Source organism: Delphinapterus leucas, chromosome 20, assembly GCF_059928025.1.
Source record: "Delphinapterus leucas isolate spDelLeu-1000000601 "Yukka" chromosome 20, BTC_Dleu_Yukka2, whole genome shotgun sequence".
In the NCBI taxonomy this organism is placed as follows: Eukaryota; Metazoa; Chordata; class Mammalia; order Artiodactyla; family Monodontidae; genus Delphinapterus; species Delphinapterus leucas.
The window spans coordinates 13,962,159-14,446,543 of record NC_143148.1 but is presented as its reverse complement, the minus strand read 5'-3'; the positions used below and the strand labels follow the sequence as shown (position 1 = coordinate 14,446,543).

The window sequence follows — 484,385 nt, the reverse complement described above, 5'->3', positions numbered from 1 at the left end:
CTTGGGAGAGATCCAGGAAAACTAAGTAACTTGCCAAAATAGCTGAAGCCCTTCAGCTAAAGACAAAAGAGGATGTTGGGGGTAGTGGTTTGGGACTTCAAAGGGAAAGAAGGCAATTCACACGGAAAAGCAAACATTTGGTAAGCAGATGTTTGCTGAGCTACTCAGAAACAATGGGACTTGTAGTAGACTCATCTCCAGCCCCTGCCAAGAGTTTCCCCACCACACTTAGCCCCTGTTCTTTGCAGATATCTCGTGAGATATCTGCTCTATTCTGGGAACAGCCCTTTATCTAAACTCTTTAGGCAGCTCAGGAGGAGGTAAAAAGAAAAACTTCCCGAGTCTTCTGTTTCTTAAAAATAATCTGCCTCAATTAATCCTCATGCCAAAGATACACATTTTGGCGTGGCAAAGTTCGCTGCCCTACAGTTGCTTCCTTGTGAAGTGCCTGAGATTATGTGTATCTATGAAGACTGTGCCCTGAAGGAAACCACATTATGTCACCCCAACATATGCCTCTTTGACATAAAAATAGTTTTAAGGGCTTCCCTGGTGGCGCAGTGGTTAAGGATCTGCCTGCCAATGCAGGAGACAAGGGTTCGAGCCCTGGTCCAGGAAGATGCCACAGAGCAACTAAGCCCATGCGCCACAACTACTGAGCCTGCGCTCTAGAGCCCGCGAGCCACAACTACTGAAGCCCGCATGCCTAGAGCCCGTGCTCTGCAACAAGAGAAGCCACCGCAATGAGAAGCCCACGCACCACAACGAAGAGTAGCTCCCGCTCACCTCAACTAGAGAAAGCCCACACGCAGCAATGAAGACCAAACGCAGCCAAAAATAAAAATAAATTAATAAATAAAAATTTAAAAAAAGAACAGTTTTGAGCCAAGGGCAATTTAGAAGCGTCAAATGCAGGAAAAGCTCTCTCTACCCTCCCCCATTTCTGCCTAAAAGCAGGATATAAATTCTCCTTTACTGGAGACAACTCTAGATTCTTAGCCCATAGATGGCACCAAAGGAATCTACAAATAAACTTTACTCCATTAGTTTCCTCCCACAGTTTGCCACCCTTGGAAGCTGAAAACTGCTTTTCTTTATCCTGTCATTTCTCTATAAATTTATGTTCTTTGTTGAAGATGCTATAAAAGATGGAGTTCTAAGCCATACTTTGAATTGCTCTTGTTAAGGCTTTCCCATATGACATGTGAACACAAATTAATAAATTGTTTTTCTCCTGTTAATCTTTTTTAAAGGGCCCCTGCTGAGAACGTAAGATGGCTAGAGGTAAGATTTTTCTTCTCTTATAGCCCTATTGTGTGTTATTTCTGGGATGGTTTTGACAGGCCAGCACTTCTGGTTCTTGCTTTCCATGGGCACTGTGTTTGAGGGTCACTGTGTTACTGGGTGTTAGATTTTTGATGATCAGTGTCTTAAGTGTACCCTCAGGAATGTGGTGCTTTGGCAGTTGGATGAGTAATTACAAGCACAAACAACATTGGAAAAGAAGAGGCAAGGTTATCATTATTGCTGAGACCTAGAATTGTAGGAGTATACTGATGAAAGAGATTTTCACACATTGAGGTATGGGGAAATTATTCTGGCTTATACATGATTTAACTCAAATTTTATGCTAACTAAAACAGGCTGTTTGTGGCCTATCAAACATACATTGTACATCTGCTTCAGTTATTAAAGAAAAAGGTGCAATGATCAGAAGAATGTCTGTTTTAAAGATAAATATTAAATGCCTCCCTTCCTGAGACGCCAATGCTGGTACTCCTTTGACAATAAGACTCACTTCCTTGGTGCCAAGGCCATACTGACTCACTGTGTACATGCTGATCTGTTTTTGTTTTGTTTTCTTGAAACCTTGAAGGAATGTATCCCTGACTTGTTTGGTGTTCTTTGTTCTGACAAGATATAAAACTGTGCTGAAAACCATGCTTCTCCAGAGCAGTTCCTCCAAGTTATCTGAGAGGCTGTCTTCAAGAATATAGTCCTCAGTTTGGCTCAAATAAAATTCTTTTCTGTTCCTATTATAGTTTATTCATCATTTTTGTGGACAGTTAATCAGAAAGTAAAGTTGAAATTAATAGGACTTCATAAAACAAAAGAGAGGGGCACTTTATTTTCTCTCATAATTGCACTTACAATATTCCTCTGTGGTTGAGGGGTATTTTTCCCCCTGCTCCTAGACGAAATCTTGGATGAATTCAATGTCTTCATTGGATAATAAAAGTTTCTTTGAACAGTTTTTGTTTGTTTGTTTGTGGTACGCAGGCCTCTCACTGTTGTGGCCTCTCCCGTTGCAGAGCACAGGCTCCGAACGCACAAGCTCAGTGGTCATGGCTCACGGGCCTAGCCATTCCGCGGCATGTGGGATCTTCCCGGACCGGGGTACGAACCCGTGTTCCCTGCCGTGTTGGCAGGCGGACTCTCAACCACTGCGCCACCAGGGAAGCCCTCTTTAAACAGTTTTAAGTTAAAAGATCAGTCTCATTTTAGTAGTTAAAAATATCCTTAGTGTCAACTGAAAAAAAATATGTACAACCTAAATGTTGAGAATTTTATTCAGGACATTACTGAGGAAGATAGCCTGGGATACAGCCTCTCAGGTAGCTCTGAGGAATTGTCCCAAAGAGGTAAGGGAGGAGCCAGGAGGTATAAGAGTTTTTTGCTGAAAAAAAGCAAAAAAACAAAAACAATAAAAGGAGTCAAACATCAAAATATTACTGCTAGGGCTTCTCTGGTGGCGCAGTGGTTGAGAGTCCGCCTGCCGATGCAGGGGACACGGGTTCGTGCCCGGTCCGGGAAGATCCCACATACCGCGGAGCGGCTGGGCCCGTGAGCCATGGCCGCTGAGCCTGCGCGTCCGGAGTCTGTGCTCCGCAACGGGAGAGGCCACAGCAGTGAGAGGCCCGCGTACCGCAAAAAATAGATATATATATATTACTGCTAATCACAAAAACCAGATATCTCAAGTTAATGATTTTAGTGCTTTTCTGTGTATGGGAAGATGCAAGAGTCTGGGTTCATTGAGATTATTCCTTTGATATGCATCTTAACTATCTAGGGCCAGTATCCTGAATTCTCCACAGGTCTCACCTTCCGGTGTGGCTGCAATGGCAGATGGCTTGATGGTGGGCAATATTTTCTGTTTACTGAAATGGCAGGCAACATTTTTTTGTCCACCTTAGCAATAAAAATGTACAGTGTAACAATCAGTACTTCATTTAAAGCAAAACAACTTCTACCTTCTTGTTTCTCCTTGATCACCTTCAAATATGGTTATATCTCAATTATTGGTTATGTCAATATACTAATTATGTAAATTATTTTAAATTCAAAACCAAGTATATTTTTTCAAAGATACATTTTTGTTTATTAAGGATTTAGTTAGCTTCCTTTGTACCTGTTGCTAGTTTTTAGAGATGTTCCAGTGGATATGTTAAGTGTCCACTGATTTTTTTTTCAGTTGTTCAAATATCCAATTAGAATCTCTCAGGCTTCCATTCTGTGGCTCTCATTTCAAGACTGTACACTTACCATGAAACTTACTTCCATTGTCTTCCTGAATTGGATTCCTGTTTCCTGGAATTAAGTTAATTTTTGCTAATTTTTCATTTCTGCTCAAGTTCTTTTTCCAACAGCTTCCTTAAGATGCATGTGTTAGAGGGAATTCTCTGGTGGTCCAGTGGTTAATACTCTGCCCTTCCGAGGGCCCGAGTTTCGGGACACTAAGATCCCACAAGCCACGCTGCCAAAAAAAAGATGCGTGTGTTACAGATAAATTTTTGAGTGTTTCGTGTTTGAAAATGTCTTTATTCTACCTCACACTTCGCCAGTATTCAGAATTTGGAAACATTACTTCAAAGTTTTCTGGTAGCTCGTGTTGTCAAGTCTAATGCCAATTGTTTTCTCTTCCTTTGTGTGTAATCTTATGACTCCTTCTCGTTCACCTCCCAATACTTACTGCTATTTATATCCTCAATATACTGAAATTTCATGATTTATGTTGTGGATTTTTAAACATTTTTTATGCTAGGTATAAGTGAGCACTTTCAGTCTATAGGATCTAGTTCTGTGGGTGTTTCTTGTATTTTTGCTTTTTGACAGTCTTCTCTATTTCAAGTTTTTTGTTCTCTTCCTGGAATTAGTATTTGCTAGAAGAATTTTTCATGAGTTGTGCCTAATTTTTCCTTCTTCATAGCTTTCTATTTTTATTTACAGAAGCAACATAATCTCTGATCTCTCAGCATCACTTTCGTACCTGAGCCTTCAGAGGTTTTATACAGTTAAATTGCCTTACAAATAGATGTCTAACTGTGTAGGGCCTTTGATACCAGAGTTCTTCAACAGTTCCCATTTGCTGTCATCCTCATTTTCTTTGGTTCTCACATGTTAATACATTTTGTATTTCTCAACTAAATGAACTCACTTTAATCCTTTTTTTTTTTTGTAAAGGAAAAATGGGAAATAAATGCATCCACTTGTCCTATTTATGGGGAAGCCTCTCTTACTCTTCTTAAATAAAAAGATTTTGCTTTTATACTAGAAATTTTTTCTCTTATACCACATTTGTTCTTTTAGCTACTGCTTTCCTTATTCATTTCATTAATTTCCACTTACATCTCTATTAATTTCATCTTACCACTCTCTCAGAGTATATTTTGTCAATGAAAAATAAATTAATACTCAATCTAAGAAAGAAATAGAGGGACTTCCCTGGTGGTGCAATGGTTAAGAATCCACCTACCAATGCAGGGGAAACGGGTACGAACCCTACTCTGGGAAGATCTCACATGCAGGGGAACAACAAAACCCATATGACACAACTACTGAGACTGCGCTGTAGAGCCCTGGAAGCCACAAATACTGAACCTGTGAACCTAGACCCCATGCTCCGCAACAAGAGAAGCCACTGCAATGAGAAACCCGTGCACCACAAAGAAGAGTACCCCAGCTTGATGCAAATAGAGAGACACCCTCACAGTAAGAAGAGCAAACGGAGCCATAAATAAATAAGTAAATGAATGAATGAATAAATAAATGAAGCATTGATTATAACCCCTGTTGACAGAGGAAGGTGCCAGGAAAATCGTGTGCTCACTTTGGCTCCAAACAAATGAGTTTAGCTCCAATAACTCTGTTCTTTTCCTATAATGGATTGTTTCTTGATGATGATCATCATGAGATGGATCTATGGTTCACAAGGCAAGAAGGACTGACGGATGAGTAGATGGACGGATGGTTGGGGCTCCCAAGAGTGGAGGAAAGGCCGGCAAGGGCCAGCCCAGGCTTACCAAGCAGGATGGAGTGGGAGGGGCGCGGGGGGGCGTAGAAGGTGGGGGCTAGTTGGGAAGAACTGCGCGGAGTAGGGCCTTGCATCACATCCCTGCGAGGCACTGGGAGAGGCAGAGGCAGGGACCCCCGTCTCACCCGCCACCCCAAACCAGTGTGGCACCAGGGCATGGGCCTCCTCTGCCCACGTCTAGGGGAGGTACCACTTTCGGGGTCAGTGGATTTTCTGGTGACACGACCACAGTTCACATTTCGAGCCGGGACTCTGGGATGTTCCTCGCCCCCGCCTCACCAGATGACATCACACACCCTCTTCCCATTTGACACCATTCCCACCCATGCCGATCCAGATTTGGATACACAGAGGTACCCGGCATGCTTTGGTCTGCCCACCAGCTTTGGCAGCCACTGGCGGAGACGGTGGCAGAGACCAAGAGATCTAGGATGTCCAGAGCCTGAAGACAGGAGGGCTGGCGCACCCTCCCTGCATCCCTCGCTGCCCTCCGTCCTCCTCTCTCCCCTCCCTGGGCTCTGACAACCAGCATTCTGCTGGTGGAAGCCTGCCCTCGAACCATGCGGGCGCAGTCAAACGCCTTCGTTGCCCCGGGGTTCCCGTTTGTTGCACTGCCGGGGTACTCAGTAAACGGGGGCGGGGCTCTGCGTGATAAGGGCGCGCCCTCTGGCGGCTGGCCGGCCTAGGAGCAGGAGCCGCCTGCGGCCCCTGTGCCTTTGGCACATGGGTGGAAGCAAGGATAAATGAGCAGATGGAAGCAGGCAAGGAAGGAAGGGAGGGAGGGAGGGAGGAAGGAAGAAAGGGAGGGAGGGAAGAGGGAAGGAAGAAAGGAAGAAGGCTGGCTGGCTGGCTGGCTCCTGCCTGGCTGGAAGGAGGGAAGGAAGGAAGGAGGGAAGGAAGGAAGAAAGGAAGAAGGCTGGCTGGCTGGCTGGCCCTGGGGCCGGCTGGCTGGCTGGCTCTGGGGCCGGTTGACTCTGGGGCCGGCTGGCTGGCTGGCTCTGGGGCCGGCTGGCTCTGGGGCTGGCTGGCTGGCTGGCTCGGGCCGTGTCCAGTGCTCTAGGAAGGGCCTGGGGCCTAAGTCTTCCAGTGGTCTAGCAGATCGATAGACGGAAGAAAGGATGGACGGATCCACGGCTCAATGGAAGGTTGGAGGAATATACGGACCGACTGTTGGGGCCTCGCAGAGTGGAGGAAAGCCCTGCCGAGGGGCGGCAAGGGGCAGGGAGAAGAGAGGGGACTGGATGGGAGGGGAGAAGGAGGCGGGGAGAGGTTGGGGGCCTAGTGTGGAAGAATGGCGGAAAGAAGGGGCTTTCCACAGTTTCCTGCAAAGCAATGGAAGAGGCAGAGAACCCGCCCAGTGTGATGGCAGGGCACGGGTGGCCTCTGCCCAAGTCTAGAGGAAGTTACCGCTCTCTCTCCAGGTCAGTGGATTTCCCGGCAACGTGACCGTCATTTTGAGCGGGAACATGGGGATCTTCATGCCGCTTCCCGCCTCACCAGGCGCCAGATTCCAAGCCACCCCCCCTTTTTCCATACAGTGGACTCCAACAGTATCAACTTATTAGGCTCATAAAGAGGACCATCCAGCTGCTCTCGAGCCTTGAGAAAACTGCAGCCTCATGGGAAACCCCAAGCCATAATTGCCCAGCCACCTATTCCCAAAATTCTGACCTGTAAAAATGATGAGAGATAATAAATGTTACCGGTGTTGCTCAGGAGTAGATATTACAGAACGTGTTAATTAAATTAAAATATCCAACAGATCTCATGGTGTGAATGTTGCAGGCATAAACAAGCAAGAATTCCTATCTTTTGTGAATTTATCTCTATTTCAAATTGTCTGATATTCAATTAATACATGAGTGACAATTGAAAGCTCTTTTATGTTGAGTAGATTATATTATCAATTCTTTGATATAAGAAAATTTGGAGTATTTGCTAAGAGAAGAGTTGGAATATTTGCTGAAGGCCTATCAATATAATTCATAATCAGAAATTTCCCAGTAGTAGGAATTATCTGATGCGAAGCAGAGATTGGCTATGCTTAAAGGAATTCCTATATTCCTTATATTCTAATCAATTCAGACCAATATGAATAACTCGATGTGCTTTAAGGGCTGAACCATCTCTAATGGCCAACCCACATTTCTTTCACCTATAGGTTTTATCACTAATATGAATTTCTCATGTTGAACAAGATATGAGACATGATGAAAGGCCTTCCTTCATTCCTTTCATTCATAGGTTTTCCCACCAGTATAACTTTTTGATGTTAAGGCTCCCGTGTACTCTAAGCACCTTTACACATTCCTTACATTTCTGGAATTTTACATAATTTTAATTCTCTTTTGTATAATAAGGGTTGAAGTAAATGCAAAAATCTTCCAACATTCAAAGTATTTCAGATCAGTATGAATATTCTCATATTCAGGAACTTGACAGTCACTTATAAAAGCCTTTCCACATTTCTTAAATTTATAGGGTCTTCCACCAACATGAATTCACCTATGTCAAACAGGTTGAGAGGCATATGTAATGCTTTCCTACATTCCTCATGTTTCGATTTTCACACCACTATGAATTTTTGTGTTGGGTAAGTTTTTCATGCATTCTGTATTTCTTTTCACATTTCCTATATTCACAAGGTTTTATATCATCATGAATTATTTTATGTGCATTAAGGTTTGAACTAAGTTTAAAGGCCTTCTTGTGCTTCTTGTGATCATTTCTCACCAGGAAATATTTTTCCATGCTTCAATAAGAAATTAACCCTTACAAAGGCCTTCCCACAGAGTGTTTCTTTTTTTTTAAATAGCTTCTCTTTTTTTTCCTTTAATTTTATTATTTTTTAAATTTTTGACTGCTTTGGGTCTTTGTTGCTGTGTGTGAGCTTTCTCTAGTTGTGGTGAGGGGGGTTACTCTTCGTTGCAGTGTGCAGGCTTCTCATTGCGGTGGCTTCTCTTGTTGCAGAGCACAGGATCTAGGCACGTGGGCTTCAGTAGTTGTGGCTGGCGGGCTCTAGAGCACAGGCTCAGTAGTTGTGGCACATGGGCTTAGTTGCTCCACGGCATTTGGGATCTTCCCAGACCAGGGCTCGAACCCATGTCCCCTGCATTGGCAGGCGGATTCTTAACCACTGCACCACCAGGGAAGACCATCATTAACTTTGAAAAAAGATTTCAACCTTTGTATTTGATGTGAACTCTCAAGGGGAGTTAAGTAAATAAAAACTCAGTATCTCATTTGAAAAGAACACATGGCTGTGCATAAGAGGGAGTGAACCACAGTGGGGGAGACATTTGTAATTTTTAGTGGCATTGTAATTATAGAATCACCAGGCATAGATATTCACCTTTTATTATTTATACATTTGTATATACCTACATTGTATATGGGAGTGGTGTGTTAGAGCTGGGCAGTAATGTCATGCCAGGGCCAACCATGCACATCTCTCCCTAACTCTATGTTCACTGAATTATATCAGTACATTGCTATTGGCCATGGTAGGAGTATTTACACTGTGAACACTGGTAAACACTACAAAACAGGGGTGTCTCTCTCTGTGTGTGTAGAGCTGGTTGTTAAATACTTAACAGCACTTCACTCCATAAAATCATGGTTTTTTTTGAGCTCTCCTTTCAGTATTTCAAATTTTATAACTGTTCTCTGACCCATCTCTACTGGGGAAGATTTTGAAATTTCTATTAATTGTACTATAGAACATTTCCTTTTTCTTGCCATGGAATGGTAATATTTTTTTTCTCATTTAGTTTAGATTTGGATTCAAGTTATATAATAATCAGCCATAGAAAAACGTTTATATATGAAAAACATTCATCTCTTTTTCTGTATCAGATAATTCATAGTGGTTAGAAGCCCTATGAAGATGAAGAATGTGGGAAGGCCTTTAGTTGTGCCTCAAACCTTGCTCAACATGGAAGAGTTCATATTGGTGAGAAATCCTGTGTATGTAAGGAATGTGGTAAGGCCTTTAGTGATGCTCCAATTCTTAGATTACATCATAGAATTCATAGTGGTGCGAAACCTTTTGAATGTGACAAGTGTGGGAAATCTTAAGTACATTTCAAGCCTTAAAGCACACCTGAGAATTCATACTGGTGAGACAACCCTATGAATGTAAGGAATGTGGGAAGACCTTTAGTGTATATGGACTTACTCAGCATTAGTATTTGTACTGATGAGAAACCCCATGAATGTAACACGTGTGGGAAGTTCTTTAGTGCAAGTTCAACCGTTAAAATACATAAGAGGATTCATACTGGTGAGAAACCCTATGACCATAAGAAATGTGGAAATGTCTTTAGAAGGTGTGAAGGACTTATTTGACATAATAGTGTTCATACTGGTGAGAAGCCCTATAAATGTAACAAGTGTGGGAAGTCCTTTAGTGCCAGTTCAACCCTTAAGTACCTCAGAGGATTCATACTTGTGAGAAACCTTATGAATGTAAGGAATGTGGGAAAGCCTTTCACACTGCCTCATACCTTGTTATATATAAGAGAATTCATTCTGGTGAAAAAACTTTTGTGTGTCAGGAGCTTTGGAAAGCTTTTAGTTACAGCTATCAACTTACTATACATTATGGAGTTCATAGTGGTGAGAAATCTTATGAATGTAAGGAATGTGGGAAGACCTTTGGTCTGTGTGGAAGACTCACCAGGCATCAAACTACTCATAGTTGTAAGAAACGCTTTGAATGTAACAAATGCGGGAAGGCTTTTACATGCATTGCAAGCCTTAAAAAATATCAGAGTATTCACACTGGTGAGAAACACTATGAATGTAAGGAATGTGGAAAAAGCTTTCATCTAGCCTCAACCCTTGTAACACATGACAGAATTCATACTGGTGAAAAGTCCTATCATCATAATGAATGTGGAGAGGCTTTTGGTGAGACATCTTGTTAGTCATGAGAGAATTCATACTGGTGATAAACCCTACGAATGTGAAGAAATGTTGGAAAGCCTTTCATTGTGCTTCATATCTTCTTACACATGAGAAGATTCATACTGGTGAGAAATCCTATGTATGTCAAGAGTGTGGGCAAGTTTTTAGTAATAGCCGTCAACTTACTGTACATAATAGACTTCATACTTTCAATGTAACATATGTCCTTCAGGCTTAGTTCAATCCTTGAAGTACATCAGAGAATTCATAGTGGATAGAGACTTTATGGTATATATATATACACACTAGATGATGTACTGTACATGGATGGATTTATATAACTGAGAAACAGTTTGAATGAAGACAATAGAAGGCTTTTAGATAGGGTTCCATTCCTATAAGGTACCAATTTATACTTGTATGAACAGCTTGGAATGTAAATAATGCTTGATTTTTTTGTTTGTTTGTTTTGACCCATATGTTGCTCAATTCAGAGAACTTATAGTGTATATATCATAAGAAAGTCTTTTTGAACATTCCCCTATTTATGGGTTATCGGAATATTCATACTGAGGAAAATTTAGTGTCTGTAGGAAACCCTTTTTCTTTACTCTTTATGTACAAAACTTTTCTAGCACCAAGTATTAAATTTGGGAAAAGTTGTAATACACAAAACATCTATTAATGTAACAGATGTGGGAAAGCCTTTAGCCATTGTACCTATCTTAATGATCACAATTGCTTTTGTGCTTCTTATGAACTGTGTGACATTCAGTAAGGTGTACTTTTCCGTTTTGAGCTTTTTGTGTGTGTGTGTCTGCATCAAAGCTTGTGGGATCTTAGTTCCCCAACTAGGGATTGAACCCGGGCCCTCAGCAGTGAAAGCGTGGATCCCTAACCACTGGACCACCAGGGAATTCCCTTTGGCCTCATTTTTAAATGATGATGGTAGTACCTCCAGTATACTGCTGTTCTTAGAATTACATGAAGTAGTACATGTAAAAAACTTGGGAAAATATTTGCTATATACTTTATATTAAAAAAAAAGGCACTATTTCTAATGTAATCATTATTTATAGTATTCTTAGTGACTTCTTTGATATAAAGACCCAGAGGTTTAATGAATTAAGAAAAGCTCTATGTAACTACTTATCCCTTATTGAATTTTAATTCATTCTGGATAAAGTTAAAATGTGATTAAAAAGACATTAGAGGATCTTCATTCAGGTCTCTTAAAGTGCATCAAACATTTAATCTTGGAATTAAATTCAGACATATAGGTTTAGAAAATGTGGAATATTGAAAATAGACAGGAATTTATATTCCTTTTGCACAAATCAGAATTGATTAGGAATTTTAAAAAGGATATCCATTTTGTAATCATCTCTATCTTTTAATTATGGATAATTTTAAGCATATAAACATTTTTATAAGAACACTGAAGCAAATGTATTTTAATGCATTGCCTCATTTTCTTTCCTATATTCTGGCTGAATAATTTCAGTGTTATGAACGTTATGATGTTTCATCCCTAAATATATCAATGCATCCCATAAAAATCCAATTTCCTTACTCAAATCCCCATATAATCAATCACACATAAGAAAATAATAATTTTCTCTTCCAGTATTTAATCCATATTCAAATTTTAAAAATTTCACCAGGTATGTCTTTTATAAGTAATTTCCAAAATTATATTCAGTCTAGGTTTATTAGATTATTGTGACTATTTGCTTTTATTGTAGAACAGTGGATGACAAACCACATCCCACACTCTTTTTTGTAATGTTTTATTGCAACACTGCTACCCTCATTTGTTTACATTTTCTTTTTTAATTAATTAATTAATTTATTTTTGGCTGCATTGGGTCTCTGTTGCTGCGTGCAGGCTTTCTCTAGTTGCGGCGAGTGGGGGCTACTCTTCGTTGCAGTGCACGGGCTTCTCCTTGCAGTGGCTTCTCTTGTGGAGCACGGGCTCTAGGCGCACGGGCTTCAGTGTTTGTGGCACATGGGCTCAGTAGTTGTGGCTCACGGGCTCTAGAGTGCAGGCTCAGTAGTTGTGGCGCATGGGCTTAAGTGCTCTGCAGCACGTAGGATCTTCCTGGACCAGGGCTCGAACCCGTGTCCCCTGCATTGGCAGGAGGATTCTTAACCACTGCGCCACCAGGGAAGTCCCTGTTTATGTTTTCTACAGCTGCTTTCTTGCTCCTATAACGAAGTTGAAGAGTTGGGACACATAAGTATGGCCAAAATAACCTACAATATTTACTCTCTGACATGTCATGAAAGAGTTGGCCAACTCGCCATTTACCACGTGTCTACTGTTTTTCATGACTGGCTTCTTTTAAGTTGTCTCCTTCCTTTACTTCAATTTTGAAAACTTTGATGAAATACCAAATAGAATACAATTTACTGTCTTTACTATTTTTAAGTGGTTCAGTTCAGTGGCATTAAGTACATTAATATTATGTGTAGCCATCACCACTATCTGTGCCCAGAACTTTTTTCATCTTATAAAACTGAAACTCAGTATTCATTACACAATAAATCACCATTCATTCCCCTTTCCCCCTGGCTCCTGGCAACAATCATTCTACTTTCCATCTTGATGATTTTGACATCTCTGAAGTACACATCATATTAATGGAATCCTACAGTATTTGTCCTTTTGTGACTGGCTTATTTCCCTTAGCATAATTTCCTCAAGGTTCATCCATGTAGTGTATGTCAGAGTTTCCCTCTTTTGAAGGGTGAATAATAATAGACCATTCTATGTGTATACCACATTTTGCTTGTCCTTTCATTCATCTATTGACACTTGTGTTGCTTCCATATTTTAGCTATTGTGAAAAAAGCTGCTATGTACACAGACGTACAAATATCTCTTCAAGAGCCTTCTTTCAAGTATTTTGAGTATATAACAAGAAGTAGAATTGCTGGATCATATGTCAGTCTATCTTTAATATTTTTGAGGAACCACATTTCTTCTTTTGAAGAAAACTATGCTGTTTTCCATAGGAGCTGTACCTTCTTTCATTCCCGCCAACAGTGCAGATGGGTTATGGTTTCTCCACATCTTCCTCAATACTTGTTATTCTGTTTTTGTTTTGTTTTAATAGTAGCCATTCTACCGGGTATGAGATGATACCTCATAGTTTTGATTTACACTTTTCTAATGATTTTTGATGTTAAACAGCTTTTCATGTACTTACTGGCCATATCTATCCAAAGTCCTTTGCCCATTTATTCATTAAATGGGTTTGAAAATTTTAATTGTTGCCTTTTTTGGATTTCTATATATATTCTTGATAGTAATCCCTTTGATAAACATTTATAAATGTAAATACTTGCAATTATTTCTACCATTTTGTAGACTGATATTGTGTGTTGAGAAAATCCTCAATTTAACATCCTCAAAATCCTCCATTTTAGTGTGTTGATATTGTTTTTATGTACAAAATTTCTTAATGTTCATGAAGTCCCATTTGTCTGTTTTCTTTTGTTTCTTTTTTGTGTCTTTTATGTCATTGCCAAAAAATCATTGCCAAATTCAATGTAGTGAATCTTTTGCCCCATGTTCTCTTCTAAGATTTTTTTAGCTTTACATCTTGCATGAAGGTCATGGAATCATTTGACTTAATTTTTTTCTTATTTTCCCGCTTTGTAGAGATATAAACTGACATGATGTCGTGTAAGCTTAAGGAGTATACTCTTACATTTTGCAAAATGATTACCACAGTAGGGTTAGTTAACACCTTCATCACCTGTCATAATTACTGTTTCTTTTCTGTGGTGAGAACATTTTATACCTACTCTCTTTGCAACTTTCATGTATATAAGTCCATTGTACATTACATCCCCAAAACTTATTCAACTTAAAACTGGAGGTTTGTTCCCTTTGATTGACATCTGTTTCCCCATTCCCCATCCAATGGCAACCACCCTTCTCTCTGTTTCTATGAGTTTGGCTTTTTTGGATCATGCAGCATTTATCTTTCTGTCCGACCTAATGCCTTGTTTCTATGAGTTTGGCTTTTTTGGATCATGCAGCATTCATCTTTCTGTCCGACCATAATGCCCTCAACGTACATCTCTGTTATCATAATACTTTGGGTATAACATCTTCTTCCTCTTCCTCAACGTTTTAATTTTTCTTTCTCCACTTTGATGAGTTCCTCATTGGAAAGCTCTTCAGCCTCAATGAGAACCACCTCAGGAATATCCTCTTCAACAATCTCATTCCACTTTCTTCCCAAGCACTAATATCTTTTTACTTAACTGTTTCATCGACAGCAGAATCTTTGTTAGAGCCTTTGAATGTGTCCACATGTCTTCTAAGCTTTCTTCCAAATGCTGTTCATGCATGCATTGCTGTGTGACTTATTCCCATGTTAAAACCTCTCCAAAACTCTTGGAGCTTTCAGCCACATTTCTAGTCACTTCAGTAGTATGGGCAATGTTTGAGGTACAGTATGCTTTGAACATAGCTACTGCAACTTAGTCCATTGGTTGAATAGTGCAGTTGTGTTTGGCAGCAAATACACAACCTTTACATCAGGATACATGTCACAGAAGATGCTGTGGATGCCCTGGAAAACTGTCTAAGATCAGAAGGCTCTTGAATAGGATCTTGTTTTGCCTGCAGTATTCTCTTGCCTGTGGAATAAAACAGTTAAAAAACCAGTCTTCAGACAATGCCAATGTCATCCAGCCTTTCTTGTTATGGCAATAATAAATGGGAAGCTTATGCTTGCTCATATTCTTGAATGCTCTGGGGTTCTCCAAGAGGTAGGTTAGGAAAGGCTTTAATTTGAACCCTGCAACATTTCCACCCCAAAGCATCATTACACAGTCTTCGATTGCCTTTGGTTTTGGCATTGTCTTGGACTCTTGATGAATTTGTTTATGCTCCAGCATCCACTTCCAGGACAAGCTCGTTTCATTGACATTAAGTATTTGTTCTGGTATAAAATAGATAACTAATGAGAACCTGCTATATAGCACAGGGAACCCTACTTCACTTCGCTGTACAGTAGAAACTAACACAACATTGTAAAACAACTATACCCCAATTAAAAAAAAATATTTGTTCTGACAAATATTTTCATCCACAGTTATCCTAAGCAACACTTCCTGAAAAGCTTTAGCACCTTCAGTATTGGCCCTTTCTGCCTCATCACTGACTTTCACATTATGAAAATTATGAAGCTTTTTGAAGTGTTGGAAGAACCCATGACTTTCTGTAAACATTTTTTTCTTATATCTTTATTGGAGTATAATTGCTTTACAATGCTGTGCTAGTTTCTGTTATATAACAAAGTGAATCAGCTATAGATATACATATATCTCCATATCTCCTCCCTCTTACATCTCTCTCCCACCCCTATCCCAGCCCTCTAGGGGGTCACAAAGCACCGAGCTGATCTCCCTGTGCTATGCAGCTGCTTCCCACTAGCTATCTATTTTACATTTGGTAGTCCCTTCCCCCTCCTTGTGTCCTCAAGTCCATTCTCTACGTCTGCGTCTTTATTCCTGTCCTGTCCCTAGGTTCGTGAGAACCTTTTTTTTTTTTTTTTAAGATTCCATATGTATGTGTTAGCATACAGTATTTGTTTTTCTCTTTCTGACTTACTTCACTCTGTATGACAGACTCCAGGTCCATCCACCTCACTACAAATAACTCAGTTTCGTTTATTTTTATGGCTGAGTAATATTCCATTGTATATATGTGCCACATCTTCTTTATGCAAATGTTTATAGCATCTTCTTTGTCCGTTGACAGATGAATGGATAAAGAAGATGCTATAAACATTTGCGTACATGTAGGTAGGATCATAGGCACTATCTTTTAGCAAATGGAAAAGACTGCTTGCCTTAGCCTGGATCATCAGCAGGCTACCTGGTATGCACTTCTGTTTCCTGGCCCTCCATCCATATGAGAAATAATTTCTCCATACCATGAATCAGCCCGCTCTTTTCTTCGTGATGATGGTGAACTTAACCAAAGCTGTCGATTTCACTGCATCACTTAGCGCTTCTTATTTTTTAAGGTGGTCAAGATTGTTGATTGTGAAAGTTTTAACTCATGGGCATTTGCCATTACTGGCTTTCCTCCTTCATGGTGGATTTCAACTCAAGAGTAATTGAAAAAAAAAAAAAAAAGAGTATTCTCCTCCTCCTCCTCAACAGGAGCAAGAGACACAGATGGGAATTCAAAAACACAAAACACAACAACCAAACAAAGCTGGTAACACCGTACACTGACTGTAGAGTATGAATTGTTTACCTTTGTGATCTCCTGGCTGGCTGAGAGCTGCAACTTCTGATTGCATATCACTTTTGCACCACCTGAAAGTCAAAAAAAAAATAGTCCCACTTATTCATTTTTGCTTTTGTTGCTTTTGCTTTTGGTGTCACAGGCAAAAAATCATTGCCAAGATGTATGTCAATGGGCTTACTGCCTATGCTTTCTTCCTGGGATGGTTATCTCCAGTGATGCTGGTGTCCTCCACGTCCAGAGGAGGTCACTGTGCCAAGAAGACTGAGAAGGGCAATCCAGAAGTCGGGGCTTCACCAAGCCTCAAGACCCACAGTAGGGTCACTGGGGTAGCTGAGGGGGCATGACTGGGTGTGATCTCCTGACAGCGGGGACTCCAGGCTACTGTCCCCTAAGGTAGCTGCGACCTAGTGATAATATATGGGAAAAGTCACTTTTACCACTGGGAATGAGCTGGTTTATTCAGTAAATTGTATTGGCTACATTTAATAACTGTAGTAGTGAAGTAATATTAATACTTCACATTAAGATATGTTCAACACACAGTGAACAAATGTAAAAGTGGTCTGGTGGTGGGGCTTCCCTGGTGGCGCAGTGGTTGAGAGTCCGCCTGCCGATGCAGGGGACGCGGGCTCGTGCCCCGGTCCGGGAAGATCCCACATGCCGCGGAGCGGCTGGGCCCGTGAGCCATGGCCACTGAGCCTGCGTGTCCGGAGCCTGTGCTCCACAACGGGAGAGGCCACAACAGTGAGAGGCCCGCGTACCGCAAAAAAAAAAAAAAAAAAAAAGTGGCCTGGTGAAAATTTTGTGTATATTTTGTAATACCGATTTAGGGATTGATTTCCCAAGCATAACCAGAGAGAGAAATGCCTTTAAAAATTGTGATTTGATATAGCATATTAACACATATATGTGGAATCTGAAATAATTGGTATAGACGATCTTATTTACAAAGCAGAAATAGAGACAGATGTAGAGAACAAATGTATGGATACCAATGGGGAAACGGGGTGGGGGTGGGTTGAACTGGGAGATTGAAATCGACATATATACACTATTGATATTATGTATAAAATAGATACCTAATGAGAACCTACTGTATAGCACAGGGAACTCTACTCAATGCTCTGTGGTGACCTAAATGAGAAGGAAATCCAAAAAAGAGGGGATATATGTATATGTATAGATGATTTACTTTGCTGTACAGTATAAGCTAACACAATAATGTAAAGCAACTATACTCCAATAAAAAATAAATAAAATAAAAATTGTGATTTGACTTAACATAAATGTTAGACAAAATTTGATACTTATTTTTAACAATTAAAATGAACACACAGATAATTTTAATTTTTTTCATGCAATGAGATAATGGTGAATAGTCTAAGAATAGGGAATGAGGATAAGTTCACTATTTAAAACACTAGAAATACAAATTATCAAGGTATATATCAGTGTCAAAACTAACCATTTAGGTTCATCCTGCTCTCCATAATGAGTAACTTGTAAAATGTTAATGACTTCTTTTTCCTCAACTCACTTCATGCTCCTGAATCAATAGATGAATTTTCATGTTCTATTTTTTTGAGCATTTTATAAATTTATTTATTTATTCTTGGCTGCATTTGGTCTTCGTTGCTGCGCGGGCTTTCTCTAGTTGCGGTGAGCGGGGGCTACTCTTCATTGCAATGCGTGGGCTTCTCACTGTGGTGGCTTCTCTTGTTGTGGAGCACGGGCTCTAGGCACGTGGGCTTCAGTAATTGTGGCAGGCAGGCTCCGTAGTTGTGGCTTGCAGGCTCTAGAGCGCAGGCTCAGTAGTTGTGGTGCACGGGCTTAGTTGCTCTGCGGCATGTGGGATCTTCCCGGACCAGGGCTCGAACCCATGTCCCCTGCATTGGCGGGCGGATTCTTAACCACTGTGCCACCAGGGAAGTCCCTCATTGTTTTTCATAATTACTTTCTGTAGCTTCTTTCTCCTCAGCTGAGACATTGCCTACATTCTCTATACTTTTTAATAAGTCACGCAGTCTCCTCATTAGCATCTTTAGTGAATTCCATATGTGTGATGACAGTAAAATGATAAATTATCAATGAAGCTTCCCTTCAGTTCTTCCCATTAATGAAGAAACTCCTGCACCTAGCAACAGTCCAGGAGGTATCCATTATACTTTAGTCAGGTTAAACAAAAAAGAAAACAAAATCTGAACTCTTCCTTTCAGTTTTCAAATGTAATGAGCATGGAGGCACAACGATAAGTTGGAAATACCTGACGTATGGTTAGGCAGAGTGAGGACTTTGTGCTCTCTCACAAGAAGATGAGGTTGTTCAGTCATATTGAGGAAAGAGCATATCTCAAATGGAAGTAAGAGGGTTAGGTTGTGAGGTCTTGAGAAGTGGTTCCAAGCCCTGACCAAATCAGTGGCCTCAAGTACTATGAGTAGAGTAAGTTGTTGGAATTGAGAGGCAGCCTCCTACCCTTCCACATTCACAAATCCTGACATGGGGCATACTTAGGGAATAAAAACAAAAGGAGAACCTGGGCAAATTAATACCTCAATCATCACCACACACACCAGAGGCTAATTTTAAAATTTGACAGTATTAACTGTTAAAAGAAAGTGATGTTTTGTGAATTATGATATATTTTGGGACTGTGAATAATTTATGTACTTTGGGGGAAATAGAGCAACATCTAGTGAAGCTGAAGATAGTAACCAGGATACATACACGAGAATGTTCACAGCACTGTTTTTTTGGTAAGTTCCAAAAATGGGAACCACATTCATTATTAATCTTTTTTTATTTTGCCTAATTTTATTTCTTAAAAGCAGTTTAAGTTTTAGAACAAATTTGAGTGGGAGGTACAGAGATTTCCCATAGAGTCACTGCCCCCACACATGCATGGCTTCACACATTATCAACATCATTCACCAGAGCAGTACATTTTTTACCAAGGATGAACACATCATAATCACCTAAAGTCCATAAGCTTATCTTAGGGATCACTCTTGGTGTTGCACATTCTATGGATTTGAATAAATGCATAACGATATACATACATTATACATACATATATTATAATACCAAAGTTTAACGTGTGTGTGTGTGTGTGTGTGTGTGTACATACACACACAAATACAATATACAGAGGATAGCCACTGCCTTCTAAATCCTTTGTGTTGGGACTTCCTTGGTGGTGCAGTGGTTAAGAATCCGCCTGCCAATGCAGCGGACACGGGTTCAATCCCTGGTCCAGGAAGATCCCACATGTTGCGGAGCAAATAAGCTGGTGTGCCATAACTACTGAGCCTGTCCTCTAGTGTCTGTGAGCCACAACTACTGAGCCTGCGAGCCACAACTACTGAAGCCCACATGCCTAGAGCCCATGCACTGCAACAAGAGAAGCCACCACAACAAGAAGCCCACGCACCACAACGAAGAGTAGCCCCTGCTTGCCGCAACTAGAGAAAGCCCGTGCATAGCAACGAAGACCCAAAGCAGACAAAAATAAATAAATTTATTTTTTAAAAAAATCCTTTGTGCTTTCCCTATTCATCTGTCTCCTTCTTTGGCAACCACTAATCTTTTTATTGTGTCCTTTTCCAGAATATCTCATAGTTGAAATCATAGCAGTATATGGCTTTTAAAACTTGGATTCTTTGACTTAACAATATGCCTTTAAGGTTCCTCCATGTCTTTTTATGGTGTGATAGATAATTTCTACTTAGTGCTGAATAATATTCCATTATCTGGATGTTTCACGATGTATTTATCCATTCACCTACTGAAGGACATCTTGGTTGCATCCAAGTTTGAGCAATTATGATTAAAGCTGGTATAATCATTTGTGTGCAGGTTTTTGTGTTGACATAGTTTTCAACTATTTTGGGTAAGTACCAAGGAGTGCAATTGCTGGACTGTATGCAAAGAGTATGTTTAGTTTTGTAAGAAACTTCAAAATGTCTTCCAAAGTAGTTGTAGCATTTTCCATTCCCATTAGCAGTGGATGACAGTTCCTGGTAATCCACCTCCTCACCAGTTTTTGGTGTTGTCAGTATTTTGGAATTTGACCATTCTAGTAAGTGTGTGGTGGTATTTCCATGTTTTAATTTGTACTTCCCTAATGACATATGATGGTGAATACCTTACCATATGCTTATTTGGCATCTGTATATCTTTGGTAATGTTTCCAGGTGTTTTGCCCATTTTTTAATCCATTTGTTTTCTTTTTCTTTTTTTATAACTGATAGAATTAACATGTAACACTATATTCGTTCCAAGTGTACAGCATAATGATTCTTGCGTACATTGTGAAACAATCAACACCATAAGTCTAGTTAACATGGGTCATCGTTCATAGTTACAATTTTTTTTCTTGTGATGAGAACTTTTAAGATCTCTCTTAGGAGCAGACAGCCAGGACTCCAAGATGGCATCAGTTGTACCACTGAAGAAGCTCCAGGATGTCAAATTAAGGGAGCTGCCAAGCTGGATACTAATGCAGGATTTCATCCCTAAAGGCATTGCTGGAGCATTCAAAGAGGCCAGAGCCTTATGGGCATGTGTAAATAAAAGCAAATCTCTGGGTCTTTCATGTCTCTTTTTGCCCTGAATTAATCTGGCCAGTAAAAGCCTTCTCAGACCAGTAAGTTATGTAGAGAAGGACAGGGTGAGATTGTTAGCTCTTGAATTTCCATGTTTGATGGGTCCTATCAAAGGCTGGCTCTGAGGTATTTCAGACAAGGAAATGTTTTCTGTTGCTTGGAATCGGTACCACTGCCTCCATCCCTCTTAAAGAAATGTCATGAGACTTGGGGAAAATGAGTTTGAAACATAAGGAGACATCATTCTATCTCCCTGCCAGACAAAACTGAGATGAATATTTGAAATGGTCTGTCCTTCAGCTCTGTGCATTTTAAAGTGCAGGACTAGTCAGATCAGTCCTGTGGAACCCACGTCATCATCCTTTAGGGGCCTGCGTGGTCGCCAGCCTCCTCAGGGGCCCCCCTCCTTCTGTGTTTTTCTTTCTAATTTTGGCCACCCTGTGGCTCTCTCTTGCATACTGTTTCCTCCTTCCCTGAGGCCTTTCCTCAGCTTTGCCCTCTCATATTAGAATGTGTAGAGTGTGCCCTCAGAGAAGTGACTTCTTTCTTGTTTGCAGGTTATTACTGGTATTACAACAAGTATTTCAACATGAAGAAAGGGAGCGTTGCTGGGCTTTCTATGGTGCCGGCAGCTTATGTGCTTTTCAACTACTGCCATTCTTACAAGGAACTTAGTGAGTCTCTTGGGTTGCTTTGTCTTTGGTGGGGTTTCCCTTGACAGGGTGGTATTGGTTCCCCTGTCAAATTTACAAGTCCTTCATTCTCCTGACAACTGAAGAATTGGAAGGACTTATCAGAATACAGCATATTTTAAGTGAGAAAACTGTGGCAAAGACAAAGATAGGAAAAATAAGATGAAGCTGGGATAAAGGTAATACTTAGGAAGCATTCTATAAGATACTGTAGGCTCTATCAAAGGTTGGTGGAAAACTTGGCTTTATCTTCCTAGCAGCCAGTGTGAAGAGGGAAATAGGTCAGTGCTACAGTCCGGTGTCTGTGTAGTGCTCTGGAAAAGCCTGGCTATTCCTGGTTCTGAGACCTGAGGGGAGTTTGTCTGGTGGGAGATGCTGGGAACAGTTTCAGTGGTGGCCACTGGCTGGGTTTCATGGGCCCTTTCTCACAGCATTCAGCCCCTTGCTAGTCTGTTGCATCCAGAGCAATGAAAGATGGGCTCTTGGGTGCTGTTTTTCTGAGTTGGGTGTTCCTTCAGGGAAGGAAGAAGCTGGCCAGGTGGCAGGTCAGCTCCTAATTCCTCAAGCGGGTTCTGGATCATCTCCTGAAAGGAATTTTCAGGATGGCTTCATGTGATCTTAGCCTGTTGCCTTCCGCGGCATCCTGTGCTTTCACCATACCTTTGAAGAAACTTGCCGTTTTACCTTTCTAACTTCAGAACATGATCGGCCAAGCGAGTGCCACTGAAGAGGGTGCACTCTGCATTCCTGACCATGACCTTTGCCGGGCACCCCTGAATCCTTTCATAACCTAATGGATAACTAACACCCAATAAAAGATGACTTGTTAAAAAAAAAAAAGATCTCTCTTAGCAACTTTCAAGTATGTAATACAGTATTATTAACTATAATCACCATTCTGTATATTACATCCCCATGACTTATTTTATAATTGGAAGTCTGTAGCTTTTGACCACCTTCACCCATTTCCCCTGCTGCCCCTGGCAACCATCAATCTGTTCTCTGTATCTATGGCTTTGGTTTCATTTTTTTGTTTCTGATTTTTTTTTTTTTTAGATTTCACTTATAAATGAGGTCATACAGTATTGGTATTTGTCTTTGTCTGACTTCACTTAGTACAATGCCCTCAAGATCCATCCATGTTGTCACAAATTGCAGGATTTCCTTCTTTTTATGATTGAATAATAATTGTATATATGCCACATTTTTAAAAAATCCATTCATCTCTTGATGAACTCTTGTTGTTTCCATGTCTTGGCTATTGTAAATAATGCTGCATTGAACATTGGAGTGCAGATATATTTCCAAGATAGTGATTTTGTTTCCTTTGGTTAAATACCAAGAAGTGGAACTGTTGGGTTATATGGTAGTTCTAATTTTTTTGAGGAATCTCCATACTGTTTTCCATAATAGCTGCACTAATTTACATTCCCTCCAGCAGTACATAAGGGTTCCCTTTTCTCCACATTCTTGCCCACACTTATTTCTTGTCTTTTTGGTAATAGACATTCTTACAGGTGTGAGGTGATATTTTTATTGTAGTTTTGATTTGCATTTCCCTGATGATTAGTGATGTTGAGCACCTTTTCCTGTACCTGTTGGCCATTTGTATGTCTTCTTTGGAAAAATGTCTATTCAGAGCATCTCCCCATTTTTTAATTGGGTTGTTTGTTTGCCTTTCTATTAAGTTGTATAAGGTTTTTTTTCTTAATATATTGTGGATTGTAAATCAACTATACTCCATTATAAAATAAAAATTAAAAAAATATATTGTAGAAATTGTTTTATCATGATACTTAGTGCCAAAAGCAGGAGCTATTATATACTAAGTAGCAGTGCATTAAAATGTACATCAAAAAAATCCTTGTAAGAAACATTTTGAAATGTTCACACTGGTTTTTATACAAGAACTGTATTATGCATGATTTGATTCTCCTTTATGTTTTCCAAAATTTCTTAGATAATTTTATTAATTTTTGTAATGAAATCACAAGAGAGCAAACATTTCACGTGCTTCCCTCCTTCTCTTGTATTGCAAGGCCTAAAATTTCATGTGCTGTCTTAATATCTTTGAACCTCACAGGGCCCGTAAGCCTAACCATGAGTTCCCCTCTTCTCACCAGACATGCCCACCAAGCAGTGGGAAGAAAACTAACCATGCTGTTAGTTCCTGTATCAGCCAAATCATGTCCCTGTCAGCCACAAATTAATCAAAGAAGCCAATCACATCCTTCCACAGCAACCAGGGGGCACCTCATCCTCTTGTTAGTAGAAATCCTGCTCCCAAATGACACCACTCTGTGACATGTTGTGTCCTTCTCCTGAAGGATTTGAGGATATTCAACTCAGACTGCTGTCGATCTCATCTGTCTAGTATCTAGGTGTGTGTTAGGATATCTTCAGAACCCTAGGGCAGGACTCTCTCCATCACCGCTAGCTGAAAAAACACCTGCCTACTCATTTTTACTGCTATTCCATGAGTTTTCAGTATCTACACTGAGAAAGATTTTATAAAGCTCAATTAACCTTCAAATAGGAACGCTAGATCATGTTGTCAACCTATATGTTTGTGATTGAAATTTTATTTTGCTGAGCCTACAAACTAATATTAAACTTTTGCCCTATTTGTAAGACAGATAAGGCTAAAATTATAGGTATTATAGGTACGTATCCCTCATTAAGCTTGGACTCAAATGGAAAAGGAGTCTTTTAGATTATTTCTTCAGGTTGGGTGAAAGTGGAGCTTTAGAATAAGAAGTGCGAGTTAAAGCGGGAGAGGGGGAAAAAAAGAACGGAGCGTTAAAATGGGAAAATGTTGGTAGCAGAAACAGATATTCTTACACTGCTGTGAATATGTAAAATGGCATAATCACAGTGAGAAATTTGTCAGTATCACAAGTTAATGTGCAAAAAGCAAGACCACTTCGAGAAGTTAAGTTACATGTAAGCCTACATAGGTGCAAACTGAAGTTTATGGAGGGATATTAACTGAGCATTTGTGAGAGTGTTTGTGAGTGTTTGTGAGAAAAAATAGGAAAATCAATAATATTTATTTGTAGAGTTTTGTTTCTTAGAGAAGGTTTCAGCTACACATACTGTGGCTTATTTTGCAGTTGTTGAAAATGATGACACTCCTTAAGTACTGATACAGAAACACATTTGTTTGAAGAAAAAGAAATACATACTTTCATATGCATATAGCATACATAGTATTTGAAATTACATATACATTTTGTATTCATATGTGTGTGTGTAACATTGTATATTTTATTTTAAAATAACTTATCTGGGGGCTTCCCTGGTGGCACAGTGGTTAAGAATCCGACTGCCAATGCAGGGAACACGGGTTCGAGCCCTGGTCCAGGAAGATTCCACATGCCGTGGAGCAACTAACCCTGTGAGCCACAACTACTGAGCCTGCAGTCTAGAGCCTGTGCTCCGCAGCAAGAGAAGCCTGCGCACCGCAACGAAGAGTAGCCCCCGCTCGCCGCAACTAGAGAAAGTCCGCACGCAGCAACGAAGACCCATTGCAGCCAAAAATAAATAAATTAAATAAATAAATTTTTAAAAATAATAATAAAATAAAATAACTTATCTGAAACAACAAGGTCCTACTGTATAGCACAGGGAACTATATTCAATATCCTACGATTAAACCATAACAGAAAAGAATATGAAAAAGTATATATATATATATGTATAACTGAGTCACTTTGTTGTACAGAAATTAACACAACATTGTAAATCAATTGTACTTCAATAATATTTTTTTAAATGTCAAATTATTTTATGAGAAAAAATAAAATAACGTCTGGAAGGCTATATACACTAAAATCAAAATGCTGTGCATGCTAAGGTTAGCTACTATATGTCTGAAATATATGGCAGAAGAGGTTGATCACATTTTTAGTTAAACTTTATATCCTTTTGAAATGTTAATCTATGCATGGATTGCATATTTAAAATATGTTGGAATGCTGATAACTGAAATATGGGCACCCTTTGATGAGAACTTTCCATTTCCCATTTGCTTACTCATGAACTCACTCATGAAGCTAAATATATATATATGTGTGTAATGCAACCTCAATTCTTCTGATAGCCCAGAAGAATCTTTCTCCTTTCAGATTTTGAGTCTGATTTATCTTCACTGCCCAAACAACTGAGAAGCAAAGTATTTTTCAATGAGATGTCATGACCAGCCATTACGAATTAAAAGATGTTTCTCAACCTGTGGGCTTTTAAAAATGCAGTCAAGCTCGCCACTTCACAATAGAGCAGAGAGGGATGAAAAGAATCGCTTAACAACAGTCAATTTCTGGTGGACATAATATTGTAAAATGTAAATAAGGTATTGCTTTTTGTTCTAGTTTTCAGAGAACTGCATTCAGTATTCTTGAAAAAGGGACCAAAACTCATTTTCCCTTTTTCTACAATGAGAATATATTATAAAGTCTCACTTTATCCAGGTTTTCTCACCTGGAAACACGTCTTTGCTAATCAACAGTATAATGTTATACAACTTATGTAAACTCAGAGGCTTCAGCTCTAAAACCAGAGTAGTCAGTACCTGTGGCATTGCGAGTGGAATGAGCGTTTTAGGGAAGGGATACATTCACCTGCACACTCATAACACACGACACAAACACGCACAGTTTGGTTGGATCATGAACCCACTTCAAGAGCTCGCACTGGATGGCCCTCGGGGTCATATTACTGATTCAACTGGACAGACCTTTCACACGCAGGCCTGAAGCCTTGGAAAAGAAGAGCTCCGCGGGTCCCTCCTCACAATTCTCTGGTCCGGCCCCACCCTCACTCGCCGCCTCCTGGCCCTGGGAACCGCTGAACCCGCCTTCCGCCTCAGGTTGGGCCTCCGGGCGTTGGGAGACCAGCGCTGCGCAGGCGCAGTGGGGCGGTCGTTCCCAGAAATCTCCAGGCCCGGCCCGGCAGTTGCTTTGCTTCAGGACTTTAACGACCTGGAACCTCACGTCCCACAGACGGCGAGGTGACTTTGACCTCCGGTTCTTTTTCCGTGTCCCGTGTTGCGTGCTGCGCGTGAGTGGCACCCGTCCGAGGAAGAATCCGCTTGGGTCGCCGCGAAGACGACTGCGCAGACGTAGCTGGCGCCCATGAGGGACAGCCAGCGGCGGTGAGACTGGGATTGCGGTAGGCGCTCAAAGCGTGGACGGCCGGAGCGCAGCCACGCGAGTCCGCCCGCCCCGTCGGGGCTGTTGGCGCTTGAGCAGCGGGGAGGGTGATTTTATCTCTTAGAGTGAGTGCGATTGTGAGACTGAGAGAGGTGTGTGTTCGTCCTTGTGTGACGGAGACACAGGGTGCATGTCCTTCTTGTGAATGTGGATTGCAGTGGCTCTGTGGTGTCATGTGACACATAGCTCTTTTTCCCCTTTGCTGCTTCTAGGCTTCTCTCAAACATGTACTTCTCCCTATGTGGGCGCAGTTGGGAAATCTGGTTTTGAGTCCTACAAGACACCTTCCAGCAAGAAAGTACATACCAGCTGCTGAGATCGGAATTTTAAATCAAGAATTGCCCCTGAGACAGGCTCCTAGGAACGTATGGATAAAAAGACTCCCAAGATTAGGATTCCTTCCTCGGATTACCCTCCCTGGCAGTTCTCTGGGGCTCATTTATGTATTTGAGTATGAAACTATGAGCTCTGACGGGAGAAACCTGTGAGCCCTGATACAGATCGCACAATCCTACTTAATTCTGGTTATAGGTATGAGGTCACAGCGGGTTTAGTAGTCTTGAAGGATGGCACACAATAAATGCTCAACATTGTCTTTATTCTGTGTCATTCACCCTTCAGATTCTATAAATCAGTGATGAAAATATGATGTTAATGTGTTGAGTGCTTGCATGTCAAAGGGCTTATGTGGACGCTAGTTTTCCAGAACAAGTGTTCTGATCCAGGGATCCTTTGTATTTTGGGGCCTACAGGGGACCACAAATCCCTTGTGCTTGTATAGAATTACTGCATATATTTGGAAAAATGCATTCTTCAAAGGTGTGATAACCCAAAAGATTAGACCTGGGTAATTGATATGCAATCAAAGACTGTTATACCTTGGGATGGTTTTGCACAAAATTAATGATTATACTAATGGAATGGTTAAGAAAATCACACGACATCCATGAGATAGAATATTATGTAGATAATAAAATTCCTGCTTATAAGAATTAGCCGTTACAAGAAAAAAAATGGCTATGATCTAATGTTAAGCAATCTTAATATGTAGATAATAGTAGTCAAGAAAATTTGAAATTATATATGCAACTCATTTTAAAAAGAGAATTTTGTAAAAACTTTTGCAAGGATTATATCCAAAATGGTAGTTTAATTGGTTTTTCAGAGAAAAATGAAAATGTTTAGCCACATTTATTGAGCATTTTCTGTGTACCCAGAACTTTTCTACCTATTTGGTATACATATTCACATTAATTTGCAAAGGCAATTTCCTTTTCCATTGATGTTAGAGTGTTTATAGGGAAATGTCTCTAATTATATCAGTGCAGTACAGCTAAAGGATATTCAAGAAGTGAATATACTTAAGTGGTATTTATTTTATTTATTTATTTTTATTCGAGTATAGTTGCTTTACACTGCTGTGTCAGTTTCTGCTATATAGCAAAGTGAATCAGCCATACGTATACATACATCCCTTCTTTTTTGGATTTCCTTCCCATTTAGGCCACCGCAGAGCACCGAGTAGAGTTCCCTGTGCTATGCGGTTGGTCCTCATTAGTTATCTAGTTTATACATAGTAGTGTATATATGTCAATTCCAATCTCCCAATTCATCTCACTCTCCCTCCCCCTTGGTATCCATACGTTTGTTCTCTATGTCTGAGTGTCTATTTCTTCTTTGCAAATAAGATCCTCTTTACCATTTTTCTAGATTCCACATATATGCATTAACATACGATATTTGTTTTTCTGACCTACTTCACTCTGTATGACAGTCTCTAGGTCCATCCATGTCTCTGCAAATGACACAATTTCATTCCTTTTTATGGCTGAGTAATATTCCACTGTATATGTACCACGTCTTCTTTATCCATTCCTCTGTTGATGGACATTTAGATTGCTTCCATGTCCTGGCTATTGTAAATAGTGCTGCAATGAACACTGGGGTGCATGTATCTTTTTGATTATGGTTTTCTCCTGGTATATGCCCAGTAGTGGGATTGCTGGGTCATATGGTAGTTCTATTTTTAGGTTTTTTAAAATAAACTTGTTTATTTATTTAGGGCTGTGTTGGGTCTTTTTTGCTGTGCGTGGGCTTTCTCTAGTTGCGGCGAGAGGGAGCTACTCTTTGTGGTGCATGGGCTTCTCATCACGGTGGCTTCTCTTGTTGCGGAGCATGGGCTCTAGGCACATGGGCTTCAGTAATTGTGGCATGCAGGCTCAGTAGTTGTGGCTCGTGGGCTCTAGAGCACAGGCTAAGTAGTTGTGGTGCATGGGCTTAGTTGCTCTGCGGCAGGTGGGATCTTCCTGGACCAGGGATTGAACCCGTGTCCCCTGCGTTGGCCGGCAGATTCTTAACCACTGCGCCACCAGGGAAGTCCCCTATTTTTAGTTTTTTAAGGAACCTCCATACTGTTCTTCATAGTGGCTGTATCAATTCACATTCCCACCAACAGTGTAAGAAGGTTCCCTTTTCTCCACACCCTCTCCGGCATTTATAGTTTGTAGATGTTTTGATGATGGCCATTCTGACCGGTGTGAGGTGGTACCTCACTATAGTTTTGATTTACATTTCTCTAATAATTAGTGATGTTAAGCATCTTTTCATGTGTCTGTTGGCCATCTGTATGTCTTCTTTGGAGAAATGTCTATTTAGGTCTTCCGCCCATTTTTTGATTGGGTTGTTTGCTTTTTCGATATTGAGCTGCATGAGCTGTTTGTATATTTTGGAGATTAATCCTTTGTCAGTTGCTTCATTTGCAAATATTTTCTCCCATTTTCTTTTCGTCTTGTTTATGGTTTGCTGTGCAAAAGCTTTTAAGTTTAATTGGGTCCCATTTGTTTATTTTTGTTTTTATTTTCATTACTCTAGGAGGTGGGTCAAAAAGATCTTTCTACAATTTATGTCAAAGAGTGTTCTGCCTATGTTTTCCTCTAAGAGTTTTATAGAGTCTGACCTTACATTTAGGTCTTTAATCCGTTTTGAGTTTATTTTTGTGTATGGTGTTAGGGAGTGTTCTAATTTCATTCTTTTACATGTAGCTGTCCAGTTTTCCCAGCACCACTTATTGAAGAGGCTGTCTTTCCTCCACTGTATAGTCTTGTCTCCTTTGTCATAAATTAGGTGACCATAGGTGCGTGGGTTTATCTCTGGGCTTTCCATCCTGTTCCATTGATCTATATTTCTGTTTTTGTGCTAGTACACTATTATGCGGGATTTTAGTTCCCTGACTAGGGATCGAACCCGGGCCCTCTGCAGTGGAAGCATGGGGTCCTAACCACTGGACCGCCAGGGAATTCGCTTAACTGGTATTTATTTTAATCACATTGATTTTTTTTTCATTGTCATATTAACAGATTTTTAAAATGAGGAATATATGGCCTCTTCCCAAAGTGATGTCTATAGATATTTTAATACTTTGAAATATCTTTATATATTTTATTTATGATGATGGAATTAATACAGGCTTATTGCAAAAAATTTTCATTTCTTTAGGGAATTTACTGAGAAGGAAGCAAGGATAACCCATTATCTCCCTGCTTAGAGATAGTCACTTTAACATTTTGGTGTATATTTTTCCAATTTTTTGTGGTTTTGTTTTGGCAGAATAAAATTGATCAAATAAAGGAGACAAGGTTCAACTCATAGTTCAAAAAAGAAATCTAATCCAATGATAGTTTTCTTTATACCCCTGTACATGTAGGGAGAAGAGGGAAGGGCAGAGAATCTTGTGTGAAAATCATTACAAGTAGTTAAACCTTTTAGTTATTACAAATGTTATTTAAAACTTAATTACCAGGGCACCATATTACTAAGTAAGACATGCTTTCAGAGTTAATAATTTAGAGATTTAAGCTTATTTTCAGAAAAAATAACACTAATCTCTGATTTCCAGGTGTCTTACAAGTACAAACAATATTTCCAAACATAGTTGTTATACCAGAAAATAAAGATTATATTTATAAATATTTACATAAATCTCTATATTGTGCAAAGAATAAGATTCCATTCTCCAGTTAGTTTTCCCAGTTTTATCATGATGTTCTTTGAACAGGTTTATGATTCTGAACAGTTTTTCTTGCTCTCTATAGCTGCTGGGGACTGAGGAAGGGGACATTTTCTCTCTTCTTGTCTGATAATCTCTCTCTCTCTCTTTTTAATTAATGATTTTATTAAGCAGAAATCTGTTTTCTCAAACGTACCTCCTAAAATTTTAAATACTAGAATTAGAAGAAAGAGGACACCCAAGAAGCACAAGTTTTAATATAATAAAACCAGGAAGCACCAGAATTAGCTTCCTTTTATAATAAAAGATTAAGGAACATGGAATGATTTTCTTCTTCAATAATGATAGATAATTTACATTCGTCATCATGATATATAATTTAGTGTGTATTTGAATTATTTTGCCTAGTCTTCAAACTAGTCATATATCGTATGTGATATTTTTATCCCTACTTTGCTGATGAGGAAATCGGCATTGAAATATTTTTCTTAATTTCAACGGGATGCCACCTCTTAAATTACGCATACTTTTTTAGACCTACCTTCTTCATCGAGCAATTCTTTTAATATTGTTTTCCGTCAATTATATGGTTTAATATCGTTCTTATTAAGAATGGCATAGGGGGACTTCCCTGGTGGCGCAGTGGTTAAGAATCCTCCTGCCAGTGCAGGGGAAAGGGGTTCAAGCCCAGGTCCAGGAAGATCCCACCTGCTAAGAACAACTAAGTCCATGAGCCACAACTACTGAGCCTGCGTTCTAGAGCCCACAAGCCACAACTAGTTAGACCTTTTGCCACAACTATTGAAGCCCGTGCGCCTACAGCCCGTGCTCAGCAACAAGAGAAGCCACCGCAGTGAGAAGCACACGTACTGCAACGAAGAGCAGCCTCCACTCGCTGCAACTAGAGAAAGCCCACGCAGCAACAAAGACCCAATGCAGCCAAAAAAAAAAAAAAAAAAGAATGGCATAGTATGTCACAATATAGCAGACTATAATATAGTTAACCTGTTTGCCTGCTGTGGGATTTTTATGTTTTTAATTTTGGACTATCAAAAATTATTCTCTGATGAACATTCTTGTGCATATACCTTGTGAACTTCTGTAAGTTATTTCCTTTAAAATTTTTCTAAAAGTGGTATTTTGTAGTCAAAAATCATACTTCTTTTAATTGTTTAAAATATGTCAGACCTGGAAAGTATAATATTTGAAGTAATACAGCCACTAAAAAGACATAATTACTTCCTTCAGAGTACATATAATCTGTGAAGGAAGTTAAAATCTGAATAGGAATAATTGAAAGGTAATGTGTGATAAAGGCCACTGGTGAGAGTTAGGTGACCTGCCTAAAGGAGACATCAGTGTGACTATAGTGACAGTAAGCATATAAACAAATAATACTGAACACATGGGATCTGTATGGCAATAAGTGGATTTTTTTTACTATAACCTTTATATTTTGTAGATTTCATTCTAATGATATTAGATGTATAGCAAAATTAATAGGTAAGATAATTCAGCAGCTATCTGGAGGATATCATGACAAAACTGACAGGTTCAGAAACAAGATAAATTCTTCTGTTGAAAAGATCTGAAATAAAGCTGTATTGAGACTGTCATCACTTCACAAAAGAGATTACTCAGAGACTGTTCCCAAGTTTTTTGTGGTCAGAATTCCAACATAACTGAGAAGAAATTATAAAATGAGATATTGGGATCCAAAGGAAACAAAATATAAGCCATGTAGTAAAATGATCTGAATTTATTTATTTAAAATAATTTTTTTAAAGTTTTTTGATGTGGAACATTTTTAAAGTCTTTATTGAGTTTGTTACAATATTGCTTCTTGGTTTTTTGGCCCCAAGGCATATGGGATCTTAGCTCCCCAGCCAGGGATCGAACCCGCACCCCCTGCATTGGAAGGTGAAGTCTTTTTTTTTTTTTAATATTTATTTATTTATTTGGTTACACTGGTCTTACTTGCGGCAGGAGGGCTCCTTAGTTGCGGCAGGAGGGCTCCTTAATTGTGGCATGTGAACTCTTAGTTGCGGCATGCATGTGGGATCTAGTTCCCTGACCAGGGATAGAATGTGGGCTGCCTGCATTGGGAGCATGGAGTCTTATCCACTGTGCCACCAGGGAAGTCCCTGAAAGGTGAAGTCTTAACCACTGGACTGCCAGAGACATCCCAATGATCTGAATTTAAAGAACAAAGAACTTTGTGGACGTCTTCACCTTAACAAATTTAAAAAAAAACATATTTTGGACTTCCCTGGTGGCACAGTGGTTAAGAATCCTCCTGCCAATGCAGGAGACACGTGTTCGAGCCCTGGTTGGGGAAGATCCCACATGCTGAGGAGCAACTAAGCCCATGCACCACAACTACAGAGCCTGCCCTCTAGAGCCTGTGCACCGCAACAAGAGAAGCCACCGCAATGAGAAGCCCGTGCACCGCAATGAAAAGTAGCCCCTGTTCGCCGCAACTAGAGAAAGTCCATGTGTAGCAGCAAATAAACAAAAAAAAAAAAATTTCAAGTTCTTATGTCAATTGTTACAATGATTATGAAGTAACCTTAAAAAAAACCCCAAAACTCAAGATCTAAGCAAAAAGATAGGGATTGCCGATGTCAAATTCTGATCATGGCAAAGGTATAATTTATGTCTTCACTGGTTTTGATTGTTTCATGTATGAACTAAAAACAACTGAATACCCAGTGATTCATTCCTAAAAACACCCCCTAAAAAATAAAACAATAAAAACATAACCAAAAATATAATAGCTGCTAATATATGGCCATATAAATTTCCAGACTTTTCTATTTTCTGTTTTATGATTGTCATTCTTTTCTCTGTATTGATTAATATGCTCTTATATTTTATAAATAGAAATATATTAGTCAACCTGACTTTTCTATTGACAATATATATGGAACATTTTCCACGTCCTTAAATATTCTTCCCAATTTAACACTGAATGACTACTTTTATATTCTAGTATAATATTGGTCTGTCATATATTTAACTAATAAGCTTTGCTGGACTCAGAATGCTGAACATTACTTGTCCATCTCTAATATTTTGATCAACTTCACCCACTTTCAAGCCCAGAAAGAGGTTCTGATTTGGATTATGTGGCCTCTTTTCTCTTGAAGTTGGGAATGGAAAGAGGAAGATCTGCCCAGAGCAGGACAGAGCTGCCCAATCTTAGTTTCATGTAAACCTGATAACAATGGTACATTGGCCAGAAAATTTTCTACTGAAGTATCTGGGTCTGGTTTCAATGCAGAAATGACTCTGAAGCTGAGACTCCTAGGAATTGAGTGAGGAAATGGATTTGTCCAGAATCCTAACTTACCCAAGTTGTGTGTGATATGAAGTAATTTGGAATCTGGAATGGAAGAGCATAAATGGTAATATTAACTTAAGGCCAGTGAGGAAACACTAAAATACAACTGGTCTCAAGGTCTTTCTCTTCTCCCAGGTCTGGGTTTTCTGGACTCTGCTTTTCTGGTAGAGGAGCCCAGAGGACTGATCATCTCTTGCAGGTCTAAAACCATGGCCCATGTAAGTTGATGTTTCTCTCCTTGTTGAAATATGTGTATTTTTTTTTTTTTGGTCATGTAAGTATTTTCATTAATTTTTCTGATGTTTCCTAAGAGAAAGTTCCCTCAAATAACCTGTTTCCTAGCTATTGTTCCAGAGAAATATGTGGCCAAATTACCTGGCACTGTCTCCATATGGCCCATTCAAAACTAACTAGTGTTCATGTAATTATTGTCCAAAATTTTCAATATATTTTAAGTGCCCATTCTTCAATTAAGGGCAGTGATGGAACAGTGGGGTAAGTTATTTGAAGTAGAAATTTATGCTGTGCAGGTCAGATCTGTAGTTTGGAGATGGAGACAATGGTTCTGTTTAACTATCCATGGTAAGACTTTGAAGTTTTCCACAGATCCGAGATTTCCAGGTAGATGAGGTGGAATTTATCATTGAATGACCTGAATCTTAATATGGTATGAAATTCCTGCTTTGTGTGGATGAGTAGTATATGATTGGGGCTTTGAACATGGAGGTCATGGATTTGGTAGGAAAGCCATGAGACATAAATACTAAGGCTATTTTGTTGTTGAATGAGACATGCTAAGTTTGTGTAACATCTATATTATTGACCAGCCTTCTTCAGTATCATTTAAATCAATGAATTATCTTTTAGTGCATAATGAGTTACTCTGAAACATAGCATCTTAAAGCAGCAAGAATTTATCTCACAGTTTTAGTGAGTTAGATATCTGGATGTTGCTTAGCTTGGCTCTCCTGCTCTGGGTCTCTCACAGGGTTATAATGTGTTGGTCAGGGTTTGCAGTCATTTTAAAGCTCAACTTTGAGTGGATCTGCATCCGAACTCATTGAAGTGGTTGTTGACTTGATCCAGTTCTTTATGGCTGTTGGACTGAGGGCCTCACTTCCTTAGTAGCTGTTGGCTGGCGACTGCTCTTGGTTTATTGGTTTTTTGTTTTGTTTTGTTTTGTTTTTTGTCTATAAAATTTATTAACAAAGTTTCAAAAACATTTTGAAATTTTCCAAATTTAAAAGGAGTTATGACAAACTGGCAGAGCCAGGGCTGGAATTTAAGATCTATTTTCCCTGAGTTACTTGCCCTCTAGTACCTTAGGTTCTTAACCATGGCTGTACACATTAGAATCACCCCAGAAACTTTTGATAGTACCCCATATCAATTAAATCGGATTTTCCAGAGTAGAACCCAGACACATGTTCTCTGGAAAAGCTCCAATAGGCAGCCAGAACTGTATATATTCACCATCAACACAAGGTCTCACATGTTATTTAGCTAATACATTTCAGTTTTCAAATAATGTCAAGTGTAAACTAATTTAGTGGCCCCTGGAAAATATAATGAAAAAGAGTAAAACACAGGCTACCCATCTAATTTTAATTATTCTACTTAAAAGGTGGAATGAATTCCATAGCACAACTCTATTCCCAAGACCTGTCAGTATTATGAATAAAAGTCAACAATATTTAACAACTGATTATCAATTTATTAAAAATGTTGATTTAAGCATCTGTAATGGTGACTTCAGCCCCGACTCCTGGCTCAATACTGATGGAAGTGATCTGCTTGACAATCTCAGAAGGACTGTGCAGGTCAGTGAGTCGCTTGTGGATCCTCATCTGGAAACGATCCCAAGTATTAGAACCTTCACCACAAGGAGTTTTCCTTGTAGTTATTCTCAGAGTCTTGGTAGGCATCCGAACCAGTCCTTTCACTTTGAGATTCTTTTCCTTCGCGCCTTTGATCAGATCAGCACATACCTTTTTCAAAGACTTCACGTTGCGGCTGGTGAGGGTGATTCTAATCCAGTGAATCGCCACCTCGGACTCCACGGGAGTCTTCCCGGTATCTTGACGCGCAGGCTCAGCGGCCCAGCCGCTCGGCGGCACGTGGGATCCTCCCGGACCGGGGCATGAACCCACGTCCCCTGCATCGGCAGGCGGACTCCCAACTACTGCGCCACCAGGGAAGCCCCTTTCCCGGTATCTTTAAAAGCCATAGCTGCGGTGTGGCTTCTTGACCAACTTGTTCCTCCGCGAGAGCGATCGGCAGTGAATCAGGAGCAGGAGTGGGCGGCCCGAGGCTCCGCTACAGCGGCGACCGCGTCTTCCTCCAAAAGGGGTTTATTATGTGGTGCTTTCCTTAGGGCAGCTCACACGTGGTAGCTGGCTTCATCAGAGTGACCAAGTGAGACAGCAAGAGAGAATAAGCAATGTGGAAATCATAGTTTTTTATAAGCTAATGTTGGATGTGACATTCCATCACTTTTCTATATTCTATTTGTTGGAAATAATTCTCTCTCACTGGGTTCAGACCACATTCAAAGGGAGAGGATTACATTAGGACATAAATACCAGGAAATGGAGATCACTGGTAATCAATGAGGTTACCTACTACACTCAGAATAAGGAAAGTGTTCAGTGAGAAATAGTAGATGGCAACAAAAATGCATATCATTATATGTAGTTGGTGAAAATAGAACCTTACAATTGTGGAAAACCTTCCAAATGTGCATCTAATTGTATAAATTATTAAATCTGATTTATTTATAAAATACAATGTCATATGCCAAAATAATAAATGGATTTATTGAATCAAGCAAAAATGCTTATGGCAAGATCTAACATAATAGTACTTGATACTTGAAGAAAATCGTATTAATTTTATGCAACCCAGTTTTTAAAATTTGGAGAAATATTTATTTATTGAGAATTTTTGAGGCAGATACCATTTGGACATTATTCTTGTATATAGGCTTTTTAATTTAGGAGGGAAACATTATTTTGTCCATTTCCAAATGGTTCAGATATTTAGAAGTATCCCAGAATACGGAAGACATTTGACCTGTGTTGGCAGGCTTCTTAAAAAATATGTATACCTTGTGCTTAAGTCTCCTTCCATATCATAGATTGCCAGCCTACATACTTTCATTTTCTCTTTTCCTATGGAGAAGTCCATCAACTCCTGCTTCTGCTTTCAAAGTATTTTCTTTAATTTGCCCAGTGATACATGTGTTTACTGTTTCAGGGATCACTGACATTCAGTGATGTGGCCATAGGCTTCTCTCAGCAGGAGTGGGACTGTCTTGACCTCGTTCAGAAGACTTTGTACCGGGATGTGATGATGGAGAACTATGGTAACTTGGTCTCACTGGGTATGTTCATTCGCTTCAAATAATTTAGATTAATTTAGAATCTGCTCTATAGGCTGTGTATTTTTTCTACTGTAATTTTCAGGGCTGCCTTTCAAGAAACTAGTTAAATTTGTTTTTCCTCTTCCCAAAAAAGTGGTCTGAGCTTTGTCAGGTTAGAAATGGCAGCTCCATTAAACACTTTCATCTTCCCTATCCTTCAATCATATTCACATCTCCATGTGTTCTTTTTTTATATTTGCATCTCTTCCATAATGACCAAGCAGCTAAATTAGGTATTTGTGGCATATACTGTATAACCATGGTCAAAGGATCCAAGTTTTTTATTCATTTGTGCTCCAGATTGCTCTAATACTCCATTTTAAGATCTGAAACAGCTTCAGGGATATCAGCTTGACAGAGGGTCCTAAATTGCTCTCGGTATCAAAAGAGCCTCTACAATTTATACGGTGATGGATTGCATAATTGGGATTTATTTAAAACTGTACCAAAAGCAGTTCATTTCTTAAAACAAAGTTCATCTGATTTGTGGTTGAAAGTTGTAATACATGAAAATTACATTCAAAATGGAATGAATATCTTATAGCTCTCTTTTCTTGTATCCTCTAGTGACATTAGAGCATAAGAATAATGTTAATAGCTAACATTTTGATTACTGTGTAGTAGTCATTATTCTAAGCACATTATGTGATTTAACTGATTAAAATAACTGAGAGTATTAACTGATTTAGTTCCCCCAACAGTACTATTATTATCCCCATTTTATAAATGAGAATACTGAGGTATAGTGGGTTTAAGTGAATTATTCGAGGTTATACCCAGCTGGAAGGTAGCAAAGGCAGGAATTGATCCCAGGCTTCAAAATATGTTTTTAACCACATTATGTTTGCTCTCTAGAGTTAGAGGACATATGAGTTTGAATTTTAAATACAGCAAAACAAAAACTTTGCCTTACCTAACTGACTCTTATCCTTTAATTTTCTCGTTCTTCTCTAAAATAGTCAATATCATTATGATCTTTTATTATCATAATTATAATTTTACCTTGACTAGTTACAATTTATTTCTGCAACCTGTGGCATTCTGTTTTCTTTAAAGCAGGCCATTCCATTTCTAAGCCAAATGTAATTACCTTACTGGAGCAAGGAAAAGAACCCTGGATGTTTATGAGAGAAAAAACAAGAAGTTGGTGTACAGGTACGTAAGAGCAGGTCAGGCAGAACTCATTTGTGTAAATGATAGCCCAGGTGGTAAATACACTTGGTAAACACATCCTTGAAACATTAGTTGGAAAGCTCCCTTCTCGGTGAAGGAAAGTCTTGTAATGTGAAGAGGAAGTATATCAACTTCATCTTAAGCTCATTAATCATTCACCATGTTATTTTTCTCATATTCCCCTCCCAATTTCATGCTAGTCCCTTTCCTTCTATGGTGTAGCCATTTACCTGTATTTTGGACCAGATTCTTTCCAGATCCTCTTTTTCAATGTGACTCTTGTCTAAAAATACATTCATTCCTATACCTGGAAAATATTTGAATAGTCTGAGCTGGCACTGTGCTTGGCATAATCAACCCAGTAATACTGAATAGGGCAGATAATGTTCTTGCAGTAATGGAGATTATACCATGTTAAGGAAGAAATTAACATGAAATAAATAGATAAATAATATAAGGTAGTGAAATATGTTATGAAGGACACTAACAAAAACACAGCAAATTTAGGTAAGGTAGCATGATCAAGAACCCCTTCCTAACGTTTGTGCAGAGACATGAAGTAAGGTCACAGGCTTTTTGACTGTATGAGAAAGCCCAACCAAGGAGAGTGAACCGCACATGCAAAGGCCCTCAAGGGGGATGAGGTTTGTGTGTTTGAGTAGTAGCATGGTGACTAACAGGACATGAAGCTAGTATGTTAGGAAGGAAAAGATCCTATTAGATTTTGTGGATCCTTATGAAGAATTAGTAGAATTGTTTTCTAAGAGTAGTTAGGATCCCTAATATGATTTAGGTTTTTGTCTTTGTTTTTTAAATATGATTTTCACCTTTTCTTTAATCATAAGACTTACACAGAAGCCTAGATAAAACAACTATAGGTTAAATTGTAATTCATTTTCATATCCTTTTCAAATATTTCTTTATTCTTATTTGTGTTAACATTGATCTGTTGGATTTATTCTCATATTCTTTCTAGGTTTGTATTCTTTCATTATTTTTCATTTATTTGAAATTTACTTGTGAGCTCTATCACCCAATTCTGAGTTTTTCTAATTCTCATTTATGATTTTTCTTATCTAAAAGTTTTTTCTTGTCTTTTAGCATGTTATTGAATAGTATGGTATAGTTTTTTTCCTTGTTTTCAGGGCATTTGCTTTAGATGTATATATATTGTCTCTATAACTGTCATTAAATTTAGTCATATAATTTCTTGTATAGGACCTTGGGCCTTTTGGGGGGATGGGGGGTCATTTATATATGAGATTAATTTTCCTCAGTTTTGAGAAAGGAGTGAAGATTCTGGATACCTTTTCTAAATTTGTGATTTTAAGGGCTCCCTCTTCTGTTTATTTTATTTTATGTTATTTATTTATTTATTTTTTTGCGGTACATGGGCCTCTCACTGTTGTGGCCTCTCCTGTTGCGGAGCACAGGCTCTGGACGCGCAGGCTCAGTGGCCATGGCTCATGGGCCCAGCCACTCCGTGGCATGTGGGATCTTCCCGGACCGGGGCATGAACCTGTGTCCCCTGCATCGGCAGGCGAACTCTCAACCACTGCGCCACCAGGGAAGCCCTGTTTATTTTTTTTAAGCATTCAAATTATCATGGCTTGGGGAATGAATGGAGCTATTCAGGAGCATAGTTTTTTATAATATTATAATTAAGATGGTATTGATCAGATTTAAATTGTTACAGATTAAGACGTTAATTGTAATTCCCAGGAAAACCATTAAGAAAATAACTAAAAAATATATAGTAAAAGAAATAATAAAGGAAATCAAATGGCATCCTAGAACATATCTATTTAACACAAAAGAAGGTAATAATTAAGAGATAGAAGGGGAAGAAAGGCTTAAGACACATAGAAAATATGTAACAAATTTTAACCATAAATTCTATCAGTAATTATATTAAAGGTAAATTGAGTGCACACTCCATTTAAATGACCAACGTAGGCAGAATGGATTAAAAATAAAAAACATGATCCAACTGTAAGAAATACATCTTAGAGTCAGAAACACAAATAGGTTAAAATAAAGGTCCAGCCACATGGGGAAGCAGCTGGTCAGTTTCTTAAAATGTTAAACTTGGAGTTACCATCCAGTCAATAGGGTGCGCTCCCTTATTGTCTTTAGATCTTTGCTCAAATATCATCCTTTTAGTGGGGTTTTGCAGTGAGCCTTTCCCCTGATCCTAGCCATCCTGAGTCTTCTTTCCAATTTCATTTTCTTCTTTAGCAATTTCCATCTTCTGGCATGCCATGTGACTTACTTGTTTTTCAAGCTAATGAAGGCCATGCTTTTCTTCTCATCTCTTTCCTTCATAGCTAGCTACATACTCTAGAAAACTGGAAATGTACATCTCACAGAAGCTTGTACATGGTTGCTCATAGCAGCATTGTGTATTAATGGTCAAAAAGTGTAAACAACCCAGATTTCCCACTATAATCAAGATACACAACATTTACAGTACATGAAAGGTTTCCATTGTTTCCCTTCCCAATTAATTTCCACGCCCCATGCCCACTCCCATTCAAACTACCACTGATCAACTTTCTGTCAATGTACATTAGATTAGCCTTTTAAAATAATTTTATAAATATGGAATCATACATTATATATTCTGTTATGTTTTGCTTCCATTGGTCAGTATAATGACTTTGAGGTATGTCTATATTGTTGCGTGTATCACTACTTTGTTCAATTTTTTTGTTAAGTATTATTCTGTTTTATGGATAGACCACAATTTATGTTTCTGTTCACCTACTGATGGACTTTTGTGTTAGTTTCCGGTTTGGGACTAGTTATAAGTAGAACTGTTATGAATATTTGTGTATGTGTATTTTTATAGGATGAATACCTAAGAGTGGAATTGTTGAGTAATAACTGCATGTTTAACAATTTTAGAAATTTTGCACTGCTCCATTCCACTTACTCCATTTTCTTTCCAACACTTGGTATTGTCAGTCCTTTAAATTCTAGACATTGTAGTTGGTATGTAGTGGCATCTTTTTGCATTTCCATGATGACTAATGATCTTGAGTTTCTTTTATTTACTGATCATTCATATTTTTTGGAGTGTTTATCCAAATCTTTAGCCATTTGAAATCATTATTTTCTTATATTTGAGGGTAACTGTTCTTTATTTTGGAACAAAAGGAAGTCCTTTTGGAACATTAAAAACTTTTTCCCACAATGTGACTTACCTATTAATTTTATTAACAATATCTTACAAGGAGTTTTTAAATTGTTATGAATTCCAATTTATCAGATTTCTCTTTAATGATTTTTTTGGGGTATACTATCCCAGAAATCTTTGCCTACCCCTAGGTGGCAAAGTTTTTTCCCTGCTTTTTCTTGACCTTTTATAATTTTTGCTTTTATGTTTAGTTCTATTATATATCCATTTTGAGTTAATTTTTTATTACGGTGTGAGTAGGGTTCAGGACTCATGTTTTCCCTATGGATACCCAGTTATTCCAGCACCATTTAAAAAAAAAAAGAATTTCCTTTCCCCTTTGGATTGCTTTGGCACCTTTGTCAGAAGTGAAATCACTGTATGTGTATCTGTTTCTGGTCTCTACTCTGTTTTTCATGTTGGCATAGAAAGTGAAAGTCTTAAAAAAAAGGAAAGTCTTGTGGTAGGTTTTTTCATTTGTGACCTTTGTTGAATTGAGGTAGTTTTCTTTTGTTCCTAGTTTGCTGATTTTTTTTTTTAACTATGAATGGGTGTTCAATTTTGTCAAATGTTTTATCTGAATCTATTAAAATGATTTTTTTTCAAAACTTTGCATTTCTTGTCCCTTCGTAATCTTCCTCCTCTTTCTTCCTCCAACTTCCTTAGGTATGCAATGATCTACTTTCTTCTTCTATCACAATAGAGTTGATTGCATTTTCTGTAGTTTTATACAAACAGAATGATAGTGTGAAGTTTTTCATCTTCCTTCAGTCAGCATAATTAGGTTGAAGTTCATCCATGTTGTTATGTGTGTTTTACTCAGTACTATACCAGTATTTGGTTATACCACAATTTGTTTATTCATTATCTGCTGAAGGACATTTTTGGTTTTTAGCAATAACAAATTAAGATGCTGTAGACGTTTGTTTATAAGTCTTTGAATGAATATATGCTTTCATTTCTTTTGGCCAAATACCGAGCAGTTGAATGCCTGGATTGTATGGTTAAATTTGTAAGATTTTAAATTTAGATTTAGATAAATAAGATTATAAATTTAAATTTGTAAGAAACTATTTTACAGTGTTTCTATACCATTTCACATTTCCACCAGCTGTAAGAGAGGTCTGGATCCTCCATATCTTATGAACAATTGGTACGGTCAATCTTTTTAATTCTGGCCTTTCAAGTAAGTATATAGTGTCATTTTGTTGTGGTTTTAATCTGTTTCTCCATAATAACTAATGATGTTGAGGATCTTATTTGCTGTCTTCTTTAGTGCAGTATCTTTTAAAATCTTTTGTCTGTTTTATTAGGTTGTTGGTTTTCTTATTGAACTTGTAAGTTATTTTTCATATTCTACATTAAAAGATATCCTTTTTGAATATTCTCTTGTTTGCGATGATTTTTCCTTTCATTCTTGTAGCAGTGTGTTTGGGAGAACAGAAGTTTTGAACTTTGACAAAATCAAGTTTATCCGTTTATTCTTTATGAATCTTGGTTTTTGGTGTTGTATCTAAGAATTCTTTGCCTAGCCCAAGGTCACACATTTTTTCCTGTTTTCTTCCAAAAGTTTTACAGTTTTACGTTTTACATTCAGGTCTGTGATCCATTTTTTTAGTTCATTTTTGTTTATCAAAGTATGGATTCTTTTTTGGCATATGGATATCCCAATTGTTCCTGCATCATTTCTTGAAAAGACTATCCTTTCTTCGCTCTATTGCCTTTGAAATGATGAAAGTAAGTTTTTCATGTATGTATGGATCTATTTCTGATCATCTGTTCCATTAATTGACGTGTCTTGACACATAAACTTGCTGATTAGTGTATCTTCATAAGTCTTATAATTAAGTAGTGTTATTTAGTCCTTGTACTGTGTTCTTTTCAAAGTTGTTTTGACTATTCTAGGTCCTTTGCATTTCCCTATAAATTTTAGGATCAGCTTGTCAATTTCATCATAGACCACAAAAAAGTCTGCTGGGATTTTTATTGGAATTACATTGAATCTATAAATCAATTCAGCAATAATTATTGACATCTTAACAGTATCAAGTTTTACATTCCATAAACATGATATGTCTCTCCATTTATTTATATCTTTAACTTTTCTCAGCAGTGTTTTATAGTTTGTAGTGTACAGGTCTTACATATCTCTTGTGAGATATATCCCTCACTATGTCCTATTTTTGATACTACTTTAAATTGTATTTTTAAAAATCGAATTCCTGAGTGTTCGCTCATATTTACCTATTGGTTGTATATACTTCAGCCTTGCTAAACTCAATTACTATTTTCTAGTAGCTGTTTTATAGTTTACATTTGACTTTCTACACATATGATTAAGTAATCTATGATTAAGGACATTTTTGTTTCTTAATTTTTCTCCTGCATGCCTTTATTTATTTTTTGATTTATTGCACTGCCTGGAACCTCTAGTCCAATGTTGAGTAGAAGTGGTGAGGGCATAACTTTTTATTGTTCTGATCGTATGTGGTAGGCATAATTCTCTCACCGTTGGGTATGGTGTTAGCTGTGGGTTTTTTGCAGGTGATCTTTATTAGGATAAGTTCTTTTTATGAGGGATGGATGTGGCTTTTATTAAATGCTTTTTTAAAAAAAACTTTTAGACATGATCCATATGGGTTTTATAAATTTTATTTTGTTAATATAATAAATTATATTGATGAAATTTTCAAATATTCAACCAGTCTTGTATTCCTGGGATTGATCATCGCCACGGTCTGAATGTTTCTACCCCCCAGTATTATACTGAAATCCGAACCCCCAAAGATGATGGCATTAGGAGGGAAAGCCTCTGGGAGATGCTTAGGTCATGAAGGTGGAGCACTCATGAGTGGAATTAGTGTTCTTATTAAGAGTTACCACAGAGATTCCTCACCCCTTACACCATATGAGGATGCATTGAGAAGGCACTGGCTATGAACCAGGAAGAAGGCCTTCACCAGAATATGACCACACTGGTCCCTTGATCTTGGACTTCTCAGCCTCTGGAGCTGTGAGAAATAAATTTCTGTTGTTTATAAGCTACCCAGTCTTTATTTTTTGTTATAGTAGCCCAAAAGGACTAAGACAGGCATTACGTATTACCTTTTTTATATATTGATGGATTCTGTTAGTTAAGATAGTGTTTAGTATTTTGCATATATGTTCACAAGGTTTTATGGTATGTAATTTTCACTTCTTATACTGTTTTTCTCCTGTTTGGTATCAGAGCTGCATAGACTGATTCACTCCTCAATTTTCTGGAATAGTTTTGTTTAGAACCGGTAATACTTCTTCACTAGGTATTTGAAACAGTTCACCAGTGAAACTGCCTGTGCTTGGAATTTTCTTTGTGGGAAGGTTTTCAAATTGTTTACTAGGTATAGTGTTGCCACACTGATTTATATCCTTCTCATGCATGTGTTGTTGTTGGTAAGAGTGAACGTTGTACTGATCTATACCCAAATACCAAATTAGGAAATCTTCTCTGGCTGTTTTTGTCCCAGCATTCCCCGCCTTGCTTTCCAGTTTGGCAGTGCTCCCTCTCATTGTTCTTATAGCCAGAAACATTGTGGAGTTTCTATTGGAATTTTTGTAGCCCACGCTTACCCCACAATAACTGGGATCTGCCCTTGAAGCAAGGACATGAGAGTGAGTTAAGCAAGAAACTCAGCTCAGTCTGGATTGCTTTGTATAGTCTGACTCCTTTCCAAAGCCCTCCTGCTTTTATTTACAGCCCTTATGTAGTTAATTTTTGTATTTTGTCAAGTGTTAATAGTTGAAATCAGAGAGGGGCAGGCTGTAGGAACTTCATGCTACCATACTGGAACTAGAACTTCTTCAATTAAGGAGTTATTTAATGATGAGAAATAATTTTTTTCTCTTGTATCATTGCTGATTTCATTGCTTTTTATTGCATGGTTTATTATCTGTCACAATCATTTTTATGCTACTGTCTTTTTAGTTTTGGCCAGTCAAAACTCTCCAAGCCTTTGAATTCTTCCTCTCTTTTTGGCATAAGATTTCTAGGGTTATGCCTGCTGGCTTCCTAAATTTTCCCTTTGTCCAGTTATGCTGTATCCATATTTTAGATCTAGATATTGAGAAATTACAATATAGGTGTTGAAATGTGCTTATGACACTTCTTCTTAATTTTTTCCTGGCAGCTGTTTTTCTGTTTATTCTGTAGCATCTGGTTGATTTAGGCTTTCTCTTCTGTGTTCAATTTTAATAAATTTTCCTAGAAAGTTATCCATACTTTCAAAAGTATTCACATAGTACCCTTGTAATTTAAATTAATTCCTCTGTGGTTCTTTTTTTTTTTTTTTTTTAGATTATTTATTTATTTATTTTTGGCTGTGTCGGGTCTTAGTTGTGGCAGGTAGGATCTTCTGTTGTGGCACACAGGTTCTTTGTTGAGGCATGCAGGGTTCTCTCTAGTTGTGACATGCAGGCTCCAGAGCACATGGGCTCAGTAGTTGTGGCACATGGGCCCAAAGGCGTGTGGGCTCTGTAGTTGTGGTGCACAGGCTCCACAGTGCGTGGGCTCCATAGTTGCAGCACATGGACTCTCTAGTTGTGGCACGTGGGCTCAGTAGTTGCAGCACGTGGGCTTAGTTGCTCTGCAGCACGTGGGATCTCAGTTCCCCGACAAGGGATCGAACCTGCATCCCCTGCATTGGAAGGCAGATTCTTAACCACTGGACCACCAGGGAAGTCCCTCTCTGTGGTTCTTGTTTTCCTCTTTTCTTATTTTATTTGTTTTTAACTGTCTTTAATTGGTTTATCTAATATTTCTTATAATGATTTTTTTAAAGCACCAGCTCTTTATTTGTTAATGTTACTGTTTTCTAACTCATTATGTTCTCCTTTTATCTTTATTTTTATGCCTCCCTCTATTTTGTTGTTTATTTTCTACATATTAGGCTTTGATTCTCAACTCACCTTTTTTTTTTTTTTTTTTTTTTGTGGTACGCGGGCCTCTCACTGCTGCGGCCTTTCCCGCCGCGGAGCATAGGCTCCGGACGCGCAGGCCCAGCGGCCATGGGCCACGGGTCCAGCCGCCCCGTGGCACGTGGGATCCTCCGGGACCAGGGCACGAACCCGCACCCCCCACATTGGCAGGCAGACCCCCAGCCACTGCGCCACCAGGGAAGCCCTCAACTCACCTTTTTATAGAGATAATTATTTTAAGTTTTGAGTTCTCTGCATGGTGAAATTGAATGCCCAAAATTCTGATATGTGCTTATTTTCTGTGTAGTCCATTTACTAGAACTCTTTTATTTCAGTTTTTTCTTTCCATAGTGATCTAGCATTTTTGGAGAGGGCATTTCCAGTTCCAGATGAAAGGGTTTTTGGTTTTCTAATATTTATTAATTTCTATTGTTACTCAATTTTGAAGATTGTTGTTAATATTATTTCAACTTTTTGTACACATACTATACTCTAGTTACAAGAAGATTTTTTTTGCCCTCAACTCATAGCTCCCTCATTAAACGCTTTGGATTTTGCTCATGGTACTTCATACAGATTTTTATCATTCAGCCCACAACTGCCAATTCTTTTTAATATAATTCTTGGCATTCTTCTAGACTTTTCTATATAATTCAAGTTCCCTCTTTTGCCCAAAGTCCCTAAATGTTCAAAATACCATACAACTGGTATACTTGGTATATGTCAGAGAATTGATGGACATACTTTTCTGGGGATGACCAGAATGGTTGGCCTTGGTTAAAGGGAAAGCTAGAAAGGACCTGAGAAAAGATATGAAGGAGTGAAACAGGTTGAACATATGTAAGGATCATAAATAATAAAGTGTCAGGGGAGGAGTAACTAAGTAAAGACTCTCAATATCTTAATGTGTTATGAAGAACAAATAAAAGCACACATGGCTATGCATAGGAGGGAAAGAGTCACAGTGGCAGAAATGTGTATTTTTAGGGGAATTGTAATTGAAGAATGATCAGGTATAATTGCTTTTTTAAATTTTATATGTGTATATATTTATATTTTAGATGGAAGTGGTATTTAGAGCTGGCTGATACTGGCTCTCTAGGGACAAGATTTTACTTATCATCCCTAAGTCCAGGTTCAGTTACATTACACTGATAGCTTGGAATTGCCTGTGGTGGGAGTATTTACACCACAGACATTGGCAAATACTACAAATCAGGGCTGGATGTGTTCTGTGCGTGTCTTTGTTTACCAGTGCTCTACTGCATAAATTTACTTTTTCTGAGCCCTCCTTTTAAATTTTCAAGTTTTATAACTGTATTTTAGAGTTCTTTAAACCATCTCTAATGGGTGAAATTTTCAATTTTCTCTTAATTCTATAAAATGTTTTGTGGTCAAAGAAACTTTTTTTTTCCTATTTGTTGTAGATTTGGACTCAAGATATGAAATAATCAGCAATGGAAAAACATACATTTATACAAAACGTTCATCTCTTACTCTACATCACAGAATTGATAATGGAGAGAAACCATATGAATGTAAGGAATGTGGGAAGGCCTTTAGTCGTCATACAGACCTAAGAGTACGTCAGATAATTCATACTGGTGAGAAACCATATGAATGTAAGGAATGTGGCAAGGCGTTTAGTCGTCATACAGACCTAAGAGTACATCAAATAATTCATACTGGTGAGAAACCATATGAATGTAGGGAATGTGGCAAGGCCTTTAGTCGTCTTACAGACTTTAAAGTACATAAGAGAATTCATACTGGGGAGAAACCCTATGAATGTGAAGAATGTGGGAAGGCCTTCAGTCGTGCTTCAAACCTTGCTCAACATGGAAGAGTTCATACTGGTGAGAAATCCTATGGATGTAAGGAATGTGGGAAGGCCTTTAGTGATGTTGGAACACTTAGAATACATCAGAGAATTCATACTGGTGAGAAACCCTATGAATGTAAGGAATGTGGGAAGGCCTTTAGTCAAGCCTCAAACCTTATACAACATGACAGGATTCATACTGGTGAAAAACCCTATGAATGTAAAGATTGTGGGAAGGCTTTTAGTCATGCTTCACATCTTGTTAGACATGAGAGAATTCATACTGGTGAGAAACCCTATGAATGTAAGGAGTGTGGAAAGACTTTTAGGAGTAGCCATCAACTTACTATACACCACAGATTTCATACTGGTGAGAAACCCTATGAATGTAAGGCATGTGGGAAGGCGTTTAGTGTGTATGGACGCCTTACTCGACATCAGAGTATTCACAGTGGTGAGAAACCTTTTGAGTGTAACAAATGTGGGAAGTCCTTTAGGCTCAGTTCAAGCCTTAAAGTACATCAGAGTATTCACACTGGTGAAAAACCCTTTGGATGCCACAAATGCGGGAAGTCCTTTAGACTTAGTTCAATGCTTAAGGTACATCACAGAATTCATACTGGAGAGAGACTTTATGGGATATATGTATAGTAGACAGTGGAATTATACCACTTGAGAAACAATTTAAATGAAGAGAATATGAGAAGGATTTTACATGGTTCCGTTCTTATAAAGCATCAAATAATTTAGGCTGGCAGGAACTCCTTGGAATTTAAACAGTGTTTTAAGTTTTTCAGTTATGATCCAAATACTGTTCACCTTCAGAGAATTTATACTGTACTTTATATTAGAAAGTCATTTATGGCATTCCCCCTTTTTCACTATTTACTGAGTGCCCAGGCTCTTTGGCCAAGGTTGCAAGGTAGATAAGTGCCACCAAGAAAAAGACCAGTGCATGATTTGAGGTCATGGAGAATAGTAAAAATACACCCCAGGATCAAGTAGAACAGTGTTTACTTGTAGCAAGAGAGGAGATAGGATGCACAAGTTCTAGTTCCTTGCAATGTGTCAGTAACCCATAGCCAGCCGATCAACTCCACATCTGACAACGGCAATATAGCTGCACACAGCCCACTTTGTTCTGCAGTGGCAGGACACAAACTCCTTCCCTGTGGGGTGTGACATCCAGAAAACTGGGAGCGTGCCTGAGTGCCACTAACACCCGTGATTAAGCAGAACAAAGGAGTACGCATTGAGTCTGACACAGAGATAGCTATTCATGGCAGTAAGCCCAGCAGAGGCTGTGAGGGTTCTGTATTTTTTGGTAAAGACATATGCAGCCCCAACAAGGACCATCTTTTTTTCCCACCAGCTTTACTGAAGTATGATTGACAAAGAAAACTAAATTTAAGGCATACAAGTGGTGCTAAAGGGGAATGTTTGGCTATAAGTGCTTATATTAAAAAACAAGAGAGGTCTCAAATTAGCAACCTAACTTTACAGCTTAAAGAACTAGAAAAAGAACAAACAACACAAAGCTAGCAGAAGGAGAAATAAAGAATAGAGCAGTGGTATATGAAATAAGAGAACAGAATAACAACAGAGAAAATCTTGAAACCAGAAGTTCTTCAAAAAGATCAACAAAATTGGCAAACCTTTAGCTAAATGAGCTAAGAAAAAAGGGAGGAGACTCAAATTACTAAAATCAAAAGTGAAAGTGGGTAAATTAACTATACTTGAATTAAAAAAAAGTTGTGATACAAAATTAAAAAATAAATTCACACACAAAAAAGTGTAAGTGGGGAGACATTACTACCAATTATACAGAAATAAAGGGATTATGAGAGTACTATGAACAATTGTATGCCAAAAATTGGATAGCCTAGGTGAAATGGACAAATTCCTAGAAACAAAACCATGGAGTTAAACATGAATAAATAGAAAACCTGGATAGACTGGTAACTACTCTATAAGTAGTAAGGAAATTGACTCAGTCACAAAAAAAATCTCCCAATAGGGAGTTCACTGGTGGCCTAGTGGTTAGGATTCCGGGCTTTCACTGCCATGGCCTGGGTTCAATCCCTGGTTGGAGAACTAAGATCCTGCAAGCCATGCAGCATGGCCAAAAAAATACCTCCCAACAAAGAAAAGTCCTGGATCTGGTGGCTTCACTGGTGAATTTAAACAAGTACTAATACTAATCTTTCTCAAACTTTTCAAAAAAGTTGAAGAGGAGGGAATACTTCCTAACTGATTCTTTGAGACCAGCACAACCCTGTTACCAAAGCTACTCAAAAACACTGCAAGAAAGAAAGCTACAGAACGTTGTCTCTTATGATCATTGATTTTAAAATCCTTAACAGAGTACTAGCAAAAAATTCAGCAGCATATTAAAAGAATTATACAAAATGACCAAATGGGATTTATTACTGAAATGCAAGGATAGTTCATCATATGGAAGTTCATCAGTGTAATATGTCACATCAACAAAATGAAGGAAGAAAACGATCATCTCAATTAATGCAGAAAAAGCATTTGACAGAATTCAACACCCTTTTATGATAAAAACACTCAACAAAATAGGAACAGAAGGAAATCATCTCAATCATAACAAAAGCTATATATGAAACTATCTCCACAAAATAAAAGCTATATGAAAGACCCACAGCAAACATAATATTTGATAAACATCAAGATTTTATCTAATATCAGGAAACAAGACAAGCATGCCTGCTTTTACCACTTCTATTCAACGTAGTACTGGAAGTTCTCAGCAGATCATTTATGCAAGAAAAATAAAGGCATCCAAATTCGAAAGGAAGAAGTAAAATCATCTCTGTTTATAGGTGACATGATGTTATATGTAAAAAACCCTCAGGATTCCATAAGAAAGCTGTTAGATCTAATAAATGAATTCAGCAAAGTTTCAGGATGCAAAGTCAACATGTAAAAATCAATTGCATTTCTATACACTAACAATGAACAATATGAAAAGGAAATTTCAAAAACAAGTCCATTTACAATAGCATCAAAAAGAATGAAATAGTGGAATTAACCAAGGAAGTAAAAGATTTGTACAATGAAAGCTGCAAAACATTGCTGAAAGAAACTATAGAAGACATAAATAAATGGAAACACATCCCACGTTCATGGATTAGAAGACTTAATGTTATTAAAATGCCAGTACTAACGAAAGCAATCTACAGATTCAATGCAATTCCTATCAAAATCCCAATGATGTTTTTGGCAGAAATACAAAAACCCACCCTAAAATTCATATGGAATCTCAAAGGACTGCCAGTAGCCATAACAATCTTGAACAAATCTGGAGGACTCACACTTCTTGATTTCAAAACTTACTACAAAGCACCAGTAATCAAAACAGTGTGATACTTGCATAAAGACAGACATATCAACAAATGGAATAGAACAGAGAGCCCACAAGTAATCCCTTATGTATATGGTCAAGTGATTTTTTTTTTTTTTTTTGTGGTACATGGGCCTCTCACTGTTGTGGCCTCTCCCCTTGTGGAACACAGGCTCCGGACGCGCAGGCTCAGTGGCCATGGCTCACGGGCCCAGCCGCTCCGTGGCATGTGGGATCCTCCCAGACCGGGGCACGAACCCGTGTCCCCTGCATTGGCAGGCGGACTCTCAACCACTGCGCCACCAGGGGACCCCAAAAAGAGGACTTTTAAAACTCAAATGAGTAAACTTAACTTATTCCAACTGTTGTTTATAAACTAATAAGTTTTATATTGAAATACTTGATTCATGGCTAGGTTTTAAAATGAAGCTATGAGATCTCTGATTCTATCTTTATGTAAAAATTAATTTGTAAATGAGTTCTAATTGGCTTAAAGAAAAATAAGTGCTTACAAGTCAAACATTTCTAAGTACAACAAATTAAAGTTTGAAAGGATCACATGATCCAGGACTGATTTTTTAATGAGTGAAAACACGTTTAAGTTTGTTGGTTTAATTAATACAGACATGTTTTTAAAGTCATCAATATTAAGTATAATACGTTGAATGTACTAGGTTTACTGAAAGTCTGTAAATTCATAATATTTCTGTCACAAAATTTATCAGTAAGAAGCGTTGTTATGATAATATTTACATAAATAATAATAGAGATAAATGGAATAGAAGATTTTAGGTGAACTCTTTAGAAATAAGTATGTTTTAGTTTTTCCAGATTTTTGGTAACAAAACTCTAGAAGATGTAATAGGCATACAGAAAGGGATGCTTTGTGAGGCTTCAGTGTGAGCTCTGCACTTCAGATAAGAGAAGGGAACTCAGCACACCAGGGGAAATGGCACCTGTGTAACTAGTATATTTTTTGTTTTGTTTTTCTTTGCTTTTATTGACATGAATCATTGTTTACTACTCATTTAAAAATTTCTAGAAGATCCAACTTTTTTATTTTTTGGCTGCGCCGTGCTGGCATGTGGGATCCTAGTTCCCCAACCAGGAATTGAATCTGCGTGCCCCCCTTACCCCCCATCTCCATCCCTGCAGTGGAAGCTCAGAAACTTAACCACTGGATCGCCAGGGAAGTGCCCAATACAACTTTTTTTGATCAAAGAAAATTCCTGTATTTCTAGTAGATGTGGACACATTCACAAGTATCCCTGAAGCTTTGAACCTTGTTGAATTCTTTAAGGAGGGCTGGAGAAACAGTCTTCCTCAGCAACCTGCCTAAAATCTCCATTGTTAACTGCTTCTGCTTCCAGTCTACAGCTCCACATATCTGATTCTGGCTCCTCAAAAATAAGTAATGGGTTTTCAAAATGATTTAGGAGTATTAGGAATTTCTCTGCTTGAGACATTATCCCTATGGTAGAAGCCTGTGTTGGGAAAAGATCTTGAAATCAACTTAATGCATCTGTCTGTTGTCTTGTTCATTCCATTGCAGTTGAGATAGAAAATGTTATGAAACTTACCCAATATCCCCTTTCAGTCCCAGGTGGTTTTTTCCAATTCCGGAAATTACTGGGGCCCCTGAGTCTCCGATTATCTGGCTGTCAAGGAAAAAATAAATAAATCAACTAGTTCAATGTGATTCTGATGAGATCTAGTTCTCCTGATGTTTAACATGACCTGATGATGTATGCCCATTCCAGAAAAGAGAATCACCATAGATGTAGCAGTTCTGTGAATATCTTGTGGGAGGAGAATATCTATTATTTAATGTTGTTTTTTTCTTTTATATTTAAACTAGTAAAAGGGTAAAAGAAAAAGAATTGGCATAAAATAAGAAAGGAGTGGGCTTCTCTTTAGCTTTGAGTAGAGTTCTTGAAATCTATATACCCCAGGTGTTCTCTCCTGCAATGATTCCCATTGTAATTGCATTTCAAGGCTAGAGCTCCAAAATGATTCTTAAAAAAGATAGTAATTAGTTATGGTAGCACAGCTGAACTCAAAATTTTTATAGCTCTGGTGGAAATTTTAATTAGGAGTCATTAAAAAATTATTTCTCTGGTCATTTTATCTTACCAATCTATCGTAAGAAAGTAGTCCAAAATATGCAGGAAAGTCTTCTGTATAAATATATATTAATATCAGCATTGTCTACAACCACATAATATTGGAAACAACTAAATGCTCCAAAGATTGGGATTGTAAAATAAATAATGAAACACCCCTAATATAATTATTCAGCCATTAAATGTTTGTTAATGTGCTTTGTTTAATGAGAAAGTTTTGTTTGTTTTTGTTTGCTTGGGGTTTTTTTTGCTATGGTACTAAGGGCCAAAGCAGGAGATATTACATACTAAGTACTTGTGCTTCAAAATGCACACCAAAAAATCCATAGAACACACATACTAGAAAATTCTGGGAAGATGATATAGTAGAAGCATCAGGAATCTGTCTCTCCACGTAGACAACAATTGCACTGCAGAATCTGTCTGGATGTAATGATTTTGGAACTGGAGTCTATTAAAGGCATGCAACTTACAGCTGAAGGCTTGGTTAATTTCAGGGATCTGTGCCCTAAAAATGGTTAAGATGGTAACTTTTATATGTGTATTTTATCACAATAAAAATATTGGAAAAAACATTAAAATATTTATATTGGTTTTTATTGTACAGGTGTATTATGAATGATTAGTCTCTCCCTGTTTTTTATGTCCACATTTTGAGATACAGTATTCCCCCCTTCAGAGTGGTGGCGCTTTCCATGGTCACATGCATTGTGAAATAATAAATGGAAATCTTCAGAAATAGACAATTCATGTCTTAAATTGTGTGTCTTTCTGAGTAGCGTGATGAAATTTCACACCACCTGCTCTGACCTAGTCTGGATACGAATCATCCCTTTGTCCAGCATACCCTGCCTGTTAGACACTTAGTAGCCATCTCGAATCGAGAGTCACCGTATCACAGTGCTTGTGTTCAAGTATTAAGTAACCTTTATTTTACTTAATAATGGCCCCAAAATGCAAGAGTAATAATGCTGGCAATTCAGGTATACCACAAAGTGCTGCTTTCAAGTGAAAAGATTAAAATTCTCCACATAATAAGGAGAGAAATAAAATCATATTCTGAGGTTGCTAAGATCTATAATAAGGACAAACTTTCCACGCATGAAACTGTGAAGAAGGAAAAAGAAATTCATGCTAGTTTTGTTGTTGTACCTCAAAGACAGAGACTGAACTGAAAGGAAAATGGAGACAGGCGCTGCAGACAAACGTTACAGCAACAGTGCATGATAAGCACTTAGTTAAGATGGAAAAGGCATTAAACTTCTACAATAAGATATTTCGAGAGGGAGGGAAAGACCACATTTACATAACTTTTATTACAGTATATTGTTATAATTGCTCTATTTTATTATGAGTTATTGCTGTTAATCTCTTACTGAGCTTAATTTATAAACTTTATCATAGATATTTATAGAACAAAACATAGTATATATAGGGTTCAGTACTGTTCATGGTTTCAGGCATCTACTGGGGGTCTTGGAAAATCTCCCCGGAGGATAAGGGGGGACTACTGTAATATTAATTTTTATAATGAAATCACTAAAGAGCAAATATTTCATGTTGCTTCCTTCTTTCTCCTGTATTGTAAGGCCTAAATTTTCATGTGTTGTCTTAATGTATTTGAGCCTCACAGGGTCTCAAACCCCTAATCATTACATACATATATATAGAAAGTACATATTTGTATATGATAATAACTTCTCCAGAAGGATACACACCAAAATCAAATTGTTGTTGACTTTAAGGTGAGCTGATGTATGACTGGGATACATGCAAGGAAATGTTGCTTATCTTTTATTTAAACACTTCTATGCCTTTTGAATTGTTATGCGTTACATATTTCAAATACGTAATACTGGTGACAACTAAAATATGGACATTCTTTGATGACTGACTTTATATTTCCCATTTGCTCAACTTCCTCATGAATCTAAATACATATGGATGTAACCTTGATTCTCCTGATAACACCTTCTTCTTCCCAAATTTTGAGTCTGTGCCCACAATTTATATTACTGTCACATGCCTAAGAAACGAGATATTTTTCAATGGGATCTCATGACCAGGAATAAAAATTAAAGACGTTTCTCCATCTATGGGCTTTTATGTAGTCAAGTCCACCCATGCATAAAACAACAGAGGGATGAAAATTTTTACTGTAACAAAAAGTTTCTGGTGGGCGTAATATTGTGAAATGTGGAAAAGTATTTATTTTCCTAAATTTCTAAGATTTCCTACAGTCGGTGACCTTAAAAAGGACCCAAACTCACTCTCTCCTTTTCTACAATGAGAATACATTACACGGTAGAGTCTTACTTTATCCAGCTTATCCCAACCTGGAAACATGGCTTTGCCACTAAACAGTGTAACTTTGTACCTGTTTTGATCTCAGAAGCGTTGACTCTAAAATGGAAATATAGTAAGCACCTGTGATTTCAGGTGTAATGGGAATTTTAGGAAAGATACATACACCCCAACATGCATACACACACAAATACATACACAAACATACAGCATGGTTAGATCATAAACCCAAGTTCAGGTGCTCACCTGTCAAGTGCTCCATAACCCTGGTGTGGGGGGGGCGTCACATCACTGACTCAACAGGGTGAACCCTCACACACAGGCCTGAGCCCTCGGAAAATAAGAGCTCCGCCGTCCCCTCCTCACAATTCGCTGGTGCGGTGCCACCAGGACTAGCCTCCCTCTGGCCGTGGGAAACAGTGAGCTCGCCCTCAGCCTGGGGTCAGGCCTCCAGTGGCCCTAGATCTGTGCTGCGCACGCGCAGTCCGGAAGTCACTCCCAGAAGTCTCTCGGCCGGGCCGGGGCGGCAGCTTTGCTTTAGGAATTTTGCTACCCTGTACTGTACCTCCCACAGTCGACGAGGTGTCTTCGACTTCGGGTCTTTTTTCCGTGTCCCTTGTTGCGCGCTGCGCGAGTGGCACCCGTCCGAGGAAGAAACCGGCGTGGGTCGCCGCGGAAACGGCTGTGCAGACGTAGCCCGAGCCCGTGGGGGACGGTGAGTGGCGGTGAGGGTGGGATTGCGGGGGCGCTCAAAGCGTGGACTTTGGGAGCGCAGCCTTGCGAGTCCGCCCGCCCCCTCGGGGCTGTGGGCGCTTGAGCAGCGGGGACGGTGGTTGCAGCCCTGGGAGAAAATCGGGAAGCGTGCGTGTTTGTGAGAGGCCGTATTCCGTGCGAAGGGCCGCGGGGTGGTGCCGGGCGGTGAGTTCCCGTAGTGAGACTGAGAGGTGCGTGGTTATCCTTGCGTGACGCGGACGTAAGATGCGTGTCCTTTATGTGAGCGTGGGTTGCGGTGGACTTGTGGGGAATGTCTCAAGGACCCATGGCCCTAGGTTCTCTGCTGCTTTCTCCACCCTCCTGTCAGGCACATACGACTGCCACGGAGAAATGACTCCAAGGGGGAAACCACATGCTAAGCCCTCGATGAAGGTTTTTGGTAAGAAGGTACAGAATGGCTTTTAGGATGGGAATTTTAGATTAGGGATTGCCCCTGAGTCAGGATTCTAGAAACGAATGGATAGAGAGACTCCAAGAATGGGATTCCTTCCTGGGATTGTTGTTCCTAGGAGTCCTCTGAAGTTCATTTGTGTATTTGAGGATGACAGCGTTTCTTGAGCTCTGACGGCAGGAACCTACTGTGAACGCCCATTTCTTACTTCATTTTGGTTTTATGTATGAGGTCACAGCGGATGTAGCCACGGAGGGTGTATTTTAATACACGCTCAGCGTTGGGGTGACTGATTATTCCCCTGCAGGTTTCAGTAGTTAAGAAGCAACGAAAATGTGAGGTTAATTGTGACTTGTGCTTGCAAATAAAGCGACTGAGCCAGAATTCAAGTGTCCAGAACAGGAGTTCTTAACCAGGGTTCCTTTGTCTGTATTTATGGGGGTAGAGGGGACCACAACCCCCGAAATTTTATAGATAATCGCTGTATATTTGCACATTTCCATTCTTCAAAGGTGTACACAATTCAAAAGATTTAGACCTGGGTTTTTATCTAGAATCAAAAATTGTTATACCTTGGGACAGTTTTGTACAAAATTAGTGGCCAAACAGCAGAAACTAACACAACATTGTAAAGCAATTATATGCCAATAAAAAAAAAAAGAAAAAAAATTAGTGGCCAGGATAATGAGAATGATTAAGAAACCCACATGACATCCATGAGACAATATTATGTAGATAATAAAATTTCTGTTTATAAAAATTAGTCATGATAAGGAAAAATGGCCATGATCTAATGTTAAATCATCTTCATAGTTGTAGATAATAGTACCCAAGAAAATTTAAAATTATATATGGCGTTCATTTTTTAAAACAGAATTTTGTAAAACCCTTTTGCAAGGATTGTATCCAAAATGATATTTTAATAGGTTATTCAGAAGAGAATAGAAAGTGCATAGTCATTTATTGAACACCTTCTGTGTATTCAAAACTTTTCTGCCCATTTTGCATACAACCCTAATCTGCAAAGGCTATTTCCCTTTCTAGTAGTGGAAAAATCTTTATAGTGGTATGTGTCTGGTTATATAAGTGTGATACAGCTAAAGGATATTCAAGAATAGGTAAGTGGTAGTTGTTTCAGTCATAGCAATACTTCATGGCAGGCCTGCTATTTATAGACTTTTTTAAATGATGAAAATATAGCCTCTGCCATAATAATGACTTAAAATATTTTGAATACTTTGAAATATCTTTATGTTTTATTTATGATGATTGAATTAATGCAGACTTATTACCAAAATTTTAATTTCCTAAGAAATTAGGAAGAAGAAATTAAGAATACCTCTTATTCCCACTGCCTGGAAATAATCACTTTTAATATTTTGGTGTATATGTTTTTTTCTTTGTTTGTTTGTTTGGCTGCGTTGGGTCTTCACTGCCGTGCGCAGGCTTTCTCTAGTTGTGGAGAGCGGGGGCTACTCTTTGTTGTGGTGCACGGTGCGAGATTCGGAGCACCGGCTCTAGGCGCGGGGGCTTCAGTAGTTGCGTCACGTGGTTTCAGTAGTTGTGGCACACAGGCCCTAGAGTGCAGGCTCAGTAGTTGTGGCGCATGGGCTTAGTTGCTTCACAGCATGTGGGGTCTTCCCAGACCAAGGATGGAACCCGTATACCCTGCATTGGCAGGTGGATTCTTAACCACTGTGCCACCAGGGAAGACCCTGTTTCTAGCTTTTTATGTGTGAACATTTCCATGTGGTTTTGTTTTGGCAAAATAATGATCAGATAAAGGAGACTGAGTCCTATTCTTAGTTTGAAAAAAAATATCTAACCCAGTCATAGATTTCCTTATACCTCTGCATTAGGGAAAAGGAAGTGCTGAGTGTCTCCTTGTTTGAAAAACATTCTGTTTTCACATTTTAGAGATTAGGAATTTTATTTAAAATTTAATTATTCGTGGCACCAAATTACTAAATAAGACATCCTTTCAGAATTAATAATTTAGGGATTTAAAGTTACTTTCAGAGAAAATGGCACTAATTTCTTTCTTTCTTTTTTTTTAAAAATTTACTTATTTATTTATTTGGCTGTGCCAGGTGTTAGTTGCAGTACCTGGGATCTTCATTGCGGCATGTGGGATCTTTTAGTTGCGGAATGCAGGCTCTTAGTTGTTGCATGCAGGATCTACTTCCCTGACCAGGGATTGAACCCAGGCCCCCTGCATTGGGAGTGTGGAGCCTTAACCTCTGAACCACCAGGGAAGTCCCAGTGGCACTAATTTCTAATTCCAGGTATGATGCAAATACAAACAATATTTCCGAAGATAGTTATTATAACAGAAAATAAAGATTTTTAATATAAATCCCCATGTTATGCTGAAGAATAAGATTCATTCATTTGTTAGATTCTGCATTTTTTCACATCCTAATTATATATATCTCTATCCCTCCTTCCTCAGCCTCAGCAACTACAGAGAATGAGAAAAACCCTGTTCAGCATTATAAACATCTATTTAAATATCTATCTGCTGAGAACTGAGGAAGGGCACATATTTGTCTTTGAGTAAGATGGATTTTTTTTTTTTTTTTTTGCAGTACGCGGGCCTCTCACTGTTGTGGCCTCTCCCTTTGCGGAGCACAGGCTCCGGACGCACAGGCTCAGTAGCCATGGCTCACGGGCCCAGCCGCTCCGCGGCATGTGGGATCTTCCTGGACCGGGGCACGAACCCGCATCCCCTGCATCGGTAGGCGGACTCCCAACCACTGTGCCACCAGGGAAGACCCATATTCTGTTTATTAAAAGCAAGTCACTCAGTTCAACTCATACACATGTGAAGAAGAGTACACAAGGGCATAAATACCAGAAGATGATCATTGGTAACCTAAGTAATCATTGCCTGTCACACTCGGCACAAGCCAGGTGTTCAGTGACAGATAGTAGATGGCAGCAAAAAAAAATGTATCATCATAAATAGTAGGCGAATACAGGATCATAGGATTGGAGAAGACCTTACACATGTTGTGCATCCTAAATGTTGTGCATTTAAATCTGATATATCCATAAGATATAATGTCATGTGCCAAAAATTATGTGGATTTCTAAAAATATATATATACTATGATAAGATCTGACATAATGAAGCATTTAATACTTGAGGGAATTCTCAATTTTATATAAACCCTATTTTCTAAAATTGAGACTTTATACTACATTTTAAAAAAAGCTGATTAAATTTTCTTTTCTCTAAAAAGCAAAAATTTTCCTTGACAACTCACGTTTACTGAGAATTTATGTGACAGATACCTATCAGGCATTATGCTTGTGTTTACTATTTAATTTAATAACCAAATGTTATTATTTCATCTATTGTCAAATGGCTCAGATACTTAACAAGCCAGGAAATGTTGTTTATTCTAGCAGACTTCTTCAAAAATATGTATATGTTCTGCTTCAGTTCCCTCCTGTATTAAAGATTTTTAGCCTACATACTTGCTATATTGCTGTCTTCCTACAGTATGATCCTTATCTTCTCTCCTTCTGCCTTCAAAATATTCCTTTAATTTCCCCATTAATACATAGGTTTGCGATTTCAGAGATCTATGACATTCAGGGATGTGGCCATAGACTTCTCTCAGCAGGAGTGGGAATATCTTGACTCTGTTCAGAAGAGCTTGTACCGGGATGTGATGATGGAGAACTATGGTAACTTGGTCTCACTGGGTATGTTTATAAGCCTCAAGTGACTTAGAATAATTTAGAATCTGCCTTTAAGATACGTATTTTTTTCCACTCTGATTTTCAAGGCTGCTTTTAGGAAACTAGTTACACTTCCATGTTCCTTTTTCCCAAAGAAGTGGTTTGAGCTTTGTCAAGTTGGAAATCACATCTCCATTTAATATCTTTATCTTCCCTGTCCTTCAGTGACATTCATACCTCCTCTGTTCTTACTTACAGTTGCCTCTCTTCCTTTATGAATAGGATCTAGTTTAGAATTCTCTGGCATTTATTATATAACCATTGTCAAATAGTCCAGGTTTCCTATTTATTTATGCTCAGAATTTCTATAGACACTCCATTTTGTTACCTGATCCACTTGCAGAGAGATCAGCCTGTCACAGGGTCCTGAATTCCTCGAATTGCTCTAAAAGAGCCCCTACAATTTATATAACAATGGATTAGATAAATGGAACTCATTGAAAACTGAAGAATACAAAGTCTATTTAGGAGAAAATTTTTCTGTTTTGTGGTTGAAAGTTATAATCAATGAACATTACATTTTAATTGCAATTAATATCCTACAGATAGCTCCTCTTGTATACTCTTTGTAAAACAATATTGATAATAATGTTAATAGCTAACATTTTGCTTAGTATTTAATAGGCAATGCTCTAAGCACTTTATATACATACATAAATTATGTACATATACGTACATAAATGTATGTACGTATATGTACATAAATATATGTACATATACATACACAAGTGTATGTACATATACTTACATAAATGTATGTACATATACATGCATACACGTACATAGATGTGCATACATGCATAAATGCATATATGTACATAAATATATACACATACATGCATAGATGCGTGTACATATATGCACATTTACATGCATAAATGTATGTACAAATACATATACATACGGAGATGTATGTACATATACATACATATATATGTCAACTTGTTCACTCCTTCTAACAGCCTTATTATTCCCGTTTTGTAAGTGAGAATACTGAGGCACAGTGGGTTTTATGTGACTTTCCCAAAGGTCAGACACAGCTGGAAGGTGGCAAACGCAGGAACTGAACTAAGGCTCCAAGATCTGTATTTTCAACTATGGCATTATACATGCTTTCAAGAAAAAAAGGATATATGTGTGTGTGTATATATATATATATATATGTGTGTGTGTGTGTGTGTGTGTGTGTGTATTTTTTTTTTCTTTGAACTTACCCTACCTAGCTGATTTATTGTTCTTTCATTCCCTTACCCCCTCTTCTGGAAAATCTTATTCAATATTATTTTGACACCTTTAATTTATTATTATTATTTAAACTGAGCAATGTTTTCTTCTATATCATGTGCTATTTTTTTTTCTTTGTAAATAGGACCTTCCATTTCTAAGCCAGATGTGATTACATTATTGGAGCAAGGGAAAGAGCCGTGGATGGTTGTGAGAGAAGAAACAAGAAGATGATGTACAGGTAAGTATGAGCAAGTCAAATTATGGGAATACATCGGTGTAGGTGAAAGCCCAATGGTCAAGGAGACATACACTTGAAATATTGGCTGGAAAGGTTCATTCACGTTGGATAAAATACCTGTGCTCTAAAGTAGAAATAAATACTCTGCATGAGCTACCCAGTGACTTTTATCTTTACTTCATTAACCACTCCCTTTGTTATTCTTCTTATATTTTTCTCCCAGTTCAATGATGGGCACTGTCTTCTTCCTTATGCACCTTTTAATTTGTATTTTGGACTCAAATGTTTTCCAGATCCTCTTGTGCACTTAGATTTATATATGTGGCTTCATTACCTAAAAATATATTCATTATTATATCTGGCTAATAAATGGAGCTTGTATTATATTAGGGAAGACATAAAATAAACATTTAAACAAATAAGTAGATAAATAACATCACATAGTGAATATAGTATGAAGGAAACTACTAAGGATAAGGCAAATTTAGGTAATGAGGTAAGATGGTCAGGAACCCTTTTCTGAGGAAGTGATATTTGAGCTGAGACATGGAGGGTAAGGACTCAGGCCATTTGAGTATATGAGGAAGTGCATTCCAAGAAGAGTAAACAACAAATGGAAAGGCCTGAAAGTGAACATGAGTGTTTTGTGTTAAGGGATCAGAGCAGAGTTATTGAGGGGTAACTAACAAAACATGACTTCAGTATATTATGGGGGTTCAGGTCACATGAGGTGTTACTAAGAAGAATTAAAATTGTTTTCTAAGATTACTTAAGAGCCATGATCTGATTAAATTTTTAATATATTTATATATATTTTTATAAATTTTTTCAAAAATTAAACCTTATTATATATGAGACTTAGAAGTCTAGATAAAATAAATATAAATTAATTAGTTATTCACTTTCTCTCATATACTTTTTACATATTTAAAATTTTTTGTCCTGGGATCTCCCTGGCAGTCCAGTAGTTAGAACTTTGCCTTCCAATGCAGGGGGTACAAGTCCGATCCCTGGTTAGGGAGCTAAGATCCCACATGCCTCGTGACCAAAAAACCAAAAACATAAAACAGAAGTAATATTGTAACAAATTCAATAGAGACTTTAAAAATGGGCCACATCAAAAAAAATCTTTAAAATTTTTTGTCTTAATATTAATATATTGGAGTTTTTCTTATTTCTTTCTAGATTAATATTCTGAAATTATTTTTTCTTTTATCTCTACTATGTTCCTGAGGTCTGTGATTTCATTTCAGAGTTTTTCTAATTCTGATTTATGTTGTTCTTTCACTTCTTATGGCATTTAAAAAAATTCAGAACACTTAATATTGTTAAGATGGCAATACTACCCCAGATTCCATTGGCTTATTGACATCTTGATCATGAATTTATGTGGATATGCAAGGGATCCAGACTATCCAAAACATCTTTTTTTTTTAAATAAATACATTTTTAAATTTTTGGCTGCATTGGGTCTTCGTTGCTGCACGTGGGCTTTCTCTAGTCATGGCAAGTGGGGGCTACTTTTCATTGTGGTGCACAGGCTTCTCATTGTGGTGGCTTCTCTTGTTGTGGAGCACAGGCTCTGGGCACGCATGCTTCAGTAGTTGTGGCATGCGGGCTCAGTAGTTGTGGCTCGCGGGCTCTAGAGCACAGGCTCAGTAGTTGTGGCACACGGGCTTAGTTGCTCTGCGGCATGTAGGATCTTCCTGGACCAAGGCTCGAACCCATGCCTTCTGCATTGGCAGGCAGATCCTTAACCACTGCGTCACCAGGGAAGTCCCTCCCAAAAAATCTTGGAAGAGAAGAAAGTAGGATTTACACTTTCCAAATTTCAAAACTTACTACATACCCAAACTTATAGGGTGCATTGAAAGCAGTGCTAAGAAGGAAGTTTATAGCTGTAAACACTTAAATTAGAAAGAAAGATCTCAAATCAGCCTAACTTCATACTTCGAGGAACTGAAATAAGCATAATGAACTAAGTCCAAAGAGATGAAAAGGAAGAAAATAATAGAATAGAGCAGAAATAAACAAGTTAGAGAACAGAAAAACAATAGAGAAAAACCAATGAAACCAAGAGTTAGTTCTTCAAAAAGATTAACCAAAGTGAGAAAACTTCAGCTAGATGAAGAAAAAGTAGAGAAGACTCAACTAAAATCAGAAATGAAAGAGGGGTCTGTGAACAATTGTACACCAACAAATTGAGTAACCTAGGTGAAATCCTGAAAGCACACAATCTACGAATACTGAATCATAAAGAAATAGAAAATCTAAAGAGACATACTAGTAAAAAGATTGAATCAGTAATCATAAACCTACTGACAAAGAATAGCCTTGGATCCAGTTGCTTCACTGGTGAATTCTACTAAACATTTAAAGAAGAATTAACACCAATTCCCCTCAAACTCTTACCAAAAAATTGAAGAGGAAGGGACACTCCCAAACCTTTTCTGTGAGGGCAGCATTACCCTGATACCAAAGCCAGACAAACAGTGCAAGAAGAGAAAACTAGATCAATATTTCTGATGCCTGTTGAGGCAAAAATCTTTAACAAAACAGTAGCAAACTGGATTCAACAGCTCATGCAAAGGATTATACACCATTACCAAATGGGATTTATTTCTGGAACGTAAGGATGGTACAACATGTAAAAATCAAGCAATGTAATATGCCACATTAACAGAATAAAGAAAAAAAGACATGGCTGTCTCAATTGCTGCAGAGAAAACACATGACAAAATTTATTACCCCTTCATGACAAAAACACCCAAGAAACTAGGAATAGAAGGAAACTACCTCAGCATAATAAAGGCCATATGAAAAGTCCACAGCTTCCATACTAAACTGTGAAAGACTGAAAGCACTAATTTTGCTACATTCCATAAGTTTTGGTATGTTCTGTTTTTTTACTTCATTTGTCTTAAGATATTTTCTAATTTCCCTGTAATTTCTTCTTTGACTCATCGGTTATTTAAGTGTATGTTGTTTAATTTGCAGATGTTTGTGTATTTTCTACTTTTCCTTCTGCTGATTATTTCTAATTTCATTCCTTTGTGATTGGAAAAGATACTCTCTATGATGTCAGTCATTTAAAATTTATTAATACTTGTTTTGTGATCTAATGTGGTCTGTCTTAGAGAATATTCCATGTGCACTTGAGAAGAATGTATATTCTGCTGTTGTTTTGTGAAATGCTCTCTGTATGTCAGAGAGGTCTAATTTGTCTAGAGTGTTGTTCAGATCTATTTCCTTATTGATCTTCTGTCTGGTTGTTCTATCCATTATTGAAGGAAGGGTATTGAAGCCTCCCATTAAAATAACATTGCTGTCTATTTTTCCCTTCTGTCAATGTTTCACTCATATATTTTGGAGGTCTGATGTTTGGTGTATAAATATGTATAATTGTTTATCTCCCGGTGAATTGACCATTTTATTATTATATAATGTCCTTTTGGTCTCGTGACAGTTTTTCACTTAAAGTCATCCCTACTTTCTTTTGGTTACTACTTGCATGGAATATCTTTTTCCGTACTTTCACTTTCAGTCTATCTGTGTCCTTAGATCTAAAGTGAATCTCTTGTAAGCAGCAAGTCAGTGGATCATAATTTTTATCCATTCAAGCTATCTATGTCTATATTATTGGAGAGTTTAATCCATTTACATTTAAATTACTGATAGGAAAGTATTTATTATTGCCATTTTGTTACTGATATTCTGCAAATGTTGTGGGGGTTTTGACCCTTGTTTCCTCTCTCTTTCTGCCTTCCTTTGTGTTTCATTGTTTTTTTTTAACATCTTTATTGGAGTATAATTGCTTTACAATGGTGTGTTAGTTTCTGCTTTACAACAAAATGAATCAGTTATATATATACATATGTTCCCATATCTCTTCCCTCTTGCGTCTCCCTCCCTCCCACCCTCCCTATCCCACCCCTCCAGGTGGTCATAAAGCACCAAGCTGATCTCCCTGTGCTATGCGGCTGCTTCCCACTAGCTATCTACCTTACGTTTGGTAGTGGATATATGTCCATGCCTCTCTCTCACTTTGTCACAGCTTACCCTTCTCCCTCCCCATATCCTTAAGTCCATTCTCTAGTAGGTCTGTGTCTTTATTCCTGTCTTACCCCTAGGTTTTCATGACATTTTTTTTCTTAAATTCCATACATATGTGTTAGCATATGGTATTTGTCTCTCTCTTTCTGACTTACTTCACTCTGTATGACAGACTCTAGGTCTATCCACCTCATTACAAATAGCTCAATTTCGTTTCTTTTTATGGCTGAGTAATATTCCATTGTATATTTTTGCCACATCTTCTTTATCCATTCATCTGATGATGGACACTTAGGTTGTTTCCATCTCTGGGCTATTGTAAATTGAGCTGCAATGAACATGTTGGTACATGGCTCTTTTTGAATTATGATATTCTCAGGGTATATGCCCAGTAGTGGGATTGCTGGGTCATATGGTAGTTCTATTTGTAGTTTTTAAAGGAACCTCCAAACTGTTCTCCACAGTGGCTGTATCAATTTACATTTCCACCAACAGTGCAAGAGGGTTCCCTTTTCTCCACACCCTCTCCAGCATTTCTTGTTTCTAGATTTTTTGATGATGGCCATTCTGACTGGTGTGAGATGATATCTCATTGTAGTTTTGATTTGCATTTCTCTAATGATTAGTGATGTTGAGCATTCTTTCATGTGTTTGTTGGCAGTCTGTATATCTTCTTTGGAGAAATGTCTATTTAGGTCTTCTGCCCATTTCTGGATTGGGTTGTTTGTTTTTTTTGTTATTAAGCTGCATGAGCTGCTTGTAAATTTTGGAGATTAATCCTTTGTCAGTTGCTTCATTTGCAAATATTTTCTCCCATTCTGAGGGTTGTCTTTTGGTCTTGTTTATGGTTTCCTTTGCTGTGCAAAAGCTTTGAAGTTTCATTAGGTCCCATTTGTTTATTTTTGTTTTTATTTCCATTTCTCTAGGAGGTGGGTCAAAAAGGATCTTGCTGTGATTTATGTCATAGAGTGTCCTGCCTATGTTTTCCTCTAAGAGTTTCATAGTTTCTGGCCTTACATTTAGGTCTTTAATCCATTTTGAGCTTATTTTTGTGTATGGTGTTAGGGAGTGATCTGATCTCATACTTTTACATGTACCTGTCCAGTTTTCCCATCACCACTTATTGAAGAGGCTGTCCTTTCTCCACTGTACATTCCTGCCTCCTTTATCAAAGATAAGGTGACCATATGTGCGTGGGTTTATCTCTGGGCTTTCTATCCTGTTCCATTGATCTATCTTTCTGTTTCTGTGCCAGTACCATTACTGTCTTGATTACTGTAGCTTTGTAGTATAGTCTGAAGTCAGGGAGCCTGATTCCTCCAGCTCCGTTTTTTGTTCTGAAGATTGCTTTGGCTATTCGGGGTCTTTTGTGTTTCCATACAAATTGTGAATTTTTTTGTTCTAGTTCTGTGAAAAATGCCAGTGGTAGTTTGATAGGGATTGCATTGAATCTGTAGATTGCTTTGAGTAGTAGAGTCATTTTCACAATGTTGATTCTTCCAATCCAAGAAAATGGTATATCTCTGCATCTATTTGTATCATCTTTAATTTCTTTCATCAGTGTCTTATAATTTTCTGCATACAGGTCTTTTGTGGCCTTAGGTAGGTTTATTCATAGATATTTTATTCTTTTTGTTGCAGTGGTAAATGGGAGTGTTTTCTTGATTTCACTTTTAGATTTTTCATCATTAGTGTATAGGAATGCCAGAGATTTCTGTGCATTAATTTTGTATCCTGCTACTTTACCAAATTAATTGATTAGCTCTAGTAGTTTTCTGGTGGCATCTTTAGGATTCTCTATGTATAGTATCATGTCATCTGCAAACAGTGACAGCTTTACTTCTTTTCCGATTTGGATTCCTTTTATTTCCTTTTCTTCTCTGATTGCTGTGGCTAAAACTTCCAAAACTATGTTGAATAAGAGTGGTGAGAATGGGCAACCTTGTCTTGTTCCAGATCTTAGTGGAAATGCTTTCAGTTTTTCACCATTGAGGACGATGTTGGCTGTGGGTTTGTCATATATGGCCTTTATTATGTTGAGGAAAGTTCCCTCTATGCCTATTTTCTGCAGGTATTTTATCATAAATGGGTGTTGAATTTTGTCAAAAGCTTTCTCTGCATCTGTTGAGATGATCATATGGTTTTTCTCCTTCAATTTGTTAATATGGTGTATCACGTTGATTGATTTGCGTATATTGAAGAATCCTTGCATTCCTGGAATAAACCCCACTTGATCATGGTGTATGATCCGTTTAATGTGCTGTTGGATTCTGTTTGCTAGTATTTTGTTGAGGATTTTTACATCTATGTTCATCAGTGATATTGGCCTGTAGTTTTCTTTCTTTTTGACATCCTTGTCTGGTGTTGGTATCAGGGTGATGGTGGCCTTGTAGAATGAGTTTAGGAGTGTTCCTCCCTCTGCTATGTTTTGGAAGAGTCTGAGAAGGATAGGTGTTAGCTCTTCTCTAAATGTTTGATAGAATTGAAACCTGTGAAGCCATCTGGTCCTGGGCTTTTGTTTGTTGGAAGATTTTTAATCACAGTTTCAATTTCAGTGCTTGTGATTGGTCTGTTCATATTTTCTATTTCTTCCTGATTCAGTCTTGGCAGGTTGTGCATTTCTAAGAATTTGTCCATTTCTTCCAGGTTGTCCATTTTATTGGCATAGAGTTGCTTATAGTAATCTCTCATGATCTTTTGTATTTCTGCAGTGTCAGTTGTTACTTCTCCTTTTTCATTTCAAATTCTATTGATTTGAGCCGTCTCTCTTTTTTTCTTGATGAGTCTGGCTAGTGGTTTATCAATTTTGTTTATCTTCTCAAAGAACCAGCTTTTGGTTTTATTGATCTTTGCTATCGTTTCCTTCATTTCTTTTTCATTTATTTCTGATCTGACTTTTATGATTTCTTTCCTTCTGCTAACTTTGGGGTTTTTTTGTTCTTCTTTCTCTAACTGCTTTAGGTGCAAGTTTAGGTTGTTTATTCGAGATGTTTCCTGTTTCTTAAGGTAGGATTGTATTGCTATAAACTTCCCTCTTAGAACTGCTTTTGCTGCATCCCATAGATTTTGGGTCGTCGTGTCTCCATTGTCATTTGTTTCTAGGTATTTTTTAATTTCCTCTTTGATTTCTTCAGCGATCACTTCGTTATTAAGTAGTGTATTGTTTAGCCTCCATGTGTTTGTATTTTTTACAGATCTTTTCCTGTAATTGATATCTAGTCTCATAGCATTGTGGTCAGAAAAGATACTTGATACAATTTCAATTTTCTTAAATTTACCAAGGCTTGATTTGTGACCCAAGATATGATCTATCCTGGAGAATGTTCTATGAGCACTAGAGAAAAATGTGTATTCTGTTGTTTTTGGATGGAATGTCCTATAAATATCAATTAAGCCCATCTTGTTTAATGTATCATTTAAAGCTGCGTTTATTTATTTTCATTTTGGATGATCTGTCCATTGGTGAAAGTGGGGTGTTAACGTCCCCTACTCTGAATGTGTTACTGTTGATTTCCCCTTTTATGGCTGTTAGTATTTGCCTTATGTATTGAGGTGCTCCTATGTTGGGTGCATAAATATTTACAATTGTTATATCTTCTTCTTGGATTGATGCCTTGATCATTATGTAGTGTCCTTCTTTGTCTCTTCTAATAGTCTTTATTTTAAAGTCTATTTTGTCTGATATGAGAATTGCTACTCCAGCTTTCTTTTGGTTTCCATTTGCATGAAATATCTTTTTCCATCCCCTTACTTTCAGTCTGTATGTGTCTCTAGGTCTCAAGTGGGTCTCTTGTAGACAGCAAATATATGGGTCTTGTTTTTGTATCCATTCAGCCAATCTGTGTCTTTTGGTTGGAGCATTTAGTCCATTTACATTTAAGGTAATTATCGATATGTATGCTCCTATTTCCATTTTCTTAATTGTTTTGGGTTCATTATTGTAGGTCTTTTCCTTCTCTTGTGTTTCTTGCCTAGAGAAGTTCCTTTAGCAGTTGTTGTAAAGCTGGTTTGGTGGTGCTGAACTCTCTCAGCTTTTGCTTGTCTGTAAAGGTTTTAATTTCTCCATCAGATCTGAATGAGATCCTTTCTGGGTAGAGTAATCTTGGTTGCAGGTTTTTATCCTTCATCACTTTAAATATGTCCTGCCACTCCCTTCTGGCTTGCAGAGTTTCTGCTGAAAGTTCAGCTGTTAACCTTATGGGGATTCCCTTGTGTGTTATTTGTTGTTTTTCCCTTGCTGCTTTTAATATGTTTTCTTTGTATTTAATTTTTGACAGTTTGATTAATATGTGTCTTGGCGTATTTCTCCTGGGATTTATCCTGTATGGGACTCTCTGTGCTTCCTGGACTTGATTAATTATTTCCTTTCCCATATTAGGGAAGTTTTCAACTATAATCTCTTCAAATATTTTCTCAGTTCCTTTCTTTTTCTCTTCTTCTGGAACCCCTATAATTCGAATGTTGGTGCATTTAAAATGTTGTCCCAGAGGTCTCTGAGACTGTCCTCAGTTCTTTTCATTTTTTTTTCTTTATTCTGCTCTGCAGTAGTTATTTCCACTATTTTATCTTCCAGGTCACTTATCCGTTCTTCTGCCTCAGTTATTCTGCTATTGATCCCATCTAGAGTATTTTTCATTTCATTTATTGTGTTGTTCATCATTGTTTGTTTCATGTTTAGTTCTTCTAGGTCCTTGTTAAATGTTTCTTGCATTTTGTCTATTCTGTTTCCAAGATTTTGGATCATCTTTACTATCATTATTCTGAATTCTTTTTCAGGTAGACTGCCTATTTCCTCTTCATTTGTTAGGTCTGGTGGGTTTTTTTCTTGCTCCTTCATCTGCTGTGTGTTTTTCTGTCTTCTCATTTTGCTTATCTTACTGTGTTTGGGGTCTCCTTTTTGCAGGCTGCAGGTTCGTAGTCCCCATTGTTTTTGGTGTCTGTCCCCAGTGGCTAAGGTTAGTTCAGTGGGTTGTGTAGGCTTCCTGGTGGAGGGGAGTAGTGCCCGTGTTCTGGTGGATGAGGCTGGATCTTGTCTTTCTGGTGAACAGGTCCACGTTTGGTGGTGTGTTTTGGGGTGTCTGTGGACTTATTGTGATTTTAGGCAGCCTCTCTGCTAATGGGTGGGGTTGTGTTCCTGTCTTGCTAGTTGTTTGGCATAGGATGTTCAGCACTGTAGCTTGCTGGTCGTTGAGTGAAGCTGGGTGCTGGTGTTGAGATGGAGATCTCTGGGAGATTTTCACCGTTTGATATTATGTGGAGCTGGGAGGTCTCTTGTGGACCAGTGTCCTGAAGTTGGCTCTCCCACCTCAGAGGCACAGCACTGACTCCTGGCTGCAGCACCAAGAGCCTTTCATCCACACGGCTGTTTCCAGCAACCCAACTGTGAATCCGGTCCCGGCCTGGCCGCAGGCCCCACAGCAAGTCCCTCATTGATTTTTTTGTAGTGACATGCTTTGATTCCCTTCTAATTTCCTTTTGTGTATATTCTATAGATATTTTCTTTGTGGTTACCATTTTGATTACATAAAATATCTTAAATTTATAACAGTCTTTTTAAAAATTTATTTTATTTTTGGCTGCGTTGCGTCTTTGTTGCTGTGCACGGGCTTTATCTCGTTGTGGTGCGTGGGGGCTACTCTTCGTTGCAGTGTGCGGGCTTCTCATTGCGGTGGCTTCTCGTTGCGGAGCACAGACTCTAGGTGCACAGGCTTCAGTAGTTGTGGCTTGTGGCTCTAGAGCACAGGCTCAGTAGTTATGGCACCCGGGTTTAGTTGCTCCGCAGCATGTGGGATATTCCTGGACCAGGGCTCGAACCTGTGTCCCCTGCATTGGCAGGCGGATTTTTAACCACTGTGCCACCAGGGAAGCCCAACAATCTGTTTTAAACTAGTAAAAACTTAACTTTAATCACATACAAAAACTCTACTTCTTTACAATTCTACCCTCACCCTTTATATTAGTTATGTCATAAATTACATCTTTCTATATTTTATACCTAGTAACATAGATTAGTGGGTTTTTTTAAATGATCTTGTCTTTTAGATTCTATACTAGAATTTAAAGTGGATTTATGTATCAAAATTACGGTAATATAGGATTCTATGTTTTGTTCATATATTTACCTTTATTGAAGAATATTATACTTTTATATGGGTTTGTGTAGCTTTTTGATGTTCTTTCATTTTAACTTTAAGGACTCCCTTTAGCATTTCCTGTGGGACAAGTCTAGTGGTAATGAATTCCTTCAGCTTTTGTTTATCTGGGAAGGTATTGATTTCTCCTTTTTTTTTTTATTATGTACAGTCAAACATATCTTTATTTAAATTTTTAATTTATTTTTGGCTGCATTGGGTCTTTGTTGCTGTGTGTGGGCTCTCTCTAGTTGCAGTGAGCAGGGGCTACTCTTCATTGCGGTGCACAGGCTTCTCATTTTGGTGGCTTCTCATTGCAGAGCATAGGCTCTAGGCGCGCAGCTTCAGTAGCTCTGCAGCATGTGGGTCTTCCCAGACCAGGGCTCAAACCCATGTCCCCTGCATTGGCAGATGGATTCTTAACCGCTGCACCACCAGTGAAGTCCACTCCTTCATTTGTTTTTTTTCAATTAGTTAATTTATTTGCCTGCTTTGGGTCTTTGTTGCTGTGCATGGGCTTTCTCTAGTTGTGGTGAGCGGGGACTACTCTTCGTTGTGGTGCGTGGGCTTCTCAGGGCTTCTCATTGCAGTGGCTTCTCTTGTCGCAGAACACGGGCTCTAGGCGCGTGGGCTTCAGTAGTTGTGGCACACAGGCTTAGTTGCTCCGCGGCATGTGGGATTTTCCCGGACCAGGGCTTGAACCCGTGTCCCCTGCATTGGCAGGTGGATTCTTAACCACTGTGCCACAAGGGGAGTCTCACTCCTTCATTTTTCTTTCTTTTTTTTTTTGTGACACGTGGGCCCCTCACTGTTGTGGCCTCTCCCATTGCGGAGCACAGGCTCCGTACGCGCAGGCTCAGCGGCCATGGCTCACAGGCCCAGCCGCTCCGTGGCATGTGGGATCTTCCCGGACTGGGGCACGAACCTGTGTCCCCTGCATCGGCAGGCGGACTCTCAACCACTGTGCCACCAGGGAAGCCCACTCCTTCATTTTTGAAGGACAGTTTTTCCAGATACAGTATTCTTGGTTGATAGTATTTTTTTCTTTTCTTTCAGCACTTTGAATATATCATCCCATTTTCTTCTGATCTGCAAAGTTTCTGCTGAAGAATACACTGATGTTAAGGAAGCCCACTTGCTTTTGATAAGTTGGTTTTCTCTTGCTTATTTCATTTTCTTTCTTTGAATTTCAGCCGTTTTATATAATACACACTATAAATGTGTCTTGATGTGGTCTCTTGAATTTTCCTAGTGGGAGTTCATTGAGCTTCTTAAATTTGTGTATCCATTTCTTTCCTCATATTTTGAAAAATTTCAGCCATTATTTCTCTAATAATCTCGCTGCCCTTTGCTCTTCTCCTTCTGGGACTCCTACAATGTGTATATTGGTCCTCTTGATATTCTCCTATAGTGCCCTAGGCACTCTTCATTCATTTTTCTTTTTTACTTGATGATTTCAAGTGACCTGTCTTCAAGTTTGCTGACTCTTTTTGTTTTGCCTGATGAAATCTGCTATTGAACCCCTCTAGTGAATTTCTCAATTTAGTTATTGTATTTCTCAGCTGCGGAATTTCTGTTTGGTTCTTTCTTATAATTTCTATCTCTTTGTTGATATTCTCATTGTCTTCATGCATTGTTTTGCTGAATTCATTTATTTGTCTATCTGTGATCTCTTTCAGCTTGTTTACCATCTTCAAAACATCATTTAAAATTCTTTCTCAGGAACTTCACAGGTCTGCTTTTCTTTAGAGTTGGTTTCTGGAGCTTTGTTTTGATCCTTTGATTGGACTGTATTTCCCTGTTTCTCTGTATCCCTTGTGATTTTTTACTGAGATTTTGGCTTTGTAGAAACAGCCGCCTCTCCCACTCTTTACAGACTGGCTTACTACCTTCACCAGTAAGCCCAGCCAGGGGTTCTGGAACCTTTCAAACCTTTTCTTGGGATGCATCTTCTTTGGGGTTGTGTGCATGCTTTTATTTTAGTATAAATGGCTGCTTTTAACTACCTTAATTTCCTGTTTCTTCTGAGGACCTTTCAGTTTCTGTTGTATTCCTCTACCCTTAAAATTTTGCTTCTCCTGGTGCCTGCCTGTGGAAATGTATATTCTCTGCTGCTTTAACACACTGCCGTGCTCACCTGTGTTTTCAGTGGCCTCCAATCTTATATGCCACCATTCTCATCAGCAATCCAAGGCAGATGAAACAGAAACCAGTCCCTGGGGCAGCCCCTAGAGAAGTCAGAATGTTGGATACAACTTTCACTTTTTTCCTATCCTGAGGAAGGAGCCAGAAATTAGGAGTAGCTATTCTCCCCATCACACCTCATTACACTGGGTGTCAGGAGGGGCTAGGGCAAGCAAACTGTCACCAACTTTTAACCTTCTTGGCTGTCTCTTCTCTTGTTTATGTGCTTATCTGGGTGCTGGAGCCCCTTAACTAGTTTTTAGAGTTTTCACAAAAGTATTTTGGTACATATAATGCTGTTAATTCAGGCTCTCTTGGGGAGAACGAGGGGCCGTATCTTCCTAGTCCACTGTCTTCCTAATGTCCTATCTTCCTTTTTTTTCGGTTTTCTGTTTCCCATTTCCTGCCTTGTACTGGAGTATTTAAATACTTCTTTAGTATTCATTTTAGGTTTTTTGTTGGTATTTTGGCTATTTCTCTTTGAATATTTGTTTTAGTGTATGTTATAGGGGTTACAGTATACAATATACCTAAGCTTTCACAATCTGTTTTTACAAATATTGTAGCATTTCTTGTAAAATGAACAAACCTTGTATCTTCAATATGTTTATATTTACCTTTCCCTTTATAATTGTCATGTTTCTCATATCCACACATACTGAAAACACCAGCAGACTATTATAAGCTTTGCTTTCAAGAGTCAAATATATCTGAAATAACTTAATAGGGAAATAAATGATCTTATGTATTTACCTATTTACCTTTCATGATGCCATCTTTCATTCCTGAAGATTCAGGGTTTCCTTTTGTATCATTTTCCATAAGCCTAAATAAATTCCTTTAGTAGTGTTTTTTTTCAATCAGACAATTTTTTGCCTCGGTCTGTCCCTTTCCTTTTCAGATTCTAATCACATTTTTAGATATATTACCACAAGTCCCTGAAGCTCTATCATAAAAATTTTAACCTGTACTGTTGATGAGTTTCAACTTGAATAACTTCTATACATCTATCATGTTTACCTTTTCCTCTGTCATTTCCATTCTGCTGTTAGCTCATCTAGCAATTTTAGAAATTATATATTTCAGTTCTACAATTTTAATTTTTTCCTTTATGTGGTTTCTTTTTCTCTGGCTATATTTCTTATCAATAATTTCAAATGTGTGGTTTTTAAAAAAAATTTTAATCTCTTAGAGGATAGCTAAAATAACTGCTTTTATATCTTGGTTTGACAATTACAACATCTGGGTCATCTCAGCATCTGTGGTTTATCTTTTACCTTGAGAGGGGATCACTTTTTTTTGTTCTTTTCACAATTAATAATTTTAAATTGTTTCATGGACATTGTGAGTGCTGTGTTGTGTTGAAATGTTGATATTTTTACTTTAGCAAGGAATTGAAGCAATAAAATTTAGACTACACGTTCTGTCCTGCTGTTTATGGGAAGTAGTGTAATTCTCTGGTTCTCTAAGGCTTTGCTGTACTCGTTTGTGTCCTTCTCATGCATATGTGATTCATGTTCAGGCTAATATTTGTACTTGTTTCCACCTAAAATTAGGGAATCTCCTTCTCCGAATGTTTCCTTTCTAGGGTTCCTCTCTCACTTTCCAGTTTGGTAGTGTTCCTTGCCATGATTCTTGTAGCAGGAAATATGTTGGGGCTTTGACAGCTCATTTTTGCCCCGATATACCCGTCTGGCAAGGCTATGAGTGGTAGGGAAGGTGTCAAGAAACTCAGCCTAGTGTAGGTCATTTTATAAGGTTTTCACTCCCCTCCACAAGCCCTTTTTTTTTAAAATTTATGGACCTGAGGTGTTTGATTTTTTTTATTTTGTCAAGCATTTTTAATTGATATCAGAGAGGGAGATCGACTATAAGAAGTTTACATCACCATGATGCTACTTGAACTTCTTCAGTTAAGGAGTTATTTGATGGTGAAGATGATTTTTTTCATTTATTTTCTCTTGTATCATTTTGGACTCATTGCTTTCCATTGTATTGTTACCATTTATCACAATCGTTTTTTTGCTGCTGTTTTCACAGTTTTGGCCAGTCACACCTTTGTAAGTCTTTGATGGAAACTGATGCAGGAAAGAGTATATTAAATCACTCTAGTAAAGTGTGATAAATGAGTTATGGAGAAAGTGTCAGTAACTGTTACAAACTGTATAGCTGATTTTAGAGTTGTCTAAAGTATTCATCTCTAATGAGTGATGCAATACTCATCTCTAATGAGTTGTCTAAAGTATTTATCTCTAATAAATTTTTATTTTTTTATTTTGGCTGCTTTGGGTCTTCATTCCTGTGCATGGGCTTTCTCTAGTTGTGGCAAGTGGGGGCTACTTTTCGTTGCAGAGCATGGGCTTCTCATTATGGTGGCTTTTCTTGTTGTGGAGCACAGGCCCTAGGGCATGCAGGCTTCAGTAGTTGCAGTGCATGGGCTCAGTAGTTGTGGTGCACAGGCTCTAGAGCGCAGGCTCAGTAGTTGTGGTGCATGGGCTTAGTTGCTCTGCAGCATGTGAGATCTTTCTGGACCAGGGCTCGAACCCATGTCCCCTGCATTGGCAGGCAGATTCTTAATCACTGCACCACCAGGGAAGTCCTAATAAGTGATATTTTTAATTTAAAAGAAGGTACTATAGAATATACACTGTTCTTTGTCAAGGAAAACAAAATGTTTTTCTCATTTCTTTTAGATTTGAAGTCAAGGTATGAAATAATCAAATGAAAATGTACACATTTATAAAAAATATTCATCTCTTACTCTACATCAGAAAATTCATATGGTGGGAAACCCTATGAATGTGACAAATGTGGGAAGGCCTTTAGTCAACACATAGACCTTACAGTACATCAGAGAATTCATACTGGTGAGAAGCCTTATGAATGTAAGCAGTGTGGAAAGGCCTTTAATCATGCATCCAACTTTCTATGACATCAGAGAATTCATACTGGTGAAAAACCCTATAAATGTGAGGAATGTGGAATGACTTTTAGTCATAGGATAGAACTTAGAGTTCATCAGAGAATTCATACTGAGGAGAAACCCTATGAATGTGAAGAATGTGGGAGGGCCTTTAGTTGTGCCTCACATCTTACTCAACATGGCAGAGTTCATACTGGTGAGAAATCCTACGTATGTAATGAATGTGGAAAGGCCTTTAGTCAAGGTAGAAGAATTAGAATGCATCAGAGAATTCATAATGGTGAGAGACCCTATGAATGTAAGGAATGTGGGAAGACCTTTAGTCAAGCCTCTCATGTTGTGCAACATGGTAGAGTTCATACTGGTGAAAAACCTTATGAATGCCGTGAATGTGGGATGAGCTTTAGTCGTGGTATAGATCTTAGAGTATATCATAGAATGCATACTGGCAAGAAACCCTTGTAACAAACGAGGGTTTGTTACAAGGGTTTCAAATGTAAGGAATGTGGGAAGGCCGTTAGTCATGCCTCACATCTTGTTCAACATGAGAGAATTCATTCTGGGGAGAAGCCTTATAAATGTAAGGAATGTGGGATGACACTTAGTTCTGGCTATCAACTCATTCCACATTAGCGAATACATATTGTCGTGAAACCCTATGAATGTAACGAATGTGGGAAGGCCTTTAGTCATGCTTCAGCACTTATTCAACATGAGAGAATTCATACTGGTGAGAAACCCTTTAAGTGTAAAGAATGTGGGAAGGCCTTTATTCATGGTGGAAGCCTAAGAATGCATTAGAGAATTCATACTGGTGAGAAAACTTATGAATGTAAAGACTGTGGGAAGGCCTTTAGTCGCACCTCAAACCTTGACAGGCATGAGAGAATTCATACTGGTGAGAAACCATGTGAGTGTAAAGAATGTTGGAAGGCCTTTAGTCATGTTGAAAGCCTGAAAATACATCATAGAATTCACACTGGTGAGAAACCCTATGAATGTAAGGCATGTGGGAAGGCCTTTAGTGTGTATGGATGACTTACTGGACATCAGAGTATTCACAGTGGTGAGAGACCTTTTGAATGTAACAAATGCGGTAAGTCTTTTAGGCTTAGTTCAAGCCTTAAAGTACACCAGAAAATTCATACTGGAGAGAAAACTTATGAATTTAAGGACTGTAGAAAAGCATATATATGCAGTAGAGAATGTATAGTAACATCCATACATTTATAACACTGGGAAAATTTTTGAATGAAAAGAACATGGGAAAGCTTTTAGATATGGTTCGATTCTTATAAGGCATTAAATAATTTATACTGGTGAGAACCCCTCAGAATGTAAATAATATTTCAGACTTTTTAGTTATGACCCAGATGTTGCTCAGATTCAGAAATTTATGGTGTATTTTTATGTAACATAGGAAGGCCTTTACTGGCATTTCTCTATTTATGGATTATCAGAATATTCATAATGGAGGAAAATCCACAGAATGTAGAAATGCCCTTGTTTTTTATTCTCTATTTATAAAAGCTCTATAACCCTCATCAGTCATTATTACGTTTGAAAAAACTAATACCACAGAAAACCCCTGTTGACCTAACAAATGTGAAAAAACTGTCATGATTGCCGTTTGATTCTTTACAGCCTGCATGCAAGATATCTATCCCTGTGGGAATCATTTGTAAATGACGATAATAATACCTACATTATAGTGCTGTTATTAGAATATAAAAAACTTGGAAAGCTATCTTAAACATAGTGTTTATTCAGTAAGTATTAGATACTATTTTTAGTATTATCATTGGTATTATTATTAGTGTATTATTATTTGTATCATTATGAGATCAAGTCCATATGGATGTAATGAATTTAGCTTTGCGTAATTCCTTATGCCTTGTTGAGTTTTAAATAATTTTTTCTGGACAAACTCTAGTAAAATGTAAAAATCATGAGAGGATTTAAAACAGGAGTTTTATGAGAGCATTGACATGTTCATTCGTTTAAATACTGTCTATGGTTGCTTTGGTATTTCTTTGGCAGAGCTGAATAGTTGCAATAGGCTGTATGACCCACAAAGCCTAAAATATTTACTGTCTGGTTCATTACAAAAAATTTTCCAATTTCCTGTTTTAGAACAGCATCCCCACCATGTTTTCCTTACTTTGGATTTTTGAAAAGTACAGGAAAGTTATCTTACAGAATGTCTCATGTTCTGGATTTTAAAAATTGCTTCATTGTAGGTCCATTTGTCCTGTTCTTCTGTCTCTAATAGTTCCAGTAAATTTGAAGTTAAATAAAGAGGTTTAATTGAGTTTATGTTGTATACATTAAGAAGCATTTTCCTACTATTAATGGTGCTAGATTGGTTATAGTGGAGACTGCTAGATCTCTCCATTGTAGAGATTCATTTTACAGTTATTAATCTACATGGTAATATTTTATCACCTCCTTTTGCAAATTGATAATCTCATGCCTAAGTCCTGAATCAATTAGAAAATTAAAATTGAAATTAGGGCTATTCAGAAAGGAACAATAATAAAATGCCTATATACCAGCTTTGGGATGTTGTCAAACCTCTACTCTTTGGAAATGTAATACTCTTCAATGCATGCATGAAATAAAAAATGAAGACCAGAACTTTCTGTTCACTGCTTTATCCCCAGAATTATTCAGTCCCTCACTTAGTAGGATTTGATAAAACTGATAAAAACACGTGAGCCATGGCCACTGAGCCTGCGGATCCGGAGCCTGTGCTCCGCAACGGGAGAGGCCACAACAGTGAGAGGCCCGAGTACGGCAAAAAAAAAAAAAAAAACAAAAAAAAAAAACCTGATAAAGCAATGAATAAGAATTTGACCTACAAAGTTAGAAATATAACAACATAAATCCTAAGCCAGTATAGGAAGTAATTAATACAAATAAAATTATTAGAGCTTATTGATTATTAACCAAAATGATACTCAAAGTTTTGGGTTTTTTCCCATGAAAAGCAATGAATTCATCTAGAGGTACAGTTTTACAATTTAGAAATGAAACAGTAATCTTGAAACAGTGTTTTTTAACTTAAAAATTTTTCTATTAAAAATATATTAGCATCAGGGCTTCCCTGGTGGCGCAGTGGTTGAGAGTCCGCCTGCCAATGCAGGGGACACAGGTTCGTGCCCCGGTCCGGGAAGATCCCACATGCTGCGGAGCGGCTGGGCCCCTGCGCCATGGCCGCTGAGCCTGCACGTCCGGAGCCTGTGCTCCGCAACGGAAGAGGCCACAACAGTGAGAGACCCCCGTACCGCAAAAAAAAAAAAAAAAAGTATATTAGCATCAAATAAAGGGGATTTAACCATAAATATGGAAGAAAAAAAATTTTAATTATAAGGCAATGTTTCAGTTTATTCCAGTATATTTAGAAATTGAAAGAATGTATTAGGTTCCTGGGAAAAAATGTAATTTATCAAAATTAACCTAAGATGATATTGATTTTATAAAATTTAATTAAATTTTATAAAATAAAATCAAAGGAAAACAACTTTATTAAAAGCAGCACTGTGGCACATACTTGGGTAGACTTAAAGAAGGAAATTATTTCTAACAGTATTTCTAGCTCATTGATATATGGATTACATAATTACAACAAATCTCTATTAGAATAATAGGTCCTAAAAAGCAAAAGCTAAATGAGGTTTCCTTATGAAACTAAGTATAGAAAATCTAAATATATTACCCACCAACTGAAATTGAGAATCTACCAAAAGAGCTATGAAATTAAAAAGCATTTATCTAGCAGACCTACTAGAGAATGGACTTGAGGACACAGGAGAGGGAAGGGTAAGCTGGGACAAAGTTAGAGAGTGGCATGGATATATATACACTACCAAACGTAAAATAGATAGCTAGTGGGAAGCAGCCGCATAGCACAGGGAGATCAGCTCGGTGCTTTGTGACCACCTAGAGGGGTGGGAGGGAGGGAGACGCAAGAGGGAAGAGATATGGGGATATATGTATATGTATAGCTGATTCACTTTGTTATAAAGCAGAAACTAACACACCATTGTAAAGCAATTATACTCCAATGAAGATGTTAAAAAAAATTTATCTAGAATGTTCAAGACTTAACTATTCTTGTTTAATTATAAATCTTGAATGACAAAGCTGTTGATCCACGTTTAGTACTTTCAGTATTACAGGTTAGCAAACGATTGCCCTGTGGGCCAACCACCTGTTTTTCTAGGGTTTTATTAGAACACAGCTGTATTCATTCACCTACATATTATCTAAGGCTGCTTTCTGTCTTCAACAGCAGAGTTAGTTGTAACAGACACTGTATGCCCCGTAAACCTAAAAATATTTACCATCGGCCCTTTAAGAACAAGTTTGCAAATCTGTGATCTAGATTCATTAGTTTTTCTAATCTTTATTTTAATTTATGAATGAGCTGAATTATAAATAACTGATTTCTTTAATACTAAAAGGAACCTCCCTGCCACCCCCCAACACACATACTTGACCATTTTTGATACCTATTGACATACTTGATACCCATTTTCAAACACTTCCATCCAGATAAATGTCAGAAATTAGTCATTTGAATTGCCTTCCCCTGTATTTTCTGTAAATGTCAAAGTGCCAGCAGCAAATCATATTAGTTTTGATGAAGTACTGTGTATTTTTGCACAGTTGGTATTTAGCCCTATAAAAGAATTCTTATCTTTCAAATAAGAATGATTCATGGAAATTACAAATTACGTATTGTCTTCCAACCATCTATGATGTCAGTGTGATTGTCCCTTATAACCTACACTTCTGCGACCATTTGTTGCAGATGGAGAATCCACGATTCTATTTAGTTATTCACCATCTGATAGTTAACATCATTGTCCCATATGTCTAAGTTTTAGAATAAAATATAACACAAGACAGAATAATCTGAGTTCCGTAATAAAATAAGCCTACAGTAGGTCAGCATGGTACTTCTCCAAGTTACTATATATATATATATATATATATATATTGAATGTACAGACATACCTTTATCCAACGTTTTTGAAATTATGCCCCAGGAATACTGTTGGTACTTGACAGTACTTTTTAAGATGTTTTTGGGCTTAAACAAGTTTATGAAGTACTGAATACTAAATCTCTACGTTTGAATAATGAAAAGCTCATATTGACCAAACAAATGGAGACCTATGGTAAAGAACACTTTAAAATGTTACCAGGGAACCTCCATTTCTAATACCTATTAATCCCTCTGGGAAATGTTGCCAAATCCAAAGGGAGTGACTCTCAGATTGGAATTATGGGTCATTATTTCATGTTACTAGTGATAATTGGATGGCTAATGGCTCACATCCTGACCTGCAATTAGTGTCCTTTTTCTGAATGTAGGGTTGCTATTTTTCTACAAAATGAAATATCTTTTAGCCCAATCTTTTTTTTTTTACATCTTTATTGGAGTATAATTGCTTTACAATGGTGTGTTAGTTTCTGCTTTATAACAAAGTGAATCAGTTATACATATACATATGTTCCCATATCTCTTCCCTCTTACGTCTCCCTCTCTCCCACCCTCCCTATCCCACCCCTCCAGGCGGTCACAAAGCACCAAGCTGATCTCCCTGTGCTATGCATTAGCCCAATCTTGATATAAATATACCTCAATAGATTTAAATCTTATCTATTGGCCATTATATAGTTGTTGACAGTTTTTCACTATTACAAAACCAGTGACTAGCTTTGCTCCTGTATACTAGTACACAAGAGCAGTGGTGTCCGATTACTCAGTCATGGGTTGTATACATTTTCAACTTTGGTCCATATTGGTAACTTGTTTATTTTTGTGGACATCTGGCAACTCAGTCAAAGGCGAAATAAGTGTCCTGTATTTCTTCTTCTAGCGTGTGCTTTAGTTTTTAGTTTTCTAATTACTAGTGAGTTGAATATTTTCCATATATTTTTATTAGTCAATCATGTTACTTATTGTGATTTTCCTAGTCTCATTTTTTGCCCATTTATTCATTTTTTTCCTTCGATTTATAGGCGTTTTAAAATATATTCAGTATCCAAATCCTTTGCTTGTTTTATATATCCTTATTTTTTCCAAACTTATGTTGATTTATGCTGTTTTTTACTATGTTCAGTACCCCTCATACAAATATTTTAAATTTCAGTATAGTAAGTTTACAGTCATACCAAATATTCTTATTATTTCTATTCACAATTTTATTAGACTCTTTAGTTTTCTAAATAATCAAATTATCTGCAAGTCAAAAAGAAAATTCCTTTTGACATATTTATATGGATTATTTCCTTTTTTTTTACATCTTTATTGGAGTATAATTGCTTTACAATAGTGTTAGTTTCTGCTTTATAACAAAGTGAATCAGTTATACATATACATATGTCCCCATATCTCTTCCCTCTTGCGTCTCCCTCCCTCCCACCCTCCCTATCTCACCCCTCTAGGTGGTCACAAAGCACCGAGCTGATCTCCCTGTGCTATGCAGCTGCTTCCCACTAGCTATCTACCTTACGTTTGGTAGTGTATATATGTCCATGCCACTCTCTCACTTTGTCACAGCTTACCCTTCCCCCTCCCCATATCCTCAAGTCCATTCTCTAGTAGGTCTGTGTCTTTATTCCTGTCTTAGCCTTAAGTTCTTCATGACACTTTTTTTCTTAAGTTCCATATATATGTGTTAGCATACGGTATTTGTCTTTCTCTTTCTGACTTACTTCACTCTGTATGACAGACTCTAGGTCCATCAACCTCATTACAAATAGCTCAATTTCGTTTCTTTTTATGGCTGAGTAATATTCCATTGTATATATGTGCCACGTCTTCTTTATCCATTCATCCTATGATGAACACTTAGGTTGTTTCTATCTCCTGGCTATTGTAAATAGAGCTGCAATGAGCATTTTGGTTCATGACTCTTTTTGAATTATGATATTCTCAGGGTATATGCCCAGTAGTGGGATTGCTGGGCCAAATGGTAGTTCTATTTGTAGTTTTTTAAGGAACCTCCATACTGTTCTCCATAGTGGCTGTACCAATTCACATTCCCACCAGCAGTGCAAGAGTGTTCCCTTTTCTCCACACCCTCTCCAGCATTTCTTGTTTCTAGATTTTTTGATGATGGCCATTCTGACTGGTGTGAGATGATATCTCATTGTAGTTTTGATTTGCATTTCTGTAATGATTAATGATGTTGAGCATTCTTTCATGTGTTTGTTGGCAGTCTGTATATCTTCTTTAGAGAAATGTCTATTTAGGTCTTCTGCCCATTTCTGGATTGGGTTTTTTGTTTTTTTGTTATTAAGCTGCATGAGCTGCTTATAAATTTTGGAGATTAATCCTTTGTCAGTTGCTTCATTTGCAAATATTTTCTCCGATTCTGAGGGTTGTCTTTTGGTCTTGTTTATGGTTTCCTTTGCTGTGCAAAAGCTTTGAAGTTTCATTAGGTCCCATTTGTTTATTTTTGTTTTTATTTCTATTTCTCTAGGAGGTGGGTCAAAAAGGATCTTGCTGTGATTTATGTCATAGAGTGTTCTGCCTATGTTTTGCTCTAAGAGTTTGATAGTTTCTGGCCTTACATTTAGGTCTTTAATCCATTTTGAGCTTATTTTTGTGTATGGTGTTAGGGAGTGATCTAATCTCATACTTTTACATGTACCTGCCCAGTTTTCCCATCACCACTTATTGAAGAGGCTGTCCTTTCTCCACTGTACATTCCTGCCTCCTTTATCAAAGATAAGGTGACCATATGTGCGTGGGTTTATCTCTGGGCTTTCTATCCTGTTCCACTGATCTATATTTCTGTTTTTGTGCCAGTACCATACTGTCTTGATTACTGTAGCTTTGTAGTATAGTCTGAAGTCAGGGAGCCTTATTCCTCCAGCTCCGTTTTTCATTCTCAAGATTGCTTTGGCTATTCGGAAAAGGAAATAGAAGGAATCGAAATCAGAAAAGAAGAAGTAAAGCTGTCACTGTTTTCAGATGACATTATACTATACATAGAGAATCCTAAAGATGCTACCAGAAAACTACTAGAGCTAATCAATGATTTTGGTAAAGTAGCAGGATACAAAATTAATGCACAGAAATCTCTGGCATTCCTATACACTAATGATGAAAAATCTGAAAGTGAAATCAAGGAAACACTCCCATTTACCATTGCAACAAAAAGAATAAAATATCTAGGAATAAACCTACCTAAGGCCACAAAAGACCTGTATGCAGAAAATCATAAGACACTGATGAAAGAAATTAAAAATGATACAAATAGATGGAGAGATATACCATGTTCTTGGATTGGAAGAATCAACATTGTGAAAATGACTCTACTACCCAAAGCAATCTACAGATTCAATGCAATCCCTATCAAACTACCACTGGCATTTTTCACAGAACTAGAACAAAAAATTTCACAATTTGTATGGAAACACAAAAGTCCCCGAATAGCCAAAGCAATCTTGAGAACATTTCTCCAAAGAAGATATACAGACTGCCAACAAACACATGAAAGTATGCTTAACATCATTAATCATTAGGGAAATGCAAATCAAAACTACAATGAGATATCGTCTCACACCAGTCAGAATGGCCATCATCAAAAAATCTAGAAACAGTAAATGCTGGAGAGGGTGTGGAGAAAAGGGAACACTCCTGCACTGCTGGTGGGAATTTGAATTGGTACAGCCACTATGGAGAACAGTATGGAGGTTCCTTAAAAAACTACAAATAGAACTACCATATGACCCAGCAATCCCACTACTGGGCATATACCCTGAGAAAACCATAATTCAAAAAGAGTCATGTACCAAAATGTTCATTGCAGCTCTATTTACAATAGCCAGGAGATGGAAACAACCTAAGTGCCCATCATCGGATGAATGGATAAAGAAGACGTGGCACATATATACAATGGAATATTACTCAACCATAAAAAGAAACGAAATTGAGCTATTTGTAATGAGGTGGATAGACCTAGAGTCTGTCATACAGAGTGAAGTAAGTCAGAAAGAGAAAGACAAATACCATATGCTAACACATATATATGGAATTTAAGAAAAAAAATGTCATGAAAACCTAGGGGTAAGACAGGAATAAAGACACAGACCTACTGGAGAACGGACTTGAGGATACGGGGTGGGGGAAAGGTGAGCTGTGACAAAGCGAGAGAGAGGCATGGACATATATCCACTACCAAACGTAAGGTAGATAGCTAGTGGGAAGCAGCCTCATAGCACAGGGATACCAGCTCGGTGCTTTGTGACCTCCTGGAGGGGTGGGATAGGGAGGGTGGGAGGGAGCAAGATGCAAGAGGGAAGAGATATGGGAACATATGTATATATATAACTGATTCACTTTGTTATAAAGCAGAAACTAACACACCATTGTAAAGCAATTATACCCCAATAAAGATGTTAAAAAAAATGAATAAAGTATAGTTGTATGCTGTCAGTAAGAGACAAATCTAAAATTCAAAAACATAGAAGCTTTAAAGTATCATTATTACCATGGTCTTCTGTTCTGAAAATCATCTAAAAGCAATAAAGAGAATGAAAAGATCTTTGCAAACTCCACATTCAGCAAAACCAGGAGATAAGTATATTTGGTAGATAATAAGTTACATGTAAGGTCTGACAAAAGCAGCTGAAATTGGGCAATTATGAAATAGAAACTGGAAACAAGAAACTATACAGAGAAATTTGAGCGTAAAGAGGGACAAATAGAGGCAGATCTAAAAAAAAATGAGGAAAATTACATGTCCTAAAGGAGAGGTTTCCACCATCAGGGACGTCCTACTTGTAACTACAACTGCAAGAAACTGGGAAGCAGAAGAAGAGGAAGAGGGCTATTCAATCCCTTATAAAAGCCTTATATGTGACAGAAGACAAGAAGTGAGCTTTAATGTTGTGAAAACCAGACGGCCGGGAACTTTACCCTGACCCCTTCAACACACCCAGGAACTTCTTACAAAGAACTAGTCCAAGAAAACCCAACTCACACAATGATGTGTAAGAAGAAAGGAACAAGTACAACATCAATCCAAAGCTACAAAAAGAACTATGAAGGAACAAAGAAAGAAAGAAAGAAACAAAACCATTCACTAGAAAACTGCTACAATGGATCAGATAAAAATTTAATCCAAAAAAAAATTTAAGTAAATATTTTTCATGAATTTTTAAAAAATAATAATTCAATTGACTCTATGATGGAAGACCAAAAAGCAAAAATGTAAGAACTTAGGAAAGAGATGGTGAAACAACAGAGTAAGATAAAAGGTGAGCAGGCAGAAGTGGAAGAATAATCAAATATCACAAATAGAAGGACAAACCTTGAAGAAACACAAAGGAGAAAAACTCAGAAACATAGAGAATAAAAATGGGAAAAACAAAAAGAAAAATAGAAAGAATTACTTAGAAAATAATATATATTTTCAACAAATGGTACTGGGAGAATTGACTATCCACATGCAAACGAATGAATTTGTACCCCTATCTCACACCATACACAAACATTAGCTCAACATGGATCGAATACCTAAATGTAAGAGCTAAAACTCTAAAACCTTTTAGAAGAAAACATAGGTATAAATCTTTCTGACCTTCGAGTAGACAATGGTTTCGTAGATATGATATCTAAACCACAAGCAACCAAAGGGGGAAAAAAAAAAGATAAACTGAACTTCATCAAAACCTGCTGTTCATCAAAGGACACTATCAAAAAAGTAAAAAGACAACCCACAGAATGGGAGAAAATATTTGCAAATCATCTATCTGATGAGGGTATAATATCTAGAATATATAAAGCACTGTTACAACCGAATAAAAAGCCAAATAACCCAAATTAAAAATAGGCTAAGGATTTGAAAAGACATTTCTCCAAAGAAGAAATACAAATGGCCAATACCCACGTGAAAAGATGCTCAACAACATTAGTCTTTAGGGAAATGCAAATCAAAACAACGAGATATCACCTAACATCCACTAGAATGGCTATAATTTATTTTAAATGGAAAGTAAGTGTTGACAAGGATGTGGAGAAATTAAAACCAAATTGTCAAAACTTGGAAGACATCCTTTGATAGATAAATGAATAAATAAACTGCAGTACCTCCAGACAGTGGAATATTATTCCATTATACTTTGCCCAGACCTGTAGGATGCACACCAGGAGTGAACGCTAAGGCATGGACTTTGGATGATTATGATGTATCAATCTGTAGGTTCCTCCTTGATTAAAAATGTGCCATTCTGGGGAGTGATGACACTGAGGGGGAGGTGGGGACAGGGAATATATGGGAAATCTCTGTACCTTCCTCTCAATTTTGTTATAAAACTGAAAGTGCTCTAAAAATTAGTTTTTAAAATATCTTCACTCAAAAACTTTTATATAAGTGTTCACAGTAGCATTATTCATAATAGCCCAAAAGTATAAACAATCTAAATGTCCATCAACTGATGAATGAATAAAAAATTTTTTTTATTCAGCCATAAAAAGGAGGGAGTACTGGTACATGCTACACAACATGGATGAACCTTGAAAATATTATATTATGCTAAAATATTATGAATAATTACACAAAAACTAATTACAATGAATTTCAAATGTGAAATTCGGAGCTGTGGGGTCATGAGTATTTGCTCTATTATTTATACTTTTCTGCAACTTCTCTAAATTGTAAACAGGGAATTCCCTGGTGGTCCAGTGGTTAGGACTTGACGTTTCCACTGCCGGGGCCCGGGTTCAGTCCTTGGTCGGGGAACTAAGATCCCCCAAGCCGTGCAGTGCATGGCCAATGACAACAAAGAAAGCTAATTCCAAAGTAGTCAACAAATGTTTGTTGAGATTCTACTTTATAAGATGTATTTCGCTATCCACTGGATATCCTAAGATCAAAATCAGTCACTCTCCTCAAGGAACTTCAATTGTTAAAATTTGGTAATTGCTGTAATGGAGCACCTGAAGCTGCATGGGACAGACTCTAGGGAGGAGATGCAGGTACTCAGCATGGGAGAAGCATAAGGGGGCTGCCAGGCAGATAATGGCACAGACGCTTCAAGTGTGATTTATGCCAAAAACTACATAGGAGTTAAATATTTGTACAGCACAAAGTTCAAGAGGGTAGGGGAAGAAAAATGTCTAGATAGGTGGGAGTCAATATTAAGTGCCATACTAAGGAGTTCAATTTTTATCCCGAGTAGGTGTTAGAGAAACACCAAAAACAACTTTATATAATCTAATTTAGAGCAGTGGGAAAGGAAAAGCAAATTATGAGAGCAATATAAAACACTTAGAGGTTAGACTCTGTGGGTCTTGAAGATTACTTGGGGTGGAGAGTCAGGAAAAGAGAAGTCTGTAATGGTTCGTGGGTTTCTGAGCTAGGCTCTGAATGAAATTTTGTGCATTCAGATGGACTAAAGAGTAAGAGTAGGTATGGAGGAGAGAAGGTCAGTTTGATTTTGGATTTGTTGAGGTGGTTATGGAATATCTAAATGAAGGCAACTGGATATGTGGGTCTGGAGATCAGGAAAAGGTCTGGGTTGGAAAAAAATATGAAAATGATCAACCTATAGGGACAGCTGAAGCCAGGCACCTGGAGGAGTATGCCCACAGGGGAATACGCAGCATGAGAAGGAGACTTGATAACAAGATAATTATGGGGAAGCACTCTGAGAAAGAACAACTATAGAAAGATAGGATGTTCTCTCAGAAACCAGAGGAGAGTTTCATGAAGGTAAATCAACTGTAACAGAGAGGTCAAGTAAGATGAACCAAAGAGTGGATTTGGTAAATGGTACTGGTGTCTTTCATGAGAACAGGATCACAGAAGAGTGATTCTTGAAGTTAGATTGGAGGGAGCTGAGGACTAAATGAAAAGTAAGAAACTTAAGTGCAGCTCTTCAAAAGCTTGGGGATGATGGGGAGAGAGGGAGGAGGGGAGAAAGTGAGAGAGAGGGAGAGATGTAGAAGAGAATATAGGGTCAAGGAAAGTTTTTTTTAACTCCAGATTTTTCATTAAGTTCAATAGACATAAGATTACTCTGTCAAATTGCTATAAAAGTTACTAAATACTTTCTCTGAATTTCTGTACTTATCTTGTTGAGGACCAGAGCAAACAGCTCTTGGATGGCACTAGAGTGCTAAGGGATTACTATTCCTTAGGGATTCCTATTCCTAGCTGAACAATTCCAATTCCAACAATTTCTCTTCCACCTAGCAACAGTTACTACCTCACTTCAATTTCTACCACGAGTAAACTTTAAACTTTCCAAAATCCTGCATATGACTCTCAAAGACATGGGAAGACCAAATGATTGGCCCCTGGAGAGAAGGATTGTTTTAAATGAGATAATTAAACATGTTTAAATGTCAGGAGGGAGAGTGCAGATACAGAAAAGAGAGGATGGGCTGCTACATCAAGCTGATGTGAAGAGAAATGAGGGTCAGATCCCACAATCTCAGAGACTCCCTAAAGTTTCCTCTGGTTATTTAAGACTTGGAGCTCTGGCTAGGAAATGGAATATGCCCGACACTTCTGTCTAAATCCTAGGCTAGGGAATTCCCTGGCGATCCAGTGATTAGGACTCAGCTCTTTCACTGCCAGGGCTGGGGTCAATCCCTGGTGGGGGAACTAAGATCCTGCAAGCCTCGTGGCAAAATAATAATAATAATCCTGGGCCAACAGTACATTTCACCAGGTTTGCCGTGAGAGTCAGGCATTTTCCCTTTAACCCCTCTTGGCCTCAGAGAGGAATGCCCCTCTCTTTTTCCCTATGAAAGCCTTTAAAAAGTAAAATGAGATAATGAAATTCAAGAGGCTTTATAATGAAAAACTACAATATAAATTCAGCGTGCTATTATTGTGAGAGAAATGAAGGGGTATGCTGTGATTGATGGAGAATAGGAGAGATGAAAAACGACACTTGAGAATCAAATAGACTTAAATTTATAATCCTAGGTTCTGCCACTTCAGTGTCGTCTTTTTTCCTTTAGACTTCTCAGACTGAACAAAGTCTTCTCTCACATATGTGAGACATCTTAATGAGCTCAGTGGGAAGAATGCCACTCAATATACATTCTCCAAGTTGGGAACCTGTTACTAACATCCTATAACATCAAAGGCTTCCCATTCCCTCTATATTCCCTCCTAGCTCACACACCTTTATCCTCCTCAGAAGATAACATGCCCCTAATTCTACAAGAGACGGACTCTAGTCACAGCTTCCTGTGGAAAGAGTGTCACTAGCTCCAACATCATAATGGTTCAGCCCCCCCACCCCGGCCCACTTGTGTCCAGTGATGCAGCACCAACATTACTAAGAACCTCAAAATCCTCACATGAATGTGAGGAGTGCTGGGAAGCAGGGAGGATCTGGCCCTTTGTGAGAGTGGAGTGGGGTCACTATCATGCAGTGGGGTGGAGGGGGCGTGTAAGCTGACCTCGTGACAGAGGTCAGAGTGGCTTTCTGAGGGCTGGCCATTTCAGATAGTACAGCCAGATGACTAAAGACACTAATGTGCTGGGACGTGATGTGGAGTTTGGCCGTTTTATATAACCTTTATTGCATGTTTATACATGCCAGGCACTATTCTAAAGTCTGTTCATGCACTGCTCCAATAATGCCTTAAATCAGGGTTGCCAGATAAAATACAGTTATATTTGAATATGATTCCCAGTTAAAATTTGAACTTCAGATAAACAATATTTGGGACTTACTTATGCTAAAAAAATTATCCGTCTTTTAACTGAAATTCGAACTTAACTGGAGGCCCCGCATTTCCCTGCTTTAAGGTACTGTGATGCCTTCCTCCAGCCACACAGCTAGAATGTGGCAGGGCCGGAGAGTCAGAGTCCAGTCATGTTCTTAGCTATTATGCCACTGTCACCGGATCTGCGGAGATGCGCGTGGGAGGCTCTGGCTTTTATGACAGAGGCTGTGCATCTGCGGCCTGCGTGCGCAGCTGCCCCTTTGTGGCTATAAAGGGGCTCCTCGAGCCTTGGACGACGCCAGTGCCCGAGCCCCACCAGGCCTGATGAAGCCACAAAGCAAAACCTTTTATAAAAACACCGGTGGTAGGAAACAGAGCAGACAGTACCCAGACATTTCTCTGTCTTCTTACTGCACCACCCCTCACAGAGGCAAACAGGCAGGGCGGCCACTGGAAGCGCTGAGACAGTGCGCCCCGGCCCCCTCCCTCTTGTCTCTGCCTTCGGTGTAGAGGACCTGAGGAAACCGATATCTGGAGCGGGTTGGTCTGGACGCACGTCTGAGTCGCAGCAATCGCTCCCTTCCGCGCCGCCCAGCCCTCTGCGAGGGCCTCACTCCCACCCTACTTGGGCCCGGAAGCGCCACGACCGCATTTCGGCGGGAAAGCACGCGAGACCCACCGACTACGCGTGCGTGTGTGGGCACGGGGGCGGACTAGGACCAACGCGGAGACCAGGAGTGAGGAACGCGCGTGCCCACGCTGGCGACATGCGTCGCCAACCCAAGGGCCCTGCTCCACCCCACACTCCACTTACCACACCCAAAGCCCCGCGAGGCTCGCTTCGCCTCCTCCCGCTCGACGGCTTCCTTCCTTGGGCTTTCTTGATCTCTCAGGCACTCTTCTGCCTTCTTTCTCCACGGGTCTCGAGGACTTCCCCCTCTTCAGTTGGGAGACACCAGAAGCGAGGGACAGGGAGAACGGTGTGAAAGGGTGGCTAGTAATGCGCGATCTCCCTCAGGGCGGGAGACTTCGTCCCTCCGGGCAGGGGTCTCAGAACAACACCCACGACGGCAAATGGACTCCTAGTTTGGGCCGGAGAGGCGGGACTGCATTTCCCAGCGTCCGTGCAGCGCTTCCTAGGCTAGGCCTCTCTCCGTCTCCTGGTGACGAGGCGGCTAGGGGATTGGATTTTCCAGTGTGCAGCTCTGTCCGGCGCTGGGGAAACTGCAGTTTCCAATACCATCCGTCCCAGGTTCCGTAAGTTCCGCCTTTCCCTTCAGTCTAGCCTGTTGCCCAGCGTCCCCGGGCCATAGTAGAGGAGGGAGAGGCCGGGGGACTGAGGTTCCCAGTATGCCTCTCCTTGGGGACTACAATTCCCAGTATGCTCGCGGGGAAGCTCCTTGGACTTTACCTCCCCATCAGGCCAATGCACTTACCCAGTGTTGGCCTGCGACAAGTATCAACAGATAGCGGTGGAGGCTGTGTTGGGAATGGAAGGGAACTATAGCCTCTAACATGCGCGATGTTGGGAAACTAGTTCCCAGTGTGCGTCTTCTGTAGTTCCTGGTGTTTTGTGGAGGTGGCAGGTGGATGTCAGCTCTCAGGAAATCCTGGGAGAGAGGGAGCTTTCCCAGCAGGCCCCGCGTGGTCATTTCTCTCCCTAAGTAGCCCAACTGGACCCTGGCCCGAACCTCAAATCATTCTTAACGCTTCCCAGCAAACACTCTGTTTTTTGTTTTTCTAAGTCCATTCCCTTCCATACACAACTTTTCAAACACATACTCCCATTCCCTTCCCTCTACTAACAAACCCTGCTTCTCACTTCACTGAGAAAATGGAAGTTGTCAGAAGATAATCTACACAGACTCACCCACCTACCTACCAATCTACATCTTTGCCCATGTATGTACGTACGCTCTCATCCCACAGCTGAACTAACTAACTATATATATAGTTTTTTTGCGGTACACGGGCCCCTCACTGTTGTGGCCTCTACCGCTGCGGAGCACAGGCTCCGGACGCACAGGCTCAGCGGCCATGGCTCACAGGCCTAGCCGCTCCGCGGCATGTGGGATCTTCCCGGACCGGGGCACAAACCCGTGTCCCCTGCATTGGCAGGCGGACTCTCAACCACTGTGCCACCAGGGAAGCCCGAACTAACTATATTTTTTATCTAACTTCTAGTCCCTCCACTTGGGCACTAGATCTCACCCTCTTTTGTTTATCAAGTTCTTTTTTCTTTCTTTTTTTGGCTGTGTGGCTTGTGGGATCTTAGTTCCCCCACCAAGGATTGAACCGCGGCCAGCAGTGCAAGCGTGGAGTCCTAACCACTGGACAGCCAGGGAATTCCCTATTTATCAAGTTCTTGACTCCAGCAATCCCCTCACCTTGAAAACAAACAACTCACACAGCTTTTATTTATTCCCCTTCTCTCATCAACTACTGTCTCATTTCTAACAAAACTCCTAGAAAATATTATCTATATTTCCTGCTTCCAATTTCTTTTCTTGCGTTCTCTTTTGAAAGCAGTCTAATCAGACTTTTGCACCCATCACTTTACCAAAACTGCTCTGGTCAGGGTTACTAATAATCTTCATCTTGCTGAATCTAATGGTTGACTTTCAATTATTTTCTGCTTGACCTGTTAGCAGCACTTGACACAATTGATCATTCCCTCCTCCTTGGTACGCTTTCTTCACTTAGTTTCTGTGACACCAAGGGTTTCTTGATTTTCCTTCTACCCATTAGTGCTCCTCAGTTTCCTATGCTGACCTCTCCCTGACCTCTTAATGTTAGAGCTTCTCATGCTACAATCCTTATTCCTCTTCCTTATCCACATCCACTCCCTTGGTCATCTCATCCAGTCTCTTGGCTTTAAGTATCATGTATATACCAGTGATTGCCAAATTTATGACTCCAGTACGAACCTGTCTCCTGAACTCCAGACTTATATATCCAATTGCCTACTAGACATCCTCTCTTAAATGTTTAATAGGCACCTCAATCTCAATTTGCCCAAAACTGATCTCATGAACTCCTAATCTTCCTCCTAGTACCAACTCCCTTGTTAATCTTCCCCAACTAACTTGATGGTGCCTCCAGCTTTCCACCTGGTCAAGCCAAAAACCTTGGAGTCATCTTTACTCCTTTCTGTCACATTCACATCCAATCTATCAGCAAATCCCGATGGCTCTACCTCCAGGTAGGTCCAGAACTGCCCAATACTCCTCACTTCTACTGCCTGTTTCTCCTCTGGAATAAGGTCCACTACCTTATTTCCTCTGAATTATTGTAGTAACCACCTCATTCATCTCCCTGCTTCCATCCCTGCCCCCAATCTCTGACTCCCTTACCACAATCTATTCTCCACACAGCCATCAGGGTGCTTTTTGAATATGTAAATTAGGTTTTTTCTGGCCGAGCTGCACCAGGCTTGTGGGGTGTTAGTTCCCCGGCCAGGGATCAAACCCACGCCCTCGGCAGTGAAAGTGCAGAGTACTAACCACTGGACCACCAGGGAATTCCCTGTAAATTAGATTTTTATCACTCATCTGCTCAGAACCTTCCTATGGTTTCCATCAAATGCAGAGTAAAAGCCAAAGGCCTTAAAATGGCCCCAAAGCCATTATAAGATATAAGAAAAATCTATATGTTACCCTAGAACTGAGAGAGAGTACCCAAAGAAGAACAAACTTGCCTCTCCAAGGCAGTGGGTGGGGGAATACCTAGCACATACGAACGATTCTTTTTATCTAATTTCAGGAGTTTCATACCCTTGAAGCACATCCAGATCTCATTTAGCAAAACTCTGCTCAATCAGAAAACTACGTGGGAGAAATCTACAGGATAATTGATTCAATGTCTTCAACAAAGACACTGAATGAAAAAACTGAAAAACTGGAGAGAGGGGAGTATAAATATTTAAGATTAAAATAGTCTTAGGGGGACTTCCCTAGTGGTCCAGTGGTTAAGACTCCAAACTTTCACTGCAGGGGGTGCGGGTTCGGTCCCTGGTCAGGGAATTAAGATCCCACATGCCGCACGGCGCGTCCAAAAGAAAAAAAATAAAGTCTTAGGAAGCATAACAATAAAATCCAGTGTGTAGACCTTGTTTGAATTCTGATTCAAACAAATTAAGCATAAAAGGACATTTTTTGGGACAACCAGGAAAATCTGCATAGAGCATTGGATAATATTAAGGAATTATTAATTTTGTTAGATGTGAAAATTATTATATAAGAAAATTTTATTTTTTAGAGACGAGTATCAAAGTATTTAGGGTTGGAATATCATGATGTCTGGGATTTATTTTAAAATACTTCAACAAAGGAAAAATTAGATGAAGCAATTTTTAAAAAATAAATTATTTATTTTTGGCTGCGTTGGGCCTTTGTTGCTGCGCGCGGTTTCCCTAGTTGCGGCGAGTGGGAGCTACTCTTCGTTGTGGTGCACAGGCTTCTCATTGAGGTGGCTTCTCTTGTTGTGGAGCACGGGCTCTAGGCGCATGGGCTTCAGTAGTTGTGGCACGCGGGCTCAGTAGTTGTGGCATGTGGGCTCTAGAGCGCAGGCTCAGTAGTTGTGGTGCACGGGCTTAGTTGCCCCGCAGCATGTGGGATCTTCCTGGACCAGCGATGGAACCTGTGTCCCCTGCATTGGCAGGTGGATTCTTAACCACTGCACCACCAGGGAAGTCCCAGATGAAGCAATTTTTGCAAGATGTTTACAATTAAATGATGGGGGTCTGGGGGTTCATTATAATACTCTCTTCTACTTTAGTGATTGAAATTTCTCATAATAAACAGAAAATACAAACAAGCCCTAGTCTTTGCAATTCTGGCAAAGGCAAAATAATATCTAGGTTGTTGTAGCCAGTACCAAGGTTTTGAGGCTTCCTGAAGAGCCATCCATAGACTTCCTGACCCTGGGACAACAGTTAAGACTATTTTTGTCACTGTGTTTTGTTTGTTTGTTTGTTGACCAGAGGACCCACTGATATCCTGCAAAATGAATTTGTTAGGTATTACTATTCCCTTTCTGGATCTTTCGAGGAATTTGTCCTTTTCATCTGTGTTGTCAAATTTATGGCCCTAGAGTTGTTCATATTAGTCTTCATCCTTTTAATGTCTGTAGGGTCTGTAGTGATGTCCCCTCTGCCATGCCTTATATTTGTAATATGTTCATTTTCCTCTTTTTGACACAGACAAGTAAACAGAGGCCAAAAAGGAGAAATGATTCAGGTCAAGGCTGCAGAGCCAGCTGGACCATCCTTACTTCTGCTGCCTTGCCTGGCTGCTGTGTCAATCATCCTTTTTGAGGCTCCCTGTCCCCAGCCCACAGCTTTCATATACTCCATGTGGCCTGATATGTAGTCTGACATGGAAGAGCCCAACTACACACTCAGGGCTCTCATTACCCTTGGCCTTCAAGGTGAATCCAACTTCTCAAAATGTTCTCTTGCTGTCTATTCCTGGCTTCCCCACAAAAGCAAACTCAGGTGGAGGGAGTAGAATAATAAAGGAGAGGTTGGGATGGAGGGTGGCAAATGGCATAGATGGGCTACTTGCTAAAATCTGTTGGCTCAGCTTACCTGGAAAGAGGCAGTTTTGAAGTCTCTATAGTGGGGAGAGGAGATCGGGGAGGAACAGCATTACTGGCAGTGACAACTTCCACCACTTTACTACCTCTTTCCCTTTAACTGTTGTCTTCTATATTGCTAGAGGGAACGATCATAAGTCCCTAGATAGTTGGGGGCCTATTTGAGCTTACACCTAATCTTTCAAATTCTCATTCTATCATCCTACCCAAACCCATGTCCAGGTTGGCAAAGGAAGTGAAAGATACAGGCTTCCCTCCTTTTCTTCCTGCTTTAACCTCAAATGGCCTCATCTCTTAATGCCATCCAGTAATGAGGTCACCAGCTGGTACTGGCTAGAACTTACTGAAGTTTTTCCTGTTCTCTGAGGATCTCCTCAACACCCACCATAACTGCTGTTTGGTACTCAAGTCATCAGCATGCAGAACTATGGTCAGGAAAGAGTCTGCCTCCACTGTGTACCCACCAAAACCAAGGGGCAAAATACTGGGTCTTCCGATTCTAAAATCCATTTTCTTTCCATTATATCAAGGCCTCTTATATTAATGCCAGAAATACATTTTTGTGCCAGGTGCTTTCCTTCCTATGGTCTTTGAGGGAGAATGGTGAGGGGCAAGGAAGGAAGAGGACAAGGACAGACTCTTCTGCCTGAAGGCCTCCAGAGGGTGAGTGAGCACCACTGGCTTTGGGGAAGTCTTCCCACTCTCAAGAGTATGTGAGTATCTGGTCTCCCTGGCTACCTTTCTGGAGAAGCAACATTTGAGGAAAAGGGACACATCACAGTGCTTGTTATAAATGGGAATCTCCTCTTTATTCCACATATAAAAGCTGGTTTCTGGAACTAGATAGGGAAAGAACTTTGGCATGGCTCTACCTCTGTGTGGGCCCTAGGGATAAAGGTCTAAATTCTGGTGACAAGGCCTTTCTCCAGGTGGGAATGAAAAGTCCTGCCCGTTCAGTCCCAAATTAGGGGGTAGGAGCAACGTTGTAGGGCAATTCCTTGGTGAGGTGTACATCAGCTTGTGGCAGGCTCTTCCAGGCAAGTTCTAGGATCCCATACTGGGCAATGCCCATAGGGAGCATGGTACGTACATTGTTCTTCCCTGGGAGGGGAACCACCTCCTGGAACTCCAGAGGACCTTTAGGGGTGTGACAGCCACCACAGAACAGGTGGTAGAACAACCGCTCCCCAGGAACTAGCTCCATGGCCTTTAGGGCCTCTTTGTAAGTGATCTCTTGGGATCGGGGTGCCCCTCTCAGTAGCAGTTCCTGTAGTAGCCTCTGGATTCGGGGGGACTTAAGTTGGTACAGGTCCATGAGACGGTAGAACTGTTCCATCCAAGCAGCACTGTCTTTCGTGTATCGCTCCTGCAACATCCGCAAAACATGGTACATTGCCACAAATGTCTCCCATAGAGGCACCTTGTCCTTTTTTTTAGAGATGGGCTGTGCCTTCTTTTCCAACTTGGGCAATTTGGCAGACCTGCCCTTATCCTTAAAAGCCCAGAAGTCCTTTTGAAACATCAGTGCTAGGGTTTGTTTTTCCACAGGGTCAAGGGCACCTGTGAAAATGTCTCTTGTTGGAGGACAATGGTGTTGCAACTCCATCTCCTTGCGAGCAGTGGATATCTGCTCTGCCCGCACACTCCTGTAAGGCTCTCCTAGAAGATGCCAATTTATAGCCTTCAGGTCTGGAATCATTTTGGTAGCTAATGGGGACTTTGGTGTAGAGACAGCCAAAGGTTTTAGCCAGCTTTCCTTTTCCTTTCCTTTTATAGGAGGGATCACTTTCAGGTATTTTGGACCCATGGGCTCCTTACTGGGTTTTGAGATACTTGTGCTTCGTGATTCCAAGTTCTGCTTGTGACGGTACACAATGGCTTCAAGTTTGGCCAGATGCATCCACTCTAAGTTTTCCTTTGTAGTGAGGTCTTTGAGAAGCTGGCACAATCTGTGGAAACTATCCCTGGAAAGCTGTTCTCCTGTCTCCATCTGTTCTAGGACATGGTGGATCCACTCTACATCTGAGAGGCTGATGTCTGCATATATTTCCTCAGCCAGGATTTTGGACACAGGTAACTGTACCTCAGTCTGTCCCTTCAGAGATGGATGACGCTGCAGAAGCCACTGCCACTTGGCTCCTAGTTGTTTGCCTTGGAGTTTATGAGCTTCCATGGTCTTCTTCAATATGTAGGATAAATATGGGGTCTTTAAGTCAGGCTCTTGGGACTCCAAAACTGTATCCAAAACTTGTAGAGGTATGGGCTTATATTTCTTCAACAGTTCTTCTTGTTTATCCATAAACCCTGTCCCTGGGGATACCCTGGACGTCTCAAGTACTGTGGCCTTATCTTCCCAGAATATTTGTTTAGTTGACCCTGGCACTGGTATCTTCTCTTCCCTCCCCAGAACTACTGAGATCAGTTGCTTGGGAGGGCTTTTGAGAACTTCAAGTTTTATAGCTCTGCCTTTGACCTTGGGGATTCTTTTCTCAATAGAAGGGACTGCTTCTCTTCCTTTTAAGTCCTTTTTTCTTTCTCCTGGTAACTTAAATAGTTTTTCTTTTTTAAAGATCCCTTTCTTCTTGTCTACCTCTTCTTCCAATGAGCTTCTCTCCTCTTCCTCCCCCTCTTTCTCACTCAAACGCTCCATCTCTTCCTCACTCATGCTTTCCTCCTTCTCAAACACTTCCTCCTCCTGCACCTTCTTCTTTTTCTTCTTCTTCTCCTTCCCTTCCTCTTCCTCCTCCTCTTCCATTTCCTCCTCTTCCTCCTCCTCTTCAGACAAACTCTCTCGCTCTATTTCATCTAATAAGCTTTCCATTTCTTCAGAAAAGCTCTCTTCACTTTTCACACTTTTCACCTCATCCTCTTGACTGAGAAACTCTTCCTGTTGCAAATCAACTCTCTTTAGCTTTTTTCTCTTTCTTGACCTTTGTTTAAGGAATGGCTTTGCCTCTTCTTCCTCTGTTATTTCATCCTCCTCTTCTTCCTGTATGACTTCTCTCTGTTGCCTGGCCAATCTGCTTTCTTCCTCAGTCATCTTTTTCTCTTTCTTTATCAATCTTCTCATTTCCTTGGCCAGTTTTCTCTGCCTCTTAGCCAGTTTCTTCTCATCTGTGGCAATTTCTGGTTGTTCCTCAGAAAAATCCCACTCCTTGGCATCAAGTTCATTCTGTACCTTGTTCAATTCCTTTTCCTTAGTAAAGAAAGACCTCTTTAACTTTGTCATCTCTATTTCTTCCTGGGTTAGTTTCCTTTCTTTTTTGATAAGGCCTTGAAGTATCTTTAAGATTTTGCTGCTTACTTTTAATGGTTCCTTGGAAATGCCCTTGCTTTCTTTAGCCAACTTCCTTATTAATTTGGCTCGCTTCCTTTCTTCCTGGGCATATACTCTCCCTCCTCTAGTAAACTCCAGTTTTCCTTTGGTAATGTCCGTTTGCTCTGTGGCCAGTATCCTATCTTCATAGACCAGTATCTTTTCCTCTAGTGACAATTTCCTCTTAATTAGTTCTAGTTCATCCTTAATTGGTCTTCCCTGTCTTGAAGTTTCTTGAGTCTCTTTTTTAAAGAGAGTTTCCTTTCCCTCAGCCAGTCTCACCTTCTCCCAGGCCAATTTCTTTATTTCCATGCCCAATGCCTTTTCTTCCTTAGTAATAGACCAGTCACCTCTGAGCTGTTTCAGTCCTTGGAATATCACCCTCTTTTCCACAGCTAATTTCATTTTGTCCTGGGCTATTTGGTGCTGTTCCTCAGCCAGGCTTTCCTCTAATTGGGTCAGTTTTTCCTCTATAGCAGCCAATTTCTCCTTCTTCTGGAAAAGTTTCTCCTTTTCCTCCATCAGCTTCTTCTCTATCTGAACCAGTCTCTTCTTGTACATGTCCAGTTTCTCCTTTTCTTGGTCTGATTTCTTTCTCTTCTGAGTGAGGCTTTCTTTGAGCTGGATTAAGTTTTCTTTCCTCTGAGCCAGTTTCACCTTCTCCTGAGCCAGAGTCTTCTGCCTCCAGGCTAGTATCTCCTTGGTTTTGGGGAGTTCTTCCTTGCTCTGGACCAATTTATTCCTTTCCTGGGCCAGTTTTTGCTTATTCTTTATCAATTGTTCCCTTTTCTGGACAAGTCTTGCCTCCTCCCCAGGCAGTGTTTCCATGTCCTGGGTCAGTTTCTTCTCATCCTGGATCAGTAGCTCTTCTTCTTGGGCCAATTTCTGCTTGTTCTCCATCAGTTGCTCCCTTTTCTGGCCAAGTCTTTCCTCTTCTTCAGGAAATTTTACATTGTCCTGGGCCAGTTTCTTCTCTTCCTGGATCAGCAGCTCTTCTTCCTGGGCCAACTTTTGCTTATTCTCCATCAATTGCTCCCTTTTCTGGCCAAGTCTTTCCTTTTCCTCAGCCAGTTTTTCCTTGTCCTGGACCAGTTTCTCCTCTTTCTGGATCAGCAGTTCTTCTTCCTGGACCACTTCTTTCTCTTCCACATTCAGTTTCTCCTCTTGAGAGGCCAGTGTCGTCTCCTCCTGATCCAGTCTCTCCTCTTCATTGACCAGTTCCTCCTCTTCCTGATTCAGTTCCTCCTCTTCCCATGCCAGGTCCTCCAATTCCTGGGCTAGTTCCTTTTCTTGCCATGCTAGATCTTGCTCCTTCTGGGCCAGTTTTTCCAATTTCTGGACCAATATCTTTTTTACCTCAGCTAGCTTTCCTCCTTTCTTTGCTATTTTCTCTTCTTCTTGAGCCAGTTTCTCCAATTTCATGGCCAGTTTCTTCCTTCGCTGGGCCAATTTCTCTGCTTCCTGGGTTAGCATCTCCTCTCTTTGGGCTAGTTTTTCCTCATTCTGGATAAACTTCCTCTCTACCTGGACCATTTTCCTGTCTTTCTGGGCCAGTTTCTCATAGTCTCTGGCCATGTTTCTCTCTTCCTGAGCCAGTTTTCTCTCTTCCTGTGCTAGCTTCTCTACTTCTTGTGCCAGCTTCCTCTTTTCTTGGGCTCGTTTTATTTCAACTTGGGCCCGTTTCCTCTCAACCTGTGCCTGTTTATATTCTTGATGAATCTGTCTCTGCTCTTCTGTCATCAGCTCTTCTTCTTCTTCTGCTGCTGCTGCTTCTTCTCCTTCCCACTCCTGAGACAATTCTTCCTCCAGGGTCACTTCCTCCTCATCCTCCAACAATTGCTCCCTGGCCCTGGCTGACATCTTTTCCCAGATCTGTGACCATTCATCCCATGTCTGCTTCTTCTTGTCCCTCTCCAGCTCTTCCTCATCTGGGAACAGCTTTTCTTCTTCCTCATGGAGCTTTTCCTCTTCCTGAAGATGCCTGCTTTCCCAGGCTTTCTTCCATTCATCCCAGGATATCCTCGTCTCACTGTAGGCCTGTTTCCACTGATCCCAGAACTTTTTCCACTCCTGCCAAGACAGTTTTGTCTCTTCCTTAACTGGTCTTCCTTCTTGGTCAACCACTTTCTCCTCTAATTTGGCCTTTTCCTCCACTTCCTGACTCATGTCCCTCTCCTCTTCTTTGGTTTTTTTCCTCTCTTTTTTATCCACTTTTATTTCCTGCTGGACTGCTTTCCCCTCCTGCTTAGAAGGCTTCTTAGAGGGTTTCTTCTCTTCTTTCTTTGATATTCGTTTTCCCCTGGTTACGTCTGGTTCTAAAAAAACAACTTTCTTTTTCTTGCCTTTTTTTGGAATCACCTGGGTTTCCTGCAAGTCCTGCACATCCCTTTCTTTCTTTTGCTCTTGCTCCTCTTTTGTCTCCTCTTCCTTGTCACTGATCACCATGTCCTCTCTAATTGCTCCTGCATGAGGAAAAACTGGTTTCTCCTCTGGCCAGGCTACATCCCAGTCAAGGTCCTCAAGCAGTTCCTTACTTTCTTTCTTCAACAGGGGGCAGATCTCCTGAAAGAGCTCCCAGCTGGGCCGTTGATCTGCCAGCACCGCCTGAGCCATGGTCACTAGCTCAGTGTTTAGAGCTTCTGACATTTTTGTCTGGGAACCAGATATCCTCAGGGTCATAAGACGACACAGATCGTCCCGCCATGATGAGCCATCTCCAGGGGTAGTCCTGTGGCCAGGAGCTCCAGAGGCACTCTGCCCTCTGACTTTCACCAGCTTCACAACTGATTCTCTCCTTATAGGATATGGAGGGTCCTCAACTGTAACCTCAGCATCTGTTGTCTTCCTCTTGCGCCTCTCTATGGGTTTCTGAAGTGTTGCTTTCCTGCCTCTTTTGTCACGTATCTTCCTCAGCATCTTCAGGGTCAATGCAACATGATCCTTTGAGGCATCTATCCCTAGAGGCTCCTGTTCATCATCTTTTGAAATCTTTAGTATACTGGAGGTTGAAGACCTACACTCCTCCCTCTCAGTTAGTGCAGCTTCACTCTGATCACCTTCACCCTCTAAGGGACCTGGCTCTGTGCCAGTCTCTTTCATCTTCTTGAGGCTCTGCAAAAATTTTCGGGCTATAGGGAGAATCAGGAGATGTAGATAAGGGAAGCTTGGGAGGCTTAAATGAAGCCCTTCCCAAAATCTGGTATGAGCTAAGAGGAACTGCCATAACAGATGTAGCAACAGAGGGGGCTGAGGCCTTTTTTAAAAAAAAGGCATTCTCCTTGCTTTATTCCCAGTGCCTTCCCTCCTCCCTCCCCTGCCTCCCCGACCTCTGTCAAGTCTTACAGAGATAGGTTTTGGAGTCTCTCTGAATTTGGGTGGATTCTTCCTAGGAAGGTTCTTTTCTGTGAAAGAATCTTTCCACTTACCTCTGTTCCTATCTGATACCTCTTGACCCAAGTTAGCCTTAACTACCCTGCCTCTTGGGGACCCTGAGGCATTAACCAGATCACCCCATACATACTATGCTTTCTGCCTCCTACTCGGCTCCATCTTTGGCCTTTGCTGGGCTTGTAGGCAACTTCAGGTTCTTCAGGAGCTGTATCAAGTTGGTTGGAAAGGGCGGTAAGTTCAGAAGCCCCTGAGACATCTAAAGAAAAAGTAGGCTTTTCATCACCCAGTGATAAGATCAGGTTTTCATTCAATCGCTGCTCCACTTGGGTATGAAGGATTTGGAGATCTGTGGCCTGCATTCCCAGCAGATGGTCCAGGGTTTCTTCCCCAATCATTTCCTGCCTATGAAAGTCAAAGGAGAGGAAGGACCATGCTGAATCAGGGACAAGAGGGAGAATGAGAAGGAAAGAACAGCTATGGAACAGGCAGGGGACTTGACAACATGACCAACAGAGACAGAGTATGTAGAGGTAAAGAATGGCGAAGAAGAAAGAAAAAGTCTAGGAAGCCAAGATGGTAATGCATGGCATGACCTGTATGGGGCCTTCAAGGGTAGGAGAAGAGGGTGAAAAAGGGGCACTTGAAGAGGTAGGGGACAAACAGGAATAGGAGAAGAAATGGAGAAAGGAGTGAGCAGTTAGGGGATCATCAGGATAGTCTAGGAATGGAAAAAGACTATGAACAAGGAAAAAGGACAGGAAGAGCTAATGAACAGAGATGAAGAGACAGTGAAGGCAGAGAAGGGAAAAATGGGAAAGGGGAAGAAGAAAATCAGAAGCTAGTAAAGACTGAGGAAGGCACAAAGAACTTACTGCATCTCCTGGAAAGTATCTTGGTTCTGGATCAAGTTTAAGAGTGAGGTCTTAGAGTGGATTCCAGTCTCAGCCATGAGGCTCAGGGCCTTATTCCTTACTCTTTCATCTTTGTCCATTAGTCTTTGGGCCAGAGGCACGGCAAAGAGATGCGTAATCATTCCTAGACACTTCAGCCCTTCCCAGGCTAGCTCTCGGATCAGTGGATTGGAATTGGTTGTATCATCCAACAGACGATGGGCTGTTTCAGCACGCAGGAGTGGAGACACCTGGTAAGAGGCAAAGATTTGCCCTAGTGCACCAATACAGCACTGGTACTTCAGTGGAGAAGCATGGATCATAATATTGAGAATTGTCTCTATCAGGCTATTGATAGCTATTTCACTCATCTTTCTTCCCAGCCAACTGCAGTTTGCTGAGTCTGTAAGGACACTGTAAGTTATATCCTTTGACGCTCTTATTTCAAGGAAGTCTTCATCCTCCTTTTCACCTGCATATTCTCCTACATCACTTATAGCTCTTGCCCTACCATGCCAGAAGAAGAATTGTTGAGACTTGTCCCATTCCAGTTCCCGCATGGGTGAGTGCAGGTTGCACTGTAGGTATATTGGGCTGCCCTGTGGCCAAAGACGGGCACGAATCACTGAGTTAGGAATGTAGCAATCAGGAGCCAAGAGCCATTTCTGCCCATGGCCAAAGTAGTATCGCAGTATCTGATAAGGGTTGAGTCCATCCCAGGTAGTCAGCTGTAGCTGGGGAGGAAGAACATAATGGGAATGCGGAGGTTTTTTCACCTGCGTCCAATCAGCTTCCTTATACAAGGAATCATGTCTGAAGGAAGACAGTAACACAGGGCTCCCTTGCTCATCTTCTATGACGTGTGGCACATTATGATCAAAGGCGATGGCCCGATTATTGACAAGGTTCTCCAGACCCACTAACTGCTGCTGCCCTTGTCCAAAGTAGATATACTTGGGCACAAACATGGTCTCAAAGGAGAAGAGGAAGCTTGGTATGAAAGGCTTAGGAACTTCTAGCACTTCATCTGTCATACCTATAAGGGAAAGGCGAGCCAGCAGGGCTGAGGGAAGCAGTTTTAAACAGGACACCAGATAAAGACTCTGGTTGAAAGTGACAAGCAGGTCACCCCGGTCATTTGCAAAGCAGAGTGGGCCAAAGTGCCATGATGAGTCCAGCATGGCTATGAGTCTACCATGGAAGTTCCAGATCCGGACAGAGCCATCACTGCCACCCGTGACAAAAAGACTCAAGGATAGGCAGACATCAAAAGATGTGATGGTACACTGGTGCAGAGGCAATGTGTCTATGAACGTTGAGCCTTCCTGTGACCCAGAGGACAGAAAGTCATGGAACTTCCAGAGACGCAGGCAGTTAGTCTCCGTGATGGCACTCACATACTTGGGCAAGAGTATCAAGTGTGTTAGCTGACAGCTGCTGAGAATGCTGGCAAGGGGCTGCAGCTGCACTCTCACCCCTTCAAGCACAGCTTCTGACAGGTGCACATAGTCATCCATTCCATAGGAACAGAGCAAAGAGTTTTCTCGGCAACCAGAAAGCCCTCCAGGCAGTGTGGAGAGTGCTAATACAGCCCCGAAGTGCGTGAGTTTCTCTATCTGGGCACAGCTGTGCTGGGAAAGCACTCTGATCACACCACTCTGGTGTCCAGAGAACATTAGTCCTTCTAGACCCCGACCCAGGTGGAAATGCCCATAAGCCAGGCATCGTACCAAGTCCTGAGAATCTGGTGAGGTGCATATAAGATACTTGGCTGGGCAAGGGCAGCGGGTTGTATCAAATACCAGCACATCTGAGCTGCCTGTTGCTACAAAGAGCTCCTCTTTATCTGGGTCATAGGCCCAATCCACAGCCTGGTCCAGGACTGAGAAGGGCCAGGTGATAACCAGAAGATTCCCTGTTAGTGGGGACACAAAGCGCAACAAGCCATCCTCAGTAGTGCACAGGATCCGGAACCAGTTATTGCCACAGCGGACCCGACGTATCTGCTGGGGAGCAGAGCCACAGACATTGAAGAGGTTATAGAAGCACGGCAGACTGCGCAAGGAGAAAGAATGGGTAGTCTGGCAGAAGAAAGTAGTGCTATCAATAAACTGGAGTTGATACAGTTCCTCGCCAAGTTCTAGCTGCCGCAGCAGACTCCCTGAAGTCAGGTTCCACTCCTTGATTAAGCCTTCTTGGCCGGCTGTTAGCAGGGTGTGGGCTTCTGGCCGGCTGCGGATACATATCACCGATGACAAATGGGCCTTGAAACTGTGGAGGGCGTGACCCTGATTGAGGCTCCACACTTGGATTTCCCCAGTCCTGTTTCCAGCATAGAGAAAGCCCTGCTCAAAACAGGTGAAGCAGCAGGTGATTGAGGAGCCACTGGTGGTGGAAGGGAACCTCTTCACCTCTGCCAGCCGGCCGTGGCCCTGGCGCTCAAGGACCCTCACCACAGTCTCACATAGGGCTACAAGGGAGCCATTGGGGCCGTTCAACATGATGTTGTGAACAAGCTCAGCACCAGGCATGGAAACCATGTGGGCTATTTGGAGACCCTTGCCACTCTGCTCCATGATCCAGGTGACAACGGCCCCCAGGATTCCCGACAGAAGCATCTTCATTTCCGGGTCATAGCAGAGGCAGCTGATGTTAAAGCGGCAGGGCACTATACCTAGGGGTTTGAATGACTGAAAGTGGTCCCCAAAGAGCCGCAGGAGCAGGTCACCACAGTAGACCACGAGGATATGGAAGGAACCTGTGTGAACCATGGACTGGATGGGCGGCAGTCGTTCGGTCATGGAGAATGTTCTCTTCTGCACCATGTCCTCAGTTTTGCTCTTCATCCATAGCACAGCCTAGAAGAGAAAAAGATGGGAACTGCCTAGAAAAGATAGTAGAAGAAGAAAGGGCAGAATATTCAGCTATTTTTCTCTTGCTAAGGAGAAACTGGAAGACTCTAGAGTGATTTTACCCCCTGGTTTTGGGAGTTGGAAATATTGTAGAAGCAGGAAACCTAGGACTCTTTCCCTAACCTTGGCCTACTTTAGGAGAACCATAAAATCTGTTCAACACAGAGACTGTAATCGGAGAAAGGATGAACGGGGAATCCTGGATCCAGGTCACTTTCATTCAAGGGGTATATCTTCCTGGGTTAATCTAGGGTCAGAACTTACATGGGCATGGCCCCTGTAGAATGGGCTAAGAAGAAAGGCTGGGTAGTTTTACCTGTATTTCTTTTGTGCTTGTTGTCACCCACGAGAGGGAAGCAAAGAAGTGGGCATCACTGAAGTAATAGCATATAAGTGGCATATTTTGAGGATGGCGAGACTCTTTGAACAGGATCTGGGACCGGTCACTCAACACAACTACATCAGTCTTTGGGTGATCTAAAGTTTTCTGGGGAGAGGCATGGCGTAAACTAAGAGACCAGGACACATATGCACTAAATATATTCTCATGCAAGTCACAATTAAAGCAGTTCTCAAAGTTACGCCTCAGCCCCAAGGATCACTCCTGTGGCTCCCACACATGAACAATTTATCACCTGTGGGACACTATACTTCACAAGCATGTAACAAAACCCCCAACACAAAAGCGAACCAAACCGCTATAGGGCCTATATGGGCAAATTTTATGGTGTGAGCACAGGAGAAAACTGATGTTCTTCCCAACATGTCCTCTAACATTCTCCCTCCTGTCTAAAAGGTACATATGTCATAAAAGACACATTTAACAGATTACAAAGGCAAGTGCACTGCCATATGCCCACATGAAAAGTAACACAGTATCCCAAAAGTCAGCACAGCTTTATTAAAGCCTAAAACTGCACTAAGTAAGACTTTTAGGACACCCTATCTGGCCTTGAAGTTTGACAGAGGAAGATTTTTTATGTATATATATATATTTATATATACACACACACATACACAAACACATATACATATACACACACTTAATATATATATATAGACACACACATATGTGTGTGTGTGTGTATTATCCCACTGTGATAGAGCATGTGCTATGAAACATGCACCTGGGATCCTTTTACACTGAGCCAGCCATAGCAAAACTGAGGTTGGCAGATGTTCTCTCTGGTGCCTTCTCCATTCTCTTTTAGAAAAATCTCTCTTCCCAGAGGGTTGGTTCTTCTGAAATGCTTCAAAGTGTTAACCTCTCACCATCAAAATGTCCTTGCAAGAGGTCTCGAGACTCATTTGGAAGTTGATGGCCCACTTTCTACTACGGGGACAGTTGTCTTTATCATCTACCCTGCCTGCTTCCTGCATAGTGGATCTATGCTCCTCTGAAGTGCTCATAACTCTTAAGATAGATAGAGGCCAGTAACATGTTTATGTTCTACATATACATTACCTTGCTTTTATGTATCATGTCATTTATAAGGTATTTAAAATCCTTCCACACGGGAATGAGTCTGGGGGAAGTCATCACCATGATTATCCCCTGGTCCTCCTCAGGACCACTGTTTAAAAACCTGTAGGAATACAAAAGAGGCCAGCTTAGCCACTGATACTTTTTGAGGAGCTAGAAATCAGAAGGCAAGATCCATGAATTCATGTTTATTGGACACTTTTTGAATGTCAGCAACTATGCACAAGATACCCTCTCATTTAATCCTCACTGCAGCCCAGTGAGGTAGGTATTACCTCATTTGAGAAAACTGAGGCTTGGAGAGGGTAAATAAAGGAGTTGGAAGTCGAATCTTAGCACTGGCTATCATCCAATAGGATATTATGGGGGAGGGAAGCAGAGAAATCTAAGAGGGGCTGGAAAGGAATACTGTCACAGGCAAATAATTGTTCCTTGCTGGTGATGGGCTGTCAAGGGATCTTTTTGCAAGAACTAGTAGTTCCCAAAGTGTGGACCCTGGACCTCCTGTACCGGGATTCCTGGGGGAGAGGTACATCTTAAAATGCAGATCCTTAGGTACTGAAGCAGAACCATGGTGGTGGGCCCCTGAGCGCTTCACTTGTAACAAGCTCCCTAGGTGATTCTGTGGACCTTGAAGTCTGACTACTGAAACAGGAAATCGAGATAAAGGGTGCCCAGGACAAAGAGTCAGCTCCGTGTAGCCCAGCTGGAGAAAGGATCCAGCCATTGGGCCTTGCAGGCTTTCCCAGGCTTGTGGAATCAAGTAGCTCTCTTGCACGTGATACATCTGCTATTCATCCTCCTCCTCCCCATTCCCTTCTCTTTGGCCTTCATGAGGACAAACCTCTACTTTTCTTAGTTGGATGGTGAATAAATCCTACTTTTAACAAGTTCCCTCTGTCAGGGGGTCTGTCATTACTGATCTGACGATGCGCTTGTTTTCCTCATTTGTAAAATGAAAATGCCAGACCCTTGCAACTTCACAGGATTGTTGCAAGGATCAACTAAGATAATTCCTGTGAATACTTTTTAAAGTATACTCTAAAGCAACAAACAATTATGACTGCTGTTTTTAGGCTGGTTTGGTTCTCAGAGAAGTACTAGTTTTTTCCTTCCAACCTATACTTTGTACTTTTCAGTTGCTCTGGAAACATTACAGCTAAATTTAATAGTCTGCCAGCAGAGGGCAGTGGAAGCCATCCTTGCGCCTGCCAGATGAAGGAAAACTGATGGACTTTCAGTTTAAAGTGGTCCCCAAACTGCGATCCTCAGGACAGCAGCATCAGCATCACCTGGGAACTTGTTAGAAATGCAAATTATCAGGCCCCACCCTAGACCTACTAAATCGGAAACTCCGAGAGTAGGGCCCAGAAATCTGAGTTTTAACAAGCTCTCCAGCTGGTCTTAAAGTCTGAGAAACACTGGTTTGGAGAGCTGTTGGAGTTCCAGATCATTTGGCCTGGGCCTCCTGAGGCGAGGTCAGCAGAACCCACCCTCTGGCACAGCTAAGCCTAGGCCCTGTGTTGCCACAGAGACTTGATGGCTGGATCTGCGGGGGGAAGCAACAGGCAAAACTTATCATCATCTCATGTGTAGGGTGGTTTAGTGCCCACAAAAAAAAGCTTTCACAGGGACTTCCCTGGCGGTCCAGTGGTTAAGACTCTGCGCTTCCACTGTAGGCGGCGCGGGTTGGATCTGTGGTCAGGGAACTAAGATCCCGCATGCCTCACGGTGCGGCCAAAAAAAAAAAAAAAAAGCTTTCACATCAATCACTTCATTAGTTCTTGAAAGAATTCTGAGAGGCAGATACCATCGTCTCCATTGTACATATAAGGAATGTGAATTCGGAGAGGAAGAGGGATGTGTTCAAAGCTACACAGGGCAGCTTCAAGACTAAGATCCAACTCACAGTTCAAGATTCTTCTATCATTTGAGAGAAGTAAAAGGTTCTCCCAGCTAATGCTAAGTGAGCTCTCTTCCCCACAAACCCACTAATGGGAACTGGGGACTGGCTTTCAGACATTAGCATCCCCTATGTCTTTCCACTCTCCCCAAGGCTGCATGCTGCCCTCCTGCCATATCTTTTTCCATTCTCTTCTCCTGTAACCCTGCACTTGCTGCTCTTTTGGACCACCTTTCAGGAGCCACTGTGATCAGCTGAAATGGATCGGTGGATGGCCCCACAGCTCAGATTTACCCAACCAGCTCCTTCTTGGGGGCCCAGAGCTGCTGAGAGAGTAGTCATTTGTAGTCAACAAATTTGCAGTCATTGACATCAGTTTCCATTTTTCCTAATTATCTCCTCTGGGTCCAACTTCTCTTGACCAGCCTATAAAAAGCAAGCGGCTGGAACCCTTTGGGGGCATATTCTTTGGAGGTTAAGTGAGAAGGAAGGCCTTCAACCCCCATACCTATGTTTGTTGTTGTTGCCACTCTCTCCCATCCCATATACCAGTTTCCTTAGAGGAAACCTCTCCTAAAATGCCCCACATTTGATTCCCTAATCCCATTACCTGTCCTTAAAAGCAAGTCCAGAGAGAGCGCCAGATGCCTTAATCCCAATGGTCTTGACTTTTTAATATCTTGATAACCCAAAGATGATCTAAAGGGAGAATTCAAGTCCTGCAGCCAACTTAGAGGAGTCAGAATTGGGGAGGCTGAGATATGGTATCTGACTGTAGCTGACTATAGAGACAAACCAGGTCTATGATTGGCTATTGATGCTGGCACCACGTCCTTTTTCTTAGTTGCAGTCCATTCCAAGGTACTGTGTTGGTGGTGGTGGGATGGAAAGCCAGCATCCCATGAGCCCTGCCTTTGTAATACAGAGAATTGGCTCTAGGGGGTACTGCACTCCATGACACTATTGGGCCCCTGTTGAAGAAGGAAAAGAACAAAGTATTGTGAGTACATATAACAAGGAGACCTGACCACCCAAAAGAAGAGTGATGTGTGCTCCACACTTTGAGGTAAAGCCCGGCATGGATCCTACAGCCTTGCAGGTGGCTCTCACGTTTGGGGACAAGGATGCAGAAAGCCCAGCTGGTATCAGTTGACTGTAAAGTCAGAGGGACTGTAAAGCCCGAGGGCAATCTTGGCTTACTCTGTTTTTTTGAATTACTGTTAAGGAGCCCAAGCCTGTCCCCAGGCCTGGGACTGCTACTCTGGCCTTATAAGTGAGTTCACAGCTAGGGCTGGGACTGGAATGCACTTAACTTTACAGAAAGAAACAATTTTCCAGGACACACATATATTACCAGGGTGGGCTAGTTTCTATTGAGTGAAGAATTATCCAGCATGGGAGTAGTGATAGCATCCAGAACTGATTAAGGTTGTAAAGTGGTTGCCAGGCATTTTACATACATTGTTTCATTTAATTCTTATACAATGATTCTATGACTTAGCTATCATCCTCCATTAATGAAACAACTTTTAAAAATGGACATGGTAAAAATACTCAAAACATACCAAGGAACATATACTGAAGAGAAAGTCACCTGTCCTGTTCCCCTTCAGAAAGGTAACCCCTGGTTGTGTCTTTCTACAGGTGTTCTGTACACACACAAGCATGTATGTAAAAAATATTATTTTTCTTACACAAATGGTAGTATGCTATATACACTTTTCTCACTTAATAATCTTAAAGATTAACTCATATTAAAACATACAGCTCTGTCTCATTTTTCAACAGCTGTCAGCTGCAGTGTATTCCACTGTGTGGCTGAACTACCATTTATTTATTTAAGCTTCTATTAATGGAAATTGGGCAGTTTCCAACCTTTTGCTATAACCCATGCCACAAATGAATATCTTTGTTAATGCCTCAGAGTTTTAATTAACTTAAATTTTAAAATTGAAGCAATGTAAATCTTTTATTCATTAAGCATAACTTATTTTAGGTATACTGGCTTAAATAAATTATTAAAATTAATTTCACCTGTTTCTTTTTAATGTAAATTGCATATTTGGCTTGCATTATATTTCTATTAGATAGTACTGCTTTAAATTATCACCGTCTGGTGGTGGTATGGACTTCACTCCTTGAGAGTAGGAACCCAATTTATCTTGATTTCTCCCGTGTCCTCATTATCACCCAACCTGGCATGAAGTAGGTGCTTAATACATTTTTGTTGAATGAATGAGCAAATGAATGACCCTCTGCCCTCTCTCAGGATGAAGAAATATATGCTTCCCAGCTCAAGTCTTACTGAGCATCTTCTTGGAAGGAAGATGAGGTGCGAAGGGTATTGACTGGGTTTTCTTGACCAGAGAACCTTGCAATTCTAGCCAGTTCCCTCGGTAACCCCTAGTGGAGTAGGAGTGGCAACATCCATTTTTTGAAAAAAAGAGTCGGATCCTTGATTATGCCAGCAGGTGGACTAAATTTGAACAAAATTTTCCAGGCCGTAAGTACTCAACAAACACTGGTTACCCTAAGAATGTGCTATAAACGAATGAATGGTAGGTAACCGGGCCTCCAGGGCAACCCCCTGGGTGATGGTCATGAGACTCCCGTCGAAGGCAGAGCTCCGGAGCCGCCTAGTACGGGGAGAGGTGACCAGACATGAATCCCAACACATTCGGTCGTCCCAGCTCTCCGCGCCGGAGGGAAGAAGGGCGTGTCCGCCTCTTCAAGACCGGGGCCGCGCCTGTTACCTGCGACGACTGCATTCCCGACTAGGGACGGGCACGGCGTGTGTGGCGGCACTCAGAAGCTACGTGAAGGATCAGACCTAGAATAGGAGGGCCTGACGAGCGACCTTGGGGATGTTGCGAGAAGACTCTGCCAACTGGACGGTTAGCTCCCCAGCCCCGCGCCCGGTGGACTGACCGAGGCCAGGGGAGTGAGCGCGCGTGCGCACTGGCGCGCGCCCGGCAGGAAAAAGCCCAGCGCGAGGCCCCGCGCGCGCGCGCGCGTTCGAAAGGAAAAAAAAAAGTCCTCCCCGTGGGGGCCCGCGGCAATTTAGGCCGGAGTTGGCCGGCGAGCGCGCGTGCGCGAGCGCGCATAGACGCCCTTCTCCACGGCTCCCCTCGGTTGGGGGTCTAGCGCGCTGCTCCGCTATTCCCGCCTCTCCCGAGGCTCGCGCCCTCGGGGTAAGTATCTCGCGCTTTGCGGAGAGGGAGGAAGAGGGTCCACTGAAGGAAGGGAGGAGGCGGACAGGGCTTGGAAAAAGGGAAAAACCGCCCTCGCCGAGCGAGGAGCGCGGTCAACGGACTGGCGCCTGCAGAAAACACGCCTCTATCCCTCACGCCCCTCAGGGCTGCGGAAGTACTCTGGAGACTCCAGAGGCACTGAGGCGACAGGTGGACTACAATTCCCAGAAGGCAGCGTGGCCCCCCGCGCCTACAGCTCCCGGCAGCACCTGGGCACCAGGCCTTTTTCAGCTTGCTGCCGCCTAGGGCGAAACTACAGTTCCCAGGAGGCGTCGCGCGAAGCGGCTTGGAAGTGGGCAGCCTGGAAGTCACTCGGGCCACGGGAGCTGGCGGCGTCTCCAGCAAGCGGCGCGGATCTGGATACCGTGGTCGTGGGGCCCGCTGGGCGGGCAGCTGGGACGCCCAGGTATGTGGCTCCGGGTGCAGGGTCGGCCTCGCGCAAGGGTGGTGGGGAATCGGTGTCCCCTCGGACCCCGAGGGTCAGCGCGGGCGGGCGACTGGGCGGACGGCCGGGTGTGGGGACCGGTTGTTGGGGGCGGCGGCGGCGGCGGCGGGACTCTAGCCCTCCGGACCTGGCCGGTCTCTTGCCCGCATGCTTCAACTTTCCAGACGAGCTACCTGGCGCTGTTGCCGGAGAGCGTGGCATGGGAGTCGGGTAGCAGTGAGTTCGGGTCCTGGCTCTGCCACTCTGGAGGTGCGATATAGGGAAACCGCGCCGAACCTCAGTTTCCCCTTTCAGTCTAACCGGGGAAGAATAGTGTCTGTCTTTTGTTGGGAATTCTGTTGAAATGTTGAGATCTGGTGAATAAAGCATTTGGCACATAGAAGGCACTTATTACGTGTTTGCATTATTGTTAGCTCTCGAGAAATGGTGTGAAGGTATTATCCACCGAATGTGATAAGTTGAGGGTGAGCCGAGTCCATAGTTAGCCTTCAATGCAGGGTGACTGCTGTTAACTGAAATTATTTTGTTAAGAGCTTTGGTTTGGGAGGCAGAGCCAAGTTCAACCATTAGGTTCTAACATTTACTAGCTGTGTGACCTTGAGCTACAGACTTCACTGCTCTGTGCCTTCGCTTCTCTGTCTATAAAATGGGATTTTAGTAGCAGCCACCTCGTAGAGTCGTTTTGAGGATGCAGTGAGAATACCATTTGTGAAGTGCTTAGAGCAGCAGCTGGCACATAGTCAGCATTTAATAAATGGTACCATTTATTCAGCATTTTCCCAGTTTCTCAGAGACCCCCTGAGGGTAGGGCTCTGGCTGTAGTGTTGGTCTTCCAGTGGGCCAGACTCAAAACTGGTCTGGTTGACTTCTCCTGCAGCCTCAGGTTCCATCTATGTCAAATGGGGTAACAATATCAGCCTCAGAGGGTTGTAAGGATTTGCTGAGATTGTATTCCTGGTCCAGAGCCATCTCTCACTAAGTAGCAGCTCTTATATATTATAATCGTTCTTCTTCAATGTTCTCCATCTGGCCCAGAGACTGCCTGACTATGGTGGGATGTGACATGACAGCTCTGAGCTACCCCACATGTTCACTCCCAGCCTCAGTGTCCCATCTGTGAAATGGTAGTGATAGGGCATTTGTGCTAGGGTTGTTTTGATGATCCTAGGAGGTAATTCATATTTAGTGTTCAGCACAGGGCCAGGTGCATAGTAAGCACTTAATAAACATGTCTTGTTTTTCTTGATAGGCCTTTGCTTCTTATGTTTGTATTTACAGGGCAGAGCAGGGACAAGGTTAATGTCTCTCCCCCCACCACCCCAATTTTTATTCACCAGAGGTTAAATTGTGGAACATACTGCAGTATAAGGGCCTGAGAAGAAATGGTACTGACTTGCTATCAGCAGCCCCCTGCTCAGCTCTCACACACTCCTCCCCGCAAGACAACACGTTCACTCTAGTGCTTTATGTACTGTACCACTGCTGCCAGCACTTGACTCTGTCTCAAAGCCCTGTTAGCACCCTCAGCTCCAGTTCCAGATGTGGAGCCTGTGCTCCTTGATGTCCTCTGGTGACTGTCCCCTTGGGTACCATGAACTCAAAATGTTCAACCTAAACTCCTTTTCCTCTCAGACCCAATAGTCACCATCTTGGCAAATGGGCCAAGCCAGAAACTTGGGAGTTGTTCTTCTCCCCCAGGCTTTCCGGGTCTAATTGATTGGCAAGAAGGATGGAGCTGTCTTATTTCATAGCAACCATTTCATTGGCCCTTCTTGATCTCCCATCTTGTGGGCACTGAAATTCTCCCTTGGCCACTGAATATGGACTTTTCCAACAAGGTTGAGTTGTTTCTTTCAAGTCACCAAGGATTGATGTATGTGAAACCTTGTATTCATAGGGTGCCGAGAAGGCACTATGGACTTGGCCAGATTGCAATGGCCACAAGTTGGGAGTAAAGCCCTGGCTTTCAGGGGGCCCATTTCTACAGTTTTAGCCTGGCAAAGCTTGGCTGAGTCGCTAAATTTCTTTCTGAAAAGTTACACCGTGTCAGCGGCTTAGAATATCCTCTGTGGGAAGGGCCATCCTGAGCATTTTGGGAGGTAGCATACATACCAGTGAAGAGGCTGGGCAGGGAAATTCATTAGCTCTCCATTTAGGGTGAATCTGTTGTCAGATCTTTCATTGTAATTTCACTTGGAGATGGGAACCGGTGGTTTCAAATTTGTGCTGACCACTAAATTTGCCTAAGTGCTTTTTAATTATTTATTTATTTATTAAGTTAATTAATTAATCATTTATGGCCGCACCACAGGGCTTGCCAGGATCATAGTTCCCCGACCAGGGATCGAACCAGGGCCTGGGCAGTGAAAGCGCCGAGTCCTAACCTGGACTGCCAGGGAATTCCCCCTAAGTGCTTTTTCAAATCTGAGGAAATAAAGCAATGGCTTAAAAAAATCTTGGTCTTAATTGTTAGTGACAACAGCATGTGGGTTTTTTAGCAGTCTGTGTGGAATGGTCAGAGTTAAACATGAGCCTGTTTTTCAGACATTGCAGTTGTTAGGCGGTAAATCAAAAATGGAATTTAGAACGTGCAGTGATTGGTGCCTTTTTTTCCCTGTAAAAGGTATTTTGTGGTTATATTTCAAACTTCGGTGTAAAAAAAATGACACAGGTTATGATAACAGCTTAACCTTGTTATGTGTTTAATTCCCCAAATCTAAATTAAATGTCTGTATGTTTTAATAAAAGAATTGAACAGTCATTTCCTCTAAAGTAAAGGGTTTGTTTTTAGCCGTTAGGATCAGATGCTATTGGACCAGTTTGTGCATTTGTGCTTTCTTTAAGACTGACACTGCTGTTTCTTAGAACTGCTCAGGTAATGGCTTTAATTTGTGTGTGTGTGTGAATTGGTTGAATTTGGCTTTTAAAAAGTTATGCGGAGATATACATGCTCATAGTAACATGTCAATACAGAGATACGTAAGGAAAACAATAGGTTCCACCCTCCACTCCAAAATCCCATCCCCTGAAGACAACCATTTATTCAGACAATGAGTATTTACTGAGTATCCAGTGTCAGGTTTTGGAGATGTCTGAGAGAACAAAGTAGATTCTCTGCCCTTGGAAATTCGGGTAGATGCTCTCACTTACCTCTTTCTATACTTATATGGATATATATATGCAAATATTGACTGTTTTCTTCCTTCTCCCTCACCACTCCCCAAAAAACGAGGGATCAAGACACACATATTTGTAACTTGATTTTTTAAATATTTGATAGGGCCTGTCTCTTCAAGTCATTACATACAGATCTGAATCATTCTTTTTTTTTTTTTAAAAATATTATTTATTTATTTATTTATTTGGCTGCACCGGGTCTTAGTTGCAGCATGCGGGATCTTTAGTTGCGGCGTGCAGAATCTTTTAGTTGCGACGTGAGAACTCTTAGTTGCAGCATGTGGGATCTAGCTCCCCAACCAGGGATCGAACCCGGGCCCCCTGCATTGGGAGTGCGGCGTCTAAGCCACTGGACCGCCAGGGAAGTCCCTGACTCATTCTTTTTAACAGCTAGACACGCATTCTTCAGTGTGGACAGATCATGCTCCACACCACCATCTCTCTATTGCTGGACATTTAAGTTGTTTCTGGGATTTCTTTTACATTCACAAACACACATCCAGTAAGCATTCTGGTACATAGTCAGTATAGTGTAGTGGCTAAAAGCATAAACTCTGGATAGTGAACAAGACAGACAAGATCCTTGCTCTCCTAGGGTTTACATTCTAGCCGAGGGGACACACAATAAACAAGGAAACTTCAGGTGGCTTTAATTTCAGATGGGGGAAATAACAGGGTCGGGGGTATGGAGAGAGGGGTTGGGGCAGACTGGCTGTGGGGAAGGGATTTTTTTTTTTTTTAATGAAGTATGCTTTCCTCTTCAAATTTTTTTAATGTTTATATTTTATTTACTTATTTTTATGGCTGCATCCGGTCTTCGTTGCAGCGCGCGGGCTCTTCGTTGCGGCACACAGACTCCCTAGTTGAGGCACGTGAGCTCAGTAGTTGCAGTGCGCGGGCTTAGTTGCCCCACAGCATGTGGGATCTTAGTTCCCTGACCAGGGATCGAACCCGAGACCCCTGCATTGGAAGGCAGATTCTTTACCACTGGACCACCAGGGAAGTCCCAGGGACGGTTACTTTAACTTGTGTGGCCCGGGAAGGCCTCCCAGGCCTTTCTGAAGGGGAGTCACGTGAGAAGAGGCACCAGCTGTGCCAGGAGCTGGGTGGAAAGACCATTTCCAGGCAGAGGGAACAGCAAGTGCAAAGGCTCAGATGTGAGAATGAGTTTGCTACAAAGACAGTATCGTGGCTGGAGAAGAGTGAATTCCCATTGTTTGAGTTCACACTACTTTAATTTTTGTAAAATAATAATAATGATGATAATAGCAGCTAACATTTCCTAGTACGTTACTCTGTACTTGGTGCTCTTCTAAGCATTTCACACTTTTCCTCAGTTAATCCTCAGAAGAGTCCGGGATAGATAACTCACTTTACAGACGAGGAAGCTGACTCCAGGGTCCAGGCTCTTCCCCATATGCCAAACTCCTCTTCCCAGGCCCTCTTTAGCAGGCTGAGGCAAGTTTAAGAAGTGGATGCAGCATTTCCCTTCCATGTCGTTTGACATGCAAAGCACTGTGGACTATATTTAGTACCTCATTCATGTGGCAGCAGGAGTGGTCTGGGGATGTGGCATCGTTTCCACTGACAGTGAGACACAATGGGGTCAGTTTCTGTTGGGATGTTTAATTGGTTGTTTCAAAACTGAAGGCCCTTGAGCAGAGCCTGTCCTCAAATAAAACAAGGTTGACTGCGTGGCTGCCACACCAGACGCAAGTTAGCAAGAAATGAGGTGTGGTGTCGAAGGAGCATGAACAAGGCGGTGTCCCATTTGGGTGAGCTTTGCAAGAGGACTTGGGCCAGCCAGGGAAAGAGTGTTTCTAAGCACCAGACCAGCTTTATGGACTGTTAAAGTATTAAAATACAGTCCAGTAATTAAGGTGGTGATGCCTGGCCCTGCAGGGGCTCCGGGACCCTGTTCCAGCCACCATGACTATGTCCATTTTGATTTGGTGTAGCTTTGACCTTAAGGGTTGTGCAGTATTTTGAATGAAGGGCAGGCCTGGTTAGATGTGAGGATGGCAGTGGTTGCTTTTAAGACCAGGAAAAGTATGGAGAGCATCTTTCATCCAGCCATCTGTGAAACATTTTTTTCTACCCAGCCTATGTGCCGGGCACCATGCTAGACACTGACAGTATGAAGTCAAATAAGAAGACTCTGGTTCTCAAGGGTCTGCACCAGTACTGTCCATTAGAAATATAATGCGAGCCACCAATGTGAGCCATATACATAATTTAAGATTTTATGGGGAATCACATTTAAAAGAGTAAAAAGAAACAGAAAATTGATTTTAATAATATATTTTATTTAATCCAAACTGGTATCATTTTGGACTTCCCTGGTGGTCCAGTGGTTAAGACTGTGCTTCCAGTGCAGAGGTCATGGGCTCGATACCTGGTCAGGGAACTAAGATCCGTGTGGCGTGGCCAAAAAGACAAAAAACCCCATCATTTCAACACGTAGTCAGTATAACAATTATTGAGATACTTTACATTCTTTTTTTTTCACATTAAGTCTTCAAAATACAATGTGTATTTTACACCTTCAGCATCTCCATTTGTACCGGCCACATCTCAAGTGCTCAGTAGCCACCGGTATTGGACAGTGTGGACCTAGGGTAGGAGACTCATACCCTAGGTGATAGGTCAAAGATGCCATCCCTGTTTTATCTTGGTGAATAAGGGCAGATGAATGATGAAAAGCATATTTATCATGGGCAGGGGTAGCTAAACTCACAGCTGTCATCATCAAAGGCACCTTCTGGGCCTGGCAGTGTGCTTGGCGTGTGACCTGTGTTGTGAGGTGGCAGGGACTCTAATCATCCCCGCTCTACAGATGAAGAAGCTGAGGTCTGGCAACAAGAGGCCACTTGCTCACGGTTAGGAAGTGATGGAGGCAGAATTTGAACTCAGGTGCGTACTCTTAAATCTCTTCAGTCTCTGTTGTATATGTTGTGTTCGTGTTTGTTTGAGGGTTTGAGGGATGGGGTCTGAGCTTTGAGCCACAAAAACCATAGGAAGGACTCATCACACAAAATGCATTCCCAGAGCTTGTCAGCATCGATCCTCGACTTTTATATTGGTGCTGGAGTGCTGGTTTAGACCTGAGTGACTGGCTGATCCCCTCCTTACGATGAGCTCGAGGTTTCCTGGGAACAGGTGTTTGCTTCCCAGGAAGGAGAAGGGTCTTTGGGCACTGAGGACGGTGGGCAGGGTGAGTGAAGGAAACGAGAAAAGGACGCAGCCTACTGAAAGCCCATTCTAAGCAAGCAGCTTATTTGGGTGTGAAGCCTCTCTTCTCTTTTGTCTGCCTCCTGTGGGAGCTGTGTGGCCTTTTCCTGTGAGCTCAGCAATAGCAGAGTTTACCCAGTGTGTGAATCTTGCCCTTGCTGTGATCCAGAGGCATTGCTGGGTTGGGGGATAGCAGGAAGGGGACTCTTTCATCTATGGGAGTCATTGTTCTAGACCTTTAATTACTCTCTTGGTTCAGGGCTCCCCATCTCAGGAGCAAGGAGTGCTTGTTTCTCCTACTCAGACAAGGCAGGTGCTGGAGATTCCGAGTCTGTTCATGTCCTCAGGTGGTTGACCTGGTGCCAGCCCCTGTTTCCAGGTGGTAATTCATGAGAGCTTTAACCTCGTAACCACTCTTATCTCCTACTGCTGGACAGTGCCTGGCATGTAAAAGATGCTCACTGAGTGTCCGTTGGCTGAATTATTAATACGACCCAGCATTCATTGAGCTCTTACTGTGTACAAGGCACTGCTCCGAGTGCTTTTCATGTAATAGCTCACTTAATCCTCAAAACTACTCCGTGGTGTAGGTACTCTTATTATTCACATTTCCGACGCAAAGAAACTCAGATCTTGAGAAGTGCAAATCACAAAGCTGGTGAGTGTCAAAGTCAGGATTCAAATCCAAGCCAAGTCCAGACTCTTAAACGCTCATTCTGCGGTCTCTCCGTGGACAACAGACAACCGAATGGGGTGGTCAAGCAAGACCACACTGACTAGTTGCAGCCTCTCTATACCACGTGTGGTCTCTGATCTCCTGGTCCAGGTAGCCCCGCAGCAAGTCTCAGGCCCCTTTGGGCCTGGAGGCTTGACCATCACTCTGGTTGTGGGGGTTTTCTGTGATTTTGGAACCTGCACTTCCCCTTTCTTTATTTTTTTATTTTTTTTTGGCCGTGTTGTGTGACATGTGGGGTCTTAGTTCCCTGACCAGGGATTGAACCTGCACCCCGCTGCCTTGGAAGCGCAGAGTCTTAACCCCTGGACTACCAGGGAAGCCACACTTTTAAATAACAAAAACACACTGGATATTTGACATTATTAAGGAATTCTTGTTAATTTTTTAGGTGTGATAATGATACTGTGGTTCTGCTTAAGAAAAAGTCCTTAAGACTTATATTCTTTTTTTTATAAGTTTACTTATTTTATTTTTGGCTGTGTTGCGTCTTTGTTGTGGCGCACGGGCTTCTCATTGCGGTGGCTTCTCTTGTTGTGGAGCACGAGCTCTAGGTGCACGGGCTTCGGTAGTTGTGGCACACAGGCTCAGTAGTTGTGGCTCGCGGGCTCTAGAGTGCAGGCTCAGTAGTTGTGGTGCACAGGCTTAGTTGCTCTGCAGCATGTGGGATCTTCCCAGACCAGGGCTCGAGCCCGTGTCCCCTGCATTGGCAGGCGGATTCTTAACCACTGCGCCACCAGGGAAGCCAAGACTTATATTCTGAAATACCTATGAACTGTTAAAGACATCTGAGATTTGCTTCAAAATAATATGGATGGGCACGGAGTGGAGGGGGCCTAGTGTATGGACGAGTAAAGAGATAAAGATTGGCCATGAGGTGATTCTGTTGAAGCTGGATGGAGGAGGTTTATTATACTCTTCTTTTCACCTTTGTGTGCTTGAAACATCTCACCATGAAAAGTTAGGAGCAAGTATAACAAATTTCACTCAGCGTTTGTGTGTTTCAAGCTTGAGTGTAGTATGGAGGAATTCCCTGCCTCTGCCCAGTTCACTTATATAATAAAAAGGAATTTTGTTTTTTCTTTTCATCATACGAGTCAATACTTGGCTCAAAGCTTTGGAAACCCCTTTGGTAAAGCAGCATCCGGCCACAGCGAGGGCATCAGCGAGCCTGCAGAGGCCACATGCTTCCCCAGCTGCTCTGAGCACTGACCACGAGGGTGCTGGTTCTCTGAGTCAGTTTGCAGAAGTCCCTCTTCCCTGAGATCTGGTTCCCTCCAGCACCTGACCGTGGGGCGCCTCCCACATTTTTTCCAAAGACGTGTTCCAGCAGGAGTTCTCAGATCCTCCTGCCATCCTCCCCTCAGGACAGCGTGCACAGATCCTTCCTCTGATGTGTCTTTGTCAGGGCCCCACATGGAACCAGAATCCAGCATTTGGTTTGCCTCCAGCCCTGCAGCGGGAGGCAGGGAAAGTGCCCCCTTTCAGTTCTGACTTTTGACTTTTGACAAAGCTGCAAGATGCAGCCTGTGCCGGTGCTGCGGACCTGATGATATTTCTCCTCAAGACAGCAGATAAAACTCCTTGACAACAAACGTTCACTCCGCCCCACTTCACATCAAGCAGAGACTCCTGTTGCATTTGTTCTTTTGGGGTCTCTAACTGAACAGCAAGTCAGCGCGGGGCAGAAATCCTTGTGTGAAAGTGGCAGGAAAAGAGGGCACCCTCATTTGGGGGTTTCTGCTCGAGGTTTGCTTGCTAGATGGGGAGCAATGGTTGATGTGAACAGGAGCTCGTCACTGATCCTGCCCGAGGCTGGCGGCATTTGTTCTGATGCTTAGCTCTTTATACCACGCGGGGAGGAAGGCAGGCGGAGTCCTGCAGCCCCTCCGGCTCCCTCAAGCATCTGCCTCCAGCACCTTCATGAGTTCTGCCTTTACTTTTCCTTCACAGGCTCTGAGGTGCGTCCAGCATGGAGAGAACATTAGTATCACTGTCACCAGTTTAGGCAGCTTGCTTTTTCCGGGTTTCCCAGTATAGACCTGGCACATGTTGGATCTGAGGGTGGCAAACCCCAAACACTGACACCGATTCTGAGTTTTTATTTATTTATTTATTTTTCTGTTATTTTGGCTGCGCTGGGTCTTTGTCGCGGTGTGCAGGCTCTTCGCTGCGGTGCATGGGCTCTAGAGCGCCGGGCTCAGTAGTTGCGGCGCGTGGGCTTAGTTGCCCCGTGGCATGTGGGATCTTAGTTCCCCGACCAGGGATCGAACCCGTGTCCCCTGCATTGGAAAGCGGATTCTTAACCACTGGACCAGCAGGGAAGTCCCTGACTTTTAAACTTACTCATTCAACAGGTATTCACCCAGCTGAATGCTCTCCTAGGAAGGCAGACATGGCTTCTCCCCTTCCGGGGCTCTCATTCAAGTGGGGAATTCAGACAGTAGACAGATAAACAAGATGTATACTGTGTTAGATGGTAATAAATGCTAAGCGGAAAAAATTAAGAAAGGGGATGTGAGGTATTAGGGTGGAGGGTGTTTAAATTTTAAACAGGGTGGCCAGGGATGGCCTCCCTGGGAGGTGGCTTGAGTTCACGCCTAAAGGAGGTGAGGCAGTGTGAGCAGTGGAGGTTTCTAGGCAGAGGGAGCAGCCAGTGCAAAGGCCCTGAGACAGTGGCTAAGAGCAGAGTGGAGAAGGATAGAGTGGGAGGGCATGAGAGCAGAGAGGTGTCGGGTTTGCATCTAGTGCAGCCTTGTCTTTTCTCTGAGATGGGCCATATTGCAGGGTTGATTGAGTTATTGAGAAAGTTGTGTCAGTTGGTATGCCTTTGGCTGCAAACGATAGTTAACAGTAACATAGTAACAACAGCAGCAGCAAATAGGTCATTTATACAATGTCTACTGTATGCTAAGCACTGTGCTAGGCGCTTCCCACAAAGTGACTCATTTAAGCCTTCCAACAATGCTGTAAGTATGTTTATTATTCCCCTTTTGCAGATGAGGCAACTAAATTTAAATAACCTGCCCAACAGCTAGACAGTGGTGGTGACGGGATTTGGATCCCGGGAACCTGACTCCAGAGGCCACACTCTCAACATTTTATCACTTTGTGCTACTGCAGTGGTGCTCAAACCTGAGCAGGCTCCGGAGTCCCCTGGAGGGCTTGTTAAAACACATTGCCGGGCCCCACCCAGTGTCTCTGATTCAGTAGGTCTGGCTTGAGAATTTGCGTTTCTAACAAGTCCCCCTGTGATACTGGTGCTCCTGGGCCTGGGAGCACATTTTGAGAACTGCTGATCTACTATAATTAGGAAGCCCAAGTGAAACTGGCCTGAAATCAGGAGTTTACGATCTGTAACAAGCCCATAGATAGGCAGCACCAGGGTAGAATAATTAAGCAGTTCCACAGTGCCTGTAAGAAGCCCAGCCCTCTCTACCATCCTTGGTGTGTCTTCTGTGTCCTCAGGATGTCCTCGTGACCACAGGATGACTGTCACAGCTCCGGTCATCACACCCTGACAAGGCTATATCCAGCAGCAGAAAGAGGGCATCTCTCACTGTGTCTCTCTTAGGAGCATGGAAACCTTTCAAAGACGCCCCGCCTCCCAGATTCCCCTCGTATCTCATTGGCGAGCATTGTGACCCATGACCATGCTTGGGCAAATCACAGGCGAGGGCCAATCAGGATTTACTGTCCCCGCTGCGGCTAAAACCATCCTCACCTGAAGCACAGGACTGCAGGGAAGAGTGCTGCTACAGGAATAAAACTGGAGTACTATTTAGGAAAAGACTGGGAGAGGGGTATGGATATTGGGTAGGCAAACAATTGGATCTGCTACAGAAGTTAGGGAAACAAAGTGGAAGCATAGTACCTATATGTTTTTGTGTCGTCCTTACCAACTTCATTTTGTAATTACCTGATTCAGGACATAGCTTTTTGTTCTCTAATCATTTCTACCTTCAAGAATGTGTATATAGGGCTTCCCTGGTGGCGCAGTGGTTGAGAGTCCGCCTGCCGATGCAGGGGACACGGGTTCGTGCCCGGGTCTGGGAGGATCCCACATGCCGTGGAGCGGCTGGGCCTGTGAGCCATGGCCGCTGAGCCTGTGCATCTGGAGCCTGTGCTCCGCAACGGGAGAGGCCACCACAGTGAGAGGCCCGCGTACAGCAAAAAAAAAAAAAGAATGTGTATATAGAGTCCCTGTATCATAGGAGTTCTCGGTCTTGTCTAGAAACCAAATATTTTATCTGAACATTCAGAGAAACCCAAGCTGGGTGACGAGGCAGCAGTCTGAGGGGCAGTGTGCATGGTCCATGAGCGCACTCAGTCTGCTCAGAAACACTTGGATCTCCTCTCTGCTTCTGACCAGTTCCTATTCAAGGTACTCCTCAAAGAGGCTCAGTTTCCCCCTTTGAGGACTGTCTTGTAGGGTGGTTGTGAGGATGAAAGACTAGGATGCAGGGAGTTCCCTGGCAGTCCAGTGGTTAGGACTCAGCACTTTCACTGCTGGGGCCCAGGTCCAATCGCTGGTTGGGGTACTAAGATTCCACAAGCTGGCGCAGTGCCAAAAACAAAAAAAGGATGCGGCCAGGTGCTTACCCCCAGTAACTGGCTCACGGTGGTAAGTGCTCAAGAATGTGGCCCCTCTGGGGGCTTCCCTAGTGGTGCAGTGGTTGAGAGTCTGCCTGCCGATGCAAGGGACACGGGTTTGTGCCCTGGTCCGGGAAGATCCCACATGCCGTGGAGCGGCTGGGCCCGTGAGCCATGGCCTCTGAGCCTGTACCTCCGGAGCCTGTGCTCCCCAACGGGAGAGGCCACGACAGTGAGAGGTCTGCGTACCGCAAAAAAAAAAAGAATGTGGCCCCTCTGGGCATATACCCAGAGAAAACCATAATTCAAAAAGACACATCTATCTCAATGTTCATTGCAGCACTATTTACAATAGCCAGGTCATGGAAGCAACCTAAATGCCCATTGACAGACAAATGGATAAAGAAGATGTGGTAGATATATACGATGGAATATTAGTCAGCCATAAAAAGGAACGAAATTGGGTCATTTGTAGAGACATGGATGGGCCTAGAGACTCTCATACAGAGTGAAGTAAGTCAGAAAGAGAAAAACAAATATTGTATATTAACGCATATATGTGGAATCTAGAAAAATGGTACAGATGAACCAGTTTGCAAGGCAGAAATAGAGACAGATGTAGAGAACAAACGTATAGATACTAAGGGGGAAAAGTGGCAGGGGTGGTGGTGGTGGTGGGATGAATTGGGAGATTGGGATTGACATATATACACTAATATGTATAAAATAGATAACTAATAAGAACCTGCTGTATAAAAAGGTAAAATAAAAATTTTTTAAATGGCAAAAAAAATTTTTTTTCTTGGAATTAAAAAAAAGAATGTGGCCCCTGCTATTAACATATTAAATGTGACATTAATTGAACAGTTATAATTTAATAATCCCACCCTCTCCTCCCAACAACACGTGAAAGTGACCGTTCATTTTGCAGACTGACATTTCCTGTGGGTGCCTGTTGCTACAGCTTATGGACCCAGTGTAAAGCTGTTGCCCTGCAGGACTGCCGAGGGACTGAGGAATGAAGCGCAGGTCGTGGAGCCAGACGGCTTGGGCATAAGTCCTGGTTCCATCTCCGGCTCCCATGTGACCTTGGGCAAGCCACTAGCCTTGCAGTGCCTCAGTTTCCATATCTTTAAGGTGGTAATGGCACTGTCCTCCTAGGTTGTTGAGAGAGTTCAGTGCATTCAGGCACGTAAAGCATTTAGAGCACTGCAGCACCGGGCCCACAGTGACCACACAGTACACGTGCTGTATCTGTTGTTCTTTCAATATTTTGTGCCAGTTTACTCACAGGGAACTGTTAGCTCCTTGAGGGCAGGGTTTATGTGGTTTTTGTTTATCACTGTGTCCTAGTGCAGGACTCAGAGTAGATGTTTTGTATATTTTTTCTGCGGATGAAAGGAAGGGCAGGAAGGGTTGGTTTTTTTTTTTTTTTTTCATTCCCTTCAGCTGCCCAGAATTTAAACTCCGTGACTATAATTACCCTGTTTTGAAGATAAAAGCTGAACCTGATTGAATCTGAGGGCAGCATGTGATAACTGCAGCTGGTGTTTATTGAGCATTTTTGTGCGTTAGGGCTAAGCGCTCACTCTAAGCTCTCACTGATACCCCACGCTCACCCCATTTTACGGATGAGGAAACTGAGGTCCAGTTGGGGGGACCTGTCTTTCCTCTTGAGAAGGAGATGCAGTGCAGCAGTTAACAACTGGAAACCCAGAGTTGCTCTGCTTGGCTTAACCCTCTGCCCCACCACTTCCTTGCTGGGTGACCTTTAGCCTGTGACTTCTCTGTTCTTGAACTTTCTCTTATGTAAAATAGGAATGCTAATAGTGCTGACTTAGAGGGTGGCTGTGAGGGTTGGGGGAGGTAATTCACGTGAGATGCTCAGAACAGTGTTTGTGCAGAGTGAGCGTGGGTGGCAGGGTGCGGGGAGGGGGTTGGGGTTCTGGGGGCTGTTATTGTTAGGCAGAACCGTTCCGTTGTGCTTCCCAAGCTGGCTGGAGGAGTCCAACAGCAGTGCTTAATCCTTAATCGACACTGCCCCTGCGAGCTAGCTCCCCCATCTGCACGGGGAAAGGAGCCCACCTTTGGTTTGTGCGGCTGTGAATGAAGCAGGCAAGCCCATGGCAGGGGATGCTGTGGGCGCCGACCCAGCCCCGGCTCTGTCAGCGAACAGGTGGCCCGTTCCTGGATCCAAGGTAACCGACCAGCCGCCTTTGTTACCTTGAGCTTTCACTTAAGCCCATTCAGGCTCCTCAGACCACGTGTCTGATGAGTAAGGAGTCCTTTTATTTCCCGCGCACACAGGGACCCTTGGCAAAACAGCCCTCTTTGGGAACTCGCCTGTTCGCAGAGACCAGCCATCTCTCGGGGAACTCCGGTGGCTGGCGTGTTGTTCTTGCGGCTGTTGAGTAAGTCGCTGTTAGAAGCTGGCACGGCAGGTTCCCGCTTCCGCATTCCAGACACCCAGAGCGGGCTTGGGGGAGGCACCACCCACCCAACGGGGAGGGCGAGGGCGGGACGGCCTGCTGAGCACAGGCAGGTGGCCTTGGCCTGGACGGGACTGGAGCCGAGAGCCTGGAGCTCCCCTCATAGTCACCTGCCTACTTTGTGATCCAGGCTGTGCTCGGGACATCTTTCAGGTGAGTAGTGTTTGTTAAGTTTGGTAGTGACTTGTAGAGGAGAGGAAGTAAATAGTGTGTTTTCTCCTTTCGGAAATTAGACCTGTGGTTTTTTTGTTTTCTTTTTCCCTCCTCTCCCATGAAATGTTTACCTGTCTGCTGCTAACTGTGAAGAAAGGGTGGGCGGAGCGTTGAGGGAGTGAGAAGGAAATGGGGGACATTTCTCCCTGGAGAAGGCATCGTGAATGTTGAGCTCCTAGGGGATGCAAACTTATGTACCAGTGGGGCATCCCAGCCTGGTACAGATAAGCTGTGTGGTCTCAGGAGAGTTCCTTTCCCTCTCAGTTTCCTCATCCGATGAAGTGAGAAGTAGCAGTACCCACTCACCTTTCCAATGAATCACCTATGTAAAGTGCTCACAGCCTGGGTACAGAGTGGTGCACAGTGTCAGCTATTCCCGCCCCCAGCCCCCCAAATTCCCTGTCCGACCTTGTCTCTGACTCCTCAACTGCTGCTGGCTGTACTCCAGCTACACTGGCCTCCTGCTATTCCTGCCTCAGGGCCTTTGCCCTGGCTGTTCCCTCTGCCTGGAACACTTCCTTGGCATCCCCAAAGCTCCCACCCGCTTCGGATCTCTGCTCAAATGTCACCTTCTCAGTGAGGCCTCTCTTCTCGTTAAACAGCACCTTCTCCATCACACTCTGGCCCCTTACTCTGCTTTAGTTTTCTTCATGGCATGACCACTTGACATGTTTATTATCCCCTCCTCCCCCACTGTAGGCTCCAGGAAAGCACAGGTACTTCTGTCTCTCCTTGTAGAACAGTTCCTGGCATGTGGTAGGTGTGGGATAAACTGTTTTATGAGTGAATTTATGATGGTGTCCGAGGAAAGGTGGCTGTTCCTATCTGGGTTTTGAGGAGAATGTCAACATATCCTCAGATCTGCAACTGAGGGTGGGGCGGTGGCGTGCACACACACTCCCCCTTGGTCACCCAGTGGTCCTCTGGCCTCCCTGCAGTGTCCGGCCCTCTGACTTCCCATCTCTCAGCCCTTCCTGTCTGTGCAGCCTGGGCCCTGGCAGTGGCATGGGTGCATGTGGCATGGAACAGACGGCCTTGGCCCTAGTGAGTGCAGAGGATGTGTGCAGGTTAGTTCAGGTGAGGAAGGCTTTATCAAAGACACCACACACACACACACACACACACACACACACACACACACACACACACACACACACCCGTGTATATGGAAAGCCGACTTTATTATCAGGCCCTCTTGAGTGTTCCTGCAGTAGTGGGGGTCAGGGAATGCCTTGGAAATAAGAATTAACTGTCCAGGCAGAGTTTATCGGTCTCCCCTGCTTTAAAAGGCAATAATTCTTGCTCTGGGGCTGAACAGGTTTTAACTAAATGGTGAACCTCCAAGAGTCTGTGTAATAGCTGACACCTCCTCATCTGTTTCCTCCCGGTGTCAGCAATCGATTCTGTAAAAATATCTTGGGCAGGGCTTCCCAAAGCTCCACAGAGCGAGCTCAGCAGCCCTCTCAGGTTTCTCCCAACAGCATGAGGTACTGAGGGACTGAGGTGTGTGCTGCCTTCACGCACATCAGCACACCTCAGTGCCTGCTGCTGCTAGAAGAATGTGCAGAGTGTCAGGAGCAGCGCCTACAACATCTGACTGTGTCCTTTGAGCTCCAAGTGCAGTGGTTTTGGAGTTGTGTCGGGGACCCTCTTGCACATAATGTTCAAGTCCCAGCACTGCCCAAGCTCTAGGCATAGCACTTATCTTCACTAAACCTCGGTTTCCTTATCTGGAAAATGGGAATAATTAATAGTACCCGCCTTAAATGAGAAGTTAAAAGTGAGATGGGGTGACCTAGTTAGCAGTGCGTCCAGTGCATTGAGCACTCACTAAATGGGGATAATAATTATTTTTATGAATTGGTTTCAAGCCCTTTAAAATTTTTTCCAGTCCCTTTTTTGTGGGCTCCTCTCTACCCCACCCCCATGTCAAGCATCCTCCCACAATCCTTCACCCATGGGAACAATCAAGTACTGTATGTGTCTTTCCACATAATTTTCCATGGTTATATAATCCTATGGGGGAAATATTATCCTATAAGGGATAATATTGCTGTCAATTTCCCACATTTTGCTTTTCTTACATGGCAGTACTGTGTGGAAATGCCTCCAGGTTCTCAGGGTAATGCTCGAATTTGCTCTTTTTAAGGGCTGTGTAACACATGGAGGTGTGGGTGTACCATAATATATTTGACCTGGCTGTTACTAATGGGCATTCCCTTTGTTTCTAGTTGTTTTTTTCCCTCCAAATTATTATTTTTATTGATAGCTTTTAAAAATTAGATTGCAGACATCCAGCCTGCTTAGCCACTTTGTTAAGCTCTAAGCCTTTGAGAATGAATAGGAAGTAGCATTAGTATAATGAGGCCTCTTGCCCAGATAGGAGATGTATTTTCTGAGGGTTCTCACCAGGTCCAGCACAATGTTGAACCACATACTTTATTTTTTTATTTTATTTATTTGGTTGCATGGGGTCTTATTTGTGACAGGCGGGCTCCTTAGTTGCGGCTCGCCAGCTCCTTAGTTGTAGCACGTGGGCTACTTAGTTGCAGCTCCAGGGCTCCTTAGTTGTGGCTTGCCAGCTCCTTATTTGCAGCACGTGGGCTCCTTAGTTGCGGCATGCGGGCTCCTTAGTTGTGGCACGTGAACTCTTAGTCGCGGCATGCATGTGGGATCTAGTTCCCTGACCAAGGATCGAACCCGGACCCCCTGCGTTGGGAGTGCGGAGTCTTATCCACTGCGCCACCAGGGAAGTCCCTGAACCATCAACTTTAAATGCTTTTTAATTACAAAAGTGATTAATAGATTCCTCATGCTTAATATAGGTTAGTTGTGCTTAATGAGTACTTATTGCCAAATAAGAGAGAGAAAACTTCAAGTTTTTTCCTATTAACAATCTTTGTTGGAAATCGAAACACACGAGAGGAGTTTGTGATCTATTGGCAAGTTTCTTTTTTAGGTGGTACTTTAGTTAAGAAATATATTTGGCTTCCTGGAACTTGTGCAGTGGCATACCCACTTAGAGGTCTGTTTCAGTTCTCTGCTGCTATATAACAAGCGACCCCAAACTTAATGCCTTAAAATGACAGCAGTTTATTATTTCTCATGAATCTCTGATTGACTGAGGCTCGATGGCTTTTCTGCTGGGGTTTTTTTTTTTTTTTCAGCGTTTATTTATTTATTTGGCTGCCCCAGGTCTTAGTTGCGGCATGTGGGATCTTTAGTTGAGGCGTGCAGGCTTTTCACTTGCGGCATGCGGACTCTCTTAGTTGTGGCATGCATGCGGGATCTAGTTCCCCGACCAGGTGATCGAACCTGGACCCCCTGCATTGGGAGTGCGGAGTCTTAGCCACTGGACCACTGGGGAAGTCCCTCTTCTGCTGGTTTTGATTGGGGTCTCTCATGTGGCTGGAGTCAGAAGATGGATGGGCTGGAATATGCTCAAGATGGTTTTACTCACATGGCACCTTGGAGATGGCTGGACCCCTCTCTCTAGTCTCAGAACCTCTCCTTCCACATGGTCTCGCCAGCCAGTAGCTGGATTTAGAACATGGCAGCCCAGGGCTTCCTATACCTTCTTATGGTGTAGGTCCAGAACTGACCCAGCATCAGCCCAGATTCAGTGTGGGAAGGAAGACACAAGACTTGAATTCTGGAAGGTGGGGCCTATTGGGGCCCCTCTTTGGAGACCACCACAGCCTTTGTTTTCTCACATAAGGAGAAGTGCAGAGGTCATCAGGACCAGGTGGTGCTGCAGTTTAGCATCTCCAGTGCCCCAGGCTCCTGTTTATCTGCATTGCTGCCCTTAGCCTAGTAGTGATAAGAAGGCCGCGCCCATCTCCAGCCCCACATCCTATTACGGGCAGAAAGAAGCAAAGTTCTGAGGAAAAGAAATAGCACCTCTGTCAGGAAACCAAAGCCTTCCCTGAAATCCTTAGCAGACTTTTGCTTCCGTCTCTTTGGCTAGAACTTTGTGACAAGACCACCCCTTGCCAAAAGGAAGTCTCGGAAATGCAAGTTTTAAGCTGTGCTTATTACCACCCCTGACAGAGGGTCAGTTAAGGAAGCAGCCAGGAGAAAGGACATGCTGGGTAGGCATCTAGGAGTGGTGTGTTCAGACAGCCAAAGACATGATGGGTAAACTGAGGCAGCGTGCATTCATTTATCAACCGTTTAGTAGGTACCTGGAATGGGCGAGGCACTGGGCTTCTTACAGAGGCTACAAGGATCGGAGAAGTGGACACATTTGGGGCTAAAACTGACCAGGATCATTTGCTGGTCTGGACCAGATACTTGCTTAGCTCTTGTCTCCCATGTAGATGTTTGGAGTTGACTAAATATCATAACAGTAGCCAATCTCATTAAGGGTTCAATTTGTGAAGAGGATCTATGAACCAACTCATGTAATCTAATGGCCCAGTGAAGTAGGCACTGTTATCATCACCCCCTTTTCAGAGGCAGAAACAGAGGTACAGAGAAATTAAATAACCTGCCATACGGCTAAGGAGTAGTAGAGTCGACATGCAGTCTCTGGTGGTCAGGCTCAAGAGTGTGTACTGAACCACTGCGCTCTACTGCTTTCGTTTGTTTATTACGAGAAACGATTCTTCTTGAAAGAATATGTAAGTGACAGCAGAACAAAACATGAGATAGAAACCATTTACTACTCCAGCCCTCACTCCTGCTTCCTGCCTCATTGCTCTTATCTGTCAGTAACCCGGTGTATGTTCTTCTCACCTCTTTGTAAATGCATTCCGTTTTTTAAAGACGGCCTTTGGACACACAGAATCAGATTAATCATAACCCTTGGTGCATGGTACAATGGTGTTTTTAGTCTGTACAAAAATGTCTATTACAATGAATAGCCTTTAACCTACTGCCTGCCCAAGAACTAGAACATTACCTACCAATAACTTATAATGAAACTGTGGTATTTCCCATTTAATCCCCAGTCTGCTCTCCCAGGGGTGACCACCATCTTGAATTTTTTATCATTCTTTGTCTTAAAATAATTATTTTTGAACTTTTACAAATGATATTGTAGTCTTCTGGGACTTGCATTTTTCATTTAATACTGTGATTGATCCAGACCATTTGGTATAGTGGTATTTCATTTTTTACTGCTATGTAATATTCCACTGGCTGAATATACCACATCTTTGTTTAAGTCATTTCCATGACAATGCATATTTCAATAGTTTCCGGATTTTTTTGCTATTCATGGGCTACTGTGAATGTTGTTACACACATTTCCTGATGTGCACGGACAAGAATTTCTTTGAGGTATGTACTAGGCACAAGATTGGTGGGTGTAGGATATGAACATCTTTAACTTTGCCAAATATCATCAAACTGTTCTCTAAACATTCCCTCCAAGGATGTATAAGAGTTCCTGTTGTTCTGTATCCTGTTATACTTGGTTTTGTAAAAGCTTTTTTTATTTTTGTCAGTCTGATGGATATGAAATGAAATCTCATTGTGGTTTTAATTTGTATTCTTCTGAAGACTAGTAAGGCAGTCTTTTCATTTATGTTTCTTCTTTTGGATATAGGCTGTTCATGCTTTTTGCTTCTTTTTCTTTTTCTTATTGGTTTGTAAGTGTTCTTTATATAGTCTGGTTACTCATCCTGGGGCTGCAGCCTATTTAACCTAATGAAAATTTTATGATTCTCATGTCCCTGTTTCCTTGGTTGTCTCTGCTTGTTCTCTCTCTCCCCAACTCCATGATACCTCTTTGTGTACTCCAGCTCACAGTGATTCTCTCTGGAACAGTTCTCAAATTATGGGCATTTTTATACATTTGTATAGATATATGACTATACTTGTTCCACCCACTGTAACATAGATTTGTAATTCCAGGTGTATCAGGATTAGGTTCAACTGTATATAATAGAATTATTTATTTATTTCTCTCTCACATAAAGGAGCCCAGTGATAAGGAGGCCAGGGCTGCACTCTAATCAGGGACTCAGGTTCCTTCTCCCTTTTTGCTCTACCGTCCTTGTGCTGTCACCTCATGGTTCAAGGTGGCTGCTCAAGCTCCAGCCATTTTATCTCAGCAAGCAAGAAAGAAGGGATGAAGATGGGCACCCCTACTTAATGGAAGTTGCACACAATAATTCTGCTTACAGACTCTTGCCCAGAACTTAGTCACAGTACCATATATAGTTATAAGGGAATCTGGGAAATGTGTTTCACATGGCCTTGTTCTTAGTTAAAAATCAGACAATATTACTAAGTTAAAAGGGGAGACTAGGGCTTCCCTGGTGGCGCAGTGTTTGAGAGTCCGCCTGCCGATGCAGGGGACACGGGTTCGTGCCCCAGTCCGGGAAGATCCCACATGCCGTGGAGCGGCTGGGCCCGTGAGCCGTGGCCACTGAGCCTGCGTGTCCGGAGCCTGTGCTCCGCAACAGGAGAGGCCACAACAGTGAGAGGCCCGCGTACCGCAAAAAAAATAAAAAAGGGGGAGACTAAATACTGGATTAGGCAAACAACAACTTTACTAGTTCTGAAATGTTCCCTAAAAATGGCTCTTAAAGGAGTTGCCAGACACCAGGATAGTACCTCTAGATGATGCACCCACCTTTTTTTAAAATTTATTATTTTTGGCTGCGTTGGGTCTCCGTTGCTGTGTGCAGGCTTTTTATAGTTGGGGCGAGCAGGGCTACTGTTTGTTGTGTGTGGGATTCTCATCGTGGTGGCTTCTCTTGTTGTGGAGCACGGGTCTGGGTGCATGGGCTTCAGTAGTTACAGCACGCGGCTTCAGTAGTTGTGGTGCGTGAGCTCAGTAGTTGTGGTGTCCGGGCTCAGTAGTTGTGGCTCACGGGCTCTGGAGCGCAGGCTTAGTAGTTGTGGTGCACGGGCTTAGTTGCTCCACGGCACATGGGATCTTCCCAGGCCAGGGATAGAACCCGTGTCCCCTGCATGGGCAGGTAGATTCATAACCACTGCACCACCAGGGAAGTCCCATAAATATCTTTTTAGAATTGATTTGTTCCAACCAAGACCCAACAAGTTTCACTGTTGGATTTGGTTCACATGCCTATTATGTGTTGTTTAGTCTACAGGTTCCCCCTCCCTCCCTTTTGTTTTTTCTTTTATAGTTTATTTGTTGAGAGAAGCCATGTCATTTGTCTTGTAGATTTTGTACATCTGTGTTTGGCTGATTGTGTACCTGTGGTGGTATTTTAACGAGTTCTTCCGTCCCTGTGTTTCCTATGAATGGGTAGTGGATTCCGAGACCAGATCAGATTCATATTTGAGATGTACACACACACACACGTGTGTGTGTTGCTGGTGTGTGTATATCCATTAGGGTATGTAAAGCCTGTTTTCTCTTCTGTGATGTTCTGTAGAGTTAACTGTAAATGACCATTGCCTAGACCCATGCTTTCACTTGGGGTTTGCAAAAATTGCAAACCTCCTCTTCATTTATTAGCTGGAGTATTCCTCTAGAAAGAAACCTCCCTCATCTATTATTCAGTTATCCTGAGGGTACTGACCCTTTTGACTTTTGTTTACATTAGAAATGAGTAGTGAACAATGGGGCTGGTGGTTTCTAATCGGCTGATTTTTCCTTCAGTGATTCTAATCTTCTGTCTTTGTTTTTGTGTTCATTCATTTGTGATATTTACTGGTTTCTGCTACTGCCCGTGTCAGTCCCTCATGGATTTGGGAACAAACAGATGAGCCATGGTCACAGTCATCTCATTGTGTAGGCATGGCTGCCTCAGGCCTTACCTTTGACCAGGTGGAGCCCTATGTGCTTGTCAGTGTAACCAGGGAGGGAGAGTCGGCTCTAGACTGTTGACATTTTCATTTTTTTCCCCCCTCTCTTTCCTGGCCATGTATTTTCAAACCTACAGCCTCTGGAGAGTTCCTGCTCTGTGCCAGGGGATTAAACCTTTATGCTTGGGGCAAGAGGTGTTCGAGCGTTTGAATTTATTCTGGTCTGAAACTCCATTCCTAGACAAAAGAACAGTAAAGGGCTGTGCTCCATTGGAAAGGCCAGTCCTTCTAGTAGCCTGGTCAGGGCGAGCTCTGACTCCAGCCACTGTTGTCTGGGTCATAAATTCTTAAGAGCGCAACACGCTTGAAATCATTTGGGTGCCTTGGGATCAGTTACACACTATATACCTGAGGATTTTCTTTCCTTCTGGAGATTACAACACATTTATTCCCTCTGGGTGGGGAGAGAAGATTTGATGTGGAATGATGCAGAATTCCTTCATTCATTCAGTCAGTGACTTGTTCATTTGGCAAATATTTATTGAGTTTCACGTGTTCCAAGTGCTGGGGTCAGAGCCCACGAAGGTCCATACTCTTGGAGTTTATGTTCACGTTGAAGGACACAGATGATAAAGTAGTAAACAAATTGATCCGATATTGTACTTTCGGGTGGGGACGAATAGTGCTCTGAAGTCACTGAAGCAGAATGTGAGAGGACACACCTGGTGGAAGGTGGAGGGGGGCTGTGGGAGGCTGGATAGCTGGGGTGCTTGGGGGAGAGCTTTGCCGGGGTAGTGGTATGTCAGCTGAGTCTGGGATGGTACAAAGGTGGCAGCCTTGTGAACGACCTGGGGGAAGAGCCTTCCTGACAGAAGGAGCAGCGAATGAAGAGGTGGGAGTGAGTTTGGCGCGGCAGGGAACAGCAGAGGACACAGCGTGGCTGGAGCGCAGGAGGATGGGGTTGGGGGATGGACAGGGATGACAGCCTGGTGGAGAATTTGGGTTTGATTCTGAGCGTCATGTCTCTCATTCCCTCTGGCTGCTGTGAGGAGCATAGATGGCAGAGGTGGGGGTGGAAGTGAGGTGATGAGGGTGGTGGAGTGAGCAGAGGGGTGTGGTGCCAGACCTGAATGGTCTCATTGGTGCTGGAGAGAAGCTCACAGCTGGACAGAACTTGCCAGGGGATTGGTCAGAGTGGGCGGTGAGTGGGGTGAAAGCTTTTCCAGGGGCTTTGGGCTTTGGTCTGCAGGTTTGGGTGGCAGTCATAACAGTCCCAGGCCCCCTTTAACGTGGGCTGAGGGTCCTACTCACACATGTCTCGTTTAACCATCATTGCAGTAGACTCTTATTCCCCATTTCACAGATGAGGACACTGAGGCCCAGGGAAGGGAAGCCCTTGATCCTTGTCACCCAGCTACTTGGGGCTGGGCTTGGGACCTGGCTAGCCCGACCCACAGTCTGACCTTGCTCCCCTTTTCTCTCACTGCATCCACAGCTGTTAATTCATCATGTTGACACAGTCTGTGCCCAGGAGGAGCTGAATGTCAGTGTCCTACATTTATGAAATTGGGGTGGAAGGGATCAAGTCCACATCGGTGGCCCTTCCACCTTCCTGCTAACCTGGATGCTGACACGCCTTTTATTACAGTATTTATTACAGGGCAGGAAACAGGGACTTTCTGGTTGCTGACACAGATGTAACTTGATGTTTGTAACTTGACACTTGGGCCAGATAAGGTGTATATAGGCCCCGGACTTTGAGCTCCCGAGCCTGCTTCACTGATGGGGCAGAAAGTCTCCCCAACCATCAGATCCTTTTTATCTTCTCCTCCAGAGCTCCACGTGTCAAGGGAGCTCACTCCCCACGAGGTGTGTCCTGTGTGATGCCTCAGCCAGACACATGGCTTTGCTTAGTGTCCTCTAGGGGAGAGGTGTGACCCCCACCTCCCTCTGTGTCGTGGCTCCTGGGAAAGGTGGCGTGGAGTCTGGTCCCGCTCACCACCTACCCTTTAACAGCACTGATAGCTGCTGATCAGCTGCTCCCACCTGCATTTAGGGCAGGTGGCAAAATTTTATATTGATCGGTTTTTAAAAATTCTACTTAAAAAAATCTTTGTTGATTTAAAACTTACAGAAGCCACACACTGGTTGTAAAACAGTTCACAGAGTAGAGCAGCATGTAAAGCGTGGAAGTTCCGCATTCCCATTGTGGCCCCGGCACCTGGCCTTCTCCTCGCCTCCCTCACCTGCCCAGAGGGACATGAAGTGCACCCTTCCTTGCTGTGTGTACTGTGGATTGTGTGTGCTAAGAGCCCGGGCTCTGTAGCCACAGTGCTTGGGTTCAAATCCCAGTTTTGCCGTGTGCTGACTTGGGCCTTGACTTAATCGCTCTGTGCTTCAGTTTCCCCATCTGTAAAATGGTGGTGATGGTTCTTGGCTAGTAAGGATTCATTGCATTGAGTATGTAACAGAGTGGCACCTTGCAAGTGACATGCACTTACACGTTAACTATTTTTACTACACACATATATGCATATATTGTTTTACACACATATTTCTTCTGGGTATATTGTTCTGCAGGTTGCACTTTCCTTTAATAGTCTATCTTCGAGAGCCTCCTGGGTCAAGGTCAGCCACATTCTCCCCCCCCCCCCGGCTTTTAAAATTTATTTATTTATTTATTTTAAATTATTTATTTATTTATTATTTATTTATTTTTGGCTGCGTTGGGTCTTTGTTGCTACGCACAGGTTTTCTCTAGTTGTGGCGAGCGGGGGCTACTCTTGGTTGCAGTGCACGGGCTTCTCATTGTGGTGGCTTCTCTTGTTGCGGAACACAGGCTCTAGGCACGCAGGCTTCAGTAGTTGTGGCCCGCGGGCTCAGTAGTTGTGGCTTGCGGGCCCTAGAGCTCAGGCTCAGTAGTTGTGGTGCACGGGCTTAGTTGCTCCGCGGCATGTGGGATCTTCCCGGACCAGGGCTTGAACCCCTGTCCCCTGCATTGGTAGGTGGATTCTTAACCACTAAGCCACCAGGGAAGCCCTGCCGTGTTCTTTTTAATAACTTCACAGTGTTCCATCCTGTCAATGCCCTGTTATCGAACACAGTTTGTTTCCAACCTTTATTGTTATAACTCTGAACATCTCACACACAAAAACCTTTGTTTGCTTCTTAGATTTTTCTTAGAACAAAGTCCTGGGGTTGCAATTACTGCAACAAAGTGAATAAATATAGACTTGTGATATTTATTGCCAACTTGTTTTCTGGGATCTGTTTATTAACCATATGTATTCCTTGTTCCTATTTTTCTAGGGTTTTTTGTTTTTCTTACAGATTTGTAGGGGATCTTTACATTGTTGAAGGTATGAATCATTTGTTATATGTTGCAAATTTAATTTTTTTTAATTAAAAAAATTTTTTGGCCATGCCACGCGGCTTACAGGGTCTTAGCTCCCCAACCAGGGATTGAACCCAGGCCCGGCAGTGAAAGTGCTGAATCCTAACCACTGGACCACCAGGGGATTCCTTATGCTGCAAGTTTATATTCCTACTTAGTTTACTTTTAAATTTTTTTATGTTATTAAACGTACTGAGACTTTTTTTTTTAAAGCTTTGGCCTTTAATTTAAGATAAATATATTCCTAGTTATTTTATGGCTTCATTTTTTACATCCAATATCTGTAATTTTTTTTTTGGTGTTAGGTATGGGATAAAGATCTTAAACCCACTCTTCTCCCCGCCCCGACCAATAGTTAAGCAGTTATCCCCATCATATGGTCTGAATAATCCATCCTTTCCCACTAACTTGAAAATCTTATTAGCCAGGCCCCAGTCTAAGTGTTTGAACATTTACCTTTCTGTCGCCTGCCATAACTCGGTGAAGCAGGTTGGTAATATCTCCGTTCTCAGGGAGGAAACTGAAGCACAAAGAGGTGACCTTGCTTGCTTAATGTCTCACAGCATGGATGAGGCAGAGTCTGGCTTGCAATATTGTGGATTTATTCAGTAATGAGCTTCCTTATTTCTAATATATTTTCAGCAGCTTTTCCTGCAGTTTCTTGGCAGACCTTCCTTTTGTCCACTAGTAAAAGGCATTTCAGTTGCTCCTGGGCTCTTCTCTGCCTCGTTGCCCTGGCTAGGACTTTCGTGACAGTGTTAAACACCAATGGGGGTTGCAGACAGGCATGGGTACCTCAAGATGTTTTATCCTGCAGGTCCCCCCTCCATGGGGGCCTAGTTAGTCAGGGACCAGAAAAGTGGCAATGTCAGTACAACGAAGGACTCATCTGTCCCCATGGCTGGGCCAAACCAGGGAAGAAGCTGGCATCAAGGGTCATAACTTGAGTACAAGCGGCAGTGGACAACATTCTGGGGCCTTGATTAATACGAAGGGGGGAAAAAAAAAGGGTCCAGCAGCGAGGATGTGTGGAGCCCAGCAAGGAGCTAGCACAGTGAACCCAAACGTGGAGAGGGCAGCCTCAGAGTTGGCTGCTGGCTCTGTGGAACTGGTTGCCCACCTGGATCTCATGAGGCCTGACATCAGACTACCAGCTTCACACTGCACCCTTGCCTCTTCCAGGCGGGTGGCCTTGGACAAGCATCTTACCGTCTCTGTGCCTCAGCTTCACCTTCTGTAAAATGGAATAATTGGAGCTTTTACCTTAGGTTTTTGTGAGAATTAAACGATCCATGTAAAGTGCTTGGAACTGTGGTTGGCACATAGTAAACACTCAAATAAATGTTAGTCATTATTTCTTCTCTGCTAAGAAGAATATAGATCAGGGCAAAGGTTGGAGAGTGTCTGAGGCTCCTATTTCAGCAGAGGTGATCAAGGCAGACCTCTGAATGTTTGGTCAAGACCTCAGAGATAAGGAGCCAGCTATGGAGACATCTGGGAAAGAGCATTCCAGACAGCACGGCAAGTGCAAAGGCCCTGAGGCCGGAGCTTGCAGAGCATGTTCTTAGAAGTACAAAGAGGCCACTGTGGCCAGAGGGCAGTGAGGGAAGGGAAGATAAAGGAGATGAGGTCAGAGAGGATGCCAGCTGGGAAGTTCTTAGCCTAGGTTCTTTTGGTTGAAAATAACAGAAACCCAGGTCAGATCCACTGAAGCCTAAAAGAGTTCTGAAATGCCTCTTGAAACCTGGACTGGTATCATCATCGCCTGGTGTCATGGTCAGTAAATAGGCCCAGGGCCCACAGAGTTTTCTCTCTTCCCTTCCCACCTTTGCCTGTTCTTTCTCTTTGCTTCCTTCCCTCTCTGGGTTTCTCCAGGCGTTTGGCTGTTCCATAGCTCCTTCCTTATATGGTCTCCAGTTCCCAGCCACCAGCTGACTGGCTATCTCCATCCCAGGAAGGGGGCCTGATTGGCCCAGCTTTGGTCAGATGGCTCCCTCTCATCCAGCGAGCTATGGTGAGGCAATAAGCATGGCACACACACTTCTCATAAAATGAGGGCTTTCGGAAGCCCAGCACACCCACTCCTTTGCTCTCTTGGCCTAGGGCATCATTGCTCTTCTTACATATGAAACATCATCATGCTGTTGAATATGGACCAGATGGCCTGGATTCAAAGCTCAACCAGTTGCTAGTTCTGTGACCTTGTGTCTATCACTTCACCTCTCAGGGCCTAAGACTCCTTACCTGTAAAATATGGATGATAAAGACTTCTACCTAAAGGGGTGACTAAGAGTATTAAATACACTTATGCAAAGTATTTATCAATAGTTTAAGCCTGATGCACTGTGAGCACTCAGGAAGTGCTCCGGAAGTATTAGTTATCATCACCATCATTATCCTTATTTTTTCTTCCCAAGACTAGATAGTGTGCTATTGTTCAGGCTGGGACTTGGGGATAAAGAATCAGGAATTGATCTCAGCTCCACCACCAACTAGCTCTGTGACCTTGGCCAAGTGAGTAACTTCTGAAGGAGCTTTGGGTTCTTCATCTGCAAAGTAGGGAGAATAACAAGTGGACAGGGCTCATTCCCTGGGTGTATGTGTGTTGTCTGAGGTTTGGGGTGACTGTGGAAATTCAGGAGATCCCAGGTGTTTGGGCTCAGTGCAGCCCAGGCTCCTGATCGTACACCCCACGAATGTGAGCTGATGGCGAGGGTGGTGTTAGGACCTGCCTCTCCTCCTTCACAGAGGTTTGTGCAGGGCTCTTCTGCACATGGCGTGGCACCATACCTGTTCCCTGGAAGCCCATCTGCTGCCCCCGGACTGTGAGAGGAGCACCACGTCTGACCCAGCCGTTCCCTGTCCCCTGGCACCAGTGCTGAGCGGGAATGAAGGACGCTCACCCTCTTCAGGCTTCTTCTCTGGTGAAAGACAGATCTGGAAAACAGAGTCTCAGGAAATGCTGTGTTTGTGTCTGTTCATACCCATTCCCCAGACAGTGGTGCTTCTGAAACCTGGCTGGGAATTCGCCTCACCTGGGGAATCTTATTAACAGTTGGGCTTATCTGGCCTCACTCCTGGAGCTCCTGTTTGGGCAGGCGTAGAAGATGACCGTCTGCTGGTTTGGCCGCCTGGCAACCATTCACCGTTCTTTTGAGGTTTTCCTCTGGGGAACTGCTTCCTCCATCATCCGATCCATTCATTTACTGAGCCCTACTGTATGTACGATGCCACGTTACTCTAGCACCGGGGCTGGGGCAGTGAATCAGACACTGAAAGCCCTGCCCTTGAAAATGGAATGAGATGACAGTATCTTGTAAGTTATAAATTATCTTATAAGTTAAATATTAAGTAATGATACATTAGATAACAGTCATTTTCTGATTTCATGTCACCTTCACTTTCTGATTTCAATAATTGTACCATGATTGGGCATTTTCTTTGGAAACAACCACTGACTTCTGTAGGGGATAAAGAGAACAAATTCTTAGAAAAAGGAAGGCAAACCAGTATTAGCTGAACAATCATAAAATTGACTAAAAATATTTATCTTTTTTCAGTTTGTGGGTATTGTCATGAACACTCAGCCATAACAAAATGCTTTGTTGTACATAATACGTTTCTATTGAAGAAATCAGTGCTCACATGCACAGTTTTGAGTTTAAAGGTTCTAAAAACATTAGTTGGTAGGAAGTTTATAGATTCTTTTCTTTCTTTATATGTCTGTGTATTTTTCACATTTTCTAGAAGGAACTTCCGGAAATAGGAGTAAAAAACAGCTTTTAAAAAAAAAGCCCCTCCCGCCTCGTGGACCGATCTGGTCCTTGTGGTTTGGCTGTGGAACCGCCTCAGGAGCAGGCATGGGCCCTTCCCATCGGTCTGCGCCTCCCATCGGTCCCCACCACAGTGATTGGCTCCCCGCCACAGTGATTGGCTCAGGAAAGGGCTCCCATTAGACCACTCAGAATTAACACATGTCTTCTGCTGGAAAGCACCAGGAAAGAGGTGCTTTCTTTCTGCTCGAGTCCTAAGTTGTGGGGCAGAAAACTAATGCCGCTGGGGACCATTTTTCCCAAAGGGTCAGATAGAAGGGACACAGAAATGATTGGTTCCTGATAAACTCTCTGGGTAACTGGGGACTTCCATGATGGCGCAGTGGTTAAGAATCCGCCTGCCAATGCAGGGGGCGTGGGTGCGAGCCCTGGTCCAGGAAGATCCCACATGCCAAAGAGCAACTAAACCCGTGCACCACAACTACTGAGCCTGCGCTCTAGAGCCCACGAGCCCCTACTACTGAGCCCATGTGCCGCAACTACTGAAGCCCGCGCCCTCTAGAGCCCATGCTCCGCAACAAAGGAAGCTACCACAATGAGAAGCCTGCGCACCGCAACGAAGAGTGACAAAGTGAGAGTGGCATGGACATATATACACTACCAAACGTAGAATAGATAGCTAGTGGGAAGCAGCCGCATAGCACTGGGAGCTTGGTGCTTTGTGACCACCTAGAGGGGTGGGATAGGGAGGGTTAGAGGGAGGAAGACGCAAGAGGGAAGAGATATGGGAACATGTGTATATGTATAGCTGACTCACTTGTTATAAAGCAGAAACTAACACACCATTGTAAAGCAATTATACTCCAATAAAGATGTGAAAAAAAAAAAAATGAGTGGGCCCCGCTTGCGGCAACTAGAGAAAGCCCACGTGCAGTGACAAAGACCCAAAGCAGCCAAAAAATAAAAATAAATAAAATTTTAAAAACCCAAAAAACTCTGTGGGTAACTGCAAGTTGGAATAACCTCTGCACTTGTCAGTATGGTGAGCCAGAAAGTTGCTTTTTTTTTTTTCCTCGAGCCAGTTTGAGTTGGGTCTTGGCCACTTGCAACCAAAAAAGCCCTGTAAGTAGCACAATAATCTTAGTGGGCCCTAGAATCTGTAGCTTAAAATTTTTCCACAAATGATTTGTATGAAGTTTGAGAACCTCTTTGCTACAGTTTTCTGAGTGGTGGTTCTCAGACTTAAGTGAGCAGCAGACTTGCCTAGGGGGTGGTCTCATTAAAAATACGGAGCCTCTATTCCAAACTGCTGGAGATTCTGATCGGAAGCCTGGGGCCAAGGGATCTGAGTTTTGAGCAGCATCCTGGGTGATGGGATGCATATCAGAGTTTGAGAACCACTCTGATAAAGGGCAGGGATCACGCCCAGTCTAAGGCTTTACCCGTAGAGGGGGCCCAGGGTCTTTCTCAAATGAATGAAAGTAGAATTTGAGTTTAGATCTTCTTTGGAAAATCATTCCTTTCCTGCCTGTTACCCAGCCTTGCACGCTACGTCATGTTTTAAAAAACCTAACCAAAGGAACTATGGTTAGATACGTGAGCTTTATTAATATAATGGTTTAACCAGCGTGGAACCCCTCAAGTAACTTGGAAACAGGTGGATTATTGTGTCTGCTGAAATTGTTGCTTCAGTTTCAGAACAAAGTCTGCTCTTAAGGAAAGATTTTGGTAGTAGCAGAAAATGTTCAAGAGGGTAATTACCTACTTAGTCCAAGGTAATTTACGGTGAATGCTTTCCTCACGTGTATGTATGTGTGTGTGCGTGTGCGCACACACGCGTGTGTGTACATGTGTACCCATACTTACTTGGAGGTGAAGGAAGGGCCACAGCCCTTTTACTTGGGTGAAAGGGAATCTTTTGAGTTGACCCATTAGGCCAGAAAATCCCTTTTCAAATACTGTCTTGTAGCAGCTTTGCTTTTGAGACCCCTGAGAGCTGGGGGAAAGGGGGTGTGGAGCCTGAATGACATGCCCTGTTGGCCCTAACCCCAGGCACGTGTGACTTTGCCATTGTCTGAAGTATTTTTTCCCCCAGGCCTTGTACCCCATGCTGAGTTCCTGTAGCTCAGCCATCAGGAATTAGGGTGTGGGTTGGCCAGGATTATGCAAGTTTAAACTGATCATCTTCAAATATTTTTGTTTGTGTCCCCTGAAGAGAATTTTATAGTGTACCCCTCCGTGTACATTATAAAGCTAACATCTAAAATAATTTTATGGGAACTTAAGATTTTTCTTATTTGTGGGAGAAAGAAAAGAGCGCATATTTTGTAAGGCGAGGTAAAATGAAGATTGACTGTAATTGAAATCAATATTCTAGGATATGATTAGATAAAGTAGGTTTTCACTACCTTATTAAATAAAGCACACAGAATCTGAAAGAAATCAATTTTCTCCCTGGGAATTTTTTCTGGTGGATTTCAAAAAGTTTGGTGGTCCTGCAAAACATTCCATTTAAATGAATTCCAAGGCCACTAACCTATACCGCTTTGACTGTTCTGAATTTAGGAGATCCCAGCATAGGCCAAAATATTATGTTTTTAAAGCCAAGTTTCATATTTAACAGAAATATGTATAAGTCGGGGAAAGACAGGCAAGTCTAGGAGCTTAAGGAGCTTTATTATTCATTAAAGACTACTTCCCTGAAACCAGTATTTTGATGCTTTCTGTTGTTTGGAGTCCTAGAGATTTTATACACCCACCCTGGGCAGTGCTTTTTGGGAAGAGGTGGGCGGTTTTGCAGTGGGGGATGGACAGCTGAGAAGGCTGATTGCTTCACAGATCAGTTTCAGAAAAGGAAACTTGTGACAATGGAGGATCTCTTCCCTGAGAGACAGTTGTCCTCTCCAATCCATTGAAAGTCTCTGTAAACCCCTGGGGATAAGCACTTCCAAGCCTGAAGACTCAGCTGAAAGAATCTCACTGTTTCTTATCTCATAGAACAGGAAGTCCAGAGGTAGCTAGGTTACAGAGATGGTTGACTGGTTCACCACCACCACTACCATCATCCTTGCGGATCCAGTTGATCTCATCTCCTGGCCCTACAGACTTCCTCCTCCTGTGTGCCGCCCCAGCGTGGTCCAGGGAGTACTTGCTTGGACATCCTGGCCAGATAGGATAATGTGTAAAGGAGAAGGAAGGCGGCATCTGTCTCCAGAAACCCCAGCCAGTCTCTTCTTGCTTCTTCTTGGCCCCACTGGCTTAGGCCAGCCCATCTCCTACAGATAAGTAACAGACTATCATGTTAGTATGTAAAAGTTCAAAACATCACTTCTTGATCACTAATCCATATGGTGGCTAAAAAACAGCTGTCACATGCCTTCACACCATTATTCCCCTCCAGTCAACAATGTCTAAATTTGCATCACCTATGTTTGCCTTGATCACCTGTTTCGTGTCCACATACGGTTCTGACCTTCTGATTGTATTTAAAATGTAACCCCTTGAGTCTTTTTCTGCTCATCATTTTGTTAAAAATGTTGTAATGAGGGACTTCCCTGGTGGCACAGTGGTTAAGAATCCACCTGCCAATGCAGGGGACACGGGTTCGATCCCTGGTCTGGGAAGATCCCACACACCGTGGAGCAACTAAGCCTGGGAGCCACAACTACTGAGCCTGCACTCTAGAACCCGTGAGCCACAACTACTGAGCCCATGTGCCACAACTACTGGAGCCTGTGCGCACCTAGAGCCTGTACTCCGCAATTAGAGAAGCCACTGCAATGAGAAGCCCGCGCACCGCAACGAAGAGTAGCCCCCACTCACCGCAACTAGAGAAAGCCCACACGTAGTAATGAAGACCCAATGCAGCCAAAAATAAATAAGTAAATTAATTTTTTAAAAAAGTTATAATGAGTTTTGAGAGCATAAATTTTTCCTACATAAAAATTAGGTGAGAACACATCAAGGACTATTTACACTCCGTGAAGTTCAAGTATTAAAAACCAAAGAGGCATTTTACTGGGAAAAAAACGTTAACCTGGAAGACACTCTTTGCAGTGGTACCTGCAGTGGTACCTGGCTCATAATAAGCCCTCAATAAATGTTAGTTGTTATTTTTACTGGGAGGGTGTTTGTTAAAATCTGTAATACCCTTCTTCCCATAAACTAACAGTGTCTCATAAAGTAGCCATTCAGAAAATATTTGTTGAGTGAATTAGGGGGAAGCATAGGGTAGTGATTGAATTGACAGCACTGGAATTAGACCTAAATTCGAATCCCACCTCTGCCATCTTTTAACTGTGTTTTTGAACAGATCATTTAACTTATCTGAGCCTTGGTTAATTTTCTAGTAAGAACAGGATTAACTCAAAGGGTACTGAATCAATAAGGATAGGCTAGTTTATGCGGCTAACAAATAACGCTAGTATCTCAGTGACTTAAAAGACAGGGATCGAGTTCTCATTACTACCCCATGTTCCTCATGGATTGGTAGCGTTTCCCCGTTCTACATCATCCTCATTCAGGCCCCCAGGTTTCACCATCTGGAACAGGTTCACTCATGGAAGAAGGGGAGGATAGGGGATTGTACATCAGCTCTCAGAGGATCCCACGTGGAACCAGCCCACATTGTTTCTACTCATATTTCACTGGCCAGTGCAAGTCTTCAGGGTGGTGGGGAATTGTAGTCCTACTCTGTGCCTGAAAGGTGAATCAGAACTAATACAGTTGCTAATGATGTTTAAATAAGGTAAAATTGTGAAGCATCATTTTTTTAAAAAATAAATTTATTTATTTAGTTTTGGCTGCGTTGGGTGTCCGTTGCTGTGCGCGGGCTTTTCTCTAGTTGTGGCGAGCGGGGGCTGCTCTTCGTTGCGGTGTGCAGACTTCTCATTGCAGTGGCTTCTCATGTTGCGGAGCACGGGCTCTAGGCACGTGGACTTCAGTAGTTGTGGCATGAAGGCTTCAGTAGTTGTGGCTTGCGGGCTCTAGAGCACAGGCTCAGTAGTTGTGGTGCACAGGCTTAGTTGCTCCGCGGCATGTGGGATCTTCCCAGACCGGGACTCGAACCCGTGTCCCCTGCATTGACAGGCAGATTCTTAACCACTGCACCACCAGGGAAGCCCAAAGCATCATATTTTAAGTAGGAAATGTAAGTGCTATTTTGTTATGGTTGACGATGATAGGAGAATAAGTGGTTTTTACATTAATCCTGCAAATTGCAGTGAGGTCTGGTGGGTAAGCTTGGTGACTAAGGTGTTGGCTTGGGTTCCAAAGTCAATTCCCCTACTTCCTAATAACCCTGTCATTGAAGAGTGGTTATAGTAGTGAACTCCTGGGGACGTGGGGATTTGATGTTCATGCATGGAAGGGATCAGTCCAGAGCCTGCGTTAGACACAACCAAAAGTAGTTGTTACTGTTGTTGTCACCTCTTAGCTGGCCCTGAATTATCCTACATAGAGTAAATTTAAAATTACTTACCTTTTCTCTTCTGCTTCTTTCCCCCTATACCCCATTCGCTCCACCCATATCCTACAGGTTTTGATATGTCATTTCTCATGAATCATTCATTTCTAAATGATTAGCAATTTTTAATTACCTTTATTGAGGTACAACTTTTTATACCTGGCTTCTGTCACTTAGCAATATGTTTTTTAGGCTCTCCATGTTATAACATGTATCAGTTCACTCCCTTTGTTGCTGAATAGTATCCTATTGTATGGGTATACCACAGTTTGTTTATCCATTCACCAGTTGATAGATATTTGGATTGTTTCCAGTGTCGGGCTAGTATGAGTAATGCTGTTATGAACATTCACGTAGGAGTCTCTGTGTGGACATATGTTTTCACTTCCACCTAGGAGTGGAATTGCCGGGTCATTTGGTAACTTTGTGTTTAACTTCTTAAGAAACTGCCAGATTGTTTTCCAAAGTGACCACACCATTTTAGAGTCCCACCAGCAATGTATTGAGGATTCCAGTTTTTCCGTCTTCTCACCAATACTTGTTATTATAGCCATCCTAGTGGATGTGCAGTGGTATCTCATTGTGGTTTTGATTCATTTCCCTAATGTCTAAGGATGCTGAGCACCTTTTTATGTGCTTGTTGGCCATGTTTATATCTTCTTCAGTGAAATGTCTCTTCGAGTCTTTTACTCATTCTTATTGGCTTGTGAGACTTCTTTTATGTTGTGGATAACAGTCACTCATCAGATATATAATTTGCGAATAATTTCCCCCAGACTGGGATTTGTCTTTTCATTTTCTTAATGATGTCTTTTGAAGTGCAGAAGTTTTAAATTTTGGTAAATCAAGTTTATCAACTTGTTCTTTTATGGAACCTGCTTTTGTGTCATGCCTAAGAACTCTGCCTGATCCAGTGTCACAAAGATTTTTTTCTCATGTTTTCTCCTTGAAGTTTCAGACTTTTAGTGTAATCTTACCTAAAGCTCTGTAAATCCATTTTGACATCGTTTTTGTGCATTATTTGAGGTAAGAGTCTAAATTTATCTTTTTGCATGTGACTATCCAGTTGTCTCAGCACCATTTGTTGAAAAAAGACCATATTACCCCCACTGAATTGTGTTGTGGGCACTTTTGTTGAAAATAAGTTGACTATTCATATAAAGTTATGTTTCTGGACTCTCAGTTTTTCTGTTGTTGTTGCTTTTTTTTTCTGGTTGTGCCTCACGGCTTGTGGGATCTTATTTCCCTGACCAGGAATTGAACCTGGGCCACCACCACAGTGAAAGTGCCGAGTCCTAACCACTGGACTGACAGGGAATTCCCTGGACTCTCAGTTCTGATCCATTGATCTAAATTTGTGTTTACAGATGTTAAATCAACTTTGCATTCCTGGGATAAATCCCTCTTAGTCATGTTGCTGGATTCAGTTGCTAATATTTGTTGAGGATTTTGGTGTGTATATTCATGAATCATACTGGTATGTAGTTGGTTTGTTTTTTTATGATTTTATCTGACTTTGGTAGCAGGGTAACACTGGTTCCACAGCATGAATTGGAAGTATCCCCTCCTCCTATATAGTTTTTAGAAATTTGTGAAGGATTGGTATTATATCTTCTGTACTCCTTTCATAGAATTAGCCAGTGAAGGCATCTGGTCTGAGCTTTTCTTTGTGGGAAGATTTTAAGTTACTAACTCATTTTCTTGTTAGGTCTACTCAGATTCTTTTCTTTTTTTCTTTTTTTTTTTAATGTAAGTTTTGGTAATTTGCGTCCTTCTAGGAATTTGTCCATTTCATCTAAGTTGACTAATTTCTTGGCATAAAAGTTGTTCTTCATAGTATTCCCTTACATTCCTTTTAATTTCTGTAAGGTTGGGATATTTTTTCATTCATAGAAAAGATATTTTCTATCTTTTCTCTCTCTCTTTTTTCTTTTTGGTTAGTATAGCTAAAGATTTGTTCATTTTGTTGATCTTTTCAGCAAGAACCAACTTTTAGTTTAATTGACTTTTCTGTTTTGTCTGTTTTTAATTTTATTGATTTTTTTATTGAAGTATATTGACATATAACATTATATTAGTTTCAGGTTTCAAATCATTACAATATAATATTTTGATATTTGTATGTATTGTGAAGTGATGACCACAGTAAGTCTAGTTACATCCATTATCATACATAGTTACAAAAATTTTTTCTCGTGATAAGAACTTTTAAGATTTACTCTTAGCAACTTTCAAATATGCAATATAGTATTATTAACTATATTCACCATACTGTATGTTACATCCCCATGACTTATTTATTTTATAAGTGGAAGTTTGTACCTTTTGACCAACTTCATCCATTCTGCCATCCCCACTCCCCACCTCTGGCAGCCCCCAGTTTGTTTTCTGTATCTGTGAAGTTGTTTTCTGTTTGTTTAGGTTCCATGTGTAAGTGAGATCATATGGTATTTGTCTTTTTCTGACTTATTTCACTTAGCATAATGCCTTCAAGGACCATCTGTGTTGTCACCAATGGCAAGATTTTGTTCTTTTTACGGCTGAAAAGTATTCCATTGTATATATTCCACATTTTCTTTATGCATTCATCCATTGAAGGAAAGTTATATTTCCATATCTTGGCTATTGTAAATAATGTCTGCAGTGAACACGGGGGTGCATATATCTTTTTGAATTAGTGTTTTTGTTTTCTTTGGATAAACACTGAGAAGTGGAATTGCTGGATCATTTGGTAGTTCTATTTTTAATTTTTTGAGGAACTGCCATACTGTCAATTTCATTGATCTCTGCTCTGTCATTTAATATTTTCTTCTTTCTGCTTGCTTTGAGTTTAGTTTGCTTATCTATTTCTAGTTTCTTCAGATGAAAGCTTAAATTAATATTTTTAAAAATTTTATTTATTTATTTATTTTTGCCTTCATTGGGTCTTTGTTGCTGCGTGCAGGCTTTCTCTAGTTGTGACGAGCAGGGGCTCCTCTTTGCTGCGGTGCTCAGGCTTTTCATTGTGGTGGCTTCTCTTGTTGCAGAGCATGGGCTCTAGGCACGCAGGCTTCAGTAGTTGGGGCACGTGGGCTCAGTAGTTGGGGCTTGCAGGCTCTAGAGCGCAGGCTCAGTAGTTGTGGCACACAGGCTTAGTTGCTCCACGGCGTGTGGGATCTTCCCAGAGCACGGATCAAACCCGTGTCCCCTGCATTGGCGGGAAGATTCTTAACCACTGCGCCACCAGGGAAGTCCGAAAGCTTAAATTATTGATTTGAACTCTTTCTTCTTTTCTAATATAGGTATTTAAAGCTATAAATTTCCTTCCAAATACTGCTTTAACTTATATTCCATAAATGTTGATGTGTCGTGTTTTTATTTTATTCAGTTTAAAATATTTTCTAATTTCCCTTGTGATTTCTTCTTTGACTCCTGAGTTATTTAAAAGTATCTTGTTTAATCCAAATATTTGGAGGTTTATCAAATTTCTTTCTGTTGTTGATTTTCAATTTAATTCCATTGTGATGGAATACCATTCTTTGTATCATTTCAGTCCTTTTAAAAAATTATTTTACTTAAAAAAATTTTTAAGTCTCACAAGAAAATATAAAAATACCACAGGTGGAACAAATGGTTATCTACATGCCAAAGGATGAAGTTAGATCCTTACCTCACTCCATATACAAAATTACCTCAAAATAGATCATAGACCTAAATGTAAGAACTAAAACTATAAAGCTCCTAGAAGAAAACATAGGAGTATGTCTTCATGACCTTGGGATAGGTAGTGGTTTCTTGGTTTTTTATTTATTTATTTATTAAAAAATTTTTAAATTTATGTATGTATTTATTTTGGCTGCTCCGGGTCTTAGTTGTGGCACGTGAGGTCTTTGTTGTGACATGCAAGCTCCTTAGTTGTGGCATATGAACTCTTAGTTGTGGCATGCATGCAGGATCTAGTTCCCTGACCAGGGATCAAACCCGGGCCCCCTGCATTGGGAGCTCAGAGTCTTACCCATTGACCCACCGAGGAAGTCCCAGGTAGTGGTTTCTTAGATATGACACTAAAAGTACAAGCAACAAAAGAAAAAAAATAGATATAGTGGACTTCATCAAAATAAAAAATTTTTATGTGATTCAAAGGACACATCGGGGGCTTCCCTGGTGGCGCAGTGGTTGAGAGTCCGCCTGCTGATGCAGGGGACACGGGTTTGTGCCCCGGTCCGGGAAGATCCCACATGCCGCAGAGCGGCTGGGCCCGTGAGCCATGGCCGGAGCCTGTGCTCCACAACGGGAGAGGCCACAACAGTGAGAGGCCCGCGTACCGCAAAAAAAAAAAAAAAAAAAAAGACACATCAAGAATGTAAAAACACAAACCATAGAATGGGAGAAGATATTTGCAAATCATATGTCTCATAAGGGATTTGTGTCCAGAATTTACAAAGAACTCTTGCAACTTGACAATATAAAAACAAATAACCCAATTTAAAAATGGACAAAGGATTTGAATGGATATTTTTCCCCTAAAGATATATAAATGGCCTATAAGCACATGAAAAGATGCTCAATATCATTAGACATTAGGGTAATTCTAATCAAAACCACATTGAGATTCCACTTCACTAGAATGGCTGTAACAAAAAAGATGGACGATAATAAGTGTTGCTAAGGAGGTGGGGAAACTGGAATCCTTATATATGGCCGGTGGGATTGTAAAATGGTGTAGTCACTTTGGAAAATAGTTTGACAGTTCCTTAAAAAGTTACACCAAATTACCATATGACCCAGTAATTCCACTCCTAGGTATATACCCAAGAGAAATACAAACATATGTACACACAAAAACCTATACACAAATGTTCATAGCAGCATTATTCATAATAGCCCAGAAGTAGAAACAACCCAAATGTTCATTAACTGGTGATAGGATAAACAAAATATGGCATATACACACAACAATATATTATTCTACCATAGAAAGGAATGAAGTACTGATATATACCACAACGTGGATGAACCTTGAAAACATTATGGCAGATGAAGGAAACCAGACACAAAAGACCACATATTACATGACTCCATTTATATGAAATGTTCAGAGTAAGCAAATCCATAGACAGAAAGTAGATTAGTGTTTGACTAAGCTGGGAATGAATGGTGTGAGGGGTGAATGAGAAGTGATTGCTTTTATCAGTTTATTTTTGGGGTGATGAAAATGTTCTAAGCTTAGGTTATGGTGATGGTTGCACAACTTTGAATATACTAAAAACCAGTGAATGAGTGAATTTCATTCATTCACATTTGATGTAATTATGGATATATTTGGATTAACATGTCTTTTTGCTATTTGTTTTCTGTATGTCTCGTGTCTTTTTTTTTCCCTCTGTTCCTCCTTTACGGCCTTCTTTCCGATAAGTACATATTTCCTAGTGTTTTAGTTTAATTCCTTTGGGTTTTTAAAAACTCTTTTTCTTATTATTTCCTTAGTGGGTCTCTAGGGATTACAATATGCATCGTAATTTATCACAGTCTACTTCAGATTAATATTAAAACTTAGAGTTAGGGCTTCCCTGGTGGCACAGTGATTGAGAATCCACCTGCCAACAGTGGACACAGGTTCAAGCCCTGATCCGGGAAGATCCCACAGGCTGCGGAGCAGCTAAGCCCGTGTGCCACAACTACTGAGCCTGCTCTCTAGAGCCCACAAGCCACAACTACTGAGCTCATGTGCCACAACTACTGAAGCCCGTGCACCTAGAGCCTGTGCTCCTCAACAAGAGAAGCCACTGCAATGAGAAGCCCATGCACCGCAACAAAGAGTAGCCTCCGCTCGCCACAACTAGAGATAGCCCATGTGCAGCAATGAAGACCCAAAGCAGCCAAAAATAAATAAATAAATTTATAAGGAAAAAAACCAACTTAGAGTTAAATATAGAAACTTTGCTCTGATATAGCACCATTTCCTCTTCCCTCTTTTGTGTTATTATTGTCATGTATATTTTTATATGTTATAAGCTTCACAGTAGAGTTTTATAACTGTTTTATGAAATATTACATCTTTTAAATCAGTCAAGAAAGGAAAAGAAAAAATACTCATGCAATCCTTTCTATTTACTACCTATTTACCCTTTCTGGTATTCTTTATTTCTACTTGTCAGTTTGGAGTTACCATATGGTGTCTTTTTCTTTTACCCTAAAGGACTTCCAGTAGTATTTCTTGCAAATCAAATCTGGTAGCAGTGAATTCTTTGTCTTTGTTTGGTAGTGCCTTGATTTTTGAAGGATAGTTTTGCTGGATATAGAATTTTTGTTTGATAGGATTTTCTTTTTTTCAGCATTTTGAATATGTTATCCTGATGTGTTTTGGCCTTTATTATTTTTGGTGGGAAACGAGCTATTGATTGCACTGATGCTCCCTGTGCATGGTAACCTGTTTCTCTCTTCCTACTTTAAAGATTTTCTCCTTTGTCTTTCAACAACTTATGTGTGGCTAGATGTGGCTGTCTTTTTAGTTATCCTATGTGGAGTTTGTTGGACTTCCTGGACATGTAGAGTAATGTTTTTCATTAAATCTGAGATGTTTTGGCCATTAGTTATTCAGATTTTTTTCCTGCCCTTTTCTCTTTCCTCCTCTTCTGGGGCTTCCATTATGCCTATGTTAATGTCCTTGATAGTATCCCATATGTCTCTGAGATTCTGTTTATTTTGATTCATTTTTCCCCCTTTTTTGTTGCTGTTTCAGATTTGATAAGTTTTGTTGATCCATCTTTAAGCTCACTGGTTATTTCTTCTGCCATTTGAAATCTGCTGTTGAGCCCCTCAAGTGAATTTTTCATTGCAGTTATTATAATATTCAACTTTAGAAGTTCCTTTTCTTAAAAGTTTCTATTTCTTCATTTCTCTACTTTTAATTCTTTTTTGTTTTTTTAATATTTAGTTAGTTAGCTAGTTAGTTATTGGTTGTGTTGGGTCTTTGTTGCTACGCACAGGCTTTCTCTAGTTACAGCGAGCAGGGGCTACTCTTTTTTTTTTTTTTTTTTTTTTTGCGGTATGCGGGCCTCTCACTGCTGTGGCCCCTCCCGCTGCAGAGCACAAGCTCTGGACGCGCAGGCTCAGTGGCCATGGCTCATGGGCCCAGCCGCTCTGCGGCATGTGGGGATCCTCCCGGACCAGGGCACGAGCCCATGTCACCTGCATCGGCAGGCGGACTCTCAACCACTGCGCCACCAGGGAAGCCCGGGGGGCTACTCTTCATTGCAGTGCATGGGCTTCTCATTGCTGTGGCTTCACTTGTTGTGGAGCATGGACTCTAGGTGCACAGTCTTCAGTAGTTGTGGCACGTGGGCCCAGAGTGCATCGGCTTCAGTAGTTGCGGTGCATGGGCTCAGTAGTTGTGGCACACAGGCTCTAGGGCGCGTGGGCTTCAGTAGTTGTGCGCAGGCTCAGTAGTTGTGGCTCATGGGCTCTAGAGCACAGGCTCAGTAGTTGTGGTGCACGGGCTTAGATGTTCCATGGCGTGTGGGATCTTCCTGGCCCAGGAATCGAACCCATGTCCCCTGCATGGGCAGTTGGATTCTTAACCACTGTGCCACCAGGGAAGTCCTCTACTTTTAATTCTTTAAACATGATTTCCTTTAGTTTGTTAACATATTTGTAGTAGATATTTGAACTCTTCGTTTGCCAAGTCTAACTTCTGAACCCTCTCAAAGACAGTTTCTATTACCTGCTGCTTTTCCTGAGTATGGGTCACACCTTACTGTTTCTATGTGTTTGTCACAATTTTTTTTTGTTGAGAACATTTCAGATCATAATATTGTAGCAATTCTGGATTCTGATCCCTCCTTCCACAGGCCATTGTTATTGTTATTTTTTTAAGTTGTTTTGTTCTTTTTGTTCATTTAATGACTTTCATGGCTAATTCTTGGTGTCTCTTTCTCTCTTTCGTGGTACCAAGACTGATGGCTATGCTCTTAAAAAAAAAAAGTCTTACCTTAATTTTAATCTTTAGTTACTAGGGGTTGCCCTTGGTTCAGTATGATTTAGTGGTCAGCTAATGCTTGATCATAGGTTGTGCTGAAAAACCTTGAGCCAGTGGATCTCTGTGTGAGTTGGGGAATGTTTTCAAAGTTCAAGCAGTCTATGAATTTGCCCGAGTTACTGCTTTATGCCTGGCCATCTGGTGTCTTCTTTGCACACTCTGAAGGGCTCACGTTCAGCCACGCATATATGGATAGCTAAGGGCCTCTCTAGTCTCTTTGGAGATTGCATACAGCCTTGTATATATGTACATTCTTCCAGACCAGTAGGGATACACAGGAGCTTACCAAGGCCCAGTATGGCTGTCTCATTCTCTGGATCTTCCTGTGAAATTTCTGGTTAGTCTGCAGGTCTATTGCTTGCTCCAACCAGATTGTAACCACAGTCCAGCTGTGATGGTAGTGTTTCCCATCAGTTTGCCACTGAGACTGCTGCTGTTTCAACAATGCCCAGGGGTGTGGGGTTTTGCCTTGCCCCACTCCCAATTCAGTCAGCCTCTCCAGCAGTGAAGTTTTCATAGCTTGCTCTGCTTTGGTTAACCTATAGCACAGATGAAGCATGTGATGGAAGTAACCTAAGTTAAATATCACATACTCCCACTGTTCTTACTCAGAGTTCAGCAGTTTTTCTTGAATAAATGCTTCTCAGGTTGTTGTAATGCCTATGGGTGATTTCTAGTTTCCTCAAATATTGTATTTAATAGTTTTATCCATTTTTTCATTGGTTTTTGGGAAAAAGAATTTTCTGAGCTCCTCATTTCACCACTCCAGAAGTTTGGTTGGCTCTTTTGACTTTTGATTTCCTCTTTAACTTAAGACGTACCCACAAGTATTTACAAATTTACAGATTTCAATTATGTAACCCTGGCTATACATTTTGATCCATTGGAGAACTTTTAAAATAATTGTTTTTGGTTTTTTACATTTCACTTTCTATTATGAACAATTGCAAACATGTAGAAGTACAGCACATGTAATCTAATCATGACCGATCCTATTAATGTTCTGATTTCGCCTGCCCCCCCGCCATTATTTTGAAACAAGTGTTATACATCATATCCAAACCACAAATATTTCAGTATGTAGTTATACAAAGAGAAGGGTCACTTTTTAGAAAACATAACCACAATACCATTATTACAACTAAAACAATTAATAGCAATTGCTTAATATCATCAGATAGATTTGGGGAACTTTGAAAAATAAGGTGCCCAGTCCAATGAAATCAGACCCTCTGTGGATGAACATCAGGATACAGTATTAAGCTCCCCAGGTAATTGTGACATGTCACTGAGGTTGAGAACCATTAAGTTCGATTTCTCTTTATCCTTTTCCAAAATGGTGTTCATTTCTAGTTTAAATGCATTAGGGTCAGTGTATTGTGATAGGAAAAATTCTCTTTGGGGGGCATTTGAGAATTTTCTTAACATAGGATCCGTTTTTATGAATATTCAGTGGGTATTTTATAAAGAATGAATCTCATCTGCTTTCTGGTAAAGTTTTATATCAGCCTTTGAAACCAAGTTGCTACCAACAAGGACCTACTGTGTAGCACAGGGAACTCTGCTCAATATTCTGCAGTAACCTAAATGGGAAAAGAATTTGAAAAAGAATAGATACATGTGTATGTATAACTGAATCACTTTGCTGTACACCTGAAACTAGCACATTGTTAATCAACTATAATCCAATAGAAAAAAAAAAACATGTTGCTGATTTGTGTTATTCAAATTCTCTCTAGCCTTATTTTTGGTCGATGTATCTATTGTCACTCTCCTGAAGCATGTGTGTATTTCCCACAGTGATCATGATTCTGTCAGTTCTTATATTTCTAATGGCTTCCGTTTTAAACAGTTAGATTCATATTTCCCTCATAACTTTTTGCCACGAAAAGTTGAGGCAAACAACAGCAGACTGTCTCCTACCCAGCCCCCAGTTCCTTCATTTCCAAATCCTTAATTGTAGTTGGAATGTTCTCTGATGTTGGTGTCATCAAATGTGTTGGGTGACATCAAATGCCATTTCAGTCCTTTTGTAATAGGCCCTGTCAATCCAAGTTTCATCTTAGGGTCCCGGCCTTTGTGCCTCAGTATGTCTGGACATTGCCACCTCCTGCCCACCTCAAAAACACCTGCCGCATTTCTGATCTTTGTGCGTGGTGGGCGCTTTGGGGAAATGTGCACATTAGAAGCAGCAAGCTGTGATTTAACACCTGATTTTGCGTGGCTCGGGTGTGTGCTGGGCTAGCTCCCCACCCCCTCTGTTGTTACCATTTGGTCCAGACACAGAGTCGTCGGCCCCCCACCCCACTCCCCTGCTGTGTGATCCACAGCTCACTGTTTTTCCCGAAATAAGTGCTAATTGGTTTTCAATTCCACTTGGAGTTTAAAAACTGCCCACTTCAGCCTTGTCCAGAAACACTGATCTGTTTGAAGAAATGCTCCTCAGGAGAAGGAATCAGCATTGCGGGGAGCTGGCAGCCTCTGCTCTTCCCAGCTTGCCGCGGTGGCCATGGGCCTCTGCCAGTCACATGTGCCACCTGCTTAGGCTCAGCAAGGGATGTTTTGTAGAGACTTGCTCACAATGGCGAGGACGGGTTTGGACAGAGCTCCTTTTCCTCCATGTGTGGAGAGTGACCGGGCCTTGGTTGGTAGGCGCTGGAGGAATGTCATTCGACCAGCTTGGGGTGGTGGGTCATGGACTCCTGATCTGGGATCCAGGAGCATTCTTGTGTCTTCTGGACAGCTCCTGCAAGAGGCTCACCTCCCTCCGCATCCCCCATCTGGGGCCGGCTCCGTTCTCCGGTCTGCCGCGGAAGAGACTGGATCGTGCCGTGCCAGCCATCTGCAGTGGGGAGGTCATTTTGATCCGCCTCCACCCTCCTGTCTAGTGTTTACTTCTGTGCAGAATACTGTCCAGGATTGCCCCGCTTCTGTGCTGTCTCCAGAGGCCTGCACCTCTGCAGCTGTTCTTTCATTCTTCTCATTCATCCAGGCTTTGCGGGGGCGGGGAGGCAGATGTCAGTCGTGCAGATGGAGAACCGGAGGGCCTGGGGCTTTTCTAGACCCCAGGGTGGGGGATGGAGCAGTTCCCACAGGCCGGAGGAGCAGTGCAGTGGTTGGAAACATGGCCTCCCAAGGTAGAAGACCTAGCACCTCCACCGCTGGCTGGGGAATTTGGTGCAGGTGACCATACCCCTCTGGGCCTCAGATTCCTCTTTACAGTATTAGTTTGCTCAAGCTGCCATAACCAAGTACCATGAACTGGGTGGCTTAAACAACTAAAATGTATCATCTCACAGTTCTAGAGGCTAGAAGTCCAAGACTGAGGTGTTGGCAGGGTTAATTGTTTCTGAGGAGCATGAGGAAGAATCTGTGCCATGCCTCACTCCTAGCTCCTGGTGCTTTGCTGGCAGTATTTGGTGTTCCCTAGCTTCTGGTGCATCACTTTGATCTGTCTTCATCTCCTCATGATGTTCTCCCTGAATGTATGTGTGTGTCCAAATTTCTCCTTCTTCTAAGGACACCAGTCATACTGGATTAGGGGCCCACCCTATTCCAGTATAACTTTATTCTAACTTAACCAGTTGTATCTACAACAACTCTATCTCCAAATAAGGTCACATTCTGAGATACTGTAGATTAGGACTTCACCACATGAATTTTGGAGGGACACAGTTCAACCCATACCAGAAAAAAGCAGCATTAATAATACTACTCATGCACTAGGGTTGTTAGGTTATAAATTAAAGCACTTACTTCCTATTACATAGTAAGTGCTCAGTAAATGTTAGTCTTATTAATGGGCTCTGGTGACCTCATCTCTCAGTGAGACTATTAAAGTAGCCTCCTAATTGGCTCACTGCTTCTATTCTTGCTTCCTTGATTCATTCTCCAAATATAGAAATAAAGTCATGTTATACCCCATATGTAAACCCTTCAGTGGTTTCCCATTTCTAGTAGTCAGGAAATCAGGGTCGCAAGTGACAGAAAACCCAATCCAAACTGGCTTAGGGAAATTTAGAAATAATTGGCATGACATAATTGAAGTCCAAGGGTAATCTGCTTTAGGTGCAACTTGATCCAGAGCTCAAATCATGCTATTACCAATGCTGAGTTTTTCTCCTTGATCTTCAGTTGGTTCCTCTGAGCTGTTTTTACTCATAACAGTTCTGACACCAAATGTGTGGGTGTTTCCCTCATACCAACCAATTCTCCAACTCTCTGGACACTAACTGGGTGTCCAACGATTCAATCGAGTTCTGAAAATAGCTTCCCTGGGGTTGGTGCAGACCCCACAGGTGAAGGGCTCAGTTCCACATCGCTGCCCTCACTTCAGATGCCAGGTGCAAGTCCCAGGTTGCCACCTGTCCTGCTGACCAACCGGCTATAAATTGGGGCTTCCAGTGACCCTTTCCTCAGGTTTGATAATTTTCTAAAACAGCTCACAGAAGTCAGGAAAACACTGTGCTTATATTTACCCGTTTATTATAAAGAATACAACACAGGAAGAGCCAAATGGAAGGGATGCACGGGCCAGCACATGGGAGGAGGGGCACAGAGCTTCCATGATTTCTTGGCACCACACTCCCAGCGCCTCCACCTGTTCACCAGCCTGGAAGCTCTCCAGACCCGTTGTTTAGGGTTTTATGGAGAGCTTAGCATGTAGGTGCGGTTGATTAAATCATTGGCCTTTGGTGATTATCTCAACCTCCAGCCCCTCTCCCTTCCTGTAGGTCAAGGGGTGAGGCTGACAGTTCCAACCCTTTGATCGTGCCTTGGTCTTTCTAATGACCGACCCCCGTCCTGAAACTCTCCAGGGGCCTCTCTCTCAGTCAAGAGTCACTTTATTAGTGTCAACTCACGTATAGTTACACATAGCACAAGTTGTGTTCCTATCACCCCTGTCATTCAGGAAATTCCAAGGGTTTTAGAAGCTCTGTGTCAGCAACTGGGGACAAAGACCAAATATATATTTATCACAGTTCCAGTCTTAAATTGGTTGTTCTCTGATAGTTATGATTACAACAACTCTAGCCTCAAATTATGAGGCTCAAGTCCAGCGGTAAAAGAGCTTTCTTGAGCCTTTTTTTTGGTATGTGGGAATTTCTACAAAAGTTCTGAAGTTCACTATGAGCCAGCGTAGGTCATGTGAGCAAGTATTACCATCACCATGACCAGGGGAAGTTGGGACACCTTGATGGGCTTAGTCCTGGGTCAGGGCTAGAGCCCCACTGACATCTTCTGGCCTGAAAGTGGGGGCCATCTGGGCTCCAAGTGCAAATAAGGTGCTTTGTGGGAAAAGAGACAGTGGCTTCCAGTGGGGAACAAAGAACAGTTACCTACTAATTTACTCCTGTACTTAAAATAACTTTCAGAAATCCTTATTGTGGCCAGGACTTACCTGGCAGTCCAGTGGTTAAGACTCAGCGCTTCCACTGCAGGGGCATGAGTTCAGTCCCTGGTCGGGGAACTAGGATCCTGCATGCCACGTGGTGCGGCAAAAAAAAAAAAAAATTCCTCATCGTGGCCTACAAGGTGCCCCACGATGCAGCCCCTGCTGGCCTCACGGCATACCAGCCAGTCTTTCATTTAGTTTCTCAAACAAGCCAAGCTTTTCTGACCTCAGAGCCTTTGTATGTGCTCTTCCTTGTCCTTGAAATGCTTTTCCTGATGGCTTTTCTCCTAGCCTTCTTTTTCATCCCTTAGACTGCAGCTTAAATGGCAAGGCTTCTAAGAGGCCCTCCTTAGACCATCCTGAACCTAAACCAGGCCCCCTGTTATCCTCGCCTGGCAAACCTTCAGAGCAGTTATCATAATATTTAATTATATGTTATGTTTGCCTTCACGTGTTTAATGTCTGTCTTCTCCACTGGGCTGTAAGTCCCAGCAGGTCAAGCCCAGGCCCGTGTTTATTTCCGCCCATTGCATCCCCAGTACATACTAGATGCTTCAAAACAAATCTTTATTAAATGAATATGGTTGAAGTGGAAAGGTTTACTCATTTAAAATTTGGATTAACCTGTTATTGAACTGAGTTCAATGACAATGAACTGACAGGAACAGGAAAAAATGACTGACCGGAAGTTTTTAAAAGCCTGGCAGTGAAATTTCAAAGTGAAAGTTTTACTGGTAGATTAAATGAAATGCCTGCTTCAGCCATGTTTTTTATAGGCTTCTTGGTATTAATGATGCCCAAAGTGACCTTCCTTTTGGGGTCTTGGGGCCAGTTGAGGTGATATATCTCCTAACAATAAAAGCTTCACCGCCGTTAACTAGAGAAGGATGATTAACACACATTTTTAATTAGCCTGTTAGTCATCTTGTATCTGAGGAGGTCAGGAAGTGGGAAGCTAAGGTCAGGCGTCTTAACACTTGGTTATTCAAATACCTTCAAGGAACTGTCCCATGCTGCTGGCACTGGCACCATCCTGAATCTCTGCAGGCCATCAGGGCTCCTGCAGTCAGAAGCCTTTTTCCAGGTGGGTCTGCTCTCTCCTAAAGCCACAGTCAGCCTCTCAGTGCAGAGTGGAGAGGTCACCAAACTGGCATGACAGCCAAGGTGGCTGAACCCTCCTTTTCTGCAGGAGGCAGGGGTGGGGACACTTGAGGTTGGGGGTATGCATCTCATGGAAGAGTTGGTTTTGGCTAAGAGAGTTAGTCATCGAGTAAAAGCAAAAGTGCTGTAGAGTCAGATCACCTTGGACTTTCTCTTAAGATATCGGGTATTATTGGACAAAACTATAATTCAAAAAGATACATGCACCCCTATGTTCACAGCAGCACTGTTCACAATAGCCAAAACATGGAAACAATCTAAATGTCCCTCACGGATGGATAAAGAAGATGTGGTACGTACATACAATGGAATTCTACTCAGCCATGAAAAAGAACAAAGTAATGCCATTTGCAGCAACATGGATGCAACTAGAGATTATCATACTAAGTGAAGTCAGAAAGAGAACGACAAATACCATATGATATCACTTATGTGTGGGATCTAAAATATGGCGCAAATGAATCCTCTACAAAACAGAAACAGACTCACAGACATAGAGAACAGACTTGTGGTTGCCAAGGGGGGAAGGGGGAGAGGGATGGACTGGGAGTTTGGGGTTGGTAGATGCAAACTATTACATTTAGAATGGATAAACAACAAGGTCCTAATGTATAGCACAGGGAACTATATTCAATATCCTGTGGTAAACCATAATGGAAAAGAAAATTTAAAAAAGAATGCATGTATGTGTATCACTGAGTCACTTTGCTGTACAGCAGAGATTGGTACAACATGGTAAATCAACTCTACTTCAATTAAAAAAAAAAAAAAAAAAGGTGTCGGGTATTAGTTGAATGTAGGTTTGGCTGCTGTAACAGACCCAGAATAGCAGTGGCATCAACGAGAGAGCAATTGATTTCTCTCTCCTGAAACGTTTGACAGTGAGCAGCCCAGGGCCAACAAGGCAGCTCCATAGTCTTGGGGACCCAGGCTCTTGCCATCTTCTTGCTCCCCATTCCTGGGATTTTGCCCTCATCTCCATGGTCCAGAATGACTCTCCACCATCACCACGTGTACCTTGCATCCCATGAGAAGGGAAGATGTAAGAGAAGAGGGTGCCTCCCCTTCTTCTTAAAGCAGGAGTTACTTCTGTTTAGAGAGAGTTCACGTACCATAAAAGTTACCCTTTTAAAATGTACAGTTCAGTGGTTTTTAGTTTATTGACAAGGTTGTGCAGTTATCTAATCTGGTTGCACAACGTTTTCATCACCCCCCAAAAAGAAACTCTGACCCCATTTACTCCCCATTTCCCCCTCCTCTCAGCCCCCGGCAACCACTAATCTACTTTGTGTGTCTGTGGATTTACCTTTTCTGAATATTTCATGTAAATTTAATAACGAAATATATGGCCTTCTGTGGCTTCTCTAACTTAGCATAATGTTTTCAAGTTTCATCCCTGTCGTAGCATGTATCAATACTTCATTCCTTTCTATGCCTGAATAGTATTCCATTGTACAGCTACACCATGTTCTGTTTATCCATTCATCAGTTGATGGACATTTGGGTTGTTTTCACTTTTTGGCTTTTACGAATAAGTAATGCTGCTGTGAATGTTTGTGTGCGAGTTTTTGCATGAGCATATTTTTCAGTTTTCTTGGATATATACCTAAGAGTGGAATTGCTGGGTCATGTAGTAACTATGTTTAACTTTTTGAAGAACAGAGCAGAGATTCTTAACATTTGTGTGCCATGGACTTTGTGACATCGACTTCTCACCATCGTGTTTCCAAATTCATAAAATACGTGGGATTACAAAGTAAACCAGTTGTGTTGAAATATAATTTTCGAAATAGGAAGATAACAAATTTGTGTTGCAGTATGGCAAAACCCAGTGACAGGCCTAATAACTACATGATTTCAAAGTACTAAAGGGCATCGATACTATTTTGAGATGGCTGTAAGTACTCTAGTGTGATTTGAAAGAAAACCCTGTGATTTCTATTGTTGGTGACAAATTCACAGGTGTGAAAACTACTGTGGTTTGCCTATGTTAATAATGGAAGGAAATGCTGAATTTCAGTTAGAAGCTGGTGAAAAGAAAGAGGTAATTTCACCCCTCTAAATTAATGGAGCTCCTGAATTCTATCACACTTCCAAGGGTTGATCCAGAAGTCAAATATACCTCTTCCACTCTGTCCTGTTGGGCTGAACTTAGTCACATGACCACACCTAGCTGCAAGGGAGGCAGGGAAATGCAGTCTTCATTCACATCAGCCATGTCTGGCTAAAATGTAGGAGTTCAGTTATTAAAGAAAAAAAGGAGAACGTGTATTGAGGGACAACAAAAAATATTACACTACACTCCCTACAGCCAATTTCTTGCCCCGGTTCAGAACATGCATTCTTCTTTCTGATGAGCACCTGCCAAAGGAGTTGGTTTGCCTTTAGAGGACATGTTGTATGAAAAGTGTGCATCTTGAAACACCGGAATGCTGCTCAGAGTGGTGAGCTGCTCCATAAGGAAGAGCTGAGCCTGCCTGAGGGAATAGCATATGCTTGACTCCCATCTCACATTCACACCAGAGCAAATGCTCATGAAGTGGAAGGCTGGACATCTGTTCCATCTTAATGATTTGTCCTTTGAAGGGGAGGAGGGGTCACTTGCATCATTAAGTATGTGTGAGGTAAATAAACATTTGATGCAACCTCTTGGTACCTCTTGACTGTGCCATAAGATGTGCAGTTGGCTTCTGAAATGGCTGGAAGTTGATTTTATATTGGAACGCTTGATTTTAGGTGTCAGAACTCATCTTAGATCACCCAGGGCAGAAGAGAGACTAATTTGTTGGCTCTGAATCCAAGGTCAGCAACAGAGAGTGCGGACAGCTTAGGCATCAAAGGTAGGAGATCACAGGACACGTGCGGCCCATTGGCAAGGTGACCTCCCATTATCTCGGTCGTAGGGGTAAAGAGCAGTGATGCTGATCATGATAATGGTAACAGGTAGTCTTTACTGAGCGCTTACTGTGTGCCTAGCAGTGTTCATGGGTGAACTAATTTTACAACAACCTTATGAGCTGGATCCTGCTGTATCCCCATTTTCCTGATGCACGGGGGTTAATTGGCCCGCGCAAGATCACATAGTTATTTATTCATGGCAGAGATGGGATTTGAACATAGAAGGTGTGGTTCTGGCCTGTGCTCTTAATTAACCCTATTGTCGTGAGGACAGAAGGTGAAATGCAGGAGTAGAAAGCTTGAAATTCTGGACGGAGGAGCATGTTTGCTTTCATGCTTTTGTTTCCCCAGTATTTATTTTTATTCTGACTTTTGAGTTTCCATGATGGTGCCATCACAGACTCCCTTCCCTCTGTTCCAGCACCCAGTGGTGCATCCCCACTTCCTCAGCTCCACCACTGAAATGCTCAAGTGACTCTGTTGATCTCTGTCTCCCTAAGTTCTAGGCCAGCCCTTCACCCTGGTTTCAGTTTTAAGAGCCAGTGTTTTGCTGTCCTAGTTTTAAATGTGAATTTTTAAAAAGTGGTTGATTTGTTACTCAGCTAGTATTTCCAGGGGCCAGATCTGGGCCACCAGACACAGGTACATCATTAAGCAAGTCCCTGCGTTCATAGAATTGACAGTCTAGAGGGGAGGCGAAAGACTCAGGCACTCAACAGACTACTTCACCAGCACTGATTGCCGCTGTGACAAATGCCATTAAGGAAAAATACAGGGAGCTCGGAGGGCATATGAACCTGTGGAACGCAGGTCCTGGGTCGGGGGAGGGCCGTAGGAGGGCTTCCTGAGGAGGCGCACGTCTGTCTGTGCCGAGGCCTAAAGCTGATTGGTGGTGAGTGGGCAGCATCCAGGCAGAGGAGAAGCAGACCACCTGCTGGGTGAACTGGAAAGCCCTGGACACTGGTCATAATCCTGGTCCCACTGGACTCTGAGGAGACTGCCTCCAAGCGAGGCCCCCCCACGTACGAGCAAGTCCTGCAGCCTATCCAGACCCAGTTTCCTCATCTGTAAGATGGCAGTGACCTTGGTCATGGTGCCCACTTCATTGGTGGCTGTGAGGGTTAAATGAGTTGCTAGATGTAGGACGTTTAGAACAGCTCCTGGCATGTAGCAGGGGCTCTCTCCTTATTAACAAGTAATGAAAACTTGTGTGTTGTGGGACTTAAAACAGCTAATAGAAAATCAGAGAACCCAGCCTAAGGCCAGAATCCAAGTTAGGAAAGAGCTGGACAGGGGCTACCAGACCGGGGACTTGGTGTGGGGCTCAGGGCTGCAGCCAATTGGAAACCATTCCCAGGAGGCATTCAGCAGTGTGTGGGGTGGTTTTGGTCTCACAGTGAAGTGGCAGCGACACCACAGGAGTTTAGGACCTGGGGACCAAGGATGCTAAGTGTCCTACAATGCAGAGGATTGGTCTGGTAAAAAAGGATTGTTCCACCCCAAATGCCAGCAGCAGTCCCTTGGGGAGAGCTCTACCCTAATGTATCTCCTTGATTCTCCCCTTGCTCTGTTTCCTGTTGGGTTCTCCCCCTCCCTTCCCCCCCTTTCTCCCCGCTGTGGAAAGAGGCTGCTCTTGCAGCTGCAGGCTGCCCCCAAATGCCCTGACCACCAACCTCACCTCCTAAAATGTTTATAAGCTGCCCCTGCCCTGTAGCACTTGGAAGCATTTTCTGCCCATCTGGCAGAAAGTGTGAAACCAATTCCTGGTTTATCAATCAGGGTTCTTGGGTTGCAAGCAACAGAAACCAGCTTGGGCCACCTGCAGTAAAAGAGAAACCAGGGTCAAGCAGCCCTGGGGCACCTCGAGGTGGGTGTTCAGGGCCAGCCCAGGGGTAGAAGAGCCAGTGGAGGGTAGCAGTGAAAAGCTCTGACTCTGTAGCTGGCCTCCTGGGCATGAATCCCAACCTCACTACTAATTCATAAGTTCCCCAACCTTTCTGTGCCTCAGTTTGTAAGCTGGGGATAAGAATAGCAGGGTCGGGCTTCCCTGGTGGTGCAGTGGTTAAGAATCCGACTGCCAATACAGGGGACACGGGTTTGATCCCTGGTCTGGGAAGATCCCACATGCCGCGGAGCTGCTAAGCCCGTGTGCCACAACTACTGAGCCTGCGTTCTAGAGGCCTCATGCCACAACTACTGAAGCCCATGGGCCTAGAGCGTGTGCTCCACAACAAGAGAAGCCACCGCAATGAGAAGCCCGTGCACCACATCAAAGAGTAGCCCCGCTCGCTGCAACTAGAGGAAGCCCACATGCAGCAACAAAGACCCAACACAACCAAAAATAAATTTAAAAAATAAAATTTCCATCCTGTTGGGAAGAAGTCTCTTGATTTTCCCCTCAGCTTTTAAAAAAAAAAAAAAGCAGCTCATTGGCCTAAGCTTGTATTGTGTGGGTGGGCAGGGTCCCATGATTGACAGCCCTCTCCTCCCCAAGCTAGGAGGGATTGGGGAGGAACTGTTGTCCTAGGAAAAGTGGGCTGCTGTCACCTGAAGTTGGGGCACAGATAACAGGTAGGCCCAGACCCCAGGTGTCCTCCATGCTCAGTAATTTGACCCAATAAATGTTGTTATTTGCATGCTTTGTACCATGGCCTGTGCTAAGTACAGAGGACAGAGAAGGAACAATGATGTGCAAGATCTTTTCCTGACAGGTCTCAAAGTTCAGAGGGAAACAGCTGAAAAATGAGGGTCCTGGTTAAGACCAAGAGCTTAGAACAATGCCTGGCTCTTAGGAGGTCAGTATATATTTGTTGAATGAATAAACACACAGAGAAATGCAAGAGGTTTGCAGGAGCACACAACCAATGCGTCTACCCTCCCTCTGGTCTCATCAGTTGTTTTAAAAGAAGCCCATGTTTGCACCTGCAGCCCCTCCAGGGCAGGGTGCAGAGGGGTGTCTGCCTGCATATCCTGGCACACTGTAGGCGTTTAATAAATGGGCACTGAGTGATCTCATGGGTGCACGGCCCTGCAGTATACCCAGTGTGATAGTCAGGGACAGACCCTGAGTTGGGAAGCTGTCTGCTTTCTCTGCTGAACAGGATGTGCAGACGTGGCTCCAGGATGCATCTTTGTGGAATGTGGTTGCTAATACAAATGAGCTTCCTCACGTCACAAGGCATCCATTATGTGGACAGTTGGATGACTCGCTGTGGGACTGGGCGGCTCTTGAGGGGAATTTCATAGCCGCAGTCATGTTTCAGGCTTCCCTTCGGAGAAGGGCTTTCCCCCATGAATGACTCTTAATGAGAAAGATAATAATAGCCGGCACTTTCCACGTGCCTGACACTGTGCAGAAGGCTTAACCCATGGAATCTCCCAACAGCCCATGAAGCCAATGCTAATATTATCCCCATGTGCTGAGGCTCAGAGAGGCAAAATAACTTGCCTGTTGGGTTCACAGCAAGTGAGGAAAAGTTTGGGATTTTTATTCCAGAGCGTGGGCTCTTAACCCCATACACAGCCTCCTTTCTCGTTTAAGTACTAACTTTATTTTATTTTATTTATTTATTTATTTTTGGCCGCATCAGGTCTTAGTTGCGGCACGCAGGATCTTTCGTTGCGGCAGGCGGGCTCTTCATTGCAGCATGCAGGCTTCTCTCTAGCTGTGGCGCGTGGGCTCAGTGGTTGTGGCGTGTGGGCTTAGTTGCCCTGCAGCATGTGGGATCTTAATTCCCTGACCAGGGATTGAACCCCCGTCCTCTGCATTGGAAGGCAGATTCTTAACCACTGGATCACCAGCAAGTCCCAGTACTAACTTTAAAGCAATATTTCGTTAACTTGTATGTGGTACATTATTTAAGAATAAAAAAGTGAGCTTCCTTCCCATCTCTGAAGCCTCCATAAAATTAGCCATTGTGACCTAACTCCTTCCGGAAATTCTCTGTGTATATACAACAAACATAAACAAGGTAGCTGTTTACACCAAGGGCAGCAATCTGTAGCCTATCGGCCATTCGGCCCACCTCCTGTTTTGTTTTGTATTGTTCTTATTTTTTTATTTTATATTGGAGCATAGTTGATTAGCAGTGTTGTGTTAGTTTCAGGTATAGCAAAGTGATTCAGTTATGCATATACATATATCCTTTTTCAAATTCTTTTCCCATTTAGGTCCTTACAGAATTTTGAGCAGAGTTCCCTGTGCTATACAATAGGTGTTGTTGGTTATCTATTTCGAATACAGCAGCATGTACATGTCAGTCCCAAACTCCCAGTCTATTCCCACCCCCCCCACACCGCCCTCCACTGCCTGTTTTTGTACGGCCCAGGAGCTAAGAATGGTTTTTTACATTTTTTAATGGTTAAAAAAAAAAAAATCAAAAGAGTATTTTGTGACATGTAAAATTAGATGAACTTGGGGTTTCAGTGCCCATGAGTAAAGTCGTGTTGGAACACAGCCGTGCTCATATTGCCAGGGCTGCTTTCACACTGCAGGGCAGAGTTGCGTACTTGAAACAGAACCATGTGGTCCCCCAAAACTTAAAATATTTACTCTCTGGCCATTTACAGGAAAAGGTTTCTGATCCCTGCACGAGGCAGTGTGTCTTCGAGCTCTTTTCTTGTGCAGTAATTGTGTTCCCGTTCCCCTCACCCATTAATTTATTTCACGGAAACAGGCAAGCAGTGGGCTAAGCCCAGGTGTGTGGCTAGAGGTGGGTTGGATGGTGTGTCCACTCCCGCTCACTCGGAGCATTTCTCGGGCACCAGCTGCGTGGGAGGCCCCTGACTGGCAGCCCAAGCATGTCCAGGCTTGACCTCAGGAATCCGCAGGCCACTGGGGGAGTCAGACGTTATCAAGCAGTCCCACAGATGGATGTATTCAGGTCTGTGGTCACAGACCACCTCTGACTGTCTGCCCATCACTCCTGCCTGGTTTTTATTTGTGACACTTTTAAAAAAGTAGGTCATACGTCTGTATGCTTCAAAAGTCAGTTCTGTATGCATGCCTCTGTGTGTGAGTGCGCATGTGTAGACGTACACACGGAGCGCTCTCTCCTACCCCTTTCCCTGCCCACCTTGTTCTCCACACCTTAAGTAATCATTTGTGTTAGTCTCTTGCATATCCTTTTAAGGTTTCCTTATGCAAATACGAATGTCTATTTTTATCTTCCCCTCCTTTCTTAAACAAAATGCACCCTACTCCACACCCTGTCCTGCACTTTGCTTTTTTTTTTTTTTTTTTAACTTACCGGCACAACCTGAGATCTCTCATTATCCAGCCCAGTGGCTAAACACTGAAGGGTGGGTAGGAGTTAATTAAGGGAGAGAGAAAGATGTGTACCAGGGCAAGGGGGGCATGAGGAAGAGCATTCTAGGCCAGGAGAACAGTGTGTGTCGAGGTCCTGGGGAGTGTGGCTTCCTCCAGAGCAGAGAGGAGGCCTGTGAGGCTACAGCAAGAGGGGAGGGGCCTACTCTAGCTGCAAGGGCCTGATGGTCAAGGGAGGGACTGTGGCCTTGATTCTAGGAGCACCTGGGTGTGGGGTTCTGCTCTGTTTCCTTCGATGCCCTGCTTTTCTCTGGGGCCAAGTACACGTGGCCTTTATCACACATGGCCAAGGAGAGGCCAAGAATGTCCTTGAGAACAGGTTACTGAGTGTGGTTAATAATGAAAGAAAATGTCTCCTGCCAGCTGTTTCCAAGAGGTGTGATCTGGTGTCTAGGGGTTTACAGTCCTATACCTCCGACCTCCGTGGTCCTTAACAATCAATCATGTGACAGAGGTCAAGTCCAATCACCTCTCAGCTTTTCAGTGGAAACGGTCATGGTGCCGAGCACAGCGGGTGTTTGGAGGGTAACACACACTGGGCTTGGTTCTAAGGTTGCCACATAGTAGTAAGCGCTCAGTATGCGGTAGTGATAGCTTCGATTATTTTTACAGGGCTGCCTCAGGCTCAAACTTTGTTAGTGTAGCTCACAGTGAAGACTTTTGATTAGGAAGCCTGGTCACCTGGGTTCTAGTAGCCCCTCTACATTTACTGTCTATGTTGGGCAGGTTACTTAAACTCTTTGTACTTGATTTTGGTCATCTGTAAATGAAGATGGTAATAACCTGCTTTTTGGTCCTGTGCTAAGGATGAAATGAGGTAACATTTGTATTGCACTTAAAATAGTGCACAGCAAGTAGTGACATCAGGGGATGCCAGCTATTATTATCACATTACTGTACACCCTCTGCTTTCCATCCGGAGGTCTGTACACTGTATACTCAGGGGAACTTGATGTCAGTGATGGCAGTACCACCACCATTTCAGGAGAGCAGTTCCCTTCATTTGCCGGAACATCTTTTCCAAAGAACATCTGCAAATACCTGGAGAAAAGGAATGTCTGTTTAGTCAGGAATGATAATTCCACCAGACTTCTCTTTATGTTATTGGCCATATAAAGTCACGTGATCACTCTTAACTGCAAGGAGGGCTGGGAAATAGTTTCCTAATTGTCCCTCCCAGTAGAATACAAACAACATAATCACAGACATGCTCAGTAAATATTGGCAAGCATATAAACTCATTTACCAATCTAGCCATCATGAGGCATCCCAGCATTTTACACATGTCCGTGTTGTGGTCAGTTTGCAGAAAGTGACCCGTGGAATGTGGCAAAACAGCTGGCCCCCAATCTAAAGTGCTGGAAGGAAGCTTGTGAGGGACACAGTTTTAAAGCCCCTTGAGTTGTATCTATCTAATCAGGGAAATAATTATACCTCCTAGACCAAAGTCGAGGGGCAGCCTCTGGGAACTGGGCCCAGAGCAGCCAGAGAAAGGCTGCAGAACCGGTTTCTTAAACTTATGGTTGCCAAGGGGGGAAAGCGGGGGAGGGACAAATTGGGAGATTGGGATTGACGTATACACGCTACTGTATATAAAATAGATAACTAATAAGGACCTACTATATAGCACAGGGAACCCTAAATACTCTGAATTTAAAAGAATCTAAAAAAGACTGATATATGTATAACTGATTCACTTTGCTGTACAGCAGAAACTAACACAACATTGTAAATCAACTATACTCCAATTAAAAACAAAAACAAAAACTGGTTTCTTGGGGCAGGTCTGTTTACCTGCTTGTCTGATTCCTAGTGAACAATCCCATTGGCTCCCAGAGGCCTCCCAGATCGGCTCCTCCCTTGGGCTGGACCTGTCTTTGCAGATGACTAAGCCCCCTGGGGCCACGGAGTGCCTACTGTGTGTGTCTGGTGCTGTCCGAAGTGCTGGAGATAAAATAATAGGTAACATTTACTGGGTGCTCACCATATGCCAGGCATTGCAGGTGCTTAACTCATTTAATCTTCTCAGTAGCCCCATGAGGTGGGTCTTGTGTTAGGCCCATTACAGATGTGTAAAAAATAAAGTTTGTTTGTTTTTTCCTTTATTAAAGTACAGTTGATTTATGATATTGTGTTAGTTTCAGGTATACAGCAAAGTGATTCAGTTGTTTCAGATTCTTTTCCCTTATAGATTATTACAAGATATTGAGTATAGTTTTCTGTGCTATACAGTGGGTCCTTGTTGGTTATCTGTTTTATGTATAGTAGTATGTATATGTTAATCCCAAACTCCTAATTTATCTCTGCCTCCCGTTTCCCCCTTAGGTAACCATACATTTGTTTTCTATGTCTGTGAGTCTATTTCTGTTTTATAAATAAGTTCATTCCTATCATTTTTTTTAGATTAAGTTTGGGGTTTTTTAATTGAGGTATAGTTGCTATAACATTACATTAGTTTCAGATGTACAATGTAGTGATTTGATATTTGTATATATTGCAAAATGATCCTCAAGTCTTTATTTAAAAACCCTTATTTTACATGATGCTCAATGTTTTAAAATTATATTTGTTATCTCACAATAACAGAAGCCTTTTCAATGATGGCTTATTTTGTTAGATTGATTTTTTTAAAAATAAACTTTTAATTTTAAAAATTAATTAAATTTTGGCTGCGCTGGGTCTTTGTTGCTTCGTGAGGGCTTTCTCTAGTTGCGGCGAGCAGGGGCTACTCTTCGTTGCAGTGCGTGGGCTTCTCATTGCGGTGGCTTCTCTTGTTGCAGAGCACGGGCTCTAGGCGCGCGGGCTTCAGTAGTTGTGGCATATGGGCTCAGTAGTTGTGGCGCATGGGCTTAATTGCTCCGCAGCATGTGGGATCTTCCTGGGCCAGAGTTCAAACCCGTGTCCCCTGCATTGGCAGGGAGATTCTTAACCACTGTGCCTCCAGGGAAGCCCCTCTCCTATTTTATCTTCTAAGAGTTTCATAGTTTTTCATTTTACATTTAGGTGTGTGACGCATTTTGAGTTTACTTTTGTGAAAGGTGTAAGCTCTGTGTCTAGATTTTTTTTTTTTTTGCATGTGGATGTCCAACTATTCTAACACCATTTGTTGAAAAGATTATCTTTGCTCCATTGTATTGCCTTTGGTCCTTTATCAAAGATCAGTTGACTGTATTTATGTGCGTCTATTTTGGGGCTTTCCATTCTGTTCTGTTAATCTATTTATCTATTCTTCAGCCAATACCACACTGTCTTGACTATTGTAGCTTTGTAGGGAGTCTTGAAGTCAGTTAGTGTCAGTCTTCACACTTTGTTCTTCTCCTTCAGTATTGTGTTGGCTCTCCTGGGTCTTTTGCCTCTACATATAAACTTTTGAATCAGTTTGTCAATATCCATAAAATAATTTGCTGAGATTATGTAGAATCTATAAATCAAGCTAGGAAGGACTGATGTCTTGACCATATTGAAGCTTACTGTTTATGAACATGGAATATCTCTCTCTTTATTTAGTTCTTTGATATCTTTCATCAGAATTTTGTAGTTTTCCTCATATAGCGCTCTTTTTTTTAAAAAAATAAATTTATTTATTTATTTTTGGCTGCATTGGGTCTTCGTTGCTTCACGTGGGGTTTCTCTAGTTGCGGCGAGCAGGGGCTAATCTTGGTTGCGGTGTGTGGGCTTCTCATTGCTGTGGCTTGTTGCAGAGCATGGGCTCTAGGCACGTGGACTTCAGTAGTTGTGGCACACGGGCTCAGTAGTTGTGGCTCACGGGCTCTAGAGCGCAGGCTCAGTAGTTGTGGCACACAGGCTTAGTTGCTCCGCAGCATGTGGGATCTTCCTGGACCAGGGCTCGAACCTGTGTCCCCTGCATTGGCAGGCGGATTCTTAACCACTGTGCCACCAGGGAAGCCTTCATATAGCACTCTTATATGTATTTTATTATATCTTTACCTAAGTATTTCATTTTGGGTGGTGCTAATGTAAATGATAATTGTGCTTTTTTTGTTTGTTTGTTCTTTTGGTGCTTTGGGTCTTCGTTGCTGCATGTGGGCTTTCTCTAGTTGTGGTGAGCGGGGGCTACTCTTCATTTTGGTGCATGGGCTTCTCGTGGCAGTGGCTTCTCTTGTTGGGGAGCACGGGCTCTAGGCATGCGGGCTTCAGTAGTTGTGGCACGCGGGCTCAGTAGTTGTGGCTCATGAGCTCTAGAGTACAATCTTGGTAGTTGTGGCACACGGGCTTAGTTGCTCCGTGGCATGTGGGATCTTCCTGGACCGGGTATCGAACCAGTGTCCCCTGCATTGGCAGGAGGACCACTGCACCACCGGGAAGTCCCGATAATTGTCTTTTTAATTTCAGATTCTACTTGTCAGTTGCTGGTATATAGGAAAGTGATTGACTTTTTTATATTAACTTTATATCCTGCAACCTTGCTATAATCACTTCCAGGAGATCGTTTTTTCCCCCCTCAATTCTTTAGGATTTTTGACATATGGTCATGTCATCTGCAAACAAAGGCAGTTTTGCTTCTTCCTTCCTAATCTGTATTTTTAAAATTTCCTTTTCTTGTCTTATTACATTAGCTAGGACTGCCAATACAATGTTGAAAAGCAGTGGTGAGAAGGGACATCCTTGTCTTGTTCCTGATCTTAGTGGCAAAGCTTTGAGTTTCTCACTATTAAGTATGATGTTATGAAATTGACTTTTCTCTCATTTGTCCCCCTAAGCCAAACATTTGGAGGGTGGGGGTGTTGCATCTACTTCCCTTAGCCCAATCCTGACCATGTAATCGGTTTTAAAAACATGTCAATGAATGAGTAAATAAATGACTCTAGTGGTACAACGAACAGCTAAACAGAACTTACTTGCAATATTTTCTGGGCAGATGTCAAATCAGAGTTAGATAGGCAGTGGAGGGTAGTGATTGTCAATAGAGTTTGGAGCCATGGGCTGGTGTTCAAATCTGTAGTTGTGAGGTTTAAATAAATTGGAATTTTAAAGTGTCTGGAAAACAGGCACATGTGTGAGCGTTATCTACTGCTGTTAGGTGTTATGTGGTAGTTTTGACTGTGAAGAGTAGTTGAGTCTTAGCTTCAGGTGTGTAGAGAGACAAGCTCAATTCCAGGGGAAGTGAAGTTCAACTCATGAGCCTAAAAACAAGTGATTTCAGCCAAAAATGGCTGCTTGGCACTGATGTGGAATTGTAAATCCAGCCCTGATCGATATGTTTATTTAGTACAGGTATGATTAGAGTTGGAATTTTTGGAGTTGTGTTCTTTGTGGGAGAAGTTGGGAGAAAGACACAGCCTGGCTGAATCTCCTGAGAACAGTGAGTCACTTTCCCAGATGCCCTGTCGTTCCAGTCTTAGGGAGCACTGCCATACACCCTGAGCAGCATGGGGCAGGGCAGTGGTTAAGGGCTCTGCACTGTGTTCAGTCCTTGCTAAAGTGTGACCTTGGGCAAGTGACATAGCCTTTCCAAGCTTCGGTGTCCGTCTCTGCAAAACAACGAGAAAAACAAGATACTACATCTCAAGCCTATTAATGAACTTTGAACTAGTAAAGCACCTTGCACAGTTTCTGACACGTAGTAAGTACACATTAAATGTTAGCCGTAATACTGTTATTATAACTGTAGTTGTTACTATCATGCTTTAAGTTGCTGTGGAACATGGCTGGTCTGCTATTCCACAAATATCTCCTGTGCAGGCCACTGTGTAGCGAACCAGAGTGTCGTAGTCTTGGTGAACCCTCAAGAAGATAATAGTTATTTATTCCATTAACCTGAATAGAAATAAAGATTCATGTATTCATTCAACAGATATATATATATATATATATATATACACACACACACATATATATGTATGTATGTGTGTGTGTATATATATATATATATATATATATATATATATATATATGCCTTCTACTCCGCGCCAAGCACTGTTGTAAGGTTGTAAGCCCCAAGTACACAGTGGACAAGACAGGCCCAGTCCCTGCCCTCCTGGAGTGCAAGGTCCAGTGGGGGAGACAGACTAGAAATAAACAGTGTATATCAGAGGTGATTGGTAGTGCTAAACTAAACTAAAGCAGGATACTGAGATGTGAGCGGTGGTAGAAGGGCTACCTTGGCGAGTGGGGTCAGGAAGATGTCATTTGATCTGAGACTTGAAGGATAAAAAGGTGCCAGCCGTGCAAAGAGGTGAAGAAAGAAGGTGCCTGGCGGAGAGAACAGCAAGTGCAAAGGCCCTGAGGTGGGAATGAGCTTGGCAAGTTGTAGGAAAAGAAAGGAGGCTGTCCTGGCTTCAGTTAGGTGAACAAGGGTAAGAATGTGTGGGAGGGATTTGTAGGCCCTGAGTTTGCTCCCTGAAGCCTGCGCTTTCTTCCATCCCTGGGAGTGTTTAAAGAGAAGGGCTGTGGAGGGCTGACTTCAGCACCTAGAAGGAGGCATGCGAGGACCAGAGGCCTGGCCCCTGCCTCGCTCTTACCGACTTTCTCAAAGCCCTAACCCAGGGATTTCAGGCCACGAGGAAGAGACCCTTTGCCCCACGGCTGAGTTCTCCAACTTCCCAGCCAAGAATGTGGTTTGCATTTTTTTCTTGTCTCAAAGGTGGCCTAGCCCTGTGCTGTTATGCACAGCAAAGCCTCAGCGCTCTGTGCCGGAAGCCCACTTTCTTCTTCCGCAAAAGAGGACAGCTGAAAGCTAGCTGCCCCGGGGAAGTGCCAAGAAGCAACCTGGCCACACCGAGCCTGCTTCTTGGGGATGTGGGGGATTCTTTGTACTGAAGGTGAGGAAGGTATTAAAGCCCCAGGTCTTGGTGGGAGAGACCAGAGCAGCAGGGAGGAGCCTAGACTCTGGGATTCCGCTCTGGCTTCACCACCTACCAGCTGTGTGACCTTGGGCAAGGAGCTCACCTGTGCCTTGCCTTAGCTTTCTCATCTGTAGAATAGGGAAAATAGCTCCTATGCTTAGAAACGTGCACACAGGAAGTGCTGGCTATCATTATCATTACCTTCCGATTTGAAATCACAGTGAGATAAGTTCCTCTTTCTTCTAGTTTCTTGTGAACAGTTAAGACGCTTGGATTTACTCCTGTTTCTCCACATAGGCCTGGTTCTTGCCCAGGAGCTTGGCGTCTGGCAGACAGCCAGGCTCTGGGTGCCAAAAGCACCGCTGCTTCTGGGGGCAGGTTATTCAATGCCAGGAAGCTGAGAGTTGATAGGGTATTTGTCACCAGGGGTCAGGGATTGTGTGGAGCCTCTACATGGTGCCTGCTCCCACCTGCCCGGGAGAAAAGACTGCTTCCTCCAGGGCAGTGCTTCTGTGCTTCTCAACCCTGAGATTGAATTGTTATTGAACTGGGAGGGTGGAGCTGGACTATTAAAACCTAACCCGCCCCCCCTCAAAAAAAAAAACTTCCCCAGGCCTTCTCCCGCCCCCCACCATGTAAAGGGCCTGAGGCTCAAGCAGGGAGAATTTTTTCAGTGCTCCCTAAGGTGCCACCAGGATTTCCAATCACTGAATGTACCTGGGAATCTTGTTAAAATGCAGATTCTGATTCAGCAGGCCTGGGGAGGGGCGAGTGTCTGCATTTCTAAGGCGCTCCCAGGTGTTACTGATGCCGCTGCTCCCTGGACCACAACTTTGAGGTTCAAGGGTCTAGAAGTTGGCGTCACAGACTGCAGAATCTGAGACCCCCACACTGAATCCCAGTCTGCATTTTTACTGACTCCCTTGGTGATTCAACCTTCTTTACAGTTTGAGAGCCTAGACCCAGGGTTGCTCAGCTTCGACACTGTCGACCGTTGAGGGCAGATCATTCTTTGTTGTGGGGCTGTCCTGTGCATCGTGGAACAGTTAGCAGCATCCCTGGCCACTACCCATGAGACGCCAGTAGCAGCCCCCCACCGCCAGCCATGATATTCAAAAATGCAACTGTCCCTGGGGTAGGGGTGGCGAAATTGCCCTCAGAAGCGAACCAGTGGCCTAAAGCCCTCAAGCTTAGCCATGCCTGGGAATCTCTGGGCCAGGTGGGCACACAGGTGTCCAGGACCCGCAGCAGAGGTCATGGCTGCTTTAGTTCTGGGTGGGGTCGGAATTCATATGAAGAATAAACACACAGACCTCCAAACAAGCCAAATAATTATAAGCGGACCGTAATTACTGCTGTCTCACAGCTGGTCAGCAGGAACCAAGAACCCTACCCCAACTCTAGGCTACTGTGCCCTTTGCCACCAGCAGGCCAGTGGGCTCCTTTGAGAGAATCTGCTTTTTTAAAAAATATGTAGCTGGTGGGTAATCACGGCATCTTAGAGGCCGGGTGGAAATCTCTGACCTCGCAGTGGGTGTGAATGTGCTCAACTGGGCCACTCTTAACTACAGTAGCAAACACTTATGTAGCTCTTAGCACCAGGCCCTACTCTAAGTGTGTTTTTGTTTGTTTGTTTGTTATTTTTGCGGTACGTGGGCCTCTCACTGTCATGGCCTCTCCCGCTGTGGAGCACAGGCTCCGGACGCACAGGCTCAGCGGCCATGGCTCACGGGCCCAGCCGCTCCGCGACACGTGGGATCTTCCCGGACTGGGGCACGAACCCGTGTCCCCTGCATCGGCAGGCAGACTCCCAACCACTGCGCCACCAGGGAAGCCCTCTAAGTGTTTTTAAATCCCCACAACAACCCATGACATTGGTACCATCGTTATCCCCTTTTTCCAGATGAGGAACTGAGACACAGAGAGGGGAGGTAACTTGTCTGAGGTCCCACAGCTAGTAAGTGGCAAAGTTGGGATTTGAACCCAGGCCTTCTGGTTTCAGAGTCCTTGCTCTTAAGCACCCTGTGGACATATCGGGAGGTTGGACAGGACTGAGATTGCTCACTGCTTGATCTCTCTGGGGATGTGAGAAAGGCCCGGCCAGTGCAGCAAGGAGCAGTCCCAATTCCAGACCTTCAGGGAAGAAACAGCTCCCCACGTCCCCAGAACAAAGGCCGTGGAGTACACCTGAAACTAGCACAACATTGTTAACTATACTCCAATATAAAATAAAAATTAAAAAAAAAAGAAAATTAATAGGAAAAAGTCAGGCAAGATTATTCATTAAAAAAGAGAGAAGGCTTAAAGAAAATTAAAAAGCAATAAAGAACACAAGTATAGATGCTGCAGAGATTAAACATATACTGTGAATAACTTTATGCCAATCAAGCTCAGAATTCACAGGAAACAGATCCACTCCTAGAGGTAGAAAACTTACCAAAAATTACTCTGTAGAAATAACAAACTGAATAGTACTAAAATAATTACCAAAAATTAATTAGACACTGATGGTTGTACAACATTGTGAATGTGGTTAATGCCACTGAATTGTATGTTTAAAAGTCATTACATTGCAAATTATATGTTATATATATTTTACTACAATTTAAAAAAATGTAAAAGAATAAAACCCTCAATCTAGAAGACAACAACAACAACAACAGAGGCCATGGAGAAAACCTAAGGGCAGGGCTGGGGAGAGAGCATTGTCACTGGCCAGTCATCTTCATCCTGGAAAGCCCTAGCCTGGCTCCTGGGCCCCACCTGCACCTGAGTTCAGTGGGCTCATTACTGAGAAGGGGGAACAGTGCAGAGCAGCAGTTACCAGGCGGGGTGCAGCTGCCGAGCTGTATCCTGCCCTCGGAATTGACCAGGGCTCCCTGACACTGTGATGCCCTGTAGCAGAGATGACAGTCCACCATGATTTCTTGGAATTAGAGACCGATTTCTCTTAGGGGGCTTGCTGGAAACAGGGTGGAGATTTGGGACGTTTGGAATTTGGGTGTGAGGCTGCAGAGGCTTTCAGCTAATGGCTTTGGAGTCACACTGTAGGCACTAGGCTCTTTGTTTTTATTTATTTTTATTTTATTATTATTATTTTTTTAATTATTTTTTTTGCGGTACGCGGGCCTCTCACTGCTGTGGCCTCTCCCGTTGTGGAGCACAGGCTCCGGACACGCAGGCTCAGCGGCCATGGCTCACGGGCCCAGCCGCTCCACGGCACGTGGGATCCTCCCGGACCGGGGCACGAACCCGTGTGCCCTGCATTGGCAGGCAGACTCTCAACCACTGCACCACCAGGGAAGTCCTATTTTTAAAATATTTCTTTATTTCTTTATTTATTTGGCTGTGCCAGGTCTTAGTTGCAGCTTCAGCCTCTATGGAGCCACATTTGTTCATCCTAAAACAAGGATTATGCTAGTCCCTACTTCATAATGATGCTGTGAGCATTCGGTGAGCCAGAACCTGTGAGGCAGTTAGCACAGGGCCTGGTGCTCATAGCCCCACAAGCATTAGCTATCATGATTTAATTATCAATTAAGAATGGGCCTGAGGCCTAGCAACCGGGGGAGGAGAAAACCTTGCACAGAATAATGTTATGAATGTGCCGGTTTTAGAAAACTCCACTTTGGTCAGCCAGCTTCCCTTTAGGCACAAGAGACAGTGACATGAGGCTCTGTCTGGTTGTGTCAGGGACTCTTTTCCTCCTTTGAGAGGAGAGTTGGCCTCTTGGGGCTGAATAACTTGAGCTAAAGGGGGACGTGAGGAAGCCGGGGAGTGGAGGTGCACCAGGGCCTCAGGCCCGAGTTCCACTCCGGCTCCCTTATGTGCTGGCTGCGTGGGCAGTTATGCAGGGCGAGGGTGAGCGTGGGGATTGGCCAGCCTGGATTCCAGCTCCCAGCTGCACGACTTTAGGCAAATTCCTCAATGTCAGTGTTCAGTCGGCACAGAGCTTGGTCAGCGCTGGCTGTTCTGGGGGCAGCAGGGTAGTGAGGAGGTTAGGAGGGTGGGCCCCTGGGTTAGTCAGCTGGATTCAACCCTGGCTGTGTCACATCCACGCTGTGGGACCTTGAGCAAGTGACTTAATCCCTTCTGAGCCTCAGTTTCCTCATCTGTGAAATGAGGGTGATACTGTTTTACATGGGGTCATGTGAGGATCATGCGTTTTTCTATATAAAGTTCTTAAAGCAGTACGTAGCGCAGGGAAAGTCTTTATTATTATTATTATTATTATTAAAAACCCATCCTGGAAGACAATGTAAGTGAAAAGTATGAACCATGGATCTATTCCAGGGGGACAGAGCCCGAATGAGGGAGTTTGGGAGAGATCTCAGCCTCCAGAGGGGTTGTTTAGAGCTAGCATTGGAGATTTTGTGTTTCTAGAATGTAAGTGAAAGAATGTGCAAAGGAAAGGGGAGCGGGGTAGGAGCTGCTGACTAGCAGTGATGTCCTATTGCCATAGGGACAGGTTTCCCAAAGTCAGATCATTCCACTAGATAATTTGAGGTGGTGGTATGCATAAACACCTTACACATTTTAATAGTTGTACTTTTATTTTCATGTGTAACAGGAAAAGAATTTCAATAGCTCGTCAAACCCAGTATCCCATGGCTGTTTCTGCTTTGGGTGAGGCTAATGATGGTATGCAAGCCAAAATAAAAGTGAGTGCAGTTAAAGAAAAATGCAAAGTAAGTCATATTACAGGTGGTCTGAGGATATGGCAAAAATGGTGCCAGTGCGTACAGATTCTTTTAACCTTGTTTTTCAGCCTTGGAAAGCCTGAGCCTCCCTCGGGAGGCTGCTGAGCTTTTAGACCCCTTTGCCTCTCTTCTCCTTGGCTGTCTCATGCCACTGAAGGAGGGGTTGTAGCTGCCTCAGAGTAGGACAGCAGCCCTGGTGACTGTAGTTCCCTCCGTCAGAGGCAGCAGGACGGGTGCTGAAATGTACCAGGTGTCTGCAGCTGGCACCTGCTCTCTCTGTCATGGGATGTGGAAGCTGTGGTATGGCCTCGAGCAGCTTATTGTGATAATGGTAATGATCTTTAACCAACATTGACTGAGCGCCAGCAAGCACTCATACTAAGCACTTTACATGCATGATGGCGTTGAAACCCCGCTCTGTGAGGTGATATGTCAGTGAGGACACATGGGGCTGCAAGAAACAAGATGCCTGGTGAATCTTGGTTGAGTGGTAGAGACAAGTGATTCTCTCATTGCAAAGTATGGTTGGCTCCACAGTGGGTACAGAGGTTCAGTGACACCTCCGAGAACTGAGTGCTTTCTCTCCTTCTGTTTCACGGCCCTCTGTGTACATGTGTTTCATCCTGATGTTGCATGGTCATGGGATGGCCACCCCAGCCCTATGATCACATCCTTATGCACAGTATCCCAAGTAGGGAGAAGAGGCAGGGGGAAAGGCTTTCTCTTCCTGTGCCTTTCCTTTCTGAAGGGAATATGTGCCCATAGACACCCCTAACCCCGGCAGACGTCTCTGTCTCTCATTGGTTGTAAAGGAGTCACTGGCTGCCCCTAGCTGCAAGGGAGGCTGGAAGAGTGGATGCCTGTATGGTGGGAGGAAGCATGAGAAGCGGGAGTTGGGAATGGCCATAAGCTATACCACCAACTGTCTGCCGCGGGTGTGTTCTCTTACTACCCCCTCGGAGGATGAGAAAAATCAAGGATCAGAGAGGTGAGAAGATGACTTGCTTGCCCAGGATCTCATAGAGCTTGTGGTGGCAGAGCAGGATTTGAACCCACGTCTTTCCTTCTGCGGAGCCTGCGGTCTTAACCTCTGTATGGTACTGCCTTGCCGGCAGGGGACACCCAGATGGTCGTAATGCAGGGTGTTGAGTGGTGAACCCCAGGTGCTAGGAGAGCTCAGAGGAAAGAGAAATTCTGCTTGGGTATGGTCAGGGAGCGCGAGCTGTAGAGAAGAGAGAAGAGTGTGTAGAGAATCATGGTCAGTGACTGGGCTGGCCTTTGAAAGGTGCATTGGGGTTCTGCCAGGTGCATAGGGATAATGGCATGAGGAGGGTGGGCCCCAGGCAGAGGGTACAGCATAAACAAAAGCGGGGGGATGGGACAGTGCATGCTGGGTGGGTTAATCAAGGCTCTTTTGATTGTAAGATGAATTTGTCTTCTGTCACTGGGAAGTCTGGAGGGCGGATTCACCTAGCCGGATAAGGGGGCTCTGTCGCTTTTCCTTGCTCTGCTTGGCTTCACTGTACAGACTGGCTGGGTTCAGGTGCAAATTCTCCTGCTTTATCAACCCAGTGAAAAGAGACTTTCTTGTCCTCAGGTTCTTTAAATCTGCTCTGACAAAAATACCATAGACTAGGTAACTTACAAACAATAGAAATTTCTTTTTTCACAGTTCTAGAGCCTTCGAAGTCCAAGGTCAAGGCGCTGCAGATTTGGTGTCTGGTGAGGATCCACCTCCTGGTTCACAGATGACCGTCTTTTTGCCATGTCCTCACATGGAAGAAGGGGCAAGCGAACTCCCTGGGACCTCCTTTATAAGGATGCTAATCCCATTCATGAGGGCTGTGCCCTCCAGGCCCAATTACTTCCCAACGGCCCCACCTCTTAATACCATCACATTGGAGATTAGGTTTCAACATATGAATTTGGTGGGGGGGGCACAGAACATGCAGTTTATAGCAGTAGGTCATGTGCCTATCTCTGAAGGTGGTGTCTAAAGCAGGGTTGAAGGATGAGCAGTGAGCCACAGCCTTGCCAGGATAGAGGAGTGTGACCTTCAGCCTCTGTACTCAGTTTCCTCATCTGAAAAATGGGACTAATATAATTATCCCTACCTCATACGTAGGGTCTGCGGTAGATTCCACATAGAGAGTGTTCACCAGTGCAGGTAGGAAGTGTTCTGTGGAACCTAGAGCAATGGCCTCCCAAGTGTAAGGCCCTGAATGCTACCTTGCCAGGACCCGGTGTTGTCATTTAAACCTTGCTTGCTCGCATACGACTATCAGCTCAGGCACGTAAGAGCTGTGTAACCCTGAGCAGATGACTTTGCCTCTCTGTGCCTCAATTTCCACATCTGTACCAGGGAGAAAAATGCTTAGGACACTGCCAGGCACATGGTAGACATCAGTAATTTTTTTTTTTCTTTTTTTTGGTCTTTTGGTTTGGCCGCACTGCGCGGCATGTGGGATCTTAGTTCCCCAACCAGGGATCAAACCCACTCAAACCCACTCCCTCTGCAGTGGAAGCACAGAGTCTTAACCACTGGACTGCCAGGGAAGTCCCAGTAAATATTTTTTTTTGATGAGTACATGAATAGAAGAGCTGAGTCAGAAGATACATGCAGGTTGTTAAACATTTTTGGATCCGTATTGCCAAGAGGCCCTGCAGAAAGGCATTACTCCATCATAGAAGCTGAGATGACCCATTTCCCTACCTACTCCTTAGTCAACACTAGGTCTTACCTTCTAGGAAAAAATTCATTGTTATTTTGGTCAGTAAAGAAACCAGCTTAATATTGTGGACACATAAGAACGTACCTGTATATTTCAGACCTGCAAACTGAAACATGTAAAGGTGAGATGATGTAATGTCTGGGATTTACTTTTTTAAAAAAATATTTATTTATTTGTTTGTTTATTTGTTTAGCTGCAACACACGGAATCTTCGTTGCCGCGTGCGAGATCTTTGTTGCAGCATGTGGAATCTTTTAGTTGCTGCATGTGGGCTTTTAGTTGTGGCATGCATTGCGGGGTCTAGTTCCACGACTGGGGATGGAACCCAGGCCCCCTGCATTGGCAGTGAGGAGTCTTAACCACTGGACCACCAGGGAAGTCCCTCGGGTTTACTTTAAAGTACTTCAGGCAGAAGAAAAAGGGAAGAAAAGGAATGGATAGGGAGCAGATGAAGCTAATAGGGCGGACTTTTTGATAACTACTGAATCTTCGTTTGAGTACATTGGGAGTTCATTGTATCTTTCTCTCTCTACTTTTTTAGAATGTTGACAAAATTGAGAAAACCAGCACCCCCAACACACACACACACACACACACACAGAAAGCCTGAAGATTGAACAGTTGTGAAACATTACTGAGCCCCCGCTGTACACAGGCATTGAGAAGTACCCCGGGGCCCAGGTGGGTGTTGGAAAAATGACAGCCTTATAGCCCTCTGTTACCCCAGCCTTTCTCTGCATGGATCCCCTTTGAGGGGAGATCCTTTTGGCTCAGCACCTGGAAGGATAGTAGCTCTCAGACCCCAAGATGCAACTTCTCATCTCCTTCCCTGATCCAGGCATTCAGTGACCTTTCCCTGAAATGGAGGTTTTCCCTTCCTAGCCTGGAGGGAAGACAAACTCTCTAGTGATTACCTCCTGGGAAAACCCCTCTTGGTTGTGCGTCTGGTTTTGCCGTGGGGTAGAGGGAGTCAGGAGCTGCTTTTCTCCAAAGATCTATGTGACGTTGGCAAAAACATAACTGGCTGATCCTCCACAGTGACTAAATATTGACTCTAGCCCTACTAAGCCTCTGAACATGCAAGAGCAGTCCTTGCCCATCCCTGTCAAATAGCTGTGGTCCCCAAAACTCTCTCCAGATTCACATGTAAATAGGTGGTAGGCTGTGAGTTTTCCAGGCTGTTCTCTATCCCATTGCGAGGTGAAGTTAGGGTGGGGCTTTCACAACCCATCTGGCACTGGGTGGGGTCTCAGTCAGTGGAGGGTGATCCACCCAGTAACTGACCCCTGGTCCCCTCCAGAAAGGTCATCTTTTAAGAATGTTTCTTAGGCAGCTCAGCAGAGACCCACGTGTGCATGTGGTCAGATGTAGCTTCCGGCTGTCTCACTTCTGCTGAATTTCAGCAATTTCTTATTTCCTTTGGGAAACAAAGTGAGTCTGGAGAGAAGTATGAATAATCATGATGACAAACTTGGCAATAGGGACGTTGGGAACCTTGCCCTGAAGCTCATAGTCGGTGTCATTGTTACCAGGTTCTTGAGCAGTTGGACCAGGGGAAAGAGGGCACCTGGGGCCAGATGGCCTGGGTTCAAATCCCAGCACCACCACTTAATGGCCATGTGACCTTGGGAAAGTCGCTTAACCTCTCTGCCTCAGTTTCCTCATTTATAAAATGATAATAGTACCTGCCTTATAGGATTGTAAAGATTAAATTAAATACTCTGTAAAATGTTTAAAATGGCGTCTTCTAAAGTAGTTGCTCAGTTAATAGTGGTGGTGGCGATTATTGTATCCTACTGTTACGGTCATGCAGAGTTAGGATTGAGAACCACTGGTCTGTAATAGTGGTTCAGATGGAAACACAAGTTGGAGGATCAGAAGAGGGGAGCGTTCTTCCTTCCCAAGTCTGTAGTTTGGGGAAATAGACTTAATTTCGCCATTTAAAAATATTTTTCATTTGATGTTTAAAATCTAGAAAAGAACAGGTGAAAGACTTAAAGGGGAAAAATCTCTTCACTTCTCTGTACACGTACCACACACACCAGAAAAAAAAGACCAGAAGGAAATGAGCTAACGTCTTTACAGTGGTCGTTATTTGGTAGGAAGATTATGCATAACTTTATAGTGTTCTTTGCACATTTATTTTCCAAGTTTTTTATATGTATATATAAGCATATACCACTTTCATAAGCAAGAAGAATATTTAAAAAGGTAAGGAATCATGTGAGCTGTGGCTTTTGGGGAAGTTGGGTGGAATTCTCCCAGAATGGAGCTGTCTGTTTAATGTTTGAGAAGCTTGTGTTCCAGCCTTCCTTGACGAGATGTTCTCCGGCCCTAGAAAATTTCTACTCAGAAAATTCTTGATATCAAAGCTAGTTCCTCAATATCCATCCCTCCACCTGCCCAGCCTTGCTGTAGGTATTCACGCTCTCTCCCATTCTTCTCTTGAGATTAAAGAACTCCAGTTTTTTTGTGGCTCTGACCTTGAGGAGGAGGCTCATTTTTTAAACAGGCCTGACAGTAGTAAGTACCTCATGCATGAGGTGTCGTGCATCTCAGCTCACTACCCTGTGGATACAGGTGCTTGCATGTTAGCTGAAGTTATGAATAGCTATAAAATTGGAAACAAAGCAGTTGATTTATTTATTCGATGAACATTGAATTGGTACCTAGTTGAAGACTAGGTACCAGTGAGCAAGGCAGACACAGTCTGCCCCATCACAGAGGGGGAGGACGCAAGAAACACTTGGCCACACTGCTAAGCCCCAGGTTTGGAACATTCAGAAGAAGGATAAGACTTTTTGAGCCATAGAACAGGGGCTTCCCAGAGGCTCTCCAAGTAAGTAAAGTTTAAGTAACATATTCCGGGTGCAAATGGAAAAAATGGACTTGGTGTACATCTCTAGATAAGCTCGCTTCCGAATGTTTCCAGCTGTGGGCAGGGATCTCCAGATGGGCGTTGCTATGGAAGCATCTTCCAGTTCTCACTTCCTGACTGAGTTTATTTCCGACTTTCCTGTGCCCATGCCAGTTCCCAGCTGTAGATACAGACGTGGCAGGGTCCAGTCTTCCTGCTGCCTCATAGCTGTGCGGACAACGGATGTGGCTGGAAGCCAGCCAGGAGCCTCCTCCCGACTGAGTTAGTTGTGGAACCTGCCATGTCGTGGTTTCACTTGCATCCGGGCTCTTTCCTTTGTCCTCTCGTGGGACTGTGCCAGCATGTTCCAGCCTGTGTTTTGAAACTTTAGACCACAGCTTGTATTTGATGGAGAAATGAGCTCATGAGGGCTTCCTCCGCCACCAGCTACAGGAGAAGTTGAGTCAAATCTCTTTCATTCAGATCCCCCACTGAGGCCAGATTTGCCACCCTCCTGATAGAAACTGGGCTAGCTGTTTGTTCTTTGGGACTGTTTGTGAATAAAGGACTTGATGACCTAAACAGAGGAATAGCAAACAAGATGGGGGAGGGCTGTAGCTAATTGCTTTTTAGGCTTGAGACCTTTCAGCTACCCTTCAATGCTTTAGAGTAATCATTGCTAACCTGTTGAGAATTTACAATGTGCTAGGTATTCTTTAAATCATTTGTAATCCTCTTAACCCAATGAAGTGTTTATTATTATTATCCCCATTTTACAGCTGGGTAAACTGTGGCAGGAGACAAGTTATGTTGTTGGCCAAATTGCTATATTGCTCTCTTAGAGCTCCTTAAGGCCTGCCATTTTAGCAGCTTAGGCAAAACAGGAGGATTTAACTAGAGGGTGCTGGGATGGCCCAGAGAACCAAAGCAAGACCTCAGGAAGGACTGCGTACCAGTTACTTGGTTACAAGTAACAGAAACACCATCTCAAATGGGCATAAACCCTAGGGGAAAGGATTGACTCGCAACCAGAAAGCCCAGAGGTGGGGCAAGCTTCTGGGCTGTTTGGCCAGAGCTCAGGGCCATCACTAGTGACCCACTTTCTTTCTGTCCTTCCATTCTTCCCTCTGCTGTCCGCGTCATCCTCAAACCTGGCTCCCTTGGAAGTAGCAGACTGGCTGCCAGCACTGGTCCAGGCTTTTGTCTTCTCATCCTTGGCCTGAGAGATAGAGAGGGTGTCTTGCCCTTCAGCCATAGTGCAAAGCTTCAGAGCTCCTATCTAGTTGGACTAGCACAGGTTATGTGACCCTCCCTGAACCAATCCCTGTGGCAAAGGGGTGGGGCATACTACCAGGCTGGTTGCTCCCACCCAAAACGACTCATGGGGAAGGGTGGAATGGGTGCTGGGAAGCAACCAACCTGTGGATTGGAACCAGAACACAAATACCACTAGCAGGATTCTCTTCCTTGTTACTGCCCCGACTCCTTGTCTGCTTTATTCATTCTTTCATATCCATAGTCTCTCTTTCTGCCTTTCCCTCTGCTGGGTGACGACCATCCACAGACTAAGCTGTACACCTTGCAGTACAGGCTCAAAGAGCCCAAAACAACCCAAGGAAAGGAAACTGTCTCCCTTTGGACTCATTAACCAGGGCCAGGGAAGGGGTTCTTGAGACAGGCCAGTTGAGGTCAGGTGCTCTTTCTGGGCCAATCAGCTGTAGGCAGGGTTGGGGTCATTGTTCCCTGTGTCCAACCCCGCACCCCCTCCCCCCCTGCCCTGTACCTACTGTATCCTTTTCCCAGGACCTCTGGGCTGGGAGTCATTTAAGCAGGACCCCTGAGGATACCAGTTGGGCTGCACTTCCTGACTGACTGTAGTGACACTAAAACCTCATTTTATTCCCAAGCCCCTGGAGGATGAGGGGTGTCCCTTGTGTTTTCCACATTCCCAGAGCAGTTCTCTGCGGAAAGGCCAACTCTTCAACATAGCCTGGCAGGCCGAGCATGCTATGGTCCCTGCCGGCTGCCGGCCCCCAGCCTCATCCTGCAGCTCACTCATGGCCCTCCAGCCACCTGGCCATGCTTTTGGTTCCTTCAACGCATGGCATTTGTTCCCTATCCCTGGAGTGCTTCCTCTTCTCCCTTGCCTTGCTCCCCACACCCCACCCCCATTATGGCCTACCCGTGCCACTCCTCTTTCAGGTCTCACCTGAGACATCTCTGCAGGGGGCCTGCCCTGACCGCACACCCCACTCTTCTGCCCTGAACTACTCAGCTTGCATATTCAGGGCCTTTCATCCTCTCAGTGATGTCAGCTCCATAAAGGCAGCGATCAAATCTGTTTGGTTAAAGGTGTAACCCCTTCCGTCAAAGATATGCCTTACTAAGTTTTGCTGAGGGAATGAATGAGGCAATAATAGTAATATAATTAACAGTAGCTGGCTTTTGAGTGGCTGCTTCCTAATAGGCCCTGTACTAAGCTCTTTTACCTACAAAACCTTTAAATGGTTGCTCCCATTTAACAGAATATAATGATGATGACGGTCATTGATTGAGCCATGTCAGCCATTGTCCCGAGTCCCTTACCTGTGTCATCTCATTGAATCCTGACGACAGCGCCCTGAGGCCAGTATTGCCATCATCCCAACTTCACAGTCAGGAAATGGTGCACAGTGACCTTGCCCTGATCACTCAGCTAGGAAGTGGCAAAGCTGGGATGCCAGCCCAGACTGATGGTGACACAGTCCTAGAGAGCTCTAGTCACTTGACCAAGACCACACAGGTAGGAGGTGGTAAGAGCCCACTGTTTACCCATCAGCCATTTTTGGTGGGATCGAGTCACACACCAGCGTGCTGTGTATATGTGTAAGGGAAAGACACACTTCTCCTGTGTGTGTCCTTGACTCACACACTATGGCAGCACTACTTCATTTCTGACACCAAAGGGGTGGGGTTTCCACATCAAGCGACTAACTCGATTCTGACACTCTCTATAACATCAGACCCCACAGGCTAAGGGCTCAGTCCTACAAGGTGTCCCCTCACCCCCAATCTCCTCACCTGTGCTTCTGACCCACCACCTGTACATCGGAGGTTCCCACAACCCCCTCCTTTGGGTTCAGTTGATTTGCTTCAGCGGCTAGCCACAGAACTCAGGAAGACATTCACTTACTAGATTGCGGGTTTGTTAAAAAGGACATAATTCAGGAACAGCCAGGAGAAGATGCACAGGGCGAGTTATGGGAAGGGACATGGAGCTTCCGGGCCCTCTCGAGGGTGCCACTCTCCCTGCACCTCCATGGGTCTGCCAGCACGGAAGCTCTCCCAACCTCATCCTTTCAGGTTTTTTCTGGAGGCTTCATTACAGAGACATGATTGATTATGGCAGTTGAACTCAATCTCCAGTCCCTCTCCCGTCCTCACAGGTCGAGGCATGGGGCTGAAAGTTCCAACCCACTAATCCAGGTTGGTCCTCCTGGCAGCCAGGCACCACCCCGCATGCCCCTATCCTTAGGTTACCCTAGGGGCCTTTCCATTAATCAACCCCTTCACAAACTCTGGTGTGGTTGAAAGGGGCTTGTTCTGAATTAACAGGACACTCCTTTCACCTTTATTACTCTGAAGCTATTTTAGGAATTTAGGACAAAAGACCAAATAATGCAAAACAAAAGATTCCCTTTGCTCTTATCACTTAGGAAATTACCAGGGTTTTAGGAGCTCTGTGCCAGAAACAAAGACCAACAATATTTCTTACTATAAATCACAATACCACAATATGTATTTCTATACATTCTATGTGTGTATTCTATATATATTCAACATGGTATATAATAAGAGAAATGCCAGTTAAAGTCATGCTGAGATAATAGTTTTCACTTCTCCGAAGGGCAGGAGCAACAGGTGAGCTGCTGGCAGTGGTGTGGGGAAGCAGGCAGGCTTGTCCAGTGCTGGGGGTGAAAGCAGGACCGTCACTTTGGAGGGACTTGGGCAATGTCAGCACGGCCTTTGCACAACCCTCCCTTTGCCCCAGCACTCCCACTTTGAGGGATTTTTTTTTTTTTTTTTTTTTTTTGCCGTACGTGGGCCTCTCACTGTTGTGGCCTCTCCCATTGCGGAGCAGAGGCTCCGGACGTGCAGGCTCAGCAGACCAGGGCACGAACCCGCGTCCCCTGCATCGGCAGGCGGACTCTCAACCACTGCGCCACCAGGGAAGCCCACTTTGTGGAATTTTTGCCTACAGATATTCCTGAGTGTGAGACGTGATGTGTGTCCAAGGTAGTTCATTACAGTACCGTTTGGCAGAGCAGAAGCTGGGAACTGTCCTACATGTCCAGCACTACAAGGGGACTGGATGAATCGGTGAGGCTCATCTGTACAGTGGAGCACTGTGCAGCTTTGCAGGGGGGTGGGGTCCTGATCGGAGCACCTTCTGTGTCTGTGGTTCACTGCCAAGTATGAAAAAGGGAAAGGAAAAGGAACACCTTTTACAAGTAATCCTCAGTTGGGAAAGGCATGTTGGAACCTGGAGGAAGAGTGTAGGTTTTATGAAGATTCCAATCCCAGGCAGCCCTAGAGCACGCATCACTATCAAACTAGATACCTTAGGTTTCCACAGCAGGGGCTGTGTTCTTGGCTCTATGCATGTGTGTATATTATACATACAGACAGACAGCCATATCCAAGATTATGTGTATGTATGGGCATGTATGTACATATAATTTCACTACTTTATTCAGGTCTCAGCTTGAATGGCTGAGACGCTACCTCAGAGAGGCCTTCCTGAGCACCCCGCCTAAAACGGTCCCTGCTTTATTTTCCTTCATAGCCCTTGTCACCTTCTGCTGTCATACGTTTGTTTGCTTCCTGCGCCATCCTCCTGAGCTCTGAGGGCAGCGATCATGGTTTCATTCCTTGCTATATCTCAGCACTTAGAGCAGTGTCTGGCCCATAGTGGTTGCTTAATAAGTATGTGCTGAATGAATGTGAACGAGCCTATAGTGAAAATTATCCCCATGGTAGATGCGGACCTGAGGCCCCCAGAGGCCTTGCCCTTCTTGCATGGAACAAGCTATGGACCCACTGCTCTTCTGACTGGGGGAAGAGGCAAGAAGTTGCCCTAGACTGCCGTAAAAGACACGGATGCAGGCCGGGGTCTCTTCAGGGGGCCAGGGGGACACTGCCTATGAAGCACTGAAAAACGTGCCTTTACTGTTCTCGTTTGATGCCCACTTCCCAGACTCTTTGGGGCCCGTCTCTCCTCTCTGGCTTGCATGATGCTTGTTCCAGGCAGCGATGCCATGGAGAATAGGTAGAGGGAGAGAGAAACTTCCGACCTGATGGCCTCTCTCCTCTGGAGGACCCTTCACTTCAGCCCTATGCTTGATATTATCAGAGTCCAGTTTGGCCAAGGGATGTCGTCAGACTTATTATTTCTTCATTGTTTCAGTTATAACAGTTTTGCTGACATCTTTTAGGGCTCCCTCTGTGCCAGGCATTTTTCCAGTCCCTTGATCCCTGTTACCTCATTTAACCCTCCCAACAGGCCTGTTCAGGGGTGGAAATTACCCTCCCCCGCCCCTTTACTGGTAAGCAGGCTTGGACTCAGAAAGGTCTAGTAATGAGTAATGGGTCACCCAGCTGCTAAGAGCCAGAGCTGGGATTTGATTCTGGCTCTCGCTGGCCACCATGAAGGCATTCTCACAGCCACATGGCCTACTGCTTCCCCATCTGCTTTTGGGATTCTCCCAGTGGCCAGTGGAAGAGGGTCTGATTTCCTACAATGTGATATGGATCGTTAATCATGTTGCAAAGCCCTGCTGGCCAGCAGAGGCCTTGATGGGCTGGAGGAAGTGGGTGGAGAGCCTTCTGCTTGTTTATTTCTCATAGACATTTGCCACACAAATGACCAAACTTCTGTTTCTCTTCGAGATTGGTTTCCATGTTGGGCAGGGGAGCGGGTTAGATAGCATCCAGAGGAACCCTGTTACCACCCAATCAGATCTGTCCCTCCTCTCCTGGGAACCCTCCATGGCTCCCTATTACCCAGAGTAAAAGCCAAAGTCCTCACCGTCCCCAACCAGACCCCACGCGATCTGCGTCCATTACCTCCCACTCCTCTCCTCACTTGCTCTGCTCCTTACATGGCACCAGGGTATGTGCCTGCCCCAGGACCCTTGCACTGGCTCTTCCTGCTACTAGGAAGGCTCTTCTCTCATACCCACGTGGTTCACTCCCTTACATGCCTCAAACCTTTGTTCATACATTGTCTTCTCAGGGAGGTCCCTATCTCCCTTCTCTGTTTTTCTCTATAGCACTTACCTAACATGTTATATCTTTTAGTTATTTTGTTTATTGTTCAGCTTTCCTACTAGAATTATCAGCTCCAGTGTCCTGTTCACCTGAATCCCTGGTGCCTAGCACAGTGCCTGGCACCAAATAGACACTCAGTAAACATTTCTTGAAAGAATGAATCGTTGGATCCTGTCATTATGGTGCTGGGTCGGGGGGCGGGTAGGGGATGGGAAGGGGGGTTGGTTTTGCTCATCAAGCCTCAGTGAGACTCTCCCATGTGCCAGGCTGCAGCTCTGGGTTCCAGACACCAAGATGAATAAGCCCTGGTTCTGCAGGCAAATTTAAGCCGTGGAGGAAGGGTGCATCTGCTGAGGAGAGCCCAGATCCTGTGCCCATGGCCTGGCTGCAAGGAAGGCAGTAAGAGTCAGTTCCCAGCCTTCATAATATTTTACCTTGAGAGGCAGGCCCGTCCTCCTACAAAGGATCATAGGTAAGAAATTCCCAAATCATAGGAAAGATTACGGGCTGCCAAAATGTTTTAATTCTTTAAACTTTTTATTAAAATGTAATATACATCCAGAAAAAGACAAGGGCACATATTAAAAGTGCATGTAGCTAGAAGAACTTTAACAAACGACACACTCATGTAACCAGCTCTAAAAGCAATATTTCCAGGCCCCAGAAGTCCCTTTCCTACTCTCTCCGAGTCACTTCTACCTTCCAAGCAAAACCACTTTGAACTTTGTGTAAATGCAGTCATACTTTATGTAGATGCTCCTTTGTGTCTGGCCTTTCTGTTCAACATTACATCTGTGAGATGTCCATGTCGTTGCATGTAGTTAGCTTTCATGTCTACTCATTACTGTCTACAGTCACAGGGAGACCTGACTGGCAGATCTGGAGAATAGCTAGGGCAAAATGTGCAAAGGCCCTGGGGTAGGAATAAGCTTAGAAGGCAAAAAAGGCCAGTGTGATGGGAGCATTTGGGTGAGGGATAAAGTAGAAGGGGACGAGCTCCTAGAGGTGTTGAAGAATTTTAAGCAGGAAGGCGATCTGATATGATCCCTGTTTTATTTGATCCCTCTGTGTGTGGAGAGTAGAAGGTAGGAAGGCAAGAGTGGACTCAGGGAGACCAGTGGGGGATGTCATGGAGTTGTCCAGGTGAAAGATGGTGCTGGCAGCTTGGCCTACAAAGAAGGAGAAAGGAAATGGATTCAGGATCTGTTTTGGAGGTAGTGGCAGCAGGACTTGCTCATAGACTTGTCACAGAGGATAAGGGAAGGAGAGACATAAAGGATTCCGTTGTGTGTCTGCATCGCACTTTGTTGGCCCTTCCCTGCTGGTGCTCACTCAGGTCATCTCTCATTCTCCCTGCTCACAGAGGCCTCTCCAGCCAGCACTCATATGCACACATCCTTGATGAGCTGAGTCTCGAAGGATCAAGGGCAAGTGCATTCCAGGTAGTGGGAACCATTAGAACTAAGGCTGGGGCCTCCCCCACACCTGGCTCAGCTCGTGCCGGAGTGTAGGCTGCAGAACGGTAGCACATGGCCTCAATCCACCACCTGAATCGTGTGGACCCGCTGCTGATTTTGAGACGTTTTTTCATGCTCTCCCATCCCGCACCTTCCCCGCGTTGCTTTCTCCTCTGGCCACGTCCAGTCCCCTCCCCGCTGCAGGTTAGTCCAGAGCTCCAGCCAGCGTTGCCGCAGCAGGTGTGTTCAGTTGGTGTTGCTGCCATGCTCGGGGGCCCTGCCTCTCTGCACTGGCTCAGCTTTGTCGTCCTGTTGCGTGAGCCACAGTGGGGCTTAAAAACAGTGGCCGGTGAGGCCTTTGGTTCTGGGCCGGCCCTGGAGGCTGACGGGCCTGTAGGAAGTGAACAAGAAGACCTCTTGTTTGTCTGAGCTGGATTCTCGCGTGTTCTTCATCCCCCCGTTCCCTCCTGTTTCTCATCTCTGGCCTTGTTCTTGAGAATACAGGGCCTACAGGCAGCAGCTGCTCCTGCCGGCCTCCCTTGCCCTTTCTCAGAGGCTTTGGGCGTTTGGCGGCTCTAGGCCCACTCAGCTCATGAGGCAGCTCAGCCAGCAGGAGTTTAAAACAGCGTGACCTGCAAGCACATGAGGAGAGAGCGCCCTGCTTCTGTTTTTGCCATTGGTTCCCTTGGGTCACTGAAGACCGGCTCCCACCCTGGCTTGGGTTTCTCTCTTGTGCTGTTGGGAGGTGCCAGCCAGGCTGACTTGTCAAAATTAATATCTCTGGCAGTTTGCTTTCTGCCTGCCCAAGGGTTGTAGAATTGGACGCATTGTGGCTATCGTGAGCAGGTGAAATTTGACGTTTGAGCTTGCAGTAGGTCAAACAAACAGGGGGTGGGGGGACAACCTTGAAGGAGAAAATATAGGGCATTAATGAGCTCAACTGAGTATTCTCCCAAGTTGCCGGAGGACATGTGACTCATCGCAACCTTTTTAGAAGACAGCCTAAAAAAGAAATCTTGTTTATTTTTGAATGAGCAGTCCATGCACGTGGTAAAGCAGTCAGATGACACAAAAAACCATGTACAGTGAAAATTAAGTCTCCCTCCCCTGTCCACTGTCACCCAGTTACCCTCCCGTGAGGACACCCATTTCGTCTGTATTCTTCCAGAGACACTCAATACCGAAACAAGCACATATTATACATACGGTTCTATCCTTTGATCTTGGAAGCCATTCTCTAACGTAACTATGTAATACTCCATAAGTAGCCTTTGATGCAGAACCACCACGCCTGAGAACCTACCCTACAGAAAAAAATGGCCCCAGTACAAAAGGTTATTTACCACAGCATTCTTTGCAGTGGCCAAACAAAGAACAAAGTGAGACCCTGGAAGTAAAGTGAATGCCCATTTTTCAGGGAATGATTGGTAACATATGGCGCCTCCACACTATGGAAATCAGCTGCTGAAGAGTGGGTAAGACACTACCAGTGGGTTCGGAGGCGTTTCTGTGATGCAGCCGAGGGAAAGCAAGATTCCAAGAAGTCAATGCGATGTGATCCTGATTATGTAAAATGCAGTGGCGAAAGTCTGTCAGTTGTGCTGGAGTGGTGGGTATAGTACTCACGCTCTTCTGCATCACACGGCCCAGCACTCTGTCTGGGAGACTTTGCAGTGTCCTCAGTTGTGGTCAAAACAAACTTCACATGTTGGACAACACTAGAGGCCCCCTTGGGAGGGTATCTGGCCCACAGGTGGAGAGCCCATGATGTCGGTGTTGGGAAAGGCTCCCCTGGACCTCTGTCAGCCTAGGAGGGGCTCATGTGGTGCGTAGTGAGAAGTCGCTTCTAACTGACTGTGACAGGCTATTTTGACCTACTTCCCAGGCATTTGGTAGAATGGAATAAGGACAGAGTTTGGTCAGCTGTGTGAAGCATGCAGCGCCACCAAGTCTGCCCCTTGTGAGAATAAGGCAGGGGAATTATAGAAACGCTGAAGTCGAGGCATCAGATCAGGTCCCGATGAAGCTGCACAGGGCAGGTGGCACCCGCAGCCCACCACACAGAGCCACCCAGTGGGATGCTTCTCACATCCCGCTCCTAAAACGGACGAGCCCTATTGCTGGGGAGAGTGGATCTGGAAGGAAGGTGTTGGGTGGACACACACCCACAGGACCACTGCGTCTCGCCACTCCTGGGGCTCTGTTTGCGCTGTGGTCTGTCATCGTGGTGGCCCTGGAGTTGTTCTCTGTGAAGCTCGGCTTCCCTTCCCCTTTCCTGCTCCTAGACCCCGTATAAGGATGCATTCCTCCAGGGTTCTGGCGTTCCCCTCAGTATGGATGTGGCTGTCAGTGGGGTAGGGGCTCATGACCCCTTTGAGTTATAACTTGTCTCCTGCTGGGCTTCACTTGCAGTAGCTGTCCTCAGACTGAGGCTTCTCCCCTCGGCTAGACCACGTTTATTCACAGTGCTTTCTCCCCACTCTTGACCACGTTCCTTGCCCTTTCACCACCACCGAAAAGAAAGAACACTTCCTATCTCTGGAGCAGCATCTCTTCCTCTGTTTCCTCTCCTACTGGTCGTTCATCAGAAGCGAGAGCTCAGTTCTCACTGGCTCATCTATTTCTCTGCCCCCCTCAGAGAAGGAAGGACCTGGTTGTTAGTGACTCCAAGGCTTTATCTTGCCTGTGTGTGTGTGTGTGTGTGTGTGTGTGTGTGTGTGTGTGTGTGTATATGTATGAATATTCTCAGGTTTCTGGTTTGGGGAGTTGATGGTGTCTAGTGGACCACTATCTACCCATGGATGGGAGAGAAACAGGTACAATTAAGGATATTACATGGAGAGAGAGAGAGAATATATGTGTGTGTGTGTGTGTGTGTGTGTGTGTATACACACACACACACGGAGAGAGAGAATTCATATCTTTATTGAGAATACAAAAATATGCCCTACAGAAAATTAGGCAGTGACTGGTCATTTATTGAAATTCATTCAACAGGCATTTGCTGATCTGCTCTTATTGTGCTGTGTACAATTTGAATCTGGCAGAAAACCACTTTGGGAAAACTCATAAGACGATGTGAAGATCACTCTCGAATCTCCCTTTTCTGCCTCACCCACGACGGCCAATCCATCAGCAAGGCTTGTTTGTCCTTGACCTGAAACAGATCTTCACCATCCTCCTCCTTTCCATTCTGTTGCCCTCCCCGCGCTCCCAGCCACCACCATCTCTCCTTGGGTGTCACAGCAGCCACTTCACTGATCTCCCTGCTTCTTTTCAAGCCCGACAGTCTCTGTGCAACAGCCAGAAGGGTCTTTCAAAAATGTCAGTCAGAACACATCATTCTCCTCCTCCCCGTCATACTTAGAATAAAGAGCATATGGCCGACTGTGGCTCACACAGCCCGCGAGCTTCTGCCACATCTCCTAGCACCCCTCCCTCCCTCTCCACAGCAATCTAGGCAAGAGGGCCTCCTATGAGTTTCTTTAACAGATTTCCTCCATCCTCCTCCATCTCCTGGAATATTCTGTTTTTGTTTTGTTTTTTTAACTTTCATTAGAGACTTTATTACCAATCCAGTAATTCGGTCTGGGTAGCCCTTTGAGTGTCTTTTAATTGCGAAATAATTCACATACCATAAAATCCACCCTTTTAAAGTCTACATTTCAGTGGTTTTTAGTGTTTTCATAAGATTGTGCCGCCATCACCAGTATCTAATTCCGGTACATTTTCATCAACCCAGAAAGACACCGTGTACCCACTAGCAGTTACTCTCCTTCTGTGTCCCCCTCCTCCAGACCCTGGCAACCACTACTCTACTTTCTGTCTCTCTGGATTTGCCTATTCTAGACATTTAATATAAATGGAATCCCATAATATGTGGTCTTTTGTGACTGGCCTCTTTCACTCAGCATGATGTTTTCAGTGTTCATCCATGTTGTACACAAATCAGTACTTCATTCTTTTTATAGTTGAATAACATTCCACTGTATGGATGTGCTGTGTGTTGTTTATCCATTCTTCATTTGATGGACATTCTGGGATATTCTTACTTCCATTCTCCACATGGCTTCCTTCTCCTTTCTCTTCAGTTCTGTGTTGAAACTCACTCTGGTTTCCTACATAGTATTTCTTACCGTTTGTACTAATGAATATATTTGTTTCCCTGTTGGTTTATCTTCTGTCCCCTGTTCTGGACTGTGCATTTTGTAAGGGCGTGGACTCTGTCTGCTTTTGTTCACTGTGTCTACCACCCTGCCTTGCACAGTGCCCAGCGCAGGGTACTGCTTAATAGTTGCTGGATGAATGACTCAGTGTATCTCATCTTGTTCTCATTTTACCTCCTCCTAAGGCAAAATGATTGTAACCCTGTTCTGTGGGAAATTCTATATCTAGCTTTCTACTTGCTGTATCTAGCTCTCTACTTTAAATAGTGGCAGGTTGCTGGAAGGGTTTCTGCGGTGTAAAACACTGCTCCGTTGGTCATCTGCTGTGTAAGTCCATGGTATCATTTGAAAGTGCATGTGGCTGCCAGTAGGAGAGATCAGAAGTAACAATGGTGTAAACTCAATGGAAGGTGGTTTCTCTTGTGAGTAAAATGTCCTGAGATCTGCAGTCTGGGGCTGGGCTGGCAGCTCCACAGTCCTCAGGTAAAGCAAGATCCTTCTGTCTTTCTGCTTAACCATTGCTAGCACGAAGCTTTCATCCTTAAGGTGGCTTCATGGTCCACTGTGACTGCCAGAGTCCAGCCAGTGGGTCTGTAGTCCAGGTGGGAATCGGAGTAGGGAATGGGCACAAAAGTGTAGTCCAGCTCTTTGTTCTTGGTGAGGAATTTTCCTTGAAGTCCCACAACAATGTCTGCCTACCTCTTGTTGACCATCCCTAGCTGCAGGGGAGTTTGGGAGATGTAGTCTTAGCTAAGCATCCCGAGAAGAAGGGGGAGAATGGCTACTGGCTGGGCAGCTAGCACCAGCAGGTCTGTTTCCTGCCCCTGGTACCCTGGGCCATGGCAGCCAGCTTCTGCCCATTGGCCTGGGCCTTCAAGCCTCCTCCTTCCCCAAGTGGCCAGAATCAGAGCAGTGACTTTTCCTGTCAGGCTGACCAGAGGGTGAGATTTTGAAGCCCCTCAAGGGCCTTCAGTCGAAAAAACTGACCATGTCACCAGCAATAAGAATGATGGTAGCTCACCTTTGTTGAACCCTTACTACATGCTAAATCCTGCTCTAAACATTTTTCATGGAGTCATTTACTTCATCCTCATCTCCATTTTACAGATGAGGAAACTGAGGCACAGAGAGGTTAAGTAACCCTAGACATTCTCACTGTTAATAATGTTGTTTTTGTTCATTCTTCCCTTTCAATATATATAATGAATAAGAGGATTAAAGATAAAGCCTGACCTATTTTGGTAGATTGACCAGCGTTCTGTGATGAGCTGAGGTCTAGAGAGTGCTTTGTGGAAAAGCACTCGGCAGTTGAAGCCACACTGACAGACTGGTTTTATAGGAGTGCAGGAAGGGGCTTAACTCTTGGCACATCCAGCAAATGCCTGGTGACAGGAGGAGAAAGGATCCACAAGCTATGCAGGATTTCCCCGGCCCCTGAGCCTGCGGCTAGCAGACCACAAAGCAGTTGTGCCAGTGGGCTGGGCTTGGCCTTTAAAATCATGGTCTACCTGACTGCTCTTAGAGGTCTGTGGGGTGGAAGAAGGCTGTCTCCATTTCAGTCCTCTGAGAATTAATTCAGGCACCAAGTCATGTTTCTGGATGCCTCTGATCAGCCATGCTTGGTGGAAATTTTTGATTCCCAAAGTTGACCTCTGAGTTGGGTCTTTTCGAGACACCTTCAGGTCCCTGTTAGTGGCTGTTTGCAGACTCTCTGGGGTGATGGCACAGCACGTGGCTGCTGGAGTCTGGATGTAGCAGGTGTTTCGGTTAGGAGTGCGTTTGGCTGCAAGTATCAGACTACACAGGTGGCATTGTCACTTTAACACATTGGAGGTTGTTTGTGTCTTATAACATCTGGAGGGAGATAATGTGGCTCAGTGGCTTGGCAGAGTGAATGCCAGCGCTGCTCTGACTCTCTTGCCCCCTCATGGCCACAAGACGGCTGCTGCACCCACCTTCCCCAGTGGGCCGGGGGACCCTGAGAATTCAGCCCTTCTATTCTGAGTAGTGTTCTGGGGACAAGAGGGACCCTCTCAAATCCTGGTGTCATGTCCACATTCCAAGCTGGAAAAAGGCAGACTGGCGAAGAGGCAGAGGACTGTGTGGATGAGTCTGGCCCTCTTTGTGAAGAGAACAAACACTTTCCCAGATTCCCTGAATGAGAAACCTTCGCTTACCCCAATGTGAAGATATGCTTCTGCATTGTCTAGATACACTCGTATTTTCCTTTTGCATTTAGGTCTTGGATCCATCTGAAAACAATGTCTGAATGTAGAATGAGATGGGGCTCAAGGCTGAGCCGTTCCTCTTAACTCTGTGTTTGGGAAGTGGCATTGTTGGTAGTTCTGGAGCCAGACGCACTGAGTTCGAATCCTTCCTGGCTGTGCCACCTACCTGGCTGTGGGATCTTGGGTAGGCTGCCCCACTCTGTGCAGCAGTTTTCTGGTCTGTTAAAAGTGGGGAGTGCTGGTAGACCCGACTACACAGGGTTCTTATGATGGTTAAATGAGTTGATAGTTAACTTGACAACAGTGCCTGGCATGTAGCAAAATCAAAGCAAAAACCTCATGCTTCAAGCCAGAATGAGAATTTGCAAGGCCACGTGGGTCTGGGAACTTGGCAGGGAATCCCAGACCCCAGTCAGCTGGGAAGGCGAAGCACGTCACTGAGGTCACCATCTCTTTCTCTTTACAAGAAATTGTCAAACTGTTATGAAGATGTCTGTTCCAGTGTACACTCCCACCTGCAGTGACTTCTCCTTATTCCATAACTTCAGTACGTTTGGCGGTGTCAGACTCTGATGTTTTGGCCAATCTGCTGTGCACGAGATGGTCATGCATTGATGCTTTTCCTGAGCAGTTTCTCTGCAGGGGTCTGTCGTGTGCCACTGTACCGCAGAGTTACTTGGGCTGGGCTGGAGGCAGGGCAGCCATTAGACCCTCCGGCACAGTGAAGTCCTCAGAGCCCCGTGTTCAGAGCCCATTACCATGATGCTTCCCTTGTGGGAGGGGAGGGGCTGGGGAGAGGACAGAAGATGAGGATGTAAGACCCTCGTAGTCAGCAGTACAGCCTTAGTCACATTTGTGGACTGAATCAATCAGTGAAAGAACCAGTGCTGAATCGTTAGTGTATGTTATTAATAGAATATAGGTCATAAGAGAAAACATGATTAATTACAAGATGATCCCAGCAGCTGTCGTACAGGATAGTGATTGAGGGCTTAGATTTTCCCAAGGCAAAGTCCTCTCTTCGCAAAGCAACGTTTCTTTGTTGGCAGGTGGGTAGAGGCAGTTAAATGAATGGAGATTTTCCTAAGTCACTATTTCAAAGACAGGATGGGGATGGGTATAATGGGAATCTTCTCTAAATGAAGGACGACTGAACCACTTTATTAGTAGGGGAGTAGGTCCCCGATGCCGCAATGTGAATCTCTGGTAAAGTCTAAAAAGGAGAATGCAACTTGTAGCAGAAGGCCCCTGTGGGCTTGCTTCTCCTTCAGCTCAAATCTGAATGCCTAGATCAGCCGCTTAGACACCTGAATGCCTAGATCAGCCACTTAGACACCTGGCCGCCCCCATCACCGCTTGGTCAGGAGGGGTGCATGTGGCTAGGCCCTCTTAGAGGTTGGGTGCCCAGGGTGTGTGTCCTGTTCCGAGACAGAAAGCAGAAGAGAAAGCTGCCGTCTCTGGGCGCAGGGAGAGAAAAGAGCTAGTAGCCCTGGTCCCAGTCTGGGGCTATTAATTCTGTGCACTGGAAAAGCGGGTGCCAGCAACAGTCACAGGCTCTGACCAGTCAGATCAGCCACCCCTTCTTCCTTCCTTGGTCTTCGTGGTGAGGTGCGAATGGATGGTCTTTTCCATGTGAGTTGAGATGAAATACGAGGGAAGAAGTGCAGGAACAGGAAGGCCCAGGGGCACGGGCTGAGTCTGCCTTGGGGTCAGGAGAGCAGCGCCCTGGCTGGCTGGCCCTGCAGAAGCACCGCGCCCGGAGCCATGGCATGCAATAATGCCGGCTTCACAGGATTTCAGCGAGGCTGGAAACCAAGGTCATTAACATGTAAATACTTTGAAATGTGATATAAGCGATTGGTTTTCAGGATGTTGTTTGTGGAGTAATGGAACTTTTGTCAGACACTTCCCTGAAAGCCCATTTTTAAAAACAGAAAAAAGTGGAGCTGCTGTAGGTGAATGGGGGTGCAGAGGCCTGGAGCCTCGCCGGCTACCCCCCTTACCCTCTGCTGTCTCCCCAAGGACCATACTCAGGGGAGTTCAAGGTGAAACCTCCTGGGACTCTAGGGAGGCCTGGCTCTGCCTCCAGCTGGCCCTGGGCCCCAAGCAAGTCATCTCAGCATTCTGAACCTCAGTTTTCTTATCTGTCAAGTGGGCAGATCAGACTAGATTGAAGAGTTCTTCACCCAGTTCCTATGAACAGAGGCTTCAGAGATCTTTGACATCCTTGAAATGGTTGTGTGTGTGTGTGTTTCCTGGAGTGACATGCCATAGTTTTGTTTTGTCAGCTCCCCACAAGGATTGTATTCACTGGAACATGAAGGAGCGCTGTATTGATTTCTGAGGTCCCTTCCAGTTCTATCAGTCAGTTATTTCTGTTGTAAATGACAGAATCTCCCCAACTCAAACTGTCTTAAACTGCAAAGGGAAGTTAATGGCTCTGGGATCTGAAATCTCAGAGCTAGCCTGACTGGAGTCTGCACTCAGGTATTCTTGTCAGGAATACACCCTTCACCACTGCTGGATTCTGCTTCTTTCACCTTTGACTTTATTCTTAGGTGTCCATCCCCTCCCTCAGGTGGCAAAGAAGCCTTCGATAGCCCCTGCCTTACACCTGTTTCTTTCCCCCAGTAAGCAAGCAAAATTTCCAGGGCCAACTCTGATTGGCCTTGCTTGGATCATGTGTCTCTCCCAGAGCCAATCACTGTGGCTGAGGGGAGGAACCATCAGGCTACGAGTCAGGCCCGGACCCGCTCTCACTCCCAGGTTCTCTCATCTTGGCTTCTACTTCTTGGTATACACCCTGGGAAGCGAGGTGTGCAGCCCTGTGACTGTGACTTATGTGACAGATGAGCGAGGGCTGTTGCTCTGGTAGGTGCTGGAGTTGCTGAAGCAATTCCAAGGGCATCTTCCCTTCCCAGGTGGTGTGAGAGGGGCCCTGGGATGTCTGGGGTCCTGGCTGAGCTCCTGGCGCTGTAGCCTGCCTTTGCTGCCATTTCTACAGCCCTTCAGCACCTGCTGCGGCCCCTCCTGTGCATCAGGGACCTCGAACTGACGGACATCACAGCTTCCTCCACTTGACAGGGATTAGATTCTCAGCTCAGAGGGACGTGGCAGCACTGCACGTCACTGCTAATGTGCCTTTAAAGAGCCATGAACATCACTCTAGAGAAAGAAAGCGGGGGGAAATGAGTGGCAGAAAAGCAATTTCTGATGCAATTTAAAAGGCAGTGATTACAATTTTACAGGAGCTTTATTGCAGGGGCTTCCTGATCATCCCAGGAATTTTTTTAATGGGAAGTCTGGTGATAAAGGAAAATGTTCTGGGTGCTTCTGGTTCCCTCCTGGCCTGCCAAGCATCTTGAAAATCAAAATTGTTAGTGTTTCATAGACCAGCTTTAGGGATTGCAACTACCCAAGATGCTGTTTCTGATCTTTCAAAGAGTGTGTGTTTTTCTGTATTTGCTGATTCTATGTATAGTAACTGTTTCTAATTTTATTTTATGCTTTCCTAAGTGGCTTGGTAGTAAGCTCTGGGAATTGTCAAGAACCGTACTCACTTCTTCCCTTCTATGTTAGTTGAGAGTCATTCGGTTGCGTGAACAAATAGAAATTCAGGTCAGCCTGCATAAGTATAAAAGGAAATGTTTGAACTCACAGCCTGGAACATTCTATGTGTAATGGCTTCAGAGCTGCCAGGACCCTGTTTTCTTCCATCTCTTGGCTGCAGTCCTTTGTTGGTTTTATGGTCAGATAGGCTCTGAGGCAGCTCCACATATATATGCAACCAATTTAGCAGCCCCAGAGATTTCCCCGTAATCCCAGCACATGTCCTGAGACTGTTTAGTGGACCTAATCAGCCTGGCTTTGGTTCCAGGGCCACCCTGAGCCATGTCTGAGGCCGGGGGCGGGGAAGAGGAGATGCGGTGGCTTTATTGGCCAGGCCTGGGTTTTGTGACACCACTCCCTTCCCTACCAACCCATGGATTGGGTCATTCCCACAGGAATTCCATGGGCTGAGTGAGAAAGATGAGGTTTCGGAGGGCCGACCTGGAAAGGGAAATGGATGCAGGATGAACCAAAACCACCAATGCTCAGGACCCCTTCCCATACGAAACTCACGAGGATCTGAATCTGCCACACACCCCCTAGTTGTTACGTTCCCTGGGCACGTGCTCCACCTTTACCCTGTCTCAGGGCTAGCATAGGGGTTCTTAATCTCAGGTCCATGGACCCTTGAAGGGTCCTTGGATGGAATTTAGAGGATTGTGAAGTTGACTGGGAAAAAAATTACATCTTTATTTTCTCTACCATCTAACTAAAATTTAGCATTTCCATTCCTTCTGAACAAGGGCCAAAAACCACGTTGTATCAGCAACGCCTGTGACTTTGTCGCTGCTAGAGATCAAAACGTTTTCCGTGGGCTTCCCTGGTGGCGTAGTGGTTGAGAGTCCGCCTGCCGATGCAGGGGACACGGGTTTGTGCCCTGGTCCAGAAAGATCCCACATGCCGCACAGCGGCTGGACGCGTGAGTCATGGCCGCTGGGCCTGCGCGTCTGGAGTCTGTGCTCCACAATGGAAGAGGCCACGACAGTGAGAGGCCCGGGTACCGCAAAAAAAAACAAACAAACAACAAAACAACGTTTTCCATGTCACATTACAGTTGTTGTAGATATCACAAGGTACTGTTTACACTCATCTCTTTCTAAATTACTATAGTTATTGGACCCACCACTAAGATCTCATAATTTAAAGCATTCACAAAGAAGCACAAATATTACTGTATCTCAGGTTAGGTTTTGTTTTACAGATATTTTCTTTCTTTCTTTTTTTTTTTTTTTGCAGTACGCAGGCCTCTCACTGTTGTGGCCTCTCCCGTTGTGGAGCGCAGGCTCAGCGGCCATGGCTCACGGACCCAGCCGCTCTGTGGCATGTGGGATTTTCCTGGACCGGGGCACGAACCTGTGTCCCCTGCATCGGCAGGCGGACTCTCAACCACTGCGCCACCAGGGAAGCCCTGTTTTACAGATATTTTGATATCTGAATATAATCGATTTCCCTTGTAATCTTGTGTATTGTATTTTGTACATTTGAACACATGATTCTGAGAAGGAGCCCAAACCCTTCTTCACTAGGCTGTCAACAGGGGTCCCTGGCCTGAGAAAGGTAAAGAACTAAGAACCCCTTTTGGCTTCTCCAGAACCCCTAAGGGCAAGATTATTGAAGCTATCCTGATTCCTGGACTCTGGGAAGTAGGCCAGCTGCTTGCTAGGTTTCCTTCCTCTGAGGCCCCCTGGAGAAGCTGGCTGGCATTTGAGGTCGGCCTTGGCATGTGGACGGCATGTGGACATGGCAGCATTGGGGAAGGATGGGGAGAGGCCTTGCCAGCCTGCAGTTAGCCCTGTCTTCATTGACCGCCATGACCATGTGGCCTGGCCAGGTGGTCGGGAGCAGGCACTGGAGGCAGGCTGCCTGGGTTCATCCCACCTGCAGTGTACTTTTGACTGGCTGGGCAGCCTCTAGGGTTACTGGGGCAGTGAAATGAGTCGGCACGTTCTGCTAGGATGGAGCCTGGCACATAGGGAGTGAGAGTCATTGTTTAGCGTATAGGAAGGTTCTAGGTTGTCCTCTCAGATCTCATCTCCCTGGCTTAGTAAGTGCCTGGCCTAAACCAAAATGTGATGGTGAGCAATGCAGACAGTGGCTTCTTGGCCTGGAGACATTCATTCATCCATGAAATACCCACTCAAATATGCACAACCATACTAAATATTCAAAAACATAAATTAATAATACAAAGTTACTGGGGCTTCCCTGGTGGCGCAGTGGTTGAGAGTCCACCTGCCGATGCAGGGGACGCGGGTTCGTGCCCCGGTCCAGGAAGATCCCACATGCCGCAGAGCGGCTGGGCCCACGAGCCATGGCCACTGGGCCTGCGCGTCCGGAGCCTATGCTCCGCAACGGGAGAGGTCACAACAGTGAGAGGCCCGCGTACCGCAAAAAAAAAATTAAAAATAATAATAATACAAAGTTACAAGCCAGTGCTTTTTCTCTGCCACTCCTCTGCTCACAGTTGTCTGAAAGCAATGTCTTTATAATGGGCTTCCATCTGCCCCGTCACCTCCCTGCCCTCATGTCCCGCTCTCTCTCTCTCTCTCTCTCTCTCTCCCCCCCTCCCCCTCCCCCCCACCCCCCCACCCCCACCCCCCCCGGCCCTCCTGCCTCAGGCCCTGTGCAGTGACTGTCCCTGTGCCTGGAAGGCTCTTTCCCAGATAGTCACCCAATTCGTGGTCTCCTGTCTTCAGGTCTCTGTCCTCAGGCCTCCTCTGACCTCTCTGTGAAGCAGCAGCCCGTTGCTCTCCTCAGCCTACTTAGTCTCCATCAAGGCGCCGCTGGTCCCTGGCCGAGGATTGCGTTTGTTCAGTGTCTCGCTCCCCTGCTGGAGTGTCTGCCCCCTGAGGACAGCGACTTTGTCTTGGTCACGGGTGTACCCTTGCTGCCTGGCATGCAGCAGGCGTTCGATAAATATTTGTTGAGGGAGTGACTTCGTGAATGACAGGTGGATACTACAGCAGGAAGGCTCATGCTGGCCAAAGATGTAACCTCGTTTTTTTTCTCTCCGTAGATGCACAGTCTTTGACCTCGGCCCTCCTGGGACCCTCAAGCAGCACTAGTGTCCAGAACATACTAAGGTTGAGTACTGAGATTTGTGTGACTTTCATTTGCTTAAGTTTTACGGCTCATACATGTAAGGGTCTTTATTATTTAAAAAATTTTTTATTTGAAAGAGTGCCAAGGGAAAGATGTGTGACTCCTTCCCTGTCCCTCCCAACACCCACAGTCTGACATCTTCCCTCGGAGGTCATTGCAATCAGTAGTTGGGTGGGTGTCTGGCTGGACCTTTCTTCCTGCTCATGAACGTTCCTCCTTATCCAAATACACCCTCATTATTTTAATTTCTTACATAGAGAAAAAAGAAGCTGTGCTAGATGACGCTTCTGCAGCATGTTTCCCACTGTCCCCAGTGGTAGTGTATCTTGAAGATCTTCGTTCATAGCATCCATCAGTGTATCACAGTCTTTTTTTTTTAACTTTTCAATTTCCATTTTAAATTTTACACAGAGTGAAATTCACTTTTTGGTCTATGGTTCTTTGAGTTTAGGCAAATGCATGCCGTTGTGTGACTGCCACCACAGTTAAGATACAGAATGGCCCCATCACCCCATGTGTGGATGCGCTGTTTATCTATAGGCTAAAAGTATAGTGTAGGTAGTTACACGAAATTAAACTATGTACACACGATAAGTACTTACCTGTAATATAAAGATTTTGAATGTGTTATAATTAGGTTTCTGGGTTTTTTGCTAGTGAGCACCCTCTTTGGTTTCTTTGGCCCCGACCAAGTAAAGAAGGGGGCCTCAGGGTGTGGGGCAGCCCAGGTGGTAGTGGGGCATTCCTAAACGAGGATGTCAACCCTTGTTGGCAGGATGCCACAAGGGGCTTGGGAGAGGGGGTGCTGTCTGATCCTTGAATCACCAAGAGACCCTAGTAGCGTGGCAAGTGGGAGAACAGAAGATTCTGGCGTCCAGACTCTGGACACAGATAGTGGTGTTGGCTGAGTTGCGGGGACCAGTCAGTCGAGTTTGGGCACTGAGTGCATCTAGACAGGGGGACTTCCCCGGCGGTCCAGTGGTTAGGACTCTGCACTCTCACTGCCGAGGGCCTGGGTTCGATCCCTGGTCGGGGAACTAAGATCCCGTAAGCCGTGTGGCGTGGCCAAAAACAAAAGTTAAAAAAAAAAATTCTAGACGGTATCCTCTCCCTTGGCTGTTTCTTAGGTCCCTTCATGTTCCTTCATCCTGGCCTAAGGCTCTGCCCGGGTACCTGGAGCTTGTTTGTGGGACAGTCTCTTGGGGCCAGATTTCCATTAAGGGATGTTTCTTGGCACAATTCTGGTTTTTTTAAACATCTTTATTGGAGTATAATTGCTTTACAATGGTGTGTTAGTTTCTGCTTTATAACAAAGTGAGTCAGCTATGCATATACATATATCCCCATATCTCCTCCCTCTTGCGTCTCCCTCCCACTCTCCCTATCCCACCCCTCTAGGTGGTCATAAAGCACTGAGCTGATCTCCCTGTGCTATGCGGCTGCTTCCCACTAGCTATCTGTTTTACATTTGGTAGTGTATATATGTCCATGCCACTCTCTCACTTCGTCCCAGCTTACCCTTCGCCCTTCCCATGTCCTCAAGTCCATTCTCTATGTCTGCATCTTTATTACTGTCCTGCCCCTAGGTTCATCAGAACCTTTTTTTTTTTTTGTAAGATTCCATATATATGTGTTAGCATACGGTATTTATTTTTCTCTTTCTGACTTACTTCACTCTGTATGACAGTCTCTAGGTCCATCCACCTCACTACAAATAACTCAATTTCGTTTCTTTTTATGGCTGAGTAATATTCCATTGTATATATGTGCCACATCTTCTTTATCCATTCATCTGTCGATGGACACTTAGGTTGTTTCCACGTCCTGGCTATTGTAAATAGAGCTGCAGTGAACATTCTGGTACATGACTCTTTTTGAATTATCGTTTTCTCAGGGTATATGCCCAGCAATGGGATTGCTGGGTCGTATGGTAGTTCTATTTTTGGTATTTTAAGGAACCTCCATACTGTTCTCCATAGTGGCTGTATCAATTTACATTCCCACCAACAGTGCAAGAGGCTTCCCTTTTCTCCACACCCTCTCCAGCATTTATTGTTTGTAGACTTTTTGATGATGGCCATACAATTCTGTATTAACTTTTTTATTTTAAAGGAATTTTAGACTTACAAAAAGTGACAAAAATAGTACAGAGAGTTCACATTATCTACCCTTCACCCAGCATCCCCAAATGCTACCATCTTATATAACTGTAGCACAACTATTAAAACTAGGAAATGAACACTGGTCTAGTACTATGAGCTAAGTTATAGGCTTCAGTCATATTTCAACTAGTTTTTCTACTGATGTCCTTTCTCTTTTCCAAGACCCTATCCAGGATCCTTACTGCATTTAGTTGTCATGTCTCTTTAATCCTCCTCCAATCCGCATCGGTTCCTCAGTCTTTCCTTGTCTTTTATGACCGTGACACTCTGGAAGAGAGCTGTCCTGTTATTTTGTGGATTGTCTCAGTTTGGCTTTGTCTGATGTTTCCTCATGACAGGGTTGAGCTTATGCATTATTTGGCAGAGGTGAGGGGCCCGCCTTGGTGCACGGCACCAGCGGGTCCACGTGTCTCATCACTGGTGCTGTTAACCTGGATCACTTCATCCAGGTGCTGTCTGCTGGGTTTCTCCACTGCCCAGTAACTGGTTTTTCCCTTTGCAATTGATAGTTATGTTGGGGGAGGTGCTCTGAGACTACACTTGTTTCTCCTTGAACTTGCACCTGCTCATTTTGGCATGCATTGGTAGGGTGAATCTTGCCTGCAACAGTTATCACTGTGGTATCTCCCTAATGGTGATTTTTGTACGTTCCTCATTTCTTCTGCATTTATGAATTGTCCACATAATTGGTTCTGTTAAGGGAGACCTGTCCCTTCTCCCTCATTTATTTCAGTTATTTGGTTATTAACATATATCTGTGTGGCATCATAGATACTCATTTTAATCTAGCTCGTCCCTTTTTAATGCGGTAAAAGGTTCCAGTTTCTGAGTGAATTCCTAGTATTGCCTCTTAAACCGCAGGAGAACCGGCGTCATTCCTACATGGTAACGAGCGCCTTAGGGACTGGAAAGCAGGAGACAGGGTTTCATTTGTTCCTTCATTCATTTCTTTCCTTCCCTCAGCAAATAGGCCTCTGAGCACCTACTGTTATGGTCCAGGCGCTGGGGATTCAGGAATGAACAAAACAAACAAAATCCTTTCCCTACAGGAACTGACATCCTACTGGAGGATAAAACAATAAGCAGACAAACGAGTAAATGTGGGGATAAGTACTACAGGGATCAGTAAAGCAGGAAAGAGGACTGACGGGGAGCAACAGTGATTTGATTTGATTTGATTTTAATTTTTATTTTTTTTGGCCACACCATGCGGCATGTGGGATCTTAGTTCCCCAACCAGGGATCGAACCTATGCCCCCGGCATTGGGAGCACGGAGTCTTAACCAGTGGACCACCAGGGAAGTCCAAGGGGGTGATTTTAGACCAGGTGATCCAGGAAGGCCTCTCTGAGGAGGCCCTGAAGGGAAGGAACAAGGCAGGACCCCGACCTAATTCTTCCATCTGCCAGCCAGGAGAGCTAAACGAATTCTCTCACTTCTGAACAGGGTTTCAGGAATTGTGGCAAACAGGAAAACGTGTTACCTCTCTGAGGGGCAGCCCCTACTGAGCTCTAGCCCATTTGTTGCCCTGGGGAAACGCCAAGTCTTGCCAGATCTGCTGATATTTTTTCCCCAATAGAAGACAGAAATGCGGAATTCTTGCTTGTCCATCGAACCCAAATTATGCTACATCAGCTAACTTTCAGGGATATGTGGATGAATATCTTTTGTTCATTTTCACTGTATTTATTTATTTACTTATTTATCTATTTATTTATTTTAAATTTTTATTTATTGGGCTGTGCCAGGTCTTAGTTGCGGCACGCACGATCTAGTTCCCCAACGAGGGATCGAACCCAGGCCCCCTGCATTGGAAGTGCGGAGTCTTAGCCACTGGACCACCAGGGAATTCCCTCATTGTATTTATTCATTAAGTTACCTTTGGAACAAAAGATACCAGTTTTTTGTTTTGGTAGGAATGTAGATTTTGTTTTACATATATGTATATATATTCAAGTTTAAAAGTGAGTTGATTTAAAGGAACTATTAAGTAAGTAACTGTACAGCTGGGACATAGATGCAATTGAAAAGGAAGGGTGAAGCACAGCTAGTGAGGTTTGGTAAACGCTGTCCTGTCTTGACCTTCCACTCTTTCTCCTCTGGATCAGGGGTTCTCAGCCGGGGACCTGAACTGAGGCTGGCAAACGATGACCATGGACATGTGCCCTGAGCCATTTGTGTCATGGTGGGTGTATCAGCCAGGAATGCTTTCAGCGGCAAAAACAGAAAACCCAGCTCACAGCAGCTTAAACAAACGAGGCTCAATTTCTCTCCCATAACAACAAACCCAGAGGTACTTGGCTGCCGATGTCAGTTCAGAGGCTGAGGGACGTCCGGGCTGGGACCTCCTTGATTCCCTTGGCCTTTCCCTCATGGTTGCAAGGCTACAACTGGAACAAGGAATGGGGAGAGTCACCTCCAAGCAGTGTGGTTTTCTTTCAGTTCTGAACCACTTCAGCAATCCCTATACCCCTCCCCAGAAGATTCCACTTACATCTCATTGGCCAGAAATGGGTCACATAGCCTCTCCCTATTTCAAGGAAGGTGAGAAATGTTGTTTGGCTTTTCAGCCTCTCCTGAGGAGGAAGCCAGAGAAAAAGGGACCTGAGAATGTCAGTTGGGTTATCCAGCCAACAGCGTCTGGCTCCACAGGGGAACAAAAACAATAGTAATGAACGTTAATGGGTGCAGACTGTATGCCGAGCCCCGCTGTAAGCACTTTACGTGCATGATCTCATTCAGTCCTTCCACCCACCCTGTGATGTCACTGCTGTGCTCTCCCCATAGTAATGACTTGGAAACTGAGGCAGGGAGTGGTGACGCGCTTTATCAAGCAGAGGAGCCAGGGTGGGAACCTTTGCAGGGTCTCCAGAGCCCTCGCTCTTGGCCACTACACTTTGTCGCTTCGTAAGAGGTCCTGGCGTCCCAGACTGCTAGCTATCTGACCTCAGTTTAAATTCATCTAGGAAGGGAGGGACAGGGCAGCATATTTTGCTTCAGGGAAGTTTTGATCATTAAAAAGCTTCCTCATGAATCACATCCGTTCTGTGTAACTGTCTCTCACTGGTTCTGGTCCAGTCCTGATGAAGGGCACCAGCCACACATCTTCCTCCTGGCAGCCCTTGGTGGCTTGCAGATGGCAGAGTCTTCTCCTGGCCTCCTTTTCCAAACACACTGTACCTGTGCTTTTAACTCTTCTTCCCAGAATGACGCTTCCAGCCTTCTTTCCTTTCTTGGGGTTCTGCTGGTTGATTCAGCACACATTTACTATGCGCCCCCTCGGTGCCCATCCCTGTAGTGTAGTGGTGTGTGTGAGACGGCCTCATGGCTGAGCGGACCCTGTACTTGGGGGGCTCCTCGTCCAGGGAGGGAGCAGGCCCTCAGACAGTGACAGCCCAGGGTGGTCAGGGCTGTATGGGGGAACCCCAGGGGCTGTTGAGAGCCCACAGGAAGTGCCCAGGCAAGCCTGGGGGTCAGGGAGGTCTCCTGGAAGCAGCTTTGGGCTTTGAAGGAAGAATAGAGATTTGTCAAGGAGCAATTTCCCCCCTCTTCTCCACCTCCCCTTTCTTCAGTGAAACTCTTTCACTGCAGCTCTCCTTGCTGAATCTCCACCCCCTTCCTCTGTAAGATGAAGGGTTTGGACTTGGATTTCCATCCGTCCATCCAGCAAACATATCCCATTTGAGCACTAGGCTTACAGGGATACCCTCTTGGATAGAGAGTATTTGGGGAAAGCTCTGTTGGTAAACAACCCAGAGTCATGAGAGTCCTAAGAGGGAAAGCCACAGGGCCATGGGAACTCTGAGGAGACACCTGACACTGGCTTGGGGCTTCAGGGCCAGCTTCTCGAAGGCTGCGAAATCAATCACAACGGGCTGACACAGTGGCCGAGAGCACAGAGTCCAGCTAACCTGGGGTCTAGTCTTAGCTTGATCACTGACGAGCCCCAAGTAGGGAGCCTAACTCTGGGAGCTTCTATTTCCTCCTAAGGTTGTTTTGGGAATTACAACGTGACTGTGAATCTCAAGTACTTAGTGCCTGGCCGAAGTGGTCGTATAATAGATGAGATGGCGACGGTGGCCCCTTAGATTCATTAGCCTTTACTGCATGTCAGAAGTTAGGCAGCCTAGTCACCAGCCTGGAAGAGAATAATAAGCGCTCACTGCTGCTGTTAGGATTATTTATTCAGCAAATATGAGTGTTTACCTTGTGCCCAGCCCTGAGCTAGCATGGTGCCTGGATATAGCTGGACTGTGCTCTGGAAACAGGGCTTGTACAGCTGAGGCCTGGGCCAGAAATTTTACGGGAGAAGAGAGGAGTTTCCTTGGTGGGTATTGGAAACCCATAGCCTCTGGTCTCCCAGTCCCCTTTCCAATTAGTCCCCAGGCCTTTCAGCATTGGCCTTCAGCGTGTGGGCTGCCCTTGACCTCTGTGGCCAGAACGCATGGATGCTCTCTCTGCTCAACCCATCAGCCGAGTCCCAAATTAGACCTGACAGTGTGATTTATTCTCTGGGATGGAGCTGGGAGGGCAGAGCCCCAGTGGGTGATTCCGAGGGAAGGTTGTCAGCCCGAATTAGCCCAGGCCCTTCATGCAGCCTTGCTGTTTCAGCTTCCCCTAACTAATAGGGTTTTCCCAGGGTGTTGCTGGCTTCTGAGCAGCCTCTTCCCAATTCCCAGGGGCTGAGACTTGGCTGTGATCCCTTAGGAGCTGTGTTTGATGAGGGCCCCGAGGCCTCAGGCTCTGTCTGAAGGGAGTGGGAGCTCTGGGCCCTTTCATCTGCCTCATAAGGCACTGAAAGTGGTGATTCCCCGGGGAGTAGTTATGCAGTCTGCCCCTCTCGCCCTGAGTTCAGGACTGCCAGCTGAAGGCGACCGCCTTGCTCCTCACCTCCCAGTCTGTAATCACAGTTGTCTCTGCCTTCATTCATTCACACAGAATGCCAGTGAGAGGCAAGATTCCGCTGCAGGAGCGAATTAACCCTGAAATCCTAGAGGTTGAACACAGCAAATGTCTATTTCTTACTCATGACCCAAGTCAGCTCAGCTGGGGGCTTTGCCTTGAACCTCAGGGACCCAGGATTGGGCGGGGGGGGGGGGCTCCCCTGTCTTGTAGCATCACAACTGGAACACACAGTCTCCAGGGTCACCACGGCAGTACAGGGGAACTAGAGGGTCACACCACAGCACTTAGATGCCAAGGCCAGAGTGACGCAGGCCACCTCTGCTCACACCCAGAACTAGCCTTGTGTGGCCTTGCCTAACTAACTGCAAGGGGCTGGGATGTGGGAGCATGTGGGTATTCAGTGAGCAGTAAATATCCTGGCCACAATAGGCAAGTGTGGTATTTATTAAGCACCTACTGTGTGCCGGGTTTTCTAAGAGGGCTCTGGAAGTACAGAGGTTCGGTGGAGGAAACCGAACCTCAGTAAGAATTCATAGAAGCCGCTGTGTCCTTACATCTGCACTAAGTGCCCTGATGGAGGAGCCATGACAGCCTATCCGGGGGGACCTGACATGTTTCGAGAGGTCAGGAGATGTCTCTCATAAGGACTGCCATTTGAGGGGAGGCCTGAAGGATGTGTAGACCTTAATGGATGGGGGCAGCAGTCCCAGCAGAGGGAACAGCATCAGCGGAGTTCTGGAGCTGGGAAGGGGCTTGGTTCTGGGAAGGAACTGGAAGGTGGCCAGCAACACTGTAGGATACGGAGTTGGGGAGAGGAAGCTGGGGGCAGACCATGCAGGGTCTGCGTGGCTGTGAGGGGGAGTTTGGTATTTGTTAACACCTACCTTTTGGAGCTGTTGAAAGAATCAAATGAGCTCAATCATTCTTTCAGCAAATGCTAAGTTTCAGCTCTTTGGCAGACAGTGTTTCAGGTCCGAGGGACGTAACTATGGACAAGACGGACAAATGTCCCTGCTCTCACGGAGCTGGCATTCTTGAAGGGGAGACAGATAAGAAACCAGAAAAGAAACAAATAATATAATTTTACTTTGTGAAAAAACTTCTGACCAATGAAATAGGGTCATTTAATAGAGAGCATTTAGTTTGGATTCTTTGGGCTATAAGTAGTAGCAAACCCCATTTGTGCTGACTTAAGCTGTCAGGAAATGTGTGGGCTCCCCAACCCCAAGTCCAAGTGTTTTGGGGGCTGCCTTCTGGGCTGGTGATTCGGCAGCTCAACGTGGATGGCGTGGTGGAGAACCCAGGTTCATTCTGCGGCAGCTGGGCTGTCCATGATGCACTTTTACCTTAAGACAGGTCCCTTCCATGATCATTGGGTGGCAGTTGGGACATTGCAGGGAGTCTCAGGGGTGGGAACAGAAGCTTTTTCAAACTCTGTGTGCCCCAAGGATCTCTGTAGTCCACCTTTGTAGGCAGTGAATTTATAGGGCCAGTGGGAGAGCAGGGAGGAGGCTTCCGCCATAGTCCAGACGGGAGACGGGGGAGGACAGAACCAGGATGGGAGGGAATGGAGGGTGAGGAGGGGGGCAGGTTAGGAGGTAGAATGGCCGGGGCTTGCTAACAACATGGCTGCTGGAAAGAAAGGATGCGCGCGCGCGCACACACACACACACACACACACACACACACAGAGTTATCTATCCACCTTGTACTGTGTCCTCCTCTTGTAAAAGTCTTGGTGCACATTTGCATAGTACAGGCTCTGAGAAATCTTGCAGGGAAGAAACCTGCTTCTTTGACTATGGAGCCTTTTTATTTTCTGAAAGGCACTTAGTAACATGTTCTGCAGAAAAATTTGAAAATTTTTGCTTTAATAATAATTCTCATCTTTGTGGCATATTAGAGTCACGTGGGGAGCTTTAAGAAACCCCAAGGCCTGGGCCCCACCCCAGAACATTTCACTAGAGTCACCAAGGGTAGGACCAGGCGTGGGATGGGGTTTTTTTTTAAAGCTCCCCGGATGTTTCCAGGGTGCGGCTGAGGGTGGGAACTGTTGCTTTACTGTGCCCTTCGGTGAGCTTCACGTTATAAAGCTGTGTTGTTTATATGCATGTCTGATTATCAAAGTAATACCTGCTTGTTGTTTAAAAAAAAGAAATCCAGGGACCCAGACTCTGCCAAGATAATCACTTTTTCAAGCCTGGAGTGTTCCTTCCAGATTAAAAAAAATATATTTGCACTAAAAAAAAAAAATGCTGTGTGTATCCCAAGACAAGATGATTCCCCATCTTTCCAAAGAGAAAATGTTTTTAAAGTTTTGGGATCTGCTTGAAATGCTTAGGGATATTGATGACCTGATCAGCTGCCTGTCTGTATTTTTCAGTTTATTAATTTTGTGACACATTTAGAATCATGACATCAAAAATGTCGAATTCAAAATGTGGCTTAGATCCTCTCACATCATAAAATGTTACACTCTTCACAGGCCTCCTTATCATCGTTAGAGCCCCTTTTTTGAGTCATCTACCCATATTTCCAGAATGCATCATTTCCACCTCCATCTGAAGTGCTTGTGATGTGGCACTTCTTGAACCTGTGTATTAAGTTGTTGCTGGAAACTGTATCCCAAGTAGTCATATATCATTAGACAATTTTTTTAAATTCCCCTTTTAGTTGTATATTGGTGATCTCTAAAGTGTAGCCAGTAACTTTTACTATGTTACGTTAAGGAAAAGAAGCACTTTGTTTTTTTTTAAGACAGTTACTGAAAATGAATAAATGAAAAAATGTGAACATTTAAAAGCAGTTACATAAGCACTCATTTTTGAGTCAGTCAGACTAATGATTCCGATATGAATAATAAATGACAGTTTAGGAAAATTCAGTTTCATCCCACACAGCAGCACCTTGCCTCAAGATAGTTTCCAGCCTTACTTTCCACAGCCTTTTTTCAGTTTTCAAAATTCTAGTTAATTAAATGAATGTTGCTTACAATTATTTGTCCCTATCTTGCTCTCTATCTTTAAAGGGCCTCTTTAAGTGACTTATAACACTTGGAATCGTGAGGTCAAGCCCTCGGGAACAGTTCCTGAGTCTATTATAATATATGCCTCCTTTTTCATTGTTGCCAAAACTAGCATCACTGAAATCTTTAGATGCTAATGTGGCTTTTCCCAAATTGCACTTTGTTCAAAATAAAATAATATGAAAACTTTGAAACACAGCTCTTATTGCTGAGGGTCATTTTTCAGGGGGGAAATCTTGCTTTATATTTGGATAGGTCTTGTATTCAAACTAAATTAAGTAGGTTAAACACATACAGTTAGCTCAGTGGTATTTGATCTTCCTGCCATGAGCAGTAACTTCTTGGAAAGACTGAGTTCTCTCACTTGCCCAGCTTAATCTCATTCATTCATTCATTCATTCATTCAGTGTTGATTAATTTCCTGTCAGCTACCCTAAGAACCAGTAAAGAGGACGGTAGTACAAAAGGCCCGTGTTGGAATCCCAGCCTTCCACTTCTACCTGTGCAAGTGTGGCCAAGGCACTTAACCTTCCCATGCCTCGGTTTCCCCATCTATAAACGAGAGATAACACTGCCTGCCTCGCAAAGTGGTTGTGGGGATTCAGGGGGTTAATGCAGATCCACAATCCCAGGTGGAATGCTACCCCAATAGACAGATTATCATCACTGCAGAAATATTGATGTGATGGATGCTTCCCTAGACCCAGCTGGGTATAAGCTCTCCATTGCTTTTCTAAAATCAAATCATCCAGAATCCCAGAACTCATTTGGCCTAAGAGGTTTGGAAAGGGCAGCTGTATATATAAAACACTTAGCAGGACTTCCCTGGTGGCGCAGTGGTTGAGAGTCCGCCTGCCGATGCAGGGGACATGGGTTCGTGCCCTGGTCCGGGAAGATCCCACACGCTGCGGAGCGGCTGGGCCCGTGAGCCATGGCCGCTGAGCCTGCGCGTCGGGAGCCTGTGCTCCGCAACGGGAGAGGCCACAGCAGTGAGAGGCCCGCGTACCGCAAAAAACAAAACAAAACAAAAAAAACACTTAGCATAGTGCCTGGCACATAATAAGTTCTGTGTAAATGGTAACCATTTGTTATTGTTATTATTATTTAAAGTACCTGCCTCACCATCCTTAATCATCATCGTGGAGATGCAAGTGCTAACCACAATGACATGCCATTACACACCCACCTCAGCAGGTGAAATAAAGACAACATGGGAGGAGATGAGGTCAGGGAGTTACACGTGAGGCCTTATAGGGACTGAGGCTTTTTCCTGAATGTATAGTGGGACGGTTCCGAGCAGTGGAGGGGTATGTTCTGACTCAAGTTAGCAGAGTCCCTCTGGTTGTGTGTGGGACCAGGGGAGGGAGCCAGGAAATCAGGGAGGGAGCTCCTGCTACAGTTCATGGTCCAGGCTGGCAGGGGTGGGAGGTGAAGCAGGGCGAAGCGGGCAGATCCTAACCATGATTTGAAGCTGGAGCCAATACTAACTATGAATGGACTGAATGTGGGGTTGAGAGAAGGAGGATGGCACTGAGGTTTTGGCCTGAGCACCAGGTGATTAGTGAAGGCGTTGAGTTGAGAGCCAGCAGAGTGGAGATTTGCGAGGAGAAGGTGAAGATGGTGGGAGAATCAAGGATAGAGCTGATGGGAGTGGATTCAAGAGAAACACAGCTTTGCTTTTTTTTTTTAAAAAAAGCAGTTTTAAAAGGTGTACAGAAGATTGATCATGAAATACAGAGAGTTCCCACGAACTCCCTCTCTGCCCACTCTAAATAAAAGTTTCCCCTTTTATTTACATTCGTATTGGTGTGGTACATTGTTTTAAAAACTGATGAACCAATACTGATACATCGTTGTTAACTAAAGTACATAGTTTACAGTTAGGGTTCACGCTTTGTGTTCTACATGCTATGGGTTTTGACATGTGTGATATGTATCCACTGTTACAGTATCATACAGGGTAGCTTCAGAGCCCTGCCTATTTGTTTGCACCCTTCCACCCCCTGCCCCCCACCACCACCACCACAAAACCACTGATCTGTTTACTGCAGAACAGCAGGACTTTGTATCCATCTCCCTGGCAGACATGAGCCTGTGAACGTCGTCAGTCATCGCCCCCGCCACCCCCGCCGTGTGTTTTGTTTGTTGCTGTGTCTCTAGTGCTTTGGCCACGCCTGACACACAGTAGCTGCACAATAAAAATATGCTCAGTTAGTATCTTGTTGGATTGGGGAGGGGTTAGAACCAGAAGGAGCCCTTGGAATCAGAGGCTATCGTGCCAGAGTGAGTGACAGCAGTGTGTTCTGTGGACCTGGGCTTCCCAGTGGGCTCCCCTCCACACACCGTGGGTATTAGGGGGAAGGAATAATTGAAAGTGTAACCCAGACATCCGTGTGCCCTCTCCCAAACTAACTATTTGCTGAGTGCTTGGCCCCGTGAACAGGACTGATACGGCTTCCCCATCTGTAAATTAGGATAATGAGAGTATTGACCTCATAGAGCTATTGTAAGGGGTCTGTGAGACAATGCTGTAAGACACCTGTAGGTGTTCCATAAACGTGATGAGCTATTAGTCTGACTTCATGGCATTCCCCATCTACTGGGGAGAGATAGATATCAAATAATCACTCAAATAACCACATAATTTAACTGGTAATTAAACTCTAAAAGAAAAGCCCAGAATGCCTTTGAAAGAGAGTAACAGGGCTGGAGGTGGGGTCTTATTCAAGGCTGTTTGGGGGCAGGAAGAAGAGCCTGTACAAAGGCCCTGAGATGTGCTGGAGGAACAGAGGCTGGTGTGGCCTGAGCAGAGGGATGGGGGGACAGGTTAGCAGCCTGGGTCATACTGGGCCTGGCGAACCATCCATAATGATTTGGACTTCTTCCCATGGCCCCGAGACCCATGACGCTGGTTTGGTTTGCTTTAGCTTTTTAGCTCCTGTGTGCACTTTCAAGGCCTGGTGTCCTGACTCCCTCCTCCCCCAGAACAGTTTGTACCAACTGCTGCAAGCCAGGGTCAGGGTCAGAGACTCCAGCCCTCCCCTGTCACCTTGAAGTGCTGTGCTGCCTTCTGGCCCTCAGTCTGCAGTCTACATAAGGAGAAGGTGCCCTGGTTCCAGACTCATCAATCCTTAGGAAAGAAGCAGCTTGCTGATCCATCCCAGGCCACTGGGAGGCCCGCAAAACAGGTCACTGCAGCATCGCCTCTTCCTCAGAAAGGCTCGGGGCCTCACTGATTCATGATCCCATCCTCTCAGAGAAGGGACCCCAGCCTGCCCCCCTCAAAGATGGCCTTGTTTCCTCCTGGGCCTGGAGCTGCCAATAGCTCCACCCCCACCCATTTCCCTATTTCTTTTGTAAGATGCCAACCAATATGCTTCTGTCAGTTCCCTCTTGTGGGCCAGGCCCTGGAGAGAGGTGGGACAGGGTGGAGAGGAGAGTTTCCAGGTTACCTTTGTCTCCTCAGCTCTGCACAGGAAATGGCTATTTTGTGGGCCAAGAGTTTGGGGAGGCCCTGTGCCCCAGCCCCTCAGCAAGGGCTCAGATGAGTCCTCCAGCCTGGGAATGGTGTCAGATTCCCAGGGTATATGGAGAGGCCCAGGTACCCTGAGCAGTTCCTCTGATCCTGTCCTGGCATCTCCTCTGCTGGAGTGGCCTCTGCCAGTTGCTGGGTAAGTGGAGGGCCTTGCTGTCCCTTCTTCTGTTGTGTCCATGGCCGCCCATTCCCAGAGCTCCCAGAGCGGGGCTCTGACCCTTGCGGGGCGGGGGGGGGGGTCTCCCTTCTGAGCACTTGGGTGCATCCTGTCTCGGGAAACCCACAAAACTTTTAAGTGTGGCTTCTCAGCAATGCGGGAGTTCAGAGGCTCTTATAGAGACTTTTAAACTGATGGAGTCCACATCCAGACCCGAGTGGCTGGCCCCGTGGCACTCAGGATCTTGTTCAGTCCTCCCAACAACCCTAGGAGGTAGGTATTCATAGGAACCAGAAGAGGGAAGCAGGGCACAGATGGGTCACTTGCCTAAGCCCCACAGCCGGGAAGTGGTGGAGTCAGGATGTGAACCCAGGCTGTGTGGCTTCATAACCACTGTGCTGTACTGCCTGCCTGCCCACTCTCCTCATCACATCACTGTTCATTTTCTCCTTAGTACTTACTCAGTTTGTTGACCTGTGTTCCGCCTAGCTACACCCTTCAGGATGTAAGCTCCTGTTTGATAATGTGGATTATGTGTCTTGTTTGGTGGTGTAAACCCAACATCTAGTACCTGGCACGCGGGAGCTGCTCAGTAATATCTGTCGAATGAATGATCCAGAGTTGCCAGTGAGAAGGATGTGGAGGAACTGGATCTCTCCTACTTGGCTGGTGGGAATGTCAAATGGTACAGCCACTCTGGAAAACAGATTGGCACTTTCTTAAAAACTAAGTGTGCAACTGTCATATGACCCAGCCATTGCACTCTTTTTTTTTTTTTAATTCATTTATTTTTGGCTGCGTTGGGTCTTCGTTGCTACACGCGGGCTTTCTCTAGTTGAGGTGAGGGGGGGCTACTCTTCGTTGTGGTGCGTGCGCTTCTTATTGCGGTGGCTTCTCTTGTTGCGGAGAACGGGCTTCAGTAGTTGTGGCACGTGGGCTCAGTAGTTGCGGCTTGCCGGCTCTAGAGCGCAGGCTCAGTAGTTGTGGTGCACAGGCTTAGTTGCTCTGAAGCATGTGGGATCTCCCCAGACCAGGGCTCGAACCCATGTCCCCTGCATTGACAGGTGGACTCTCAACCACTGCACCACCAGGGAAGCCCCTATACAACATTTTTAAATGGCCAGATCATACAAATGGAGAACATATTGGTGGTTGTCAGGGGTTAGGGATAGGGGGTTATGAAGGAGTGAGTGTGATTATAAAAGGTAACATGAGGGATCTATCTTCGTGATAATGAAACTGCTCATATCTTGGTTGTGTTAGTGGATACATAGACATACACAGGTGATGAAGTGGTATAGAACAGAAGACACACACACAAATGAATGCAGGAAATCTGAATACAGTCTGTAGATTGTTTCAATGTCCATTTCCTGGTTATGATATTGTACTTCATTTTTGCAGAAAGTTACCATTTGCCAAACTGGGTAAAGTGTATATAGTATCTCTCTGTATCATATCTTACAAGTGTACGTGAGTTTACAATTACCTCAGTAAAAATGGATATTAAAAAAAGTTGCCAGTGAGATGGGAAGAGAGAGAAAGGGGGATCTGGATCTGTCTGCAGAGGTGAGGGAGATGGGCAGGGCAGGGCAGAGCATAGGGCCTGTAGGCCAAGGGAGGGGTTGAGGGTTTACCCTGAGGTCAGCCCCCGGAAGGGTTTCAGGCAGGAGAGGGACCTGGTCAGGTCTGCATTTTTAAGTGATAACTGTGGCTGCCACACTGAGAGATTGGGGTCAGGGAAACTGGAGGACAGAGCCTACAGCAAGTGAGCCTGAATGCAGATGAAAGCGAACTGGCCAGAGAGCCTTGTAGGTCTTCAACAGACCAGTCTGTGAAGGAGAGGGTCAGGGATGACTCCTGGAACAAGGCGCTCAGTTAATGTGTGTGGTTGGCAGCCTCTACATCTTGTTTGGGGTGTGAGTTACACAGCTGTAGACATGTGTCAAAATTCATCAAACAGGTACATGTTACTGTATGTAATTATACTTTATTAGATAGATACCATGAGATCATAATGATAATAAAATAGCTCACATTTCTTAAAACTTTTACTCTGTGCCAGGCTCCATGCTAAGCACTTTGCACGTGTTAGTTCATTTTATCCGTACAACAGTTCTGTGAGATGGGTACTTCTGTTCTTATTTTATTTTATTTTTTATATTTTTATTAAATTTTTTTTTTTCCTTTTGGCCGCACTGCATGGCATGCAGAACTTCCCCAACCAGGGATCGAACTTGTGCCCCCTGCTGTAGAAGTGCAGAGTCTTAACCACTGGACCACCAGGGAAGTCCCTGTTCTTGATTTATAGATGAGGCAGCTCAAATGAAATCACTTGTCAAGGGTCACAATGGCAGAGAGGCCATTGGCACCAGGGCAGGCCAGCTCCAGAGGGCAGGTCTCCTTGACTCCCCTTTCATCTCATTTGGGTCTTTCCCTTGATTCCGATGCAGTAGTGATGCACCTCAGCTGGTGGGGTCTCCTCGCTGAAGTCCTCAGGCCGTGTGCCATGTCAGAGAGTCCAGCTGTACTCAGATATCAGGGTACCTACATCCAGACATCCAGCCTTTGATTCAAGAACAGAGTCGCTGCAGGAGAGCCAGGCTGGGCTTCTTGTCCTGTCTCTCATCCTCAGCTCCAGCCAGCTGGGGATTAACCCCCTGCCGTTTTCAGGAGAAATAGAACATAGGCAACTGGCTGCAACTGGGTTCTTGTGAAGAATGAAGGAAACGAAGTAACCCACTTCTGAAGGTTTCCGGACCCCTTGTGTGCCAGGGACAGCGCCACTGCCTGTTTCTGTGGCATCACACGTGTGGTGCTGACCCAACAGGCAGGGGACGTGCAACTTGAGACTTGTAAATGTTCTCTGTACGTTGGGATTCAGCATCCCTTCCCGTTGGTGTCTCAGATGCCCCATTTCCCTCTTGCAGGGATTTTCCTTGTTTAACAGTTGAAAAATGGCTGCCTAGTTTGTGGTTCTCGGTTAGGATGCTTTTAGTTGCAAGTAACAAAAACACTGACATCATCTGGCCAACGGTAAAGACATTTAATATGTCTTGGAAGTCTAGAAGTGAGTGGATGGCAGGCGAGGTAGGGTCAGCAGCTCAAATGTCTGCCATCAAGGTTCTCAGTGTTAGCTTCATCCTAGAGCTTTCTCTCTCTCTCGCTCTCTCTCGCTCTCTCTCTCTCTCTCTCTCTCTCTCTATATATATATATATATATATATATGTGTGTGTGTGCCTCTTGGCCCCAAGATGGCTGCCAGTGACAGGGCCACCTGCTTTCTTGTCCACAGACATCAGGAGAGAGAGAGAAAAAAAAGAGCCCAGTTCTTCATGGGTTATAAATACTTCCCTTTAGTCTAGGATTGGTCCAGCTGAGGTCATGTGTTCTCCTTACCAGGCCAGTCAACTCCGCAGAGGAATGCCATGTCCTGATTGCCTTGGACCAGTTGGGGTCTATCTTCCAGGGGAAGAGGGGAGTGGGTATTGAGTAGACAACCAGATGCCTGCCACAGCTGAGAAAGGCCTCCAGACTCGGTCCCTGACCGAGGCAAAGTTAACAAATTGTGTCAGGCCCAACAGACCGTGGCATTTGAGAGCAAAGATTTTCTTTTGAAGAAGTGTAGTGATTTGTGTCCAATTTCTGCCTTCTGCCTCTTCTTCCGCCCTCACGTAACCCCAGAAATTGGAGGGCAAGTCAAGTCCTGCTCCCACAGACTACTTGTCTGTTGGCGGAAACGATGTGTGTGTTGCCTCCCGTGTCACTGGGTAAACTTTTGTTGTTATTTTTTCCTTCTTCATCCTCTAGCCCTCCTTCCATCCCCTCCCCCACTCTGGGGTGATTGTGGTGTGTCTGTAACTAGGTACATATCCTTGCAAAATATATATTGAGGTTTGAGGAAAACATCTGCTTCCAGAAATGGTTTTGGGCTCCATATCTAATTCTTTCTTTTTCTTCCGGTTTTCACCAAATGCCGTGTTTTTGAGATCTCGTTACTCTGTGGACTCCAGTGCTTTACGTCTGCCTGCTGAACAGTCATATGTGACGTGCATCCACCACCCTCACATTTCTAGTCCCCTGGTGTTCAAGTCACCCCCAGCTCCACACCACCACGGCCAGTACTTCAGTGAGCACCCACATACCTGTGTCCTTCTGAACCCCTGGGGTTTATGTCCAGGGGTCCCATTGTGGCTGGAGACAGGCATTCTGTCTTCCCCCAGGGATAGCCAGGGTTGCTCTCCGTGCTGCTGCTCTGGCCCACGCTCTCCCCGGCGGGCAGGAGGGTCCAGCCTTCCCATTGGCTCCTCACCACTTGCTGTCATCATCCTGCTTCCTAATCTGCGTCACCCCGATAAAGTGGGGTCTCGGGTTTTAATGCTCTGATTACTAGTCTGGCTGAATGCATCTTCGTGCCTCTTCCAGCACCTCTTACCCTGAGTCAGGCTTCCCTTTCTGTGAGTGGCCCCTTCAGAGCTGAGGCGAGGCAGGAGGGCATGGTCATGAGGGGCAAATTCTGGAGCCAGATGGCCTAGGTTCGAATCCTGACCCTGCCATTTAACCCAGCGAGTGAATTAACCTCTCTGAGCCTCAGAATTTCCTTAAATAGAAAACAGGAATGGTAATAGGATCTATATCCTAAAATATTTTGAGGACTCAACAAGATAATATATATAAAGCACTTAGGACAGGGACTTCCCTGGTGGCGCAGTGGTTAAGAATCCGCCTGCCAGTGCAGGGGACATGGGTTCGATCCCTGGTCCAGGAAGATCCCACATGCCGCCGAGCAACTAAGCCCACGTGCCGCAACTACTGAGCCCACCTGCCACAACTCCTGAAGCCCACGCGCCTAGAGGCCATGCTCTGCAACAAGAGAAGCCACTGCAGTGAGAAGCCTGCGCAATGCAACGAAGAATAGTCCCCGCTCGCCGCAACTAGAGAAAGCCCACACGCAGCAATGGAGACCCAATGCAGCCAAAAAGTTTTAAAAAAGCACTTAGGACAGTATCTAGCATACATATGATATGAAAATATCAGCAATGATTATTATCACTATCATCGCCATTATTGGGTGTTTAAAAGTTTCTAGGGAATTCTCTGGCAGCGCAGTGGTTAGGACACGGGCTTTCACTGCCATGGATCCAGGTTCTATCCCTAGTCAGGGAGCTAAGATCCCACAAGCTGCACGGTGCGGCCAAAAAAAAAAAAAAAAAGGTTTCTAAAGATTCAAATATTTTATCCTCTCTTCTTCTCATTCACATCAGAATGTCTGCCTGTGCAGGCACTTCTGGCTTCTCTGTGGTGGCTCCTTAGGAACCATGAGAGACAGTGAAACTTGTAAAAGACAAATCAGGTCTAGATATACTTCTTCCTCCCACATTTGAGTTGGGTGGTATATGTTCATTTCCATGTAACTGGTTTTTAATATTTAAGACTATGATATATATATATATATATTTTTTTTTTTTTTTTTTGGTGGTATGCGAGCCTCTCACTGCTGTGGCCTCTTCCGTTGCGGAGCACAGGCTCTGGACGCGCAGGCTCAGCGGCCATGGCTCGCGGGCCCAGCCGCTCCGCGGCATGTGGGATCTTCCCGGACCGGGGCACGAACCCGTGTCCCCTGCATCGGCAGGCAGACTCTCAACAACTGCGCCACCAGGGAAGCCCAAGACTATGATATATTTTAAGAAATTATAAAGCATTATAAAAGCCTATGAAGTAAAAATCCGAAGTCTCACTCCTCCTTTCCCTGTACCTCACCCCCAGTCTCACTTTCTGGAGGTAAAACAACCATGGTAAAGGGTTTGCTGTGTCAGCCATGTTGTTAAGGGTATGGACTCTGGAGCCCTGCCGGCCTGGGCTCAAATCCTGGTTCCAGCACCGACTGGCTGTGTGACCTAGTTATATTAGTTTGCTATTGCTGCCATAACAAAAAAAAACACAGACTGGGTGGTTTAAACAACAGTTTTTTTTTCCAGTTCTGGAGGCTAGAAGTCCAGGATCAAGGTGCCAGCAGAGTTGGTTTCCTCCAAGGCCTCTCTCCTCGGCTTGTTGGTAGCCGCCCTGTTGCTGTCTCTCCACATGGTCGTGTCTCTGTGTGTGTAATTACCTCTTTGGCTTTATGTCCAAATACAGTCACATTCTGAGGTACTGGGGGTTAGGACTTCAACATGTATCTTTGACAATTCTGTGCCTCAGTTTTCTTATCTGTAAAATGGAGATAGTAATTGTATCTACCTTATAGGGTTTTCTGAACATGATATGTAACATACATATATATATATTTATACATATATATATATACATATATATATATATACACACACACACACACACACATATATATAAAGTGCTGGTACATGGTAAATGCTAGATTCATATTTGTAGATATTATTATTATTACTATTTATCAGACTTTTTCCTCTAGATGTCACATACTTTTATATATATGTATGTATATATGTATGTGTGTATATATGTGATAATACTGTTTCTCCACAGCTTGGTTTGTCCCTTATCAATGTCTCTTGGGCATTTTACCCTATCAGCATGTTAGATGTGCCCTCATTCTTTTTAATGGTTTCCTGGGGTTGTATTACATGGATTTATCAAAATGCATTTAATCAGTTCTTTAGTGAGGGACTTTCAGGTTGCCTTCATTTTGTTCTGTCTCAAGCAGCTGGGGGGCCTTGTCCAGGCAGCTTTGGGTTCTTGGGCCAGCATTTCTCTTGGTTTTGGAATCACTGGATCCACAGACATGCATGGTTTTAATCTAATTGACAAATCGCCTTCAAAAAAGGTTCTGCCAGTTTGTACCCCCAACAACAGAATAGGGACTGGTTTTCCCTTACGTGTTAGGTTGTTTTTTTTTTTATAACTTTATTTTATTTATTTTTGGCTGCGTTGGGTCTTTGTTGCTGTGCGCGGGCTTTCTCTAGTTGCGGCAAGCGGGGGCTACTCTTCTTTGCGGTGGGCGGGCTTCTCATTGCAGTGTCTTCTCTTGTTGCGGAGCACGGGCTCTAGGCGTGTGGGCTTCAGTAGTTGTGGCATACGAGCTCAGTAGTTGTGGCTCACGGGCTCTAGAGCACAGGCTCAGTAGTTGTGGCGCATGGGCTTAGTTGCTCCCTGGCATGTGGGATCTTCCCGGACCAGGGCTCGAACCCGTTGGCAGGCGGATTCTTAACCAATGCACCACCAGGGAAGCCCGTAGGTGTTGGTTTTGATTAATGGAAAATTTCAAACATATACAGCGGTAGTAAGAAGAGTGTACAGAGCCTGTCTCCAAATCCCACAGTTTTCATCACACAATCAAGCTTGCTTCATCCATCCCCCGGTCTCTGGATTATTTTGAAGCAAATCTCAAACATTGTATCATTTCATTTGGGGCATTTTAAACTCCACACCCTTAACGCGCCTGTACATTATGGAAGAGAGGCATTTCCATAAGATAATCCTTGCTTTGTGTGGTGCTCTTCACTTTCCAAGTATATCTTCTCCTTTCATTATCAGGTGCTCCTAAAATGTAGTCAAGGCAGGTGTATGTGTCAGGAAAACAAAATCCACTCTAGGTGTTTCAGGCAGAGGGAATTCAACATAGAGAATTTGGTTAAATTAGTGATGGAGGAGCAGAGAAGCCAAACAGGGGCAGAGGGCCAAGCAACCAGAGCTGGAGGGATGCAAGAGGGAGGGGTTATTACCAGCTCCCAGGGCTTTGAGGGGAGTGGGGAGGCACGTCCTACCCGAGATGCTGTCCAAGGTGGAGGGACAAGAGGGAGAACCATCCTGGCTTCTCGCCTCCTCCACCATCCAGGTTTCTGCCATTGACGCCCATTGGTGGAACCTAGCCAGAATTCTGGGAAATGTAGTTCCCTGTGATCCGGAGCAGGTCAGGCAATGGGTCAATCAGGGAAGTTTATCCCATTTTATTCATTTATTTATTTATTGACCGCGCCGTGTGGCATGCAGGATCTTAGTTTCCCGACCAGGGATCGAACCTGAGTCCCCTGGAGTGGTACCGTGGAGTCTTAACCACTGGACGACCAGGGAAGTCCCTGACCCCATTTTATAGATGAGAAAGCCAGAGGTCTAAATGACCTGGTCAGGGGCACGTCGCTTAGGGATAAGCACCATCTCAGACACTGTGGTCCCTTGGTTGCCAGGGAAAGCTGCAGCAGCTCTGTGGTCACTGCTGCCTGGGACAGGCCTCCCGTGGGAGGCTCCAGGCTGTTTGCCCATGGTTACGGGTTCTTCCTTTGCTGGAGGAATCCTCTCCAAGCTTCCCAATCCCACGCTCAGAGCAGACACTTGCTTTTGTTCCGGGTCAGAGGATCGTGTGCCCTGACATAAGGAAGGCCCTCCTGAGGATACTCTGTGCTCACAAGCAGAGTGGCTCCTCTTGATGGGAGAGTTATGGATGGTGTGGTGTTCTCAGGGAGCCCCTGCGTGAGGTGCCTGTGTCCTGGGCCAGGAGAGAGGCCAGAGGAGTGTCGTACCACTGAGCAACGCCAGCGGACATTTAGCGGGCAGCTGCGCACCCAGCTGGGCACTGGGCTTGTGGGAGGGGCAGGGTGTGCTGTGCGCCCTCCTGGAGCTGATGGTTCCCTGGAGGTGGGGAGCCTTGGGGGGGAGGGGTCGTGCCAGATCTGCAGACAAGGAAGTTAAACAGCAATGTGAGGGTTAAATACAAGTGCAGAAGGTCAGTCACACAAGAGAGCCCCCACTCAGAAATGATGAGGATCGCTAACATCCACTGGGCCCTTCTTATAAAGCGGGCCTGGTTTCAAGTACGTGACACTTCACATGGATTAACTTATTTAATTCGCATAATAACCCTATGAAGGAGGTATTACTAGTAGCCCCGTCTTAGGAGAAAAGCAGAGGATTAAGTAACTTGCCCAAGGTCACACATCTAGGAAGTGGTGTACCGGGAGTCCATATACCAGTAGTGGTAATAGCAGCTAACACTTCTTGGTGGTTACCTGTGCCAGGCGCTGCCCTCAGAGCTTTATATATTAACTTGCTTAATCTTCACGTCAACCCCGTGAGAGAAGTACTTTTGTTATTTCCATTTTACAGATGAGATAACTGAGGCACAAAGAGGTTAAGTGACTTGCCCAAGGTCACATGGCAGAGCTGGGATTCAAACCCAGGCAGCCTGAGTTCACAATCCATGCTGTTAACTGCCACACTGCAGTAAGTCAAAGATAAGAATTAACGTTTGCTTGTAGGAAGCTTTATACTGTACTTTTTCAGATTTTATCTCATTAGAGCAGAGACAGATCATGGTAGCCATTTGCCAGGCAAGGAAACTGAGAGGATAAAAGAGGCTGATAGAAGCTACCATGCATCCCTGGCATCACACCAGGTCCTGCGCTAAGTGCTCCACACGTATGGATATTGATGTTTCCTCCGGAAGCCTCACAGGTGAGGAAACTAAATCAGAGAGATGAAGTGCCCTGTTTGGAGCTGGAAGGTAGTGTAGTTGGCGATCAGACTGTAGCGCCTGTGCTCCCGACACAGTATACGCTCTCCAGAGACATCATTCAGGATCATTCACCAAATGTTGCCTGTGTGCCCGCTGTGCCAGGCACTGTGCTGGTGCTGAGACACAACAGTGCACACCACTGGCATTGATCCCAGCCCTCAAGGAGCTCCCATTCAAGTACTCAGATACAAGCAAGGCTGATGTTCACCAGCCACCACCTGTTCTGATTGCCTGTTGCCTGTGCCATATGGGGTTCTAAATAGTTTATATCTCAACCTGGTATGTAAGTAACACAAACTCAACTCACAGTGGCTTATTCAGCTAGAAAGTCCAGAGAAAAGGCAGTTCTGGGATTGGTTCCACAGCTGCACATTGTCAGGGCCCCAAGTGCGTGCTCCTGAAATCATCTTGACCTTTCCTCATGGTTGCAAGATGGTTGCTGGGGCTCCAGGTAACACAGCCATGAGGCAGAAAGCAGGGAGCCAGCTAGGACCATGGTACTGCTCTTTTATGAGGAAGCATTCATACCTTCTAGCAGACTTCTCAGCTAGAAAAGTGAGTGTCTGGTTTTCAGCCTCAATATTGGCAGGTTAGCAAAGAAGGGGGTTGGAATGCGGGGAGACCGGTCGAGAGTGTTTGTTCTGGCTTAGGGGGAAAATAGTGAGCTTTGCCTTCCACTCAAGCCTGGCCCCAGGTGGCTCTCTTCATGCCGTGGACACTTGTACATTTATTCATACAACGAGGGAAGAGAGCCTAGAGGTTAAGAGCGTGGACTCTGGAGTCAGTCTTCAGGATTTGAACCCAGCTTTGCCATTAACCAACAGTGTGACCTTGGGCAAGTCACCTTGCTCTATGCCTCAGTTTCCTCATGTGTAAAGTAGGGTTGATAACAGCACCTCTCTCAAAGGATTGTTGTGCCGGGACTTCCCTGGTGGTCCAGTGGGTAAGACTCTGTGCTCCCAATGCAGGGGGCCCGGCTTCAATCCGTGGTCGGGGAGCTAGATCCCGCATGCATACCGCAACTAAGAGTCCGCACGCCACAACTAAGACCCGGCACAGCCAAAATGAATTAAATAATTAATTAATTAATTAATTAATTTAAAAGGGATTGCTGTGCTGATCAAATGAGCTAATACACATAAAGCGCTTAGAACAATGCCGGGCACATAATAGGCCCCATATAAACATGAGGCAGCGTGATTATTCATGCTCCTGTTCATTAGATGGACTTGAGCATGTCCTCAAGGTGCCAGCACTCCTGGGAGAGTCGATACAGACCCCAAGACCACAGGAGCTGCTCTTGTGGGGGGGGCTGATGCACGTACATACAGCACCCAACAGGCATGCCAGGCAGTCGGCCTTTCCAGACACCACATCAGGCAGCGGATGGGCCAGGCGGGGCCCCAGTAACTTTCCCGAGGGGCAGTGCCGGATGGGCTGGGGAACTCGGAGAAGGCCTCACCCAGGAGGCGGCTTGGGAACTGGCCTAAGGAAGAGGAAGGATTGGTGTACACAGCAGTTACTGCAAGCAGAATACAAGGCCAAGGCCAAGGCTGGGAGGTGAGGAGGCTGCTCCCGTTACAGAGCAGCTGGGAATTCGTGGGGGATGCTGTGGGTATTTGGCCTGTGAGTTATAGCTAGTTAGTGTAGAGAAATCACTTTTGTGTCCAAGTTTTAAAAAAGAATCCTCTAGAGATGATGAACCCTTTTGGTCACGAGGAGAGGTCTTTGGAAGAGGAGATCCACGTTATACACCTGTGATGGTAATAATGGAACCAGTTATTGGGCACTAACTGGACACCATGCCCTGTGCTTTCCGTTCATCCCTCATTGAACCCTCACAGCCTCCTGTGAAGCCAGTGGTGGCGTTCCCATTTTCCAGAAGAGCCACTCCATCTTGCCGTGCATTCGGTCATTGCTCTTTTGGGGGGGGGGCGGGGTTTGAGCACTGCCACCAGCTCAGCGCTGTTCTAGGTGGCAGAGAGCAAGCGGAGCGATGGGAGCGCATGCTTCCTGTGAGGGGGAGATGGGCAAACAAACTACTAAATGGAGAAGTGAATTGAAGCCAAGTTTTCTCCAAAGCTAGTATTCTTCAGTAGGATTCAAGGAGCTACTATGAAGTGGACAGGAATACAGGCTCACATTCCAGCCTCATCTCTTCCGGGCTCTATGTGACCTTGGGCTAGTGACACTCCCTCGCTCCCTCGCAGAGCTTCTATTTCCTTATCTGTAAAATGAGGATCTGGGTAGGACCTCTATCAGTCAAGATTGTACTCTGCTACAAGTAACAGAAAGCCAGGGAGCAGCGACATAAATAAGGCAACTAGTCTCTGTTGCACCTGAGAAGGAAAGGGAGTGTGGGTGGACCAGGGCAGAGCCACTGGCTGGGAGAATGGGCTCCTTCTGAATCCTTGTGCTGCCGTCCTCAATTCAGCCTCACAATTACAAGATGGCTGCCACACCTCCAGATATGGTATCCACATTCCAGGAAGGAGAATGATGCAAAGGTTGTGCTTCTTTTTATTGGAAAGCAGTAGCTTTACCAGAAGGCCCCTTCGCCCATCCCCAGCAGACTTTGGCTTAACCTCTTGTTGGCCAGAATGGGACACATATTTAGCCATAGCTGCAAGGGAACCTGCAAAGGCAAGCTTTTTGGATGGGCATCCTGCTGCTCCAAACAAATTCAGACTTCTCTCAAGGAAGAAGAGGAGAGTGGGTTTGGATTTGACAACCAGCAGTGATGTCCATGCAGCCATGAGTATGAAGCATTCAGTGTCGTGCTTAACACGGGAGCAGGCCCGGGTAGAGGGTCACAGTATTCTCACACTGAAGGCCTGAGTTCTTGTTCTTGTTACCAAGAAGCACAACCACTTTGTGCCCAGTTTCCTCATCTGCCCCTTGGGAGTGATGCTCCTTGCCTTAGGGCCAACTGAGCAGCACACTTGTGGAAGCCTGGCTGGGAAGGAGTTTGAAATACATCCCACCTAGTAAGAGGGCGGGGACTGGCTTTTGTTTGGAAAACTGTCAGATTTCTTAAAGCTGAATCCAGCCCTACCAGGTGACTGTCAGCCCAAACACATTGCCCTGTAATGGCTCATTTGTTCATCTGTGTTCCCCTCTGGTCTGAACAGTGTAGGTGTGAGAGCAGGAGGGGTGACCTGCGTCTCTCTGACCTGTACCCACCTGGTACTCCGTTTAGGACTGAATGCCCTGGAGCTCCTCTTCATGTGAGGAAGCAACCAAATCGTCTCCAGTCTACCTGCTTCTTTATGTCAGCACCACCCCTGTTCTGGGCCAGGCCACTCCTGCGCTTCACAGGGACGGCTACCCCAGCTCCCAGTGGGCCTGCACTCTGCTGCTTATCGGGTTAATCAGCTACATGGCAGGCAGATCGGGTCACTGCCTCCTAAACCTGCAATGGAGGGCAACTCCAGACTCCTAAATACTCCAGGGTCTTTGCACTTGCTGTTCATCTGTACCCCTCACCTGCTACCACCCCTTTCCCTGCTCAACTTCGAATCCATCAGGGCTTAAACACCACTGCTTCTGAGAAGGCTTCCTTGACCAACCACGCCCTGTTCCTGTCCTCCGTCAGTTTATCCTTTCTTTGCATCGTTTATGCTGACATGCGTATTTGGTAAGGGCACTTAAGCGTCTCCCCCTCCAGCCATAGGGCAGAGAGGGGCTCCCTCATTCACTGCTTTATTACGTAGTCAGATTTCAGGAAACATTCATCTAATGAATGGAAATCAACTAAATGAATGAAAACTTACTGCTTTTTTCCCCTGATTTTGAAAACAAGTTCATTAAAAGCTAATTTGGGAAAATACAGGAAGGTATAAAGAACATGCTTTCAAAAATTACTGGTAGTCCCAGCACCAAAACGTAACCCCAGTGAACATTTCAGAGTTTTTTTCCAATCTTTTTTCTATGACTGCATCTGCGTATATATATATTTTTAATGTCATAAGGATGTGCGGTAATTTATTTAACCATTCTGTTGTTGGATGTTGAGGTTGGACCTTTTTTTTCCCCCCCTTTATAACTAATGCCATGAATTTCTTTGGGATCAATTTCCAGAAGCAGCACTGCTGGTTCAGAGGGTAAGAACATTTTTAAAAGCTGTTGCCAGATTGCCTCTAAAAGGTTTCCACCAACTGTGACCATTTAAAAAAAAAAAAAAAGTTTGTTGTCCTGGAAGTGAGTTGCTGATTTCCTAGTGTCCTGGCTTCCTTTGAGCTCACAGAGAGCCCCCGCCCTAGTCTCCTAAGGGCCTGGTGCCCCCTTCCAGCCTGTCTTCCTCTGCATTGGCCTTGGTCTGAGTACCCATCCTGTGTGCAGTCCTGGGGCAGGATGTTTGATCACAGTGTTGTTCAAACAGAGCTGCAGCCCCTCCCCAACTGTCAGCCAGTCCATGGGCCCGAGAGGAGGCTGGGTACCCAGTCTAGGGCCAGGAGCCCTTCTAGTGCTCAGTGGTATCACTGCAGGGGCAGGGCTGGCATGCATGCTCCTTACGGCAGCCTGGCCCCATAGCCTTATGCCCTGGAAGCCCTCCTGTATTTCTCAGGTGGGCGCCAGCCCCTCCCACTCTGTCCCCTGCTGTCACTTGGTGAGTTGTCCAGAAACTGCTGCTATGAGATAACCCTGCCCTCCCTGCCTGCCCCCTGCCCCCACCTCGGGGCTAGGAGGAAGTACACGTTCCCCCAGCCTGCCCAGGTTGCTTGTATTCATACAGGCAATGTGGCCCTGCAGGTTCTGGGAAGTGGAAGCCTTTTATAGCAGAGAAAGTGAGCCAGGAGAGTGAGGGTGACTGGGGTGGCTGTGTGTGTGTGTGTGTCTGTTTGTATGTTTGTATGCACTGCACACAAAGGCATGAAACTGATTCTCAGGTCTTCAAAGTGGGTCTGCAAAGATCAAACAACTGAGACTTTTAAATATGTTTACCTGTTTTTTAAAATTACATATATAATACAAGAGTACGATCTCATTTTAAAAACAAATTCATACAATGCAAAAGACGTTTAAAAACTTTGTTACTGGGAAATGTAACACATGCACAGAGAAGTACATCAGATGTAAATATACAGTTTAGCAAATAATTACAAGGCAAGCATTCCTGTAATCCCCAGATCAAGAAGAGAATCTTGCCAGAACCCACAGAAGCCTCTCCCTCCCCCAGAAGCCACTACTCTCAGGACTTCCGTTTGCCATTTCTTGCTTTCGAAGTTGGGTCACCTGTGTGAACAGCCCTGCGTAACATGGTTCCATTTTGCCTGTTTTTGAACTTTATAGAAATGGAATCATAACCCATATTATGTTCCGCGCCTGGCGTTTTTTTTTTGCTCAGGATCATGTCTGGGAGCTACATCCTGGTTTTGATATCAGTGCATTTCTGGTATTAAAGCTCGTTTTCATTGATGTACAGACAAGCCTTACGAATTCTCATGTTTGTGCATTTTGTTTGATGAATATTAGAAAAAATAATGACTCCAACACTGATATTATTAAGGCTTTAATAAACGAGTTGTTTGAAAGGACCGTCTTAAGTAAATAATAGTACAGGTGGCCTGCGATTGTGTCAGTGGAGGTATGTGACTTCGGGAAGTTTGGGAGCTTCGGGGTCTAGGACAGGATGATCACATGTACACACACGCCACTCCCCTCCCTGGGGTAACTGCTTACAGCTGGAGCTCAGCCTTTCAGATTTTAGCTCTGTGTCGACCTAGGTGGCTATATAGATATAAAATAGGTAGCTGGGGATTTTTTTTTTAATACTTTTTTTTTTTTTTTTGGTAAGAGGGTGTGCCATTCTTCGAAATTACTTCTTGGGATTTCTGAGTTTGTTCTCTGATTAAAGCAGCCAGTTTCCTTATAAGATTGTATACTTCAGGATGGGGGTGAGACTGGATATATATACATATATATGGTCTTGGCCAGCAGATGTTGGGAACTTGGCATCTGGAAGGGAGTTAACAGAGGGACCAGGCAGAGGCTGCCAGCCTGGAGCACATGACCAGTGGTGAGTTAACATGGGATTGTGACTCGGGCCTGAGATGTGCATGGCTGTGGTGTGGCCATCTGTGCGTGCACGTGTGTGAGAGAGACACACAGGGGAACAAGGGCAGGGACATGGAGAGACGGGAACAGGGACACAGAGAGGTAGAGCAGAGACACGGAAGCATGGGACCAGTTGGCTGGCTAACTTGCTGGGTGGCTGGTTGGTTAGTCGGCTATCTGGCTTGGTGGCTGACTGGTTGTCTGGTTGGTTTTGGTTTTGGGGTGTTTTTTTTTATGGACTCAGGAAATCCAGGACTCCCTGGACTGTGGAGGACTTCCCCTGATCTCGGCGCTGCTGTGAACCTAGGGGTAGAGAGGTTAACAGTGGCTGCAGGCGTTTGGGTGTCTGATCACCCCTCCCGCCGTGAAGGTACTTTGAGTGCAGCTGCTTTGTCTTCATTATTATTCTGTTCTGTTCTGTTTTGTTCTTTAATCCTGGATGAGGATGTATGAGTGCTTATTATGTGCCATTACTGTGGGGAGTGGGGCCTTATGGGGATCATCTTGGGCTCCTCCAGCAGTCCAATGAGGTGGCACTGTTATCCTCTCTGGTCTGCGTTGGGGCCGGGATTTAATCCCAGGAGGTCTGACTCCAGAGCAGAAGCCTAACTTCTGCCATAAAATTACCCAGGGACAGAGGGCAGGCACTTATCAAAGACCCACCATGTTCACGGCTCTATCCCTGCTTTTTAGAGATGACAGTAGTTACGATGGCCTTAGAGTCACCCACCTGGGTTCGAGCCCCACCTCTGCTTTTTCCCTCACTGGGTGATCTCAAACAGGTAACTTGCCGCTCTGAGCCTCAGTGTTCCTTTCTGCAATGTGGGGCAGAATGGTAGAGCCTTCCCCCTGGGAGGCTGCATGGGTTGAGTTAGGGCCAGGTGTGAGGCCAGTGCTTCTTAGCGGGGCTGCCATTGTTAAGTGTAGCTGAGGGAACTGGACCATGGGAGCAGGCCTCCAGCCTGGGCTCCTGGCTCCGTAAGTGCCAGATTTTGCTCTCACTGTTGACAACTTGGACTCCTGTCCGTGAGTGGTCTCAGGACAGACTCTGGAGTGAGTCAGAGTTCAGAGTTCTGAGACCCAGGGTCAGACCCCTGCTCCTCCAACCCTGGGCGAGCAATGTCCCCTCTCAGAACCTTGCTTTCCCCATTCTGAAATGGAGGTGATGAGAACGCTGCCTCCACGGGTCACTAGGAGACTTGAATTCAGTGTTTTGTGGCACGCACTCTGCAGGGGGGCCTGGCGCTCTGGATGGGGGAGGGGGGCAGTTAGGATGGTTCCTGTTGGCAGCTGGGTGCCACCCAGGATAACAAGGCCCAGCTATGTGTGTCCCCCTCACGCCCCTCCCCTCCCACCACGGGGAGCCTTCCTGGCCGCGGTGTTCCCGGTGGGCTCCACTGCTCCCTGCCCCCCACCCCAGAGTCGTCCTCAGGTGAGGACAGGCAGAGCCCGAGACACCTCCGGCCTGGCCCCCCAAGAGCAGGATGGAAAGAACAGGGCTCTAACAGATGTTCTTTGCCAAGGATTCCCTGGCTCTGTTTAATCAAGATTGTCAAATATTGATTTAATCTCTAGACCCAACAGATGTGATCTTAGCAGGTTTCAGTGGCAATTAGCTGGGATTAGTTAGCAAGTCAGGCTCCAAGCTGACAAGACAACCATCTTCTAAAGGAAGTTTGGCCTGGCCACAGGAGTGAGCCCTGTGGGGGAACGTACTGAATATTTAACCACCAGTCCGACCTGGGCAGCAGCAGCAGCCACGAGAGCAGCCTCAGAAGCGGGGTCCTGGAAGCCTCTGTGGGCCCAGCGTTGCCCCACACAGTGATAGCGGGAACACTCGGGATTTCAAGGCAGCAGCCATAGACCAAAAAGCTTCAATATCAAAATAAACGGCACGGCCATACCAGTGCATGTGGCTTGACATTGGGCCTGGCTAGAGCCAGGAGATCCCTCGAGGGATGTCCAGCTCCCTGGAGCAGGGGTTGTGCCCCTGATTAAGTCTTCCCAGAAGGGGCTCCCCTGACCACAGAGGCCCGTAGCCCAGCTCTGTCACTGTATCCCCACTCCACGAGCATGGCTGCAGCTCCTGGGTGGGCCTGGTGCATGTGCCTGTACTTCAGGAAGCATCCTTTTTCTTTTTTTGTGGTACGCGGGCCTCTCACTGTTGTGGCCTCTCCCGTTGCGGAGCACAGGCTCTGGACGCGCAGGCTCAAGCGGCCATGGCTCACGGGCCCAGCCGCTCCGCGGCACGTGGGATCTTCCCGGACTGGGGCACGAACCCATGTCCCCTGCATCGGCAGGTGGACTCTCAACCACTGCACCACCAGGGAAGCCCAGAAGTAACCACTTTTAATGGTTTGGTGGATGTCTTCCTAGACCCTTTCTTGTACGTTTTATAGGATTTATGTATATACACACTCACACTAACAAAATCTGTCCCCCTCTTATTTAAACCAAATGGGGTCGTGCTACACAAACTATTCCACAACTTGCTGCTTTTCCTTCCCAAGTGGCAGCGTAGAGTAAAAGAGTATAAGGTAGGAAGCTGGACAGCCTCGGTTCAGATCCCAGTGCTACTGGATTCTAGCTGAGTGACCTTGGGCAAGTTACTCAGCCTCTCTGGACTGAGTTGCATTGGCCTTAAGTGAGCATGGTCCCTCAGGCTTGTCATGAAGCTTAAATGGGTGAATGTGTGTAAGCATTTCACCTGGTGCACAGTAAGCACTCAGTAAGTATGAGCCGTGCTCATTCCCTTCAGGCCGTGTGGACAATCTGCACGCACGACACATGGCGCTACCTCACTGTTTGTCACAGCTGCGGCACCTTCCCTGGAATAGAGGCACCCAGATTCACTTAACCCATCCTCTGCTCGTGGGCATTGGGGCTGTTCCCAGCGCTTCCATATTACAGCAGCGCGACAGTGTGAGCACCCCTGCGGTTGAACCACCTTGAATCTGTCTTTCAAGGTGTGAGAAAGACTGGGGTGAATATCTGAGGAAGAGATTCCTAGAAGGGGAATTGCTGGATACAAATAAAAACAATGTGCACACCTACATTTTCAATGCATAATTCCAGTTCATTCTTCCTATTTCCCCAAGGGGAAAAAACCGATACCGATTTAATGCTGACTTGTGTGGGACCCTCACCTGTTTTGAGCGTAATAGCTGTACATGGCTGCCCTTGCCCCTGTGGGGACTGCCCTTGACTCCTAGGTAGGAATGTGGAGCCCTCCTGGATGCCTGGGAAAGTTTAAATTAGACACACCCATCCGCTGGGCTCTGACATTAAATATGGAAGTGCAGGTTCTCACAGCGTGATACTGTGATATAATGAGAAAAATATTTTGGTCTTCATTCAGGTTCCTGGCACAAGAGCTTCTAAAACCCTTGGAATTTCCTGAGAGATATGGGTGATACCGTCTTTTGTTATTCAAAATAAGCTCCTTTGAACCGTACCTGAGTTTATGCTAAAGAGGTGACTCTTGGTGGAACCCTGAATATCTTCAGGATGGGGCTGGTTGCCAGAGGAACCAACCACGTGATTAGAGGCTTGGGACTTTCAGCCCCGCCCTCCTGACCTCTGGGAAGGGAGAGGGGCTGCAGATTAAATCACCAATAGCCAGTGATTTAATCCATCAGGCCTTCGTAACAGAACCTCCATGAAGCCCTAAACAACACAGTTCAGAGAGCTTCTAGGTTGGTGAACGCATGCACATGCTGGGAGGGCGGCACACCCCAGACTCCACAGGAACGGAAGCTTCTACACTCAGGACCCTTCTAGACCTCATCCTGTGTATCCCTTCACCTGACTGTTCATCTGTACCCTTTATAATAAACCGGGAGTAGTAAGTAGTGTTTCCTGAGTTATGTGAGCTGTTATAGCTAATTATTGAACTTGAGGAGGGGGTCGTGGGAGCCTCTGATTTGTAGCCAGGTGAGACAGAAGTGTGGGTAACCTAGGGACCCACTGCTTGCAGTTGGGGTCTGAAGTGGGGACAGTCTTATGGGACCGAGCCCTTTACCTAGGGGGTTTGTGCTCACTGTGGGTAGTTAGTGTCAGGATTGAGTTAAATTGTGGGACACCCAGCCCTACGAGAATTGCTTGGTATGGAAAGCCCAGACATTGGGTGTCAGAGTTGTTGAGCATACGAAACATATCACAGTAGTATATGGCCATGGTCAAGGCCCTGCTCATTGTTCTTTGGACTGATGGAGCAGTCTCTGCCATGATACTTTCTAATGAGATTTCTGAGATTTCCATCCACCTTGTTTCCTGGGGGAGCTCTCAAGTGGTCCTGTGTATGCTCAGATTTCCAATAAAGTGGGGAAAGATATAGCGGGGAGGAAACAGATTCTTAATCTGAAATCTGCTGAGGTGTTGCTGACATTCCAGAGCTTTGTCCTTATGAATTGATTTCAAAGATACTTGCGTCATTCATGTATTCACACAACACACCCATTGGACCTGCTGTATCTTTTATTTAGAACATAGGTGTGGGAGCCAGACTGTCGAGGTTTGAATCCCAGCTGTGTGACTTGGCCATGTTACCCTTGCCTCATCTGTAACACGGGCATGCTAGGGTCCCTACTTAATAGGGTTATTATGACACACAAGTTAATACACCCCACGAGGGTAGCCCTGCACCTGGCCCATCAGGAGAACTCATAAGTATTATTAGCCTTATTGTTATAAGCATCACCACCATATCATTCCTCCCCTCTACATGACCCATGTGGCAAGAACAAACATTAGACCCCAGTCCACGACAAACTGGGAGCTGTTCAAGGTCTAAGGAGAACAAAAGATACTCAGAGGCTTAAAAATCCCGTGGGCTAACTCTTGTAGTCGAGAGTGTGCGCAGTCCAGAGCCCTGGGAGCTCAGGGAGGGGAGGACAAAGGTGATTCTGCCTGGGGTGTGGAGGGGCTGGCGGGAGGCGTGCTGGCCAGCAGCACCGGGGGCGAGGGGCGTGGACAAGGCTCCCTGGAGCAGCAGTCCCCTGAAATACCTCCTGCAGTGGTCACAGTGCCCTTCAGACCAGTAATTGTCACCAAAGGTGACCCTCTCAGCAGCATCCAGCCTGTGAACCACCTGGTCCTCCCCAGACCACACACCCCCTCCAGGGCCTCTCGCACACCTGCCCTCCTGCCCCTCTGCCTGGGCCCGCTGTGGCCAGTGTGCTCACTCCCTCTGACATTTGCGGCCTCTCGAGGCTTGGTGTCAGACGCTCCTCTCTTTGCTCTGTCCATTTCTTCCTCTCTCCTCAGCCCTGGCTGCATGTTGGAATCAGCTGCAGAGCTTTTAAAAGACACTCAGGGGCTTCCCTGGTGGCGCAGTGGTTGAGAGTCCGCCTGCCGATGCAGGGGACACGGGTTCGTGCCCCGGTCCGGGAAGATCCCACATGCCGCGGAGCGGCTGGGCCCGTGAGCCATGGCCGCTGAGCCTGCGCTCCGCAATGGAAAAAAAAAAAAAAGACACTCAGGCCTGGGCCCCACCCCAAACCAGCTGATTCAGACTCTCTAGGGGTGGGGTGTGAACACCTGTATTTTTATTAAGCTCCCCGGTGCCTCTAATGGACAGCTGGGGGAGAGAACCACCGTCTCAGACAACCCAAGAGAGCCTTGTATATGGGCCGCTCCCAGCTTTCCTGCCCCAGCACGTCAGCCTCGCTCATCAGCACACCTGAGGCACGGCAGGCGCCCTCTCTTGATGCAGACCCCAGGTCAGAGGGCATACCCTCTCTGAGCCTTCAGGGTGGGACCTCCTCCCAACCTGTCACAGCATTACATTTTATTCCTTTACATGGCTGACTACCCTTTGAAGTTCCCTTGTTTTCTGTCTTTGTTTACTTATTTCTCTGGCTTCCTTCTACTGGAAGTAAGTTCTTAAGGGGTGGGGAGCGTGGTCTGCCCTGCTCAGGGCTATATCTTCAGCTCCTATAACAGCACATAGTAGATGCTTTAAGAAATTTATTGAATAAATTAATGGATTTTAAGTGCTTAGTGTTTGTGGAATAAATGAATTATACATGCCTAGTAAATGGTGAATAAGTGAATAAGTTTTTAGTGCTTTTTTTGACTGAATGAATTTTTTGGACTGAATGATTTGTAAGAACGTGATAGATGTGGGAATTCCCTGGCGGTCCAGCGGTTAGGGCTCCACGCTTTCACTGCCAAGGGCCCAGGTTTCATCCCTGGTCGGGCAGCTAAGATCCCACAAGCCCCGCAGTGCAGCCAAAAAAAAAAAAAAAGAATGTGGTAGGTGTTTGTTATATGAGTGAGTGAATGAATGAATGAGTTTTAAGGACTAACTAGTTCTTTTTCTTTTTTTTAATTTATTATTTTTGGCTGCGTTGGGCCTTTATTGCTGCCCGCAGGCTTTCTCTAGTTGTGGCGAGTGGGGGCGACTCTTCGTTGCGGTGCGTGGGCTTCTCACTGCAGTGGCTTCTCTTGTTGCAGAGCACGGGCTCTAGGCGCACAGGCTTCCATAGTTATGGCGCGCAGGCTTCAGTAGCTGTGGCTCGCGGGCTCTAGAGCGCAGGCTTACTAGTTGTAGCGCACTGGCTTAGTTGCTCCGCGGCATGTGGGATCTTCCCGGACCAGGGCTCGGACCCATGTCCCCTGCATTGGCAGGCAGATTCTTAACCACTGCACCACCAGGGAAGCCCAAGGACTAACTAGTTCTTACTGGACAAATGAATGACTTGTATGTGTCCCGAAACTGCTGAATCGCCACTGTGTCCCTGGAGGAGTCATTGTTCTCCGTGAGCCTCTGAGAGTAGCCCTCAGACTTGGTGCCACAACGCTGAGCTATCCAGAGCTCACGGGTCCCGCTGAGCCCCCATCACAATGACTGGGTCATGTTTCCATAAAGGAGAAACGTCTGGAGTAGACCAGGGCAGCCCTGGACACAGAGGCTATATAGGATGGAGGCCCTGGATACCTACTTAGCAACCATCTCATCTAAGGCCTGTGAAGGGGCAGCATACATACACACGCACACAGACACTCTCTCTCCCCCCCAACACATTACTTTCAGCTTCTTCCCAGGGGCAGACACACTTGGGCACCAAGCAAGCCCTACCTACCCTCAGGTCATGGACCCCAACTGAGACGGTGCTTCCTGGTCCAGAATGAAGTCATTCATCCACTCATTTATTTAGCAGATTTTTATTAATGGCCTACTGTGTGTCAGGCTTGTGCCACAGGTGCAGGCAGTGACTCACATTCAGTGCCTCACAAACTTCATATATGGCAAACAATTAATTACGTGGTAAATTACTTACATATATGTATATATTTTTAATATTTATTTATTCATTTTTGTCCGCATTGGGTCTTAGTTGGGGCACGCAAGATCTTCCTTGTGGCATGTGGGCTCTTCATTGTGGCGCGTGGGCTTCTGTCTAGTTGTGGCAGGCGGGCTCCAGAGTGTGTGGGCTCTGTGGTTGAGGCACGCGGGCTCTTTAGTTGAGGCACGTGGGCTCAGTAGTTGCGGCGCGTGGGCTTAGTTGCCCCGCGGCATGTGGGATTTTAGTTCCCCAACCAGGGATCGAACCCATGTCTCCTGCATTGGAAGGCGGATTCTTAACCCTGGACCACCAGGGAGGCCTCTACTTACATATATTGATGCAGGTACCACCAAAGGGAAATGCAGAGAGCTCAGGTTGGGGATTGAACTGGTTGGTGAGAAACGAAGCTTAGTTGGAGGAAGTGTCATTTGTCCTGAGTCTTGAGAAAGAATTACCTAGGTAAAGGAAGGCGAGCAGGAATGGCATGTACAAAGGTCCTGAGACAGCAGGGAAGATGGGTGTGAGGGTGAAAGAGGGACATTGTGGCCTGGGCTCCAAGAGCAAGGGGAAGAGGAAAGGGAGCCTGGAGGACTGAGAGGAAGGTTTTGAATTTTTTTGTGCGGAAAAGGGCCCTTAGGAGCACAGGAACAGAAGCAGAGACACCAGTGAGGCTGTGGTGTAGTGAACCGGTGAAAGTCACAGCAGCTCAGACCAGAGGGCTGGTGGGAGAGAAAGATGGATTCGGATATGCTGTGGGGAGAGTCAACAGGACGTGGGGTGGTGAATTGGACGTGTGGAGTGAGGGAGAGGAAGTGTGAAGGATGACATTGACGTTTCCAGTTTGAGCCCTTGGGTGGAAGTAAGTGCCTTTTGCTGAGATGCAGAGGAAGCAGATGGCCAGTTGCATTCCTGTTCTGACAGATATTCTGGTGTACCACCCTGTTGACATCTCTTGTCTTGATTTGGCCAATAAAATGTAGTTTGCAGAAGTGACACGTGTCATTCCTGAGCAGGAACTTTAAGGGCCATTGCATGGTTCAACCATGTCTTTTCCCTCTGAGATTGGCAGGGTCTCAGGTGAAGGGCTACTCCCTCAACTGGGAGCAAAGCTGACATGAGCGGGGCCCTTGGCCAACCCATGATGGACATGCGGTATGAACAAGAAACAAACCCTTGTTGTGTAAGCCTCTGAGCACTTGGGGTCCTTTGTTAGTGTAATGTAGCTCAGCCCGTCCTGACTGTCCTGAGAAGGAGCAAGTTTTGTGGTTGGGAGAGGTCAAGAGTCAGGCTGGGAATGTTCAGTTTGCAGTGCATATGAGATACAGACGTGGTGGTGTCAAGTAAGCAGGTAAGTACCTGAGTTTGGAACTCAGAAGAGCAGTTGTATCTGGAGATAATTTATTGTGTGTCACCACTGAAGAAAATGAGAATCATGAGGTGCAGGAGTCTGCCTGTGATCACTGGGAGGGCTGGTGCTTGAGCTCAGGACTGCCTCCCTTCAGGAATGAAGCAGCTGGGGTCAGTCCCAGCTCTGCCACCTCATAGTCATATAGTCTGGGACACATTCCTTCCTTCCTGTTTCCTCGTGTGTAAGCTGGAGATAATAATGATATCTACCTCATGGAGCTGCTGTGAGGGTTAAGAGAAATAACAAATGTCGGGTGCTTAGACAAGGACCTGGACCACAGAAGGGTCACACGTGGTAGCTGTTGTTACAGACGTTGTTTTGTCATGTAACTAAAATGTCCAGAGGTGGGAAGTGGAATCGGGTTGGCTTCAGGTCCAGGCTTGATGTAGAGACTCAAATGATGACTACAGCCCCCAGATTGTCTGTAACTCAGCCCCTTTCACAGATGGTTCTCCCCTCATGGTCACAAGATGGCTACAGTGATTCCATCTTTCACATCCTCTCCAGCTCGGGGTAAAAGGGAAAAGCACAGTCTTCAGCCCCAGCACTTCTAGCAAGGACATCACTAGGTCTCTGGTTCTGATTGGGTTGTGTCATTTGTTCCTGACCTTGAGAAGAAGCCCTCCTCTAGCCCATTGGGTAGAGGTCAGAGCGGGCAGGTTCTCAAAGGGAAATCTGGGCTGTTGTTGGAAAAAGGAGTCATGGAGGGGGGCAAACTACAAATGTCTAACACTGGAAGGCTTGTGTTTTTCCCTTTTCCTCTGCTCTGTGAGGTTCCGGCATATATTGTGACCCCACAGAGCAGGGCCCTTCAGAGCCAGGACACTGGGGCCATGGTGCTGGCCTGTCCGCCTGCTGTTCTAGCCTCCAGGCTTTGGGGGCCTGATAAGGAAGCATCCTCTTAGCTCAGAGTTCCCCAGCTTCTTTACAAATGACAGTCTGGGAGCTCTTACACAGATACACCATTAGTTGCCCGCTCTTCTAACAGACCCTGACGTTTTCTGGGAACCAGTGTGGCCAGCCCCAGGGATGAGTCCTCAGTGGCCCATGGGCAATCAGGATGATCATAGACTCTGGCTGGCTTCACCAGCTTCTCTGGCAACTGGAGTGGCCATAAGGGACCACATCCTGGCCAATGAGACATAAAAGAATGTCTGTGGAGGGAGGGGCAATGTTCTGGCAATGTTCTCCTTCCTGTTTAGGGTCAGATCGGTAAGAACACTCTTACATCATCCCTTTCTTTACCCCTCGCCAGTAGTTCAGTGAGAGGCATGGCTGTGGCTGCCAGCTTGTGACCACGGGGCCACAAGCCAAAGATGTAAGCCAGCAGCACACTGCGGGACAGCAGTGGGGGAGAAAGAGAAAACGCCTGACGTCATTTCCCTGTACCAAGCGTGGAGCTGCCATATCTGGCTTCCTTGTTACATGAGATAATGAAATGTCTTCATTGCCCAAGACACCATTGGACGGTATTGTTACTTGCAGCCAAATGCCTCCCACCTGACTCACCCACTGTCACTTGCTTCTCATTGTGCCACTGCCTTGGCCCCATTTGTTCCCCTCCACCATCTGCAGCTGCCTTCTTTGCACACAGCACCATGTCTTAGTCAAGGTCCTCAGATGCCGGCAGCAAAAGCCTTGCTTGACAGTCTTGGGCAGAGGCAGATTTATCAGTGGCTTACAGAATCAACAGGAGGCCAGAGGAGCAATTGTAGAAAACAGGCAGGAGCCAAGCAACACTGGAAGAAAGGAACGCCAGGGCCCCTAGCAAGTGACATGTAGGAAAAGTCAGATCCACATCCCCCGCTACTGCAGGACATCCTCCAGCCTTTTATGCTCTGCTGAGGTCCTGTGCCCACCCCTGGCTGTGCTTCTGTAATTGCGGGGAAGAACTCCTGCCAAAGATATGCGAAGGAATGGTGATGATAGCAGGGACCATGAGGTAGATGGTATTATCCCCATTTTACGGATTGAAATTGAGTCACAGTTTCAGTAACCAGTCCATGGCACACCAGTATCTGAACCCAGGCGGTCTGGCTCTCATAAAAAGAGGTTCCCCATCAGGAAGATCAGAGTGCTTTTAGGAAGAGGGAGTTCGACAGAGACAGCTAGAGAGGGACCAGTGTGTACTGGTCCCTGAATCCCAGAGAGGCTGTGGGTATCATACACTCAGTCTGTGAACGTCACAAAGAGACTCAGCTGCACCTGCTCGGGGAAGGGATTTGTGCAGAGACCGGGGCCTCAAGAACATCTGTGTGTTTTCATAGAAGGGAGCAAAGCGAATTGGGGGTTTCCGACTGAGCTGAAACAAAATGCCATCAGCAAAGCCCATCTGTCAGAGGTGTTTGCACAAGCAAGTCAGGGTTGCATCGGGGCCACTGCGTTTCCCAGCCAGCCCAAACATGACCTCAAAGGACTAATCCTCTGAACTCTGCCAGGCTGACCCAAGGGCACAGCTGGGCTGCCAAGCGGCGCCAACAGTGCCCTCAGCTGGTTGGGATACCCCAGCCTGGCCTGGGATCTGGGGCCCAGCAGAGCTTGGGGCTGCCCTCAGGCCCTCATCTCTGGCGAAGCTGAAGACCAGTCACCGAAAGTCACAAACCAGCAGCCCCTGCTCAAATCAGGCCCACGTACTTACTTTGTTGGCCCTCATTGTGGTGTGTGTTGGTAATTCATCTGTTGACTAAGAATACATGTAAGTAATGCAAATGGTAGCCAGTGGTGTGCAATAAAAAGTAAGGCTCCTTTCTGCCCCTTCTTCCAAAACACAGATCCTGGGGATACACAGTAGCTCACATTCTTTTTTTTTTTAACATCTTTATTGGGGTATAATTGCTTTACAATGGTGTGTTAGTTTCTGCTTTATAACAAAGTGAATCAGTTATACAAGCTCACATTCTTATGGGGGGAGGGAGGCCAGGAATAAATCAGAGACATAAGTGATTATAAGTACTAAAGAAAATAAATGAAGCAGGGATGGGGCTGGGAGTGGAGAGGAAAGATACCCAGTTTCCCTCCCCAGGGGCAACCACCATGAGCAGTTTCTTGAAGATCCTTTTAGAGGTCATCTCTGCATGTTAGTTTGTTGCTGTCGTAGCTGTTGTTTTTGTTTCTCAGGTTGGGAGATGTTGCATACAGTTCTAGATTTCTGGTTTCTCTTGAAAAATCCCATGATCAGGCATCCACATGCCTGCAAGGCTTGGTTGCAGAAGCTGAGGCCCAGCTGCCTCTTTAGAGGACGCCTCTGCCGTCCAGGTCCCCGCGGCTTCACCTGGCCTCCATCTCCCCTAACCAGCCCAACCCTGGGTACTCTCCACTTTCCTGCCCCTTCTCTGCCACCTCCCCTGTATGCCTCCCTGTGGTACCTTCAGGAATGCTCATGGGGAACCAGGAAGAGGGCGCTTTGTGCCCCAGCCCCACCTCTCCCCTCACCTGGTTCTCACTTTCTCAGAGGCTATAGGCTCCCCTTCTTTTTTGCTCCATGAATCTGCTTCATGCTTCCCCGGCGGTGGCTCTCTGCCAGCTAACTCCATACCTCTAGGCTTGAGTTGTGAAATGCCTCCTACACGTGTACACGTGCACGTACACACACACACACTCATACCCATGCTCACACAGGAGGCCTTCCACTTACTCAGAAAGCACCAACACTCACTGACTCACATGAGTCAGTCACATCACTCACAATGGCCATGTCCAGTTCCATATTCCAAGGGAAAGTAATTGTTAGTCACCTTGAGTCAGATGCCCAGGCCGACCCAGCACTCTGCTGCCCCGAATAAAATCAGTACTGTTGGCAGGAGACAGAGGTACAGCTGCTGGGACAAGCAGCAGCTTCTGCCGCAGGCCATGATCTACTTTCCCCTTCCTTCCCCACTGAGGGTTTCATCTTCCAGAAGCTCAGGGTAGAGACAAAGGGAAGTGATCCTGCAGAGTACTTTATGTTGCCGGGCAGAAGAAGAATGAACTCCCTTCCCCAGAGGTCCGCAAGTCAGGATGCACTAAACACATCAGGTCAGGTGGAGGCTGTCTGTTCGCTCATTCATACACTTGTGAACAAGTGTCCTGGACACTATTCCAGGAGCTGGGGCTACATCAGTGAACAACACAGATAGCCCTGCCGTTCTGGAACTGATAATTTAGTGATGGAGATAACCAGTAAATAGCAAACTAATTTCAATTAGTGGTAATCTCTAAGGAAAAAGAAGAAAGCAGAGTGACAGAGAAAGGCTCCTAGAGTGGTTTGGGAAGGTTTCATTAAAGAATGAATATCAAGTTAGGGAACCAGCCTGGTGAAGGACCGAGGAAGGATACCCACATATCCTGGATGGGGCCTGATAATGTCAGAAGAACAGAAAAGAAGGCCAGTGTGATGGGAGAGGCACATCCCTTAGTTGGGGCTGGGGAGAGACAACAGGGAGACTGGCCAGTCCTGTGGGGCTCATGAGCCAGCGGAAGGAATTTGGATTTTATTCTAATGCAGTAAGAAGCCACTGGGACCTGTCAGCAAAGAAGCAATAGGAGCTGATCTGCCAGCTCTCATAGTATCAGTATTTATTAATCACATAGATTTCTAGAGACATTCCCTCCCCCAAATCCACCAGTGCTCATGGTGACTCCTCCATCTTTTTCACTTCCTTTCTGGCGGGGTGGCTGGTCAGGTGGACTACAAAACAGATGGACAACCGTGCAGCCTCTGTGTACAACCACCAGTAGACAGGACTCATGGGGGGCAGAGGAACATGTGCAATGACACCACAGGGAACAGCCAGCCAGATCCTGAAAGTGAGAAGCGCCACAGGACAAGTGACCTCATTCCTTCCATAAGTAAATAGCATCAAGATGGGGGAGGGGGGGTTGTAGAGTAGTGGAGACTTAAGAAATATATATGCCAAAGCAGATCTTGTTTGGATCCTGATTTGAACAAGTCAACTTTCAAAAGACATCTTTGAGACAATGCGGGGAAATGTAATGCAGTTGGGGGTATTACATGACATTAAAGAATTCTTATTTATCTAGATGGGTATGATAAAGGTATCGTGGTTACTTTTTTTTTTTTTGAAGGCCTTATATGCTAGAGATACAAGCTAAATTATTTATAGGTAAAATGGCCTGATGTCTGGGATTTATTCTAAAATATTGTGCCAAAAACAAAGTGGAGGAGTAGGGGAACAGATGAAACAGGAATGGCAAATAGTTAATAGTGTTGAAGCTGGTGGGGTGGCTTATCATGTCCTTCTCTCTGCTTTGGGGTATGTTTGAAATTTTCCATAATAAAACGGTTTTTGTGGTTTGTTTGTTTTTAAATGAGTAAAGCTGTCAAAAACAAAAGGTCATTCTCTGGGAGCAGTATAACATCACATCTCACCTTTGCCTTTTCTCCCTTTTCAGCATGGCAGGGAAGGCACCCCTGCAGCCTGCCAGCCCTCGCGCACACCTGCTGCTTGCTCGGCCCTGCTGAGCCACTCAGTCTGGAGGCCCCGGGACAGCGCCTGCCTCGTGAGGTTGTCCTGGCTCAGTTGTCCACAGCGATGGTGGAGAACTGGACTCCACAGGCTCACAACCTTCCCGAAAGGCTTCAGGGGCCAGAATCCTTCATCCTGGGACTGGTGGCCCTGAACAATGGCTGAGGGCCAGGGGACCCCATAAAGTTAGTCTACAGCTTTCAGGGGCCAGTAGCACTCCAGTGCCCGTGGACTATGGCCACCTATCGGCCCATTCCCAACGATGGTGTGGACCTGGCCGTCAGCTGTGGGACCAGGGCAGCCGATGTCCTCCCCGGCCCGCACACAGGGGACTACGCTCCCATGGGATTCTGGGTCCAGAACGGCAGCATGCCCCAGCCTGTGGGTGAGAGCCCGGCCAGTGCCACCACCCGCCCCAGTCCCACCACCCCTGCAGTGCCCAAGATGGGCGTGCGGGCAAGAGTGGCCGACTGGCCACCCAAGCGGGAGGCCCTGAGAGAACAGAACAACCCCAGCCCCTCACAGGACACAGATGGCACAAAGGCCACAAAGGTGGCCCATTCCATGAGAAGCGTACAGAACGGACAGCCCCCCACCAGCACCCCGGCTTCCTCAGGGTCCAAAGCCTTCCACCGACTCTCCAGGAGAAGGTCTAAGGATGTGGAGTTCCAGGACGGGTGGCCCCGGTCCCCCGGCAGGGCCTTCCTCCCGCTGCGGCACCGCAGCAGCAGCGAGATCACCCTCAGCGAGTGCGACCTGGAGGACGCGGCGGAGCCCCGGGGCGCCCGGCACACGGGGGCGCTGCCGCTCTTCCGCGAGTATGGGAGCACGTCCTCCATCGACGTGCAGGGCGTGCCCGAGCAGAGCTTCTTCGACATCCTCAATGAGTTCCGCAGCGAGCAGCCCGAGGCCCGGGGTGCCCCGAGCCTCACTGAGCTCCTGCGGGCCGATCCCGGCCGACACGTCGCGGGGGGTGGCAGTGGAGCCAAGGGGGACGCCCGCAACGGGCAGCCCGCCAAGGACGGCCTGCTGCCACTGCAGCCCATGAAGGAGAAGGAGAAGGCCCGGAAGAAGTCCACGCGGGGCCTGGGCGGTGGGGATGCGGTGGACTCGTCCATCTTCCGGAAGCTGCGGAGCAGTAAAGCCGAGGGCGAAGCGGCCCGGTGCCCCGGGGAGGCCGAGGACGGCCGGAGCCCCCCGGAGGCCAGCAGGCCGTGGGTCTGCCAGAAGAGCTTCGCCCATTTCGACGTGCAGAGTATGCTGTTCGACCTCAACGAGGCGGCCGCCAACCGGGCGTCCACGGCCCAGCGGCGGAACACGACCACCGGGGCCTCGGCCGCCTCGGCCATGGCATCCCTCACGGCGTCGCGGGCCCACAGCCTCGGCGGCCTGGACCCCGCCTTCACCAGCACGGAGGACTTGAACTGCAAGGAGAACCTGGAGCAGGACCTCGGCGACGACAACAGCAACGACCTGCTGCTCAGCTGCCCGCACTTCCGCAACGAGATCGGCGGTGAGTGCGAGCGCAACGTGAGCTTCTCCCGGGCGGCCGCGGGCTCCACGGGCAGCAGCGGTGGGGGCGGCGGAGAGGGCCGCCCTCCGGAGCCCGCCCTGAGCGCCTGCCGCACCAACGCCAGCATCTCGGTGCTGGAGGTGCCCAAGGAACAGCAGAGGACGCAGAGTCGCCCACGGCAGTACAGCATCGAGCACGTGGACCTGGGCGCCCGCTACTACCAGGACTACTTCGTGGGCAAAGGTGAGGTGGGGGCAGACAGGTGGGCAGCACCTGGTCTCTGAGACTGTCACTGCTCATTGATTCGCTGCCAGGCCCTTTCCTGGGCACCGAGGGTGCAGAAAGACACAAGAACTCCCTCAGAGAGGGGCTGTGAGGATGCAGGGAGTCCAGCCACATGACACATGGGTAGCACTTTAAAACCCCGAGCTACATGAAACAGTAGATATGCATTAACTTAGCAAATATGTGCTTGGGTCAGCTATGTGCCAGGGCACGTTCTAGAGCTGGGGGATACAGTATTGACCAGCTTGAAACAAAAACCTTGTCTTCCTAATGTCTTAGTGGGGTAAGACAAACAATAAAACTAGATAAATAGGTAAACTATCTAAGGTGTGGTGAGTGGCAAGTGCGGTGGAGAAAAGTAAATCAGGGAAGAGGGAAACAGTGTCAGTGCTGGGAGTTGCATTTTCAGTAGGGAATGGTCAGGGAGGGCCTCCTAGTGAGTGCCCTTTGAGTACTGAGGTGAAGGAGGTGAGGGAGGCTTGTGGAGATTGAGGACAGTGTTCCTGACATGGGAAACAAGTGCAATAGTCCTGGAACACTGGAGGAATAGGATGGAGGCCAGTGTTGCTGGGACAGAGTGACTGAGGGAGAGTGGAAGGAGCTGAGACAGGTGACAGGGGCAGATCATGTGGGACTTTGTGAGCCACAGTGAGGACTCTCACTTTTACCCTGAGTGAGATGGGGCCGCAGGGAAGTTCTGAGCAGGAGAGGGCCTTGATCTGACTCAGGTATTCTCAGCCTCCCTCTAGGGAACAGGCTGTGGGGGCAGGGGGAGCTGGGAGACCGAGGAGGAGGCTGCTGCAGTGGTCCAGGCAGGAGACGATGATAGGGAGGTCTAGGGGAGCCTTGGGGAGGGGGGGGAAGCTGGCAGGTTCTGGATTCCCTTTGATGGCGGAGCTGTTGACGTTTGGAGGGTGTTAACACGGGCATCACACATGGTTAAGTTCATTAGTGCTGAGACAATCCTAGGAGGCAGCAAAGCATAGGGCAGAGACCACAAACCCAGGCAGCCTCGGGGACTGGGTAGGAGGCAATAGAGGGAAGCAAACCAGGCAGGGGCTGCACAAAGGGCAGCTCCTGCTCAGCTCCAGCTCACTGTTGTCATCAGGAAGTATAGACAAGCTCAGTGTTGCCAGCCTTTCCAATTTTTCTAGATTCTCCTGAAATTCAGATTTTTTTAGTATGGATTCTCCTATATCAATTCAGAATTGAATTGATATAGTAACAGGCTTAAAACAACATAGAAGTTTATTTGTCTCACATAAAGAAGTCTGGAGATGTGCAGCCCAGGACTGGTATGGTTACTCCTCAGAAACAGTGGAATGCCAGCCTTAGTGCATGGCCTCCGAGCCCTCAGGGTGGTCTCCTGGTCCAAGATGGCTGCTGGAGTTCCAGCCATCCCATCCATATTTCCAGGCAAAGAAAAGGAGGAAAGGATTCGGGCAAAATGTCAAGTCAGCACCCCTACCTTTTTTTTTTTCAAGTCAGCCCCTTGTAAAGAACATTTTCAGAAGTCCCAGCCAACTGCTTCTGGTTATTGGCCACACCTGTCTGCAAGGCAGGCTGGGAAATGTTAGTTTTTAGGTAGACATAACCCCTCTCTTTTCTTCCTCCAAGAACAGAGGGTTTCTCTTAAAATGAAAGAAGGGAAGAATAGGTAATGGATAGGCAGCCAGTACTCCACAGCAACTAGTTAAAAAAATTTTTTAAAGCAGTATCCTAGTCAAATACAACAAATGTCAACTAGATCGTCCAGAGTACAGCCTCTGGAGGTCCACCAGTGTTGGAGTCCGACAGCCCTGGGTTTGGGATGTCTTTTTCATAGCTTATTAGCTACGTGACACATTTTACCCCTTGGACTCCATGTCCTCATGTGAGGAACAGAGATGATTGTAGCAGCATCACATGCCCAGAAACAAAATGACACAGAGACTGAAAATTAAGGGATGAAAAAAGAAGTTCAGACAGTCACTAACCAAGAGAAAACTGGTGAGGTGACATCAGTATCACACAAAACAGATTTCAAGGCTAAAAGCTTTGTTAGAAGAACCAAAAGGGCCATTTCTTATTGACTTTTTAAAAATTTACCAAGAAACTGTAATAGTTGTGAATCTTTGTATACCTGGCAACCTGTTTGAGGGGTATATAAATAAAAAACTAATAACAGCAACAGGGAGACGTGAACAAATCTACAACCCATGGGAGAAGGTGACAGGGTCGCTCTTTGAAACTGACGAATCTAGTAGCCAGAAAGTAAGGCTGAGAGGATTTGAAACCTGGTTTTGCATTTATATTATATTAATTTTCTACCTAACCAACAGAGGACACGTTCTTTTCAACTTGCACGTAGGAATACCTACGCGGAAGGACTGTGGTTAGGATCAAATAAGATTGTACATCAAAACAGTTCTTCATCAGGCAGATAGTACTTATCATGGAGCATTAAAAAGAAGCTTTTCTTTAAAAAAATGATTTCTTTGTAGCCCTGGAAACTCATAAATAAGTTAGTCATTGGTCAGTGTTTATCGATTGCCTATTCTAGGCTAAGACCGCAAGGTACTGGGTATGCATTGGCGGAAAACAAAACAGATCCTGCAGCTGTTTCAAGAATGAACTGATATCTGTGGAGCACACTTATTCTGTTCTCTGACCAGCTGCGGAGATTGTTTAACCCACTGCAGGTGCTGTTCTTATTGGGACCATTAATTAACACACAATTTGAGCCTTAGATAAGCCTTTGATTCACCAAGAGCATCTTATGAGAATAGGAACCAACATTTAAATATTGAGAGCGCTGGGGTGGGAAGGAATTTCTGGCAGTGCGTAGCTGCTGACTTCGTGGACTTAAGACAGACTGCTGGTAGGCATCTACCACAAGCAGGAGATACTTGGGTTATATATCAGTTAGAACTGTTTGCCTGGAAGGATTATAAGACAGCAGCATGTTTTTTTAAAAAGGGGAGACAGCTGTCATTTTGGGGAGAGAACAGGAGACTTCCTCCATGACTTGGTAAAGTCTCTGTCACCATAAGGAAAAAGAGAGTAGTGTTTAAGTTTCCTACGTCTATAGAAATATGGTTAGATAAAGGTGACGCTTGGGGACTGGAATCATGGTCCTTTTCTGTGACAAACATCATGCCCTGGGGGTAGTACTAGCCAACACATCTCATGTGCTTACTCTGTGCCCGGCCCTGTGCTGAGTGCTCCATGCTTATTAACCTGTTTAGTCCTTACAACCGGCTGAGAGAGAGCTCCATCCTTCCTCACACCGTTGTACAGATGAGAATGCCATCAAGCGACCTGGGCCACACATCTAATGAGTCCAGGGCCCGGATTTCAGCCGGGCAAAAGCCTCTCTAGACTAGAATCTAACCACTTCACGAGGGCTAATTGGCAGCTAAGCTGCTGAACATTTGCAAATATGGGATAATCACAGTGAAGCTAGGTTTATAACATGGCACGCACTGCACTACGCGTTTTTGGTTCGTAGCCTCGTTTCACTCTCACATCGGCTCTATGAATCATGGGTAGCGTGAGGGCCCCCCATTTCCCAGATGAGAGCGCTGAGACTCGGGAAATTTCTGTGGGGTATAGTAAGGTGGGCTTTAACCTCTTAACGGTCTCTCCATTGAGTGTGATCGTGACCAGCCGTGAGGTTTGTGTGACCAGGATCCCAAGAGCCTGCACAAGAGCTCTGTACGGGTTGCACAAGAGCCTTCCCCGGCTGTCCTCTCAGCAGGCCTGCCATGGGACGTCACCCCTCCTTCCCAGAGAGCTGACTCTGAGCTCACCTGCTCTTCCCTCTCAGAGCATGCCAATTACTTTGGCGTGGACGAGAAGCTGGGACCAGTGGCCGTGAGCATCAAGCGGGAGAAGCTGGAGGACCACAAGGACCACGGGCCTCAGTACCAGTACAGGATCATCTTCCGGACCCGCGAGGTAGGTCCCATTGCTATTGTTATTATTACATAAATCACAGCCACTCACATCTATGAGCCCTTACTCTGTGCCAGGTTCTGTGGGTAAGTGCTTCCCCTGTTTCAACTCGTAATCCTTCCAACAGCCTCAGGAGAACAATCCTGTCAGTCTCCCCATTTTACAGAAGGGAAGACTGAGACTCAGAAACATGTCTGAAATCGGTGACTAAGTGGCCAGGATTGGAATCCAGTGTGTCTGACTGCAGAGCCCAAGATTCTGACATTTGCAAAAGATTAACTGTGATGAGCATAAAAAATAAAGGGAGAGATATAGGGGATTCTTTCAGGATTGTGAGATGCCCTGCAGAGTGGAAAGGAGAACTAAGGCAGCAAGTCTCGGGCAGGGCAGGAATTGGGGAATCTCAGCAGTAGGCACTGCCGTTGATGTTGATCAGCTCAAAACAGGCCCAGCCTGCCTACTCATTCAGAATAGAGGATCCCATTGTCCTGGCTTGGTCAGAGGTCTTCCCTTGGAATAAATGTCAGCTGTGGCTAGGGAACAAGGCCCGTTGGGGGCACCCTGCTCGATTAGGACTCTTAAGTTGTAAGTGGCAGAAATCTACTTCTATCTGGTTTAAGCCAGAAATAGAACTCATTGGTTTATGTAACTGCAAATCCAGGGGTAGGAATGGCTTCAGGCATAGCTGGACCCAGGCACTCAAATGATGTCACCAGAGCTCTGCCTCCTTATCTCTCCCGCTTAGGTGGCTCTGCTGCTTTTTGCATTGTGAATGTCATCCTCTCCTGCTACCAACAAGCTCTCTCCATGTCATGGGAAAATGGGGACTGGCTGCTCAAATCTTTTCCATCTTTATACTTTCTCCTCCACGTTCTTATCTGCTGAATCTCTGGGAAGGACTCTGATTGGCTCTGCTTGGATCACAAGCCTGGGCCAGTCACTGTTGTCAGGGATGATAGAGGACTCTGTCTAGATCTAGGACATGTGCTCCACCCTGGGTCCAGGGGCCGGGCTGGGCACTGTGATCGACAGTTCTGTCAGAGCCACCCACAGGTGGTGGTAGGGGGGCGGTTCCTCAGCAAAAGGTGGGGAGCTAGGCCAGTAGAAATGATAGAGACTTCCAAAAGACCTCAAAGGAAGACCTTTTTAGAAAAGGAGCAATCATCAGCTGGGCAGGCCCCCCAAATGGATCTCCCTCACCCCTGCATTACCCCATCCCCCTTGGGCCTGGGCTTTTGCACAGACATGGGAGCCCAACAGGCAGGCACTGCCAGGGAGTTTGGATGTGGGGCCGGCCGATCCTGGACCTCATCCAGACCGGCAGATGCTGCACCGAGGGCCGTAGCCGCATGCCCTTGCGAAGACCTTCCCGCTGAGGGGGAATGGGATGGCACAGATGGCAGCGTAGGGGAGGCAGCCCCAAAAACTTTGTGCCCCAGATCACAGGTGGTCACCGGCCCCTGAGTCTCCCCAGCACCCTCCTCCTTCCCTCTCCTCACCTTTCTGGCCAGATGAACACCAGGGCAGAATGTGAGGTGACAGCTCACACTGTATCCAAGTGTCGTATGACATGTGGGGAGCTGCCAGGTGAAATGACAACAGCCATCATATACTAATCAATAATATTACAGCTGCTGTTATATTGCAGATTTATTCAACACTGTGTGTCAGGCATTTTCTACACCGATTATGTATATTCACTCACTTTGCTGTGGTTCCTATTCAGTAGGTTGGAAACTGGCTTGGTGCCATTCCTGGCTCGTTCCTGCTTCCGTTCACTTCCCACGCCCAGCGCCCACACACTAGCCTCTGATCCACCCCAGGCTGGGCACAGGGCCTTCGCAGCTCAGGGGCACAGGCCTGGGGTTCATCCACTCCACGGAGATTCACTCAGCACCACCACCGGCCAGCACTGTGCTGGGCACTGAGGAAACTGTAAATAAGGCAGCAGAGATGCTCATGGGACTGCATTTTTGCCGGGGAGGCAGACAATACGTAGATACTCTTGTAAATTATACTACGTGGTACATGATGACAAGGTGGAAAGTAAAGCAAGGAAGAGAGATAAGTGCGGGGGTGGTAAGATTTTTAGACAGGATCGTCAAGGGAGGTGTCACTCGGAAGGGAACATTTGAGTAAAAGACCTGAAGAAGATGAGAGGAGCCATGTGGACATCTGGAAGAGTGTTCCAGACACAGGGAACATACAGTGCAAAGGTCCTGAGGCAGGACCAGGCCTGGCACAGTCACTCAGCAGCTGTGAAACCTTGGGCACGTGGCTTCTTCTCTCAGAGCCTCTGTTTCCCCCATGGGAATCCCACTCTCACAGGACCATAGTGTGGGCTTGGTGAGGTTGCCCATATAAAATAGGCAGTGCTGGGCCTGGCACTTGGGGAGAGCCCAGTGAGGATAGCCGTTGGGAGAGGTCTCAGTTTCCTGTCCCCTTGTCACATTCAGTCAGCCCCGTTGACTTTTGGCCCACCGTGAGGTTCATGGCCACAAGCAGGCCTTTCTCTGCCCCTCACACACGTGCAGACCACACGTGTACTCAGTCCTGGCCCCAGCCCCTTGCAGAGCCGCCTGTTGGGCACTAAGGCCTGAGGACCTCGTCATCCTGTCATCTGGAGGTAGGGGCAGTGGCCAACAAGGTTTGCCTTGCCCCTTCCTAAGGCCCTTCCTGCCATGGAGGCAGAGAGTCACATAACCCAAAAGTAGTAATGACAGTAGTAATAAGAATAGCTAACACTTTTAGCACATATTCCTGCCAGGCACTCTTCCAAGTGTTTTATATGCATTGACCCTTCAGATTCTCTCAGTAGTCCCATGATGTGGGTCCCATTCCCCCCATTCTACAGATGAGGACTCTTGAGGCCTAGGGCTGCCACTCGTGAGGGTCCCCCAGTGGCAGAGCCAGGATATGAACCCAGACTGCCTGTGTCCCCAGCCCGTGCTCTTAACCACTCACCACTCCCTGTGGGGTTGAGTTTGTATTCTGGCTCTGGGAACAGACAGCTTGGGGTTCGGTTGGGCTCTGCCACTCACTAGCCTTGTGAGCTTAGGCAGATGGCTTTACCCCTGGATGCCTCAGTTTCTTCATCTGTAAAATAGACTTCGTACCGTTTGTTCCTTGTGTCCTGGAAAGGCGGGAAGGTTCTCCTGGACCGGCACGCACGAGGTGGTATAGCACAAGGCTGCAGGGTGGTGAGTGCTCTGAGCGGCAGATACTGTGATGACGCTGCTGTCGTGTTGTCACCGTTTCCCGAAAGGTCAGAGGGCCTTTCTGGGGAGTGAAGGTTCAGCTTATGGTCAGAGTTCTGCCCTTCTCCTGTCGACACACACATCTCGGGCTCCGGTTAACCAAGGCATGGGGGCCAGAGCGAAGGGCCCAGGCTGTTTTCCAAGCCAGCCGGCTGGCCTGCCCCAGATGGCCGCCCCCGGCCGCCAAGCAGACCGAGTGGGCTCACATCTCCCAGCAGATGGGATGGGAGTGTTGGCAGCTCTGAGCCTCCCGCTGGGGCGGGAACAGACTGGAGCTGGGCTTCAGGACCACACGCCGAAACATCAGCCCCACCCACCCTGAGCCTGGACAGGACAAGCTCCAGGCCAGGGCTGCCCTGTCCTGAGCCCCTTGCCGGCAGAACACAATGCCAGCTAGCCGGGGACTCTTCGGCCCAGCAGGCTCGGTGGGTTCCCTTTGGCCCCAGATATGAGTTTTTGACAAGCCTTAGTTTTGTGAGGGTTAGAGGTTTAGATTTTTTTTTTCTTTCTTTATTAAAAAAGTAACAGGCACTCATTAAGAATTTAAACAGTATATATGTATACAAAGCAGAAAAGGAAAAATCTTGTATTAAGCGTAAAAAGCAAGTGTAGTAGCGAACCTCATTTGGGACCTCACTTGTGTTCAGTAGGCACCGATGATGGTGTGATGTAATCTCCAAAGCATACTGTTAAGTGGGGGGAGAAACAAACTGTAGCTTCCTATTAAGGTTAACTTTTCTTTAAATTTTTAACACACATATGGCTTTGTGTAAAAACATCCGACGTGTGTAATGTGATAATGGCTAACACATACATTGAGTGCTCGCTGTATGCCAGATACAGTGGTGGAAAAGCACCGTACATGGATTATCTTCTTGAATCTTTATAACCCTTTGCGACAGGCACTGTTATTCCCCATTTTATAGATAAGGGAAGAGGCACAGAGAAATTCAGCAGCTTGCCCAGAGTCACACAGCTAGAGAAGGGGGAGAGCCGGGATTTGAACCGAGGCAGACTGACTCCCAAGTGACCTCCCAGGAAGAGCTCTTGGAGGGTGGACGCAGCACAGGGGAAGGCAGGGATGCATCTGGGTCGGTAGCTGGTGGAGAACAACCTGTGCCGATGGGAACCTCCTTGCTGATGTGGCCCTGAATCCCTTTCACAGCTCAGTGAGGTGATGCCAGATGTCATCAAGGGTCAGAGCACACAGGGTCTCGCAGCCTGAGCAGCGAGTGTAGTTTTGTTTGGTTTTGTTTTAAGGCAAGGGTTTTTTTTTTTTGAATTTTTCTTTTGGCCATGTCGGGTTTTAGTTGCAGCACGCGGGATGTTCGTTGAGGCATGCAGGATCTTTCAGTGCGACGTGCGGGCTTTTCTCTTCTCTAGTTGTGTGTGGGTTCTAGGGCACATGGGCTCTGTAGTTGTGGCGCACAGGCTCCAGAGCACGTGGGCTCTGTAGTTTGCGGCAGGTGGGCTCTCTGGTTGAGGCATGCAAGCTCAGTAGTTGTGGCATGTGGGCTTAGTTGCCCCGTGGCATGTGGGATCTTAGTTCCCTGACCAGGGATCGAACCCGCGTCCCCTGCATCGTAAGGCGGATTCTTTACCACTGGACCACCAGGGAAGTCCTGCGAGTGTAGATTTTATTGGGAGAGAGATGGAACGCTGTCAGCAGGTTCTGCACAGAGGAGAGACACCATCTGACTCAAGCTGCTGCGGGAAGAATGGACCGGCGTGGGGTGGTGGCGGGGCAGGTGCAGGGAGACCGGGAAAAGGCTGCTGTCACAGTCCAGGTAGGACATGATGGTGGACAGGACCAGGTGGAGAGCAGAGGTGGCCACACGTTGCAGCCTGCCAGTGCCCTACTTATTATCGCCAGCAGAGAAGGAAAAGCTGGGAGCTTTTCAAGCAGTGGCTTTTGGTCAAGTCTTCAGAGCCAAAAATGTGGCGGTAGGCCACCTGTCTCGAGTGTTGGAAGAGGATGAGGATTTCTGGTCCACGCTGTCTCTTGGCCCCAGCAGAGGGCACTGTCAGCAGGATAGAAAGGCGCTGATCCCGTTGGTGCATTCATCAAAATTCACAATCCCAGGGCCACCCAGATTGGCAGGGCAGAGCATCCACATCACAGTTTTTTGTGATGTATTTCAAGAGTATCCGGCTTATCCTAAGAGAGGTTTGTTTATTAATTCCCAAAGCCAGAACTGGGAACTCCCAACCATGAGATCATTCATTCCTAACACGCATGCCTCTTGCCCAGGTCCTGTTTGGCAGGGTTAGGCTGTCTGCTTAGAGGCAGTGTCATGACACGTCATTTTTGCCACCTCTTGCATCTGTTGACTTTTTGGGGTGAGCGTGTTTTTCCAGTTAACGCCGATCCTCCCTAGTCTTTAAACCGTAGCCCCAAGTGTATTTTGGGTGCTGATAGCAATCCCCTTGGGGGAGGATTTTTTTCCCTGTTCTGCTGAAGACTAGGGAGTCTTCTCGCTGTGGTGCTGGAGCTGCCGTGCCTCACCCAGAGCACAGCGGAGCCTGGCGGCCAGCAGCACAGTGTAGATGGAAGCCTGCGCTAGTGATAGTGAGGACGGGAAGCAGCAGGGGCTCTCAGACGGGGCTGGCGGGGTGTAAATTGGTACAGCCACTTGGAAAACGATTTGGCAGTTCAGTAAAATTGAAGATTAACATGCCTGGTGACTCAGCAATTTCTCTCCTAGGTATAAACCCAGACGAAAATGTGTCCATGTGCACTAGGAGATGCTTCCGTGAATGTTCCTAACAGCACTGCTCACAGTTGTCAAACGCTGGAAGCAGTTTCCGTGCTCGTCAGCAGTAGGATGGATTAAATCCATTGGGGTAAAAACGTCAGCCTCTTACTGCAACATGGTCGTATCTCACATCCATAGCATTGAGAGAAAGAAGCCAGATAGAAAAGAATACAAACGTCATGAAGCTCAGAAGCAGGCAGAAATAAATTCTGGTGTGAAAAGTCAGGATAGGGCTGCCATTAGGGAGGTGGGAAGGGGCACGAAAGAGTTTCCGGAGTCTAGTAATGTGTTTCTTGGTCTGGGTGGTGATACCTAGGTATTCACTCTGATCATTCCTTGAGCTGTACTTATATGTGTTGTATACTTTTCTGTTTATGAATTATATTTCACAGTTAAAAAAATATTTCAAAGAGAAAAATCATGAGCTTTGGAGACGTCAGACCTGGGTTGGAATCCTGGTTCAGCCACTTAGCTGTGGTGACCTTGGCTAAGGCACCTAACCTCTTAGAGCTTCAGTCTTCTTATCTGTAAAATGGAGATAGTAAAATCTCCCCTGAACAGACCTATACCTAGATAGCTGCTGTCATTCCTGGAATACAGTGCAGTGAACCATGCCTTCATAAATGTGACTCGTTATTAAGATGTGTCTGTTAGAAATTGCTTTGTCTGCAAAGTAACAGAAAACATGACTAACAATAGCTAAAACAAATACGGGGTTATTTTAATTATCTAACAAGAAGTCTGGGGGTAGGCAGTGGCAGGACATGACTTCTGTGTAATTTTTGTTGTTGTTGTCTCTTTACTTACGATCACAAGATGGCTTCCACAGCTCCAAACATCTTATCCTTATACCAGTGTCCTTAGAAAAAATGGGCAGGTGGAAAGGGGCTTTCCTTTTACCAGGGAAGAAAATCTGCCCTAGACGTCCTCCCCAAGCGGAATCCCATCCCATCTCATTGCCTGGAACTAGTCATGTAGCCAACTATAGGAAAAACTTGGAAAGCAACATCTGCGTAAGAGGAATGAGATGGTCATGGTTGGCTTGACTCAGGTTTTCAACCCTGGCTTCACATCAGAATCACCTGAGTAGTATTAAAAGAGAGAGGGGCTTCCCTGGTGGCGCAGTGTTTGGGAGTCCGCCTGCCAATGCAGGAGACACGGGTTCGTGCCCCGGTCCGGGAAGATCCCACATGCCACTGAGCGGCTGGGCTCGTGAGCCATGGCAGCTGAGCCTGCGCGTCTGGAGCCTGTGCTCCGCAACGGGAGAGGCCACAACAGTGAGAGACCCACGTACCACAAGAAAATAAAAAAAAAGAGAGACAGAGAGAGAGTGAGTGAGTGTGTGTGTGTAAGTATACAAGTATACAAATATGTAAGTGTGTGTATACATACATACGTGTGTGTATACATACATACGTGCGTGTATACATACATGTCTGGGCCCCACCACAGACCAGCCGAATCAGAACCACTGGTGGTGATTTTATCAGGAAACCAGGTTGAAAACCAGTGTCACAATTCAAGATCCAAGATGGTACCAGTGTCCAGGGCAGGCAGGTGTTTTACATAAGAGCTTATGGTAATAAGTGTACACCTAATATTATTTCTGATAATGACAGTAAGAGTGTTTGTTTGAGTGTCTACATTGTGGAGCTTGTTTTATCCATTATACCTCTTATTACCTGACATAATCCATCTCCTCACCCGCACGTCAGCTCCAGGAAGACAGGGGTCTTTCTTCTTTCATCATTCGTTGAACAAATGAAGGATGTTCCATCCACTATCTCATTTAGTTCTCCCAACAGTCCTTGGAAGCTGAGGCTCACAGATAGGCAGTCACTTGGTCAAGAACACACAGCCAGGAGGCAGCAAGTTCAAGTTGGTCCAGACCTAGTGCTTTCTGGCAGAGCCCAGGCTACTAACCATCCCACATGTCGCTTTGAGAACAGGACACCCGCATGTGCTCTCATCCCTTCCCGAGTCCTGAGAGCCTCCTAACCTTCCCTCCTCTTCCTCGAGCAGCTCACCACCCTGCGTGGCTCCATCCTGGAGGATGCCACACCCACAGCTATGAAGCATGGGACAGGGCGGGGCCTGCCCCTGAAGGACGCCCTGGAGTATGTCATCCCCGAGCTCAACATCCACTGCCTGCGGCTGGCTCTCAACACTCCCAAGGTGACGGAGCAGCTGCTGAAGCTCGATGAGCAAGGGGTGAGCCGGGGCCCAGGGAGGGGGGTGGGGGGGCACTGGGGCAGCAGCCTGCAGCCCCGCTCCCGGTACCTTCTTCTGTCTTGGTCACTTGTTTTTTTCTCCAAAGAACAGAAACCCACTCAGGTTAGTTCCAGTAAAAGGAGTGGTCTCCTATCAAATTCTAGGGGTGCCAAGAGCCGGAACGTGACTGGGTCTTAGGAGGGAAATAGTCTAGGAACAAAACAGCCACCAGGTTCCCGCGTGTGTGTGCGTGCTCCCTCTCCCTCACTGCACGCTGCCTCCCTCTGCTTCTCTGGCCCTCCCACAGCTCACAGAATTACTGTTAGGATTATAGGCACATGCAGGCCCCAGTTAGCTGACTCTCAGCCCCAGTAGAGCCTCTGACTGGCCCACACTTAGGTCACATGACTGTCGATGGTCCAGTCACCAGTGAACAGAGGAATCAGGGATACATAAAAAAAACATGGAGGACTTTCCTGGTGGCACAATGATAAGAATCTGCCTGCCAACGCAGGGGACACGGGTTCGAGCTCTGGTCCGGGAGGATCCCACATGCCGCGGAGCAACTAAGCCCATGCGCCACAACTACTGAGCCTGCACTGTAGAGCCCTTGAGCCACAACTACTGAGCCCGCGAGCCACAACTACTGAAGCCCACGCTCCTAGAGCCTGTGCTGTGCAAAGAGAGAAGCCACCACAGTGAGAAGCCCACGCACCGCAACAAAGAGTAGCCCCCGCTCGCCGCAACTAGAGAAAGCCCACGCACAGCAACGAAGACCCAACGCACCAAAATTAAATAAATAAAATTAATTAATTAAAAAAAAAAACATGGTTATCAAGGGCTCACCCCCTAAAAAACAATGTCGACTAGACTGAGTCCTCCAGAATTTCCTTTTGCAGAACCTTAGCCGGGTCCGGTCCACCTACTGTGGGAAGCCGGCCAAGGTCTTTCCCTTGAGAGAATGGTGTCGCCAGCCGCCCTTGGCCCTCTTGTAGAAAGCATGAGAATGGCGGCACCAGCACCTTGTTGTGCCTCCCTGGAATGGCAGGGTGGGAGAGGGACAACTGGGACGTGCCCCCATGCCTTTTTTCTTCTCTGGCTGTAGCACTGAATTCCTGTGTGACCCCGGCAGCTCCCTGGGCTCCGCGCCCGAGAGAGCCTGCTTTGTTCCATGCCCCCCTCCATTCTGCCTGGCCTGCCTCGCTGATGCCGCTCTCGCCTCCGCAGCTCTGCCGGAAACACAAAGTGGGCATCCTCTACTGCAAGGCTGGCCAGAGCTCGGAGGAGGAGATGTACAACAACGAGGAGGCCGGGCCGGCCTTTGAGGAGTTCCTCTCCCTCATCGGAGAGAAGGTCTGCCTGAAGGGCTTCACCAAGTACGCCGCCCAGCTGGACGTCAAGAGTAAGTGGCAGTGGCGGGTGGCCTTGCCGGGGGGAGCAGGGTGAGTCCCAACCGCACCCTCATCCCGTGAGCTAAGGCCCAAAGGCCTGGTGATACCCAGGTGAGGACTCCGGGCAGCGGGAGCTCGAGGACTCCATTGGTGGGAGTGCGGGCAGTACAGCCACTCTGGACAGCAGTACCTCATGTTCTGGTAGAGTCTGAAGACTCACTTGCTTTGTGTGTCAGCCCTTGCGCTCCTAGACACGTCCTCTGAGATCCTGTGCACATGTGTCCTGAGGGGTCATAGCCACAGACACCTGCATGGTGCCCAGTGTGCACAAGGACCCCAGGGAATACAGTGCTCCTGGCCAGTGTCCCCAACTAACAGGCAGGGCTGCCCTGGCCTCACAGCCACCTGGAGGTCACCTGGCTCTGGCACTGGCCAACCAAGGCTTCAGTGACCTCACCTGTCACAGCTTCTCCCCTAGAATGGAAGCCCACAAGAATAGGGATTCCTCAGTCTGTTTTACTGCTGTTTCCCCTGCACCTACAGTTAAATAAAGCTGGTGGACCTCAGTGCTCAAAAAGGCCAAGGAGTAGGCTTCCAGGGGTGAGTGTGACACCCTGGAGTCACTTGCAGTGCGGTTCGTGGGTTCACTCACGCATCCAGCAAAAACAACCCCCTGGCTGTCCTCCCTGGGCAGGAAGGAGCAGTTCAAGATGATACAAGAAAATATGGGGAACCCAGCCTCATGTGGGGGCTGGGCCTCAAGAACATGGCATGTGACCCGAGAGGGATGAGTTGGAATAAAATAGGCAGAGAGGGAGCAGGAAGTGCGTTCCAGGGAGAAAGAACAGCACGTGCAAAAGCCCTGAGGTCAAAAGGCTGTTGTTCAGGGAATTAATGTGAAGGAGGAAGTGAGGGAGGCAGGCGGGGGCCTTACCGTGCAGGACCTTTAGGGCTAAAGATTAGGGATTTTGGTCTGTTTCCTATGAGAATTTTGAAACTCATAAGAGGCAGCATTGAATACTGTTAAGGAAACACTCTGGAGTCAGATAGCCTGAGTTCCAGTCCAGACGCCACCACTGACTGAAGTGTGCGTGACCTTGGGCAAGTCACTCCCTCCCTGTGCCTCAGTTTCCCCCATTAGAGCCCCTAATCAGGTGTTTCTCCCTGGTCATAACTCCCTCCCATTAGAGATGAACAGTATTCTGACTCGTACGATTATCATTTCCTTCTTTTCGTCATAGTTTTGCCATCTTCATATGCATCTCTAAATAATATAATTCGTTTTGCCTGTTTGACAACATAATGTGAATGGAATCATACGGTGTGTGCTCCTTTGTGTCTGGCCATTGTATTCGTGGGATTTGCCCATGTGGTGGCTGTGACTCATTTCTTTTCACGGCCGTGTACTTTTCCACATTATGAACTGTTTACCTATTCCTTGGACTAACATTTGGAGGATACTTGTACCCGTATTCTGGGGCATCTGTGTACAATTTCTCTAGGCTGTGATCCTAGGAGATGAAGTGCTGGGTCATCAATTAAGCCTATCTGCAGGTTCAGTCGATCTTACTAAAGAGTTTTCCCAAGTGGTTGTACCCCCTGACCAGCCACACAGAAGGTTCCAGTTGCCCCACATCCCCACCAACCCTTGGCACTGTCAGACTCTTAAATGTTTACCAGTCTGGTGGGTGCTTAATGTATGGCTTCCTTTTTATCTAAATTTACTGGATTTTAAAGGGTGGAGTTAAGTGAAAACATCGAGTTAAAAACTAACACAGGGCTTCCCTGGTGGCGCAGTGGTTGAGAGTCCGCCTGCTGATGCAGGGGACACGGGTTCGTGCCCCGGTCCGGGAAGATCCCACATGCCGCGGAGCGGCTGGGCCCATGAGCCATGGCCGCTGAGCCTGCGTGTCTGGAGCCTCTGCTCCGCAACAGGAGAGGCCGCAACAGTGAGAGGCCCGCGTACCGCAAAAAAAAAAAAAAAAAAACTAACACAGATGGCATGTGGGATATGGCAGGAGCCCAGGGGTTTTGGAGGCGTGGTGCTAACTGGTGTTTCTGTTTCAGCTGACTCCACGGGAACCCACTCCCTCTACACGACGTACCAGGACTATGAGATCATGTTCCATGTCTCCACCCTGCTCCCTTATACCCCCAACAACAGGCAGCAGGTCAGTGGGGCCCAGGGTGGGGGCCCCAAGTGACTTACAGTGGGTGCACAGCTGAAGCCGTGGCGCTCTCCCTCCCCACAGCTGTTAGCTGGCTGCCTGCCCGGCAGTGGCTCCCCTGGCACCATCCTGTGCAGAACGGGGAGGCCTTTGGCCCTGGAGACCCTCTGCATCACGGTCTCATCACCTGGGGGTTGGAGACTAGGTCAGGTGTCATTCACTGTCAGTTTTCTTCTGTTTCCTTGGCCATCCTTCTACCCCAACTCCCCTCAAGAGTCTCTTGAGTCATCAGGGATCCTATGGAAAAAAAAAAAGTGAATCAGTCAACATTATTTCGACTGCAAGTGATAGAAGCACAAATCAAACTGGCAAAAGCAAAAAATGGGATTTACTGGGTTAGGTAATTCTCAAGTACTGGGAGAGGGCTGGCTTTAGGTATGGCTGGATCCAGGAGCTCAAACAATGTTAGGAATTCTTTGCATTTCTCGCCTCTGCTTTTCTCCGTAGTGGCCTTATTCACAGATCTTCCCAAGTAGTGCAGAGTCGCCCCCCAGCAGCCCTCGCCTTACATCCCACCAGCTTTGCTACCGCGGGAGAAAGAGAGCTGTGCCTTGCAGAAGTCCCAGAAACGTTTCAGGAATGAATCTCATTGGACCACTCACTTGCCAGGCCCAGGGCAGGGATGGAATGGGCTGACTGGCCAAGCCTGAAGGACATGCCCACCCCTAGAGAGGGCGAGTGAGGTCAGCTCAGCTTGAAACGTTGACAGAGATCAGGGAGGTGCTTTCCCAAAGGGGATGGACACGGCTGCCAGAAGGAAGAGGAGGAGGTGCTAGGTGGGTGCAACAGCTGACGCCTACCACCAGGAGCCTCCTCACCTGGACACGCCATGCATGCTCAGTCCGGGAGCAGTTTCTAATGAACAGAAACCCCACAGACTTATGGTTTAGTGTATATATTTTTTTCCATTGGTACAGGTGATGTTGTAGATTTTACTGGCCGAAAATGGTCAAATATCGGTGATTTCAGAAGGTTCACCTAATAGCAGCTGTAAGAGCATTGCTGTCATTAGGCTTGGGTTGGAGTTCTTTCTCTGCCACTTCCTAGCTGTGTAATCTCACCTCCCTGAGCCTCAGATCCCTCCTCTGTAAAATGGGCGGAATGGTAGCACCCATGTCTCAGGGTCATTGGGAAAGGACCCTGTACTCATGCATGAAACTGGGGCTTGAGTCAGGGCCCGACATGGGAGGCGCACAGGAAGCAGACAGAAACCTACTCCTGGACGTCTGGGAGGCATGGTGGGCAAAGCTTGGGTTGTGGAGTCCAGCAGAAGCGGGTTCAAATCCTGGCTGTTTCCCTCCATGACTGTGTGACTTAGGGCAAGACGTTTAACCCCCGGGAACCTAACTTTTCTCATCGGTAAAAGGAGGTAGGATGAGTTAATGACTCACAGCCTTGTTGTAAAGATGAAACGAGGACTTCCCTGGTGGCGCGGTTGTTAAGAATCCGCCTGCCAGTGCAGGGGACACGGGTTCTATCCCTGGTCCGGGAGGATCCCACATGCCGTGGAGCAGCTAAGCCCGTGCACCGCAACAATTTAGCCTGCGCTCGAGAGCCGGCGAGCCACAACTACTGAGCCCGCACACCCTAGAGCCCGCATGCAGCAAAGAAGACCCAATGCAGCCCCAAAATAAATAAATAAATAAAAATTTTAAAAAAAAGATGAAACGAGGTTGCAGCTTTCAGATGTGGATGTAAAATGCCTAGTACAGGGCCGGCCACAGTAAATGGGTACTTTATCTAGCAATTTAATTTAATCCAGTGTAAAACACACATAAAGAGCTAAGAGTTCAACAGTGTGAGTTGTGCCACTCTGTGTGACTGGATTTCACACCACGGGCCACCTCATGTAGAGCTACATGTGTCTCCCATCTGCGGACCTCACGTGGCCAATGGGGATTCCTAACAGTTACATGAAGACTAAACTTGTACAAATAAGAACAATGTAATTTCAGCAAACAAGTAAAATGTCGTGAGTACATCATTGCCTACAAAGATGACAGAGTTTTTCTCAGAGACCGTGACAGGCAGGGGAGAAAGGACAGGGCTCCTGTGGGCTGGTCTGAAGCTGCTACCCCAGCCTTCTCAACTCAGGTGTCCGAGAAGGGGCGGCAGCAGGGATGGGCCCTGCCAGTGGTCTCGGGTCTGACTCTGCCATCGTCTGTGAGCATGGCCTTGAGCAAGTCGAAAGCCGCCAGCCCATGCTCTTCTCCAAGAGATGTTTCTTGAGCAGCCGCTGTGTGCCAGGCTCTGCTCTAGGCACTGAGGATACAGCAGGGGGCAGCAAACAAAGCTGACAAAACCCTTGTTCTCACGGAGCTGACATGGTAGTGGGAAAAGACAGACAAGAAACAAAAGGAAGAGGGGAAGCCGCTGTACGCTAAGTGTCAACGAGTGTTAAGTAATAAAGGCAGAAAAGCAGAGGGGGTGACATCATGGATAAGACAGTCAGCGAAGGCCTTGTGGGAGGGTGACCTTTCAGCCAAGACCTGAAAGGAGGGAGGGCGGGAGTGAGCCATGTGGGGATCTGGGGGAAGAACGTTCCAGGCAGCGGGAAGAGTCAGGGCAGGGGCCTTGAGGAGGAAATGTCTCTGGAGTGTTTGAGGGGCAGCAGGAGGCCAGTGTGGCTGGAGCAGAGTGAGCGAGGGGGAGCCCTGAAAGAGACGGCAGGGAGGTGACAGGGCGGATCGTGAGCCTTGAGCCGACCATGACGTTTTCCTCTCCCCGCCGTTTACCAGCTACTAAGGAAGAGGCACATAGGAAACGACATCGTGACAATCATCTTCCAGGAGCCTGGGGCGCTGCCTTTCACCCCCAAGAACATCCGCTCCCACTTTCAGCACGTCTTCATCATTGTCCGAGTCCACAAGCCCTGCACCGATAGCGTCTGCTACAGGTACGCGCCTGCACCCTACCCTGCATGCACCGGAGACCACAGAAGCTGGTTTCCAGCATCCAGGCAGCGTGCGGCAGAGAGAGAGCGGGGGGACAGCTGGCCCAGGTGGGCTGCCTCCTGCGTTTCTTGTTTGTGCTTCAGTAGGGGAGCTCTGTTCACACCTTCTCACACCTTCTGAGAGAGTGATTCTTAACCAGAAAGGGGCATGTCACCCCAGTTTCGATAAGCAAACCATCAGGGATTTGTATTTGCCTGGAATCTTTTGCTTGCAAGTGACAGAAAACCCACCTCAAAAAGGCAGTTATGTACGTTGGTTCTCATAAATGACACGTTCAGGCCTAGCCGGATGTGCTCCACTTCCCTGTCTGTCACTTCGTTTGCTGGCAGCTCCAAGCTTAACATCTTCCCAGCCGCAAATCCAGCAAAAAGACAGCTTTCCTTTCCCAGGAAAAGAAGCCCCAGGACTGAGGCTCATTGACCTGCTTGGGGTCACGTGCCCATGCTAGAGTAAGACCACCAGCTGTGCCTGGGCACAGGGCGCATGGGCTGAGAGGCACAGGAAAATCGGAATATGGAAGGATGGAGACAGGGCAGGCAGGGGCCCCCCTCGGGAGGCAGAGCTGAGGCTTCTCTTAGTTCGCAGATCGAGAAGTGACACAAGCCTCAGACCCATTCAGCGTCCTCCCAAAGCACCAGTTCTCACCTGGGGGCGTGGCTGGCCCCCAAAGGACAAATGGAAAGCTCTCTGGCCTCTCACCTCTGACCCCCAACCACCCTGTTGCCTGTCACAGAGGCAACTACTATTAGCTATTTCTCAACGTATCCTGATGCCTTCGGGCCATACAGGCAAATGCTTACAAGTATTCCTTTTCCACCTTTTAACACACGTGGTTCCGTATCCCACACACTGTTCTGCATCCTGTATTTCTTCACTCAACAGCCTTTGAGAACTTTGCACACCAGTCCTTAAAGTGCCTCTTCCTTCTTTATGACTGCCTATTAGTCCATCACGTGGATGCCTGAGAACCTCCCCCCATCCCTTATCAATGGGCGTTTGGGTTGTTTCCTGTTGCCTGCTGTTACACTCCCCCCCTGCAGTGCATAACCTAGTTTTGTGGGGGTTTTTTGTTTTTTGTTTTTGTGTTTTGGCCATGCTGTGCTGCTTGTGGGATCTTAGTTCCCTGACCAGGGATTGAACCCGGGCCCTCAGCAGTGAAAGCACTGAGTCCTAACCACTGGACTGCCAGGGAAGTCTCCATAACCTAGTTTAGACTGTCATCGCACACGCGTCCAAGTACACAGCTGGGATAGATAAAGTCCCGAGCATGGAGTTACTGGGCCAAAGGGTATGTGCGTAGGTACACTGGGTGGTCTCAGTGGAATTGCCAGAATCTACCAGTTTCTTCTTGGCCAAATGTGTGAGAGAAGGGAGGTGGATTCCAATATGCAGGACGTGCTGTTTGACCACCAGGCTAGATGTGTTGCCCAGTGGCCGCTGGGAGCCAGTACACCGCATGGCAGGGCCTTCACATGGCCCAGGTCCAGGCCTGCAGCCCCCCTCCCTCACCCCCACCCATTTGTTCCCGGGACGGAGCAGCAGCTACGAGGCCCTGCACCTCCAGGCTCCATGTGGGCCTGAGGTTACGTAGATGCTGTCGATGTTCCTCAGCAGCTCAAAGGTAGCCCTGGTGAGCAAAGATGGAGTTGTTCTCGAGCTCACACACACATACACGCAGACACAGAAGGACACAGCCCTCCTGTAGCACATCAGAAGCTGGGGGCTGCTGGGTGGGCCTTTCTCCCCTTTCTCCTAACTGTGAGCTCCCCTCTCCTACCTGGTTTATCGCAGGAGCCTGCGGCTGACCTCCTGCCTTTCCAGGCCGGCCTTCACGTGGTTTCCAGAATGATCTCTTTTTTTCTGACGCTCGAAGCTTTCTTGTTTTTTTTCGCAGTTTAATTTGAAATATTTTTATTATGTAATGTTTTAAACATGCTGAAAAGTACAGAGGATAATATAACAGACACCCATGTGCCTACCACCAAATCTAACAGATGTTAACATTTTGCCATATTTGCTTCAGCTCTCCCTTTATTTCTGAAGAAAGAAAATGTTAGAGATACAACCAAAGCTGCCCCTCCTGCAACCCCTTTCTTCCCCTCCTCTCCTTCCCCACACGCAGCTGCTCTCTGGACTGACCTTCCCCTGTCCCCCCCGCCCCGGTGTCTCCAAACACGTTTCTGTCTCAGCATTCATCACCCTGTAGGAACAAACTGTTGATGTGACTCTCGCCTCCTTCGAGGGTAACCCCACGTCATACTCACCTTCATACATCTATGCTGGCCCGGCGCTTGCCATGTAGAGGACCGCAAAGACGCCTTTGCCAACTAGACACATGCCTGGCCCAAACATTGTAGGCCCTGAGAAGATAGTTGTTGAATAAATAATTGTGAGTGTTCTAGAAATACTGAGCTACAGCGACCAGGTGACCTGGTGGTCGCACCATCTCCTGGCTGCATAAGGAGGTGCCGCCCTTTGCCGCTCGCTTCAAGTGCGTACTTTCTGCATAGCGCACCAGCATCCCTGCAGCCTGTGGGCTGGGGAAACCCCATCCCTCCTGCTGGGGAAGTGAGGGACCAGCTGTTCTGATTGTCCAGAAACCTTCGGCAGCTTGCAGTTTCATAATTCTTAAAATCATGAATCAGGACTATGGGAAGAGCCCAAATCTGTCACTATAAGCAGCCACGTCCAGAATGAAGAAGTTGCAGAGCCATTCACATCTGTAAAGCACAGTCTGAACACGGCTTTAATTAGAGTAGAGAGACTGGCGAGGTTGTCTTATCCATCCACCTGCCTGGAGGCAAGGCCACGCCCACAGGATTTCCCACAGAGGAAAAGCTGCCTGGTTTGTGTGGCCTTTGAAGAACCTCTCCACCGGGAAATGCCTTTTTCTGTCAAACCTACCCATTGGTAGGAATCTGTTTCTTCTTGGTCTGTCTGTTCAAGTTTAAATCATTACTTTAATCGGTATTGAACACCTGTGCTGGCTCTGGGGCATCAGCTGAGCCCAGGTGGGTCGCACCCGCCCACACACATTCCCGGGATGTAGAGAAGGTTTCACTGCCCAGTGAACCGTGGAGGTGGAGAGCAAGGGGTCTGGCCTGACCCACCTGAGTCTGCAGTAGCTCCCTCCATGGTCTCCTGCACATTCTCTGGTCCCGCCCATCCCTTTCTTCATGGGGCGGCCACGGTGATCCTTACAGATTGTCAGCCTGGCACCTGCATTCATCAGGGACCGGCAAGAAGCAGGTGCCCCCCACTCTGGGTTTTAACTGAGGGATTAATGAACAGACTAATAGGTGTGGGTATGTTAAGGGAACCAATACAGGAAAATGAGACATCCAGGGACCAGCAACAGCAGGGAGCCATTACCCCACCCCCAGGGATGAGGTCAGAAGGGAATGGGAGAAGTTTCTGGAAACTAGGGAGAACTATGGCTTTGGGAGAGGGGCTGCACAGCAGAAGCTGTGGCTGTTGAGTAAAGGGCCCAGGACTACAGCCACTGCCGCCGTCCGAGCCCAGCAGGGAGGCAGTGAAGAGAAATAAATACTCCACCCTCTCTCCTCTCACCTTCCCGTAGCCTGGCCAGGGGAACCCAGTGAAGGTCGCACAGCCTGTAGAAACCCACCTTCCAGGGCAGAAAATGGCAGAGACTGCGTCTGGGGGCACAGGTGGTGAATAGCCAGCCCAGATGGTAAAATGGTTGCTTGTTTCGGGATGAAAAGCGCTAACTCGCCATCAGGGCCCTGCCTGGCCTGGTCCCTGGTGACCTCATCAGCCTTCCACCCTTCACTGCCTGGGCTCCGGGCACCCCGGCCTCACCTCGCCCTGCGCGTGCTCTTTCCTGTCGGGCCTTGTTCCTCCCGTGCCCACTGCCTGCACGGCCCTTCCCTTAGCTCTTGCTCTGTCTCCTACTCAGCTGCAGATCCCAGTGTAATTTCTCTTCCTCACAGCGGCCTTCCCGGAACACTAAATCCCCAGGGCCCAAGAGGGGGCGCGTCCCAGAAGCGCTGGTCAAACAAATGCATGAATGTCACCCTGTCGTCTTGTCAAGTTGGGTGGGAGCTTGGGAGTCGAAACCTGAACAAGCCTTTCATTGTGATTGGGTTTCACAAAACAGGTTTTAATCAAGAATCTCATTATTTTAAAAATTGTCTTATGGTATGAAACCTCTCCCAGCACCGTAATCACAAGCTGACATTTTTATAGAAGGTGAATGCAGTACTCTCTAAGAAAAACCTCGTTTCCAGCACCTCATACTGTTTTTTAATCGTCATTATGTAAACAGCACAACTCATGGTGTCTCTGGAGCCCCTTTAAATGTCTTTCCTTGAGAGTTGTCTTCCCCTGCACCCTGGGTGTTCACTCTGGCAGGTGCTATAGCCTTTCTGCCTAATACTAGAAATCGTCTAACTTGTAGCCAGCCACTGAGTCTCGAATGTCACAAACGAGGTTCATCAAGTCTAAACTTGACTTATCAGCAAATCTCCTGCCTCCCAGCTCAGGATTGCCTCTGCCTGGGAACCTCGGTGGATGGGGAGCCTGCTTCCCTGTCCTCTGTTTCTCCGCCTTGCACTTCCCCTCTCCCAGGCCTGCTCACTGCCAGTTTCTGACCTGTCCAGGGTTGGAGCACAAGGAGAAAACGGGAGACAGGGAAATGTCACTGGGGCTCTGGTCACAGCTGGCTGCGTGCTCTCTGGGCTCTGCGGGGGCTCCCTGCCCACCTTCTAGATCTCCCAGGCAGGAGCAGACCCAAGTCTCCTCCCAAATATAAGGGTCACCTAGGGACAGCCCCTATTCATGGGGCCACTTTCTCCAAAGATTTTCCTCCCAATGAGATCTTCCCTCTCTAATTTGCATAGTGGGTGAGAAGGTTATTTGGGGGAACAGGTTTTAGATCATTTCCTTTTTACTTTCTCACCCAGTTGCTATCTGATTTCGATCATAATAGCATCTCAGTCAAAACTGAAGTAGGAAGAGCCCCATCCTGACTTCCCCATACAATGAGTTTTCAGAACAGCCTTTGTAGAGATGATTTGCACAGTGTGTTGGTCTTACACAAGTGTGTGAAAGGAGTAACTCACAGAACGTTCCATGTCACTCAGGTGTTCCTACAATACTGCTGCTTAACAAGCCACCCCAAAGCTCAGTGGCTCACAAACATTATCATTTCTTCTTGGCTCACACACCTGCAGGTCAGCTGAGGTCTGGCTGGCCCTGGCTGCAGGTTTGCTCCAGGTGTCCTCACCCTCCTGGACCAGTAGGGGCATGTTCACGTCACGGCGAGGGCAGGTGCATAGGAGGCAGGCCTGGTCCACACACACATTTGTGCCTTTGCTCGAAAGCCATTGTCCACATCAAGTCACATGACCAGGCTCAGGCTCAGTGGGGTGGGGATGTACCTGCCCACAAATGTAGAGAGGAAGGGGTGAATTTTTGCCAAACTATAATTTACCGCAAGCCTGTATGTATGTAAAACAAGATAAACTGAAGTTGAACAATGCTAGGAAAATTATCCTTTGAATATCAGTGGATGTTCTAACATCTGTTGTATAGGAAGTAAAAATGCATGCATGTGCCCTAAGACTTTCTCCAGTTTCCAGTCTAGTCGGCTGACAACTTACTAGTTAGCCGTAGACTTCCGTTCTTAGAAAGGAAACTCCTCCTTCTGGTCATGTATTGTCTTTCTAAAGGAACTCTCAAGTGCCTGTCTTTCTACCATCTAAATAATTTCTCCCTCCTCAGTATGGCTGTGACCCGATCCAAAGACGCTCCTCCTTTCGGACCCCCCATCCCCAGTGGAACCACATTCCGCAAATCTGATGTCTTCAGAGACTTCTTGCTGGCCAAGGTGATTAATGCTGAGAATGCCGCGCACAAGTCCGACAAGTTCCACACCATGGCCACCAGGACCCGCCAGGAGTACCTCAAGGACCTGGCTGAAAACTGTGTCTCCAACACACCCATTGACTCCACCGGCAAGTTCAACCTCATCTCCCTGACCTCCAAGAAGAAGGAGAAGACAAAAGCCCGGGCAGGCGCTGAGCAGCACAGCGCTGGGGCCATCGCCTGGAGGGTGGCGGCTGAGGACTTCGCCCAGGGGGTAGAAATCGACTGCATTTTGGGAATTTCCAACGAGTTTGTGGTGCTCCTGGATCTACGCACCAAGGAGGTGGTGTTCAACTGCTACTGCGGGGATGTCATCGGCTGGACCCCAGACTCCTCGACGCTCAAAATCTTCTACGGGCGAGGGGACCACATCTTCCTAAAGGCCTCTGAAGGTTCTGTGGAGGACATAAGGGAAATTGTCCAGAGGCTGAAGGTAAGGGAGAGAGCTTCTCAAGGGTGCTGCAGTTCTGTGGTCTGGCAGAGGCCTTAGGAACCACCAGAATGCCTCCCTGAGCCCAGTCAGTTAGGCCAGGACACTCATCGGCCCCAAGAGAATCAGAATTGTCACTTACACACCAGGGGTCTAGTGGGTCCCACAGCCTGGGTTCTTTCTGGGGAAGGTGCCCGAGGCTCTCCGTGCCATCACCTTGGGAGGACAAAAGGCATATTTACTCACTCAAGATGTTGATAGGAAAGATAAGTTTAAACGCATGTTCAAAATGTAAGGATACTTTCCAGAAGAATTAAAACAGAATGAAAGGTTTCCAGACCATTAAAATATAGGACAGAAACAGGATGTTGTGGTGGGGAGTATACAAAAGCATAATAAAAGAAAACAAACAGAAAATTATATGGCAGGAATAATTCCACATCAGTAATCACAATAAACGTGAGTGGTTTAACATCTCCTGTTAAAAAACAAAGACTCACAGTCTGGATAAAAATCTTAACCCTAAGCTCTCGGTAGCTCAGGCTCAGACTGTTGCCAAACCAAGGGTAGCAGATTGGTTTCAAGTCACATGACAACTTAGTTGGTAATGGCTGTTTGAAGCATTGGGCTAAGAAGTACTAAGGCCACATCTGAGCCCCGTGTGGAGGAATGCTGTGGTCGGTGATTGGCTCTCAGTGGGTTTAGCAGAATGGCATGTCATGCGTGGAATAGAGAAGGCAGTGTATCACGGGAGTTAACACAGGTTCTTGAATCGGAAGGCCTGGCTTCAACTCCCGGCACTGCCACTTACCAGCTGTGTAACCTCACCCTGTTACTTAACCGCTGGGTGACTCAGTTTCCCCATCTGAAAAATGGGAACAGTAATCATCCTACATCATGTAAAAGTTTTAAGGATTGAATGAGTTATGTGGCCCAGGCAAGCTGGCCTGACTTGGGAGGCCGTGACCTCCAGAGGCCACTGTGACAGCTGGCTGTCCTCACCCTTCTAGGCCTTTGCACTTGCTCTTTGAGTTCAGTTGGATCGGTAAAGCCCTGCTCTCAGCTTCCCTGACTCCAAAATTCATGCCCCGCCTTAGACTACCACAGTAGCTTGTGTGTAGATTTCCCATTAGGATGTGAGGTCCGTGAACGAGGGCCTCTGACTGTTTTGCTCACTTGCTTATCTCATATGCACAGATCAGAGCTGGCACGTAGTAGGTGGTCAGTAAATGCTGATTAGTTGGTTAGTTGAATGAGATGACTGAACCCTGACTCTGTGCTAATGAGCCATTTACGTGCATGACCTCACAGTTCTTCACCCACCCTGTGGAATGTAGGCACTGTTTTTATCCCCACTTGACAGATGAGAAATGCAAGGTTCAGAGAGGTATAGATACTCACAGAAGGTCATACAGTAGGTGGCAGACTGGGATCTGAATCCAGATTTTTCTGACTCCAAAACCTGTTTGTGCCCAGACTTGAGGCTGATAACTAACTGCTTGCCCGGCGTCTCCACTCGACCTTGAAACTTAACATGTCTAAGAGCAAGCTCCGGGCTTCCCTGGTGGCGCAGTAGTTGAGAGTCCGCCTGCTGATGCAGGGGACACGGGTTCGTGCCCCGGTCCGGGAAGATCCCACATGCCGCGGAGCGGCTGGGCCCGTGAGCCATGGCCGCTGAGCCTGCGCGTCCGGAGCCTGTCCTCCGCAGCTGGAGAGGCCACAGCGGTGAGGGGCCCATGTACCGCAAAAAAAAAAAAAAAATCTGATTTAAGAGCAAGCTCCTAGTTTCCTATCCCCATGCCTCCCAGGGTTCTCCTGTGTCAGCAGAGGACAAGCCCATCACTTATTTGTGGGATCAGAGGCCTCAGCATCAGCCTCACTCCTCTTTCTCTCACACCCACATCCAATCTGTCAGCTCCATCTCCAGTAGGCAGGCTACACTACTTCTCCCCCTTCCATAGCCCCTCCTGGCCTATCCGGTAGCCTCCTCGCTGGTCTCCTTTGCATCAACACTTGCTTCCCTGTGGTCTCTTCTCAGTAAGGTCGTCAGAGGGATCCGATCATGTCACTTCTCTGCTCAAACCCCTCAGCTCACTCTGGGTAAAGGCCCAATTCCTTACGGTGGCCCCTGAGGCCCTGCATGGCCTCTCTGTCAGCCTCTCTGCTCTTGTCCCCCCTTGCTCTCTCTGCTCCAGGCACACAGACCTCTGCTGTTCCCCGAGTGTGCTCATCAGGCATCCAGCCTCAGGGCCTTTGCACTGACGGTGCCCTCTTGCTGGAACACTCCCTCCTCCCCACATGGCTCCCTCCCCTTGTATATGCCTTTAGTCAGATGTCACCTGTCAGTGAGGCCTCATTATCCAAAATTGCAAACTCCCCTCCCCAACTCGGCCCTGAGCTTATTCCACCCACTTTCCCCGCTTTAATTTTCTCGATAGCCCCTACCACCACCTGACGTGTATGTGTACGTATTTGTTGTTTGCCGCTGTGTCCTCAGCACCTAGGCCAGCGTCTGGTGTGCAGCAGGCACTCAGTGACCGCGGACTGAATAGTCGCATGCGTGCTACCCTGTAGTAATAGCAAAAGTGGCCATTCGTGGGGGGCCGACTGTCTGACTGCTTGCAGCCTTGCACAACCTTGCATTTCTTCTTCCCAAAAGCCCAGTGAGGGAGATACTGTTATCACCCCCGATTCACAGATGAGGAAGCTGAGGTCCAGAGAGGTAAAGGGACTTGCCCAGGGCCCAGAGAGAGTGAAGGGCCTGGGTTCTTAAACATGAGAGGTCTTCCTCCCAAAATCCTGACGGCAGCTTGCGTTTCTTGAGCAGTGACCGTGCCAGGCACTGTGCCAGGCTACATGGTTTACCCACATCCTCTCTGTCCCACGCCCACCCCCGTGCCTACTGTTGGTGCAGTGCTTTTAGAGCACATTTCCACAGCCCCCCTCACAATCTCAATGCCCCAAAGCCCGCTGAGAAACCGGGCAGCCAGGAAGTGATGACATAAGCCATCTTCTGTGAAGCGACAGGGCCATCTTAAATGGCTCACAAGGTGAGTCTTTCTTTATGAAGTCCTCCAGGGTGAGGGGTCCACACCCTCCCCTGGCACAGCTGGGATTCAGACATCCTTTGTTTGTTAAGTCGACAGGTTTTATTATGTGCCGGGCCCTGGGCCGGGCAGTGCTGGGACTCAGCAGTGACCATGGTGGGCCCAGGCTCCCATCCGAGGCAGACACTGAACAGGAATCACAAGTGCCAAGAGGCTAAAAGGCAGAGTGTTGAGGATGCCAGGGCAGCCTATCATGGTGGGCGGTCTCAAACCCACAGATGGGATGCAGCCCCCAGACATATTTAATTAGTTACCAATGCTTAACTTTCCGAGGATTTCGTATGAACCTAGCTTTCTGGCTTCTCTTGAAAAACTGGGGGATCTGGCTATCCAGGGCCTATGTTTATACTGGTCAGGAGTCAGCTGAAGCAGGGTGTTGGGTGCCCCCTTTACACAGGGTGTGAGTGCACCATTTGACCATGGTTGTCACCAGCCTGCATCTCCCATTACCCACCAAGCACCCCAGCTTGTGAGCCTTGGCCCGGGGTAGAGCGAGGCTTCCCCGAGGAAATGACTTAAACTGAAAGTAGAGTAGTAAGTAGGAATCATCCTGGTGAAGAATGAGGGGGAAAATAAATAAAAGAGAAAAAAAAAAAAAAAAAGGCAGGGGAAGCAGCACAGGGGCTAAAAGATAGAGTTAAGGAGTCAGATCTGCTTTATGACCTTGGGCCACTGACATGCCTCAGATTCCCCAGCTGTAGAACAAGCAAATTATTGTATGTACGTCATAAGTGAGATGTTAGAGAAATTGGGCATTGAAAGGACTTAACCAATGCCTGGCACACAGAGATCGGTCCCCAAGAAAATTAGCTTTAAAGGGGGCAGGGTGGCCGCATGACACAGCAGAGGTTCCTCTGAACTCACTGTGTGTTTGGTCTCATAAGGTGTTCCGTGTGCCATGGAGCCTTTCTGGAAGCTTGTGAACATCGGGAATGGTGTTCTTCTTTGGGTGGGGCTGCCTTCGGATTGTAAACAAAAGCAAATGGCACAGAAGTTTCAGGACACTAAGCCAGAGCAGCCCGAGTTCCCCTACTGGCTCTCTCCCCCATCCAGAATGACCCAAAGCAGCCATACTGGGTAGTTGCAGGCTGAGCTGCTAAAAGAAAGAGAGAGAGAGACTGAGAAATCCAGTGGCTGAAATAAGATGGGAGTCTATTTTTCTTGTAGTTAGCGCTCAGGCTGCTCAAAGCTGGCAGAGACAGCTCAGGGACTCACGTCCCTTCCACCTGTGGCTCCTTCTTTCCCTTCGATATTGTACTTTTCAGCATGGTCAACGTGGAGTCACTCCATATCCATGTTCCTGTCTGCAGGAAGGGAGAAAGTGTGAGCGTGGAGGACAAGCAATTTTATTTTTAAACACACTGTTCCATCACTGCCCAAAACCAAGACATGTCCACACCCAGCTGCAAGGGAAGCTGAGAAATGTGGTCCCTAACCGGGTGGCCATGCACCCATCAAAACTCTTGATTTGCGGTGGGCAGGGGAGTCTCATTACTCAAAGGAAGAAGGGGAGGATGGAGAGTAGAAGGCACTTAGCAGTCCTCCTGCACAGCAGTGCCTGAGCCGTCAGGGCCTCTGCGGGGGGCTGGCTCTCGGAACAGCCCGGGACTCCCAGGGCTGGTGCTGCCTAATCGGGCACAGGCACGGACACACAGGACTCTCCTGTGAATCACCCACAGCCAAATTCTTCGGACACAAGGGTGACGGCTTCAAAGGGAAGAAGAATTTTGACTCCCAAAGCAGAAGTAGTGGTCTAGGATGGAGCCACCCACAACTTTCTCTTTTGAGGCACTGAACAGTAGACTTTCCTTTCCAACCAACTTTTTAAAACTTATTAATCGTGGAAATTTTCAAACATACAGAAAAGTAAAGAGACTCACGTAGTGAATTTGTAGCTCCATCACCAGTTTCCATAGTTATCAGCCCGTGGCCTGTCTTGATTTTCCCTTCCCTCCCTTCTCTTCCCCTGATTATTTTGAAACAAATCCTAGACATCCTATCATTTCATCAGTAAACATCTCAACATTTATCTCTAGAACATATGGACTCTGTAAAAATAACTATTTTGTCATTATCATACATAAAAAATTAACAGTAACTCCTTATTGTCATGTAAACAAGTTGGGTTATGAAATCAATTACTGGGTCTCAATCAACAATTCTCAAAGATAGCGTAGAAAAGATTGAAACGTATCCAAGTGGATCCCAGTGGGGAAGGACTTGGTTTCGTGGAGCTTTGTTCCAGTGTTACATGTTTCCTCACTTCCCAAATTCTCACTGTCCAGACCAGGAACAAATGTGTTTACATTTTCAGGCAAGTCTTTTGCCATCCAAACTCATTTCTCGCTACCCACACTCGGGAATGTCAGTGTGGATTGCAAGGAATATTTTTGTGTATATGGATACGTGCGTAAATGTGTGAATGCATAGCGTGGCTTGTGACATAAAATTCTTTCTTACTGTGCTACTCTAATAGGTACATCAGGTAGCCTTCTAGCCAGGGAATGACTTCTCACAGGAAACGTGAACCATTACACGAACGCTTTCCTTAATGCAGTTTTAGGATAGGGCAGACAAATCCTGATGTCACTTGTTTAACAGCTATGGCTTGTTAAGTTAATCTTTTTGTCCCAGGAAGAGGAGGGAATCCCTCAGGACCTGCTGAAGAACCAGGGGTTCTGTTCAGTGGCTTCTCATATCTATGGTAATCATGACGAAAGTCTCATACAAGTGAAGCAGGGAGTAAATTGGAGGCATGGCCCTGTGTGGTCTGGTCGGCTCCAGGATGGGGGACGGTCTGGGAAGGAGATTGGGAAGGGGTTTGTACCTCTAAGAATGATGTCATGAAGTAAAAAATATGGCCCAAGCCCCCAACCTAGAAAAGGTCGCAGGATCTCTGGTCTGTTGTCTCTCTGGCTTTTACTCTGGTCACAGTCACCATATCGGTCAGGATGCATTATGAGTGGCTTCAGATAACAAAAGTTTATGTCACTCCCACCACGTATCCATCTTAGGTTCAGCTGGTGCCTGTGCTCCACGTTATTCTAACTTCGGGACCCTAGCTGACCAAACAACCACTCTCCGGAATAATCCTAGAGGCTGTGGCTGAGGGGAAAGGCCTGCAAAGGGTCTTGAATTGGCAGTGAAATGCCCCAGCCCAGACAGTATGCCATTTCCATTCCACACTTCATTGGCCAGAACAAGTCCCAGAGACCACCAACGGTGGGGCGGGGGGTGGGGGGAGGGCATTTGGAGATCACAGCTCATGACCGCCACCTCTGTGTGAGGTATCCACGTTTCTCCACAAGTCAGGAACCCCGGGCTGGGACTAGGTGGGTGTTTGCGCTCCCGTACCCCGACATCACCTGGGAGGGTAGATGGGGGTCAGCAGGGTCTTTGGCCTCAAAGGGCAGAATCTGACCAGGAATCTCCCACAAGAGCTGACCCCGAGCAGCTTGTGAGGCTAGACCCCACGTGTTGCCTGCAGGTGATGACCAATGGCTGGGAGACGGTGGACATGACCCTGCGGCGGAACGGGCTCGGGCAGCTGGGCTTCCACGTGAAGTACGACGGGACCGTGGCCGAGGTGGAGGACTACGGGTTTGCCTGGCAGGCCGGCCTCCGGCAGGGCAGCCGCCTGGTGGAGATCTGCAAGGTGGCCGTGGTCACGCTGACCCACGACCAGATGATCGACCTGCTGCGCACCTCCGTCACCGTCAAGGTGGTCATCATCCCGCCTTTCGACGACGGCACACCCCGGAGGTAAGTCTGTCCACCCTGAAAGGTCGGCAGCTCCCCAGGTGCTGGCACTTGAAGCCCTCCCTCGGTAGGAAAAGTGATAGTGGTGACGGGGTCAGAGCTAATATCTGTGGAACCCCTCCTGCAAGCCAGTCGCGGTCGAAGCTCTCCACGTGTGTGCTGTCCCATCCAGCCCCCACAACAGCCCTGTGAGGCGGGCGACCTCCTTGGTCGCACACAGCGTTAAGAGTCCTTGACTGAGGGCACGTGGCACTTCACTCATTTGTTCAGCACATATGTATTGAGCCCTTACTGTGTGCACGCTCCATTTGAAGTGCTCAGGATACAGCGATGAACAAAATAAAGTTCCCTTGGAGTTTGTGTCCTGAGGGGAGGACAGGCAATCATCAAATAGATGTATAATACAGGACCTGGCAGTGATGAGGTCTGAGAAGAGAAAGTGGGGTCGTTGAAGGGTTTGCAGCGTGGCAGGAGAGTGGCTTACGGGGTGGTCAGGGAAGGCTCCCGGGTGGAGGCCACCATGTAGTTTTCCGGGCTAGCGGGTCCGAGACAGGAACAAGCCAGGACAGGGTCTCCAAAGTGTCAGTGTGTGTGGTGTATTCCTGCAGCACAGGGAGGCCGGTGTGGCTGGAGCACAGAGAGCAAGGCTGCGAGATGGGAGAGACGGACAGACTGGGGGGCCTTTCTGGACATGGTGATGAGCTTGGGTTTTGTTCACTAGGAAGCCAGTGCAGTGTTTGTTTCTTTTCATTTTGTTTTCTTTTGTTTTAATGGAACATTTCAAACATATGAAAAGTATGCTGAGCCCCTTTTTTCAACATTTATCAACATGTGGCCAGTTCTTGTTTTGTTTTTTGTTTGCTTTTTAAATGTTTATTTATTTGGTTGCGCTGGGTGTTAGTTGCAGCAGGCGGGCTCCTTAGTTGCGGCTCATCGGCTCCTTAGTTGCAGCACACAGGCTCTTTAGTTGTGGTTTGCCGGCTCCTCAGTTGTGGCATGCAAACTCTTAGTTACAGCATGCATGTGGGATCTAGTTCCCTGACCAGGAATTGAACCTGGACCCCCTGCATTGGGAGCACGGAGTTGTATCCACTGTGCCACCGGGGAAGTCCCAGTTTTTGGTTTTTTTTTAATTCCATACCTCCCCACCTTGGATTATTTGAAGCAATCCCAACTCCTTGGAATGTATCTCTACCCAGTCAGGACCTTTAAAAAATTATTATTACACTTAAAAAATTTAGCAGAAAGTCAGCATCAACTGCCCAGTCTATCTTTAACTTCTTTTGTATCAGAGAGAGATTTTTTTAAAAACAGTTGTTTTGTTACTCAGGCTCCTCCTGTGGCATTTGGTTGATGTGCCTCTTCAGGCTTTTCTAATCTGTAAGTTTCCCCTCCCTCTTATTTTTTTCTTACAGCTTACTTTGGGAGGAAGCCAGGTCACTTGTCCTTTAGAGTTTCCCACGTCCTGGCTTTAGCTGCTTGGACACCACCCCTCTGGTGTCCTTTAACCTGTTTTTCTAGCATGTGTATTTCCTATAAACTGAAGTTCAGCATAGAAGCTTGATCAGATTCTGGTTGAATTTCTTTTGGTAACGGCACTTCCCAGGTGTGCATACATTAGGAGGCATCAAATGTCTGGTTGTCCCTGTGTGAGTGATACCAAGGGCGCTCAGAGGGTTCAGATGGTGGCAACCTGACCCTTGACCATATGTTTCCCTTCAGCTCTCAGCGGTCATTCGTGATCATTGCCTGGATCCCCTATGTCATTACAGGTCACATTGAAGTGATGTCCTCATTTCTGTCATTCCTGTGTAATTTATTGGCTGGAATTCTTCCCTTTTTTTTTTTTTTTTTAATTTTTATTTTATTTTTTGGCCGTCCCGTGATATGCGGGATCTTAGTTCCCCGACCAGGGATCGAACCTGTGCCCCCTGCGTTGCAAGCCCAGAGTCTTAACCACTGGACTGCCAGGGACGTCCCTGGAATTCTTCTAAAAACAACTATCCTTGGGCTTCCCTGGTGGCACAGCGGTTGAGAGTCCGCCTGCCGATGCAGGGGACACGGGTTCATGCCCCAGTCCGGGAAGATCCCACATGCCGCGGAGCGGCTGGGCCCGTGAGCCATGGCCGCTAGAATCACTACATTCCAAGTGTCGGAAACACAGCTGCACAGAGGAGAGTCAAGGCCTGGGCCCTCACAGCCCTGCTAAATGGATCGGGGGAGGCAAGCAGTAAACAAGTAAGCAAGTGAGATGGTTCATATAGCCAAAGGGGGGGGCAGCTGAGCATAGTGGGAAGGCAGGCTCTGCAGGGATCTTGCCTACGTTCGGCTCCAAGCTCCTCCTCCTATTAGCTGTGACCCTGGGCAGGTGGCCTCAGCACTCTCTGCCTGTTTCCTCACTTGTAAAATAGGGACAAGAATAGGTCTTTCCCTAGAGGTGGTTGTGAGGTCGGGGGAGGTAAGGCCCGTAGAGCACACGGAGCAGGACTTGGCCTGTAGGAGGCACTCTGAAGACACCAGCTGTGAGATCCTGTGCGTGGGGATCACACATAGGGGATGACCCGACATCGGGTAAGGGCTCGGGGAAGGCCTGGAGGCGCGAAGGAGCCAGGGGAGGGGCCTTGCGGGCAGGGAGTAGCCATCACAAAGGTGAGGACAGAGGCCCTTGGCTTGTTGATGGAGCAGAAAGAGGGTCATGTGGCTGGAGCTGAGTGAGCCACGAGATGAGGTGACACTGAGTGCTTATATACATGACCTCGCAGGGCTGGTATGATCCCCGCTTTACCAGTGAGAAGACTGACGCCCAGAGTGGCCCAGCGTCTTGTGCAGAGTTGTACGGCTCCTGAGTGGCGAGCAAAACTCAGTCCAGCTTCTGTGTCCAGATCCTCAGCTGCCTCTGAAAGCGATCGCGAGCTGTGGGCGTGCGCGTTCTGGCTGTACCAGCCCCATCTTCTTGAGCCTTTTTGCTCTGACCTTGGTGGGGGCTGGTTCTGGGCAGGCTTAAACCCTGCTGCGACCGAGGACTTAGCCACCCACACCCCAGCCCACCAGCCTCGGGACTCCGGTCAGGCCCCAGGCGTCCCCTCTTCCCAGCCCTCTTCCGGGGCCTCCTCCACCCCTGCACAGAGCTGAGGCCTGGCCACACCTGCTCTGAGCTCTGCAGGGACAGGTCAAGCTGAGATAACCCCACAGGCGAGCGCACACACACACACGCACCACACACGCACCACACGCACATCACACACACACACACACACACACACACACGAAATACCCTACCTTCAAAACTTGGGAGCGCCAAAGGCTACAAAGGCATCCTTGGACCAACAGGTAGGGACCAGCTGAAGCAAAAGGAAATGTCTGCAGGCTCCCTTCCCCAGCTCTGGGGAGATGGGCCGGGAGGGTGGCTCCGCTCCCCGCCCTGTTAGAAGAACAGCTATCATCCGGCTCCCTTCACAAGGCGGCCACCGGAACAGGCTCTCCTGTGCACAGGGGCGGGTGTGGTTTGGCACTTGCGTGGTTTCTGTTGTCCTTCAAGTGCAGAGGCGTCTGGCTGGCCTCATTTGCAGAGCTGATAACCCCAGCGCTGGGGTCCCTCCAGCCTCTTGTTGCAACCCTGGCCTCCTGGCTCAAATGTCACGATAAGCTCTGAGGGGAAACACACCAGGATGAGCAGAGGGTTCTCCCTGCCTCCAGCCAGGCTCTGTATGGCGTGTGTCTGGACCCCATGTTCTTCAGACACCGAGCAGAATACAGGGGATCATCCTCACAGCCCCCAGGCCGCAAGGCTGGGGTTCTCAAGTGAGCCCTGCACTGCCAGGCTGGGCAGTTACCAGGCGGGGCCAGGTCGCCGGGAAGACATTCCAGAGCCCCCAGTGAGGTGTGTCGTCATGACCTTGGGTGCTTGCACAGGCTCAGAAGGGATGTTCTCCTCTTGCCGTCTCTCGCTGCCTGACGGGGAAGGCGATCTGGGATGCTTTTGTCCTCTTCAGTTGGACTTAGACGTCTGAAGGGCGAGGGGGTAGAAACTCCTCCCTGAGAAGGGAAATTGAAACCCCACAAGTCAGTGAGTAGTAGAGATAAGAAAGGAGTCCCCATGGCCCCCAGAAACTAGACTGTCAGGAATCAAGGACAAGGAGGCAGAGAGGAAAAGTGGTCTGCAAACCAGGGGCATCCGCCCTCAGCTGTCTCCCGCACGTAGCTGAGGGCAGCGTTGTTGGTCAAGCAAAACACTAGAACCTCAATATCCAGCCGCAGGGGACTGGCTGAGTAGATCCCAGGTCATCCACGTGATGGAACAGTAACGGGTTGTTTATAAAGAAAATGCAGTGAGGCTCTTTGTGCTGAGAGTTCAGAAATGCCGAACTCTCTGGTGAGAAATGTCGTTAATTGGGAAGAATAAAAAAAGCAAGATGGGATCTGGAGTTAAGTGTAATATTCCTTTTATTTCTATTTTAAATCATCTTTACGTATGTGCATAGGCTATTTCTGTAAGAATATGTAAAAACCTGGCAGCTGTGGGTGCTTCTGGTGGGTGTGACTGGGGGGCGGAGACAGGGACAGGGATGCCCTTTTATACCGCTTTAATTTTTAAGAACAATTCAAAAACGAAATAAGTGAAATGGGCTTCGTAAACTTTTTCTCACGTCAGCGTCATCCGTGGCAGCTTGGTAAAATGCAGCTTCCTGGACCCCACCTCAAAGAGGACTCTGCTTCAGAGGAGCTGAGATGGGGCCCAGGAATCTGTGTTCCTTTACTGAGCGCTCAGGGTAATTTAGATGCTGACGGATCTCAGATCACTGGGAAGGAATTTGTTCCAGAGCCCCCAGGTGGGTGTGGTTGGACTTCAGAAGGCAGAAGGGAGACTTTCACTTCTGAGCGTGTGGGAATGGCAGGTAGACAGTCCACAGAATCGGCTGGGGAAGGCGACAACAGCAAGAGCTCCTGTTTGTCAAGCACTTGGCACACGCCAGACTTTCTGCTAATGCTCGCAGCCATCTTACAGGTTAGGAAACTGAAGCTCTGAGAAGGAAAATCCCTCACCCGAGGCCACACAGGCCGTAAGTGGCAGAGCTGGGATCCGAACCAGCCGTCTGGCCTCAGAGCCCTGGCTGTCCATCACTCTGTGCTACCTTCAAGATGACTGTTTCCCTCTTTGACGTCATGCCCAGGGACTCTTGACCAAAGATGCAGCTGTCAGTAACTGGGGCAGAAGGGACCCAAAAAATCTACTCACTGGTTCCCAAACCACTGTTCAGTGGGCCAGTGTATATGGTGGTTAAAGCTGTGGGCTTTCAAGTCAGCTTGCTGTCCAGTTTCCGGGAATTCCCTTGCAGTCCAGTGGTTAGGACTCCGCACTTTCACTGCCAAGGGTGTGGGTTCGATCCCTGGTTGGGGAACTAAGATCCCACAAGCCATGTGGCATGGCCAGAAAAAGAAAAAAGAATAGATACATACATACATACATGGGTACATAGATAAGTACATGGATACATAGATAAATCCAGTTTCCACCTCTTACTGGCTGTGTGACCTTGGATAGATTACTTAACTTCTCTGTGCCTCGATTTACTTCTCTCTTCAGTGTATCTACTGATTAGAATTCTGGTTACCAGCAACAGAGGTGAAGCAAAAGAGAGACTTTACTAGCTAATGCACCTGATAAGACTAAGAGATGGGGCAAGATTTAAGTGTGGCTTTATGCAGGGACATCTTCATCAGGAATCTTTATCACCTGTCTCCTTTTGTGCGTTGCTGTCCTTCTCAAGCCATCTCCCACTTCACGGGGACAAAGATGACCTCTCCCTCCTCACAGCTCCAGCTTAGGTCTCCCCAGCTCAGCAGCCCAGGGAAATAGATCTTTTCCCCGGCAGTTCCAGAGCTGATGCTCGCTGTCTCTGATTGGCTCAGCTTGGGGCACATGACAGTCCTGTGCCTGTCATTGTGTCCAGAGAGAGAAGAGTTTCTGACCAGCAGGCCTGGGTCACGTGCTCATACCTGGAGCCAAGAAGTGGGGTCAGCTCCACCTAGAGCACACCCTGTTCTCAGGAGAAGGGGTGTAGAAGCTGAGCAGGCAGGAGTAGCAGGTGTGTACTGCCTGGGGCCCCGATGGTACCCCCTCCGCCTCTGCTCAGGCCTGGCGTGTCTGTGGGTTCTGGTAGACATTTGTATGTTGTCATTCCTCACCTGGTACCTTGTGAGGCACGGGCACCTGCTAATCCAGAGAGTCTGCTGGAAGGAGCTACTGAACGTCAGCTCAGCTCCGACTCTAGTGCTGCTGAGCGGCACTGTGTGTCTGACCCAGGTGCCAGAACACATCCTCAGGTCACCTTTTAATGACTCCTTAGCAGACGTGACCTGGGCCCATAGGCGCCCAGCCACCAAGTCCACCAGATCTTTTGCTGGATGCCCTGAAAGTTCCCCAGGCTCCAGGGGACTCAGGAGAACCACAGAGGATCGGCTCAGTGTGGGCAGGAGAACTTCCAGGCCAAGGGCTCCTCTGAGCTCAGCTCCCACAGCTGCTGGGAGGTGGATTTTGTGAGCACGGCCCCCGTCCTCGGGCTCAGAGCCCCCTTCCGTGCTGCACTGCAGCAGTGGCGGAGATGCCAGCCCAGCCTGTGGATCTCCGCAGCTAGAGCCAGGAACGCTGTGGTGCGTGTGTGCCAGCCTGGTCTGGGGGAATTCACGGGCCGTTCTGCATCTATTTCAAGGTTCTGGATTCCGTGGCTTTTTTTTTTTTTTTTTTTTTTTAAACCACCCTGCAAAGTAGGTCACCTGCTCCTCTTCCAGCTGCCTTTGAGCTTCTTTGGAACAAGGCAGATACTGTCCTTTGATTCTGAGGGCATCCGCCTTCCTGGCCCCGAGAACCACCAAGGGGGGCTGAGCCAGCCCATGGAGGACTCTGGCCGACCCAAGGCCTGGGTCAGGGAGAAGGGAGAGGAAGGGAGACGAGAGAGAGGAAGAGGAGGGGAGAGGAGATGAGGTAGAGAGCGCCAAGCGTTGGAGCCACATTGTTGGGCCCTGTCCCGGTTGAGGCCTCCACGCTGCTACATGTCAGACCAGTTTACTTTAAGGTACCTACTGGGCCTTTAAAATAGACCGTGTCCGTTCAGATTGGGTGGGAAAGCCCAGCCCGTGCCATGCTCAGCAGGCGTGCACGCTGGTGGGCCGGGGCCTATCTGAGTAACGCAGTTTTTCTTCCCAGGGGGTGGCCAGAGACCTACGACATGAATACCTCGGAGCCCAAGACGGAGCTGGAGAGCCTGGTCGCGGGGGGCCGGCCCCCCTACCGCAGCAACGCTCCCTGGCAGTGGAGCGGGCCCGCGTCCCACAACTCTCTCCCAGCCTCCAAGTGGGCCACTCCCACCGCCCCCGGGCACGCCCAGTCCCTGAGCCGGCCCCCGAAGCAGACCCCCATGGTCCCCTTCCGGGAGTCCCAGCCCCTGCACAGCAAGAGGTAAGGACTCTCCCCGCACCCCACCCGGGGCACCAGCCCAGCCCACACCTCCCTCCTGTCTGCAGCCGCCCTTTGCCCTTTTCTCTCTCCTTCCCCTGCTGTCCAGTCTCTTCCTCTCCTCAGCCTTCCTCCTTTTCTTCTTGTGCTTATATGCCCCCCACTTCCTCCTTCCCTTAAGCTTGCCTTATGAGCCTCTTGTGTGAGGGCCCAGGGCTGGGGAGCTCAGGATCTGAGGTTGGAAATCCACCCTAATGTATATGATTAAAACTATATATTTTTTAAAAAGGTCAAAGGACTGATAAGCACAAAATTTAGGACAGTGATTCCTTCTGGCAGGGAGGTGGGAAGGGGAGGAGCCCACCAGTGGGCAGGTATTGCCACCACCCTAGCCCTTGGGTTGGGTGGTAGCTTCAGGGAGTTTGTTTTATTATGATGGCATATACCTTAAAGATAAATGCTTTTGAATATATTACATATTAAAAGATAAAGAAAATTTTCCAAGTAATGAAGGAATCCACCTTGCAGAGGAGCGTCTTGTCCCAGGCATGGGCGGGAATGGTCTTCGCAGCCCCATCAGAGCCCCATCAGGCCACAGAAGCTGAGGGGCAGGCTCAGCCGCAGTGGGAAGGCAGGCAAGGGGTGCCCTGGCTTCCTGCTGCCCTTTGCTCAGCAGCCCTCTCTCTGTCCCCATGGGAGGATAGCAGGTGAATCAGATGGGATGTGGTTGGGCCTAGGGAGAGGTCTGGCTGTCGCTCCTCGGAGGGCAGGGGTATCCTCCCCGCTCACCCACACTGCCTTCCTCCCTCCTATCTCTGTTCCAGGCCCGTCAGCTTCCCAGAAACCCCTTACACAGCATCACCAGCAGGGGTCGACAAAGTCCCTCCCTACCGACAGCCTTCTGGGAGCTTCTCCACCCCCGGCTCGGCCACCTACGCAAGATACAAGCCATCCCCAGAAAGGTCAGAGTCTCTTCGCTCTTTTCAGTTAAGGAAGCTGGTGAAAGCCAGAATCCTTCTTCCTCAGGAAATGCACTTACCCCACAAGTTTATTTGCCATTTTATGGGGCTTCTGGATCCCTGAAGGTCATCAGAGGACCTCCAGGAGGGTGGGCTGTGTGTGTTAAGATGCAGGGCCAAGCCGGCCTGGGCAGGACTTGCTGTGCCTGTCCTTGCAGCAGCATTTCGGTTGCCGTTTTCCTGACACCTGAATCACTTGTCTGAGCCACAGCAGGCACCCTCCAGAACAACCATTCATCTGACTCCAGCCTGTGTGCCCTAGGACAAGGCCACCAGCATTACCCAGTTTTCATGGCCTGTCGGGCTTCAGTCCTGTCCCCTTCTCCAGTCTGGCAGCCTGAGGGATCTTCCCAGCTCCTCCCTGGCTCCCCAGCGCGCTCGGGATACACCCAAGCTCTCCAGCAGCCTTCAGCCCTGGTGCCCTATAACCTTCCTCCTCCAGGGTCCCTGTCTGAGGGGCAGCCCCACCACTGCCCCGTCTTCAGGCCAGAGCCGTGCACCTCATCCTGGATGTGTCCCTTCCCCCCCTCCCCTCTACTGCGGTCCACCCCTTCAACCTCCTGAGCATCTCCGCCCCCTCCTCCTTTCCCCAGTGCCCCACCCTGGCCACCTCCCTGAGCCCCCAGCCTCTGTGCCACCTCCTCTGGTCCACCCCCCACTCAGTAACTGGGAGGTCTTTGCATATCTGGCCATGTCTGTCCCCTACTCCAAACCCTCCTTGTGTCCCAGAGCCCTCAGGACACAGCCTCCATGCCTCACTCTGGCCACTGGGACGCACCTGCCTCTCCAGCCTTGTGTAGTGCCCTGCACATGAGCCGCCCTGGCCACTTCTGATTTCCTAGGCAGGCTGTGTGCATTTCAGAATCCTCCCCATGGAAATTCTTCATGAGCTTCACCCCCACCCACTCCACAGACACCAGTGTGGGTGCTGCTTCTCCTCCTCCAGGAAGGCTTCCCTGCACCTCCCCCCACACTAGGTGACGTGCTGCCCCTGTGCCCTTGGCTTCATGTGTATTTCCTGACCATGGCCTTGAGCACTCTCCGTTCTGTTAGCCCAGTTAAGCGTGTGTGCACACACACATGTGCATGCATACTCACTTATGTGTGCACGAACAAGCCTGCTCTCCAAGATGCGATACCTTTCCAGGTCGTTTTGTATAATATTATTACCATCACACGGCACAGGGTCTGGCACATGGTAGATCCTTGGTATATATTTGATGAAAATGGATTGAGTGAGTGAGTTGGTTTAAATAGTGAGCTTCAGAATCACCCAGAGGGAGGGCTTGTTAAAGTACAGATTACTGGTCTTACCCCTGAGATTCCAGCTTGCTAGGACTGGGGTAGAGCATGCGATACCAAGGCTGCTGGTCCAGGGAACACGCTTTGAGAGCCACCACACTAAACATCGTTTGATTCTAAGCCTCTGTTGTAAAACTGGGGGAAACATACTCAGTCTTTCATCTTTTAGTGGCCACCATTTAGCTTTCATCAGCAAAGGATCCCCAGAGCCTTCCATGTGCCAGGTGTCAGAAGAAATATTTGAGATACTCACTTACCCCAGGGGTTCCTGTTGTCAGTGCTGCTGTGGTGGAGAGAGGATCTTAGAAGGGTTGTGCACTCTGATGAGAGCTCTAATAGACTCAGGCCTCAGAGGAGGGAGCTCAGCCCAGCGTCAGGTCTAGGCTGGCTGCCAGGAGGAAGTGGCATTTGAATAAGGCTTTGAGAAATTAATAGGAGTTTGCCGCAGAGAAGAGGGAGAAGGTCATTCCAGACAGCAAAGGCTACAGATGTGAGTAAGCAGAATGGTGTGGAATGCAGGAGGAAAAAAAAAGTTGAACTCAAAGAAACAGAGTAGAATGGTGGTTGCCTGGGGGTGGGGGAAATGGAGCGATGTTGGTCAAAGGGCACAAACTTTGGGTTATGAGATGAATACGTTCTGAGGATTTAATGTGTATCGTGGTGGCTGTAGTTAATAATTCTGTACTGTACACTTAAAATCTGCTAAAAGAGTAGATCTTAAGCATTCTCACCCAAAACTAAGATAACTATGTGAGATGATAGATGTGTTAATTAACTCAATTGTGGTAATCATTTCACAATGTATACATAATTCATTACTCTGTACACTTTAAATATATTGCAGTTTTATTTGTCAGTTACACCTCAGTAAAGCTCCGGGACGTGGGCGAGAGATGTTTCTAAGAGTGCTATTTACTCAAGGAGTTGAGAACATTGTTATTTCTGTGAAGGGGTATGCTGACCATTCTGTATTATGTGTAGAGAAGTGTTTAGGAAGAAAAGAGAATACAATTGCTTACTTTGTGATAAGTCCATTTTTAGTTTTAAAAAGAGCTGCCAAACTATTTTCCAGAGTGGTTGTACCATTGTCCATTCCCACTGGCAAGGTATGAGTCATCCAGTTTCTCCACATCCTTGTCGCTCTCTGGTGTCATCACCGTTTTTCGTTTCAGCTATTCTCATAGGTGTGTGATGGTATCTCATTGTGGGGTTTTTTTTGTTTGTTTTGTTTTTGGCTGCAACGGATCTTCATTGCTGAGTGTGGGCTTTCTGTAGTTGCAGTGAGCGGGGGCTACTCTTCGTTGCGGTGTACGGGCTGCTCATTGCATTGGCTTCTCTTGTTGCGGAGCACGGGCTCTAGGCGCACAGGCTTCAGTAGTTGTGGCTCGCGGGCTCTAGAGCGCAGACTCAGTAGTTGTGGCGCATGGGCTTAGTTGCTTCGCAGCATGTGGCATCTTCCCGGACCCGGGCTCGAACCCGTGTCCCCTGCATTGGCAGGCAGATTCTTAACCACTGTGCCACCTGGGAAGCCCTCATTGTGGTTTTAATTCGCATTTCTCTAACGGCTAATGATGTTGAACATCTTTGTTTTTCAATGTTTATATATTCTAGATACAAGTCCTTTGTTAGCTTTGTGGTTTGCAAATATTTTCTCCCAGTCATTAGTTTGTCTTTTCATCTTCATAACAGGGTCTTTCACAAAAGTTTTTAATTTTGACGAGCTCCAAATTATCATTGTTTTCCTTTTATGGATCATATGCTTCTGGTGTTAAATCTTAGATCTCTGCCTAGTCCTGAGTCCTGAAGATTCCTTTTTCCTAGAAGTTTTTCCTTTTTTTTTTTTGCCATGCTGTGCAGCATGCGGGATCTTAGTTCCCCGACCAGGGATCAAACCCGTGCCCCCTGCAATGGAAGCGCGGAATCCCAACCACTGGACCGCCAAGGAATTCCCTTCCTAGAAGTTTTAATTGTTTTCTATTTTACATTTAAGTTCATGATCCACTTTGAGTTTTTCAAAGCTAGTTTTTGCCTAAGGTGAAAGGTTTAGGTTGAGGTTCCTTTTTTTGCCTGCCGATGTCCAGTACCCTTTATGGAAAAGGCTCTCCCTCCTCCAGTGTATTGCTTTTGCTTCTTAAAGCAAAAATTCATTGGAAGGGGAAATTAATTGAGCACATTTGTGTGAGTCTATTTCTGTAATCTCTAGACTGTTCCACTGAGCTGTACGCATGATCTCAACGCGTGCTTCCAGCAATTCTATGAGGTGGGTAGCGTGTCCCATTTTACAGAGGGAAAGGGAAAACTGAGGCTCAACAAGGTGAATCCACTTGGCCAAGGTTGGCCAAGATCACTTTTCCAGGAACCCAGGCCTATGTGATTCCAAGGGACCGACTCTGACCCAGAGCTGTCCTGCCTGCCCACGAGACTCTGAGCGCATCCTCCAAATCAGGGTGACGTGCATGGTCCTTACTGGAGTCCCCACCCCACAGCGACACTTGATGGCTGTGATTTTGTGTTTCAGGCTTTCTGGCATTGGCAAGTGAAAAACTCTCACTTTTCCCTTGGATTCCAGCTCTTCCCAGCCCACCCCTCTCTTCCCAGGGCACCAATGGAGCCTGACTCGGCTCTCTGTGGCCTAGGTCTCAGCAATTTTTATCTCTGTCAACAGCTAGGTTCCAAATTTTGCCAACCATTCCTAGCACACCTCAGCCCCTAAACCCCCAAAAGTGTGTCTCATGGCCAGTCACCAGCCGGCGATAAGAGGCCCGGGAACGAGTCAGGCTGCCCCAGTGGCCTTTGGCCTCAGCTCCTTTCCCCTTTTCCTGCCGCACAGTTGACATCCTGGAGCCTGTGTGACCCAAGCCAGACATTCCAGCCCAGCCGTGGACATTCCCCCCTCAGGACTCCTGTGTCTCCTGCTGTCTTCTCCAGCGGGCCTGCAACTTGCCAAATTCATCAGGCTTTTTGGAGCTCGAAGGCCCTCATAGACAGAACCTGTCCTGTGGCCCATTTTAGATTTACTGAGACAGCAGGAGGGCAAGGTGGCCTGCACCTCATCAGCCATGTGAGAGTGGGCTTCACCTCTCTGCCTCTCAGTTTGCTCACATGTAAAACGTCTGCCCTTGGTGGTCCAATGGTTAGGGCTCTGCACTTCCACTGCAGGGGGCACAAGTTCCATTCCTGGTCAGGGAACTAGGATCCCTCATGCCACACAGCAAGGCCCAAAAAAAAGAAAAGAAAAATTAACTGTTAAAAAAAAAAGTCTGCCTCTGAGCAGTGTTGAGGACATTCTAGGAGGGAATCTCTCTCGAGCACTTAGGACTGAGCCCGGCACACAGTAAGTGCTCTGTGAGGGTTCTGACTGTTACTGCTGCATGCAGGGCTGTGCCGGCAGCTGCAGATGCGGTCCCCATCCTCAGGAGTTTGCCACTCTCGTGTGCAACATGAGCAAACCTCCAAACTCAGTACAGAGCGCCAAGACAGAATTGTGTACCCAGCTCAGCACCCTGCAGGGCTGGCGTGGACCCCAGACATTTGCTCATTAGGCCACCTGGCTCGCTTTTTTTTTTTTTTTTTTTCCTTTGTTTTTCTCTGCCACTTCCATGAAGAGTGGTATATCAGTTAGGCGGCATTTGACTTCAGACAAAATACCTAACTCAAGAAGGCATGAGCATCAGGGGGATTTATCATCATCACGTAATAAGTCCAGAGGTGGGGTGGGTCTAGGGCTGGTTAATCGTACAGGGTCACCCTCAGGGACCTGGCTCCGTTCACGACCCACGAGGGCTACTGTGGCCCCAAGCAAAACCGGTGCCCTGCAGAAAAAGAAAGAAGAGCTTCTCTCTGTTTCTAACAGTGAAGGAACTCGGTCACTTGCCCACCCCTGAACTAACCCCTGGCAAGGTCACATTGGACCCCCATGACTGTCTTAAACCATCAGGATTTACACAAGTGGCATGTCAGAGGGATGGCCGCCAGAGCAGAATCTGGACTCCACCAGCAGAGGCAAAGAAGATGATGCTGACTGGGGTGGCAGCCAGCAGTGGCTGCATCGTCCGTCCACCCTTTACCCAGTCCTCCTGTAATGCACCCATCCACTCTTCCATCCAGGCCTGGAGCCCTGCCCTCAGGAGTTCAATTCCATCTTGGTACTTTCCTATATGGCAGAGTGGGAAGTTCAAAGCCAAGATCCTGGCAGCCCAAACCTGCTTCTGGGAAGTTTTGCCCAGAGCTATGCATGGTGAGATTCTGGAATGTTCCACTTTCCAATCAGCTTGACCAGGATGTGGTAATGATAGAAATGGCCCCAAATAGGACATATTCAGCACCTAAAGAATGGTCAACATAGGTCAGTCAGTTTGCATTGGGATAATAAGAAGGCTTTTTAGTGAGAGAATTACATAAATGGACAAAGTACAGGTTGTCTTGACTGGGGACAGTTAGCTGAGAGGTTAAGCTGGTAACATATATCCAGCTAAAGACAGTCCATCAGGGGACTTCTCCGGCGGTCCAGTGGTTAGGATGCGGCGCTTTCACTGCCAGGGCCCAGGTTCAATCCCTGGTCGGGGAACTAAGATCCCGTAAGACACGCAGTGCAGCCAAAAAAAAAAAAAAAGTTGGGATTGGGTTTGGCTGCTCCTCCTCGCCGACGTTCTGTCACCCTTGGCCTGTGGCCTACTGGTCTTAAGGTGGCTGCTCAGCCTTAAGGAGATAATGAGGTAAAGGCACCCACCGCACACTTCCAGAGATTGCCTGGGAGTCACGTGCAGTACTCTTATCTCATTGGCCAGGACTGCAAGGGAGCCTGGGAAATGTAGTTTGTTAGCCGATCACATTGCTGCCCCCAGTACAGCTGGGATTCCGTCATCAAGGTGGAAGCAGAGAGTAGACACTGAGGGAGCAGCCTGCAGCATCTACCCCTTGGACCTTCCACTTTCCTTTAGCTGATCCCAGCCACTGCCGTCTTCCTTTAGTACTCAGAGTTCGATATGGACATTTTGAGACAATGGAATAAACACATCAACACTGCAGTTTCCAGCTGTGCTGGAGCCACATTTTACCAGGAGGTTGGCTGGCTGCTAAGCTGAAGACTGCCTATGCTTTTTTATTGTTTTGACTCTTTTTTTCCTGGAGGCATTAGAGTTCAAGGTCTGGAGAAGCGGGGATACTATGTATTTTCCTGGCAGGTGAGTCAAGATGAGATATCAGGAAGTCCAGTGCACCTCTGCAGCACCCCTCTGCTGCCCTGGAGGCGTTGAAGCCAGGGGCTTAGCGTTGGTCTCTACAGAGACAGCCCTGGCTGAGGGCTGGCAGGGTGACCCTGGAGAAGTCAGTTAACTCCTCTTTTGGATTTTGGGGGGTCCTGGTTTATCATCCTTTCAAGTTGCAAGTATAGGCACAGGAGCCAAATGGGGAATCACAATATCAGCTTGATTAATGGAGGCTCAGTGACTCCTGCAAAGTCCAGGGCTTATGTCAATGGAATGTTTCTGGTGGCAAGTAGCCAAAACTTGGCTGACTCAGAATGCTGTAGGAATGTGTTATGTCACAGCAAAGAAGGTTCAGAGGCAGAGCAGGCTCCAGGGAGGGTTAATCCAGCATCTCGACAACATCATCAAGGGCCCGGTGCCTACTCCCTTCTACGCTCAGCATTGGCCTTGTTCTCAGGCTGGTTGGGAGAGGGTGACGGCGGCTCTGAGCCCAGCAACACCTGGTGAAGAAGAGAAGCCATCTTTCCATGTCAGCTCCCTTCGGAGCAAGGAGACTTTTCCCCAAAGCTCCTCAGCAGACTTCCCCCATTTCAGTCAGGTTATGCTGGGTAACAGATGCCTGAAAATTGCAGTGACCAAAGTCAGCGAAGGTTTATTTTGCACCCACACTGCAGGTCCAGCACTGGTTGGACCTCTAAGGATGCAGGCTGCCTCACAGCTCACTGGCGAGAGCTAGTCTCACAGTCCCAGCCAGCCGTCTCAAGGGGCAAGGAAGTGTGGTCCTGCCATGTGCTTGCCAGGTGAAGAGCCAGAAGTATTTCATGGGAGTCTTAATAACTCACATCCTCTCACATCTCATGTGCCTGTCCCTAACCAACCCCAGGCAGGGAGAAGGTTTCCGCCATGACTGGCTCTGATCTGAGGTGGAATGGACGTTGGGAGGCACCCACAGGATTCACTCCGGGTTCATAGAGAATGTCTGTGGGACCTGAGACCACAGAGAACCTTTTGCCAATCCCTCTGTTAAATCTCAGCCCTTGCCTGCGGGCGTGCAGGGCCAGCCTCCAAGAGAATTTCTGTCTAGGAGACAACTTTGTTATTTCATTCCTCCACGACCCTGTGAAGCAGAAAGTGTCATTTTTCAGACAGGAAAACGGCAGCTCAAACTGATGAGCGCTTGCCCAACCAAGGTCACGCAGCTAGTAAGGGAAGGAGCTGGGGTTGAGCCCAGACCTGCCTTGTTCTGAAGCCTGAGCCCACAGCTTCTCCTCTGCAGCTCTTTCCTCCACCAGAGAGACATACACAGTTCCGGCCTGTCAGCCTCAGGCTAAGCTCTGGACACACAGGACGACATTCAGTCCTACGAGGAAGGACCTACTGCAGTTGCCTCTTAACAACTAGGGAAACTGAGGCTCAGGGCAAGGGAGTGACTGTACCTGGCTGGGCAAGAGGCCGAGGGGAGGTTTGATCACCAGGCCGCCAGGTTCCAGGCCTCCTGTACCTACAAACGCAGCCTTATCCTGCCCTCCTCCACCAGAGATAAAGGGAGCCCAAGACAGGCCTGGGGGCGGGGGCTGCGGATGACAGCTCACCCCGTTTCGCAGCCAAGAAACGGGACCCCGGAGGAGCCTCTGGGTAGGGCTGTTGCCCAGGTGGCTTCTGCCCCCTCCTTCCTTGAGGACCCCACCTGGCCCCACACGCCCTGCCACCACCGGCTCCCTGGCATGCTTCCCGTGCAGAACTCACTCCTGACCCTCAGTTAATAGCACGTTTCCAGGCTTCCTCACCTAGCCTCCCCTCTGCACGGGGCCTCCCGTGTATCTAAAACCCCACATCAAGGAAGTCTCAGTGGTTTTGGCACACCAGCCCTTCACCCTGTGTTTGGTCCTCTTACTCCCCTGCAGGTACACAGCTGCCCCACACCCACTGCTGTCTTTTGATCCCCACTTCAGCCACGACGGGACGTCCAGCGGCGAGTCCTCCTCAGGCGGCCTGACCAGCCAGGAGAGCACCATGGAGCGCCAGAAGCCGGGTAAGGTCTCCCCAGGCCAGCTGTGCCCCTGGCCTCACCCTGCACAACCTCTTAGTCACAGCGTGACAGGTGACACCCCTCCTCCTGTCAGTGATGGATAAAACACAAAAGAAAGCTGTAAGTGCCACACGTAAGATTAGAGAGGTCACCCGGGAGAGCGGCAGCGACCAGTGAGCCAGATCCGTGTCCATCCGGGCAGGGCGTCAGCGGACGGGGTCTGCCGACACTGTCGGTCAGGAGCCAGGGCACAGATGTGTGTGCGGCTTGGAGGTGGAGACCACCAGGGGAAGTCGTTGAAAAGGGCTGGCAGTGGTGCTCTCAGGGGAGCCGAGCCGGCAGTGTTCCGAGGCTGCTCATTACATAAAGCTTCCAGTGTTGCGTCTCGACTGCTGTGCTGAGAAACGAGCCCAAACCTGGAGCGTCTAGTGTGATAACGTATCACAAAGTGAACATGCCCATGTTCCACACCCAGGGCAAGAGACAGACGTGGCCAGCCTCCTGGAAGGCCCCAGCCCCTCCCAATCAGTATCCCCAAAGGCCACCCCTGTCTTGCTTCCCACGACCAGACTTAATCTTGCCTGGTTTTGAACTTCACGCATATGGAATGTAGACTCCCACTGGATGCACTGTGTGTGTGTGTGTGTGTGTGTGTGTGTGTGTGTGTCTTCTGTTGCTCAGTACTGTGTTGGTAAGGGTCGGCCACGTGGTTGTGTGTAGCCACGCCATTTCTGAGTAGCATATCCATTGTCTGAATGAGCCACAATTTCTTACTTGAGCCTAACGTTGAAGGACATTTGGGTTGTTTCCAGTTAGGGGCTGCTTAGAATAGCGCTGCCAGGAATACCCTCATACCTGTCTTTTGATGAACACATACTCACATTTCTGCAGGGAGTATACCTAGGAGTGGAATTGCCGGGTCATGCGTTTAACTTTATAAGAGACTGCCAAACCATTTACACCACTCCCACCAACGACAGAGAGAGAGTTCTATTTGCTCCGTCCTCACCAGCCTTTTCATTTCAGCCTTTCTAGCGGGCACGTAGTAGTATCATGTTGTGTTTTTAATTTGCGTTTTTCTGATGCCTGATGAGACTGAGCATCTTCTCATCTGTCTGTTCTTCTGTGTATAAGTATTAATCATGGGCATGTACTACTTAGAAGAATATCTTAAACATGATTCCTCATAACAAAGTTGTAGCCCCTTTGAAGTGTAAGAACCAGCAGGTGATGGGTGGGTTCAAAAGAAAGACAATCAAAAAAAAAAAAAAAAGAAAGACAATCAGTGAAGTGTCAGAGAGCGCTGACATCAGAGGGGCAGGAGATGGAGATGTCCACGCAGCGGGTGTTCGAGAGTATCCAGGCAGCTCTCGGCGGGGAGGACCATGGCAGCACATCACCGGCTCCCCTGGGCACTGTGGGGCAGGGGAGAGGTTGCCTGCCCCAGGATCAGCGGCCTGGAGAATTCCTCAGCACCCCCGCCCCATGGTTCTCTTAAACCAGGGACAACGGTTGGACTGCAGGCAAGCAGATCGCCCCAACCCCTAACTGTCCGCCACTGCTGCTGCCTCCGGGACCTGCAGACACGGGTTCGCTCCTCTCCTCAGCACGCTTGATCCTGCCCGCAGTCTGTGATCTTTGCTCCAGCACAGGCAGATTTGCATCCTTTTCCCCCCACCCCACCCAGTTGAGAAGAAGAGAAACGCGTTGCTTGGCGATGTCATTACACCAAAGTGTAGAATAAGAAGGAAATTTTTCCAGCATTCACCATGGGCCCCAAATAAGGAGTCACAGAAGCTCACCGTGGTCCCTCGTTTCTTTCCTCTTCTGTCCCCTAGAGCTCATCTCCCCTCTCACTTCCTTGAGACCTTGTTATAAGTTGACCAACCCCTCCCTGCACACACACACATCAGGGCAGTCTGTGTCTAGGAGTTGTCATCAAGTTTAGAATGTATTCAAGACCAGGGTGGGGGAATCAGGTGCTACGATGGAGATGGGGATGTGCCCAGCCCTGGTCAGATGACCGTGATTGCGGTGACAGCAGTACGGTTTCCGGTGCTGTACACTCCCTCCTGTTTAATCATCTCAGGAACACGACAGATTGGGTGCCGTGACTGCCCTGTTTTAGAAACGAGGAAGATGAGGCACAGAAAGGTTGTCCCTTGTCAGAGGTCCCTGCTGGTGAGTAGTATCATTGAGATTTGGACCAAGACCTATTGGTTCTAGAACCCTCCTTAACCCTCATCACCCACAGACACCACCACAGTCCCTCACCCACAGAGTGAGTGTTTCTCAAGCCTCAGCGCACCCAGGTTAGGAAGGTGGCCCCAGAGCCACCTGCTGCCCCAGGCCCGTGCCTGGCCGTGTTTTCAGCACATCTCTCACAGCCACGTCCATGTCTGTCACCCACCCAGGTGTGTCAAGAGTGAAGCAGGAGCGCCAGAAGGTCACTGGGGCCCAGTTCAGAGGGCCAGTGAAGGGCCCAGGATCAGGGCCTGCTAAGGGCAGGGCTAGGGGCAAAGGGGACACTGGGGCGGCCAAGGAGAGGCAGGAACCTAGCCCTTCATCCCTCCATTCATTCAACACGTCACCAATGATATGTGCCAGGCTGAGTGCCAGGGATACAGTGTGAGCCAGACAGGCGTGTCCCCTGCCTTCTTGGTGCTGACAGTTGGTGGGAGAGCCGGGCAATAGCAGGAGCACCGAGTAATAAATACTCACTAATAATGCTGAGTATTAAGTGGAAACAAACACAGTGCCTAGAGAGCTTGGTAGGATCTGGGGGTGAGGGTGTCTCTGAGCAAATCACATTTCAGGCGAGGCTAGAAGAATGCAGAGGAGCCAACTGGGAGGAGAACATTCCAGGGAAAGGGAGCTGGTTGAAGACCCTGAGGTAGCAGGGGGTGTGGTGTTGGTTGAACAGGAAAGAGGCCGAGTGGCTGGAGAAGTGAGAGATGAGGCCAGGGAGGTGACGGGGAGAGCATGGTGGGGACTCCGTCCTTCACTCAGAACCACGGGACTCAGTTCTTCTGAGCACAGGAGGGATGGGATCTGACTCGGGTGTTCACAGGGTCCCTCTAGCTACAGATTCTTGCAGGGTGGGGCCAGTGGAGAGGGAGAGATGGGGAGGTTCTGGATATGGTCCTTTGGAGGTAAAGTTAGAATTCCCTGATGCTCAAGGATGATAACCAGTTTCTGACCCGAGCAGCTGAAAGGATGGAGATGATGAGAGATGCAGGTTTGGGGGCAGATAAGGAGTTGGCTTTGGCCGTGTCCAGTGGGAAGTGCCCAGCAGACACTCAGTGGAGGCGTGTGAGGGAGCCATATATACAAGTCTGAAGTTATGGGGAGAGGTCCAGCCAGAGACAGAAGTGTGGGAGCCACTGGTGTCATAGGTGGTAGAGAAGGCTGGGTGTGAATGCCATGGGCTTGGCTCTCTGCAGAAATGTGGTCTCCTGGCATGGTCTGCCCACTTCCCAGGCACCAGAGCCTCCTGGGCGTGTCGGATGCTTCCAGGGAGGAAAAGCGTCTGTAGAGGTAAAGTAGGTGGACAAAGCGGCCAGCCTGCCCACTCTCATGACCATGGTTCCCAAATGAAAGCCACATGGGCAGTGACACCCTCGGCAATGTCCAGCCAAGCTGCTCTCTGCCGTGTCCCTGAGTGCCATGCCTGGCCCTCCAGGCCCGCCTTCCCCAGCAGGAACATGGGCCCAGAGCCCTCTGGGGCTGCACTGGGGGCAGCAGTGTGTATGGTTGTGAGCTCAGCCTCCGACAGGCCTGGTGAGAAGTTCTGAGTCGGCTGTGTGACCTTGGCGGTGACCTCATCTCTCCCAGCCTCAGGTCCCTCTGCTGTGGCGGACACCCTAAGTGTCTTTCCTTGCAGGGTGCTTTCGGGGTCCAGTGAGATCACACCTGCCCAGCCCTCGGCACAGGACCCAGCCCATCACGAAGGGAATGACGACTTCTGCTTCTCGAGCACTCACTCTGCACTGTCACTGGAGTTGTCATTATTGGGGAAGCACAGAGAGGGTACAGGGGTTGAGAGCACAGGTCTGAAGCTCTTTCTTACTTTGTGACCTTGGACCAGTTACTTAACCTCTCTGAGTCTTAATGTTCTCCTTCATCTATTAAACTGGTACTAATATCCACCTCACAGTATCACTGAGAGGATGTAGCAAGGTAATGCGTGCAAAGCACTTATAGTAGTACCTGATACAGACGTGTGCTTAATAATAATTATCGTTATGATTATTCAGCACTGATCAAAATTGTGGGCTCTGGTGTTAGACCGCCTGGGTTTGGGTCCTCTGTTAGTGCATTTGCAAGTTTGATAGATATTAACTAGCCCTCCACCGGGGTTGTGTGTTTTTTTAAGATCCGATGCTCCATTCAGGCACATTGGCTAGCCTTGGGAATTTAGACTAATTTACACCCACACCAGCCATCATGATTTTAAACCTGTTTCACCTTTGAACTAGAGAATTCTGTCCCAAACATAATTCCACACTTGCTCAAAGTTGGGTATGGAGGGAAGGCCACCAGAACATTAAGAAAAATCGAAAATAACCGGAATGTCCAATCAGCAGGAAACTGGTTAAATAATTGATGTCCATTCACATGATGGAATACTGTGCAGCTATTAAAAATAAGGTAACTTCATGTTCAGTTAACTTATGTGAAGATGTATTATGAAGATACAGAGCAAAAAGCAAGTGTGAGTATTATTTATTTGTAAAGTAAGAAATCAAGTTGTGAGACAGTGCTTATTATGATACCATTTCAATTTAACCAAAAAAAGCTACGCACGTTTAAGCAACAAAGGAATGCAACCTCGGTTATATAAAGAATCTTATTCACCAAAAGACAGTCAATCTCGTAGAAAAATGGGTAAAGGATATGAGCAAGTAATTTACAAAATAGGAAATGCAAATGGCCAGTAAGGATGAAAAGGTGCTCAAGCTCCTTTGTGGGTGGAGGACTGTTGGAGGGCTTCGCGAACTTAACGCATGTCAAGCGCTAGAATGGTGCCTGGCACACGGTACGTGCTCAGTAAACATTCTGTTACCGAGTGTTGTTAGACCCCAAGACATGAGTTGATGGGGGTCGTGGCCGTGCGTGAGCTGAGCAGACAAGCTGGCAGAGGGGTGGGACCATCCAACCACATTAAGGGCCAGATTCTTTGGGTGAACTTGGGCCGGAGCCCGAGTCATCTCTGACCACTGGTGTGTCTCCTGTCTTAATGCAGAGCCTTTGTGGCATGTGCCCGCCCAGGCCCGGCTCTCGGCCATGACTGGAAGCAGCGGGAGCAAGCACACCTCCAGGCAGGACACAGCAGGCAAAGATTCCCCCAACAGGCATTCCAAGGTGAGTCTGGGCCCCACCTGCCAACCCCGGGGGCCGCCTTACCCGCCCTGACTGCTTCACCTGGGTGTGGGCCTCTGAGCAGCACACGTGAGCACATGCTCCACCTCTGCCCCCTTCCGCTCCAGCAGAGGGGCGAGATGCCTGGTCTGGAGTTAGACCCAGCCAGGCGCACATCCTGGCTCCAGCCCCTGCCATCCACGTCATCTTGAGCAAAGACCTTCAGCCCCTGAAGCCACAGTTTCCTCATTACCTCAGCTGTGGTAGGTGTCTTCACCAGCTCGGGCTGCTGTAAGAAAAATGCCACAGACTGGGTGGCTGATGAGCAACAGAAATTTATGTCTTATAGTTCTGGCGGCTGGGAAGTCCAAGGTCAAGGCGCAGGGAGATTGAGCGTCTGGTGAGAACCTGCCTCCTGGTTCACAGACGGCCTTCCCTCCACCTCATGTGTGAAGGGAGCTCTCTGTGCTCCCTTTTATAAGGATATAAATACATATATGGATTTTATAACCCCATCCATGAGGAATATATAAACATATATAGGATAAATATGTGAAAATATATAGCGGTTTTATAATCCCATTCATGAGGGCTCTACCCTCATAACCACCTAATCACTTCCCAAAGGCCCTCCATCCTAATACCATCCCCCTGGAGATTCAGCCTATGAATATTGGGGGAACACAGACTATTCAATCTATAGCAATAGGTTAACGGCTGTAACAGACAGCCCCCAGATCTCAGTGACCTCACACAATAGAAGTTTATTCCCCTTTCAAATAACAATTCAGTGTGGGTACTCGGTGAGCAGCTTTCCACATGGTGATTCAGGAACCCAGGCTCCCTCCCTCTTGTAGCTGTCCCTCAGGGCCTCAGAGCCCTCCCCTGGGGCCCAGGGTAGGAGGGAGAGGGAAGGTTTTTGTGGCTCAGACCTGGAAATGGCATAAGTCACTTTTTTTTCCTGGCTGTGTTGGGTCTTCGTTGCTGCGTGCAGGCTTCTCATTCCTTGAGGTGGATTCTCTTGTTGCAGAGCTCAGGCTCTAGGCGCACGGGCTCAGTAGTTGTGGCGCACGGGCTTAGTTGCTCCGCGGCATGTGGGATCTTCCCGGACCAGGGCTCAAACCCGTGTCCGCTGCATTGGCAGGCGGATTCTTAACCACTCTGCCACCAGGGAAGCCCCGACATAAATCACTTTTACCTATATTGCACTGGCCAGGACTCTTATCACGTGGCCACAGGTCACTGCAGGAGGAACTGGGAAATGTAGTCCTGTGTGCCCAGGCGAAGGAGATAGTTGTGGTGAGCAGTTGGAAGTCTCTTCACATCTATTCATTCAGTGGGTGTTTGATGGGCCCGTACAATGTGCCAGGCATTGGGACCACAGTGTTGAAGAGGGCAGATGCACCCCTGTGCTCACAAAGTTGGCATCCCAGCGGGGGCAACAAGCAGGAAGCAAAGAAACAGATTTCATTATATAATGGTAAGAACCAATTCTTGCTGTGCAAGAAAAACAAAGTACAGTTAAGGGAAAAGAGTGTCAAGCACAGCTACTTCAGGATGAGGTGGTCAGAGAAGGCCTTTGAGGAGGTAACCTTTAAGCAAAATCTTGAATGAAGTAAGGAGCAACCCATGAAAATATCTGAGGGAAGAGCATTGTAGACAGAGGGAACAGCAAGTACAAAGGCCCTGAGGGGGCAGTGTGCCTGGCATACTCAAAGAACAGCGAGAAGGCCAGTGTGGCTCGAGGAGAGTGATCAAGAGGGAGGCGGGAGATAAAGTTAGAGACCAGAACCTGGAACCAGATCACACAGGGCCTCAGAGGCCATGGTGAGGACTCTTGCTTTTCCCCTGAGTGAGCAGGGAGAGGACATGAACTGACGCAAGTGTTCACAGCCTGTCTCTGGCTGCGTGTAGGGAACAGATTGGGGGCCAGGGGTGAGGGGAGACAGGGACAGGGAGTTGGGAGACCAGGGAGGAGGCTCCTGCCATGGTCCAGCAGGAGGCAGTGGTGGACAGGACCAGGGGGGAGCCACAGAGGGAGGAGAAGTGGCAGGTTTGGATCTGTTCCAAAGATTCAGGCGACAGGATTTGCTGTTGGATTAGATACGGGTGTGAGAGCAAAAGCAGCGTCGAGTGACTCCACGGCTCTTGGGTGGAGCAGCTGAAAGGACGGAGGTGCCATTGTGAGACAGGCAAGAGGTGAATTCAGGAGGGAAGGCCAGGAGCTCAGTTTCAGATGTGTTCAGCTTAAGCTGTGGGCAGCATGTTGCGTATGTGCTGTCATTTATCCCTCTGATCAACCTCATGGGGCAGGGTTATTATCAACCCATTTTACAGATGTGGAAACTGAGGCACAGGGTAGTTCAATCAATTGCCCAAGATAGCAAGGCCAGTAAGTGGGGGAGCCAGAGTTCGAAGCTGTCCAGCTCCAGGGTTCACACTTAGGGGTAGGGAGGACCCAGAGAAGGAAGTTTGCTCCCCGCCCCCCCACCCCGAGTCTAGGAATGACACACTTCTCCTGCCTTCCAGGGAGAGCCTCAGTACTCCAGTCATTCCAGCAGCAATACCCTCTCCAGCAACGCGTCCAGCAGCCACAGCGATGATCGCTGGTTCGACCCCCTGGACCCACTGGAGCCAGAGCAAGACCCTCTCTCCAAGGGCGGCTCCAGTGACAGTGGCATTGACACCACCCTCTACACCTCTAGCCCCAGCTGCTTGTCCCTGGCCAAGACGTCTCGGCCGGCCAAGCCACACAAGCCCCCGGGAAGTATGGGCCTCTGTGGAGGCGGGCGCGAGGCTGCCGGGCGGTCCCACCATACAGACCGGCGTCGGGAGGTCTCGCCCGCCCCTGGGGTCACTGGCCAGAACAAGGGCTACCGACCGAAGCTGTACTCCTCAGGCTCCAGCACCCCTACAGGCCTGGCTGGGGGCAGCCGCGACCCACCGAGGCAGTCCAGGTAAGACACTGAATCTAGTCCAAGTCCTTCAGGGGGACCCTGACCGCCACCTCCATCCCTCACAGTCCTGACAGTGGTGTTCCCCTCCCCAGAAACATGCTCACAGATGGGAATGCTCGCACCTTAGTTTGCTTACAGAGTTGGGAGACTCGTGGACCACCCCCTGCTGCCATCCATTGGCCTTTAAGGATGCCAGTAGAGGGAGGTAAATCCCTGGCTGGCTGTCTCATCTGTCTCTGGTTCAGTCTGACCCTCAGTCTCTTTCCTTTTCTCTCTCCTGAGACTAGTAGTTTTTACACTTTCTGAGAGCCACAGACTGTTTCTGTTAGGAGTGCATTTGTCTGCAGGTAATAGGAAACCTGACCCACAGTGGCTTAAACAGAGGTTTAATAGTCCCCATTTGGGAAGTCCAGAGAGGGCAGAGCTGGGCTGGTGCAGCAGCGGCTCAGGGAGGGCCTCAAGGCCTAGCAGCCTGTGTCTTCCTGCTCCATCACCCTCCTCATGCTGGCTGTGACTTCCTGGTCTCCAGATGGCTGTGGTGCCCCTGGGGGACATGGGGACAGAGAACAGAGGAGAGACGGCAGCGTCTGTGTAGCTCCATGTCTGTGGAGAAAGCAAAAGCTTTCCCAGAACCCCCTTCAGCAGGCAGTGTCACATGGCCATCTCAGCTACAAGGAAGTCTGGGAGATTACGGTTTAGCCTTCCAGCCTTCATAGTAAAGGGCAGTGTGGTCTCCAGACAGTCCACTGGAGGGCTGTTCAACACAGATTCCCCTGACCTACTGGGTGGGGCCTGAGAGTATGCGTTTTTACAAAGTTCCGTGTAGATGCTAATGTTTCTGGTCCCGGGACCACGCTTTGAGAACCGCTGGTAGAGAGGCAGACAGGGTAATAAGTGAGAACGAACAGGCATTGACTAACCAACAACCTGGAGTCTGGACCGCACACACTTTGCGAATGTGATGAAAGCCACGAACTGCCTCCTGGAAAAGTTCTGCCGTCACAGGACTCAGCCCGGTCCAGGGGCCCCCTCAGGGGTCTGCGGCCCCAGGCAGGGATTACTGTGCTGCAGTCCCCAGTGTGCACCCCTGAGGCCACCACCTCCTTTCTCCTCCCTGACCACACCTGAGCAGGGGCCAGCCCGTGTCCAGGACCCCCATTAGGGGCCTTCATCTCCCTTGGCTTCCTGACACCTTGGCCTGTCCCCAGACCTGCGCCTCTCTCCACACAGGACACGTGCACCCAGGCGGTGGCCTCAGACCTCCTTGACCACAACCCACAGTGGACCTGGGTCTTTGACTATACAGAAATATCTATATATTTTAAAAAGGTGAAGCAAAAATCTCCCTAGCAGTTCCTAGCCTGGCCGTGCAAAGCCCTTTAATCCAGTGTGCTCTGTTGAGAATGTTTGAGCCCTGCTCCCTACCTCCTGAAAGGATCTCATGACCGAGCGGCGGTTCTGTTGTTACCAAATTCAGGTTCTGCTGCTTGACACTCGAAAGCCAATATTGGAGAGACAGGTGTTGATCGGAAAGGAAAATATGCAGAAGCGTAAGGGAGTTTAGCTGTTGTAGAAATTAAAGTATTTAACTAGATTCTAAAACCAAGGGGCTGCTTACATTCTGACAGACTTGGAAACCACGGTATTTGAGAGTGTCCGTCTGTCAGTGCTTTCCCTCACTGTGGCCCTGGTCCCCCTGGAGTCAGGAGCCAGGAGAAGGGTGAGGGTGGAGAGAAAGGGTGCCCCAGGGAGTTAGGTCTCTGTCTGAGCCAGCCTCCCTAGACAGATAGATGTTAATCATTTGAACTCACGGACTCTTGAACAGCTCCTTCATTCATTTATTTATCCATTCATTTCATTCACAAATATTTCTCAGGGATTTGTTGTGTCCCAGGGACTACGCTGAGAGCTAAGGAGAAGTAACGAGCAAATTCAGACGAGGCCCCCAGCCCTCACCTCACCCACCATCTGTTGAGGGAGACAGAGTAGAATCAGGTCATCACTGAGACAGATGTCAAAGTGTGCCCACCGAGAGGGCCTCGGAGCTATGGGGGTCCCAGGTCCCGGCTGTGGTAGCCCCTGTGTTGGGCACAGGCCCATGTCAGTAAAGCTCAGTAGCTGTAGGGTTTTGGAGTCTGTGATATAAAGGCAGCGGTGCTGGGGAGTAGACTATGTCTGAGGCAGGGGGGTGGGTATAAAATTACTCTGTGTCTGAGAGAAGGATTTGCTGAACCCAGAAATGAAGGGAATAAAATGGGAGAGGAACCTGCTACAAAAGAGGGCCCTGCGGTTGGGAGCTTTAATTTGCATACAGACAATTGATGCTAATTGCAAATCATTCTTATCTACTCATTAAAGCTGCTTCCTGAAGTTTTCTCCTAGGCAACCAGGCTTTAGTGTGAAGCAGCATTTCCCAAAATGGGGTGCTTGAGGTGATTTGGGTGGTGTGGGGAGGAAAATGTTTTATTTTAAATGGATATTAGGAAAAGTGTTATCAACCCATCCCCTGATTTTACAGATATTGCCTTGGACAAATTAAGGAAAATTAAATGAGTTGATTTAAAGAAACAAATGTGTTCGTGGTAGATGAGAGCGTGGACTCCAGAGTCAGCCCACTGGGGTTTGAGCGCCACCCCACACCGCCTTGTCTTGGCTGTGTGGCCTTGGGCAAATTACTGAACCTCTCTGGGCCTCAGTTTCCTCATCTGTGAAATGGGGGCCCTGTCACTGTCCCTAACTAAGGCCATGTCGATGTCCCTAGCTAAGGCCCTGACACTGTCCCTAACAGCCTGAGCTGTCCCTAACTAAAACTCTGACGCTGTCCGTAAGAAAGGCCCTGACTCTGTCATTAAGGCCTTGATGCTGTCCCTAACTAAGGACCTGAGCTGTTTCTAACTAATGGCCTGAGCTGTCCCTAACTAAAGCTTGACGCTGTCTCTAACTAAGGGCCTGATGCTTTTCCCAACCAAGGCCCTGAATCTATCCCTAACTAAGACGCTGAATCTGTCCCTAACTAAGGCCGTGACGCTGTCCCTAACTAAAAGCCTGACTCTGTCTTACCTAAGAACCTGAGCATCAGCACTTTATTTAGGGACAGCGCCAGGGCCTTAGTGAGGGCTCAAAGTCAATGGGGGAGACATATCCATCCCCAGACAGTGACAGCCCATAGTGGTCAGGGCCAGGGTGAGGGAAGCGTTCAGGGTGTGGGAGCCCAAAGGAGGGGCCTGACCCAGTATGGGAGGTGCTTTCCTAAAGGAAAGAGGGTAAGCTACTGGGAACTAGGAGGGCAGAGTGTTCTAGGCAGAGAAGATGTGCAAGTCCCACCTCACCCTGCCAGTCCTCCCAGAATCTTCCCATCTCAGTAGGTACAGGTTCCCAGCAGGTCGCTGAGCACCTGTGCTCGAGGGGCCCACACGTGCCTCTGCCTGCCACTAGCCACCCTGCCCCTTGCTCAGGGCAGCCCAGCAGCCCTGTGCATCTGCTGTCATCCATCCATTTCCTGGGGCCGAGCCGGAATGACAACCTGCTGCCCAGCCTTGGCTCCCCAAAGAGAGGCACAAGCGCTCCATAGCTGCCCTTGTGTCTACTTCCAGGCCCTTTGTAGCCCAGCACTTTGCGTTCATTCATACAGCAGGCGCCTACTGTATGCTCAGCCCTCTGCCGCAGAGGACCCCGGCCGTCCTGGCACTGGCAGGGTGCCAGGGGAGACAGCAAGCAAATAATTACAAAAGCAATGAATCAGTTATGCTAGGGGAAAGCCTTCCAGGGAGAGAGTGGATGTGGTGCAGGGGCTGGAGGGGGTGTCTAATCTAGGCGGGGGGTTGGGGGGCTGGGGTAATTCCCCTGAGGAGGTGTCATTTCTGCCACAGATGAGAGGGATAAGGAGGAGGGAGCAGGTGAAGTGGTTTCAGGGGGACCGATGATATACTCTTGATGCAGTTATGTGGGTGTTTGCTTTGTAAGTGTTTGTTAAATTGTACATACATGTTTTGTACACTTTGTTCTATGTGGGCTATTTTACAATTTTTTCTTTAAAAGAGAAAAAGGAAAGATGATGTGTGGAGAAGGCATCCCTGTGAGAGGGAGTAGCATGTGCAAAGGCCCTGGGGTGGGGAGGAGGGTGGGTGCCATCAGGTCACTGAACACAGGCCCCTTGGCTCAAGTATAGAAATTGAGGGGGGCAGCTGATGGGAGGTTGGCAGGGACCAGATCACGCAAGGCACTGTCAGCCACATTACAGAGTTTGGATTTGATCCTAAGAGCTGTGGGCAGCAAGGAAAGGCTTCAGCAGAAAGGATAATGCAGGGAGATACATGTTTTGAAAGATGGTGCTGGAGGCGCAATTGCAGAAGTCTCAGGGACGGGTCTGAGGCCGAGATGTGAGTGAGAAGGAAGGGGACCTTTGACTAGAGGACAGAGCAACTGTGGATGTGTCAGCAGGTGGCACCACCAGGACCTAAGGAGGGAGGGAGGCAAAAGTCCAGGACAGTGTCTGCTGCAGATGGGGAATGTTGAGATTCTTGAGAGAGGAGAGGAGAGCAGGGCTGGGCAGGCCTGAGAGGAATGTTATTCTCACATTCCCTGACACCAAAGCACCCACTGTGTGCCGGGTACCGTGCCAAACACGGCGATACAGAAGGGGGCAAAGTCGAGCCCTCTTTTGTGGAGCTGATGTTCTCCTGGAGAGAGAGTGAGGCAGACAGACAACTGAGCAACCGTGTAATATTAATATGCCAGGTGGAGATAAGGTCTGGGGAGAAAACCAAACCGGGCAGAGGTCCCAGAAGGCCTCTAGGAGGAGGTGATATTTTGCAGGAAGCGTGGAAGTGATCCAGGCAGGGAAAATAGCAAATGCTGAGGCCCTGAAGGTAAACTCGTTTGCAGTGCTCTGGAAATGCTCTGGTGGCCAGACAGGCCAAAGGAAGGCAAGAGGTCTGATTTGCAAGGTGGGCAGGGGCCCAGCTCTGGCAGGCTTACCAACCACGGGCGGATGCTGGGATTTGATTCTGAGGGATGTGGGAGCCATGGGAGCACATAATCTGACTTATGTTTTAAGTAGATCACTCTGGGCTACTCGGGGGAAAGTGGACTGTTTCAGGGGTGGGCGGGGATTGAGTTCACCGGCATAGTGCGAGGACTGCCAGGAAAGGGATGGGCCCTGCCATGCCCACACCCCCTACCCACTCCCTCCCTGCGCTGCAGCCCTCTCCGTGGAAGCCACCGCAGCCTGTAGCAGCTTGTGCCCGTGGATGATTCCACTGACTTCACAGACTCTCCCCCGAGGCGTTCGTCACGGGAGCCCGGCTTCCAGGCACAGTGCCAGGCGCCAGTGCCTGCTGTGGGCATCGCGATGGGCTGAGTGATCCCAGGCGGGCAGCCGCCTGCCCCCCCCCACCCTCTCTCGAGGCAGCATACACTCCAAAGCTTCCTGGGCTTCCTGAGCAGTTTGTCAAGAGCTGTTTAGAGGCACTGAGAGGCTCTCCGCCCCATGTGGAGCCGACATCGCCGGGTGTTCCCAGGCAGGCAGGAAGCACGTGGCCTTGCTTCCGCGGGTGGGGCTGCGGTCTCCGGGATACCCTTCTGGGCGCATAGCCCTGAAAGGTGATGTGAGGGCCTTGGCATCCACTGGGGCCAACCCCACCTCTGTTGGCTAGGAAGCCGGGGTCACACAACAGACCTACTCGGAGAGTCGCAGTCAGCTTGGGAAGAGGAACGCAGGCCATCTCCAGGAACTCAAGGGAAGGAGGGAACCTTGCAGAGATCTTGGGGCTGGGGCAGGGAGGAGTGCAAAAGCCCTGAGGTGGGAAGGTTTCTGGTGTGTTTGGGGAACAGCTTCCATGTGGCCAGAGCAGTGTGAGCAAGAGGCAGAGTGGGAGGACCTGAGGGCAGAGAGGGGTCGGCACAGATGGTGTGGGGCCTTGTGGACCAGGGGAGAGTTCTGACTCACCCTGAGCAGAGGAGGGCGGTGGTTGCGCTCAGGCGTTCACAGCCTCCCTCTGGCTGTGTTTGGGGGCGAGGGCAGGAGGAGGCCGCTGTGACGATACAGGTGCACGGTGGTTGGTGGAGGTGGCCAGTGGTGGTTGGATTCCGCATCGATTTTGTGCCAGTGAGTTTTTCTCCCATGTCTTCTCTGCTTCCACCTCCTGAAGACCTACTGTTTTTGCTCACAGACCGCAGGGCAGAATGTTCCTGCATATGGCTCCTACACTGAGCCTGATACTTCCAGCCACGTGCAGGGACTGAGTCAACTCTCAAGCCCCTGCCAGACACCTGGGAGAGAGGGCGAGATCAGTCCAGCAGTTAAGGCCCCACAGGGGCCCACCTGGGGTTACCTGGGTGAGCAGTGTGATTTCCCAGACTCTGGCCTCTGGCTGCCTGTGTCCAGGTCACAGCTCCACCACTCACCAACTGTGTGATCTCTACCAGGCTCCTTAGTTCCTCTGAGGTTCAGTTTCCTCATCTGTAAAATGGGGGTGAAGATGCGCTCTGTGGTCCAAGGCTGCGAAGATGAGCCTACACCATGTGTTTGAAGTAGTTAGCGCAGGGCCTGAGACACAGCTGGTCCAAGTATACCAGCTGCTGCTAGGTTTTATTTTCATGTATTATGTATTTATCATGGCTGCCGTTGTCATTGGAAGCACAGGTTGGTGGTTAAACACAGTGTCTCTTGAGCCACACTGCCTGGCTTTGTATCCTGGCTCTATCCCTGGCCAGCTGTGTTATTTGGGGCAAGTTATTTAATCTCTCTGGGCCTCGGTTTCCCCACGTGGAACTTGCGGGGGGTGGTAGCTCCTGCCTCGTGGGGTTGCTGGGGCAACTAGATGAAGTGATGCCTATGAGATGCTTAGAACAGGACCTGGCCGTGTCCACAGGCTCAGCGCGGTCACCACCGTCACTACCACCTGCTCCGTCACTGCTCTTCCTCCTAAAGGCAAGGGCACAGCTCCCTTTGTGCCTTTTGCCCACCCTGGGCCCACCCATCAGCGTCCACGGGGGTGAATAGACCAAAGCATCACACACGCCCAGGCAGCTGTGCGATTTCTCCATCCAGCCTACAGTTTTTCAGCTTTTTTTTGTAAGCCACAGAACGTTTTACTCCAACAAAATCTTAACTGCTCCCCTGAGATACAACACAGATAAACGCACAGCCTCTCTGGGTGAGGGTGGGGTCGGAGCAGGATGCCCCCCGCCCCCTCCAGTCCTGGCTGAGCCCAGAGCCCAGGCTTTTAGCCCCTGGACGCACCACGTCCCTGTATATCTGCAGCTCGGGGAGGACGCCCTGGTGCCCGGGCCTGTGCTGAGCACCGTGCACATAACGATCTTATGAGGCAGGTGCTGTCATTGCCTCAATTCTCAGAGGAGGAAACCGAGGCTCACTGAGGGGAAGGGGCTCGAGCAAAGAGCACAGTGTGTCAGGGGAGCAGCATGGCCCATGTTCTCATCCACCACGAGGTGCTGCTTCGTTTTTCAAGCTGAGGCCCGGGGAGGGCACCTGGCCTCACCGGTGCTTCAGAAGGAAAGTGATTGGCAGGTGGGGTAAGAACTCCACCCTGTACTCGTGGTCCAAGGGATGTGTGAGAAGGGGCGCCCACCTCAGAGGGCCGGGTCAAGATGCACAGCATATTCAGAATAGTTTTTTGTTGCCCTACTGTGGGGGGGGGCACCATCCATTCCTGAGGTTGGTAGAGGTTGAAAACAGGGGAAGTCACAGGAATGCCTTTGCCTGCAAGCAACAAGAAATCCCAGCTCAATTGGAGGAAGTCTGTTATCTCTCGAAACGTGAAGGCACAAGGTAGGAAGGGCCCCACAACTGGGTAATTTATTGACTCGAGGACCACTATAGACTGGCTCCCCTCACAGTCTCAAAGTGGCTGTCATTCAACCAGATAGTCACAGTGTCCAGTGGAAGAACAGGTGATATTTGCTGCAAGTGGTCTGTGTTAGTTTTCCAGTGAAGAAATCTTCCCCAGAAGTCCCCTAGCACACAGTCCACGCTCACACACCTGATGTCTCACTGGCCAGAAGGAGATCGCAGACCTACCCCAGACCCATTGCAGACAAGTGGCATCAGCCATTCAGGATTTGTGCCCTGGGCTGGGTGCCAGCCAGGTCACCTTCTTTAAGGATGAGTACAGTCAGCCTTCATTTACAGGGTAATGGGATTAGCATGACACCCAGTGCCTGCCACAGGCCTGAGGAGGGGGCAAACCCCTCCCAGAAGAGGCAATGGCTGGAGCCAGCTGGCAGACACAGAGGCGCAAAGGGCATTCATCTTATTCCCTTCCTCTTTTTTTCAATCATCTCTTGTTTTTTTCAGCTCGTAAAAGCTGAACATGCCTGATGACAAGGTAGAGAAATATGTACTGTAGAAAGTAAAAGTTAGGATTCAAATCAATTAGGATATATTCTAGAGTGGGCCCTCTGCGGCTATTGGAGGGAGAGGGGCTTGTGTGGACTGACACGGAGAAGTCTCCAGAGCACCGTGTTAAGGTTAAAGCCAGGTGCAGAACAAGCTCAGGATAGGCTGCCATTTATGTTACAAAGGAAGGTTGTGCTTGTGTGTACTAGGCTCTCTGTTGAAAAAGAAGAAAGGGGGGAGGGGCAAGGTTGCCTCGAAGGAGACTGAGGTGTCACATGGCACTTCCTTTCTACCCTGCACCTTTTATATGGTTTCATTTCCCCCATCATTACTATTTCCAGAGGTAATCAGTTAGTGTACACCCCCCCAGAGATTTTTCTCCAAACCTGTACCAGCCCAGATCTTTCACATATTTTTGGCCATTACCCAAAACAGGAAAAGCATTTTATACTACAATCCAGCATGGACATCCAGAATAAGGTTTCACAAAACCACTTATCCTTACCTCACAAGAGGTACACTGAAGTTTTTCATTCTAGTCTATTTCTTTTTTATTTTCCTCTTAGTAACAGTCAAGATCCACTAAGTTGATTTCATGACCCACAGTTGGGGAAAAAAGTGTACATTTCCTTTTCATAAAAAGATCCCCCCAAAAAAGCCCAGTAATCATATAGTATACATACATTTTTTAAAATAAATTTATTTATTTATTTTTGGCTGTGTTGGGTCTTTGTTGCTGCCTGCAGGCTTTCTCTAGTTGCGGCGAGCGGGGGGCTGCTCTTTGTTGCCATGCGCGGGCTTCTCTTGTTGCGGAGCACAGGCTCTAGGCGCGCAGGCTTCAGTAGTTGTGGCACTCGGGCTCAGTAGTGTGGCGCACAGGCTTAGTTGCTCCATGACATGTAGGATCTTCCTGGACCAGGGCTCGAACCCGTGTCCCCTACATTGGCAGGCGGATTCTTAACCACTGTGCCACCTGGGAAGCCCCCTATATATACATTTTAAGAGAAGAAAAAGCATGCTTTACACAATGGCTTTTTTCCACTTACTGTAGCTCAGACATCTGTCCTCACCCATAAACAGAAGTTGACCTCATTCTTCGTACTGGCTGCATAGATTTTGATCATATGTATGTGCTTGGAACAATCTATTAATCCCCAGTTAAAAGACATTCAGTCCATGTCCATGTTTTCTTGATTACACAGAGCATTGCAGTGACAATCCTTGGGCTTTTCTGTGGTGTGGATTTCTGGGAGGTCAGATCAGTTAGACTAAGGCTGTATCTCCTTCAGGTCTCAGCTCAGACACCATTGCCTCATTGGGGAAGCCCCTGACCACCCCAGACAAAGTCCAATCCCGATGTTACATGCTCCATGGCTCCCTGGACATCCCTCCACCAATGTGCAACCTTGGGCCTGTTAGTAGATGTTGCTGAATTATAGAAAGTATATATAAGTCAGTCAGAGCTTGCTTTTTTAAATCCAGTCTGACAACCTGCCTTAGAATTGGGGTGTTTCAGCATTCACGTTTAATGAAGTTACTGATAATGATTGGATTTATTTTTGCCGTTTTCCTCTTTGTTTTCTATATGTTTACTGTTTTTCTTGCTCCTCTTTTCTTCCTTTACTTCTGCCTTTTGCGTTAAATAAATGCATTTTAATGCACCATTTGGATTCCTCTTGATTTTGGGGACTATTTTTTTTTTAGTTGTTATAGTACGTGCCTTTTCAGTGTAATTCAGATGAATACTAACTTAATTCCAATAAAGTATGGAGACTTTTTTTCCAATATAGCACCATTCCATTTCCCCTCCTTTGTGCTATTTTTGTCATCTATATTATTACATCCATACGTGTTATTAACCCAACAGTATAGTGTTGCTATTATTGCCTTATACAGTCTTATGTTTAAGGAAGTTAAAGAAGAAATAAGGAAACATAAATCTATAGAGCTTTTTATTCTAATCCACAAATTTACCATCTTGGATCCTTCATTTCTCCGAATGGATTCAGGTCACCATCTGCAGTCATTTCCTTTCGGCCCAAGGACTTATTTTATTATTTATTAGGCAAATGTGCTAGCAATGAATTCTCTGAGTCTCTGTTTATCTGGGGACATCTTTACTTTGCCTTCCTTTGTGAAGGATACTTCTGCTGGACATAAAAGTCTTGGTTGGCAGTTCTTTCTCTCAGCACTTTGAAAATATCATTCCATTCTATTGTTTCAAATGACAAGTTGGCACTTAATTGTATTGTGCTCCTCTCTATGTGATGAATCCTTTTCTCTTGGTGCTTTCAGGGGTTTTGTCTTAATGTTTGACTTTCACCTGTTTTTCTGGATGATGTCTTTATATTGATCCTGGTGGGGATTTGTTGAGTTTCTTAGATGTGTAGATGAATGTTTTTTTGTCCTGTTTGAGGAGTTTTCAGCCATTATTTCTTCAAACCTTTCTTCTGCCCCTTTCTCTCTTCTCCTTCTGAAACTCTCAGTGAGCATGTTTCGATATGCTTGATGCAGCCCCAGAGGTTCCACTGTGGCAGAACCTGCCTGTTCACTGAGCTGGGCAGAGCCCCCAGGCCACAGTGTCAGATTCCCTCTGTTCTTACCTGAAGTTCAGTTTTTCAAGCATAAAGGATACTTGGATTCTTGCATGCCCTTGGTCAGTTTCCAGAGTGCTGAAATGATTGTTTTTGTCGATTTTGTGCTTTGGGGGAAAGAATTTGCCAATCTCCTCATTCTGCCATAGGCAGAATCCCACCCCTTCAATATTACTAAATTGACCTTCAATAAGGATTTATTGACTTGCACTCCAAGGACGTTAATTTTCCCATTAAAGACCTCTTACTTGAAGTGGAATTGGAATTTTATTTAAAAGTTTTAAAAGCTGATTCGCCTCAGTGGGATCAGCAGTTGGGTCCCCACGAGTCGGGTCCTAGTTAACAGCGTGAGGTTCATTGTAGCATTAACTTCACAGGAGTCCAGCATTTGGGATATCGAGCTGTGGTTTTAGATTAGATCAGCTGGAGTGGTGTCCGTCGTGTAGTAGTGCGCAAAAAATATTTGAATGAAGAGGCGTGGCAAGGTATAAGTTAAAAAAAAAAGAAACCCATAAGTTACAGAGCAAGTTATTAGCACAATCCCAGTTATATATAAAAACAGTTCTCCCACCCCTCAAAAAAAAGCTCCTGTTTTCTGATTATATGCACTTTGTTTTTTTGTTTATTTGTTTTTGGCTGCAACATGCAGCTCATGGGATCTTAGTTCCCCGACCAGGGATCTGACCCAGGACCCCCGGCGGTGAAAGTGCTGCGTCCTAACCATTGGACAACCGGGGAATTCCCAACACGTGTGTTTTTGTTTTTGCGGTACGCGGGCCTCTCACTGTTGTGGCCTCTCCCGTTGCGGAGCACAGGCTGCGGACGCGCAGGCTCAGCGGCCATGGCTCACGGGCCCAGCCGCTCCGCCGCATGTGGGATCTTCCCGGACCGGGGCACGAACCCGTGTCCCATGCATCGGCAGGCAGACTCTCAACCACTGCGCCACCAGGGAAGCCCCACGTGTGTTTTTAATCATAAGAAACGGTTAAGAAGGAAATAGAGCAAGCCGTAAACCACGGTCACATCCAGAGACAGGCAGGTGGGACCCCCACCTTCAGCTGTGTAGGTTGTGCCTAGGAGACAGGGAATCTCTGGGGCGGGGTGGGAGCATCCACCCACGGGGGGTGACTTTTTAGATTCACATAGAGGTACCAACTGTGCTAGAAGGGCATCCCTGGGGTGGGATCGGGACTATGAAGGCAGCTTTACGTTTTCTCCACGTAGACATCTATGTATTGGAACTTTCCACAGCAGTAAAGTACTTGTATCTCTCCTGGGTGAATGAAGTTTTGTTTCCCAAGAGGAAATTTAAACAGATCGGTTTTTCAAAAAGTGGGATGGAATTGGCTTATTTCTCTCATTTTCACATTGCAGTGACATGAGCTCGAGGGCCGGCTACCCCACTCAGGTTCACAAGACGGCCAGTGCAGAGACCCCGCGGCCCTCACAGCTGGCCCAGCCCAGCGCCTTCCAGCTCTCCGCCTCCGTCCCCAAGTCCTTCTTCTCCAAGCAGCCCGTGCGCAACAAGCACCCAACAGGGTGGAAGAGAACAGACGAGCCCCCGCCACGGCCGCTCCCCTTCACTGACCCAAAGAAGTAAGTGCCTGGACGCCCGGTGAGACCCCAAGCTCGGGCGTCTCGGGGTGGGGTGGAGGGTGACACCTCGCTCCCTCATTTATCAGGACACCGTGCCAGTCTACACACTGGGAATACAGCTGTGAACAGGCGGACAGGGATCCCTGTCAGCTCGGGGAGCTGACAATGCCTGTTGGGGAGGCGGACAGCAAATAGGGTAACTAAGAAAAGCATGCAGCAGGTCAGATGGTGGCTAGCACTGTGTGGCATGTAAATGAAGGCTGTTCCAGGCAGAGGGAACAGCAGCTGCACAGACCCTGAGGCAGGAGCATGCTTGGTCTGCTGGAGGAAGGCCAGTGTGGCTGGGATCATGTGAGCACGTGAGGTCAGAGAGGCGATGGACACAGACCGGGAGGGTCTTGTGGGCCCCACATAAGGGCCTGGGTGTCTGCTGTGAGTGAGGGGGAGCCGCGGGAGGATCTGGAACAGAGGAGGGACATGACCTAAATTGGGTGTCCACAGGGTCCCTGTGGCTGCGTGCGGAGCACGGCCTGCGTGGGGCAGGGAGACCAGCGAGGCGCTGCTGCGATGGTCCAGGCAGGAGACGAGGGGCCTGGAGCAGGATGGAGGCCAGGGAGGGTCAAGGGGGCGGTTTCGGGAAAGATTCTCTGACGTGGGAGCAGGCAGGCTTTGCTGGCAGATTGGCTGTGGTGTGAGAGAAAACGAGGTTGAACGTGATCCCAGGTCTCGCAGCCTGAAGGATGGATGGACTCTCCTCGGGCTGAGACGAGGACTGAGTGGGGAGCAGGCTCAGGGGAGCTCAGAGCTCAGTCCTGGACAGGTTAAGTTTGCAACTAGAAGACATGGAGGAGGCAGTCGGGTAAGGAGTCTGGAGCTCGGGGGAGAGGTCAGGCTGGAGAGAGAAATCTGGGCGTCATCAGCATAAAGGCACGAGGCTGGAGAGGAAGGGAGGTGTAGGACTCAGCCTGAGACCCCTCAGTGTTCATACGAGGAGGAGCCCGGGGTGACAACTGTGAGACGTCAGCGGGACGAGCCCGGTTGAGCCTCACAGAGGGGACTGCAGGGTGCGGGAGAGAAGGCAGGGCAGCATAGGAGGCAGCTGGTTTGCGGCATTTTGCTGTGAAGCGAGAGAGAGAGCAGAGGAGTCATCAGTGAAGACAGGGTTTTTGTGTTTCCAAGTTAGAACATGATGATACCGAACATTTATCGAGTACTCACTTGTGCCAGTCTCGGTTCCGAGCTCTCGTCCAGGAATTTGTTCACCGAATCCTCCTCAACAACAGCTCCGGGAGGTGGACCTGTTATTCGCCCAGTTTTACCCATGAGGCACCTGAGGCCCAGAGGCTCAGAGCTGGGAAGGGACGGAGCTTGGATCAGAGCCTAGGAAGCTCGGGCCAAGGCTCCTCTTCAGTTGTGTTGGGGGGGGTCTGCCCTCCCCCATCCTGTTCTCGGTGATGTCCTCTTTCATGACCTGGTTGGGGCCATTCAGATGTGTGCTGGCACAGAGCTCCTAAGGAGAAAGGTGTCGGGAGACAGAAACGGGATCCCTGGAGATGTGGGCAGGGAAGCAAGCTGAGAATCCAGTTCACGCACCTCACTAACAGCTGGGGGCACCCAGAAAACTAGATTTGGATCCTTCGCTCCCCTGATTAAAACCTCCAGTGGCTTGCCCCACTCCCAGGATTAATGATGAAGGCTCACATTTACAGAGCACATATATCGTACCAGGCACTAGGGCACCGTGTGCTTTGCCTAAAATCCCACCTGGACCCTGCATGACCCGCCCCGTCACCCCTCTGCCCTCATCCCCTCCCACTCTCGCCTGCACTCACTCCACTCCAGCCACCTGGCCTCTTCCCACTCCTCAGACTTGCCAAGTACAGGCTGCCCTCAGGGCCATTGCACTGGCTCTCTCTGGTCCCTGGAATGCTCCTCCCCCACATCTTGTGGCTGTCTCGGGGAGGGGAGGGGTTTGGTCCAATGCCACCTCCTCAGACGGGCCTTCCCAGCCTTCTGTAGCCCCTGCCGTCATTCTATCACTGGTCTCTGTTCCACTGCTCATTTCTCCCACTGGAAAACAGGTGACTCTGTCTTGACTTGTAGCCACCTGGCACTGTGTGGGTGCTCCGTCAGTGAATGGAAGGTATGAGCCTCGTATCTCACTTCATTCTCACTGTAACCCCAAAAATACAGTAAGGCTCCCACTTTTCGGGGTGGCCGGAGGGTCAGGCCCTGTTGACCCCACTGTGCTCCTCCATGAGGGCAGCTCCCCTGGCCTTCCCTGGCGTGTGTGCTGTTCTTCCTGCCCGGGTTCCCCCCCAGCCCCACCTGGCTCACTCCTGCCCATCTGTAGTTTGCTAGGGCTGCCATAAAAAAGTACCGCAGGGCTTCCCTGGTGGCGCAGTGGTTGAGAGTCCGCCTGCCGATGCAGGGAACACAGGTTCGTGCCCCGGTCCAGGAGGATCCCACATGCCGTGGAGCGGCTGGGCCCGTGAGCCATGGCCGCTGAGCCTGCGCGTCCGGAGGCTGTGCTCCGCAACGGGAGAGGCCACAACAGTGAGAGGCCCGCGTACCGCAAAAAAAAAAAAAAAAAAAAGTACCGCAGGCCAAGTGGCTCAACAGCAGAAATGTATTTTCCCAGAGTTCTGGAGGCTGGAAGTCGGAGTCAGGGTGTCAGCAGGGTTGGCTCCCTCTGCAGGCTGTGAGGAAGGCTCTGTTCCACGCCTCTCTCCCAGCTTCTGGTTGACTTGCTGGCAATCTGGGGGATTTCTAGGCGTGTAGGTGCATCACCCCAATCCCTGCCTTCGTCTTCATGTGGCCTTCTCCCTGTGTGCGTGTCTCTGTGTTCACATCTCCTCTTTTTATAAGGACACCAGTCTTTAGATTAGGGTCGATCCTAATTGCCTCATTTCGCCTTGATGACCTCTGTAAAGACCCTATTTCCAAATCAGGTCACCTTCTGAGACACTAGGGGTTAGGACTTCAACATCTCTTTTGCTTGGGGGACCCGTAACACCACCCCTCAGGTCTCAACACAGACACACTGTCCTCGGAGAAGCTCTCCCATCTCCCACACCAGGCTTATCCCTCCCACTGACCCCACGCTTCTTCCCTTCCTCAGCCTCTGTCCCAGGGCACATCAGGCAGTCGTTTCCTAGAGACTTGCTCCCTGCCTGTCAGCCCACTGGACTGAGGGTTCTGGGAGAGCAGAGACACCCGAGCCCCATCCAGGGCCCAGCACATACACAGCAGGTACTCAGAAAACATACTTGGATACATGACAGCTGTAAACAAACAGCAGCCCCCCCCTTTCCCAACATAAAATCCAAAGAAGGCTTTTTACATATGTATGTGTGTTGTATAAACATGTAAACTAAATATATAAAATACTGGGGGGACACAAAATAGTTTCATGGTTTCTTATGTTTATTAATTTAGTTACAGATACATTTTTTAAATCATATGCATAAAATAACATGTTAATTTAGAATTCATGCTTTTGTCCACACGCTCCCATTTCGGAAAGCTGTTTTATTCAAACTCTCCCTGAGCATTTTGGAGACAATATCTTTGTCATTTAAAGACACTTCTGAGTCACCTAACCTAGTTTTCCAGAAAACATTGTCTTTACTTCCAGCTAAATTATTTGAGGCTAAAAGGTTTTTTTTTTTCAATCTGTAATTCTGTTGCTGAAATTTTATCCCAAGGCAAAAGAACTCATTTGCATAACTTATTTACCTACATTTTCTGATACCTCCCCTGCCAAGTACTGTCATAAGCCCTGTACCTACTTTAACCCATTTAATCTTCACTACAGAACAATGAGGTATAGGTACTTTGTATCCCATTTTCCAGATAAGAAAAATCGAGGTACAGAACGGTTAAGTCACTTGCCCAAATTCACTCAGTTAGTTAAGGTCAACAACTGCAAATATTATGGTTGTTGGTTTTATAATCTGTCGCTACAGGTCACCACATATTATGAGATTATCCCCAAAGGAGTAATTACCAAATCTGCCTCCTTTCTCATTGATTCTGGTCAGGGACCTAATGCATCCCCAGAGGAATGGAAAATGGCTGCGGCCGACATGGGGGCGCTGCCTTTCAGCCAGGCTGCTGGCTAGGGCTGTACAACCTGGCCGCATTGATCCTCCCGGCGACTTCCAGAGGAAGAGGCCGAGGCACAGCCAGAAGTGCGTAGCCCAGGTCACCCAGCTGCAAGTGGCAGAACCAGGATTCACGCCCAGAAAGATAACTACCAGAGCATCTCATCTTAGGAGAGACTCAGGGAAGACTTGCTTGCATCCAAGGCAGTGACGTGCATTTTCTGAAGACTGACTTCTTGGATTTGGGCACGTGGTCTGTTAAACGAAAGACAGAATGAGCTGGTGAAGGACAGAGGGGATACTGAGGGGACCGAGAGCACCTGCCACGGAAGGTCCCTCACCTCGGCCCCTCTGCTGCAGGCCCTGGTCAACTCTGGGGGACGGGCCAGCAGCTCTCCCTCGGGAGATGGCTGGACAGCCCCGTTTTGACCGCTTTGTCCCAAGACACTGAATTTACTGGACTGCCTTCTCCCAACCAGGAGAGGAGCAGAACAGCATGGGGGTCGGGGTGGGACTCGGCTGCTTACCCCCTCCTAAACCCCTCAGTTCCCCTCTCTTTAAACTTGCCTGACAGTCCTCCCTACCTCCCAGTTGTGAGGATTTCCTGAGTTAATCCATGTGAGGACCCCAGCACCGAGGTTGAGCTGCACAGGGCTTAGCGGTGAGGGACGACTAGGCCGATGGGTTGCCAGGCTGGAGCCCGCAGAGCAGGAGGCAGAACCAGTGGCCCTGCGTCCTCAGCCATCCTGGGCACCTCCTCCCCGCCAGACTGGTCTCAGCCCAACTGAAAGGCTGGCGTGTTGCTGCCCTGCTGGCCCCCATCCCTGCTGGCAGGCCCAGTGAGGAGGGGGCAGGCCCTAGGGAACAGCCTGTTTGTTGCCTTAAGGTGCAGTGGTGGTTGGGAGGCCAACCCCCAGGTCACGCCTGAGGACCCAGGCCCTGAATGTCCTCATTCTTAAGAAGGGCAGCCCTAGGGCTTCCCTGACGACGCAGTGGTTAAGAATCCGCCTGCCAGTGCAGGGGACACGGGTTTGATCTCTGGTCCAGGAAGATCCCACATGCCGCGGAGCAGCTAAGCCCGTGCGCCACAACTGCTGAGCCTGCACTCTAGAGCCCGTGAGCCACAACTACTGAACCCGCATGCCACAACTCCTGAAGCCTGCGTGCCTAGGGCCCGTGCTCTGCAACAAGAGAAGCCACCGCAATGAGAAGCCCACGCACCACAGCGAAAAGTAGCCCCCGCTGGCCGCAACTAGAGAAAGCCCGTGCGCAGCAACGAAGACCCAACGCAGCCAAAAATAAATAAATTAATTAATTTTTAAAAAAAGGGCAGCCCTGCCTCATGTAGGGTCACTGAGGGGATGAGATGAAATAATGTGTGTGAAGGGCAGCCTGGGGCCCGAGAGAGGGTGAGCACTCAGGAGGTGAACTTTGCTGCTGCTGCAGTTACCACCCCTGCAGTCAAGAGCAGTCCCCCGAGTCAAGCCCACAATCCGACTCTGCTGTCACGGTCTCAGAACGTTGCTCTCAGAGCATCAGTGCTCCCACCAGTAGAGCGACGGAGATGATGGAGGTGATGGCCGTGAGAAAGGAGTGTAGCCCCGTGGGACGCACCAGCCCCAGAGTGAGGCCCCACATCCCCCAGAGCCGCCGTCACCGTGTTCCACGCACAGTGAGCACCGTGTTCATCATGAGCAAATCTCGGGCGGCTCAGCGCATCAGGCAGATGTGGGTCTGCGTGTCCTCGACTCACTGTGCCTCGGTCCCCCAGCCTCAGAAGGGGAAGACAGGAGTGCCTACCTCCCAGAGGTGGCGTGAGGATGCAGTGAGGCATAGGGAAGTGCCCGGTCAGCCTTGGCTGGGCTGACAGGCACTGGCATCTAGTGGTTGACACCTGGCTTTCGGGCTCCCTCCTTCCTCGAGTTTAGGGGCCCTGGGGCCAGCTCAGTGCAGCCACGGCAGGAGCAGCATCCCCACCCCACGGCAGGGTTGTCCCCCACTCCCGCCGGCCTCTTCCAGCCATCCTTCCAGGAAAATCCACCTGCTGCCTGAGATGCGGACCTGGTGAGTGTCCTCACCAGCGAGGTTGGCAGAACCCCCAGCTCGGGCTGGCTGACAGTGGTGCTAATTAGCTTAATTAACCCGGCCCCAAGGGAGCCGCTCCAGTTGGAGGCCAGAGCTCCAAGTCAGCTGGGATCGGGCCCAGACAAGTCGGAGCCATTGGTCGCCTTCCACTCCTGGCTCTTCTGTCACGAGAGAAAGAAGTTGCTGTTGTCCGGGTCCTAACTGCAGAGCCTTCTTTGTAGTTTGTGTCTTCCTTTTTCTTTTCTAATGTGAGTGGTTTAATTCCACAGTGTGGCAAATGCAAGTTCAGACGACGTGAGCAAATTACAGGCTCTGTCCAATGCTGTCAGTCAGAACCTTGAGAGGGTACCTCCTCCTGGATGTTTTTTTGCATTTGTGTTTTAGAAGGTAAAACATGCACAGGATAAAAACCAAACTAGTACAAAAGGGTTTGCAGTGAAAACCAGGCCTCTCTCCCTTCCCTGGCCCCCTGCCATCCAGCTCCGCTCCCCAGAAGCAACCATTGTTTCATTTATTCTGCATCCTTACAGAAATGTTCCGAACATGACTGAGCACACGTGATTGAGTGTGCTTCCTATACGCCCCTTTTTATTTATCCATGTGGTCACCTCCTGTCTGTGCTCCAGCCTTTTTCACTTACTCTTAGCTCAGCGACAGTTCCGTATTAGTACATAGAAGTTGATCTCATTCTTTTTAGCAGTCAGAGAATAGTCCATTTTATCCTCAGAGGTCATTAGGTTTAAGCATTTATGGAGACCAGAGATCTTGAGAAGAAGGAAAAACATCAGAGATGCACAAGCCCAGTTTGGTGTTTTGTGGTTTTTTTAACCTGGAATTAATGCCATTATAAATTATTGCTTAAAATTTTCAATTTAGAAAATACATTGGGGGACTTCCCCGGTGGTGCAGTGGTTAAGAATCCACCTGCCAACGCAGGGGACACGGGTTTGATCCCTGGTCTAGGAAGATCCCACATGCCTCAGAGCAACTAAGCCTGTGCCCCACAACTACTGAGCCTGTGCTCTAGAGCCCGCAAGCCACAACTACTGAGCCAACACGCCACAACTACTGAAGCCCGCATGCCCTAGAGCCCACATGCTGCAACTACTGAAGCCTGCATGCTCTGGGGCCCACGCACCACAACAAAGAGTAGCCCCCACTCACCACAGCTAGAGAAAGCCTGCGTGCAGCAACGAAGACCCAACATAGCCAAAAATAAATTTAAAAAAAGAAAATACATTGGAAAATTCTTTCGGAAGAAAGCGAATAAGGGCAAAAATGATCAGTTTGACTCTCCAAACTGAATTTCATCATACTTTTTCTCTTTAGACATGTCCCAGCAGCCCACTAACGGTGTCAGCCATGTGGAACTTGCAGTGGATAGATAGGCACGGAGTTGAGGGTCAGGGGAGAAGGTTCTAGCAGGATTTCTTCCAGCGAGCCAGCCTTCCGCTGTAGAATTAGGAGTCCTGGAGGTCCTGGGAGCTGGGAAGGCAATTTAGCAAATGAACCCAAACAGAGCAGGGAAGGAATAGTTATGTTCTTTTGGCTTGACTTTTTAAAGTATAGAGAGTAAAGTATCTCTATACTTTTTCCTGTTTTATAAAAGTCATTTAAGCTTGTTGGAAAAAGAAAGGAGAGAGTAAGGAAGGTTAGAAGGAAGGAAGAAGATGGGTAGGGAGGTTGGCTGGTTGGTTGGAAGGAAGGTTGGTTCCACGTGATACACATTTAACAACTAATTTGGAGTGCCTGCAATGTGGCAGGCCTTGTTCCCAACACTGGACGTAGAATACAGAAGGCTCTGAGTCAGGTGGGAGGAGTGGAACCACAAACACAAGCACACAGAACAAATCATCATGAGATGGATACACTGAAGAAGTAGCACAGGATTGCGTGTTGGAACTCACCTGGGCTGGGAGGGAGCTCCAGAAGGTCAAGTGGCCAGGGGAGGTGAGAAGGTGACAGTTGAGCCAAGCTGGATGGATGAGAAGCTGCCATTCACGGGGAATGCTGGGGAGGGCGCTCTAGGCAGACAGAGCAGCCAGTGCAAAGGCCCTGAGGCAGGAACATGCCTGGCATGTTTAAGGAACCTTGGGAAGCCTGTGTGGGAGGAGATGAGGGCTGAGACCGGGCAGGACAGATTGTTTCGGACCTCGTGGGCTGTGGTGAGGAACATTTTTAGAAAGTGAATCCCCACATATCCACCTTTGGAGCTGAGACTTTGGTAAACTTCAGTATACCAAGCTAAGCTGTGTGTGAGTTTTGTTTTCTAAAAATGATTTCGCACCATAAATACCACTTCTTTATTCCCATGTCATGTGGACCAACTCCACTTCTCTTCAGCAACTAGATAGTATTATTCTGTGATGCCACTGTCCCTCCCTGTGGGGCCTTGCCCTTCCCCTGCTGGCCAATTCTGTTTGCTCCAGAGACAGGACCCCATGAAGTGTCCCCACACACCAGGCACACATGGGTCCCCTTAACACCTGGCACATTAAAGGCCACACTGCCAGATGTAGAACTCCCAGGGTAGAGAAAGTGCACGTTTTAAAGTTTTCAGCAGGTCATTTTACACCCCTCGCAGAGGGGAGCCTCGGGGACAGCGCTGGTTTATTGCAGTGGATGAGCTGGAGGCCCGGCCTGCTCCCTCACCAGGTTGATGGGCTCAGGCGCGCCCTGCGCTGAGTCACATACTCCCCTTGTGCAGAGGATTCTGGGAAATGGCAAAATCAAAAGGGAAGAGGGAGGGGTGAATCCCCTTCCAGCTCCCAAGGGAGCAACATGTACTCTGGGGTATATATGTCTCTTTCTCTCTTTGTATCTCTATTTCTCTCTTTTGGATAGAATGCTTTTCCTTTGCCCAAAGAGCACACTTCCCTAATAATGACAGAGCCAGAATTACCCTAGACCTGGAATTCTCATTTGAGAAGGAATACGACCTAACAAGAAAAAACTTACTACCTTTTCTTCCTTCCTTTGTTAAAATCCCAAGGCTGGCAGCTGAGAAAATGAGAAAAAACGTAGACTTCAATCCCCTCAAGAGCCCAAGATATCTTATTTCTTCCTGGGTTCAAAGATTCTTTTTCTTTCTTGAGTTACAAAATGATGACGTCTAGGTGCCAGCTCTAGTTTTTATATTATTATTGTTATAACACATGATTATAGCAAAATAAATTCAGACAGTTCAGAAGGGTGTTGGTATCAGATGAAAAGTAAAAATCTCATTTTTCCACCTCCTAATAAGACTCCTACTTCCCAGAGGTAATCGTTCATAATTTCTTCCAGAATTTTTTTTCAGCATATAAAAGCATATTATTAAACCAAATGTGATTATATTCCACATACTGTACAGCTCTCATATGCCATCTCTATGGTACAAACGTGACCGCCAAGCGTGATCGTGACACCATGGCCTCTGAGGCCTGGTGGCCTTGGCTGGCATCCTGGCTTCTCCATTCATAGGCTGTGTGACTTTGGACAGTTACTTTCTCTCTCTGTGCCTCAGTTTCCCACCTGTAAAATGGAGATGCTAGTAATAGTGGCTCCCAGGGAGGGCTGCTGTGCAGATTTCACAGGTTAGCACACATGGAGCCCTCGGGCTGGTGGATCATGCCTGGTGCTGTGCTCCGTTTAGCTTAGCTGTCGTTATCTCTTACCTGGGGAGTGGCAACACCTCAGGGGAGGGATCTGATTTTCACTGGGGAAGTAAAACCTGATCCCAAAGGCTGGGCCGGAATCAGAAGGCAAGAGGAGATCTCAGGGGAGGTCCCAGGAGTGGAGGACACAGAGCCCCCAGGAGCCAGCCTTGGCCAGGAGAGGGCCAGGGAGCCGGGGATGACGGCCTGCGGAGCCAGCGGAGGGGATGGGAGCAGCAGGAGAGGACTGTGTGCAGCTCGGGGTGCCGGGCAGCCTCAGGTAGACAGTTATAAGAGCAGCTCTCATTTCCCCATTGTCTGTTCTGTGAGGTGCTGGCCAAGCGCTTTGCAGCAAACCCCAAAATGCTGTGAGGTCAGCGTGTTTTCCAGATGAGCAAACCAAGGATCAGAGAGGTGGTGTGACTTGCCCAGGGTCCCACAGCAGGAACAGGTGCAGATACCTCATGTCTAGATCCTCCCAGCCACCCCGTGATGTGTGAGCTGTCTTACCCCACGTGGTGGATGAGGAAACCAAAGTTAGGGAGATCTGGTGCCAGGCCCTGGAACACTCAGCCCAGGGGTCTGCTGCCTTTGGCCCTGCACTTGCCCAAAGGGACTGGTCCCTTTGGGGGATTCTCCCTCTGTGGGACCCCATCCCTCTTCTGTGATTGGAACCCCTGGTCCAGGCCACCTCAGTCTCCCACCTGAACAACTGCCTCCCTTCTTCACTGTCTCCCTGCTTCCATGAGGGTCACTTTTCTGTCTGAGACCCTTCTAAAATGCACATCAGGACCTAGCACTCACCACATCAGAGGCTCCCTAGATGCAACCCCAAGTCCCCTCTGTGGCTCATGAGTTCCAGCACATCTGCCCCAGCGCCTCCCAGGCCTCACCTCCTCCCCCTCAGCTACTCATCCCCGCCGCTCCGCAAGCTCACCGAGCCTGTTCCCACCTCACAGCCCAACACTTGCTGTTCCCTCTGCCCTGTGTCCTCTTCTACATACCAGGTGGATTCCTGCCTTCCTCTCCAAGTTTCTGCTCCGATGTCATCCCCTCAGAAAAGCCAGCCTCCATCCCCAGCGATCCCTATCCATTTACCCAGCTTTATTTCTCTTCAGAATACCTCTCTCTACCTCACATTATGGGGTCTCTGTCTTTGTTCATTTATTCATTGTCAGTCTCTCTGACTGGAGTCAGCTTCACGTTCACCGCTGTATCCCCCCCTCCCCCCGCCGAGAACACGCATGGCACAGGGTAGGTTCCCAGGCAACATCTGTGGGATGAGCGAGTAGAGAGAATAAACCAAGTCTCTCCTCTGTCCCACTTTCACCAGATGTTGTGGAGAAGCTGCGGTCACTCGCCCAGTGGCGGCCAGCCTTCCCAGGTCAGGACAACCTTGAGAAGCAGCTTGAGCCTCCCGAGACCCCTCTGACCTTGACCATGACCCCCTCATTACAGGCAGGTGGACAGCAACACCAAAAACGTCTTTGGGCAGCCACGGTTGAGGGCCTCCCTCCGAGACCTCCGCTCTCCCCGGAAGAACTACAAGTCCACCATCGAGGACGACCTGAAGAAACTCATCATCATGGACAACCTGGCACCCGAGCAGGAGAGAGACGCCAGAGTACGTAGAGGCTGCCCTGCCCCTGCCCCCCTACACACACACACAATCAGACAGGCTGGTGGGGGGAGGAGGACTGCCTCTGCCTGCCCACCGCCTCTGCCCGCGGCACCTGCCGGCCTGTTTGGGTGTGTGGCTCCGCAGCCAGGAGTCAGGACGTCGAGCTGGTCAGGGGCAGGATCACAGCGTGAGCCAGCCTGGCAGGCTTGCAGGGGATTTATCTCCACCGTAGCTCACGCGACTGGACCGGGATGCTCTTACTGGCTCTCACGTCCTTCTCGTGGAGCCCAGGGTGGAAGCAACCCCCACCCCCCCACCCCCGGACCACAGGACCAGGAGTGCAGGAGCGGGGCCCAGGGGGCATTTAGGCTTTTGTGACCCAGGGGTGGGGGGGCCAAAACAGCAGGCGTCCTCAGTCCCTTCACACATGCCCTGCTTCTTTTCCCTCTTGTCCCTGCCTCCCTCTTGTTGGCTGCGAGCTCTCTTGTGGGGACCTGGGTGGCAGCAGTCTCTCCAGGGTTCCCTCCCACCAGCCTGAGCTCTGGGGGAAGCCAGCACTCTGTCCCGCGTGGTCCCCACCAATGACTGTCTCTCAAGCTCCAGCTCGGGTCACCCTGCCTTCCCTGACCTCACCTGGAGCTGGAGGGTGGGGTCGGCCCTCCAGAATAAGGTGGGCTGCAGAGGGGGTAGGAGGGATCCCCAGGAGAAAATTGGAGTACGTTGACCAAAAAGGGAGCAGAAATGGTTGGTGGTTGGGTAAAGACCGCAGACGTCCAGGACGGGAAGAAGCCCCTGAGGACGGCGACCCTGGCTGGGCCTGGCCGTGACCACGCCTGGCGTCCCGCCTCCCATCCCTGTCTTGGCAGCAGTCGCCACAGAAGAGCCTGCAGCGGACGCTGTCGGACGAGAGCCTGTGCAGCGGGCGTCGGGAGCCCAGCTTTGCCAACCCTGCCGGCCTGGAGCCGGGCCTGCCCAGCGACGTGCTCTTCACCAGCACCTGCGCCTTCCCCTCCAGCACGCTGCCCGCCCGCCGCCAGCACCAGCACGCCCACCCGCCCGGCGGCCCCAGCACCACCCCTGCCACCGGCAACGGCTTCCCGGAGAAGAAATGTGAGCCCGGGCACCCAGGAGCTGGTTGGGGGTGAGGGGGTGGGAAGCAGGGGGCACGAGCACGCAGATCACCTAGAGATCAAAGGCTGGGGGTCATCAGTGTCACAGTCAGCTGACGGAGGGAACCGAAGTGCACAGGAGCTTCAGGGGGCCCTGATGATTGAGCACCGGGTGTCACCCACAGAACAAGGGGTTGTTGGCCAAGCATCAGGGGTCTCCTGGGGGTCACCTAGGAATGGGGGCACCCAAGGACTGGGGTCATCTGAGACCAGAGAGAGGGTGTTAGTCTCTCTAGGTGTCTCCAGACTGGAGAGCTCATCACTAGGGTCCTGACCCCGCTTCCCCAGCCCCGTGTTCCAGCACCAAGCAGATCGCCTCATGAATATTTATTTACGTAAGTGACGTCCCCCAGGCCTGCCAGCTCTGGAAGGGAAGGGGTTACAGGGGTGTGACCAGCATCAGCAAATAATTACTGAAGGGGGCGCTGTGCACACGGCCTCCATCAAAAAGCTGTGCGCTGGCTGGGGTTGGCCGTACCTTCAGCCCACCCTGTAATCCCTTATCCACAGCCCCAAAGGCTCTGAAACTGAAAGGCCAAGCAGAAGTTTGGGCCAAGCTCACTGGGCAGCAGTGCTCGACCTGAATGGATGTGAGGCTGTTTATGGTCCTCCTTCACCCCACTTGGTGTGAACGATCAGTTGCTTCGTTGAGGAGCGCTAGTGTGTTGAATAGGGGTACTGCCGACCTTTCTGGGTGTGTCTGTATATATAGCGCATCATACTTTATCAAATCCCAACGAATCTTGACTTCAGAGATGTGTCCACCCCAAGGGTTTCAGCTGAGGACCTGTGCCCCTGTAGCATCTAGATGGAACCCTTTTGTACATTGCAGGGGATGGGTTGGAGGAGGCTCTGGGACTTTTTTGAGGGGTTCTATCTCCCCCCTTAAAATTCTTCCATGGCTCCCCATTAACCTAGTATCTGGGTCCATGCTCCTTGCCTGGTGTTTTGCCCCATGAGGGGAGCCCCACCTCAGTCCCTCCACTTCACAGTACCCTCCCTTAGATCCTTCTGTCCCCCACTCTTCTCGCCTCAGGGCATTCCACGTGGCTGGTCCCTCTGTTGGCCACGCTCTTCCCCTAACCCTGTTCTCGATAACTAACTCCTGCTTCTCCTTCAGGGCTTTGCTCAGTTACTGCTCTGGAGGCCTCCCTTAAGCTCCAGCCTGCGTCATCCCTCCCGTCTTAAACTCCAGAGCACCCGGCCTGCCCCTCCGTTGCCTTCGTTCCACGGATGTTTCTTGAGCACCTGCTCTGGGCCGGGCTCTGCTCTAGGCACGAGGCACACAGCGGGAGCGCGTCAGAGCAGCCCTGCCCTTGTGGGGCTGAGCTTCTTGGCAGTTCCTCTTGCAGCTTCACTCTGTGTCTCCTTCATTTGCATCTTACCTATACTGCCCTGTCCGTGCTGCAGGCAGGGCCCAGCACATAGTAGGCATTTGACACATCATGAGGAGAAGGCAAGAGGGGCCAGGGCAGGGGTAATGTGCACAAAGATCACAGACCCACACAGGGCAGACAGAATGCCCCTGAGTAGCTCTGCTTCATCCTTTCAGTCTCACCTAAGATGCCACTGCCAGGACTTTCCTGGCAGTCCAGTGGTTAAGACTTTGCCTTCTAGTGCAAGGGGTGCGGGTTCGATCCCTGGTCGGGGAGCTAAGATCCCACATGCCTTTGGGCCAAAAAAAAAATAAAATAAAACAGAGGCAATACTGTGACAAATTTAACAAAGACTTTAAAAATGGTCTGCATCAGAGACTTCCCTGGTAGCGCAGTGATTAAGAATCCACCTGCCAGTGCAGGGGACACGGGTTCAACCCCTGGTCCAGGAAGATCCCACATGCCGCGGAGCAACTAAGCCTGTGCATCACAACTACTGAGTCTGCACTCTAGAGCCCGCGAGCCACAACTACTGAGCCTGCGTGCCATAACTCCTGAAGCCCGTGTGCCTAGAGCCTGTGCTCCACAACGAGAAGCCACCGCAATGAGAAGCCCGTGCACAACGAACGGTAGCCCCCGCTCACCGCAACTAGAGAACGCCCACATGCAGCAACAAAGACCCAACACAGCCAAAAATAAATTAATTAATTAATTTTAAAAAAAATGGCCCACATCAAAAAAAAAAAAAAAAGATGCTGCTGCCTCCAGGAAATCCTCCTTCCCCAGCCAGGCTGCCAGGCTGAGTCAGACGCCTCCTCTGGGGCCCCCACAGCCCCCTGGCTTGCTCCCATCCCATCCTGCTCACTCTGCCTTATGTTTTCCCATCACAGCCCCACTCACTCCGGGCTGTCACTGTGTGGGAATGAGTCTGTCTCCCCTGTTGGACTGGGGGCTCCCTAAGAGCCGGGTCCAGGTTGTCTGGGTCCGTACGGGGACCACAGCCCAGGGCCCTCTGTCTCATGAAGCACACACATATACCTCTCTTTGCCCGTCTGACTCCCCTGTCCCCCTGAACCACAGAGAGTCCCATCTGGCCTCAGTGTGGCCGGGGGCCCTGGGCCTGTCCACCTCTCCATGCCTGCTCGAGAGCCCTTCCCAAGCCACGTCGGGGCTGAGGAGATGCCGTCAGCCAAGGCCTGGGCTTCACGGATGAAGGGCTCTCCATGCCAAGGAGCCTCTCACAACAGCGCCCGCTGATAGCTTGCTTGGCTGTGGCAGCTGCTCCCGCAACCCTCACCCGCTCGGTAGTGAGATGCTTGGAGGCTGGAGATGGAGAGCATGGAGGTCAAGGGCTCGGCATCCTTCCTGCCCTCATTCATTCCCCTGAGCTTTCATTCACTGGGCAACACTTACTAGCACCACACGTCCTGAGAGCTGGATGGCCTAAGTTTGTAGCCCAGGTCCTGAAGTTACAGCGGTAACCTCTCTGTGCCTGTAAAAACGGGGGCAAAAACAGTGCCCACTTCACTGGGTTAATCCGAGAATCCAACAAGTTCCTCATGGAAAACACTAAGCTCAATGCCTGATACTCAGTAATCGCTGAAAAAAAAACAGTAGCTGTTTACGTATTTTTCTGTTAGTGTGCTGTCACCAGGAGCGAGCGTTCTAATCTGTCATCAGTCAGGTTTGTGCCTCTGGACTAGAGAGCAGGGTTAAAATAGGATATTAACAGGGCCCCTCTGAACACCAGAGCCGTGTGGGGTTGGGCTTAGAGCAGGGTCAGTGTCAGACCCCACGTGTCACACCCAAGTGCCACCACTGGCGAGCGTGAGTCTGCATGCAAGGGAGCTTCCCGCTCTGAGTGTAGGCTGCCCCCTCTGCCTCACAGGGTCATAGCAGCACCTCCCTCCCGGCTAATTGGAGGTGGGACTGTGAGATGATCCCTGTAACACCCAGCATGGTGCCCGCAGAGAGGACACGCTCCTTGGGGACATGGCTTTTCCTGCCTGAGTCACCTCCTGGCCTCTATGCTTCACTGTCATCCTCTCTCCCCTTCCCTTTAGGGGCTGTGAGGCCTCGGTGAGCTGAGGCCGGGGGCCTAAGCCCAGCACAGGGGACTCGCTCTATCTCTGCAGCAAATGCAGCTGTTGGTGCGGTGCTTGTGCCATCTGTCACTTCCAACAACCTGAGACTCTTTCTCTACCCAACGTGTCATACCTGAACCGACCAGGTCTCCCCACGGTGACCCTGCCACGTCTAAACATCATCCATACACTGAAGCGCCCCACATTGTATCTGCAGCCTGGCACTCGCTCCTCCACTCCAAAACTCACGTGGCCAGCGCCCCACGAGTGTCTGAGGCATCTCATACGCCCCCAGAAACTAACTTTCGATCCCACCCCCAGCCTTCCCCGTCTCGGTGCCAGCTGCAAGATCTTGAAGTCATCCTGGACCCTTCTCTGCCTCACGCCCACATCTACTCTCAGGAAATACTATTGACTCCACCTATAAAATAGACCCAGGGTCCGTCCACTTGTCCCTGCAGCCCCACCTGGTCCTGTCCGCCCTCATCTCACTCCCTGGACCATCGCAGGGGCCTCCCCACTGCCTCCCTGCTCCCCGCTCCCCCCGCCTACCGCCTGTCCCCCACACGAAGCCAGAGGGACCCTCTGGACACCTGTGACAGGTCACACCCCTCCCTGCTCAGGGCCCACCTGTGGCTCCATGTCACCCAGGCAAAGAGAGAAAGTTCTCATCATGGCCCACAGGGCCTCACACAGTCCAGCACTGTCACCTGTGACTTCACCTCCCACAGCTCTCTGCCTCTCCTTCTGTCCCAGCCACGCGGGCCCCCTCAATGTCTCTGAAACCTCGAGGCATGTTCCTGCCTCAGGGCTTTTTCAGCTGCCCAGAATGCTCTCCCCCCAGGTGCCCCCGCCCCGCCCCCCCCTTCCTTCAGAGCTTTGTGCAAAGGCCATCTTCTCAGCGAGGCCTCCCCCAGCACCCTAAAATCGTACCTACGTAAACACCCAACGCTCCTACCCCCTTACCCTGCTGGGTGTTTTCCCTGGCATTTATCATCTAATAAATATAATGTACTGGTTTAATTTATACGTTAACAGGTATAACAGTTACATAATGTTACATAATTGTATATGAAGTGTAACATAATGTGTTAATTTCTTTGTTTCTCACACGTTGTCACTCACCCACCTCCCCTCTCCGCTGTCCCCACCCAGCCACCATCTCAGCCTCCGAGCTCTCACTGGCCGATGGGCGGGACCGGCCCCTGCGGCGCCTGGACCCAGGGATGATGCCGCTGCCCGACACGGCTGCTGGCCTTGAGTGGTCCAGCCTCGTAAATGCAGCCAAGGCATACGAAGGTAGGCACCTTCCACCCAGGCCCGCCAGATCCCTACTCCCTTCTCTCTTCTGGAAGGATCCACGGAGGGTCTTGGGGCTTTGAAGGGGGACACACTCGGGTTCCAGAATGAGGGGGAGCAGGGTTCACATCCCGCCCTGTTCCTTGGTCACGGTGCAGTCCTGGGCAAATGTCTTCATCTGTCTGATTCCCCCAGTTACCTTGTCTACAAAACTGGGATGAGACTGCACCCACTGCCTGGAGCCGCGGGGAGGAGTCTGTGTAAAACGTGTCGGGCACAGAACACGCTCTCAGCAGACAGTACTTTCTGTTATTATTACAGGGTGCAGAATTGTCATAATCCAAATTGTACTTAGACATACTTTGGCTGCAAATGGCAGAAAATCCAAATTAACAATGACTTAAACAAGATTTTATGCAGCAAAAATTCCTGGGGTGGGCAGTCTGGGACTGGTATGGCACTTCCACAAACGCATTACAGCTCAAGCCCCTTCTGCGCCTGCTCCGCCATTCCTGGGGTGCCTCACCCTCACAGTCAGGCCACTAGAGCTCTGGCCATGATGTCCAGCTCTGACCAGCAGGGGAGACATCCCCTCCCTTTGAGGACGTTTCCCAAAGCCTTATACTCCTCCTACACTTGCTTCCCATTGGTCAGAGTGTCACGGCCACACCTTGTTCCAGGGCCAGGGCAAGCTGGGGTGTGAGGCCACGCGCGAGGCTGAAATTTGTGATGTGTTATTACCGAGAAGGGGAAGGAAAAACCATGAGGGACAGCTGGTAGTCTCTGCCACTTCTCTCCCGTGCGACTTTGGGCAAGCGGCTTTACCTTTCTAAGCCTCAGTTCCCTCATCTGTGAAACCCTGACAGACAAGAACATATTCTTCTGGCTCATTTTTCATCTTTTAGGCCACAGCTTTGCTGTCCCTCCTCCAGGAAGCCTTCCCTGATATCCCTTAGTCTGGATCAGGCACCTCCTCTGGGCTCCTATAGCCCTGACCCCTCTGCCTGTGCCCTTGCTTTCTAATGATGGCAAGACCCGGGGCTGTCTCAGTCACCACTGGGTGCCCAGCATGGGTCTGGCACAGAGCAGGATCTGTTAAACCAGACCTATACGATACACATCCTTCTTATTTCCACGTGTGAGCCAGCCCGCATCTGACAGGTGGCCCTGGAGGAAGCTCCTCCCTCTTTGCTTCCATTCATTGCTTCCATCCTGTCCTGCAGCCTCTCCCCAAGCCACGGGATGAAGGCACTCAGGCCTCTGGGGTGGGGAGGGCATGGTAGGAGGGAGAGCAATGGAGAATACAGGGCCCGGCCTCAGGGATACCCCAGCTTCACACTCCAGAACCACTGGGGAGTGGCTGTCAGGCAGTGGCCCAGCGCTGCTGTCCAGAGGCCTGATGAGCTCGGGGGTGGGGGGCACTTCCTGAAGGAGGTAACTCTGCAGCCACAGTGACATTACGGAGCATCTCCTCAGCCGGCACGTTATCACTTTACAAACATCATCTCTTCTGCGCTTCAGTCTGAGGGATGTATTAGTATCCCATTTACAGGTGAGGCGACTGAGGCTCGGCTGCCACCATCACCGGGCCAGATTGTACACTTTTCAGCGTGCGCAGTTGGTTGTATGTTGGTTAAACCACAATAAGCTGTTTTGAAAACGTAAAGGAGAAGAGTGATCGGGGGATAAAAAAACCAAAGAGAGTGCAGGGGAGGGAACTAGAGTATGTTGAAAAGTGTTGAAACTGGCGATGGGTTCATGAGGACCCGTGATGCTCTTTTCTCTGCTTTGGGGCCTGTTTGAAACTGTTTATAGAAAAGTATTTTCGAAGAGAAGAAATATTGTATCCAAGACAGAAAACCACAGCTATAAAGGATGTTATTTAGAGAATTGGAGAAATTTCAAGATGACTATCTATTAGACAGTAATACCATATAAATGTTAAATTTCCTGAGTACGATGTTGTTTCATGATTATATAGGAGCATGTCTTTACTTTTTGGAGATGGGTAGTGAAGTACACAGAGATGAAGTACCAGGATGTCGGCAATTTACTCTCAAATGGTTAGGGAATAAAACACACACACACACACACACACACACAGAAAGTAAGTGTGGCAAACCGTTAACAGTGGATGGGTCTTGGGGAAGGGTATTTGGGTTTTCACTGTGCTGTTCTTTGAGCACAGAGATATAAAGAGCACAGAGATGTAAAGGAGCCCGCCTTTGCCAGGTAGCGGTGCCCTCTCCCCACGGGGCGACACGCAGCCCCACCTCTGGTTGTTCACTCCCTGCACATTCCATTGTCTGGCTGTCCTAGGGCTCACTCAGCCAGCCGCTTTTTGGATGCATCAGGACTGTCACCAGTTCTTGCCATTATAGAAGGATCACCTAATGGTCCCATCGGAAAATGCAGGTGCTCGGGCCTCTCCCCCAGAGCCAGTCATGTGTCTGGGGTGGGACCCGGGAATCTTTGCTTTAACAGGCAGCCCCCTGAGATTTTTTTCTCTCTTCCGTATACCTGATATTCTCTGTTTCGCTTTCCTTTTTGCTTTTGAAGTTTTACATTCTCAGAACTAGGATGATGAATCCCCACATCCTCACCACCCGGCGTCAACCCCATCCACTTCTGGCCACTTTTCCCCCTACCATTTATTTATTGACGATACCAGGTCACTTCTGCCCAATTTGGGTGGTCACTTCCCCACACCGCAACTTAATTTCTTTCTCTGTCCCTTGTATTTTGTATAAGCTGGTCATCGGGTCTGGAGGCTTGCTCAGAATCAGGACGGGTTATTGTTGTTTGTGTCCTGATTTGGTTTGGTATTTTGGCAAGAATCCATCCTACGTGCCTGTGTGATCTCACCGGGGTGTGATTGGCAGTGTCCTGGAGTTTCCAGGGAGGGCTTGGTCACTGGGGGAGGGGGTGGGGTGAGGAGGAGCCGGGAGCCCTGCCGACCACCGCCCCCCTCTGCCCGGCAGTGCAAAGAGCCGTCTCGCTCTTCTCTCTCAACGACCCAGCTCTGAGCCCGGACATCCCGCCAGCGCACAGTCCTGTCCACAGCCACCTGAGCCTGGAGAGGGGGCCCCCGACCCCCAGGACTACCCCTACCATGAGGTGAGGTTCCTTCCCCCACGCTGGGTGAGAGGCCGCCGGGCAGGTCACCCCACCACCCCCTTGGCAGTAGCTGCAGGAGCAACCGCCCCTCTCACCTGACAGACTTTGGACTAACCCACGTGCGGGGGCCCAGCAGGGACCAAGTCGGGGTCAGCCCTGTGATCAGCACTCAGGATTGTTTCACTGCCAACTTGCAAAATCGCTAAGTAGTGTCCCCCAGTCTCCCCCCCGCCCCCGGGCCTCTCGTCTGCCCCCTCTGTCTGCCCGCTCCCGGCCTTCAGCCTCCAGTCTGTCTGCTCCCGGGTCTCCTCCTCTGCAGGTTCCTAAATTACGCGTGTGTTCCCCTGACATTTACCTCTCACTCTTCCCCGGCAGGCCCCGTGCTGGGCTGTCTGGGGACACAGCGGTGATGGAGGCCCAAGCCCTGCCCTCACGAGGCTTCCGGGGGAGGAAGGAGGACGGGGAGGCGGGCATCTCACATGTGGCATCTCACATGTAGTGCAGCAGATTCATCCGCGCCAGCTTGGCAGAAAATAGAACTACAAAGCGGGAGCGAGGATGGAAATGGCATGTTTGCACGTCCGTGGGTTTCAGTAGTGCATCTCGCACTCACCTGCACACCTCACCGTGCAGGGCTCCGTATACAGCAGTCGTGCACTGTACTTTATGGGCAGTTGAAGCGATTTTCGAGGGTGGTTTTGACTGTCCTTGTTTTTTGCTTCACACAGTGGCTTTAGAACTCAACCTCCACCAAAGATTGGCCCCACTCTAATAGCAGAGCTGGGTGGGCACAGATGGGGCACCGCGGCAGGGGTAGGAGCAGGGTGGGTGTGGAAATGGCGGGACCTCTGGGCACGCTCCCGGACGCCTTTCGCCCTGAACTGATGACCTCCCTCCACCTGCCTCCTGTCTCCCCTTGTGGCTGCAGCTCCCCAAGATGCAGCACCAGCAGGGAGGAAAGGGTGGGAGAGGCGGGAGGGCCGAGTCCTCTCCCCTACTTGGGCAGAGACACACACCCCCATCTCCCTCTCGTCTGCTGCAGCCCATGCGCCTCCCCTACCCCGGCATCCCTACCGGGTGTGTGCGTTCCCACAGCTCCCAGTGGAGCCTTCTCGGCTGCCTGCCCTCCTCTGCAGGGGCCAGGCGGGTCCAGCCCGGGGGAATCTGCACAGAGGGGGAGCCACAGGCTGGGGTCCTGTGTGCAGAGCCCCCACCTGAGCCTGGGTTTCCCCTCTGTCCAGTGGGGAAACCACCGTCTGCCCTGTTAGGTGAAACCTCACACAGTACAGGGTGGGCTCTCAGTAGCGGGGGGCTGTTATTGTCCGTATCGTTACTGGTCCTGTCCATCAGTCAGGCTCTCCCATCCGTTTGCCCACTTACATGTCCCATGTGCCGGAGCGATGCTCGGGCCTGCCGGGGGCTCGGTGGATGGGCGTGGGGGGTGTTCTTTGTACTGTGCCACCTGAGGTGGTCATACGTGGGGGAGTTTCTCCCAAAAGCACACGCGTGGTCCATCCTCTGGAGGAATGCACACACAGCAGGCCTGGTGCTCCCACGACCCACATCCACATCCACAGACGTGCCCTCGCCAGGTGGAGCGTGGCCTTCTCCAGGCATCCCTTGGGACTCCAGCAAGAAAAGGACTCCCCAGAGCCTCAGGGACAAGAGGGAGCCTGTATCCCGGGCTCCTCCCAGCTGTGGGCCAAGAGCCTGACCCTGCCCCCTGTCCTTCCAGTGAGGAGCCACCCCTGGACCTGACAGGCAAGGTGTACCAACTGGAGGTGATGCTGAAACAGCTGCACACGGACCTTCAGAAGGTAAGGCTGCCAGGCGGCCGCTTCACGTGGCACGCACCTCCCCATTGCACTTCCAGGCCCGCCCGGAGGGTGGCGGGGGACAGCGAGGCTGAGGCACCCGTCCCCACCCACACCCCATCTATTCTAGGGGAGGCCACCCAGCTTTGAATGTAGTCATGAGTGAAGAGTAAAAAGTGACAGTAGGGAACGCTGGTAAAGCACACAGAGAAACCCTCATACCCTCTTGGCGGGAGAGTAAATTGGCCCAGCCGTTTTGGAGGGCAGTCGGACAATATTTGTCAAAACTGTAATTGCGTACCTTGTCGACCCAGCAGTTTCACTGTGGGAACTTGTCCAACAGAATTTCAAGCACGGGCACGAAGAGACCCATGAGCAAGGATGTTCGCTGCTGCACCGCTGGCGATAAGAAATTGGAGCCAGTGCAGCTGTCTGTCGACAGGAGAATGGTTACATAAATGACAGGACACCCGTGCAGCGGGACGGTCTGCAGCCGGTTAAAGTAGTCACAGAAATCTATGTATTTACTAACATACAAAAGAAGTCCAGTAACTCAAGCAGAAAATTAAGCAAGTTGCAAGGCCGTTTCCTAGAACATCATCATACTTAAAAAACGTTTAAGAGCTGTGGGTCAGAGGGATATCTAGAAGGCGACATTCGAGATTGTTCCTTGTACTTATCTCCAGGGTGTGGAAGAGTGAGGGGAAATAAGAGTGGAAGAGACTTTCACTTGTCGTTTTATATGTGTTTGGGTAAAAAGCCAAAAGGTGGCCGAGTCGAACGTGGGAGTCTCAAGCACAGGGGTCATAGGGGCCCAGGTTCACATCCCACCCGACCACTTAATGCTGTGTGACCTTGCACAAGTCACTGCCTGAGCATCTTACACTGTCCTGGAAGGGCAGCCCTGCATCCACATCCCAGCCCCCTACTTGCTGTGTGAGGTCTGGTCTCCTCTTCCAGGAAAATGGGGGTAACAACAGTCCCCAGCCCTTGGGTGGCTGTGAGTGTGGAATGAGGTGCTCCTAATTACAGTGATGTTTGTCAGTTACTGCACGTCAGGCTGTGTTCTAAGAGCTCAACATATGTGACCTCAGGGAGACCTCTCAACTGCCCCTTTTAGAGCGGAGGAAACTGGGGCCGAAACTTGCCCGAGGTTGCTCAGCTGTTGAGAAGCAGAGCTGGGATTTGAACCCTGGCAGCCTGGCTCTAAACCACGGCCTAGCGGGGCTCGCAGGCCCCGGGGAGCCATTCAAGGTGCGCCCGCTGATGCCAGCCCCCGCCCCCGCAGGAGAAGCAAGACAAGGCGGTGCTGCAGTCGGAGGTGGCCAGCCTGAGGCAGAACAACCAGCGGTTGCAGGAGGAGTCCCAGGCCGCCAGCGAGCAGCTACGCAAGTTCGCCGAGATCTTCTGCAGGGAAAAGAAGGAACTCTGAGGTGGAGAGGCTGCCACCTGCCCCCCTCCGCCTGGGCAGACCGGGGGCTCCTGCTGTCCTCTCCTTCAGCCCGGCTTCTGGTTGCAGGTGTGACCGAGCTATGCAGCCAGGGCCCCACCGCCCTCCCGTGGACACGGACACTCGGGGTGGCAGTGGGACCTGAGGGAGGCCTCACGGGGCTGTGAGCTGGGGTCCACTCCTGGCCCTCGAGCCCCAGAGGGCGACGTGGTCTCCCTCCGAGCCGCCATCTGAGGTTCCTGGGGGCTGGGCCACGCCCACACTGCCCCCAGGGTCCCATCCTGCCATCCACATCCAGCCTCTTCCTAGGACCAAGCCACTGGAAGCTGTAGGAAGGGGGTGGAGGGCAGGAGTGAGTCTCCAAACCCCACAGCTCCAGGAATCCCCGAACCGGGTTTCTTCACCACGTACAGCAGCGTCTGGGCTTATGGGGCCAAGACCCCTGCCTGAGAAATCACAGCGGGAAACCATCCCGCTCTCCCCTCACGCCCGGAGAGGTGCGGGCCGGCGTGGAAGTGGGCCAGGGCTCTTGGTCCCTGGTGCACTGGCTCCAGAAAGCATGGACATTGCCCCCTCCCTACCCTATCCTCCAAAAAGCAACCAGGAGCACTTTCTTAGAGTTTCATTTATTGTCTTGGGAGGTCCCAGGGTGGAGCGAGGAAACCCCAGCATCCAGAGTTAACTTCTTTGAGGGGGAAGGTATTTGCACGCTCGGGACCATTTCTCCAGCCTTTGTCTACCAGTCCCTTGACTGCCAGAGGCCACGGCACCTGGGCCCCCTCCGCCTGCGAGCTGCTGACCCGGCCAGGCCCAGCGGCGGAACCGGCACAGCCCACCCCTCCTTCTCCCCAGCTCCGTCAGCCCCGGCCCCTCCCGGGCACCAGGAGGGGCTCCACGGAGCCGTCAGGTCCGGGCCGGAGGGAGGCAGCCTCCCTCTCCTCTCCGCTTTTGTTTCCCTTTGCAAAGCCCCTCGGCCCATCTCGTAGGCCCCGCAGTAGCAGCAGCAACGTCGGACACCGTCACTGTGCTCCCCGGGGAGCGCCTTGCTGTGCTAACCCCACAAGACGCTGGTTCTCTCGAGGCAATAAGGGGCAGCTGGCCAGGCAGCCAGGCCGGTGTGGTACTACGCTGTTCACCCAGGAAACAGTTTCTTTTTTTCCTTTAAAAACAAACAAAAAATATATATATATATTTATTTTTTCATGTGGAGTTGCGCCAGAACAAGTCTGTACGGCCACAGTCTGTGGATTCCCCCAACCTCAAGCTGAGGATCGAGGCGCGTCCCCCGTGGGCTGGGGACGAAAGCAGGGTGGGCAGGCAGGCCGGGGGGCCCAGCTGAGAGCAGCACGCTCCGGCGGGGGGCCAGCACCGGGCGGTCCAGTCCCGTCCGGAGACCCCGCCGCCTCCTCTCTGGGGCCGGAAACCTCAGGGAAGGAGGCTCTGGGGACCGACCACACAGGACACAGACGTTGAAGGAGCAAGAGAAAAGGACCCTCGTCGTGCCTCCCTGCCATCAACCTCTGGCCCCTCGGCAGCACTGCAGTCGCGCGAGAAAGGCCCTCAGGTCTGCCATCTCCTCTCCCTCACCTGTGGTTTGCGAGGGGCGCCTGCCGGGTCCTCAGCCCTGGCCAGCTACTGTGATGTCTCTGCCCCTCTTCCCGGGTCCCTTTTGGGGAGGGTTCTCCAGGACCACTTACCACCCCACCCTTTCCTCAGACCCTAACCTGGGGCTCACCCCTCCCCCACCCGTTTTTGTTTTTTTAAGTTGTCTCCTCACATCTTCAGATCATTTGAATCATTTTGGGGACCTAATCATGTACATCGACAAGTGTAAATTATGATTTTGGGTTTTGTTGTCTGTTATTTCTAAAGGATCTCTGCAAAGCACATTTAATTTGAGTTTGGTGTTCTATGTGATGGCTGAAGATAGCAGCAGGGGTTTTTTTTTTATGTTGATTTGTTTCATTTGGATTTTTTTATTCTTTATTATCTCCCCCCACCCCTCAGCCCCATCCCCGTCTTGAGATTTTCTGGCATGTTTCTGGAGGTTTTAAAGGAAATAAATGTTTCATAGAAGTGGCTTGTGTGTTCGCTAGCTGAGCAGCTGCCTGGACTCCCTGAGAAGCGGGTGTGATCCAGCGTCAGCCCCCTCCTCCTGTCCCCCTTGTCCCAAACGCCGTCACCCCCCCCCCAATGCACGCACACACCCCTAAGAGCCAGGGAGCACCATTCTCTTTTTCTTGAAACCCAAGTGACAGAAATCCAACACTCAGAATGTAAGAAATTTAGTGAGAGCACGGAGTCCTAACCACTGCACCGCCGGGGAGTTCCCCCGAATGTAAGAAATTCTTAAGTTAAAAAGAGGAAGGTTTTACCTCAGAATTCATATACTGGAGGCCTAAAAGCCAGACCCGGCCCATGGAGTTGTGTTGGTTTTAAAATTAATGGTCAACTTTTTAAAATCTGGAGATCGTACAGAAAGAAAGCTGGATTTCGAGCTTGGTAACTCTGTCCTCTTCAGCAAGACTCGGAACTGAGGGGCCCCTGCCTCCTTGAGCGGGGCTGTCGCCCCAGGCCACACCCTGCCGGGTGCTAGCTCATTGGCACCACACCCGCCCTCGGTGGGGGTAGGCCTCCCTCTGCCAGTCAGCTAGTCGGTGGTTTGGAGTGAAGAGCAGCCCCTGCTTCCAGGCCCCGGGGGCTCGGGGAGAGGTGGAGGTGTCTTGGAAAGATACCGACACAGCCGGGGACCTCAGCCCCGGGCCTAGGGGCTCTCCTAGCTGGGAGCGGTCTTAAACTCCTGGGCCCAGATCTGCAGCTGCCCTGGCGAAACACTTTCGCAGTTTGACCCGGGGATCAGGGTCAAACTTATTTTCCAGACCTCGAAATTTCATGTGAGAATCCCAAGGTCCGGCTTCTGGTGGGAAGTCTAGGTCCAGCTCCACCTGGATCTGAGAAGCAGCCCCTTCTCTTGACAGAGCTGGCCCCACGGCTGGGGCTTTCTGGCCCACCTAGACATTTACCTGTGATGGAGTTTACTGTTTCCGTGCTCAAACCTGATGCTTCTGTAACCTAGACTCTCCCGCACACACACACCCGCCCCCCCCACACACACACAACAAATCTTTTTCCAAAACGGTTATATATCCTTTTTCCAGAGGAGGTGGACCAGCTATTTCCACATCTCCTAAAAATTCTAGAGTGTTCCAGACACTCTCCCTGTCCCCGCCCTCCCTGAGGCCCCATCCTCAACCCATGCTGCCCTCCCCCCTCCAGCACGGAAACGGCGGAACAAGCTGTTCTCACATCCTCTCCTGGCGCCTGTGACACACACCAACTTCCAACACCCCACAACTCGCACACGCCAGCCTGCGCTCTCGCCTGAACTGTGCCCTGCTCATCCCTTCCCCATCTTGCCCCAGTTTTCCACTTCCTCTGCCTGTCCCCCTCTCGCGGGCCCGGGCGCCCTCCTCGACCCTCCCCCAGTCTCCTCTGCCTCCCACCCCGCCTCTGGCTCTCCCCTCACCCAGGCTCTGAATCCCTTCCTGCTCTTGGCTCTCTCCAGATTTTTCTATTGTCTCCCTAAATTCTTTGTGTCCTCTCCCCTGAAATCTCATGTCTGTGGCATTGTCCTAGGACTTCGCCTGTGCTGGGTCCTAACTTCATCTCTCTCCCCAAATGTGCCTCCCTGCTCTTAGTCTCTCTTCCGCTCTCCTATTTTACGTGCCCTGGTTCCCTGCCTCCCCACATGGAATCTCTTCTGCTTCTCTCTCCAGATCCCTGTACTTCCTCCTCTGTCTCTCCCCATGTGTCTGCTGGTTTTTATTACTATTATTGCCTCTCTCCCACTAAATCATCTCTTCTGTCCTCTTCCACCATAATTCCTCTGGCCCTCTTCATCTACATCTCTCTCCAGGTCTGCGTCTTCCCTCTCCTGCTCTTTTTCTCATTCTCTATAAATATGTGGCTCCTATCTGTCTCTCTCCTGACTGCTCTTGTATCCTGGTTCTCACTCCTCACCTCACCTCACCCAAATCTGTCTTCCTCCTAATGTCCCTGGGTCTATATCCCATTGCCCATTCCCCTCTGTCCTTTGCCCCACATCGGGATAGGGAGCTCCAGGTGATGTCTGGGTGTAGGGTGAGGCGCCCCTGGCACCCCTGATCCCTACCAACGGCCCCGAGGGGAGGGGCCAGCCCCTAGTCTTCATCTTTCCATCCCTTCCCTTCCCCCAGTCCCCAGCTTCCCGCCTCCCTCCTCACTGCTTCCCCGTTGCAGCTGCAGCAGTCCGTTGCCAGGGCAACCACAGCTGGCTGGGTGGGAGCCCCCTCCACCCCATCCCCCCCCTTCTCCTTTCCAGCGAGGCAGGGAGGAGCTGGGACAAAGCCAGAGAAAGGCGGGGTGCAGAGGGGAGCTGGAGGGAGATGGACGTAGGGCCAGCTCCAGCTGTTAACCTCGGTTGCTTCTCCCCCAATGAGGCCCCATCTCCCCTTCTTGGTGATGCCCCAAACCAGCCTGGAGAACGAGGCAGACGACGTGGGCAGAGGGGTCAGGCCCAGTTTAATACACGGAACAAGTTAATTCACAGCAGAGGCAGGCAATAAAGGAGACTCGTTTACAAGGGGGGACACGCCAGGATTGGGGGAGACCCCCCCAAACCCACCACCTCCCCCACTTGCAGTCTCAATTTCCCTTTTTTTTTTAAACCCGAACAACAAACACACACAACCACAAGAAACAACCACGCCCCCTCGCGACCCGAAAATGGCCAGCGAGGGTGGCAGGGGGCAGCCCGGCCTGGCCGGTAGGGAATCGGGGCGGGGGGAGGAGGAAAATCTAGTCCGTTGCAGAGTCTGTGCTTCTCATTCCAGCAGGCGCTGGGCAGGGGCCCGCCTTGCCAAGGCGGGCACGGAGTGGGCTCGGGGCGGGGCTCTCGGGGAGGGAGCAGGAACGGAGTTCAAAACCGTGGTTCACATCATGCAGTATCCACAGTGGGCACCAAGAGAGGGCGGGGGTGGACACCACACCCACCTGCCCTGGGCACAAGGGGGGAATGGTGCCCACCTTGGGTGGGGAGGTGGGAGAGCTGCAACTCCAGGGACTTGGGGGGAGGAGCCGCCAGGCAGGAAACTGGCGTAGACTGGTGCCCAGTAGATGCGCTCAGCAGTGCCCCCTTCCACCCAGCCAGACCTTATAGGACTCTTTGTTATATATTAATTTCTTTTTTTTTTAACTTTTTGACTTTTTCTTTAGAAAAAGGCTTTGTCCGTGCCCCCAGCTGGCATCCACCACCCCTCGTGCCCGCCCAGAGGCGGGGTATGGCTTTGAGGGGAGCAGAAGCCCCTGGTGCCCATTTGCGAAGGGGTGAGGCAGGAGGGAGGAAGGGAGAGGACCCTGCTGGGCCCACCAACCCACAGGGCAAACATTCCACTTGCACAGAGGGGAGGGGTGACCCAGCCCCCTCTCAGGCTCCCCCCACCCCCGGCCCCTTCCACTGTGGGGCATTAAGGATGGGGAGAGACTGGAGGAGCTCCAAGAGGCAGGTAGGCAAGCATCACCCCAGAGGTCCAGGTGAGCCAGAGCCAGGCCTAGGTGAGGGTGATGTAGGCAGAGGCCTTCTCTTTCAGGTGCCGAAGACAGAGGTGACAACTCCAGCTCCCTGCGGCGTGGCCGGAGGACAGGGAGTTAGGCCCAGGTCTGGGCAGGGCTTCCCCGACCCCCTCCCACCCAGCGGACAGCAGGACAACCACTGTCCAACACCCCACCCCCGTGTCCGGCCCTCCTCTTCTCTCACCTTCCGGGGGCTCCGCCATGGGGGGACTCAGGCAGTACATGTGGTAACCCCGATCGCAGTCGTCACAAAACAGCAGCTGGTCCTGGGAGGTGAGACCCGCCCAGCTGGCACCCTGGGGGCACGGGCACCAGAAACCGGGGTGGGGGGCGGGGGCAGGGGCCAGGTCAAAGGGGCTGGGGGAAGCGGTCCCTTGCAAGACAAAGGGCTCTGAGAAGGTCATCTTTGCAAAACCCTACTGGGCGACGAGCAAAACACCCCTGAGGACTGTCAGTTTGCAGTTTGTAGTTTAGGTTTTATAGGACTCTGTGGAACACTTAAAGTGACACGGAGATGGTCTGGAAGTCATGGACGTGGGTTCAGGTCCCAGCCGTACCATTTTCCTGGCTGGGTGACCTTGGGCAAGTCTAGTCCCCTCTCTGAGCTCGGTTTCTTCTCTGTGAAGTGGGAACGAGATCACCTACCTCAGGGCAGTTGGAAGGAGTCAGAGTGAAGAGTATTAAGTGCCGGGCTCAATTAATGGACACTAACAGTAATCATAATACAGGTTACTGGTGTTCACCAGGGACGGGGCTCCAGGGAAAGGAGGCCGCCTGGGGGCATGTCCCGGGGAAGGGGGCACGTGGGCACTCACGTCGTTCTCCGAGGTGCCACACAGGCTGCAGGACTTGCACTCGATGCACTGCCAGCGGTAGGTCCGCACAGCTGCCGTCATGTTCACCGTGAACTGTAAACACGAGGGGTGTCCTGGGGGCCAAGGGGCAGGGATGCGGTTAGGGGTCATCGTGCCCCTGGTGGCTGCTGACCCCCGGGGAAGCAATGGCTCAGCCCCCATCCCTAGCTCACAAGGCCCACAGCCCGACCCCACCCAGCCCACGGTGCCCAGACCCTGTCCCGCAGGCAGTGCTGCCCTGGCCACCAGTCTCCTACCCAGCCACCATGGCAACCACACTCTGCTCCCCAGGACACCATGGCAACCGCATTCCATTACCCACGGTGCTGTGGCAACCACTCTCTACCACCCACAGCACCGGGGCAGCCACATTCTGTTAACCACCGTGCTGAGGCAGCCACGTTCCATTACCCACAGCAGAATGGCCAACCGGTTCCATTCCATTACCGCAGTACGTGGCAACCACAGTCTCCCAGCCACGATGCCATGGCAACCGCCTTCCACAGAGGGGTCCCCACACCCTGGTTTTCCCTGCAACCCAAGCCCATTACACACGAAGCCCCAGCAACCACACTGTTACCCACATGACTGTGCAGGGTGCTAACCCACTGGTCAACCCACCACCCCAGTACAGATGCGCAGCCACTACCCCAGGCCACGACAACCACCTTCCACTACACCCAGTCGCCATGACAACCATATTTCACTACCCATAATACCATGACAACCACAATTCATTAGCCACCGTGCTGAGGCAACCACCGTCTATTACCCACAAGTCCACCTTGGGAAACCACAGTCTATTAACCACAACTCCATGGCAATGGCAAGCGCCCTCTGTGATCCACAGCACCCAGGCAGTGGCAATCCATTACTCGCTATCACAGCCCACTACCCACGATGTTTTGGCAACCATCTTTCACTGTTCCCCACGCCAGATAAGCACATGCCGGCACCCACAATGCCATGACTACCACATCCCATTGTTCCCAGAGCCTCCCTGACCCCACTCAGTTTCCCACAATCCTCAGCAGTTGAGTCGGCTGTTTATCCTCAGTGCCCCTGGGATGCTCTGCATCCCCCCCCACCAGTCCTCTCACTCCTCTGCCTTCTCTCCTCCAGATCTGGACTCCTGGAGTCCTCTCCACCACGGCCCCCAGAAACCTCAGGCGGGGGCATCACCTGATCGCCCACAGTCGGCACAGGAGATGAGGTCCTCGGGACACCCCGTCTTCTTGGAGCCGCCCAGGCAGAAGTCACAGTAGCCATTGGGGATGACAGTGCCATCAGGCGCCTTCTTGGCTGAAAGAGAGCAGGCAAGGGTTGGCGTGGGCAGGCAGGGACACTCGGTCAAAGGCTGCTGCAGAAGTGGGGGCAGAGGGAGGCGTCCCTACCTGTGTGTTTCCTCTGTGCCTCAGGGACCCAGGCCAATTCTTTGTAAAACTCTGGGGATGGGGGGACAGAAAGAGGGGCTCTCACCATAGGCAAAGCTCCACCCTGCCCCCAGCCTCAGCCAAAGGGCTGGACCCCTCCTCCAGGCATGGAGGAGGTAGGGGGAGGGAGCAGCTACCCCAAGCTGTGGCCAGTAGCAAAAGAGAGTTGGGGGAGCCCAAATAATTCTCATCAGGACCCCCCCAACTCTTTGAGGACAACTGATACATCCTCTTTATTAGGTAAAAACTTGGCAGATGCAGCTTTAGGAAGAGCCCCCTGCTTCCCCGCCCATACACACTTCTACCAGACAGCCCCCCCACAACTAAGCCCCGACTAAATAACAATTAGGTGGACACCACTGGCTGAGATCTGGTGTGGAAACAGACATTCGGAAGGAAAATTCTCAACACAGAGGTGCCTCGGTGTGTGGTGGGGATGGGATGAAGAGACTGCCCTCTCCCACCGAGGGGTGGGTGGAAAGATGGTTTTTCCACTGGCAGAGCCTCCCCCCAAGCCTTCCCCCATCCCTCAGCTGTCAGGGTTGGCACCGGATTGGCATGGGTGATCGCCAAGGGTTCCCAGGCCACGGACCCTGCCCCTCGGCCAAAGCTTAGCAGAGAAGGGAGAAAGGGAGGCAGGGAGGGAGGGGAGTCATCTATCACCCCCCCCTCCCCAAGCTCTAATTGAAACAATAAATCAGACCCAGAAATATTACGCCCGGCCAGGAGCGAGGGAGAGATGGTTGGTTGCCATGGCAACCTCAGAGCCAGCATCCCCCATGGTTGGTGGGGGGAGGGGACCGCTGAGCTGGAGATTTTCCAGAAATGTCTAATGTGCCCCCTCCCTCCCAGGCTCCTTAGCCCCCACTCCCAGGGCCCCTCACCACCCCACGCCCTGCCCGCCTGCTCACGTTTATGGTTGTTTTTCCGGTGGAAGGGCAGGGCGTGGCGTTCGGCGTTCTCCTCCCCCTCCTCCTCAGCCAGGTGGGTGTGGGTGTAGTGGTAGCTGAGCCCTGGCCGGTTCTTATACCGTTTCCCACAGACTGGAGAGTGAGCAGGAAGGGCTGGTCAGCCCTCCCAGCCCGCCTCTGCCCTGGCCTCCAGGATCACACCTCCACCCTCTGCCAGAGGCCTGAACATCCCCCAACCAGGGTCCAGAACAGAAGGGAGGGGGCCAGGAGGGGAGAGGTCTCTGGGCCCCACTCTCTCTCTCTTCCCCCCTCTTCAGAAAGACTCACTATCACAGACATACGGCTTGTCTCGGTCCTCCAGGGAAGCGGTGTCCTGGCGTTTCCGGAGACCCCCGATGCCATATGCCTAGGGGAAAAGTCATGAGTGAGGGGCCAAGAAAGGGAGGGAACTAAGAGAATTTTCATCATTTGGGCCTGAAAGTCAAATCTCAGCTCTGCCACTTCCTAGCTGTGGGCCTTGAGTAACTCCCTTGATCTCTCCAAGGTTTAGTTTCCTCATCCGTGACACAGGTATGAAGCTAGTTCTAACCCACCGTACAATCTCTGTTCTGCAAATGGTTTAATAGACCCAAGCCTCAATTTCCTCATCTGTAAAATGGGTAGAAAAATCCCCTATCCCTTCAGGCTGCTCTGGGGATTAAATGAGGTCAAACTGGGGCAGGGTCTGAACATTGTACATACTCAGTAAATGGGATCTGCATTGAGCGGAGGAGTGATGGAGAGAAACTCTGGAGCGATACCTTTCCTTTGGCCCTGTTCTTCCTCCTGGGAATGTCATCCTCCAAGTCTTCCACTTCAAGATCATGTGGGAACTCCAGCAGCTGCTGTTTCTGGGCACCAGGAGAAGGGAGATTGGGGTTAAGAAAATGGGGTATTGTTCTGCTTTGCCGGGTGGGTGGCTCTGGGCGGACCGGAGACTGGGGGTGTCAGGGCAAGTCAGGAGGTCTTCCAAAAAAGAGATGACGTGTGGAAGAATAGAGACTTAGGATGCCCAAAGGCCCTAGGGAGCCAGGGGAGATTTCAGAGCAGGAACAGGATGGGCCGGGGCAGGAGACAGGGGTGAGAGGGCAGCTGTGGCCCCTGGTGCGGGGGTGGGGGGATCCTACCTGGCAGTCCATAATGGTCTCCTCCTCCTTCAGCTCTATCTTCTTCTCCCCTGTCTCAGCACACAGTAGAGCCTCAAGGACCGGCCCTTCTGGGAGGCCGCCCTCCTTCTTCAATGGCGCCTCACAGTCTGGGGACAAGGGAGGAGGGTGTCAAGTGGAGAACTTGTTCCTGGAGGACTCCTCAAACTGCCCAGATTGGAGAATCATGCTCTTTGCTAGAGGGAAGAGGCTTTCCCACACTCAACCAGCAATAGACTCAAAGATTCAACCATACACCCTTCCAACAATACTTCCATACATCCTTTCCAAGGATGCCCAGACCCTGGGGAAGACACAGCCAGACCCTCAGAGCCACTTGGACACACTCAAGGGGAGACATGCTCAGACCCTCCTATATAACTACATACATACCTGTAGGAGACCCCACCCAGACCCTCACACCTGGAGAGAGCAGACACTCAAACAGGACACACATGGACATACACAGGGGAGATACATACAGGTCATCTGAGACAGCCAGACACACAAAGGAAGAGATACACCCAGACACTCAGATATACCCAGACACATGGAGGAGACATATCCAGACCCTTGGGTATACTGGCACACCCAGCAACACTACAAAAGAGAATATTAGACCACCAGATATACCCAGACCACATGGGGAAGACACGGCCAGACCCTAGCAAACACCTGAACATACTTAGGGGAGACAGAGACACACCTAGAGAGAGTCACTCAGGTGGATACACATACACACAGGAGATAGAGACAGTCCCTCCAATACACCTGGACCCACACAGATCCTTGGATATACCTGGACAGGGGAAGAGAAACAGCCAGTGACTCTAATAGTACTGGACACATTCAAGAAGTGATAAAACCAGACACTCATGGGGCAGCGCACGTGCAGAAATACATCTAATACACCAGACAGACACTCAGGGAAGAGATTCTCCCAGACATTCCAAAGCATCTGGCGCTCAAAGGAAGAGAGAGCCGGACCCCCTGATACACCCACATCAGGAACCGCTGGACACTCTGATAGACCAGCCACACACAAGAGGAAACAAACCTTCTAATACACTTGGAAACACCTGAAAAAAGACACAGACACTGAGATACACTCTATTACAAAGGGAAAGAGTTACAACCTGACACTCTGATACATCCAGACACACTCAGACAGCCACAGGAAGCAATACAGTCAGATACTCTGATACATCCCAGCTCACAAGGGAAGAGATACAAAGACTGGATACACCTGGACACACATAACAGATACCACTCTGTCCTGAAATACGCCTGGGCCCAAGTAGGATAAGATACAGTCCAAAGCTCAGTCACTCAGGGAAAACTGGAGAATCTCTGGACGACACCCAGACACACAACGGCAGACACAGCCAGCCACTCAGACACTGGCTAGGAGGGAAATAAAGGCGAATGCTCAGACGCACACCGGCATCACCACACACTTATCAGCGTGTGCTGTGGGCACCCATTGGGGCCACCGAAGGCACAGGACGGAGCTCCACCCACCAATCTTGTACTCGCAGGGCCGGAGTCTGGGGTCTTCCAGGATGTTGAGTCTCCGTTTCTTTCTCCAACAGCGGGCGGGGTACGTGTAAATCTGTCCCGGGGCCAAACCTGGAGTGAGAAGGGCGGTAAGAACGCGGCCGCGAAGCCACCGCCCCGCCCCACCCCCAACCTCCCAGCCGTACCCGGGCCGCGGTGGGTCTTCTCCATCCAGATGTAGCAGTTGTTCTGGGCCACGCCGGTCTGCGAGTCGAGGAACGGCAGGCGCAGGCTGCGCTCGGCGCACAGGCGCGCGTTGTAGCTGCGGCAGTGCTCGATGGCTTCTCGGTAGAAGTCCTCGCCTAGGCTGCGAGGGGCGGGTGGGCGGGAGGGCGGCTGTCAGCAAGGGCAGGCGCACCGGGTCGCCCGGCACCCCTCCCCCAGCCCGCCCGTGGGGAATGGGTGGGCCGACTCCTCCAACCTCACCTCTCCCCCGCTGTCGTCGCTCCTGGACCCAGGAGCCCCCAACCCGGACTCAAGCAGGCCTTGAGCCAAGGAGTGGATACACACAGTATAGAAACAGATAAAAATACACCGGGACCCATCCATACAGGCACATATCCAAATACACAACACAAACAAATCGCACATAGTCACACAGGATTCGCACACAAAGAGAGACATATCCCAAGACTCACAAAGGAGAAACAGACACATCTCACATATGTGCTCACACAAATATCTACTGAAAAACACAAGTATCTCAAGTCCCATAGTGTAGAAGCAGACAGATCACACACATATACATGCACAAATATATATCACATATCCAAAGACACACAACATAAACAATCACCCACACAAAGACACACAACACGCAAACAGATGACACACCACACACAGACACATCCACTTACTCATCCATCCGAAGACACACACACATACACAAATGTTAAAAAAGAAAAAATGTTAAAAACAAACTACCCACATATGCACTTACACACTTATCCAAAGACACAACACAAATCACACACACACACACACAATCCAGATACACTATACAAAGAAATCACACAGATTCACACAGGATACACACACACATTCACGAAGATACACAATATAGAAACCAACATCTAAAATACCACATACTTAAACACACAAAGATACACACATACACAACATAGAAACAGACAAATCCACCCATAGTCACACAAAAATTTGCACATAAATACATGCATACCTACATATCCAAAGACACAGAACATAAATGATGCAGAGTTTCAAAGGATATGTACACACACTCAAAGACCAAAATATCCAAAGACACCTAGTGTAGAATGTGAAAGAAATTAAATGCATATCCACACACATATCCAAAAAAAACCCAGAACCCGAACAAGTGACACACACTCCACAACCCAAGACAAAGGTAGTGTGGGCTTCACTCAAGTTTACCAAGGCCCCCGGGCCCCCAGGCCATTTCACCCTCTCCCCAACTCCGGGGGTCGCAGGGCGGGACATGACCCCCTTTCCCGAAGAGGGCGCCAATAGGGCTCCGAGTTCCCCATACTTCGCGCTCCTCTAGGAGCAGCGCGTCGGACACGGTTCTTGCCAGAGACCCACAGTCACACACATTCGCAACCCCGCGCAGCCCGGCCCACGGTGACAGCCCCCCAGACACCCCATCGGCCCCACCCCCAGCCGCCGCACACACACACACACACACACACACGCCCGCGCAGACCCGCTTGAGCGCCCTCCCCTGCCTCCCGCCGGCCCGCAGCACCTCAGGGGGCCGGGGATGACCGTGGCCATCTTGCTCCCAGGGTCCTGCCCCCAGCAGGTCCCCGCCGGGCCGGTCCTCCCAGCGCTCGGGCGGGCGCTGAGGCCGCCCATCCATTCATTCCCGGGGGGCGGGAGCACCGGGACCACAGCCAATCAGGGTGGCGGGGTGGGCCCACCCGGGCCATGCCGGGAGTGGTAGTTCTCCCCGCCCGGGGCTGGCGGGACCCCGCAGAGAAGCGGGTCAGAGGTGCGGCCGGAGGCACGCACAGCCACTCCCGCGCGCTCACTCATGCACACCTCTTGAGTCTCACACATGGGCCTACACTCACCCATGCACACCTGGACTCGCACACACCCACACGCGGCAGCTTACACACACATTCACACGTATACTCACAGCGTCCCACGCAGACTCACGCACACTCCCTCTCCCACACCTTCGCACAGACTCACATACATTTACACTCACACAAACACTTCAGTGCCAGGAGATTTAGAGACACCTTACAGGTGCCCACACGAACGTCCCACCAACGCGTGGCTCACTGACACCTCCCCCTCCCCCTAGTCCCTCCTAGCTCGGGAGAATCCTCTCCGGTCCCCCTCGGAGCTGCCTCTCTCACAAGGACCCCGCCCTACTCAACCCCTTCCCAGGCCTGACAGCTGCTGTGCTAGTTAGGAGACATAGCCTGGCTCTGCCACTTGGTGGCCATGTGACCTTGGGCAAATGACTTAACCTTTCTGGCCTCAGTTTCCTCATCTGTAAAATGCAGACGATGGCTCATTGGATTATTGTGAGGATTAAATGAGTAAGCATGGGTAAAGTGTTTTAAAAGTTACCTGGCAAGTAGTAGGTGTTCAATAAATTCATTCATTCCACAAAGAGGACCTGATATGTACTAAGATGTAAAATGGTGATAGCTAACCATTATTAGAAAGAATAATGCTGGACACATAATAGAAGCTTAATAAATATTTGTTGAATAGAAATATACTGAGTAGCCACCATGTGCCAGGCACAGTTCTTTAACAGAGATTAACTCACTTGATCCTCATCCTGACCCTCTGGGGTGATATTATCACTGCCCGCATTTTCCAGATGAGGAGGTGAAGTCACATGCCCTCAGCTCCTGGTGGCTGTTTGAAGGTGGGACTAAGAAGGATTCACTCACCCAGATGTCTGTACCCAAGTGGTCACCTCCTTTCTCCCACTGTCACCCACACTGACTCTACCCTAAGGGATGCTCAGAGAGGGAGCTGACCTACAGAGTCACAACAATCACCAAGTCCCATGCACACACACCTGGAACACACCCCACCCCCCAACCCCCAGCCCCCATCCAAAGTTCCTGTTCAAGTTTGAGCCCTTGCATGGATGAAAACGCCCACCAATGTCCTTGTCCACCAGGGGGCTCTCCAGCAGACAGAAGAGGCATGAGAGCCTTCACCTCCTCTTTTGTCACTCGACACCCCCACCTACACCCTGGTGAGAGAGACCCCCTCAGGGTCTTCCACACTCATGGTCAGTTCTGGACACACACACAGACACACACACACACACACATACACACACACACCTCTAGTCTTAGACCCCTTCTACAGGCTCTTCCCCATCTCCCCCAGGTAAGGCCTTGACCTCCCCCTTCCCGAACCCAAACAGCAGGGAGTGGGTCTCTGCTTCACATCTGGCCTAGAGCAGATGGCAAGGGGAGTAAGTCCTCACACTCACTCTAGCCTCCAGGTCCCTACAGTGGCCACCCCATATCTCAGCCACGGTAAGCCCTGCCCCACTCCTCCCAACAGGCCAGCTCAGGTCAGAGTGCCCTTGCCACCTTCATCTCTCACCTTCCACCACCCTCACAGATCTTCCAATATGCCCTTACACTTTCTCCCCACACCTCTAGCCTCAGACACCCCGCTCACTCCTGCCCCACCCCAGAACTTTTGCATCAGCTTTGGTCAGCTTGGAGCCTGAGTGTAGAACACCCCATCACTTCCCTGGACGCCCTTGTCCACCAGCACAATTTGACCCACAGCTGGCATTTGGAGAGGGGCCTCCCTTCCCTTCCTTACCCCTAGTCACCTTCAGAGACCCCTCTCCCACACTTGAGCTCCCCTGCCCAAACAATCCTCCTGTCCCCATCCCCCAGTGCCCTGTGTGGAAACTGGACCACAAATGAAATCAGTATTGATACTACCAATAATAATCACTGCATTCAGTCAGTGTCAGGCTCAGTACCAAGCGCTTTACAAACATCACAGAAGCACCATGAGGTAATAAGAGCTGTTATGATTCCCCAATTCACAGGTGGTAACACTGAGGCTCGGGGCGGGTGGGGAGGGCAAGAAATTAGTGCTCAAGATGGGGTTTGAATGATGCAGGCAGTCAGAACTGAGAGCTGCACCCTCCACCTTCCACTCCCAAGGGGACCTGACTCGCATTCTCTCAGGAACCAGTCCCTGCCCTCACCCCTGCAGACCCCTGGGAAGGTGAGAGCAAAGAAGGGTGCTGGCGCTCCCACCCCCAAGCTTACTCTATCCTTCATGTCCCTGCAATGGCTGCCCCATACCTCCTCCAAGAGGTCTGGGCCAGGGTCAGAGTGAGGATGTCTGGATACCTACAGATCCACCAACCTGCACAGGAACCCCGTCCCAGCCACTTTGAGGGTGTCCCTCATAGGGGAGACAAGTGTGTGTGGAAGACTTAGAGTGAGAGGGAAACAGAAGTGTTGTCACCGTTACACACCATTTCACACTGACCCCAGCCCCGTACACGTCCTCCAAGCCCCCTTTGCCCACCGCAAAGCCACACTTGTAGGCGCGTGCCTGTAAGGTCCGGCCCCTCCTCTCCCAACTCCCCCCCACACACCTGAAACTAGAAGCTACTGGGCGCCTTCGGTCCGGCCACCTGGCACAGCCTTTCTGGAGGGCGGGGGCGGGGGATGGGGAGCGCCCCCGGGCCCCTCCCCCCCCTCCACCACCACCCCCCGCACAAGTTGCTCAAGGTCAAGGTGGCGGGTGCCAGGGGTTGGGGGAAGGGTGGGGGAGGTCGCCCAGGCCCCTTTGTGCGGCGCCGCGGGCGTTCGCCCTCCTCCTCCTCCCCACCAGGCCGGGGAGGAGGGGGAGGGGAGTGCCGCGCACGCCAACCCGGGAGGGAGAGCGGGAGCGGCCGCGCGCCTGTCACTCCCAGTCCGCCGTCAACGCCTGGGGAAGGGGGGTGGGGAGCGCTGGGACCCAGGAGTTCGGGATCCCGAGGAGGGAGCGAGAGAGATGGAAAGAGAGGGAAGAAGAGAGGTGGAGAGAGCGAGGGATGTCTAGGAGAGGAGAGGGCTGGAAGAGAGCTAGGTTTGAACCCAGGCGTCCAGGATCCCAGCCACTGGGCCCGGGAGGAAGCTAACACTCGGAGGAGGGACGCGGACAGGGAGAAAGGGAGGGAATCCCCGGAGGCTGAGGGCGCTCCCAGCACCCTCTCCCGAGGCATCTAGTCCCCAAGGGATGAGAGATGCTCTCGTTAGATGTGTACGGGAGGAGAGAGGGAGGGATCCCACGGTCTAAGCTGAACGGGGCGTCGGGGCTTTAGGTCCTGAAGACCCGGGAAGGGAAACAGCAGGGATCTAATCGGGGACCCCCGACGTCTAAGCTCCCACCCTGCGGTCGCGCGGACCGAGGTCCCCGAGATGGGGGGGGGGGGGAAGAGAGAAAGATGCTTTGATGAGGGGAAAGGATGGTGGAGACCCCGGAGACTGAGGTCTGGACTTAGGCGTACGTACTCCCAGCCCCATGCAGGGGCAGGCCCGGCGCCCCCAGAGACTCGGAGGAGGAGAGAGGGAGGAGGAGGAGAGGGAAGCCCCTACCCCCACTCTGGGTGGGGAAACGGCCTCCGCCACCCCCCAGCTCGCGCCACATTCCTTCACTGACAGCGACAAAGAAGAGGCGCCCCCGCGACCCCCGAGGGGCTCCCGCCCCCAGCCCCAGGGGGCGACAGGGGGTGGCGGGCCCGCCCAGGGGAAGGGGCGCAAGCTGGGGGCCCACATTCAACTGCCATCCGCCCACGGCGTCCCCCTCCCCAGCGAGGGCGGGGGAAGGGTTCGGGTAGGGGGCGGGATGGAGGGACGTGGACGGCGGGGACACTCACGACTTGAGCGGGTTCTGAATGGCGGTGGCCATGGCCCGCTCGGCTGGGCCGCCTCCGGCCCGGGGCGCCGCTGCCGCCGCGCGCGGGCCCAGCCCGGCCTGCGCCGCCCGCTCTGCCGCCCAGCGCGCTACGATTTCATTCATTCTTGGGGCTGCGGCGCGAGCGGAGCGGGGCGGGCAGGGGGCGGGGCTCGGCCAATCCCCTCACCTCCCGGCGCACGACGGGACGTGGAGTCTAGGGGCGCTCGGCGGCGCCCGAGGGCGCCCCTGTCCGGACTACACGTCCCAGGGGGCGTCGGGAGGACCGCACGCCCATTGGCTACTGGGGATACAGGGCGGGGCTGGGATCGCCCCAAGGCATCCTTTCCCCTCCCTGGGGGTGCTCCATCCCCAGCTCGGGTTCTCCATCCTCCAGGCACCGCGTGCGCGCAGGAGAAGGTAGTCCCTGGCTTCTGGGTCTCCCCTGGGTGTGTGGATGACCCCAGGGTCTGTCGTGTATTCTTGCCTTTGCCTACTTGTCTGGGTGTCTCTTCTGTGTAAGCCAGTCTGTAAACAAGCACAGGGGGTTAATCAATGCCTTTGTTCATTTATTAAGTGCCTGCTATGTGTCAGGCACTCTTCTAGACACTGGGGATACCGCGTGACCAACAGGCAAAGTTGCTGCCCTCAAGGAGCTGACCTTTTAGTGGAGGAAAAAAGATGATAAACGAGCAAATAAACTGATCATTTTAGAGAGTGATAAGTATTATAAAGAAAGTGGCTGCTCTGAGGAGGTGACATTTGAGCTGAGACCCGAGAAGCTGCCACCGTGCGATGGGAGGGGAAGGAGGAAAAGCTTGGCAAGTTCAAAGATCAGTGGGAAAGCTAGTGTAATGGGCAGAGTGAGTGGGGGGAGGCGGGGAGGGAGACAACATTAGGGAGACAGCAAGGATCCAGATCGTGTAGGGCCTTGTGGGCCATTATAAAGAAAACGGATTTTGTTCTAAGTGCAATCAGTCATCCTTGACTCTTCGTTTTCACACACACCCCAGACCCATCAGCAAGTGCTGTTATCTCCACATTCACAAAATAGATCCAGAATCCACCCACTCTTCTCCCTTCACAGCCTCCATCCTGGTACTGCTCCCCTTTTGCTCCCCCGCGCCCCCACAGTCCATTTCTGTTCTCTCCAGGGCAGCCAGAGTGAGCTGCTTGAAACAGCTGGCATCACAATGTGCTCTGGCTCAAAACCTCCAGTGGCTTCTTTCACACTTTTTAAAGAAATATTTATTGATTTATTTGGTCGCTCTGGTTCTTAGTTGCAGCAGGCGGGCTGCTTAGTTGCAGCTCGAGGGCTCTTCAGTGGTGACATGAGAATTCTTAGTTGAGGCATACATGGGAGATCTAGTTCCCTGACCAGGGATCAAACCTGGGTCCCCTGCATTGGGAGCACAGAGTCTTAACCACTGCAGCACCAGAGAAGTCCCTTCTTTCACACTTAGAAAAAAATTCAAAGTCTTTACTATGCCCTCTAGGCCCTACTCAAACCCGTTTCCAACCCCCATCACACTTCTGATCTCACCGCCCTTCTTCCTTCCCTTGTCTAACTTTACTCCAGCCGCACTGGCCTCCTCCCTGTTCCTGGAACGTTCCAGTCCCACTTCAGCCACAGGACCTTTGCACTTGCTGTTCTCACTGCCTAGAATCCTCCTCCCCCAGACACCTGCATGGCTCCAACTCTCACTTTGTTCAGGTTTCTGAATGTCACCTTCTCAGAGACAACCTCAGCTAAGATGGCATCCCCCAGAATCTCTCTGTCCTCTTAAAAGCTTTCTCCTTCTCCCAACACTTACCATAACTCATCATCATGTTGTAGGCCTATTTAGTTACTTGATTGAGTGTCTGTCTCCACTCCTTTGACTACCAGCTCTATGAGGCAGGGATTGTTGTTCATTCCACTGCTGTCTCCCCAGTGCTTAGAACAGGGCCTGAAAAATAGCAGGTGCTCAACAATTATTTGTTGAATAAATAAATGAATCAATTAGTCATTATCCTCCATGTCTCTCCCCATTGTCTGGCTCTGCAGAGTGCAAGCAGCAGGGAGAGAGAGTCATGTGGGCTCCAGGCTGTGCCCTCCCACACACTTGGACCATCTGAAGGGGACTTGGCGGGCGGGGGGCGGGGAGGGGTTGTATTAAGGAAACCTTCCCAGCAGAGGGTCTGGAGCTAAAGCTTCAAGGCAAAGAGAAGGGAGAGGTCAAGAGGCACATTCACTCATTTCTATAGAGTACCACTGTCCCCAGCCCTGTGTGGGCATGCTGGGGACACAGCAATGATGTGTCTGATGGCCCTGCCCCAGGCAAAGCCGTAAGCTCACAGTCCAGTGGGGTAAAAGACCCACCACCACACGATGACAGCCAAGGGTGGGGGAAGCCAGGGCAGACGGCAGGGCTGGGATAGAGGAGGTACTCGGGGCTATGGGAGCCCAGAGGAGTCTCCTAACCCAGCCTGGGGGTCAGGGAGGGCTCCTTGAAGGAAGTTCCAGGAGAGTCTTTTCAAGTCCTGACCCCCTGACCTCTCCATACACAGGGAAAGTCCCTGTTCTGACCTCTTGGGGCTCTGGGGTCTACCTGTCACCCAAGTCTTGGGAACAAACAATTGCCCACGTTTGTTCTCGTCTCCTAACCTGGAATGCAAAGGTTTGGCCACTAGAGGGCACTGTGGCCTCAGTCTTTGTCCAGACAGACTGTTCGTGAAGCCTCGGATCCTGGAGGGACATTGTGGGGCCAGTGGGACCAGCCAGTGGAGACACTGGTGCCCCCACTATGAGCTTCAGACCCTGCCCAGGACCTGGTCACCACGGTCTGAGTCCCTCCCGCCAGAGGCTCCTGTGGAATCAATAGACCCTCTCTGTCCCAGACCCCTGAGGGCCCAGCCTGGGCCTCCGAGAGAGACACTTGCTAAGGCCCCCTGATCCCTCTCTTCCCCGCTATTCTTCAGAGGGTACAGCCCTCCCCTAAGCTGCCCTTGGGGTGTTCAGACATGACCCTCAGAAGTCTCCTACCCAGATGAGGATACTGAGGTACAGAGGACGTGAGGCTGGGGGGAGGTGGTCACACAATACCAGGGCAATAACAATTAATAATAATAACAACAATACATAAGGTCCCATCGACTTAGCTCCTCCTGTGTGTCAAGATGGCTCCTGAGCTTTTTACGGGTCTTATGTCACTATCATACAGACCGCGCTTAGGAAGCAGGACTCTCCGCCTCAGAGTCAGACAAGGCAACTCGGGCTCATATAGACAGTACCCTCGCCAAAAGTCCCCACCTATCAAGGTGGGGAGAGCTGGGGCTAAACCACAGGCCACCTCCCTGTGCTACTCTGAAGGGGGTTGCTGACTTCCTGTGTCAGAATCTGCTCAGGCCCTCCATGAAAATGCCATCCTTACCCACCCTCCCGCCCCCCAGTCCCAGGGATCCAGCTTCCCTGAAGGCAGATCCCAGAATCCCAGGTCTCAGGAGGCAGCCCCCAAGTCTTTCTAATGACTGCAAAGCCCTGAGAATCATGGTTTGTATTTGGGCACAAAGGCAGAAAGAAGAAACAAAATGCAATTGAAGGGATGGTTCTCAAGCTCTCAGGTGGGGAGGGGTGAGGGTATGGGTTTGCAACAGAGGCCTTAGAGTCGGTGGTGGAGTGTGGGCTCCGCAGACCACCTTCCTGTTTCCCCAGTAGCTCTTCTGGAACTTTTTGGTACTTTGGTTTTCTCATCTGCAAAATGGGAGTAATGGTTCCAACCTCACAGGTTCGTGGTGAGGATGCTTTGGGTCCATGTAGAGCCCTTAGTGCCTGGCACACTTTAGCACACAATAAATATTATCTGTGATCCTCACATCATCATTTCCTGTGGCTAAACACCTACTGTGTCCCACTCCCAGGCTGAGGGTTTTACATACATAATCTCAACAGCCCAGAGACGTGTGGTCCCTGCCTGGAGATCACAAGGAAATCACGAAGTCTGGACTTGGACTCAGGTTTGCTGACCCAAAGCACCCTCTGTGCTGCCCTGATGGGCACTCTTACCTCTGCTGGGCACTGCGCTAACGTGTACACTCACGTGACCCTCACAACAATCCCGAGACCGGGGATAAGGTGAGACCATGTCAGGTAGGACCATAAAACCTAGGGTAAGGAGTTTGGGTTTGATTCTGAGGGTAGGGGGGAGACAGTGGATCGTTTTCAGCATGATCTCCTTCTGTTTTGTTTTGTTTTTAAATATTTATTTGTTTGGCTGCGTTGGGTCTTTGTTGCAGCATGTGGTGTGCGGGCTTCTCTCTAGGTGTGGCACGTGGGCTTAGTTGTCCCGTGGCATGTGAGACCAGGGATCGAACCTGTGTCCCCTGCATTGGAAGACAAATTCTTAACCGCTGAACCACCAGGGAAGTCCCCATCTCCTTCTGTTTTAGAAAGATCCTCATGGCTGCAAGTGTGGACCAGACTGTGGGGACGAGGTAGGAGGCGGGAGACCTGGGAGGGGGCTGAGATGGCTGGGGTGGGAGGATGGGGCCAGGGTCAGGGCAAGAAGGTGATGAGAGGCAACAGAATGCGGCTGCTGTAACAAATGACCATGAACTTGTCAGCTTAAAACAACAGAAATTCGACAGAGGCATGGATAAAGAAGATGTGGTACATATATACAATGAAATCTTACTCGGCCATAAAAAAGAACGATATAATGTCATTTGCAGCAACGTGGATGGACTTAGAGATTATCATACTGAGTGAAGTCAGAGAGAGAAAAACGAATATCATATGATGTCACTTATATGTGGAATAAAAAAAATGGTACAAATGAACAAATTTACAAAACAGAAACAGAGTCACAGATGTAGAAAAAAAACTTATGTTTAGCAGGGGGAAAAGGGGGGAGGGAAAAATTGGGAGATTGGGATTGACATATACACACTACTATATATAAAATAGATAGCTAATAAGGACCTACTGCACAGCACAGGGAACTCTACTCAATACTCTTAATGGCCTATACGGGAAAAGAATCTAAAAAGGAGTAGATACATGTGTGTGTATAACTGATTCACTTTGCTGTACAGTAGAAACTAACACAACATTTTAAATCAACTATACTCCAATAAAGATTTAAAAACAAAACAAAAAGAAATTTATGCTCTCACAGTTCTGGAGGCCAGCAGTCAGAAATCAGTATCACTGAGTTGAAATCAAGGTGTCAGCAGGGCCACACTCCCTCTGGAGGCTGTAAGGGCACATCCATTCTTTGCCTCTTCCAGCTTCTGGTGGCTGTTGATGCTCCTGGGCTTGTGACCTCATCACTCCAGTCTTCAAGGTTCCATCTTCACATCACCTCCTCCTCTGTGTGTGTGCCTCTCACCCTCTGCTTTCGTCCTATAAGGATACTTATAAGTGATGGTATTTAGGGCCCACCTGGATAATCCAAGATATTCTTCCCATCTCAAGATCCTTAACTTCGTCACACCTGCAAAAACACCTTTCCCTATAAGGGATTAGAACCGGTAGCTTTGGGGCGCCATTTTTCTGCCTACTACAGCAGAGTGGGCAGAATTTGCAGATGGATAATTTATGGGGCGCATGGGAAAGAGTCCGTGGAGTGTCAAGGAGGATGCGAAGGCCCGTGGCCTGAGCAGCTGGAGGGATGGAGGCGCCAGCACCGAGATGGGGCTGGAGCCAGAGGGGCAGGTTTGGGAGAGCCCAGGAGCTCAGCTTCAGAAGCAGAAGCCTTGAGTTTGAGATGTACGTCAGGCATCAAAGAGGGGCTGCTGGGTAAGTCCGGACTTTGGGTTAAAGAGAGAAATTTGGGTGCATAAAGTGAGACTGGATGAGCTCTCCAGGGAGAGAGGAGGACCAAGGTGGAGACCTAGAGGTGACCATCAGTACCAGATCCAGAAGGTAAGGAGGAGCCAGTGGGGGTGCTGACAAGGAGCTGGCAGGGAGGCTAGAGAGGATCAGGAGAGGATGGCCGGTGTCTCAGGAGCAAAGGAGACAGGGAAGGATGACGGCTGATGGGTCAAGTAAGACGGCAACTGAAATGTGACTTGGATTACCACCAGGGGGACCCTGACAAGAGCACTTCCATGGAGCAGGGGATGATGGACAAGTAGAATGTGAACATTTGATTGGAAAGAGTGCAGAAGAGAACTGGAGCCATCTCTGGGGAGAAATTTTGCTGTAAAGGGGAGCCAAGAAACAGGGCTGTGGCTGGAGGAGGTCAAAGAGTTTTGTCTTCTGTTTTGTTTTAAGATGGGAGGAGTTACAATACATCTGTATGCCAGCAGGAATGATCAGGAAGGTGACGATGCAGGGGAGAGGGGAGCATTGCTGGAGCAGTGATGGAGACAAGAGGAAGCAAGCGAGTCCCCGAGTGGAGGGTCAGCCTTAGTGAGGCTTGATCCGTATCAGGAGGAGGAGAAGACGTGTGGAGCAGACGCCAGGAGGTGGGAGACTGAGGACATTCTCTCCTATGGCTTCAGTGAAATGAGCTGGGAGCAGAGATGGGGGAAAAGAGAGAGGATGCACAGAAGACCCCTTGAGGGGCCAGTCAGGAACTCAAAGTTTTGAGCTCTTAGAAGAGGACAGAGGCGTGGAGTAGAGGCCAAGTTTGATTTAGCCAGATTGGGGGTTTCCCAAGTGAGAATAATAAAGAGAGGGAGTTGAGGGGGGATACAAGGGAGCCACTTTGGTGAGTGACCACAGACTTGCAGGGCTGAAGGACAGTGAGAGGGGAGGGGGATCGATGGGGCTGTAGGTCCTGTCAGGGTTGGGGGACTGGAGGGAGGGAGTTGAGAGAGAGGAGAAGGCGGATAGAGAGCGAGAAGCATGAAACTGAGATTGGAGGGGCTGTGTTTATCGGGCATGGGCATGACGAGGGCCAAGGTGGCTGGAGGGGCCGGGGTTGGGCAGAGGACCAGATCCCTGGCAAAGAGGTGGTGGGGGCATGGGGAGGCTGGGGGAGGTCGAAGGAGCATCTACCTGGATGTGAGGATTGTGTTAGGAGTGAGTGGTGAGCCAGGTGGAAAATGTAAGAGACCGTGATCCCCACAGCCATAGTGACCCCAGCACCCTCAGGAGGCATCCCTAACTGGAAAAGGGGACTTGGGTTCTACTGGATGGGCGGTCAGCTCTGGGAACGACATCTGCAGCTCCAGCTCCATCAAAGACCCGCACGTGAAAGGTAAATCTATAAAGTTTATAGAAGAAAGTGTGGGTGACTTCCCTGGTGGCGCAGTGGTTAAGAATCCACCTGCCAGTACAGGGGACACGGGTTCGAGCCCTGGTCCAGGAAGATCCCACATGCCACGGAGCAACTAAACCCGTGCGCCACAACTACTGAGCCTGCGCTCTAGAGCCCACGCTCCACAACTACTGAAGCCCGCGTGCCTAGAGCCCGTGCTCCACAGCACAGCAAGAGAGGCCACCGCAGTGAGAAGACCGTGCACCACAACAAAGAGTAGCCCCCGCTCGCATGCACAGCAACGAAAACCCAATGCGCCAAAAAAAAAAAAAGAATAGACACCAGAGAACTTGTTCTCTCTCTTTCTGCCACGTGAGGATTCAGTGGAAAGGCAGCGGTCTGCACGCTAGGAAGACAGCCCTCACCAGAACCCAACCATGCCGACACCCTGATCTCGGACTTCCCAGCCTCCCAAACTGTGAGAGAATGAATTTCTGACGTTTAAACCACCTAGTCTATAGTATTTCATTATGGCAGCCTGAGCAGGCGAACACACTCAACACCACTTCCATCACATTTTGTTTGTGAGAAGTGAATCCCTGAGGCCGGTCTGTTTTTAAGACAAGGGCAATGAGACACCACCTTTTGATGAAAAGTATAGCAAAAAATGTGTGGACATGTCACAGTGATAGTATTCTTCATTTTCTTGTATTAACTCCATAGTTTTATTCTTTACATTTAGGTCTTTATTTCATTTGGAGTCTACCTGTGAGTCTGCTCTGTTCCTTTGCTGTATTCATCTGTTCTTCATCAATACCACACTTTTTTTTTCTTTTTTCTTTGCGGTACGCGGGCCTCTCACTGCTGTGGCCTCTCCCGTTGTGGAGCACAGGCTCCGCATGCGCAGGCTCAGCGGCCATGGCTCACGGGCCCAGCTGCTCCGCGGCATGTGGGATCCTCCCGGACCGGGGCACGAACCCGTGTCCCCTGCATCGGCAGGCGGACTCTCAACCATTGTGCCACCAGGGAAGCCCAATACCACACTTTTTATTCCTATGGCTTAATATTTGGTAGAGCAAGCCTTCCTCACTTTCTTTTTTAATGTTGGCTTGGTTATTTGTACATATTACGTACAACTGTGGTTCTTCCTCCATACAAATTTTAGAATAGACTTTACCAAGTATCTCAAAAAATCCACCCGGAATTCTGATTGAGATTGCTTTGAATTTATTGGCTAACTTGGAGAGAACTTACATGTGGATAATATTAAGATATCTTATGCAAAGGCATGGATGGTCTCATTTTTCCAAATTATCTTCTATATCCTTTATCAGCATATTAATGTTTTTTCAATCAAGGCCTTATATATCTTTGATTAAGTTGTTAGATAAACTATAGTTTTTGTAGCTATTGAGAACCGCACAAGTTTTTTGTTTGTTTTGTTTTTTGGTGCTGAAGCCTGGGAACAAGCTTTTAAAATTATGTTTTAATTGGTTATTACAGTATTAGTGAAATGATATGGATACTCATAGGCTTATATCAACCATGATACACCCTTCGTGAAGAGCCTTCCTGCCCTCTTTATTTATTGTGAAGTATTTCTAAAACGCTTTAGCCAGTTGTGAATACCAATCATATCATCAGTGCGACACCATTTCTAACGTTTATCATTCTGATTAGCCGAGTCTCTGGTGTTGATCTAAGACGGGCGAGTGCTTTGCTGTAGCTACTTCTGGAGCCAGCTCTTAAATAAATGCCGGCCGACCAGCCCTGGAGTAGCTGACCCTTGGGGGTGTAGTTTACTTAAAACAACCCGCATAGCCACGAGAGGACGCTAAGGCTTCACTTCTAGTCGAAGAGGGTTACTGTGCGCGGAGAATGCGGCCCTGTTATTGGGCAAGCACCCGCTGTGTGCCAGGCGCTGCTCCGGACGTTAGGAATACAGCCGTGCCTAAGGAGCTAATATTCTGAAGGTGGGGGGAGGGTAGACAGACAATAAAGTAAACTAATGCATAATTTCAGGGTGTAATAAATTCGTGGAGAAAATCAATTATTGTGACAGAGAGTGGCTTCTTACATAAGGGGCTCAAGAACACCTGTCTGGAATTACACCTAAATGATGATCCCTCACTTGGGCGGAGTACTCCGGGCAGAGAAACGTCCAAGCGTCCAGGAGGGGAAGAGTCTCGTGGGAGTGAGGGGGGTTGGCGGGGAGTGCAGGTGAGGGAGAGGAGAGGGATGAAGGATGACAGGTGGGCGGGGGGGGGGGGGCGGGGGGGCGGGTGGAGCGTGTAGGGGGAGACTTTGGTTTCTCATCTGAAGCCAAAGGAAGCCCGTGGAGGGAGCAGGGTGGATGGAGACAAAAGTGACAGGGCCTTCCCTGGCGGTCTAGTGGTGAGTACTCTGCGCTTTCACTGCAGGGGCCGTGGGTTCGACCCCTGGTTGGGGGAACTAAGATCCTGCAAGCCGTGCAGCACAGCCAAAAAATAGATAAATAAAAAGTAAAGTGAGTGAGAAAAAGCATTATTTGGCTGCTAAGTGGGAAACAAGATCACAGGCCCTGGGAGGCAGCGTGAGGAGGTGAGTGTGGCAATTATGCAAGGGCGGTGGCTCAGGTACACCGTGTCCTTTGTGGCTTTTCCTTAGCAGAGCGCCTGTGATTCAGTGTTCCTAAGGGACATCTTGCTGGCCAGGGATGGCGGCTGTAAGGGGCTAATGGTCCAGCCCCTTCCTACAATGATAAGGTTGATGATAACGCTTACTTTGTGCCCGGCACTAGTCTACAAGCTATGTATTTAAACCTCACAACCACCCTGGGAAGTAGGTACAATTATAATCATTTTCCAGATATGGAAACTTGAGGCACAGAGAGGTTAAGTGACTTGATCAAGACCACACAGCTAGGAAGTAAGACAGATGGCATTTGAATCCAAGCACTAACCCCGGAGTCCATGCTCTTACCCACCATGGTATGCTGCTTCCCGATCCTTTTGTTGTAGCCTTGTTCTCAGTCAAATTGTATTGCCCTTTAGACAGGCTACCTCAGAGAGCTGTCAGCAGTCACTAACACCTTAGTATGAATTAGTCCACCTCTTCTTGCCACTGAAGAATTGCAATGTATGCTAAAGCTATGGCTTATAGGGGCACTGTAGTGTAGAAATATTTGGGTTCTGGAGTCATAATGCCTGTGATTAAAACCCACTGCCACTTCCCAGCTGAGTGATTTTGGGCAAGTGTCATCACGAATCTGGGCCTCAGTTTCATCTTCTGTGAAGTCCCCATTTTCCAGATGAGGAAACTGAGAGGCTCAACACACGGCACACCCAAGACTTTGCTTGGATGCAAGGAGGAGGGATTCCTCCATTACACTCTCTATCCAGTTGTGTGGAGGGAAGGGGGCACTGGAAGCCTGAGGTCTGTCTGTACAGGGACAGCAAGGTCACCTGAAGGGCTCGACACAGCAGGTGCTCCTCGATACCCCTCTTCTTCAGGGTCGGCTTCTCTTCCTGCCAGATTAGAGCTGGAACCCCTGGGATGGGTGTCTGATCCTGGCAGGGCTGCTGGGCAGCACTGCATGGGCATGGGGGTCGGGGCCCCAATTTTAGGCAGTAGAGGTGAGATGGGAGGTGCGCTATGACCTTGGGGGAAGATTCCCCAGTTCCGGTCTGGCCCCAGTCCTAAGCACAGCCACAATCCCACCCCATCTCCTGACTGTACACAGCTGGGACTACTATTGTTGAAATAATGAAACACTTCCACAGTCTTTAGTAAATAACCACTACCCACTTCTGATACCCTTGCCCTTCCCCTGAGACCCTTCAGGGCCCTCCATTCCCCAGCATGAGCATGCCCCAGCCCAGGGGGCTTCCCTGATCCAGCTCTGAGGGACTTGCCCATCCTGACTGGTAGATGGGCCTGCCAATATTTGGTATCTTCCCTGGCTCAGCCCCAATATCAATCCCTCCTCCCACCAGTTCAGAGTCCTCTGATATGGGTATCCATTTCACACAAACTCCTATGCATCCTTCAAAGCCCTGCCTAAATGTCACTTTCTTCAGGAAGCACTCCTAGATTTCTTCACCACCCCAAGAGTGAACAGCTCCTCCTACTCCATGGGCTCCCAAGTATCTTGGACCATGCAGCACACTTTGCTCGAATCCCCTGCCCACAGGCCCTTCTTCCCCACCACTGTGTGAGCACCTTGATGCCAGAGACTATCTTCTGCTATCTTTGTGTCCTCAATACTAATGGCCAGGGTAATCATACAATAGGTGCCCAATAAAATCTTTGGAGAGGATGAATGGTTTGTTCCCAGTGCACTGTGGCCACATCAGGCACATTCAGTCCTGTGCATCTCCTGTGGCCCAGGGACCACAGGTGGTCCTCCCTACAGGAGCCCCCCTGTGCCACCCACACACTGAGGCCCTGCTGCCTGGGACTGGGCCAAGGCTGGGGGAGGTGAGGCGAGGATGTGAGTCCCAGGCGTGCAAGGTCAGCAGGGCCTGTTCTCATGCTCCCTGGCTGAGGAGTGATTCTCCATCTGCCCGGGCCAGCTGAGGGTGCTGGGACATGAGGAGACGCAGCAGGAGAGAGGGAGGTGCGGGGAGGAGCTCAGGGAAGCCCACAGTAACCAGGGAGAAGAAAAACAGGCACGCAGTGTTATTGTTACAGAACCATTAAATACAACTTATAAACAAGCCAGGACAGCGCTGGGGGGAGATGGAGGGGGGTCACAGAGGCCAGAGAGGGTCAGGGCCGCGCAGTCCGGGCTCGGTCCTGGAGGGGGCTCAGGCTGCCGTCACCGGAGGGGCTGGGCTGGCGGAGGCCTGGCTGCTTGTGGAGGCCTCGCAGCTTCACCAGCAGCTCCTGGACGAAGCCCTGAGGACAAGGCGAGGGTGCTGAGAACATGGGAGGGGTGGGGGCACGCCCTGCCCAGCCCAGCCCTTCTGACCTGGGCCCCTCTATTTCCTGCTTCCTGGTCAGTGAGAGGGGGAAGGAGGTGGAGTTAAGGAGGGGTAGAGGCTACAGATGGAGAAGAACATGGGGGGGTGGGGGGAACAGGGAGAGAGAGATGGAGAGAGACAGAGACCCGTAGACAGAAACCAAGACATAGATGCAGAGACAGAGAGAGATGCAGAGATAGAGAGAAATGAAGAGATAGGGAGAAACGAAGGGACAGAGCCACAGAGAGACATGGAGATATTTCTCGAGCCAAGAGATTATCAGGAGCATCCCCAGGGACAGAGGCCTAAGCTGGCTCCAGGGCAGACAGACACACAATGACGTTTGTCGCTCAGGCAGCCCAGAGCTGGTTAGAGAAACATGAATATTTTTCCCTTTTAAAGCAGGGAAGGAAGTGGGAGGGGCTAGGCCGCTCAGGGCTTGGAAGGATAGGGGGGCCCCTGAGAGGTGGGGAAGGGAGCCCCAGGGCGGTGGAGGCAGTAACAAGGGAGAGAGGCGGAGAGAGGTGAGCGGGCAGACAGAGCTCAGCAGTGGCAGAAATAGGAGACAGATGGGGCAGCATGTCAGCAGGGAGGCGATAATGGAGCCCTGGGGGCAGATGGGAAGAGAGGGGACAGGAGTGAGGAAGATAAAAGACGCCACTGGAGATGAGAAAACGGCCATGGGAGAGGCAGGGCTCCCAGAGTTCCCTCTGCTGGTCCTGGGCACAGCCAGCTTCTTCCCTCCTCCCCGGAGACCGCCCCCCAGCCCCCAGTCAAGGTGCAGGGGGCACAATAGGGCCTGGAATGGGGGGTGGAAAACTCACCTCTGTGGGGTTTGTGCACGACTTTAGGAGTCCCTAAACAATCCCCCACAAAAAAGAAAAGAAAAGAAAAGAAAATAGTAAATGACTAAAACATATGCCCCGCCAGCCCTTTCCATTTCCCAACAAAGCCCCAAGGCAGCAAGACAAATGGTAGTCAGACTCCAGGTGGACTGGCCCTTGTGGCTTCAGGGGAGGAACAAGGCCCCAGCATCTTATAGAGCAACTGGGGGCAGAGTTGAGTCAAGAAACTCAGCACCAAGACCAGCGCTAGATCCAGAGAGGGCCCGAAGGGCACACAGCATTTCCTGGCCTCTAGGAGAGCACAGGCCGAAGAGCAAGCACACTGCGTCCAGGCTGCCTGGCTCTGATTCCCAGATATGAGCTTTCTGAGCTATGGGACCCTGGGCAAGTGATGAGATCTGGCTGCGCCTCATTTGCCTCAAGTGGAAAGCAGAGATAATAATAGTGATAATAGTGAGACGGAGATAATAAACCCTTCAGAGGGTTTTGTGAAGATTAAATGAGTTACTAAGCGTAAAGCAATTGAAACAGCGCCTGGCACTTAGGAAGTGCTCAAGAAACATGTTAACTATTGATATGATTTGTAGGGAGGTGCAGGGTAGGGGGCTGGGGGCGGCTTTCCCCTCCAGCTACCTGGATTTTCCGGCTTCTCTCCTCTTCACTCTCTAATTCCAACAATTCATCGATGTTGACCTCATCGGGCATGTCTGCCTCCTAAAAGGCGGAGAGGGAGGGGCATCAGGGTCCCTTTCCCCTCCCTCCCCCGCCTTTGTCCAGGTCCCTGGAGGAGCCCCAAAGGCCCCGGGGCCCAGCTGGCGGGTTCTGGAGCAATAATGTGGCAGTCAGGGACAGCACCGCCAAGGCAGGACATCTGGGTGTTGGGGGGAGGGGTGACAAATGGGTTGACAGAGGCCTGGGAGCCTGTACCATCTCGGATGCTGGCCCCTGGGCCTCGGGAGTCTTGGGCCTGGCACGGGTCTCTTGCCTTGGCCCTTATTCCCACAGCGGGAAACAGGCCTGGTGGAGTCTTGGAATGTCAGATTCTGGGATTCAGGAGAGGGGTTGGCTTTGCCCTTTCAAGGAAAAGTTTAAGCGCTAGGTGCAGGGGAGGGAAGCTGGCAGGCTAGAGCCTGCTGGGGGTGGCCCCTTGCCCCAGGGCACCCAAGCGGGGAGGGCTTGGGTCAGCCCCCAGGGCCAAAGCGCAGCCCTCAACTCCAGGAAGCCCCCCAAGGTGGGTGGGAGAGATAAGCCACAAGCCCGACTGTGAGCAGCCAAGAGGGGGACCCTTGGATGGCCTCTTGGGGCAAAGGGCAAATGCAGGCTGGCTCAGTAACCCTGTGGGGGGCAGAACCCAGCTGTCTGAGCAAAGAGATCCCAGAGGCTACAGAGTTTTGCCTCCCCTACGCAAAGTTTTGCTGACTCCATTGTGGGTTTCAGGCCTGGGTGGTCAGGGGATTGTGTGTGGCATGGAGTGTCTGTAAGTGTGTTACCTGCCTGTGTGAGTCTCTGTGTGTGAGCCAGAGCCTGATGCCAAGATGCCAGGGCCGGCACGAGGGTGCAGAGGTGTGTGACATCGTGCACGGCCTGTGCAGGGGCCTGTGGTCCTACGGGTGGGCAGTGGGCGACTCCGGCTTAGCTGTATTTGTCTCACCGTCATGCGTCACTGTAGCATATGCTGATCAGTAAGTGACCACAGCTTGTGTCCCTGAGAGTCTGGCTAGCTGTAGTGCCCACTGTCGGAGGACGACCACAGAGGATGCCACCTACCACTAGCAACTGTCCACCTGTGTGAGCCCACGTGTGTCTGAGAACAGAGGGCCCTCGTGTCACTGCGAGGGGCCATGGCTTCTCCCACCTTCTCACTGTGCTGCAGAGCATCTGTCGTCTTGTGTGTCTGTGTACCTGTGACCATGCTCCACAGCACGTGTGTGTTGTACAAAATGTGACTCCAGGCAGAGACCCGAGTGAGATGCCGTGTCTGTCTGTACCCCATGAGACAGCATAGGAGCCCATAGCTCACGTGGTTTTCTGTCTGGGCGTAGCTATAATTTCTGTTATTTTATGTCTGCACGTGGCTGCAGCATCTATCATTGCGTTTGCACGTGATGATCGTGTTTTGCCTTTAGGAGATAATGGATGGTCGTTAACTTGAATCACTGGGCGTTGGGGGTAGCTGTTGTAACTTGTACCGTCTGCGAGCCGCTACAGCCTGTGCTGTGTGTATCTATGAACAGCTGTAACTGGAGTCCTTTTGTGTGGATGTAGTTGTGTTGTGTCTGCATATGGCTGTGGCCTGTGCTGTTGTGACTGTGAGAGCCTGCGGCTGTAGCATAGGTTGATCCGTAAGCGACCCCAGCTTGTGTCCTTGAGAGTCTGTGCATGGCTGCTGCTTCTGTCACTGTGTCTGCGAGTGGCCATAGCTCGTCACTGTGCACGTCTGTGAATGCTGATGCTTCCTTTGCTGTGCAGCTCCGTGTGGTTGTATCTCCCCTGCCACCATGTATATGTTTGGCTTTAAGACATCCCCCTCCCCCCACCCTTTCTCCAGATATGGCCACTCCAGCTCCCCAAGTTTACCTCCTCACCCCTCCCATACGCTAAACCCCTGGTGCTCCCCTGGTGTTTGGACCCAAGTGTCTGTCTGTGTGCACAAGCAGAGTGCCATGGAGGGTGGACGGCGAGGCCCATGAGTCCAGGAGCGTGCGTCCTAATGTGCGAACGAGGCTGCACCAGCGCGCACCAGCGAGCACAAGCAACCAGAGGCCCTCAAGGCGTAGGGAGTCCGGGCTCAGGGTCTATCGGTCCGGGACTCCCCCTGCAACCCCACCTCTCCCCGTCTCACCCTGCCGCAATAGAGCTCCTCCAAGCGCCCGTCGATCCACTTCTCCACGTCCAGCCGCCGCTGCAGCTCCCGCCGGTCATACTTGACGGTGACACGCGCGTGTCGCTTCCGCAGCCCCCCGGGGCTGCCTCCCGGCCCCCGGGACCGCGATGGAGCCTGCAGCTTGCTCAGCACCCGCTTGCCCAGCCGCTGAGCTGCCATCGCGGTCCTGGCCCCGGCCCCGGCTCCGCGCTGTGAGCTTTCGCCTGGCGGCCAGGGGGGCCTCTTACGGGCCGGGGCGGGGCCGACCGGGGGCGGGGGCTCGGACTCGCAGGGGGGCCGGCCCCGCCCCGGCTGCCCCGGGCCTCAGTTTCCCTGCCTGCAAAGCGAGGACTGACCGCTGCGCCGGCGTGAAGCCCGCGGCCGTGCCTGGCTCAGGTATGGGCGGGATCCGGGAGCCCCCGGCCCGATCGGGCAACAGGGGCTCCCGGGGCCTGGATTCGGGGGGGCGGGTCCGGGATGGGCTCTAGGGAACCCGGCCTGTCTGCGCCCTCTGGCGGTTGCCAGGGACAGTGCACGAGCCCCTGTGCTACCTACTCTCTTTGCAAGGGAAGGTCGAGCCATAGTACTTAACGGTGCATCATTTGTTCCTTCTTTCATTTATTCACTCATCCATGCATTCATTCGTTCATATTCACTCACTCTACTCAACAAATATTCATTTGACATCATGACATCTGGGCTGTAACCGCCCCCCCACCCCATATCTGACTCCTCATGCTAGATAGCATCCAGGGGTTCTCTGTGCCTCTGGTTATCACCAGGCTCCCCGTCCTGAACTTCCCTAGGCACTGGAGATAGAGCAGTAAACCAAACAGACAAGCCCAGTCCTCATGGAGCCGGCGGCATTCTTGCGGTGGAGGCAGGCAGTGACATAATAAGTAAGTACAGTATATTATACAGTTTATTAGAATATGATTAGTTCTATGGAGAAATATGAAGCAGAAAATGAGAAATAGAGTGAGGGTGGGGTTACAGTTTTAGCCAGGGTAACCAGAGAAATCTCTTAGCTCACAAGTCTTCCCACTTTAATTGAAAGCAGCAAGAATAACACTTCAAAACTTAAATGAAACTTAAATTTGGCCATGTCCCTCCCCTGCTTAAGACTATCCATAGCTAGGCAATGGTTTCTTAAATATGACATCAAAACCAAAGCAACAAAAGAAAAAAAATAGGAAAATTGGATATCATCAAAATTTAAAACTTTCATTTTAAAGGACGTCATCAAGAAAGTGAAGAGACAACCCACAGAATGAGAGAAAAAAATTGCAAATCATATATCTGAAAAGGTACTTGTATCTAAAATAAATAAAGTTGTGTAATTCAATAATAAGATGATCCAATTTAAAAACTGACAAAGGATCTGAATAGACATTTCTCTAAAAAAGATATACAAAAGCCAATAAGTACATGAAAAGATGCCCAACATCATTAGTTATCAGGAAGTTGCAAATCAAAATGACAATGAAATACCACTTCACACCCAGTAGGATGGCTATAATTTTTTTTAAATGGAAAATATCAAGTGAGCGTTGGCAAGAATGTGGAGGAAGCAGAACCCTCATACATTGATGGTGGGAATGTAAAATGGTGTAGCCACTTTGGAAAAGTCTGGCAGTTCCTTAAAAGGTTAAGCTTAGAGTTACCATATGATCAAGTAATTCCATTCTTAGGTACATACCAGAGAATTGAAAACAATGCTCACACAAAAATCTGTACATGAATGTTCATAGCAGCCAATAGGTGGAAACAACCCAGCTCATCAACTGAAGAATGGATAAATAAAATGTGATATATCCATATGATGGGGTGTTATTTGGCAATAAAAAGAAATTAGGTACTTATATATGCTACAACATGGATAAACCTTGAAAACATGCTAAGTCAGTGAAACGAGACACAAAAGGCCACATGTCACATGATTCTATTTACATGACATGTTCAGGATAGGCAAATCCATAGAGACAGAAAATAGATTGGTGGTTGCCTGTGGCTGAGAAGATTGCGGGAAGTGGAGTGACTGCTAGAGAGTCAAGGGTTTCTTTCGAGGATGATGCAATTTTCTAAAATTGATCATGATGATAGCTACACAGCTCTATGAATATACTAAAAACCATCGAATTGTACACAGTAAAAGGGTGAGTTGTATGGTATGTGAGTTATAGCTCAATAAAGCTGTTATATTAAAAAAAAAATGCCCAGAGCTCCCCATGGTTCTGGGGCAATCAAAGCTCTGCCAAACACAGTCCCATGCCAGCACCTCTGCACTAGCCGTTCCTCTGTCTAGGAAAGCTCTTCCCTAGAATGTCAACAGGGCTCACTCCTTCATCTCCCTCAAATGTCACCTGTACAGTGAGTTCTTCTCTGACCACCCTATTTCATATTGCAACTCCCATGCCCCTTACCTGGCTCTATGTTTTATCCATAATGCTCACTGCCTTTCCACATTGTATATAATTTACTCGTTTTATTTACCGTCTGTTTTCCAACTAATAGTGTACCAAAGGGAGGGCAATAGGTTTGGTCCACCTTGGGTACAGGAAAAAAGGGGTGCACTGTCTGTGGAGAATTTAAAAATAATAATAAAACTGATCAAATTTGGCCAAGCTTTTATTATGCCATGTGACAAATTCTAAACAGTATCAGTGATAAAATAATGCTTCCACCCCCAGGAAAAAATTGTTTGGTGGTCTACTGACTGAATTGATGCAATACTGTTGAGTTTGTTTTTAATACTGTTGAGTTTTAATAATATATATGTAAGCTTCAAATTATTTTTATTACTCTATCCTTTAGTAAACATTGTATTTGTATTAGTTTTTTATTGCTGTGTAATAAATTAGCACAAACTTAGCATCTAAAACAGCACATGTTTATTATCTCATAGTTTCTGTGGATCCAGTCCAGTCATGGCTTAGCTGGGCCCTCTGCTCCAGGGCCTCACCAGGCTGCAATCCATGGGTCAGCCAGGGCTCCTCTCTCATCAGAGACTCAACTGAAAAAAGATCTGTTTTCATCTGTTGAGGCTGTGGGGATGAGGTCTTCATTTTCTTGCTGGCTATCAGTGGGGTTTGCTCCTGGCTCCTAGAGGCCACCTACATTTCCTTGCCATGTGGCCTTCTCCATAGATCTTCTCACAATGTGGCAATTTATATCTTTCAAAACTAGCAATGGAGAATCTCTTTCTTTTCAGTCCACGAAGACAGAGTCTTACATAATATAATGTAAACCTCCTTTGCCATATTTAATTGGTAAGAAGCAAATCCCAGGTCGTGCTCACACTTGAGGGGATTATACAGGCCATGAACATGGGGACTGTCCAACATCTGTTTACCACAATATTCTACAGCAGCGGTTCCCAACTTTTTTGGCACCAGGGACAGGTTTTATGGAAGACAATTTTTCCACGGACCAGGGGGCAGGGGGGGATGGTTTCGGGATGACTGAAGCACATTACATTTATTGTGCACTTTATTTCTATTATTATTACATTGTAATATATAATGAAATAATTATACAACTCACCATAATGCTGACAGAAGGCAGCGCTCAGGGCTCAGGTGGTAATGCGAGTGATGGGGAACAGCTGTACATACAGATGAAGCTTCACTTGCTCGCCTGCCCTCCACTCACCTCCTGCTGTGTGGTGTGGTTCCTAACAGGCCACGGACCGGTACCAGTCCGTGGCCCAGGGGCTGGGGACCCCTGTTCTATAGGGAAGTCAATATAGAGAACTCTCAGGTATACAGTTGACCTCTGACATATGAAGACTCAGCTCTGTGTGTTCATTTTGAAAATAAGTTCATAACAATTTGGAATCATTTGGGCTTGTTTCAGGCATTTCTGTGATTCTACATATTCTTGCATTTAAATAATAGGTTAGAAATTTAAATGATAGCACACTGATTGTAAAGATGAAGAAACTATTCTGTCATTCTACACATCCTTTGGAGTTTTTGTGTTTAAAAATTTAAAAGAGTGAATCAGGGTATGAACTGTGAGGTATAATATTTTTATTTGGTAAGTACAAATTTTCATCCACACATGAAATATTTTACTGAATTTGAGTAATATCTTTAAAATGGAAATTTATTCATTTTCAATTATTAATTTTAAAATTAAAGAACAAATAAAATAATGATTCTTACATGATTATTATCAAAAATAATTTCCTGGTAGAGAGGAGGTATAAAAAAATGATCCACCCCAGGTGTTGTTACAGAACTGAATGTGGGTTTGCTCGCCTGCCACACAAAACCAATTTACTGACACTGGGTTGTGGTAAAGGAAAGTACAGCATTTATTTGCAGGATGCCAAACAAGGAGGAGGGGCAGCTTGTGCTCAAAAGATGGGATCTCCCCGATGGCTTTCAAGGAAGGGGTTTTAAAAGCAACATTTGGGGTGAGGGTTGTAGCTCGTGGCCTTTCCTCTGATTGGTTGGTGGTGAGGTAACAGGGTGATGTTTTGGGAATCTTAATCATCAACCTTCTGGTTCCAACCAGTCTGGGGTCTAGATGCTTGTGGTCAGCATTTAGTCACCATCCTCCACCTGAGTGGGGGTCTTAGTCTCTGCAAACAAAACTCAAAGACATGTGTCAGATTGTTATGTATATCCCTTGAGGAGGAACAGACTCTGTTTTATCACTGAACTATTGTTTCTTGCCCCTTTCCTTTGTTTCTGCGTTCCTTTACTTCCTCAACTAGTAACTGTTGAGTCTGCTCTTTGGAACTCAAGGAAGGCCTAAGAGACCAAAGCCTTTTTCTACAAACAAGAAACAAAGGGCTTTTGTACCTGGGAGGGCCCCACAGGGTCCTGCTTGGTTTCAATCCCCCTTTTCTTTGATACTCCTCAATCCTGAAGGGCACAGGGGCAGGACAAGAAACGGAATAAAATTTTGGATAGAGAGGTTAATCATAAACTTGGTAGGTCCTCATTGCAAGATTAAAGAAGATGGCAGGCATAAAATCTTAATTGTTTAAGGTAAACACCACTTTGATAACCCAGTTGAGGCTCTTCACATATTATTATGTCTGCAGGGAGGCCAAGTAGTGGGTGTGGCCCTGGCTCCTGTAACACACTGACCTCTTTCTTGCTTCAGGACTTTTGCATTTGCTGTTTGCTTAGAATGTTTATTCATCAGCCTTTCTTATCCTTCAGGGTTCATATCAAAACCGCCTCCTCCACCACCTGTTCTCTGTTAATCCCAGCCCTTAATTCATCTCCTTCATAGCACTGTTAGGTGTTTTAAATAATAATATACTTATTTTAATTATCCTGTTGGCTACTCCTATGCCTGCCCTACTCCATCCTTTTTTCGAGATTCAGCTCATATATCCCTCTTCCAGGAAGCCCCTCCCTGGCCCGGAAGCTGGTCAGATGCCTCCTCTGGGTTTTCCTCCTTTCAGGTCTGATTACTCTGCCTGTGCTTCCCCATCACAGCCCTGACACCTATCCTTCTCTGGTCAATTATCTGTCTTCATCTAAGTACTAGGAACTGTGGAGGCAGGGTCTGGGGCTCTTGTTCATTCATGGGTCTACGACCTCCTCTGGGAGCCCTCCGTGGCCCTCTCTCAGGCTGAATGGGAACTTGTCGGGGCTCCCAGGTCTTCCACCACGCAGCCTCTGATCACTTAGCCTGTGCTTGTGCTGTCTCATTCATAATCACTCTGCCCTATGCTTCTGTCATCACTGCGCTGGGCTGTTCCTGTCTGGTGATGCAAGGACCACTCTGGCGTGGTCACCTCTGGGTAGGCGCTCAGTTAACTTTGGAAATTAGGAAGAATAAACCCCTCGCCCGCAACGGAAGGTTGAAGCAAGATGGGCAAAAACCACAGGTTTCCAGTATGAGCACGTCTGCGACCTCTCCTCCCACCCAGAGGCCCAATCCAAGAGGGAAGGTGCTCGGACGTGGTCAACAAGCCCACGCGCAAGGGCAACCGGAGTCCCGAGGTTCAACCTGCGAGCGCCGGCCCCTGGTCTAAGTCCCACCGGGGCGGAGCCGACGCAAGTCCCGCCCCTTTACCCCAGTGCCAGGGGCGGACCCAGGTGCGCCCAGGGAGGAGGACGGCCGCTCAGGTGCCTGCTCCCTGCGCCTGCGCTCTAACGCGTCCCGCCTCGCCAGGTGCGCCCCGCCCCTTCCCTGGCCTTCCACCTTCGGTAGCAGCTTCGAGGCAGCCGCCATTATCTCTGGCAACCACGGAGTGTCTGGGGGGTGTGGCGGGGTTCTGAAGGGTGGGGGGAGTCCGGGGCAAGCGAGGAGCGAACTAAAGCATCGTGGGCGCAGGAGGCAGAGTGTCCGCACACCAAAGGACCGAGAAAGGTGCTTCCCGGAGACTTCCTGTGTGGCGAGGGGACGCGCACACCTGAACGCGACGCGCTCCAGTGCGCGTGCGCGGCAAGGGTCTTCCCGCACCTGATCGCGAGACCCCAACGGCGAGCAGCTCGAGGCCTCGCCTGGGCGGACCGGTGGAGCCAGTCATGGCGCAGCTCTGTGGGCTGAGGCGGTACTGGGCGCTCCTCGCCCTGCTGGCATCGCTGCTCCTCTCCGGGGCTGAGGCGGCCGACGAAGAACGTGGCGCCCACGGTGAGGGCCCGGGCGGGTCTCCTGGGAGCTGTGGAGGGCTGAGAGGCCGAAGGCGGGGCGTTAGGGGCAGGGTCGAGGGGTTAGTGGGGGTCTGAGGAGGCCCTGGGCAGGGTCTGAGCGGGGAGAATTGGCGGGGGAGGAAGTTGGGGGCGACTTGGTGAAGCTCAGGGTGTGTAGCAAGACTGAACCTTGGGAAAGAGGTTTGGGAGCCCTTGGGAGTGAGGACAGGCGGAGGAGCCCGGCCTGGGAAAAGTTTCCTGTGAATGAGGGAGGAGACTAGCGCTGTTGACCAAGAAGAGTGGCAGTGCCCCTTCCTGTGGCAGGAAGGAGGTGAGGGGCCGAACAGAAGACCAGCCTCTTCCTGGCAGAGAAGAGTTCCAAGAAAGTCCAGGGAGGCCAGCCGCAGCGGGTGGGGCTTGGATTCGGTGACCTGGTGGCCGTTTCAGCCTCAGGAAAGAAGCCCTCACCCCGACCTTTTTGCATATTGGACAGCAGCCTCCTGAGAAAGCTTTCTGGTTCAGCTGCAGCAGAATGCCTCCAAGAAGAAGGGTGTTTCTCGGTGATATCCAAAGGAAGGAAAAGAAAAGCAAAAGTGTTGGGGGGAAAAAACTTTGTCAGGGTGCAAGGGGGGGAGCCTCTTGGTATAAGAAGAATATTGGCATTGAGAAGCTGGGCTTGGATTCCTTGGCCTGGTCCTTAGAGGTTGGTGGAGGGGAAGGCTCAGTTTAAACCTCTAAACTCTGTGGAAGTTTGGCCTGAAAGCTCTTTTTGAACAAGTGTCGGTCTAACCTTACTGCTTCAGACAGCCACAAGGAGGCTTTGACAATAGATCTCTTGAAAGAAAAATTCGTTGGCTCAGCAAAATTTATTGAGCCCCTGTTATGTGTCAGGGGCAGTGGCGGCAGCAGTGATAACAGCTGGGACTCAGACAAGCCAGGTCCCTGCACTTAGAGAGCTTATATTCTAGTGGGATAGACAGAGACAGGGAGTAAACATTCAAATAAAGAGCATTCACCACAGTATTAAATTACTAAGACGTAATTGAGCGGGGTGAAGTAGACAAACAGGGATGATGTAAGACGATGGGGGCCACTTTAGCTCTGGTTGTCAGGGGAGGTCTCAGGACAGTGACGGCTGAGGCCCAACATGAAGAATGAGCAAGTGGCAGCGACACAGAGGCTTCAGGATCCAACTGGAAGTAGTGGAGTTCAAAGGCCTTGAGGCAGGAGCAAGCTTGGTGGTATTGGAGGAAAAGAGATGACAGTGTGACAAGAGCAGGAGTGTGTTGGGCGGGAGAGGTGGGGGGTTGGGGGAGGATGCCAAGTGGGGAAAATAGGCAGGAGCCAGGTAGCTTTATAGGCCAGCATTTTGGATGGAAAGAAAGAAAGCAGGATGTATGTGCACCAAATCATCACCTGTGGTGTCTTCTGAAGACTGTTAATTTCCCTATGCCTGAGGCAGAGAGGAAAAATTGAGTTGTGGGGTGGGGAGTAGTGTTAAGAGCCAGTGGGGAGAGACTCAGCTCCAGGGAATTAGGAATGCAGGCGTTGATCATTCTTGTGGTCTGAACTAGAATTTGTCAGCCCTTCTGGACTTTTTTAGGGGAATTAATTATGTTAGGATATACTTTCCAGTTACCTGGCCTGGGACTTTATCAAAACTGAGTTTGGGGCTAACATCTATTGCTTACTTTGAGCTCTTGTGCATCACTTAATCCTTGAAACAACCTGGTGGTGGTGGTGAAGTTACAGATCTTGCCTAAGGTCACACACTAGTAATTGACAAAGCCAGGTCGGGCTGCAGAGGCCTTTTCTGTTTGTTCCCAGTGGCTTCCCCAGCTGTTGCAGCTGGCTGGACCTACTGACCTTTCAGAAGTACTCCTATCTGGCTGGGTGAACTAATGCCCTTGCTTATCTGAAGTTCTATTTGTATGAAAGGTTTCAACAGCTTAATTTGAGGCAGGAGGTAGTTTTTATCCCTCCACCCCTTCTGATTGCTTTGATTTTTCTCAGGAAGCAAGGTCATCCATTAAGAGTGAGGTGTTTCTCCAGCCACACACAGCTGCACAGGTACCTCCAGATGAGTATGGTGGAGGGGGGGAAGTGTGTAGTGAATGTGTATAGCGGGGTGATCATAATGATCTGTGTGAAGACATGAGGGGGCCGAGGGGTAGTGGAAAGGTGGTAGGGCCAGTGGATTGTTGGAGTTGAGATTTTGAAGAGACTGAACTAGGAAGCTAGGATACAATGGGCAGTGAGGGAGATGCATGAAACTGAGGTTCTGAAGAGGCTGCAATTATTGAGACAAGGTCTAGGTGTGACCATGGGAGGGAGCGGCTGCAGGGAGGGCAAGATCACTGAAGGAGAAGAGGTCTAGGAACCAAGAGGCCAGGGTGGTTGGAGGATCGCCTATCTGGATATGGAAATCACCAAGAATGGTGATAGGAGCAGCAGCAGGAGTGACAGTGAGCCAGGAGCTAAAATCATGGAGAAGTGAGGAGCAGTGACCTGGATCAGCAAATGACCCACAAGGTGGGATACGATTTACTCTGATGATGAAATTCATAACTGGGTGTTGAGGGTGGAGGGAGAATGGTGTAGAAGCAGTGCCCACTTGGAAGGGCTCAAGAGAAGCTATATCTTCAGGGGAGAGCTGGGTTCAGTTAGAGTAAGAAAGTGACAAGAATGTTCAGAGAAGAGATTGAAGAAATGAGAGATTTTGCTTAAGATAGGCCATGAGTATCAGAGACTCCAGGAGTTGGGGGAAGGGAGATGCTGACAAAACAGGGTGATGAAGGGTAACTGGAGTCTGGGGCTGATGTGGTGATAAGCAAGTGATAGGAGTGTCACATGGTCTCGAGACTGACAATGTTGGTGAGGCACTGGGTGGTGGAGGGCAGAGAGGAAGGGGTGTGGGATACAGTGGACATTTGGAGGCTTGGCAAAGTGTCCTGACTCCAGACCTTTGCAGATGGAGGTGGGGGAAAGCTGATACTTCTGTGGGTGTTCAGGTGTTCGTAGCATTCAGGGAGAGTGCCAGTCTGCATGGAAGCACGTAGAGATTATAAACTGGCTGTTCCCAGCAGGCCTCAAACAGGCTTTATGTGACTTGTACAGTTTCTAGGATTGATAATTTTTTATGAAATATTTTTATTTTTGGCTTTGCCTGAAAAATTTGTAGATCTGGCGGTGCCAGTCCAGTGTTCCCACATAGCACCCATGGGGTGGTGCCAAGTACTTCTTTTGGGAAGGACAAAGAAGACTGTCTTTCTCAGCCTGTATTTATTCACTTGGCCTGCCCTCTGTATCTTCTAAGAGTTGTGATTCCCATGTTAAGAGTATGCCCCATTTAGGAAACAAAGGTAGATAAAACATAATAGCTACTTATAAATTGTACAGTGCAGTGAGTGTGTGTATGTGTGTTATTGTTGTTAGGGAACACCCCTTATCAGGTGGCCACAAATGTGCATGATTTTTTAATCTCTTCTCGGGTGATAAGTCCTGGTATTTGGAGTGCCCCCAAATACACAATTTCGATCAATACAAGGGCAGATAATATATTCCTTTTCAGAATAGAACCTCAAAAATTCCTTTTAGGAGTGGTTAGTTAAGTGTAGTTCCTGCTGCCAATAACGTATGCATCAGAACTTGTGTTAGTGGTTCCTTGGGCATCAGAACTTGTGTTAATGGTTCCTTCGCCCGTAGCTCTTTGTTGATTGTTCTTGGGAATTTCCACTGGAGATAAGTGCAGCAGCATTCATGTGAGAGCCTCCACCACACTTTGAAGTGATCTTCCATGTGCATCAATCTCTTCGATTAATTAGTTTCCCCAGAACTTTGACTGAAAGAGTGAACTTTCCAGTAAATCTCCAAGAAGCATGTTATTAGTCACCACTCCTTTTTCTTCTCCTCACCCCCATGGATAGTTGTAAACTGAGTAGCCAAAGAGAAGATGACAGATAAGAGGGAAAGTGCAGCTGGTGTTGGTGATCAGCTGGGAGTTCTCCAAAGTAGCATCTTGTATTCTTGTCCTTCACAGAAGAGGCACTTGTTTAACTTGCAGGCAAGACAGTTTCGTTCCAGGACAGTTTGAAATATTTATTCAGCACATATTTATTGAACACCTGCCAAGTGCCAGGCACAGTTTTAGGCCCTGGAAACAAAGCACTGAATGAAACAGATGACACCCTCCCGCCCCAATCCATGGCAGTTACATTGTAATGAGAAGAAGATAATACAATAAATAAATGAACAATGAATAGATAACTTGGTGATGAGTACTATAAAGAAAAGTAAGGTGGGGGGAGGGAGAAATTAGGAATTTGGGAGTAACAGATACACACTACTATATATAAAATAAACAACAAGGACCTACCGTATATCACAGGGAACTATATTCAATATCTTGTAATAACCTATAATGGACAAGAATCTGAAAAAGAATATATATATATAAAAAACTGAATCACTTTGTTGTATACCTTGAAACATTGTAGATCAACTATACTTCAATTAAAAAAAAAGAAAAAAGTAAGGTAAGGTTTGGTGTGCTTAGTACTAAAAACATGGCCTTTGAGGCTCAGATGGTGACTATACCTAAAGAACATTGAGGGGCTTGCCTGTAGGTCCACTGAGGGAAAGTGGACCCTTGCCACCAGAAACGTTCCTTTGCCCTGGTCAGTATTTGAGAAGTCAGCCTGTAATAGAGAAAGCCAGCCCCCAACCTGTTTCTCATTTTACCTATCCCCAGAGTCATTTACAACATTCAGGCTTGTCTTCAGGTAGTTGGCCAGGCAGCCAAACCTCTGTTTGCCACGTCCTGAGACTGACAGGCCAAATAAGGGGTGAGGTAGCTTGTGATTCATGTGAGGCAGGAGAGAACCCTGAAGGGGTCACACTGAAATGACTTAACCCCAGGAGGCCTTGGTGGCCCATTGATCACGTGACTAATGAGGAATTTGCAAATGACCCCAGAAGCATTAGTGTATGGATTATGGATGTCCTTGTGTGATCCTGGTCACAAATGTCATTTCACTTGTTTCTGACAAGACCTTTTTGAAAACTTACGAAGGAGTGCTGGAACTTGGATGCTGAGGCCCATGAACTTTGGAGTTAGTTACTTTGAAGTTTATTTGAAGCACATTTTTCATTATTGGAAAGCCATTTTAGAAATGAGGGCAAGTGTTTGATGGATCTCACCAATGGGGTCCTGGGTCCCTGGCCTCAGAAGCCCCGTAATCTGAAGTTCCTGAGTTCATATGTGGTACTTTGTCCATGTTTATTCCAGGGTCAGTCATTTAGAGTCTAGGGCATGTTTGGGGTGGGGGTGGGGATGAAATAATATTAGATATAATAGTTTTTGACCTTTCAAAGGGCTACATAGATAGATATATGTCTGTGGTATTGAAATTTAGTGTGGTGCTTAGGAAAAACACGTCTACAAAGGCTCCTGGGGTGGGGTGATAATGGAAAAAAAGATTGAGAAACATTGCTCTAGGTAGAGGGCCTGTTAGCTGTAAGTTTCTGAAAATGGTCCATTTTTCAAAAAAGGTTAAGAACCCCTGAATGTGAATTAACAGATAATTCCATGAAAGACTTTGAAGCTACTGTTTGCTTACAAAATTTTTTTTTTTTTTAACATTTAGGACATTTTTCTAAAATTTGTGTTTTTTTTTGGCTGCGTTGGGTCTTTGTTACTGCCCGCGGGCTTTCTCTAGTTGCGGTGAGGCGGGCTTCTCATTGCGGTGGCTTCTCTTGTTGCGGAGCACGGGCTCTAGGCGCACGGGCTTTGGTAGTTGTGGCACGTGGGCTCAGTAGTTGTACCTCACAGGCTCTAGAGCACAGGCTCAGTAGTTGTGGCGCATGGGCTTAGTTGCTTCGCAGCATGTGGGATCTTCCCGGACCAGGGCTCGAACCCGTGTCCACTGCACTGGCAAGTGGATTCCTAACTACTGTGCCACCAGGGAAGCCCTTCCTTACAAATTATTCAGATGGAGCGCTGTGATTCTAGTTATGAATTTAGGTAAGGGTAGAATTTATAGTCCTGCTTGAGTGATGAGTATGAGGTGACAGTGGATAGGGGTGGTGGTTTGCATTGTGCTGATAGTTTATGGAATGTAAACCTTTATATCTAAATATTTTATATCTAAAATGCCAAGATTATATATCTAAAACAACAAGATTTTATGAGCCTTGTAGTTTAAGTTGGATTTGTTATTGTAAATGTTCTTTCCTCATAAACACCTAGGGGTTATTTTAAAGTTTCTGAATTACTTATCCTAATAATGACAACTTCCAGGCACCACAACCTAGAGGACGTGGGTAGTTAGTGGCTTTCTGTACTAGAAACAGAAGCCTTCAAGTATGTAGAACCTATCCAACTAAGCAAAATAGCTGGATTTATAGATCACCTTGAAATAAGACTGATTGTAAAATAAATGTCAACTTTGGAATTTGGCACAGTAGAATTAAAGCAGCCTTGAATGTCTGCCTCCCTGGTATTCAGTACCTCTTCACTCACACAGAACTTTAATATTCTCTCATTCCTCGGTGAAAAGATAACTTGAAGTCCAAATGGGTAACCAAGGCATAATTTTTCTTATTTTCTTGTCTCCAACCTCTTAATCTCCTGATACTGTAGTGTTGCAGGACTTTGACCTCTGTGATAGTCTGCCATTGTCTTACTGTAGGTGAAGATAAGGAATTTTGTGTCTTCAGGCATGGCAGGTGGTTGCACAGCAGGAAAAGCAAAGGGAAGGAGTGATGGTTGGGTTGGTTTGATCAACTCACTGACTTGAGTTTGTACTTTGGTTTTCCATATCCCCTCTATCCTGTCAGTCACCACATTCAGTTGGACTTACTAGTGAAATGTGTCATCCTTCTCTTTATCTTCATTCCCACTGTTCCTACAGTAGTCTGGTCTTCATAAAAATATAATATCTACTACTTACTCAAAGCTTTGTGCCAAATGTTTTAAGCCCTTATAATGGAGTAAAAAAACGCCTTTAATTTTCACAACACTCGTAATGATTGTTCCCTGTGTCAAAGAAGTCCCTTCCATTTGAATTGTTTTTAAGAAATGCATCTGCAAGTCCACAGAGTTTAACTCAATGGGACCTATGGAGGGAAAGCCAGCTGAATCTCCCCACTTTATTACTCACCAGTGAATTCAAATTACATTGAGCAAATGCCCTTTCCCAGACAGGCCATGGTCAAGATAACCTCAAGATTAATAAATGGTGCATTCCACAGCAGGAAACAAAAATCTAGGTGTCACAAAATGGGACTTACTGCTAACAAACTTGTCAAAAAACATTTTTATACTAAGTAGATCCAGAATGGGTACAAATCACACAAAGAGGCCTTCACTTCAATTTGGGCTGAGTTGTATTTATAATGTCCTCAAGTTAGTTCTCTTGCTAACATTTCAGCTTTCACTGTAACCTGAAGGAATTTTAAAGAGGAAACTTTCCTGTTTACTACAGAGAATATTTCTGATACAAGATGTGTGGGTTTTTCCACATCAAGCAGTTCTCAGCAGACACGGATTGGGTGTTTGGCAATTTAACTCAATTCTGAAACCGCAGGGAGTGAGCCCAGATCCTGTAGGTTAAGGGCTCAGTCTCGCAAGACTCCCTCTCCCCCCTTCAAATGCCAGTCAAAGTCCAAGGTTGTCCCCTGTCATTTTCACCAACCTGCTATAAATCAAGTGTTGCCATGACCCCCTTGGATCCAATTTGCTAGAGTGGCTCACAGAACTCAGGGTAACACGTTTACCAGTTTATTATAAAGGATACAAATCAACAGCTAAATGAAGACAGAGGTCTGGAAGGGTCCTCAGTGTAAGAGCTTCTGTCCTTCTGTCCTTGTGTGAGCCACCCTTTTGGCATGTGGATGTGTTCACCAACCAGAAGCTCTCCTAACCCCTTCAGTTGGGGTATTTTATGGAAGCTTCATCACATAGGCATGATTGATTATTAACTCAATATTCCACCCCTCTCCCCTCCCCGGAGAATAGGGGGTGGGGCTGAAAGGTCCAACCCTTTAATCTTGCCTTGGTTTTTCTGGCAACCAGCCCCCATCCTTTTTTTTTGGCCGTGCCACAAGATTTGCGGGACCTTAGTTCACCAACTAGGGCCCTCTGCAGTTAAAGCGAGGACTCCTAACTGCTGGACCGCCAGGGAATTCCCCCAGCCCCCACCCTGAAGCTTTCTAGGGCTCCCCCAGCCACTATCATCTCATTGGCATACAAAAAGACAATCGTACTACTCCAGAGATTGCCAGGGTTTTAGTTCTTGTGTCAGAAACGTGGGTCCAAGAACGAATATTAGAATAGAACATGCTCCAGCTCTCAGGAAATTACAAGGGTTTTAGGAGCTCTGTATCAGGAAGGGCAGGCGGGGAGAGACCAAATACATATTTCTAATTATGTCACAGATATGATAGGTCTATAATCAGAGCTTTGCCTTATCTTCCTAAGCCTCCCAAGAGTCTGATTTAGATACTCTAAGCCTCCAAAATCTGCACTTTTTTTTGATTAGCCAGGCCTAAATCAGAGAATATGGGGCTTGCCGAATTGAAGAATACTGGGTTTATACATTTTCCAGCTTTATTGAGAGGTTTATACATTTTTGTTGCATGTATTATTGTCCCCTTATTATGAATGAGGAAATGGGTGTGCAGGGAGGTTAGGAAAGCTGCCTCCCATCCCCCCCCCCAAGACAGTGGGCTAGTAAGAGGCAGCCAGGAATTCCTGCACACACTGGTCCTTTACCAGAACAGCTTCCTACAGGCCCTGTCCTCTCATCTGTCCTGCACACTTTTGCCAAGCGACTCTTCCTTATTGTGTCACTTCCCTATACCAGAGCCTTTGCTCATTTCCTTTGTACCTTGTGTGGCTTACAAGCCCTTTGAATTTAGGGTGTGATTGTAATATTTTACCTTGGGTGATTTTCTTTTTCTTCTTCTATCCAAGCCAGTCTTGTGGCTCTAACTTAATTGTAAACCCCTGGAGGTCAAGGACTACATTCCCAGTGGGTGCCTTCTATGTAGGATGGCTACTCAGCTCAGTTTACCTTGGAGGGTTCCAATTTATGCCACTGTGTTTCCCACGGTAACTATTAAGAATTTCCCTTTTCGGGCTTCCCTGGTGGCGCAGTGGTTGAGAGTCCGCCTGCCAATGCAGGGGGCGCGGGTTCGTGCCCCGGTCTGGGAGGATCCCACATGCTGCAGAGCGGCTGGGCCCGTGAGCCATGGCCGCTGAGCCTGTGCGTCCAGAGCCTGTGCTCCGCAATGGGAGAGGCCACAACAGTGAGAGGCCCGCGTACCGCAAAAAAAAAAAAAAAAAAAAAAAAAAAAAGAATACCCCTTTTCACTCTGAAAAGTGTCTTGATCTGGAGGATAAATTATATGATCGCCCTATTTACATATATTAGCTATTCACCAAACACTTGTTGCTTACTACTGTTCAAGATACTAGGGAATTTAGTACATTCAGTTTTATTTACCGTGAAAAATTTAACTGAAAAATTTAAGCAAACAAAAGGGATGACTATAATCCACTCTCCAGATAAAACCCTTAAAGAAAATAAAAGTAATGCATTCACAAAATTAGAATACTCAAATTGTACTAAAAGATACAGATGGAAAAGAAAAACTGGAAAAGCTTCTTCCTCCTTTAGTCTCTTTCCCTAAAGGTAGATTCATATCTAAATTAAAAATTTAAAAAGGAATCATAATATGTAAAACATTCTTTTGCTTTTTTTCTCTCAGACACTTTTCTATACCAGCACATACGTAGTTGTCTATTTTATTTTATTTATTTATTTTCTTTGCGGTACGCGGACCTCTCACTGTTGTGGCCTCTCCCGTTGCGGCTCTGGACACGCAGGCTCAGCGGCCATGGCTCACGGGCCCAGCTGCTCCGCGGCATGTGGGATCTTCCCAGACCAGGGCACGAACCCGTGTCCCCTGCATCGGCAGGCGGACTCTCAACCACTGCGCCACCAGGGAAGCCCCAGTTGTCTATTTTAAACAACTCTGAGTATTCGATTATGTGGATGTCTCACAAGTTATTTCACTAGCACGAACAGGGTGTTCTGGTGGTGAATTTTCAGCTATTGTAGGTCTGTGCGTACCAAGCCCTTTGTGGATGTGGTAATAGTTGCCCCTGTTCTTTGAAACTCTTGAATTAATTGATTCTTCCTTGTTTGCTTTTTGATACTGAGGAGTGAACTGTATGCTCTCCTATTTTTTTGTATAAAATAGTATTTTCAGATGTCTGAGGATTATTGTAGCAAATCATTTCCCTTTGGCCATTATCCTTAGAATTCTAAGTGGCTTTAATGAAAAGAGTAGAGCTGTTTTTAGTGATGGAAGGGTGTGCTGCAGCATTTTTGGCAAAGGATTAACCTGAGGAAGGCGTGGTCAGTGTTGTCATAGAAATGTGAGCCCTAGGAGTCTATGTGATAGCATCTGACCACACCTGTAGGACTGCTGAGTTCTGTGACATGACAGGGGGTGGGGGGTGTGGAAAATCTGAGCAGGGTGTTTTTAGCAACACTCTCTAAAGAAGTGATTGGCAAACTGCAGCTCGTAGTCACTGCCTACATATGGCCTACACGCTAAGTATGGCTTTTGCATTTTTTTAATAGTTGAAAAAATCAAAAGAATATTTTAAGGCGTAAAAGTTATATGAAATAAATTTTTATTGGAATGACAGCCATGGTCGTTCATTTACATATTGCCTTAGGCTGCTTTCATGCTACGACATGACAGAGTTGAATAGTTAGGCTAGGTGACCCATGAAGCTTGAAAGAAAGGCAGTCCATGCTTTGCACAGTTTTCAACATGCACAGATTTCAGTTACTACAATATATTAACTGTGAGTACTTGGGTACAGAACAAGTTTCAGCTACTAGCTCTTCAGTCACAAATCATTGTGTAAATTACACATATGCATAGTGATTGGTCACTGCACATCTGTTAGTTCATACACAGCAAAGCATGTAGTTGTGTTGCTTCCTTGTTTCCCAGTATACGTGACAGTTTACAAAAATGGTTAATCACTAGAGGAAGTTGGCCAAAAAAAGCACCAAAGTGTAGCAAAGAGAAAAAGTGATAACGCTGGAAGGGAAATTCCAATTGAACATAAATGGAGTGATAGAAGAATGAGTTAACTGTGGGAATGTTGACACTGCTTGCCATTTGAGACCAGATATGCAGCCAGAGGAGCTTATCGACAGAAATGAGGAAAGTAGTTGTGACAAAAAAAGGATGATCCAGTGGAAGTAATGCTGGCAGAAACTTCCACAAAAAGTCAAGTAACTCTCAGCAATTTTGTGTCATTGAAAGAGCAAAGGATAAAATGTTGGAAGCTGATCCAAACCTAGAAAGAGGTGTGACACTTCACTAAGGCGAACTGAAAAGATGCTTGCTCTGTATCATGAGTTATATGAGTAAAGACCTTCACAAGCACTGTATAGACTACTCTTGGTGACTTATTTATTTACAAAGAAGATTAAACACTTCGATTCTCAAGTTTCTTTTTTTTATTTTAAATAAACTTATTTATTTCATTTATTTATTTTTGGCTGTGTTGGGTCTGTTGATGCACACGGGCTTCTCATTGCGGTGGCTTCTTTTGTTGCGGAGCACGGGCTCTAGGTGCGCAGGCTTCAGTAGTTGTGGCGCACAGTTGCTCCGCGGCATGTGGGATCTTCCTGGACCGGAGATCGAACCCGTGTCCCCTGCATTGGCAGGCGGATTCTTAACCACTGCGCCACCAAGGAAGCCCCAATTCTCAAATTTCTAATGTTTTAACTTATAGTGTAGTAAATAAATATTCATTTTATTTTATTTATTTTTATTATTCTATACATTTATAGCCTGCAGTTTTTCATTTTAAAGGTCACGGAACAATCATAATTGTTCCCATTGCTCTGCATGATTTCACACTATTCTGCCTGTATTTACTATTTGGCCCATCATAAAAAAAGTTTACTGACCTTCGCTCTAGAGAAAACAGATGGGGGGAGGAAAAGGACCATTTCATGAGCGGCTCCCAGCTTGTGAGGTGATCCAGGGCTTGCTTATTAGTATACAGTGAGGCAAGAAGTTGGTGTTCTTCAGTTTATAGCACCCACAGGAGTAAAAAGGGTATCAAGGGACTTACCTGGTGGAGCGGTGGTTAAGAATCCCCCTGCCAATGCAGGGGACACGGGTTTGATCCCTGGTCCGGGAAGATCCCACATGTCACGGAGCAGCTAAGCCTGTGCGCCACAACTACTGAGCCTGCGCTCTAGAGCCCGCGAGCCACAGCTACTGAAGCCCACGCACCTTAGAGCCCGAGCTCTGCAACAAGAGAAGCAATGCAATGAGAAGCGCACACACTGCAACGAAGAGTAGTCCCCGCTCGCCGCAACTAGAGAATGCCTGCGCGCAGCAATTAAGACCCAACGCAGCCAAAATTAAATAAATAAATTTTAAGAAAAGCTCAAGCAACTTTAGAACCAGAGAAACCTGTTTTCTATGACAAAGACCAGTCTGTTTGGCAATTTTGTAATAGCCAGTGTTCAAAATGCCTGCCAGGGTTTTGTAATTTAGGCTCATATGTCAGATAATGTGTGATTTTAACCATTTTTAATACTTTTCCAAGAGAATGTTACTGTTTCTGAAAGGCAGGAATTCCATTTTTCCATATTCTGAAGCAAGTGTATCCAAATTTGGTGCCCTTCAGCTTTTCCCTGTTTTTCTTATTCTGTTTTGAAAACTTATGGAACGTATTTAATTTTGCACTAGCATTTGTGAGCACAGAAATAGAACTTGAAACATATTTTTCATGATTGTTTTCCAAAACTATTCTGAGACCAGTATATCATTTTGTCATCTCTTAGTAAGAACAGTTATTTATTAAGGAATAATTTCCTGAAAATTGTCCAACCGAGTCCCCCTCAGCCTTGGCCAGTTCTTTGGTATGGCTGTCGATGACCCTGTCATTGAGTGTCACCATAAACAGGCATAGCAGAGGGCCTGGCCTTGGTGAGCCCTCCAGTTGTGATGAAGCCTTGAGGAATGTTTTGGCTTTTAGGCAACTTCAGTTTCATGTTTTTCCCACTGCCTGTCACTATAGTGGTTTTTTTCTTTCTTTCCATCCAAGGGGTCGTTTTGTTTGTGCCTGTGCTCTCTGATCAGACCCATTTAAATTCATATACAGGTCTGCTGCTTGCTTAGCTTAACCTACCCAAAGCCTCGGTGTTCTGCTTTGTAAAGGGCAGGGGTGGGGGTGTTACTGCATGAGTCACAGTTTTATTGTGACTATTAGAAATTGTGCATAGAATGTGCCTGGCATCAAGCTTAGTGAAGGCAGTGAAACGGGGTGTCAAGAAATAAGTCATGCTCTGCATTTTGGTTCATTTTGATTTTAAGCTGGGTCTACCAAAGTATAGTATTTTGACTTTTTTTTTTTTTTTTTTTGCGGTACACGGGCCTCTCACTGACGCGGCCTCTCCCATTGCGGAGCACAGGCTCCGGACACGCAGGCTTAGCTGCCATGGCTCACGGGCCCAGCCGCTTCGCGGCATGTGGGATATTCCCGGACCGGGGCACGAACCCGTGTCCCCAGCATCGGCAGGCGGACTCTCAACCACTGCGCCACCAGGGAAGCCCTGAAGTTTTTTTAAGGAAGGTGATAAGTCATGGAAGTCATCTTACATACTAAAGTATTTCTGGCTTTTTGTACAAGATTTTTGGAGAACAACAAAAGAGAAAATGCACTGATGTTATTTGGAGTGAGGTGAACAACATGTGGCCTGTGTTTCCTAAAGGAACATTCTCTCCTTTGAAACGAACCGAGCAAGCAAACAAAAACAAAATCCTTTTTCATGGGATTACTTCCTTAAGCCTAGAGAGTAAAAATGTATATGATGGAAGCTTAAAAGCAGTTTAGTTAGTAAAAGCATGTGACAAAATGAGACTTTTCTCCATTTGACAAGAAGCCTCCATACTCAGAGAAGGGACTCTGTCTTGACACAGTGTGTGGTTAAATTTCATCTTAATTGAACCTAGCTTTGACCAACTAATCTGCTCCTTAGAGCTCTTTTACTCTAATTAAATTTATTTTAAAAAGATCAGCTTTTACCCCAATTAAAAAAAAATAAAAACAAAATAAAGAGATTAGCTTTTTTCTGATTTTATTATAGGAATTTTCAAATGTACACAAAGGAGTGAAAACAGTTTTATGAGTGCCCATAGACCATCACTCAGCTTCAACAATTGTCAGCATTCTGTCTTTTCAGATATACTGTGTTTTTAGTCCAGGTTCTCTCCTAATAAAGAGACATTTCTAAATTCTCCTGGGACAAAAATGAAGTCACCCCCATCCCCTCCTACCCCACCCAAGCAACCTGAAACTGAAAATAAGGCTGCTTCTGAAACTTAAACTATGAGATCAATGTGTGATCATTGACAGCAGATAAGAGCAGCCGTCTGAGACAGAATAGCCTCTCAGGCCCACAAGATTTATAATGAAGGAACCATCACACCTACAGAAAGAATGGTCCAGTCAGGAAGAGGCATTGGTCAGTGGTGGAAGTCAGAAAAGTAAGTGTTCCAGAGGCAGACCTTGACTGTGCTCTCTTGACCTAAGCGCTTCCCGAGCTGTCTGCTGCAAGCCTCTAGTCTGCGTGGTAGATCCCAGTAGAGAGTAAGTTCACAGGAATCCTACGGAAAACTTCCTTACTGTGACTCCAAGTCACCTGCTCCATTTCAGCTTGCTCTCCAAGGTGGTATGTTGGTACACATCCACCCCGCTGGACAGTTATTTTCTCAGTATCCTCCTGTGTGCTTTGTTAGTAAGATCAGCATCCCTGTGCCTCCTCAGCTCTGGGGCACTTAGAGTGCCTGTCTGAGCCTACAAAGATGAGGGCCAGCTTCTGTGCAGTGTTTACTTTACCAAGGTAACTGCCCTCCATCCCTAGATGAGCTTTTCCCTCTTCCTCTTTATGCACCCTCAGGCTTCTATACCTGCACAGAATGTATCTGGCACCCTTGCTTGTGAAAAGCCACCCAGTTCTCACCCTTTATACTGTGTTCGCCCTGCTGCATTCTCTGCTGTGGTGTCTGGCAGTTCCCACCTGGCTGGCTTGAGCTTTGTTTGGCCCCTCTCAGGTGTTTGTTTCAATTGAGACATAATTCACATTCTGTACAGTTGACCCATTTAAAGTGTACAATTCCCCCTCAGGGTTTTTGTTTAAAAGATTGTACGTGAAGCTGCTCAGGAAGCAAGGACACAAAGCAGTCAATGATCCCCAGGGCTCTCAGCTTGGCAGGGCATTTGATAGGCTGTTGCCAAACCTCGGCAGCAGTGGGGTGCTCCCGCCTTGATGTTGTTTTCAGTTTTGGATCATAAGTGGATCACATGTGGGTCCTCTCCATCTTGTCTTGTTTTTAGCAGTGCTGCCTCTGGCATTTGACAGCCATGTGGATTGGGCAGAAATATATACCAAAGAACTCTTCTCCTTCCGTGTCTTCCCTGGGCCTTGTTGATTGCGTTTGTTCTGTGACCTTTGCACATTGTCAAAAGTACCTGTTCCAGGTGCACACCCAGCTGGTTCTGGTTGATGTGTTATATGGACAAAAGGTGCCTGGGCCTATTTAAAATAAAAACTGATTTAGTAAAGTATTTACATACCATAAAATCACTTGTTTTAAGTATACAACCCAGGGCTTCCCTGGTGGCGCAGTGGTTGAGAGTCCGCCTGCCGATGCAGGGGACACAGGTTCATGCCCTGGTCCAGGAAGATCCTACATGCCGCAGAGCGGCTAGGCCCGTGAGCCATGGCCGCTGAGCCTGCGCATCTGGAGCCTGTGTTCCGCAACGGGAGAGGCCACAACAGTGAGAGGCCCGCGTACCACAAAAAAAAAAAAAAAAAAGTATACAACCCAATGACTTTTGGTACATTTACAGAGTTGTACAACCATCCCCCCAATCCAATTTTAGAACATTTCCATCAGCCCCAAAAGATCCATCCCTGTGCCCATTTGCAGTCACTCTCCACTCCACACCCCCAACACCAGGCAAACACTAATCTACTTCCTGTCTCTATTGATTTGCCTTTTCTGAACATATCGTATGATTCCATTCATATGAAGTATCCAGATAAGGTACTTTTTTTTTTTTTTGGTTGTGCTGGGTCTTAGTTGCGGCAGGTGGGCTCCTTAGTTGCGGCAGGTGGGCTCCTTAGTTGTGGCATGCAAACTCTTAGTTGAGGCATGCATGTGGGATCTAGTCGAATCCGGGCCCCCTGCATTGGGAGTGCGGAGTCTTATCCACTGTGCCACCAGGGAGGTCCCCAGATAAGATACTTTCTAACTGGTGATTTCATTGACGGTTGCTTGCAAATTAACAGAGCATTTTTTTTACTTCAGAGTATGCTTTTTCTGCTCTACTAGTTACCTGTGATTTATTGGTGTGTGTGTGAGTTTCTTGGGGTGTTTGTTTTGCATAGCACCAACCTTTTTTGTCCATAGATAGATGTTTTGTGGAACATTTGGTTTCTTGCCCATTGTTGTGATGTATTTTGGGAGACGCAAGAGAAGCACAAATCCTGCTCTCTGTGCTTTCGAAAGGCATCCCCTAGTTGGTGAGGTAAACCTAGCAAACATGAAAACAACTAGGGAGGAGTAAATGACAGCATATAACCAAGTTTTGGGCCCTAGGATGTTTTTATTTGAGATGTTTATGAAGCACCCTGTGCTAGGCCCAGGGCAGGGTGGAATGCCCTGATGCCAGAAGGCAGAGATGTAGGAGGCCAGGGTGTAGGGAGAGGTGATGTGGACTTGTGATGCCAGGAGGGGGTGTTATGGTGGTGCAGAGCACACGTTGAATCACATGGTCAGGTTACTCCCTTTCCAAGTTGCTTTCAATCCTCCTGATTCCTCCAGGAGAAAGTCTCATTCTAGTGCAGGTGATACCTCCAGCACTTGTTTATCTGTCCCTTTTTAAGAGAGAGCAGATTTCTAGGCCTTCTGCAGGCAGATCTATCTGGCTGCAATTGTAACATTGTTCTGTTTTCCTTGTACTAGAGTGGGGCCAGATTTTAGGACACCTTGTAACCCAGCCCATCTTGGTGTGCTCATATTGGGGGAGCCATCATAAGCGCCGAAGCAGAGGAGTGACCTTAGTTGTCTCTGGAAGGTTGGCAGTTGGGGGAACTAACATTAGGGAGCTTCTTTCTGAGGCTCTTGTGGTAATTTGACTATGAAGTGGCCTATCCTGGCAGAGAGTAGACAGGAAAAGTTAGGAAAGGTCCTTCTGTGGGGCGCTAAGAGCACCAGACCGTGTGTTTCCTTCCTGACCGTGTATTGCCAGCTCTGGGCTTTCTTTTTTTTTTTTTTTTTTTTAAATTAATTAATTAATTAATTTTTGGCTGCTTTGGGTCTTCTTTGGTGCATGCAGGCTTTCTCTAGTTGCAGCGAGCAGGGGCTACTCTTTGTTGTGGTGCACGGGCTTCTCATTGTGCTGGCTTCTCTCTTTTTTTTTTTTTTTTTTTTTTGCGGTACGCGGGCCTCTCACTGTTGTGGCCTCTCCCGTTGCGGAGCACAGGCTCCAGACGCACAGGCTCAGCGGCCATGGCTCACGGGCCCAGCCGCTCCGCAGCATGTGGGATCTTCCCGGACCAGGACACGAACCCGTGTCCCTTTCATCGGCAGGCGGACTCTTAGCCACTGTGCCACCAGGGAAGCCCGCTGGCTTCTCTTTGTTGTGGAGCACGGGCTCTAGGCGCGTGGGCTTCAGTAGTTGTGGCATGTGGGCTCAGTAGTTGTGACTTGTGGGCTCTAGAGTGCAGGCTCAGTAGTTGTGGTGCACAGGCTTAGTTGCTCCGTGACATGTGGGATCTTCCCAGACCAGGGCTCGAACCCTTGTCCCCTGCGTTGGCAGGTAGATCCTTAACCACTGTGCCACCAGGGAAGTCCCAGCTCTGGCCTTTCAGTGCTAAGCTCCCCTTGGCCCAGTGAGACGGGCACATATCCAGAAGGATCCTGCAGTCTGGATTTTTGCCTTTGAAAGTCCTTTTTCTATACTGGATGTGTGTGTGTTTGATAATGGGGGCAGGGACCAAATCAACACGCAACTGAAATTCAGTTCAGTCTGGTGGGTTGGTGTCTTTGTTGTTAGATGATGCCTTCCTATACAAAGAAGGAATCACTAGGTAGGCCTGATGGCGACACTTCAGAAGCAGCTCACAGAGGAACTGTGCTGAAACTTAAGGCTCTGGTTCTCCTCTTGGGGCTCTGGAAAGCTGTGGGCCTTCTCCTACAGGTCTGTGCATGTTCTGTCTTGCCAGAATTGCCCTGCCAAGCTAACTGGTCTCTGGTTGGTTGTGTTTTAGATTTTTGCCGAGTTTCGAAGAGTGTGGGAAAATGCCGGGCCTCCATCCCTAGGTGGTGGTACAATGTCACTGATGGATCCTGCCAGCAGTTTGTGTATGGAGGCTGTGGAGGGAATGACAATAATTACATGACCAAGGAGGAGTGTCTTGCAAAGTGTGCTGGTGTCACAGGTAAGACAGTGCTGTTGGGGAAGTTTTATTATCTAGAGACACTTTATTAATTGGGACATTTATAAAGTTCTTCACTGCTGAAACTGGGAGACGTTTTTAAAAGCAGAAGAAACAGGCACAGTGTGAAGGTCGCCCACATGGTGGTTTCACAGCGGTATCCTCCCTCCTCTTCCCAGAAAGGGGAGAGTAGGCCACAGACTGGAGCCAGGGGAGGGGTGACATGACTGCGTCTTCTCCCCAACTTCCCTTCTCCCACTACTGAGAGCAGGTCCCATGCCAGGCCTGGTATGAGCAGAGTCCTCCAGGTCTCCTCGGATGGGCTGCCCTCCTTGCTTCCTGGGCATTTGGGTTATTTTTACCTTTGGGACAAATGACTTGAGGAGCTCACCCAGCCAGCCAAGTTATGAATCAAGTTAAAACTAGAACATACTTCTGGAATCCATCCTTCTCTCAGCCTTCGTGAGGGATTCTGTGGAATCAAGATAATGTTGACCCTGAGAGCCTCCCAGTGTAAATAAAAACCTAAAGCCCCACAACAGTGTGCACCGGCTCTGAACGGAGCCTCGAGGGACTCCCTGAGACCTGATGGCAGTGCGATATTGGCCCTCTGGGGCCTGATCCTTCCTAGGTGTTCCAGAGACCCGCGGATTGGGCCAGCCAAACTGTCAAAGATTTTCATTGGCGATTTCCTTAACATTGTTACGGGACTTCTTGCATCCTTTCCTGACAGCTTGGCGTCAGTGTTTAGACTCTGGATTATGATTCTGTGTCAGAATGTGCTGGTGCCCTCAGTGCTCACCGCACTGGCTGTAATCTCTCTTGGCTTTGAACTCTGCATTCAGAAATCAGATAAGCTTATTAAAGTTTTGTGTAAAGAGTGGAAGACAACAGTGGTCTTGGCTGTGAACTGAGGTTTAAAACATAATGCACAGACACACAAGCCCAGCAGTGACTGAGTGCCTTGAGGAACATTTTATTGATCTTTGTGTGCCCAGTGCCCGGAAGGCGCTCAGCAAGTGTTTGGAGAGCCGAGGTGGCTGGTATTAGTTTTGGATTGTACAGATGAGTTCCTCATCTGTTTTGGGGCGGGGGTGGGGGGGCAACTGGCAACCTTACCAGATGGTGATGGAGAAAAATACCATTTATTGTATGTGGTTTTCCGCCATCAGCTGTGATCCAGTGTCAGGGAAGGAATTAAGGGGAAATGTTTTTTGCTACCTTTTCTGTCCTTTTCCAATCAGGAGTTGACAGTAGCAAATGTACATGCCGTTCTGGTTACTCCTTGGTTTCTCAGGGGGAAAGTTAAGTTTTAAGAACACAAGCAGTGGACAGTGGGCATTAAGGCGGGATGTCTCTGCAAGGAGCCACAGGGTGTAGTGTTTTGCTGGGAGAAGGCAGACAGCTATCTTCCTAGAGGTCAAGCCAGAGTCTGGCCCCAGCCTCGACGTCCCGGAAAGCTCATTTGCTGGCACCCGAGCGTGGCTGCACTGCACAGCTCCTGAGGCGTTCTCTTTGCCAACATATTTTCTCCCAGGCAGGCAAGCTCTGTGGGGAACCAAATGATGAGAATGCCAGTTTATTAATTAATTATAATGAGAACCAGAACCACCAAAGGGACCAGACACTTCTGTCCCTGTGCCTGCACCCTTAGTTTGTGTAGGCAAACCTCTCAGCGACACTCCCAGAACATCGCTTGTTGAGGGGAGAGGCAGAACTGGAGGAGCTGGTTTGTGATGGGAATGTGTAATGGTATCAGGTTAGGCCAGCCCCACGCCTCTGCACAAGGGAGGGTTCCTCCCTCCTGGACCCTGCCAGCGCTCCCTTTTTTGCACTTGCACCCACGCTCTTAGCTTTGTGTGTGTGCAAGATAAAATATACATAACGTGGGCTTCCCTGGTGGCGCAATGGTTGAGAGTCCGCCTGCTGATGCAGGGGACACGGGTTCGTGCCCCAGTCTGGAAGGATCCCACATGCTGCGGAGCAGCTGGGCCCATGAGCTATGGCCGCTGAGCCTGCGCGTCTGGAGCCTGTGCTCAGCAACAGGAGAGGCCACAACAGTGAGAGGCCCGCGTACCACACACACACACACAAAATATATATATATATATATATATATATATATATACACATAACGTATAATTTAGCATTTAACCATTTTTAAGTGCACAGTTTAGTAGCATGAAGTACATTCACAGTGCTGAGCACACCCTTCACTTTTTAAAAAATATTTATTTATTTGGTTGTGCCGGGTCTTCGTTGCGGCACATGGGCTCCTTAGTTGCAACTGTCAGGCTTCTTTGTTGCGGCAGGTGGGCTTCTTAGTTGTGGCACACGGGCGCCTTAGTTGTGGCCTGCAAACTCTTAGTTGCGGCCTGCGAATTCTTAGTTGCAGCATGCATGTGGGATCGAGTTCCCTGACCAGGGATTGAACCCAGGCCCCCTGCACTGGGAGCGCATAGTCTTTTTTTTTTAACACACCTGCATCTTTTTTTAAAAAATAAATTTATTTATTTATTTTTGGCTGCATTGGGTCCTCATTGCTGCACGGGCTTTCTCTAGTTGTGTCGAGCGGGGGCTACTCTTCATTGCAGTGCGCAGGCTTCTCATTGCGGTGGCTTCTCTTTGTTGCAGGGCACGGGCTCTAGGCACCCGGACTTCAGTAGTTGTGGCACGCGGGCTCAGTAGTTGTGGCTCACGGGCTCTAGAGTGCAGGCTCAGTAATTGTGGTGCACGGGCTTAGTTGCTCCGTGGCATGTGGGATCTTCCCAGACCAGGGCTCGAACCTGTGTCCCCTGCATTGGCAGGCGGGTTCTTAACCACTGGGGAGCGCATAGTGTTGTTATCCACTGCGCCACCAGGGAAGTCCCACGCCCTTCACTTTTTTAATTCATTGGATGAGTTAATACAGTTCCACAGGTTATTTGGCCCTGGAAGCCATTCTGTCTTTTTATAATGTCATTTCACACGTCTTTGCTCGGATTCCCAGCTGGTTGATCTTAAAATTTAACCCACAAGGGCAGTCTTGGTTCCTTATTTTCCAAGTTCTGGCAGGTTTGTGGTCCAGCATGTGCACTGAAGGGCCCACATAAAGGAGAAATGGGAGTCGCTGTGAGAGGCACACAGGACCAAGCCTCCTCAGGGATACAGCTTGTTTTGTTTCACCAGGCAGTCTTAGAGGTACACTTTCTCACTGTGCTGTTTATTTGTCCTCTTGTAGTGAACACCATCAATGATCTGTCCAAGAATGGAGCAGATTCCTCTGTCCCAAGTGGTAAGTTCTTAAAAAGACCCAGGATGGAATGAGGGCCATCCAGATGGCTAATGTGAAAGGACATTTTTAATTTGGGCGTTGTACAAGGGCTTCCACCTCCTGGTTCTGTTTACTCAGAACTGGGGAACAGGGGCTCTGCCTGGGCTGCCAGCTTCTGGCTCCTGGCCAGCATCCTTCCGCTGGGGAGTTCAGCAGACAAGAGGGCTGAGGGATTCTACAGTGCTTCCTGGCTGACCTCAGCTTCCTCCTGGGGGATAAGGGATTGTGGCTACTGCTGCATGTGGCTCAGACCCCTTCCCCCGCTTTGGGCTGGCTTCCAGTCCCCTGGCCTCAGCCTTCGTGCTGTCTTCACTGCCCTGTCCCACATCCTTGCTTGCTGTATCTCCTTTGCTCCGTGTCGTCCTTGCTGTCCATCTCCCTCCCTGTGCTAAGAGTCCTCTGTCTTCTGCCACCCCTGCCTCCGTTCCCACTGCAGTCCTTGATCTGGAGCTCTGTGTTAGCTTGCTTCGTAGTGCTGACAGCAGCTGCCCCATTCCTCCTTATGCTTAAAGGACTCTGCACCAGGAGCCGGGGGTGAGTGGTTCAGACGCACTAGTAAGTCCAGTCCAGCTTTCCCAAAGGCCAGTCCCCAGGCAGTGGGTTCTGCTGGGTGAGACCTGCTGTGGAGGGAGAGAGTCCCCGCCTACCCCATTTGAGGATGGCCCCCAGTCAGCTACTGGCCACACACTGGTTGCAGTCTCGATTCTGGTCCTTTGACTCTGACATCAGCACCCACGTGAGAGTGAGCATTTATTAGTTCAGTGGATTTGAAGAATGCTGAGAGTTAGGTTAAAGTCACTTTCCAGTTTTGCTAGGCTAGGAATCCTGTGACTGTCCTGACCATTGCTTTGCCTGGGTTCATTGCTTATTCCCAAGCTGGCCTCTGCAAGGTCATCCAGAGCCATGGGGCACTGGCATCGCAACTCTGGTTTCTGTCCTGTTTCAGAAGAAAATTCCCCCAAGAGAATAAGGGACCCTCCTCCCTGTGTCAGAGAGTGGACACCTCTGGTCTTCCTCATCACCCCAGAAACTGTGGCTGGGATTAGTTTCCATAGTAACCCCTGAGGTGACAGGCAGGCTTCCCCATACGGCATTCATTCTGTGTGTGCCGTAGAGCCCATTAGGACTGGGAGGTGATGGAGCAAAGCTGCCCACAGAGGGGAGCTCCACTCCCTTCCAGGTACCTCAGTGGGCCCTTTTAGACTCAGCCCCAGCTAGGCGACGTGCCCTGTGTCCATTCCAGCCTCCCTGACATGGATGTTTGTGTTTCAGTTCCCAGAAGGCAGGATTCTGATGACCTGTCCAGTGATATTTTCAACTATGAAGGTATAACTTTTAAAAAACATGTTTTCTTACTTAATTGGGAATTGAGACACACTTGAGGATTTCCATTAAGGGTATTGTAGAGCAGGGCTTCCCGACCTTTCCCAGGTGTTAGGACTCATGAGGATGCCCTGGGGCAGCAGGAAGCAGGATGTGACACAGCACGCCCTTGGGAAGCTTTGCTTGAGAGGCAGCAGTGGCGTGCAGGGTCCGCCTCCCACCAGCTGCGCGCTGTGGGCGGGATACTGTAGCTCTGCCTCAGAGTCCCTGACTATGAAATGAGGGGCCTAGTTCAGACCTCTCTTGAAAGTTCAGAGACCGAGTTAACACATGTAGAGCCTACAACAGTGACTGACATAGAATAACCTCCATAACAGTGTAGTCTGGCCATAAAGAGAAAGATATCTGAAAATGTGGGCCAGAATGGCCATGTCTGTAATGGCCAAGTTTCTTTTGACAGAGAGATGTTTTCCCCATTGGCTGGCAGTCATATGACTGCTTGGGAGCATTCTAGCTCCATTCACCTCTCCTGGGCCCTGCTAATTTGTATCCCTTGGGCTGTCTCACTCCCAGAACACTGCACTGCCAAGGCCATCACTGGGCCTTGCCGCGCATCCTTCCCACGCTGGTACTTTAATGCCGAGAAGAACTCTTGTGATAACTTCATCTACGGCGGATGCCGGGGCAATAAAAACAGCTACCTCTCCAAGGAGGAGTGCATGCAGCGCTGCTTCGGTGAGTCTGCCTGACTCCTAAATCCAAGAAACAACCATGGGCAGATGAACCCTCCCGAGAGGACACCAGTCCCTTTCCTCATCCCTAAAATGAAGGCCTTGGAAATGCTGTCATTTGGTCTCTGCCATTAGTCTTCTCTGGCTCCCTGGTGGGGAAGGGGGTGGGCTGTGGCTCCAGCTGTTGGGCACATGTGTCCTAGGTCCCTACTGGGGTGGCAAGGTCTCAGAACCCTCAGAAGAGCTGGAAAAAGCCGTTCAGAAAGAGCGTGAAGGCCCGGGGCTGAGGGGAATCCTCAGGTGGCTGCAGCTGTGAGGGGAGGAGGGCTGAAAGCTGACCTCAGGGTTGTGTGTTTTCTTCCAGGCAAGCAGTTGTATCCTGCCCTGCCCCGCACTAAAGGTAAACGGCCTCTTGCCCCCTCCACCTGCCTGCCTTGACTAAGCTCAGCTGTGTTTTTTGCAGGCTCATGTTGTCTTGGGCACATCATCCTTCACTGTAAACATCGTTTTGTTAGAAAGTCGTGTTTCTGCACGAGAACGGCCAGGCAGCTTGGAACATGTGGTGGATGTTTGTCCCATTGTACAGTGTAATAAACGGGTTAGGAGTGAGGCCGTCTCTGCCTAGGCAGCCTGGGGGTGACTGGGGGACACCTCCTACTGTTTGAGGTGTGTGGGATCTGCTGCACGCAGGCCTGGGACTAACTCCAGGTTTTGGGGGGGATCTTTACTGCCATGGGGTGTACAGAGTTGGTCATGGGTGATAACAAAGGAGGGTGGAAAGCCCTTGCCATGTGTGGGTGGAGCATGGCCCCAGCCAGTGCTGTTGTCCCCAAGCAGTCTGGTCTGACAAGGAGGCTAGGCCTCCTCTAGCTTTTGTTTCTGATTCTGAGCCTGAATCATGGATGGTAGTGTTTGCACAAAAGACCTGCCACACTGGTTTGGCCTCTTTCCACCTGTTTCCCTGTTAAGGAGTCCAGGCCTGGCCTGTGTGTCTGCTCTGCTTTAGAAGAGAAATAAAACTGGAACCTGGTTTGCCAGGCATAAGGATCTGGACGGTTGGAGATGGAGAGTGAATTGACCCTGTCCAATTCTGCAGCCAAGTGGGGAGAGGGAGCCGGGTACCTGCCATAGGAGGCCACATTCCTTAGGTGGAGCCCCACCTGAAGAAAAAGCATCTTAACTGACCAGTGGGACTGCAGTGGGGCAACCACTATTAAATCTACCTGGGCAGTTAGGAGCATGAGGGTCCCCTCCTGGCCCTGCTCCGAATATACCCATGCCTCTGCCCTTTCCTCATTCCACAGGCAGCCACCCCAGCCAACTGCAGGGCCACATCTTTCTCTGTGGCTGGTTGGGGGAGGGGGGTGTGTGTTTGCACACACACACCAGAGATGTGTGCTTTTCCCGTACAGATTGCCGCAGAGAGGTGGCAGGGTAGTACAGAGTTGAAGTGGGGATTTTTTGTTCAAAAAGGAGGAACACAAGTAGCCACTCTGTCCATGTGCACATAGCATAGCATCTCCTTTTTTCAGGAACCTACTTCTCAAGACTGTAGGGACTCTCCTTGAGGACTTCCTGTCAAGCAGTGTCAGTTCTCCAGAGCCTTCTGGGTTGGGGTGGGGGGACGTCTGGCCCAAGGGCTGCTGGTCTACCTCCCAAGCCCACGTGGACACTCTGGCTATGGCCCGCCTCGTCCTGCTGGTTCTGAGGCCTCTCTCTCATCCACAGTGGTGGTCCTGGCAGGGCTGTTCGTGATGGTCCTGGTCCTCTTGCTGGGAGCCTCCGTGGTCTGCCTGATCAGGGTGGCGCGGAGGAACCAGGAGCGCACCCTCCGTACTGTCTGGAGCTCTGGGGACGACAAGGAGCACCTGGTGAAGAACACTTACGTCCTGTGAACGCCCTGTCGCCAAGGGGCTGCCCTCCTCAACCCCCTGTTAATGAAGAGAATCTGCGAAGGGAGGAGAGACAAGTGTCGAACACGTGTGTGCTTTTTCAAATAGAGTGATTTGTCTGTATTTGCGCGATCATTAGGGCTTTTGGCCTGTTTGTTAATCCAGAAGGTAAGAGGGCTGCTCCCTGGTCTCCCGGGATGGGTTTGCTTTGGAAATTCTCTTAATGAAGGGCTGTGCACGTTGCAGATGTTCTAGCCCTAGATCGGAGTCGGTTCCTCTTCAATTTATTTCTTTGCTCCAGGTATAGTTTTCTTAGCTTATGTTGAATCCTGTTGCCTCCTTTCCCATAACAAAAGTGATGTTTTAATAGTTTCCTTTGTTTGTTTTCTGTTTTTTTTTTAAGTAAGCAGAAACATAAGTTTTTTTAATTAGGATTCTGAAAGGAAGAAAGTTAAATGTACAAGTTTAATAAAAACGGCCTTCCCTTTTAAAATAAATTTCAGCATGTGCTTTCTTTCTTTGTGGGACTGCTAATTTAAACTCTACCAAAGTTACCACAGGACACTACAGGAGATGTCCCATTCCAGAAACAGACTTCTTAAAAAAACAGCATCTTTCATATCTTCTTTTTTATTTTTTTTTTTGCGGTACGCGGGCCCCTCACTGGCCTCTCCCGTTGCGGAGCACGGGCTCCGGACGCACAGGCCCAGCAGCCATGGCCCACGGGCCCAGCCGCTCCGCAGCATGCGGGATCCCCCCTGGACCGGGACACGAACCTGCGTCCCCCGCACCAGCAGGCGGACTCCCAACCACTGCGCCACCAGGGAAGCCCTTTTCAGATCTTCTTGAATAAAATACATCTTACATTCCAACTGAGTGCCCATAAAATTTCACCAAACAACACTTAGCCTTACCACCTGTGGTAAGCTCTGATATTTTCTTATTCTATTTCACTTTTTAAAAATTTCGGCCTTAGGGACTTCCCTGGTGGCACAGTGGTTAAGAATCCGCCTGCCAATGCAGGGGACACAGGTTTGTTGATCCCTGCTCCGGGAAGATCCCACATACCGTGGAGCAACTAAGCCCAACTAAGCCTGCACCCTAGAGCCCGTGAGCCACAACTACCGAAGCCTGCATGCCTAGAGCCCGTGCTCCGCAACAAGAGAAGCCACCGCAACAAGAAGCCCACGCACCGCAATGAAGAGTAGCCCCTGCTCACCGCAACTAGAGGAAGCCCGCATGCAGCAACGAAGACCCAACACAGCCAAAATAAAATAAAATAAAAAAATTAATTGGGCTTCCCTGGTGGCGCAGTGGTTGAGAGTCCACCTGCCGATGCAGGGGACACGGGTTCGTGCCCCAGTCTGGGAAGATCCCACATGCCACGGAGCGGCTGGGCCCGTGAGCCATGGCCGCTGAGCCTGCGCGTCCGGAGCCTGTGCTCAGCAACGGGAGAGGCCACAACAAGTGAGAGGCCCGCGTACCGCAATAAAATAAAAAAAAAAAAAAATTAATTAATTAAAAACAAAAGGAAAAAAATCGTAAAAAAAAATTTTGGTCATACCACATTTTTTTTTTTAATGACCCACTTTGGTATCCATGATTTTTTTTTTAATTTATTTAAAAATAAATTGGAACAAAAAGACAATAAGCCCTCCTTTCCTTGACCCTTCGTAGAAATCCCTTCAGGCCAAAAGGCCACATTCTATACAGACATACCTCCTGTTACTGCACTTCGCAGATACCGCAGGGGTTTTTTCGGGTTTTGTTTTTTGTTTTTTTACAAATTGAAGGTTTGTGGCAACCCTGTGTTGTCAGATGATGGTTAGCATTTAAAGGTTTTTTGTGTGTTTTTTTTTTAAAGAAGATGTTGGGGGTAGGAGTTTATTAATTAATTAATTTATTTTTGCTGTGTTGGGCCTTCATTTCTGTGCGAGGGCTTTCTTTAGTTGCGGCCAGTGGGGGCCTCTCACTATCGCGGCCTCTCACTATTGTGGCCTCTCTTGTTGCGGAGCAAAGGCTCCAGATGCGCAGGCTCAGTAGTTGTGGCTCATGGGGCCTAGTTGCTCCACAGCATGTGGGATCCTCCCAGACCAGGGCTCGAACCTGTGTCCTCTGCATTAGCAGGCAGATTCTTAACACTGTGCCACCAAGGAAGCCCTAAAGTATTTTTAAATTAAGGTATATACATTGTTTTTTTTAGACACAATGCGATTGCACACTTAATATAGTGTAAACATAAGTGTTATATGCACCGGGAAATCAAAAAATTCATGTGACTTTATTGTGATATTTGCTTTGTTGTGGTAGTCTGGAACTGAACACACAATATCTTGGAGGGGATGACTGTACATTGGGGGAAAGGCTTGTGTCCATTAGGGCTTAGAAATCTATTCCAGAAGCAATTGGGTAAATACCTCATCCAGTTTCCCCCAGCCCCTCTGGTCCATGGTAGACATTGCTCATGAATTCTGGCATTCTCCCTGCCAAGCCTTCCGGGCAACCTGGTGTTCCCAGGCCCTCACTGTGGTTGACTCAGAGTTGGTGAACAGGTGCCATATCCCAGACAAATTGGGACACCCGCCCCCGTTTCCCAAGCCCCCCACCTCCCCAGTGCTCCGCAAGAGCCTGTGGTCCAGGGAAAGAGGGCCTAGACATTGGGAAGAGACTCTCCGCCCACCACCCCCCTCCAGGTGTGCAACAGCAGGCAGGTCACTTAACTCCTTCGAACCTCCGGTTTCCTCACCTGTAAGATGGGTGGATGTGAGGATCACATGAGATCATAGATGTCAGGTTGCCCATGGGAAGTGGTGGCCACCTCTGCCCACCTACCTGTGTCCTCGTTCCTCCTTAGTAGTTGGTGGTTCTTCCATACACCCACCCTGCCACCCCACGAGCACCTCTCAGGTCCGCTCATGTATCTCTTTGGATTCAGGAACCTCAGACCCACTGATGCCTCTGGCCTTTCTCTACCTGCTTGAACAAGAGTTGTCTCTCCTTCATGTGAAGGAAAAAAGTAGTGTGTTTGGATTTGAAAAGAAACTGTCGGGAATCACTTCACTTTTTTTTGTTTATTTTTGCCGTGCCATGTGGTATGTGGGATATTAGTTCCCTGACCAGGGATCGAATTTGCACCCCCTGTATTGGAAGCGCAGAGTCTTAACCACTGGACCGCCAGGGAAGTCTGGGGATCACTTTTAAATAATTCTACTGCAGAAGGAAGATCATGAAGTGAATTCTCCTAACACCATCAAGGCCAGTCGAGTTTTCGCAGGTTTTTCATAGTGTATATGTTTTTGATGCAGAAGTTACCTCTGTGACTCACTTCTGCCAGAATTTGTCCTGTTCTGTCTTGTGGTTTGGGAGGCCCTGTGTCTCCACTTGCTCCTGGCAGATTGACAGCATGGGGCCTTGCGGCGCTCTTTGTCTGCCAGTGGTGTCTTGTCTCCCTTCTGTACTTTTCCGGGTTATGATGCTGCTGTTCCAGTCTGGGCAGCCACCTCAGCCAGCCACCTCCTGCCACGCCACTATGGCCCTTGAAACTAAACTGCCATGTTTTCCACTTTCTAGACCATTTAAAGGCTGACGTTGGTCCTCTTTTTGTTGCAAAAGCTGCCTAACAATAGGCCAGTAGCCAAGGTGTTCAATGGACATTTCATGGCCTTTGTCATCCTCAGACTGCTAGCATCATTCAGAGGTGGAATGGACTTCTAAAAAATCAACTCAACAAAGATCTCTACCTCTTCCTGGTCCGTACACTTTAGTAAGGTAGTTTGGTCACTGAATGTGTTTGTCACCAGAAAGGATTTATCTCTATCTCCTGGGTAAAGATCAGGTCAAAGGGGTTGGGAGTTATATAGACTATTTCAAAAATTTGGAATTCTACCCTCATCATTCCTGTGTATGATGCATCTTTCTTCCCCCTAACAGCAAGCCCAGGTTCACCTGGTTGGTGCACCCTCTGGGTGGCAGCTGACCAAAGGGGGCCTCAGGAATTAATTCTGGTTCAGCCTCCGAGATTCTTTCTTGGATGCCTAGTCCCAGGTCATGAAAACAATCACTGGGTGCCCTGCCTGCCACTTCTCCCTACAGTGGCCCACATGGTCTCTGTAAATTTGTAAAAATGCTTGTTCCATTTACATCTGACCTTTCCAAACAAAAGGTCTGGGTGTGAGTAGGTGATGATAGAAGAGGTAAAGCTATACCTTCTGGGATGGGAGTCACGCTGATTTCGTGTCCTCGGAGGGAGAATAACAACCTGGCACCTGGCAAGGGAACACCTCAGACCCCAGGAGGTGTGGGGGGTGGGGAAGGAGGGATGTAATCAGTGCTCCTTGTGCCCTCCAGATCCAACAGTGCAGCCTGCCAGTCCATCACCTGGCCCGCCTGAGCCCTGCAGCAGGCAGTGTGGCACACAGACGCAGCCAATCCTGAACCATTCTGCCACACCCAGTGCCATCAGCAGAAACGCCTGAACGTGGGCCCCGCCCACAGACGTTTACAAACACATGGACCTGCTCAGCTTCGTTCTAATCTGGCTGATAAAAGCACACGCTTCTGATGCCAAGCAGCTCCGGGCTATGCCATGTATGGCAATTGAGGCCGCAGCTACTCATGGCACTGCCCATGTGGCTTAACCAAACCAGTGCAGTGGTGTTCCAAGTCAAGTTTAACAACAAGTCCTGAACTGGAGTGCCTTGTGCCCAGCACTCTGTGTGTTTGCATGTGGGAAAGAACAAGTCACAGTGTCTCTCCATTGGGCATGAGGGCCTGCTCTGGGGCCTTGTAATTATTGGCAGTGACACCAAAGATCAACAGGTCAGTCTGAACTCCCTTGTGGGGTTCCTAATGGATAAGAGACTAGCCTTTGATTACATCCTGGCTGTCTGAAATAAGCCCTGCATGGTCACAGCTTGATGAGTCCAGGACACTGGATGGCAGGTTGGCCTCATCAACAGGAGTCACTGCTACTTTGAGTCCTGCTGACAGTAATTAAATGCCGTATGAGACAAACGGTTGTTTGTTTCCCTGTCTCCCTTGCAGCTGGATGTGACCAGGTGTCTAAATCCAGACTGAAGGGATGTGTGCTGCCTCCAGGTCGGGTCCTTAAAAGGAAGTGGTGTGCCCTCCACTTGCCCTTTTCCTTCCTGAGAACCCAATGGTGGGGGCCAGGCTCCCCATAGGCCCAGGGACGATATCCTGGAGGAATGCAGAGCACCCAGACAGAGGGAGCCCGGTCCCTGGATGATCTTGCAGAGTCACCCACTCACCTGCTCTGGACTCCCACCAGCTCAGGTTTTCGTGGGAGAGAAAAGTGAAGCTCTCTTAAGCCTCTGTCTTCAGAGTCTCTGAAAGCTGCCACATCCTTAATATAATATAGGAGCGAATAACCGGGGATCTGAAGGACCAGGCCACGGTCTCCCTGGACCCATTCACTCACTCACCCCACAATTTTATTTAGCACAGCAGTGAAGAGCTACTACTTCCTCTTGAGTCTGGAAGGTCTCACACTGCTGTCCCACAACCTACTAGCCCAGTGTCCTACTGTACCTTTTAGGGCTCAACTACATATAACATGGGGATCCTATTGCCAGTTTCATAAGGAATCATGAGACTGTGTTTGTGAATCATAATGAAAACTAACACTTACCAAGTATCTGTTTACCTTGTCCCAGGCACGCTCTGTGCAAAACCATGTACCTTATGAGGTAAGTTCCATTTGACAGAGGAGGACAATGAGGGCCAGACTGACTAACTTAATGTCCACAGAACAGTAAGGGGTAGAGCAAGGATTCACCTGTAAGCAGACTGACCGCCAGAACCCAAACTCGTAGCCACTCTAAGCTTGCTCTAACCTGCCGTTGCCACACTGCCCGGCATCAGGTAACCTAATTCACCAAATGATAGGGAGCACCAACTCCGAGCCACACCGTTCCAGGCGCTGAGCAAAGCAACGACGCTCCCACCCTCCTGAATTTATGTTCTGCCGGGAGAGACAGGCACTTTCTCTCATATCCTGCACACGGTTGTCGGCAAAGCCACAATCACTGTTCACCTCCTCTTCTCACTGAGAGTAAAGACCAAAGATCTTTGATTTACAAGACACTCCACCACCCACCCCAACCATCCCTCCTTTTCTACCTCTCTCCCTCCAGCTCTTCAGATACACAGGTACATCCCTGCCTCAGGGCCTTTGCACTTGCCACTCCCTCTGCCTAGATATGCCTCCGTGTTCTTGCGTGGCTTGTTTTCTCACCTTCAGATCTGTACTCAGAAAGGCTTCAGTGAGGCTTCCCTGGTAACTCTCTGAAATCCAGCGTCTCCCAAACATACTACATAGTTATTCCCTGGTCCCCCTTCTTGCTGTATTTCTCTTCTTAACACACAGTACTTCAAAAAAAAAAAAAATAAGAGTTCATTGAGTTATAAGTTACATAAAACCCATTTCAAATATACAATTCAGTGATTTTTAATAATTTTACCAGGCGGTGCAACTATCACCATAAATCTGTTTTAGAACATTTTCATCCCCTTCCCCCCAGTAAAATCCCTCATGGCCATTTACAGCTAATCGCCATTCCCACACTCAGCTCCCAGCAACCACTAATCTACTTTGTCTCTCTGATTGCCTTTTCTGAATGCTTCATGTGAATGATATCATACAACATGCAGTCTCTTGGGTCTGGCTTCTTTCACCCAGCATAATGTTTTTGAGGTTTATGTAGCTGTAGCGTATGTCAGGAGTTCATTCCTTTTTATTGCTGAATAGTATTCCATCGTATGGATAGATATATCACATTTTGTATATCTATTCACCAACTGATGGACAGTTTTGTTTCCAGCTTTTTCTAACATACTCTACATTTTGCCTTGTTCCCAGCACTAGAATGTCAATTCCACGGGGCTGGAATTTTTGCTGGTTTTGTTCAGCTCTGTGTCCCCAGAACTTGAACTGGGCTGGACACATGGTAGGTACTCAATAAATATATGCTGAAGGAACACGTGAGAATAAAGATAACCTCAGAGAGTGGTAAGCAAGGGCTATCTACGCTGGCCACGAAGCAGGGGAAAGGGGATGGAGTGACGAGGCTCCGTGGAGCCAGCAGTCAGGACAGTCTCCTCTAAGGAATGGACTTTGGAGCAGAGACCTGAACGCACAAGGCTGATTACTACACGCTCGTCATCATCCACAGGCCTCAGCTACCTGCTCCTGCCTAAATGCCAGCCTTGCCTGCCACTCCTGCAGGTCCAGGCAGCCAACTTGGCAGCAGGGCTGGGCTGGAGAGGGACTTGCAAGGACTAGCCTCACAGCCATCGGAACAGATGACGCAGGCCCCAACTCCTCCCTGGGCCTAACCTGGGCCCTGCGCAGTGTGGGGAGGGAAGGCTGGGCTCGCCTGGCTGCCCCTTCTGCTGAGTGACCCCCAGGGTGAGATAAAGGGGTCAGGCACAGCCTTGGACTTGAGCTACACTGCCTGGGTTCGAATCTCAGTTCTAGCCTGTTCACAAGGAGCTAATTTTGTCCGTCATCTTAACTGGTCCCTCAGTTTTCTCATCTGTAAAATAGGGATAGCAACCATAGCTACCTTTTACTTAAAAGCCAAACATTATTTTATAAGCACTTACTCCTTGTAACTGTGTGCAGGCATGGTTGTGGGAAACTAATCCATTTGATTCTTACAACAGCTCCATATGGTAGCTGTTCTTTACAGATGAGGAAACTGAGGCCCAGAGAGGCGGAGTAACTTTCCCCAGATTACTCCGCTACTAAGTAATACAGATGGGCTTCCAATCAGCAGACTGGTTCCAAGTGCATGCTCTTCACCCCTTCAGACACTGCTTCTCACCAAGCCAAAGGCATTGTTACAGTGAGTTAATGTATCTGAAGCCCTTGGGACAGCAGCCCAGCACGTAGTAAGTACACAAGGAGTGTCAGTATTATCACAGAGGGCACAGGGAGGCACCCTCCCTCTCATTTCTTCAAAAGCAAGGATCTGACCCTTTTAGGGGAAGCTGATAACAGCTCTAGCCCCTCAAATCTGCAACTGCCCACACATTCCTCCCCCAGCCCCACCCACCACTCACTTGCCAAGGCTCACTGGGTGGGTGGTGGTGTGGGGGAGACATAAGTTAACTGTCCACCCTCCCCATTTCCCAGAGGACCAGTTGGGCGGTGCCGGGGAGGGGCTGTGAGTCAGGGCTAAGGACTCTGAACAAAGGTCTCGGGTAGGGCTCCTCAGAACTTCCGGGGCTGGCCCACTGCCTCTCCCCAAGGCCGGTCCCCTGCCTTTGGCCGTGCAGACATACCTTCTCTCAGCACCATGGAGCACCTGTCGGCAGGTGCGCTCCTGGCGAGTGGGGAGCTTGAGGGCCAGGGGGCCAGACTCAAACCCAGGGACTGCCTCCAACGGGGCATTCCCTGCGCTTGCACCAACGCACCCAATTTCTCTTCTCTCTGCAGCCCTGGAGTCCACCTCCAAGAAGCCCCACGGGGCAGGCCAGGTGGGAGACCCCAAGCACGCCCCCGACAAAGTCGAGGGAGCTGATAACCCGAAGGTAAGTCACTTCATTCTTAGGAGGGTGTTTTTGACCCCAGGGCCCCGCTAGGTCTGGGGCCTCCGACACGGGGGGATGGGAGCTGGGAAAGGGGTCCCTGGCCTCACTGCCATGCCTCCGACTACCATCAGCACGGCCACGGCCACGGCCACGGCCCCGGCCCCGGTCCCGGTCACGGTCACGGTCACGTTCACGGTCACGGTCACGGCCACGGCCCCGGTCCCGGTCACGGTCACGGCCACGGCCCCGGTCCCGGTCACGGTCACGGTCACGGCCACGGAAGCTCCTCAGGTTCCGGCAGCGGCTCCAGCGACTCAGAAAATGAGGCGAAGGTAAGAGGCTTACCCCTCACTAGCGGATGCCCGGCGCCCCAGCCCGGAATTCGGGCCGACGTCTCACAGGCGAACCCTCTCTCTCCTCTCCCTCCCCCACCGCCCTCCGCCCCACAGCCCAGCGCTGCCGTTTCCGAGCTGTACAAAAGCGCCCCGGGCAAGGTCAAGAAGCCCAAGGTGAAAAAGGAGAAGAAGAAGGAGGAGAAGAAGGAGGAGAAGAAGGAGGGCAAGAAGAAGGAGGGGAAGGAGGCTTCCCACTGACGGGCCTCTCCGGGGCTCATTAAACCTTCTCTCGGCCTCCAGGTTGCCTTTTGTCCCCCGCCCTTCCCCATCCCCCTTCTCGGACCGGGCCTGCCCCCTGCTGGGCACCGCGCGCCAAGGAGAGGCTGCCCACGCCGTGCCCATTACGGTTTATTGTTTCTGGAACAGTGGCCGCACTGCTGGGGGGCGGCCTGTGCAGCTGGAGATCTCAGCACCTCGGCGAGGATGGGGAGGGAGGGACTCGGGCGGCGGGGTGGACCCTGTGGCCGGCAGGTGGCCGGGAGATGAGCGGCGGCAGCGCGGTAGCCACCGGAAGCAGCAGCTGGAGGCGTTGTGGGGCCGCCCTCACCGCACCAGGTGGAAGGTGAGCCAGTACATGAGCAGGGGCTGCGCCGCCGCCACGGCCATGGTCAGGTACATACGCAGCTGGTTCCGCGCCCCACGCACCGGGATGCCCTCGGCCGCCGCCTCGGCCAGGATCTTCAGCCGCAGCGTCCGGATCTGGGCGGGGGAGGGGTTCACTCTTGAGCCCGCACTCCTTCCAGACTCCAGTTTCCCCACCCCTCCATAGGGCAGCTGGGCTCAAGTCTCTGCTCTTGAGGAACCTTGGTTTCTCCCAAATCTCCTAACACACGTGGAGGACCTGCTCCTCCTCCCAGGCCTTGGGAGAAAATGTGAGGGTTCCAAACTCAAACGCTAGGCGAGGCCTCTTAAGTGAGTGAGGTGAGGAACTTCACTGTGAATACTCCACCTGAGGGGATGGCCAGGCTTGGCCCTTTGGCCACCACCAGCTTGTGTTGACCCTTGACAATTTTTCAACACAAGCCAGAAATGCCTTCTTTTTCTTCTTAACTTTTTTCTCCCTCCCCTCCCCCCCCCAGAATTTTAAATAATGACATCTAAGTCGAAGTTTATCTGAGCAGATCTGGCCCACCAGCCACTAGTTTTTGCCCTCTGCTCCTCACACTGAATCCTCCCAGTACCCTGACGTGCAATTATCATTATCCCCATTTTACAGAAGGGGAAGCAGGTTTAAAGAGAGGAAGCGATCTGCCCAGGATGGAGCGAAGCCTGGGTTCAAACCCAGGCCTGGTGGATCCCAGTGCTCTTAACCAGCACCTCCACTCCAGCTGGATGAACTCTCAGAGAAGCTACTTTGAGGATACTTAACTCTTTTCATCCTAAAGGAAATTCTGGTAGGAAGCCCATCATGCAAGGCGAGTGGAGTGAGGGTGAGAGCCCACTCTAGCAGCCTGGCTGGCGCCTCCTCTTCCTTCAGGACCCCGCTTGGACACCCCCTCTTCCAGGAAGCTCTCCGGACCCTCAGGCTAGGGCAGCCACTCCAGGGCTCCTCAGTTCACCAGTGTGGGGCCTCTGGTCTAAACTCCCCACCTGACATCCCCTGCTTGGATGCCTCCAGGGACCCCCAACTCTGCCCAGGAGGCCTGTGCCCTGAGTCCCATCCTTCCCTGAGCCCCAGCTCACCATGAACACAAAGATGGACACACAGCACCAGCCCAGCACCAGGTAGTAGCCAATCTTTCCAAAGAGCAGGCCCATGAGGACCCCACCAATCATCCTGTGGGGGAAAGGGGAAGGCTGGTCTGAGGAAGAAGCCCCAGAGCTGGGGGCTGGCGGTGGGAAGGTGGAGAGGGTACTCACCCAACATATTTGTAGCCCAAGAAGGCCACCAGGTCGATAGTGGTGAGGTCTGTGTTGACAGTGACAAGGTAGAGGCTGAGCAGGATGGCCAGCACCTCCAGTGTCAGCCAGGCCAACGCCGAGCTCGCCTGCAGCCCCAGGAGGTCTGGAGAGAACCTGTCAGCACCCAGTCTCTGTCATTCAGTTAGCTGGCTCAGACCCTCCCTAAGCATCCCCCTGGGGACAGCCTGTATGGGGGGGGGCGGGGCATGCTGAAGACCCGGCAGGGGCCAAGATGGATCTGGGCCCTGTCCTGGAAATCCCATCCCCAGTGACAGCCCAGAAAGGTCAGGGCTGGGATGGGGGAAGCACAGGGCAGGGGAGATGTGTGACCCCGTTGGGAGGTGGGTATCAGACACTTGAGCTAAGGCTTGAAGGAGTAAGGAGCTGATTGGGGAAGAAGGACCTTAGTCTCTGCCATATCCCCAGTGCCTCAACAATTAACTGACTCTAATGACAACTGTTTTCCATGCCACAAAGGAAATGAACAGGGGTCTATGAGTGAGAGGTGGGGGCCTGACGCAGGCTGGAGGGTGGAAAGGCTTCCCTGAGGAAGTAACAGCGCAGTGGAGACATCATGAGTGAATAGGTGCTCAGCAGGTGATGTAGGGGAGGAACACACTCCCCAGCAAAGGGAACTGATGTGCAAAGGCCCTGGGAAGGCAACCCAGGTCCTCTGAAGAAACAGAAAGAGGACCAGAGTAGCACAGCAGAGTGAGGGAGAGGGGCAGGCAGTGCCAGGCTAAGGAGCTGGGGCTTGGTCTGGGGACAGGGGAGCTAGGGACAGCTTCTGAGCAGGGGGGGACATGGCCAGGCTCACCTCTCAGCCAAGACCTTCCTGCTGGAGTGGGGGTGCAGGGGGTGTGTGGGGGCCGGGCAGCTGGTTAGGAGAGGCCAGGGGAAGGATGGATTTAGTATCACCCAGCACAGGGTGTGGTGATGGGCTGCACACGGGTGGGAAAGAGGAAAGGGACAAGGGTGACCCTGAGGGTGACCGTGCGGGCTCTGTCTTGGGCTAACTGGGAACATGGTGGGGCTCTTCTGAGACAGGGGAACCAAGAGACCTTCCTGACTGCCCCTCAGCTCCCCCAAACCCCACACCACTCTGCCTACTCCAGGCCTCTCTTACCTATCCTGGGTCCCCAGCGCCAGGCCAGCCACCAAGACGTAGGTGATGAAAGCCATGGCTGTGAGAGGGAGACACACAGACACTAGTCAGAAGAAGAAGGACCATCCAGGGCCTCCGGGCACCTAAACCTCTGCCCGAGACAGGCCCACCCAGAGGGAGGAGGGCACCGGGCTGTGGTGGGTAGGGTGAAACCTGGAATGTAGAGGTCAGGAGCGTTGACATCAAAGCGCGGGGCCACTGGTGTGTCCTGCTGGTACTGCACCTCCCAGTCCTGTGGGGAGGGCGGAGGGGGCAGGCAGGACCAGAGCTAGGCTCCTGGCCCGCCTACAGGCCCTCTCTCGGCCTATCTTCCTGCCTCTCACGCCTGCCCCAGCCTGACCCACCCCTGTCTACAGGCTGCCACCCCGCTCAGATGCTCACCTGGTGCAGGTAGGGGAAGAAGAGCAGACCCAGCTTTTTGCCCACATACATGGTGTCCACAGCGAAGTAATACTTGAGCTTGGTGACGGGGATGAAGCGGTCGATCTGGGGAGGCAGAGCGCCAACCTGAAGCCCTGGCCCCAAGGCCCCTACCTGCCCCCACACCCACCAGCCCGGCCCACTCACGTTCTTATCCACCAGCTCCTTGCCCTGCGCGGCTAGGCTGCTCCCGTAGGCCATGGCCATGTTGGAAACAGGATCACCCAGGAAGGCCGACTGGGGCGAGGCAGAGGCTGTAGGGTAGCCCAGGCCGCCAGGCGCCCGCTGGGCCCCATAGCCTCGGCTCTGGGCCGAACTCGTGTCATCAAAAAGCTGGTGGGGGTCAGCCATGCCTGGCTGGGACACAGGTACCCTCCGCTTCGAGGCTGCAGGGGGAGAAGGGTGGGGAGCCTCATTCATTTTGCAGGAGCTCTCCCTCCCACTTCTGCCGCAGTGGGGCACTGTCAGGTGGGTTGTCTAGTCAGGTTTGGGCGGCCTCTGCCTGCCTGCCATCCATCCATCCATCCAAATAACAATGAGGAGGAGGAGGACGACGATGACAGCTACTATGTACTGGGGTTGACTGTGCACAGCGCCCTGTGCTAAGCCTCTTACGAACAAGGTCTCTAGACAGACCTTCTCCGTGCACGTTCTCTCTTACTCATCCAGCTCCAGCCACACCGGCCCCAGTACTCAGTGAACACACCAGGCACATTCCCACCTCAGGGCCTCTTCACTGGCGGTTCCTCTGCCTGAACGCTCTTGCCCCAGACATCCTCAGGGCTCCCTCCTCTCCTCGAGGTCTTGGCTCCGTGGGGCCTTCCCCAGCCATCCTGTCTACAACTGCATCTCCCTTGGTGCCATCCCCTCATCCCTCTTCCCCACTTCATTTATATCCACAGAACTCAGCAACAGCTGACATACTAGCTGTTTATGTTATTCACTGTCTGTCTCCCCCACTCAAATTTGAGCCCCCGCCAAGGTGAGGAGCTTTGTCTTGTTTGTGACTGAAGCCCCAGCCCCTAGAACAGGTGCTTGATAAAAACCTGATGTAAAAATAAAAATAAATAAATAAAAATAAATAAATTTTTAAAAAGGGCTTCCCTGGTGGTGCAGTGGTTGGGGGTCTGCCTGCCAATGCAGGGGACACGGGTTTGAGCCCTGGTCCGGGAGGATCCCACATGCCGCGGAGCGGCTAGGCCTTTGCGCCATAACTACTGACCAGTGCTCTGGAGCCTGCGAGCCACAACTATTGAGTCTGCGAGCCTGGAGCCCGTGCTCTGCAACAAGAGAAACCACTGCTCCCCGCAACTGGAGAGGGCCTGCGTGCAGCAATGAAGACCCAACGCAGCCAAAAATAAATAAAAATAAATTTAAAAACCTGATGAATGAATAAATGGCCATGCCCATTTTACAGATGTGGAAACCGAGGCTCAGACAGGCTAAATGACTTGTGCAAAGGGCCAAAATGAGGGAGTGACAGAGCAGGATTCCAGCCCAGGTCACCCTGTTAAATATTGTAATAATTAAACCCCAGCTGAGCACTTAAACCACACACCAGGCCATGTTCTAAACACTGTGGATTAACTCATTTAATCCTCACAACAATCCATTTTGTGTTGGTGAGACTATCATCCCATTTTACAGATAGGAACCGTGAGCCCCAAAGAGGCTCAGGCCCTTGCCCAGAGTCATACAGATGGTGTGAAGCAGAGCCGGGTTTCAAGTTTTCAAAAGATCCCTCCATTTCTTGTGGGGAACAGACTGGGAAGGTGGGGACAAGATGAGGGGAGAGGAGGGGAGGGGAGGGGGGAGGAAGCTGCTGAGGTGGTCCAGGTGGGAGAACAGGATGGGGTGGGCAGGGGTGGGGTGGGGAGGGGAGGGGCTGCTTCTGGCAAATTTTGGAGGTAGGAGAGGCAGGGTTGCTGGAGGTGTGCTTGGCTGCGGTAGGGTAAGGAAGATGAAGGAATTCATGCTGTCTTCCCAGATTCTGGTCTGAGTGATCAAGTGGATGGGAGTGCTGTCTACTGAGATGGGGAATATGGAGAGAGCAGATTTGAACCCAGTACTCAGGCTCCAGTACCCTGACCAATAAGCCATGCCACCGCAGCAAACGTTTACTGAGCTCCTCCTCTGTGCCAGGCGCCACAGTGGGAACAGGGTGGTAGGATTACAATGGGATGTGGAAGAGGAATCACATAATCCATGTCATGACTTTCTCTGCACCTCACTTTTCTCCTCTGCAGGATGGTGTCAATACTCCAGGGCAAAGTGACATAAACTCCTCACCCCCTGGCCTGGCCCATAAAAAAGTGGTCAATCCCGTCACCTATTATCAATAACTAGCCCCTCGACTCTTCCTCTTCATTATTTGTAGCCTGAAAACAGACCCAGGTAGTCCTCTATCCCAGAGCAAGCAGCACTGGCCCCGGCCCACTTGTCCCCAAGCACCACTTCTCTTTTCCCTCTCCCACTTCTGGCCAAAGGGCTGGCTTCCTGAAAGCTTTAGTGTAAGCACTTCCTCCCTCTTTGTTGCCCCTTCAGCCCTTGGCATTTGGGGTTCTGCTCTCACCGGTCCCCTAAATGCCTCTGCATTACCAGGCCAAGGTCGTTATTCCACTCTCCTCAGACTCAAGCTCCTCGGCAGCACTGAGGCCCTTGCTCCAACTGCCAACCTCCAACTCTCTGCTCTCCTGGCTTCTGAGACACTGTACTACCTCTTTCTCTTTCCTGTCGGAGCCCCACAAACATCGACTGAGCACCTCTGTGGGTTAGGCTGTGCTGCGGGTGAGGTGGATACAGCAGTGAACCAAAAGGGAAAAACTCATGGAGCTGATGTTCTGATCGGTCCTTCTCAATCAGTGATTTCTCTCCAGCTCCCTGAATTGTGTGCCCCAATTTTCCACCACCCTTACCCTTGTCTTCTGTCTCTCACCTAGGGCAATCTCACCACACCCATGGCTTCCACAGCCACCCACCCTGTGCCCTGGGCTGTCTCTAGCCACCACTTCCTGCCAAGGCCCCAGGGCCTTTACCTCTGACATCAGTTCTCACCCACCTGGTCTCAATGTTACCCTCCCTTCTCAGACTCTGTCATCTTGCACCTGACTTAAATGTCCTCCTATCAGCTTCCCCTGTTCATTCTTAGCCCCAACAACCTCCTTTCCAGTCAACAGCCAGAATGATCTTTTTAAATGTAAAAGAGAATATTTCATGCCCTCTGCCTAAGATCGGTGCCCACTGCGCTGAGAATAAAATCCAAATGCCTAGGAGGCCCTGCATGACCCAGCCCTGCCAACCACCCTGGTTTGCTACCTCTCCTGGGACTCACCCCACCAGTCACAAGGGCCTCCTCCTCTCGGGCCCTGACCCTGCCAAGCTCCTTGCCCCCTCAGGCTTTTGAACATACAGCGCTATCACCTTGGAACACCTTCCCACAATTAACACCTGACAATACAGCACTCAGGCCTCAGCTCAAAAGATTCCTTCTCAGAGAGACCTTCCTCACTCCTCAATGTAAAGCACTAGCCCCACACTGTTCTTTCTCATAACATCCAGTGGTTCTTTTTTCTCTTCCAAGTACTTGTCACAATTTCTGAATCTATATTCATTTGTCTACTTGCTTACTCAGCACAGGCCTCCCACGCTTTTCCCTCGCACCATAAATCCCCTTCCCCGGGCTAATTCCTCATCATTCGATGTTACGTCTTCCAGGAAGCTTCACTGACAAGCCTGGGCTGGGTCATGTTTCCTAATCTGGGCTAACACAACACCTCCATCCCTGCCATAACCACTCTGATTGTGCTTCCCCCATCCCAGTCCTGACCCCTCTGCCTGCTCTTCTCTTATCACAGCTCCATCACGCTAGACTGTCGCTGTCTTCTGCTCTGTACTGGTAAGCTCCATGAAGACAGGAACCAGGACTGATGGGCACGGCTGTATCCCCAGCATCGCCCACCACAGGGCCAGTCAGGCATCTTACAAAGGTTGAGGGAGGAATGCATGCATCATGTCTTAAGGCCTCCTCAACCCCTAGTCAGTTTCCGGCTTATTCCCTTTACAGTCCTAATCACTCCCGAAATTATCCTGCTGCCTAGTCTGCTTCCAAGTTTAGTGTCTGTCTTCCCACTAAACTCTGAGCTGTAAGTTGCCAAGTTGCTGGTTACTACTGGGTACCCAAATTGCAGCACAGGGCCTGGCACAAGGGAGCTGAAGTAAGATATGCTGAATGAATAAATGAGACGCACTCACACTCCCGGAGATGAAGAGGAACTTAAAGAGAGATACAAATTCACAGACATGGGAAAAGGGGATTAACAGCACAATAAACACAGGTTCAAATCTTAAATGAGGGGTAAACACGGCCCTCTGCGATCACGCAGGGCTATGAACGCCGTCCTAAGGTGCGTGGGCAACAGCCCAAGGCCACGGAAGGGTGGGGAGAGGACAGACGGCTAACTGCAAATGAATGAAAGTCGCGTTGTTCTGCACATCACACAATATCCTGCCCAAACTTGTTTTCTTCTAAAGGAATTTCCTAAAGAAGAATAGAGTCCAACACGCCCCCTACCCGGACCTGGCATCCCTGCGCCGTGCACACCTCGTAGCTCCAGATCCCTGACCTCGTGACCTCCGACCTGCGGCGACCTCGCCAACCGCCGAGGCGGCCCCGCCATGCCCCGCCCTCCTAGCTCCTCGGTCGGCCACGTACGCCACTTACGCTGCCGGGGCGTCCCCGCCGCCGCCAAGCCTGCCGGGTGCATTTTCCGCTGCCGCCGCCGCCACCACCGCAGCCCCAGCCACGGTTCGAAATGTGCCCGCCCGGCTCCCGTAGCCACGCCTCACCGGCCACACGACAGCCAATGGGCGTCACGATCGCGCAGACGCCACGCCTCCTCACAGAGGCCCAGACAAGCTGGCGGGTAAGAGGCGAAGACTGGAGGCCGGTGACGTTAGGCGAGAGTCAGGCCTGCAGGGCAAGGAGGGCGGAGCCCGGAACAATCGAAGGAGTAGGCGGTGTCGTGCATGATGGGAAATGTAGGTGTCGAGCGAAGAGGGCGATGGGAAATGGAGTTCTCTATAGACAAACGCTCAATTTGGCTCTTGAGAACACTGGGGAGCGAGAGAAGGGTATGGAGCAGGAAAGGAGAGACCCGTTAGTGTTCCCCAGGGGCTAAGCAGAGTTGTGCGGGCTCTAGCGCTTATACAGTTTTGGCAGACTTTAGGTATTAAAGTGATTATTTAGAGGGAGAAAAGGATATCCAACAAGTTAGGTGGGAAGAACCAGGTGTCTTTCCTCAAGACGTATTGTTAAAAAACAAAATTAGGGACTTCCTTGGCGGTCCAGTGGTTAAGCCTCCGCGCTTCCACTGCAGGGGGCGTGGGTTCCATCCCTGGTTGGGGAACTAAGATCCCACATGCCAGCTTGATGCGGCCAAAACCAAAAAAAAAAACCCCACAAACAAAACAAACCAAAAAACCCCAAACTAAACCGAGTAAAATTTCTTAAATTAATTTTTTATTGGAGTATAGTTGCTTTACTAAACCGAGTAAATTTGAAGACCTATGGGATTTATTCAAACATTTATGGGGGTTTCCCTGGTGGCGCGGTGTTTGGGAGTCCGCCTGCCGATGCAGGGTACACGGGTTCGTGCCCCGGTCCGGGAGGATCTCGCGTGCCGCGGAGCGGCTGGGCCCGTGGGCCGTGGCCGCTGAGCCTGCGCGTCCGGAGCCTGTGCTCGGCAACGGGAGAGGCCACAGCGGTGAGAGGCCCACGTACCGCAAAAAAAAAAAAAAAAAATTATGAATCGGGCGACATCCCATCTAGTAAAACGGAGCTTGAAGGAGTTGTACAAAATGGAGGTTTTTTTTATAGAAGGAGGCAAGGAAGTTATTCGCAAGAGAAAAGAAAGAATTATTTCAGGCCAGGTCACCTTCTTTTGGTGGGAGGGTGAGAGTCTATCTTATAGAATACCTCTTCTTCCTTTGCGGGGGTAGGGGTGGGGGCGTGGGGAGTGTAGAAATGGTGAGGTCCCACATGACAGATTACCTCGCTGGTGCTGACCAGGAAATTCCAGACTGGCCGATTAAGATTACCTTCCTGGGGAAGGACAAAATTGCAGTTAGGTCAGATGTTAAAATCTAGGTTTGGTATCATGGGCTTTAGCACGAGTGACGCCATTTGGGGTCTGTGGTTTTCTCTTTAACAACATCTTTAGACATTTTCCCAAAAAGTCATAAAAATGTTCCTGTGTTGCAACCTGGTTTCCCTGGTTTGCCTAAAAACATTATAACCCCCAACAAGTGAGCACACACGGGCACACCTGCAAGTGAGGGGCCCCGAACATTAAGCTACCTTAGTCTCTCCTGTCTCTGCCCTCCGTCTCCCCCTTTATCTAACCTGTCTACCCCCCCTCAACCTCCCCTTTTCTGTCCCTCAGTCTACTCCAGTTATCTCAGGCAAAGATAATGGTAGAAATGACTTCTGGGGAGTGATAGCCCTCCGGAAGGATGTCAGCAAGTGACCGTGTCACTGTGGCTTTCCCTTTCCTCTTCTGAGACACTGTCTTTTCTGGGGACCTTGAAGACTGTTCTAGTCTCTCAGTTATGACTCCTGGCTGCACAGTCCTCTAGGCTTCACCATCCAAGCCCCTGTCATTCTGCCTGTGCTTCCCTTATCACAGCCCTGACCCTCTGGGCTGTCACTCGGTTGAAGTGCGGGGAGCCCCCCCGCGAGGGCAGGGCCCAGGGACTGTCTTGGTCACTGCGTGTCCCCAGCATCACCCAGCAAAGCGCCAGGCACAAATTGAGGGCTGAGCAAAGATTTGGTGAATAGCTAAGGATCCCCACTCTGTGAGGGCACAGGTGACACCTGGCCCTGTGGTGTCCCCTTTGTGAGTTAGACAGGGGTTCCCTCCAGGTGGACGCAGCCCCACTCCAGAACGCACGACCTGGCGCGTGGAGCGAGGGCTGGATTTCAGTTTGTCCCCTTGTCCCCTCAGCCACGCGCCCCGGTGCGGCGCACAACCTTCGCAGCCTTGAGCAATGGCCCTAAGGAGTCGGGGAGCGACTCCTCGGTCCGCGAGCCGAAAACAGACTTAGGATTCTCTCTGGCGTAGGGAGCCGCGGCTCCGGGGAGGAAGCAAAGGAAGGAAGGGGGAGGAAAGGAAGAATACCCCCAACCCAAGCATCCCGCCGGTCTCCTGGGTCCGGGAGCGCTGGTCTCCTCCCTCTCGGTCTTCACACCTGGCTGTGGGGCGTGCCTCAGTTTCCTCCACCCCGCCCCTCCCCTTTTTTCTCTTCTTCCTCTTTGGGGCGCCGGTGGCCGCGCGTCAAGCACTCCCGGAACTGAAGCTGGGCGCCTGGCGGTCGGGAGGCAGGGGCCACGTCAGCGGGGCGGCCGGGAGCTTGGCGGGCCGGCCGGCTGCGCCATGCGGCGGGGAGCGCTCCTGGCGGGCGCCCTGGCGGCGTACATCGCTTACCTGGTGCTGGGCGCGCTGCTGGTGGCGCGGCTGGAGCGGCCGCACGAAGACCGCCTCCGAGCTGAGCTGCAGACTCTGCGCCAGCAGCTGCTGCAGCGCAGCCCTTGTGTGGCTGCCCCCGCCCTAGACGCCTTCGTGGAGCGGATGCTGGCGGCAGGACGGCTGGGGCGCGCAGCACTCGCCAACGCCTCGGGGTCCGCCAACGCCTCGGACCCCGCCTGGGACTTCGCCTCGGCGCTCTTCTTCGCCAGCACGCTGGTCACCACCGTGGGTACGTGGTCGCCCTCCCGAGCCCCCGACCCGGGACCCCCTGGAGCCCCCGCCTCCCTAGGGACCCAGGAGCCGCCACGAAATACCCTGATCCCGGCGGATCATTCCCGATCTACTCTGAGCCCAGGATCCCCTCAAAACCCCCCAACGAGGACCTGGGACCCACACTCATGGGCTTCTCCACCTTGGGGAGCCTCCATCCATGCCTTTCCTCCCAGTAGGAAATCCACCAGTTCCCTCGGGGACCAGAGCCACCCTCAGAGTACCTTCCAGCGAGCATCTGGGACCTCATTCCTCTGCCTTAACTCCCTTGGAGACCCGGGTCTGTCCAGTCCCCTCTGGGCCTAGAACTACCCTCAGAGACCTCCTGCGAGAACCCCGGACCCTCTGCCTGAGACCCTCGCCCCATCTGGACTGGGACCTCAGCCATGCTGAGCCAGCTGTCTCTGGCTCAGACCGCCATCCCCTCCAACACTGTCTCCTGGTTCTCCAGATACGTCCTTCTGGGTTGCCCCTTAGGAAGACTTACCCCAATCTCCTCCTGACCCTGGTGCCCCAGTGAGGACCCTGAATCTCCAGACCCTCTCCAGGTGCTATCCCTAAAGACCTTACTGCCAGTAGACATCCCTCAGCCAGAACCTGGGGCCCCTATCCCAGACTTCTAGCCCTCTGGACCGAGACCACTCCCCAGCAAGGGGCCCTGCCCTCCTCCTGACCAAGAACCACCCCCACCCTCATACTCCTCTGCAGGTAGCCCTGACTCCAGACACAGGGCCCCTCTTCACGTACCCCACTCCGTCTTAACATCTTTGTATTGAGGAGCCCTCAGTGCAGGGCTTTCCTCCCAATAGGGACACCCCTGTACCCTCTGAACGTGGGACTTCCAATTCAGCAGCCCCAGCTGTGGAAGTGCGTGAGAAAACTAGAGCACCTTCAGGAAGGGCCGCTGACTTTCCAACCAGAAGCTCCCTAGCCAGGACTCCCACCCCTCCAGTCCCAAAATGGCACCAGCAAAAACCCCTACTGTTTTCCAAGCCAGGGACTCCCCATGGGGACCCCTTTGTTTATTTATGTTGGCCCCCGCATGGATCTTTGTTCCCTGAACACAAACCCATGCCCCCTGCAGTGGAAGTGCGGAGTCCTAACCACTGGACCACCAGGAAATTCTTTGCAGACCTCTTTGAACCCGAGAACCCCTAGCTGAGACTCTCACCACTCTCTGGACCCTGACACCCCTCGTAAGAACCCCAGAACCACCTGAGACCCCAGCGCCCTCCACACACGCTGTCCCTGAGAGCAGAATCGCCCCCCTCCCCAGGATGCCAGTCCAGGGAGCCGGCTCTCTGCACCTGCTACCCCTCCCCCGAGACCCCCTGCCCAACCTGAATTTCCCAAGAAAGGGAACCTCCTGGGGACCTGGGACCCCTTCAGTCTCCTCCAGACCCACAGCTGGGACCTTTCTCTCCACCCCAACCCTGTTGTAGTCTGCTCTGGACCTGAAGTTCTCCCTCCATCAAGGACACTCCAGGCTCTCTGTACCCCAGACCCCCCACCACCACTGTCCACTCAAGACCATTACCACTTTCCACCCTTGACACTCTCAGCCAGAACCTGAGACACACACACCCCTCCCATCCTCCCCATAGCATTGTCTACCCCCATCATGTCCCCTCAGGCATCCTTGGGCTCAGAAGCCCCTTCTGCCTGAGGATTCCCCTTCCAATCCAGAGAACACCCACACTGGTGCCTGTCCCCCTTCTTCCTCTGGACCCAGGACCCCAGCCCCAAACCAGGATTCTTTTCAAACCAGGATACTGGCCTCTGATTTCAGATTACTGATTGGACCCCACAGATCCCCTTCTCTGGACCCCTACAGCCTCAGGTGGGACTGACGCCCCCTCCCAGCCCTACCCAGGAAATCTCTCACCTCAGGGCCCCTCAGACCTGGAAAATCCCTTTGTTGTCAGGCTCTGCTGGTCCTCCCACAGCCCCTCCCCAGCCCCCAAACTTCCTCTTTGCCTCTTTGCTAGGATTTGGATAGGGGAGGTGGCTGGGGCCTGGCTAGCCCAGACTCCTAACTCCCCTTCACTGCCGGCAATAGCAAGCAGCCTTTGCCTTTTGTGCCCTGTCATCACTGTGTGGATCAGCAAACCAAGGCCCGGGGCAGCAGGGCTGGATGCTTCTCACAGACTTCCCAGTTGCTGGCTGGGCCTGCACGACCTGCTCCCCGGCTTCACTCTCCCTCTGTCTCCTCCCAGATCCTGGCTTCGGAGAAGTTGTCCCAGGCAAGACAGGTGAAGAAGCCAAACTCAAGGCAGGCACCGTCTGGGTGATCTCTGATTCTCAGTGTCCTCCCTCATCTGTAAAATGGGGATAACAACACTCCCTGCTTCACAGTAATAGCAATACCTGGTAGAGGACTTAACCACATATGGACTTTGACTCACTCAGTACAATAAGCCTTGTGAGGCAGGTACCATTAGCGGTTCTATTTTTCAACAGTAGAAACTGAGGCCCAGAGAGGTTGGACAACTCGCCCAAGGCCACACAGGTAGGAAGTATAGCGTGCGGTTTTGAACTGAGGCTGTCAGGCCTCAGAGTCCCATGCTGTTAACCGACACACCACACTACCTCTTAGGCTTGCATGAATGAAGGAGGGTGATGTATGTATATTTAAAAAAAATTATTCCGACATTCGTTAAAAATGGTAGGTTATTGCAACAGGGGAGAGAGACTGAACTCAATTCCGAATATAGCAAAGACAACTGGAGAGATTTAGAGCTGAGAGCAAAGTGAAGGGGTCAGTGGATGGAAAATTACCAAGAGGAGCATGGAAGGTAGGGGGATTCTTGCTAAACTGGCTCAATAGGATTCTTGCTAAATACCGGCCAAGGGCTTCGATATCAGTGGTGGATGGTAAGGAATCTGATCAGGTATCAAGAGTGGGGGGATTCTCCCTAAACCAACTGAGGATTCCTGCTAAAACTGGGCTTAGTCAAGAAGAGGGCTCAGGACTTCCCTGGTGGCCCAGTGGTTTAGACTCTGCGCTTCCAATGCAGGGACGCAGGTTCGATCCCTGGTCAGGGAACTAAGATCCCACATGCCACGCGGCACAGCCAAAAAAAAAAAGAAAAAAAAAGGAAGAGGGCTCAGAGGAGCTGACTAAAATTTGGTCAAGGTGGGAGTCTGTGCCCGTGTGAAGTGCCGGTAATAATAACTGAGACTGACAGAGCCTCAGTTATTATTATTGTTGCTGGTGAAGCCCGGAGCGCTGAATGTATCTGGAGAAATGGAAGACCATTCGTCATTCAGAGGGACCTCTCCCACAGCGTCCCTGGTCTTGTCATAGGCCCTAGTCTTCTGAGGAAGACCTGGGGCCTGGAGCTGCTCCAGGCAGCCTTGCTGTGATTGAGGCCAGGGCTGGAGGAGTCGACTCACCTGCAACTGGGAATAGGGGGAGGGAGCGAGCATTACAGTCATGCTAACACTTTCTATGCCCGTGCTAGGTGCTACACCCTGTCCCAACCTGCATTTGAGGAAGGCATTGTTTATGAGGCCATTTTGCAGTACTCTGAGGAAACTGAGGCTCAGAGAGGAGAAGTCACTTGGCCAAGGTGATGCAGGGACCAAATAACAAAGCACCGATTTGGACTTGGCTCTCTTGGAGGTAGCAAGTTGAGGCTCACAACCCCCATTCTATTCTAACTCTATGATTTTTCTGTTTATGAGGATTTCGTGTCATCTGCAAACCTGTCATTTCAGCTAGGCTGCTGGAGTTTCTCTATCAAAAGGCTTGTATTAATGAAGCTTGGAGCCATAAGTGATAAACCTCAAATAACAGCTGCTTAAATAAGATGGAAGTTTATTTCTTGCTCACATTCAAGGGAGTCAGTCCAAGACCAGGATGGTGCTGCATGGTCAGAGACCTTCGTGTTCCTTCATAACTCCTGGGCACGGTTTCCATTCCCAAGCTCATCTCATGGTCCCAGATGGCTGCTCACCTCCAGCCTTCATATCGGTGTTCCAGGCAGCAGGAGGAGGGAGGAAAGAAGGAAGATAGGCATCTCCCTTTCTCTAAGGACACTTCCTGGAAGTTGCTTGCTTCTTTCATATATACCTCATTGGCCATAAATTATTCCAGAGCCACACCTAGCTGCACTGGAGGAGGGAATGTCTTTATCCCAGGTGGCCACCTGTCCAGCAAGAACTAGAGGATCCTTTATTTTTCCCTAGTTTTTTTTTTTTTTTTTGCGACAAAATACACATAACATAAAATTTTCTATCTTAACCATTTTTAACTGTACAGTTCAGTGGTATTACGTACATTCATATTGTGCAACTATCACCACCATCCATCTCCAGAACTCTTCTTATCACACAAAACTGAATCTATACCCTTATGTACTAACTCCCCATTTGCCCCTCTCCTCAGCTACTGGCAGCCATCGTTCTACCTTCTTTTTCTTTTTTCTTTTTTGTCTGTGTTGGGTCTTTGTTGCTGCGCGCGGGTTTTCTCTAGTTGTGGCAAGCGGGGGCTACTCTTTGTTGTGGTGCGCGGGCTTCTCATTGCTGTGGCTTCTCTTGTTGCAGAGCATGGGCTCTAGGCGCGCGGGCTTCAGTAGCTGTGGCACGCGGGCTCAGTAGTTGTGGCTCGCGGGCTCTGAAGCACAGGTTCAGTAGTTGTGGCACACGGGCTTAGTTGCTCTGCGGCACGTGGGCTCTTCCCAGACCAGGGCTCGAACCCGTGTCCCCTGCATTGGCAGGCGGATTCCTAACCACTGCGCCACCAGGGAAGTCCCCGTTCTACTTTCTGCCTCTATGATTTTGACTACACTAGGTACCACATATAAATGGAATCACAGAGGATTTGTCTTTTTGTGACTGACTTATTTCTCTTAGCATAATATCCTTAAGCTTCATCCATGTTGCAGCATGTGTCAGAATTTCCTTCCTTTAAAAGGCTGAATAATATTCCATTGTTTGTATTTACATTTCGTTGATCCGTTCATCCATCTATGGACACTAGGGTTGTTTCCACCTTTTGGCTATTGTGAAGAATGCTGCTATGAACATGGGTGTACAGGTATCTCTTCAAGCCTCTGCTTTCAATTCCTTTGAGTATATAAAAGCCAGGGGATCCTTTTGTATGGAAGAAGGGCTCAGGGGAAAGCCTGCTCATATGTGCAATGCTTCCACACTTTCTTACGGGTCACAGGGCTGGATCTGCAGTCTTTTGGGCAAGACATTTTACTGTCAACATAAACCAGGCCCCTTACCACTCCAGTCATATCTCTGACCCTTTGGTTTGCTTTATTTGGGAAATCAAAAGAGATTTTCAATTACACACTGCCAAAGTGATCCAGTTTCACCCACACCTGAATTCCTCTTTATCATGTTTCTGTTTGCAGAACTCACAGCCACCCTGGCCTTCCTGTGTTCCCACGGTCTCCGGGAGCACAGTGGGGCTTGTCACACCCATTTCAGAGTAGAGGAAACTGAGGCTTTGAGCCAGGGTAAAGCCTGCACCCTTTATTCATTATTTTGACTATCGATCAAGTGCCCACTCTATGCCAGATACCAGGGCTACAGTAGTTAACAAAACAGACAGAAGCCCCTGCCCTCCTGGAGCTGGCACCCTGTGGGGAGCCAGACAGTAACCACATAAATAAACCATACAGTATGCTAGAAGGTGTTCAGTGCTATGAAAGCAAACTAAAAAGAAGAGTTGGGTAGGAGGGTGTAACAATTTAAAGTGGTGAGGGTGTCACTGAGAAGGTGACATTTGAGCAGACCTGAAGGAGGGGAGTAAGGGAGCCATGTGGATACCTGGGGGAAGAGTGTTCCACCAGGAAAGAACAGCCAGTGCAAAGGCCCTGAGGTGGGAGCGTGCTGCCCTCGATTGTGTGGTGCCCCGTGGGTCACCATAAGGACTTTGTCCTTTTACCTGAGTGAGATGGAGCCATGGGGGGATTCTGAGCAGGGCGGGGACATGACCTGACTCACGTGTTCACAGGGTCCCTCTGGCTGCGTGAGGGGGGAAGGGAGACCAGACAGGAGGCTGCTGGGTAGACAGGACCAGGATGGAGCCGTGGGGTGGAGTGGGGCGAGTCGGTGGGTTTTGGATCTGTCTGAAGGTTGAGACAACAGACAGAAACTGGGTGTGAGTGACAAGAGAGTCGAGGATGACACCAGGCTCTTGGCCTGAACAGCAGGAAGGGTGGAGGTGCCACCGCTGGAGATGAGAGATTCTAGGAGAGGTGGGTTCGAGAGTGAAATTAGTCCTTGGTTTAGAGTGGCCACAGACCCCGGAGTGGATGCCGAGTGGGCAGAAGGATTTCCCCCTCACTCCCACAGGCTACGGGTACACGACGCCGCTGACCGACGGGGGCAAGGCCTTCTCCATCGCCTTTGCGCTCCTGGGCGTGCCGGCCACTATGCTGCTGCTGACCGCCTCGGCCCAGCGCCTGTCCCTGCTGCTCTCCCACGCGCCCCTGTCCTGGCTGAGCCGGCGCTGGGGCTGCCACCCCCTGCAGGCGGCCCGCTGGCACCTGGCGGTCCTGCTGGGGGTCGTGGTGACCATCTGCTTCCTGGTGCCGGCCGCAGTCTTTGCCCACCTTGAGGAGGCCTGGAGCTTCCTGGACGCCTTCTACTTCTGCTTCATCTCTCTGTCCACCATTGGCCTGGGTGACTATGTACCTGGAGAGGCCCCCGGCCAGCCTTACCGGGCCCTCTACAAGGTGCTGGTCACAGGTGAGTGGGGTGGCTGGCCGGGGACCGAGGGCCGGGTCTGAGGGGGACCTGGCCCCAGCCCAGGGGGGAGTTGAAAGTCACTGCCCAATCTTTGGGGGTCCTGTAGCCCCACGGCCATGACCTGGAGGTCTGAGTCCACCCATCGCCCCTCTGCCGTCTCTGCAGTCTACCTCTTCCTGGGCCTGGTCGCCATGGTGCTCGTGCTGCAGACTTTCCGCCGTGTGTCTGACCTTCATGGCCTCACAGAGCTCATCCTGCTGCCCAATCCATGCCCTACCAGCTTCGACGAGGATGGGGACGATCGGGTGGACATTCTGGGCCGCCAGCCAGAGCCACACCAGCAATTCGCCGCCGGCTTGCACCCTGACTACGCCTCCATCCCCAGGTAGCTGGGGCAGGCGCCGCAAGGCTGCGGACCTGGCCTGCGGCTGAGGGGCCCAAGGGACTGGACTGACAGACTAGCACGTCCACAAGCACATGCAAGTGTTCCTGAGGTCCTGCCTCCGCTATCCGTCTGTCCTTTGTCTTACCTGCCTGAGCACCACCTGGATCCAGGAACCAGCATTGCCTAAGTTTCCCCTGCCCCTCCTCTCACCTCCCTGCACGCTCTGTGCTTCCCTGGCTTTCCTACCGTCTCTGTCTTTCCCTCTCACCATCTCTTTGTTTCTCATTCTTTTACACCATCTGCCACTCACCACCTGCTGATTCTCCCAGGCTCTGGACTCAGACCTCATTTCAGGTGCTAGATCAGTCACTCCACTTTGGCCAAGTGACCGGCCCTCTCAGAGCCTTGATCTCCTCATCTGTCAAGTGGAAAGAGTATATTCACTCATTCAAAACTCCCTCCTCTGTGCCAACCCATGCTGGGCAGTGCTAGGGACATAGTAGTGTTCCAGATGGTCTGGGCCCTGCTCTCATGGGGCTTGCCATCCTGTAAGGTAGACAGACCTGTCCCCACACAGTGACAGTCCATAACAGGCAGGACTTCAGTGGGGGGGTGAGGGTGGGGGTGGGCAGAGTGGTTAGGGCTAGGGTGGAGGGAGCACAGGGAATGTACCCAATCCAGCCTGGAAGGTCAGGGAGGGCTTCCTGGAGGAAGGGGCAACTGAACTCAGACCTGAAATCTGAGGAGTAGTCCGGGGAAGAAGGTGTACCTGACTCATTTTCCTCAAGTGTATCCAGGGAGCAAGACACATTCGGAGACTCCTGGGGTAGGCTTGTGTGATAGAATCTTCTTCAGCAGCCTGGCAGGCAGGAAGCTAAGGCACTGCTCTTCGTGAGACACCATTGTAACAGCTGTTCCCGTTTACCAAGGACTAATTACATTAGGTGCACTGGGCTCTGAAGCCAGCCTGCTTGGGCTCAAATCCCAACTCAGTCCTGCCTGTGTCCTTGGGTGGTCACTTTGCCTCTGTGACTCTTGGTTTCCTCATCAGTAAAATGGCAATAACAAAAGATGATTTCACAGAGCCTGCCATGTTATTCCGTGATGCTTTCTTTGGCCAGGCCCTGTTCTGGGTACTTTACATATGAGGTAGATAATGATAATATTATCAGTGGACATGGGCATATCGTAAGCATCCTTAAAGGACCATCTTGGGAACTTGGCTTCTTTCTTGAGGGCACTAGAGAGCCATGGAAGGGTTTTGAGCAGGAGAGGGCCATGGTTAGGTTTGGGTTTTAGCTGCTGTGTGCAGGGGGACACTGAGGCTGGGTGCCCAGGGGAGGCTGGGGCAGGAGACAGTGGGACTGGGTAGGGCCAAGGGAAGAGGAGGAGGGGGCGAGTCGAGGGATGCTCAGAAGGCCAAGTGGACAGGCCATAAGCCTTACAGACTTGGGAGGGATAAGGCCAGAGAAAGGTCCAAGGTTGGTCAGCTGCCCTTGAGGTGGGAGCCTGGGAGAAAGAACAGATTTGAAGGGAGATGCTGAGGCTTGTTTGGAACATGGTGGCTGTGAAGGGCTAAGGGGACACACAGGGGAAGGCATCAGGTTACAGGACCCTCAGGGCACGGGCTCAGTGGGTGGTTGAGGCTGGAGACAGACAAGGAAACCAAGGCCATGAAGGTGGGTTTGACAGCTCTGGGTGGGAATGAAGAGAGAAGACCAGCCTTGAGAAATCAGCCTTAGGGTATTTATATATTTATATCAGTAAGGAAAGATTTGGGTTGCAAGTAACCAAATCCTGACTGGCACTGGCTGAAATGATGAGATGGTTGTATATTGTACATCACCAGAGTTGGGGACAGCTCCAGGCATGATACAATCCACAGCTCCAAGAGAGTCTTGCGGTCCCAGGTTCCCTCTTTCTCTGCTCTGTTACCCTCAGCTGAAGGCTTGGCTTCCGCATGGGCTCTCCTCATGGACCCAGAGTGGCTGCCACAGATCCAGGCATCACAATCAGACATGTTAATTTTGAGTACAGGAAGTTGGCAGGGTGTGGTGGTGGCGGCATCTCTTCCCATGGTACCTTTTTGGAAACAAGGAAACCTTTTCCCGGTGTCTCCCAGCAGCCTTCCTCTTCCATCTCATTGGCCAAAATTGGCTCACATGCACATCCTGACCCAATCATTGGCCAGAGTGATGGCATCACCATGATTAGCTTGGATTCCTCAGGATTCCCCCTGCCGCCCAGGTCTGAGGCTGGGGCTGAGGTTTTAGTTTGCAGGCTGGTGAATACTTGAACAAAATTGGGCTTCTATTAGAAAGGCAGAAAGTTGGGAGAATGGGCAGACGTCAATAAACTAATCAGCCAAAGCAGTGATGTACAATTATGCAGGTTGAGACCTACATAAGGGATGCCTGGCTGGTAGGGTGGAAACAAATAGGGGCTGAAGTTCATGGCTGAATATGCCCAAAGAGGACTTCTTTTTCTTATTAACATAACAGCCCCATATGGTGAGCAGTGACCCTTAAACCAATGCCCTCCTACCCGAGAGAAGAGCTGACAAAGGAGACAAAAAAGGAGTTCTAGAGAGGAGTAGGAAAACCAGGAGGGTGGGGAGTATTGTAAGAGATGAGAGAATTTTAAGGAGGGAGAAGGCAACATTGTCAAATGATGCTAAGAAGTCACACAAAACTGTTTTAATAACAGTGATAGAAAACACTTATATAGGATTAACTATGTGCCAGGCATTGTTCCAAGCCCCTGATACACAAGAATTTATTTAACCCTCTCAGCAACTCTGTGAGTCAGGTACATTCTCCATATTGCAGATGAGGAAAGGAGGCCCAGAGAGGTTAAATAACTTATCCAAGGTCACACAGGAAATGCAAAACTGAGATTTGGACAAGGTTTTTGTTGGTCACCTTGTCCCACGGAGGCTCAGAAACACCCACTGTCTAGCTCTTTCTCAGTCTCCCAGCCTTCCTGGCTCCTCAGCACGGTCGTTGACCCTGCTGCTAAAGTCACTAGCTGGGTGGAAGGCAGTTGCTTGGGGGAGGTGCCTGTGTGATCTGGTTTCTGCTCCTCACCACTTCTCCTTCCAAATTCCCCTGGAAAAAGAAATCAGGCCCTGCTCAGTTCAAGATATTAAAAAAAAAAAAAAAAAAGCACATGCTTAAAAATGGAAAAGTAGAAAAGACTGTACAGTGAAAAGTAAGTCTTCCTCCTGTACTTGGGCTGTGTTGACAGATTTCTCAGGTCTCCTAGGCATGTACCAGCAATATACATGTGTGTGTATATGTGTGTTATTAACTTTTTTCTTTCACTCTACATAAGTGGTACCTAGTACAGTGAGGTGGTTACGATCACAGACTCTGGTGGCAAAGTCCCTGGGTATAAATCTGAACTCTGTCACTTCTAGGCTCTGTGGTTTTGGGCAAGTGATTTCACCTTCCTGTGCCTGAGTTTGCCAATCTGTGAAATGGTATGATAACAGCACCTACCTCATGGACTTGTTGGAGAATTAAGCAATTTAATACTGTAAAGCTCTTAGAACAGTGTCTGGTGCTCAGTAAAATGTCAGCTAATGGTTATTCTCATTTCTGCACCTTTTTCATATTATATGTTTCATATATACATGTATGCTTTTCTAATATTCTCTTTTCTGCACCTTGCTTTTTTCACCAACCCAGTGTCACTCGGAGATCATTCAAGAGGCACACAAGTAGGTCTCCTATCCTTTTTTATGTCTGTGGTGCCTCCTCTAGGACCCACATCCAATAAATTATTTCCACGTTTCATTAACGGACATGTGGGTGGCTGCCAGTCTTTTGCTGTCATAAGTGATGCTGTAGGGTGTACCTTGTGCATCAAGGTAACAGAGGCCCTCCCCTTGGTGGGGCTATATTCCTGAGTGTGGGGGGGTGCCATGACGACACCCCAGTCTCTCTGCCTCTGTGAGTCTAGAAGGGCTCAGGTACACAGCTGCTGGATTTCTTCCCTCAGATGAAGTCACCCTCCATGGTCTGTGGGGATGGGCTGGAGGGTGGGGAGCACAGACCCCTGTCAGCTCTTCATTTACGTAGAACACCTATAATGTGCTGTGTTGCACAGAGTTGGGAACAAGTGACAGAGAAAGCCCTAGGCCCTACCCTCACGGAGCCTGTGATGCAGTGGGAAACAAAGACCCATTCCCAGATAGACATGGCCTAGCATGGTCAGGGGAAAGATGGGGGCTGCTCACATATCATAGACAAGACCTGAAAGGAGCAAAGTGGTCAGCCGGTGACAAAGTAGGGAATAGCATTCCAGAGGGTGTTACAGCAAATGCACACTCTGGAGGAGAGCGAGCATGCTTGATCAAGGATATTCAAGTCGCTCCGTGTGACTACGTTTTGGACTACAGAGGGAGAAAAGGTGCCTGGGCTAGGAAGGACTACAGGGATGAGATTATGCAGGGCTCTGGAAAACAACTGAGTTTGGATGTTTCCCTGGGGTCCTGGGGAGTCATGGAAGGTTCCCAGGGCGTTGTCTCCAGACCATTACTATCAGCATCACCTGGAATCTTGCTGGAAATACAAATTCTCCAGCCCCATCTCAAAACTTACTGAATCAAAACATCTGGGGGTGGAGCCCAACAACCTGTTTTAACAAGCTCTTTTGGTGAGTCTAATGCATGCTAGAGTTTGAAAACCACTGGGGTTTAGAGTAAAGTCAGCTTTGCAGTTCATCAAAAAATCATGGTCTGGGGAATTCCCTGGCGGTCCAGTGGTTAGGACTCCACACTTTGATTGGAGAGGGCCCAGGTTCAATCCCTGGTCGGGGAACTAGGATTCCCGGAAAAAAAAAAAAAAAGCCATGGTCTGAGTCCGTAACTGTTAGGCATCAGAATACCAATGAAAACTGTTAACTTATTGAATATTTACTTGTGCCAGGCATTATTCACGTGCTATCTTATTGGCTTCCCAAAACAGCTCTATGAGCTGGCTGCCTTTGTCCCTGTTCTGTAGAGAAGGGTGTTAAGCCGCAGTCAGATTAATTCCCACATGGAGACCAAACTGTTTTTCACTAGAATTGTGATATCAATGTCTGATTGGGTAGAAAGGCAAGTAGGCGAGAACCACCAATAGGAACTCCTTGAAGGCCTTCCCATCGCAAACGTCGTCCCCAGCACCCTCTGCCGGCCAGGCCCCGCGCTACTGGGTGTTGAGCACCTCCCTCCCTCCGCCCCCCAAGCCGTAGGCGCTGGTTGGGGTGCGCGTTACCATGGAGACAGGCGGGCGAGGCAGGCATGCCTCGAGAAAGGCAGAAGTCGGTTGTGGAAGTGTAGGCGGCCATTTTGAGACCGGGCAAGAGGGGCGGGACTGGAGCGGCAGAGTGACGGTTGACCGGTTTAACTTAGAGACTGGTACCACGGGGCGGAGAGAAGAGGGAGGTACCTGGGGTCATGCCTGGGAGGGAAGGGTGGGGCGAGGGCGGGGTTAAGAAGGGGAGGGAGGGGAGGGGCAGGCGAGGAGGGGAAAGGCTGGGGAAAAGGAGGAGAGTCCAGGGACTGGGCACAGGAGGAGCGGGGCGGAGAAAGGGCGGGGCGAGGAGTCGGGAGAGGCTAAGAGAAGAAGCGGGGCGATGAATAGGGGCGGGGCTAGAAGAGGCGGAGCGTAGAGCCAGGCTGTTCAGGGAAAGGAAAGGGGTGGTGAAAAGGGAGGGGGCGAAAAGGTGTCGGGGTTCAGGGGGAAGGTGAGCATCAAGAAAGTGCTGACTGACAAGGTAGCGCCGACAAGGAACGAGGAGAAGTTGCAGGACGAGGAGAGGGTGCGGAGCGAGGGGAAGGCCAGTGGCGAGGAGAGTTCCCAAGGCAAAGAAAGCGTCTCTAAAGAGAAGGGGCGGGGCCATAGGAGGGGGCGGGGCAAGGAGCTGGCTTGGGAAGAACAGCTCCCCCAGGATGAGGGGGAAGGGTGGGTCTATAAGGGGCGGGACAAGGAGCAGAAGCCGAGCGAGGAGCAAGCTCCAGGCGAGAAACAGGAGCGGGGACAGGGGAAGCGCTGGGCGGGGGAAGGGGCGGGGAAGGTCCGGAAACAGGATCCGGAGAGGGGCGGGTCTAGAGGCAGGACCCGGTACCTGGGCAGGGCCCGAGCACGGACAATGGGGCGGTGCGAAGAGAAGTGGGGGGCGGGGCGAGAAGTGGGGGCGGAGCCACGTGCAGGTTCGCGACCAGAGGAACTGGGGAAAATAGGTGGGGCGCAGCTAAATCGAGAAACAGAAACCGAGACCGAGTGAAGAGTAGCGGTGGGAGGCAGAGCAGGGGCAAGAGGAAAGAAGTGTGGGGCGAGGTTAAGGGGAGAGACCATGAGCCCGGGCGAAACCAGGAGTAGGGGCGTGGCCAGGAGCAACAGGAGGGGCGAGACCTGGAGTAGTAGCAGAGGCGGGGTCCAGAAGTGTAGTAGATGCAGGGCCTGGGGCAGGGCCGAGTTCTGGAGCAGAGGCGGAGCCAGGAACAAAAGCAAGGGTGGAGCCTGGAGCAAGAGCAGTAGAGGAGAGAGGAGCAAAAGTAGGAGTGGAGCGTCTGAGCAGAGGCGGGGCCAGGAGCAGGGACTGGACGAAGCACCGGAGCGAGGCGGGAACTCAGAAGGCGCCTACCAAGAACAGTCTTGCAGGCTGGTGACCTCCGCATTCTCCAGGTTGAAGCCACGTTATTCACTGCCCCGAGATGTCCCCTGCTGGCCCTGCGTGGCCGAGGCTCCGAGTCCTGCAGGCGCTGTGGGCACTGCTGGTGGTGCTGTTGGCACCGTGGAGGTTGTGGGCGATAAAGAATACCCAGGAGTGCACCTGGCAAGTTGTCCTGAACAACTTTGAGACAGTAGGCAAGAAGGACGCGAGCGATCGTTTCGTCGATCAAGAGCCCTTGTACACAGTGGACAAAGTGTTCAGCCTGCTAGTGGACGCGCCCATCGACCCGGACGAGGTGAGGGGACTGGTGTCAGGCAAACGGGAGAGGTCCTGGACCTGCACCCCACTGGGCTCTGGACATTTGCCCACCCTCTCCTTGCAGACATACCTGGGCTTTCCTTACTACCTGAAGATCAACTACTCCTGCAAGGGAGAGGTGAGTGGGTGCAGAGAGGGTGGGCTCATTCTGTTGGGACCTCAGTTTCTCCATCTCTAACATTTGAATAGCGGTGGCACCACCAGACCCTAGGGACCTTAAAGATTCAAGAAAATTCCCAGTATCCCACGAGGCACATAGTTGGTGCTCAAGTAAGCTTTCTATTTCCATTTTTAAAAATTGACGTATAGTGTCTTCCCTGGCGGTCCAGTGGTTAAGACTCCGGGCTTCCACTGCAGGGGATACGGGTTCCATCCCTGGTCCGGGAACTAAGATCTCGCATGCCCTACATCGCGGCCAAACAAAACAAAATAACAACAACAAAACACTTTCCTCAATAAAGTGAAGAAAATATTTTTCGAAAATTGCGATATAGGGCTTCCCTGGTGGCGCAGTGGTTGAGAGTCTGCCTGCCGATGCAGGGGACACGGGTTCGTGCCCCGGTCCAGGAAGATCCCACATGCCGCTGAGCTGCTAGGCCCGTGAGCCATGGCCGTGGAGCCTGTGCTCCGCAACGGGAGAGGCCACAACAGTGAGAGGCCCTCGCACTGCAAAAAAAAAAAAATTGAGATATAATTCACATACCATAAATTCACTATTTAAAAATATACAGTTCGGGAATTCCTTGGCGGTTCAGTGGTTAGGACTCCGAGCTTCCACTGCAGGGGACACGGGTTCGATCCCTGGTTGGGGAAGTAAGATCCTGCAAGCTGTGGGATACAGTTCAATAGTTTTTTGTATATTTACAAAGTTGTGCAACCATCACCACTATCTTGTTCCAGCACATTTTTATCACCTCAAGAGGAAACCCTGTACCCCTATCCCTCCAGCCCCTGGAGACCACTAATCTACTTTTTGCCCCTATGAATTTGCTTATTCTGGACATTTCATATAAACAATGGAATCAGGGGCTTCCGTGGTGGTGCAGTGGTTGAGAGTCCGCCTGCCAATGCAGGGGACACGGGTTCGTGCCCCGGTCCGGGAAGATCCCACATGCCGCGGAGCGGCTAGGCCCGTGAGCCATGGCCGCTGAGCCTGCGCGTCCGGAGCCTGTGCTCCGCAACGGGAGAGGTCACAACAGTGAGAGGCCCGCGTACCGCAAAAAAAAAAAAAAAAAAGGAATGGAATCATACAATATGTGGGCTTTTGTATCTGACTTCTTCTCAAGGCTTATCCATGTTGTAGCATGCATTAGTATTTCCTTTTTATGGCTGAGTAATAATATTCAGTTGTATGGATGTGCTACATTTTGCTTATCCATTCATTAATTGATGGACATTTGGGTTATTTCCACTTTTGAGTGGGGATATTACGAATAATGCTGCTATGAACATGTCTGTACAAGTTTTTGTGTAAAGATCTGTTTTCACTTCTCTTCACTACATACCTAGGAAAGGAATTGCTGGGTCATATGTTAGCTCTGTTTCTCTTCTGAGGAACTGCCAGCCTGTTCTCCAAAGCAGCTACACATCATTTTATATTCCCATCAACAATGTATGAGGGGTCCAGTTTTTCTATATCCTCACTTGCTCTTGTTCATCTTTTTGATTATAGCCATCTAGTATGTCTAGTATCTAGTATGTGTGAAATGGTATCTCAGTGTGGTTTTGACTTGCATTTGCCTCGTAACTAATGATGTTGAACATCTTTTCATATGCTTGTTGGCCATTTATCTTCTTTGGAGAAACGTCTATTCAGCTCCTTTGCCCATTTAAAAACTGGGTTATTTGTCTTTCTACTGTTGCATTGTAAAATTTCTTTTTATATACTGGATACTAGTTCCTTATCAGATATATAATTTGTAAATATTTTTCACATCCCATGTCTTTTCGCTATCTTGATGATGTCCTTTAAAGCACAAAAGCTAAAAAAAAAAAAAAAAAAAACAAAAAAGCACAAAAGCTTTATGTTTATTGAGATATAATTCACATATCATACAATAGCACCAAAGTTTTTAATTTTGATAAAGTCCAATTTATCATTTTTTTTCACTTGTTGCTGGTGCTTTTGGTGTTGTCTAAAAAGGCTTTACCTAACCAAAGTCACGAAAATTTACTTCCATGTTTTCTTCTAAGAGTTGTTTGTTTGTTTTAGCTCTTACGTGTAGGCCTACGATCCATTTTGAGTTAGTTTTTGTATGTGGTGTGAGGTAGGGGTCCAACTTTTACATGTGAATATCCAGTTATGCCAGTACCATTTGTTGAAAAGATTATTCTTTCCTCATTGAATTGTCTTGGCACCCTTGTCAAAAATCAATTGACCATAAATATAAGGGTTTATTTCTGGGTATAATTCTATTCCATTGCTCTATATGTCTATCCATATGCCAGTACGACACAGTCTTGATCACTGTAGTTTTGTATTAAGTTTTCAAATTGGGAAGTTTGAGTCCTCCAACTTTGTTCTTCTTTAAGACTGTTTTGGCTCAAGTAAGCTTTCTGAGGACAGTAGAATGTTGTGGTCTAGAACTGAAGTTCTGGAGGCTACAGACCTGGGTTTGAATCTGCCATTAGCTAACATTACTTGGAGGAAGTATAGCGTGATAGTGAATCCTTTGGGCTGTGGAGCCAGGCTGCCTGGCTTCAAATCCCAGCTCTGCTACATAATAGCTGTGTGATCTCAGGCAAGTTACTTAACTTCTCTGTACCAAAGTTTCCTCATCCTTAACAAGGGTCCAATAATGATCATACCCACTTCATAAAATGCTTAAATAAGTGTGAAGCACTTAGCACAGTGCCTGGTTCATAGACAGGGCTCAGTGAATGCTAGCAGCAAGTTTCTAGAGTGTGACCCTGGGCAGAGAGTTTACTCCATGAGCCTTCTCTCCTTATCTGTGAATTCCTTTATCTGTTCATGCAACACCTGCTCTGAGTCAGATCCTCTTTTTTTTTTTTTTTTTTCACAATGGGGTGGGGAAGGCAGTACAATGATAAACAACGTGGCCAGGTTTTTCTTCTGGATGCAGCCCACCAGGGAAACAGACAATTGCCAAGTAAATACATAAAATAATTTATTACAGTAATCAGTGCAAAGATGAAAATAAAATGAGGTGATATGTCAGAAAGGAGGGTGTTAGCTGGGGTGGTTGGGGAAGGTCTCTGAAAAGCTTGAGCAGAGACTGGAATGATGAAAAGGGACACACATGCGGAGGACTGGGGAAAACATCTGGGCTGAGGGAACAGCCAGGACGGAAGCCAGTGTGTATGGGGAACCGACCAGAGGCCTGTGTGGCTGGAGGAGAGTGAGCGAGGGGGAGAGTGGGAGGAGATAGTGAGGACCTGGCTTTCCCCTTGAGGGAGGTGGAGCCATGAGAAGGTTCTGAGCAGAGGACAGATGTGATGAGACTCAGGTGTTCACAGGCTGAATAAGGGGCAGGGCAGCAGCAAGGAGACAGGGAGGGGGCTGATGCTCAGTCCGGGCAGGAGTTGAAGGTGGACAGCACCAGGGTGGTCATGGCCACTGTAGCCCTGATGGTGAGGAGGTCCCCGCCCACCAGCACCTGCTACCCTGTGATTGGAAACCCTGAGGCAGGGCTGGGGCCGGTGTCGGGGGCAGGATTGAAAGGGCCCCGGCCTAGGCATTCCTCAGGATGAAGGCCTGTGCAGAAGGGGTCAGACCCATTAAATCTCCCGCCCGCATCTCACAGCTGCCCCCACACCCCTGCCCACAGTGGCTTGAGGACAGCTGTCTCTTGGGGATGCCTCCAAGCCTTTGCTAGTGCTATTCTAGGGACTTCCCTGGTGGTCCAGTGGGCCCTCCCAGTGCGGGGGGCACGGGTTCAATCCCTGGTTGGGGAACTAAGATCCTGCATGCTGCACGGTGTGGCCAAAAAAAAAAATTAATGCTGTTCTATACCCTAGAACACCTATTTTCTCCTTCCATCTCCGCTCAAGCCCTGCCCTCCCTTCTTAGCCCAGCCAGGATCCTGGCATCTCTGGGAGGTTGTCCCTGGCTGCCCCGTCACCCTCTTCCCCAGTTCCTTTCTGTCTAACTGCCCCATCCCACCCTCAGCCCCAGGCCCCAGCCCACAAACCTGGTGGCGATGGCAGAGACTCTAATTTCTCTGGGTAGGGGGTGGGGTAGAAGCCTCAAGAATGGGACTTGAAATCCCTGAAGTGAGGGAAGAGGCTGCTAGTATTTTGGGTGCCAGGCACTCCCACCTTTACGTTTTTGCTTATCCCATGCTGTTTTCCCCCATGCATTCCCTACATCCAAATTCTGTCTGAGGACTTGCTCTGGACTCGCCTCCTCCAGGAAGACCTCCTGACTCCCTCCACAGCCCAAAGCACTTCTGCCCATCTCCTAGCCTGGCCCATCCCCTGCCCCAGCCCCAAACCTAGACCATGTTCTCTGACCTTCCCTCAGTGGAGAGTCTGCTCTCCTGACCCAGCCCCAGGAAGAAGACAGGCTAGTAAAGGTAGGGTCAGGGCAGTGGGACCCACAGGCTATCTTAAGGACACACTTGTGGGGCCATCTCGCCCTCAGTCCTCTGAGGCCCTGGTCCGCAAGGGCCACCTGACGGGGCTGAAGCCGGTGGTGCTGGTCACCTTCCAGTCCCCAGTCAACTTCCATCGCTGGAAGATAGAGCAGCTACAGATCCAGATGGAGGCAGCCCCCTTCCGCAGCAGAGGTGGGCCTGGAGGGCTCCTGGAGGGGTCACAGCATGGCGGGCACGTGGGGGCATTGCCAGGGACCTCAACAGGGTTCATGACCTTGAGGGGAGGCTGGGACCATCAAAGGGGCCTATGACCTGGTGGGCATGGGGGTTTGTTGGGGGCCTCACAGAGGTGTCTGACCTGGAGGGGGGCCCGGGGAGGCCTCAGCAGGTTCCTTGGCCTAGATGGGACCACACAGAGGCCCCAGTGGGGTCCATGGCTGAGGGGAGGCGTGGGGAGTTGCAGGGGGATCCCAGTGGTCTGTGGCCTGGGGGGCTTGCTACTGGAAGGCCCCAGCAGCCTCAGTACCCCCTGCCTGCCAGCAGAGAGGTGTAATGCAGAGGAAGTGTGTCTCATGAGCTGGTACACACCCATGCCCATCAAGAACGGCAGCGTGGTCATGCGCGTGGACGTTAGCAGCAACGGCCTGGGGCCCTTCATTCCCAATAAAAGGTGCCCTTTCCCAAACCTGGGGCGGGGGGTTGTCTCTGGGAAGGGCTTCCTACTCCCCAGATCCCCAAAGAAGACAGGAGGAACCCAAAGGGAGGGAACAGGACAGGGAGGTGGCAGTGAGCTGTGGCAGGAGCTGGAATGCATGCCCCACAACCACCTCCAGGTTTCAGGTGAATATCAACGGCTTCCTGGAGAGACAGCGAGACAACACACTCCAATTCACTGTGGGAAATGAGGTGAGGGGGGCCCGGATGGTGGGAAGGGTAGAAGAGGGGGTTAAGGACAGTAGGCTGGGGCCCTGATTACTTCCCAAACGAGTGGCAGATTCCATTTACAGAGCATTTACTGTGTGCTGGCCCCCTGGCGACATGCTCTGCTAAATGCACAATCACATTAGGTCTTGACAGTGACCTGTGAGGGAAGGTACTCTCACATACCCATTTTAAAGAGGAGAAAACTGAGACCCCAAAAGGGTAGAGCCATTTGCCAACAGGCTCTCGGCATGTACACATGGAACGAGACTTGAAACTGTGTCTGCCTGACTCCTGCACCCATATTCTTAACCACAGTGCATTCATTCATTCAGCAGGCACTTCCTGAGCACACGGTGTGGCATGGGAACATAACAGTGAACACAGAGACCCAAACCCCTGTCCTCTCTTAGAGCTGACATTCTAGTGGGAGAGACAGACAGCAAACCAGTACACATGAAATCAGGTAAATTCTGTAGCAGGTTAAAAGGTAGTTAGTGCCCTGGAGAGAATTCAGAGTGAGGGGAACTGGGTCTGTGCAGGACGGGACGGCAGTGTTTAATGGAATGCTCAAGAAAGGCATAACTGGTGGGAATTCCCCAGCAGTCCAGTGGGTAGGACTCTGCCTTCACTTCGGAGGGCCCAGGTTCGATCCCTGGTCGGGGAAATAAGATCCCACAAGACCCCACAAGCCACGTAGCGTGGCCAAAAAAAAAAAAAAAAGGCATAATTGAGAAGCTTGGCATTTGAGTAAAGGGAATCACGTGGCTACCAGGGGATACAGAGGGAACAGTCTTCACAAAGGCTCTGAGGAGCGGGAAACCCATGTGGCCGGGAGAGAGTGGGTGAGTGGGAGAGTGCTGGGGGATGAGATCAGAGAGGCGATGGGACAAATAGACGGAACCGTGGGAGAGGGAAGGGAGGGGCGTGTTGAGCAGCCCTCCTGCCCCTGCCCCTCAGCTCTTCAATCTGATACCCCGGTACTTTGTGAATGTCCCGTCGAGGCCCTTGTGGTACACTGTGGACCAGGCACCTGTGTTCATCCTGGGCGGCATCCCTGAGGAGAAGGCCATCCTGCTGACTGACACAAACTTCAAGGACTTCTTTCTCGTGGAGGTGAGTTGATGTAGGGCAGATGGTGGTCTGGGCCTCAGCTCCTAAAATGGTGGGGGGGGGGGCCTGGGACCAGAGAAAGGTCCCCAAAGACCTACCACCAATGAGAGGCAAAGAGCATGAATGAAAGACATGAGACTGCAACCAGACAGCCTGGGTTCAGGTCCTGGTTCTGCCACCTCCTGGCTGTGTGATGTTGGGCAAGTCATGTTACCTGGGCCTCAGATTCCCCATCTGTAAAATGGGAACAATACTTATATTTACCTCACAGAATCATTGAGAGGATGGTATAAATTAACGTCAGCCGGACACAGAATGAGCACTACATGAGTCAAAGCTATCATTACTTATAGGTCCACCATTTGTAATTCTGAAATCCAAAATCTTTGAAATGGCATTTTCAGAAGTTTAGGGCTAAAATGTATTTGTTGAGAAACTCCGACCTGAGCTAACAAAGGCTACTTTTTTAGTCTTTATGCATTCCATTTAGTGTTACTATTCAGATGCTGCCCTGCAGAAATATTAAGGAGTTTGATTATGGGGTGTTGCCCCAGACCCCACTGGGGTTTGGATGGTATATATGTGCCATCTTACCTACTAAACTGGAAAATTCTGAATTTCGATATACATCTGGCCCCTAGGGTTTCAAGTTCAGCATTGTGAGCCTATATTATTCCCAGAACAGGGAAGGAGTGTCTGAAGCAAGGTTCTTTTGGTGTGAATGACAAACACGTTTGAATTAATTGCAGCTGTAGGCAGAGCTCCAAACCAGTTTGGTTTAAGCAGAGAAATGGATTTAGTAGGTGTGCCTAACTGCAAAGCCCAGACACAGCTCAGCCTGCAGGCCTGGCTTGATTCAGGGCTCACATGAGGACTCCAGCTTTTGGTTCCACTTCTTCTGGATTAACTCCATCCTCAGTGTGATTCATATCATCCCAACTCCCAGGCAGAGAGAAAGGGAGCGTCTGTTTCCCAGATAACTTAAAAAAAAACAAAACAAAAACAAAAAAACCCTGAAATTTGTTTGCTTTGTCCTGATTGGCCGAGCTTGAGTCATGTGTCCCAAAAGAATGGAATGTGACAGCTGGCTTAGCACAGGTCATGAGATCCATCCTAGTGAGGACGGCATCGGAGACAAGAGGCAGAGAAAGGATGGTTCCCCCAGAGTGAAATCAGGCTAGCTTTGCCACAGGTTGGGGGGATAAGATGCTGGTTGTTAATTGTGTCCAAGGTAACAATTGTGCACACAGCAGCCCCAAAAGATTGCCTTAGCCTCCTCCCCTTAAGGTTGAAAGCCCCACGCATGATTTCTCACAACCCCATGTGGATTAATGTTCTCTCAGGTCCCTCTGGCCATGAATTCCGGCTTCTACTGATCTCATTTCATTTACAGTCTCCCTGTCCTGGGTCAGCTCTCTCGGTTCTGGCCCAAGTCTTTCCAGACCTTGCTCAGTTTTCACGCTCCTGACCCAAACACACCCACAGGAAATATGTGGCCGATGTGGATTCTGCTGAAGAGATTTGGAGGACAGAGAAGGGGGTTTATGTCATGAGAATGAAAAGTGCAATTTGAACTTCAGTCATCCTTGTTCTTTTTTCCTCTTTTTAATTTATCAAGATGAAACTCATAAAATTCACCACTTTTTTTTTTTAAAGATTTTTTTGATGTGGACCATTTTTTTAAACTCTCTATTGAATTTGTTACAACACTGCCTCTGTTCCATGCCCTGGCCCTTTGGCCTCGAGGCACGTGGGATCCCAGCTCCCCGACCAGGGATCGAACCCACACCCCCTGCACTGGAAGGCGAAGTCCCAACCACTGGACCGCCAAGGAAGTCCCTAAAATTCACCACTTTAAAGTGAACCATTTAGTGCCATTGAGTACATTGATACTGTGCAACCACCAACTCGTGTTTCCGAAAAGTTTCCATCACTCCAAAATCGAAGCCTACTTATGCTCATTCTTTAATCATAGGGATTTTTTCCCATATTGTTGTCTCCTCTCTGTTTTCCTTCCTCTTGTTTCACCTCACCACTCCCTTCTAGACGGCCCCTAGGGTCCCATAGGAATCCTCCCCCTACGCGGCTCTCTTCGGCCCTGAGTTGGTCAGGTTTAGATGCTGTAACAGGAGTTCCCTGGTAGCCTAGTGGTTTGGATTCTGGGCTTTCAGTGCCATGGCCTGGGTTCAATCCCTGGTCAGGGAACATCCTGCAAGCTGCGTGGCCAAAAAAAAAAAAACCTGTAACAGAGAGACTCCTGAGAGAAAATAGCTTAAATAGTCACTGTTGCTCATTCCCCGAACAGTTCAGAAGTGAGAAACCGCAGTCCCTTCTCTTTTCCTTCTTCACCATCCTCTAGGCCCCAGGTGTTGATCTCATCAGTGTGATCAGAGCTGGGTCATGCCTACGTCCATATTCCAGCCAATTGGGAAGGAGAAGGAGCAGAAATGAAGGGCAAGCTATTTTTTCTTAAGCAAGTTTCACTTCCACTCACATCCCATTACTGAGGAATTAGTTGCTTGGCTACATCCAACTGCAAAGGAGGCTGGGAAGTATAATTTCTGCCTGGGTGGCACATACCCTGCTAAAACTCAATTACCAAAGAATATGGGAGAAGGGGATTTGGGAGCCCAACTAGCCACCTGCCAAAAATGGAAGAGGAAATTTGTAAGTTTGTGTAACCAAAAAATTCAGGACTTCAGGTCCGGCTTGACCCAGGATTTCAAACAATGTCACCAAGACTGAGTTGCTCTCTCTCCATCTCTCGGACCTGGTTCCTCTGTATTGACTTTATGCTCAAACATCTCTGTCCTTGGAATTGCAAAGGCTGCATCTCAGGCCCACATCCAGTGGGAAAGATCTTTCCCATTACCCTCTAACCCCCAAATCCCAAGATTCCTTCCACTTGGTGTGATTCACCATTTGCTCACCTTGACTCAATCACTGCGGCCAGAGACACCCACCATGCTGCTTTTTGAGTTAAATGAGTCAGAACTCTCAAGCTCTGCTCAAATAAGAAATCCAGCTGACTCACAGCTTTTCTTTTTCTCACGTATGTGGGAGAAGGGAGATGTGATGATCCTTTTCTGGTTTAACAAAGAAAATTTCCAAGTATTTCTTCCAGAAAACAGAGGCAGCACTTTAAATATTAACAGGGCAATAGATGAAGTATGACAACCAATCAAAATGACACATTGAGAGGGTACAGGTTAGTTTCACCGGGCACAGCAACAATGTCTGTAGTCTGTAGAAATCTCTTATGTGCTGAATAGGGTAGGGAAGTGAGAATGTACTTGTTACCCTTAACTTGATGAAATTTCCCTCAGCATCAGAACTTAGAGTGTTACTTTGATATATGCTTTTTATTGGAAAAGTTAGTGAAAAATTCCACTTTTTAGTGGACAATTTCAATCAAACACAGAAGTAGAGAATTGTATAATGAACCCAGCTTCAATAATTAACATTTTGCCTTTTTTTTTAATCCCACTATTTTTTTTTTCCTGGAATATTTTAAAGAAAATTCCAGCCATCATACCATTCACCTGTAAATTCTGGAAATAACTGAGGAAGTATCTCTAACACATGAGAACTTTTTTTGGGGCTTCTCACTGTTGTGGCCTCTCCCGTTGCGGAGCACAGGCTCCGGACGCTCACGGACCCAGCCGCTCCGCGGCATGTAGGATCTTCCCAGACCGGGGCACGAACCTGTGTCCCCTGCATCGGCAGGCGGACTCTCAACCACTGCGCCACCACGGAAGCCCCACATGAGAACTTTTAAGAAATAAAACTACAATGCCATTATAATGCCCAGCAAAATTAACAGTAACCCCTTAATAGCATCTAACCCGGTCATAGTCAATTTTCCCCAATGATCTAAAAATGTGTTTTACAGTTGGTTTGTTTGAATCAGGACCCACACGTTGCATTTGGTTGTTACGTCTTTTAATACCCTACATTTTTTCAGGCAATTTAAGAAACCAGGCCTTTTGTCCCATAGAATTTGGCTGTTTGCTTCTTCACAAAATCGATTACAACTTGTTCCTCTGACCCTATGTATTAGCCTGCTCAGGCCGCCATAATAAAATACCATAGACTGGGTGGCTTAAACAACAGAAATTTATATTCTCATAGTTCTGGAGGCTGGAAGTCCAAGATCAAGGTGTCAGCAGGGTTGGTTTCTCTCCTGGGCTTGCAGAAAGTACCTTCTCACTGTGTCCTCACATGGCCTTTTCTCTGTAGGCATGAGTGGAGAGAGAGATCTCAGGTGTCTCTTTCTCTTTTTATAAGGACACCAGTCCGATAGGATTAGGGACCCACCCTTATGACCTTGTTGAACCTTAATTATCTCCTTAAAGGCCCAAATACAGTCATGATGGGGGCTAGGGCTTCAACATATAAATTCTGTCCATAACACCCTATATTGCCTATAAACTGGTAGCGAGCTCTAGAAGCTTGGTTAAACTTAGACTCAAAAAAAAAAAAAAAAGAAAGAAAGAGGGCTTCCCTGGTGGCGCAGTGGTTGAGAGTCCACCTGCCGAAGCAGGGGACACGGGTTCGTGTCCCGGTCCGGGAAGATCCCGCATGCTGCGGAGCGGCTGGGCCCATGAGCCATGGCCACTGAGCCTGTGCATCCGGAGCCTGTGCTCCGCAACGGGAGAGGCCACAACAGTGAGAGGCCCGCGTACAGCAAAAAAAAAAAAAACCAGGGAATTCCCTGGCGGTCCAGTGGTTAGGACTCCATGCTTCCACTGCAGGGGGCCCAGTTCCATCCTGGGTAGACTCAATCTTTTAGGCCCTTCATTGGTGGTACTTTCCCACTGTTAGTGATATTGCCAGTGCTGGTGATTGGTCATAAGTTCAGATGGTGTCAGCCTGAAAGCCAATTGTGTTCAAGATAGAATAGGATTATTAAAAGTGTGCCTTGGACCAAGCTTGCAATCTTTTGGATCCACATGAGTACAGCCCTGACTGTGGCCCGGGGAACCGGGACTGCTGAGCACTGTTGAGTATGCTGTGCACTGCCCAACTCTAGGGAGCACAGAAAGCCCCAACTGGCTCTGGCCTGGGTCACCTGCTTGCAGGGGAAGTTTATTGGGGAAGTTTGGCCACCAAGATGCTGCTGCAGTGTGAGCAGGGAGGGGACCCTGGGGGCAGCCGCATGTGTTCATTCCAAGCAGTTGTCAGAGCTGGTGCCTCGAGGCAAGGGAGGACACAGGGGCTGAGACCAAGGCCACCTGCTTACCAGTGGCTCTACTCCCTTGCAGTTGAGCATTGACAGTTGCTGGGTAGGCTCCTTCTACTGCCCCCAGACCAGCTTCACTGCTACCATCTATGATGCCATCGCCACCGAGAGCACCCTCTTCATTCGGCAGAACCAGCTCATCTACTATTTCACGGGCACCTATACCACACTCCATGAAAGCAACCGTGGCAGCGGTGAGGGGGCCCTGGCCAGGTCACATACCCGTGTGTCCTTGGCATCTTAGGCAAGGGGACCTGCCTGTTGGAGCCCCAGGGAGGGCGCCTCAGTGAATCCATCACTGGAGACGCCTGGGAATGGAATTGCCGTGAGCGGGGAGGGGGATGTTGGAGGGACTTCCCAAGCTCCTGAAGCATCGCTACCACCCTGCAGGGGCCTCCTCCTACCCTCTATATGCTGGGGTGAGGCTTTCATCCAGACCTTCCCAGGAGCTGTGAACCGACTAAGGGCAGAGAGAGGTGTGAGAGTGAAGGGAGGGAGCAGAGAGCAAGACACACGGGTGCACGCGCACTCACACACACGTGCAGAGAGAGAAAGACAAACCGGAGAGAGATGCATACAAGCGAGAAATGTGTGGGGTTGGGGAGTGGCAGAGAGTCAGAAAAAAGACATACAAAGAGAGAAACAGAGATGGGCCGTTGGAGAGGCAGTGCCATGAGGGAGATTGATCAGAGAGGAAAAAGAGAGACTTTTGATTCAGCCTCATCTGTTAAATGATACCAAAGCCCTAGCTCTTCTCACCTTCTGCCCCTGCCCTATCTAAATGAAAGATGTCAACTTATAGAGTCACAGAAACTTGTACTGTAACCCATATTCCATTAGTTAGTGAGTGTTCCCAACAGCTTTATTTTTCTCCCTTTCTTTCTTAGGGCACTTTGACAGTGGGAAGGACCAAGTTAAAAGAGATTTAAGTCAAAGATGGGTGTTTATTGGCTCAGATAGCTGGAAAACCCAGGAGCATGTTGTTTTCAGGCACAGCTGGATCTAGGGGCTCACTGCAGCTGTTAGGCCCATCTTTGTGGTACTGCCCCCACTCCATCCAGCAACTGCAGGCTTTTATGCCGGGGGTGGAGGTGGGGGGCAGGAAAGAATATCTCTTTGTTAGTGGTTGCAGGCTGAGAACTGTCTCTGATTTGCCCAGCTTGGTCACATGCCCAGTTCAGAATCCATCCTCTGGCCAGGGGAATAGAAGAGTGGGGTCAGCCCAATCTGAACCTTGTGGGCAGAGTGTGAGCGGGGGTGGGGGGATTTTCGCAAAGGCAGCTGGGGCCCTATACCAAGGGCCCCTCAGATGCCACACTGAACAGTCACTGCAGTGGGAGAAGACAGATAACGGGCTCATTAAGGCCTGGAAAATGTGGATGGGGGCCCAGGTGCCAGGCTCAAATGTCTATGCTGGCCCCCACAGAGAGATGGGTCCGTGTCCTGGCTAACGAGTGCATCAAGAAGTTGTGCCCTGTACATTTCCATAGCAATGGCTCCGAGTATGTCATGGCCCTCACCACTGGCAAGCACGAAGGTTACGTCCACTTTGGGACCATCACGGGTAAGGTTGGTACCTGGTACCTCCGTACCCTCTCACTTCTAAGAATTCTGGCCCCAGGCCCTCACCCCTCACCATATTCCTTCAGGAGGGGTCCCAGGCTGGAGGTTCTCCCTGTGAGTCGTTATGGGTTTACGCCTTTGTAGGGGCAGGGCTTGGGGTGTGTTATGTATCTTTTACAATGTGTTTGGTTTCAAAGGGTAGAAGCCCAATTCAAAAATCACTTAAGCAGGGACTTCCCTGGCAGTCCAGTGGTTAAGACTCTGGGCTCCCACTGCAGGGGGTGCAGGTTCGATCTCTGGTTGGGGAAATAAGATCCTCACATACTGCGTGGTATGGCCAAAATTTTTTTTAAAAATCGTCTAAGCATAAAAAATGTGTAGACATATAAATGAAAAGACCAGGATCCAATGTCAGGCATAGCTGGATCCAGGGGCTTACAGGGTATATCCTCAGGACTCTGTCTCTTGGCAAGGTAGTATAGCATAGGGATTATAGCACAGGTTCTGGAGAGAGACTGCTCTAACACACCAACTCAAGTCACTGGCGGCTTTGGATAGGTGACTTAACCTCTCTTTTTGGTCTCGTATCCTCATTTGCAAAATGGGGCTGATAGTACTAACTAGTACCTGCCTCATCGTGTCGATATAAAGATTAAATAGACATATACAGGGTCTTAGGAGAGTGCTAGGGACATGGTACTATTCAAGGGTTTATCATTGTTAGCCCTGTGATTTGGCTTCATTTTCAGGTGGATATTCCCCTCACGAGGGTTAGAGATGGCCTCCAGGAACTTGGGGCTGACATCTCCCACCAGTCTGAGTCACCCCGAGAGAGTGAGAGTGGACTCTTCCCCGCTGGCTCTAGCAGAAATCCCAGGGTGCACTCTGATGGGCCCATTCTGGGTCACATGCTCAGACCTGAGCCAATTACTGTGACCAGAGACAGACATATTCTCTTTTTCTTAACTTTTTTAAAGAATTTATTTAGGGCTTCCCTGGTGGTGCAGTGGTTGGGAGTCCGCCTGCAGAGGCAGGGGACACGGGTTCGTGCCCCGGTCCGGGAGGATCGCACATGCCGCGGAGCGGCTGCGCCCGTGAGCCATGGCCACTGAGCCTGCGCGTCTGGAGCCTGGGCTCCGCAACGGGAGAGGCCGCAACAGTGAGAGGCCCGCGTACCGCAAAAAAAAAAAATTATTTATTTATTTGTTCTTGGCTGTGTTGGGTCTTCGTTCCTGCGCGCGGGTTTTCTCTAGTTGCAGCGAGTGGGGCTACTCTTCGTTGCAGTGTGTGGACTTCTCATTGCGGTGGCTTCTCTTGTTGTGGAGCATGGGCTCTAGGCGCGCGGGCTTCAGCAGTTGCAGCACGCAGGTTCAGTAGTTGCGGCTCGTGGGCTCTAGAGCACAGGCTCAGTAGTTGTGGCGCATGGGCTTAGTTGCTCGGTGGCATGTGGGATCTTCCCTGACCAGGGCTCGAACCTGTGTCCCCTGCATTGGCAGGTGGATTCTTAACCACTGCGCCACCAGGGAAGTCCAGGCAGACATATTCTTTTTTTTGTTTTGTTTTGTTTTGTTTTGCGGTACGCGGGCCTCTCACTGTTGTGGCCTCTCCCGTTGCGGAGCACAGGCTCCGGGCGCGCAGGTTCAGCGGCCATGGTTCACGGGCCCAGCCGCTCCGCGGTATGTGGGATCTTCCCGGGCCGGGGCACGAACCCGTGTCCCCTGTATCGGCAGGCGGACTCTCAACCACTGTGCCACCAGGGAAGCCTGGCAGACATATTCTGATAGGCCAGTTGTGAATGACTGAAAGGCCAGTTGGGTGAGAGCTGCCCCAGGGAATCCTGGGACTAAGAAGGAGGCACAGGCATAATTGGAGAGCCGGTGTGGTGGGGTGCCAGACAGGCTGGGAAGGGCCTGAGCTTTGACCTGCCCTGCTCTGCAGATGGCCGCGTGTCCTTCGAGTTGCTGCCCAGGCAGCGGTCCGTGTGCAATGGGATACTAGGTACCCAGCTCCCAGATGGGTCTGCAGTGGGCAGGGGGTGAGGTGGGTTTGGGGGGGTTGAGGGGGAATCGAAGGTGTGGGAGAGCAGGGAAGGGTGGGAGAGGTCATAGGACAGGATGGGCAATTTCTTGGGGATGGGTGGAGAGTCACTGGGATAGATGTGGCAGTCACAGAGACCATGGAGAAGGACGGGATCTGGGGGCTGCTCTGGACTTCTGCCTTCCCTACCAGTTGTCAACTGCTCCATAACCTGGGCCGTATTCATTGCTGGTGACTACAATCTACTGCTGCTGGTGGAGATCGAAGACCCCTCCACCAGGAAGTATTTCCAGGTGGTCAGCTATGACCTGGGTAAATGGGGCGCCACGGGGGGGGGCAGGGGGCTGAGCGGGAAGGGGCAGGAGCTTGGAGTGTGAACTGCGGGCCCATCCTTTGGGATCTGTGCCCAGCAGACAGCTGGAAGGAAACGTTGCTCGTGCCACTGCTAGGTAAGGGGCAGTGGTGGAGAACAGGCCTTCTGGGCTGAAGAGCCTGAGAAGAAGTCAATGAGACTAGAGCAGAGGGGAAAGGGGAGGAGGGAGATTGGAGATGTGGGCAGACGCCAGACCTGGAAGGGCCTTGTGGCTCACAGTGAGGAGATTTGATTTGATTTGATGAAGTGAGAATAGGGCTGCCGTGTACAGCTGTTGAGGCTGTGCCTGGTGCTCCCCAGCCAAGGAGTCAGAGGAGGGAGGCAAGTCCTCTGCCCTAACAGGACTGTATCCTCTTAGAGGAAGTGTCTTTTTATTATTCACATAAAGAAATTCTAAAGATTAATGGGCCCAAATGGGAAGCTGTTGGAGGGTTTTGGGAGGGGTTGGGGAGCTGGGGACCTGCTCAGTTTCAGGTCTTGAAAGCTCAGGGCCTCAGGAGATTTTTGCTGTGTTTTCCCCACCTGTAGTCAGTGATTACCTGGTTGTCCTCTACACCATCCCGGAATTCATCCCTGACGGTAGGAGGGGAGGGAAGAGGGGGCTGAAAAAGTGGGGGGGGGGCTAGGAGGGGCCCAAGTGACCCCATCTCACTGCTGTGTCCACTCTGCCTCTGCCCCTGCCAGCTCGAGGCCTGGAGTTCCTGATGGTCCTAGGGACAGAGTCTTACACCAACTTCCCGATGGTACCCAAGGGCATGTCCTACAACCCGTATAACAACCTGCTGTTCATCTGGGGCAACTTCCTCCTGCAGAGGTATGGGGCCGGGTACAATTTGGCCTCCCCAACCCCACTAGGATGGGGGTCCTTTCTGAAGTCACCAAGTTTTCAGAGTATGCCCAAGTCCAGAAGTTACCAGGACTGTGATGGGGGAAAATGGGCTGGGGTGGGCAGAGATGGGATGCGGGAAGCTGGTAGTTTAAAGCTGGGAGCCCTTTCTTAGATGAAACCTGATGTGAGGACCTAACCTATGTGAGCAATAGAACGGCATTGTCCGGGGAAAGGTAAGGATGCTTTTCACCCCTCAGGAATCCAGGGGCCCCAGAGCCAACTCCATGGGCTGTTGGCAAACTGCCAGTTTGGTTGACCCTTCCTGTTCACTGATGGGCAGGTCAGCCAGAGGGTTTGGAGTGTGGCGCAGAAACTGGAGTCCCAGGCCTCCTTTGCGTGTTCTCACAAGGCTGGTGGAGAGCTGAGTAAATGGTTCCTGCATCGTGTCAGGCCTATTTGGGGAAGCAGATATCCCCCAGGGCCTTGCCTGGTGCCCCTACCTCCCACCTCTGCCCCTGCAGCTATAACAGTGAAGACTTCATCTACCTGGCGGACTTCCCCAAGGAGCTGTCCATCAAGTACCTGGTCAACTCGTTCTATGGGGACACGGCTATTGTCACAGAGACTGAGGAGGTGGGCTGCCCTGCCCCTCTCCCCACTTCTTTTCTGCCCACCCCCAAATCCCAAGGCTTTCCCTTCTTCCCCTGTCAGGGTAAAGGGGCCCAGGAGAGGGAACGTCCTCAGGGACCCAGGGGAAGGGCAACGAAAGCTCCATTTATAGCTGAGAACCCTCAAACTCAAAAAGGATAAGTACCTTTCCAAAGTCACTCAGCAGAGTGAAAAACCTGTGCTCAGAGTCATGTCATTTCCAGAGGGGGTCCTCTTTCATTCCATCGTGCAGTTCAGTTCATAAATATTGAGGGCTTAGTGTATGTTTGATCCAGTGCTGGAGACACAGTGGCCAATGAATCAGTCCTGGGCCCTGTCCTCACAGGGTCCCAGTCCAGTTGGGAAGATGGACTCATTCCCAGACTGTGACGGTTCAGAGCAGCCAGGGCTGCAATGCGGAAACAGCATCAATGGAAGTTCAGACCCGGTCTGGGGGTGTGTGTGTCAGTGAGGGCTTCACAGAGGAGGCCACATGGAGGGGGGACATGCTGGAGGCTGGAGGGGATCCTCCAGGTTGAAGCTAAGGAGGAGGTGAGATCTAGAGCAAAATGTGTTGGGGGATGAGACGGTGGGCAATAGTGCAGAGATGGGAAACTGAGGCCAAGGGGAGGGTGCAAAGAGTGAGAAGGAAAAACGAGGGCTCATTCCTTGGATCCCAGGCCTCCAGGGAGTGTATATATTAGGAATGGTTACATTGCAAGTAATAGAAACTCAAGCAGACTAAAACACTGAAGAAATTTATCATGGCGAGTGAGGGCTGTAAGCACAGGTGTTTGGGTCTGGGAAGTAGAGAGATGGCTTAACCCGATCCCAGCTGGAGGTGAACTCCCAGGCTTCACCCCTCAGGGAATGGGGCCCTCACACTCGGCAGAGCGAGAGGTGGGGGTCACAGGGCCCATGGCCCTCACACACACACACCCAGCTGTCTCACCCCCAGATCTGGTACCTCCTGGAGGGTAGCTACCAGGTGTACAAGCTGTTCCCATCCAAGGGCTGGGAGGTGCACGTCAGCCTACAGGTGATGCAGCAGTCCTCTCTCTACGCCCCCAATGAGACCATGGTCACCCTCTTCTACGAAGACCACAGACTATACCAGGTGCTAAGCGGGGGCCTATGGGGGAGACATGGGGAAGCTGCAGGGCCGCTCATGTGGCCCTGCCTTCTCGCTGCAGCTGGTGTACCTTATAGACAACCAGCAGGGCAGGCTCGTCAAGAGGCTTGTGCCTGTGGGGCAGCTTCTGATGTACCAGCAGGTCAGCAACGACTACCTCTTGGAGCGGCAAGGGTGAGAAGATACTGGACCACAGCAGCAGTCAGAGCCTTAGGCGCTGCCTGTGGGAAGCTCCCATTCGGGGGGTGGGGGTGGGGTGGAGATCAAGCCATCCCCAGTGACAACCGCTGGGCTCAAAGGAGGGGTCTGACCCAGCCTGGGGACAGGGTGCATCAGGGAGGGCTTCAAGGAGGAAGAGGTGCATGAGCTGTGACCTGAAGGGTGAGGAAGAATTGACCAGGTGATAGCATGGGGCAGGGTGTTTCAGACAGGGGGAACCACATGTGCCAAGGCCCCGGGGAGGAAAGGAGATTGCCTGATCAAAGAACTGAGAGAATGCGGTGCTGTTAGAGTGCAGTGGTGGCGGGGTGGACAAGGTGAGCCTGGTGGTCACAGGGAGGAACTTGGACTTCATCTTGAGGGGCCTGGGGAACCACCATGGGACTAAGGGGAGGGGCTCCATGGTCAGATTTTACCGTGTTCAGCAGTGCTCACCTGCAGAGGAGCCCAGGGAGGCAGCGGGGGGAGGGGGGAGGGGGGAGGACACTTTGGAGGTCGAGTACCGTGGAGGGGGTGGGGGAGAGTCTAGGATGAGGTCCAGGACTCTGGCCTGTGCGGCCGAGGGCCGACCACGTGAGCGTGTGCAGGGGCACCAGGGGCTGAGGCTGAGGGGGAAGGGCAGGGATGGATTAGCCTTGAGTAGTCAGCAGCGCAGGGGTGGTAAGGGGGCCTGCGGAGGCTCCTGGTGCACGCACGGAAAAGTCAGCCGCCGTCCTCCACTACCGCCGCTCAGGAGCCACCTGACGCTCTCCTTCACCAACTTCTGCCCCTTCACGGTGATGCGTCTGCGGGACCTGCCCAACCCGCAGATCTACACGCGCCAGGAGCGCTACCGGGCGCAGCCGCCGCGTGTCTTGGAGCCCGGGGGCTTCCACAGCGACAACTCGCTCGCTGTCTATCAGGGCCTCGTCTACTACCTGCTTTGGCTGCACTCGAAGTACGACAAGGTGGGCGCCTGGCGGCGGCCGGGGCCATCCGGGCCGGGTCTTGTGTGAGGCGGGACCGCAAAGGCGTAGAAGGCAAGGCCTGCGTGGCCGGGAGAACCGCCGCGGAGGGCGGAGCAGAGCAGAGCCGCCTCGGTGCGTCCGAGGCTAAGGCGGGCTGGAGAGGGGGTCGAGCACGGCTCGGGGGGATGGCTTTGGGGGTGTGGCAGTCGGGCTGAAAGCGGGGCTTGGGGCCGCTTTCAGGGTCAGGGGCTGGGACTGAGGCTAGGAAGGGCTCGGAGGGTACTGCCTGCCTGGGCACGCCCCTTGGCCCCCCTCAAGGTGCCGGCGGTCCCCACAGCCATATGCGGACCCGGTGCACGACCCCACCTGGCGCTGGTGGAAGAACAAGAAGCAGGACCAGGTGCGTGGAGAGGGTGGCGAATCGGTGGGAGGGCCGAGCCCGGATCCCCCATCACCGTCCCCCTGTCCGGGCACTGTCTTTGCCCCGCATCCCGTCCCCCAGGATTACTACTTCTACCTGGCCAGCAACTGGCGGAGCGCTGGCAGTGTGCACGTTGACATGGCCAGCTACGAAAAGATCTACGACCTTAAGGCTGAGAACGAGCTGCCCGAGCGCATCTTCCTGGACAAGGGCACCAGCTACCGCTTCTCGGTCTTCCTGACGGCCCGGGAGCCGGAGCCCCTGCACGGTCTGTGGGCGGGGCCGGGTGGAGCCTTAGGGGCGGGGCTTCTGTCGGGTGCGGCGCCCTGACCCCTCCCTCTGCTCCAAGCAGGCCCCTCCTTCCAGGTGCAGAGCAAGGTGGGCCTGGCTGTGGTGCTGGCCGACCCGGAATGCATCGAGGCGGTGGTGAAGGAGAAGGTCCTTGTTAATCGCAACTCGGTGCTTTTCTGGGTGAGACCAGGTGGAGGGGAGGAGCTGAGGTGACGGCGGAGCTACTGAGGCAGTGGACCTGTTAGAAGCCCGCGGTTATTTGAACTGTCCCTGGGTCCTCCCGCTGGCCCGCTGACCCCTTCATTTCTGCCCCCACCCCCAGGTTACGCTCAGTGATAAAAGGTTTTGCTTTGATCAGGGCATTAGTGGACATCACCTCATGAAAACCTCCATGCTCCTCAAGGTGCGGTCCAAGCCTGGAGGGGAGGGATGCGGATGAGGGAGAAGACTGGGCCCGTGGGGTCCACCAGTCATCATCTCCTACTCACAGGTGGCGGGCTCGTCCGGGCACTGCTTCCAGAACACGCACCAGGGGCCCCGCATGCAAGTATTGGACTTGGGGTACTGGGCCCTGTGCTGGGAGGGAAGGGGTTGGGTCGAGTCTCAACAGGGCAGAACCCGAGGGCTCCTTCTGGGAATCCCTTGAATGCCTTCCTAATTTCTTCTTTCTCGTTCATTTTCATCATTCACCCGCCCAGCCACCCACCCCCTCCTTTAATCCATTCGTGTTTTCAGAAAGGGCTGCTTAGTGTAGCTTGCACACAAGCTTGTATGTTCCTTCTGATACTTTTCTGCAGGGAGAAGTAAAGTATCTGCCACACAGGGCTTCTTTTTCCAATTGGCACAAAGGTGGCACGTGGGCCAGCTTGGCCCTTCCTTCATACCTCGCTCTTCCTTTGCCTGTTCACATGTGTCTTGTTCAAGCCTTTGGGTCCTTGGTTCTTCACTTGCTTACACATGCAGTATCCCCTTTGCATAGAGGCAAACACTGTGGCTCAGAGAGATGAAGACATAATGCTCAGAGTAACCCTGGAAGCTGATAAGTGGTAGAGGAAGCCTTGTTCTCACCCACTTCCCTGCCCACTCTCCAGGAGACAGACCCTGGTGCTTCTTCCTCCTGGGTTGGTATGACCCAAGGCAGTTAAAAAAAGGGGCTTGTCGGGCTTCCCTGGTGGTGCAGTGGTTGAGAGTCTGCCTGCCGATGCAGGGGACACAGGTTCGTGCCCCAGTCCGGGAGGATCCCACATGCCGCGGAGCGGCTGGGCCCGTGAGCCATGGCCGCTGAGCCTGCACGTCCGGAGCCTGTGCTCTGCAACGGGAGAGGCCACAGCAGTGAGAGGCCCGCGTACTGCAAAAAAAAAAAAAAAAAGGGGGGGGGCTTGTAACAGCTCCCAACTCCTTGGATTACATGGAATATTTGGGGTCAAATTCAAGGAAAAGTGACTGACCTCAGCCCAATAACAATTTCCTTCTATCCTTAGTGATATGCATTATTTTTAAGGTCTTTACCTTAACCCCAGAAAGTCAAAGTTAACATCTCCATTTTTTTTTTTTTTTTTTGCGGTACGCGGGCCTCTGCAGGTTCTGAGGGAGAATCTGTTCTGTGCTCTCTCCTAGCTTCTGGTGGTCGTTGACAGCCCCTGACATTCATTGGCTTGTAGATGCATCACTCCAATCTCTGTCTCCATCTTCACGAGGCCTCCTCCCTATGCGTCTGTGTCCAAATTTCCCTCTTCTTATAAGGACACTGGTCATTGGACTAGGGTCCACCCTAATCCAGTGTGACCTCATCTTAACTTGATTACATCTGTAAAGACCCTCTTCCAAATTAGGTCACATGGGCAGGTACCAGGGAATTAGGACTTCCCTGGTCCTAATATCTTTTTGGGACACACAATTCAACCCAGAACAGAGAGTCAGATAATAAGCAAGAGAAATAAAAGATATTGTATGTTAAGGGCAATGAGTGCTAGGAGAAAACAGTAGTGAGCAAGGGGCCTGGGGTAGGTTAGCATTTTCCATAGGATGGTTCAAGGAAGACCTGGCCGAGGAGGAAACATTTGAGCAAATACTTGAAGGAGGGGAGGAAGTGAGCATGCAGTTATGTGCCGGAAAGCATGTCAGAGAGAGGGGACAGATGGCAGAGGCCTGGAGGCAGGAGTATGTTTCATGTGTTAAACTAAAGGAACAGTGGGGAGCAGGCATGGCTGGATCAGGGCTAGCAAGGAGGACCATGGAGAGAGATGAGGTCAAAGCGGTGATGGGCAGGTCACATGGGTGGCATCTGAGCAGAGGAGCAACTCAGGTGTTCACAGAGTCCCTCTGGCTTCATGTGGGAGACAGCCTGGGGGGAGGGGCGGGAGCAGGGAGGAAATGGGCCAGCCAGGGTGGAGCAGAGGAGTTGGGGGTTTGGGGAAGGGAATAGCTCTATTTTGAAGTTTAGAGACAATGGTATTTCTGGATGGACCGCATGTGGGGGTGAGAGAAAGAGAGGTTTCCAGGATGAGGCCAAGGCTTTTTAGCCTGAACTTGCAGGGACGAGGTGCCATAAACAGAGGTGGCCTGTGGATAGATTGAATCTGAGACACCCATTAGACCTCCCAGTGATTCAGTGGCTGATAGGTGTAAAGTCTTTGGCTCAGGCGAGCATGGGAACTGCTTAATCTGTGGCCACGACGCCTCTTCGCGGTAGACATCAAGCCCAGCCCACAGTCTCCAGATGTCCATGTCCTTTTGACAATTGGGTGAAATCCTTGGGCCCTACCCCCAGAATGGGCCAGAAGCCTTTCATTCCCAATGACAATGTCATGCGAGTTCCCAGATCCCTAACCCCCATCCTGGGCTCTACTTCCCTCATATACCCCATGCTTCCCCCAGCTCTACTGTCTGAGAATTCAGTCTCAACCTCAGCCCTTTATTTTATTTTATTTTTTAAAAATTAATTTTTTTGCCATGCTGCGAGGCTTGCGGGATCTTAGTTCCTCGACCAGGGAGTGAACCTGGAGTCATGGCAGTGAAAACCCGGAGTCCCAGCCACTGAACTGCCAGGGAATTCCCTCAACCTTGCAAGTCCTTGCTTCATAGGTGCAGGTGTTAGTGGTTTTGTATGTCTTATTCTGGAGGCAGTTGGAAGCAACCTGTCTCAGTTTGAATCCCAGCTCTACCACTTACCAGCTGTGTGGCTTTGGATAATTAATAAGTGACTTGACCTCTCTGTGCTTCCCTTTTGCCATCTCTAAAATGGAGATATTAATGGTCTGTATCATACAAGGTTGTTTTGAGGATTAAATAAATTTGAAGATGTAAGGCACTGAGGCCATTCCTCAGTGCCTTGTGCATAGCAAGAGCTACTTAAGTGTTTGCAGTTATTATTGTTTTAACGATCATAATAATAATCACCTCGCCCTCTGGTGAGGGTGAGCCTGGCAGGTAGGGGTGGTGTGTGTGGGAGGAGGGGTGTCTTCCCTGCCCCACCCCTAGAGCCAGGCTTTTCTCCTCCCATTCAGGGCAACCTGATGGTGCCAGTACTTATCGGCTGCCCCCCAGGCAAGCGCCTTGCCTTTGACATCACCTACACGCTGGAGTACAACCGCCTGCAGAACAAACACTACTTTGACTGCGTGCACGTCGACCCCGAGATGCCCTGTTTCCTCTTCCGCGACAGTGCGTGTCCAGCCCCCTCCTCTCAATGTTCAGTGTCCTCTGCCCCCACTACTTTGCCCTCCCAGGCCTTTCCTCCTCGCCCGCTCACTGCCCCAGCACCCTCTGCTCTTCCCCTTGGACCACTCGTCTCTCCTTCTTCCCCTCTCCATCCTCCACTTCCGAGCTAATTTCTCCTCCCCGCCTCAACTCCTCTGACCCCACAGTCTTCTACCCATTCTTCTTGATCCAAGATTTGGTGACGGGAGATTCTGGCAGTTTTCAGGGCAGGTAAAGTCGTGGCCAAGCCGGCGGCTGACAGGAGTGAGGTGGGGAGGCGGGGGGTGGGGTGGGGGAGGAAGGGGGGGGAGGAAGTGGGGGTGGAGGTGGTAGAGGTGATGCAGGACTCCGGACAGTCCATGCGCACCTCTGCTCCCGGCAGCTACGTGCTGAAGGTGGTGGGCGGCGGGCCCACCCAGGACACCATCAAGGAATACAGCGAGGAGGATATCTACCGCTTCAACAGCCCCCTGGACAAGTAATCCCTGTGGGACCGGGCCCATAATCGGCCTTTCTTCCCCTGCAGGCCCCTCTATCTTCCCAGCCACAGACCAACCCTGGGCTGCAAACCCCGCCCATCTTGGTGTCTCAGGCCCCACCCACAGCCCAGGCTCCTAGCATCCCGCATACTCGGCCCCGCCCACGGCAGGAGGTTCCGCTCACCCAATCCCCCCCACTGCCGCCTCTCCCTTTGGGGCCTCTGCCCGCTGAGGCCCCGGCCCCACTGAGGTTACCCCTTCCTGCACAGGACTGGCAGCCTCATCTGGACCACAAGAAACACAACGACCACCGAGGACTCAGCCTTCAACATTTTGTCCCACAGCAGTTTGGGCATTGAGTGAGTGCTGGGCCGACTGCACGCCCCCTTCTCCCCCACAGTCTGTCGGGCCTGTCCATCCCTTCTGCCTCTGGGAGACCTCCTGGTCCTCAAGCTATACTGACTGCCTTTGCGGTCCTCAAATGAGACCGATCTCTACACACGCTGGACCCTCTGTCTGCAGGACTGGTCCCTCTTAATCTTTCTTCAGGCCTTAGTTCAGATGCCACTTCAACCAGGAGGACTTTTCTGACTGTTCTAGATGGGACAGTTTTGCTCTCATGTCCTCTTGTACGTTCCCCATTCTCACCTGACCGCTCTGCCTGTGCTTCCTCCTTCCCAGCCCTTACCCCTCTGAGCTGTCACTGTCTCCTGTGGGGTCTGTCTCCCTTATAGTCCAGGTCCAGAATAGACAAATAATATTTGTTGAATGAGATAATGAACAAGTTAATTCATCCATGGTAGACATTTATTGACATTTGAATGGAGGTATTAATGAATGAATAAAACAATGAAGGAATAAGTTAGTATAGGGGGAATTCTCTGGTGGTCCAGTGGTTAGGACTCAGTGCTTCCACTGCTGCGGGGGCCTGGGTTCAATCCCTGGTCGGGGAACTAAAATCCCGCAAGCTGTGAGGCACCGCCAAAAAAAAAAAAAAAAAAGCATGTAGGGCCTCAATAACTGGCCCTATAATAATGAAAGGAAGAAAATGATGCCATGACCAAATGAAGGAAGTGAATGAACAAAGGAGCCAACTTGCACCTATTCAGTATTCAACCTGCGTTTATTGAATATATGAATGAAGATGTGACTTTGTACCTAGTAGCTGCTCCAGATTCACTTGTGGGATGAAGGAATAAAGGTAGCAAAGAATAAATGAGGAGGTGGCACATAATAGGTATACAATCCATAATCTAGATGAATGCATAGTAACAGAGGAATTGACAGCTGGAGATGTAAGGACATGAGGACATGAATGAGTAAACAGCCTGTCACCTGGTAGGGGTTCAGTCAGCCTTATTGGCTAAAGTGGGCGAAGGAGTGAATCAGGGAGAAAGGTAGGAGATTGCACCTAGTTAGTACTCACCCAGAGTCTGTGGGGTAGAGGGGAAGGTCAGGGATTGGCACGTGCTAGGCATGATTTGTACTACAAGTGCCTGAACTTGGGCCCCCAGGTGGCTCTGTATGGAGAACTCCCCATGCCATGACACCATTCCACACAGCATCTTTGCCTCCGAGTTCTTCTTCAAGGTGTTGGTGAGCAATAGGTGAGCCAGACACATGGCCCAGGTGGGCTCTGGGGCTTCCTGTGGGGTGACCACCTCCTCCCCGATCCTGAACCCCATCCCCCAACAGAGGTGTGGACAAGAGCACGTACTGCGACTACCAGCTCACCTTCCAGCTGCACATCCACGGGCTCCCACTCAGTGCCAGGCGGGCCTTCCTCATCCTCATGGTGAGTGGCTGCCCTGGAGCTGCCCTGCTGCGTGGATGGGGGCCCCCAGGCTGCCCACCCATGCCTGTTGTGTGGTGCCTGCAGGTGTCAGCCAGCCTGTTTGTTGGTCTGGTGATCCTCTACGTCATCTCCTGCCTCCTGTCGCCCTATGTGGTGAAGGTCTGCAACGTCCTCTGCTGGAAGATCAACAACATCATCGCCTGGGAATCTTACATCTACAGTATCGCCTCCGACACCAGGGCCTTCAGCAACACCTCTGGGACCAAATCTGGGGAGAGCTCTGGGGGCATCTCCAGAGTTGTCTCCATGGTGGCAGGGGAGAACAAGACTGACACTAAGGAAACCTTGAGGAAGAAGCCAATATCCTGAGCCTCTTACCTGCCCCAACTGCCACCCACCCTCATCCCTCGTTTCCTGGGCCACTTTGAACATGCAACCTGTCGCTCGCTCATCCCAGGCCTTTCTCCCTGTTTTGCTTGAATTTTCACTTCGCATTTCAACACCAGCTGTGGGACCTTGTAAGGACTCATGTTCAATTAGTTTGTACCACTCAGCCACATAAGTTATAAAATATCAAAATCCTTCTGTGCCAAACTGGTAAATACTGGCTTCTCTGTGTGCCTGCCTACTCAGCCCCTCCCCAGAGTGCCCCTGACCTCCCGACAGTCCAGCAGGGTCCTCCATGACCCAGGCCCGTTGCTATGACCTGCAGTCTGTTCTGATTGTTCAGTGCCCAGGTTTAACACTAGTTGTTAAATATTTTGAATGGCAACACGTATCTAGTGTCTGTCTTAAGCAGGGGGCTCTGGAGAGGTTAGAATTTTTGTTTTAGTTGCAAGTAGCAAAAATTTCACTCAGTGGTCCATATGGAAATGGTAATTTATGAACTTTGTTAATATAGGCTTCAGGTACAGTTTGATCCAGAAGTCCTCAATGTCCATAGGATTCTGGCTCCATTTGTCTACCTTTCCCTGCTCCGCCCTTCTCTGAGGGTGGTCTCTGACCTCAGACCAGCCCACTTCACCGTCTGAGGCTGCACATCCACATGTCTTACTGTCCAGAGAAAAAAGGAGCTGAAGTCCAACATTCCCAGGCAAAAGTCCTGTCAGTCACTCTGATTGGGTGGGGTTGGGTCATAAGCTCACTACTTTACCACTCACTCTGCCAGACAGATGGGACCTTGATTGGGTTAAGCCCTTCAGAGCCCACCCCTGGAGCTGAGGGTTGTCAATCCCTCCCTAATCTCTTGCTTATGTGTGGGGAAAGGCAGCTCTTGTAAGGAACATGTGTGTCAAGAAGGGGAAAAGGACAGACCGAAAGGCCAAAAGCAAATGTGCCTTTGTACTCCACTCCCTGTCCACCCAATAGGCTCAACTCCAGCCCCTCCCCAGAGGTCTTGGGTGAAGGGACTATGCAGGTCCTCTGATCACCCCCTCCACTCCTTCACTGTAGAAGCAGAGGCCCAGGGGACACACCCTCTGAGGGAACACCAGGGCAGACAGCTGGACCAGTTTGTCCGTGATGAGGCAGCATAGCTCCGGAGCAGGCAAGGCCACTGAGGTCACATTATAGAGCTTAGGAATTATCAGAAGAGCATTCAAGCTGAGAAGCTGAAGGACATGTTCAGATGTAGAAAGATGCTCTGGCTGCCCTGTGGAGGATGGCTCAGGACTCGAGGCAGTAGGCCAGGGACCTGAGCAGGAGGGGCTGGCTGGACCAAAGCCTGGTGTGGGAAGGAGAAGAAGGGACAGGCGGGAGGGATGCTTAGGAGGCCAAGTGAACAGGCTGTGAAGCTGACAGGCCATGGAAGGAGTGGGAGCAAGGGGGGCGTTTAGGAAAAGGTCCAGGACTCTGCCCTGGGGACTGGGGGACAAAGAGGCTGTCCCTGAGATGAGGACTGGGGAGAAGGAACAGGTTTGGGGGAGACACTTAGGCCATTTGGGGTCATGGTTGGTGTGGGAGGTCTGACAGTCTTCTAGAGGAGCCTGTCCAGGAGGCTGTGGAAACCCGAGGTCTGGGGCTCAGGAGGGAGGTCAGCGATGGCCAAGCAATCCACACAACAGTCAGTGGTACAGATACATCTATCAACGAACTTCATTGTATTGATGCGATTAAGGAGAATGTGATGAGATAACATCCTGGGTTTTCTGTTTGTTTTTTGGGTTTTTTTTTTTGTGGTACGCAGGCCTCTCACTGTTGTGGCTTCTCCCGTTGCGGAGCACAGGCTCCGGACGCACAGGCTCGGCGGCCATGGCTCACGGGCCCAGCCGCTCCGCGGCATGTGGGATCTTCCCGGACCGGGGCACGAACCCGTGTCCCCTGCATCAGCAGGAGGACTCTCAACCACCGCGCCACCAGGGAAGCCCAACATCCTGTTTTGACCTAAGTCCATTCAGGCTGCTGTAACGGAAGACCATAGACTGGGTGGCTTACAAACAACAGAAATTTCTCAGAGTTCTGGAGGCTGGGAAGTCCAAGACCAACGCGCTGGCAGATTCGGTGTCTGGTGAGAACCTGCTTCCTGGTTCATAGATGACCATCTTTTTACTGTGTCCTCACATGATAGAAGGGATGAGGAAGCTCACTGAGGTCTCTTTTATAAGGACGTTAATCTCAAATATGAGGGTTCTGCCCTCACAGACTAATTGCCTCCTGATACCATTACATTGGGAGTTAGGTTTCAACATAGGAGTTTGTGGGGAACACAAACTTTCAGTCCATAGCAGATCCCTTTTCTTAGATTATCAAGTAATCTTCATGATGTTCTATCAGGAAAATTCTATCATTGTCCCCATTTCATAGATGAAGAAACAGAGACTCAGGTGTGGAAACATGTATGATTACATGAATAGGTACCTGAAAAATCTTTTTATAAAATTCAACATCCATTCCTTATATTAATTCTAAGTCAAATAGAAATAGAAGGAAACCGTTTGAGCAAGATTATCAAATTACCTGATTACCAAAGACACATGGGACTTCCCTAGTGGCGCAGCGGTTGGGAATCCGCCTGCCAATGCAGGGGACACCGGTTCGAGCCCTGGTCCGGGAAGATACCACATGCCGCGGAGCAGCTAAGCTTGTGCGCCACAACTACTGAGACTACACTGTAGAGCCTGCGAGCCACAACTACTGAGCCCACACGCCTAGAGCCTGTGCTCCACAGCAAAGCCACCACAATGAGAAGCACGTGCATTGCAACAAAGAGTAGCCCCCGCTCACCGTAACTAGAGAAAGCCCACGCGCAGCAACGAAGACCCAATGCAGCCAAAAATAAATAAATAAACAAACAAGAAAAACAAAGACAGATGGCGTATGGCATATGGCAGTTAAATGCCAAAGCCATTTTCATTAAAATTTTATAGGTAGAGTCCACACGTATGAAAAACTAGAGCTAATAAATGCGTTCAGCAAAGTTGCAGTACACAAAATCAACACACAAAAATTGGTCGCATTTCTATACACCAGCAATGAATACTCTGAAAAGGAAATTTTAAAAAAAAAATCCTATTTACAACATCAACAACAAAAAGAGTAAAAGTTTTAAGAATAAATTTATAGGGACCTCCCTGGTGGTCTAGCGGTTAAGACTCTATGCTCCCAATGCAGGGGGCCCGGGTTTGATCCCTGGTCAGGGAGTTAGATCCCGCATGCTGCAACTAAAGATCCCGCGGGCCACAACTAAGACCCGGCGCAGCCAAATAAATAACTATTTAAAAAATAAATTTACGCAAGGAGGAAAAAGACTTGTATAGTGAAAGCTACAAAACATTGCTGAAAGAAATTAAAGAAGACTTAAATAAATGGAAGAATATCCCATGTTCATGAATTAATATCGTCGACAATACTATCTGAATTAGTTTGCTAGGGCTGCCATATGGAAATATCACAGACTGGATAGCTTAAACAACAGAAATTTATTTTCTCACAATTCTGGCCAGAAACTTAAGATCACAGTGTCAGCGGGTTTGGTTTCTGAGGCCTCTCTTCTTGGCTTGCTGATGGCTGCCCTCTTGCGGTGTCCCCACTGTCTTTCCTCTGTGTGGTCACATCACTGGTGTCTCTTTGTGTGTCCAAAGTGCTCCTCTTATAAAGACTCCTTTCAGATTGGATTAGGGCCCACTGAGCCTCATTTTAAAGTAACCACATTTGGGGACTTCCCTGGAGGTCCAGAGGTTGACTCCGCGCTTCCACTGCAGGGGGCGCAGGTTTGATCCCTGGTTGGGGAACTAAGATCCCACATGCCATGCGTGGGGAGTGGCAGAAAGAAAGAAAGAGAAAGTAATCACCTTTTAAAAGGCCCTATCTCCAAATACAGTCCTGTTCTGAGGTACTGGGACTTCGGGCTTCAACATATACATTTTAGGGGAACACCATTTAGCCCATAACATGACCCAAAGTGAAATACAGATTCAGTGCAATCTCTATCAAAATCCCAATGGCAATTTTGCATACATATCCTAAAACTCATATGGAACTCCAAATAGCCAACACTGTCTTGAAACAGAAGAACAAAGTTGGAGTACTCATACTTTCTAATCTCAAAACTGCAAAGCTGCAGTAATCAAAACAGTGTCTTACTGGCATAAAGACAGACACACAGACCAATGTAATAGAATAGAGAGCTCAGAATAAACCCTCACATATATAGGCAACTGATTTTTGACCGGGTGCCAAGGCCATCCAAGGAGAAGAGACACTCTTAACAACAAATGGTACTGGGAAAACTGGATGTCCACATGTAAAAGAAAAAGTTGGACCCTTACCTTATACCGTATACAAAAATTAACCAAAACCAGATCAGATTCCTAAATTTAAGGGTGAAAACTATACTGGGAATTCCCTGGTGGTCCAGTGGTTAAGACTCAGCACTTTCACTGCCATGGGCCCAGGTTCGATCCCTGTCAGGGAACTAAGATCCCACAAGCCACGCAGGGTGGCCAAAAACAAAAACAAAAACAGTTAAAACTACAAAACATAGGGGAAAATCTTGACCTTTGATTTGTCAGTGATTTCTTAACTATGATACCAAAAGTACAGGCAAAAAAAGAAAAAACAGATAAATTGAACCTCATCAAAATTAAAAACTTTTGTGAATCAAAGGATACCATCAAGAGAATGAAAAGCCAACCCATAGAGTGGGAGAAAATATTTGTAAATCTTATATCTGATAAAGACTAGTATATAGAAAATGAAGAACTCCTATAACTCAACAACAAAAAACCACAGGCAACTCAATTTAAAATGGCAAAGGACTTGAACAGACATTTCTCCAAAATAGATATGTAAAATAACCAGTAAGCACATGAAAAGATTGTTCAACATCATTAGTTATCAGGGAAATGCAAGTCAAAACCACAGTGAGATATCACTTCACATACATTAGGATAGCTATAATAATTAAAAAACAACAGCAAATACAAGTGTTGGCGAGGATGTAGAGAATTGGAACCTTTATATATTGCTGGTGGGAATGTAAAATTGTTCAGATGTCATGGAAAACAGTTTGGTCATTCCTCAAAAGGTTAAACATAGAATTACTGTAGGGGCTTCCCTGGTGGCGCAGTGGTTGAGAGTCCGCCTGCGAATGCAGGGGACACACGTTCGTGCCCCGGTCCGGGAAGATTCCACATGGCACGGAGCGGTGGAGCCCGTGAGCCATGGCCGCTGAGCCTGCGCGTCCGGAACCTGTGCTCCACAACGGGAGAGGCCACAACAGTGAGAGGCCCGCGTACCGCAAAAAAAAAAAAAAAAAAAAAGAATTACTGTATCATTCAGCAGTTCCACTCCAGGGTCTATTACCCAGAAGAATTGAAAACGTATTCTACAGCAAGTACATGTACATGCATGTTCATATCAGCAGTATTCACAAAACCAAAAGGTGAAAACAGCCCAACTGTCCATCAGTGGATGAATAAACAAATGTATATCCATACAATAATACAGTAGTATTCAGCCATAAAAAGGCATGAAGTGCTGAAATACTCTGTAACATCTATGAACCTCAAAACCAATATGCTAAGTGAAAGGAGCCAGACGTCTAAGGTCACATATTTTATGATACCATTTATATGAAATACCCAGAATAGGTAAATGCAGAGAGACAGAATGCAGATTGGTGGTTACTAGGGGCAGGGAGAAAGGAAGGAATGTAAGGCAACAGCTTAAGGGAAATGGGTTTCCTTCTGTGATGATGAAGATGTTTTGGAGGTAGATAGAGGTGGTATTTGCACAACAGTGTGGGTGTAATAAATGCCACTGAATTGTTCACTTTAGGATGATTAATTTTATTTCCATTTCACCTCAACATAAAATATATATATATATATGTATATAAAAAACAGTACGGTATTTACCAAGAATAAATATTTAAAAACAGTGTGGGGACTTCCCTGGTGGTCCAGTGGTTAAAAATCTGCCTTCCAATGCAGGGGATGCAGGTTCGATCCCTGACCTGGTAACTAAGATCCCGCATGCTGTGGGGCAACTAAGCCCACACGCTGCAACTACTGAGCACGCGAACCACAACTAGAGAGACTGCGTGCCACAACTACAGAGCCGACATGCTCTGGCGTCCGCATGTGGCAACTAAGACCCAATGCAGCCAAAAATAAAAATTTAAAAAAAATAAATATTAAAAAAAAACAGTATGGTATTTACCAATAATAAATATAGACCAGTAGAATACAGTAGGTGACTTAAAATATGTGTGATTATTGAAGAGATTTAATATGATACAAATGTTTTTCACTTTGGTGAGAAAGTGATAGTTTAATAAATGTTTCTGATAAAATTGACTGTGAGGATAAAATCGAATTTAGATCACTACTTCACACCATATGCAAAAATTAATTCAAGATTAATAATAAAAATCACATGTGGAAAAACACAAATACTTTACCAAAAAGTTTTGGAGACTGTTTTACTTTGGCATGGGGAGAATTTCCTAAGCAAAAGGGAAAGAGAAAGTTACATAAATTTGACTATGTAATAATTAAAATTTTGGGGGCTTCCCTGGTGGCGCAGTGGTTGAGAATCTGCCTGCTAATGCAGGGGACACGGGTTCGAGCCCTGGTTTGGGAAGATCCCACATGCCGCGGAGCAACTACGCCCGTGAGCCACAACTGCTGAGCCTGCGTATCTGGCGCCTGTGCTCCACATCAAGAGAGGCCGCGCTAGTGAGAGGCCCGTGCACCGCGATGAAGAGTGGCCCCCACTTGCCACAACTAGAGAAAGCCCTCGCACAGAAACGAAGACCCAACACAGCAAAAATAAATTAATTAATTAATAAACTCCTACTCCCAACATCTTCTAAAAAAAAAATTAAAATTTTGCATGGCAAAAGATGAATAAATTAAATGTATATGTGTATATATATTCAGAAAATAAACACTAGACCAAAGAAAATAGTTGCAACATATATGATAAAACGTTTTATCTCCAATATGCACAAGTACCTAAAAATTTATAGAA

The 484,385-nt window shown here is 47.7% G+C and overlaps 11 protein-coding genes, 1 long non-coding RNA gene and 2 pseudogenes across 54 annotated transcripts; 8 read left to right on the top strand and 6 right to left on the bottom strand.

Moving 5' to 3' along the window:
- The first annotated feature begins 26,694 nt into the window (after positions 1–26,694).
- LOC111181148 (uncharacterized) lies at positions 26,695–55,383 on the top strand. 2 transcript variants are annotated; one of them, XM_089902930.1, is made up of 4 exons: positions 26,696–34,572; positions 37,610–37,736; positions 38,832–38,930; positions 48,507–55,383. In XM_089902930.1, the coding sequence occupies exons 1-4, from the start codon at positions 34,564–34,566 to the stop codon at positions 49,550–49,552; spliced, it is 1,281 nt and encodes a 426-aa protein (XP_089759056.1). In that variant the 5' UTR covers positions 26,696–34,563; the 3' UTR covers positions 49,553–55,383. The 2 variants fall into 2 exon arrangements, with proteins under 2 accessions (XP_089759055.1, XP_089759056.1); XM_089902929.1 differs by having other exon boundaries at positions 26,695–37,736.
- LOC111180540 (small ribosomal subunit protein uS10 pseudogene) lies at positions 35,557–37,540 on the bottom strand (annotated as a pseudogene).
- A 1,859-nt stretch (positions 55,384–57,242) lies between the features above and the next one.
- Positions 57,243–68,134, top strand: LOC149744605 (KRAB domain-containing protein 5-like). 2 transcript variants are annotated; one of them, XR_016390941.1, is made up of 2 exons: positions 57,243–57,410; positions 62,980–68,134. XR_016390941.1 is itself a non-coding variant. In XM_089902931.1 (2 exons), exons 1-2 carry the CDS (start codon positions 61,454–61,456, stop codon positions 63,066–63,068), a joined length of 210 nt encoding a protein of 69 aa, XP_089759057.1. In that variant the 5' UTR covers positions 57,432–61,453; the 3' UTR covers positions 63,069–68,134. The 2 variants fall into 2 exon arrangements, 1 of the variants encoding a protein (XP_089759057.1); XM_089902931.1 differs by lacking the exon at positions 57,243–57,410 and adding an exon at positions 57,432–61,574.
- Positions 68,135–78,187: 10,053 nt separating this feature from the next.
- Positions 78,188–81,461, top strand: LOC149744604 (uncharacterized; annotated as a pseudogene).
- A 15,873-nt stretch (positions 81,462–97,334) lies between these two features.
- Positions 97,335–110,740, bottom strand: WDR87 (WD repeat domain 87). Its single transcript, XM_022586221.3, has 5 exons — positions 110,651–110,740; positions 109,502–109,672; positions 106,256–109,131; positions 105,514–105,785; positions 97,335–105,121 (listed from the first exon to the last, which is right to left on the bottom strand). The coding sequence occupies exons 1-5, from the start codon at positions 110,729–110,731 to the stop codon at positions 99,642–99,644; spliced, it is 8,880 nt and encodes a 2,959-aa protein (XP_022441929.2). The 5' UTR covers positions 110,732–110,740; the 3' UTR covers positions 97,335–99,641.
- A 4,584-nt stretch (positions 110,741–115,324) lies between these two features.
- Positions 115,325–352,736, top strand: SIPA1L3 (signal induced proliferation associated 1 like 3). Of its 17 annotated transcripts, none has more exons than XM_089902919.1 (23): positions 115,326–115,762; positions 115,928–116,228; positions 211,740–211,806; positions 255,238–257,067; positions 260,918–261,048; positions 269,081–269,269; positions 270,497–270,671; positions 272,728–272,831; positions 275,627–275,784; positions 281,588–282,164; positions 288,756–289,030; positions 296,232–296,483; positions 297,305–297,442; positions 305,913–306,040; positions 311,283–311,401; positions 313,928–314,355; positions 326,683–326,904; positions 338,189–338,354; positions 339,218–339,461; positions 344,136–344,279; positions 347,261–347,396; positions 349,132–349,213; positions 350,499–352,736. In XM_089902919.1, exons 4-23 carry the CDS (start codon positions 255,546–255,548, stop codon positions 350,640–350,642), a joined length of 5,334 nt encoding a protein of 1,777 aa, XP_089759045.1. In that variant the 5' UTR covers positions 115,326–115,762; positions 115,928–116,228; positions 211,740–211,806; positions 255,238–255,545; the 3' UTR covers positions 350,643–352,736. The 17 variants fall into 17 exon arrangements, 14 of the variants coding, with proteins under 14 accessions (XP_022441936.2, XP_089759045.1, XP_089759049.1 ...); XM_089902923.1 differs by adding an exon at positions 216,095–216,279 and having other exon boundaries at positions 115,326–116,228; XM_089902921.1 differs by lacking the exons at positions 115,326–115,762; positions 115,928–116,228 and adding exons at positions 125,960–130,643; positions 141,741–141,790.
- LOC111181241 (uncharacterized) lies at positions 277,380–291,745 on the bottom strand. The gene is made up of 3 exons (XR_016390940.1): positions 283,563–291,745; positions 282,304–282,377; positions 277,380–282,126 (listed from the first exon to the last, which is right to left on the bottom strand). It is a non-coding gene; the product is annotated as an uncharacterized LOC111181241 (long non-coding RNA).
- Positions 352,737–354,991: 2,255 nt separating the features above from the next.
- DPF1 (double PHD fingers 1) lies at positions 354,992–377,512 on the bottom strand. 3 transcript variants are annotated; one of them, XM_089902928.1, is made up of 14 exons: positions 373,241–377,512; positions 368,070–370,035; positions 366,569–366,637; positions 362,356–362,516; positions 362,174–362,281; positions 360,635–360,762; positions 360,269–360,358; positions 359,796–359,874; positions 359,469–359,600; positions 358,519–358,569; positions 358,307–358,426; positions 357,086–357,198; positions 356,455–356,566; positions 354,992–356,319 (listed from the first exon to the last, which is right to left on the bottom strand). In XM_089902928.1, the coding sequence occupies exons 2-14, from the start codon at positions 368,210–368,212 to the stop codon at positions 356,249–356,251; spliced, it is 1,377 nt and encodes a 458-aa protein (XP_089759054.1). In that variant the 5' UTR covers positions 368,213–370,035; positions 373,241–377,512; the 3' UTR covers positions 354,992–356,248. The 3 variants fall into 3 exon arrangements, with proteins under 3 accessions (XP_089759054.1, XP_022441478.1, XP_030617125.2); XM_022585770.2 differs by lacking the exons at positions 366,569–366,637; positions 368,070–370,035; positions 373,241–377,512 and adding an exon at positions 363,936–364,066; XM_030761265.2 differs by lacking the exons at positions 366,569–366,637; positions 368,070–370,035; positions 373,241–377,512 and having other exon boundaries at positions 354,993–356,319; positions 356,455–356,536; positions 362,356–362,538.
- Positions 377,513–379,932: 2,420 nt separating this feature from the next.
- On the bottom strand, positions 379,933–384,146 carry PPP1R14A (protein phosphatase 1 regulatory inhibitor subunit 14A). Of its 2 annotated transcripts, XM_022585767.3 has the most exons (4): positions 383,904–384,140; positions 381,695–381,775; positions 381,041–381,073; positions 379,933–380,151 (listed from the first exon to the last, which is right to left on the bottom strand). In XM_022585767.3, the coding sequence occupies exons 1-4, from the start codon at positions 384,102–384,104 to the stop codon at positions 380,023–380,025; spliced, it is 444 nt and encodes a 147-aa protein (XP_022441475.1). In that variant the 5' UTR covers positions 384,105–384,140; the 3' UTR covers positions 379,933–380,022. The 2 variants fall into 2 exon arrangements, with proteins under 2 accessions (XP_022441475.1, XP_089759044.1); XM_089902918.1 differs by lacking the exon at positions 381,041–381,073 and having other exon boundaries at positions 383,904–384,146.
- Positions 384,147–404,187: 20,041 nt separating this feature from the next.
- SPINT2 (serine peptidase inhibitor, Kunitz type 2) lies at positions 404,188–416,852 on the top strand. Its single transcript, XM_089902917.1, is given in 9 exon segments — positions 404,188–405,560; positions 405,562–405,656; positions 405,659–405,691; positions 408,916–409,086; positions 412,304–412,357; positions 413,669–413,722; positions 414,293–414,454; positions 414,815–414,850; positions 416,179–416,852. Coding segments are annotated over 9 exon segments (831 nt in total). The 5' UTR covers positions 404,188–405,501; the 3' UTR covers positions 416,346–416,852.
- Positions 416,853–424,535: 7,683 nt separating this feature from the next.
- On the top strand, positions 424,536–425,528 carry C20H19orf33 (chromosome 20 C19orf33 homolog). The gene is made up of 4 exons (XM_022585766.3): positions 424,536–424,682; positions 424,804–424,898; positions 425,030–425,230; positions 425,348–425,528. Exons 1-4 carry the CDS (start codon positions 424,664–424,666, stop codon positions 425,489–425,491), a joined length of 459 nt encoding a protein of 152 aa, XP_022441474.2. The 5' UTR covers positions 424,536–424,663; the 3' UTR covers positions 425,492–425,528.
- Positions 425,529–425,626: 98 nt separating this feature from the next.
- YIF1B (Yip1 interacting factor homolog B, membrane trafficking protein) lies at positions 425,627–436,366 on the bottom strand. Of its 11 annotated transcripts, none has more exons than XM_089902904.1 (10): positions 436,262–436,366; positions 434,830–434,880; positions 433,492–433,892; positions 428,928–429,166; positions 428,742–428,846; positions 428,514–428,592; positions 428,322–428,379; positions 427,154–427,309; positions 426,977–427,070; positions 425,627–425,992 (listed from the first exon to the last, which is right to left on the bottom strand). In XM_089902904.1, exons 3-10 carry the CDS (start codon positions 433,541–433,543, stop codon positions 425,837–425,839), a joined length of 939 nt encoding a protein of 312 aa, XP_089759030.1. In that variant the 5' UTR covers positions 433,544–433,892; positions 434,830–434,880; positions 436,262–436,366; the 3' UTR covers positions 425,627–425,836. The 11 variants fall into 11 exon arrangements, with proteins under 11 accessions (XP_089759030.1, XP_089759033.1, XP_030617124.1 ...); XM_089902907.1 differs by having other exon boundaries at positions 433,501–433,892; positions 436,262–436,364; XM_089902906.1 differs by lacking the exon at positions 425,627–425,992 and having other exon boundaries at positions 426,800–427,070; positions 433,501–433,892.
- KCNK6 (potassium two pore domain channel subfamily K member 6) lies at positions 436,077–447,471 on the top strand. Of its 2 annotated transcripts, XM_022585760.3 has the most exons (4): positions 436,127–436,532; positions 438,790–438,825; positions 442,886–443,281; positions 443,447–447,471. In XM_022585760.3, the coding sequence occupies exons 1-4, from the start codon at positions 436,211–436,213 to the stop codon at positions 443,668–443,670; spliced, it is 978 nt and encodes a 325-aa protein (XP_022441468.1). In that variant the 5' UTR covers positions 436,127–436,210; the 3' UTR covers positions 443,671–447,471. The 2 variants fall into 2 exon arrangements, with proteins under 2 accessions (XP_022441469.1, XP_022441468.1); XM_022585761.3 differs by lacking the exon at positions 438,790–438,825 and having other exon boundaries at positions 436,077–436,532.
- Positions 447,472–449,946: 2,475 nt separating this feature from the next.
- CATSPERG (catsper channel auxiliary subunit gamma) lies at positions 449,947–477,506 on the top strand. Of its 11 annotated transcripts, XM_022585756.3 has the most exons (28): positions 450,341–450,624; positions 450,712–450,765; positions 455,251–455,395; positions 455,747–455,873; positions 456,037–456,109; positions 457,085–457,240; positions 462,502–462,673; positions 463,906–464,043; positions 465,981–466,040; positions 466,272–466,391; positions 466,981–467,031; positions 467,137–467,266; positions 467,803–467,914; positions 468,888–469,046; positions 469,123–469,235; positions 470,014–470,227; positions 470,565–470,627; positions 470,730–470,916; positions 471,001–471,119; positions 471,262–471,342; positions 471,430–471,486; positions 474,446–474,602; positions 474,806–474,869; positions 475,021–475,116; positions 475,387–475,476; positions 476,632–476,724; positions 476,813–476,912; positions 476,997–477,506. In XM_022585756.3, the coding sequence occupies exons 1-28, from the start codon at positions 450,370–450,372 to the stop codon at positions 477,279–477,281; spliced, it is 3,471 nt and encodes a 1,156-aa protein (XP_022441464.2). In that variant the 5' UTR covers positions 450,341–450,369; the 3' UTR covers positions 477,282–477,506. The 11 variants fall into 11 exon arrangements, with proteins under 11 accessions (XP_089759009.1, XP_089759004.1, XP_089759007.1 ...); XM_022585759.3 differs by lacking the exons at positions 455,251–455,395; positions 455,747–455,873 and having other exon boundaries at positions 450,576–450,624; positions 457,129–457,240; positions 470,565–470,916; XM_089902877.1 differs by lacking the exons at positions 455,251–455,395; positions 455,747–455,873; positions 456,037–456,109 and having other exon boundaries at positions 449,951–450,624; positions 470,565–470,916.
- The last annotated feature ends 6,879 nt before the right edge of the window (positions 477,507–484,385 follow it).

What these genes read in the sequence shown, in the direction of transcription:
- LOC111181148 (XM_089902929.1), top strand. Translation starts at nt 37,592, where the DNA reads ATGTGTTTACTGTTTCAGGGATCACTGACATTCAGTGATGTGGCCATA. An exon ending in TGGTAACTTGGTCTCACTGG is followed by an intron (nt 37,737 to 38,831) that starts GTATGTTCATTC and finishes TTTTCTTTAAAG; the next exon opens with CAGGCCATTCCATTTCTAAG. An exon ending in AACAAGAAGTTGGTGTACAG is followed by an intron (nt 38,931 to 48,506) that starts GTACGTAAGAGC and finishes TATTTGTTGTAG; the next exon opens with ATTTGGACTCAAGATATGAA.
- LOC149744605 (XM_089902931.1), top strand. Translation starts at nt 61,454, where the DNA reads ATGACATTCAGGGATGTGGCCATAGACTTCTCTCAGCAGGAGTGGGAA. An exon ending in TGGTAACTTGGTCTCACTGG is followed by an intron (nt 61,575 to 62,979) that starts GTATGTTTATAA and finishes CTTTGTAAATAG; the next exon opens with GACCTTCCATTTCTAAGCCA.
- WDR87 (XM_022586221.3), bottom strand. Translation starts at nt 110,731, where the DNA reads ATGGTGATGACTTCCCCCAGACTCATTCCCGTGTGGAAGGATTTTAAA. An exon ending in CAAGCACAAAAGAAATACAG is followed by an intron (nt 109,132 to 109,501) that starts GTAAAACTACCC and finishes TTTCTCTTCTAG; the next exon opens with GCTGTGCTATGGATGAAGAG. An exon ending in GATACTTTCCAGGAGATGCA is followed by an intron (nt 105,786 to 106,255) that starts GTAAGTTCTTTG and finishes TGACTTTCATAG; the next exon opens with GCAGGAAATGATTGGGGAAG.
- SIPA1L3 (XM_089902922.1), top strand. Translation starts at nt 255,546, where the DNA reads ATGGCCACCTATCGGCCCATTCCCAACGATGGTGTGGACCTGGCCGTC. An exon ending in TGAAGCTCGATGAGCAAGGG is followed by an intron (nt 269,270 to 270,496) that starts GTGAGCCGGGGC and finishes TCGCCTCCGCAG; the next exon opens with CTCTGCCGGAAACACAAAGT. An exon ending in AGCAGGAGAGAGACGCCAGA is followed by an intron (nt 338,355 to 339,217) that starts GTACGTAGAGGC and finishes CTGTCTTGGCAG; the next exon opens with CAGTCGCCACAGAAGAGCCT.
- DPF1 (XM_089902928.1), bottom strand. Translation starts at nt 368,212, where the DNA reads ATGAATGAAATCGTAGCGCGCTGGGCGGCAGAGCGGGCGGCGCAGGCC. An exon ending in GAAGACCCACCGCGGCCCGG is followed by an intron (nt 362,282 to 362,355) that starts GTACGGCTGGGA and finishes TTCTCACTCCAG; the next exon opens with GTTTGGCCCCGGGACAGATT. An exon ending in CCGGAAAAACAACCATAAAC is followed by an intron (nt 358,570 to 359,468) that starts GTGAGCAGGCGG and finishes CCCCATCCCCAG; the next exon opens with AGTTTTACAAAGAATTGGCC.
- PPP1R14A (XM_022585767.3), bottom strand. Translation starts at nt 384,104, where the DNA reads ATGGCAGCTCAGCGGCTGGGCAAGCGGGTGCTGAGCAAGCTGCAGGCT. An exon ending in AGGAGCTCTATTGCGGCAGG is followed by an intron (nt 381,776 to 383,903) that starts GTGAGACGGGGA and finishes TCCGCCTTTTAG; the next exon opens with GAGGCAGACATGCCCGATGA. An exon ending in CGTGCACAAACCCCACAGAG is followed by an intron (nt 380,152 to 381,040) that starts GTGAGTTTTCCA and finishes CCTTGTCCTCAG; the next exon opens with GGCTTCGTCCAGGAGCTGCT.
- C20H19orf33 (XM_022585766.3), top strand. An exon ending in AGGGAGCTGATAACCCGAAG is followed by an intron (nt 424,899 to 425,029) that starts GTAAGTCACTTC and finishes GACTACCATCAG; the next exon opens with CACGGCCACGGCCACGGCCA. An exon ending in ACTCAGAAAATGAGGCGAAG is followed by an intron (nt 425,231 to 425,347) that starts GTAAGAGGCTTA and finishes TCCGCCCCACAG; the next exon opens with CCCAGCGCTGCCGTTTCCGA.
- YIF1B (XM_089902901.1), bottom strand. Translation starts at nt 433,543, where the DNA reads ATGCACCCGGCAGGCTTGGCGGCGGCGGGGACGCCCCGGCAGCGTAAG. An exon ending in TCTTCCCCTACCTGCACCAG is followed by an intron (nt 428,593 to 428,741) that starts GTGAGCATCTGA and finishes CCCTCCCCACAG; the next exon opens with GACTGGGAGGTGCAGTACCA. An exon ending in GCGCTGGGGACCCAGGATAG is followed by an intron (nt 427,310 to 428,321) that starts GTAAGAGAGGCC and finishes GGGTGCTGACAG; the next exon opens with GTTCTCTCCAGACCTCCTGG.
- KCNK6 (XM_022585760.3), top strand. Translation starts at nt 436,211, where the DNA reads ATGCGGCGGGGAGCGCTCCTGGCGGGCGCCCTGGCGGCGTACATCGCT. An exon ending in AGTTGTCCCAGGCAAGACAG is followed by an intron (nt 438,826 to 442,885) that starts GTGAAGAAGCCA and finishes TCACTCCCACAG; the next exon opens with GCTACGGGTACACGACGCCG. An exon ending in CTACAAGGTGCTGGTCACAG is followed by an intron (nt 443,282 to 443,446) that starts GTGAGTGGGGTG and finishes CCGTCTCTGCAG; the next exon opens with TCTACCTCTTCCTGGGCCTG.
- CATSPERG (XM_022585756.3), top strand. Translation starts at nt 450,370, where the DNA reads ATGTCCCCTGCTGGCCCTGCGTGGCCGAGGCTCCGAGTCCTGCAGGCG. An exon ending in AATTCACTGTGGGAAATGAG is followed by an intron (nt 456,110 to 457,084) that starts GTGAGGGGGGCC and finishes CCTGCCCCTCAG; the next exon opens with CTCTTCAATCTGATACCCCG. An exon ending in AAACCTCCATGCTCCTCAAG is followed by an intron (nt 471,343 to 471,429) that starts GTGCGGTCCAAG and finishes TCCTACTCACAG; the next exon opens with GTGGCGGGCTCGTCCGGGCA.